This window comes from Urocitellus parryii, chromosome 12, assembly GCF_045843805.1.
Source record: "Urocitellus parryii isolate mUroPar1 chromosome 12, mUroPar1.hap1, whole genome shotgun sequence".
NCBI lineage: Eukaryota > Metazoa > Chordata > Mammalia > Rodentia > Sciuridae > Urocitellus > Urocitellus parryii.
This window is the reverse complement of record NC_135542.1, coordinates 36,613,932-37,183,964: the sequence shown is the minus strand read 5'-3', so window position 1 is coordinate 37,183,964 and position 570,033 is coordinate 36,613,932. Positions and strand designations below refer to the sequence as shown.

The 570,033-nt window shown below is 46.0% G+C and overlaps 3 protein-coding genes and 2 pseudogenes across 17 annotated transcripts; 4 read left to right on the top strand and 1 right to left on the bottom strand.

Annotated features, from left to right (window-relative positions):
- Positions 1-135,580: 135,580 nt before the first annotated feature.
- On the top strand, positions 135,581-262,121 carry Mboat2 (membrane bound glycerophospholipid O-acyltransferase 2). 2 transcript variants are annotated; one of them, XM_026401063.2, is made up of 13 exons: positions 135,581-135,748; positions 181,019-181,164; positions 186,559-186,636; positions 221,435-221,530; positions 232,266-232,321; positions 237,662-237,716; positions 243,308-243,491; positions 249,337-249,529; positions 253,235-253,338; positions 256,003-256,067; positions 257,857-257,989; positions 260,209-260,360; positions 261,530-262,121. In XM_026401063.2, exons 1-13 carry the CDS (start codon positions 135,674-135,676, stop codon positions 261,753-261,755), a joined length of 1,563 nt encoding a protein of 520 aa, XP_026256848.1. In that variant the 5' UTR covers positions 135,581-135,673; the 3' UTR covers positions 261,756-262,121. The 2 variants fall into 2 exon arrangements, with proteins under 2 accessions (XP_026256848.1, XP_026256921.1); XM_026401136.1 differs by lacking the exon at positions 221,435-221,530.
- Positions 164,543-164,827, top strand: LOC113191761 (heat shock factor-binding protein 1 pseudogene; annotated as a pseudogene).
- A 19,130-nt stretch (positions 262,122-281,251) lies between the features above and the next one.
- On the top strand, positions 281,252-384,482 carry Kidins220 (kinase D interacting substrate 220). Of its 13 annotated transcripts, XM_026413417.2 has the most exons (34): positions 281,252-281,400; positions 286,503-286,646; positions 294,031-294,129; positions 295,065-295,163; positions 297,931-298,029; positions 298,379-298,480; positions 303,592-303,690; positions 306,185-306,382; positions 308,028-308,126; positions 311,197-311,295; positions 312,920-313,018; positions 314,853-315,030; positions 317,942-318,106; positions 319,005-319,184; positions 320,015-320,180; positions 322,999-323,150; positions 323,332-323,621; positions 325,721-325,861; positions 326,894-327,137; positions 327,282-327,370; positions 328,838-328,982; positions 335,291-335,453; positions 352,920-353,098; positions 354,429-354,655; positions 356,725-356,838; positions 357,552-357,608; positions 362,114-362,149; positions 363,877-363,909; positions 368,516-368,647; positions 369,794-369,892; positions 371,376-371,612; positions 373,906-373,986; positions 378,589-378,645; positions 379,990-384,482. In XM_026413417.2, the coding sequence occupies exons 2-33, from the start codon at positions 286,539-286,541 to the stop codon at positions 378,637-378,639; spliced, it is 4,260 nt and encodes a 1,419-aa protein (XP_026269202.1). In that variant the 5' UTR covers positions 281,252-281,400; positions 286,503-286,538; the 3' UTR covers positions 378,640-378,645; positions 379,990-384,482. The 13 variants fall into 13 exon arrangements, with proteins under 13 accessions (XP_026269202.1, XP_026268449.1, XP_026268376.1 ...); XM_026412664.2 differs by lacking the exons at positions 378,589-378,645; positions 379,990-384,482 and having other exon boundaries at positions 298,382-298,480; positions 373,906-378,578; XM_026412591.2 differs by lacking the exons at positions 378,589-378,645; positions 379,990-384,482 and having other exon boundaries at positions 373,906-378,578.
- LOC113192539 (ADP-ribosylation factor-like protein 1 pseudogene) lies at positions 346,489-347,254 on the top strand (annotated as a pseudogene).
- Positions 384,483-408,917: 24,435 nt separating the features above from the next.
- On the bottom strand, positions 408,918-411,312 carry Id2 (inhibitor of DNA binding 2). Of its 2 annotated transcripts, none has more exons than XM_026398138.2 (3): positions 410,877-411,312; positions 410,492-410,555; positions 408,918-409,668 (listed from the first exon to the last, which is right to left on the bottom strand). In XM_026398138.2, exons 1-2 carry the CDS (start codon positions 411,222-411,224, stop codon positions 410,499-410,501), a joined length of 405 nt encoding a protein of 134 aa, XP_026253923.1. In that variant the 5' UTR covers positions 411,225-411,312; the 3' UTR covers positions 408,918-409,668; positions 410,492-410,498. The 2 variants fall into 2 exon arrangements, with proteins under 2 accessions (XP_026253923.1, XP_026253994.1); XM_026398209.2 differs by having other exon boundaries at positions 408,918-409,619.
- Positions 411,313-570,033: the final 158,721 nt, after the last annotated feature.

Sequence of the window (570,033 nt, the reverse complement as noted above, 5' to 3'; positions counted from 1 at the left end):
CCTTGAGAGTGGGCCGTTGAATGTTTACCAGTCCCACTGAGTGTAATTGTATCTTCTCTGCAGAGAGGCGGAGCCCACGGCCCTCCCACTCTGAGTCATACCTGTGGAGTTAAACACATACAAGATAAAACCTCAATAAACTGGATCAGATAAGCAAAGGCAATCTGCGTTAATAAATACTATTTGTCTTAGAGTAATTTAAAAAATGCCATTTGTTGTTTTCAAGTACTTGGTATAACACAAACAAGTGCCAGCAGAGGGTGGGGTTTGTTTTAATGAAAAAGCAACAGAAAAAAGTTTAATTAGTACTCTGTGTGTAAATAGGTTTTGCTGATGCCTCTCAAGAGTGCTTGCCGTAATTTATCTTCCAGAGTCAGATCACCCTCTTCCCCTTATTGTAGACCCATTCTTAGGTGTCATAGGACTCCTCTCGGGCACATGGAAGTCCACTTGCACCTCATCTGAGTACCTCCTCCCTGGGCTAACGAGCATCCTATTGGCTGGCCAACAGATAAAATTTAAGCTCCTTGGTCACAATCCATTCTAGATTTTTCCCCAACTTCCTGTTGTTTACTTTCTTCCAGCTGCACTCAAACCCAGGGGTTGGCAAACTTCAGCTCAGGGTCCCAACACCCCTCCCCCACTTGTTTTTGTGGTACCATTGAGCTAAGAATGGCTTTGACCTTTTCCAGTGGTTGAAAATAAATCAAAAGAATTCTATTTCATGACACATGAAAATTAAATGGAACTCACATGTAAATGGCCGCCAGGTTTCCTTGGCACACAGCTGCACCATTCATGTACCTACTGTCTCTGGGCAGAGTTGAGAAGTTGCCCCGACACCAAATGGCCCTGTGGCCCTTTTGTAGGGAAAGTGTGCGGGCAGCCCCAATCTGCCCTTCCCCAGCTAACAGCGCCCCTCTGAGCTGCCAGGTGCTCGCCTCTGATCCACATCCCCTGGGCAAGCCGGTGTCCCCCTCCCTGAACACCTGATGACCTTGCGCATCCCAGAGTCCCTCACACCAATCCCTCTGCTGGGAGCAACTTTCCACTGTCCACCTGGAGCCCTGTGAATGTCCTTCAGGATCAAGCTCCAGTCTCCACCCAGAGGTTAGGCTCTTTTTGATTCTTCTGGAACCCTCTGGCTGGAGTCAGTTTCTTGCCCTCTCTCCACAGAGCTTTGGTGCATCTAGTAAGGAAATGGAGTCAAGTGCAGAACGGGAGCTTAGTGCCCTGTGGACGCCTCCCGGGTCTTCCTCCCTTCCCCTCCCTGTTCTCTTTGGTGTGTGAAGTAATTGTTTTCACCAGATAATGAGTCACACACCATGGAAGCACTCTGTTTCACTGAACTGTTAAGTCTCAACTTCACCCTGGAAATAAAGCGCTTTGGTTCTCCCAAGCACCAGCTGCTTCCGTTGCACAAGTTTCTACATTATAACAAGGCTAGGACACTTATTTTCTCATCTTGCCCTGTCACCAGACTAGGCTCCTGGGAAAAGAGGAGATGTCATATTTATCTTTGTACCTCTAGCTCTAAAACGGCAGGCACACAGTAGGTGCCTCATAAATGTTAGTAGAATTGCTCGTCTTTCAGAATACATAGTGAGAAGACATACAACTTCAATATAAGGGAAAGTCTGGAGTTCAACATGGGCTAAGGTACAGTGGGGTGTTTTCCCTGATGTCTTCTCTGCTCAAAATCTGGGAAAGATGTTTGCAGAGGAATTAAAGCTTTGGTTGGGAGGGGCCGTGGTGATTGGACTGGGTCACCCACCAGACACTGAAATGTTTACCTCTTCCTCCTTGTCGGGAGCCTTAGTGGGGTTCCCCAGTTTCACAAGAGATGACGTGACACGGGAAGGGAGGTACTCCCGCCCCTCGACACTTGCCGCCCACCCACTGGGAGCTGGGTAGCAATGCTGACTGAGCCGACTGAGCCGACTGAGCCGGAGTCGACCCAGGACTCGCACTCTGACAGTGAGAAGCCTCCTGCTAGCTTACAGAAGGAACCCCACAAGCCAGGACTGGTTTTCCCATCCTGCCAGAAACCCAGCATCACAAAGTGTATAAACTACGCAGTGCTGATGGTTCTTTCTGGTTCTTCAGTTCAGGGAGTTTTCGCATTTTTAGGCACCATACTGACACGTTCTGTCCAGCTGCTGCTGCATTGCATTGCACATTAACTCAACCAATGTTTACTAAGAACTACTGAGATGCAACAGTGAGTCAGAGGTCACTGGGGGTCAGAGAACTTAGGTTCTAGCAGGGGAAGGTGTGTGATAAGTAAACACATGTGCAAGGCATGCAGAATAATTTCATTTAAGTCCCACTGAAAGGAATGAAACAGGGTGATACAAAAGGGGTGAGGCGAGGTGCAGTGGCATTAGAGAGGACAATCAGAAAAGGCTTGTTGGGGGAAGCAGCATTTGAACTGGGTCTGGGATGAAGAAAAGCAGTAGCTGAGCCTAAGTCTTACAAGGGGACACATGCAAAGGCCCTGAGGCAGGAGTCTGGTAGAGATTATGAGAAAGAAGTTCAGAGCAGCTGGAGCACCGTGCCAGGGAGAGATAGTGTGAGTTGATACCGAGGAGGGGGCAGCACAGCCCGCAGGCCATATAAGCGCTGTCCCTGCAAATAGTGCGCTGGTGTGATTCACTTTATGCTTAAAAACTTAAAAAGACCACTTTGACTGGTCCTGGAGAAATGGCGGCAGAGGGGCAAGTATAGAGGGAAGACAAGTGGGCAAAGCCTAGGTTGGAAGAGGTAAGTTGGACTTTGTCCAAATTAAACACTTTCATGCTTCAAAACACACACCAAAGCAAGGGGCTGGGGCATAGCTCAGTGGTAGATCTTGTGCTCCAACCCCAGCACAGAGAAATAGATAATGAATGAAAGCAAATAAAACCCACAGATTGTAGAATATATAGTTTTGTTTTGTTGTAGTTGGACACAATATATTTTATTTATTTATTTTTATGTGGTGCTGAGGATCGAACCCAGGGCCTCGCACATGCTAGGCGAGTGCCCTACCGCTGACCCACAATCCCAGCCCCAATATGTGGTTTTTTATATAAAGTGTCTGATAAGGAACTTGTATCTAGAGGATCTAGATCTATAAGGAAGTCTTACTGGACAGGGGTGGAGCTCAGTGGTAGAGCCCTGACCTGCGTGTGTAAGTTCATCCCCAGTACTGAAAAGGAAAAAAAAAACCCTCAACAACCTGCAGCAGATTCATAGACAGATATAGAGATCCTCATAGGAAAAATGGCAAGACACTCAACATCACCAGTCCTCAGGAGAACTCAAATCAAAACCTCAACGTGGGCAGGTGGCAGGTCCGTGGTGAAGCACATGCTTGGCCTGTGGGAGGTGCTGGGCAGGATCCACCCCCACACCACCAAAAACCCCCACAGTGTGCTACCGCGTCCCATTCGTCCCACCAGGACGGGGGAATCCAAAAGAGAGCGTTGGTGAAGACGTGGGAAACGGAGCCCTCGGGGCGGTGGGAACATCAATGGGGCAGCCACTTTGGAAAACGCTCTGGAGTTCATGAAAAGCTTAAACAGGGGCACACAACATCAATTCGCCCCTGAGGACACACCCTGGAGAAAGTCAAGGTCACGTGGTCCTGAAGATCGTGCCAAGGGTGGAAACAGCCTGGACATCCGTGAACCCCTGGGTGGGAAACAAGCCATGGAGGCCCACCACGATGAACTGCCCTACCCCGATGTCTTCAGCAACCTAATGTGTGGCCTCCCAGGTTCGGAGGCTGCGAGTCCGGGGTCCAGGTACCGGCAGGCTGGTTCTCTCTCAGATGCCAAGAGAATCCTCTGCACCTCTTTCCAGCGTCTGGCCATCTTTGGCAGTTCTTGGCTTGTGGAAATGTCACCCAGTTTCTACCTCTGTCTCCGCACGGTGTGCCCCGGGTGTCCATGCCAGTGTGCAAGTTTCCCCTTTCCATAAGGACAGCAGTCACATTGGACCAGGACCCGCCCTTCTCCAGGATGACCCCATCCTAACTAATCACCCCTGCCGAGACCCTACTTCCAAATCCTGATGCACTGTGAGATGCTGGGGGTTGGGGCGAGGGGCACACAATTCACCCCTAGAAGATGGAATATTATTCAGCTCTAATAAGAATGAAGCATTGATCCACGCTGTAAACCCATCAACCTGGGAACCTGTGTTAAGTGAAGGATGTCAACCACAGACAATAGTCGTGTGGTTCCGTTTGTATGAAATATCCAGAACAAACAGCTTTAGAGATAGAAAATGGTATTGGTTGCTAAGACTGGGAAGGGCATGGGGGCGGGAAATGGGTAACAGTTACAGGATGGGGATGGGGCTTCTTTTTTTTAATTTTTTTTGGATGATGAAAATCTTCTAAAATGGATTGTACGGGCTGAGATTGTGGCTCAGCGGTAGAGCGCTCACCTAGCACGTAGAGGCCCTGGGTTCGATCCTCAGCACCATGTGAAAATAAATAAATAAAATAAAGATAAAAAGAATGGATTGTAGTGATGGTTGTACAGCTCTGAATATGAATTGTACACTTTAAATGGTTGAATTTCATGGTGTGTAAATTATATCTCAGTAAAGCTGTTATCAAAAAAAATCCACAAATTGCTATTATAAAAAGCATTAAAAACTAAAAAAAAACAAAGTAGAGACCTCCAGAGTTTGGAACCCACAGTTGAAATCACAACTGTGCGACCTTCTCTGACCTTGACTGGGCCTCCCTGGAGGGTTAGCTTCTTCCTGGAGATGGGCTGAGGGGAGGGAGGTTGTGGAGAGCAGGCCTGTCCTGCTCTGGTCACTCCCTGAGGTACACAGAAGGGTCAGGCTGTGCCGAGCTCCATTTTATAAAGCCGCGTTTGCCAGGAGCTACTCCATTTTGAGTACAAGTGCTGAGGCTGGACCCCACACCTTGTTTGTACGCGTCATCAACCACCATCTGCTCCGCACAGCCCAAAGGCACAGGACCATGTCACCAAGGCAAAGGACCTGATGTCCAGGCCCCTGTGAGCACATGTGACAGACAACTTACATGTGCCATTATCAAACTAAGTCAGGAGCACCTGGTCATGTGAGCGTCCCAAACCACACCAGGAGCGCCGGGCACAGGAGCCCCAAGCCTTGCCCAGAAAACCACCAGTCAGGGTTGTGCCGGGGACTTCCAGCTGGGACACAGTGACGTTGCTGGGTTGGAGAGAGAAGGCCTCTTGGGTGCAAACCCTCATGTGGGGCTGTGCAGTGTGGACTGTTCAGCCTGGTCCAGGAGGAGCTCCCAGCTCACCCATCGACAGCCTGGTCAGGGTGGGCAGCAGAGCGAAGATGGAAAACGGCTTGAAACCAGGTTCTGAAATGAAGTCAGAATTCTGACCCTAGGGCTAAGTGGTTCCTGATGCCTTTAAGGTGGTCACAAGTGTCCCTGGGGAGTCCAGTGGGACCCTCTATCCCACAGCCAGAAGTCCCGAGATCCAGCCATGCAGGGGGATCCCACTGAAGAGGTTCAGCCACATGCACAGGTGCTGTGGCGTGTGCCAGGTGCTGTGCTGGCCTCTAGGACGAGGAGGGTGAAAGGGTGTATGCGGAGGCACTCAGCCTCCCATCCCAAACGCCCTTCAGAGAGGCGTCCTTCACCCTGCAGAACAGGGCTCAAGGTCACCCAGGGGCAGACGAGGGAGCCACACGGCACACCCTCAGCAAAGGTCTGACTGTGAAGGGCTGCTGAACCAGCCCTAAAATAGATCTCCTAACTCTCCAGACTCATTTATTTTGTCCTGTCACTAGGTCCCGAATAGGTCCTGCCCCCAGCAGTCCTATCCTTGTGACTCATCATCTGAGCCGCAGCAGCCTTATTTAGAACACATTATCCAGAGGTGATCTTCTCACAGACTCAAGGTTTGCAGGAGTGGTTGGCAAAACCCCCACCTCCACCTGCCCCGAGGGCTGCTCTCTGGCCTCTTAACCTCCCTCCCTGCCTTCATGTCCAGCCCAGGCCTCTCCTAATCCTGGGTCCCTGCACCATCCACACCAGCATCTCCTGCCTTCTTTGGGCCTTGGTGATAGTGACCATGGGCCTGGACCTGGCCTCTACCAAGGTCCTTTTGCTCAAAAGCATTGTCAATACCTGTCCAATCATAAGGACATCCAGGGACTCTTTATAATCCAGATTCCGGAAGGCCCTACCATGGACCTACAGAATCAGTCTTCAGGGGCAGGTCCTGAAAATCTGTATTTTTAATAGCACTGCAGATAATGCAACTTTGCAAAGCTTTATCTGACATTTTAGAGGAGGAACTCAAATCCAAAGCTTACGGATATCGCTTCACAAGGATATGCACGTGAGGGGCCAGTCCTAGAGGTGAGAGAGTTTACAAGACAGGGAGCCCCTTCCAGGCAGCGTGCGACTCTCACAAGTCCCTGGGGAACCACTGGCAAAATGATGATTTGAGAGCAACAACCTCAGGAGGGGTCTGAAAGTGCCTGATATTCATTCTGAAAGTGCTTAACTGCCGCCCAAGGAGTGGTCGGCGGCCCGTAGGATTCGGAGCTATGGATATTTCCTGTCTCTATGCAGAAGTGACAACCCTTAGTCACATAAGAGAACTACTCATGGCTTTCAACAGAGACTTCTTTTTCTCTGTCCCATGGAATTCCCGATGTCTGCAAGGCCCTGTGGTGACTCTCTTTGCAAGGAGTTTATGAGTTGTTTTAGGAGGCCTTGCAGCTTGGTTGGGGAGCAGCATTTTGTGAGCTGCACCGGGCAGCCCTGGGGTCAGATGTCAGGCCCCTGGCAGCCATGCACCCCCCCCCCCGGGTTGTGGCGCCAGGCACTTTGCCTCCGAAGGGTTTTTTTTTTTTTCTGTGGGTGTTTTTAGAACAGGGCTACACCCTGGCTACATTTGCTCCAGCATCCCCTTCCTTCCTGTCCTGGGCTCTCCCGCTCAGTTCGAGGTTTGCAGCCAAAGCTGACCTCACTGGCCGACTCTGCATTGCACTTTGGTGAGTCCCACTTGCAGATGCCAAGGAGTGAGCTGTGCAGTTTGCTCAGTCCCTGTTCAAATGTTCCATATGGTTCCCAGCAAAACAACCCCCATCAGGACTCCCAGGCTCCACCAGGGTTCTGTCCTGAACCCCAGAGCCCTGAATGTGGCAAGAAGGCCCCAGTTGGGCCAGGCCTGAGGAAATGGCCGGTTGGGCACACTGGGGCAGCCTGAGTGACTAACTGGAGGCAGGGCACAGCAAGGCAGTGACCAAGGGGTTTGACAGCAGGGTCTCCAGCTGATCAATGGCACCTTTGTGCCCAGCACCGTAATGTGTCACAGCAATCCAGCCTGAAGCCCTTAGGAGCAGAGGGCACTCCCGACAGCCCTGCTCACCACCGGGAACCACCAGAGAGAAAGCTGCAGACATGAAGAGTCGACTCCCTGTGGAGAGGACTCAGGGCCCCCGGATCAGCAGGAGGGACTCCCCCGTGGTCCTCACCCTTCTGGAGGCAAACGAGCCCGCGGACACCCCTCTCAGAAAGGCTACCCAGAGGCATAGAGAGATGCTTCTCTTTGATCGGAGGCCCAGTGATTGCTAACCCAAAGTAAATTGGCATTTCATTTCACGGTGCGTGGAGGCAATCCGCTCTTCTCCTCTTGCCGTCCGTCCGGCCAGAAGCTTTGGCACCATCCTGGAGGCCTCCTCCCTCATCCTGCAATTCAAGGCACCAGATCTGATGGTTCCATCTGTTTATTACCCACATTGTTGTCCCCCTGTCTTCACCTCCCACCTCATCCCTGTGCGGCATATGGGCCTTCAGCACAGATCTTCCTGTTTCCAGCGTCGACAGCTCTCTAACAGACCCTGCTGACGTGGGCGCCAGAGTGATCTTGCCAAACGCGATCCTTCGAATATGCAAATCTGGTATGGGGCCCACTTAAAAATCTTCCAGTGGCTCCCCACAGCCTGTGAACAAACCCCGGGCCCTTAGGGTGTTCTCTCAGGCCCCCTCACGGTCTGGACCACCTGACTGCTCAGCCTCTTTTCCCTCCAGACTCACCTTTATCCACAGAGACAATCTCACGAAACCCGGTCCTTTATTCCTTCACTCCGGGTTCCTGTTTTGTATTATATCCTGCACCAACTCCAAGAGCCCAGGGGTGAGCCACAGGCCTGACCCTCTGAAGCCAACCATCAGGAGGGGAAGGCAGACTAAACAGGAAGGAGCCTAGAGCCCAGGGAGGCCCCTGATCCAGGGAGAGAGGGAGCAGAGATGAGTCTGAGCTGCCAGTTGGGGGAGTGAGGTGACAGTGTTGTGGAGCTAGGTACGCCGTGGCTGGGGGTGAGAAGGAAGCCGGTCATGGAAGAGCCAGAAGACTCCGTGGTGAGATCCACCTCTTTCCCTAGGGTGATGCAGAGCCACAGAGCTGCCTCCAGCCGACTGGCATTTTCCAAACCTCTCCTGGCTGCAGGTGAGGAAATGGGCTGGACTGTCCACAGCTCCCAGGGTCACTGAGCACACTCTGTGCCTCAGCTGCCCTTGTCTACCTCGTGAGCTCTTTCCCATCTTCTAAAACAGCTCAGAAATCTTTAGCCCTCACAGGCACCCCCAGCCCTACCCAGGTGGAGCTGGGACGGCTCCGCCCTTGCTCCTGCGTGCCTTGCTCTGTTAGAGGCTGTCAGGGTTGGGTCTGCCACGTCCCCCAAGGGCCTGTGTGTTAAAGACTTGGTCCCCAGGCTGTGGTGCTGCTGGGAAGTGGGGTTTAGTTGAAGGAACTTAGTTCTTGGGGGCATGCCCTTGAAGGGGATATCGCGACCTTGACCCCTTCCTGTGCTTCTCTGTGCTTCCTGGCTTCTGTGAGGTGAACGGTTACTTCCATTGCACGCTCCCCCAGGATGCGCTGTGCCGCAACAGGCCCAGAGCAACAGGGCTGAGAGACCAGAGGCTGAAACCTGGGCCCGAAAAACCTCTCCTCCTCCCAGGCTGACGGGCTCAGCTGTTTCGTCACAGTGACAGAAAGTGGACCAACACATGGCACTTTCTGCCTCATGTGTCCCTCTCTGTCCCTGGACCGTGAGTTTGCAAAGGGAATTCAGTAAGTGTTCCTTTCAGCTTCATTTCCCTAAGGCCCAGAGCTTGCTCTAAACACGTTCTTTGAGTGGAACATGTAAACACACCAGGGCAAAAACCATACAGAAAAGTCAAGATTCAGGACCTTTGTGATTCTCCCTGTTTCGTGTCTTTCTCTCTCTACTGGAGGGTCCTGTTCCAGCTGGATCCCAGAGGTCTCATAAGGCAATCAGTGGCCCTTCAAGCTTCTCCGCTTCACACAGAGCACATTTCAGCCAACAGGCTCCTAGAGGGAAGGGAGGGTTGGCTGGTGAGTTGGTTTGGCTGTGTGGGTATCACACCAGGCCTCACGCACACCAGGCAAGCCCTCTACCACCGAGCCACCCCACTGAGCTCAGGGCTTTAAACCTCCTCTGGTCTGTGTGACGTGGAACCCCTTGGCTGGGACGGGCCTGCTCAGGAAGTCTCAACCTGGGCTACGAGGAGGGGGCAGGGAGGCTATGCTGACCATGCTATGCCTAGCTCTTGGACACCATGCCCCTCAGAGTTGCATGAGGATCTGTGGCTTTCCTAGGTCTGGGAGGGCTGAGGGGAGGAACACATTTTCTCAATCACACAAACAGCTAAAAGCAATAAAGAGGCTAAGTAGATTTGACAAAATAGAAGGGGCATTTCTTCAGTGAAGGTCTGAGAACTTTGGTTTAGTTTACTATTTGTAAGTGAATTCTAGCAGTGTCTCACTGGATTAGCTGATTTCAGGAAGAATGAGCTTGCTTTCTTGGAAAAGTCTCCGCATCTGCTGGACAGAGGTGTTTGTTCATCTGCCCCATGAAGGGGGCCAGGGCTCTGGAATGGTGCAAGCTCTGAACGCCTTTGCTGAGATGGCAAGCTGGGTTCCGTTCCTATGTAGGAATCAGTGAAAACAGATTCATCCACTCATTCAATCAACCTTTCATTCATTCACTCAGTGTCTTGACGGAGGGCCATTTGCACCGTCACTTCCTCACAAAGCCCTTATTATGCATATATCCCAATTCCCATTGCACGGCTTCATAAGCTGAATGAAGAGGATACGTCCTATACTCAGAGAATCATGTTCGGGACGTGCTGGAACTGGGATTCTGGTCTGAACCCTCTCCCTCCAAGGGCTGGAACTCTACAGTGAAGACGAACGGAGAAATGCCCACAACCTGCAGCAGAATGTGGGAAGTGGCCTCCAAGACATGCCAGGTGTTTCTGGGCATTACGAGGAGTGAGAAACCTCGGACTGCCAGGCTGAGAGGGCCTCCAGGAGGAGGCATTGAGCTGGACTCGATGGGACTCGGAAATGCAGAAAAGGGGAAGAGCTCTCCTCTCACTACAACCCTAAGATGCTGGTTCTAAAAGCTCTGAGTCCTAGAAGGTCTTAGCACCTCTGAGTCTGCGATGGTAGTCGTCTCAAGCTCTGAGTCTTAGGAGGAGGCAAACATCCCCAATTGGTGGCCACAGAAGAGAGCAGGATTTAACTCTGTGAGGATCTCTCTGGGCACAGGCCCAGGAAGAAGCATATGAAAAGTCAGGGCCCCTTCCCCAGTGGTCAGCAATTTCAGAGCAAACAAGTGGTCCCAACACCATACAAGCTCACGCAGGTAGGAGAGTTTCAGATTAGCACAGCAACACCCAGATCAAAAGCAGAGTGAGATTTTTATCTTTCTAGGCAATAAAATGTGAAGCACATTCTTTGGCAGCAACGAGAAAGGCAGATTGCTGGCTTCTCATAATTCTTCAGAGTTTTATAGCATGTCAGTTATCTTAGCAGTTCTTACCACAGAGACTCCTTCCCCTGGGTGGGGCAGGGTGAGTATGCAGAACAAAGTGCGGTGAGGGAGTTAGAGCTGGTGACGCAGCTCTTGGCTCTCGGGCTCTTTGGCCTCTTTCAACATATGTTCAGTGAACGAGGTCTGGATTGTATTCCAGGACTTTCCTGGGGAATGATTCCTCATCCTTAGGTATCTGTTTTTTAACGAAGCCGATCACAGTGCCACCTCTGTCAGCTGGTGGCATCCGCATGAGTGTGCTGCAGTACGGTCGGATGTATTTATGTCTATAGGGTGAATTACCTGCAATTCAAATGCGTTAGGCTTTCAGAAATCCTCACACACAAAATTGCCTTCCATTTTATTATTTTGCAGGCGTCTTTTGAGTGGAGTTAGTATGTGAATAAAATAACTATCAGATATAGCCTTGTGATTATCCCTTCGTGGTAAATAACTTCTTGCAATCAGTAATTCTTATAAAGAGTAATACTGGTTTTGCCTGAATCTGGAATAGCAGTGCCCTGGAAGGAAGATCAGACTATGGAGTGAAATCATTTTCAGGGCTAAAAGGACTGTGGCAGTGACTGTCTTCAAGGAGATGAGTGGCAGGACTTTAGCTAGAACACATGTCACAAGAAGCAGGAGAGGGCCCTTGGTGGACCTTGGTGGACACTGAGGCAGTGCCCGATACCGCCCAGTTCCAAGCTCATTCCTCCAGCCACACTGGCAACTGGGCTGGTCCCTCTCAGCAGCTGAGATCAGAGGGGTGGATCCCCAGGGGGGAGTTGAATAGGAGGAGGGACGAGCTGTCACCAAACTGCTGGCTGTCACAGCTAGACCAGAGAGAAAGCCCAGGCCCCTGATGTCATCAGTTGCCCTTCAGTAAGGACGAGGACTCTCTGGTGCTTGATGTATACTTGTAAAGGTAATTATCCTAACCATCTGTAAGGTAGGATTTTTGCCCCTGTTTCATAGATGAGGAACACTTCACTCCACGAGGCTCAGTACTGCCAAGGGCCAGAGTTGGGACTTCAAATTGGGGTTTGCTTGTCTCCAAAGCCTGGGTGCCTCCCACTGTCCCTTCTGTAAACTGTCTTTTCTGAGTCCCACTCTAGCCATCCCAGGCCACAGTGGAGACCTGCCTTCAACTCAGACACGAGGAGTTGCACCCAGGCTAGAGGACTGTGCCCCTTTAAGTTTCTAGAAACATGTGGTGTAGCACTCAGACTAATCCAGCACCACATCACACCTTCCCTGACATATAAAGAAAGAAAAAAATCCTTCGTGAATCAGAAGTGAGAGCAGCCAGCTGTCTGGAATTTATCCATAGGAGGAATATGGGAGAATCTGCCAGGGTAGGTACCCTCGAGGGAGGCCCTGCCGGGGCATCCCCACGGTGTTATCCTCCACCATAATGGAGGATCAGGCCACCCGGACAGTCACTTCCCCAGAGAAGAAGCCAGGAGTGGACATGGCTTGCAGCCGGCCCTACCCCATTCCTGGCCCCAGGACGGCATCAAGAAGGAATGCATCTGTGGAGGCCAGAAGGTCCTGAAATGGCGAAATAGAGCAGGATCCCAGTGGCCTTACCTGCAGGCCACCCCACTCCCACTGTCACCTGTGTCCCGGGAGTACTAGGCAGAGAGGATGGCACAGGCCTTAGCTGCCCCCTGAGAAGCCCTTCCTAGCTGGTGACAGGAGGACATTTTTCTTGTCCCCAGTGTTTCCAGTTCTGGGTTTGAACTGTTCTTTCTTGAGCCCAGATTAGCAAGGGCCACAAGACCAAGAGCCTCAAGGGGCACCCTGTGAGCTCAGGAAGCTCCTGTTCTGTGGAGTGGTCCCCGACTCAGGGCCCAGGAGGGTCAGGGGGCCAGGGATGGGCCAGCCAGGGAGCCAGCATCAGGGGGGGCTAGGCCTTCACCAAGGTCCGCTAACAACTTCCATCTGTCACCAGGGAAACCACGTCGGGGCTGGGCCGCTGACTTCTGCCAGTGGTGACAGAGTTCTGGGTCCATGCCTGGGTCCATGCCTGGGTCCATCCTGGGTGACAGGCTCTGCCTTGGGAAGGCCACGCGGTGGCAGGAAGGGAAACCGCCAGCTCCAGCCACCCTCCCCGGGCAGGGCCAGCGGGGGCCAGTGGAGGCTGAGGAGCCACTGCCATCTCTCAGGCCCCAGATTCTGATTGTCTTTACAGATTCCAGGGGGCATCTAATGACCCAGAGGTTCTGGTCCAGAAGCCACTCTTGCTTATGTGCCCAGGGTTTTCCATGCTCTTAGAGCTCATCAACCAACACGTCTGTGGCATGTTCCAGGTGACCACAGTTCACCTGGTGTACCTCTGAGGCAGGCAAAGAGGGAGGGCCTCAACGGACCCTCTGAAATTTAGAAAGACGAAGGGACAGGCAGGGTCACAGGCCAGAGCTCAACGCCATCCTCCAGTTCTGAAGCGCTGTCCTGAACACCCGCCGTGAACCGCTGGCGCACACCCCGTGGCCTCCCTCTGCCTCCGCCTGGCTGCAGCTCCACGGCTAAGCCAACTCCCCGGCCCTCACCATCCTCCAGGCTGATGTGACCAACCAGCCACCTCAGTCTTTGTGCTCAGCCGGTCTCTGGGCTGCTCACTTGCATGATGGCTGTGTCCCCTCCCTGCACCGCCTCTCAGGTAGGCTCCAGCGCCACCTCTGTCCTCTTTCTCTGGGACTCCCAATGCTGGCACCTCCAGTTCCATCTCCCCATCTCCCAACAGTGGATTTTTGCCACCATCTTGAACTAAGCATCTTAGTGGACAAGATTTAATGAAGTACTCTATACATCATCAACACCGAAAATCACTGCGGACAAAGATTAGACAGTGCGGGTCTCCAGGGCAGAGCATGCTGGTGCCGACTGAGGGACCCAGGTCCAGCAGGGGCACATGGCCCTCAGCAGGAGTGTGTGAAAGGGTGCACTGTCTGTCAACTCCAGCATTTCCAACGCTCCCTCTTCCCACAGATCAATGCTCACAGGGCTCAGCCTGGAGTTCAATACACTCTGTGAAACATTTCTGCCTTAGTCAGGGCTCTCTGTTTTGAGAGATTAAAAACCCAATTCCAAGAAACCTTTATATGAGAAAAAAGAATTTCCTGGCTCGCTTGACTGGCAAGTGTAAATATCAAGGAGTAGGTCGACGGAGCCAGCGGGTTCATGGTGGGCTGTCCCATCCCAGGATCCCTGAGGTCAGTGTGGCAGCTGAGACAAGGTCAAGAAGAGGCTGAAGAATCAGCTACCTCCGGGAGCTCGAGGCCAGTCCTGAGCCGGCCTCTGTGCAGCCCCCAGGTCTGCAAGCTGGGCAGGACCACCCAGGGCCTCTCCCAGGAGGAACCCCGAGGGCGTTTAGGACTGAGGCCAGGCACTCAATCTGGGGGGTGGGGCACAGGAAGGTGTTGGAAAGGCCACAGAGGAATCAGTCAGGGGCTTCCACCTGCCTGGTCCTGGGGGCCCCTGTCCCCCATGTGAAAATCATTCCCTTCTTGTCACGAAGTCTGAGTTCAAGAACACCAGTGCTTCTGACAGCCCTGAGCAACTGCCACAGGCACCTGCCTGAAACCAGGCACCTGCCCAGACAGCATCTCCTGTGCCTTTCCCCACCGTGGTTGGTGGGTTCCCCTTTATCAACAACGTGGGATTTCCAGAATTTGAAAAGACGAAAGACAAGTGACCCAGGGCTGATGCAAACCAGCCACATTTTCTGGAAAAGAATGTGTCCCCCGGACTCCAAGCTCGACCCAGTTTGCAAAGCCAAGGCCATGCACACTCCAGATGCCAGCAGCAGCTGGAGAGACTGCAGGCGCTTCTTCATACTTAGGAAGGCGTGCTGCGGTTCAAAGATGACGATTCCTGTTGGCAGGTGTGTGTGTGTGTGTGTGTGTGTGTGTGTGTGTGTGTGTGTGTCAGGAGCCATGCATGTGTAGATGCTGGGGCGGGTGGCACTATCAATAATTTAGACCATTTTGACAACAACAGACTATGGCCTAAAGGCCTCTAAGACCCTTGTCTGCCTTTTATTTTTTCCTCTCTGCTACTGTGCTCCACACTATAGATTCAAGGGCTTTCCAAAGTGTGGGCCAGTTGAGTGAGGCCCAAGGCAGATGGATGGACAGTGCTCACCTTGGATTCAGATCAGCTCGAGCAGGGGCTGGTCCTCCAACAGCTATCAGAGAGGCCCCGCCCTGCAACTGCAGAGTAGAAAACCAAGGCTCAGGCAGGTCGAGTGACTTTCCGGAGGTCACTCAGGTTGTGAAGGGTGGAGCTTGCATTCCTGCCTAGATTTTCTGACATGGAAGAGCTCTTTCCACCAGAGCCCAGACCTTGCATCCAGACTGCCCGATTTGCTCCCATCTGTTCCACTGGCTAGCTGTGTGGCTTTCGATAAGTTCCTCCTTCTCTGTGCCCCAGCTCCTCATTTGGAGAGTTAGGAGAATTCTGGACACAGAACTGTGCTGAGCTCCATCAGTGGTGCCTGAAAGGACTTCATCTCTTTATGACGAGCCCATCACACTGCTACAGGGAGAGCTGGCTTCCCTTCCCCAGACTCCTCCTGGGCCAAGACGAGGTCCTCCTGGGGCAGGTCAGCCCGGGGGCTTCGCAGGCTTTGCCCTTATTGGCCTCAACGAGAAGGTCTGGTGGCTGTTTGGAAAAATACACTGCATTCTTCATGTGTTTTCCCATCAAAACGCTCTCTTTTAAAGGGCGTTCATGAGTCACTCAGCAGGAACAAAGACGCCTCAGTCTGTGACTTCCACAGGGGCGCAGTTTAAACAGTGTGGGTGCACAGGATTTTTTTGACATCCAAAAATGTGCCTCGGAGGTGCCCTGGAGCACCTGACAGCAGCTGCTCTCCCGCAACAGCTGGGTTCCTGGTGCAGATGCTGTTTGTCAGAGCCTGTCACCAGCCACATGATGGAGGTACAGGAAGCAATTTCAGGCATTCTGCTTGTTCCCTCCAGCAAGACCCAGGGTGGGTCCCCAGACTGGCTCATCATGCCTGCACACGGTGCCCGAAGTCAGGCTGCTGTCATTCTCCTTGGGGGCAACCCCTCTACTCAACCCCATTTCAGCCTGAGACAAAGACCTCTGGGGCAGATGGGTGGCAGAAGGAGAAAGGGAGCAAAGTCCAGCCGGTCCCTGGAGCCCCTCACACCTGCAGCCCCCCACGCCTGTCAGGGACAGAGGCCCCTCTCTAGATCCCTGGGCACCTGTCTCCAGTCTGTCCTCACCTGGTGGCACATCAGCAGGTAGAGTGAGTTGGTGAAGTGGGTTGGACTCAGGCATGGGTGGCTTCTTACCTAGTGGCCAGGCCAGTTGCTTCTCTTCTCTACCTTCATATCCACTTCAGGGTGGTCATGGGAATGACAGGAAGTCAGGGAGGGTGAGCCTGGGCAGGGCACAGAGCAAGGTCCAAGCTCGAGTTGCCCACGGCTGTCAGTTGGAGAGCAGTGCCCCAGCTTCCCTGGCCCCTGCAGGGGGCTGAGCAAAGCTCCTTCCCAGTTGCATGCAGTTCCAGCCCACCCTCAGCTCGGGACAAGAGCTAACCCCCCACATGCACATGCGGCCTCTCCATCTCCTCCTTAAGACTCCTCCTGCATCCCATGGCTTCAGGATAGCAGCCCTGCACCTGGCTCACGAGAGCCTCCCTGCTCTGGCTCACGCCCTTGCTTCTCGCTGGAAGACACTGTGTCCCAGGCACTGTGCTAGTGCAGGCAGGAGAGTGTGGACGAAGCGCCCGTGTCTGCCTCATGGAGCAGGATGACAGATGGAAGCAAAGTCCCTGAGAGAGTGACTCCTGAGCCAAGCCCTGAAGAATGAACCAGACTTGATGGGAACAAGGAAGGAGGGGACAGGAAGGCAGAAGACAGGGGTGCCCTGCCTGGAGGGGGAGCCAGGGCGGGTCCTGAGAGCAGTTCTGCAGTCTGGGGACCCCGGCCCTTTGCACTCGACCTGTTCCCAAGGCACAGCCCCTGCATGGACGGCCTTCTCTGCCCAGCACCCTGTGCTGGACTGTGGTCCCACCCTCCTCCTGCTGCCTGCTGGTTCTTCGGGGCTCAGCTCACCGTCCCTCCTCTGGAAGCCCAGGGCCTCTCCCCAACCCCAGACCATGGTCACTTGGTCGTCTGTCCTTCTTTGAAGCTCACTGGCCTCTGGGCGCCTCTGGCTGCCGGCTCTGTTTTCTCCCTGTTCACTTGTCTGTCTCTACCAGACTGTGAAGTCCTTGGGGCCAGGGCTGCCTTCCTGGTGTCTACGTGTGGCCTTGCCCACCATCTTAAGGGTTGGTGCGCAGCCAGCGCTGACTGGATGGGCCAATGCCCCGAGGGGACTAAAGTGCTCAACGTGGGTCTTCTAGTTTCTTGACCAAAAATTCTCTGAAGAGCAATTAAATACAGCCATGGACCCAGCTTTCTTTGGCTTCTGTGGATCCCTCTGGATTCTACCTGGGTCTGTGGCTCGTGGGGTTTGCTGTTAGGATTGGCTGGCGTGGTATGAAGTCTTTCGGGATCGGTGAGGCAGAGGCCCAGAACTGCCTGACCAGCCACGGAGGCCCTGCGTCAGAGGGGCCGATGAGGGTGGGACCGACGCCCCGCCCCAGGCTCCCCCAGGACTTTCTCTATCCTCCTACCTGCTCTAGCCCCCAGCAGCCGGCAATCTCCGACCAAGAACCGGGACCCACTAACATCAACCAGACTCGGGGTAGACTCTGGGCTGGGTGGACCTTCCTCTTTATCTCTGCAGAGGAGAAATAAGACAAAGCAAGAAGCAAGTGCGCGTTTGGAGCCCCGGAGGTGAGCACTGGAAGCCCCACGCCGCTGCCTGTGGGTCTGGGGGAGGTCCTCAGCACCTGGCGGCACTTCTGAGCGGTGGTGGTGGTGGTGGTGGTGATGGTGGTGGTGGTGGTGGTGGTGGTGGTGGTGATGGTGGTGGTGGTGGTGGTGGTGGCGGTGGTGGTGGTGGTGGTGATGGTGGTGGTGGTGATGGTGGTGGTGATGGTGGTGGTGGTGGTGGTGATGGTGGTGGTGGTGGTGGTGGTGGTGGTGATGGTGGTGGTGGTGGTGATGGTGGTGGCGGTGGTGGTGGTGGCGGTGGTGGTGGTGGTGGTGATGGTGGCGGTGGTGATGGTGGTGGTGATGGTGGTGGTGGTGGTGGTGATGGTGGTGGTGGTGGTGATGGTGGTGGTGATGGTGGTGGTGATGGTGGTGGTGGTGGTGGTGGTGGTGATGGTGGTGATGGTGGTGGTGGTGATGGTGGTGGTGATGGTGGTGGTGGTGGTGGTGATGGTGGTGGTGGTGGTGGTGGTGATGGTGGTGGTGGTGATGGTGGTGGTGGTGATGGTGGTGGTGATGGTGGTGGTGGTGGTGGTGATGGTGGTGGTGGTGGTGATGGTGGTGGTGGTGGTGATGGTGGTGGCGGTGGTGGTGGTGGCGGTGGTGGTGGTGGTGGTGATGGTGGCGGTGGTGATGGTGGTGGTGATGGTGGTGGTGGTGGTGGTGATGGTGGTGGTGGTGGTGATGGTGGTGGTGATGGTGGTGGTGATGGTGGTGGTGGTGGTGGTGGTGGTGATGGTGGTGATGGTGGTGATGGTGGTGGTGATGGTGGTGGTGGTGGTGGTGATGGTGGTGGTGGTGGTGATGGTGGTGGTGATGGTGGTGGTGATGGTGGTGGTGGTGGTGGTGGTGGTGATGGTGGTGATGGTGGTGATGGTGGTGGTGGTGGTGGTGGTGGTGGTGGTGATGGTGGTGATGGTGGTGGTGGTGGTGGTGGTGGTGGTGGTGGTGATGGTGGTGATGGTGGTGATGGTGGTGGTGGTGGTGGTGGTGGTGGTGATGGTGGTGGTGGTGGTGGTGGTGGTGATGGTGGTGATGGTGGTGATGGTGGTGATGGTGGTGGTGGTGGTGGTGGTGGTGGTGGTGGTGATGGTGGTGGTGATGGTGGTGGTGGTGGTGGTGATGGTGGTGGTGGTGGTGGTGGTGGTGGTGGTGATGGTGGTGATGGTGGTGGTGGTGGTGGTGGTGATGGTGGTGGTGGTGGTGGTGGTGGTGGTGATGGTGGTGGTGGTGGTGGTGGTGGCGGTGGTGGTGGTGGTGGTGGTGGTGATGGTGGTGGTGATGGTGGTGGTGGTGGTGGTGGTGGTGATGGTGGTGATGGTGGTGATGGTGGTGGTGGTGGTGGTGGTGGTGGTGGTGATGGTGGTGATGGTGGTGGTGGTGGTGGTGGTGGTGGTGGTGATGGTGGTGGTGATGGTGGTGATGGTGGTGGTGGTGGTGGTGGTGGTGGTGGTGATGGTGGTGATGGTGGTGGTGGTGGTGGTGGTGGTGGTGGTGATGGTGGTGGTGATGGTGGTGATGGTGGTGGCGGTGGTGGCGGTGGTGGTGGTGGTGGTGATGGTGGTGATGGTGGTGGTGGTGGTGGTGGTGATGGTGGTGGTGGTGGTGGTGGTGATGGTGGTGGTGGTGGTGGTGGTGGTGATGGTGGTGATGGTGGTGGTGGTGGCGGTGGTGGCGGTGATGGCGGTGATGGTGGCGGTGGTGGCGGTGGTGGCGGTGGTGGTGATGGTGGTGGTGGTGGTGGTGGTGGTGGTGATGGTGGTGGTGGTGGTGGTGGTGGTGGTGGTGATGGTGGTGGTGGTGGTGATGGTGGTGGTGGTGGTGGTGATGGTGGTGGTGGTGGTGGTGGTGGTGGTGGTGATGGTGGTGATGGTGGTGGTGGTGATGGTGGTGGTGGTGGTGGCGTTTAAGTGAGGCAACATGCTTCCAGAGGTGTCGCTGGCTCTGGACACCTCCTTTCCTGTCACACGTCCCTCCCGTCAGCGGAGCTGGCCTGGCCCCCGGCTCTCCCTGTCTTCCAGAGAGCCCCACGTCACCACGAGGCAGCTGTTGGTCCCAACCTGTTTCCACCAGAGCGCTCGTTATTTTAATTACATGGTTTCATTATCCATGTGCAACCAGTGAAATATGAGGGTGTAAATAGAGCTCTCCAGAAACAACAACTCTATTTTAGATGAAAGACTTAATAAGGGCGAATTGCTACATGTGGAACTCTAATCAGCTACAAGTACTCCAGACAGGGGTGAGCGAATGGACATTTGAAGTTACCATCGAAGGTTTATGAATCGGCAGGTAGTTGTTTATGGTCTGGTACCCCATCCCCGTGGAGGACTGACCACCCGCTGGTCCAGACACTGTTGTCGATGGGCTGGGACCACATGAAGCCTTCAGGTTTGAGTTTCATAATCCTCACCACAGGCTAGGATGAGGTTGGGCTGCATGCCTCCCAAAAACTTAAAATAAGATGAGTTTATCTCAGAGAGGTTACTTCTGCACCACACAAGGGAAGCCTTGTGGTAGGCGACTCCCTGGTATCATTAGGGAGCCAGGGCCCCCATCTTTTTACTTCTTCAGCACATGGCTTCCTTTCCCAAGCCTTCCTCTTGGGTACAAAATAGCTGCTAGAATTCCAGTTATCATTTCCTTAGTTACAGTTATCATATCCTCCTTTCAGACAACCGGAAGAAGAATGGGATGGTAGCAGGGAAAGCCATTCCCCTATCTCAGGCTGGGAGCTGTATTCTTTCTGGTGGCAGAATCAGCTAAAAATTAAAAGGGAAAATGGATATGAAGAAAGGCAGTTGGCATTCTCTACAACATATCTGCATCCTCACCTTGCCATGAGGGAACCGAGGCTCAGAGAGGAGATGCAGGTGGCCAGTAAGTGCAGAGCTGAGATTCAAATGCAGATCATCCGAAAGCCCTGACTGGCGTGGAGGGTAGACTGAGGCAGTACCTGGCCACCTTGCTTAGCCCTGCATCGCTGGAGAGCATCTGTACATCTAAGGCTCTGACGTCAGCCTGCCTCACGTAAGAGCTCTGAGGTGGCCGGAGATCCACAGGAGGGTTTTAATTGGTTTTCACTTTTTAAAACATCACATCAATTTGGTCATTACTGTGACATGATTCTTCAAAGCACTTTCTTGTTAAATATCTGTCAGAGGAAAGAGTCTTGGAGGTTGAGTTAGGACAACTTGTAGGGTCCAGGTGAGTGGTTCTCGACTGCAAGCTATCTGGCTGTCACCATGGGGAGACAGCGCCAGGGCATCCATGGGGTGAGGCCAGGGATGTGGGCACACATCCACAACATGCAGGACAGGCCCCACCACAGAAAAATGTCAACTGTGCCCAGGTGGAGGACCATAGGCGCTAACTGAGCTTAGCGACGAGGTAGGAACCTGGGTAGGAGCTACAGAGCTCTAGGTCCTCAGGGGCGTTATCAATAATCAAGCTCATCTCTCAAAACCGTCTAAGCACTTCTGGAGCAGCTTTGACCCACTGAACAGAAACTGAGAGATCATCCAATTCAGAGACGCAAATCCAAGGCTCCTGATGCAGTGCCATCCGCCCTGCGACCAAGCTGCAGAAAACCTACAACCCAGTCGGAGGACAAACCCCACCCCACTCCCCGGAGCACAGATGGCATGGAACCTATTCACCTTTTCTCTTAGGTGACACCGACAGTGGCTTGCTAAAGCAATACCAGGCTAAACGGAGGCTCCTCCTTCCTGTCTCTGGCTCTGAGCACCATTCTGCACGAGGGTCTGAAAGTCCTGTGACATCTGTTCCTAGCTGAACTGTGTCCCCAGGAAGAGCAGTGTTGGGGTCCCGAGCCCCAGTCGTCCAGAATGAGACCTGATTTAGAAACAGGGTCTTTACAGAGGTAGTGAAGTTGACGTGAGGTCCTCCAGTGGCTCTACTTGAGCATGACTTGTATCTTTATAAAAAGGAGAAACTTGCTTTTCTTCTTTTTCAATTTCAGTTTAGTTTAAGAGCTTTGGAAGCAAGGGTATTTTCATCGTCATGCAAAATGGGGAAATTTGTTCAGAGAAACAGACCAGCATAGCAGGAAGATTCAGGAGAAATGTCAGGGGGAAGCCGAGGGAAAGGGAAAGCTCTCAGTGGGAACCAACCGTGACCACACCTCGATCCTGGCTTTTCAGCATCCAGACCTGTAGAACTTGATCCCCTTAGGTAGGCCACCCTCCTGGAGGTGCGTTTTTACAGGAATCCTGGGAAACTAACAGACCACCCATCGTTGGAGAAGTCCTTCTTCACCAAAACGATTGCTATCTGATTCGTTGGTTTTCATTGTTCATCTCTAATATTTGCCTATTGTTTTTGTTCTATCCAGAGTTTTAGTTGGAATCTATTTCTATTCTTTACTAGGAATTGGTATAGGGGGAACATTTTAATATTTAATGTCACCTGAATTTCCTGTGCTGGGGAAGGTGCCTTGATAAACCCCTTGGGATGGGCCAGGCTGCCAAGTGTGAACGTTGTGGACAACTGGACGCCTGCCTGGTGTCCACTGGGGCCAAGGTATCAGAAGACGAGGAAGCTGATCTGTATGACGCAAGAGGAAGAATTTTTTTCCTGTTTATTTATTTTTTTTATTTATTTTTTTTAAACATTTATTTATTTATTAGTTATTGGCGGACACAACATCTTTGTTGGTATGTGGTGCTGGAGGATCGAACCCGGGCCGCACGCATGCCAGGCGAGCGCGCTACCACTTGAGCCACATCCCCAGCCCCTGTTTATTTTTAAAAACATACTTTCATTGAGGCATAGTTAACATTAATAAATATCACATTTTAAAGTGTATGATTTGATAAATTTTGACAAATGTGCAAATCCATGAAACTGTCACCACAGTAAAGATAATGAACATATTCAGCACCCTTTGTGAGTCCTGTTTCCATCCCACCCTACCTGCCCATCCCAAGCAGCACCTGATCTGCCTTCTGTCGCCATAGATCAGTCCTCATCTTCCACAACGGTAAATGTAGGAATGGAATTGGATGGCGGGTACTGTTTTTTGACCTGGCTTTTTATACTCCTAATCACTGAGTGTAAAATAATTGCTGTGTATACCTGTCGTTCTTGCCCCTTTCCTGCTGAATAATATCCTTCTGTACAGGGGTACCACCATCTATCTGCTCACCTACCAATGGGCCTCCGGGTGGGTTCCAGGTTTGGACTATTGCACGGAGAGCTGCTGGGCTTTCATGTAGCCTTTGGGTGAAGGGCTCCGCTGTGTCTTGGCAAACACCTAGGAGCAGAATGGCTGGGCCATCTTCCTACAGGCTTATCTGCTGTATCTTCTTTGATGAAATGTTTGTTTATATCTTTTCCCATTTTAAAGATTGGGTCTTTGTGGGGCTGGGGTTGTGGCTCAGGGGTAGAGCGCTTGCCTACACATTCGAGGCCCTGGGTTCCATCCTCAGCGTCACATAAAAATAAATAAATAAAATAAAGGTACTGTGTCGACCATAACTAAAAAATGAATATTTAAAAAATGGGGTCTTTGTTTTCCTATTATTGAGCTTGGAGAGTGCTGTTTATATTCTGGATACCAGTCCTTCATCAGGCTTATAATTTGAAAATATTTTATCTCCTTCTCTGGGCTGCTTTTCTCTCTCCTAATAGCATTCCTAAGGTGAAAGTTATTAATTTTAATAAAGTTAAATTTATCAACATGTTTTTATGGGTGGCCCTTTTGATGTGTATTTAAGAAATCGTCTCACTAGAGAGCAAAAAGACCTTCTTTGTTTTCTTCTACAAATTTTAGAGCACTAGGTTCTCCATTTGGGAGAGAGTCTGATCCATTTTGAATGTTCTATGCACTCTGTGATATATAAACTGAAGTTTATTGATTACTTTTTCATTGCCTAAGAAAAAGCCAATTTTTCTTGCACCATTTGTTTAATGACAACTGAATTGCCCCTGCACCACCTTTTTTGAAAATTATTTGACCACATATGTGTGAATCTATTTCTGGACCTTCATTCCTTATTGATCTAGCTATATTGATGTCAGTACCCACAGTCTTGATTGTTGTAGCTTTATAAAAAGTCAAGCAGAATGAGTCCTTCTATTTTGTTCTTTTTCAAGTTGTTTTGGCTATTCTAGGTCCTTTGCATTTCCACATGAATTCTTGAATCAGCTTCTTCATGTCTACAGAGATGTGCTGATATCAAGAGACTCCAGAAGCATCGTCCCCACTTCCAGGAGCAGGGGAGGCCAGCTGTTTCCAGCTGAATCCTTGTCATTGTCCTCAGCCAAGAGCAGTTTCTTGCAAGGACACACTCTCCCCAGTGCAGCCTGCATCCAGTGATTTGTGAAAGAAGGGGGCACATGCTCTTGGTCCCCTTTTCTCGAGGCCAGACTATGCTGAAGGACAGTCTCAGTTCTAGGGCTCCTCATGGAGTAGTGGGATTGGAGAAAACTTTACTTTGACCACATCCTTCCCCGCATGTGAACTCCTCTCACCAATTCTTCATACTTCACTTCTTTATCAAGTGTTGGTCACTAGGGTATCCTCCAGTAAATCTCTCCATGACAGTCTTTATACATAGGTAAAATGTATAACATACTGTGGATGCCTTATGTATGCATGTGTGCACATAATTATTACACACAATGTATATCTACCTGCAATGTATTATTTACAATGGATGCCGCATGTGTGTATGTGTGTGTTACATAGATGTCTTATGCACATATGTGTGCACATTATTATACACTGTATACTCAAGTGCAATGTATCACAGTGAATGCTGTGTATGTGTTACATGCAATACAGGCAGACATGCAACGCATTACATACAGTGAGTGCTCTAAGGCATTAGGGCTTGCTCATTGGAGTCCTGTTGGAAAGTCTGCCCAGGCCGTGTGCACCCTCCTTTCTGGTCTAGACGGTCAGTCCAGGACTGTGCCAGGAACCCAGGTCCAGCTCCTTCAGCCTGGGTCTGCTGCTCTGTGGTTTGCTCTTGTGGTGTGCCCAGCTCCTCATCCTGTGTCCAGTTTCTCCGCTCCTGCTCCCCTGCTCCTGGGGCTCTTCCTCAGCTACAGCCTTGGCCTTGGGGCCCATCACCATGGCCGTCCTTACAGGTTTACTCACCTACTCCTCTGTAGTTCTCACTGACTGCAGAGCGACTCTGTCTAGCCCTTAGGGAACTGTGCTGTGTCCTGTGCCTGTTCCACAGCAGCAAGGCCAACCCCAGTGAGAACAGGAAAATACTTTAGTTGCACTTTTGCTTTTAACCATTTTTTTGCCCCCACAGTGGGTTACATCATCACATAAAGAGATTAATTTTTTTTTCCACAACTAACTGGTGGCCTGAATGCAAATAATCTGTGTTTGAGTGGGGATTTCTGGTGCTTTGGGCTGGCTGGAGGTTACACGGTGCATCTGAACTTGGCTCTTTGGATGACTCACATGTTACTGCTATCGGCCAGGATGCTAATAACAACACTATGCAGTTACTCAACTTTCAAAATATGTGGTGTGCACAACTGGTCACTTCTTTTCCACAATCCACACGTTGAACCTCAATCTTATGATGAGTCGGTAGCTGAAGAGCAAATTTCAGAGCAAAACTAAAACTGGACCCTGGTTTCTCCCCAGCTGTTTAAGTCATGGCCTTGGGGTGTATCTAGCTCCAGCCTCCCAACCCTACCTTTTCACTTTCCTAAAATTACCTGGGTTGGCTTCCTCACAAGCAAGCCAAAAAAGAGTCATGGTGTATCTTGACATTCCTAGACAAAAACCAGTTCCAAAAAATGTCTTATTGTAAAGACAACACTCAGAATTTTTACCCTGTCCTGTCTCATGGGAAAAATAAACAGTCGGGTTCAATATGAAAAGCAGATTTGAACAGTGTCGCTGAGTCCCTGGAGCCAGCTCTAGGCTGTTCAAATGCTGGTCAGCTCACCCGGGAAGTGGGCCATGTGTCACGCATTCTGTGTCTTTGAAGCCAAAGCTGATAGCACAGCCCAGAGAATGCGGTCCTTCCAGGGGCCTTCTAGCCAAGGCTGAGTTTCCCCACAGACCAGAGGGTGCTGACTGGCTGCTGTGCTGAAGACTGACACAAGGGCCAAGAGGACAGAGCTGAATGACCAAGGCTGAGACCAAGCCTTGTTCTACAAACAGCCACTGTTGATAAAAGGCCCAGGTGGCACAGCAAGGGCCTGATAGGTACCTTAAAGGTCACTGCATTCTGAGGACACCGGTGTCTAGCAGTTTCCTCAAGAGTCTGGTTAGCAGCAGCGTCACGGTGAGAACTGGCCCTCCTGACTCTCAGTCTAGCACTTGGCTCCAATGTCGATCAACACTTATTTATCGATGGCCAGCTGCATCCTGGTACCTAGCAAAGGTCACACTTCAGGTCAACCAGGCCATAGAGGGAGCACCGTGGAGGCTCAGTTCTTATGAGATCTCTTCTGCTATTCCTAAATTTACGGCCACTGGAAAGAAAGGCTAGTTTTTGCAGAAGCCAAAAGTGAATGAAATTGCCACCAACTCATTACCTCTCCGAGTCATGGGACCTTTACCTCAAAATGAGGACACCAGCTTCCAGATCTTGTTCCAGCTCCAACTCTACTGTTTGCTTTCCTGACATCAGTTGGGTTGGCCTCTTCCACGAGCAAGCCGAGAAAGAGAGGTTGGTGGTGAACTGAGTCCAAGTCCTCATTTTATGAAGCTGGGCCTCACATACCATCCTTGGGGTGCACGAAATTCTCAGGCCCACAGGCACTGAAGTCTGCTATCTTTCCATGCCACACAGTGCCTTAGGAGGGGGAGTAACTCTTCACTAGACAGTGGGCCAAGGCCACCAGTCTCTGGGCTCTACCCTCATCCCCAACAACCCTGCCCTGCCCTGATCCAGTCTTAAAATGTCACAAGGGCAGCTGACTCACTGGTCATGCAGGACATAGTTGCTAGAACCCATATCAAAAGCAGCACAGGAGCGGCCTGCTGAGCAGCAGTTAAGGCTGGTGTGGAATGGAGAGTCCCTTCTCAGCTACTTATTAACTGGAGCAAGACTCTCAGCACAGCTGGCTTCCGTTTCCCCTTTCCCCTGGAACCTGAGAACCAGGGGATGTTCTGGTTGTAGTCTGCTGTCCCTCGGTCTCTCCCTGAGTTCTCCTTTTTTCACTCCAGGTCACAAGGTGGTGAGGACTGAGGACTGAGTTCCAGGCTCTGGTGTTGGCTGCTTTCTGGAGAAGCTTGGTGGAGGGAGCTCTGGAAGGAGAGGCAGGAGTGAGGAGGTGGGAGCTGCATTTCTCCCTCAGCTCTCGGCCCAGAGCCTCCTCACCAGCAGCTTCAGTTCCTGCAGCTGGACAGGCTTGTTGTGGCCCCAGTTTGGGCTCCATGACCACAGCCCCTGGGTTCTGATAATGTCACCACCTCTTTCCCCCTGTAGCCTAGGAGATAGATGGTGGTCTCTGCTGCTGCCGGGCTCTAGATTACCTCACCACCTGTCTGCTCTCAGCTCCAATTCTGTTTATTAAATTCTCAGCAATCAGAGATTTCTGCCTTCCTGATGGGCCCTGACTGATGGCCACAGGCCCCTCCTTCTCTGCACTGATCCCTCTTCCAGAATCTTCTGCCTTCCACTCCATCCCTACGAAATGATTGACCTTGAACCAATCGCTTGGTCTCTCTTCACTTCAGTCTTCTTGTTGAAAACCAGGCTTTGTCCTCATGTTCTCCAGTCTTCCAGCACAAGAACTCTTCTCCTCTAAGTGTTCTTTTATGTCAGTACCGGAGATGGAGGTTCACCGTCAGGCCCAGTGACTCTCCAGCATCAGCATGTGTAGGCTCAGCAAACATGCAGGGAGCCCGGCTCCACACCCCCAGACTAGGCTGCAGTCGCCCTGGGGCAGGAGCCAAGAACTGGACTCTCCACTGGGAGATCCCAGTGCGGGCATTCTGCTGTCCCCTCTTACAGTTTGGTAACCCTCAGGGACTGGGGGACAGCTTGAAGAAGAGCCAGGGGGCACTGAGGTTTGTGTCTGCTCTTCTAGGTGCAGGGTTCTCTGAAGGCCCACCCATTTTTTTTTCCTCACTCTTCCTCTAATTCCGTACCAAGAAGTTTCTTTATTCTAAGCAAACAGAACCCAAATCTGGCTGACCAAAGCAGAAGGGGACTTCTTTTTTTTTTTTTTAATATTTTTATTTTAGTTGTACACAATACATTTATTTTGTTATTTATTTATTTTTTTATGTGGTGTTGAGGTTCGAACCCAGGGCCTCACGCATGCTAGGCGAGCGCTCTACCGCTGAGTCACAACCCCAGCCCCAGAAGGGGACTTCATCTGCAGATGATGGGTAACTTGTGCGAGCTCTAGAAGGGTCGGTAGGCCAGGTCACACGCCACACAGCCAGAGCCACATGCAGACTGCCAAGCAGCTCTCGTCCTCCGAGGACACTGCTGTCCCAGCTCTGGCCACCAGATATCCTAATGCCATGTCAGACTGGGGATATGATGGCTCTGTGAGCTGCTGCTGCTGCCAGAGAGAATTCTCTCTGCTCTTTTTCATTATGAAACTCTAGTTCAAGACCTGGGTCACATGCGATGTGCTGGCCATAGGAGGCCCAGGAAGTGAGTATTGGCATTGTCAGCTTCCAGAAGCAGAAAGAACTGTTCTCATAAGAAGGCTTATAGTTGGGGAACCCCTTGTGACAGGAAAGGGGTTCAGCTATTGTAGGGCCAAAAAGAAAGACAACTATCCATTTATGAACCCTGCTCCCCTCACCCTCCACCCTTCACACCACCTTCAGGACTTCCGTGGCTCCAAGAGGAAGTTGTTATGACAGAATCTGAGAACAGAGGATTAAGTTCTTGATTTTGAAAAACTGTGATTTCAGTCCAGGACCCCTGTTAGAATCACCAGGGAGATTTTCACAGGCTCATGTTTGCCCTAATGCAAACCAATTGGATCAGAATCTCTGAGCTGGGGTCTGGACATCAGGAATTAAAAAAAAAAAAAAATCCCAAGTGAGTTTAACACACATCAGGGTTGTGACTCACTACCTTAAAGTGTGAAGAGCAGTTGGGTACCCAGCATCACGTACAGTGGTCACCCACCCATACACTCGTGAGCATGTGGACATCCCAGGGATACCAGTTTGGAAGTAACTGGATGCCTTCGCTCTGCCCCATGCTAAAAATGCCCAGGGAGATTAGCTGCTCGGGAGAAAGTGGGAGCAGATCCACAGAAACTGTCTAATTTTATCATAAGTCAACTGAGAAACTTTTGAATTAGCAAGATTTTATTTCCTGCGACTTAGAGGAACAGGGCCTAAAGATAGAAGCTAAATCTAGTTCTAGAAAACTAAAGAAAGATACATTTTGCATACCTGAGTATGTGGCTTAAAAATGGGGTTCCCCGCATTTTCAGAGGAGCTATGAGGCAGCAGGAGGCCCTCCCGGGTTTCCACGAGCACACGCCATCTGTCACATTGCAATTTCATGTTCTTAGGAGGCAAGCGTCTTGCTTTCCACAGGCCTCTACTAGAAAGCCTGGGATTCATAACCTGCTCAAGTTCTTAATTTGGGATACAGACCTTCTGACGGACTCACAGAATTCAGAAGAATTTAGCATCTTCTCTAATAATATGTCACAGCAGTTGAACATGATAATTCTGTCATGAATAAAAAAAATCATAGGGACATTCTACGTCTCGTTACAGTTGTTGCAGATATCTCAAAATAATAGTTATACTCATCATTAATTAGAAATTAGAAGCTGGGTGTGGTGGTGCACACCTGTAACCCCAGCAACTTGGGAGGCTAAGGTAGGAGGAGTCCAAGATCAAGGTCAGCCTGGGCAACTCATCAAGACCCTGTCTCAAAATTTAAAAATTAGGGGTGGGGATGTAGTTTCACCCAGGTTCAATCTCAAGTGTCACACATACACAAAAGAAATTATAGGAGTTATTAGATTTCCCAATAGATAATATGATTTCATTTAAATAAGAATCCACATATAACACTATATCACACAATTTTTAATATTTTGATAAATGTTTCAATATAATTGGTTTCATTGAAGTCTTATTTTTATTTTATGCATTTAAAAATTATTCTGAGAAGAAATCCACAGGCTTTAGCAGGTCACCAAAGAGCACAAAAGAAAGGTAACTTAGAAGCACTTCTGGAAGAGAAACCTGCTCTTCCATAAAGCTACGGAATACTGGCGAGGAATGTCCCTATCAACTTTTTAGAATTCTAGGAGTTAAAGGCTTTCGATAACAATCCAAAGAAAATTTATTTCAGAAAAGCAGTTGCACCCTGGTCAGTACAGTGAGCCTGTGGAGCTCTAATCTGCACTCACCCCATGTCTCCTCCCCAGTTCTGGGACAGTCTTGAAAACCAACAGCCATGCACCTATGGTGGCTGTGAAAAACGGCAGCCTTGTGGCCACAGCGGGAGTAGGATAGACCTGGATCTCCTCAGAAGCCCCAGACAACAGTCACAATTGACATGTTTGGCAGCTTCCAGAAGAGCTCTATTCTCAGGACATTTTTATTTGGCCTGAATCAGAGATCACTCTCTGCCAATAGCCTTGTCCCCAGGTTTTTGTTAAAAACAATCAGGATCTCTGAGCAATTGCTTAATGTTGCAACTGTTTGCAGCAACAATACCAGTTGGGTCCAACTAGAGTCTAACCACAGAACTTAAAGGAAATACTTGGGAACAAGATGGGCAGAGAGGCCTTGAAAGGCTTGGATGTATTTCTGGTACCCTAGAAAGTCATGTGCATGCATCAGGCTGTGAGAAAACCCAAGAACAACCCAGGAAGGCCCTAATTGCTCACTTTGGATGACCTTTAGCCTCTGCATAAGCAGGAAGTAAGGAGAAGGCAGAGTGTCAAGCTGCCTGCAGGGGTATTAAAAGCCTCCACAACATACAGGCTGGTTCTCTCTCTCTCTCTCTCTCTCTCTCTCTGCAAAAGTTGGGAGACTTATTGCCTCAAGGTGTTTAAGGAAATCTTTGTCGAATTAGCCAGTCACTAAGACAACCAAGCAGATACTTCAGGGGCTAAACAAGATGAAGAATACAGATTTACTAGAATTAGCCTGAGAAAAATCACTAAACAAAGAGCACTGTCACCAACAAGTAGCAACAGCAACGAATCTGGGGAGGGGAGTTTAATTTTATTTTCAGAGTTGCCATATTATATTATTTACAATGTGCTATTTTCAACAATGAACCATGAGTAACAAAGAAATGGGGATGTGTGGCCCATGCACGGGAAGAAAAGCAGACAGTTGAACCTGTCCCTGACTGCAGACACCAGGCTCTAAGATTGATACTTTATTTTTTAAAAATATTTACATTTTATTTAATTATTTATTTTTGTGTGTTGCTGAGGGTCAAATCCAGAGCCTCCCATGTGCTAGGCAACTGCCTTACCACTGAGCCACCACCCCAGCCCCCAAGACGAGACCTTTCAATCGACTTTTATGAGTACATTCAAGAAACCTAAGGAAAATATGTATATAATTAAAAGAAAACAGGACAACAATGTCTCACCAAATGGAGAATATTGATTAAAAGATAGATTTATTTTTTTAAAGAACTCAGTAGAAATTCTGGAGTGAAAAATTAGAACAACTGTAATGAAAACCCCACCAGAAGAGTTCCTCAGAAGGTAAGAGAACCTGCAAACACGAGAAAAGGAAGGTTGAAACCATCCAGAAAGAATGGAGACCCCTGGGACACCTGCACACACACACCCTCATGCATACAGCTCAGCCAAGAAGTAAGGAAAAGAAAAAATGTGAATAAATAAGGGCTGGAAACTCTCCAAGTTTGTTGAAAAACATCAATCTGTGCATCCTAGAAGCTCAATGACTTTTAGAAGCAGAAGCCAAAGAAATACACACCTGTACCTGTCATAGTGAAATTGTCAAAAGACCAACACAAAGAATCTTGAGGAGCTGCAGGTGTAGCTGAGGGCAGAGTGCTTGCCTGGTATGCATGAGGCCCTGGGTTCCATCTTCAGCAGCCCCCCCCAAAAACAAAAATCTTGAAGATGGTAAAAGAGACAAATCAAATATGAGATCATCTAATAAAATTAACAAATGACATATTCAAAGCACTGGGGGGGAAAACTATCACCAAGAATATTATATCCAATAAGACTATCCTTCAAAAAAGGAGAAAGTAAGATATTACCAAATAAACCAAAACATGTAGAAAACATGCTTTATAAGAAATGCAAGGGGAGTCCTCTATGAAAAGACATGATGTAGAAACTAGATTCTACACGAAGAAAGAAAAAAATCACCACTAAAAATAACTATAGAGGTTAAATATAAAAGTCGTGTCTGTTTTTAATTCCTTTCCTTCTGACTAATTTAAAAGACAATTGTATAGGGAGCATGGGAGGAATAGAAGAACTCTAGATAGGACAGAGGGGTAGGAGGGGAGGGGGCATGGGGTTAGAAATGATGGTGGGGGGCTGGGGATGTGGCTCAAGCGGTAGCGCGCTCGCCTGGCATGCGTGCGGCCCGGGTTCGATCCTCAGCACCACATACAAACAAGATGTTGTGTCCGCCGAGAACTAAAATAAATAAATAAATAAATAAATAAATTCTCTCTCTCTCTCTCTCTCTCTCTCTCTCTCTCTCTCCCCCTCTCCTCTCTCTAAAAAAAAAAAAAGAAAGAAAGAAATGATGGTGGAACGTGATGGACATTATTTTCCAAAGTACATGTATGAAGATACAAATTGGGTGTGAATATACTTTGTATAAAACCAGAGATGAAAAATTGTGCTCTATATGTGTAATAAGAATTATAATGCATTCTACTGTCATATATAAAAAAATCAATTAACAAAAGACAATTGTATAAAGAAATAATTATAAAATTTTGATGAGCTTAGAATGTACATAGATATAATTTATATGATAATAATAGCTCAAAGGAGAGGCAAAGTAAGTTATATTAAAGTATGTACTTTCTTGTACTTGTAATTAGTACAAGAAAGTATGCATTTAACACATGAGAAGGCATTAAAAGTAGGAAAACATAAAATATGTAAAATATAGAGAAAATAAAGAAGAGATGTAAATGCTGTTCTGTAAATGCAAAAATTACATGAAAGTAGATGGATCAGAAGACAGGGAGAGAAGAAAGGGATGGAAAATGTTTTTCCACTGCGCTGCTCACAGAGACACCCTATAAATATGAAGACACAAAAAGGCGGACAGTAGGGGCTGGGCTGGGGCTCAGCGGTAGAGCACTCACCCAGCATGTGCCAGGCGCTGGGTGCGATCCTCAGCACCACATAAAAATAATAAATAAATAAAATAAAGGTATAAAGAAAAGGAAAAAGAAAGAAACTATTTTTTAAAAAGGTGGAAAGTAAGAAGATGGAAAATGATAAACCATGTAAACAGCAGAGGAGAGTGGAGCAGCTATGCTGGTGTCAGACAAAACAGACTGTGAGACAAAATCATTACTGAAGACAAGAAGGATATTTTATCGTGATACATGGTCATCCATCAAGAAGATTTAGTGGTGATGAACATATCTGCACTTGATGATAAAGCTGAATAGATGGAGAGATCTCTGATCCTCCATGGAAAGACAGCGTTGTAAAATGGTGATTCTCCTTAAATTAATCTATAAATGCATTGCAGTTTCAATTAAAACCTCAATGTCATTTTGTAAAGATATTTATAAATTAAATTTCAGGTTCATATGTAGTGAAGTAAATATAGAAGAAGAGCCGAAAAACTTGCTCTTTCAGATTTCCAGAGGTAATAAATGCCACAGTAACTAAAATGATATAGCCCTAGCCCACCAACTGTCAAATAAGTAAATGGGACAGGCCACAGACTCGGAATATATGGAAATGTGGAACATTTGTTCATTCAGCAGCGATTTATTAGGCTCTCATGGTGTGTCAGACAAAGTTTCAGGGGCTGGGAAACAGATGAGACCCCTTATGGAAGTCACGTTCTAGTTAGAGAAGCAGAAAAGGACAATGAACTAACCCATTCACTTATGGTAGAATAAGCCCTTTCAGCTCAGGTGGTCCTGGCTGCTTTAGGACACACTGTGGGGGTGTGTTGGGAAATTCCTGACACTTGGAGCCCCCACAGGAGAACTCTGGTGGGGCTGCCACCCACTGCCCCCTGTAGTTCTGCAGGGCACTGGGAGCCTGGGGTAAAGAAGGCCAGAAGCCCCAGCTGCCAGCACAGAAGTGTGACCTTCCCAACCGTGGAGGAGCTTGAGCTGTTCTAGGAATGATGGTGGGAAAACTAGCCATCTGCCTGGAAAAGATAAAATTGATTTCCATCTCAAGTTAGATTCGTCACAAACATCTCAGGATGAGGATTTGTGTGACGGTGACCTCTTCAAGAACAACCAATCTGGGAGTAGAGGAGTGAGACTGGGAAGGGAGGGGACCAAGCAGAGCCGCTGGGAAGGTACTCTGCTCCTTCCTGGGGGAGCTGTGGGGGCAGGATGAACAATCCCAAACTTGCTGCAAGTTCAGGAGAGCACACCCCCTTCACCCACACAGTGTGGTGTGTTTTAGCCAGATTTTTTGCTGCTGTGACTGAAGGACCCGACAAGAACAGTTAGAAGAGGAAAAATGTATTTGGAGCTCACGGTTTCAGAGTCTCAGTCCATAGATGGCCGACTCCATTGCTCTGGCTGAAGGGGAGGCAGAACACCATGGTGGAAGAGTGGGCGGAGGAAAGCAACTGGTCACCAGGAACAAGTATATATCCCCAAAGCCTGACCCCCCTCCTCCTGCCACACCGCATCTGCCCACAGTTACCGCCCGTGAATCCCTATCAGGGGGTTAATGCACTGATTAGGCTCTCATAACCCCATCATTTCACCTCTAAGCTTCCCGCATCGTCTCGCACAGGAGCATTTGAGGGATGCTCCTATCAAAACCATGACAAAGGCTGTCCCTGGGAGAACATGAATTTAGCACTTCTGGGTCTCAGCACCTGAGTGGAGCCCCAACAGCCTCTGCTGCCATCTGTGCCTGCATCATAATCAAAAATAAGTTTCAAAGTAATTGAGGTGCAAGTGTAAAACGTGTAAAATTATTATAAGAGAAAAATTATGTGTAGGGGAAATCTCTTAAAGCATAAATCATTAGTAGAAGACAAAGCAGTAGAAAGATAAGAAGAGGGGCTGGGATATAGCTCAGTTGGTAGAGAGCTTGCCTTGCATGCACAAGGCCCTGGGTTCAATCCCAGCCACCACAAAATAAAAAAACCCAAACAATCAGAAAAATAAGAAAATTATATAATAGGCACAATAAAATAAGAGAAAGACAAAATATAAATGACTAATAATAAGGTAAAAATATGCTTATCCCCACTAGTACAAATACAAACTGGAATGAAAAACCACCTTTCACTTATAATATTGAAAAAAAATAAATGTACCGTGTTACTATTGTAGGGTATCTATGGAAATTATCATTGTAATCTTTTTTTTTTAATTTGTTTTTGGTTGTAGATGGACACAATACCTTTATTTAATTGGTTTTTATTTTTTGGTGGTTCTGGGGATAGAATCCAGTAGCTCATACATGCTAGGTAAGCACTCTACCACTGAGCCACAACCCTGGCCGATCATTGTAATCTTGCTGGGAGTTTGTACTGGTACAAACTTTTGGAAGCCAACTTTGAAATATGTATCAGAATTTAAATGTGCATATTTTTTTGCCTGACAATTCTACGGATCCCATCATATGAGTGAGCAAAGATCTATCTAATTAATGTATATATAGGTATGCTGACATTATGAAGCATAATAAAGAATATACAAAGACATACGCAAATTAACGTATGCATGTACTCTTAATAATATTTTATAGTAGCAAAATATAAATTAAATAAGTGATAGGAAAATAACTAAATTAATAGTTACATGATGGAATGTGATTCGACCAGTCAAGTGATATAAGTTAGAGGCACAACTGTAGATCCTATCTTTGTTTTCAAAGAGCTGTGAACTAGCACAGTGAGAAGCTGCAGCACAGCTATCAGAGTGATAATAATAAAAATAATATTGGGCCCACAAGGACGCAGGGAAACTGGATCCCAGGCATATTGTGGTTGCGGGGCTGGTGATGTAGCTCAGGTGGTAGGGTGCTTGCCTCACATGCACAAGGCCCTGGGTTCAATCCCCAGCACCACAAAAAACAAACATATATCGTGGGTGGGAATGTCAATGGTACAGCACCCTGGAGAAGAGCTTGGCTATTTCTTTCTTTTTTAATATATTTTTAGTTGTAGATGGACACACACCTTTATTTATTTCTTTATTTTTATGTGGTGCTGAGGATGGAACCCAGGGCCTCACTCGTGCTAGGTGAGCCCTCTACCACTGAGCCACAACCCCAGCCCAAGCTTGGCTATTTCCTAAGAAAAAAAACAAAGATGCCACTGCCATATGACCCTGGGCATCTTGCACCCCTGGGCTTCTGTCCCTGAGGAACAAAACTCTTGTTCACACATAAGCCTGTAGGCAAATATTCAGAGCAACCCTGTTTGTAATGTCCCCAAATAGCTGTCAGCACAGGTGTCCTGCAGCAGGTTTGATTGAGCCAGCTGTGATACACACAAGCCAGGGAAGGAGATTCAGCCACAGAGAGAACTGGCACACCTGACCTCGCGAGTCTCAAGGGAACTCAGCTCAGTCAAGAAGCCAAACCCAGAAAGGAAAGGAGAGAGGCGTGTGTGGTTCTTCAAGGGCAAAAGGAGGCCTGTGGGGCTGGACGGCCTGGGGTCTGGACTCGGGGTCATGAATGGGGGTGGGGGTGGTGCCCAGGGCATACCCAAGGCACATACCCAGCCCGGCACAAGCGAGAACAGGTAAAGCAGGAAAACCTGGCAGAGGGCAGAGGGTTCTACCCGTGGCAGCAGCTGTGATACTCTGCAGTCATTTTGTGAGATTTTATCACCAGGGAAACTGGGCCAAGGCATCTAGTGACTGCAGTGAACCTACACTTATCTCTGTAAATTTTTCATTTGAAAAGCTATCAACCATAGTGCATGTTGATGTGTTTATATTTGCAGAGAAAAATGCTGGGAAGGACATAATCGAGCGCTTTGTCGTTTCTATTGAGGGATGAGATCTGAGGGGAATTCTTAATTTTATATACGTTTTACTTGAATTTTTACAGCATGATTTATTTTTGTAATTAAAGACAGGGTTTTACTTGAAAAGTCAATAAACCCTTCCACGTTCATAGAAAAGTTACTTAAGTTACTAGTTAAGTTGATTTTTAAAATGCCAAGGCAGAGATTTCAATTGTAAATGAGCACTTCCCGGTTCCTGGCATGAACGAGCCCACACCTTCACTGCCTTAAAAACCACTTTGTGCACTTTGTTCCAGCTGCTGAACACCTATAAAAACTTATAGTGAATCATAGGTGATATAATTATATGTGTAATACATACTACATGTTACACATAACAATGTAACAATAATGTAATACTAATATGATAATACATATGGGCTGTGGAATATGATTGCCACCTATTTTAATGCACCTTGTCCGTTCCACTGACACACCCTCAGGACTGAAGGCTTTCGACCCCATGGGTAACTGCCACTTGGCTTCAAGTGCCACATGCAGCCATGCTCAGAGTGGCTCATCCTCGCTCCAATCTCACCTCCTTTGGAAGCTCTGGATACTGGGTTATTTATTGATGGAGCTGGTGTTCTGCTCTTTTATCCCACCTGTATGCCTCACACTGACTCTCCACCCTCTCTCCTGCCCCGAGTGACCTTGTTTGCCCCATCCAAGCTGGGTCCCTTCCTGACTCCAATCACCTTGATGCCCAGAGATTTGTGGCTCCCCCGACTGGACACGCTCACCATCCAGCAAGGTTGGCTTCTCTGGGAAGACCCACCCCAGCTCCTTTGAATTTCCCTGGCCAGCCTGGGGCCCAGACAAGGAAGAGGGTCGGATCTGCAGTGTGAGTGGGCTTCTGGCTCAGACATCAAGAGGCTCAGCTTTCAGCGGCCTTCTCCTGGGTAAGGCCAGGGTGCTGGGGCCCCACGGATGCCTCAATATCCACACAGGCTACCACCAACACACAGAGGAAGTAGAGTTTAATTTTGTGTCATCTGAAGGAACAGGGCCTTCCTCTCTTTACCCTGTCTCTGCAGGAAATCTCCTTAGCGGGTCTGGCAGTGATAGCTTGAGTTAAGAGTTTTCCTAGGCACCTCTCTTCTTTGCCAAGTGGAAGGAGGTTTGTTTCTGGAAGATCTCAAGAAGGGCACATTGCTTTCCTGGGTTTTGTTACTAAGGAAGAAAGGAAGAATGGGTTAGGTTGGGGTTTCTCATTCTCTGTGATGGTAGCCCAGAAGACAATGATCAACTATAGTCCAGAAACAGAACCAATCAACATCCAGACTTGGTCACCTCCTGGGAGGTGCTAGGGTGACCTGGTGACCCCCTTTGGAGCCAAGAGTCTGGGAGAAGTCACTGCCCATCACAAGCATGGCTCTAGTTGGTGCTCTGCCTACTGGGTAATGTGTATGTTGTTATTCTTCAACTGTGTCTAATTCTTCATGCCTGAAACATCAGTATCCCCTCCCCCACCTATCTTAATGAAATATTGATTTATTTTAAAATTTAATTATTTTAATTTTGAAGCATTTGATTTGTTGATTCTAAAAACCGTTCTACAAAAGGGACATGGTTTTGGGCTGGGGTTGTGGCTCAGCAGTAAAGTGCTCGCCTGGCATGTGTGAGGCCCTGGATTTGATCCTCAGTGCCACATATAAATTAATAAAATAAGGGTATTGTGTCCGACCACAACTAAAAAATAAATATTAAAAAAAAAAGAAACATGGTTTACTGAAGTGAAAGAGATTCCTCCTTCCTGCCACCAGACAGATTTACTTGCCCCCTAGCCCTAGACAAGACGCCATCGGCGGAGAAGTTAGATTCAGAGCAAGATCAGCAGACTCCCTTTCCCAGAAGTGGCTGCAGCCCAACCTCATGGGAAAATTCATCAGATGCAATTTTTATCTAATTGATGAATTGCTGTTAGAAATCCATTCATTAAAACATACTCTTAACACTGATGGAGTCTTAAAATTGCAAAAGCCCAGAGTGTGGGTGGAGAGGGAGCTGGTGGAGGAAGGTTGGTTATCTTGCTTTCCCAAGGTCAGGGCCATGTGGGCTTGGGACAGAGACCCTCACTGTGACTCCCCACCACTGGATAGGCATGGTCACCATCTCGGAGGTCCTCCTCCACGTGTGGAGATGCCCGACAGGATTGCACTACTCCATGTGTGCACATGGCTGAGGCCCGGCAGAGTAGGTGGGGATTAATTAAATGTCAGCTTCTGATGATCGAACCCTGGGGGCTGGTTGGAAGGGAAAAGCAGGCCGGCCTTTCTGAGAGGCCTCCCAGGCTGGTAGTTACGGAGCACCCCTCCCTTGAAGGAGAAGCCAAACCCATGCTGCCTCGGGAGTCGGACTCCGCTATGAAGGAGACGCCCATACTGGTCAGCAAACCTGGCAGGAGGACAGTCCTGACTTCAACCTTGTCCCCCCAGCTGTGTTAAAGCTGGTGAGCTGCAGGATGCCGACACCCGGGGTGTGTCTGGGCCACAAGGACGTGGGGGGGAGGGGAAGCTTCCTCTGCTTCTCCCACCTCTGGGAGCTGCCTGCAGGGGCACCCCCACATCCCCCAGCCCCAGAGGAAGGCCATCCTCAGCTCTGCTAGGGCAGGAGACCCAAGCACACCCGGCAAATGTCCATCCTCAGATGGGACAGTTAGCTTTCCTCCACCAGGACGAGGAGCGGGAGGGGATGGGTACATTTCCTCCTTTGATCCAGTGCTCAAATAAATAGTCCTGCTTTCCTGAGAAGGACTGGACCAGGCTAGAGGGCCAGGGAGGGTTGAAATAGGATCTGGTGTGCGTGCGTGTGTGTGCGTGTGTGTGTGTGGCGGTGGTGCATGGAGTGTGAGGTGTGGGGTGTGTAGTGTGTGTGTGTGTGTGTGTGTGGCCTCTGCAGGGTGTGGTGTGTGGTGTTCAGTGGTGCGTGGTGAGTGGAACACTGAGCACCTGTGTGTGTTCTGAGATGCCCCCTGGACTCCATGTCATTGGTCCGTTGCTGGTTAGACCCCATGGGAGGCTGGCGTGGGGGCCTGGGCCTGGGTCCATCCTCTTCTCCCTCCTTCGGGACTCCCTGTGCAGAGAAAGCGCAGTGCCATTCTCTAAGGGTCCCTGTGTCTTTGCTGAATTGCTATTTGTTCACTGGGCTCCACACCTCAAGGTGCCAAGTGTGCGTGAGGAGCCGCCTCCCCCCTTGATCCTGCTGTCCAGGGCCACCGCACAGGCCAGGGTCCCATTCCTCAGAGGTGCTGTCGGCTGTGGCCACAGGGCCCCAGAGCAGATGGCCCTCAACCACCACAGTGCCCGCTCCTCAGGCCCTGGGTCCTGGCTCCTTGGCTCAAGCTGGCTGGCGGCTGTTGCCCCCTGAGCCTCCCTCAGAGTGTGCAGGGACAAGGTGGAAAGAGAGCCAGTGGCGGTGCTTCATGGCCTACTTAGAAGTGGTGTCCCCCACCTTATGGAAGGCGTGGACAGGAGGCCGGGATCCTGGAGAGCGTGGCCGAGAACGCCCACACCTCTTCCCTGCGGCTCTTATGGATGGACCACTCTGTGCATTTGTTCTTTACACATGTGTGTGGGGGGTGCTAGACTGCTCGGAGGGCTTTTTCCATGAGTGTGAGCTTTCCGCACACCAGAACGATTGAGCCATGTCTCCACAGGCTGGCGTTTGGTTTTTATGACAAAGAATGACTTCACGAACGTCCCATCCACGCCAGTGAGAGCCGTGGGTGCCACCAGGAAAGCCAGGTGCCTTCCCACATCCTGCCGTCCTCCCACCTCCCCATCCATCGCCCTGGCTGGCTCTGCCTACAAAAGGAATCTTGGGGGCCTTTGCAGATGAGCTGCGCCCTCAACATGGACCAAACACGCGGTGTCTTCCCACAACGTCAGGATTCTCTGGAGAGCAGTGAATTCACAGGCCACACCGATTCCATGGGTGGCAGTACATGGAAGGCTTGTGGGTCACCTGGTCGTCATAAGCCAGGCAGACCCAAGTTCTTTTATGCCAATCTTAATTTTCTTGGGCAAGGCTTGTGACAAGTGACCAGGTGATGGGGTCAGAGTGCCACCAAGTCCAGTCTTGGGGGTTCCTCCTTTTATGGGTCTGAGGTGAGGGTGTGGCATCTGGTGAGGCTGATGAGCCCTCTGCCTGGTGCTCCTGATGTGATCTGGGAGGTGTCCAGGTGTCCTGGGTTGGATTGAGAAGGTACCCATTCTTTTTTTTTTTTTTTTTGAGAAAGAATTTTAATATTTATTTTTTAGTTTTCGGTGGACACAACATCTTTGTTGGTATGTGGTGCTGAGGATCGAACCCGGGCCGCACGCATGCCAGGCGAGCGCGCTACCGCTTGAGCCACATCCCCAGCCCCAAAGAAGGTACCCATTCTTTACACAAGTCTGGGAGTGGGGGCCAGGCAGATGGTGACTGTTCACTTGCACACAAGGTCCTGGGCACTGCTCCTCACAATGGACTAGCTCATGGCAAACTGCTGTTTTACAAAACAGTCAGGATGAAGCATGGGTGTCTGGGAGTCCGGGGTGAGGGGCGAGAGGAAGTGACCAGGCTTGTGAGTTAGGCCTCATTCAGAAGCCACCTTGGAGAGCAGGCTGGGCCCTGCCCTGAGTTTCTCCAGGATGCGTGGAACAGCAGTTCTCAGGCCATGCTTCATCCTGACTTACACCTGGGCTGCCTAACACGGCTGGACTCCCACGTGATGGCTCCAGGGGGCCTGTGGGAACTCGCAGGCTGGACTGGCCGTCTTGCATCAGCTCCCCAGGCACCCAGTGCGGCCTCACGTGAACTTTAAGGCTGTTTTACAACCTCCGGTGCGTCTGTCCTCTGGGGCCTGAGAACTCCCTGGTGGCAGGTCTGGCCTGTTGCTCTACCTTCCCGGTGGCTGTGGCTGGCCACTGCACTCTGAATAATGGATTCAGCATGCCCTAAAGGCGACCATTGTACATAGGATTTTCCTTCATGGTGGTGACAGAAGGAAGATGGGAGCTGGACATTGAGCTCTGGAACCTGCTCTGCCGAGCAAGCACCCTCTGGAGTTCGGCCTCTGGCTCTCCAGCTCCTTCCAGGCCCACCGGGCACAAGTGTGACCACCACGAGCTGAGGAATGTCCTTCCTTCGCCAGCTGCTCCATCAGCCACCTCCTCTCAGCCTCAGGACCTGAAGGGGCCCTCTGTCCCCAGGCCGAGTGACAGAGCTGCTGCTGGCTCTTCTCTGGGCCTAATGACTGGACTTCCCCCAAGGGCCCTGCCACTCACAGCTGGATGATGAGGGACAGAAAACCCATCTGCCTCAGCACCACGAGAGTCTGTTCTCCTGGGGACACATAATGGTGACCTTCCCTGAGCCCAAATTGTAACGGCCAGCAGAGTGAGGAGAAGTGGAGACTATGTGGGCTGAGTTCCGTTTGGATAAATTGGGGGTTGACCCTCCCCACTATGCCTCCCCCCTGGCTGTGTGACCTTGGATCTGAGCTGTGGAATAGGCTTCAAAGAGCTCTGCCCTGGAGGAGGATGAACAGTCCATGGAAACCCCTGGAGTCTGCTGGAATAGCCCCACCCCTCCAGGAACCTGCATGGAGTCCTCACCTAGAACCCTGTTCCCCACCCCCAGCATGCACCACTGCAGGTTGTAATCTCAGGGTCACTGGAGTCAACCCAGCACCCCACCTCTGTTTCCATGATGGAGGATACACTTCTTGAGGACAGGGCATGGTGGCAAAGCCAGAGGCCCTGGGTCAGTGCCTGATCACTGGGCACTTGATCAGTATCTGTTGAAGGGACAGACTCTAGTTCCTTTCCTGGCTGGGCTCCTTTCCTCCCTGCCCAAGCGCCCTGAACTGCAGACTGCAGCGAGAAGAGCAGTTCCCCTCCACCGAGGACTTGCCGTGTGCCCACCACCATGCCGCTGCCATGCCTGCTGCCTTCCAGGCTCTACTGGTATCACCCCATCTAATCCCCTCCAGTTGCTGCTAGGCAGGAGTTGCTTGTGGTCCCTATTACACAGAGAGAAACCAAGGCACAGGGGGCTTAATTACCCAGACCACACTGTGAGTAGGAAAGCCAGGATTAGCAGGCTCCTGGCCTCCTCCAGAGAGAGGCCAGATTTACCACCTCCCAATCACTCCACGGAGCCCGGATTCTCCTGCTCCTGTCCTGGTTACTTATTGAAGCTTCATTTCTTGCGGATCGCTTGATGAGGCCTGGGGAATGCAGCAGTCGGTAGTCCTACCAGGGCAGGCGGGAGCTGGGGCCCTGCCTAGGCCGGACACAGCACCCCCCATCCATAAGGGCTGGCCTGGAGCTGGAAGGTGGCCCTGGTGCTTTGCCTGAGTGGCCTCACCTGCTTTCTACAGGCCTCACCATCCCTGCTGCTCTTCCTCAGGGGGTTAGCTTGACAGTTTCTCAGAAGGAACAGCACAACCCTGATTTCCCAGTTAAGCAACCAGCACAGGGGCAGGAGCCCCTCCCCGGCCTGCAGCAGGGCTAGCCAGGTGGTTTCTGGAGCCTGGGTGAGCCCCTTCTGGGGCTTTCTGAAGCATGGCCTGGGTCTGGTTCTTGGCTAGGTAGCACCTTTGCAGATTAGATACTCAAACAGTCTCACCTGGGATGTGTTCAGTGGAGGTGTGTGGTGTCCTTGTCGTCCACACAACTCCCCAGGCTCCCGTGACTCTTGCAGGTTGTGGGCGTTGCTGTCCATGGAGAACAGTTATTTGCAGGTTCTTGTGCCAAGGAAGTTGGCTCTGGGCAGTGGCTGTGCCTGGCATGAACCTCAGCTCTGGAAACATGCTTTTGTGCTTTGTTGACACCCTCACTCGCTGTGTGGTCATGGACACCCTACCCAATATCCTTAGCCTCCAGTTTCCCCACCTTCAAAAGGATATTAAGAGTCGCTGGCCACGCAGGGTGTAAACCTGGGACAATGGCTATGGAGCGCTGAGCCCTCTGCCCAGCACAGGGGAAGTGCGGGAAACATCTTCTAACTGAGCACTTGCTGACTGTCCGCGTGTGCAGGCCTGAGGGTCTTGGAAAGAGGAATGGGAGAGACCAGATCTCTCCTTTTACCAAGTTCTTTAAATAATGGCAGAGGCAAAGGTGGACCCCACTCATGTTAGCCACGAAGTACGTGCTGTAAGTGACCACAGCCAGCTGTCTGGAAAGGCCAGGTAGCCCCCAGGGGCTGGTGGGGAGGGGCCTGGAGAGTGGAGCTCAGATGGGAGGAGCAGCACACTGCGCCCCTCCCCCCTGGCTTTGGCAAGAGGAGGGTGTGGAGCAGCCGCTGAACCGAACCCCACTGCAGGCTCCCCAGACTGGAGGCTGGGAAAGGAGGACTCCATGTTTAAAACAACAGAGGATGATAGTGAGTCTAGGGACTGCGAGCTGGCAGGTCACTGAGGAGGAAGACACAGGAGCACCCAGTCAGAGATGAAGAGCAGAAATCCAGGAAGGAGCACGGTGGAGGTCCCCAGCAACCCCTGAGGCAGGGCCTCTCGGTGGCAGGAGGGTGAGCAGCCACATTCAAAGGGCCAGGGAGGACGTATCTAAAGTGGGCCTGCAGCCTTCTTTGTGGTGGTGGCAATTTCCAAGCAACCGGGGAAAACTGATGCGTCACTGGTGTTATCTGGACACGGGAGAACTACACGGTTCTGTACCTGGGAGACCAAACCTCTTCCATCAGGCATGGGGTGCACAGAGCCCAGCCAAACCATGTGTCTCAAAGCCACTCTGTGCTAAAATACCTGAAAAGAACAACTCAGAAGAGGAAAGATTGATTTTGTCCCAGTTTGAGAGGTTCGGTCCACGGCCAGCCGACTCCAAGGCAGAAACGTCCTCACGAAGGTCAAGGCAGACCCCCAGCCAGGAAGGACCACAGAGAGCCTGAGCTGCACTTTCCAGAGGTAGTTAGTATCTGGAGGCTCCCTGGGCCCTGGGCATCAACTCTGGGTTTGGAAAACACAGATGAATTGGGGGATACCACAATAGCATTTCACACCTATAGCTAAAGCTTCCCAGGGAACCTGAGGTCCCTACCAGCAGGCGACAGCACATGGCCCGAGGCCAAGGTGACCTGGGCCCTGGAGCTCAGTGGTTTGTGACTAAAGTCTGCCTTTCAGCATCTTTCTCCAGCAAGAGAGAGCACAGGCTGGTGGAGTCTCCTGGGGGCCTCAGTGGTGACGTTTTTCACCAAGGAGGGACATAACCCCTTTTCTTAGTATCAATTTCAGGCTCTACATAGTTCTGTTTAGGTTCTTGCTCGTGGACTCTTCGGTGCATGGACTCTGAAGTTCTGGGACCAAGAATCAGCCTCGGAACCGCCCACCAGAGACCGAGGCCTTCCTGGGGCGGAGTCAGCACCTGAAATGGTGCAGCATCGCCATCTGGTGGTGGATCCCAGAACTGCGCCCTGGGGAAGGCGACCGTGTTCCCCACAAACTTGGTCCCCCATCCTCAGTTCTTCCAAAGTCACCACCCCAAAGAGGTCACCTCCAAAAGGTACGCAATTAACTCAGCCTCGGAGTCCTCTAGATCTACCCGCTCACCTAGCCCTGAGAAAGCCTGCTGTAGAGCTGGGGGACAGCCACCAGCCTTTACAGATCCCTGCCTTTGGCACTGGGGGACCTGGGGTGAGCTGGAGGTGGTCCCTGACATCCAAGAGCTCAGTGCCTGTGGAGGGGACAGAGCCAAGGCCACCATGACTAAAACTGGGGACTCTGGGCTCCGGCCTGGCAGCAGGGGGCTGGAGTCCTGGCTGTGTCCCTCGTCAGCTGTCCGACCTAGACCAAGCTCTTGGAGGCTTGGTTTTCCACGTGTCAACAGGGAAATGGGCTCACAGGAGTCCCTCGGGGTTGTTTTAAAGGCATCCTTCTGCGAAACAGATCACTGGTGGAAGGTAATTCACTTCTTGTTCGTGTGATGACAAGTGGTTGAACAAAGGGAGCAACACTGAGAAGAGGGGAGGGGTCAGGGAGGGCTTCCCAGAGGAGGCTTTTCCGTGGGTCTCACAGGATGAGTAGCAGCTTTCCAATCAGAGAGAAGGGCCTCTGGGTGCTGAGCTGTGCGTACAAAGACGGCACAGTAAGAAGTACTGCAGAGCATTTGGGAAGCTATGAACAGTCCCGTCTGGCCTAAGCCTAAGGTGGGTGAGGTAAGGCAGGTGGAACTGAAACCAGACAGGTGAGTTTGATCAGAATCTGCAGGAGGGCTGCGGGAACCTGCATTGATAAGGAGATTCCCAGGGATTTGTGAGGCAGACAGAAAGCTCCAATGTCTGGAGACCATCATGTACCAGACAGTCTGCATAACTCTCTCTAATCTGCACCACAGATGCAACATAGACTTTTTTGTCCTTATTTTGCACAGCAGAAAGCTGAGGCTCAGAGAAGTCACATGACTTGCCTAGGCTCACACAGCTAATGTGAATCAAGAGTCAATCCCTGTTCTGCTAGACTCCAAATGCCACCCACACCGTGAGCGCCCAGCAAAAGTCAGCCGTGCCCTACCCAATAGGAAGATGTTCTTCTGGTCTGCCAGACGTGTGGTGTTTCCCCGAAGTCCATCCTGGCAGGATTTGAGGGTAGCCCACTCCACAGCCTGGGTTCTGGTGCTGGGTGTGTGCATGGTGGAGCAGATTTCCCTGTTGGAGTTACTAGAGGAAGAGAGTCCTGCTCTTCTCAGGAATTTTTGCCAGAGATTGTTTTGTGGGAATGTGTGCAATTTTAAAAAAAAATTTAAACAATTTCAAATTTATAGAAAAGCTTCAACAGGCCAGGCATGGTGGTGCACACCTGTAATCCAAGCAACTCTGGAGGCTGAGGCAGGAGAATTGCAAGTTCAAACCCAGCCTCAGCAACTTAGTGAGGCTCTAAGCAACTTAGCAAGAATCTGTCTCAAAATAAAAAAATAAAAAAAGGGATGGGGATGTGGCTCAGTGGCAAAGCACCCCTGGATTCAATCCCCAGTACAAAAAAAAATTACAGAAAAGCTTCAACTGCAGACAAATAACTATGTTCCCTGGAACCATTTTCAGTGCATTATCCACACTTAGTGCCACTACTCCATTTCCCAACACTTCCATGTATTTCCTGCACATAAGGACCTCCTTCTACCTGGTCACAACATACCACTCAATCGGGAAGTCAACACAGTGGGTGATTGCTGTATCTTGAGCCCAGCCTGTGGCCCAGTGATTCCTTGACAGCAAGTGCAGATGGGCCTGTGGCATTTGTCCATGGTGTTTCCTGACTCTCCCACAGTGTCGCAGTGTGGTGCTACTCTATAGTCCTTACTTGATCCTTCATGACCTTGGCATGATCCTTATGACCTTCTGAAGGTTATGAGCCTGTTATCCTATAGACTGTTCCTCACTGGAGGCATCTCCTTTCCTGCAGTTACTCTTTTCTTCTTGTAATTAATACATGTTTTGTGGTATGCGGTGCTGAAATGGAAAATTTCCTGTTCCTCATCAGTCTTTCAATTTGTTCACTTACATCAGTACAGACTTGAGTTCCCTGTGTAATTCAGTGGATCCTCATCTGTTGCTCTCACTATTTATTTGATGTTCAGATTGTCCCAGATTTTGCTCACAGGGAGACCCTGGAAGCTGGCTTCTGTGTCTTCTGACCTGCTCCCTATCCTTGGAGGACACCCTTGCTTTCAGGCACAGTAAACTCTCCTACTGTGGCCTTGCATCTTTCCTCCCCCAGCAACGGAGTGAGCCATCACTCCAAGAAGCACCCAGCCCTCCCTTCAGTGGGAAATCAAACCCAGGTCAGCATCTAGGACCTGAAGTCCACTGCCCCAGACCCTCTGGGTGAAATGCGTGTATGCGGTGTGGATAAGCACCCAGTGTCTGTGCGTGTGTACACATACATTTGTGCCGGTATTCTATAGCTACCCATTTATATATTTAGACTAAACATTTACTTAGTTTACATTTACTTCCCCCCTTACGTTACCAACCTCTTTGTTAGATGGCTTTTGAACTTTCAGAGAACTATGAAATGTTAAGGCTTTTAAAACCTTCTTACCTAATCTTTTTATTTTGTAGATCCAGAGCAGGGGAGGAATGAAGACCCAAGACTCCCACCTAAAAGGGAAGTATCAAGGCTGGAGTGACCTTCAAGGACGTGCAGGCCATGGACAAATGGATGGGGCTGGTCTCCCGGGAGAGAATGGACCCGTCTGGGAGGATCAATGGAAGGACACTGTGGCAGAGCAGGGGAACTGGGAGGCCAGGAGGGGCTTTGTAACAGCCTGAGCAGTGGTGTGGGGCTCCTGACTTGGGAAAGTGGTGGACCCAACTCTGACCTCATGACTCGCCCACATGCCTGTCGGCCGCCTTGAGGATCCCAAGGGTCCTGGGTTTCCACACAGGCGTGTTCCCTGGCTTGATGCTTCCAAACTCTCTTCCACTCCCCCGAACCCCTGCACCCGCTTGCTGGGTCTCTCTGGAGCCTCCCAACCTTGGCTACCACTCCACCCTGCGGTCCCCACTTACCTTGCCAGTGAAGCTCTCCCTCTCCCCAGTAACCATCCAGCCCCGAGGCCTGGCCACAGGCTTGGGTAGGTCAGGTGGGCTTGGGACCGGCCTCCCCCACAAGCCAAAGAAGTGCAAGGCAGGCCACCCAACAAGTTCCTGTCCTTCCTGGTGTCACCCATACTGTGGACCCTTTGGGGCTGAGCTTTCTGCACATGCATGGACTCCCTGACTTCTTGAGGCTTCCCTTTGGCCCCCTTTGAGGCCATCTCTAGAGTGCTAGGGACTCGGAGGGCCATCTGAGGACACTGTGGTCCTGAGGATTTGTGTGCAACGCCCTGGCCCCCTGGACCTCTCTTGGGACCCAGCTTCCTCTCCAGATTCCTGCAGCCCATCAGGTTCTCCCAGAAACACCAAGGGGGCCAGCAGGTGGCGCTGCTGGGTCAGAACCTGCCCCCAACCCACAGATCCAGCCCAGAGAAGGGTGGGGGGTAGGGCAAAAGGGAAGGGTGAGGACTGGGAACTAGAGGGGCGTGGGTCCACCTAGAGCATTCTGCTTGTGTGTGGCCTTAGTAAACAGGCACAAGCCATGTGCCTGCATGCCTAGACACACATCACACAGGTGAAAGGGGCTTTTAGACAAAATGATTCCCCGGTTCTGTTGGTGGGTGGGGCCGGCGCGAGCTGGGGGCCTCTGCCACCAGGAAAGCCCCTGTTAGTAGTGTTAGCGGCTAAGCACAGCAGTGGCAGGCTCCTTTCCAGGTTCTCGTCTCCTGAATCTGATGAACGAAATTCACAGGACAACGGAAGGCAAGAGAGAAAGAAGAGGGACTTATTCATGTGAGGAATAGAAACAGAGCTCTCACAGGGCAAGGGGGACTCACAGAGGTTGCCGCCTGCAGGTGCCAGGCGAGGGGGTAAGATAGCACTTACTTAGGTTGGTGCCATGGGTCCAAATTCATGCTAATTAGGGTTTGGAAAAGTACCAAGGCTATCGGTTCATCCTTGAGTCTGAACTTCCCTCCAGTCTGCACCACTTCCACTTTCTCAATCCGCTGTCTGAATCCCAGCTTCCTGAGGTGGAGGTTGGCAACTCCTGGATGCTCGGGGTTGGAATTCATGGCACTGTTTGGAGTGAGCATCCACTTTGGGCCCTGGCTGGACTGCCTCGGGGTGACAGGTCTGCGTAGCTTGGCATGGCAGGCTCAAGGTGGCTGCAGCCTGTGCTCCCCACCTATACTCCAGCCCCTGGCCAGCTGCTCCTCCACTCCAGGGACAAGGGCATGGCTTCAGTACAGTAAGTGTACAGAGGTACACACAGGTATGCACATCTGCACGTGTATACATGCCTATGCCTACACATGCATACAGATTAGTGTATTCATGTGCACAGGTATGCCCAGTAGTATACACATGCATATATACCAATGCACATATATACACGCACACAAACCAGCACATATGTAAAATACTGTACATCTTTATACATACACACATACAAACACACATCAGAGCACTCACACTCATGTGCACACATGCATGTGCATTTGTGTACACCCTCACGCAGGGTCTGGACATGTGTGCACACCTATCAGCAACTAAGTGCTGCAGTGTTGGCCTCAGAATTATGTCCCTAAGGTCCGGATGGCAGTGGCTCTTCTCACAAGGGCCAACTCTGGGTCGCCCTTCTCCACACAGAGTCTGTTCATCACTGTGGAAGCTCTTGGCCTTGCCTGCCCCGCAGTGCACACCCAGCAGGTTTCGGAGTCTGCTGGGGACCAGAGCCTCATAGCCATTACAAAAGACTCACCACAAATACGCCCCAGCCACCCACCTGCAGCTATGTTTTTAAATTTAATGTGGAATGACTGTCCTTAATGTGGGATGGTGAAACATGGCTGACTCTGCGCAGGAAGCAGGTAGGTGCTGGGGGTGGAAGACTGGCTCCGCCCCATCCCCACCAGCGGGGGAGGTTGGGGTGAGGTTTGGAACAGACAGGGCCTCACATAGACGTGGCATTCCTGGGAAGAGTGTTCCCACAGCATGCCGTCACCAAGGGGCTTGATGCTGGGCATCCAACCAAGACAGAAGGGATCAGGGAAGACAGGAGGGTCCACAACCTGGCTCAGGCCCTGGCAGTGGTCAACTGTGGGGCCATGGCAAGTCACCTTTCTTAATGGTGATACTGGTGGTGACAGTAAACAGAATCTGAGATGACTTTTGTCTGTTATCTCTCCTTGAAGTGCTGTGACCAGGACTTAACCCCTGAGGCTGAGAAAGCATCTGCCGAGCTTGGGGAGGGGTCTTGGAGTCACGCTCTGGATGGAATACCCTGAGATTGTCAAGAAGATGACGTAGTCTGAAAGAGGAACGTGGCCTCATTTTCTAGTCCAAGCAGGTGGCGGTGGGATCTGCTTATAGATGTGTCTGTGCCTTTCTTGGACACAGCCGGCTTTGTTTCCCAGGCTCTTTGACAATGTGTATGTCTCTGTGTGTGTGTGTCCGTGTGTTTGTGTGCGCACACACATGCAGGAGAAGGTGCAGGGGCCCAGGTGGGTGGAACATGCCCAGGCCCTGAAGCGGTTCCAGGAGAGCAGGCCACTGCCTGAAGGAGGCTGGGCTGCTTTAGAGCAGCGAAGGGGAACCAGGCGGCCACTTCAGATGACCTCTGTCCAAGTTGCTTCCTGTTTGGACAGGTTTTGGGGAGCTAGACTCAGGTGAGCTGCTGGAACCGCTGCTGATTCATGCCAACATGACCACCAGTGAGGCCGACTTCCCTGCACACGGAGGCCTGGGTGGGATCTGGGCAGGGTGTCTGCCAGAAGCCTGGCGCGGCTGCTCCTTGTGCATCTTGCAAGCAGATTGCTCACTTCCTCACTGAAGTTCTGAATCACATTGGGACTAAATGCCGCAATCACGTTCCGGCCACCCTGGAAATTCCTCAGTCCTGCTTCTTAAGAGGCAGAGCTGATAGAGGGTTGTTCTTCTGTTCAAGGCAGAAACAGGTGTCAGTACTGGGAGTGGACTCCCCGGGGCGGGTGTCTGTGGGACTCTCGGTTCTTCCACACCTCTCCTGTCGTGAGAGGAATCCCCTGGACACATGGCCTGGGCCCTGGAGTTTACCCAGTGCTTGGTGAAGGCTCCCCAGTGCCATCGCAGGGGGTACAGGTGGAAGGCCAGCATGCCTGGACGTTGCAGTACTCCCTGCCCAGGCTCCAGGCTTTGTCAAGGCAGCAGTATCTCTGAGCCTCATTTCCCATCTCTGTCCAATCCGGAGAAGCAAGGTCTGTCCTTTGTCTGGTGAGGCTGCTGGGAGGTGCCTGGGCGGTCTTAGTGAACAGCAGTTGTGCACCTGGCAGGGGAGAGCTGCCTGAGGGCCAGGGAGTCGTTGCCAGGCAGCTGAGCAACTACCCTGCCAAGCAGTCTTTGCCTGCTGACCCCTCCTCCTGGGCAGCGCCCTTCCCACAAGTCCGGGAGTCCTACAGGATGCAGTGCTTTCAACTCGGCTGCGCTGTGCTTTTTGAAACATGAATTTGTTCCAACACAACTGACCCATTAGGGAAAGATGTGAGTGTGACATAGATTTCAAAGTTCCTATTTGCTCAGCACAGTGTCCTTGGAAACACCAGAGCACTGCACGCTGCTGACCCCAGCCTGGGTGTGCACACATGCACACACCCCACACCTCCCGGCACCTTGGTTCACCAAGCAATGGGAAGGGTAGGAGGGAAGTCTGGAATGAGAGGGAAAATTCCAGGCCAGATGTGGACAGTGTGTGGTGCACCCCCCCATCTGGCCCAGAACTTCCCTCCCATTCCAGATCACCCTACCTCTCCTTCTCACCCCTCCACACCCACTCCCTCAAGCAAAGTGAGGGGCTTCTTAAAGACAAACTACCACATTTATTGTAGTATGTGTGCATTTTTTAAACTACCTAATGTGGAAAGCTGTGCTATCGTTTTTAATTGGGCCCCTATCTTTAAAAAAAAATGTATCCTTGATGAGGTCCCCTTTTCCTCAGCAGCCCTGTGGTTTTTAAGCCGAGCTCTGGGATTTTCAGGAATGTCGGGGTCACAGCACAGTAGTCTGACTGTGAATCTGTGGACCAGCCCTGGGTCCCTACTGTGGCCCAACTGCAGGTGGCGATAGCCAGGTGTCAGGACACTGCCTCCGGTGGCACTCACTGTGCGGGTCTTTGCACATAAACCTGGTTCTTCCATTGTGACATCCATGGGGGACACATATCCATTGTGGGCTGCATGCCAGGTGCTGCTCCAAGGAGAGCAGACCCACTGAGAGACACTGCCTTGTGCTGTGCCCCACGGGCAGAATTTTTCTGTACAGGGCCAGATAGTACATATTTTTAGTTTTGTGGGTCAGTGGGTTCTGTTGTGGCTGTCCTTGTGCAAAACTGGCCACAGACAACGGGCAGACGGGTGGACAATGCTGCGCTAGGACACAACTGTTGTGCAGGCGGGGCACTTTGAAATTCTTGCCATTTTCTTTTTTTTTTTTTTTTAAAGAGAGAGTAAGAGAGGAGAGAGAGAGAGAGAGAGAGAGAGAGAGAGAGAGAGAGAGAGAGAGGGAGGGAATTTTTAATATTTATTTTTTAGTTTTTGGCGGACACAACATCTTTGTTTGTATGTGGTGCTGAGGATCGAACCGCTTGAGCCACATCCCCAGCTCCGAAATTCTTGCCATTTTCAAGGATTGTGAAATGTTCTTTTTTTCCTTGGCAATTAAAAGACATCAAAACCAACCTTAGCTTGTGTACAGAAGAGGTGGTGGGCTGGATTTGGCCCGGGGTCACAGCTGCTCTGCGCAGATCCCAGGGCTCTAGAGGAAGGAAATTGGCTGAAAGGGTCCGAACATTTGAGAGGCTTTTGATGTGTTCTGTAAGTGAAACCACATATCCCCATTATAAGCAGGACCTTTCATGTGTTATAATTCCACCTCCGTTTGATGAAAATTGCTTTTCAACACTTGTTAATTCAGCCATTATGAAATAAATTCTTCTCTCCCTTAGTTGCATGGGAGCAACACAAGTACCTAGTTCAAAAGGCAAATGTCGGGCTGGGGATGTGGCTCAAGTGGTAGCGTGCTCGCCTGGCATGCGTGCGGCCCATGTTCGATCCTCAACATCACATACCAACAAAGATGTTGTGTCCGCTGAAAACTAAAAAAAAATAAATATTAAAAAATTTTTAAAAAAGGCAAATGTCACAACACTTGTAGCAAAAACAGAGGTGTACAGCCTCCTGCTTATCTACTGAGCCCTGTCTCTCAGGGAGCCTCTTAGGTCTGTTATCTGTACTGGAATTTTCTTTTTTTTTTTATAAAGAATTTTTTTTTAATATTTATTTTTTAGTTCTCGGCGGACACAACATCTTTGTTGGTATGTGGTGCTGAGGATCGAACCCGGGGCCGCACGCATGCCAGGCGAGCGCGCTACCGCTTGAGCCACATCCCTAGCCCATGGAATTTTCTTCGTATTTCTAGGAATGTGTCTTCAGGACTTTTTCTTTTCTTTCTTAGACAATATTTATTGCCATATTTCTAACATGGTCCGGCATTTGGTTTTCTTATGTACCTTCTTTCATTCCCTCTCCCCGTCTCTATAGTGTATATGAATTTTGGACAAGTTAGTATATGACTTGGCCAAAATGACCAAGTCATATGATGACCAATAATGACCAGGAGGACATGCTTCATACCTACAGCTAATGTGTCTTCCTCCTGATACAACTTTATGTGTTTTCTGAAGTTATTTTCTTACATTTTGTTTGCTTGCTTACTTACAGAGTTTTCTATGTACCTAACAACAATTATCTCCAAATTCATCAATAAAACCTTAAAACTCTTTTTTTTGTTTGTTGGCTACATGCTAAAGTTTCACTTAATTTTAAATCTAGACTATATTCTGTCATTCTGAGGCATTTTCTTTTTTTATCCTTACTTTATTTGAACCTTGTTCTAAATGTTTTCTGTTTACCCTTCTAGAACTTTCTTGTTCCCTCCCCTTCTCTACCCTGTTCCCTGTCCCAGGAAGCTGGCTCTTATGAGGTTAGCCATTAGAAAGCAAAAGACCAGAGGGGACACAGTGGAAGGGTTTGGGTATTTGTTCCCTGCCTCCCACTTTCCCTGCTGTGGTTGGCAGGAGGTGAGCTCCTAAGGCCACGTCTCCATCCCCAGACCTCCCTGGTTCCACTCAGTGTGAGAAAGTCTTTCTGCTGCTGGTGGTCCTGAGACGAGGGTGGGGCTTCCCTGGTCCTTGTTAATTTCCCTTAACCCAGCCCAAACCATTGTACTAGACCCTTAAGTAAGCTCTCTTCAGAACCCACATTGGGGTGCCACCTCGTACTAGAACAAGCCTCTGCCTTTCTTCTGCTTTCCATATAGTATTTGCCTATTTTTCTACTTCCTGAAAGATTACCTCTAACTCTGATCCCCTCTATTCAAGGGATGGAACCCAGGGCCTTGGTGCATGCAAGGCAGGTGCTTTACCACTATGCCACATTCTCAGCCCTCCACCTCATTTTTAACCCTATGATTTTTAAACTTTATATCATTTTTAATTTTTAAGAACTCTAGTTTTCTGACTGTACCTTTTGGTACATTTTTGTTACCTATATTTATTTTATTTTAATTTTTATCCTATATTTAATTAATGTTTTCCTGTTTCTTTATTTATGCTATCCCCTTCCCCACTCCCAGCTGTTTTTATTCTTTCTGGATTGGATTTATTTTCTCTTTTCCTTCTTATATTTTGAAGATAATGCCTGATGGTCCTTGGCCAACCATTCAGGTTTACAAGGGGAGTATTTAAAAAATTGATTCAGCACTGGCTATGGAAATGTTATTACTTTTAGGCCAAATATTGATATTATTATATTGGAAAAATCCTATCTTATAGAAATATACAATGAAATATTTTAATGAAAAATGTGATTTAGATTTGCTGTAAAATAATATGGGGAGGGGGGAAAAGGGGTATAAAAGCAGCAAGAGTGGTAGTAGTTGAACATTAGTTAGACTGGGCAACCAGCACATGGCAATTTGTTATCTTAGCCTATTTGCTTTCACCTCTCTTGAAATTTTACATGATAAAAATCAAAATCACAACAACTGGGAATTGTGTTCTGACAGTAGTGGACTAGGTTGTTTTAGACTTAACTTCCCACTGTGAGCAATAAAAAAGCTGTACACTCACACACACACACACACACATACACACACACACAGGAAATCCAGAGGGGAGATCCTGGTACCTGTCCCTCCTTCAGTGAGCTGATTCCAATTCAAAAGTAGTGTCTTGGGAGGTTCAGATGTGAGACTTGGCACATGCTTGAGGCTGGGAGGAAAATGCACTGGATTTGGGGCCCACACAGGAGGAGGGGCTCAGCTAGAGGCCCTGAAGAGTTCTCCAGCAGGAAGACTGAGGAGTGAACCAGCCCTGAGCAAGAACAGCCACTGTCCAACCCACTCAGTCCCTGGCTGGGTTAGGACCCAGGTTTCCAAAAAGAACGTGGGGGCACTGTGAGGCACTGCAGGCTGCGGTGGGAGTTGTCGAATTTCGAGGGAAACTCAGGCACACCTGTCAGACACAGCCACCCAGGGCGCGAGGCCGCCCACCACGCACCTTCCTTAGGGAATACAATTCCCATCTTGAGTGCGATGGAGGCCGGCTAGGTCTCACGGCAATTCACTGGGTCTTCTCTTCTGGCTGCCTCTGGTGACTCAGAAATCCCAAATTATCTTTTTTTGTTCATGAAATTCTAGTGGCCTCCACCTTCTCTGTGGTTCCTGTGTAGCTATTATTCAGAAAAAAAAATAAGGCTTTCATGATGGCTGGGAAGAGTGGAGAGTGTTGGTGGAGAGTGTTGCTCCCTGGAGACAATTACCTACAGGTACTGCCAGCTGGAGGAGGAAGGAGTTGGCCTGACACCCCGCCAAAGAGCCCTTCAGCTGAAGCAGGTATTTCTGCCTCTTGTGCTGGGTGGGTGTGAATGGATCTGTGGTCACTGAGTTGAACCTTGGCCAGGGAGACTGGGTCTCTCAGCAAAGAAGGAGATGCACTGCCAGCCAAGAGATTGCCAATCTACAAGTCGGAAATGCTGAAGGGTCAGCCAGCCCAAGAGATGCGTGTCAGTGGGGTCAGGGCAAGCTCACAGCCTGGCCAAGAGAATTCGCTGCTTGTTGGAGCCAGACAGCAGAGTTGCTCAGCGATACATCTGACCCTGTGCTAGGCCTTTCTGTGGCAGGGAGGAGGGCCAGGGGCTGCCCTCAGAGGGTGTGACCTGTGCAGTCACCCACAGTCCCGTGTCTAGAAGGACCTCTGCTTTATGCTCTGCCATCACCATGTTGAAATTGTCCCTGATATTTGGACCAGGGGGCCCACATTTTCATTTTACACTGGGTCCTGCAAGTCACCCAGCAGGTCCTGACAAGTCTTTCACATTGTTAGGTTACTTATGAGGCAGTGGTGCTGTCGACAGTCTCAGACCCATGGTATCCTAAAGAGAGAGCCCTTAGCCAGGGGAAGGAGACCTGAGGCTGGGGCTCAGGACCCTTCAGGCTCGAGTTCCCACATTGATAGCAACCACAGTAGTCATGAGAGCTTGGCTTTTCCTGGCCCTCCTTTCTTTGTCAGTAAAACACATGTGCTAATAACATCCCTGCTCACCCAGTGGGATTACTCAGAGCTCCCTGGGAGCTACCTGCTGTGGAATCCATCCCACATCCAGCCCCTTGCGCTTAGTGACTTGGTGACTTAGAAAGTGAGATAGTGAGGGAGGTGGTTTGGGCAAGTTCCCATAAATGGTGGACCAGCATTGTTCTCTTCTTCTTCAAGTTTTTTGCCTTGTGCAGATTTGCGCATGGACAAATGTGTTGCTCCAATGTTTTACCTGAGAGAGAGTTTACTTTGGACCCAAGCCCTCAAAAATCTAGCCTCATGGGTGATTGGAACACTGAAATGCGTCTTACCAGGACATGGTGTGCTCTCCTCTTCTGGTGAGTTTCTAAGCCTAGAGGTCTCCCCTTTGGATGGGGACTTGATTTAACAACCAATGTGCAAGAACTGAGTTTATAGTCCATTCCTATGATGCCTCCCTAATGTACTGATGAGGCTGACTTAGGGGACCCACTCATATCTCACAGTGACAGTGACAGGCTGGGACCCAGGCCTATCACCTGTGCCAGGCACACCATATGTCAGTGTGTTCCTGGGGCAGGTTCTCTGTGGGCTTCTTTAGGGGTCACTCAGCAAGGTTGTGTGAAGCCAGGCAGCTCCGTGTACTTTAGCCTCCCCATCTCTCGAGGCTGGAGAGACTGCAGGTAGCTGTGCGATACCCTTAGAACTCCAGGGAACTTTATGATTTGTTTGCTCATTTGGCTAACAGATGGAATGCGATACAAGTCACGCACCGTACAGTTAATCTGTTTAAGTGTTCAATTCAACAGTTCCTACTGTCCTCACCCAGATGGCCAACTGTCACCACAAGTCATTTTCATCACCCCAGAAGAAACTCCGCACCCTTGAGGAGTAGCAGCAGCCCATTCCCTTCACTAGGCAACAACTAATCTACTTTCCATCTCCGTGAACTTGCCTATCCAGCACATTCCCTATAAATGAAGCTGACAATACCCTTTTGTGCCCAGCGTCTTCACTTAGCATCCAGGTTGTGGTCGCAGGGCATTCAGTCCCTTTTCAGGTGGACGCTGTTCCATGGCATGGATAAATGAGCCCCACTGTGTTGTGCACTCCTCGGTCGATGGGCTCTTGGGCTTGTTTCCACTCTGGGGCCGTGATGAAACATGCTGCCATCAGATTGTTGCATGGATGTGTGTTTTTATTTATCACTTATTACCAAGTGATTCTTTTCTAGGAGCTAAATATGATCTCTGGAGGAGTCTCATGGATGACACCCAGTGAACTATAAATCTGCTTGGCTCGGGTTTCTCATCTGTAAGGCAGAATGGGAAGAGCAGTGCATGGAGGGTGGGCTGGGGTCAGGCAGAGAGGCATGCAGGTCAGGAAACAGGCTGGGAGGGGAGCTGGGGAGGTGCCTGGTGGAGAGGCAAGTTGGGCTGCAGAGCGCCTCCCCTCTCACAGCTGCTCTGTACTGAGCCGGCAAACGGTACAGGCGAGGGGGGTTTAGGGCCATTTGAACTCAGGCCTCTCATTGGCACAGTTGGACTTGGAGCTTCAATATGGAACCTTGCCATCGATGACTCAGCCAGCAGGGATTACCTTGCCATTGCCCTGTGGCCCTTGGCAGCCTGGGACGGTTCCTGAATCAATAAAGTGTGGGGCTGCTGCCAGGGACCTCACGTGGAGAGCCGAGGAGACGTCCTCATTCCGTCTCTCGCGGTCTGCCATTTCCTTCAGGATGACAGGCATCTTCTGGCCTCTCTAGGAGTGATGCTAATTTGGCCAAAATCATGTGAATTCTTCAAATGTGGCTTGGCAGAGTGGGAAGAGGAAAAGCTGCTAAATCAGGCAGATTGGAGTCGAGTCCAGGATAGGCTACTTATTAGGTGCAGGACCTTGAGCAGGTCACTTACTGCCTCTTAGCCTCATTATTTTTATGTGTCAAATGGGGAAAATGATTCCTACTTTGTAGGATTGTTGAAAGCATTGGGTGATGACCACCCGTGCCCGCAGGTGTTACCATCTGTGGTGGAGGGATGAGGAACAGCCTACTTCAAACCCCTGGCTCTGCTGGCCAGGCTCATCTGACCTGTGGGCGGAAGGCGGGAACAAAGAGGCCCATTCTGCTTTTCCTGGGTCCTTTGAACTCGTGGTTTTCCAAGGGAGCTCTGCATTTTAACCTGATAAATTTTAGTACAGTTTTATTGCATACAGTCAATTTCACAAGTGCTGACCCATGTCACCAGTGCATACTGGTCTGTTATCTCTGATGGGTGCGTAGCAGGGAAAGTATTTGAAAGGTGGATAGGACACAAGCACTTTTCACAAGCAGCTCTGAGACTGGGGGAAACTGGCTCCAGGGTTGGCAGAGAAGGGATTAGCTCTGAGGTGGCTGCTCTTTTACTGTGGGAACTCAGGGAGTTTCAGAAACTGACGGGAGGTTTCCTGTCACTGGTAAAATCATGGAGTCACTGGTTTTTAAGACCCCTTGAGGGCTGGGGATGTGGCTCAGCGGTAGTGCGCTCACCTGGCATGCGTGCGGCCCGGGTTCGATCCTCAGCACCACATACCAACAAAGATGTTGTGTCCGCCGAGAACTAAACAATAAATATTAAAAATTCTCTCTCTCTCTCTCTCTCTCTCTCTCTCTCTCTCTCTCTCTCTCTCTCTCGTCTCTCACTCTCTCTAAAAAAAAAAAAAAAAAATAAGACCCCTTGACCTCCGGACACTCTGCAAGAATGTTTTGTGAGGGCCTTGAGTAGCCCATCCTCCACTGCCCGCCCACTTCTGCCATTAATCCTCAGAAGGTGGGGACACACCAGGGACCTGGGGCTGACATGCCTTTCTGGTTTCAGGTCTTAACCGCTAAACACATTTTACTTACACTGATGGCTTTCTCTAAATTTGTTTGTTTGTTTGTTTTTGTTTTTGCTGAACCTGGGAGTGCTCTACCAACCGAGGGGTGCTCTACCACTGAGCTACGTCCCCAGCCCTTTTTATTTTATTTTTGAGTTGCTGAAGCTGCCCTTGGACTTGGATGCTCCTGCCTCAGCCTCTTGGTCACTGGGATTACAGGTGTGTTCCACTCTCCTGTTCCAAATGTATTTTACGAGCCTTTGAGGTCAGAGCCAGGCAAGGGAGATCAATCACATGTGGAGTGGGCTCAGGCTGGGATAAGATCCTCTTTCCTTTTTATGGAGCAGAGTACAGATGGCTACATCACTTCATTCACTTTTAATATTTGTTAAGGAGATTTCAACATGCACAGAGTGAAAGCATGGGACATCCACGTTCTTGGTGCCCGACTTCAGCTGTCACCAAGTCCCCATCATGTTTCCTGTGCAGTTGCCCCCTCTTCTCTCCTTCTCCACACACTTTGCTTTAATTTAATTTAATTTTATTTTATTTTAAGGCAAATCTCAGACATCTGGGTTCACCTGTGATTCAGGGTGTATCTCTAATAGACATGTACTGTGTAAATATTTTAAAACGCCCACACACTCCATGATGTACAGCCTCACATACCTTACACAACTCTAATGTCAAGTTTAGTGGTATCATCTACACTTCATCCACATTCAAATTCCACGGAACGTTTTGAAGACGTCCACATTGTGAAAGATGTCGGCCCATCCGACCACTCATCCATCCATTCAGCAGATACTATGACATCTTTAATGAGGCTGGGTGTTATGGGAGTTTATGAAACATGGGCCAAAAGTACAGTAGAGATGATTATCACAGGGTGTGACTGTGTCACGGAGAAGGGGACGACCGGTTCTGCAGGAGAGCCAGGAGAGCCAGGAAGGATGGGAATCACGGGGTGAGTTCTGAAGGCTGGCCAGGCTGCTGGCAGTAGAGGAAGATGCGTCAAGGAGAAGGCACAGAGCACGTGCCTGGCACTTATTGAGCTCCAAGAGCTTCCTCTCCAACAAGTACGCAGGGAAGGGTCTCTCCTAGACCCAAGAGCAAAACAGACGTGAGCGTCCGGCCCTCCCTCAGAGCCGATGGTCTCATGGGAGAAGATTGACAATAACATGGTCCATGCAATCCTATGGAGTGTTAAACGCAGGTCATGGGAAGAAAGCTTCGGCAGTGACGAGGTAACAGGGATTCCAGGGGCTGGAGTGGGCTCGGCCACGTGGCAGAAGGTGGCGATCGGGTGGAGGTGGAGACTGGCCTGGGCGCCTCCCTCAGCCTTTTTTGCAGCCCTGTGGGGACCACCTGACTGGGATCCGCCCGCAGAGTGGAGCTGGAAGTGATGGGCGCACTCCAGGCCTCACAGCTCCCTGAATGACATCCCCGTTCTTTGTCTCCATGGACTAGGACCGTGGAGGTGGCACATGAGGCAGCAGGACCCAGACCCCTGAGTCACCTGTTGGGTAAAGCCAGCCATTTTCTAATGGGTTGGAAAAAAGAGTAAAAGATGTACAAAGCAAACTAATTTACAGAAGTCACACAGTCAGAAAACCCCACGTAGGTTCCATAGTCGCAAGCAAATGGAGTCATAAAGCCAAAAAGAAATTCGCATTTTTCTAGTGGGCCTATGTTATTTTTTGTAATTAACAACTCATTAAAAGTCTTGGAGGGATCTTTTCTTTTTTCCTTCCACTGTGTTTTGTATCTTCTCAGAGCCAAGAAAGCTACTGCCCAGGCCAGGACCTTCAGGATGGAAAGGGACAGGCCAGGGCCCCTGTTGGCCCTTGAGGTCCAGGAGGAGCACTGAGCTCGATAATCCATTACCTGATTAACAAATTTGGCCCTCAGGAGGTTACAAAGCCCAAGTTCTCCTGGAGGCCACAACAATAAATCCCAACACAGCTAATGTTTTTATAAACCGTGGGACTAAAAATGTTAAAAAAGAACCAAACCACCAAACAAACAGAATCAATGAATTAGCATGAGTTCTTTATCCACACCCTGAGCATCTGGTTACAACAGATCTTAGAACAAATGAGGGGCTAATTCTTCTCTTATGAATGTGTTTACCATTTTTGCTATAATCAAAAGCTTTCATTTAGAAATAAGATCGATTCAAAATAGTTTCAGTCTAAAAGAATGCTGCTCATCTTCTAAGAAAGACCGCTCTTGCTCCTTGGTCTCACTGAGCAAGTGACTGTAGCAATCTGGATCTCCACCTCCACACTTGTAAAAGGAGGGAAGTAATACTCCCTGCGGACATTGTCAGAATACAAACGGAGTCACTTATGTCAAACCCTAATAAAACGCAGTTGGGAGGCCTCCCCTTGCAAATGGGCCTGATGACAGGAGCTCTCACGAAGGATGAAGGCCCCCTTCAGGAGGACGTCCTTCCAGTCACGTCCAGTCCCCACACAATCTTGCAAGTGGCATGGCGGAGCCGCAGCCTGGCATTCGGATGGCATCTGTGAGCAGCCAGCGCACCCCTCACCCCTCACCGCCTGCACGGAGCCCCTGCAACCCACGAACTCCTATTTAAAAACGACATGCTCTGCTTCTCCGTTTTCCTTTAAAAGTTTCATCTTGGGCTGGGGTTGTAGCTCAGTGGTAGAGCCCTTGCTTAGCAGGGCACTGGGTTCGATTCTCAGCACCATATAAAAATAAATACATAATATAAAGGTTTTGTGTCCACCTACAACTAAAAATATATTTTTTAAAAAGTTTCCTCTTGCCTCAGCCTCCCTGGATCTGCCCGTTAACCATTACACCACACGTATCTATCCTGGATTATAATCCCCTGTTCCTTCAGCGTCTCCCTGCGAGGAGGTCGACACCCCCACAGTGCCACCGTGAAGCTGAAGGAGAGGAAGCGTGCCCCATGCCAGCGAGCACTCCCTCCCTTCCGGGGGCACAGTCAGGAGCACTGAAGGCGGGAAGGGGCAGGCAGGTGAGGAGATTCAGCGTGGGGACGGTGGCTAGGGAGGACCGCCTGTGTTACTGAAAAATGCCCAGCGTGGATGTTAAGTGTCCCCCCCCCCCCCCCCCCCGCAAAAAGGAAGTGTTAATCTGCTGGATTCACCCTTTCCCAATGGACGTGCTTTAAAACATCATGCCGCACATAATAAGTATGTACAATTTTAGCTGTGAATTTTTAAAAATGGAAGTAAGAAATTAAGAAGGTCTTGAAGCAATCACACAAAACAGAGTTCCAAAGAAGGATTGGGAATATTTTGCTGAAAATGTCGAGGAGGAAAGCTTACTGTTTGCATCTCATATGCTCATGGGATGGATGTGGTCTCAACTAGAAATCACAACTCCTGGGCCTCAGACTCTAGCTGTCACTTGACACTTTCAAAAGTAAAATGAAGTTTGTAAAAACCTCCTTCACCTGCCACTGTGGGGATAGAATGAGAAAAGGCATTTGGAAGTAGTTGGATGAGGGTGAGCTCCTGGCACCTGGTGGGCATTCACACCAGGGAGCTGCTTGGAGGTTCTCGGGGACACGCTGGTTGTGTGTGATAAGGTGTGCCTGTGGCTTCTCCAGAAACACTGGGATGCAGTGACCCAGAAGGGTGCTACCAGGGGGCTAGGAACCAAGAACTTCTTGGCAGGTCCAAGTACCATTGCCTGGCTGCTCCCTGCTGTCAAGGGTAAGTGCCCCCATCACGTGGGGGAGCCAGAAGGAACAGAGAAGCATGTTCTTGCTCATGAAACTTCATAATCCTTTTCAGAGAGGAAGCAAGAGCTGAACCTTTATTCTTAGAACAAAGCTATAAAAATGAGCAACATGGAAAAGAGAAGCGGAAAGAAAAATGAACGTTAATTCATCTCATTCCAGGGTCTTCTGAAACATTCATCTAAGAATATGGGTGACAGTCTCTTTATGCCTCCAATACAATCATTTTCTCATGCTTCCTAATTGTCTATTTATAAGGTGACCCTCAAAAAGCCGTAAATCTTACAGCGTTACAAAGGTACATAATCTTTTTCACTTCGGCTTTCCCTGGGCCTGGTGCAGGGAAGAACTTAATGAGTGAAAAATGCATGACTACCCATACTCGGTACTTTCATAGGAGCTCATTGACTTGGGCTCTGTGAGGTCTCATTGCCAATCATTCACATAAAAAACCCAGGCATGCCAATGGTCCATTGGATCAATAATTGTCATTTTAATCATTTAAATACTCCAGAGAATGTGCCCTCACAGCCTTTGTTGCTCCCCAGCTGTTGGGCCTGGGTGGGATCCCAGTTCTTCACCATTCTATTTAGTTCTAAAATGAACATTTTAAAAATTACATCTTTTCTCCACATTAAAGTGATTTCTTTGGGATGGATTATCCAAAGTGGAATTACTAGCCAGGCAAGGGCAAGGTGGCACACACCAGCAATCTGAGTTGCCCAGGAGGCCAAGGCAGGAGGATCACAAGTCCAAGGCCAGCCTGGGAACCCTAGCCAGTCCCTGTCTCAAAATAAAATATAAAGGGCTGGGGTTGTGTCTCAGAGGCAGAGCGATTGCCTAACATGTGGGAGGCACTGGGTTCGATTCTTAGCACCACATAAATATAAAGATATTGTGTCCACCTATAACTAAAAAATAAATATTAAAAAAATAAAATAAAATATAAAAAGTCTGGGGATGTATCTCAGGGACAATGCCCAGTACCAAAAACACAAAGAAGAAACCCAAAGTGAAGGTACTAGGTCAAACCAATGTCCACACAGCCAGCATGTTCCACAGGAAGATTAATGTTTTGGGGCCTTCCCTATAGAATGTGTTCGCTGTTCCACTAATGTCCTGAAAACACTTATTCATTTTCTCCACATTTTACTTTGGAACGATCCAAACAGGTGGAAAAAGTTGGACCATTTTACAGTGAACGCTCACCACCTAGATTCCTCCTGCTTTGGTTTGGATGAGGTTTGAGTATGTCCTCCAGAGTTTCACATCCTGGAACTTTGGTCCCAGTGTAGCAGTATGGGGGAGTGGGCCTGCGAGAGAGGATTACTTCATGGGGTTCCACCCTGAGAAGGGGGCGATGTAACTCTGTAATTCTCATAGGACTGGGTTAGTTCCCTGGAGAGTGGGTTGTGATAAGAGTGAGCCTCGCCCTCCCCAGCCCTGATCTTGCTTCTCACTCCTCCTGTGCCCCCTCTGTACTCTGCCAGCTCCCTTTCTGCTTCTAGGCTGGATCTTGACACAACCAGGCTCCCTCAACAGTGCAAGTACCATACCATTTGCAGTTTCCAGCCACCAAAATCATGAGCCAAGGAAAGCTCTTTTTAGTATAAAACACCCAGCTTCAGATGTTTTGTTCTCTATATCCTTAATATTACACAGTTTGCTTTATCACTTTTTCACCCATCTACCATTCAATAATTTATCTTACTTTTTCTATAATTCCAAATAAATTGTTGACACCTTTACTTCCCCTTAAATACTTCATCATTAGAGTTCAATGCATTTTCTAGCTCTTCCTTTGGAGGTGAATTTTACATGTAACGAAATGCATGACTCTTAAATGTACCTTCACTGAGTTTGAGAAATGTACACCACAAACCCCCACCACATTCTAGAACATTCCCATCACTCCAGAAAATCCCCTCATGTCTCTTCCCTGTTAATCCTTGTCCTCCTCAAAGGTAATCAGGATTGTGATTTTTTTTTCCTACCATAGATGAATTTTTTTCTGCTGCACAATTTCATACACATGGAATCATCCAGTATGAAATCTTGTGTGAGCCTTATCTGACATGATGATTTTTCAATTCATCTGTTAGGCTATGTCCTGGTACCTCATTTTTAATTTTTTTTTTATATAACTGAGAAGTAGCCCAATGTGTGAATATACCCCAATTTGTTTATCTACTGCTGGACACCTGGGATCTTCTCAGCATTGGGGAAGTAGAGCTAAAAATGCTGTGAATTGTCTTGGTCAGGTCTTTTCTGTGAACTTGCATATTTCTGCTACTCTAATAGACATGTCATGGTGTCTTTAAACTGTCGTCATTCCCATGTTTAATTGCCAGGGATACTATTCATTTCTTCCCTCTAACAATAATAATGATCCAATTTCTTGAATGCTCTCTGTAGCAATAGGCCCCTAATTTATCCTCATGGGAACCCTGAAAAGCAGGTCGAATCATATCCGTTTTACACTTGCAGGGGCAGCTGCAGGTCAGGGGCACGTTGGTGAGTGGCTCTGACTCAGGGTTCAAGTGGAGGCTTCCTGGCCCTCAGGGCTCCCTGAGGCTGTGCAACGGCTGTGAGCAAACCAGGACGGGGCTTTTGCTCATTCCTAGGGGGACCTCTAGACCTGTACAGTATGCAGTTCTACCGGCCTCGGTTGTTAAGGCAGCCAGTTCTGTGCGGTTACGTTGGTGATAATTCCCCATTTCGTCATTTTCCTTGTACTACTAAATCTATGTCCTAAGTTTTATGGGAAGGTCAGTAGGTGAACTTGGGTTTGGTTCACGTTTTTATCTCTGAATGAGATCTGACCCACCCTCAGATCTAAAGGGGAATCTCTTGGTCCAACACACCCGGCTCAACCCAGCTCTTCAAGAGTATGCCAAGAATTCCGGAGGGTGGGTCCTGGGTCCCGCCTCACTCTCCCACCTTCTTTACTCCTTTGGAGCTCAAAGTTGAGCATTTTCTCAAGTCCAAGGACAAGCTCAGAGCTGGAGGGGCCTCACTGGTCACTCGTTCACTTTTCCTGCCAACGCCAATCCAGTGAGGATTTGCAATGATGCCCAGTCTAGAAAGATGATTGATGCCCAGCTCCCGACCAGATCTGCTGAGGGATGTGGACCCAGCAGAGGAACAAAGGGAGAATTATGATGAAAGCCACACTGACCACTTCAAAATGGAGTCAGGAGGCTAATTGGGAGCAGGACTTGGGCAGGACTCTAGCTGCTGCCTGGAGCACAAACTTTGATCACCTCTACCTGTGGCCACAGGCCCTGGGAATGACCTGAACGACCTTCCCGAGGCCCACCATGTGAGTGCAGAGGTGGTTGGTGAACACCCCATTCTGCTGGTCAGTCCTCCCTCATCTTCTCAGGCGTGTTGCCCCTCTTCCTTCCCAGCATGCCGCAGCCGGCACAAGCTGCCACTCTCCCAGCCTTCTTTGGAACACTGATTCCAAGCCCATAGGGCCTGTTTCTCCTGCACTGAAGTTCTAAGACCCCAAATAGAGTCCTTTTATTTTTACAATTTCTGAGTCTGCATTGATTAACAAGAGGCAAATGTCATGTGGAAGGTGTGGCAGCGGGGATTCATCTGTGGATTAGGGCAGAGGACCCACCCCACTGGGGGGCCATGAAGGGCGCCTAGGCCCAGACTAGAGGGCAAGTCACAGGGTCTCGGGCTGAGGGGTGACAAGATCAGAGAAGTACCCCCAGAGAGGCAGAGCAGGGCACAGGCAAGGAGCCAGGGAAGGGGAGGGGCAGGGGGCGTGCAGCAGGCTTCAGGAGGACCCTGGCCCTCTGATGGGATGGAGAGGGGAGAATGTGACAAGGAGAGAGAGTGAGAGCCTCAGGAGAGTCAGGGCAGGAGGGGGGGGGTAGCTGGAGCCTGGGCTGTAGAAAGAACATCCTGGCTACAGAGGGACGGATGAGTAGAGGAGGATACCTAGATAGGAGCCGATTCAGCAGAGAAGCCAGAGACAGCAAGGCCCAGGGTGGGCTGAGGGTAGGAAAGGAAAGAAACCTTCTGGAACAACGTCAGCAGGACACGGTGACTCGTGCTGGGGGAGGAAGAAGCAAGAGCGAATCCCAGGCGTGAAGCCTTCCGAGGGAGGAAGTGGAAAGGAAGTTCAGCCTGGGGAAGGTGAACCCCGTCCTTCTGTTTGTATCTTGCAGCGCTGTGGACTGAACCGGGGCCTCGTGCACACTGGGCAGGCCCTCAGCCCCGAGCCACATCCTCAGCCCACGGATTCTGTCTTGACACATGAGTGAAGCGTCTGCATCTGTGACCTCTACAAGGGAATCGGGTGCTAGAAGGGTGTCCTCTGTAGACACAGACGTAGGGTCCTTGGCAAATGCTTGGCGGTTGAACCCATGAACAGTGGAGCTAACCCAGGGGAGTGGGCAGAGCAGGCGAGAGGGCCAGAGACAAACCTTCCCACAGAAGGGGCAAATGAAAGAATAGTCTGCCCAACGCGGTGGCCACGCCTGTAATCCCAGCAGTTTGAGAGGCTGAGGCAGGAAGATCTTGAGTTCAAAGCCAGCCCCAGCAATGGCAAGGTGCTAAGCAACTCAGTGAGCCACCTTCTCAAAATAGGGCTGGGGGTGCCCCTGAGTACTAAAAAAAAAAAAAAAAAAAAGAAAGAAAAAAAGAAAGAAAAGAAAAGAAGGGAGGAGAGTCTGAGAAGTGGGAGGGACAAGAGGCCCCGAGACCAGGCCATCCTGAACTGCAAGGAGGACTTCAGAGCTGCTCTAAGTGGGGACAGCTGAAAGATAAGGACTGAGACCAGTTCTTATTAGGTTTGGCAATTGAAAGGGCCCAGGGCACTTTTCAGGGAGCTGCGGGGTGGGGTGAGTGGGATTGGACTGGGAGCAGTGGGGTGATGAGTGGAAAAACTGGAAGTGGAGGCTGAGAGCCAGGGAAGGGAGGGCCGAGGAGATCGGAGGGTGGAGGGTGGAGAGAGGTTTCTCTTTCTTCTTCTCAGGTTGGTGGAGACCTGAGTGTGTAAAGGCCAGGCCAGGGGAAGAGCCGGGGCAGGGGTGACACTAGCAGCATGAAGCAGGAGCCTGGCGGGGGGCCCTGGCCCAGGGCCGCCTTGGAGATGGGGTGCTGGGGCGGAGAGAGGGGGACTGAGCTGAGCAGCAGGGAGGGAGGGAGGAAGCGAAGGGGAGAAGACCTGGTGGCAGCAGACACCAGGACCCAGCACGGCTGGCTGAACTCCTGCAGTGACCAGGGTTAGAGCAGGTCAGAGAGAGGAGGCTGAGGGCACTTGGGCAGATCCCGTCCTGAGCAAGAAATAACTGAGAGACAAAGACATCAGGACCAGCACGCAGTGCCCTCGCCCGGCCAGGCCTGGGCCAGGTATTCTGAATGGACACTCGCAAAGCCTCTGAGGATTGGTGCTGTCACCGTACCATTTGTGGATGAGGAAATTGTAACAGGGAAATTAAGGAACTTGCCCCAATGTCCGTGGGACCAACTCAGGCTGCTGGTCTACATGTCCACTGAGGTGGCCATTCCATCAGGTGGCAGGAAGTTCATCTCCAACAATCCAGGAGGCTTGTGTTGGGAAGGGAGTTTCAGTGAGGGGATGTGTGTGCACTGGGGGTCCCTGGTGTACAAGGATGTCCTCTACCCTTGGGAGCCTCAGTCACTGGTCTTGTCAGCCCATGATACACAAAACTGGCAAAATCATAATCCTTGGCTCATGGCGTGTTTTCATTGTTTTTGCTATTTCACCTGGGGCCCCACCAGCCTACCTCTCTGCCTAACCTGCCTACTACCTAGGTAACAGGTCACCCTTAACATGATGGAAAAGACTGGGTGCAGAGGTGTGCAGCTGTAATTCCAGCTACTCAGGAGGGTGAGGTCGGGGAATCTCAAGTTCAAGACAACATAGAGACCCTGTCTCAAAACAATAATAGTGATAATAATACTTTTCCCACTCAAAATCAAGATGAGAAGCCTCACTGTATCGTCCCGTGTCCCCACAGTTCTTGTATTTTGACTGCTGTACGATACCCCAAGTAAGAGTTTGTTTATCTGATCTTCTGTTGGCATTTGAACAGTCCTGCTATCAACATTTTTGAATGTGCATTAAAGTTTTTCTTGGGTGTGTACCTACACGTAGCACTGTGGGGTCACAGGGCATGAAAGTCCCTCTGGGAGCTGTCCAATTTTTTCCAGATCATTACAAACTTATACTCCCACCACCACCAGGAAGAGAACCCACGGGTCTACATCTGCCCTGTCACTGGGCATAGTCAGGTTTTAACCTGTGCCACTTGAGTGGGGTGAACGGCATCTCATGCTGTTCCACGTCCTGCTCACCTGCCCACCAGGTTCAGTTCGTGGACATCGCTGTCTGAGAAGCCCTCCTCACCAGCACTCGTCCCGGTCAAACAGGGCGATGCCCCCTCCCCCCACTGTCCCTGGACTCCTCCTCACCAGGAACAAGGCAGGTGCGTCTAACTCCACCAGGCAGGTGAGTGCCTTTGAGCAGTCATTGCTGTTTGAATTAGACAGAATTCTTGTTTACGCAGATCTAGGAAGTCAAACGTTACCTGTGAGGGAGGTGGCAGAGTCCTCAAGGGACAATTGGGATAGGAAGCCAGGCTGGGAGCTCATGACTGCAGGTTGGGCTGAGTGAGACCCTAATTAGCCAGCTTCTGCAGGTCCCTCAGGGAGGTGTCTGGAGGAGTGTGACTTCTCCCAGCAGGCTAGGACCAGGACTATGGGGGGGCCATGTCGCAGGTCAGGACTCTGCCCTGGAGGAGCAGACTTGGCCTTCCACCTGGAGGGGTCAGTCTGCCAGCTCACACGAGGTCACCCTGGCCACATGTGTGCTTTCTTCAGAGGTGTAAGAGTGTTAGACTCAGCTCCTGCATCCTGGAAGCCCTGAGCCAGGGGCCCGGGGGACTTTCCCATGAGTTCCAGTCTATGACCACAGGCCATGTCACCAGCCCATGTGCCATGACACCCCCATACCATGACAGCCCATGTACCATGATGTGCTCTGTGCCTTGTGCCAGGACAGACAGGCTGGGCTGCAGTCGGCTGCCAAGTGGGTGGCATGAGGGCTTGGCATGGCACTCCGACTTATTAAAATCCTCCTGATGAGGGCTTTTTCTTTCAGAAGAAAGAGGGCGGCCAGAGGGAAGTGAGGCCGTGGCCTCCATATTCGCCCTCTTTGGTTAGTGGAAGTGTTTTCTGTCAGGTGTGTCTGCATCATGCTGAGGGACAAGGGAGCCCCTTCTCTGTGGCCTCAGAACCTGAGGAGGTCACGGAACAGGTGGGTAAGCCGTCCAGATCTTGCTGTTCTTCGCTCACCCTCCTGGCTCCATCCTTGCCTGGTCCCCCCTGGCCTCTGTGGTCCCTACCTTCTCACTATCACCTGGGGAGCCCCAGAAGGCCCCACACCGCTGCCCCAGAATCCTGTTACTGACAGAAATGGTGGCCCGTCCCCTCCCAGGCGCTGGTGTTTTCAGAGCTTGCCTCGCCATCCTCCCTTTGGATCTTCCCAATGTTCCTTGTCACAAGTGTCCTCGTGGTCTCCACCTCTGCTCCTGTGAATTCCTGTGACTGCTCACAGGATGCTCCCCCAGGCACCCAGCAAGTCAGTGTGAAGGTGCTCACCAGCTTCCGCTGCCGAGGGGACTCAAGGGCACCGAGGAGGCTCGCTCGAGGTTGCAGCCCTCTGTAGGGACCTTCACGCCACCCGCCACTCAGCTCCACCCACCTGCGCCAGGCTCTGGCTCTTTCACACATTTAAGAATGAAGGGGCCACCTGCTGGCTGGCAGAACGTGTGCTCCTGCCCCCCCGAGGCTCACAGATTCTGGAGGTGCGAGTCCACCAGATGCCTCCAGGCAAAAAGCTGCCTTTGGCAGAGGCAGACCCAGCTCTGTCGGTGACCAATCAGGTGACACTGGCCAAGTGTCCTGACTCCTTGAGTCTTCACCGTCCTTGTTTTGAAGGGCAACGGAGGGCTGCCGTGTGTCACAGGCCTGCTGTGTTTCGGCTGCTCCATGGCAGCTGCAGTTAGTCCTCCCGGCCCTTCCGAAGCCCCTAGGACGTGCACTTAGCAGGTGAGAAGACTGAATCCCTGGCCCGCAGGCCGCCTGCCTGGCTCTCACTGTACCAGATGTCACCCACCGAGATGCGCTTCTGCACCCAGGGTCTGTCTTTCCTGGAGTCTGCCTCACCGGGCTCCGTAAGAATTAACTGAGATTTTCAGTGCAAAAGCTCCCCAGTCTGCCTGGGTCCCGGCGGGTTCCTGATGGGAAGTGTCTGGTGTGTTCCCTTCTTCTCTCTCCACTACATCACGCTGCCTCCCAGATGAAACCCACAGACAGATTTTCTCCCTTGTGATAATTAATATGTGTGCCAAAGTGTTTATGGAAAATAGCTTACTCTCTATCTTCCATCTCCAAGGACCCAATCATGTTTGGCAAGCAGGCTCCCAGATGCGAGGCCAGGTTCTATGAGCCAAACAAAGGAGAGGAAATTATCCAGGAAATTCTGACAAAGAAAGCAATTACTCGGGTCTGACGTACATGGGCCGCTCGTGCCAAGGCTGGGCCTCTTTGCCTCAATTACCTGAGGGATGCGTCTGCCGAGGGAGATCCAGACGCATCTGGATATTTTTCTTGTCGGTCCTTTAACTCAGTGAGTGACCATCAATGTCCATTTCATGAGGACATCCTGGGCAACCGGAAGCTGGGGCTGAGCTGGTACCCTGTAAGGGCCCGTGGGCGTCTGGGCTCGCCTGGCACCACACTTTGGTGGTTGTGCCAGCAGGAGAGCCCCTCCCTTCCCTGGTCGTAGATCTCCTCCCACAGCCCGGCGCTCACTGCTCCTCGGGAGCCATGGACTAATCCCTCAGGGTTATCCAGCGTGGGCTGACAGCGTTTTTGTAGTAATGATGCTTCCTCCTTCCTGCAGCTCCTGGCTTTCACATCCATTATCTCGTCTGATCCTCACTCGCAGAGGCCCTGGAGACAGGCATTAGCGTTGCCATTTAGATGGGAAAAACACGTGAGGGCGAGAGAGGATGGGCTTACCGCAGGCTAGTGGGGGCAGAGCCAGCACCGGACCAGGGCAGGACACCTGGGATCTGGTTTTCGGACTGCTGGTCTTGCTCTCTTTCCATGACAACATCCTAAGCGCCTCAAAAAAGCTCCAAGCCCAAAGGAGTGAATATTTAGTGGTAGAATTTCCAGCCCTCGTGGGTAGTAATCGGGGAGTGGGTTTTGGATGTGTGGGGCATTTCCAGAGCTTGCAAATTTATCCCTGCTAGGCAGCTGCCTCCTCCCGGGTGGGGCTGGGCTGCAGGTCTGATGGCATGAAGGAGACCCTGAAAGAGACCCTGTTTCCCTTCGAGGCTGTGGAATCCTGAGAAGCCTCTGGAGATGCAGACAGGAAATTACACAAGCTGGATTCTTGATGACGGCGGCTGATTCCCACCTCAGCCAAGGAACTCGTTTGACATCTTCCAGGGCTGAGATGCGGAGCAGAGATAGGAGAGAGTGGCGCCTGCCCCTTGGGTAATCAGAGCTGGCCCAGCACTTTGGGCAAGTATCATAAAGGTCTTTGCAAACATTAATTAATTCTCCCCACCCTGGGAAGAGAGAGAAACCTCTTCCAAGTGCACCCAGGGAAGGCCCAGGCAATAAGGCGATGGCCTCATTTGTCACTCCACCCTGAGTCTGCCTCCCTCCACGTCCCACAGGGTCGCCTGCCAAGACGGGTCAAGTCACCTAGCCAAGTGTCTCTCTTGAGCAGCGTCCATCTGGTGGCTGCTCTGGGTCAGGTCTCCTATACAGGACAGATTCACTCGTTGGTAAAGAGCCACTGGACCAAGGAGCAGAGGAGTCTCTTCTCCCCTCCTTTTATCTGTTCCCTGCTGCTGTTGCTGGTGATCCACTCACTTGCTGCTGGAAATGGTGCAGGGGGGTGAAGTCCCAGAACCCACCTGGTTTTACCTGTAAACACTTATCTCATGGTCATTTCTGCATCTCCAAATTAATGAATGACCTTTTCCATGTCTTTTGGCTCAGTTTCCTCCAAAGCCAAAGACACTCAAGTGGCAACAAAAGCGCTTTGTCAGCTGTGAACTGTCACAGGGCTGTTAGTTCTTCTTCTTATCCTGCTTCTTAGCAGAATTCCATCTCTCTGCTGCATACCTACGGAATTGTGTGATGGCTTAGACACTTAAACCAGCAAACTAAGGTGAAAGAAAAATGTATGAGGCTAAAATCATCACATTTTAGAAAACAGGTCCCTGTGCAGTGCTAAATGACTAGGGGCTGGGGGGCGCGTTCTCACAACATCCATGTCTTCAGGCTTCGGTGCGCAAGTGCTGATGGGCGGCTGTCACTGCGGGTGCAGCGGTCAGAACAGGCCTCGTTGTCCTGGACTTTCAGTCTAAGGGCCCCGAGGAGTTGGGGGGCCCTCGGGGAAGGGCCAGGCTCTGTGCTGGAATCTCAGTCGTGGCTTCTGATCTTGTAGACCTGATGATTTGCCTCAGTGAACTGAAAGCTCTTTCAGGTTCCAATTTTGTAGGGAAAAGAAAAAACAAAATCCTGGCCCCTCAGCCCCATTGTGCCCTTGACCTTCTCCCCTCCCTGGCCGCAGTCCCTCCTCCATCTGGGATGAGCTGCTCTGGGGAGCCCTGCCCAGCCGAATCGCCCAAGGCAGCCGTCTGTCCCCTCACGCCTTCCTGCCTGCCTGCCAAGTGGCACGGAGGGGGCGTGCTCACACCTGCCGGGCTTTCTCACAGCTCTGTTCAGCTGGCCTACTTCTCGGGCAGCACCGCGGTTCTCCTTGGCTCAACTCTCACCAGGAGATGGAGCGTTGGCCTCTGCCCAGAGCTTCCCCCAGTGAGACTGCACCCAGGGGGTTTAGGAGCAGAACCGTCCTGTAGCTTTTCTGCAGCATTAGTGACACTCCAGTGAAATATCCGTGTCTCTGTTTTCACATCCTCCTTTAAGAATGCCACTGGCTAGCACGAGCCCATGCAGCCGCAGGTGAGGGTTTTACCTGCTCATGTGATTCTCCAGACCCTTGGAGGACGACACTATTATTATCTTCTCTCACATGGGAGAAGACTGAGGCTAAAATCAGCTTGAAGGTGCCCAGCACGGCACAGCTTCTCAGTGAGGAAGCTGCGTGGGGCCAGGAGCTGGGCTCCGACTGGGCTCTGGACTGCGTCTACCCTGTGGTTATTCCTAGTCTCTTTCCTCCTGGAAGCTCCTTTGCCAGGCCTTGTCTTCCAGATGCACTCCAAGGGCCGATTCTCTGAGGTCTTTGACATGTAGGTGTTTCTACTGGGGCATATAAGGAGGGAGCCCTGTCTTAGGGGCTTAGGAGGCTCAGGTAAGTGGAGCCCCTCAGAATCTTCTGTACCAGCCACCGCCTGTTGTATTCTCTATTCCAAACCCTGGAATTATTAGGCTCCCTGGAAACAGAACTGTGGTGGCTTGAATCTGGACCTTGGCTCGTCTCCAATGTCTACCAGCTGTGGGACATTTCAAAGTCACATCTCCACTCTGGACCTCACTTTTCTCCTCTGAAGTATGGGCATGATAATTTGTGTATACACTCACACACATACACACACACACAGTGGGTCGCTGTAACAGTAGCTGAGACAAACAGTGTGAAAGTCCTTGGTCAACTATAAGGCACAGCATGAATGTAACTTTGAAACCTGGAGTTAATGTGGAGGATATAGTTGGAACTACAGCTTCATGGGCCCCCCACCCTATCTCTTTAAGTACCTTGGCCTTGTAGATAGCTGCAGGTAGGTCCAGGGTGTGTTCCTTACATTAGCAAAGGGAAAGAGCAGAGTGGGACAGAGGAACACTGGGGAGAGCTGTTGGGCTCTCTGGATTTTGTTGAGTCTAGGCCATTTTATGAGGGAAACTTCTGGATTGAGGGAAATGTTCTGTCTTTTTCAAACTGAAGACCAAATACTGACTACTATGAACCTATGCACAAACACCACCTAAAAATCCAAGAAAAAACAAATATCATAACAGAAAGATCTGGGTGTGGTGGGGCTCTCCTATAATTCCAGGGACTTAGGAGGCCGAGGAGGGAGGATTGCAAGTTCAAGCCCATCTCAACAATTTAGGCCCTAAGCAACTTAGTGAGAGAGACCCTGTCTCAAAAAGTAAAAAGGGTTGGGATGTGGCTTAGTAAAGTGCCCCTGAGTTCAATCCCTGGTACTGTAAAGGTACGGCGAAACGTCGGAGGGAGAGACCACCCAAGAGACTGACTCCATGCAATTGGCAAAAGGGGATATTTATTGGGATCCATTCCAGCGCACTGGGACTCTGTGCTCACTCAAGAAGGGAGAGCAGCCCAGAGCCCAGAGCAAAGGTCAAGCAGAGCTTAAGTACACTTTTTGGAGAGGGCGGTGGGCTTTGCATACATCAGAACAAATCATCATGAGGTGAGGGAAAATTGAACAACAACTCTGAGACGTGATTGGCACATTCATTGGCGGGAACAGGCCGGGCAGGGGCAATTGGTCACTCCTAAGCCGGGTACACATTCAAACTGATTGGTTCGGGCCCTGTGACAAACTGCACAGGGCCCTAGGCTAAATGGCCAGTAGGGCGTTGTCTTAACTGTCTCAGGAATTTGGGTGTAACAGAGGAACTTAATAATACCTGATCTTTTACATTTTAATTCAAGCTTTCCAGCTTAGAAACTTTACCCTTTCAGTACAAAAAAAAAAAAAAAAACAGAAATCCAGAGAGCATCAGGGTGCAGACAACATTTGGCAGGGAGCTTGGGAAGGGAAAGCATGACTGAGGGTCGGCCTCCTCACGGCTCACCTCCCAGGCCCTTTGGTGTGTAGATGGGGGGCAGGTGGGCACTTGGGCACAGGTTCTGGAGGAAGGAGGCAGAGTGGCTAATCTTTAGGCTGTGAGCCTCAGAGAGGCACCAAAGTCCCAGAAGCTGGTAGGTGCCCTAATGTAGAAACACAGCCATGGCTTCTAGGAGAAGAAATGGTGTGAAATGACAAGGGGACATGAAGTGACCAGGAAGACTGGACCTTTGCCTACCTCTGTCCCTAGCATAAGACAGGAGCCACTGAATGGTGTCCTTGAGCAACAATGGGCCACATGCAGGAGAGGGCTAGTGGACGACTGTGTGGACAGCAAGAGAGGCTTGTGGATAGGCTGTGCTTGGCCACAGGTTACGGGGGACAGGGGAAGTTTCTGTTGATCCGTAAGCTGAGATACCACAAGTTGACAACACGTAAGCACTGGTGAGAGAAGACGACAGTGAGGACGAGATGTCCCCCTTCCCAAAAGCTCAACACCCTGCCATCCCACCACAACCACATTGCTCCTGGGACTCTCCAGAACCACAGAGCAGAGAGGGGAGGGACACTCCAATGTGACTGAGATTAGCTGTTAGAGCCCAGAAGAATGAGGCCTAGTGATCCTGGAAAATAAAACCACACTGCTTGCTCAGTCTTAATTGATTTCTGACTCATACCAATTCAGTACATTATCTTATGGTTTCAAATCATGTGCTCCACAGAGATGGTCTCTGCAAAGCTTCTCAGCTGCTCGCAGAGCAAGGCCGCTTCCCTCTTGGAAAGTGGGGGCTGGAGTCCTACCCAAAGGGGCTTCAGAGTTAAGAAAGACGTTTCCATCACCAAAGGCAAAATGGCGAAGGTTCGCTTGACGGCACAAGTGAATCTTTATTTTCCACTGCAGGATCCTGGCAGTGCTTCTTTCCACAAAATAGAAAAGGATCCCCATGGTCTGAGCAGAAGAGGTGAATTTTATAGACAGACAAAGACGAAAGAAAGCAAGAAACAAAATTAAAGGGGGCAGAAGAGGAAAAATGGCAGTTGGTAAATAACATCAGGTTATTTCAGGTGACTTCTGCGAAGATTAAAGCAGAGGGAACTTCACTATCACGCCATCCCATGGAAACCAGCTTGTTTGGGAAATTTGGCTATTATCTCTCTAATCCTGATTTCTCAAAGGTCAGATAAAGAGCTTAGTTTCAACAGGTCAGATAAACAGCTTAGCTTCAGGGTGGTGATGTGGCATTTAGCCTGAGGGACTCCATTTTTAGTTTTAGCTGGTCTGCTGGGGCCAGCGGCAGAAGCCTAGTCGAAAACAATGGCTTTCTGTAATTTTTTCCATTTTGCAATGCTCCACCTGCAGCCTCGTAGTTTTTACTTAACACCATTAAGTATGTATCTCCTCTAAGTCTTAAGGTGATGTCCTTTGTGCTCCTCTTTGGGACACTTGTTTCAGTCCAATGGTGGTTCTAAAACCCAGGACTGTGTGTCACTCCCTAGCTCTTCTTAGTTAAAGGAGGCATCTTGGGTCATTTGTTTCTTTCACAGAAAGCTCCTTTCTTTTTCTGGGGCCAGCTTCTCCCAGGAATCATCATGAGCTTGTCCGGATGTAGGTCTGAGGCCAGAGGTCACCTGCTGGCTGCCCACCACACGCCTGGGCAGCGTCCGGCTGCAGAAGACCCTTCTTCACGTGGTTTTCCTGACGTCAGCATCCGTGGAGTCGGGCAATGGCCGCAGAATCACATGGGGGAGCCAGAGCCCTGGATCAGCCTGTAGTGAAGCTGCAGAGATTGAAAACAAGCACAAACGAGGACCCTGATGGTTTCATGTTTTTAGACAGAAAAGTGAAAGGAACCAAGGACAAATGATCCTAGCCCAAGTCCAAGGTCAAGAGCAGAACTGGCTGCTTAAAGCAGCTGTGAGTGTGGCCGGCTGTGTGCTGCCCATGGGCCAGGTCCCCCCTGCCTTGAATCTGTGTCCTTCCCTTGAAAACGAACACAAACAGCACCCACTGCCCAGTGAGGACAGCACTCAGGGTCTGGAACCGCTTAAGGATGGAGAACAGGTGTCAAGAGCCACAGGGAATCTGTTCTCTGTAATTACAGGGCTATAATATCAGACCCATTTAAGGGTTTGTGTCTGTTATTGCCTTAAAAGTCCCTTGGGAAGGTGCCTGGGGCGGCTGGCCACTGTGAATCCTGGCCTGGGGAGTTCCGCGTACAGGGCAAGGGGCAGCTTGTTTCCAAACATCTCGAGCCTCTGGCTTTTCCTCGCCGTGTGCTCAGCACACAGGTGCACCGCTCCGGCACCACTGAACGTCCGTCCAGAAGATCACTGTGGTCCCAGACTCTGAAACCTGCTGCATACTCAGAAGGAGGCCAAATCCATTGTGGCCCCATGGAGTAACAGCATAGGATCCTGACCTTGAACAGAGTGGCCACGGGAAAGCCAGAGTCCTTGGGTGGTGCTTGGGGCCAGAGATAAAAGAGACAAAGCTATATGATCTGGCCCTGGGTGTGGTGGGGGAAGGGCCATGCTGGTGGCCGGGCCCTGTGGGACACTGTTGCCTGGCCCAGATGCCACCCTGGTAACTGGTCCTCCGGGAACTGGATTTCTGATGGTTCTACCATTTCCCCCAAAGGACTCCCCATCCTGCCCTGGGCCCCCCTTTCCTACAGCACCTTTTCTGACATGGCCAGCATACCCAGGATCCATCTGCTACCACTGGCTCCATCCCTGTGTGGGCAGAATGCCAGGCTCTTGGTCTTACTCTGACGGATGAGCCTAAGTGTCTGGTCCCCTGTGGACAGACTCCCAGGCTCAGATCCTCTGCTGAGCCTCAGCCTCCAGGGCTGACCTGGGTAGTTCAGCCCATCCTCTAGGTCATGTTGGTGAACTGTCCCCGTAAGTGTCCCTCTGGTCCCACTTCAGAGCTCACCGCTCCCACCTGACCCTTCGTGACATGGACCGCAATCTCTATATCATGTCTGCCTTTCCTGTTGAGCTGCCGGCTTCCTGAGAACAAGGGCCACATCTGTTGTCTTTCCTTCTCTGCTGACTTCTTAGTACCAAGGACCAAGAATATTTGTTGACTGAATGAATAATAGCAAATAAATAAGTGTACATATGCCCTTTCCATCTAAAGAGTAATCATGGATGGATTCCTTTTACATCCATCTTTTCCCTTGATTTTTGGACACCCCTAAAGGGTTAAAATCCTTTTTAAAGATGAATGAGTAAAGACAGGCCAAAAGAGTCAAGAGATTGCTCATGAGCCTGGTCTAAGGCCACCCAGCACGGAGCCTGTGGACAGGGTTGGTTGGAACCCAGCTTCTGGGACTGGTCCTTGTAGCACCTATTGGTGGCCACCTTTTGGGGGTGAGCAGACACACACACACACACACAATAAATAGGAGGGGATAGAAGGGCCCTGCAGAGAGGAGGGTAATACTCCAAAAGCAGCAATAATCATGACACTTCCATTAAAACCCCCCCGCAGGGCTGGGGAAGCTGCCTACGGAGCATCATGTGAGCCTGGCATTCTGGACATTTTAGTGTCCACAAACCATGGTGACAGTCCCTGGGGCTGCTGGGGGAACTGGAAGTCTTATCTGGGGAAGGGACTGAGGGTTGGAGAAAAGTCCCTACAACTCCCAGAACTTCCCTGGGGATTTCCAGGGCCCCCTGTCTCCCTACCATCCCTGTCTCCCTCCCCGTCCATGGGGCCAGGCCATTCCCTCCTACTGACCTCCAAATATCCACTTTCCATGTCTGCATCTCAATAGCCGCACAGGAAGAATGTCTTTGGGGATCAAGGGAAATCAATGTGTCTGGGGTTCCTCTCACTGTTCCTCCTGCTGTGGATGAAGTGGGTGTGGGTGGTGTTTGCCCCTGGCCCTCAGCCTCTGCCACCCCATGCAGCACCTGTTCGGGGCAGGCCAGATGGCACCTTCGTCCCAACCTGCCCTCAGACCTCCGCCTCCATGCCAGTCTCCATGCTCTGGCCCAGCTGGTTTGCTATCTGCCCAGATGCCCCCTACACTCGCCACCTGAAGACCCCCATCCATCAGAGCGGCCTCTGGCTCACTCTCCAGAAGAGGCAGTAGACAGTCACCGCTGTGTGCCATCCTTGCCGTTGACCTGCTCTGGTGAACTTTCTGAGCAGGTGGGGCTACCTCAGCCTGGTCAGCCTTCGGGGGCTGAGTCAGCAGGATTTTTGCAAGTGGGTAGCTTTTGCTGAAGGGCCCCTGGGTTCTCAAGGCCTGCACAACATCAGCTCCCCTTGTTGACCCAGCAGGGACCCTAAGGTGCCCGGTGGAGCAGCCGGCTGCCCTGCCCTGCCACGCCCTCCTCATGTGGCCACCTGAGCAGAGCTCAGAGGAGTCAGCCAGGAGTTGAGGACAGGTCTGAGGAGGCTCGGCCTGGGAGGGGGCACTGGGGCAGGGTGTGTGTCTGTCTGAAGGGGACACTCTTGGCCCTGGGCACCAGGGCCTCTGTCAGCCCAGAGCCAAGACCTGGTGCGTCTCAGGCCTCTTTCACTTGTCAGTGTTAATAGGATTGACATTCTGGGGTCTGACTCCCAGGAAATGGGGGAGACCAGTAGTTTGTTGGCCCACCCACCAATGTGACTGTGGTTCCCCTCCCCTCCCTCATCTCAGGGATCACTCTCCGAGGATCTGACCTTGAGGCCGGGCACTTCCTGGGCTGTCATCCGTCATTTGCACTGTGAGGGGGCAGTGTTCAGCAAGCAGCTGCTGGTGATGCTGGTGAGGTGCCCCGGCCTCTACCCCCCGGGCTGGCTTCTTATAGGCTGACTCCCGACCCCAGCACAACAGCTTCCTCCTTTTTCTGGTCCCCAGAGATTCTCCACAGAGTGGGGACAGCGGAGGCCACTGCATGCCCCAGGCCCCCTTGAGTGTGGGCCTTTGGAAACTTTGTTATTTCACTTCCTGGCCCTTTTGCCAAGCGCCCTGCAGCCTCAGAGTGGCCAGGCAGGTTCAGCTGAGGATTCTGCCTCCTGCTGCCTTCCTCCCCAGAATACCAAGTAGCTGGGTGGCCTCGGTCAGCACTTCCTGTTCTCTCAGCAGTCACCCTGGCAGGGTGATGGTGGTGCAGGTTGGGGGCTGGGGGCAGTGCAGGGACATTGGCTCCTCCAAACCCAGACTGCTGTAGGGTGGTCCAGAACACAGGAGCACACGGGCCCCTGCCTACTCGCGTGAATTCAGCCTGCAGAGCCCGGGACAGCACCGGTGACGAGGACAGAATCACAGAAGTAGTCACTCCCAGAAAGTGGGCAGCCACACCGCCCGCCTGCCCGGCTCTCACCAGTGAGGAGATCCTCGCTGAGCCATTGTCCCTGGGCGCATGCCAAGGAAACTCTCTTACCCGGAGGCCCCTGACTTCTGAGAAGGGCAGGAGCTGCTCCAGAGAGCATCCACGCCGTGGGAGCCGCCACAGCTCCGAGGCCCCAGCTTGGTTTGAGGGTGTGCACAGGTCTCCATGCTTCTCCTGATGTCCACGTCTGCTTCATACAAAAGCAGTTTTAGACACTGACTGGTTCATTTACTGATTGATACCACCCCAAATCTGTGGGATGCCTACAAGATGCTGCCCCTCTAGGTCCTGGGGTTAAATTCAGCTTCTCAGACCTGAGAAGGACGAGGCCTCTGTTCCTCTAGCCAAGACCTCCCTGGGCTCCTACAGCTTACCAGGTTCTCCCAGGGGTGCTCAGAAGAGCAGGGTTCACGTCAATGGGGGCCCGGCCGCAAGCTCCTCAAACCAGAGCAAGTTCAAGTTCAGCCTGGGCAACTTGGGGAAACGCTCAGCAACTTAGCAAGACTTTGTCTCAAAATAAAAAATAAAAAGGGCTGGGGATGAGGCTCAGTAGTTAAGTGCCTCTGGGTTTAATCTCTAGTATCAAAAAAAAAAAAAAAAGTGAAAAGTTTGGAAAAAATGGTGCCATACAAATAGAAGAAACTAATTTAGCTCTCTAATATCAGACGAAATAGACTCTAGGTCAAGGAGCAAGAAGGGAGGACAGATCATAATTACAAAATATCCAACTCTCCAGGAAGATACAGCAATTCAGAAATTTGTATACACCTTAAAAGCACCACTTCAATTTTTAACTTTTTTTGTACTAAGGATTTAACCCTGGAATGCTTTACCACTAAACTGCATCCCCAGATCTTCCTGCTTTTTAATTTTTTTTTTTTTAAGATAGTGTTTGCTGAGTTGCTGAGGTCGGCCTTGAACTTTCAATCCTCCTACCTCAGCCTCCTCAGTCACTATTACACAGTGCCAAGGTCAGTTTCAATTTATAAGAAGTATAAATGGATAGATTATTAAGAGATGTAAGCAAATTTACAAAGATAGTAGGAAAATTTTACATATTTCTTTTGGTAAATGATAGAATAGATAAAAATCAGAACAAACACAGATGACTTGAAAAATTTACTTAACAAACTTGATCCAAATGACACAGAAGAATCTGGTACTCCAGTGGCCACAGGGAACACATTGATGCTCACACGGATCTTCATAAGATCTGACCACATGCTAACTCAAATCAGGTCTTGAAAAATGTCAAAAGATTTGAAGTACATATACCATGTTACCTTTTTCTTTAGCTAAGAAATCTACAACAAAAAGATAAATGAAAAATCCCAATGTGTTTGAAAATTTGAAAATGCACTTCTAAGTAAACCACAAGTGAAAGATAAATAAAATGGAAATTAGAACATACTTTGAGCTGAATTATAGTGCAATCCTAAATTTGTGGGATATAACTGAACTTAAGTTTACAGGAAAGTGTGTTGGGAAAGGCTAAAAATAAATATGAAGTTAGAAAATTCATTGAGTTTAATTACAAATTAGTCTCAAAGAAAGTAAAAAGAAATAAAAATAAAGAAATGAGTAGAGGGCTGGGGATGTGGCTCAAGCGGTAGCGCGCTCGCCTGGCATGCGTGCGGCCCTGGTTCGATCCTCAGCACCACATACCAACAAAGATGTTGTGTCCGCTGAGAACTAAAAAATAAATATTAAAAATTCTTAAAAAAAAATAAAGAAATGAGTAGAGCCGGGCACAGTGTCGCACACCTGTAATCCCAGCAGCTCAGGAGGCTGAGGCAGGAGGATAGAGAGTTCAAAGCCAGCCTCAGCAATGGCTAGGCACAAAACAACTCAGTGAGACCCTGTCTCTATATAAAATACAGGGACGCAGCTCAGTGCCTGAGTATCCCTGAGTTCAATCCCTAGTACAAAAAAAAAAAAAAAAAAAAAAAAAAAGATAACATTTAAAGAATCTAACAACCAGAAAATCTGACAAAATATGTTCAAGACTACTATGCTGAAAACAATAAAATATTTAAAAACTTGAGGGGCTGGGGATGTGGCTTAAGCGGTAGAGCGCTCGCCTGGCATGCGTGCGGCCCGGGTTCGATCCTCAGCACCACATACCAACAAAGATGTTGTGTCCACCGAGAACTAAAAAACAAATATTAAAAAGTTCTCTCTCCTCTCTCACTCTCTCTTTAAAAAAAAAAAAAAAACTTGAAATAAGACCTAAATAAATGGAGAGATGTTGATAGACTAAAATGTGATGTTATACACCAAATTGATCTGTCCCAATGCAATGCAATCCCAACTAAAATTCCAGCAGGCATTTTATGAACATTAATAAGCTAATTCTAAAAGTTCCATGATAATGCAATGAGTCTAGAATTACCTAGCAATCCTGAAGAACAAAAATTTGGAAGAGTCTCTCAACTGGGTACCAAGACTTCAGTGCGCTATTGACACAAGAAGAGAAAAAAATAGATGGTCAGAACAAGTCAGACAGCCTGAAGATCCCCTAGAGGGACACTTTGATTCATGGCACAAGTCACGCAGCGGAACAGGGGCCCATGAACGTCTTTTTTTTTTTTTTTAATTTTATTTTTAAGAGAGAGAGAGAGAGAGAGAGAGAGAGAGAGAGAATTTTAATATTTATTTTTTAGTTCTCAGCGGTCACAACATCTTTGTTTGTACGTGGTGCTGAGGATCGAACCCGGGCCGCACGCATGCCAGGCGAGCGCGCTACCGCTTGAGCCACATCCCCAGCCCCCATGAATGTCTTTTTGATAAACAGTGGCAGATGAAAAGCAATGACACTCTCCTATGGCACGCCTGAGAATCGATTCTGGGTCTGGGGGTGCAGCCCAGCGGCAGAGTGCTGGCCTAGCTTGCGCAGGCCCTCCCTCCACCTCCCTGCAAAAGAATGACCCTCTCCCACCTCTCTCCTCTCTGTAGGTGAAAGGAGCCACAAACAGAAGGCCACATGCCTTATGAGTCTATTGACATGAAAGCTCACACACAGGCGAGCCCGGGGTGGTGTTGGAATGAGATGGTGGTGACCCTTGGAAGGGCTGGGAGTGCTTGGGTCCCAGGCATCTTCTGTGCCGTTTCTTGTCCTGGGTGGGGTTCCATGAGTGAGCTCACTTCAGGGAAACACATCCAATTACACTTTTCTCTTTAGGTGTTATCAGCTAAACTTAAAAGTTTTTGACCTTGGGCTGGGGATGTGGCTCAAGTGGTAGCGTGCTCGCCTGGCATGCGTGCGGCCCGGGTTCAATCCTCAGCACCACATACCAACAAAGATGTTGTGTTGCCAAGAACTAAAAAATAAATATTGAAATTCTCTCTCTCTCTCTCTCTCTCTCTCTCTCTCTTCTCTCTCTTAAGAAAAAAAAAAAAAAGTTTTTGACCTTGTCATTTTATAGCTTCCACATGTTCGACTAATAACATAAACTCCCTGGGCTTCCTTTTCATTATTTACTTGTAGAATTGGGATTATAATAATTGTAGGATGTAAGAGTTAAATAGTAGTGGGCTGGGGATGTAGATCAGTTGGTAGAGAGCTTGCCTAGCAGGCACAAGGCCCTGGGTTCAATCCCCAGCACCACCAAACAACAAAAGAGAGAGGGAGAGAGGGAGAGAGAGGGAGAGAGAGAGGAGAGAGAGGGAGAGAGAGGGAGAGAGAGAGAGAGAGAGAGAGAGAGAGAGAGAGGAGAGAGAGAGGAGAGAGAGGGAGAGAGAGAGAGAGAGAGAGAGAGAGAGAGAGAGAGAGAGAGAGAGAGAGAAATAGTATTTCATTCAGGGACTGATCCAAACTAGGTACTTTGTAAATGTTCAATGTTATCAGGTGCGGGGTACTTAGATAGTTGGTGGAACAGATTAAAATCTAACCAACCAGCCAACAAAATCTATTTGAACAAGTCCCTTTCCCTGTCACATACCCTGCATCATGTGGCTGTGATATGATGGCATTTGTGGTGAGTGATAGGGGTCTTCATCCTCAAGCTCACATTTCCCCAGAAATCAACATCCTGCACTCCACCCACTCACAATTCCTGTGCGTGCAATTTGGAATCAGGTATTTTAGTGTACCTACTCCCACTGATGATGGAAATTCACCCTAAATGTTCCAATTACCAAGTTAGAAAACTGCTTAGGATTGCTGGCTGCATCCAGCACCTAACGAGGAGGAGGACACTGGCTGCACCAGGGTCCCCAGCCACTAAGCTCCTATCAAATTACTGTGTTCACAGAACAGCATTGTTCAGCAGGACTCTCTCAGATCTGATTGAAACCAAGACCTCATTAAGGGCATAAAGGGAAAAAAAAAATTAAAAGACACATTAGCTGCCCAAAGGAATGTTTGGAAAGTACCTTTCCAAACAACTAAAAGAAGAGCTGTGTCTTATTAATTAGCACATCCCTGGTCTTCTGTCCAGTAGATTTTATCACGGTGAGTACACATTTAGATGTGCATCCAAAAGAATGAGTGGTTCTTAAATCTTAATGAAACCAGTCAGCAAGAGGTAATTACATCTGGTTCCTGCACGACAATAGAGACGGGCCCAGGCCACATTAGCAGGTTGGATGCCTCCCTCTGTCTCATGTTTTATGGAATCCCACTGCTGTGACAGCCATGGGACAGCCTCATATCCGACTGAACTCATCAGTGAATTCAAGTCCTGAGAATCAGCGCTCAGCTCTGCTGGCCAGAAGGACTGCGGGGGTTTTAATTAGCTGTTGGTTAGAACTACCTGGGGCGGGTTAGTAGGGATGCGCTGATGGGTGCTGCGCTGTCGGAAAGTCTGATGGACTCAAACCCTGGCTCCGCCAAGTCACTGCCTGTCTGACCTCGGAGAAGTGGCTTGTCCCCTCAGCCGCAAAGTCCTCTTCTGAGGGGCAGGGATAATGTCTTACGACAACACAAAGCAGTGCACTGTACTGCTGGGGCGTCCCATGCTACACTGCACACAGATGGCCTCCTTAAGCGGAACTGGGGCGGAGACCAGGGAAAGCCTGTCACAACCCAGAGACTTACCATCGCTATGAGGTCGATGCACCAGGATCACATCAACGTCCTCTGGCCAGTCGGTCGAATCGATGTCATTGATGAGAATACGCAATAAATTCAACTCAGATTTATTGTCTTTTTCAGTTTATTTTCAGCACTGTGATCATAGGACACAAAAGCATGCAAAAAACGTTCCTCTTCTCCAGTGGCTAAAGGAATGCCCATCAAAGGAAGCTTGAGGGAATGATTTACCCCAGATTATTGAACTACACCGAGAGCGCTAGTGGCCCGGGCTGGTGGGGACGCGGTGAGCTGGAACACAGAGCCGGGCTCACTGTGCCATCTGACTAGGAAGGAATATATTTCTGGAAAAGGAAAGTACTAACTCTGGCTCTCTGCCAGGTTCTCTGAAAAAGCGAAAACTTACATGTGACTAACAGATCCAACCACGAGAAAATGTCTAGAAAAATACAACTTGGCGACATGCAGCCTTTAAAAAATGGTCATTGTTAGGGGTGTGTATGAATGTCAGAGTACCTGACCACACGAGGTCAGAAGTGCAGCTTGAACGCACAAGTGCAACCTGACATCGTGGAGAAGTTCACACTCACAGGCGGAAGACAGACACGGGAAAATGGCTTCTGTGTTCCGAGAGTGGGATTTAGACTATAGTTTCTGAAAATCTTGCTTTAATGTTACTATGTTGCTTTTGAAAGAAAAAGCCTCTGGGTTTGTTCCCCAAAAGTTCATGTGTTGGAGGCTTGATCCCAGAGTGGCAGGAGATGGGCCCTTCACAAGATGGGGCATGGCAGGAGGTCCTTAGGTCTTTGGGGTTGTGCTCTTAGAAGGGAACACTGGTCTTCCACAGTAAGCTTTCTGGAAAGCAACTTGTAAAAGCCTGAGTCTGACCCCTAATTGTTCTCTGGCTTCCCCTCTGGCCATGGGATCTCTCGCTCCCACCATCTATTATAAGCCTTCACCAGTGGCTGAACCAATGGTGTTGCCTCATTCTAGATTTTCAGCCTCCAAAATTGTGAGCCAAATAAACTTTTTTCCTTTGTAAAGTAGCATGCTTCAGGTATTCTGTCATAGTTATAGAAAATGGACTAACACATAATAGGGAATCTGTGGTTTCCTATTCATCTTTCTTTGATGTACAACTTACTGCCCCCATATGAAAGTAAAATTTCTCAGAGGGGCAGGGGGAAGCCCTAGTCCCCAGTATGATTAGCACATGAAACATCACTGCTAATATTTATGCAGACATTGTAGTTAAAAATCTAAGGTCAGTAGTTGAAAAGCAAATCTTCTAGATAAATTGTTCACATCTTTGTTTATATGTATTTTCACTCTACCTTGATCCTAAAAGGATTTAAAGACTGCAGAATTTGTCATCATATGTAGGTAACATTCTTAGTACTGAAGCTAAGCGAGGGCTCCTGACTTTAAGTGTATCTACAGGTGGGATGTCAGCTTCATCCAACCTGGCCTACAGGATGTGTGGTCTTTAACATGAGTGTCCTGTAACATAGCCAAAATAGACATTAAACTATAGTTCCATGTGAACCCAGTTGTTAAAAAGAAAAAGGAATGAGGGGGCATGTATATTTCCTTCCAAAGGCATCATGATCCAGAGAAAGGAGTCTTAACTGCACCTGTCACCCTAAAGGACAAAACACTTGAACTCTTGGGCATTTCCTAACAAAATATTTTTTTTAAAGAGAGAGGAAAGAGAGAGAGATTTTTTAATATTTATTTTTTAGTTATTGGTGGACACAACATCTTTGTTTGTATGTGGTGCTGAGGATCGAACCTGGGCCGCACGCATGCCAGGCGAGCGCGCTACCGCTTGAGCCACATCCCCAGCCCTCCTAACAAAATATTAAGACTTGCATTTGGGCTGGAGATGTGGCTCAGTGGTAGCGCGCTCGCCTGGCATGCGCGCGGCCCAGGTTCGATCCTCAGCACCACATACAAACAAAGATGTTGTGTCCGCTGATAACTAAAAAAAATAAATAAATAAAAATAAAATAAAAAAAAATATATATAAAAAAACAGACTTGCAATTGTGGTCATCATAACCAAAGCACAGGAACAGACTTTATGGAGTCCTTGGCAGCCAGTGTCCACAAAGACTAGGAGGGGAGATGGCGGGTCATGAGTCACTATGCAGCAGATGGCTTCGGGGAACTTCAGCGGCAAGTTGACCTACAGCTGCCACATGAGCAGGTCCCGGAGGCCAAGGAGCAAGATCAGTGTTGCTACCTTCTGCCCAGGAAACTGGCTGGGGCAGGCCCATTTGACAACAGGGAACACTAAGAGGTGGCTCCTGGGCCTGAGATTTTGGAATTTTATAAGATTATGTTTGTTATTTATCTTCTTTCTTCAGCCTTGCATGATTGAAGGGGCTCAATCTTCAGATGAGACCCCCCCATTATTTGATTATTATTGTCTGTCTCTTACTTTTTCACCATCCTGACCCTCTCCTTCAAGCATCTTACCTTTTCCAGTATGCTTTCCAACTCTTCATATGTCCCCTCTGGATTTTGAGAAGGCTTCACCTGCCTGGCCGGCCACACCATGAACATCTCCTTTTTAGTTTGATTTAGTGAATTTCTAAATCTGAAAAATCCAATGATTTTGGAAAATCATTTCATTTCCCACAAGCCCTTCTTGGGATCTAACTGAATTCCACAGTCCTTTCTGTCATGGTCACCTGATGCTTCCAGGAGCTGGCCCTCCATGGGAGCCGCTGTGAGCAGACCAGGGTTCGCCCCGTGCTGGCCTCTGGCTTCACATACCTCCCTCTTGGAATGTGCGAGTGCTTCATCGATTCCTTTCTTCTAGCTCACTTCTGAGCTCCACTCCCACAAGTGTATCTAGCACCCCCTGCCTTCATCCTTAGCAAGTCTCTAGCTTTTTTGAGAGGCCAGGGGAGGAAGAAAAGACCCATCAGGGCCGAGGTTGTGGCTCAGTGGCAGAGTGCTTGCCCAGCATGCATGAGGCACTGGGTTCAATCCCTGGCACCAAATATAAATAAGAAATAAAATAAAGGCATTGTTTCCATCCACAACTAGAAAGAAAGAAAGAAAGAAAGAAAGAAAGAAAGAAAGAAAGAAAGAAAGAAAGAAAGAAAGAAAGTAAGTAAGTCCTGGAAACATTCTATTAGTAATTTAGTAATGAATGAGCACCACCCACCACCCAGCTCCACGTGCCTTTCAGCCGTGCCCCCCTGGGGGTGGGCAGCTGCAGCAAGGCTCTCTCTCAGGGTGGGAGTCTTTATGAAGAAAAGGATTCCACCTTCAACCTTGCTCATGTCCTCGTTAATAGTGACTGAATGATCCAGGGTGCTCACCCATTCCTTGCCAATTAGGGCACACATGCCCCCAAGAGGGCCATTTATTTGGGCTTTTAATATTTCACAGTTTACAGATGCATCTTGGAGTTGAGGGCCTTTGGAATCCAACTGGGAGCCTGTCAAACCCGACCCAGCTTTGGGGGAAAGCAGTAGCTTTTGAATCACTCTACCAGCTTTGAGGGCTCCCTGCACAGGGAGCTGTTCCACGGAGTCGATTTCTGAAATAGAGGAACAGAAATGAATTGGAGCTGTTTTTATGAATCTGGATAACTAGGGTCACATTGCCCATGTACAAGTTCCATACAACCCAGGTTGGAAGAAATCATTCATGTATTTTTCCCCACAGATAAAATACAGACCGTTCAACACCATGAGACAATTTGGTTCAATTCTTAGGAAACTGCTTTGGCATCCTACCCAAAACTACCTGTGGAACCATTTTCAGTATCACCCATGATGATTTTTAAGATGTCAAAGCAGAAAATTGGACTCACAGCCCTTGGAAAGGCTCCATGCTGAGGGGGAACTTTCCGAAGCAGCACAGGTGTGTGGTAGTAGCATTGCCTTCTTGCTTTCAGAACCTTCTGGCCACCTCCGGGACCTGCAGGTCATATGAACTTGCCCATTTCATCTTGTGGCACCATCAAGGTTGGTAGAGTTAAGGCCAGTGGAGGCAGCTGCCCTGTCCAGTAACTGTTTACTTTCTTGATAAGGAAAAGTGAAGAGAACCATTTCTGCAGGTCTGTCACAACCTTGAACTTAGCGCAAGCTGCCTGCAGGCATCACTTGAGCACGTGGCCTCAAGACCCAGAATGAAGGGGATCCTCCTTCAGGCATCCCTGACCTCAGAACCAACAACTGGAAACCATCAGGTCTATTTTTAAAATGTGATCTAAACCTTAAGACATGTTATCACAAAGGAATGGTAGATTGATGGATAGATAACAGCTAGGTTATAAAGGTCATTCAGTGGCAAAGGGTTAAAAATTGTCTAGAGATTATGAAAGAAGTCAGAGAACACACAGACCCAAGGGCTAAGGGTGGCACCACTGCCAGCCTGAGGACTCCACCAGGAGAAAGCCCCTGCCACGCCATTCTTGTTAGGAGGTCACGGTTTAATTTCTTATTTCCTGTGCCACCTGTTCCTGACTTTGGAGACACCATATGCATCCCACATCCTCGCCAGATACAAATAATCGGTACAAAACACCCCCGGGCATAGAGAGAATGTTTGCCATGACTCTGGATTAACTGGAAGCCAATGACCTGCACATCATATCACATCTCTAGACAGGTCCAGACTTCAGCCCTGCCTCAGGCCCATTCCTGCACCTCAGCAGGAATTATTCTCCCATAAAATCCCTCCTAGACAGCAGAGCAATTATAGCCAAAGGATTCCAATCATTCTAGACTGAAAGACAGGAGCCAAAATGCTTTTGCCTTGTCCCATTAATGTACAAAGAGAGCTGGAATATTTGAGTCTCTGGTTTCTGTCTCAAGGACACTTTCCCAACTCCTTTTCCTTGGGAAGGTCACTGTGCAACCTCTTGATAAAGGCACAGCACAAGGACAGCCATCAAAATAGCTACGGCTTCCATGGCTGCCAACCAACAGGTAAATCTGGATAAGATGTCAGAAATAAATACTATGTCCTTAAGGCAGAGGAGACAAGCTGTCCCCTCCTCTGCAGAGATACATTCCAAGGCCCCCAGATGATGTCTCAATCTTCCCGTGGCAGTGAACCCTGTGCATTTTATGTGATTTTCTAATATTTATATGCCTAGATAGGTTTAATTTATAAAGGCACAGAAGACATTGGCAAGAGATTAACAACAATAGCTACTAACAATACAGGAAAATTATAACAACATACTGTAACGAAAGTTATTCAAGCCAGGTGTGGTGGTGTATGCCCGTAATCCCAGCCCCTTGGGAGTTTGAAGCAGGAGGACTGCAAGTTCAAAGCCAGCCTCAGCAACTTAGTGAGGCCCTAAGCAACTCAGCAAGACCCTGTCTCTAAGTAAAATACAAAAAAAAAAGGTTGGGGATGTGGCTCAGTGGTTAAGTGCCCTGGGTGCAATCCCTAATACTCCTTCCAAAAAATATTATTTAAAATTTATGAATTATTCATTTTTGGAGTTTTCTATTTAATATTTTCAGATGGAAGCTGACTGCAGAGAACGGAAACCATGGATAAAGGGGGCTGTGTGCTACTAACATAATGGTTAGAGCTGTGGCCCCTGGCTTGGGTTTCCAGGCAGCTAGGGCTGAGCCGGTTGGTATGGCAACTGCTGGACACCAGGCTAGCTAAGAACCTGCCCATTTGGAAATGGAGTTTTCCCTCATGGAGAATGATCCTGTGACCAACCCTAAAGGAAGGATGAGGTGTGATGATCAGCCCTGCACGGTCCCTGTCTTCCAGAGGGAGGTCAGTTAGCACAGGAAAGTAGGAGAGGCGTCCCAGGCAAAGAATAGCTGCCGTGGGTGGAGGAGATGCTGAGTCTATTTTTTCCCATATTAATCCACTAGGACGACATATTACCTCCTGCAGACTACATCTGCAGACTGCACTGGGATGACTATCCTGGATGTATCAGGAAATATTCGTGAAAGAACGAAGGAACGGGGCTGAGAATATAGCTCAGTTGGTAAAGTGCTCACCTAGCATGCACAAGGCCCTGGGTTCAATCCCCAACACCACCACCAAAAAGAAAAAAAAAAAAAAAACAACTAAGGAACAGACCATTGTAAAATCAGTCCCTATTCAAATGTGACTCCCACAGCCTCTACCCCCAATAGCTCTAGCTACAACTTAATATCTCACAAATTGTAATAATACATGGAAATATGCAAATACATGCAAATTACTGGTGAAGTGTTATTGTGAAATTTCCAAAAGATGTAGAATTGTCATGAAGCTGATAAGGTGAAGCTGGAGAGGCTGACATCCCGTGACAATCAGCAAAAGGAGGGGCGCCCAAGAGGCTGCTGGGAAAGAGGAGGGTCTGACCAGGAGAGGGTGGTGAGAGGCCCTGGGGAACTGGGCGGCTCTGGAATGTTTTTGCAGATGTGCTGTCTTCAGCCTCACTTTGGGCAAGGCAGTTGGGAAGGAAAGATTGGGTTGGTTTTCACGGGGAAGTAATGCCAATAAAAGCAATCAGCACTTAGTTCCTTGTTTGTTCATCCTGAGGGTAGGTATCATAGCAATGATAAATCTAAGGTATATTTTCATTCTTCCAGTCAACCTCTTTCATTATTTTCTACGAAAATTTGGTCCCTGTTTTATTCTTCAGCAGTTCTTCCAGGGTCAGTTATATTCAACATTGATACATATTTGGTATGATGCATGCAATATGTAATATTTATTATGATAAATATTTAGAAACTATTAAACACAATAATTAAAATGTAACTTTTCCCCAACCTCCTTGTCAACTGCATCTTCTTTTCTTCAGCATGTCCAAATCAGGAGTGAATCTAGATAAAAACTGGCCAAAAATATTTACGTTTTGTTCTTTTTTGCGGGGGGCATGATACTAGGGATTGGACCCAGGAGCACTCAACCACGGAGTCACATCCCCAGCCTTATTTTGTATTTTATTCAGAGAGAGGGTCTCACTGAGTTGCTAAGTGCCTTGCTTTTGTTGAAGATGACTTTGAACTTGGGATCCTACTGACAGGACTTCCCAAACCACTGGGATTACAGGTAGGCGTCACCGTGCCAGCTTATTCTTTATTTCTAAGACTAAGTTAACCTGTGTGCCAACTGGAGTTACCAGGGGAAGTTAAGTAAATTCCTTAAAACTTGCAGTGCCAGGGGCTGGGGATGTGGCTCAAGCGGTGGCGCGCTCGCCTGGCATGCGTGCGGCCCAGGTTCGATCCTCAGCACCACATACAAACAAAGATGTTGTGTCCGCCGAGAACTAAAAAATAAATATTAAAAATTCTCTCTTTCTCTCCCTCTCTCTGTTAAAAAAAAAAATCCTAAAAAAAAAAAAAAAAAAAAAAAACTTGCAGTGCCACACAATCCCAGTTTTGTGTCTGGCTTTGCCAGTGGGAAAGTTAATCCCTACTCTGGGCCTCAGGTTCCTCATTCACGAAGTACGGAGGAAAACAGATCAATGGTCTCATCCTGGTTGGAAATTAAAGTCTCCGGGGAGATCTTTCGCAGGTGTCTTCTTTAAAAGCTCAGAGTGTCCTTCCCTTTCCTTCTTCCTGGTCAAATGAACCAGAATGCCAGGGGAGGTAAGGTAAAGGCCCACAATTCCCCAGTATTCCTCCTCAGTTAGGAGAGGGGATCGCTGAACCAGGCGGTTCTTGATGTTCTCCTACATGGCCCCGGGATGTGTGAAGGTACCAAGAAGTGTTTGTGTGGCCCCATCCTGTCCCAGTTGGGCCTTCAGGCTTGGTCATAAATAGGCTCCTGAGAAACAGTGAAGTGTGGGGGGAAGCACACACCAGTGTTTTTGCCACATTTCCCGTGAACACGGCATTCTCGCCTCACACAAATCCACGTTCCAGGGAAACAGGATGCTGCCACCTTCCCATAGAAATGCCCCACGGCAGCTGAGAATAAAAAGAGGTGACAGACAGAAAAGGGAGAGGGTACAGTGACACTCCGGATGGAAATAGTCTCTGGACTTTTCTTGGCTGCAGTTGGCTCGAAGCTACCTGTCATCTCACTCCCCTGAGTTGTCCAAAACGGCCTGAGCATCCTCAGAAGAGAGACAGTGCTCTGCAGAGTCACGCCAAGGCCAGGCTGCCCGGGCAGTGCCATCAGGGGCCTGTGCACCTGCTCACTGCAGGCGTGTTTCCCTGCGTTCACCGCAGAGTGTGGGCAACCCGCCTGAAGAGAGTGCGGAGGAAACCTTCCTGTTGGATTCCCATCTTTTCCCCTCTTGCAAAATGAGACTGTTCTGAAATTATCTGCAGGAGGGGACTGAAGGAGATTGAACGATACAGACTTCATGGAAGTCACTTCAGGGGATTAACGTTTCACAGACCCGATGACAAATACGCTTCTCCTGGCCCTGTCTTTAGCCCGTCGTGTAGCCTAGTTTCCGCAAGAATCCTGTTAGGTCACTTTGGCGAGATTTGCCACATCCTTGATGTCTGACCACCCTGGGCTGCCTTCAGCCAGAAAACCCATCCAGCAAGAACCCCCTGCCCTTGCGTCTCCTGTCAGTCACTTTCCACCTCCTGAGCCCTCATTCTGCTCAGTGGCTAAACCTCTGCTGGTCCTTGCTGTAGTCCAAGCTGAGCCCCATCTGGAGCCCCTGTGGCTACAGTCTTGACCCATTTATTGATAGTGTGAATGAAGTCTTCCTTGCTGTTTCAAAATAAGCATTGGAATACTTTTTCTTGAACACCTACTATGGTTTAAAGTATGATCTTTTTTTCATGGTGCTGGAAATCAAACCCAGCGCCTTTTGCATGCCAGGTAGGCGCTCTACCACTGAGCCACATTCCCAGCCCTTCCACTTGGGTTTAAAAATGATTTGTCGGGGGGCTGGAGATGTGGCTCAGCGGTGGCGCGCTCGCCTGGCATGCGTGCGGCCCGGGTTCGATCCTCAGCACCACATATCAACAAAGATGTTGTGTCCGCCGAGAACTGAAAAATAAATATTAAAAATTCTCTCTCTCTCTCTCTCTCTCTCTCTCTCTCTCTCTCTCTCTCCTCTCTCACTCTCTCTTTGAAAAAAAAAAAATGATTTGTCGGGGCTGGAGTGGTGGCTCAGAGGTAGAGTGCTTGCCTGGCACATATGAGGCCCTGGGTTCAATTCTCAGCGCCACATACAAATAAATAAATTAAATAAAGGTCCATCAATGACTAAAAAATATTTTTAAAGAATATATCATTGACTTAAAAAAAAAATGATTTGTCTCCCTGAAACTCATGTTGGAGTTTAATCCTCATTGTGAGGTGTTAGGTGGGTGGAGACTTGACCAGTTACAGTGTTTATAAGTGAGGCCTTTGAGAACAGATTAGGCTTAGATAGGGTCATCAGTGGATATTAGCCACATTGGTGGATACTGGTGGCTTAATAAGAAAAGGCAGAGAATGGAGGAGACACACACACCCGCTCCCTGTCTCTTGCCTTGTGATGCCCGAGCCGCCTCGGGATTCTGCCAGCAAGGAGGCCAACACCGGATGTGGCCCCTTGCCCTTCAACCAGGACTGTGGGCCAAAGTAAACCTCTTTCCATTATAATTTTTATTAGGAAAAAAAAAAAAAGACCGTGGTACTGAAAAGTGGCAGCACAGACCGGCATTGTCCCAGCAAAACCCGTGGAATGTAGCGGCTCAGGATGTTTACACGTGAGGAGGGCCTGGGAAAGGGACTGTCCTGGTCTCCCATCAGCTTAGGAAATGCCTGGTTAAACCAATGGTTTACTTTCCTCTGAGACTCCCTAACCCTTCAGAAGGCTAATGGGCCTTAGGTCTTAGCAGGATATAGACAGCGTCCTAAATCTACCTGATCTCTTTTGGGGGGTTGCACAGAGCAGCCCGTGGAAGCTGGGTAGCTCCTTGGCTGGGGTTTCTAATGGTTTCATCCAGCATGGACTGAAGCGGGGCCTAGGGACCATCTCCTGAAGCCCTTTCGTTACATAGACCATCTAGTCATGCTCCCGAGAGCAGGCTGAATGGTAGGGCCCAACAGATTCACAATTTAGAAGTCCACAGTCCCAGAGCTAACTCCCTCTCTTACTAATCAATACATTTAAATCAGCAAATATTTATAAATGTCCTACTACAATATCTGCACTGTGCTTGGAAATTGCATTCTATTCGTCTGCCAGGGCTGCCCATAACAAAGGACCACAGGCGGGAGGGCTGAAACGCAGAAATACGTTCTCTCACAGTTCTGGAGGCGGGAAGTCCTAGACCAAGGTGCTGGCAGTTGGCTCCTCCTGAGCCTCTCTCCTTGACTTGCAGAGAGCTGGTCTTCCTGTCCTCCCCTGGTCTCACCTGTGCACACGTCTGTGACCCAATCTCTTCTTATAAGGACACCAGTCATATTGGATGAGTCTACCCTAATGACCTGATCTTTATGTAACCATTGCATAAAGACCCCATCTTCAAATATGGTAACGTCCTTGAGGTACCAGGAATTAGGACTCGTGTGTGTGTGTGTGTGTGTGCGTGTGTGTGTGTGTGTGTGCGTGTGTGTGTGTGTGTGTGTGTGTGTGTGATTCTTTTTTGGATGTGGGAGACACAATTCAGCCCATAACAAGCACAGCATAAAGATTTATTTATAATTTAGAGTGCAGACCTATTGATATCCACCTACAATTTGTTTTTTGTTGCAATAGATCCATCTGGAGGAATTTAAAGTACAATTTCTCCTGCCTTCTGGAGAGATGAGCTCTCTTTTCTCTTGTTTGTTTGTTTTCACCATTTGAAAGGATAGAAAAGCAGATTCCAGGTCCGAGTGGGACATGATCCACCTGGGACTTTGGGTTTGGAAGGTCTGTGCCCCAAAGGGAATGAGTTGTATTGTCCAAGAGAGAGCCGCTCCCAGCGATTGGAGATAAAGAGTGGTTTTGTTGGTATGCAGGTGCGTGTGGAGTCTTTGAGGCTGGGAAGAGCAGGAAAGAAGCAGGGATGTGAGAAAAGGAGAACTGGGCGGAGACACTCACCTCCGCCTGAAGAATGGCCACCAAGAACTGTGGCCCCGGGAGCCTCTACGGGGATTGACATCAGACATCTTGACCACCTTGTGCAGTTGGCCCCAGCCCCCCACACCCCCGCTTAAAACCTCCAAGAGCATTAGCAGAGCACACGGGCCACGGTTCCCAGCCTCCTGGAAGCTAGGTGTGGCCCAGTGACTAAGCCAGAGCCACAGGACGGGAACAGGAGGGACTGAATGGCTTTTGAGTCACCTTGGAGATGAAACAGCGGGACCTGGAGCCTCCCTGGCCTCCTCCCTGTGGGCCAGCCACTGACTGCTACTGTGCAGTCAGGCGGCACCCTGGGAGGTGGCGGAGGCCAGGGGAAGGGAAGCCGGTCCCACAGGGCCTGTGGTGAGAGCCGCCTCTCCAGCCTGCACTGCCCACTCCTAGAAAAAGGAGCCTTGAACTCTTTAGGTTCTGCCCACGTTGGGTATCTAGCAGTGAGAGCTTGTGTCGAACTTTACATCCCAGAGAAAGTCAAATCCACTATATAGGCTGATACAGAGTGCGGAGGCTGCTTCCTCTTAAAAAGCCTGTTAAAACTGATTTTATTTGTAGACCGATGAGAAACTTTAAGTAGATTTTATTTCAACAAGGGAGGACAATTCCCTTTAGACGAGAGTATGAAAATCATCTTGGAAGAGGACACTTTATACTTAAAAAAATTGAGTATATCATAGAGAACTTGAAAATTAAAAGAATGATTGAGAAAGGTAAAATCAACTCAGGAGAAACCACAGTTGATAGTTGAAGTTCGTGTCCACACAAAAACTTACATGTAAATGCTGGCAGCAGCTTCATCCCAAACTGGAAGCAACCACGTCCTTCAGCAGGTCAATGGGTACACACACCGCGGCACAGCCACGCCGTGGAATAGGGCCCAGGGGTAAAGTAACGCGTTGTGAAGCCCAGCAAGGGGTCCATGCGGGACCTCGTGGCCCGGGTCTCTCCTGCAGGGAAATGGAAAGTGAAGTGCCTGAGTGCCCAACCATGCAGGGTGCTGCCCAAGACCACCTGATGCCCTTGCCCAGAGTACTGAGGTGATCAGCCCTCCTGAGCAGTCCGTAGTCGCTGGGGGCAAGGACAAGAGGCCACGGTCCCTAGACTCAATCACAAAACTGCTCCATGGCCTCCACCAGGAAACCTGCCCACCCCACCAGCTGCTTGGGGTGCCTCATGGGTGAACTCCTTGCGGCCCCCAGACCCCCAGTGCTCCACGAGCCTCACCCCCACCCCAGGCTGCTCCCTCAGTGCACCCTGCACATGGCAGTGCAAGCCTCCAGTTCAGCTCTGGTGTTCTGAGGAGCACGCTGAGGAACAGCCCAGAGCTTGGCCCCCCGGAAGTGAAGGAGAGGCTCCGCAGCAATCTGAGTTTGTGGGTGGAAGAAGGCATCTGACCTTGGGAACCCCCTCCCCAGCACATCCAGGAAACACAAGGTTTGGAGCAGGCACATTCACAAAAAGGGCCTGAGAGCCTTATAATCCCCAGCCAGGCTGACGGGTGAAGGCCTTTCTCCCTGGAGCCAGTCAGCAAAGACAGGAGGAGGTGTCTGCTTCTTCAAATGGAAGGCAGCAGGGCACAACTTCAAGGAGAGCAAAACCTCAAGGAAACATGACACCAGCAAAGGACCCAATGGTGTTCTAGCTGCGGGTGGAGATGGGATCCCCTCTGTCCTGGCCTGTCCAGCACCGGCTGATGGAGCCTGCATACCAACCCAAACATGGAGATTTCCGAATTGCAAAATGAAGAAATCCAAAGCAATTGTTTTAAGGAAGCTCAGTAAGCTACAAGTTAGCTAAACAGCTTAACAAAACTAGAAAAACAGTACGTGAACAAATGAGAAGGTAGATAAAGAGATGAAGATCACAAAAAAGAACAATGCAGAAATTCTGAAGCCTAAGAATTTGAAATGAATGAAATGAAAAACACATCAAGTGAAGAAGTGGGTTGTCGTTCGTTATTTAATACATAGCATTCCTTCCTTTTGTTCCTATGGCTCATGACATAATGGTACCTCTTATTAATGCATCTCAGACTTGATTCAATACAACATCGTCTTTTAAAATGTTTAGTGATCCTGGGGATATAGTTCAGTGGTAAAGCAGTTGCCCAGCATGCACAATGTCCTGGGTTTAATTCCCAGTACCATCAAAAAAGAAGAAAAAAGAATTCAAAATGTTTAATTACTGATGGAAAAAAAATGTTTTTAATGTAAAATTGCAACTTTCTTTTAGGGTTTAGCATTTATTTTTCTTATTCATTTAAACATTCTTCTGTTGTATTAGGAATTTTAATACTTTGTCCCTCACAAAACATTGTAATCAATATTTTGCTCAACTTCTTTGCCTTTTAGTTTTGATACTTTTTAGAGCACCTTTGCTAAGGAGCAGAGGTGAAGAAAGGGTGGTGGCCAGGAAAGGGCAGGAAGCCAGCACAAGGAACCTCACTGTGTTCACCGTGGAAGAACACACACAGATAAATCCTCCCTGTTAAGAATGGGGGAAAGGAGGTGGGGCTGTGGCTCAGTGGTAGAGCCCTTGCCTAGCATGTGGGAGGCACTGGGTTCAATCCCCGGCACCACATAAAAATAAACAAATGAAATAAAGGTATTGTGTCCCCTACCACACACACACACACAAAAAAAAAAAAAAAAAGAAGAAGAAGAAGAAAAGAAAATGGGGGAAAGGGATCTCCTTCCTCTCTCTTGTTCAGATCATTTGTCTATATAATTTGCATGGTAAGGTCATTGGCATCTCCTCCTTGAGATGTATCTTCTAGAAGATTAGATGGGCTCTTCATGAGCTGGCCCTTTCTTCCAGCTTTATGACCCAAGAATGTCTTTCTCCAGAACACGGGAACCCTCTCTTTAAAATGCAAACATCTTTTTGAAACATCAGAAGAGTTCCCACATCTCCCAATCCCTGTGGGATCTTAGGGGCCTCATTTTGGAGGGCTCCTTATGCAATTTGCTTTTGCCACAAAGCTGTGATAAGTTTGTTTTTCCACTGGATAAAGCCAAAAAGTGGGTACAGCTGGACAACCCAATTGCTAGGCAAAGTTAGGATGAACCACAGGACAAAGGGCACTGTCAAGTCCCTTGTCTGTCTTGAAAACATGCATGTGATGGGTCATCCCTGCTTGGTTAGTAAAGGAGCTGAGCTTCTGGCTGTCTGCAATTTCTTAGAGGGTTGCTGTGAGGTGCATCATATTTTGGTTTGATCTTTATTCAATAGTGCTAGTGTTTTCTCCATCACCTTTGGGTTGGGATTTCAATCATTATGGCCCTGACAGCTCTTGCTAGAGGTGACTAGCTCTTGGACCCCTGGGAGCCTGGCACTTAAGGACCCTGGGAGCCTTGAGGAGATGTATTTAGAACTCTGCCCAGGGCTTGAAGGGAGAAGCATTTATTTATTATCGCTCCCCTGACCTGCAGTCAGTGGGTGTCAGGGCCCCAGGTGTGCGGAGTGTGCCTGTTTGAGTACTGTGCTCTCACAGCTCTCCCCTGCCAGCAGAGACGGCAGGAAGTAAAAGGCGAGGTGTGTGGGCCTTAGGCAAGGCTCTGTGGGTCACGCTGGTATGAAACTAGTCAAACCCTGCGAAGCTGACTCCGCAGGGAGGGATGGAGTTCCACAGGAGCCCTTCTGAACTAAGAGGAACTTCCTCCCACTGAGAGCAAATGCTGAAGGGCTGCAACCCCCGACCCTGGCAGGTTGGGAATGGGATCCCCTCTGTCCCAGCCTGTCCAGCACAGGCTGACCGAGTCTGCAAATGCACACGTCCTGCCTTTGGTCTCACTTCCTGCCTCTTCTCCTTTAAAAGTTCTGTTCATCCTCAGGGATTTTGAAAATGGATTTTTTTTTTTTTTTTTTTGGTACTGAGGATTGAACTCAGGGGCACCCCCAGCCCTATTTTGTATTTTATTTAGAGACAGGGTCTCACTGAGCTGCTTAGTACCTTGCTGTTACTGAGGCTGGCTTTGAACTCACCATCCTCCTGTCTCAGCTTCCCAAGCCACTGGATTGCAGGCATCCACCACGGCGCCCAGGTGGAAATGGACTTTTGAGACAGTTAAGTTTCTATCTTCCTTCAAAGCTGGCTTTGAATAAAACCTGTTTTCCTACTAATTTGACTCTGAACATTTCTGGAGCAGCATGTAGCCTGGACTCTTCCTCCTCCTCCCCGGCCTGGAGTTGGAGATGGTGAAATGGAGAATAAGAAGTACCATGAACATGCAGACTTGTTTGTTTGTAAAACAGTACAAATCTTGGAGCAGATTTTGCTTTGATCTTAAAATGCCACAGTCGATAGCTGGTGTCTGCTTATTAATGCTCTGCCTCTCAGGTTTTGCTGAGAAGTTACACTACGGTGGTGGTGAAGAGGCAGTAGCTAGCGTCACTGCTGCAGTACTGCCAAGGAGCCCAGAGTGTCCGTGTGCCCTTCAGGACACGGAATCTTGTGCTGGAGGACACGTGTCTTAGTCGGTTTTATGCTGCTATGACAGAACATGAAAGACTGAGTAACTATAAAGAACAGACACTTCTTACTGTTCTGAGGCTGGAAAGTCCAGTTTCAAGGGGCTGGTGACTGGTGAAGGCCATCCTGGAATCAGGACTCGGCAGGAGGCCTCACCGGTGAGGACAGGGAGCCTGCTGGGGTCTCTTCTCCTCATCTTATGAAGCCACTGTGGGCACCCTTATGACCTCATCTAATGCTAATGACTTTCCAAAGGCCCCACCTCCAAAGACCACTAACATGAAACTGGAGATGAAATTTCCAACACACAAACTTGAGGAGACACAGCCAGACCACAGCCACACCACAGGCACCATCCCACATGGATGGCATTGATCAGAAACGTGAATTTCCAATACCTCGTCTCCTCTGTCGCTGACACTTCACTTCTAGATTGCTTCCAGAGGTCTTTGGGAGCAAAGAATTCCAAAGAATAGTCATTTTTGCCCCCATCCAATGTTGCTGATGTTATAATAATTTTCCTTTTCTAACGTTACTAGGAAATTGAGCAAATAAAATATTTAGGGTATCTTGCCAAGTTATGATCAAATTAGACAAAATAAACTTATAATAAAATTAGTGTCTTGCTGCCTGGATGTCTTGTTTAAGTAGGCTGAACCGCAGAAGTCAAGATCAACCCCAGCACAGCATAGCAAAATGAGATAGAGATGTTACATCAATACATCCCATTAACTGTAATAAGTGAGAGAGCATTTGCCAGAAAGAGGAAAGTCACGTCTCTCCAAGCTCAACATATTAGAGAAAATATGAACAAAAATACTCAAAACAAAATAGAAATAACCCCTACAAGACTCCCACAACGGCAGAAACCACAGAACTGCTTAATGGTTTTGAATGAACAGATGGCAGAGAAAAAAAAAAAAAGGGAAGAGTGTTCAACAGGGGTGCCCTGTGCCCCTGAACGGCTGTGCCACACTCTCCACGCTCCTGGAGGAGGCCAGGCATCAGAGGGAGCCCTCCAGAGCAGAACCCTTACAGAAGACTCGGGGGGCGACCACACACCAGCAGAGAAAGCCCAAAAGACAGCAAAACTGAATACAGGGCGGGTGCTGGTCCAAGGAACCGACAGAGACATGACGGAGCGCGAGCATCGGTACCCAGAAGCCAGAATCTGCAATTGAGAAAACCGCTAAAGAAGACATTCTGGACACAAGGGGCAGCTTACTTGTGTATATTAGGAGGTGTCCTTCTAAAAGAGACAGAGGGAGGCCCAGCCTTGTTCTGGGGACAGAGGGCCAGATGGAGAAATCAGTGCTGTACTTTTTGGAATTCCATAAGTGAGTTTCCTGTCTAAAATCCATGCCCTGGTTAGAGAAGAGTGTGAGTCCTGGCAGATGGCCTTTGCTACCTGTAGGAATACAGTGAAGTCGGGAGACCTGAGCCCTAAGCCTGTCCCGCTGGAACTGGGATGCAGGGCTAAGTCCTATGTCAACACAGCTTCCTATTCCTCTGCGGGGTCCTTAGCACCTCGGAGAGGAGGAGAACGTCGTCGCTGACTATTCTCCAGGCCAAGGCTGCAGTTGGTGAGACGAGAGGAAACCAGGCCTCCATGCTGTGGCTGCTGTTTCCGAGAAGCCCACACGGAACCACCTCAGGGCGGGCTTCTGTTCAGCTGGGGGTTCTGTGGCTGTCATTTGTGTGTCTGGGCCATGCCCACGTCTTGTACGTGCTCTCCTTATAACTGGCCTCATGTTACAGAGGTGCAGGCAGGTTCAGGGAGCCGAAATTTGCACAGGGTCACATAACTAGGAAGAGCCAAGATTCTCAGTCAGGCCAAGCTGATTTCAGAGCTTTCCGTGTTCTGCATCACACACCAGGGTTTCCTCGGCCTGTGAACACGAGGCTCTCAAATCCACATGATCTAATCCCTGACGTTGCTTATGGCAGAGTCTCCCCAAGTGAAATAGACCTAAGTCCTACTCTGCTTCTCCAGGAGCTGCCTCTCGGGAAAACTGATCTGATCCTGGTGAAAAGAGACCCAGGCATTTCAGCAGAGGATTCGGCATCGGCAGCCATTCCTGAGCCCAGTTACAAAGCATGAAAGAGGTCTGCCAGGAATAGGTGCGTTCTCTTTCCCTCTCTCCCTCTCCCTCTCCCCTCGCCTCGGCTAACAGCTACTTCTTTAGTTTATAATGCTCCTCTGTGGTGTGGTACTTAGGCAAAGCAGAAAAAGCAGATCTTACCAGTCGCCAAGAACTGCCAGAGAAGAGAAGCATAACCAGATGGTGCTGAGGGAGTTTTCTGGCCCAAACCAACGGCTCCACAAAAGCACCAGGAAGTCAGAAGTTACACCAATGTCCAAAATAAAATGAAAACTTAAGATGCTCAAGTGCATCTGGTTTGATTCATCTCAATGAAATTTAATAAAATATCAAGCCACCAGTCTCGACATTCAAACCAAATTTTGCAGGGGAAATTTCACTCTATTACTACAGGACAACCCAAAGGCTCACTTCTAAGATATGGATAACATAGCACTTCTAACACCAACTGCAAGACTAAAAATGCTGGCATAAAACATGATTATTTTGACAGATATCAAGAGATGATCTCATTTTGATTAAAAAAATATCTAAACACAATAGGAACTATTCATTCCTTTTTAAATCAACTTTATTTCACATAAATTTATTTTTTTTTAAAGAGAGAGTGAGAGAGGGAGGGAATTTTTAATATTTATTTTTTAGTTTTTGGCCGACACAACATCTTTGTTGGTATGTGGTGCTGAGGATCGAACCCAGGCCGCACGCATGCCAGGCGAGCGCGCTACCTACCGCTTGAGCCACATCCCCAGCCCGAGTATTCATTCCTTTACATGAACAAGAATGCAGGTTTAAAACTGACTCAGCAGTATATCTAATGGAAAATGCTAGCATCACTCCTCTTTCGAACATAGGATCAAGGCCAAGGTATGGCCTTTCGGCTCCCTCTTTAGTAAATGCCTGTGCCAGGTCTCAGGCTCTAAACCCGCTTTTCTACATGCTTCTCTTTGATGATGGGGCTCCATGTTGGGTTCTATCAAAAGAAGGCACCACAGGGGCTGAAAGGTGGGAAAGGAGAGAAGGAAGTTGTCCCTTCCGTTTTGCCTGCTCTCCCTGTTGGTTAGTCCCAGCAGTGGCTTTGGGCCCCAGCGGTGGCTCCAGTCTCTAGCTTTCTTCCCAACACATGCAGAACCATCAGCCTATTTCAGAGCCCCTCTTAAGGTGCCAGCAACAGGTGATTAGACTCTTATCAGAGGACTGGGACCAGCTGTGCAGGTTTCTGCTACCAAGTTCCTAGGTGCCAATCATTCCAATTTCCTTTATTCTCCCAGTTTCTTCCTGCCTTTGTCATCTCTGTATTATCTCAGTGTTCCTGTTTCCTTTTGACATTTTCCATCCTTCAATGACAACCAATTTAGGCAAAACTCATATTGAGTTATTTCTATAGTTTTTTTGACTAGATCCTGTCTGATACAGTATTAGAAATGCTAGATATAGCTATTCAAGAAGAAAAATAAGTAAGAGCTATAAATACAGAAAAGGAAAGACTATAATTTTTTAAGATACTATAATTTTAACAACAAAAAATGAAGAAAATATACCAGAAATTATCAAAAAGAAAAAATTGTTTATGAGTGATGTAAGTTTCTAAATAATATAAGAAGGCATAATATAGTAGAAACACAAGTTCTGAGAGAAGGCATGAGCTACAAGAAACAAAGGTGAGTTAAAAAAAAAAGTAACACATTTTTGATAAGTTTAATTAAATTGGAAAATTTTTTAATAAAAAAAATAGAATAACAATGATAAAGTGAATGCAGAGTTTTACTGGGCAAGTATGCTGAAGTCCTTATCACATTCTTAGGGGAGAGATAAATTCTAAATAACTTTATACTCTCCTAGAAAAGTTAGTGGTTAAGTGTTTAAAATGTGTCAAAAATTAAACATAATCACCAAAAGAATAGAAATGCAACTTACAACGTCAGTACCAGTAGAGAAGAAGATAAGAGGATGCTAAAAAAAAAAAAAAAAAAAAAAAAAAAAAAGCTATTGTTTCAACATAAGGCAGGTAAGAAGCAAGGAAAAATGACAGACCCAGACACTGAGGAGGGAAGAGTGCTCAGCTGGGACTCTGTCTTGGGATGAAGTGGGAGGGCCATGGAGTTGGTTCTGCAAGAGCTGGGGAAATTGCAAACCAGGTTCAGATATTTCAGGAAGGAGCTACTGCTGCTAGGGTGAGGAAGTGATACTGGGTATCATCCACAGGAACAGTAAGCAGACAGGAAGTCACCCAAGAAGCAGACAGGAAGTCACAGAGGAAATAGGAAATGAAAGGAAGTAATTTTTTAGAAAAGCAAATAAATCCCTTCTTTCTTCTAGACTTTAAGACTTCTCCTTGCCCCATTATTGACAGGTCAAACAGAGCTGTTGGCAAACCAGCAATGTAGTTTACAGAGTCCCAGCTCCACCTTCACAAAGCGGAGTGTAAAAGGGTATATTTGGAACCAATAAATAATAACTCACTCTGCAGATCCCAAATATGTAAGGTTACGTCAGCATAATAGGATGCTAGAAGGATGTTAAAATGCAGATGTCCTAAACATCAACACATGAACGCACTTATGTAAGATTTAAAAATGAAGGAAAAAGAAAACCCAGGACAACACGTCTTACACGTGCCTTGTGTAGAGTTTGCAGATACGCATGAAAGGACTGGAAATAAAATTGGGATAAGGTAAACTAAATTGGAAAATCATTATTGCATTCAATGTTACATTAAATTTTTCTTCCTATAAAGTATCACAAACTCACCATAGTTTTTTAAAAGGGAGGGCGGGGAGATATGAGAAAATTTGCTCATTCATATTTCCCAAACTGCTTCCTTCTCTGATCTCAATGTTCCTTTTAATTTGCTTTATTTGTTTCTTCTCTGAACAAATGAAGTAATGTTGGTTTTGTCTGACCTACACCCACAGCTTTTCAAACAATTCATGCTTTTACAGCTGCTGATTCTAATATTAACAGGGTGAGTGGAGTTTGCCCTTTGAACAAATTCTCAAAATAAAAAGATGAAAATGTACAATTAAGGAAAATTCGCTGCAACTGTTATGCTTATCGATCAGACAGTGTGCAGATGTGCACCCTGGTCTTCAAAATAATAATACTGCCTGACTCGGTCCTGCCTTGTGCAGAATGAGATGCAATAGAGATACTGATGTGCAGAGCCCCGTGGGGAGGGAAGAAGAGGGCTCCTCCTATGGAAATATTTTCCTTTAAGGGGAAACTCTTCCTCCCTGGCTGCAGAAGTACAGGCAGAAAACAGTCAGGCCCAGGTCTTTCCTTAGTCTTCTGCATGCCTTTTGGGAATGAGGAGCCTCTTGGGGTGAAGGAGGAGTGAGGCAAAAGATTACAGAATTGGAATGACCTCGTCAGGGTCATCTAGAGGATATCCTTGCACCCTTTCTTTGTCTCCTCATCCTGTCTATTGTTCTTCCCTTCATGTCCCTTCCAGCTCAAAGGAAGAGCATTCAAACACTTCAACTCTGTATAACAACTATCCATCTGTTAATCACCAGGTGCACGATATCGCAGACTCTCTAAAAAATCCCTTCACCCCTTTAAACCAGTCGGTTATGTTATATACGGCCAATGTCATTCTCACACACAAGCTCATTTCTTGTAAAACAAAGTCCGAGACTCTTGGAACATCAAAGCTCCGTGTGCGTTGGCCTTCAAGGCCCTTTGAAACCTACTTCTTATTGGTCCCTAATTCATAACCTTCTCCGTGTTTTTAAGCCCGTCCTGGTCCTGCCCGCCAACCATGCCTCTGAGCGTTGCAGCTGAGTCTCCTCTGTGCGTGCTCTCTTGAAGCTCCAGACATCTTCAAAACCCAATCCCAAGGCTTCTTTGCATTATCTATAGCATGTCCTATTGGTGCACTTCTTTTGGCTTTTGTCTTAGACACTCGGGAATGATTCTAATTTTTCCATGTGTGTGAGTGAAACTATAAGGTTCCTGTGCTCAGGAGCCACATCTTTTGCTTGTGTTCTGAAGGAGGAGCAGGAACAAACACTTTGTGATTCACTATGGATGCCAGGCCACTCCCCAAACTCACATCCAAATAGGAAGTTTCCCTCTCACCTAAGAAGAACACAAGCCTCCCAGGAGCTCATGCTTATTGAGCACGTTCTATGTTTCAGGCACTAGGGAAGTGGACACACCAAGGGACCTGCTCTTGCAGATGTCACAGCTCAGTGTGACACAGACAGATCCCCAGTACCACAGATCAGATCAATTCTGAGAAAAACACTTGTGTGCGCGTGCACACACACACACACACACACACACACACACACAGAGGAGGCTGTCTTTGTTTTTGTTTCCTTTGCACTACTGGGGGTTGAACCCAGGGCACTCTACCACTAAGCTACATCCCCAGGCCTATTTATTTATTCATTCATTCATTTTAGAGACAGAGTTTCATAAATTGCCCAGGCTAGCCTCAAACTTGTGATCCTCCTGCATCAGCCTCCCCAGGAGCTGGAATGACAGGTGAGTGCCACCACACCCCAGCTTCCTTGTAATTTTTATCTCAACAGAAAAATACAAAACTGCCATTAATCCAGGCGAAATACTATAGCCAACATCAGGAAAAAGAACTCTATTACAGAAATACTGCAAATGGAGATTGTAACTATGAACAGTTGAGATGACTCGCTGGCACTGAGCCAACTTGATCATTACTTTGCTAGAATGTCATGTTTTTCCCTGGTTTTGAAATCATCTTTCTTTGATTTCCCACTGCTTTATTTAACCAGATTTAAGACAGTATTTTTAAAATGGTGATCTGTTGTTTGAAAGATTAATAGACTAAGGTCTTTATTTGATTCCACACCCTCTATTGACTGTCATGTGACCTCACGTGACTTCGGAGAAATTACACTCTCAAGCGGAAAATCAGGCCAACGTCTCTTCCATTTTCTGAGGTTCCTGATGTACTGAAAGTAAATAAATCAAATAATCATAATAATTTGCAAAACAGGATTACAGGAATTAATGGTATACTCTGCTGGCCTTTAACAATGGAGGCACAGTGGAGACCTTCTTTCCTGCCAGGTGTCTCTGGGGCTATTTATAGAACCCAGGCAGAGAAACTTGCAGGGGCTGATGCTGAGGTCCCCTGGAAACAGGCCCTGATATGCACAGATGACTCGCCAGCTCAGCCTGGACCCGGCGGCCACTTTCAAGAGGTACCCAAGATTTCCGCTGACTGGAGTACTTTGAGTCTGTTTATGTGGGTCAAAATAATGAAAGCACAAGATGACTATCTGGCTGATTCAGGTAACTTCCTCCTCCCTCCCCTCTGCTTTGAAAGGCAAAGCAGGGACTTGAGCCTGCATGGGAGGACTTGGACCAGGGCTAAAGACAATTGAATATCTGCTGCCCATGCAGTTGTGGCCCGATGGCACCTCACCTGGGCCTCTGTGACAGGGTCCCTAGAGCTGTGCTGTGACCTTTGTGCAGGTTGGAGCTTCACTTCTACCCACACCTCTTCCCAGTAGAGCTTAGGACGATAGACAGTCTGCCTGGAACCCAGCTCAGGCAGGGGTGGGGGGCATGGGAGGACAAGGGTCAGCTCCGCTGTGGCCAACCAGATGGAGTCCTGCCTCCATGTTGCCTCCATTACTTCATATCTTGATTTCAGTTTCTGGTGTGATGCTTGCCTAGCACGCGAGGCCCTGGTCTTGGTCCCCAGCAACACATGCACACACCCACACAGAGATGCACATGCCACATGCAGACACACAATTCAGTTTCCTAAACTGTAGACTGGGGATAGCCACAATCCTAGCTGCCTCCCCAGGCTCGGATGATCAGGCACTGATTGCCTTGCTCACAGGAAGTGCATTCTCAAAAGTTATAATTTGTGGAGAGATACCCTCATGTACTTTCATCATTCATTGGTGATTCTCAGCTTAATCAACTACCCGTATCATTGCTGTAAAAAGCCATTTTTTTAAGTCTACCATTTTCTCTAAGTTTATTAATTACATGAGTAGATCTTTCCCTTCTCTTTTGTAGGTTAGGCTATTGACAATCAGTACCGACTAGTGGATTCTTTGTCTGTCTTTCCTTCCTTCTTCTCTCTCTTCTTTTCTTTCTTCTGTGGTGCTGGGAATCAAACCCAGAGCCTCACACGTGCCTCTCAGGGACTCCACCACTGCACCGAGTTGTATCTCCAGCCCTGTATTTGCAACTGTATTGTAAGACAGGGTCTTGCCATATCATGCCCAGCCTGAACGCTTAGAGTTTTAATGGATGTTCAATGTGTACCAGTTTTTGTGTGAACTTTTCAGTTATCCTCGTTGTGCACACATGAGTGGAATTTCTGGGTCATGTGTTAACTATGTTTAGCTTTTGAGAAGCTGTCAAACTCTCGTCAAAAGTGTCCGCATCATTTTGCATTCCACTGCCGGTATACAAAGGCTCTGATTTCTCCACAGCCTTCTAACACTTGGCCTTTTTATTAGTCACCTTAGTGGGTATGAATTGCTTGCTTTCTTGATGATGTCCTTTGAACCCCAACGTATTTAATTTTGATGTACAACTTAGATATTTTTGTTGTTGTTGTTGTTGTTGTTGTTGCTTTTGCTTTTGGTGTCATGTTTAAGATCCAAGAAAAAAAAAATGAGTTTTCTGGTGTTTATATTCAAGGCTATGTTAGCGTTGGGGCTCAGAAAGCCATACCCCCAAAGAATGGGTCTCCACCATCATTGGAAGTCTCACAAGCAGCCCCAGAACCAGCATCTCTCCTCCTGCCTTTCCCTCCCTCATCCCTCGTTCGGCTCAGAAGTGAGTCATAGAAACCAGAGTCCTCTTCGTCAAGGCAGGTCATAGAAACTAGAACCCCGACTCCCCCAAAAAAGCCATAAACCTAAGCAAGTCACTCGAAGCTTCCCTGCCCTTCTGCGTGGGAGCTGGCCCTAAAGGAATTCTCCGACCCTCCTTGTATAACGGGTTGGTCATAAAACTCATTCCATCAGGGCCCTGCCTCACATCCCAGAGGAAGAATCCTGCACAGATGAACCAAGAAGAATCTGCACACTTTCTGCGTTCCCTTTGGGGTCTCTTACTTTTTTTCCACCCTCATTTCTATATGTTGTCTCTTCTTCATCGATTCTAAGCATAAAAATAGACCCTTTTCCCTGTGTCCCTGGGTCTTCATTTCTGAAGGCTCCTGTGCCACTTAAAATTTTGATTAAATAAATGTGTCATGTTTTTCTCATTAGTCGCTCTTTATCTGTTTTATTACAGACCAGGAGCCTTAGGAGGGTCTAGGACACTCCCCCGGCCCATCCCTCACTACCGTAAGTGACAGTCACAAGACCAGCACAGAGAGTAAACACAGGATTTCATCCTCTGGGCAAGCAGGCTAGCACGTTTCTTGGATCTTCCTTGAGTCATAAACTGCTCTTTCCTGTGGATGGAAATAGCACAGGGTTTTCGGTTGTCTTGGACAGAGTTCCATATTGTAGCAAGAAGAGGCTCCTCTTTCTAGATCTTTTTAGTCTCAAATAGACTCCTAAAACCTGGCGCCATCTGAAACACAGAACAAAGAAGTTCTTAGAAAGCCAGGTTACTATGATGGACAGCAAATCCTTAAAAGCTAGAGTTTATTGATGAATGCCCCAAGTAATCAATAAAACTTGGCAAAGACAGAAATTGGCAAGGAGAATGAGGCATTTTGACATGCAGATCTGCTTTATTGCTTTTGGTATGCACAATTAATTCAAACCCCAGCTTTCTATACAAGCTTTGAAATTATTTCACTTGACATAATAGTTTGAATTCTCAAAGTATTCTAGGAAGTGGCATAAAGTGTCTCCAAATATTGTGGACTTAAAACCATGCTTTGCAATTATTTAATTACTTATTTTAACGTTTGATTAGCCTCAGGTGTTCATGTCATATTTAATACTTGGATGCTTCATGGAGTTAACCTCATGTCCTTGGCAAATCTTGTGATTTCCTTGCCTGTTTACAGAGTCTTAGTCCTAACTAAAAATGCTTTTGAGTTTCAGACTTTTTCCAGTAAAAGTGACAGGTGCAGCTTTGTCCCCAGCAAAATAGATCCATGGTGTCCCTTCCTAAGATATCTGAAACATCTTTCTACAACTCAGGTGCTATGTGGGAAAAATATCCCCCCCCCAAAAAAAAAAGGATTAGTCTAAAAACTAAATTTTTCATAGGAAGGCCATTAAAATAATGTGAGCCGTGAGATAAACACCCTTCCTACTCTGCCGCCAGCGTGCCGAGACACCTTGAGAGGCGAGGTGGCAGATGCAGATCCATAATGTAGCTGGCCCAGAGAAAAACGATATCTCCAAAAAAGCATGTAATCACAGAGAAAGATCATTTATCCAGTTGTTTTAATCACGTCATTAAAATCTGTGAGGGGCTAGGGTTGTGGCTCAGTGGTAGAGAGCTCGTCTCGCATGTGTGAGGCACTGGGTTCAATCTTCAGCACCACAGAAAGATAAATAAATAAAATAAATGTATTGTGCCCATCTACAACTAAAAAAATACATTTTAAAAAGCATGTGAGATGCCTTTTGGTGACGTTTTTCTTTTTTATGTCTTTCTGTCTTTCTGTATATTACTTAATGCTTGTGTACTTCTTTAATAGCTGCTTTGGGAATAATGAATTCTACTTTGAACCATTTATAGTCCAAAAGATAGAAATAAATTTGTGAAAATTTACAATGATAAATATTTCTAACACAGAGAGAGAAAAAGCAAATATTATCATCTAATTAAATATGAATAAAGCGTTCTGACATTCAAACTAGACTATTTCACTCTCAATTATGTGATCTCCTAAAGGTAAATACTCAACATTTTCTCTTCCCGGAGGCTTACAGCAGAGGACAGCAGCATGCTCACTAGAAGACTGAGATTCTGCCCCACCCTGGTTAAAAAAAAAAAAAAAAAAAAAAAGAATATTCCCCTTTTAACTGTAGTCTTTTTAAATTCAGATTTCATTTTGAGGGTCAAATTCTTGGAATTGCCTCCAACTCTTTTCTTGGTGCAAGTCCAGATTAGCAGAGAAGAATTCACTTGTTAACTCTCCAGTGCTTATTTCATCCAGAGGCTCCTGAGAGCAAGAATGTCTGTTACCTCTGCTTGTGCGGGCCCACTTTCTCAACAGACTCAAGCTCATTATACAAAAGGTAGAAAAATAAAACACACATGATTTTGAGTTTGGCAGGAGCACAAATGCCTTTGAGATATTAGATTTTCCTGTTGTGTTGCCTAACTCAGCAAGAGTTGCCAGATCTGGAGAGTCCATGCTATTCTGTCCACATAGGGAAGCCCTACGTTGCAGTTGGAGACCAGCTTGTAAAATATTTAGGTCTCAGACTTGCTGCTGTAAATTGTATAAACAACCCCCCACTCCTCATTTGGTGGCTTTGCTCACCGCGGTTTCAATTACCACATTCATTTGTGGTCTAAAAATATTAAATGGAAAATTCTGGAAAAAAATAATCCATAAGTCTTAAATAACTTTTATTATAGCATATTTTTATAATGTTATATTTTATTATTAGTTATTATTAATATCTTACTGTGCTAATTTATGAATTAAACTTCAACGCAAATGTATAGGAAAAAACATTATATATAGGGTCCCGTACGGAGGTTTTAGGCATCCACTGGGGTCCTAGAACGTATCCCCCATAGATAAAGGGAAACCATGGTATAATCTTGGGTAAAATACCTTCATTAAAGTTCTATGCCTCAGTTTTCTTTGACGTGGATTTATCCAAGTCTCGGGCATTGTATAACAATTTCAGTAGAAAGGGATTTTGTGGTTTGTTTTTGTGTGGTACTGGGGACTGAACCCAAGGATGCTTAGCCACTGAGCCACATCCCTTCCCTTTTTTATATTTTATTTAGAGACAAGGTCTCACTAAGTTGCTGAGGCTAGCTTTGAACTTGTGATCCTCCTGCCTCAGCCTCCCAAGTCACTGGGATTACAGGCATGCAGCACCATGCCCTGCTTGGGATTTCGAATTTTAATTAATCTTTAAAAAATATGTTTTTTTAGGTGTAGTTGGACACAATACCTTTATTTTATTTATTTGTCTTTATGTGGTGCTGAGAATTGAACCCAGGGCCTTGCATGTGCTAGAGGAGCCACAACCCCTGCCCTTGAATCTTAATTAATTCATATGCAAATAACTACATGGGGGTAAGGACTATCGTACAAGAAGCACAACCCTGGGAAAGCTCCTTCCAGGACCCTCCTCCATGAGCACAGGGAAGCTCAGGTGTGAGAAAGAGGCTGGTCCGATGCAGTCCACAGGGAATCAAACTCACACATGAGGCAGCCAGCAAAGAAGAGCTCTGTGCTCGCCGTGCACACGTCTCTCCTTCCACACTGTCAAAGAAAAAGGGGCGGCAAAAGGACACAAAATCACTGCTTCTTCACTATTTGCTTCAACTTAAAGGCCCGCCTGGGTTCCGTCCACCCTGAGCAGCATTCCTAAGGGAGGGTAGGGGTGGGGTGCTTCAGGCAGTGGTAGTGATCCTGGCCCCCTGCTCACTCCCTGGTCAGGTACCCAGAACGCACTCTCGCAGCCGCCCTCTGGGATCCCTATGCCTGCAACCAGGACAGAGGTCTTCAGCATCAAGTGAACAAGATGCAGCCAGAATGACACAGGAGGCCCAGAACCACTGTGCTTCCTGTCTCTCTCTAGGGACAGTGTGCTTCTCATGTACCATCCGCACAGCTTTTAAAACGAGGAAAGAGGTGATTTTTGTCATATTATGGAGAAAAGTACCATTAAAGCACGGTAAATGAAACCACTTAGTGGAAGGGCTGATATCAAGTAGACTGCAAGGAAGGTCTGGAAAAACACACTTTCAGTAATGACAGAAAAATTGGAAGTAACCTCCAGGGATATCCAATTTAGATCAGTCTTATGCAAAATCCACTTCCAAATGTTTCTGTGGAAAAATTCAGATCTAAAAAATTTTAAAAAATAGATATGACTGAAGTCCCTGCTTGTGTCCCATGGTCCACCTCCAGCGGGGGCGGGGAGAGCTTTCCAATGAAGAACATGACCCGGGCTGCTTTGTGCTCACAGAGGTGCTCTGCTGCTACCGGACTGCGCTGCAGCATTTGGGTCCCCTTTGGTCTGGAGCCTTCAGCCACTTACTGAAAACAGCACTGAGAAGGGTCTGAACGCGGATCATATCAAAAGTCCAGCTGAGACAGCTCCTGTTGGCGAGGGCCTCATTCCTCAAGATTCCCCGAGTCTTACCCTGTACCGAGTCAGGTCTCTAGGAAGGGTGGACTCAGCTGGTGTCCCCGAGGACCTTGGTCATGGAAGAAGAGCTTCAGAGTGGCCTCAGGTCTATAAGAGCCACTGAGAAGCACAGGAGCAGAACTTGAGTTCCTTCCAACGCCTCTGGGAGCCCATGCCCAGCACGGGCTCCTTCCTGCTGTCCACGTGGCACGTCCTCCTCGGACACCACAACTGGGGAAAGTTCCAGACGAGATGTGATGTGTCCTCTTCTAAGTCAAGGGAATGTATGTCACCAATCACGTTTTTCCATTGGTCTCCATCCCCAGGAAATTTAAAGCTAGTTATGTGCATGTGGGCAGTAGAGGTTCCCAGTCCTAGATGTCTGATTTATATTTTTTCCTTATCCTCCCTTACCAATACCTGGTCATTTTATTTTTTACGTTATATTAGAGGTTTACGATGCTGTCCTTCAAAACCTACTCTGGAAGAAGTCAGACCGTAAATATAAATTATTTTCCTTCCTCTCTACCTTAAAGTAATCCAGAGTACTGTCTTGGAGGAGTTATTCTGAAACTGTGGGTTCAACACTGAAAACCTGCCTCACACCTTCTCCAAAGCGCTCCCCCAAGTACATGGCACATTTGTCCTGCATCTAATGTCACTGTGGAAGGCAAAGAGCCCCAAGAGCAAACTTGGTCAAGAATCATTTCTGTCGAGTGGAGAGCAGATGCTGCACTTCAGGAAACAGCCGTGGAGCCCTGTCATCAAGAGGCAGGCTGTGTACCTCCGCCTCATCAACTAAATCCTTCTCACACCAAAGCCTTAACCCTGAGTGTGGTTCTCATCACAACTTCTTCCCTGTAGGCAAAGTCAGGAAAAAAAAAAAAAAAGCTTATGTGCTTGCTGCAGGCATATTCTGCAAGATTAAGTGGAAGATAAACTTCAAGTTAAGGCTGCTTTATTTTATTTATGTTAATTGTAAACATTTCAAAAAAAATGGTTTATATAGGAAACCAGGAAAGCTTTCTCCAACACCCGTTTTAAATCCAAATGAGTTCACATGTTTTCTTCCCCTGAGCCTTATTTCTCTGTTTTGAAATTCTCATTCTACTTATGAGGATTAGAATTTATCATGAAATATAATCTGCCTTCTAGAAGATAAGAAGATAGGAAGTCCCCAACTGAAGAGTTTTAAATTCAAGTTCAGATTGTGACATGAAACAAAGGCTGTGTTGCCTGTTCTTACCAGGATGCTTTTTCCTGACACTAAAGGACAGTCTGGTTCATGAAAGGTGGATAGAAGATTAGCTTGGTCAAGATGGGTACTTTTTATTTATTTTAATTTTTTTTAAATTTTTATTTATTCTTTTAGTTTTCAGCAGACACAACATCTTTGTTTGTATGTGGTACTGAGGATCGAACCGGGCCACACACATGCCAGGCGAGAGCACTACTGCTTGAGCCACATCCCCAGCCCCAAGATGGGTACTTTTTAAAACCTAAACATTCCCTAGGTGGGAGAAACCTAGCTCTCTTTCCATGTTTGTTTGATCTTCTTTTTCACTGAAAGCCATGGTTTACATTTTCTCTTGGTTGTGTGCATGTTACATGAGTGTTAGTTGACTGATAAATATTGCATGCATGTTTATATTGTAAACCATATTATATATGAGGTAAATAAAATGCATTGCTTTTTTATTTTTCAGGAAATAATGGTCACAGAGCAATAGACTTTGAAGTAAAGTGACTGTTACTAAAAAAGTTCAAAAAATAGTAATAACACTATAGACACTGTCACATAAAAGATTAGAATTAGCTAATAAATTTCTCTCTGAACCAAGTACAGTTAAGATTGTTTTCTTTTAAAAATTTCCACAGTCAGGTGCCGCGGCTCATTCTTATAATCCTAGCTACTCTGGAGGCTGAGGTTTTCATTGACAGAGGAATGTGCCCTGTGCATTCTCTGCTTACAAGCGAACCACCATGCACCCAGGTGCTGAAGAGAGCAATACCTCCCCAAGAGGCTGCCCAGGCAGATTCCCCAGGAGGGCTTCCTGAAGAAGACACTGCTGTCCTAGGAGGGGCCAGCTCCAAGCCTGCTGTTGTCCCTCCAATCCACCAGCAGGAAGAATGTGGCAGTGGAGGACACTGATGCTGTAACCCCCACCCTGCATCATCAAACTTAGAACACATTGCAGGTGTGTGGTTCCATGGTTCTACATGAAAAACCAGCCTCTACCTCAGAGCAAAGCCTGTCCAAGGAAGGGACATGACCTTTGTCCTTGAAAAGACCCACAAAGCACTCCTAGGCACATTCCCACCCTGCTAAGTTGTTTATCAGCACGGTACACCCCTCTTGGCTTAAACCAATCAGTTCAAATGAATACCCCTTTTGTACTGACCAATCACCCCTACCCAACTTGTTCCCGCCAGGGAATGTGCTAATCATGTTTTAGAGTTGTTATTTGATTTTCCCACGATGTGTGATGATTTGCTGAGAGATGCTATGGTGTATGTGGGGGTCCCTGCCTTCTCCAAAGAATATATAAAACTGCTGCAAACCCTGGGCTCGGGGCCTCTCAGCGTCACCAGTTGCTGTGTGTGCACGCGGAGTACCAAGCTAGCTCGAAATAAACACCTCTTTGCTGTTTACATCGATCTTGGGTCTCTGGTGGTCTTTTGGGGGTCCCGAATTCGAGTATAACATACACACATATTCTGTTGCCAAAAAATTTTTTATAGGATTTAGAGGATCATCGAGTCTGGGATCCTTATTTAAAGCTACATTCCTGTGTCTCAGCTCCAACAGCAGTGGATATCAAAGGTGTGTCTCTGGCATGCCCGAGGCCTCTCATGTCTCTGTCCTGCACTTGGTGTTACAGCGAGTGGCTAGCATCTCTGTCTCTCCTCCTGTGCAGTCCTGAGGGGAAGGGGCTCTATCTTTTTTTATCTTACAATAACTGGTCCATAGCACAGTATTTTGTGGGAACTAAGTTTAAAAAATAAAATGGATTTTCAGGAAAGACGTTCTTCTCAACATCCCCTTAGTTTGAGACAATCTCAGCAAATTGCCCAGGCTGGCCTCAAACTTGGAATCCTCCTGCCTCAGCCTCCCAAGTAGCTGGGAATACAGGCATATGGCACCATGGCTGGCTCATTTTCCTCTTAATCAAGATTCTATTTATTGCATATCTTTTTTTGTTGTTGTTGTCTTTGTTGTTGCTGATGTTGTTATTCTGTCCTTTCTGAAAAAGAGAAATAATGTTTAAAACAATAAAAAAGAATCATCATGGGCTGGGGGTTGTGGCTCAGTGGTAGAGCGCTTGCCTTGCATGTGGGAGGCACTGGGTTTGATCCTCAGCACCACATAAAAATAAATAAATAAAATTAAGATCTTATTTTACAACTAAAAAAAAAATGAAATAAAATAAAAAAGAATCATCAAACCCCCACCCAAGCTACCTATCTTTCTGCCTCCAGCTTTTGATTTTTCTGATATTTCATTGTGGATAACTTCTTTTTTAAAAAAATAAAAAATCATTACTATGTATCTACTTTGGAATTTTTCAGACCCTCAACTTTATTATAGGTCGGAATTTAAAAAATTTTTTTATCATACCTATACAAATTTTCCTAACAACTTGAGTATTATTCTTATCTTTTATGTTCAAAGTTTTAATTTAATGTACTCAACAAAAATTCATTGATTGCCGAGGGCTCTGTTCTATTAGAGGTAAAATAAAATTCACCAGTTTTCCTATTCAGCTTTCTGAAACTCCGTTGCTTCCTTTCCAGGTTGTTTGAAGTTAACGTGTTTTTGGTATCTTGGAATAAAGCTACAGAAAGCTGATATAAGGTGATGTGACTGGGCTAAGCGTTGCCCAGATACCTGCTAAGACATTTCTCAGTGCGTCTGTGAGTGTGCTTTTGGAAATAATTAACATTTGAATGAATATCTTGCTTTGCCACTGAGTTGTTTAGATTATTTTTTTGGGGGGGGACTTGGGCTACAAGGTGGGTCCTCTGTTGTAGTTCTCAGGTCCCTGGTAGATTGCTGGCCCAGGGTAGACACTTTACATAGGAGCTGGAAAGCTCTGGACATAAAGACCTGATCTGAAGTCTCTGCTCTGCCACTAAACTGCTCTTTGAACTTGGCAAGTTAACATACATTTCTGTGCCTTAGTTTACTATTTGTCAAGTTGGAGGGCAGGGTGACTTTCCCTGTTTTGAAACAAATAGTTCGGGCTGGGGATGTGGCTCAAGCAGTAGCGCGCTCGCCTGGCATGCATGCGGTCCGGGTTCGATCCTCAGCACCACATACCAACAAAGATGTTGTGTCTGCAGAGAACTAAAAAATAAATATTAAAAAAAAAAAAACTCTCTCTCTCTCTCTCTCTCTCTCTCTCTCTCTCTCTCTCTCTCTCCTGTCTCTCTCTTAAAAAAAAAAAAAAAAACAAATAGTTCAATACTTGATTATGTCAAAGCAGTTTTATATCCTAGGTGTATCATGTAAAAATTTTGTAGCATATGAATGTGTATTTATGCTTAATAGCACATCAGCCCGTACTATTAAAAACACTCCAACAATTTTAGTGATGTTTTGAGCAAATTTACCAAGCCATTCTTAGGTCATTTATTTTTCATTTTGGTGACACCTTTCTTTTACCATGAATACCCTGATAATGAATTTGAACCTAAGCACTGAGAAAGCTGATCCCCCTGGCCTCACACACAAACTGTTTTTCGGCAGCTAAGTAGGATTTATACCACTTGATCCACACTCCTCTGGCTGTCCTTGTGCTGTGAAAGTCATCTGCAATATATTTGGTTAGGAAGATGAAATGTGTCTGGGGGTTCTAGCAGTATGATGTACATCTAATACTCCTTATCTTTACCAATAGATTTTTTTCTCAGGATTTTTCTTTTCCTCTTCCTCTTTCTTTGGGTTAAAAATTGCTGGACTAGGGCTGGGGATGTGGCTCAAGCGGTAGCGCGCTCGCCTGGCATGCGTGCGGCCCAGGTTCGATCCTCAGCACCACATACAAACAAAGATGTTGTGTCCGCCAAAACCTGAAAAATAAATCTCAAATTTCTCTCTCTCTCTCTCTCTCTCTCTCTCTCTCTCTCTCTCTCTGTCCCCTCTCTCTCTAAAAAAAAAAAAAAAAAAATTGCTGGACTATAATGAAAGAGTCGTCAAAATGATCAGTTTTCAGATTGAGGTTGTAAGAAATCTGGTTCAATACGTATGCTGTTACTGAAAAATTATAATAATGGATGTGAAGGAGGCCCTCTTTTACTCATCAAAATGAGTTATCTTTTAATCTGATCTTTGTCTATTTTGTACTATATAATCCACCATCATGTTTAATGTCTTAAAAGCATCAGGTGTTTTTGAAATATTTGGTCCACTGGTGTAGCAAAGAAATGCACCTTCAACTCTACGCACGAGAGGTAGAAACAAGATTCAGACAATAAAGGAGAAGGCTTAACTAAGTGTCATGCTTCCCAATTACCCAGACTCCTGTATGTACTAGAAAACAGGGAAAGTGGTACATGCCTGGGGTTAGACACTACTCAAGTGTACAGGAACACCCTTGGATGTGCTACTAGGGTCTCTCCAGTATCCATATGCTACTAGCATATGGATATCCCACTCTCTTGGAGTGGACAGGAATATCGTCTTGTTCACTCTGCTATTTCCAGTGATCGCCCATTACCTGTCACCTATAGCAACTCAATAAACATTTTGGGAATAAATGAGTCAGTGAACAATAACCAATACTTAGAGAAATCTTGATTTCATGAATTATATATGCAATTGAAAATATTCTCAAAAATAAAATAAAATAAATCTTAAAAATTAAAAAAATATTTTCAAACAGCTCAGTGAGCCACTCAATTATATTGGTCCATTGATTTCATCTTGATTTTGTTATTTGTGAATTTTTTAAAAGCAAAGTGATATTTCTAAAATTCCTAATACTACTTAAAGCTAATTCCGCATATTCATTTAGGTTGTTTCATATTTGCTTAATTCTCTAGATGGGGGGCTGGGGATGTGGCTCAAGCGGTAGCACGCTCACCTGGCATGCGTGCGGCCCGGGTTCGATTCTCAGCACCACATACCAACAAAGATGTTGTGTCCGCGGAAAACTAAAAAAAAAAAAAAAAAAAAAAAAAAAAAAAAAAATCTCTAGATGGGGACATGAGTAGTAAATTAGAAGAGTCAAGACCCCAGAAGGAATATTCTTCTCCCTAATTCTGGCTCACCTTTGAGCCCTCAACTTTCTGACTGCGCCGCTGAGTCTATACTTTACACTGGTTGAGCTTGTCTTGTAGGATTGGGAAACTTTCCCTGGTCAACCTTCTTGTTCTCTTTGCTATTTTCTTAAGGGTGATAAAAATTGTAGTTTGTGCTAAAGCGTTATCAAAATACCCATGGGTGAAAACCTTGTCCAGAATTTCTACCCCGTCACCCAGGAGTGATGGCTCATTTGGCTCTGCTGATATTATTTCCCTAGGTGGATCTTTGACTTGGAGCTTTGTGAATAGGATATCTTGGGGGAGAAAATGCTCAGTTTGTAGATACAAATATATTTTGTATCTACCAGGCCACAGATGAGACCATTTTCCAAGGCACAGATGTATTTAACTTTCTATAGAAATACTGTTAACTGGGAAGACTAATAATTTGTGAAATTCAAGTCCACATTATAACCCACTGTCTACATCTTTGGAAGCAGTATTGACTTTTCTAAATGAAAGGCACTTTCAATATGCTGATTACTTTGTAACTCATTCTCCCCCTTTCTAAATAAAGCATATGTCTTCTCTAGAAATCTAAGATGTATTTCAACTTGGAAAACCAGAAACTTATGAATTGTACACATTTTTAAGTGAAAGCCAATTTTTTTACTAATTTGTTTGCCTGAAAAAATATTTATGCCCCAAACCCTGACAAATACCTTTATTCGGGGCTGGGGATGTGGCTCAAGCTGTAGCGCGCTCGCAGCCCGGGTTCCATCCTCAGTACCACATACCAACAAAGATGTTGTGTCCGACGAGAACTAAAAAAAAGATACATGTGGCTGGACATTGTGGCTCACACCTGTAAACCCAGCAACTTTGGAGGCTGAGGAAGGAGGATTTCACAAATGCTCAAGGCCAGTCTCAGCAACTTAGCAAGGCCCTAAGCAACCTTGAGAGACCCTGACTCAAAATAAAAAATAAAAAGTGTTATGGATGAGCTCATCGGTTAAGCACCCCGGGTTCCATTCCCAGTACCAAAAAAAAAAAAAAAAAGTCACTTGTGTACATTTGTTTCTGGTCTTCTTTTTAAACTAAACTAAACTAAAATTTTTATTTTATTTATTTAATTTATTATTATTATTATTTTTTGATGGATCTTGCTATTGCCCCAACTGGTCTTGACCTTCTGGGAATAAGTAATCTTCCTTCTTTGGCCTTCTGAGTAGTCAGGACTACAGGCATGTATCACCATGCCTGGCTTAAATAGTAGTTCTTGGTGGGGTTCTTTTTTTTGTCTTTTTTGGAACTGGTGGTCGAACCCAGGGCTTTGCGAATGCAAGGCAGACGCTTTGCCACTGAGCTACATCCCAGCCCATTAAATAGTAGTTCTTAACAAGCGCAAAACTATTAATTTGATGATAGATACTTGAAAACTTCTGATAGTTGAATTCAATATTCTTTGACAGATTTATGTCTTATGATGTATAAAGTTGTTAATGGGCATTCTATTTCATTAAAGCATAGTTTAATGGATATTTTCATACATGAGGTCATTACTCCTAGTGCTATTTATTTGGAGTTCCTTGTTACATATGCTATTTTAATATAAGTTGTAACAATTCTCCTTATAATTATAGTGGAAGTCACTCTTTCAGCAAAACCTGCTCAGCAAGCTATCAGAATTAAGTGTCTTGTTTGTTTTCCTTTGGAAACATTTAATATTTAGAGTCAACGAAAATGTTGTTATGAGGCTGTCACTGATACTTTGAAAATCAGAAACGTGAGTGGATCTCATATTTCTGAAAGCTCTCACTTGCATTTCATAAGTGGTTTATCTAGGAATTGTGCAAACAATGGCACACAGGGAAGTAGATGGTGAGTGTGGCCCTTGTGTATAGATCTGGGTGTGTTCTGAGCGTTCACATTTGTTTGCTGTTTTATTTTATCATACAAATTCTCTTTCTCATAACATGAACATTTTTTAGGCCGTGAAATAGAATTCATTATTTTGTTACATTTTTCTTTACAAGATTTTTTTTTTTTTTTTAGAAAGAGAGAGAATTTGTTTTAGTATTTATTTATTTTTTTAGTTTTCGGCGGACACAACATCTTGTTTGTATGTGGTGCTGAGGATCAAACCCGGGCTGCACGCATGCCAGGCAAGCGCGCTACCGCTTGAGCCACATCCCCAGCCCCTTTACAAGAATTTTTAATGAAGGAAATGTATATATATTTTGTAAACAAGCAAGTGAAAAATATTTGATGGAAAAAATAGTCAATCAAGAAAAGGCTGGGCTGGATGTGATGGCACATGTCTGCAATCCCGACAGGATTGAAAGTTCAAGGGCAGTTTGGGCAATTTAGCAAGACCCTATCTCAAAAGAAAATTTAAAAAGGGCTGTGGCTTAATGGTAGAGCGCTCGCTTAGCGCACGGGAGGCACTGTGCTCAATTCTCAGCACCACATACAAATAAATAAATAAAATAAAGGTTAATAAACAACTAAAATATATGCATATATTTTTAAAAGATTATTTTTTTGAAGGGCTGGGGATGTCGCCAGAGCTGGAAAAGAGAGACAAACTTTAAATAAGTGAATTTGGACCGTCCAATATCCCACAATTAAGAATCCCACAAAGAGAAAACAGAGAAAATGAAGGGGAGAAAATTATCCAGTAATGAGAAAACGTCCTTGGACTGAATGTTACGTGTTTCTAGATTGAGGAGACCCTTGGAAAACACACCTCACTAGAAGGAAAGACCCACCCCAGACACATCACCCAAATTCCAAAACATCAGTGAAAGAACAACCAAACTATTCCAGACAAGGAAGAGGGAAAATGAACAAATACACCAATAGGTCATATCTAAAGGATAAGGAATTAAAACGGCATTTCTTTTTATTTTTTATATTTTGTTTTGCAGTGTTGGGGATTGAACCCAGGGCCTCCCACATGCTAGGCAAGGCTTTACCAGAGCTACACCACTATCTGAAGTGGCATCTCTTAACAGCATCATTGGAACTTATAAGAGAAAGGAGCAATGCTTTCAAATTCTAAGAGAAAAGGGTTTCAGTTTAAAATTCCAGGACCAGCTGAAGCAGATGTTACGCTGGGTGAACAGCAACAGCAGTTCTTCATGGCCCCAAGGGCTGTCCAGCAAGAGATTCCGAAGGTGGAGGTGGGGACACAGCCCCCCCATCCATACTCTGGGCGTCTAATGCAAGTGTCCTACTACGTCAGTGTCTCAACCTTTTTTCTTTTCACTAATGCCCCTCTTTAGGCCGTTTTAGACATGCTTTTCCTTAATTATACCAAATCATATATTTTTTAGTCTTCTCTTTTTATTAAATTACTTATTTATTCTAATTTGTTATACATGATGGCAGATTGCAATTCATTTATATTACATACAGCACAATTTTTCAAGTCACTGATTGCACACAAAGTATTTCCACACCATCATGTCTTCATCCATGTTCTTAGGGTAATGATGTCTAACTCATTCCACCATCATTCCTCTCCTCCCCTCACCTCCCCTTCCCCTCCTCCCTCCCTACCCCTCCCTCCCTTTGCCTTATCTAAAGTTCCTCCATTCCTCCCATGCTCCTCCCCATCCCCCATGACCTTTAAGAGTCAGCATCCTCATTTCAAAGAAAAGGATTGGCCTTTGGTTTTTTGGGATTGGCTTACTTCACTTAGCATGATATTCTCCTACTCCTTCCATTTACCTGTAAATGCCATGATTTTATTCTCTTTTAATGCTGAGTAATGTTCCATTGTGTACATATATCCCAGTTTCTTTATCCATTCATCTACTGAAGGGCATCTGCCAATCATAAAATTTTAATACCATAGATATACTGTTTTTCTGTTTATGTCCTTTGGATATTTGTGCTTTATCCTTTCAAAGAGTAGGTTTTCTTAGCTCCAAATTCCCTAGAACCAGTTTTCACTGCGGTTGATAAAGCATGTACTAATCTGTTCCCTAGAACTGTAAGTACCACCCAGAGGGTGGGGGTGGCTAAGGGATCACTATTAGAACAGTCCTGGGGTGGGGTTGGGGGTTGTTCCTGGCGGTTGAACATCCAGGTGTTACAGTACAGGAGAGGCGTGAAAGGAAAATCTAGGCTAAAGGTTTGCTTGGAGTCTGAGGACAGCTGGTACAGGATGGAGCAGGGGACGCTGGGTCCAGAACACCTAGGGAGGAAGGAGGTAATGTAGTTCTCCTGGACCTACTTTAGTTCCCATGAGAGTGGGTGGTTAAAAAACCACAAGGTTGCCACCTCCCAGATCCTGGCTTCCAGGTCTCTTTGAATATACTCCTTGCCATGGTGATGCCATTTGCCATGAGACCCCTTACCAGACTAGAGTAGGCGCCAGTGCCAAGCTCCTCCAGAACTAAGAGCTAAGTAACCTCTTTTCTCCACAAATTACCCAGTCTTGGGCATTTGTTACAGCAATGGAAAATGTACTAATAAACCAATAGAAAAGGCTATATGAGTTGAAAGTGTTGGCTGTGGGAAGCAAAAGTCAGGGGTGGGAAGAGATAGGGCAAGGATTTCTCTTAGTATCTTATAGGACTATTCATTTTTAAAAATTGTACATGTATTACTTTCATAAAAACAGAAATGAAATGAAATTCAAAAAACAAGCAAGAGAAAAGAAATGCCTTAAGTTGTCTTCAGTGCTTCATTTTTTTTTCATTTTCTTCCTGAGCAATCATTTTAATTTTTGTCTATGAACCTTTTTCATCCTTCATTCCTCTCCTCCCCTCCCCCTTCCCTCCCCCCTCCCTTCCCCTCCCTCCCTTTGCCTTATCTAAAGTTCCTCCATTCCTCCCATGCTCCTAGCTGATCTCAGATATGCCATTCTTGGGCAAAGACTTTAGATATGAACATTCCTTATGGGTCTCCATCTAGAGAGCCCATCACCTGGAACAGGGCTGAGGAATTCCTTTGCTTTCCAAATCTTCTTCCTGGTCCCACTGTCACCTGCATAGTCCAGGCAACACTCTTTCTCAAACACTTGTCAAAGTTGGCAAGTTTCTGATATTTATAAGAAACCATAGTTGCCCTGACATATAAAAGAATGTATTTTATTTCTATTATGATATACAATCAATAAAAATTACCTCTGAACAGTTGATTTTTATTTTGTCTAAATAATAAAATGGGTCTAGTAATGGTAGTTGTCATAGTTATTACTACTAACTTAATATTAGTGAATTTAATTCACCTTTTAAAATAGAAAAGGGGTTATGGATTTATTACTTGTAAATTGGAAAGGCTCTTAACAAAACCTAGTTGAATTGCTTGTTCTGGTACAAGAAACAGCATCTTGTGAATTATTTCTGTATTTGCTTAATTATAATGAAGTTCTTTTGTTTTTGTTTTAACAAGTAAAAGCTGTTGAGGCCTAGGATGATGGTTCTTAAACATCAGTGTGTGCTTAAGAATGACTCATGAACACCAGAAAAATGCAGATTCCAGCGCCTTTGCCCTAGAAATTCTGATTCTTCATCCTTTGGTTATTGTCCTGGTATCTGGGTTTTCCAACAAGCAACCTGGGCGATTCTAACCAAGATGATCCTGGGGGCCTACTGAGCACACGGCCTCAGACACACTGTATCAGACATACTTGAGTTGATTTGTCTCTTAATTTATTTTTCAATGACACTCAAGCAATTCCAAAGGGAACAATTTTAAGTCTCTCTCAAAGAAGTATCTAGGGACCAGTAGCTGGATATATTTTACATAAGGAGCAAGAGTAGCTTTTATGCAGTAAGACCAAGTTCCTGGCTCCTGTCCTAGAATAATGTAGGATCGTTTCATTGGCTACCAGCTGGATATGAACCAAAAAGATAAATATTTGTGGATCCAGAAATGGTATTTAGAGAAATAATGTCCTGAAGAATAATGTCTAGTGGTGCCTGGAATTTTCAATATCATTAATGGGACTCATATTTTTAAATGTGTTACCAAGTAAGATTCTAAATTATCAATTTTACATTCATTTTCCTAGTTCCCACCTATGAAATCCTTATATAAATTACTGTTTGTCTTTTTAAAATCCTTTTCCTACTGTGTAGGTTGTAAAGACTCAGAATAGATACTGACAGCTAAAAACAAAATAATCAAACTTACCACAGTATATGCCAGCATTTAAGAAGAAAAAAATTCAAAACTAGTGTTGTCCTACTTATTTCCATAAATGTGAACTTCCGTTAATGTTTTCAGGGAGGCAGACCAGGATTTTATCGCGAATCATTTAATGTTTTCTTTCTGTACTTCAAATATCCACCATGAATGTTTTTGGGTTTTTTGCTTTTTCCTATCAATTCAGAGGGCTAAGCTACTAAAGCAACAACTTATTGTTAATTTACACTTCTACCTGGAAATCTACTTTAGTGCCGACTTCCCTACCTAGTACCACCTATAATCCTACCCTCCAATGCTTCCTCAAATTTAGGGGCAATATGTCAGATGAGGGATCTAATAAAAATGTCCTTCTTTGGTGATTATTTCCACCCAATCTATATCCTTACTGTGAAAGTGGCTATTAACCTACCTATACTTTTAAAAAAATTAATTAATTTATTTTAATTAGGTACCTATAGGTTTAATGATACAGTTGGTTTAAGCTTCTTTGGGAATATTTATTATTTATTTAGATTTCCCATTAACTTTAAAGTTTTGTGGTTTTAATAACAACTGTCTTGTGATATATACAATACTTTAGGCCTAGAACATAATTTACATACAAAAACCCAAATAAGAGGGAATAACTATCAGCTTTCAAATAGAAGATGAATTAAAAGATAATTTGATGAAATCGAAATCAAGCCTTATCTGATTTTAAGGACACTGCTTAGCAGATGCCTCAAGTTCAGAAAGAGTCACCCGTCCTGAAGAGCAAGGCCTTTGGCCAGAGAACTGGGTTAGATGTGGTAACCATCAGTAGAGAGGGTTCTTGCTCCCAATTCTTCCCTATTTAGGACTCTGGTGTTGGTACTGTAAACTGTGGACCAAAACCCAGCATTTATACACATGGGTGATGGGGGAAGGGTTTAAGCAGAAGGGATCTATAACAAGATATGCTGCTTGACACAACCACCTGCAGAAGGACTGCCACCACAGGCTTCCGACTATTACAGAGCTGGCCTCCGAACAGAGTGACTGTAGCCCCTTCCCCCGTGGCCCTGCCAGACTGTTTCGAGGAGCAGTGACACATCAGCATATTTCAGGAGGGGCACTCCTCCGAAAATGACAGACAGAAATAACCTGAAATATCAGGCGGAGCTCAGATACCGAGTGCCATGTCTGCGGAGCTCAGATACTGAGTGCCATGTCTGCCGCAGAAGCAGTGGATATGGGGCTGGTGGTGATGATTAGGACAGACCTGGGGTCGTTGTGGTGGTTGATATTTAAGATGTCTCACAATTTGGACACAAATACTACCATGCAAATGTGTGGAGGCATGAAAAGAGTGGGTACTTTGTTTTTCTATGCCTAAAAGTCAGGGGTTACACACTGTGTACTCACTGCAAATAAGCACAAATAGCTATTTTGAATTGGACTCATTCTCAGAAAAGTGAAAAGCCAGATATATCTATAAGGAAAATGGAAGATTTTCCAAGGACTCACAGATATAAAACAGAAATCTATGCCAATGACTGGGAAATAATAGGCATTTTTTAAGAAGAAAGGTTGATCAGAGTTATAATGAATTAGAGGTAGTTCTGAAACCTGTGGCGCAACTGGGAAGCAATGTTGTTTTCCAAATTAGTGGACAATAATCAGTTTTGTTTGCATCTTTTAACCAAGTAAACCTAGTTTGAATGGAGGCTCAAGAAGACAGAGACAGAAATTCCCAGAAATTGTTGGGAATCATAGAGTTTTATGGGAAGAGGAACCATTGAAATCATTGTGTTTTAATCTCTTAACACCGAGGCCAAGCCAATGAAGACAAGTGGTTTGTTCTTCAGTACAGACCTGGGCAGCACAGTCATAAAGCTAAGGAGCCGGAGCCCAAACTCAGATGTGCATGCCGTTGTCACCTCCTGTTCAGAATCCTTGGTGATTTCCTAACTAAGGAACACCAGGTCCTGAAGAAGGACTTTCTCAATTCCAAGGTTTGGTCTAGATTGGAGTTTCTAGATTGGAGTGCTGAAAAATGCTAACCAGTTAACTGGACTTGTTATTATGTGTATAGTTCATTGCACTTCATCATCTAGATTATTCCAGCGTATAAAGGGCATAAAATAAGCAAAACAATTGCCCCCAAGAGCTCTAATTTCATGACACATACCAGTTTTACAAAACAAAGGCAGTTTGGCAGATTATTCATTTCTTCTGAGTGGTTTACTCAAAGTTAAAAATAAGTTGAGAAGGGAACATTTTATGGTAGCAATCTTTAATTATCATAGCCATTTTTGGAGGCTAGGGCAATAATAGCACACTGCTACCCTGCCATCCTGTCACAAGTCAATACTGCTCAGTGCCTTATGCCTTGGTTATAGTGATGCTTATTAACAATATGGTTGCTAGACCAGGATGGTGCACACACCTGTAAACCCAGCTACTTGGGAGGCTGAGGCAGGAGGATTACAAGTTTGAGGCCAGCCTGGAAACTTAGTGAAATCCTGTCTCAAAATACAGGGATGTGGGACTGGGAATATAGCTCAACTGGTAGAGTGCTTGCCTCGCATGCATAAGGCCCTGGGTTCAATCCCAGCACCACTAAAAAAAAAAAAAAAAAAAAAAAAAGATTAACTAAAATATGGGGATATGGGACTGGGGTTGTAGCTCAGTGGTAGAGTATTTGCCTAGCATAGGTGAGGCACTGGGTTCCATCCTCAGCACCACATAGAAAAATAAACAAATACATACATAAAATAAAAGCTAAATTCTTTAAAAAAGAAATATGGGGATGTGGCTCAGTGGTAAGGAGCCTCTGGGTTCAATCTCCAGTAGTGCAAACCAAACAAAAATCAATGTGCTGCTGCTTTAACCTCCTTCACTCATGTTATTAGTCCTAGTACAAATATTTCTAGTATCTTTTAAAATATCCTAGCCTATTATTAATTTTATGCTCATCATCATAGCCCTCCTATGAGCAAGGACAGTATGTAGGGGAAACTTAAGGCACAGAGGTGTTAAGCCCTTTCTAAAACTCACAGCTATTTGGTGCAAAAGTCAGAATTAGGATTCAGGTATTTGGTTTCCAGCCACATTTCTTCTCTAGCATTTTCTTTCAAAGTTAAAATAATGACCTTACTTAGTAGTTTTCTTGTAACACCTTTCTCTCTGTATGGTTGTTTCTTTTTTCAATTATACACACCAGCCGTGGTGCATGCCAAATAATATAAAAAAAGGGCTGGGTATGTGGCTCAGTGGTTAAGTGTCCCTGTTCAATCCCTAGCACCAGAAATAAATAAATAAACCAAAAAACAATCAATCAACCAATCAATTAAAGGCACTTTCTTTTGACATACTGGGGATCAAACCTAGCACCTTACACATGCTGGGCAAGAACTCTACCATTGAGCTATACCCTCAGGCCCTTTTAAAATTTTATTTTGAGACAGGGTCTCATTAAATTGAAGAGGTGGCCTCAAACTCTGGATCCTCCTGCCTGAGCCTCCTGGTTTGCTGGGATTACAGGCAAGCATCACCAAGCCAGGTGCATTGTTTATTTTTTACAGTATCCCACACAGTTCCTTGGACATAGTAACTACTCAATAAATATTTTTAAAAGTTATGAATCTGGGAATTTCTTTTATAGGATGGCTGAGGTAGGATGGTGAAACATTACATATAATTAGTTCAATTCTTCCCCTTTCATCCCTGTTTAATACTGGTTAGAAAGCTTGCATCTAACTTATGCTCTCATCACTGAGTCATTAGTATAAAATGTGGGACTGTTTCCTTATCAGAATGATGAAGGTGTAGTTTTTTTTTTTTTTAAATAAAGATATACTTGACAAATATAGTGTATATTTTTACAGTGTGTGCCAGGTGATGTTTTGATATACATTGTGAAATGGCTAAATCTAAATAAATAAATATATATATTTTTTTGCATACTGGGGATTGAACCCAGGGGTCCTCTGTTACAGAGCTGGGGCCTTCCAAGAAACTGAGGCAGCTCCAAGTCTCCACTCTTCAAAGCCAATTCTTGCAATCAAGTCAGAAAGATTTAAAACACGTTGCTCAGAGTAACAAGAACAAGTTTATTGAAGGGCTAGGAGAGGGACAACATGCTTCTCTTGCACTCCAGTTTGAGAGGGGATCCCAGAGAAGTTTCCAGAGTCCCACCCAGGTCCACCTCTTGACTTCTGCCTGGCAGCAGGGTGACATCAGACTTTCAAGTCCCCACTGTAATGGCAACTCTAGGTCACCTTGGCCCATGCTGAATGGTTCTAATCTGATTTGTAACCACACATTCTTACAAATTTTACAGTTAAGAGGAACTGCCCTTATCTCTCAGAGTTTCAGGATCTGGTCACAAAAGTCTCCTGGGTTCCTCCCACCAACTTTATCTCGAGCCTGCATTTCTCCTTCAGTTAATAGGTAGTTTGCTGAGGAATGTGACATATCCTGTCCATTTAGGCCACATAAGGCTGCAGGTAAATTGCTTCTTAGAAAAGAAAGAATGTGGGGATCAGTACAGTAGGCCCATTTTATAGAATTATTCTCTTTACTTCTTGTTCCCACCATCCTCATCTGTTCCCTAATAGTTTTACCCCTGAGGTATATCCCTAGCCTTTTTTTTTTTTTTTTTTTTTTTGCTGTACTGGGTCTGAACCCAGGGCCACCCAAATGCCAGGCAAATGTTTAACCATTGAGCCACATCACCAGCCCCAAACCCCAGTCCTTTTAAATTTTTATTTTGAAACAGGGTCTCCCTAAGTTGCTGAGGCTGGCCCCAAACTTGTGATCCTCCTCCCTCAGTCTTCAGAGTAACTGGGATCACAGGCCAGTGCTATCATGACTGTCTCTTGTAACCGGATTGAACTCAGGGACACTCAACTACTGAACCACATCCCCAGCCCTATTTTGTATTTTTTATTTAGAGACAAGGTCTCACTGAGTTTCTTAGTGCCTTGCTGTTGCTGTGGCTGGCTGTGAACTTGTGATCCTCCTGCCTCAGCCTCCTGAGCCAGTGGGATTACAGGCATGTGCCATGACACCAGGCTCAGATATATTTTTTAAAATATTTTTTTAGTTGCATCTCTGTTTATTCTATTGGTTCTCTGGAGAACACTGACTAATGCAGTATTTCTTGCGCTTCACTTTGTATCAACCAGAGTACTGAGCTCTTTAGCAAGGTATGCTTTTATCACCCATGGAACTGGTGGCAATATTATGTTCATTTCACATGGAAACAGAGGCTGAGAAAGACTTTGCCCAAGATTTTGTAGCTAAGGAGTGAGTGCTGGAGACAGTCAGAATCTAGTCTGTCAGACTCCAGAGCTATCACTTATCACATAGCATTCTGCCCCAGACCTTACGACTGACACACATCAGTTTCCCAGATGGCTGAAACCCTCCCTCTTCTAAAAATTTTTTTTTTTTTTTTAAGAGAGAGTGAGAGAGGAGAGAGAGAGTGAGAGAGAATTTTCTTTAATATTTATTTTTTAATTCTCGGTGGACACAACATCTTTGTTGGTATGTGGTGCTGAGGATCGAACCCGGGCCACACGCATGCCAGGCGAGCGCGCTACCGCTTGAGCCACATCCCCAGCCCTTTTCTAAAAATTAAGGTAAATAATTTCATGTAGTCAGGTCTAATAGAGACAATGATCTCCACCAAAAAAAAAAAAAAAAAAAAAAAAAAATTCAGCCCAAGGAAATTTCCTTTTGCAGACAGTATTTGTTCTAGCTCTGGGGCTGTATCTTTATGCTGCCTACTTTAGGTTGCAATATGTTTCCACACCCACCTTATAAGTTTTTAAAATGGAATTTTAATTTTTTCCTTCAGTTTGTATGCTGAGCCACCTGTATACTTCCTCTACACTTTCCCAAAGTGGAGAAAAGGAGGGGTGGGGAAGAGGGTTATTCTAAGATTATGTTAATAGAGAGATTATTGGGATAATACATCTCAATGAGCACTTTATTGAACAAGCTTGCTTTCTAATTGGTTACAACTCCCATTGAAACACTATCCCAGAGAGAAGGAAGGTCTTGGTTCTTCATTTTTCCTTACATCCTCTATTCAGGAATGAAATTATCAAATGAGAATTAAGTGGACCAATCTAAGAATATTAGACAGGGATTGCAATGATTAGGTAATTCCCCTCTTTTCAGAGAGACAACTGAGGTCCTCAGAGGATACACTGTGTGTGTTCCTATCTGAACTGTCTTATCCTAGACCCTAATGTGGTCATCAGCTAAATACAGTAACCTATGGGAATTTCTGGACAGGGTGTAAACGTGAGGAAGAAGGCCTAGTGTTTAAGTGGCAAGATCTGGAGATTACTTGGCTTCCAATCCCCTGCTATTTAGCTCTTGGTCAAGTTAGTTAATTTTTCTGTAACTCAATTTCTTTGTTAGATCAAAAGTGTCTATGGGACTAAATGATTATCTTACCTTTAAAATATCTAAAGCAGTGTTTACAGCATTGAAGTATGAGGTTAAACGCTAACTAAATGTGTTATTTCTACCTCCAAATTCAAATCCCTTAATTTTGAGCTTTCCTGATAGTCTCCTATAGCACTTCTTTATCCTCTTTTGAGTTTTTCTAGTAACTGATGCTGGCATTTTCAAGGAGCTCAAATGGTTTACTTTTATTAAGTTTTGGTCAAATAGAGCAAATATACTCATATGACATACAAACGCCCTAGGTTGATGGTGGACACGGTTCCAGAGTCTGGGGAGAACCCGCATGGGTGCAGAGATGCTCGGAAACCACCTTTCTTTCTGAGGGGGCGGGACCTTTAACGCGCAGCTGGCGACCGAGGACTTTTAACACAGAAGAGGTGAGACCTGTTACCAGTCGCAGGCGGTCCGGGCTGGGGGAAGGCCCAGGTGGGGCTGCAGGTGGCCAGAGGGGTGGACCACAGCCACTGATCTCCAGTCCGGGCTTTTACACAACAGTCTGGGCACAAAGGGACTTCTTAGCTACGCCACTTTTTGGTTTGTCGCCCTCCTGCTCCTGGCTCCAGCTTTGTCCCCAACTTGCCCATGGGTTGGCTGAGCTGCTTCGACACGTGCCCCCCTTTGTCTAGCCGCTACTCCGCGCCCTTTGTAGTCCAGAGGCCTCATAGAGAAGGGTGGGGGCGCCGCCGACCCCCGGGGCGGAGAGTTAAGGAGGCGAGGGGGGAAGGCGCCGCCGCTCGCCCGCGCAGTCCTCGCGCGACGCCCGGGGCCGCGCCTCAGCCCCTCGCCCGGGTCCTCGGCACGGGGAGGGGCGCGGCGCGGCCGGCGCCCTCTGATTGGCTGCGGGCGTCGGGGCGCCGCGACGCGATTGGGCCGCGGGGCTGTCTGGCGCGAGAGCGCGTGAGGTGGGGAGGGGGCGCTGGAAGCTGCTGGAAGTCGGGGGGCGGGGGATGCGGCGGGCGGCGGCGGGAGGGGCCGCGCCGGTGCGGGCGGGCGGGCGCGGGCGGCGGGCGCAGGGGAGGGGCGAGCCGGGCGCCGCCCCCGGCCCCTCCCCGGCCCTCCCCACGCCGCTCTCCGACCGCGGGCGGCCCAGGGGCGGTCGCGCCGCTGCATCCCCATCCTCGTCGCCCGGCACAGCGCGAGCCGGCGAACGGCAGCGGGCCGGAGCGGGCGCAGCGCCGAGCCCCGGCCATGGCCACCACCAGCACCACGGGCTCCACCCTGCTGCAGCCCCTAAGCAACGCCGTGCAGCTGCCCATCGACCAGGTACCCGGCGTGCCCGGGGCGTCGCGCCGGGGCCGCCCCGAGTCCCCCGCCGGGCGGGAGGGGTGGGGGTGGGGGTCACGCCGCCCGCCGCCCGGCGGGGAGGGGGCGCCCAGCCTGGCATGGTCGCCTCGCCCGCGGGCGCCGGCCGCCTCCCTCGGGCCGCGGCGCGCCCACCCAGCCCCCCATCGCGGCCCCGGGCGGGGGTGGGCGCGCGGCGTCGCGGGCGACAGCCAGCCGGGAGGGCTCCGCGACCGACGTGCGCGCGGGCATGCCGTCCCTCCCGGCCCCGCGCCCCCCGGCCCCGCAGGCTGCGCTCGGGCTTCGGCGGTCGGCGCCCGGGCTCGGCTCGCGCCCCGGGGTGGCTGAAGGGACACCGGAGGCAACAGTTTGGGGGGGGGGCAGAGGTTATGGAGAAAAGTCACAGCGAGTTCAGTAGCCGGGCTCCGCAGCCGAGAAAGTTGCAACCTTGTAGACGGGAGCGGCCACCCCGTCCCCTCAACGACCTGGATCGGCAGCCGACACCGGCCGGGGCGACGGCGTTTAATCGAGGCCACCGAGTCCGACTGTGGGAAGGGCCTCGGATTCCCGAGAAGTGAACAGGATGGTGAGGGGGAAAGCAGCGCCATTTTTATTCAGAAAGTTTGGAAGTATTCTGCCCTGAGGGTGCGATTCGGGCAGGCGTGGGCAGGGTCTGGTGAATTGTCTGGCCCCAGGCGGAAGGTGGTGGCTTTGGGGATTCTGCCTGCCCTCCTTCCGAGCCTTCCTGATCTGAAGGGTTGGCCCTTCACTGGGCATTCTGGCTCACTGTCCTCAGCCCCACTGGGGATCTGGTCCAGACCCCACCTCAGCGAGGTGGAGAGGACTTCTCTGGGCTTTACTGTTTAAATGAAAGTCTGAAGTATGCGGAAGGAGTATTCAAAAGAAATTCTGCCCTCTGTTTACGTCCAGTTGCTGGCTTGTATGTCAGCGTACCTTCCGGTGGATTGTGAAGTACCTGTCCCCCACGTACCTTGAACCGCACTTACGGTGTCCATCCCATGTAGAGGGCCACTAATGAAATTGTGGGTTTTGCAGAGAGAGTCTTCTCTGTTTATTAATAAGTTAATCAGGACTTCAGGTTTTGGGTCTTCTCATCCCTGTGGAGGACTCTGTTTTCCAAACTGGAGTGTGATGCTTGGTCTGTGAGAGTACTGTTGCTGACTTAACCAGGTTGCTGCCAGTGTTTGTGGGCCAGGGTCTGATGAAAAATTTTCTTGCTGATGAGAAGCCAGGGAGAAATGAAGCAAGGCTTGTCATACCTTTTCATTTCTTTTAGGAGATAGGTATATCTCGTCCCTCTCCCTTTCCCTCCCTGCAGTAGTCTTCTTGACTGTGGTGAAATGTTCTTTACTATGCTAATGCCTTTAGAGGTATATGGTACTTGTAACTTTTTAAATGATATAATATTAAAGAACTTATTTAAACATTGCACTAAAGCAGGAGAATGGCAGGGCTTAAATTTCTTTTTGAGTGTGCTGCTTGACTAGTTAAAGGTCTTGATTTTGTGTCTTCAACAACTTTCATTTTAATGGAACTATTCTAAATTTGTGTAGTCATGTATAGCCCTGAGTTTGGGTGTCTATTTGTGTAGTATTTTGAGTTATTTTCTCTGCTCTAAGCAGGTCTTAAGGATATTGAGTTAATACCACACAACTTTTTATAGTGAGAATAAATTCTTTCTTTGAAGCATCAAATAATTGACCTTTTTATTGATGAAGCTCTTGCAATAACTGAAAATTCATGTTGTAAAATTAGATGAATAGTAGTCCTTTAGCCATTATTTTAAATTAGGGCGAACCAAAATTTTTATAAAGCAAATAATTGAGAGAAAACCTCAGAATTGGTTGTGATCAAATAGTGTGACTCAACAGGAAGCAGTCAGGAAATGAAAAGTGTAATAGTATATAACTTGTCAGCATGTTAATTTTGTATGTGCTAATAGTGTTTTGAAAATTCAGGAAATCATTAAAGCACGTACTTGATGTCAGGAAGAAAGGGACTGTAGGGTAATAAGACAGTTAACTTTTTTACTAGAGTGGGGAATTGATGCGATGACAGCAGTCATTGGTGTTTGTGGAGCATAGGAATGCACCTTTCAGGACTAAGCAGCAGAGAAAGGAAAGAGTGCAGTGAGAGCCAGGCCAGGGAGGGAGAGGCAGCAAGAGATCTTGCTTTGGACCCCTGGATTGTTTAGTCTTCACTGAGAATTCCAGAGTGACCTTCAGGACTAAGCAGCAGAGAAAGGAAAGAGTGCAGTGAGAGCCAGGCCAGGGAGGGAGAGGCAGCAAGAGATCTTGCTTTGGACCCCTGGATTGTTTAGTCTTCACTGAGAATTCCAGAGTGACCTTGAGGGAGCCCTAGTATTTTTCAGTAAGCCTTAAATTTAAATAAAAATATAAAATCTAGTATCAGATTGAGGTTTTGTGGTTCTTAAAGATAGCCAGGCAACTTTGTAGAATAATACTTTGTAGGTGGATATGATTGAGGGAATATTTTGAGAGTGGGTTGGATTTGGACTGAGGGAGAGCTGTGCCAGAGAAAAAGAGCAGATGTGCCACCTAGCAGATGTCAGATACCTCTGGATGGAATTGTGTCCTTAGTATGTTGCTGATCCACAGTGCCTTTTTAAGACACCAAAGTGAATAGTAAAATCAAAAGTCCAAGTCAACATATTTTTTAGACTGTTCTCTTTCAACATATTGTGTCCTCTGTTGTGGTTTGCCTAGTACTCTTGAGTGACCAGATGAGGTTGCTACTGGCCTTTCCCTCTTCATCCTTCCCTAGCCTGCCTGCCTGCCTGCCTTCCACCTATCCATCCATTCATCCACTTTTCTTTCCTTATTTCCCATGATGCTGTAATTACCACTATAGATGGAGTGAATTTCCCTAGTGATGTGATGTCCAGGATGGTGTGCTTGGCATAAGGCCAGTTAAGGATGAGTCATTGGACGTAGAGACCTGTTTTTGGGACAGGTGTTACTGTTTTAGAGTTAATGTGCTGAACTCTTGGGGCAGGGAGAGGGGCAAGAGATACTTTGAAAGGTTTGGAGGAGAGAGAAGATGGATGAGGGCAGAAGAAAGAACCCAGTTAGGAATCCTGCAAATTTAGTAATTATAATGCCTAACACTTGACAGTTTTCAGAGCTCTTTAACTACATTACATCCTCACACCACCTTGGGAAGTAAGAGTCAAAGCCCCAAATATTTAGCTTCAGGTATGCCTGCGTGACATGCTATTAAGCCCTTGTATAAAAGGTCAGTTTCAGTATAGTTTTAATATATGGCAAATACTTTTTTATACCTTCATTTTAGATCTGGGCCACCAGGTATCTTTTGGAGGGGAAGATGAGAGCATGAACTTTTCACACCCCCACCCCCATACTCATGCACTGGCCCTTATGGTTTGGATAGGGAATGTGTATGTAAGAGAAAGCAGTGTGGAAGCCTATGAAATCCTTGTTCCTTTGTGGTCAGTTTGCTGATTGCCCTTTCCTGTAAGCCCCCACCCTCCCTCCCTGTGCCGCAATTACAATGAAATGAAGCGACGGATCAGGGAAGAGTAGTTTAAAACTTCAGCTTTTTAAATTCCCCCAATTCCCTTATAGGTCTGAACTGTGATCAATCCCGTTTTATAGACGAAGAAATAAGTAAAATTCTCAGTGTAGATTCTTTAAAGAGTATGACTTTTAGGAGGAAAGGGACATGCCATGAAGCAGGCAAACCAAGGATTTGTTTTCTTTGAATGTTGCCAGTTGACTGCTTTAAGTTTGGTTCTAGGTTTCGGTTGTAATATTTAACTCATCTGCCTCTCCTGCTTTTACCATTATAATGAGAATCAGTTTCCATCACAGAAACCCTGAGATGCTGCAGTCTGTTGTGGAAGATTCCTTTCAGTTAGAAAGGCATATGGGATTGAGAATTGCCTTGTCAGTTAACAATTTTAGAAACACCACTCTACATAAATGTTTCTTCCTGTATATGACATGTATTGGGTTTATTTTAAAAATTAACTGATAAAGATGCCCCATGTTAGAGGGAATATAAACAAATGGGAGGAGAGTGGACTAATGCTCTTGAAGCAGTTTTCAGCAATAAAGAGCTGAAACTGACTCTGTAACCAAAGCAGTCCACCTCAGTCCACCTGCTAGGCAGTGGTGCTGCTGTATGTGTCCCTGCATTCCTCTTCCTCATCAACAGGAAGCACTGGTGTGGTGGTGTGGTGGAGAGGTGGGTTTGGAGCCACACTCTGCAAACCTTGTGCCATTAAGCAGATGATTGTTTTTTTTTTTAAGCCCCAGTTTCCTCACCTGAAAATAAGGATAATAATAAGTATTAGATTCTTGCAGGTTTTTGTGAAGGTTAAAACAAAAATCTATGTGAAATACTTGGCTCCTAGTAGATGTTGCACAGTTCCTCCTCCTTTACAAATTATAAAATATTTAGAATTTACTTTATAGGGCTGGGGATGTGGCTCAAGTGGTAGCGTGCTCGCCTGGCATGTGTGCAGCCCAGGTTCGATCCTCAGCACCACATTACAAACAAAGACGTTGTGTCCGCCGAGAACTAAAAAATAAATATTAAAATTCTAAAAAAAAAAAAAAGAATTTACTTTATATTTTTATTTTGAGAAATTAATACTTGTTCGTATATTGCATTTTTAATCCTTAGGACCTCATTTTTAGGAAGGGAAGTATAAGATTCAGGTTCAGTTACATGCCCACACAGTGATTAAAGTAGGATTAAAATTTAGTTTTGAATTTGGTGATAAAAACAGTTTTCTATTTCCTTACTGCTTAGCAAATTCTTTGTTTCCAGCTTGAAACTGCTGTGTTGGGTGTTATTGCCCCTAGTAAGTACAAAAAGCCCTGGTCTCTGTTTATTGGGTCTGTTCAGGCTGACTTTCCAGGGAAATACTCAAAACAGCTTGCACATAGCTTTGGTCTGCAGTCAGGTTTACAGGTGGGCTTCTACCAGGATACAATGTGAGATTTCTTTAAAATAAAACAAGCCATAGAAATGACTCTCAGCAGAGCGGTCAGTTAATGACTTCATGACTAACATGGGTGCAGATGGAAGTCCTGCTTTAGCCAGGAAGTAGGGTGTAGAACAGGAGGAGAGGCAGCTGATGTATGGAAGGATAGAATCAGGACTGAGGAGGCCCCTCTCCCAGGAGCTAGTGACAGATCCCTTCTGTGGCTTGTCATAATCCCCCCTACCCCCAGCCTTACAAGCTGACATCCATTCCCCTTTGCACACAAACCTTTTTGTGAGTCTCATCTGATGTAACTGCTTCCTTACTTGAGCCCCAAGTGAGTTTTGGATCTGGCACTGTTCTGACGTTTGCATTCTGCTGAACGTTGTATGTATCAGTCAGGCTCCTGGTAGGAGACAGATTGAACCAGGGAGCTGAAGAGACTTGAAGAACTCTTTACAGAGATGTGGGAAGGTTTGGGGAACTCACCAAGAAACAGTAGTTCCCAAACCAGCTGCACTAGGCCAGAGGGCCAGGGGAAGGAAGGAAGGATCGCAGCCCAGGAGGCAGTGGAAGCCTCCAGCGAGGGAGTCTGCCAACCTGCACTGAGCCTGAGGGACGCGGCACATCTGTCTCTCCTCCTGACCTTTGGTTTCTTGCTGGTGTCTCCTTCTGAGGACTGGGTGATGATGCTTTGGGGGCACAGCAGAGATTAGACCTGGAGGGGAATTTATATACGAGCCAGAACTGTGTTGCTTCAGTGTTATTCATTTCTCTCCTTGATAAATGCAACTAAAAATCCTGCTATCTTGTTCTTTTATGCACATCCTCATTCTCTCTCCTCAGTCATGTTGTAAAGAAAGAGTAGGTGACTCTCGCTATTTTCATTTTCCTAACTTCCATTCACCCTGAAAACCGTCCCTATCAAGCTTCTGTCTCCGGCATTAATAGCCAAATCCGGTGACAAATATTGAGAAACACAGCACTCCTCAGTCACTTCCTTGCTCACAATTCTGCACCGCGTCCATGTTGCCTATTGCTGTTTTTCCTGAAGTGACTCTGGGATGACTTGTATCAAAAGCCATTTGGTATTGTTATTAAAAACATACCTTCCCTGGCTCTACCCAGATGGACTAAGTGAGGGCCAGGGAACCCTCACCTCCTTTCCACTCCCCACCACCATTAGAGGCTAGGGCCAAATATCTTAGGCTCTTCATATTATTAAAAGGTTATAAAAACTGGGCATGGTGCTGCATGCCTATAATCCCAGTGGCTTGGGAGGTAGAGGCAGGAGGATGGTGAGTTCAAAGCCAGCCTCAGCAACAGTGAGGCACTAAGCAACTCAGTGAGACCCTGTCTTTAAATAAATTACGAAATAGGGCTGGGGATGTAGCTCAGTGGTCAAGTGCCCCTGAGTTCAATCCTGGGTACCCCCCCAAAAAAGTTATAAAAATATGATGTGGGGTTGGGGTTGTAGCTCAGTGCTTGAGCATTGACCTAGCATGCATGAAGCCCTGGGTAATCCCCAGCACTGTTCCCTCTACCCCCTGCCCATGTATTTTTTTTTTTTTTTTATCATGTTTGCATGTAACACCCCAGGTACGACACTCCTCAGGTGTAATGGTGTGGTTGACAATATCACAATATTTAGGAAAAATAAAATTCATAATGTACTCCTTTCTAAGCAGAGTAGCCCTGAAATGTTTAATAATGTACGCGTTTGTCAGTCCTATTACTGTATCCTGTGTGACTTTTTCCACCAGCCCATACATAGAAGCCGTGGAAAGCCTAGGATTGGGATGCCAGTGAGAGGCCTGCCTGCCTTGGGTGAGGCCCACTCCATCCAGTCTCACTGTGAGCTGTTTTTTGAGAATATGAAGCGCTGCCCTGAAGGGCGCCTAGAACCCCTAGAGCAGGGCTGTTCACCCCTGGCCCTGGTGATGCTCCCTCTCTCTCCAGAGAGGCCGAGTAGATTGCCCAAAGCCACGAATGAGCGGAGTGTGACTGCTTGCCTGCTGCTCTGGGGTGTTCTTTTTTTTTTTTAAAGAGAGTGAGAGAGGAGAGAGAGAGAGAGAATTTTTAATATTTATTTTTTAGTTCTCGGCGGACACAACATCTTTGTTGGTATGTGGTGCCGAGGATCGAACCCGGGCCGCAGGCATGCCAGGCGAGCGCGCTACCGCTTGAGCCACATCCCCAGCCCTCTGGGGTGTTCTTGCATTCTCAGTTATGTACAGTTTCCTCAGTACAGGATTCTTTCTTTTAACTCTTTGTGACATCCCCTTCCCCCATTTTGGCCTGGCAGATTTTTCCAATATTCGGCTAAAGACTGTGCCTTCCTGTTGAAGCTTTTGACATGTCTTCTCCTTTTCCAACCATTGGCTTCCCATTTGGGGCTTCTTGTGTGTGTGATCTGTCTGTGTGTGCAACATGCGTACTCCAAGTGTGTGCAGTGCTGCTACCTTGGGCTGTGAGTGTCCCTGGTGGTCTGACACCTTGGATCCTTTGCAGAGCGCTGTCTCTTACATCCTGTGTGGCATTTCTGCAATGAGGCCAGGTCTGCAAGACGCGCTGAGAGAAGAGAGAGCTGCAGTCCTGCCCCCTCCATAGCCGTGGACTCTCAGCCCTTCTTGTTGCTGCCATTAAAAGCCAGGGCCAGCCAGAGCTGCCTTTCCTAGCAAGGAGTTTTGGGGAGTATTCTTGTGGGCTTCTTGCTCCTTTCCAAGGCTCCTAGTTAAATGTGGATTTCCTTCTGACTCTAGGAAGCAGTGTTCAAGGATTCTCCTTACCTTTCCAGGCTACTAGACTTCCCTTTTTGGTCAGGGCCTTCAGAGCAGTGACCTCAGGTCCTTTTCCCATCTTAATGAGCTCTGATGACATCTGGAGCATTTAATTATTTTTTTCCCCTCCAATACTAGGGATTGAATCCAGGGGCATTTCTACCCTGAGCTATATCTCCAGTCCTTTAAAGAATTAAAACAATTATGTATTTATTTTTGTGGTACTTGGGATTGAACCAAGGGATGGTCTACCACTGAACTACATCCCCGGTCCTTTTTTAGTTTTGAGGCAGAGCCTGAGGCTGGCCTCGACCTTGTGGTCTTCCTGCCTCAGCCTCCTGAGTAGCTGGGATCACAGGTGCTTGCCACTGTGCCAGCAACATTTGTTTTTTTGCTTACTCAACAAGTCTCCTTACCATGCTATAAATTTCTTAAGAATAGGACCCTTTGTATCCCTCTGCTCGGGACTTGGCTTGGGGTATGTTTGGAGGAAGTGGCACTAATGTGATGAAGGGCAGAGACTGGCTCAGATTCTGATTGTCACTTGTTAGCTTTGTGCTTTGGCAAGTTGCTGATCCTTTGTTAGCTAGCTGCAGTTTCCTGGTGTATAAAATGGGGCGTGTAGTAGGGCCCACTTCGCAGGGTTGAGGTTAGCACTGCAGAGGTAAAGAGGCAGAGGCTGAGTGTGGGCTAGGGATTACTGACGACTGTGATTCTCTTGCAGGGGCTGGAGGCCACAAAATTGTATCTGACCTTAGCCAAGTCCTCAGTTCATGAGGGGTCTACTGGAGTCTTCTCAGTCATATATTTGACAAGTATTTGAGTGTCTAGCATGGCTGGCAGTGTGCTAGACAAGGGGGCACTGAGGAGAGTGACTGTGGTCCCATGAGGTGATTGTAAATTAGAACACTGCAGCTCCTTGAAGGAGTTGGTCAGATGGAAAAGAGTCCTGCTCAGGGAGACGGAGAGGCTAGGGGCATTCCTATGCATCTAGGGCTTCCCTGGCTTCCCCTGGCACCCATGCCCTTCTGGGCTGGAAGGCAGGTTGGGACTGAGAACAAGGAGCCCCATTTCACTGGCCAGGAGCCGCTGGGCTGATGGAGCAGCCCTCGGACTTTCGGTGTGTGCCTCTTGCTGGCTGTGTATTGCTCAGCGCTCAGAGGCCCTGGTTGGTCAGGCTTCCTGAAGGACAGATGCACAGCAGATCTCTGTGAGGGAGAAGCCAGTGGTATAAACCTTTTTGGCTGACTTAATTTTCTTCTATTAGTTTCCTGGGAAGCCAAAGATATGCAAACATTGAGAAATTTTGGGGTGTGTGACTGATTGTTCAAAAAAGAAATGAAGGTAACTCTTGAGGTAAGTCAGTAGTTGCAGCTAAGTGATCACAGTGGCTGGAAAGGGAAGCTTCATCAGCGTTTTAATCAAGAGATTCAAACAAAAGAAGCCCTCTGATCACACAGTTGTCTTTATCTGTAAAGAACAAAGGACTGCCACTTCAAAAAGGACTCCTTTGGCATATCTTCCCCTCTCTCAAATCCACCATGTCCTCCTCATCCTCCAAGTCTCCCATCTAGTCCAGGGCAAGCCTGACTCTTGGCCCCCATCAGGTGAGTGATTCATCAGGGGATCCTCCCAGGCCAGCTCTAAGGCAGGTGAACTGATGTCCTTGAGAGAAGAAAGCCAGGGGACTGGCCAGCTGCCAACCAGAGAGACCACCCTCTTCTGATCAGTTTGCCTTGCTCCTGTCAAGACATGGGAATTTTATACTACTATTATTTTATTCTTTTTGAAGATTCAGTATTACAATTGTTAACTGGTATACATTGTTGAGGCTATTTTATGGAGTGTAGCATTTTGAAAAAACAAGTCTGGCTAGTGGGGAATAATAAAATAACTCGGAAAGGTCTAGATTGTCTTACAGTGAGTGTGGTAGTGCATGCCCGTGGTCCCAGCTACCCAGGAGACTGAGGCAGAGTCATTGAGAGTTGGAGACGAGCCTGGGCAACATAGTGATACCTGTCTCAAAGAAAAAGAAAAGATTGTTTTATAAGCTCCATCAGTTTTTCCAGTTTTCTTAACTGTTTTGGCCAGAGTGTTTTATCATGTGATAGCTACTTAGCTTTGGGGTTTAACTTTAATCTGTAGTCTGCTTCATGATGACCGTGAGCCTGCCTTTGCCTTTTCTAACAGTAGAACTGCACAGCTGTTCGTATTAGCTACGTCCCAAGAATAGAAGTGACAAAGATTTTTGGTGCATGAATAGAGCCAAGAGGATGAGGGCAGAGAACAGGTTGGAGGCACCATATCTAGTACTTAGTATTCTAGAGATAGTCAAGGGAGTGAGCCATAGGAGAAAATTTAAATTCTAGGTGCAATAATTGTAGTCCCTGTGCATTTCCTGTGGGATTAGGCTGCATAGATCTTTTCCTTTTGTTCTTGGGAAATGTTGTAAATCTACGTAATAACTTGGCATCAAAACATTGAACTTCAGCTTTCCATTAAACCTGGATGGAGATTCTGATAACACTAATCAAAGTTGAACAGTGGGGTTTGAGTATTGTTAAATTGTATGTAGTTGAATTTTTGATTTGGATTGGGGAGATTCATTTATAAAGCCTGTCTCTTTCTAAGATATAGGAAATATAAATTTATGGAGAAATATGAAGTTCCAAGAATGTTTTTGGCATAGATTGAGAGTTTTACTTCATAGGACTGTAAAATGATCTATAATTTTTTTTAAAGGAATATAGCAGTGGGTAGGAAATACTTGAGTAGATTAAAAAATCCTACTTGGAATATTAAAAATAAAAGGATGTTGGTACAAAGATTAAACTAGAATAGTACAGAAGGCTGGTCTTGGATTGTTTTCCTTTTTCTATTTTATTGCAAGTAGGAACTTCTAGAAAACGATGAAAATATTAGGTGACTTCATTTTGTCCCCACCTCCAGATTTGGTAGATGCAAAACAAAGGAGAAAGGCAGTGTAGGTCAGTGTGCCCTGACTAGGTTGGTCACACGGGTTAGCAGGCAGGTCCATTGTTTTTTATGCCACCTGTAATCAGTGGGTGCTGGGCGTGGGTAGAAGAGGACATGCAACTGTTTTGTGTGTTACTGTCAGTTAACGTATTGGGAAAGATGGACTATTATAAAACCAAGACCTTTCTCTGAAATTTGACATCATAATAGGCTCTGTAGTACAGAGGACAAAATTTGGTAAATTGGCATTATTCTGGGATTTGGAGAGTTTTGTTTTTAATGAATGTTGGTGATTTTAGAACATTTTTGTTTAAAAGGAAAGTGGTGGGTTTAGTATTATTTATTTATTTTTGGTATCATTTCAGATGTTGAGAATTACCAAGGGGTTTTAATAGGTCCTGGAGAGAAAAAGATGAACAAGTGCTCTCTGGCCCTTTAGCTTCTAGTCTAGTGGGATGGGAAGACTAACAGATATTTATAGTGTGTCAATGAGTGTTAGAAGACAGATGTGTTGGGATGAGTTTGGACAAGGCTGCTGTGACAGAGCCCCAACATTAATCTAGCTACTTAAAGATGATAGATGTTTTGCCCCCCCACCCCCATAACAGTTTTGATGTAAACAGTCCATAGTGTGGGTAACTCCACTCCCCTGGCTATACTCTAGAGACCTGTGTGCCTCCAGCCTGTGGCTTTGTAACTTGAGGTCTCATCCCTAGCAGCCTGGTTGAGGCTCGCTCACTTAGGACAGTGGGCTTTTTGCATTTTGATTTGCATTTCCCTAATGATTACTGATGTTGAGAATTACCATATGATCCGGCAGTACCACCACTGGGCACCCATCCCAAGAAAATGCTGAAGAGACACCTACAATACCATGAGTATTGCAGCACTCAGCACAATAGCCAAGAAATGGAAGCAACCCGGGGCTGGGGATGTGGCTCAAGCAGTAGCGCGCTCGCCTGGCATGCGTGCGGCCGGGTTCGATCCTCAGCACCACATACAAACAAAGAAGTTGTGTCCACCGAGAACTAAAAAAATAAATATTAAAAATTCTCTCTCTCTCTCTCTCTCTCTCTCTCTCTCTCTCTCTCTCTCTCTCCCCTCTCCCCTCTCTCTGTCTTAAAAAAAAAAAAAAAAGAAAGAAAGAAGTGGAAGCAACCCAAGTGTCTGTCAGCCTATGAGTGGATAAAGAAAATGTGCACACACATGAGGGAATATTATTCAGCCATAAAATGGAATCAAGTTTTGTTGTCTGCAACCAGTGGGTGGGACTGGAGGACATTATTTTACATGAAAGAAGCCAGGCATTGAAAGATACATGTACCACTTACCTCAACCATGTGGAATCTAAAAGTATTGACCTAGAAGTTGAGAGTAGAATAGTGGTTACCAGAGACTAAGGAGGAGGTTAGGTAGACGGGAGTGGTGGGCAGAGGTTGATCAGTGGATGCTGATTTGTAGTAGATCCTGGTGGTAGTCTGGTGGGCTAGTGCACAGTGGGGTGACTGTAGATAATGATAATGATCTATATATTTCAAGAGGCTAGATGAAAGAATTTTGAATGTTTCACTGTAAAGAAATGGTAAATGAAATAGATATATTTAATCTGATTTAAACATTACACAATGTGTACATGTATTGGAACATCACATGGTACCCCATGGATGTGTACATATTTTTGTTTCTATGTATCAGTTAAAAATATAAAGTAAAAATAGAAAGTCTGGGCTCTACCACAGAGTTAGGTTGGTATCTGTTAATTTTCAAATCACTGACAGGTTCACAGGCTACGGGAGTACTGGGGGACCAGGAGGGTTTCAGCTTCCTGATGAGAAGGCAGAGATTGTCATAGGTCAGCACATACACTATCACTTCCATAGCTCTCCTTTGCAAGAGCTATGTCATATGGTAGAGGTCACTGCAAGGAGATGGATTGGGGTAGAAGTGGGACGGTGGCTGGGAGCCTTGCCCAGCTACAGTTCTGTTACAAAGGAAGATCAGGGCAGGCCTCAAGAATAAATTTTCTTGGTATCCTAAAGAGAAAGTGTGAACAACGCCCCCCCCCCCACTGTCCCCCAGGGATTGAACCCACAGGCTCTCTACCACTGAGTTGCATTCCCAGCCCTTTTTAAAATTTTGATACAGTCTTAAGTTACGCAGGCTGGCCTCAAACAAGATCCTCCTGCTTCATCCTCCCAAGCCTCTGGGAATATGGCTGTGTGCCACTGTGCCCAGCTCAGTACTGGCTCCACTCTAGAATAGGAGAGTGTGCAAAGTAAAGAAAGGGCAGGCTCACTCTTTCAGTAAAGATGGATGGGTCTCATGGCTTTGTGCTAGGCTTTGAATTTCAGAGAGGGTGAAGTGGGCTGGAGTAGATGAGGTAGCTAATTAAAACGTGTTTCCTGTGTTAAGATTGTGGTGACTGAGGTCAGGATTCAGGAGTCGGCTTACATTCCCCTTGCCACACTTCCCAGCTGTGTGAGGCTGGGGGCCTGGCTTCTCCTGGACAGGGCCTAGTGCGAGGGAGCACTTGGCAGACATCACCGTGGCCACCTTGTTGCTCCTTTGTAAAGCACTGCTCCTGGGAAACAGAATCTGCTGTGGGTGGGCTGGTTGTCGGTCATCTGGCTGCTACTTGAACACTCAGATGTAGAACCTGTGTCCTGTGTTCTCACCTGCAGAGGGATCGTCCCATACAGGCTGGCATGTCACAGAAAGCCAGAGCACCCTGGAGGACACCCGGGGTCCAGGGAATGGGAGTGCTCCCTGAAAAGCAGTACTGACCATGGTGGGGAGTCGATACCGCTCTGCGTAAAAGGTGGGGTGCATAAGTGCTGAGTGGCTACTGGGCTTTCTGTTATGTGGACACTGTGCACGTCACTACTTAGTGCTGTCACTTGGAACTGTGATTTTATTTTACAGCTTACTCCTTAGACTAGATAGAAGCCCCTTGGGGGAGGAGCTAGTCACTGTCCCCTGACTCTCCAGCACTGGATGAGCTGGTAGTGTTGGCTTGTTAGTGGATAAGTAATGGCTTGAGAACCATGGCATTGTGGAAAGGAGGTGGATTTTAGAGTCAAAAAAAGAAATTTGCTTTAAATTATTCCTAGTTCAAGGACAGGATACGAAAAAGTAAGTACCAAGAAAAAAAATGTGGACTAATACATCCACACTTAAAGTTTCTAACAGTAGTAATTAAAATAGTTCTGCATAATCCAAGAACCAAGCTACACAAAATAACACACCCTGAATATTTCCTTTGATCTATATTTTACTGCATTTCTTTTCTCTGCATTAATAGGTAGTGGAGAAGTCAGGTCCTGCTGAGTGATGGAATATTTACAAATGTTAATATTAGAGTGCATTTTCTAATTGAAAAGCAATGACAGGGCTGGGCTGGGGCTCAGTGCAGGGCGCTTGCTTAGCAAGTTGAGGCGCTGGGTTCGATTCTCAGCACCACATATAAATAAGTGAATAAAATAAACATCATCAACATCTAAATTATTTTTTTTAAAAAGCAATGACAAAGTAGGAGGAATTAATATCGAATAAATACAGTGAAGCTCATTTTGAAGAGGTCTGCACGTAAACAGCAAGTGAATTCTTGGTGGAGAATAACCCTACCTTCTACACCTGACATTTAAGGTGCAGGTCCCAGTTCCACATCAGATCACTCACAGCCAGTCAGTAGCCGACTCACGTTCCTCCTGATGGGCGTCCTTGTTGTCCTCCCAGCAGAGTGCTTTGCAGGTTATGCAGCCCTGCCACACCCTGTGTGTTCCCACCGTGCCTGGTGAGAGGCAGGTTGTAGCTGATGATGCTTACCGCCATCACTGTGGATGGTGTCTCCTGCCAGGCAGCTTTTCTGACCTCTGGGCGACCTTACCAGTAGTGAACAATGCTAGGCCATTTCAATCTTCTGATTCCAGAAAGAGCACTTGTATTTTGGAAAACACTAGTTCCAACCCCCCCCCCCCAAATAATTTTTTTCCAAAAACTTTTGAATTAATTGCATGTGCTTAAGGGGTTAGAGTAGTGGACTAAGCATGGTCTTTGGGTTTGGCCTCAGCTTAAAATTCTGGCTCCCATGCTGTGTGACTATAGAAAATTACTTGATTTTTCTGATATTTTGTTTCCTTGCTTTTAAAATGAAAAATTTCCTCATATGAAAAATAGTGTTTTTCCAGGAAAGCAAGAGTATTTTCGATTAATGGAAGCCATCGTAACTGCTTAATAAATGGCAGTTACTATTTATCATCCTTTTAGAATGAGGGGAAATTATATGAAATAATTTCCACTTAGTGAGTGCCTGCACTGTGCTGGCATACGTTGGCTCCTCCTGTGTCCTGATTGCTCCATTAGTCCTCAAACGACACTATGTAGTTTTTGTTACGGATTTGACAGCGATGGCCCATCTGCCTGATGGGCAGCTGGTGAGTGGCAGGCCCTAGGCCAGAACTTGCATCGAGGACACGTTTGCTGTGAGGCTCTTATTCCAGTATGTGCATAAATGTTGATAGGTGCTTATTTTTTAAATATCAATTTTAAGTTGTAGTTGGGTGCAATACCTTTATTTTATTTATTATTTATTTTTATGTGGTGCTGAGGATCGAACTTGGGCGTGCTAAGCAAGCACTCTACCACTGAGCCACAGCCCCAGCCCGATAGGTACTTATTTTTGAAATGAGCAAAAACATATAATGAAAAGTATATTTTGTGGGTTTCTGAGTTAGATGTTAATAAAAGACTCAGTTTTTTTTTTTTTAGAATTATGTGTTGGTTTTATAAATTACTTATTCTAGAATGCAGAATGGAACTTTTAAAAACTGATAATATAAGCAGGCAAAAAGAAAAGTTATTGCCTTTGTTTATGCTGGGGAGTATAAGATTTTAATGATCACTGTTTCTCTTTTGGGAGGGAATTAATTTCCTCAGACTTAGTTTTAGGCAAATAAACAGATTTAAAAACCTTTTCTATGTAATTTTCTGACCCTTAAACTTGCTGTTTTAAATATTTCTTTATAAATTTTTTTTTTGTTACAAAATTAACAATTTCCATTGTAGAAATTGGGAAAGTATTTTGCTAACTTAAATCTTGAATTCAAATCTGTAGGGGAAAGTGCCGTCAGTACGTTCAGTCCTTACTTTTCTCCCTTGGGCAACGCCCTTCAGGAGGCTCCCTCTCCTCCCCTCTGGACTGGTTGCACCTTCTGCTCTGCTGACTGCAGGTCTCTACTTGTTCTGGCTGTACAGGAACAAAATGCTTTATTTTCTGAATCCTGTGCCATTCCTTCTTTGGTTAGACTTCTGTTTTGCTGAAGCATATGTCTAAATAACTTCCTAAGAAATTAAACTTTCTAAGTAAATTTCAGTCTTAAGTGTTTGGAGATGTCATCACGGAACTGCAGGTTGTCAGTAACTCCCTGTATAACTTAGGGGTTGTGCCATTACTTTACATCATGCTGCTGGAAGCGTGATGCTAGTCTAGTTTTCGTGGCTTTGTAGTTGATCTGATTGTTCTTGAAGATTACTTAAGTTCTTCTGTTTATATCTTTGATATTCTTACACTGTATGTTATTGTGTCTATATGGATAACTTGGTAAATTTTTGCAATGAAAAGATTTAGTTCTGGGAAATTTGCTGATTTTTTAAAAAATATTTTCTTCTTTCTTTGTTGTTTTCTTTCTGGAATTCTTTATTTGTTAGATGTTGGACCTTTTGGATAAATTCTGTCATGACGTGTTCTGTTGTGTTACCCATGTCTTTGAGAGACTTCCTCCTATCATTAACCATTTGACAGGTGATGACTGAGCTTTTAGAGAATTCCAGTCCCTGATGCCAAGTAGAGCTCCAGTTGGTTTTCTTTATTGAACCTTGCCCCAAATGCAGATTTTTAGAGCAAAAGAAATGTTGTTATTATCTTAAGCCACCATGTTCTAGAGTAATGTTTATGTTGAACTTCTTTTTTGCGGGGGGGAGGGATTCCCCAAAACCCAGGGGTGCCTAACCACTGAGCCACATCCCCAATCCTTTCTATTTTTTACTTTGAAGCAGGGTCTTGCTAAGTTGCTTAGGGCCTTGCTAAGTTGCTGAGGCTGACCTCAAACTTTGTATCCTCCTGCCTCAGTCTCCCAAGGCACCTGTTACAGGTTTGGGCACTGAGCATGGCTAATGTCATCAAAGCTTTCTTTTTGGCAATTATGTTTAAAAAATGTTGAACTTTAATTTCTATATGGTGGAATGCACAGAGCCTCCATGTACAGTTTGAACAATACTCACAAATGCGTGTACTTGTTACCCATGTCTTCTGAAAACCTTGTGAAAGAAAATGTGGTAGACCAAGGTGAGAACAGTGCAGCATTAGAGGATGAGTTGAAAAGAAATTGGCAGGATCTCTTTTATATTTGGGTATAATCCGAATATGACAGGAAACCATTGTACTTTATTTTAGAATAAACCCTTTATTTTAGAATAATTTTACTTCACACAAAGTTGTGAAGATAGTACAGAGAATTCCCATAAAGTAGTCCTCTGATGTAATCCTTTTGTTACTATGTTACATTAGTATGGTGGTTTACCACAACTACTGAACCAGTGTTGGTACATTATTAACCAAACTGTATACTTTGTTTAGATTTCTTTATTTCTTTTTGCTGGGTGGGGGTGGGGCTGCTGGGAATTGAACCCCGGGCCTTGTGCTTGCTAAAGAAGGACTCTACCACTGAACCACATTTCCAGCTCCTTTTTAAAAAATTTTATTCTGAGATGTTTTTTGCCAAGTTGCTTGGGCTGTTGGTGGACTTGTGCTGCTCTGTCCTGAGCCTGCTGGGTGGCAGGATCACAGGTGTGCACCCCTGCACCTGGCTGGGTGGTTCATTGGGATTGGGGCTTCAGCAGAGAGCTTTGGGGAACACAGACCCTTAGCCTGTAACAGGATCCTTTTTGTGTTCCAGGATCCTTTGCTGTTGCCACTGCATTGAGTCTTCTTGTCTCCTTAGGTTCCTCTAGATGGTGACAGTTCCTTAGGCTTTCTCTGTGACAGTTTTGAGGGATGTTGCCAAATGTCCCTCACGCTGGGTTTGTCTGAGGTTTTTCTACAGTTTGTCTGGGCATGTGTTTGGGGTTGTATTAACTGCAGTAGAAATATTGTGTAGGCCATTGAAGACTGAATCTGACCTCAGGGAATGTGGCAGGGCTCAAGATTCAATTTGGGGGTTACACTTTGTATCTTTAAACAATTCCATTGTGCTTTCAGGCTATGGATTTGGTTTGGTAGAATAAAGTGCACAGGCATAATTTGGTCAGAGTGATGAAAAAGACTGACATCACACAAATGTAAATAAAAGCAATGAGAAACAATATAGATAACCTTTTAGTCAGCATTGGTGGCCTCTCTGTATGATTTTGAGTCCCGGCTAGTATAGCAAGTTGAGCAGTGGACAATTTAGTTTGATTTAGATACTTCAAAACTACTGGGAGAGAGGCAGTGTCCGTTTCTTCCCCAAGGAGCAGTGTGTGTCTGGCCTTGGGGACAGCCGCGTACCAGTGCCTCATGTCTCCTCCTTTCCAGAGGGTAACCAGTCAGGAGCAGGGGCTTCCCTGGATGCGGGTGGTGACGGCTCTAGCTTTCATGCTTGTCTGGGTGGAAGCCAGTCTTGGCACCTCTGCCTATGTCCTTCTGCCCTGCCTTCTCCCTTGTCCACTGGGGAGGGCTGGCTTTCTGTCTTGAAGTCTCTCATTGTGATGATGAAGATGGGAGACTGTAACATTTATATTATTTGGCTACATAATAGAACTTTAACATATGGCAGTTTTGAAAAATGATATTACATTTGACCATAACCATTGAGAACTTAAATTTTAAATTGCTACATAGAAGCAGACCTATTATTTTTATTTATTTTTTATTTTTTAAAATATTTATTTTTTTTTTTAGTTCTCGGCAGACACAACATCTTTGTTTGTATGGGGTGCTGAAGATCGAACCTGGGCCGCACGCATGCCAGGCGAGTGTGCTACCGCTTGAGACACATCCCCAGCCCTTATTTTTAGAAAATAAAAATTTAAGTTAATATTATTAGAGGAATTTATGGGTCTTTCCTTTTCTTTCCCCCCAAACTCTTTATTTATTTTTAGAGAGTTTGTACTGGCCCATCATCCCTTTTCTGGGGAGTTGGTTTTAAGAATCAGTTTTGCAGTGGCTGGGTAGGAAAACCTCTTCTGACTTTGTGTGCCCCTTCTAGACCCTCGTTCCAGAGAGGAGCAGCTTGGAGATAGGGTACGTGTCATTTCTTTGCTTTTCTTCAAACCACAGATGTGCATGTGTGTGTGGTAAAAATGACAGTTTCTCATCTTCGCCATTTTCAGCATACAGTTCAGCAGTGATGAGTGCAGTGCACCGTTGCACATAAGATCTCCACAACTTTTGCATTTTGCAAAACTGAAATTGCATGTTCATTGAATAGCTGCCCATTTCCTCCACCCCAGCCCCTGGGAACCACTGTTGTACTTCCTATTTTTATGAAATTGACTATTCTAGATACTGCATTTAAGTGGAAACCTATAGTGTTTGTCTTTTTCTGACTGATTATTTCAGTAGAATGATGCTTCAAAGTTTATCGTATGTATCATGTTGTCATATGAACTTGAATTTTCTTCTTTTTAGAGGCTGAATAATATTCCATTGCAATAAGGTCTTATTCAAGTGTGAATGAATTGATAACATTTTATTTATGATTTGCAATTTTTTGAATCTCGTGTAGCAAATTTTTCTTTTTGTGTCCATCATAAAGGTATGCTCTTGTATTGTCTCTTGTTTTTGGTACCAGGGATTGAACCCAGCCAGAGACATTAACCACTGAGCTACATCCCAGTCCTTTGTAATTTTTATTTTGAAATAGAATCTTACTAAGTTGCTTAGGGCCTTGCTAAGTTGCTGAGGCTGGCTTTGAATTTATAATTCTCCTGCTTCAGCCTCCTGAGATGCTGGGATTACAGGTGTGCAACTGTGCCTGGCTTGTATCGTCTTTTTAAAAAACAATTTTCCTAACTTTAAAATATGTTATATTTACAGAAAAGTTAAAAGTATAGTTCAGATAATTTTTTCCCCCTGAACTGTTTGGAAATAAGTTGCTGACTTGATGTCACATCACTTCTGAATATTTTTGTAGCATTTCCCATAAACAAGGGAATAATTCTTTATAACCCCCAGGTGACCATGAGAAATCAGGAAATATATAATCTCTTCCTCAGATCTTTAGACCTCTTTCAGATATTACCACTCATCCCACGAGGTCCTTTTTAGCAACCGAATCCAATTCAGCGTCACAGTTTGCATTTATTTCTCAAATCTCTTTAATCCCCCTGTGTCTAGGATGTCCCTTTGTTGAACTGGAACGTATCCTTTCCTTTTTTTTTTTTTAAAGAAAGTGTGTAAAATTGGTTTTAATTGTTTTCTAAATATTTGGTAGAATTTTCCAATAAAACCATCAAGGCCTGGACAATTTATTTTTTAGAACATTTTAAATTAAAGATTTAGTAATTCTCAGCAAATAAATAATAGTAAATTCAGATTCCTGTTGGGTGAATTATAGCAGTCTGTGCTTTTTATGGAGTTGGTACCTTTCACCTAAGAAGTCCCTATTTCTGGCATAAATGCCCTAGGGGGACCTAGGGATGTGACAGTGCTTTGTAACTGCATGGACGAGGAGTGCTGAGGGGGACACACACTGTCTCCATCTTGATAAAAGAGATCATTTTATGAAATGTTTTTATGGGTGTGTGTGTAGTGTTTTTTTTTTTTTTTTGGTGATAGAGAGGACTGAGGCCAGGAACTCGTGTGCTGAGTTATAGTACCCAACCCTGTAAAAAAGTTATTTTGAATATGGTCTTGCTAAGTTTCCCAGGCTGGCCTTGAACTTGCTGGCCTCCTCCCTCTGTCCCCCAGGTAGCTGAAATTACAGGTGGTGCCACCATGTTCCTGAAAGCCGTAGTCATTATTTAAGGGTAATGCATGGACAGAAGTAAAACAGGGTCAGAGCCTCTTGAGAGAGGTCCAAGGCAAGAAGATAATTCAACAGGCAATTACTTTTTTAAAAACTAATATTTATTTATTTTTATTTTTTTTGATTTTTTATTTTTATAAGGTGCTGAGGATCGAAACCAGTGCCTCACATGTTCCAAGTGAGCATTCTACCACTGAGCCCAAGCCTCAGCCCACATGGTGTATTTTTTTTTAATTGTTTTTAGTTGTAGATGGACACAATATCTTTGTTTATTTATTTTATGTGGTGCTGACAATTGAATCCAGTGCCTCACACATTCGAGGCAAGGACCAGCCCCCACATGGTGTATTTTTAACGGCTTTATCAAGATATGATTTGTTCTGGACATGGTGGTGCTTGCCTGTAATTCCAGCAGCTTGGGAGGCTGAGACAGGAGGATCACAAGTTCAGAGTCAGTCTCTGCAACTTAGTGAGGCCCTAAGCAACTTATTGAGTCCCTGCCTCAAAATAAAAAATAATAAGAGCTGGGAATGTGGCTCAGTGGTTAAGTGCTCCTGGGTTCAATCCCAGCTATATGGAGACTAAGGCAAGAGGATCAAAAGTTTGAGGCTAGCCTCAGCAATTTAGTGAGGCCCTAAGCAATTTAGCAAGACTCAGTCTCAAAATAAAAAGGGCTGGGTTTGTGGATCAGTGGTAAAGGGCCCCTGGGTTCAATCCCTGATTTAAAAAAAAAAAAAAAAAAAAAAGCAAACTAACTCCCCACAACAGGGAGTTAAAAAAGAAAAAAAAAAAGGGTATACAATTCAGTGGTTTTAATATACTCACAGAATTGTGTAACTATCGCCACTGATGAATCTGGACCACTTTCATCATGAAAAGAAAGACCACTACTAATGTACTTTCTGTCTACAGAGATGCCTGTTATAGACGTCTCATAAAATGCCTTTGTGTCTGGATTCTTCCACTTAATGTAGAGTTTTCAGGGGTTCTCCATGTCTTGGCATGTATCAGAATGCATTTCTTATTATTGCCAGATAATATTTCAGTATATGGATATTCTACATTTATTTATTCTTTCTCAGTGAGAGAGATGAATACCCTTAAATAACAACATTGGGGTGTTTCCACTTTTGGCTATTGTGAATAATGCTGCTGATAACACTTGTGTAGAAATTTTTGGGTGTATTTAAGTTTTCAGGTGTTCTTGCATATGTATGTGGGAGTGGAGTTTCTGGGTTAAACGGCAGCTCTGTGTTTAGTATTTTGAGGAGCTGGTTTCTAAAGTGGCCTATTCTGTCTTACTTTCTCACTAGCAATGTGCGAAGATCCCAATTTCTCCACATTCTATCAACACTTATTATTATGTGTCTTTCTGATTGTAGGCCATGGTGGTGTGGATAGTATAATGCATAACATTTTATAATTTTTTTTAAGAGAGAGTTAGAGAGGAGAGAGTGTGTGTGAGACAGAGAGAGAGAGAGAGAGAGAATATTTTTAATATTTATTTTTTAGTTCTCGGCGGACACAACATCTTTGTTGGTACATTTTATAATTTTTAAAAAAGGAATTGTCTGTTGAATTATCTTCTTGTCTTGTATTGGACCTCTCAAGAGGCTCTGACCCTGTTTTACTTCTGTCCAGCTGTCCAGGCTGGCAAGCTGTGGTGGTGGGGGACTAGAAGCATGCTTGATGAGGGGTTGTGCTTACTATCCTTAAGAAACTAAGGCGTAGAGGTCCTAAGTGCCATAGGTGCTTGGTCAAGGCTGGAGTGAGGGTTCATATTTACAGTTCATGAGGTGATGGTTATCTTCTCGCTTCAAATCTGTGTTGTCAGTCTGCTGTGACAGTAGGTGACATGCCTTAAGGCCTTTCCCTGCAAGCTGCTTGCATCTCTGTTTCTCCCAGAAATGTGAGGGTGAGGGCAGTGCTTTGGGGACAGTCTTTATTAAATCATTCACAAACTTGACTACTTTAGCTTTTTATTAGTATAAATTACTTGAAACACCTCTCAACTGTGAGCCACTTTCCTGTTGTTTGTGATCAGTGCCTTTGATGGTGCTGACCCTGCCCTCTTCATGGAGCTCTGCGGGGCTGGGCAGCAGTCGCCGTGGAGGGATGTGGCTGTGTGATGGTGGGGCAGTGCCAGTCTTCCGTTTGTGCCCTCCCTGGCTAGAATGGACGCTGCTGCCAGGAGTTCTCTGGGACCCAGCATCACTACTCCCATTCTTCTCCCTCCTCAGCACGCCTGAGGCGAAGGGGAGCCATGCTGGTTACACCGTGGGTCAGCGTCGGCACTGACCTCTGGCCTGGACTCGCCACACGTTGCTGTGTAGTGTGAAGCCAGAGACTTGCTTACTGAAGTTTCAAGCAATAGCAGAAAGAGATGATGTATGTCGTCGGCAATATCCCCAAGTTTGGGATAATGTGTTGATCTCAGGAGGTAAATGAGCTTTCGGTGTTTGATAGCACATGTCTGTGTCGGGGACTAAGTGCTGGGGGCGTCAGGCAGCCAGGCCAAAGCCATTAAATATCCCCATCCTCTTGGAGGGTGCATTCCAGTGATTATGTTAATGATTTGTCATCAGATCATTTAGAGAGTATGACATCAAGAAGAAAAGTAACCAATTTTAATCTTTTGGTAATAGTGTCTGAAAACTTTAGAATTGGGAAAAAGTGAGAAATTAAAAATGGTTACATGAGAGCAGTTGGATTCCAGTGTTTAATGTTGAGTGTTCCGAAGGCCAGGTGTCCGGCTCCACGCTGGGCATTGGGAGATAACCCTTTCGTGTCAACAGGATCCCTTATGAAAAGGGCCGTGCCAGGCACCTGTAAATTGCCCTTGCATTGAATTAAGATCTGGTGACAATGAGGCAGCTCCGGAGCAGAGTGAGTACTTCAGTTCTTCAGGAGCACCATTTGAAGCCTTGTGAAATTAGTATGAGAGTTGGAATTGATCTTTTTCTTTTGTTAATAGGTTGGGTGCTTTTTTTTTTTAAATTTTTTTTAAGTTATTGATGAACATTTATTTTTTATTTATTGATTTATATGTGGTGCTGAGACTCAAACCCAGTGCCTCACGCGTGCTAGGCAAGTGCTCTACCACTGAGCCACAACCTAGCCCAGGTTGGTGCTTTTTACACAGTTGGGTGCCCAGAGATGAGTGATTTCACGTTAAATTGGGAAAAGATCATTGTTTTTACTTAAGCTGATGCTTCTGATAGTCATAGCAGGAATGAACCAACAAGTGAATTGTATTAGCAAATATAATAAGTGAGTAAAGAGGTTTATATGAGAATTTTAGATAGGAGTAAGAACCATGAAGTCAGCAAAGTAGGGTCTGTGGTGACAGCAGATGGCATGAGGCTTTGGCGTTCACGTCTGGAGCTGTGGAGGGACCTTGGGGCAGAGGTGTGAGGGTGGAGGTGTGTGTGCCTTCTTGGTGCAGGTAGGCAAGGCCCTGATCTTGCGAGAGGTGAGTGTGGTGTGTAGGTCGACGTGTAGTTGAGGACACACAGTGTCAGGGGACACGAGACTAGGGAGGTGGGGGTGCCCTGGTTCTGTGGGGCAGCGGAAGAGTTAGAGTTTATTTTTGTTATGATAAGTAGAGTATTTTAAAGCTGAGGATTGATGGCTGCATTTATTGAGTTCCAGAGGATACTTGCTGAGAGAAACTCTCTGGGAAAAGTGATGGGAATTTTTACTAAAATGCTTCTAGCTTTTCAATCATGAAAATGATGGATGGGAAGAAATACATTTAAGCATTGAACATCTGTGTTCCTCCCCAAATTGCTGGTCCAAAAAGCATGATCTGTGCCAGACATGAAATACCCTTCCCTAAAAAAAAGTGACACTGTGAGGTTTCCAGTTCAACTCAGGTGATGATCAGTGCCAAATGTTTGTAAAATTAAAACATCTGTGGAGGTATAAATGACACACCATGAACTGTGCATATTAAAAGTGTAAAATGTGATGTTTGACATGGGTGTCCACCCACCGGGATAATGATGATAATCACATCTGTCACCCGCCAGCTTCTTAAGTCCCTTACTGGTACCTCCTCCCTCATACCTTACTGGGAGCCGCCACCCTCCCTCAGCGCCAGGCAGCATTGATAGGCTTTCCCCCTGCAGATGAGTTTGCATGTTCTAGAAAGTCCTGTAAGTGGATCGCACGGTAGGCACTCTTCTGTTTTTTTTTTTTTTTGCTTCTTTCACTCATTTTGGAGCTTGCCGTGCTGTTGGTGTCAGTAGTTCCCTCCTCGGGTTGCTGAGTGGTACCTGCTGTGCGGACGGATGGAGCAGTGTGCTTTTCCAGTCTTCATGGCTTAGACAGTTTTCCCCTTCAGCATGTCTTCTATTTGCTAGTGTGATTTGTGACCATCTGGGAGACATTTAAATGAGCATCCACACTCTCCCACCCTCAGCTCTTCTGATAAGAGGGGTTACCTGCTCCTGTCTTCATCCCATTGCCAGTTCAGGGATGAAGTGCTTGGTTGTTCATTTGCCAGAACAAGTTTGGCATTGCTGTGAGTGGGAAGCAGACCCATCCTTCCTTGTGTCTGTGTCCTGTGTGATATTTTGGATGTGTGTATATTGAACTTTATTTATTTTTGATTTTGATTATATTTTTTTCAGCAAATTACCTTACTTTAGCTCCACAGTATAGCAGTTGTGAGGGCAGTAAATCTAGTACCTTTTAACTTCACAAGGGAGTTAAATAAATTCCTTCCTAGTGCATAGGTATTTTATATAGTTGGTTGGGACTAAGATGAAAATGAGATAAGCCCCCATTAACCTGAGAAATAGAAGATACTTCTTTTCATCTGTGGTGTCTTGATTAAATCACGTGCTTTCTGCTTCTGTTCAGTGCACTTGGAAAAGCTTTCTGCTTTTTTTGTTTCTATGGATGATCTGAGAATATACTTAGGGATTTGCCAGTTGATCAGCCCCTGGAGTCTGGCTGTTTTAATGGCATCTGCTTTAGTGTGGAGGAGTTGTTTAGGGGATGCCTGGGTCTAGCCTTGCAGTTTTCTGTGCCCCTCATGGGGGAGAAAGAAAAGAGAATGTTGTGTCTGAGGAGCAGCCGGTATAGGGGGAGAGGTTCTTTGCTGGTGCGCACAGTGGGATCAGGTTGGGCAGTTGCCTTGTAGTTCAGGAGACAGGACAGTCCTGAGAGGCATGCCATGCGGTCTGTCCTTTGTGTGCTCACAGAGCTGATCTTCCTCCACCCTGAGACTTGGAGATCATGGTTGTTCCTGTTGGTTGTCTCTCTAGTTGCTGGCTGCTGGGATTTGTAAGTCCATCTTTATGATTACTATACTTAGTTTAAAATTTCTAGTTATCAGGTTTCTAATTATAGCAATTGATATTAAGAGCTTTATGGCCTTAAGAAAGATGGAAGATAAATAGAAATTGTATTCTTGGTAGATGATGCCCCTTGGTATTTTAAGCAGACGCTTGAGCCAGGAAGTCCACTCAGGGGTGAGTAGAAATGCCTGAATGAATAAAATTTGTTCCTGAGCCCTGAGAAGCTCCCAGTCTGAAGGGAAAGTCAGACTAATAGTCCAGAGAGTGAGTTAAGTGTTGGTTTTAAAATATTGTGGAATAAAGGTTCCAGTTGCTGAATGGAAGTGATCTCATTAAAATAGGGAGCCCAGGAGGAAAGAGGCAGGTTTGGTGGTGGGATGACGTGGGGCAGGTGCAGGGATCCAGTTCAGGATATGTTCAGTGTGAATTGTTTGTTGAGGGACAATCTGTAGATGACTGGTATAATCTACTGGGCTGATTTATAAAGATTGTGTCCCCAATTTGTAGGTTTGAATTCCTTTGTACTATTAATGGAGAGGTCACAGTTCTTGATTTAAATGTTGTATATTACCTTACCAAAGTTGATTTGTATCTTTCTAAATAAACAGTGGAGTTTAATTACTTTTTGCTTGAAAAGTTGTTTTTCTGTGTCTCTAGAAATGTTTGAAAATGCTCATTATTATTTTTTATTTTTGGTACTGGAGATTAAACCCAGGGACTGTTAACTACTGAGCTACATCCCCAGACCTTTTTTTTTTTTTTAAAGAGAGTCAGAGAGAGAGAGAGAATTTTAGTATTTATTTTTTAGTTATCAGCGGACACAACATCTTTGTTTGTATGTGGTGCTGGGGATCGAACCCGGGCCGCATGCATGCCAGGCGAGCGTGCTACCGCTTGAGCCACAACCCCAGCCCAGAACTTTTTTTTTTTTTAATATTTTTTTAGTTGTTGAAGGATAATATTTTTATTTTAATCTATTTATTTTTATGTGGTGCTGAGGATTGAACCCAGTGCCTCAAGCGTGCGAGGCAAGCACTCTACCACTGAGTACAACCCTAGCACCCCTAGACATTTATTTTTTATTTTGAGACAGGGTCTTGGTGTTACTTAGAGCCTTATGTGTTATGGCTGGTTTAAACTTGTGTTCCTCCTGCCTCAGTCACTCAAGTCACAGATTACAGGTGTGCGCCACTGTTCCCGGCAAATGCTCATGTTCTTTAAGACATAGTTGCTATTGCATAAAATGTAGTGGGACAAAACTAGCATTGCACATTCAGTGTTATGAAAATTAGGTAATTACTATCTTAAATCCTGGTACTGCTTTGTTTAAAGCGTGTTTAACTTTTTGAAAAAATCATCTATTTAGGAGTAGATGATAAATGCCAGTACTGTAAAATATAAACAGACTGGAACACAATGAAACATAAGTCTCCCTTTGTCCCTATCTTGACTCTGTGCAGCAGCCACTGTTCCCCACCTATGGGTACCTTCCTGAGCCCTTCTCTGGATATGCAGGGACACTGCTTCCAGGATCCCTCATATCAGTAGCTCACACATGCAATCACAACTGCATTCTTTAATCTGTGCATTCTGATTTAATGTGTCTTCCTCTTAAGTTGCTCCTCATTATTCCCAGGTGCCTTTCCCTTTAGTGTGTCTCATGTATATGGCAAAGTCCACAAGCAAAAGCCCAGGCTCTTGGCAGTGCCTGTCTTGAGTGAGGACACTCCCAATGGTCTCAAGCCTCATTTTTCATTGATCAGATGCTGTACTGGCACATTTTCTGAATCAGTGGTAGGCACTGATTGGCTGAGGCCACAGGACCAGGGGAGGGTCTGCTTTTCTTGTAGTGAGTGGCTGCCTGGTTATGAACAGAGCCAGGGTTCTCTTGCTGCTAAGAGGTGTCTGGAAGCTCTTCCTACCCAGTCCTTAGGGCTGCCTTGGTCTCGCAGTTGCTCCTTGTTTCCAGTTCTGTTGCCTCAGTGCTGCCCCCGTGCATGGTGTAAACACGCCGGTCCCCGGGCATCCAAGTTGCTCTCCAGCAGCAGTGTATGAAGTAGACTTTCACTGCCAGTGGTGTGTGTGTGTGTGTGTGTGTGTGTGTGTGTGTGTGTGTGTATCCGGGGGTGTGTGGTGTTGGGGATTGAGCCCAGGACCTAGTGCATGCTCGGCAGACCCTTTACCACTGAACCACATCCCTCACCTTCATTACCAGTGTTTTATTTTTTGTTATTGGGGATTGAACCCAGAGGTGCTTAACCACTGAGCCACGTCCCAGCTATTTTTTTTTAAATTTTTAATTTATTTATTTATTTTTTTAGAGAGAGTGAGAGAGGAGAGAGAGAGAATTTTTAATATTTATTTTTTAGTTGGCGGACACATCTTTGTTGGTATGTGGTGCTGAGGATCGAACCCGGGCCGCACGCATGCCAGGCGAGCGCGCTACCGCTTGAGCCACATCCCCAGCCCCATCCCAGCTATTTTTAATTTTGATTTTGAGACAGGGTCTCGATAAGTTGTTCAGGGCCTTGCTGAGTTGCTGAGGCTGGCCTTGAACTTGTGATCCTCCTGCCTGGGCCTCCCAGATCACTGGGATTACAGGTGTGCACCATGATGTTCAGCAAACCAGTGTTTTAAGAGTGGTGGTTTCCTGTGTGGACAAATGGAAATGTGGGGTGACAGTCTGAGATCTTGCCGCCAAGCTGGGAACTGGAGAGATGGCTGAGACTGATCCCAGGACCATGCTGGACCTCACCTTGGTGGTGCAGACACTCCTGCAGTAGATGCAAGATAAATTTCAGACCGTGTCCAACCAGATCATTGGAAGAATTGATGATATGAGTAGTCGCATTGATGATCTGGAGGAAAACAGCAGACCTCAGGACACAGGCCGGGGTGAAGAACTGGAAGGTGAAAACAAGATACCTGCCACATGAAAGAGTCGAAGGTTGCTGATCACCCTGAAATCTGGAACACAGTTTTTCCAGCCAAGAGAAGACTGAGTGGCTTTTTGCAACTAAATACTAAGTGTGGACAGGTTCTATATTACAGTGTGTTCTTACCACATACTGTATAGTGAGGTTTTAGAGCAATTTTTCTCCCCAGTTTCTCAAACATGGTATCTTCACATCTTGGAAATTTGTCAGTTGTGCTCTTAATTATTAAACACTAAACTTTTGGCAGTTCCTAAAAAAAAAAAAATGTGGTTTCCTTATATGCCTGACAATAGCATGTGCTTTTGAAGTTTTTTATTTTGCCATTCTGATTTTAATTTCCATTTCTCTTATTACAGAGTTTTCTTTAAATGTCTGAGTCATTTGTAATTCCTTTTCAGAGACTAGATCATGCCTGTGTTCTGCCTATTTTTCTATAACAGTGTTTCTCTTTATATATATCAAGAAAATTTATGTATATTATATATTTATATATTAAGGAAATTAGCTTTATATATTGAGGAGCTTTATATATAAGGAAATTAGCTCTGGGTGATGTGACTTATAAATATTCCTTTAAATTTGTTGTTTGTGTTTAACTCTGATTATTGCATCTTGCCATGAGGGAGTGTTCTTCCTCCTCTGTCCCCAAGCCTCAGTGATTAGCACAGACTTCTGTGGCCAGAGGGGCTATGGGGACTTCTCCCCACCAGCCCTCAAGTAGTTGGTCCTACAGAGACCACATCGAGGTACCCTCTGACTCAGTTCAGTTCTGACACATGTGCTGGAGGTAGTGCCAGCGCCCATCCGTTAGGCGCTCTGCCCGCAGCTCGGCTGCCCTCCCCAGAATAGGGCTTCCTTGTGCCTCCCACCCTGTGGGTCGGGTTCCCACACCTCCTCCTTGAGTTCTGAGTGGATCACAGAACTCAGGGAAACACTTCTGTTTACTGGATTATTATAAAGATAATGCGGAGGATACAAATGAAGAGACGCTCAGGGGAAGCATGTGAGAGGGTGTGGCACTTTCAGGACCTCTCTGGGTGTGCACCCTCGAAGAACCTCCTTGGGTTCAGCTACTCAGAAGTTTGTGAACCCATCCTCTGGCTCTTTGTGGAGACTTCACTGTGGAGACATGATTGGAGCAAGGGTAACTGCGTCTAAATGGGCTTGGACAGAAAGGGTGTGACCTCGAGCTGACAGCAAGCTGTCTGCACACTCCTCCCTCAGCTAATGGGGGCAGGACCCCTGTGGAATGAGGAGGGTCTCATGACCTACTTTATTTTTATTTTTTTTTAAACATCAGAAATTTATTAGTTGCTCAAAACCTTACATTGATCTTGACATATCATATATCATACATTTGTTTCAAATGGGGTATGAATTCTTATTATTCCCACATGTACAGATTGCAGGATCACATTGGTTATACCGCCACGTTTATACATACTACCATACTAGTGTCTGTTGTATTCTGCTGCCCTTCCTATCCCCCTCCCCTCTCCTCTCCTCCCTCTATCCCATCTACCATAACTCATTTCTCTTTCTCTCTCTTTTTTTTTCTCCCCTTCGCTTCAAATCCTCTTATATATTTTTGTATAACAATGCTGGTCTCCTTCCATCTTCCCTGCAATTCCCCTTCTCTCTTCCATTCCCTCCCACCTCTCATCCCTGTTTGATGGTAATCTTCTTCTCATGCTCTTCCTCCCTGCTCTGTTTTGAGTTGCCCCCCCCCAATATCAAAAAAGACATTCGACATTTGTTTTTTAGGGATTGGCTGACTCCCTTAGCATAATCTGCTCTAATGCCATCCATTTCCCTGCAAATGCCATGATTTTATTATTTTTTAGTGCTGATTTTTAGTGCTGAGTAATATTCCATTGTGTATATGCCACTTTTTTTTTTTTATCCATTCATCTATTGAAGGGCATCTAGGTTGGTTCCACAGTCTAGCTATTGTGAATTGTGCTGCTATGAACGCTGTTGAAGCTGTATCCCTGTAGTATGCTCTTTTTAGGTATTTTGGGAATAGTCCTAGAAGGGGAATAGCTGGGTCGAATGGTGGTTCCATTCCCAGCTTCTGAGGAATCTCCATACTGATTTCCAAATTGGCTGCACCAATTTGCAGTCCCACCAGCAATGTACAAGTGTATCCTTTTCCCCACATCCTTGCCAGCACTTGTTGTTGTTTGACTTCATAATGGCTGCCTTTCTTACTGGGGTGACCTTAGAGTGGCTTTAATTTGCATTTCTCTGATTGCTAGAGATGGTGAGCATTTTTTCATGTACTTGTTGATTGATTGTATATCTTTCTCATGACCTACTTTAAAAGGGTAGTTTCAGGAATTTCTTTATGCCTGACTCCAAAATGAAGTCAGGGAAGATTAGTGTTTTTATGACCTGCCTTGTGAAAGAGACCTTCTGGTTTCCATGGCCTGCTTGGGAAGGGAACTATGAGCCCGACACTGCGCAAAACCCAAGATATATGTATCACGATATCACACCACCGGCATGATATCATACCACCATCATGATATCACGCCACTATCACACCACCGGCATGATATCATACCACCATCATGATATCACGCCACTATCATACCACCATCATGATATCATGCCACTATCATCATACCACCATCATATCACACCACAATCATATCACCCCACTGTCATGATATTACACCACTATCGTGATATCATACCACTGTCTGTTGAATGCCAGTTGTATTTTACTTATCTGTCTGTTCATTATTCTAGCTTCTTAAAAAAAATGTACTTTACTATTGACCAAATTATGTTTTTTTGCATGTATCAATATGTAACAATGAATTCCATTAATATTTGTAATTATAACGCAACAATAAAATTAAAAATAAATTTTTAATGGAAAAAATGTATTCTCTGAAAGAGAAAGTCTACCTTCTTTATAAATTCCTGGATATTCTCATGTGTTTGTATTTGTCTATTTTAAAGTTAATTTTTCTTAAACCTATTGCCATTTCTATTAAATGTACTTTATAATTAACCTAGGGAGAAACTAACATTTTAATGATATTGAGTCTTTCTATCCAAGTATTTTTTTTTAATTTACCCAAGTGTTTTTAAACTTTTTCTGGTATTTAAAATTTTGCTTTTGTAGTTTTTCCCCCCCTTGGGGGGCACTAGGAATGAACCCAGAGGTGCTACATCCACAACCCTTTTTATTTTGAGACAGGGTCTTGCTAAGTTGCCCATGACCTTACTAAGTTGCTGAGGCTGGCCTCGATTTGTGAGCCTCCAGAGTTGCAGGATTACCACACCTGCCCTAGATTTGTATTTTTTTCAGTGACTTAAATATTTCATGTTCCTATTGTATTTGGAGTTTTGATCTTCAGTTATGTCTTCTAACTTCTTGTCTGATTTCTGACCTGAATCTGAGAGGTCAGTGAGTTGTCTTAGGGCAGCTGCTAATGAGCACTCCTCCTGCCATCTCACCTGCTTGCAGTTGTCCATGATGCTCTCCTCGCTTTATGGAACACCAGAGGGTTAAAACCGTCACACGGCAAGAGTTACACTGGTGTGGTCAGGTGACATTTGCTTTTTTTTGTTTTAATGATTCCTCAAATAATTTGAAAAATGGTCAGTCTTTGAAGTTGATAGATGGGGTGTTTGCTTCTGAGCATACACCGAGCCCTCCTTCCTCTCATCTGCTTGTGTGGTCATGATCTATCCCGCGGTGACACTGGGTCTGATGCTTGCTTGCTGCATGAAAAATCCCATCTTTTTTTTTTTTTATTTTTATGTGGTGCTGAGGATGGGACCCAGTGCCTTACACACAGTAGGCAAGCGCTCTGCCACTGAGCCACAGCCCCAGCTCCCCCATCCAGTTTTATTGTTATGTTTTCTGATAAAGTATTCCAGTTAGCAACTTGGAAAACTGTATTTGGAAATTACTCTGACATTGAATATTTTCATTGTTGAATAACAGTATTTCATTTGCAATATGATGTATTTAGTCAGGAGATTGTCTCTATAAAGATTCTCTTGGTAGGGGTATTATTTAAAACATTTGTTTCTAAAATGGAGGTCAAACTAGAGCTTAAAGAGTCTTAGTCTGAGGTTGAATATGATAGTTTTTAAATTTGAGAACAATAATTTGAGAGTAGGAATAGTGTTTAATATCTAAAATTGTGTTAGAAGGTTTTTTTTTTTAAATTTTTTTTTCGTTGTAGATGGACACAGTATCTTTATTTATTTTCTTGTGGTGCTAAGGATGGAACCCAGTGCCTCACACATGCGAGCTCTACCATTGAGCTACAGCCCCAGCCCATTTAGTTAAGTTTTATAAAGAGACGGAACAGTGTATTAAATGTGTCTGGATTTTAGGGCCAGTGGGACATTCATGATTCTTGGCTTGAAGTTGAACATTGTACCTGCTGGTACTGGGATTACATAGAAAGTCCTGTTTCCCAGCTTTCTAAGGTGGGATGCATTTGAGACAAGAACAGAACTCTTCTCTTACCCTGCTCTCCAAGCAAAATATTTAGGACAAGCTGTTTGTTCATCTTTTTCTTTCTTTTTTTTTTTTTTCCATTTATATTTCCTTAAATCTTTTTACTTAGAATTTTTTTTCATGGCTTTTTAATGTTTTTGGTGTCAGAGTAAGTAATAACTTCCTAAGGAATATTTTGCTTTTTAAAAGTACCATTAAGATAGGGTCTGACAGTGATTTTAGAACACTAAGCATGGGTGTTTTAGAATTCAGAAGTTATTGTATCAGAAGCAGAGAAACGCCTACTTTTCTTTCTTTAGTGTGTACAAATGAACTGCAGAGTTGATGGAGAGTCTGGAAATGGTGCTCTCCAAGTAGCATTTGATAAGTTGAACTGGCTTATTGTGGAAAAGAGGGTTGTGGAGCTGGGTTTGAGGAGCTGTCCTTTGGGAAGATGATGAGGCTTATTTTGTACCCTTCTAGAGAAGACACAATAGGAGCACTTCCTTCAGAGTTGAGTGTCGGTGCTTCTTCAGCGCCAGATTCTGTGCTCTGCATGGGAAGCGAAGACAGGCTCTTCCTCCAGCAGATGGTGGCAGGTCACCTAGATGCTGTGGAGGGGAAGTCGGCAGTGTGGTGTGACCGTAGAGAGGGCACTTGTCTTGGTTTGGCTAGGCAGAGAAGCCAGGTGAATGGCAAGGAGACTTCTCAGAGGAAGTGTCACTGAGGCTGACCACTAGGCCTCAGAAATGACAACCAGACATTTTAGCTTAGCCGGAGATCAGGGAACACAAACAGAGGAACTGCCACTGACTGTGGTGCGAATGTCTTTGGCAAGAGCGGTCAGTGAGGTCAGGCCAGAGTGGGTGTGGGGGAAAGGCGACAAAGTGGCTGGTTCTCACTGCGTCCCTGCTTGTGGCATCAGTGGGAAGTACATATAGAAACATGTTTGAGAGACTCTGGAGACAGCTCCTGCTTGTGTGTTTGAAGCCAAAGGCTAGAAAGAGTCTGAAGATGGCACTGTGGTCCTTGCAGGTGGCAGAAGTGGGGTTCTAAGCCCAGGTGGGGGGAGCAGTGGTGGCCGCTGAGGCCTGCCAGGAAGAACATTCCTAAGTGTGCTGGCTTCCAGTTGGAGCAGACTGACTTGTGGAGTGGCAGAAGGGTGACCATCGTCCACAGCACTCTCCAAGGGCCCTTCTGAAAGGACCTGGTGCTGGACTGTGTGATCTTGATTTTAAGATTTTGTGTGTTTAAACCTGCATAATGAACTTGTTAATGCTGATTGATTCTCAGTGCTACGAATTGCCTTCCTAACTTAATTTGCATATATAAAACAACGTTTAGAATTTATATCTCGGGGCAGACTCAGGAGTATTTAGGCAGCAGGTACAGTTTTCATGTTACTTTTTTTTATTGTGAACATGATACAATAGAGGAAAGATATAAAACATGTATAAAGAATGCAGGCTGCCAAAACAAAAGTCTGTTTTTGCATGATGTCCTGGGCCATGGCTCAGTCCCATTTCCCAGCTTGCCTCCCATTTTGGTGGGGTGTTTACTCACTTTGCCTGTGAATGTAAGGAGCGACCTGTGTCCTGTGTTTAGACTTGAGCTCTTTAGAGACAAGTGCCTCTTTCTGTGCTCTCATGCTCCCCATTCGATGACTAGGTGCAGCAGTGATGGGGAACCAGGACCTCTGAACCCCTGAGCCAGCAAGGCAGAGCAGGAGGTCTGCTTTGGACTGCCGTGGGACCTTCTGCTTTGTTAGAGCTGTTTATTATAGCACCTTGAGTTACCATAACTAATCGTGAAGTCTAACAAACTAAGAAATCAATATCCGTGTAATTGCCTTGGGCCAAAAATAAAGCATTACCAGCCCACGAAAGTCTCTGTATGTCTCTCCCTTTTGTAACTTATTCCCCACTCTGTAGATGATGGCTTTGGTGACTTCAGTGATGATCATTTACATGTTCTTCTTTATAGTTTTATCGATGATATAGGCATTCCCAGACAATATGATTTGTTGCTTGCTTTTTGAAACTTTATGAAATATGTTTATATCTTGTATGTATTCTATTGAAAGGATTTTAGAGATGTGTGACCTTGTTCATTCAACATTGAAGTCAATGCATACTATTGTAAGAAGCGACAGTTCTTTCATGTTCATTGTTTGCCTAGTTTCCCATTGTTTTAATATGCAGCAGTATATTTGGCCATTTTGCTGTTAGTGGTTTTTTCCTTGCATTTGGCTGTTATGAACAACACTGTACTTGAACATTCTTGTACGTGTGTCTCCTGGTCCCCGAGTGTTTGGCCACAGCTGTGTCTTCCATCCTGTGAGGAAAACCAGGCGGCTCTCTGCAGCATTCATCGGCTGCGCAGGAGGAGTTCCATTACTCTGCATTCATCTGCCCTTGATGATGTCAGACTTTAAAATTTTAGCAAGCCGCTGGGTGTATGGTAGTTTTGTTTGACTTTAGTTTGTATTCTAAAATTTTAAAAAGTGGTTCTTTCCTTTACCTTTGGGCCCTATCATCTCTGCTTGGCTTTGGTATTGGTTTGTGGCAGATGATGTTGCTGGATGAAACCTTTGTCTTCCAAAAACTACATGTGAGTTGGGCCTGGGGAAGTAAGGGAAAAAAATAAAGAATTCAAGGTTGCATTTCAAAAATGAGGAGAGATTCTGGGGCTGGTATTTCTAACTAGCTGTCCAGGTGGTTAAGATGCAGTTAGACTTTGGCAGGCAGAATCCCATGGTGCCAGGAAGCAGAAGGGGGTTCTAGGTATCTTGGGCTTCTGGCTGTTTGGCTTATTCTTCTCCACGCTCCTTTCTATCTGAGTGGGGTCTCAACTGCCATTCATCTTGGGAGGGATGGGCTGAGAATGAAAGCATGTTATCTAGAATTTATGTATAGTGGTAGAAAATTAGCATTAAAATATATTTTGTATTCCATCAACAGAGATGTGGATGTAACAGATTTTGTTGGTTGCTTTCATTTTTATTTATTTATTTATTTATTTAGAGTGAGAGAGGAGAGAGAGGGAGAGAATTTTTAATATTTATTTTTTAGTTCTTGGCGGACACAACATCTTTGTTGGTATGTGGTGCCGAGGATCAAACCCGGGCCGCACGCATGCCAGGCGAGCGCGCTACCTACCGCTTGAGCCACATCCCCAGCCCCATGTTGGTTGCTTTTATTGATTTGTCATGGATTGTAATCACTTTGAGCTGTCTTGAAATTAAAGTTTTTTTTTCCCTAAAGGTATTTTAAGTCAGTTCTTGGCATATTGTTAAGTGTTTGATACCGAAAGGTAATTAACAAATTTGTTTGGCATGTGTGTCAGTTTAAGTATTTTTTCATAAAAGGAAGAAAAAAGTTTTTTTACCTTTTGAAATAAAGTAGACAAAATATAATGGTTTATCCATTAGAAGTATAATGAACTACAAATGCTGGTCATACATATAATTTTAAACGTTGTTGTAGACACATCAAAAGTAAAAAGAAACAAGCAAAATTAATGTTTATAATGTGTTTTATTAACGAGTATAAAATATTTTACATGTAATCAATGTGAAGTTATTAACGAGATGCTTCACATTCTTTTGCTTTTCGTACTACATTTCCAAAGTCTTGTGTACTCTGGCACTTGAACACATCTCTTTTTAAAATATCCACAGACAAGTGCTGTTGGCCACATGTGGCTGATGGCTGTTAATTAACAGTGCAGATCCATTAGCAAATTGCACAGGTATAAATGCATGGTTTGATTAGCATTTTGAATACCCCAGAACCTTCTGTGTGTTCCAGTAAGGGAGAGGAGATGTAAAGCAGAGAAAATGCAGTCTGTTGTACAGACAGAATGTGAATATGTGAAATTTTCACATTTCTTTAGTCACATATTATAGTCTAGACACCCTTAGTAAAATGAGAAAATGGTAAGATCGGGTTTAATTTGGGACTAAAAAGAAAAAAACACAAGATGAGAGCCTGGAGGGCAAGGTTCCTATCCTGCTGTGCTTGCTCTTTGCTCTTACGTGGAGATGATTTTGACGTCAATGAGCACCAAGGATAACTTAGGTTTAGGAATGGAATATGGTATATTACTGAGAATTATAAGATCTTAGTACTGGGAGCACTAAGGTGCTGGGTTTAAATAGGAATCAGATCGGTGTCTTAGTGTTGAAAGTGGGGATTGCAGAATTCCTGTTTTCTCTTACTGATTTAATCACATTTGAGCCATTTTCTGGTTTTTAAAAAACCCACGTGGATATATGTTCAGATATTCTTGTTTTACAGTTGTGTGTGTGGTGCCAACAGCAAAAGCACAGCTCTGAGAGGAAGTGGCTGTTGGAAGAGACTGTAAAGAAGGTGAAAGGCAAGCTGGGGGCTGTGACAGATGCTCTCTGCAGCTCAGTTTCTAGATTTTTCTTTCTTTTTGGTGGGGGAGCAACACTGGAGATTGAGCCCAGGGATGTGCCACCACAGAGCTACCTCCCGAGTCCTTTTTTTAAGTTTTTGTTTTGAGACAGTGTCTTCCTTAGTTGTCCAGACTGGCCTTGAACTTGCTATCTTCCTGCCTCAGCCTCCTCCTAAGTTGCTGCTGTTACAGGCAGACACCATTGTGCTTGGCTTGGATAAATATTCTTTTTTTTTTCTTTTGGTGGTGCTGGTAATTGAACCCAGAGTATTGCACATGCTAGGCAAATACTCTCCCACTGAACTACATTCTTAGCCTGAAGTAAATGTTCTGTTAAAAAAAAAAAACAACCTGAAAAATTCAACATAGTAGAAAAATAGGCAGAGGAAGCTAAACATCTAATAAACATGAAAAATGCCTGGCTCTAGTAATCAGGGAAATACAAATTAAAAAACAGTGAGACAACATTTTATATTCATTAGCTTGGCAAAAATCAAAAGTCTTGACAGTACCACCTGTTATCAAGTGAAGAAAGGAGTCCCAGTTTTGCAACATCTAGTCTCTAGATGTTAAAGAGTTTGCTAGTGTCATCATGATGAAGTAGCCAGTAAAATCAGCATGTTTTATACACTTTTGTTGGAATTTGAAGGAAAGCTCTATAAACGACTTTTGGATATGAATTTGTTCTGTCATCTCTAGGGATTGCATATGCCTTCTATTGTTCATGGAAGTGAAGGCAGGAAGAAGGAAGTGAGGAGGGAAAGGTTCAAGGCCACACTGACCCATAGTAGAAGGTAGCTGGGAGCACCACCATGGCCATGTGTGAGTTTTCCACTAGGGCTGTCACACAGCAGGCTTATTCTCATGCAAAATGTCCATTTCTTCTAGATATTTAGAAGTACTTAATATATTTTTTTTTTAAAGAGAGAGTGAGAGAGGAGAGAGAGAGAGAGAGAGAGATTTTTAATATTTATTTTTTGGTTCTCGGCAGACACAACATCTTTGTTGGTATGTGGTGCTGAGGATCGAACCTGGGCTGCACGCATGCCAGGCGAGCGCGCTACCGCTTGAGCCACATCCCCAACCCAGTACTTAATATATTTAAAAGTGGAAAATTGTAGAATAAAACTTTTATATGTAGCTCTAAAAAAAAAAAATAGGGACCAGCTGAACTCAGACTTCTGTGGAACTGTAAACAGGCCCCTGCTTCCCGGGAGAGCAATTGAACACTGCCAGGTGGAGCCCAGTTGCTGACTGGAAGCCTTCCTTCTGGTCAGACACGCGCTGTAGTCGCGTGTGCCAGCATGGACGAATAGCATCAATGTTCAATTGTAAGAGTTTACAGTTAGATTCTCACCATTTTTATAAAGTTAATCTTTCAAAGCAATCCAGTAAGTAAATTATATAGGTGGTGAGAGTGGAAATGTGCAGGAAGCTACTAGCCATCTTAAGGCTGGCAAGTACTCTTGTAGGCAGGGAGTGGAGAGGACAGGGTCGGAAAGGAGGGCTTTGCACCAGAGGCTTCGCTGTTCAGAAATGTGGGGAACCCTGGGCTGTTTCCAGTTTGCATCTTTCTTCATTACCTCCCTCCTATAGGTACCGCCTCTGTTGGCTTGCTATCCAAGTTTCCTGGGTCTGAGCGTGTGGAAGCAGAGTAATCTGTGGTTGGTGACATGGGCTCTTGAGTAGGGATGTGCCTGGTTGTGGATTATGTACTCATTCCTGTGGTTGAGCATGTTGCACATGCCTAGCACACACTTAGGACGTGCTGAGCACCTACCATGAATGAGGGTGGTGTGTATTAATTAATGTCTAGCATGTGGTCAGTGCACAGGAGGCTGCCAGTGAGTACAGATGAATGCATGTTTAATGAACGGGTGTTCATAGATGGGATTTCCCTTCTGTCCTGCAACTCGCACTTCATTTACTAATATGCTTGCCGATCTTACCTGTTAGAGCGGACAGATCCATATACTTCCCTTTACCACATTTAACAATCTTGTTTAATTGGTAATATCTGTGACTTATCTGTTAGTTTCTTTTTCCACATGATGTATTTTTTCTTTTGACTTCTTGAAGTTCTTTCTACATATTTTTAATATGCTTTATTATGTGTTTCATGGGGTATGTGTATATTTTTCCTTGACATTGTTTTAGTTATATATCAAGTCAGGAAAAACTAGCTAGGTTATACACTAACAGGCCATCCGCAGACCTCACCAGCTTAAATCACCAAGTCTGTCTTGCTCTTTGTGTAATCATGGGCGGATGGAGGGGCCTGCTTTGCTCTCATTTCTGGAACATTGACTACAGAAAGATGGTCCTGAAGATTTCTTTTCTGGCAGTTGAGAGTTCTTGTCCATGCATCATCTTAGCCAGCAGATCCCCAGTGGAGGTGAAGTGCAGTGCCTCTTGGTGGTTAATGCACAAGTCTTTAGTTAGGGTTGAAAAAGAACATTTCTTAGATCTGAATGAGATATTGACATTTTTAAGTTTGCATACCTTTTTGTCCAATTTGCTTTTGGTAGTTCATAATTTTCTCATGGCTATGTAAAAGTTTTCAGTATATTAAATAAATGTCATGTTTTGTAGATATTTTCCCCCACTTTTTGTTTTTTGCTTTTTTTTCTTTGCATTTTCCCGTATATAGTTAAAAAATCTTTGTATTTTCAAAATCTACTGGTCTTTTTTATGTCTTTTTTTTTTCCCTTGGGAAAGGCTTTCAAATTTCCTCTTAAGGAATCTCTTAAACTTCTTTCAAATTTATTTTGACTTATTATTAAATTCTTTGAATCTCTTTAAAAGATAATCTTGTTGCTATTACTTTGAAGTTTTATGAGCCACTAAGTGCTAAGGTGGCTTTCAAACTCCCTGTCAGACACTAACTGTTAAATTGAACCCAGTCCCTCAGTGTTGAAAAAAATACTTCCCTTACACTATGTAGAATAAGCACCCCTCTGTCCTATCTAAACCGTGGCTTTTCTAAGTATTTTTAGATGCAGTTTTTTTTTAAATTTTGTTTTTTAAACAAAAATTTCTTTTGTAAGAAACAGATGTGTTATAAATAAGTCTTCAAAAGGTTTCAGTTTTTCGCTGTTGCCCTCTTTCTCCTTTGCCTGTGTTGTCCACCTTTGCCTCCCACTACCGCATTACTGAATGCAGTTTGAAGGCTCATTACTTCAGGGGTTAGGTCATTTCAATACGATAAGACGTACCTCAGTACTGGGGAGGAGGGTTCCAGAATCCCCCTCACATACCAAAATTCATGGCTGTCAAGTCTCCTATTTAAAATGGTGCAGTATTGAATGTGACTTCCTGTATACTTAGCTCATCTCTGGATGATTTACAATCTTAATACAATGTAAATAGTTGTTATACTACAGTGCTTAGAGAATAATGACAAGAAGAACAGTCTGTTAGTGTTCAGTACACACACACACACACACACACACACACACACACATTTTCCACCCATGGTTAGTTGAATCTGGTGATTGTGGAACCTGCAGATATGGAGGCATGTCTGTATTTCCAATAAAATAGTTTTTGAAAGAAGAACATAAAATCTTTTTAGTTTACTTCTTTCCACCTGGAAGAAAACTTATATAGAAAGATAACAGTAACAGGCCAAAACAAGTGTACAGTAATTCCACACAGCATATTTTTGATCATGTTTATTAGCTATGTGAAATGGCCTTTTGTGGGTTTTTTTGAAACAGAACAGCCACACCTAGGAGATAGCATGTCTTTCAGAATCTTGCCTGTAGCAATTGAGTGTGATCTTCAGACCACCTCTGGAAGCAGAGGCTGGGACAGCGCAGGCTCAGTCAGACTTGGGCTTAAGTCTTCCTTTATGTGACCTTGAGCTTGGTGCTTAGTTGGTTGAGTGGCTTGGGGTGGCAGCTCCCCGTTCTTGGGACTGGATGATGGAGTTAGTGCGAGGAGCACAGTGCGTGGTGGGTAGCGCGACCCGCAGCCCTGGGGTCCTGAAGGAGGACCTGTTGGAGGTGCGTGCCTACCTGCACTCTTGCTCTTTCTCCCTCCTCAGAATCCGTTTGCCTTTCCAGCCCCACCTGATCTCAGCGACTAAGACAGATAGGATTTCTGTGTGGGGAAGTTTTACATTTAAGAACTTTCAGGGGAGTTATTGGAATTTGGGGTGTACGTCTTCTAGTCTCTCCTAGCCAAGTAACAGATGATCTGGGCTTTTCCATCTGGCTGTCCTGCACATCTTGATAGGAATGACGCTGCTCCCCTCCTTAGAGTTGTACCACTGACGACTGTCCCAATCTTATTCTTCACAGGCAGTTATGAGGCCTGTGGGCCAGGGTTGCCTTTGGGAAGCCTCCCCTCTGCAGGGGGGTGGGCGCTGCCCTTTCCCTGGGTTTTTTAGGCCTTAGCACTGGATTCCTTCTCCAGTTCTGGACTGGGACTGTTCCTCATCCTTCCTGAGCAGGACCACATTCTGTGCATCTTCCTGTCTCCCGAATGGTTACCTGGGCAGCTGGTGGGTAAATGTATGAATTCTTAGTCAGGCTCCCTCCACACTGGGACTTAAATCTTCTCATCTATAAGATATGGCTCTGAGGAGTTGTCAGCTACTCTCACCACGATCACCAGTGGTGGCCAGATCAGGAGGCTCCTTTGGACTTTTGACACTTGGCAGTGACCATGGCTGCTTGAGCATTTGCCCCCACCCCAGGACTATTCATTCTTACACTTCTGCTTGCTCTTCTGTTGCTCTTGGTGCTTGGTCTTGGGTATGAGCTTTGCAGGTCTCTGGGATTTTGCCTAAGGTTTCCTGTCATGCTGAGCTGTGTTTGCAGTGTGCCAGCTTGTCCCCTGGGCACTCCCAAGCCAAGAACAGCTAAGATAGAGTCCATTTCCCCTAAACTGCCCTTGCTGCCCACCTTCTCCCCAGCGTCCATCAGCTGTGAGCTGCCTTTCCCATGCTCTAGTCCCTGTCTAGCTACCCACCCTGACCCTCTTCTTTAGCTCACTTCTCTCCCAGCAAGTCTAGGCCTCTGTCCTCTGGGCATTGGAGCAGTGGCCTCCTACAGTGTTCCTACATGCGCTTTGTTCTTCTCCTTCCTATGCAGAAGCAGAGTGCAAATCACATTTTCTTAAAGGAAAAAAACATTGTCAATGGTTTTTCAATGCTATATTTTATGGCCCCTCCCTCCCTCTCATCTCCATCCCCTGTTCATTTTTCTCCTGCACTTTTTTTTTTCTTTTTTCTTGTGGTGCTGGGGTTGAACCCAGAGCCTGTGCATGCGAGCGAGCACTCTACCAACTGAGCTGTATCCCCAGCCCTTCATTTGCACTTTTAATCACTGAGTGCTTCCTTAATATTGTAGGGTTTCCCCCCTTTTTCTTACTGTCCAGCATGATGGTTCTCATGCCTTGAGGATTGTAAGAATGTGTGCACGGGTGTGTGTTAACAAAGACATTCGGGCACCAAAGATTTTGATTAGAGTAAGATCTGATCTCCTTTTCTTGATCTAAAAAGATGACAGTTTGAAAATAGATGGTCACAAAGATTCTATAAAATCTGTCCGGTATGTCAGTAGTTCTAAAATGTTTCTATAGTAATCATATTTTTTTTTTTTTTTTGAGTGTGTGTGGTAGTAGCAATTGAATGGGGCGCGGGGGGGGGGGCAGCTGCCACTGTGCTACATCCTCATCCCTTCTTAAATTTTGAGGCAGGGTCCCTCTGAGTTGTAGAGGCTGGCCTTGTACTTGTGATCCTCCTGCTTCAGCCTCCCCTGTTACTGGGACGACAGGTCTGCGTCACCATGCCCAGCTTCACACTTTTTGTCTGTTTCTTTGTTTTTAATATTTTTAGTTGTAGATGGACACAGTACCTGTATTTTATTTATTTCTTTTTATGTGGTGCTGAGGATGGAACCTAGTTCCTCACATGTGGTAGGCAGGTGCTCTACGACTGAGCCACCACCCCACCCCCCACACTTTGTTTTAAATTATATTAATATACAAATATGGGAAGAGGGAGAAGGCTGAGGGAGAAGGAGGGAGGTTCCTCAAACAAAGGGATTTGGAACTCCCTACTGCTGTGGCCCAGCATTTCCACCTGCTTGGTGACATTCACCCTCAGGCTTCTCCTTTACGATGTCCTTAACCACTATCTGCAGACTTTTTAAAGAGGCTGTCTAATATTGATTGAAATCCTGTGCACATGTTTCCTTTGTATATTAGATATCAGAAGCACCCTGGGCGGGTGCTGGGCCTGGGCGTTTGTACTGCCTGTGGCTGCCCCTTGGGCATGCACGGCTAGGGACTTATAGGTGTCAGACCTTATTTTCCTCAACTCTTGGGTAGACGGTATTAAATTCTTTTTCTAAAATTTCTTATTAGGAAAGAAATTTCTTTTTAAAGAATTTCTTCAAAATCATATCCTAATTTTTATTCAGAGATTTGAAAGAAAGAATTGATATATTTGGAAGTTTTTTGACTGTAAAAAGCTATGGAAGTGCAAACAGTTTTTAATATCAAGAATACTGACTTTTCTGATGTATTTTACTTTGGGTTTGATTTTTTAAAATGCTGTTGGAACCCTTTAGGAGCATAAGTGCTGCAGCCTGTCCGGGACACTGGGCTCAGGCGGGTGTGTCGGAGCGCTGCGCCTCTCGGGGGCCACGTGGTGTCTGGTGCTCACAGATTGAGGGACACAGCTTCCTGGACATTCTGTGAGAATGTGCCTCGCAAGAAAGAAATGGTGGGTTTCCTTGAGGCTCCGCGTGCCCGTGAAGACCATGTTCGGAGCCCTTCTGTGGAGCTCTGGGAGAGAGCAACCAGGGCCCCAGAGCCTTGGCCTCTCCCGGGGCTTTTGTGGTTGCTGGCCACTGTGAGGCCATCTGGAGGTGCTGCTGGGGACTTGGGGAGGTGTTTCCCTGTGGCTTTCTGAAGGCCGCAGGTCTGTCGTCAGTCCTCTTGCTGTCCCTGAGACTAAGCCGCCAGGGCCCTTGGTTCACAGGCGTGGTGTTTAGACTGCACAGGCCCCACTCCCACTGCCAGGATGCCCTGGAGCACTGTGGAGGCCAGCTTCTCTTCCCCCAGGAGAGTTAGTGCAGGGCTCCAACACCTGGGCTCCCTCTGCCACACAGGTGCTCTTCCAGACGCCCCGACCTGGGCCCATCGGCCCATCTGACCGTGCCAGGTGCAGTGTGCACAGAGGGTGTCCAAGCTTGAGGTTCCTCCCTGGGCAGGCTGGATTTTTGTTTGTTTGTTTTTTAAACTGGAAGCTCTTAATTTTATGTAAACATGATGTTTTTGTCCTGAGAATTTAAATGTACCATAAAATGAAAAATTCAAGTCTGTTGCTAATGCAAAATTTTGATTTTTCTTTACAGGTCAACTTTGTAGTGTGCCAACTCTTTGCCTTGTTAGCAGCCATTTGGTTTCGAACTTATCTACATTCAAGCAAAACTAGCTCTTTTATAAGACATATAGTTGCTACCCTTTTGGGCCTTTATCTTGCACTTTTTTGCTTTGGATGGTAAGTATTATTTTGATCATGTTTAAATGAAGACTATTTGGGTATATTTGAGAATTGAGCTGCTGAAGATACATTTAAGAGTTTTGTTCTTTTATTTGCTTATAAAGTTTTCTCTCAAGACTTAAAATTTTTATTTTTAATAGCAGAACAAAGAGTGGGGAGTGGGCTCTCACTCTTTGGTTGGTCTTAGAGAGGAATTTACTAAATTGTAACTTATGAAAAAGGACAGATAAAAAAGGATGTAAAAAGACATTTTCATCTGGCTGGGTAGTTCTTTGCAGCATTTTGCAAATCTTTTATGCCAAGACAGAACATTTTAAATGGCTGTGGTGCTGGTGATGGTTTTCTTTCTCTTTTCTTTCTTTTTTTTTTTTTTTGATGCTAGTGGCTTCTAAGAGTCTGGTAATGTCCATATTGAGAGAGCTCTCTTACCATTATTTAGGTTCTACTGTTGGCAAAAAGAGTGTGCTCTTGGTGCAAAAGTTATTTATGATGGAGAGCTTTATTTATGTCCTTCGTGTGGGCCTGGGTAGTCCTTCAGTGAGCCCCTTCTCTATCGTGGGCTACCTGAGAGCCTTCATCCAGAACAGCGCCTCCTGGGTGCCAGGGAGAGCATCTTAATCAGGTGGACTCTTGGTGAAGGGCTGCTTGGTGCCTCCCTCTGGTGTCTTTTCTAGGACACTTACCTTGCGTGTCACTTGCTGATTGCTCACCACTCCAGGAGGATGGCAGGCTGCTTGAGAGCAGAGTGCGGTGAGGTGGAAGTGCACTTGCGTGGTCTGTCCCAGCCACTTGCCACCTCGGGGTGTGGCACCTGCAGTCTGATGACACTTCTGTTTGTTCTGGGATGATGTAGCATTCTGGAGTGTGTTGGTATTTCTTAGTCTAATTTTTGCCTCTGGCAATTGCAGGTGTTTCCTAGAAACTCATGAAAAGTCACTGAGGAATAATTTATTGTGTCCCTGCCTGCATGGCCCTGTGGCCAGCCTTGAGTCAGGGTGCTGTCTTGGGCATGCATGTGTGCAGGAGGAGGTGTGAGTTGATCTCCCAGGTGGATCCAAACATGGTCTTTTCCATCCTTGATGACATCAGATTTGTGTCATCAAAGTTTTCTTGGGTAGAAACCAAGGCTTCTGGTAAATCATGCAATGGGGGGAAAATATAAACATTAATGTGTTTATATTTATTTATGTTTATTTATAAACACCCATTTAAAAAACTTTTTATTATGAAAAATTTTAAACACAGGAGTACGCACTCTCAGTTGCCCATTACCAGCTTCAACAGGTATCAAACCTACCATTCTTACTTATCCCAGTTTATTTTTCTAGAGTGAAGTACATTTCTGCCTATACATTTTACACATAAGTAACTTGGGTTTTCAATATGTACTTGTAGAATGTTCTCATGAGGGTTGGAGGAGGTTGGCCAGGGCATATCACTCAATTTGTGGCCTGTGGCCTGTGGCAACGGTGGATGATGATGCTGGGGCCCTGTAACATAGAGGTAGGGCCGGCAGGTTTCTCTGCTTCACTGTTCTTTACTGAGGAAGCACTTCCTTGATATGCAAGCTGCCTTGGACGCTTCGTAACATGGTGGCACATGATACCTGGCTTTAATATTAGATAATTGCAAGGGGTTTTTTTTGGTACTGGGCATTGAACCCACGGGCGCTCTACCACTGAGCTACATCCTGAACCCTTTTTAATTTTCAGACAGGGTCTTGCTAAGTTGCTGAGGCTGACTCAAATTTTCGATCCTCCTGTCTCAGGCATTTCAGCAGGCACTGCCATGCCCAGCTATGTAATCTTCGATTTCAAGTTATATGTGATAATCAGGATTTTTAAAAATTGAGTTTTCCTTTCTTAAAGGAGAAATCCATTTTGCCCTCCTTCCTTTGGGAAGAGAGGTGTTGATGCCTCTGCATCATGTGTAAGATCACTCTTTGCTAGTTGAATTTAGCTAGTGAGAAGTGAAATATTTTTCTCATTTACATTTTAGCACTTCGTTTTTCAGACTTAAGGCAATCATCTGCTACTGGTTTTTACAACTTCCTTTTGGAAGGACATACATTTGTACTCTGTAATAATTAATTATTTTACCTACTTCTGCTTGTTCTCAATTTTTTTTAAACTATCATCTGTAAGGTTTTTTTTAAAAAAAACTGAAAATTAGTTAATAGTTAAAATCATTTAAATACCTTTGGTAACTGTATAGGGTAATGAAATGAAGCTTAGACTTTGAAGTCAGATAGACCCTATAAGGTCTGGGGGCCTTGCCTGTAGCGGTCTGACTTTGGACTTGTTATTTGACCCCTCTTAGCTTCACTTGCTTCTGTGTTAAGTGCAGTCAGTGATTATTCTGAACACTAAAAGCCAAGGTGCTACAGCAAATGCTGTGAGCAGGGGCCATTACTCAAGGTCACTTATGTGTCACAGGTTGAGTGTCCCTTATCAGAAACGCTTGACCAAAAGTGTTTCTGGTTCCATAGTTTTTGAAATAGTTGAGCATCTCCGATCCACAAACCTGTCCTGGAATGCTCTGGAGGCAAGCCGTTGGGAGTGAATTTGTAGATTACAAATGCGAGAGCTGGGTTCCTGTCTCCTAGTTGGTGATCCAGATTGGAAATTTTTGTGCTTATCCAATTTCTTTGTTAGTGTTTATCATACAGTATTGGAGTAGTGTTCTTGTTTTATTTGTGTGTTTCTCTCTAGACTGGAAGCTCTCTGAGGCCAGAAATGGTGTCATCTATTCTTATATTTCCAGTGTCTACCATAGTGGTTTTCAGAAAATGACAATTCAGGGGACGGGGGTTATAGTACAGTGGTAGAGTGCTTACCCAAAAACCTGGAGACCCTGGGTTTAATCGCCAACACTTCAAAATAATAATAATAATAATAATAATAATAATATTCAATAAGTAGTTGAAAAAATCAAATGTTTTCAGCCTTTTTAAAACTTGTGCTCTATTAAATAAATTTATGTCTATCTTGAGTGTGATTTGAAATTCAAAATAAATAACATGTGTTAGTTAAATACAAATTAAGGCTAGCTGGGTGTGGTAGTGCATGCCTGTAATCCCAGTGGCTCTGGACTGGAGGCTGAGATAGGAGGATCACAAGTTCAAAGCCAGCCTCAGCAATGGTGAGTTGCTAAGCAACTCAATGAGACCCTGTCTCTAAATAAAAAATACAATATAGGGCTGGGGATGTGGCTCAGTGGTTGAGTGCCCCTGAGTTCAGTCCCTTGTACCAGAAAATAAAATAAAGTAAAAAATAAAATAAAAATAGGGCTAAGCATGTGGCTCAGTGGTGGAGCATTTGCCTAGCATGCATGAGGCCAGCATGGTTCCATCACCAGCGCCTCTATCAATCAGCCAGTCAGTCAATAAAATACTAATACAACTGAAGTAAAAAATAAATTAAAATTTGGGGAGAAAGCATTTATTTTCAAAGTGTTCACACAGCTGAAAAGATTATGATGCACATTCTACCTCAACCCGCCCCTTGAAGAATCAACCAGTGGACAGGTTGGCCAGAAACAACACAAGTTTTCTTGTTGACTAGAATACCCGCTGGGTGTCAGACCTTAGTTTCCTTAACTCTGAAATTATGAGGGTTGGTTAGAGAGCATCTTAAAATTCTTTTTCTAATTTTTTTTTCTAGAAAAGAAAACTAAAGAATTTCTTTAAAATTTTCTAATTTTTTTACTTTATTAATAATGCTTACTAGTTGGGTGCTTTCCCTGCCAGGTAACCCGGTCAGTGCTTTCTTGTATTCGCTCAGTCCTGAAAGACCCAAGTGGCTGTTGTAGATCCGTTGCACCCATCTTCCTAATGAGGACAGGCGGAGTCGCTCAGGAAAGCATGAGGACGTTACAAGTGCAGTGACCATTCGAACAGCAGCTGGTGCTGGATGTGGAGGTGCTCTAGACAGCTGCCCACGCGTTGCACTGCACCCACAAGATTGCCAGGCAGGTCGTCAGAATGGCGATGCCAGGAGAGTGGGCACCTGAAAGTTACCGTAGGCACCATAGTGCTGTTTGAGAAATAAAATCATTGGCCTCAGAGTTTTCATGTCTTGTATTCCAAGGAAATTTACTCATAGAAAAGTAAAACTTTCCCCAAAGAATACTACAGCTTATTTTCTTTTCTCTTGTTTAAGATAAGTACCTTTAATGAGCTGTACTCTCAATTTTAAAAGCCCCTGAAAGAATCTAGCAGGCCCTTCAACATGTTTGCTCAAGTCTGTGAGTGAGTTGTTGTGCTGGCAATAAATAGGATGTGGATGATTTTGAGAAGGATGTGTGTTAATCATGCTTTTCTTTTAAGCCTCTTTTATATTTGAATTTATACTCCTAAAGGTCTTCAGCCATCTCCTAGCGCTCTGACCTCGGCAGTACTGCAGGCCAGCATTGTGTCCTGTGTGAGAGAGGCAGGAGCAGAGCGGCCTGCCTGGCCCAGTGGGCAAAGGGAGTTGCTCCTCTGTGCCTGCCTTGGACCTTCTTCCTTACGTACGGAAAGTGTGTCCAAATATTTAAGTAACTTTTCTACATCAGTGGTGGCAGTTATTTCATAATGATTAAGTTAAAAAGTGATTCTAATCATAGGTTTTAGACATTTATTAATACTTCAGTTGTACACAGTGATTTGAAATTTTTATCATGAATTATTGATGCCACCAAAGGAGAAAGATTGAAAGAGGGTGCACGCACATGCGTGACCTCAGTGATGGTGTGATGGATTTTAATCCCAGAGATCCTAATCCTATGTTGCCTGAATTTTGTGAAATGAATGGATAAATTCTCTCATTTGTTGATTTCTACATTAAGATATTAGAAAATGCTTCCATGTAAGCCAGAGTGTCTTGTAGATACATTACAGCAAATTATCAGATGACAAATGTATTCTAAATTTATTAGAATTGTTTTGTGAATAGATTTGGGCATACTCATTTTTTAGTAAGTGCTAATACTCAGTGCTTTTTGTTGTATTGTGAGTACAGTTGTTCAACAGAGAAAGGCAGAGTCAAGCTAGGGTTGGAGAAGGCAGCTTGGGAACAGTGGATGTTGTGCAGGGCTTCCTTGAACGCTGCCCTTCACTCACTGGCTTGAGTAGGAGGAAGGCTGTGGTCCTTGAGCCACAGACCCCACCCTGCTTCCTGTTGCTGGGAGACATGGAATCCTGGGCCACTGAGTGTAGTGTTTAGGGGTTGGTTTCCAGTTTCTGGGGCTGAACATGGGACTACTTCTCCAGTGAATTTTTGGCTTTGTAGGTTTTGTTCCTTATTTTTTTAATCTGGGAATGTTCTGGGTTCTGTCTAAGTATTTGTTAGCTTAAGTTATTTGAGCTCAATGTCTGTGACTTCTTCTAACAGGACTCTTACTTTGTTACAGGTATGCCTTACATTTTCTTGTGCAAAGTGGGATTTCCTACTGCATCATGATCATAATAGGAGTGGAGAGCATGCACAAGTGAGTACTCAACTCAGAGAATTTTATTTGTTATACTAAAAATAATTCTGAATCATGATTCCTTAAGGGGAAAACTGCTGAGTTGGTGCTACGCATCACTTCCAGTCACTTAGAGTGCAGCTGCTCACCTCTGCATTGCTGGCATGTTAGGGTGGCTAGTTCTTTGATGTTCAGGACTGACCTGTGCACTGAAGGACCTTTAGAAGATCTTGGCAGCACCCCCCAAGTGTGACAACCATGAGTCCAGATGTTTTCAGATGTCCTGTGGTGCCATATTGCCTCCACTAGTCGATAGGTGACAGCAGTGAAGTGGGGTGGAGTGAATGAATTGGAGAAAGACTTGGGTAATTTAGAAGGGGTGGATGATTGATGGGTAGTGCGGGTAGAAAATAAGGAAGTCCCAGCTTCCATACTTTACTCGAAAGTGGGGGTCATTTTGAGGATATAGAGCATTTCAAGTGGGTATTTATTCAGCCCCTAAAACAATGTTTGGTGTATAGTAAACACTCAATAAGTATTTGTTGAGTAAATAATGTTGACTTTAAGTAACTGGAGACATGTAATGGCAGTTGGGTAGCTGGGTCTACACATTGGGATCTGGATAGGTGGATTAGAGATATAAATTTGGAAATAGAGATATGTAAAAGGTACTTAATGTAAAACCCAGGGACAGAGCATACTAGCAGTTCCTGCTGGAGTGTTCCATATTACCTGACAAGTGATATATAACATTTGTCCATTATTTTTCAAAATTTGGAAACACAAATGTCTGCAAGAGTTTTGCACAAGAAATCAGCCCAGCAGCTTTTGATGAGTGCTTTTCTAAGTCTCACTTTATTTTGCATGGTCTGTGTTTACACTATTCATCACCCTTCTGTTGTGTTCTTCATCAATCAATGGTTAAAAGTTCTTGAAGTTTGAGTTAATTTTTTTAATATTTATTTTTTAGTTGTAGTTGGACACAGTACCTTTATTTTATTCATTTATTTTTATGTGGTGCTTTTTTATAGGATCGAACCCAGGGTCTCGCACATGCAAGGCTGAGCCACAATCCCAGCCCTTGAATTAGTTTTTATAAGAGAAAAAAAGAACATTTTGGTGGTGTTTTAGGTGAAGCAATCTGCACCTTTATGATCCTGTTTTTAAAACCTTGTATAGATGGCTGGTTCAAAGTAAAACTGCAGTACCCTTGATATCTGATAAAAACTAGCTGTATGTTTTTCATCTGGAGATGGTAGGAGAAAAACCAGATTACGTTACTGAAAACAGGATTTATGTGCTACTTACTTGCTAAAGCAGAAGTAATATGCCTTGGGGTTAGAAGGTTAGTTAATTCATAGCAAGAAAAAGGAAATTATTTCTTTTCTGAACCAATAGAAATCTGTGAAGTTAACTTTCTAGTACTTTGGATGAGTACTGTTCAATATGGTAGCCACTAGCTACATGTGGTTAATGTTAATTTAATGTAATATGTTAATTAAAACTTACAGTTCAGGTCCTTAGTTACACTAGTCACATTTCAGTTGTTATATAGCCACATGTGACTAACATAGAGAACTTTTCTGTTATTCAGAAAATTCTATTGGATAGTGATGCTTTAGAGACAAATAGTTGGGTAAAATCTTTATGGTAAGACAGATAGTTGTGTGTTTTTTCTTTATGTAAGTTTTCGGAGAGAAAATGATAGTTGTGTATATGTAACTGACATTTAGAACAGAATTCAGGTGTTGGAATCTGACACTGCTGATGGAACAGATTAGGATGAGTTGGGTTTTGCCATCTGAATTGTTATTAGGAAACAAATAGCAGGGGAATAATTAACTGGAAAAATGTGTGTTTTGATATTTTAAGGTCTCTTCTGTTTCATTTTATACCCATTTATGTTTTTGTGTTTGACTTTACTTTTTCTTTCTTGTTACTCATATATGCTCATTTAAATTTTTTTTTTTTTAGTTGTAGATGGACACAATGTCTTTATTTTTGTTTGTTTATTTTTATGTGGTGCTGAGGATCAAACCCAGGGCCTCACGCATATGAAGGAAAAGCTCTGCCACTGAGCTACAACCCAGTTACACTAGATGGATGGGATTTGAACATTCTTATGTGTTGCTCAAAGTTATTGTCCATGTATTATACAATTCTACTTACATCTTTCAGTCTAGTTTTATGTGGTATGCATATTTTTTGAACAGCCGGGTTTTAAATGTTTAAAACGAATAATTTGTACTTCTCCGAGTACTCAACAGTTTTAAATTTCTTGAATCTATCTGCTTTATGGTCTTTATGAGGTGTTTATTGTATCGTTGTTCTCTAAAACAGATCCGTGTGTAAATTAAAATCTTTTGACACAATATAAGCTTGATTTTTTTTTTTTTTTTTGTAGCTCCCTTCATTCAACATTCATATACAGGCTGTATTATTCTGGTCCATATTAGGTAATTTACTTGTGAAACTTAACTTATTCTAATATTCAGTGTTTTTTTTTTAATAGCCAATATTTTCAAATAAACTTTAAAAAATTTGAGGAAAAATAATTGAAAAGTTTAGATGATAAAGACTAAGGAAAAATATTTAGGGAACAGAGTATTCTTACATATCTTATTAGTTGGTTTGGGCTTTTGTGACATAGTACCATAAACTGATAAAAAATGGAAATTTCTCTCACAGTTCTGGAGGCTGAGCAGTGTAAGATCAGGCTCACAGATTTGGTCTGGTGCAGGCTGGCTTCTGACTCATAGTTATTGAGATTCTCTTTGTAACCTCACGTGGTAGAAGGAGCAAGAGAGCTTTCTAGGTCTCTTCTCTATGGGCATCAATTTCATGATGAGGATTCTGCCATATGATCCAATCACATCCCCAAGACTCCACCTCCAGATAGCCTCACATTGGGAATTAGGTATCAAGATTGACATTTAAGCAGTGATACAAACATTCTGTAGTGCTACACATTGGATATTAATTCTTCTTAATTTAAGAGAGTGCAATGTTTGCCTGATTCACACAGCAGACTTTGTAAAGGACCAAATAGTGAACTTTGGCTTTAGGCTTGTAAAACATATACACTCTACTGTTATAGCTCAAAGACAGCCACAACAAATGAGCATGGCTGTGCTTCAGTTATGTTTTATTTACAAAAGAGGTTGTGAGTTGAATTTGTTCAAACATGAAAACTAAGATTTTTAAGAGTGGGAAGCAGAGAGACTCTTTATACCAACTTAAAAAAATGTTATAAGTTTGGTTTTTGCTAAGTGTAATTTTAAATGTTAAATAGCACAAATAGTAGACTATCTGAGCTTTGTATATTAATGGCTCACTTTGAATTACTGTTCTAAACCAGATAGTTTCCTAAAGAGATGGTGGAAATGTTTGCCTTCCTCTTGGTATAACTTATTTTGGTAGAAGGGAAGTGGAATAATGAGGTTAGAGCTGATATTTAACACTGAAAGTGAAGAATATGTTATTCAAAACAACAAAAAAGGAATATGGTAAAAGTAAAGGCTTATAAACACATAAATTGTTATTTTATTAGAGATGAACAGTCCAGCTGGGCACGGTGGCCATGTCTGTAATCCCAGCGGCTCAGGAGGTAGAGGTAGGAGGATCACAAGATCAAAGCCAGCCTCAGCAATTTAGTGAAGTGGTAAACAACTCAATGAGACCCTGTCTCTAATAAAATGCAGAATAGGGCTAGGGATGTGGCTCAGTGGTCGAGTGTCCCTGAGTTCAATCCCTGATACTCCAAAAAAAAAAAAAAAAGAGAGAGAGAGATATGGCCAGTCTAATAGTGAAAATTTTAAATTGATTCACAATAGCATCAAAAAGAAGAATATGCTTAGGAATAAATTTAATGAAGCATGAGACAACTACACTGGAAATGAAAAGCACTGCTGAGTCTAAGTGAAGTTAGCCAATCCCCAAAAAAACAAATGCTGAATGTTTTCTCTGATATAAGGAGGTTGACACTCAGTGGAGTGGGGAGGGAGAGCACAGGAGGAATAGATGAATTCTAGATAGGGAAGAGGGTGGGAGGGGGCAAAAAATTAGCAAGGATGGTGGAATGTGATAGACATCATTATCCAAAGTACACGTATAAAGACTTGAAAAAAAAAAGAAAAGCGCTGCTGAGAAAATAAAGAAGTCCTAGATAAATATACCATGATAAATATACGAAGGTATACCATGTTCATGGATTGGAAGTTGTTAAGATGGTATTTTATCTGTATTTGATTAATAAATTCAGTGTATTCCTGTTAAAATTCTTACAGATATCTTTGTAGATGCTGACAAGATGATCTCAAATTTTAAGTGGAAACACAAAGGACCTGGGATAGCCCCTAAAGAAAAAGTTGGAGGGCTTACAGTACCTCATTTCAAAACTTACTTTAAAGCTCTAGTAATTAAAATAGTGTACAACAGGTGTGGGGGTAGAGGTAGACATGCATATTAGCTGAGCAAAATATGGTCAAATGATTATTGACCAAAGTGCTAGGGCAGTTCACTGTGCCAAAGGATTATCATTTCAATACTGGTACTATGACATTTGAACAACACATGCAAACAAATAATCTTTACCTTTACCTTAAAACACACACATACAAATTAACTTAAAATACATTGGAGACTTTCATGTGAGACCAGAAATTCTACCATTTGTAGGAGGAAATATTTTTGACAGTGGATTAGGTGAAGGTGTGATGATGAACAACAAAAGGAAAATTGATGGTTTTGACTTTATTTAAAATAAAACAGTTTGGTCTTCAGAAGACACTGTTCATAAACTGAAAAGGCAAGCCACAGACTAAAATAAGTTTGCAAAAATTTATCTGCTAAAGAATTGTAACTGGGGGCTGGGGTTGTAGCTCAGTGGTGGAGTGCTTCCCTTGCATGTGTGAGGCACTGGGTTCAATTCTCAGCACCACATAAAACTAAATAAGCAAAATAAAGGTATTGGGTCCATCTGTGCCTAAACAAAAAATATTTAAACATAAATTGTATCTGGAATATTTAAAGAACTATTACAGCTCCATATTAAGCAAACAACCCAATCAAGAAAGGGGCAAAAGATTTGAATAGACATGTCATAAGAAAAGATAAACAAATGCAACATAAGCATATGATTACATACTTGGGATCATTGGTCATACAAATTAAAACCACAGCAAGATACCACTTTACAGTCCCTAAGAAGCAGGTGTGGTGATCACATAGAGAAAACAGGACAGGAAAGTATAATGGGGCAGCCCAAGAGGGGAAGAGTTTGGCAGTTTTTTAAAAAAATTAAGCACATATTTATCATACAGTTGAGTAATTCTGCTCCCACAGAGACAAAAACATATCCACATAGATGCTCGTGTGTGCATGTTCAGTAGCCATTGTGTGCATTCACAATAGCCCAAATTGGAAACAACCCAGACGTGCAGGTCTTTCCGCTGGGCGGAGCGCTGCTGGTCAGTGAGCAGGAGCCTGCCACACACGGATGGCTCCTAGAACCTTCATGCTGAGTGGAGGAACACAGGCCAGAGCCCACGTGTGCCGAGTTTCTACAAAAGGAAGACTGTAATGAAAGAGGAAATTAGGGTTGCTGGGAGCTGGAGCTTGGGTTGAGGATTGACTGAAAATGGAAAAGAGGGAATTTGTGGAGGCGGGGGTGATGGAAGGATTCTTAAACCGAGCTTAAGGTAAATTTACTAAAATCCATTGAATTTAAATATTTTATGACATGTAAATTTTACCTCAGTAAAGCAGATGAGAGGCCCTGGGTTCCTGCCCCAGTCCCTGCCTCCCCAACAAAAATGAGCATTATAAAGGGAATTACATACAGAAAGATCAATATTAAAATTGAGGTACCATTTGGAAATGTTTGTTTTAAGGATTTTTAAAATATTTCCTCATTTTAGCAAATTTAGAAATATTTATAAGCATCCACATTTTTCCTGAATGTAGTTATAAGAATGAAGGGTCAAAAATAACATTGACCCTCAAAGGGTGGAAACCTAGATGTTAGAGGGGAGACCTGGTAGCACCCATCTAGTGTTGGAAAGGAGAGGGTTTGTTTGGGCTTTGGATTACTCAGACAGGATTGGATTACTAGTTGAAATGTGAAAAGGCACATTTTTGGTCCAAGGAAGGTTGTGATAACAGTGTGATTTGTGGAATATTGCTTTGTTCTTGAGATATTTAAATAGATGCTTTGGGGACAGCTTGGTTTGAATACGTAGGGGACAGTGCCAGCTGCCCTCCAGATTCTCTTCTGAAAGTCATTCCTGATAAGCTGTAGTTGGAGCTTTCTGGAACCCCAGAATGTGAGATGTTTATGAGTGCCAGTACCTTTCCCCCTCATACCTATAAAAAGCCCTAAATAAAGTTGAGAGTTCCCATAATTTCAATTTTGACTTTCTCCCTTTTCTCTGCCTTATGCCTCAGTTCATGCACTGCTGCTTTTGGATAGCAGTACCTCATTGTTTCCTGATGCCACCAGAACACATGGAAGGGGAGCTGCCGCCGGCCTCTCGCTCTATGACTGGACAACTGGAGCCAGGCCTGGGGGCTGGGGATTGTGGACTTGTACCCCTGTCCATTACTCCAGGTGTGCTCTTTTAAGTGATTTCATCCTGTGATTAACACTCATTCCTGGCTGTCACAGCCAGTGTGCCCTTTACCCTTTTTATGAAATGAAAAACTGTTGCTATTAAAGGAATCACACATAGCAGCTAACAGGAGTCTTTCTAGATAATCAGCAGGACTAGGAAGTACAGGTCGGCTCTTCCTGTTGGTCTGGACATCCTGCTGTGCTTTAGAGCTGTCTCCAAAGTGTGTGCTCTCAGTTTGCCTGGGGAGAGGGCTTGCCACTCTTTCCTGACCTCACTTCTGCTCTTTCAGGGACCATGCCTTGCCTCAGTCTGGCTGGGCACAAATCACGAGCCACTGAAGCAGGAACAAACTTTTATTTCCAAACTCCCGCTAACGCCATGCACGCAGGTGGTCTTCTCCCAGGACACACCACACCAACCAGAAATCCCTCCTCCTGCACTTCCCCAACCAGTGGGAATCCCCAGGAGAACTCCAAAGTAGCAGGTGGAGATGGACAGCAGGGGTCTAATATACAATTGAATACACAGCTTAACATAACCATTATCATCTCAATGGCTCTACCACTCTGGCAAAAATGCCATGTGTCATTCCGACTTGGCTATGGCTCTCAGCAATGCCTCCTGGATGGCAGCAGCTGAGGTCCATTGGCCTGGTGGTCTCTAATTGGAGCTGGGGCCCAGAGGCTGGGAGCTGTGTCACCTCCTGGTCTCTGTTCCCTTCCATTCATCTGCCTTAGGACACTTTCTGCCCTGCTCTGCCCCTTGTATGGATTCCGTCTAGCTCTGCCCTGTCCATTCCTTTTGGCCTCAGCGGTCACAGGACCTCTGACTCTGGAGCAGGGGGAGGTGAGTGATGGGATTTGCTGGGGCTTCAAGCTCTAGTGGCTTTGTCAGTGGGACAGGTTTCTCGGGTATGATACATAGGTGAGAACCAGGGTCACAGCAAATCTCTTGGGGTGCACGAATCTCAGGCCTCATTTTGTGGGAAGATGACCTGGTGGTTTTGTGGTGGGCAGGATTCCAGCAGGGGCTGTTAGTTGAGCAGTCAGTCTGTTTGTTTATTGACATCTGCATCTGTTCTTTTCACTAGACCGACTTGGGACCCTTGCACGGGGTGCCAGGCTGTCCCTCAGCCTCTTCCCTCAGGGCTGAGGCTGGGGGGAGGTGTGTTGAGTGCACACTTTAAGCCTGTGCAGCTTAAAGTAGAAATGGCTGACCCACCCAGGAGCCAGGAGAACAGGGGCAGGGTGCTGTGAGTCAGGGCCTCAGCTGGCCAGAGTGGTAGCCTGGCAGGGCCTGATGCCAGCCAGTAGCCTGCGGGAGGGCCAGAATGCAAGGCGTGGTGGTTTACTAGGCAGCCGATTGTAAGAGATTATGGGAAGTGTGTGTGAGTGTGAGGTAGGCACAGAGGAAAGGCGAGCTTGGGGAGGGGACAGTGTCACCTCAGATCACACTTGTGAGTGCCTCCCTCTCTTGGGCTGAAGAGTGTTGTGTAATAGTTCCCTGTGCTGTCAAGGGAGAAGCAGATGCATCACATTCCTCATCACGTAAGAGGAATGTAGACAGGCTGACTTCCTTATTCTGGCGTTTGTTTAGTATATAGGATTTAAAAACAGACACATGGCCTTTCTCATAGAAATACACCGTCTGGTAACGGACACACTCCCCCCATGACTATTCACGTATGGCCCAGCTAGCAGCATTGAAAGGCCTGGTAGTAGGTGTGCTGAATGCTGGCTTCATGGTCACACACCCCTGATTGAAGTTAGTGTGTATGTCACTCTTGGTCTGCCCTCCCCTGTGGATGTGGGTGAGTTGGGGCATGAACCCTTCACTCATACGCTGTTCCACCCCCAGGGCCTAGCAGCGTGCCTGGTACCTGGGGGACTCTCCGTGAGTCAGAAGAATGCATCCAGGCTGGAGCGTGCTTTCCCTGTCCTTGGCTGGCCACTTGGCCTTGTTCTCCAGGGTGAGCTGCTTTCCTTCCTGGGAAATTCTGTCTTCTTCCGCAGGAGCTTTTCACTGTGTTCTGTCTGGAGAGCTCTTCCTCCTCCCACCCTCTCTCTCACTGATCTTTGAGATTTTGCCCTCATAGACTACAAGTTCTGTGATGTCGTCTTGTTTTATTTTCCGGGTGTGGTGCAGTACCTAGGAGATTATACATTCTCAGTTTTTACTGAATGAGTGAATGGACGGAACATGACTTCTGTGTGTCAGCAGACCTGTCAGGTAACCTCCCGGATCTCATTCTGTCCAGCCACAGCCTCTGCTCCTTAAGGACCACTGGCTCATCACAGGCCTGCCCCCAAGGAGTCTGGCCAGCAGTCGCTGCTCCTCCTGCCTTCCTCTGCACCCAGGAGTGCTCCCTCACCTGATTCTTATATCTGAATCGTCTGCTGCTGGGCTGTACTTCTGTTCCTGTTTCCATGGGAGCAGAATTGGGAGAAGCAGTGGGCTGGGGTAAGGAAGGGGTGCGTGTAGGGAGCTCCCTACCTAGGCCATGGGAGAGGGAGGGAATAGCAATGGGTTTCAGGCACAGCGAATTGGCATTAGGAAGACAGGGCTTTGTGTATTCTACTGTGCTGAAGAGGCTTTTGTGGATGGTCGTGGGAATCAAGGCACCTTCTTGTATTTCATTTTTTGTTTTTTAACTTTTCTATGGGAAAATTTTGAGTTCCAAAAAATAGTCTTGAGATGTTTGGAACACAGCACAAGGGAACTGCCATTGTTTCAGTCTAAATAGCAGAAATGTGGGCCATTAAAATGGAAGAGTGGAGAACCTTCTTTGCCATGAGAAATGGAACTGAAATATTTCTTTGTAATGTTGCAGTTGATTTAAAAAAAATCTTTAGTTGCAGATGGACACAATACCTTTATTTGATTTGTTTATTTTTATGTGGTGCTGAGGATAGAGCCCAGGGCCTCACAGTGTGCTAGGCAAGCACTCTGCCACTGAGCCACAACCCCAGCCTGCAACTGGTTTTCAACAACACAAATTATGTAAAAAATGTGAAAGATGTAAGTATATGCAGTCAATTGTGGGTATCTAACATGTTGCCCCCTGGTGGGGGATTATTCTGAGAGAGCTGCAGGAAAGTGACTTCATACCTCCCTCAGGTGCCTCAGCTTCCCTCAGGTTGGATCAGTCTTTATCCTGTGACTAAAGATGTCCAGAAGCTCAGGGGTAATGGCCGTGTGGTCCACACCTCTGAACTTGGTTGAGGGCGGTCATTCATGCAGCAGTACTTTTTGCGCTGACAGTGGTGTCAAAGGCAGCGAGGAGAAGGAGGGTGACTGAGTCCCAGCCATTGACTATTCAGTGGAGTAAGACAGAAACAGTCACACTACAGGGTGAGTATTTTAAAATATTAGGAAGTAGTAAAGTGGTATTTTCCTCAGAAGTCCATTTTATTGATGTTAAAAAAATTGGCGCAGCGTAGTAGGACATGAGAAAAGATCAAACTCGAGCTTTGGCTTCCACAGGGTGGCCTTAGTATGGGTCTTAGGAGCACTGTTTTGAAGCCAGAGAGGAGTTGGGTTTCAAGCTCTGCTAGATTTCCATTAGCTTTGGGATGTGGCCTTCCTGGGCCTGCAGTGGACTCGGTGCCATGTGCAGGAGCACGGTGTGTGCACTGCATGTGTGGGTGGCTCCGTGAGCCCTTGCTGGGTAGAGGTTTGGCTACCAGGACCCCGGGTTTGAACTTCTGGATGAACTGTTCTCGGAGGTCATACTTGGTATGAAGCCTTTCTTTTCTGGGTCTTTTGACTGCTTGATGAAGCCAACGGGCTTGTTGAAGGTGCTCATGCTGTCCTGTGACCCCCGTCTGTACCACAGATCCTTGTTGCTTCTCCTCAGAACATGGACACCTTTTCACACTGTTATTGAACACATAGAAGGTAGCTGCTCAGTACTTGAGATTATCTCCTCCTTGTCTCTTGAATGTAACTGTTTTCCAGATAGCATCTATGCTGGTGGCTTTGAGTGCCCTGTTTGATGGGTGGCTTGCAGTGAGGTGGCTGTCCTGTGTCTCTCCCTACTTGCTTTTCCCATCCTGGGCTCACTACAGAACAGTGGACATGACTGGCCAGTTGGTGGAGCTAGAGAAAGTAGGGGCCACCTGAGCTCATTTGGCCTTTTTCTCTGCCCACCGTGACCCTGAAAGGCAGATAGCATCAGGGTCTGCCTCAGCACGTCACCCATCAGGGCTGAAGAGGCTCCTGCATTGCGGGTTCTTAGATAAAGATGTGTCACAACTGCCTGCACTGTGTTAGGAGTGAAGGAGGATCTTGGAACTGTGGTCTGGCAGGCAGAAGCCAGAAGCCATTTGAAAATTTGCTCTCATGAAGCTGATTAGCTGTGGTTAGTTGCTCAGCAGACCCTGAGGGGGACAGTATTACCTTTAGTGAGGACAATCCCATGAGACATAATAAAATGTGCCAGGAAAGAAAGTGGACTTTACGTCTTTTTCTTTTATACTCTTTGTGGACCATATTTAAAAGCCTTTCAAAGGTTTGGAATAAAGGTACAGGTACTTTTGGTATTCCTGATACTAAACTAAAACTGTTAGCAGTTCTAAAACTGATTTGTAGTCTCATCTTGTCCTCATGATTGTTGCTATTCCAGCAGTTCTGTGTCTGCCCTGTGTTTGCATCATCATTCTATCCTGTTAAGGATCCTCCAGGGTGGGTGTGGAATACCATCTCACCAGAAGTGGGCATAAGTGGTAGCTGAGGTTGGAGCCTGATTCCATTTGGCCTGTGCTGTCCATCATTGTGCCATGTTAGTTTTAATATTAACTGTGATTATGAAAACATGTTCTTCAAAAAATACCCTAATTGGCCGTGTGGGTGCATGCCTGTGATCGCAGCTGAGGCAGGTTTGAGGCTCACCTGGAAAACTTAGGGAGATCCTGTTTCAAAAAAAATAAAAAGGACTGAGATGTAGTTCATGGGTAGAACCCTGGTGTAGCAAGTGTGAAGGCCTGAGTTCCAGCAGTACCAAAGGAGAGAAAAGACCTTAAATAGATTGAGGAGAAATGGAGGCGCCAAGAGGGTGCCTGGGCCCTTGTTGGGTGGGGCTTTGTAGGGTTAGTTATTCTTCCTGAGAGCAAATGTGCGGGTGTCCCGTTTCAAAAGACTGCAGTTGTCATTTGGCATATTGTGTTTACAGTGTAGGCTTTTCAGATACTGTTAGCTCCCATAGGGAGTCACTTGGCCTAGGGAATTTCTGAAAATCTGTAGAACATACTATTATTGCATCAGATCGAAGGACATGGCTCAGATTCCTTTATACTGTTAGTCACTATGGAATCTCTTGGCGGTTTTTCAGTTCTAAACTTTATTTCCAGTTGTAAACTGAGTCCCTGTTAAGGAGTTGCCATTCTTGAAAACACGAGGTGAGCATTTTTTTTTATTGAGGTCTGGGCTTGTGAATGAAGTAGGGGTTACATTCACGTAGGGATGCTTGCCAGACTCCAACACCCTCTTTGGTAAAGAAAAGGTTTACTGGGCTGGGGATGTGGCTCAAGTGGTAGCACGCTCGTCTGGTATGCGAGCGGCCCGGGTTCGATCCTCAGCACCACATACAAACGAAGATGTTGTGTCTGCCAAGAATAAAAAAAAAAAAATAAGTAAATATTAAAATTAAAAAAAAAAAGAAAAGGTTTACTTTGGGTGTTTTACTATGTCTAAATGTATTATAATAGAAAGAAACCTGCATGTATTACTTATGGGCTGGGGGCTCTACCAGGTCAGGAGTCAAAAATGTTTGTTTAATAGCTAATATGCCAAAGTATCCAATTAAAAATAAAAGAACTTTGAAGATGTTATCTAATTGGATGATATGTCTTTCTGGTCTTGAAAATACCATTATTTTAAAATCATGAGGTAGTTGTAATAATTAAAAATAAGAGTATTATGGTATTAGGTACTTCCTAGAAACTAATCTTACTTTTATATCATGGTCTTAAGTCTGGTCAGAATGTTAAAAGAAAAAATAAGAGTCCATCCTTGTGGATAATGAACACTGTCCTTCTGTGACCTTCGTGGACCCCGTGCTATTTACATAAAACCTGTGGTCCATGTGGAAGTGTGATGGGAAGAAAGCATGAGTGAGAAACTGGGGCTTGCTGGACGAGAGCTCCGCCTGGGTGTGGCCCTCCTCCGTGGCCAGCCCTGGGCAGTGCGGGTTCCATACTGGAGGCAGTGTGGTTTTACAGGAAGCCTTTGGACTGACTTTGAAACTTGGTGGTTTGACTTCTATAGGCTAGGCACTTTGTTGAGTTTTTGGGTTTTTCTTTTTGTTTTTTAAAAAAATATCTTGTTTACCTGTTAGGTTGATCCTATGTGGTAGGAGGTGGTATTTATCTGTACATGTGAGGAAACTGAGATTCTTGTCACTTGATCCAATCACTTGAACTTGGTCATGAAACTAGTAACTGGCTCCAGACATAGAGGTGCTCACCTATAATCCCAGTGGCTCAGGAGGCTGAAGCAGGAGGATCTCAAGTTCAGAGTCAGCCTCAGCAACTTAGTGCAACCCTAAGCAACTCAGTGAGACCCTGTCTCAAAACAGACAAAAAATCCAAAACAGGTTGGGGATGTGGCTCAGTGGTAAAGTATCCCCCGGGTTCAGTCTTGGTTAATAAAACAAAAACAAAAACAAACCTAGAAACTGGCAGCTCTGGAAGTCTATTATCCAAGGAACTCACCTTTGTTGCTGGGATGGTTAGATTGCTTTTTAATGAGATTCTTTTAAAATGATTTTAAAATTTAAGTTGGAGAAACATTTTTTTATTTGCTTACCAGATGGCATAAAAATCTTGATTTTTTTTTTTTTTGAAAGAGTAAGATACTGTTGAGATATTGTATGACTGGCATTTTCTTAATCTTTAACAAAATGTGGTATTGGAGGGTCTTTTAATCTTTAGAATTTATTTAAAAATTTCCAGACTTTTATATTTATAAGTGATTTGCTTGAGGTTGATTATTAAAATACTAAAAAACTGACTTCAAAGTAGTATTTTAATGTCATTTGACTAAAATATAATTTTAAAATACTTTTAGATAGATGATCTTTCTTTTCTTTCTTCTTTTTGTTTGGTACTTTCTTCTTTTTGTTTGCTGAGCCACATTCCCCAGTCCTTTTTATTTTTTAGTTGCTGAGGCTGACTTTGAACTTGTGATCTCTTCTTGCTTTTGGCTCCCGAGCTGGCCCAGTGTGACATTGTCTTAATGACAGCTTATCAAACAAAAACTTCTTACGTAGAGCATGTGTTGAACAGAGGGAGCATCAGTGGTCTGAAGAGCCCCTGGCTTTTTGGTGAACTGCTGAGGCAGGTGAGCTGGGAGAGCATTGCCTGTGGGAAGGAGGGGGGATTACTGGTGTGTCCTGGCCTAGGAACTGACCTTGGGCTTTGCAGATCAGGGTTCCCTGGTGTGCCTTGCCATAGGGAGAAGGTGACAGACCCAGGATGGGGCGGCCGGTATTTGAGAGCCTGTGGTGGGACGCTGTGCTTTCACAGCCCAGGAGGTCAGAGGCTGTTGCGAGAGCAGGAGATGAAGTCTTGCCCTGTTGTCACATTTTTCTTAGACACTAGAGCTTTAAGATGTTTAGAAATGACTTTAAGTTAGGCACTTTGTGTAGCTACTCAAATTTTAAAGTATGAAATCTGAAATCTAATTATATAGAATTAGGATGATTGAATTGAGCACACTTAGCTCAGAATTCATTTTTGCTCTAGGAAATTGAAGGAGGGGGATCAATTGAAAATAATGTACAAAGATAGAAACACATCATTCTCTGTTTCCTGATTATTTAAAACTCTGCAGGATCTTTTTTTGAAACCAGTCTCTGATCTCTCTAGTGTGCATTTTATGTAAGAATCCCGTTTTTGTTCTACACTTAATCGCTTTCATTCCTTGTTTAAATTGTGTTTTTGATATCTTCTTATCCTGTTTCTTTTCATTCTCATCCTTACATATTTTAAAACAAACAAACAAGCTCAAACTGAGCTCCCCGGGGAAACACTAGGGCTGGTTTGATCTTGGGCAGATGGAGCGACACCCGTCCGTCCATGGTGGTTTTCCCAGCCCAGTCCCTCTGTTGTGAGAGTGCGCCCCGTAGCATCCTGCTCCTTGAGACGCTGTCTTCTGGCTGTCACCTGCCATTTTCTATCTTTGCCTGGTTCTTAACGTTTGGGTTCCTGTGTGTCAGTAGGCAGTGTGGTGCCCTGCCACCACCCACAGGGATGCACAGCCTCCCTACCCAGCAGGGTCCTGCCTTGCCCTGGATTCTGAGTAACTGTCTGTGGCACAGATGCTGGAAGCTTTTGTATGGCGGCCAGAAGGTCAGCAGGATGTGTGGAGCCTTGCAGGTGAGATGAGTGCTGCTCCGTGACCTCTGGGTTAGGAGACTCTCGTTACCATAGTGACTGGGATGGCAAGCTCTTTCTGTGTGTTGCTTTCAGGAATCCAGTAGGGTTGTCTTCAAGTTCTTACTTAATATATGGTCTTCTGTTTTCTGTAGATTTCCTAAAAGTAGTTGAATTCAGTTACAAATAAAATCCAGCAAAACAAGGTGAAATCTGTGTAACTCATCACAGCTTTAATTACTGATAGAGTCTTATTAATAACTAAATTCTATCAGCCCCTAGCATTTGCAGACACTACTGCTATGTCCGTTAACTGCCCCCTCTCCTGGCATTTTGTATTTATGATTGCCCTGGCTAGAGACTGTGACCTCAGCTTTCAGTGGAGAAAAACAGAGTTTGAGTATGTTTGCAGCGTGTCCTCTGTAGAAACTAAGTTGGTACCAGAGTCTGCAATGCTGAAGCCACTTGTACCTGGCCACCAGCCTCGGCTCCTCCCATCTCACTGCTGTGTGGATCCTCCCTGTGAATCTCAGTGTTCTATCCTTTTAGGGTTGTTTTCCTTTACCATTGCTTGGTTTGTGTGCAAGTAACATGAATGATCTTAGTTTGGTATTGAGTTGAGAAGCTAGAGCTATTCATTGTTTTTGTTTTTAATTTAAATTTTTTGAGATGAGGGGAGGACCTTGCACATGCTAGGCAAATGCTCTACCACTGAGCTACCCCCCAGCCCCAAGGGTGGTTCATTCTAATTCCCAAGTTAGTTTCTTGGTTTATCTGGGCCTTGATTGGGTTACGTCAGTGGTTCTTGGCACTTTCCTCATCCTGCTCCAGGCCTGAGCAAGAGGACTCAGTAGCAGCAGTTCTCACCTCTGTGGAGTTAATGGTTTTATCAGAAGTTTGGGGAGTGAGACAGTGATTCTGATATGGCTTACCCTCTCTACACCTGAAAAACAAAAAATAAACACAAAAGGTCCTTGCTGTCCTTGCTCACTCACTGTGCCTGCCGACCGACCGTCACGGGCAGTTCCCCTATCTCTCCACCACCACTTTCTACTTACCACTCCTCCAGTCTTGGGGTGCAATCTGACTGCTTTTTTCTTTGTTTCCCTGACTGGGGTGACTTGCCAGCCTCTTGATGAGTTGCTTGACAGTTTGGCCCAGAGACCCTGGAAGTCCCTGAGATCCTTTGGGAGGTAATAAAGTCGAAACTGTTTTGATGTCGACACTTGGACGTTACTGTCTGCCCTCTCCATCTCATTCTCTCCAGGTGGAAGTGGGGCTTTTCGAAGGCAATGGAAGGCTTGATGTTGCAGCAGAACTGTTTTAGAATCCAGCTGTCTATTTTGAGTTAGACGCTAAAGAGAATGTAAAACAGTGCCATTCTTTCCACCAATTTGCTTTTATTTTGGAATATATTTTTCAAAGAAATGTTATTTATGTTGGCCTGTAATAGATTTACTGTCATTTTTATTAACAAATATTTGAATTAACAAATATTTCTAAATTCTCAGTTTTGTCGGGATGACAAAGCCCAGCAGTTCTCACCTCTGTGAGTTGGTGTGGAGGGGCGTCCCTTTGCTCTCCTGTCCTCCTGCACTTCACCTCTTCTGTTCTGGGGTGCACTTGTCGCCCCCAGGCACCTCATCTTGGGTGCACATGGGCCTCTATTGCGCATGGGCAGCCCTGTGGAGTCAGGGAGAGCAGGCTGAAGCCTCCAGCTCTCTTGAAAGTCATTGTAGTGACATTTTTTCACTTCCCTTTCCTGTTCTTTTCAGAGCTTAGTCTGAATTGTAGCCACCTTGTTCAACCCATTCACTTCTCCCATCCTTGGCAGACAGTATAGATCTGTGATTAAAAGTTGTAAGATGAGGATACAGACAACTGGGAGGTGCAGAGGCAGCTGGAGGAGTTGGGGAAGCGACCACAGGGTGGGAGCTGGGAGCTGTGTCTGCAGCTGCCTCTGGGCTGAGGAGATCCCCACTTCGGCTTGTCCTGTACATTCCTCCCCGGCCCCTGCCCTGTGCATCTAAGTCTGAACTCACCCTCGGCCCCGGGTCTCCTCTCGCACACTCACGCTCTCTGGCTGAGCTCTCCGTCCAGACAGCCAAGCCAGATGGCTGGACGACACCCTCCCCACTCCTCCTCCCATGGGCAGCCATCACAAGAGCTGTCTGTGCTTCTCTGGCTCTTGGGCCACTTTGAGGACCTGGCATTAGTGAAGCATTCAGAGCTGCACCTGGCAGGTGTTAAGCAGCACCTCCTGGCAGGTAGGGAGTGCTCAGGAAACAGCTGTGAGCGTGTGCTGCTGTTCTCTCCCTCCTGAAGTCCCCTCACTGCTGCCCCTCAGCTCCTCCTGTGTCTGCTGTTCCCTGGTTCACACCTGGATACCCTCCCTGTGCTCTGCTGTCTGTCTGATTTTGCCTCCTTGCTTCAAGTCCCATATTGTCCCTGCTGGTGTGGCTGCTTAATGGTGCCCTTGTGACAGCCCCGCCTGCTTTTCCACTCTCCGCCAAGACTGCCCACCATAATGAGCCATTTGTCGCTCCACACACATGCCCCACTGTTTCACATTCGCTCCTTTGTGTTTGCAAGCAGCACTGCCCCCGCATGAATTCCTGCGGGGCTTTCACAGCCCTGTCCACTGTAGCTTGGGGGATGGAGACTTTGCCCCTCTCCCAGGTAGGACGAGTCGCCTCTGCCCCTGTGTGATGTGCTTCACCTGCGTTGTGCATACCTGTTCTCAGACACTGGGGCCCTGGTGACAGTCCCGCCTCCAGAGCCACACCTTTCTCATCCTTGTTCATCTGCACAGTGGGCTTCTCTGGCCTCAATTTTCTCATTTCTAAATGGGGAGTAAGAACAATGTCTACCTTGGGATTGTAATGAAAACTGATTGAGATACTGCATTTCATTAAATAGAAGATGCCATTTATTGTCAGATAAACCTTTATTTTATGTCCACTAAAGAGGATTTCATGGCATCAGTTGAGAAGGGAGTCTTGATTTTACAGATACTAAGATGCGAAAATAGATGTGTATCAAATGAGGTGAAATAGAGGACACAGAGGCCCAGCAGAGGTTATGCCAGGTGCCTGACGACTGTCCGTTTCCCTTTCTAGACTTTGTTCTTAAGAACACGAGGACTAAATCTTGCTTCATATTGTGTCCTCAGACCCTCACCAGACAGTCGTAGGTAATTAAGATACAGCGACTGCTTATGAGCTGCCCATACCTGCAGAGGGCACACTGATGTGTGTCCAGCCTCCAAGTCCTGACTTCTCACCATCTGAGCTGCTGGGCTCCTGCTCAGCTGCGGGGTTATCTTCCTCCTCTTCCTCCTTCTCAGATCACTTGCATTATGAGCCAAAATTTGGAATGCAAAGAACTCATGCATTCTTGTCTATTTTTGAACTATACAGAATTGTTTGGGAACCCCTGCCATAATTTTCTACATAAATGTTTTATAAATACTTTTCCTGAAATATAATGGAAGAGAGATGAGTGATTTGTGTGTGTGTGTGTGTGTGTGTGTGTGAGAGAGAGAGAGAGAGAGAGAGAGAGAGAGAGAGAGAGAGTGTTTGTGTGTGTGTGTGTGTGTGTGTGTGGTTATGGAGTGGGAGATCTGGGCAGGAACATTGCTTATTGAAATGTACCCTGAAGGATTATACAGGTGCCTTATCATCTGGTTGTGGTGGCCGTAGACCTTGGAATTGGGACGTGGTTGGGAGACAGAGGAAGTTTTCTCAAAACATTTTTTTGAGTCCTGGTTTTAGCAGCACCTAGAATAAGGTAAAATCTTGATGTGTGTTTTTGTGGATAATTGCCTTTCTCAGTTGCCCCAATCATTATTGTCAGGTATGATTGATATTACTAAAAGCTTTAAATTTTGGTTCCTGAGTATTTTTTGAGATACTAGATAAAGCTGGATTGGGAACTATTAGTTGGATGATATATTGAACTACATCAAGAAATCTTAAATGTTGTTGTAAACTATAATATTATTCTTCGTAATCTGAAAGACAAAGTAATCTTACCTAATACCAACAGTCAAAACCCAATTTTGTTGTATATTTGAGTCAGTTTTGGAAATTTTCTTCATAAATGACAGTTAAATGTCTTAATTATGTTACTAAGCCAGGTGTGGGAGCAAAAGTTGAATTTTGTGAAGAAAGAACTGAATAAGAGGTAGGTGGTTTGGTATGTTTTTGTCATCTGTAAACAAGAAGAGGAAAGAACAGAATGGCTTCATACATCACTATCACTATTTATGTCTCGTTTAGTGCATACAGCTAAGCCTCTTGCCTTTTCTCATGAATAGTGTTTGTAAAAGAACAGACAAAATCCTTTACAACTTTATGTATGTAAAACTTTGAGATCTCTTTGTTCTCACCCAGAACACCTGGTCAGACAAGGCAGGGCATGTAACTCGGCACAGCTGACTTCTAAGGAATAGCAGTCTTTATTAAGGAGCACAGGATTATCTTCAGATCTCTAGAAAGGAATCAAATGTGTGTTTTGGTCACTACATCCAAAAACCTGGTGTTGCTGTCTGTATTCAGGGAAAAGTCTACTGAGACCTATTTATCAATTAAGTGGTATTAGATGCAAATTGTACAATTCTGTTCTCTCAGTAGGTATTTCTCTTCACTCTGTTGATCGTGGTGCTTATTTACACGGAACAGAGGAGGAAAGGCAGGTGTGGCCCTAGGGTCACGTTTCCCCGCCCCATACCACAGTATTTCTGTTGTGAGCATTGTACAGAGCTGCTTTTCTGGCCCCCAAACCTGCTCTTTGGTTGAAGTGCAGGTGTGTGGGTGCTCTCCAGTATAGGCCAGGCAGAACCAGGGAGGGTGTCTGCTTCGAGTTGGAGCCCTTGTCTTTTTTTTGCAGTGGGGGTACTGGGGATTGAACCCGGGGGACTTTACCACTGAGGCATATCCCTTGCTCTTTTTCTTTGTTACTTTGAGATGGGGTCTAAGTTGCTCAGGACCTCACTAAATTGCTGAGGCTGGCTTTGAACTTGTGATTCTCCTGCTTCTGTCTCCTGCGCTGCTGGGATTAAAGGCATGTGCCATCACTCCTGGCTCAAAACAAAATATTATCCTTTCATATTTAGTTTTGGTACCTAAAAGTGCCCAGCATTGAAGATATGGTATTATTTCTTGGGTCTTAAAATACAGATTAACCTACAACTTTCACATACTTTTTAACATAAGAGTATTTTTAAAAATCTGATAGATCTGAGTTTTATGTGCCTCTTGATATACATGACAGAAGGTTCTGAGAAGGAGCAGGTAACTAAAACATGCTTCAGTCACAATCAGTTTCCTCATACAGTAGTGACAGGCTCCAGGAGGTCGCAGGTTTTTTGTTTATTGTGTAGGTACAAAGATTGAGGTTTATGGATGGAAGAGAATACAGAAAGTGTCCTTCATGAAATAAAAGGGTTACTGCTGTGCTCATTAGCCGCAGAAGACAAGCAGGGTCACCCCGCTCTCTGATGGTCTTTGGGGATGTCCCCTTCCTCCGCTATCCTACTCAGCCAGCAGCATTCCAGACTTGCCCTGTTCAGTCCTGGCGGCTCCCTTCCATGTTGCTTCCTGTCACTTCTTTCACTGAGCCGCCGGAAGTGCAGAGTCCTGGCAGCAGTCTGTACCCCTTTTCCTGCTGCTCTGACCCCCAGTCCTTGCTTTGCATCCTGCTGTCATATGCTTTTCCTGCTTCTTTGTTTGAGGTCTCTGTGATGTTAATTAACTTTCTGGATGCACATTTGTGAATTCATTCAGTCAGTATCCCCATATCTGCTTTGTGCCCCAGTGTGTTCTCTGTTGAGGTGAACTGCTGCCAGTGTCCACATGGCGGAGACAGACAGTGGGCAGCTGAATTCGGACATGGGGTTAGTTCAGAGTGGTGCCAACGAAGTGTCATGAGAGGTTAGCTAGGACCCTAGAAGGGCTCTCTTGTAGAAGGGTTGAGAACTGAGTGGGGAAGAGCCAGAGAAAGTGCACTCTGGGAGATGGGATAGCTTTCGTGGGACTCAGGAGTCGGGTATTTGCAGGGCTGGTGAGCCTGGGCCTGGTGAGCAAGGTGCCCAATGGTGTAAGATGAAGTCAAGGCGGCGGGCTGGGCCAGACTGTAGTTTTCAGTGCAGTGGGAACCTCCAGGGAGCTATAAGCAAGGTGGTGTTTTTTGTCTAAGTACTATTGCTACTGTGTGTACGTAGAGGGCGAGCATGGTAGCAAAAATACCGGTAGGAGAATACTCCAACATGTAGACAAGATATGTTGGTGGCTTCAAGTAGGAAGGCCTCTTTGGAGATAGAGGTGGAGATGAAGGGTCAGTTTTAGAGGCAGACCTAAGAGGATTGACCACTGAGTGTGGGCATGAAGAGAAGGAGGGAATCGCCTTTTCTAGACTCAAGCAGCTGGTGAGTCCTGCTGTTATTAAGGAGGTGAGAAGGTGGAGGGAGAAACACATTATTGGTCAAGAACCTTTGGGCCAGGTGAAGTTTGGGAGCCTTCTTAGACATTTGGGGCAATGTCTAGGTGGATCAGTTGGACAGGTCTGGAGTTCAGTGCAAAGGCAGATGGCCTTGGAATTCAATGAAATCATCTAGGAAGAGAGTGCAAACCCACAAGAGAGAAGAGGGCTGAGGCTCCATTCAGCCACTCGTCTGAAGTCCTTCTACTAGGAAGAGGTCAAGCCAGCACCCAGCCAGTGCCAACCTTTACTCCAGGTCTGACCTCAACTTATGTGTTGAGACACCCAAATCTTAAAACTTGACCGGTTCTTAGTTTTTGAAATGTTTATGTGTTCCCTTGGAAATCCTTAGTGCTTTTTTTCCTACCAGCACGTCCTTCGTCTTTACTCCATCCCCATTTCTTATGCTGCAGGGCTATCCTGGCTTCTAATCTCTTTCTCTTACAGTTAGTCTCCTAAAAACTATTTCATCATATTACATCGTCACATGGAAATCCCCGCGAGCTCTCTCCTGTCACAGAAGAGTAATTAGCATGCGCATTCAAGGAGTTCGGGTCCCTTCAGAATGCCCTGAGCGCCTTCTCACCAACCCACTTGTTTGTCGTTGTTTTCCCCAGTTTTTGCTAGAAATATTGCAGTGGTACCACATGATATGCCGACTCTTGGCTCGGAGCATTTCACGGACAGGGAAGACTCTTTCTGTGTCTCTTGCACTGTGTGACGCAGTCTCCATGTTGCCATCTTGGAGGAGCTCGGGCACTGCTGGAGTCTGTGCCATCTCCTCACCGGTCTGTTCTGCCATGAGCTCATCTTTGCCCTGCCCTCTTCCTTGCAGGTGTCTGTTCAGGCCCATGTTCCATGCCGTGGACTTCACAGAAGGCCCACCGTTGGCCAGACTCAGCTGGCCCCTCAGAAACTGAGATTTCTGAGCTCTTGCAGGAGCTCAGTCTAGTGAAGGATGAGGATGTGCGAGAAACCAGTTTATCACAAAACGTGATAGACATTCTGGATGGAACACAGTGGATTATAGGGACGGACGGGGTGGTGGCATTTTGATAGCAGCAATACAGTTTTTTGGATGTCTGATTCAATTGCAGGTTCTTGAAGTGGACAGGTTGTATCTTGCTTTTGTTTCTATTCAGTCCTGTAAAAGGCACGTGTATTGTGCCAAAGTGACATTTTTAACAAACCAACTCTAAGGAAAAAGATGAGAAATGCTGTCTTCAATTGTAAAGTCTGGCTGCTGGGTATCTGTGAAGAGGTTATGTTTGAGTGTGGGAGCAGTGGGAGGGCCTTGAAACTTGGCCCTTAGAGACTACATGACATGGCTGGTTAGTTGATTCATCACCTGCTAGTAATTAGTTGTGATAATGTAATAGAAAGAGTGTGTGTTAGGATGTATTCCTGCACACAAAGAGTGAGAAGTGTTCCGTCTCAAATTTATAAAAATTCCATCAAATACAAGTGGATTGTTACTAAAAGTCAGGGAATTACCAAGAAGAGTTTAGAAATTCGATACTCTGGTAGTGGTTTTAAGATGAAATTCTGATATTTTCAGGTAATTGCAGCAAAGTAAACACAAATATTTCTGCTTTCTTTTGGAATTCCAAGTGCTCACAGAGGGTGGTGATGCCAAGGAGCCAGACTGTTGGTGTGGCTGAGCCCAGTGCTGAACACTGGAGGAAACAGCCCTCTGGATGGGAGAGCGGGCTCCTGCCTGCAAGGGTGAGCTGGTTACCGGCAGAGACAGAGCCTGTCTGGTTGGCCAGGTTTTACCCTTTGACTGGTAAACTCTGTGCACCTACAATTTTCATAAAAGTATAGCAGAGACAAGCTCACTTTGGAATGCTGACTTCAGAATAATAGCATACATTCAGATGCTATCTCATGGAAGAATAATTCTTCAGATTGCCTTGCACGTATTACTTCATGAAAGTGGACCAACTTCATTAATGATAAATTCTTCAATAAAATACATGAGTAAATTTTAAGCAATCTAGATCTCTGATGATTTTGTTAGACTTCAGATCCTCTTTTGAACTATACCCACAAATAGGATGTTCATGGTTCGTTTCCTTTATTCCATTCATTTTTGGGTCAACACATTTTTTATGTCTAACATTTTCACTAACATGACTTATATTTTTAGGTTAAAAAATACATGCCTATATTTAGCATGTTAGTAAATTGTGTGTCTACTAATGTCATGTGTGTGGTATTTTTTCTAATTATTACTAAGATTCCATAAATTATTTGCTGAATACCTCCCAGATTAGTGGCATCTTTAAGTTTAATGTGTCCTCACTTTATTTTCTACCCCAATAGTATTTAGCTCCTTATTAATTTGAGGTTTTAGGTTTATGTTTGTTACTGTTTAAATAGATAAGAAATAATGGGCTAGGATTGTGGCTCAGTGGTGGAGCACTGACCTAGCACGTGCAAGGCTCTGGGTTTGATCCTCAGTACCACATAAATAAATAAATAAATAAATAAATAAATAAATAAAGGTATTGTGTCCAATTGCCACTAAAAAATAAATATTTAAAAAAGAAATAAAGGACAGTCAGGTGCATTGGCGCACACCTGTAATCCCAGTGGCGTAAGAGGCAGAGGCAGGAGGACTGCAAGTTCAAGGCCAGCCCTGTCAACTTTGCCCTAAACAACTCAGTGAGATCTGTCTCAAAATAATAAAATATAAAAAAGATCTGGAGATGTGGCTCAGTGGTTGAAGTGTCTCTGGAATCAATCCCTGGTACCAAAAGCAAAACAAAACAAAGAGAAAAGAAAGGACAGACATTGTGGCATGTGCCTATAGTTCTAGCTACACAGGTAGGAGAAGGCAGGAGGATCACTGGAGCCCAGGAGTTCAAGATTAGCCTGGGCAACATAGTGAGAGCCTGTCTCAAAACATAAAAAGAAGTAGATGGTCTAGCTAGATTGCGTGAGTTATAATTTAAATTATTTAATTGTTGAAATGGGGTATTCTAGAAACAAAAATGTGTAATTGTGCTTAGAAATTTCAGAATAGCTTTCCAGAGGAATGGCCTTAAGATGTGGGTTTGTAGAATTATTGGCTTAGAGGTACATAAAGTCTCTTCACGGTCACACAGATACACACAGGATGCAAGTTGATATGCCGAGAGTTGAGAGAGGCTTGTAGCTAACAGCACACATTAGACTGACCCTGTCTTCAGAGCTTCTGTGAGCCCCTAGGAGTTTGAACCTGATCTTTCCTTTTTGTCTAGACCACTGTTTCCACTTGGTAGTCCCCAAAACACGGAGGAAAGGGAGAGAAAACAAGCAAGGCTCAGAATGGCATAGCAAGAAATAGTTAAACAAGAACAAAATTGTCTTTAATTACTTTGCTCCATTCCACTTTAATGTAAAAACAACACTGATTGAAAATTGTACCTAACTTGAGATGACACTTGTGGTAACTTAACCTTCCCCCATCCTTGCTGGGATTCCAGTGGTCTACCCAAGTGATGGGTACTTTGAGTGTTGCTGAACTTCTCTAAGCACCAATAGATTTCTTGTTTTACTGGTCTCAAAATATACATATGTAAATGTGTATCATTCTTCCATAAAAATCAAAGAAAAGACTTAATTTAAAAAAAAAAAAAACTTGGCCAGGTACACTGGCGCACACCTGTAATCCCAATGGTTTGGGAGGCTGAGATAGGAGGATTTCGAGATCAAAAACAGTCTCAGCAATCATAAGACACTGAACAATTAAATGAGACCCTGTCTTTAAATAAAATACAAAATAGGGCTGGGGTTGTAGCTCAGTGGTAGAGTGCTTGCCTAGAATGTGTGAGGCCCTGGGTTCAATTTTCAGCACCACATATAAATAAATAAAATAAAGGTCTATTAATAACTAAAAAAAATGTGTGTGTGTATGTATGTGTATGTTAACAACTTATATATGTGTGTGTGTATAAATAGGGCTGGGATGTGTCTCAGTGGTTGAGTGTCCCTGAGTTTAATCCCCAGCCCCCCTGCCAAATAAAACAAACAAACAAAGAAACAAAAACCTGGATTCCAGACCATTCTTTTTTTTTTTTTTTTTAGTTATAGATGGACACAGTACCTTCATATTTTATTTATTTATTTTTACGTGGTGCTGAGGATTGAACCCAGTGCCTCACAAGTATGAAGAAGCGTTCTACCACTGAGCCACAACCCCAGCCCCATCCTGGACCATTTTTTTTTTAAAAATATTTATTTTTTAGTTATCGGCGGACACAACATCTTTGTATGTGGTGCTGAGGATCAAACCCAGGCCGCACGCATGCCAGGCGAAGGCGCTACCGCTTGAGCCACATCCCCAGCCCCTGGACCATTCTTAAGAAACATGGATTTTATTCTAGTGTGGTGGATAGCTGTTAGAAGTCTTGAGCACCTGCATGCTCTGTGAACCGCAGACTAGGGGTGAGAAGACAGGTAGACTAGTCAGGACATTGTGATGATGGTCCTAGCCTGGATGAGCTTAAGTAGAAACTATTTGGTCCAGGGTGAATTTTGAAGGTAGACTTGGGTTTGATTCATATTTGATGTGAGATAGGAAAATAGCTTTGAAGATTGGGCATGGGATGATAAGTCATAAAGATATATTAAGATGACTTTAGTATTTGGGGCAGAACAATTGGGTAAAAGAATGATCCCTTTACCAAGAGACGAGTGGGAAGCTTCTAGTTTGAGATACTCATTAGACAACCAAGTAGAGAAGTTACGTAGTTTGTTGCTTTGAGTTTGGGCATCAGTAGACATGTCCAGTTAGACATATAGAATTTGGGAGCTATCCTTATTGAGCGGGTATTTTAAATGATGGGATAGATGAAATCCTGGGAAGATGAGTATAAATGGAGAAAAGAAAGAAACTGGACCCTGGGGCCCCAGGATGAGAAGGAATCTGCAAAGGGATTGTATAAAATTTGATTGTTTCCAAATAATTTTTAATCTACTTTATTTAGATATACTTTACTAAAGTATATCTGTTCCGTGAATCTGGACAGATGTGTAGATCACCACCCCTCAGGCTTTTCACTCATCCCCAAAACTTGCTCTATCCCCTGTACAGCCAACCCCCGCTCCCTGCAGACAGTGATCACCATAGTTATCACCATAGTTCTGCCTGCTCTAGAATTTCAAATAATCTAAATCATAGTCTAGTCTTTTGTGTCTAGCTTTCTTTTCTTTTTTTTTTAACTTAATGTTAAATAAATTCATTCATGTTGTGTTTATTAAAAGTTTGTTCCTCTTTGTTGTCGAGTAACATTCCATTGTCTGGATGTACCACAATTCATGTATCTTTATTCCTACCAATGGACATTTCAGTTATTTCAAAATCTGGGCTATTAGGAATAAAATTCATAGAACATTCTTATAAGAGCCTTTTTGTGGATATGTTTTTATTTGGAAAAGGAATTGCTAGGGCAAAAGATAAAAGATTTTTAATCATATAAGAGATTGACAAACTTTCCAGGGTGGTCATAACACTTTATGCCTGCTACCAAAGTGTGAGAGTACATCTCACTGTCCCGTGGTATTGGTCTTATCTTTCCTGCCACCTGATTTCTCTGATTAGTGATGAGGCGTGCATCTTTCTTGTGCTGATTGACTAATTGTGCATCTCTTGGCAGATATTTTATTCAAATCTTTTACTGCTGGACTTTTCTTGTTATAATTCTTTCTGTATTGTGGACCTCTGTCCTTTGCCAGGTAGATAAGTTCTGAATTTTTTTGGAAAAGCAAAACCTTTATATTTTGATGAAGTCAATTTAGCTTTTTTTTTTTTTTTAAATTATAGAATTTTTGTTGTTTTTGTTTGTTTTTGTTTGCAGTGCTGGGGATGGAACCCAGGGCCTTGTGTGTGCTAGGCAGGCACTCTACCACTGAGCCACATCCCCACCTGCAGGATAACAACTTTTTAAAGATCACACAGGCAAAACAAAAAGGTTGGTATATAAGCTTGAGAATCTCGAAAAGTAAACTGTTTAATTTGACTTCAGCACAATAAAACGAGTATTTATTGTTAATTTTTTATTCCCCCCGTCATTCATGTATTTGTTTATTTGGTATTGGGACTGAACCTCAGGGTTTTGTCTGGACCTTTGGTGAGAGCTCTGCCCTGAGCTGCATCCCCAGCCCATGTCCCATCAGAATTCAAAATCTTTGGATGATCTTACCTGTTTTCCTTGCTTGGGAAGAATTCTTCTGTGTCCTCAGCGTTTTGAGTTCATTAATTCCTTGAGCACCTTGTTTTTTCCTGAACAGTTGTGTCCGATACATAAATGAACAGCTGTTAGAAATGTCATTTTAGCTTTTGAAGCAAAGCAGTAATTCAACATGTGTATTTTTTCATGAATTAAAAAAATGTTCTGTTCTGGAACTTTTCATTTGCTGTTGACTTAATTTTTATATTAGTAATAATTGTATTGGAACACTTTTAGCTACACAGAGCAAGAATACCATGTCAGTGGTACTGTGGTGTAAACTGTAGAAAGTATCACCTCTCAAAGCTAGAAATTTTGAGGCAGGGCAATTCGTTTTAGCTAATTTAGGATTGATGAGAGCATCAAAAATGCATATTCTGCTTATTTTTGTATTTTGCCATCCCAGCACATTCAGTATTCCTTAAGCGTTCTCCTCTTATCAGTGGAAGTGGCTGCTATATTCTCATATGACAGACAGTAGTAGATGCCCCATGTTCAGAGTGAGAATTGCTGAGAATCTGTGCATCATGTCTCACTGACCAGATCTAAGCTTCCTGTCAGTTGTCAGGAGGGTGAGGGCACAGAGGTCAGGAGGGTGAGGGCACTGGTGGTGTCAGAGTTGGTGGGACGGACTCATCGGGCATCTGCCCATTAGGAGGAGAGAGCCAGGTTGTTGTCTAAATCCAGCTCAGGTTTGTCCAGGTCTTATTTGCATGTGCATATTATTTTTTGAAGTTGTTCAGTGAAGTTCATATTTGGATCATAGCACTTAAAATGCTCATGTGCACATTGGCTAATACATCTGCTTTTTCTGCTGATGTATGAACTTAAAGAATCAAAGCTTTGCCCAACATCCTTCCTGCAATCTTTCTCAAAAGATAACAAAATTTGATGTGCTCTTTATCAGTTGCAAAGAGTAGAAAAGAAGCTCTCCACCTATAATTTTTTCTGGAATTAGGGTTTTCCAGAGACCAGGTTTCTGGTTCTGCTGTGCCGTCCTCATGCATGCAGGGCGTTGCTGGGACAACTGTCACATCCATGTGCAGGGCCCAAAGAAAGATAAAAGTGGGAAGAGCCATGATGGCTGTCTGGCTCCCATTTTCAAGAACACCTAGCCTCTGTGGTGGAAGCGTAATATGAGCCGATTTTAAATTTTCTAGTAGTCATAGTTTAAAAAACTGCAAAGAAATACATTGTTTATTTTTGTAATATGTTTTATTTTACCCAGTATATCCAAAATATTACCATTTTTAAAGTGAGTCAATAAAAATTATTAGATATTTTAATTTTGTTATTATTATTGGTCTTCAGAATCTGGGGCATATTTTCTAATTATAACAGATCTCAGTTTCAGGAGCTCAGCAATCACATGTGGCTAGTAATTAATCAGTTAACAACTAACTGACTTTTGGGGAAAAATATATGTAAAAGTACACAGTTGGGCTTTTGCATATGTGATCCCCACATCTGTGGGTTCAACCAACTATGAATAGAAAATATTTGGAAAAAAATGCATTTGTACTGAACATGTACAGACTCTATTCCTTGTTATTATTTCCTAAACAACACAGAGTAGCAGCAATTTATATAACATTTATATTGTACTAGGTATTATAAATACGGTAGAGGGGATTTAAAGTGCACAGGAAGATGAGTGTGGATTATATGCAAATCCATTTTATATAAGAGACTGGAGAAGCTGGATTTTGTTGTCTGTGGGGGATACTGGGGGATAGTGGTATACATGAATTTATTATATAATTATAAATTTAGTGGATTTTTCCCACATAATTTACAGATAAAATGTGTAATGCTCTTTACTATAAATTTTACACAGCCAGTTGACACCCATAGAATGCTTCTGGACTTTTGCCAAATTCTTGGTGTAAGTACTTCCACTTTGATAAGATTTAAAACCACTAACTTTAAATTCATAAATGCAAAGTTTTAAAGAAATTCTCAGCAGCAGACATGTAGTATTTCCACCATTACATCTTTGTAAGTAAACTTTGTTGTAAGTGTATTAAGTGAAATAAGAAAGTGAAATTGGCACTTCAGAGAACATGTACACATTCTAATGTGTTCTGCAGAATCACCTGCCCAGAAGAGGCTGTTCCAGTGGTGTCCACTAGCTATGTTGGAGTAGCCTGTCTTCCCCAGCCACGGGGACCATGTGTGCTTTAACTTGCTAGTCCTTCGTTGGACAGATATTTTCATCCTAATATGCATTTCCAGGCTTTTACTGTTTATTCCTGTCCTGAGTTTCATTTATTTTTCTAAAGGAACTGGTGGTTAGTTTTTTCTTCTATAATTTTTCTCTTTATGTTGTCATCAAGTTTTTACTTAAATTCTTACTATTTCACATTGACTTGCAGGATTTGTTAAAAATATTAACCTATGGATAGTAAATAATTTTTGTTACATATTTAATCTTTTGTCCTTGTCATCTGTAAGTTTCTATGTTTATGTCAGACTAATGTTCAGGCAATTGTGATTTTTGTTGTGCTTACAAAGTTATTTCCACAGTAGGATTTTTGAGGGTGTTTTCTTGTTTCTTATTATTTTACTTTTTAAGGTATTGTTTTTAACACTTGGGTCCTCCATAATCTTACTGGATTGTTTTTATATTTGTGCATGCTGTGAACTGGGAAACTTTCTGAAATATGAGCTAATTTTTTAACCTCATTTGACCTCATCCATCTTCCCACTAATTAAATGTGCCAGCATTATAATAAACAGGCTCTCCATTTTACAATGAGTCTTTTTCTGAACTTTCTCCCAAAGTTTGCTCAATCTTTTGATCTATTTTTGAAACAATACTACATTATAAATCACCATGGCATATTCTCTTATCTGCTGGGCTAGGGCAAGTCTTCCTTGGCTTATGTTTATTTAGTTTTCCGGAGGACCTTGGAAATCAGCTAGTTTGGCCCCACCAAAAGTATCGTTGGAATTTTGATTAGGATTGCGATGCTAAATTTAGAGACCAGTTTCAGTAGAGTGGACTTCCATGTTTCCTGCGTCATCCACCTGAGTGGGGCTGGAGCTGTGCTGACACATGTGTTCTCCTTCCTTCACCAGCACCTGACTCCTGCTCCCCTCGTGGGCTAGATACTGAATGTTTAGGTAGACTTTTTTTTTTTTTTTTAATGTTAAGGAAGTGACTTTTTCCCTTAGTTTACTAAGAGTTTTGTGTTGAAATATATTTGAATCTTCATAAATGCCCTTCTAATCTATTGTTTCCTTTGATGTATCACTGTGATTTTATACACACACACACAATGTTTCTTCCTTTTTCCTAATATATAATTACTAGTCCTCATAGAATCATAAAATACGCTTCTCTGAGATAGCTGATTATTTTAATGACAGTTATGGTTTTCCTTGGTTGTGGGTATCAGCTAGGCTTCGGTGGATATTTTGCTTGGGGTCTTATGTGGCTGCTGTAAATGTTGGCCAAGGCCGCAGTCATTTGAAAGCTTGACTGCTTCATATCCACCATGGTTTCCTTGTGTGTTTGAGCTGATATCGGCTGAGCAGTTGATGATCAGATGAATTGTTGACTGGCACTTCCTTGTGGCCTCTGCATGTGGCCTCAGCCCTCTCACCTGTGGTGCCAAGGCTCAGAGAGAGCACTCAGGGCCAGCCTTTCAGGAAGACCAGAGCTAAACCTGCAAGCCTTCCTATGATGCAGCCTTAAGATTTCAGAAACTAAATGCCCACTGTATTCTGTGGGTAAACCAAGTAATTGCGTCCCGCATAGGTTAAAGAAGAAGAGAATTATGTTTCTGCTCTTTATTCTAAGAGCAGCGTGTGCAACAGGGGGTTTGCCATGGGTGGCAGCAGTCTTCAGAGACAGTCTCCATAGTCCACATATATACCATGAGAAAAGGACACTCGCCGTCTTCCCAGAATCCTCAGGGTCTCATCGCAGCATCAGGCTCATGTGCTCTGACTTCTCATCCGAGTCAGATCTAGTATGAATGAGCCTCTCTGGGGTGGGACCTCAAGTACAGTTCTCCATGGAGGAGTTGAAGAGGGAGGTTTTGCCTCCCTCAGTGGTAGATAACTGCAGAGGATGCTCCTGTTCAAAGAAGGTGGGAATGGACGGCCCCATCAGTCTGTGGTCCAGAGCAATTGTGAAGTCCAGACAGATGTGAATTCCTTCCTTTTTCATAAAAATTAACCTGCTTTACAGTTGAAAAGCTCTCCTAGTCTACTACCTACCAGTAGAAAATTGGGGACCCAAATCTATCTATCTCTCTCTCTCTCTCTCTCTCTCTCTCTCTCTCTCTCTCTCTCTCTTTCTCTCTCTCTCTTTATCTTTATTTATTTTGTTTATTTATTTTTTATGTGGTGCTGAGGATCGAACCCAGTATCTCACAAGTGCGAGGCAAGCTCTCTACCGCTGAGCTATATAACCCCAGCCCCTCTCTTTTTGTTTTGAACTATTTATAATGCCTTTAAAAAACCTTTTGGGCTTTCTGTACTTTTAATTACAATCTATTACTTTAGACAGAAACCACACTCATAAACCTCTTTAAGTCAATCTCCTTGCCACCATGGTCTGAAAGTCAGAGTGTCCAGGAACAACAATACACTTGGGTTCTTGAATGCCTTTTTTGTTGCTTCTTCTGCCATCTTGGAGCCTGCAGAAGCCTGCTGAGAACGGGACTTCTCATGGGCAGGTATGGAAGGCTGGGATGCAAGGCCATTTTTGCTTTCTGTAAGCAAGGAATTCTGGAACCAAAGAGCACAGAGCTCTTCCTAATACTGAAGGTGTTTAGGCCTGAGATAAAAATGAATTATACTTGGGCAAGAAATATGCTTAAAGAAAAACACAGTGACTCTCAGTGACCAGCCGGACAAAACCAGAGTTATCTGGGCAAAGAGAACTCATGCCTGTGGTGTGGTTCATGCCAAATTCCAAAGCCACCCTTTGAAATGCTAGGGCCTCTTGAAAAGGAATCTGTGATGCGTGATGCCATACTGTCTGGGGGTTTAAAGTAATGAAAAGTAAATAAAAGTGGATGGCGGGGGACTTCCTTTTGTAACAGATGGTTGACAAGCCATGCCCTGGAGATTGTTAGAAACTAGCTTTTACTGGAGAACTTATGTGAAGGTGTGCCTTTTAAGTCTTGCTGAGGGATCATTGGAGATGACACTTGACTTCATCTTTACCTTGACTAAGAACATTTTGCTGACTAGAAGGGCCTTCCTGTTTTTGTATATCCTCATTAAAACCTTGTCTGGGTCCGTACCTTGTGATGGCATCTGAAAGAATCCGGCTAATGTTAACCTTAGGTGTGTTTCCTGTTCTCTGCTTCGCAGCTGCCTGCTTAGCCTTGCTCTGGCTCTGGCCAGCTCCCTCTCTGGCCTTCCTGCCTAAGCCCACATCTCCTGGGGCTTTTCTGCCTCTAAGCAGAACCCAGTCCCCAAACCTGTGCTGTGTTTCATGTTTTTGTTTCCAAAGTGCTTCACAGTCTGTTTTGATGATGTCACTAGATCAGAGCAAGTGGCTTTAAAAAATAGTGACTTGTTTTGCTGTGTTTCTGTGGCTCGGGAAGGTCAGCTGAGCGGTCCTCTCTTTCTCCTGTGCCATTGGCTTATTCACTCACCGCCTGATGACTCTCCAGTCCCCCTGCCTGGTGTCTGCCCCCCTTACCCTTCTCCACAGTCTCACGCTGCAGAACCCCCACATGCAGTGGTCTCAGGAGCGTCACTTTTCTCTCATGACAACTAACCACCAAAAGAACAAGAAGTAGCAACTGCCAGGACAATTAGGGGCCGTGTGTGGAATTCACAGTATGTTTCATATAATCTGGTCAGTGTGGTTAGAAGACTGGCCCAGACTGAGGTGGACAGAGAAATAGACTGTCCCGTTGTGGGGAAGCAGGCAAACTTGCAGAAAACTTATGATGAGAGATGTTGTTACTAGGAAATGAGTGGTTTCTAGAAATTATTTTAAGTTTTGGTTTGTGAGCGCTTGGTGATCACATGTGCACACAGGTGTAATGATTGTGAGGTGTAATGATCATGGTTTGTTAACTTCTACAGCATTTGAATTAGGAAATCGTCCTCCCTTTGTCCTTGTTCAAAGTTTGAAAAAAAAAAAAAACAGTTTCATAAAATCACCTGAATTGCCTACATGAGAAGCTTTTAGTTTAGTCAAATATACTACTTTTCATTTTCATTTCTCTGTATTGTGTATGTTTAGAAGGTCCTTCCTGAATTGAGAACATTTGAATCTTTGGCCACAGTTCCTGTTTGGTATATATTTTGTTTTATTCTGTAGTCCATTGTCATAGTGTTATGTGAAGGCAGAACTTCCTCACATTGTAGACTCATGATTTTATTGCACTGTATAGTGTTATATATTCTAAAATATGTTCCTGCTCTTTTCTATTGATATGTGAATTATTTTTCATGCTGTTTATTATAACTCCAACCCAGATGTCTTAAGTTGGTAAAAGTCACTAAGTGTTCATACATCTAAATGTGGCTAAATGCCACCTAACCCACACCAAAGATGTATGATTATGATTTTTGATTACTGAGGACATTTTTAGACTCCTGTTAAGAATTTGTTTTAATGTATATCTGAGCCAAGTATTTTTGTGCTAAATTTTGTTTTCTAGAATATAAGAATCAGTAGACACAGCAGATGTCAATAATTATAATTTTATGCTTGTAATTATAACTTTCAAATATGTAACTTGATGTGTGGATGTCTTTCACAAGTAAATGAATAAAGGCAGTAATTGATTGCATTTACCATTGAAGATGTAGTTAAGCAAACCAAAGCAGATAACTAGGGAAGAGTTTTCTTAATTTATGAAGTTACTTGAGGTAGCTGCAACTGCCTGTAACCAGCCTGTACTCCCAGCAACCTAGGAGCCTGAGGCAGGACAGTCACAAGTTCAAGACCAACCTTTGTCACTTAGTGAGACACTGTCTCAACAAAAGTAGGGCTGGGCATATAGCTTCCTGGTAGAGTGCTCTTGGGCCTGTTATTTGAGAGTAGATCTAGTAAGATTTAATCATTCAACCATATCATTTAATTAATGAATTACTTTAAAATATACTCTTTAAATGACTTTTTTATCATTATTAATCTGGCTTTTCTTTTTTCTTTTTCCAGATACTGTTTTGTGTTTGCTTTGGGATACCTCACAGTGTGCCAAATCACTAGAGTCTATATCTTTGATTATGGACAATATTCTGCTGATTTTTCAGGGTAAGATTAAAACTTTGATTCAGCACTCCAATTTATCTTTTGTAACTCTTGGTTAAAATAAAACAAAATATAGTTGCATTTACTAGTTCCAGTGAAAAACTATCATTAAACATTTGAGTTCAAAATTCCTTTATGAATTTAGAATTTTTCTTATCATAGTTGGTTTCTTTACAATACTTTATGTCACAAAATATTATTCTAAATATATAACAATTTAATTTCTTACATAACATTCTGATATTGAAAGCATTTTCTAATTCTGATAGATAGAGATTTCAGCAATAATTAATGATTCTGGAAATTTAGCCCCCTGGAGCCCATATTCTTGCTGCTTGCCCTCTCCCTCCCCCACCTGCTCACCCCCTTACCCCCTTTCCCACTATCTCCCCTCCACTTATCCGACATTAGTTTCAACAGTAGTGGAGGTGACTTGAGGCTTCCGTTGCTGCAGAGGGGGTTCATTCCCTCCCTGGCCAGTTAGGTCTGTCCTGTTCTAGTAGCTGTTGGAGTTTCTGTTAAGACACCCTGCTGCACAAGCCCTTGTCTCCTGATTGACCCCCCTTGTGCACAGGGGTGTCTTCATTCACAGTGGGCCAGGTGGGGAGGGGGAGGTTTTAAACCTCAGTGTTCTTTATGTCGGGCTCTACAGCTTTCTCCATGGACAGCATACAGAAGATGCTAGGTCAGTCTTGAGTCATTGGACAGCACAATAATCAGTAATAGATCCAATTTAAGAATAAGTAAATTGGAAAAAAATTAGACAAAACAGGTTATAATACTTCTGGAGAAAAAAATTGCTCGACAATAGTAATGGGCCCAAATTGATGAAAAAAAAACCACTTCTGTGAAACAGAAGATGATCCATCTTTTTCTCCCTAAAGAGACCAAGTGGGTTTTACTGTACACATATAAAAGTAGTCTTGAATGGAAGTAGGTTGCATGAGTAAAATTGAGATGCATACCTAGAACGCAGAAAAGGAAAACAGACTGTCAGTCTTCTTATGAGTAGTAGGTGTTCTCGAAGAAATTGAGCTGTGGCTGGGTGCAGTGGCCATGGGTATAATCCCAGCTGCTCTGGAGGTTGAGATAGGAGGATGGCAAGCTCAAGGACAGCCTGGGCAGCTTAGCGAAACCCTGTCCCAAAAAGGGGCTGGGGATGTATGTAGCTCAGTGGTAGAGCACCCTTGGGGTCAGTCTTTAGTTTCACTCTGTGTGTGTGTGTGTGTGTGTGTGTGTGTATATATGTGTGTGTGTGTATACACGTGTGTATAAACACATATGTATATGGATGAATGAATAGATAAGTAGAAAGAAATTGAGCTCCTAAACAGAATCACATGTTGTCACATGTTGTCATCATAGTGTAATGAAGTTAGGAAGTATTTAAAAAGTATCACAGTCACTGCAAAAATTAACCTAAGAATAGTGATCATGTTGCCCTTGTTCATCTTATATCCTTAGTGTAGTAGCACACAATGGTATTAAATATTTAATTGAATTAGAAATAATACTTAAGGGAAAAAGTAGAAAATACAATAGGAAAGGGAAAAATCTAAATAGGGAAACAGGAACCATGCAGACAAACTGAATCGAGAGGTGAATTCATAGCTTTGAATACTTGCATTGTAATAAATGAGAAATAAATTAGGCATTTAATATAAAATAGAAACAAAAAGAATTTTCTCAGCTAATTTAGTTTATGAATGTTGAAAACAGCAATGTTAACATCAGCAACTAAGCTGACACTGCCATGCAATCATTACTTTTCAACCCCTGGAGTCCTAGGACTCCATGGTAAGTTCTGCAGGCAGTGCAAAAGGATAAGGAGCTAAGCCACTGAGGTTCTAGGTCTCCCGGTCTTGCTTCAACCCCAGTTAAGGTTTTGCTAGTTAATATTTTAGGATTCTACATATTTCATTAAGAAGTCTTTTCTTTATTTTTTAATACCACCAGATATAAAAGTAAATTAGTATAATCCAGTTGAATTGATCATACAACCAAGTGGGTTGATGCTAATACAGCTTTGTGTGACCAGTCCAGAGAGACCCTTACTCTCTTTTCATTCTCTAGTTCTCCACCTAACATCTCACCGTATTAGCTAGTGATAGGCTACCTGCTGTTACACAGTCACATAACTTCAGTGGAATAACATAAGACTTTACTTCTCATTCACGTTACATTTCACTGAGGATGGTGCTTCCATTCCACACAATAACTTAGGGGACCAGGCCCTTTCTTTCTTGTATTTCCACTTCCTTCAGGCTCTCTGGAAACTTCTTCTAAGTTGATGGGGCAGGTGGTGTCTTTGCACAACGTATGTACACATACAATTCAGGATATGTTTAAAACATTAATTAGATAAGAGGAACTTTTTTTTAAAAAAATATTATTGTAGTTGTCAGTGGACCTTTACTTTTTGTTTACATGTGGTGCTGAGAATCGAACCCAGTGCGTCACACATGCTAGGTAAGCGCTGTACCACTGAGCTACAACCCCAGCCCAAGAGGAACTCTTTTTAAAAAAAAAGATATTTTTAGTTGTAGATGGCCACAATAACTTTATTTATTTTTTGATGTGGTGCCGAGGATCGAACTCAGTGCCTCACATATGCTAGGTAAGTGCTCTACCCCTGAGCTACAACCCCAGCCCCTAAAAGGGTCTGTTAATAGAAGTTTCTATTTATGGAAAGATTGAAAGCTGAAATTGTTAGAGCTTAGATTAGCCTTAGAAAATAGATACAAGAGCTGGGTACTGTGGCACATGCCTGTAATCCTAGCGGTTGGGGAGGCTGAGGCAGGAGGATCATAAGTTCAAGGCCAGCCTCAGCAAAAGCAAGGCACTTAGCAACTCAGTGAGACTCTAAATAAAAATACAAAAAATTGGACTGGGGATGTGGCTCAATGTGAGTTCAATTCCCAGTACCAAAAGAAAAAGAAAATAGATACAAGAGAAATATAAATCAACAAAATAGTTTTCCTTTATACCAACAATAATCAATTAGAAAACATAGAAGTTTCAGAAGCAATAAAAACTATGAAATATCTAGGAATACATGTTTTTAAAAAGGAGCAGGATTTCTGTGTGAAAACTAAAATTTTTATTCTAGGTCATTGAATACTAACTTGAGAATCATTCATTTATAAGAATAGTAAAATTCAGTTTTGTAAGGATGGTAATTTTCCTGTTGTTAACCTGACACTGAATGTGGTAAAAGTTGGGGTTTTGATAGAGATAAGATAAAGTGATTGAAAAGTTTGTCTGGAAGGTTAAATTCTTGAGAGTAGTAAACTCAGTATAAAGATTGCTACTGTCTATAAAATAAGAATCATTAAGCCAGGTGCAGTGGTGCACACCTGTAATCCCAGTGACCTGAAGAGGAGGCAGGTGCATGGTATGTTCAAGGTCAAGAACTTGTCTTAAAGTAAAAAGGACTGGGGGTTTAGCTCAGGGGTAGAATACCCCCTCCCAAAAGGACAAGAGTCATTAAAATACTATGGAACTGACATAGGAGTAGACAAATCAAGAAAGCCAGGGTAGAGGACCTAGAAGGAGAGACCCCAGGGATTTAAGAATAAAAATACATGGGCTGGGGATGTGGCTCAAGCGGTAGCGCGCTCGCCTGGCATGCGTGCGGCCCGGGTTCGATCCTCAGCACCACATACCAATAAAGATGTTGTGTCCGCCGAGAACTAAAAAATAAATATTAAAAATTCTTTCTCTCTATCTCTCTCTCTCCTCTCTCACTCTCTCTTTAAAAAAAAAAAAAAAAGGAATAAAAATACAGAATAGCAATGGTGGGATCAAAACCAGTGGGCAAGCCTGGCCCAGTTCTTCAGCACCAGGACATCAGGAGGAGGAGGGAAAGGCAGATCCTTACCTCCATGGAGATTGACAAATTGTAGATGGAGGCAAGAGCAGTTTTTCTGGGAGAAGGTTAATGAATTCTGATTGAAATATGTTGATTTTTGTGATGCCAAAGAGATTTTTTAATATGTCTACCAAAAAAAGCTATGTGTGACATAATTTTCCATTCAAATCCAGACTCTGTCTCAGCAGAGCAGACGGAAACAGATGCTCAGTAAGCTACTCGCTGTGGCTTAGCTGGGCCTGTCCTTTGTGGAGGTGGTGTGCCTTCTGGTAGGTGCTTTTGTAGGTGACAGTTCTGTTAAGCACATGCAATGACAGGCCCTGGTCCCAGATGTGATTGTCCCCTTCATTACTCTCTTTAGCTTTATTTAGGTGCAGAGTCTAAGTTTAGGGATCTCTTCGCCTTCTGTGAAAGGAGGACAAAGGCCCTTGTTGCTCTTTGTGACCCTGCTCTGCCTTGCAGTGCACCCAGAAGCAGCTGTAAATGGGGTGACTAAATTATTCAAGTGCTCGCAAGCCGTGGTGTTCCACCTGTCCTGGTTCATCCAGTGGGAGTATCTCCCAACCCCTTGACCTATATTTGTCTACAGGAACTATCCTGTGTAGCTGCTGCTAATAGGGCTCAGGTGACTGTGGGTGAAGAGACACAACCTGTTTATCATTTGTCTGTCCCCCACCCATGCCTGGGCTTTTCCTCTGAGTTTATGGATGTTACAAGGCAGTGTGCAGCATAATCTCTATCAGAAACATACCGTGCTGAGGGGACCAGGGGCTGAAATGGAGTATCAAATTCCTTGCATGTATAGTTTTATCAAAATGAACCCAACTTCTATGTATAACTATAATGCTCTAATTAAAAAAAAATAAACACAGTGCTTCTTAACACAGGCCTGCAGAGCCCCTCACAGCTTTTCAGGTCTGTCTCTCCTGTTCTTTCTTTGGCAGTACTTTTTTTCACCCTGTTCTCTGCTTGGAACAGCTTTCCAATCATATCTGCCTGTTGAAACCTCCCAAATCTTAAAGGACTGAATTAAATAACTTACTTGAGATATTTCCCCCTTGGCTCTGTCGGTGTGAAGTTTCACTCACCTCTGCACATTTCTTCAGTATTGTGCTTTGCACTTGACACTTGTTTATGTAGTTACAGTAGCCCCTTTACCCTTAGGAGGCACCCCAAGACCCACAGGAGGTGTCTGGAACCACAGTAGCACCAGACCCTCCATGGACTGGGCCTCTTCCTATATCTACAGAGCTGTGATCAGCTTTGACATTCACTAAAGGAAGTACCTTACAGCTTTTCTTGGGAATATCTGAAATTCTGTCAGCACTACTTGTGTACTTGTGGACATTATCAACTATAGTAAGACTTACTCAGGCACAGCTAGGAAAGGACTGATGGATTGGTGATGCATGCAGCATGGACAGAGGAGTGGCTCGCAACCCCAGTGAGACACAAGGGAAAGGCACAAGATTTCATCCTGTTACATTGAACTACATGTAGTTTAAAGCCTAGGAAGTGTATATTTGTGGAATTTTCCATTTGGTATTTTCAGATTTTGTTTGGCAATTGGTAATCAAAACCACAGAAATCGTAACTGAGGGTGAGGAGGCCACTGCACTCGTGCCCTTGCTGATGCTGCTTTAGGCAGGAGGCCTCTTTAGGAGCAGCGCTGCCACGGGATGGTTGTGTCCCTCCAGTGCCTTGCTCTTGGTAGCAGTTCCAACATGGGCTAGAAGAAGACTGGATGTCGGACAGGGCTAGAGCTTAGCAACATCTGTGACTCAGATACCGTCTAAGGGCTTTGTTGTATTGCCATTTCATTTAACCCCACGGTGGCAGTGTGGTCCCCTTTTTATAGACAAGGACAGTTGTGAAAAATGTTAACTAAGGCCCTCTTCCACGAGGGTGAGTGGTGGAGTTGGGTTTGTGTTTTCTGAACTCAGTGTTCAAATGCCTCCTCAGCACACCCCACGTGTCCTCCTGTGGGCATCACTCTGGGCACACCTCGCCCCAGCTGGCTCCCCTTCCCTATGATCTCCACTCCCTGCCTTCCTCCCCAGTCAGCCCTGTTGTTATAGTTGATATCCCTGTTCAAAAACCTTGGTGGCGTCGGGTGTTGATCTCAGCATCAAATGCAGTGTCAAAGCTCATTCAGCCCTGATGCCTTTACCTTCAGAATATACCTGGAATGGGCTGCAGACACCTGTCCTGTTCCCTGGTCTGAGCCACCGTCCCTTCCTACCTGCCCTCTACCCCTCTGTCACTGTTCAACCCAGAGTCAGAATGGTTCTGTTTAAAACCTGATCACCTCATGGACTAAATTCTTCCAGGAGTTCTCTGCCTCAGATTGAAGCCGCAGTGCCCTGCCAAAGCCTGCCAGCTCTGTTTCCGCCTGCCTGTCTTAGTGTCCTGTCCTCCTCAATCCCTGTGCAGACAGACTCTGTCCATGGGCTGCTGAACTTGCTTCTCTCTCCTGGATATTCACCCCAGGTGTCCATGGGCTTGTTCTCTGTTAGGAGCCACTTTCCAGATGTGGCCAGTGCCCACCTGTGTCCTGCACTCCCTGCTTCTTTTACTGTGCAGCTCTTGGTGACATCTGGCATGCTGTATGTTTACCTGCTTCTTCATTATAATCTCTGTCTCTACACTGCTGTCCACCACGGGATGGACTTTGTCTTGTCCACACTCTGTCTCCAACAACTGAAGTGGTGCTTGGTGCATTTTAGATGCCCACTAATGCTTGTTTCCTAGGTGAGAGAACAAGTAGATGATGGGTGCAGGACTCTGATCTCAGCGAGCCTTCCAGCCTGCGTTTGGCATTAGGCAAGTGGGGTTGGTTTGGTGTGAGCCTCACTTTTTGTGGATAAAGAGTACTTGTGTCCCTAGGGATGACTGAGAGTGGGTAATTGACAGTTTGCCTTGTGCTGAGGTGATTGATATCCTAGTCTCAAGCTGACCATTTACCTAGTAGGTCTCTGTAGAAGCTTTGTAAGATTGACATACAAGCATCACTTGAGTTCCATAGTCTGGGAGAGATAATGGAGCACTTCTTCAGAAAGCATGTGTTCATTTAACCCTTCCTTCTCCAATAGTGTACAACGACAGCTGAGGGTCCATTGTTATAGAACCACTTCTACTATTCTTGTTCTTTGTATGGAAACGTGTAAATATTTTTAAATTTTTTTACTGCCTTTCCTCCTTTTTGTTTTAGAAAGTGTGGAGTTTCAAAATTCTGTACCTCATGAGTATTTTAATTTATATTAGCTGAAAATGATCCATTAGTTTATTTATTTGACTAGTTAGATTCCATGTTTTCCTACATTCCTAGCAGAGTCTCCCTGGAAGAAAATTTCTGTAATACTATTTAAATACAGTGATGCTGCGACACACAGAAGGAAGAGGAAGTCCCACTGAGTCTTCCTTGGCGGGTCCTGGAGCCCTCTGCTCCCTGCCGGCCCTCCAGCTCCCAGCCTCCCCCTGGGAAACAGGCGTGGTTATCTCAGACTTTCCTGGGACCTGGGAGGGGAACATGTCAAGAGCTCCATTCTACACAAATCCAGTGGAGAGTTAAAAGTATCAGTAAAGGTGAGAATGAATTAATTGAGAGAGTTCCTCTGATTGTCCTGAAAAAGATATTTGGGAACATATTGTGCTGTTGAAATCTGCAGCTTGCTTCTGTGGCTAGTGGTGTTGGTTTTACTGGGGGGTGCCTCTCTGTCCAGCAGCGTCTGCTGACAGGGTGAGGTCCGCACATTCCCTTGGCTCTGTTCTGCCTCCTCGAGGTGCCTGTGCTGGGCTGCAGTCATCTGTGTACCTGCCGCTTGCTTCTTAACTCTTCTTAGACCTTTTATCCCACCCTGACTTTCCCTTTGTAGTCACTCTATGATAATTTTGCCTTCTGTTCTTTTCTTAAATTCACCATTGCCCTGAAGACAGGTTGGGCCAGAGGCAGTTGTGAGACCCTGGGTTGGATCCTCAGCATCACATTTAAAAAAAAAAAAAAAAAGATATTGTGTCTATCTTTATCTTTTAAAAATAAATAATTAGGGCTGGGGATGTGGCTCAAGCGGTAGCGCGATCGCCTGGCATGCGTGCGGCCCGGGTTTGATCCTCAGCACCACGTACCAACAAAGATGTTGTGTCCGCCGAGAACTAAAACATAATAAATATTAAAAATTCTCTCTCTCTCTCCTCTCTCACTCTCTCTTTAAAAAAAAAAATTAATTAATTAAAAACAAAGGGAATGTTTGGGGCTGATGATCACCAGTAAAGGAAACAGAAACAACTATGAGACGGTTTCATAAACCAGGCAGTACTTTGTGTATCAGGTGTCAGTTCCTGAAGGTACAAAGATAAGGCAGCGTTCCTGCTGTTGAATAGTTCATGGGTATTTTTGTGGTGACAGAGAAGTAAACAGTCTTACTTTAGTATGACAAATGCTTTCAGTGGTGACAGTGGACAGATGGAGAGGAGTGTCACTGCCTATAGGAGACACCTTGGGTAGACACCTAGCAGGGTCACTTCATTTTGTGTTTTTACAGTATTCCTGTCTGGTACCAGGCTGAACTGTGTGTTGGAGGTTCAGTATGGAGGGCGTTGGGCTTCCCTGCTTCATGGGCTTCTAAAGAGAGATTGCTGGGCACAGTGGATTACACACCCTGTAATCCCAGCTACTTAGGAGACTGAGACAGGAGGATTGCAAGTTCAAAGCCAGCCCAGCAATTGAGCGAGACTCTGACTCAAAATTTCAAAAAAGGACTGGATCTGTGACTTGGTGGTAGAGCACCTCTGGGTTCAGTCCCCAGTATCACCACCAAAAAAAAAAAAAAAAGAGGAAGAAGGGAGACACATTAAAAATAACCATTGTATAAGAACTGCAAACATGAGAAACACCTTGAAAGAAACAGACAAGAAGCTGAGATGAGGTGGAATGTGTGAGTGTGGGCATCTGTGCAGCTGATGAGGTGGAGTGTCTGAGTGTGGGCATCTGTGCACGGAGCTGTTTGACATAGGGCCTCTTGGACAGAGAGTAACTTTCAGGCTAAAACCTGAAGGAGGGGCTGTAGGTCTTTTTGCATCACAGCTCCAGAAGAGTAACCCACATGCACCCATGTGCCAACTCTTCTCCCAGCTGAGCATGACATCCTGAGGTTCTGCATCCCTTGCATCTGGTAAAATAGAAGTTGCATGAAGGTGCAGAGTGTGGGTGGGGACAGTGTGGACAAGTATTCAGAAAGCATTTTGAACATCTTACATATGATACCTGGAAGTTTACCATGTCACTGAGTTGATTAAATTTAATAATTATCAGTTAATTATGTTTTAAGGTGACTTGAGGATTAGACTTTAGAACTGAAATGGCTTTCATAATTTACTGGTAGGATAAACTAAGAAGAGAATTAGGCAGGGTGAGAAAAATGGTACTTTTTTCCCAGGGGAATGGAAGAGGTAGAGCAGGTTTATGGTCCTTAAGATCATGAAGGATGCTCTCTCTCTCTTTTTTAAATTTATTTTTTAGTTGTAGGTGGACACAATACCTTTATTTCATTTTTATGTGGTGCTGAGGACTGAACCCAGCGCCTCACCTACACTAGGCGAGCACTGTACCCCTGAGCCACAACCCCGGCCCCATGAAGGATGGTCTTCGAAGCCTAGAGGGCATGAGTCTGCTCTCCAAGCAGAGGGGGATTAGGCTGACTGAGGAATGATTTCTTGGGAATGTGTGGTCTAAACGCAGGTCCCGTCCCTTAAGTCTTGGAGTTTCTTCCACCCTGGCCTGTCAGGTGTGGAGGAGGAGCCCACGTCCTCACGGGCCATGTTCCCGTCTGCTTTCTAGAGTGGAAGTGTTGGAAACGGGCCCTCAGACTGTGGGCCGACATTGTGAGACATAGTGTAACTAGTATCCTGTCTTGACACATTGAGAGACACCGATTGTTTGCCAAAGGTGGCCATTGGCACTGCACGACTGTGCTGTGAGCAGAGAGGTGGGGGAAGAACAGACTCCTCCTGGTGGGGTCAGCTCCCTGCCCCTCCTGCCTAGTGCAGGTGAGTCTCTGCCAGGAGGGTGCAGTGAGACGTTCTGCTCCAGGCACACAGAGTACATGTGTTGCCTCCAAGCAAATGGATTTCATGCCTTTTGTTTTTGCAGTTTCCCAAATTAAATTAACCTAATCTAAGGTAACTGTGTCTGCAGTACCTGGGGTAGAACCCAGCCGCCTGCTTGCTGGGCAAGCACTCCACCCCTGAACCACACCCACATTCCTATCTGTGCTTCCTGTGTAGCTCATTTTTTTTTCCTTTCCAAATTATCCATTTAATTAGAACACTTTTAAAAAATGGGGGAAGTGTTGCCATTGTCTTGCTTGCAACTTGATTTTGAAGTCCTCTTTTCCTTCAAATAAGCCTAGCTCCTGTGCCTGGCCTGCCCTGCTCGGTGGCTGGCATGCACTACTTTGAGAGCAGGGAAGGGGCAGCAGTCCCTGTTCTCCTTTCCTCCTCCCTGTGCTGTTGCCCTCACCTCTCCCACTTCTCACCCAGAAGCCCTTGTCTCCCACCCTTCGCCTTTCCCAAGCAGTCATGTCCTACCTTCCCCCACCCGGGGCTGGAGGCAGCAGCTGGCAGTGTGGTGTTGAAGGAGGTGCTAGGTCACAAGAGGCCAGGTGTATGACCTCTGGACCTCCTTTTCTGGGGCATGACATGAAGAGATAGGACCTGATCACTGGCTCATAGAAGACCCCTGGTCTTGAAAGCCCTTTTATGGTAGAAATGTCATCATTTTGTAGTCCCCTAAGAGGAATGAACTCTCTTTACATGCCTTTAGTGCTTGGACTTTCCTCATTTAAACCTCCTGCCTTTTGTCTGTTGTAGCCCGATGATGATCATCACTCAGAAGATCACCAGTTTGGCTTATGAAATTCATGATGGTAAGAATTCTGAAATTAATTCTTCATTTCTGAATATAGTCCCATTCAAATAATCTTTTGCTTGAGGTACTACCACAGTTCTCTGCTCCCCGCAGAGTGCCAGGACAGCATGGGGTGAGGTGGGGGTTTGACGGGGCTTGGGCTGCCCAGGCTGGCTGCCCTGGTGGCTTCTTTGTTCTGCTTTGTTGGCTTGTTTGCAGTCCTGCAGTTGGAACTTGGAGCCTCGCAGACGCCGGGCAAGTGCTGTACCCTAGAGCTACATCCCAACCCTACCTTGATTTTTTTTTTTTAATATTTTTTTTAGATGTATGTGGTCAAACAATATCTTTATTTCATTTTTATGTGGTGCTAAGGATTGAACCCAATCCTCACGTGTGCTAGGTGGGCACTCTACCACTGAGCCACACCCCCAGCCCCCCACCTTGATTTTTAATTCAGTTCAGCAACAAAAAGTGAAGTAGCAGATCCAATCATTTGGCCCGCATTAGTGACAATTTAATATACGAAGAAAAGAGACTTTGGTTCTAAATCTACTTTCATTTCTGTTTCATCTCTGCCTTAAATTTATATTAAAATTTTTATGTTTTCCTACCCCTCCCTCTGTATTTACAATGCATAGGTACATATTTACATATATTTTTAGGGTGAGCATTTATATATTTTATTTCAAATGGATGTGTAACCACAGGAAATGATAGCAGTTAGAACTCTGAATCACAGAATTTAGGCTCTGGTTTCTGTGGAGATGGAAGAGTGATCCCGTGTGCCTCCTCCACCCAGCCTGTGCCCACTGCAGCCAGAATGCACTGTACAGGTAGGGGCCAGCCTTGACAGAGCTGTGAAGAGAGGGAGGGTGTTCCTCTTCTTCCCTTTGGCAACTGACAAGCAGAATTAAACGACTTAGCTTTTTGGAGGAATAGAGGGAGAGAATAGATGACTTTCAAGGAGTGTCAAATACTTGTTTAATCAGATGTGTGTATTGAACAGCAACTCAACGTCTGCCCTTCTGATGTGGAGATCTGAGGCAGGGAGAGGCAGAACTGGCATCTGAGTCTCTGTGGGGTGGTGGCAGCTGAGACAGATGGCCTCTGAGGGGGGCACATTCCTGTTTCAGGTTTCTTATATGTAAAGTCATAGTTCAAGATCCCCTTTGGAGGGTCTTTTCAAGGGATAATAGCTGATTTATATTGTCTCACGGGTTCATGTCCTCAACAGTGAAGTGGGTCGTGCTCTCCAGACAGGGTATTAAATTATGTTTGGGTGCTGAGACTTCCACGTCGTGGTGATGACAAATCATGCCCAGGACTCTGGGAGGAAAATGTAGGAAAGTCATGGATCAGAGATCTAATTTTATTGGTTTAGAAGACATGAGAATATATATTCAACTCAGAGCTTTAAAAAAAAAAAAAAAAAAAAAAAGCAGCAGAACTTCATTTCCTGACCTGTTCTTTTAGTTATTTCTTTGGAGCAGTTTAGATTTTGTTTAGCCTTGGCAATAGTTGAAGAGTTTAGACTTCAAAATGGTGCCCCTGCAATCGGCCTCAGTCCATTCTCCTGGTCTCCTAGGCTGGCCCTCCTGCATCCATACCCTGCCACTTGATGCTCACGGGGCAGAGGGTTGGCCCTCTGGCCTGTTTCCCCAGCAGTCTTACAAAGGAGGGCCTCCTCATCTGTGTGTTGGGGACACCAAGCCCATTCAACTCACCGTGTCATTGAATTCATGTCTCATACTTGCTACAGTGAGGATTCCAGGCAAAGTTGATCAGAATCAAAAGGACTTGTAGTGTGGTCTGGAGGAAAACAGGCTCGGGTTTCCAGGAATCCTCAATGCAGTTCTAGAGGATGTGCTGGATCCCCCAGCAGCAAGTCACAGCAAGGCCTGAGAAGTGTGGCCTGCCAGGGAGTTCGCTAGGACTCAGCACCCAAGGCTTTTAGGGACCAGTCACATAGGCACCCAGAGGGCAAGCAGGACTTCACAGTAAGCAATATTTTTGGCACAAACTTCCAGATATGAGGAGCATTGGTCTGTCCTTTTATTCTTTTGGTACCGGGAATTGAACCCAGGGGCACTTTGCTACTGAGCCATATCCCCAGACTTTTTTTAATTTTTTATTTTGAGATAAGGTCTTGCTAAGTTTCTTAGAGCCTCAACAGCGGAGACTGGTCTCAAACTTGTGATCCTTTTGCTTCAGCCTGGGATTACAGGCATGTGCCACTGCACCTGGCATAAGAGAGCATTTATATTGGTAGGGACATTTTGCCAACTGAGTGAGCCCTGGGTCCATCTTCTTACCAGTAGGCCTTTCTGAGCACTGCACCTCAGCAGGTGGGGCCTTTCTCTGCAGTCGCTGGTCTTTTTTCAGAGGCCACCCCGGGGCAGTGCTCACACAGGCAGCCTCAGGAAGCAGGTGCTCTTTGGTCTTGGAAACTGCTAGGCGTGATTTTTGAGACATCTCATCACCCTCACAGGATTGGCCTCCCTCCCACCCTCTCTTTCCTGGTTTTGAAGTATGCGTATGGCATTGCTGAGGCCTCAGGTAGATGAGGTCCTGAAGGTGTGCTTGTCGCCTGGCTGCGCGAGTGTGTGGCATGTTTCCTCTGGCGCCTCACAGGAGGACCGTGCAGTGTTGCTGGGGCCTGTGCCTGGCATGGGAAGGTGGGGAGCCTTGTTTCCTATCAGATGCAGGCCGCATGACTTGTACTAGGTTGGATTTCTGGCTTTAAAAACTGGCATCTTGTCTTTAGTCTGTTTTTGGTCATTCTATTTAAGTGCCCAACTTGTGAACCGAGAAGGGAGACTCCTTTCCTTGCACAGGCAAACACGTAACACAGAACGGGTCCAAGAGAGTCTCCTTTAAGCCCATTTCTACTTTCCTTGGCTCGTTTGCTACTCTAAAATGATAGTAGCCTCCCCGGTCAGGATAGCAAACCAAATGGACACAGAAGCCCACGACACCAAAGGCGTGGAAATGCTGACAAAACAGCACAAATATGACATGGAGCATGGCTTGGCCTCCCCAATGGGGCTGTCACCGTGGCCCCTTCCTGGTAAAAGGAGCAATGTCCCTGCCCACAGAATGGGAAGGAGTTTTTCTAAAATATACTGATCCTCATTTCCAGAGAGAGCCCTTGGTTTCTTTTTGTTTTGTTTTTAAGAAAATGGTGGACAGGGGCTGGGATTGTGGCTCAGTGGTGGAGCGCTTGCCTGGCATGTGTGAGGCTCAGGGTTTGATCTTCAGCACCACATAAAAATAAATAAATGGAGATATTATGTCCACTATAACTAAAAAGTATAGAGACTATTAACAAAAAGAAGAAAAGAAAAGAAAGAAAGAGAATGCTGGACAGCAGAGTTTCTGACCTGGGGAAGAAAGCAGAGTTTAAAGTCCCAGAAGTCTTCCTTGGCCTCTTCCTGACCACTGTTCACCTTTCTCTGGTCTACAGTTTTAAGGCTTTTTCCTTCTGATTACAAAATGTAGGTTTATATTCACTGAAGGAAATTTGAAAATACAAATTAAATCCAAAGAAAAAAAATAATGATCCTTTGTGTCTCTCTGCCAGAGCTCTTCAGAGCCAGAGCTGCTTTGTACTAATGTTTCCTTTGTGTTCTTAGGAAGCCTGGTTCTCTTTAAAATGTTTTTGTTGTTGTAGTTGGACACAGTACCTTTATTTAATTTATTTATTATTTATCTGTGGTGTTGAGGATCAAACCCAGTGCCTCGTATGTGCTAAGCGAGCGCTACCTCTGAGCCACAACCCCAGGCCCCTGGTTTTCTTCTTATACAATTATCAAAAGTAAATGTGGGGGCTGGGGTTGTGGCTCAGCGGTTAAGTGCTCACCTGGCATATGCAAGGCCCTGGGTTAATCTTCAGCACCACATAAAATAAATAAATAAAATAAAGGTATTGTCAACTACAACTAAAAAATATTTTTTAAAAAAGTAAATGTGCAGTTATTTGCCCATTCCCTAATTGTTGTATACATAGGTAGTTTCTTTTTTTTTTCCCCCTATTATGTACAAGGCTGTGGTGATCCATAGTATATTTCAAATCACACCTTTGTGTCATTTCCTTACATTAGAGTCCTGGTGCTTTTCTCCACTGGTGGAGAGGAAGATGACATGGGTTTTTCTTAGTAGTCCATTTATTTTTTATTTATATTCTTTCTCCCTACCAGAATATAAGTGCTGCACCCTTATATTCTATTTTCCTCTACTTTTACCCCAGTGCCTAGGATAGTTCCTAGGCATTTTAGGTTCCTAGGCCATAGAATAGTTCCTGTGGCATTTTAAGACTAACAATTTTCTTCTTATCTTTGTTTTGTATACACACATAGTAATATTAAAGTGTGTAACATAATTGAGATCATGTTATATGATCACATTTCCATTGTTAATGAAATTACAAATCTGTCATCATCATAAAGGTAGCATTTTATACATTAATTGAATACTTGTTTCTTGTATGATTTGTTTTTCATGTTTTCCTGTCCGCCTTAATGTATTTTGGTTAGTTTGGTTTTGATTCTTAGGGGTATGTTAACATTGTATCATATTTACTGTAAATATTTCCTAAGTCTGTTATTTGCTTCTTAATTTAGTCCCCTTTTGGTCTTTAGATTGGATTTAGGGTATATATATTTTAAAGGATATAGATCTAGTAAACTGATATGTAGCCATAGCAATAACTTTCTATTTGGGAAGAAATATATATTTGAATACAATTTTGATTTGAGTTTCCGTTCATTGGAGTCATGTGGGGTAAGGAAATTATTCCTTGCTTTATGTTGAGATTCTACTTTGTAGCACAGATTTTAGTGATTTAAATCATCCAATAATAAAAAAAATTAAGGGTGCTTTTTGGAAAAGTCATAGCATTTACTGTTAAGAATAATATATTTGTAAGTTTAAAAAGTAGCAGCATGGGGCTGGGCCTGGCGCTCAGCAGGAGCACACTTGCCTGTCATGTTTGAGGCACTAGGTTCGATTCTCAGCACCGCATATAAATAAATAAAATAAAGGTCTGTCAACAACTAAAAAAATTTTTTTGTTGTTTAAAAAGTACTAGCATATCGGAATTTTTAAAATTTAACAAGTTTCCTTTAGACAGCAGTCATGTTAGTGGCTTTGTTTGCTGACAGTGTGCTGTTTATGTTATACAGACCTGGGTGTGTTGGACTGCATGATGGTCCTTTCACATGATTGAAACTGTTGCCATGAGAAAGAAAGGCACAGTTGTTGAGAATATAGCATGAATTTCAAGTGATGTAAGCATGAATGGGGAAAAATGCCCTCTTGGGAGAATTCATAATTGATAAAATTACCTATGTTTGTTTCTCAGGGATGTTTCGAAAGGATGAAGAACTGACTCCATCACAGAAGGTCTTGGCTGTAAGGTTTGTGCCTTTGTATTATGTCCTGCCAGGTTCGTGGACCACCTCTGCCTAGAGTATGCATCACTTGTGTGGCCAAGGCTTCTTGGTCCTTCTAGAGGTATCTTGTTCAGGAAAGCCCAGGCAAGCCCAGGTTGCTTCCCTCTCCTACCTCCCTGCCACTACACATTGCCATGTGAGACTAGCTCCCCTAGACCCTTGCCCCTGGGTATTCATAGAGTACACAGCTCCTGTGGACCAGGAGGCCGTCTGCTAAGTTTTTCTCCCTGGGACTCTTTGAGTTCCTTTAAGGCGGATGATAGTATGTCTCCCACGTAGTAATTATTAGTAGTAGTCGTAGCCACCATTCGTAGACCAGTAACTTGATAGCAGGCATTGGCCAAGACAGAATATATCAATATAACACACAGATGCCACATTTTGAAAAAATGAAGGACCATTCAGATATTGCTTATTGTTAACTTGAGGCATTAATTCTGGCATAGGCTGCTTGTTCATTTGTTACCAATACTCTGAAGCATAATCTAAAGAATAGCTTAATGTCTGGCAAGGTCTGTCTCAACTAATATAGTTAGAGATCAGATACTCAATTTACTTAAAGAAAAATTTCTTATGGAATACTTATTCCTGAGTCTTCAGCTGGTAAGTACACATCTGATAGCAGAATGAGATGACGTTTGTGACAGTAGACAGACCTGTAACAGATGTTCCCCTTGGATCCCAAGGAGCATGCCTTAGGATTCTTCTTATGTTTTCCCCACCTTTAAAAATGTTCTGTTTTATAGATAAAAGAAATTGTGGTATGTATATGTATATATTCACACACACACGCACACACATTAGAATGTTACTCAGCCTTAAAGAAGAATGAAATTATGGCATTTGGGTAGAACTGGAAAATATTGTGCTATGCGAAATAAGACAGTCCTGAAGAACCAAAGACCGAAAGTTTTCTCTGATATGTGGGTACTAATTCACAATAAGGGTCAGTGCCTAGAGAAGAATTGAGGTAATTTAGATTAGACAGAGGGGAATGAAGGAAGGAGAGGGGGCTGGGGGGTAGGAATGATATTAGAATGAATCGGACATTATTACCCTATGTGCATATGACTACATGTAGACCTGTGTAACACCACGTCATATACAACCAGAGAATGAGAGGTTGTATTCCATTTATGGATGTTGTGTCAAAATGCAAATTCTTCAAAATTAAAACCCCCCTCCCAAAAAGGAAAAAAATCAGCATTAAAAAAAAAATGTTTTCTGTCTTGTTACCAGTACCCAGCTCCTCGAGGGCACTGACTGATGAGGGTTAATTGGATCTGGTTCTCCAGCTTTTCCGAGTTCCTGGTCCAGCATCCTGTGCTCTGTTTCCCCTTTCCCTCTTGAATAGCCACCTGACGGACCCCCAGACCTGGTTCAGTTCAGCTCTCCCCCTGCCAAACAGTGGATGGAGCTGGGGGAAGACCCTGGCTGTGGCTGTTCTGGTTTTGAATCTGTCACGGGCTGTCAGTGCCGTCCTAGGTTTCCGCAGCTCTCCCTCTCTTGTGACATTACACAGTCTCCTTTCTCCCAGACTCCCCAAGCTTTATTTTTTGGAGAAAATAAAAGCAGCTCTACTTTATTCTACAATCCCAGAGCCTATTAGGTGGGCTGGGAACGTGGCTCAGCAGAACTGTGGACCTGCATGGGTGGGGACCCATCCTTAGCACCACAAAAACACAAAGCAAACGAAAGTGCCCCTCAGAACCTCCTGAGATCTGAAAAGAAATTCTCTACTTTCTTTCCTAGAGCCAGGAATTAACTGTCTGTAATCCCCTGTTCACTTCCACACTGACTCTGCCCCGTTCCTCCTTTTTTCTCCCCCTCCGTGTGGATCATTCCCACCAGCCTAAGGGAAGAGGCTGGCTTCAGGGTGTTCTTGTTTACATCCCCCACCCCCTTTCTCTCACCTGCCCCTGCAGTCAGGTTTTTGTCCCCATTCTTTCCACATTGCTCATAGTCTTAGCAAATTTCACTGTTAGCTTGTTTTTTGTGGTGTTCAACCATTTGGTGGTAGTTGCCTGCTGACCCCTGACTTTGAGATGCCCTCCTCGCCAGCCTTCCAGGATACTACATCATGTGATTTTCCTCTTCCATCTCTGTCCCTTCATCTCCTGCACTGTTGGTGTGCTCCACGACTCAGGCCAGATATCTCATGTTTTTCCAGGCGCTCACCTGCAGCCCAGTTCTTCTGCGTACCACCTACATGTTGCTGTCTCTCCTGAGCCCCGGCCTCATTATCAGTGTCTCTGCACTGACAGTGATAGCCTTGTTCAGCTCAGAACTCTGGTCTGTCTCTCTTCCTTCCCCCACTCCTGTTTCTCATCATTGTGGCCTTGTAGTTAATTACAGTGCCCGCCATCACTGGTGCCTTTCGGGAGGATTTTCTTAGTATAAATCCACTTTACCAGTGAATCAAGGTCCTTACAACTTGATATCCTCCTGCCTCTTGAACCTGACCATGGCTCACCATTCCCACTGCTCTCAGCCCTGCCCAGACCCTCATTTTCTACTTGGCAGGTTTTCTAACTTAGTCTCCCTATTTCCCTAACTTAGTCTTTCTATTTTCTTTCCTGTCCTTTGTAGCTTCCTTTCTACTTAGCAGCCAGAGAGTCTTTATGTGCTTTGGGTTATATTATTGCCTTTCCTGATGAAAACCTCCAATGGTTTCCCATGTAATTTAGAATAAAATTTCAGACATCTGACCACAACACATAAGGCCCAATAGGAATCCAGAGCGCTACCACATTTCTTTTTTTTTTTGTTTCTCCTTTCCTGGTATTGCAGTTTGAACCCAGGGCCTTGCACATGCTAGGCAAGTGCTCTCCCACAGAGCTACATCCCTAGCCCTGTTTATATTTTTTATTTTGAGACAGCTTCATTCTAGGTTGCTAAATCTGGCCCCAGCCTGATATCCTCCTGCCTCACCCTCCCAGGTCACTGGGACGACATGTGTGCACTCTTAACTCTACAGACCACCCTATCAAAAATTCCCTCCCTACCCTCCTTTCGCTTTCTAGCCCCTGGCATGTCCTTGATTTTCTTCGTAATATGTATTACTGTCAGATTTTACACAGCATTATTTAATTGTCACTCTCCCTCTCCTCCAAACATAAAGTCATTAAGGACATGAACTTTGGTTTGTCAGTCATCTGAAAACCTATCACCTAAGTAGTGATTTACTAATTAAAATGATTCTTCCTTCAGAGACATTTGACAAGGTCAAGAGGCATTTTGGATTGTCTCAACTGGGAGTGGTGTTACTGACATCATATGGGTATGGGCCAGGGATGCTGTCAGACCTTCTATGTGCACAGGACAGTCCCCACAACAAGGAATTATTGCCAAAAAATGTCTGTAATTCTAGTGCTGAGAAATCTTAACGTAAGACCACGCATAGCTGGTATCACATCAGCACTGATGGAATGAAAGAATGAGTACTTGATTTTGTATCACAAAGAAGTATCACAGTCGGGCTTCAGTTCTCATTTTAATAGCAGAGATTATGTCAGTGCATAAAACTACTCATTCAACATGTCAATTGAGTGGGAATCACTTCAGCAAATTTCCTGGTTAAGCATTTCTCCTGTCCTTGTGCATTGCAAGACAGTACTTTGACTTGGTGAGACTGAGCCGTGCTGGGTCAGCCTGACCCAGGTTTGGGTCTAAAAGAATTGATGCTAAGAGTGGAGCTGTGCAGCCGGGGGACATGGAGTGTCTATGTTCCTCAGAGATTGAAGGTGCCTGTCTAGTGTTTGGTGGGAAAGTGTTTTGTGTCAGTATTATGCAGGACAAGCCAATGGCGAATGCTAGAAACATTCTCACCCATCAGCTTTGAGCTCAAAGGGGAAAATATTTAAGATTCCAAATACTTAAATGTAGAACAATAATTCTGAAAAAATTATAAAAGGAGTTTTGGCTGTTCGTCTAAACAGTGTCAAAGGGCAGGATGCAGTGTGTTATTCTATAGGTTAGTTTTACATAAACATAATTCATTTTCTCTCTCTCTCTCTCTCTCTCTCTCTCTCTCTCTCTCTCGTTATCCAGAGTGTGTTTGTAAGAGCAATCATGTCTCATTTAGAGAAAAGATCATAGCTTGTTCAAGAACACTGTTCACTGCCCCCAGGTTCTTCTTTTATCTGTGATGGTTTGTAACTGGCAGCAAACAGTAGACTTGCTTAGTAGAACTGGTGTTAAGAAATAAACACATATGCCCCTTACTCATTTATATGATAACGTGTAGTCTGTAGTTGTCTGTATTGAGCACTCACTTTTACCCTGCTGTTTGCATTGAGAACTAGGATGCTTGGTATACTTTGGATATCACATGCCATTTGGATAGGCCTCAAGGCAATGAAATTAAAAATGTTTTCAGATGCACTGGACTCCTTTGCCTTGTGGGCCCTGTGGTGACCCATCAGCAGATCCCACGGTTCTACTGCCAGAATTGATACAGGGTGCACCCCAAGGCCCCCCATGCCTTGGTTGCCCCCTACTTCTCCCTTGCCCTGTTTGTGCACAGGGACGAGAGTGATGCTTCTGAAACACAGATCTTTAAAACCCTCCTGTAGTTTTTCATTTCATTCACAATAAAATCCATGGTTCCTACCATGACTTAGGAGGCAGGTCCCACATCCCACCTTTGTCCCCAGGTCAGTGTGCTCCAGCCTGTGGCCATCTTGCTGCTGGGCATGCCTTGCTTAGGGTCGTATGGTTGGCCATTGCCTATATCTGGAATTATCACCACCAACATTCACACACTTCTTACTTCCTTCTGGTCTTTTACCCAAATGTGCCTTACAAGTGAGGCCTTTTGATACTTCTTTTTGTCTTTTATTTATTTATGTTTTTGTACTAGCGATTATGCCCAGGAATGCTCTACCACTGAGCTATATCCCTAGTCTTTTTTAGACAGGGTCTCTCTAAATTGCTTAGGGCTTTACTAAGTTGCTAAGGCTGCCTCTGAACTCCTCACCATCCTCCTACCTCAGCCTCCTGAGTTGCTGGATTACAGGTGTGCACCATTGCAACAAGCTTCTGACTTCCTAATATTATAAAATACCACCTTCTCTTTGGAGCACTTAGCATTTCTGGAAATAATATATGTATGTATTTGATCATCTATTTTCTGTAGCTGGTAATTAAGCTTCATGATGCAGAATTTCCATTTGTTGACTGCTGTATCTGAAGACACTGGAGCATGCTGGGCACATGCTGGTAGTTGATATCCAACATGTATTTGTTGAATGAGTGAGCAAGTGACTAGGAATAGATGACTCTTTATGCCATGTCGTGTCTGTCTTAGGTTTCTTTCTCAGTGAGAAATCTATGTAGAAATGTAGTTGCTAATACAGGTGCTCATAGAAACTCTCAAACCCAGAAATACTGTTGGGCCTTACCACATCCCAGTCTTTTAAGTTTTTACTGTGTGGGTGCAGATGAAAATTTAATCTTTTATTGTGAACATGGTGAAAACAGAGAAGTAGATGATATTATTCCTGTGAAATCTTTCAAACGGTTTCATCTCACAGTTGCACGTCTTTTCCTTGCAGGCGCATGCCAAGCCTCCTGGAGTATGTAAGTTACAACTGTAACTTCATGGGCATCCTGGCGGGCCCACTCTGCTCTTACAAAGACTACATTACTTTCATTGAAGGCAGGTCGTACCACATGACACAGTCAGGTGAAAACGGAAAAGAAGAGGTGCAGTATGAGAGAACAGAGCCATCTCCAAACGTAAGACCACGACATGTATCTGGAGCCTTTATGAAAACACGTGTTCATTCATCTTATTTTAAAATGATGATGTTTTCACATTTTGAATTTCCCTATTTCTTTATAAGTATTTTTCAAGATAAACGATTCTTCACATTGTACTTAGTAGTGATGGCTTGTAGAAGTACAGTCATGATTAAAGAACAGACTCTACGTGCTGAATCCCTTAGTGAGAATGACATGGTGTAAGGGTGTGGCGTTGTTTTACATGCGAGCCCTCCCTTCTGGACTGGACCTGGATCACCTTCCAGGCTGCTGCCTTGGCCTGTGCCTTGTGATTCGCATGTAGGAAGCACTGTTCTCCTTTTGTTTTCCTGCTTTACCCTCCTCATCCTAATTGTTGCCAGTCAAGATCTTGTTCTTTTTTAAATGGCTGCTTCACACATCATCTTTTCCATGAAGCTGTTTCTGGTCCCTGCAGTAAAGTGATGCTAGTAATTCTCACTTGGCCGGGCTCTGCAAAGCCCCTCCCTGGCAGCTGCTACGCAGCCTTCCCAGCAGTCCTGGGAGGTGTTCGCTCTCCTCACTGCCTTCGGGGAGAGTACTGACAGGAAGGCGCAGCCCTTAGACCAGGCTTTCCTGGGTGGCTGGAGGAGAAGTGGAATTCAGACCCAGGCAGCCTGGCTCTGGAGTTTGTACTTAAATTGCCTCCCAAATGAATACAATTTTATGTCCTTTGAACTGCAGGGGTGTTTGGACTGCACAGTTAGAGCATTTTAAAGAATGCTCTAAGGCATCCAGGCTTCCTATAGGCTTTTCCCCTTGCATTCAATCAAGTATTCCTTGGGAAATCATAGGCTAATCAGAAAGTTTGTGTGATGGAGAAGAGGGGCTCCTGTGCTTCCTCTGCATGTGGCTTGGAGCAAAGGGTCACCACCTTTCCTCTCAGAGCCACCGACCTGCATGTGTGCAGGCAGAAAAGTGTGAGTGAAAAACTGTGGAACCTTTTGCAGAACTTCTTCTGTACCATGTGGCTCATTGTGTTTCGTGCCAGAAGGATGTTTTATTCTCCATATTTTTCATTATTGGTTAAGTACTAATTGAGAAATGCCAGATCAAACTAGGTTGGATTCAGACTTGAAATTGGAATCTCTGCCACTGAGTATTTCATGTGTCCATTCTGAGACTTAATCCTTCAGAGGCCTCACTTCTATAACAGAAAGTGAAGGTAATTATAGTTGGCCCTTGAGATCTGAGGATTCTACAGGCACAGGTTGAACCAGAAATATTTTTTAATTGCATCTGTATTGAGCATGTCCAGATTTGTCCTTACTCCCTCATCAATACAGTATTACAGCTATTTATCAGCACCTTGTGGTAGCTGTTGTAAGTCATCCAGAGATGACCTGAAGCATATGGGAGGATGTGCATAGCCTCTATTCAAATATTACACCATTATATATAAGGTGCTTGTGCATCTGCAGGTTTTGGTATTTGGAAGGAGTCCTGGAACCCCTGTGGACACTGAGGGAGAACTGTACAGACAACTTGTATAAGTTTAGTGGAGTACTGAAAGGAGAATGGAAACCTGGGGGTCACGATGCTGGACACTTAGTGATGGGTTCAGCTTTATCATGTGAGCACATCAGTTAATGTTGAGTCCATTTCTTCATGTCTTCCCCACTTTAGGGAGTATCTGAAGAGCAAGGAATTTTGTAAAATATTTGAAAAAATATCAAGAACTATAAACATGTGAGTGTAGTAGTAAATCAAACCCAACAATAATACAGGCTTATATCACCTCACTTTATTTGTGTGGAATTTACTCTTATAAGATCTTGCTTTCCTTTTGAGCTATAGACATTATCAGAAGTTGTTGACAGTGGCAAATATTATTTTAAAATTTCTCATCATTTTAATATATTTTGTGTAAATTCCATAGGCATATAGTTGACAAAGTCAAATAGCAGTAATTACTTATAAATCCCTCAAGTTGCGTTTGGAAGTTCTTTGTGCCTCCATGGGCTATGCATACTCTTAGAGTCCAAAGTAGGATAGTCAGGTAGCCAGTTGCTCTTTGGTTGGTTCCTCCCAGTTGTCTTTATCTACATTAGTTAATGTAGGACAAAGTAATAGTTGATTTTAAAAAATAGTTGATTTTAAACGAAGTTATCTCACGTGGCAGCTTGGGTGTCGCAGTCTGTGGATATCATGGTGCCCCCAAGGAGTTTCTCACATTCCCTTGATCAAAATTAATTGCATAGTTTCACTCGGCTCCAAGAGGCTGAGAGATGCATCTTGAGCTGGACTTGCCTGTGCCTAAGTGCCATTTCCTCTGCTCTGTGGAGGAGGGTAACTCCCAGGCAACATTGGCCAGTCCCTCCTGATGTCTGTGGGCCTTTGCTCTGGGGCTGTTTGGTTTCTAGAGTAAGAGATCTCCCAATCTTCTGTGCATCACAGACTTGACTGGTGGTCATGGAGGGGGGCAGGAGCAGGGGCAGAGGGTATCCCTTGGGGGGTGGACTTTTTCCGGGCTCTCCACGTTCATTCTAGCATCTTACCTAGCCTACTCCAGACCTGTCTCTAAGCCTGGGTATTTCCAGCCTCCTGCTAGAAAGATGGAGGGGTATCTGCCTCTCTAAGTTAAGGCATCTTCTCTGTGTAAATCAGGTGTATATGGGGGTGGTATACACACACCACATACTCCCACCTTACGAAGCAGGTGGCTAGATAAACCTGGCTAAAACTGCCTTTCCACAAGCTCTTCTCCCAGGTTTTCAAAGATACCTGATGCCTGCACTGATTGGTTCTCACTGCTATCTATGCCTCTTGGAAGTTGAGATCACATCTATGGTACTTTAATTTTCTTTCCTTCCTTCTTTTCCTCCCTCCCTCCCTCCCTCCCTCCCTCCCTCCCTCCCTCCCTCCCTCCCTTCCTTCCTTCCTTCCTTCCTTCCCCTAGACATAGTGTAATGGCCACAGTATTTTATACCTCATTTTTAGGCTAATATATAGGGTCATTTATCTCATCTGACTTCATTTTCAATTTTTAGTTTTTCTCTATTTTTTAAAATGCCTTTATTCAAATGTATAGGTAAGCTATTTGGAGACTGTGTAAAGAAAGAGTAGCCTTGCTGAGTGTGATGGTACATACCTGGAATCCCAGCTTTTTGGGAGACTGAGGCAGGAGGATTTTTTGTTAAGAGGCCAGGAAAACTTATCAAGATCCTGTCTCAAAAAGATAAAAGAGTTGGGATGTAGATTAGTGGTAGAGTGCTTGCCTAATGTGGGAGCTTAGGTTTATTTCCCAGTACAAAAAGGTGCAGCAAGAAGTCCTTGATCAGTGAGATCCTGTCCCTAAATAAAATACAAAATAGGGTTGGGGATGTGACTCAGTGGCCGAGTACCTCTGAGTTCAATCCCTGGTACCCCCCCCCCTCCGAAAAAAAGTCCTTGAGCCCTCAATACCACGAAGGAGCAACTAAGAATAAAATGAATAGTTTTTTTAAGAACTGCAAAGAATTTAACATATGCTTTTTTGGGAGGGGCAGTGGGGGTGTACCTGGGATAGAACTCGGGAGCACTAAACCACTGAGTCACATCCCCATTCCTATTTTGTATTTTATTTAGAGACAGGACCTCACTGAATTGCTTAGCACCTCGCTTTTGCTGGGGCTGGCTTTCAACTTGAAATCCTTCTGCCTCAGCCTCCCAAGCCACTGGGGTTATAGGTATGTGCTACTGTGCTCAACTAGCGTATATTTTAACTCTTGCCTTTGAGTTACTCTTTTGGCATTGTTACAAAAAATATTAAAACATAGATGTTCTTTTATAAATTACTTGATTTGAATTTTACTTGGCTATTTATAGTACAGAGCACTCTAAATCTAGGTATTCTGTTATACATTTCTTTATTTGGATATATCTTTTTCTTTTTTCCACTTGTGTCTTTTCCTTCATGACCTGAATCATCTCTTTTATACTGAATGAGTTTGAAATATTCTGGTCTTCTAAAAATACAGAAGTAGTATGAGTTTTAAATCCACAGAACACCAAGAGGTCTGGGGTATAGTTCATTGGTAGAACACTTGCCTAGCAAGTTCTGAGCCCTGGGTCTTCTCCCTAATACTGCAAAAAGAAAAAAAATTTTATTTCACCATTAAAGAAATGTATTTATTGTCTATTATATAAATAATGTTCATGAAATGCCTAGAACCTGGAAAGTATATGAAGCACAATAAAATATGCATATGTGTAAATACACATAAAAATATAAATATACATACACACATAGATGTTTATATATCTATATAAAAAAGACACAAGTGGAAAAAAGATAAGGAATATATATATATATATCCAGATAAAGGAATGTATAACAGAATACCTGGATTTAGAGTGCTCTGTACTTTAAATAGCCAAATAAAATTCAAGTTAAGTAATTTATAAAAGAACATGTTTATTTTAATACTTTTTATAACAATGCCATGCCAAAAAAAAAAAAAATGACTCAAAAGCAAGAGTCAAAGGACTTAACAGCATACCACAGGGACACAGCCACATCAATGTTTGTAGCAGTACAATTCACAATAGCTAAACTGTGGAACCAACCTAGATGCTCCTCAGTAGATGAATGGATTAAAAATGTGGCATATATACACAATGGAATATTACTCAGCAGTAAAAGAAAATAAAATCATGGCATTTGCAGGTAAATGGATAGCGTTGGAGAAAATAATGCTAAGTGAAGTTAGCCAATCCCCCCGCCCAAAAAAATAATGAATGTTTTCTCTGATATAAGGTGACTGACCCATAATTGGGTAGGGAGGGGGAACATGGGCAGAGGGGTGGGAGGGTAAGGGTGGGTTCAGGGGGTTAGCAATGATGATGGTGGACTGTGATAGACATCATTATCTAAAGTACATGTATGAAGACATGAACTGGTGTGAACACACTTTTAAATATACAAACAGATATGAAAAATTGTGTAATAAGAATTGTAACGCATTCTACTGTCATTTAAAAAATAAAAAATAATCAATAATAAAAAAAAGATACAGTTCCTTCTGCCAAATGTCCCTGTGCTAAGTAGGAAAAGAAGCACAGCCCAAAACAAAAAGGACAAACAAGCAAGAGTCAAAGCGTGTGTGTCTGTCTGTTTGTTTGTCTATTTATGATTGTGTACACATACACACACACATTTTAAAAACAGAGGAGAGGGCTGAGGTTGTGGCTCAGCAGTAGAGCACTCGCCTAGCATGTTCGAGGCCCTGGGTTTGAACCTCAGCACCACATAAAAACAAACAAAATAAAGGTATTGTGTACAACTAAAAAGTAAATATTAAAAAAAAAAAAAACAGAAGAGAATTGGGGAGATAAACCTGGAGGTGTCAACCTCCATGTCCCCCATCCCCCCATCTCCCGTCACAGATGCAGCTAGGTCTGTACCTTGGGCAACCTGCCTCCCAGGAAATTTGCAAGTGTTTCTTAGTGTGGAAATGAATTTAGTAATTTGTGATTCCAAATAACATACATTAATATCAATTTTAACTTTTACATAAAAATCTACCAAACGTTATAGTGTTAATATTTTTTGGTATCCATTTGCATTCACATCTTTAGCCTTCTGCATGCTTTTAGATTTTTTTATTCCCTGAAAGTTCTGAAAACACAAACTGGGGTTCTGGTCTGAGTTGTGGTTTCGTTCCTGCTGCCTCCTATGGGACAATGGGTCACCTGAGACCCTGAGTGCTGTGCAACTCCTGCCTTGGGCTGGTGCTGGTGGAGGATGGCGAATCAGTGATAACATGTAAGAGCTCTTCAGGGGGTTTGGATGCAGGTGGTGACTCTGCCTCACACCTTGCAGGAAGCCGTGGTTCAGAAACTCCTGGTGTGTGGGCTCTCCTTGCTCGTTCACTTGACCATCTCCAACATGTTGCCTGTGGAGTACAACATTGACGAGCGCTTTCAAGCCACAGCTTCATGGCCAACCAAGATTACCTATCTGTACATGTCTCTACTGGCTGCCAGACCTAAATACTATTTTGCGTGGACCTTAGGTAAGTAACATGTAAATAGACTTCTCTGTTTCTGTGTTATAGTGTATCTTATAGCTAATCATGAGAGTGTCTTCATTGTTTTGTTTTTTTGTGATGGGGCTTCTATGTGTTGCCCAAACTGGCTTTACATTCTTAAACTCAAGCTGCCCCTGCCTCAGCCTTCCCAGGAACTGGGCCTACAGGCACACCAACCATACCTGGCGCAAGAGTACCCTCTTGAGGATATATAATCAAAGACCAATTCGAAAAATGGGAGTTGTCTGGGTAGAAGACACAAGCCCCACCATTTACATACGGGGATATCCTAAAAACCAGATCAAGCCCATTCTATTATAAGGTAATAACTAGTAGATCATTGAAGTGACAGATATTTATTAAGTGCCGATTGAATGCTAGATTCTGTATTAGCTAGAATATATATATACTCTCTCCCCTCAAAATCTGAGTATATTAAGCTTCCATTAAGATTAAGTAGATTGTTAAACATGATAAGGACTTTATCCGCAAAGTGAACAAAATTATATTGGTACACTGAAAAGAGGTTGTTGGTTATGCCCAACAGGTAAAGCAGGTATTAGGGAAAAGATAACCCTCAATTGTGGTTTTTACGATTGAATGTGACTTTAGCATGTGGAAAATGGCTAGTTTTTTAAAAATACTTTTTATTTGATGTACCTTTATTTATTTATTTACTTACTTATGTATGGTGCTGAGGATTGAACCCAGTACCTCACGCCTGCTAGGCAAGTGCTCTGCCACTGTGTCACAACCTCAGCCCTAAAAAATGGCTAGTTTTACATGCATGAGCCAAGAATTGTGGATTACCTAATCTTTGACAGGTGTAGCTGGGGCCACACAGGAAGGAGGAAAGTGGGATTGAGAAACAGTGCTTTCCCAAGATCCTGCCACCCTGCTGAAAGGAGCCTTAGCAGACCTCCGAGGCTGACAGCTGAGGCCAGCTCCTGTCCTGGTAAAGAGACAGAGATACATGTCCCAGGACAAATCAAAACCTCTTGGATATGTGTCATCTTGTGCTTGGACCCACTGGTTACGGACCCTCTGTTCTCAACACTGTGTCCATCTGCCTTGTGTTTGGTACTTGGTGGCTGAATGAACACTTGAAGAAGCATGTCAGTCACCTGATGCTGGGAGCAGGCTGAGCACTGGCATTTACTACATGCTTTGTTTAGTGGTGAACAAACACTTCTGAAGATGTTTTTTTACACCTGTGATACCACTTAAATTCTATCTATAAACTGGGTATAGTAGTGGAGCAGTCCTGTAATCCCAGCAGCTCAAGAGACTGAGGCAGGAAGACCACAAGTTCAGGCCAACATCAGCAATTTAGTGAGACCCTGTTTCAGAATAAAGAGGACTGGGATTGTAGCCCAGTGGTAGAGCACCCCTGAGTTCGATCCCCAGTACCACCAAAATAAATAAATAAATATTCTGTCTTTAAATTGAGACTGAATTTTCTCCATACCCACCCAGCATTTGTAGGATTTCATTAAGAAATGCATAAGAATGCCAGACATGATGGCACAGGCCTGTAATCCCAGCACTGTGGGAGGCCAAGACAGGAGGGTCGAAAGTTCAAGGCCCATGTGGGCAATCTGGTAAGACCATCTCCAGATACAGAAACAAAAAGGGCTGGGAATGTAGCACCACTGAAAGTGTTTGCCCAGCACACGGGCCCTTGGGTTCCATTCCCAGTATCACACATGAAAGAGAAAAAGAGATTCATTACTAATTATTTCTTTGCTGATTGTGACAATTAGAAGAAACCTTGAAATGAAAAATTAGAAGATTAGAAGATTCTATACCCCCACCCCAATATTTGGTTTGATAAGCCAGGAAAAGATTATTTTCTTTTTTCCCAGTTCCTCTTTGAGGAAATAATTTGATCAGAACAATTTGAAGTGGAGCTACATTCAAAGAATTTTTGCCGTGAGCTTATAAGGCTATTTATTCATTCAACAAATGCTTTAACTTTGTAGTGTGCTATACTATTATAGGTACTAGTGATGGTTAACATCTGCAATCTAATTTGCAGTTTGGGATCAGGCAAGGAGCAGAGTGAGGCTTATTTCAGCATCTGAGTGGGCCCATCCCCTCTCCTCCCAAGCCTTTTTTTTTTTTTTTTAATTGTCCATTTGGTTCTTAAATTGGAGTTCTGTGATATCTGGAGGTCCAAGGTATTTGCAGGAATCCAAGATTTCCAGTGTCATCCTTTAATATAGTTTTTGCATTTTGATCATAATTTTTAAAAGAAGAATGGATCATGTGGGTAATTACTTTGGTGGGTTCTTGTAAATAAATGTTTTTAAATTTAGTTTCTTTGATACTAAATGGCTACCTCAACAGTAATGTTTAATTTTTCATTTCAAGGTTTCTCAAAATGGAATCAGGCTTCTAGATTTCCCACCTGCCCTCTTCTCACCCCTTCAAATAGATCATATCTTGGAATTTGAACAGTTTTTTGCTTTTAACTCAATAAGGCATAGCCCTGACTTGGTCTGTATAGGGACAGGTCAAAGTTGAGTTGATGCCAGTGGTTGGCTCTTTGGAGTCATGGGTCGCTCACCTCACCTCACCCTGAGGAACCTCGGGCCACCTGAGGTGCAGGCCAGGCTCTTGTTGGGGGCTGGGTAAAGGGAGGCCTCACTTGCCGTTTGGTCTCTGAGCCAGTCCCCTTGGGAGAGGAGCCGTTGGTGAGGAGTTACTTACAGATGGCAGCAGGCCAGAAAAGATGGCAAAAGTGAGCAAGTTAAGAAACCAGAGGTGGCAGCCTCCATGGAGCAGGGCCTCAGCGCAGACGTGCTGCCGTGCTGGTTGTGAGTGTTGCCCTTTCAGTAGGCTTACCTGAAAGGCTCCTGTTTATTGGACCAAAGGCAGCTAAGCTCTTTAACCCTGACAAAGGGATCAGTCTAGCTCATGTGTTCTTTTTTCCTCCAAAGTGTAAATTTTGAAAATCCTGTTTGATATACTAAAACACTAATATGGAATGAAAACAACTTAAGGATGGGGTGCATATCTATAGTCTTCTGTTGGTTTTTGGTGGATTTCAGCTTACTCTTGGTTGTAGCAGAAACAGCATAAGTTATAAAGTTTTCCAATTGATTGGGAAAGGGCTTATTTGAGGGAGAATTCAAGCAGATATATAAATCAAAGATAACTAATTGAGCATTGTGGTGAAAAGGATTAAAAAACAGATTTTGGAGACGTAGAGTGGATTCTAATGAACTAAGAAAGAAGAAAATTGAAATGAAAACATGCCTCATCTATATATTCTTCTTTATAGTATAGTCAAATATGTGTCTAAAAGGAACATGGTGATCTCACAGTGGAGCATCTCCTAGCAGTTTGGTGCTGAATGCTTTTCGCTGTGTTCCAGGAAGCATTCTAGAGTTTCAAAGTTATTTTCTACACACTGTATGTACCTTTAGCCTGTTGGTGCCAGCAGGTCTTAAATTGCACCTGCCCTTTACTCATGCTTAATGTGTTATATTTCATTGATTATTTAAATTGCCTTTATTGGGGTAGTTATTTTCAATGTGTGTGATAATGTTTCTAACCTTCCTTAAAATTAGAATACATCTATTTATACTGTTTAATAATAAGAGATACATAAAGCACAACACACATCTGGGAGGATATAGATTGCTACAAAAGTTCTTAATACTTTTTTTTTTTACTTTGCTACAGCTGATGCTATTAACAATGCTGCAGGCTTTGGTTTCAGAGGATATGACAGAAATGGAGCAGCTCATTGGGACTTGATTTCCAATTTGAGAATTCAGCAAATAGAGGTGAGTAAATCATGAAGAAGTTATCATTCTGTCACTCTACCCGTATTTATTGATGACCAGCCCTGTGCCAAGGAACCAAGGAATAAGATGGGTACCAGAGGGCCCTCCAGCAGTGTCATCAGGTTTCTGATCAGAGAGGGCTAGGCATATAGTGTTCTTCAGACTGGGGCTTAGCTTAGTGCGGGTGTCTGAGGGACAGATGTCTTAAGCAGGAGACTGCCAGGTACTCTAGGTAAGAGGAGCAGCCTGAGAGGATGAGAGGTTTAGGCAGTTGTGAGGGCTCCTTGTGCTCAAGGTGTGCAAGGCCAGGCATGCCCAGCACGGTCTTAGAGGCCATATGAGGGGTTTGAACTTTCTTGCAGGAGCAGTGGTGGAACACTGCGGGTATGTTACAGGGGCAGGTGAGTGAGCTGAAACCAGAGACATGTTCTAGAAGGATCCAGCATGTAGAACTTGTTGTCCTTACAGGCAGAGATCTGCTGGGAGGTATAGTATTAATCCTAGATGCTGGTGCCTTAAACTAGGAAACTCCCAGAGGGAATAGAAAGAAAGGAGTTCTCGGAGCGCTGTGTGTGAGACTCAACAGAACTTGGTAATGAATTGGAACCAGTAGAGAAACAAGGTACAGGTCAAGCATAGCTGCTTTAAGCAACCAGGGTTATGGTGATGCCTCTCACTGAGATAGGAAACAAAGATGCACAGGTTTGGAGAGAGAGAGATAGTGTGTGTAAATCTCAGACTCACTAAGTTGTCCAGCAGGCAGACAAATGGTCAATCAGCAGAGACACCTGAGCCCAGAATTGTAATTTGGGAACTCGAACTCATAGCCCTGGGGGAAGCTAAGAGCAAGGCCAGCAGAGACCACTGAGAGAAGAGAATGTGCATCTGAAAGAGTACATGAGGCCAGACAAGGAGGCCATCAGGAAAAGAAGCAGGGAGAGGAGGGAAAGCCAGGCAGATGCTTCACCAGCCTGTGAAAAGCTTTATTCCAAACAGGAGAAATTGCAAGACTGTAGGTAAAAGGTCAACAGGGAACTTTATGAAAATGGCCCAGGCTCGAGGCCCTGCAGTGAGGAGCTACAGGAAGCAGAGTGCTGGCCCCGGGGAAGTTTCCCACAGTAACTAAACCTGAGTGGGGCCTCTGGGTCTTTCTCAGTTTAGAGGGAATGTGGAATAGAGAGGAGTCAGTCAACTGTCAGATCCAGAAATTTCACAGGACATAGACATAAGACCTGTGGGGTTTTTCTATGCCGCTAATGTGTTTTTTAAAACACATTAGTGGCATAGAAAAAGTAGAGGGTGGAAGGGACTATTACAGATTAAAGGAGACTGTGGCCAACCGTACCACACAAATCAAAAAGGTATTAAATGATGCTAAATCTTTTGGGCAGGGCGTAGTGGGTGGTATATATCTGAAGTCTCACCTTCTTGGGGTGCTGAGGCAGGAAGATTGCTTGAACCCAGAAGTTTGAGACTGTCCTAAAAAAAGAAAAATAATTATTAATTTTGTTAGATCTAATAATGGTTTCTAAAACGTCCTTGTTGGGCATCAATTTTGCATTATTTCCACGTGAAATGCGATTGTAGTAATTGTTTTGAAATCTTCCTAATAATGTGAGGAATAAAACATGGAGAAGAGGAAGGGAAGATGGGTTCATGCGGAGCCAGGGACGCACGTGTGGTGGTGGTCCGGGCTTCAGTTTGTTGTCACCACCTGCAGAGCCTTCCCAGCACTTTGTTCCCTGGTCGTCCCCCTGCAGTGTTAGTGCTGTGGACATACTGTGTGTCTCTTGGTCCACTGTGTGTATGCACGTGGTTTATACAGGAAAGGACGGGATTTATGTACCCCACTAGGACAGTTTTCATCCTCTTGGGGGCGCTGTGTGGGATAACATCAAGAAAAGCATTCCTTTTTCCAAGGAGACTATGGACAGCTCTGCTAAGTGTCCTTGAGGTGTCAACTAAGATAAGGACAGATAAGTGTCCCATAGGTTGCTTTAGTGAGAACTGTGAGCCTGGAGGTCTAGAATGCCCCTGCTGTTCCAGGCTTGGCTTGCAGATATGCCTGTGGGGAAGGAGGCAGCTTGCTGGGGTTATGATGGGCAGGCAGGTTGAAAGGAAAAGAGACAAAGGCCTCAGGGATTTTGATAAGACAACAGAAAATAATGGACCATGGAGTCTAAAATGGTAGAAGAGGGCTGGTGATATAGCTCAGAGGTAGAGTGTTTTGCATGCACAAGACCCTTGGTTCAATCCCCAACACCACCCCAAATAAATGTTAATTAAAATAAAATAAAACACAGTCTTCCTCTCCCACTTCACCCAGACAGTGGCAGGGATTGGGAGAAAGGAAGATGATGAGGTAGATACTCCAGTCCTTGGTGTTGGACAAAGGTGTTCGTGTACTCAGCAGGACTTTCTTTGTAGTAATTTCATGACAAGCTTTGTAAATATTGACACACAGGAGAAAGAGAGTGCATTTATTCATTCCCCAAAATTAACTCCTTTTAAGAATGATGTATTACTATCTGCGAAAAATAGCATCAAGGAATGAGGAATCTTTTGCTATCATCATTATGCGGAAGTTTTAGTTTTAATTCTTCAGCATAATATTTATAGCTTCATTGTTTTGTTGGCCAAAGAAAAGTTTCCTTTGTTTTTCAGATGTCAACAAGTTTCAAGATGTTTCTTGATAATTGGAATATCCAGACAGCTCTTTGGCTCAAAAGGTATGTTTCTTCAAGAACGTTTTTAGATGTATTTTGGCATCTAGTACTTGAAGTTGAACTTCATCGAATTCATGTTCTTTTTTTTTTTTAATTAATTTTTTAGTATTCAGCAGACACAACATCTTTGTTTGTATGTGGTGCTGAGGATCGAACCCGGGCCGCACGCATGCCAGGCCAGCGTGCTACCGCTTGAGCCACATCCCCAGCCCAGAATTCATGTTCTTAATTAAATTCATGGTGTGTTAAGTGACATTGTGGCTTTGGCATTAACCTAGGAAAGACTGTTAGCACCCACCTGATCAGGACAGTTGGGCCTGAGTCACGGTTCTCTATCACCACCTCCTCAGCCAGTTTTCTGCTCCTCTGCCCGAGTCCTCAGTGCCTCTGCTGCCATCCCCAGAGATGTGGAGTGGTTTTTTTGGTTTTGGTTTTGGTTTGGGATTTTTGATGCTGGGGATTGAACCCATGGCCTGGGCCTGCGAGGCAAGCATTCTACCAACTGAGCTATATCCCAAGCCCAAGATGTGATTTTACAGAAACTCTGTACATATCCACTCTACATGTGCTGCAGGTTTTCTGGAACAGTTCCAGTTTGAATATTCCAGTCTGACAGATCTAGGCACAGGCCCAAAGATAGGCCAGTCCCCCCAGAGGTCTCAGTGCACAGCAGTGGACCAGGCACCTGCTGATCCCTGTGGGGGTTATTGTGAGAGAACAGGAGCAGCATGGCACGCAGGGAAACAAGGGGACATTTCTCAGAAGCCTGAGCCAGGATGTCAGTTAGGATGTGTGGCCCGGAAGGGGAGGGCACCAGCCCTGAGCAGAGCAGGGCCTGTCCAGTCTAGGATGACACCAGAACACCCAGGTTCTCTCTCCAGTGTCCACAGGCACCTGCTCAGTCTTGAATTTATTCTTAAAGTATTGTTCCTGTTCAGAGAGGGCTCAAAGTCGCCTGCCTTTGTAGTGTTTCTTTAAGACAATTGAATATCTTACCCCTTGAGATGCCTCGTTTTTACCATGCCTTCCCGATCCCAGCCAGGCCCCCAGCGGTGTCGGATTCTCTGAACTCATCTGTTGTGTGATGTTATTGTTGTTATTTATATATTTATACTTATGTATTTAATTCTAAATTTGATACCTTAGTAAAAGCTCATTTCCATCTGAATTATATACCCTGTTAAAGGAGAATTTCAGACTAAGCATAGCCTATTTAATTTACTAGAAAGAATCATGTTCAATTGAAAGTTTTGAGTGTTTTTAACGAAAGCAATAAAATCTCTCATGGCTGGGATCCTACTCCTTGACCCCAAGCTCAAGGCCAACCTGAGCAGCTCAGTGAGACCCTGTCTCAAAGTAAAAAAGCAAAAACAAACGAAAAAGGGCTGGGACATAGCTCAGAGGTAGATCACATGGCGGAAAGAAGCCTTGGGTTCAGTCCCCAGTGCCATCAAAAAAGGGGAGGAGGGGAGACAAAGAAAAAAAATATGTAGAATAAAACCTCTAACTTTAATATTAATTATAAATTTCTGGTAAATTTTAGAGACTCCCAAATAGTAGAAATGATAATTTAGTGGTTGTGGGAAAATAGGAATTGAATTTGTTTCTAAATTTGATACTTAATAACCGTAACATCCCTGAGATTCCAGACCAAGTTATTACCCAGGATAGATAGTATTTGTTCCTCTGGCTACTAAAATCCTGCCAGGTAATGGGAGAATGATCAGTGTAGGGTTGGTAAGCTCGGATCCACTCACTCCTCTTGGTTCTCTGTGTTTTTTGTGGTTTTTAGGGTGTGTTATGAACGGGCCTCCGTCAGTCCAACCATCCAGACTTTCTTTCTCTCTGCCATTTGGCATGGGGTATACCCAGGATACTATCTGACCTTTTTAACAGGGGTATTGATGACATTAGCAGCACGAGCTGTAAGTATCAAGAATTTTAATTATAATTCAGTGACCCTACTTCTTTAGCCTTGACTAGCACAGTCCTCTGCAGTGGAGCCCACATACGTAGCGAGTCTCCCTGCACACGGCCTTCCCTGCTTTACCTGAGAAGCACACAGGAGGCACTCACATATTATACTTATTTTTACAGAATTTTCTGAGGGAAAGAGAAAAATAGTTAAATAAAGATGATCAGAATGATAGGTTTGTTTCAGAAGTGCTTTCTGAAAGCCGAGACCTTTGAGTCACTTGAGGTGGAGAGCTGATTGTGGGTCAGCCTGAGGAGCGTGCTGGGCATGCCCAGCAGAGGGTCCACTTAGGAGCTTGGAGTCTCCTCTACAGCAGTTTGCCTTGTTGGATCCTAGAGCAGTGTTACGGAGACAGATCAGGTGACGTGTAGAGGAAAGGAGAAAGGTGAATTAGTGTTACGTCCTTGAGAGTCAGAGGAAAGCCATGTGACAAAACTGACCTTTGAACTAGCTGTGGTAGCACTCAGAGGTAAGGTGGCTTCATTTAACAAACAGCAAGTGTTGACTGTTAAGTTTTAAGGTAGCATGATGGTGTACGAGGGAAGTCAGGAAGCTAAAGGCTGTGCCTTTGATAGTTTGAAATCGGGTATCGAGTGTGGGTACGCTGTGAGTGGTTATATGCACATACCAATGCTTGTTTCCCGAGGCATGTATGATAGGCTCCATGTTTTTTTTTTAAGATGGTAAGTATCAGAGATGAAAGAAATATTTCTTCATTGAGATCCAAAGCATTTAGTCTGGGCTTTGAAAGATGAAAGGTAGAGCTGGGCATGGTGGCGGATACCTGTCATCCCAGCAACTCAGGAGGCTGAGGCAGGGAGATCACACGTCAGGGCCAAAAAAAAGGAAATTATTATTTCAATACTGAGTGAGATGTGGGGGAGATATGGGGGAGAAAATGTTATTCTAGGCATGGAATGACATTAACAAAACTGTGGTTAAAATGTCATGCTATATTTGGAGAACAATAACTAAATCTAATTGAAGAGGAGAATTGTATTCATAAACAGTGGATAATTCTGGATAGGTACAGAGGGGAGAGGAGGAGAGCAATAATGGGAGAACTTGAATATTAAACTGGGGAAGAGCCTAAGCCTGTTCCGTTTGCAATATTAGGTAGTTAAGGTAAGGTTTGCTTTTCATTGTCTTTCGGTTTTTTATTTTTAATTTTGCAGTGCTGGGTATTATACTTAATGCCTTGCAAATGCTTGGCAAGCACTCTGCCAGGGAGCCAGCTCCCCAGCTGGGTAAGGTTTGTAAGAATACTGATCACCATACGTGAAGAAATGGGTTTGTCATTAATGGGCAGAGTGGACTAGATAATAGGTATCCCGCTGGTGAGCTAGGCAAGAAGTCACAGGCATGATTTGGTTTTGGCCACTAAGAATGATGGTCTTTTCGTGGAAGAACCATTTCTCATGTGCCAGCTCCACTCTAAAGGAGTAAGACGGCATCTGGAGAACAGGGCTGTGCGTCCCATAAACATACTAGACGAGAAGAGTGAGAAACGCAGGAGAAGAGACAGCACCATGATTGGGTTGAAAAGGTTGAGATGTTTTCACTACCTTGAAAACTTTAAAAAGTCATCAAAATAGTGAAGATTAGAAAACAACAGTTTTTTGAGAGGCTCTTCCGGCTTCCATTTGTGAGTGATGTGTGTGGTTGCTGTTTGTTTCTGGTGAGTGCTGTTTAACCTGAGCTCAGTGCACGGGATCTATTTGTTCACATGTGTAGAGGTTAAAGAGAGAGGTGACGAATGTACCTTTCATAGTGGCAGGAAAAACTGAAGATAGGTTGAACTCTTGTTTATATTCTGTCCTCTCCCAAGTACCAGTTAAGGAGCTTTGCGTAGTATTGTTTTTAACTCTTTGGGGAAATTTTTCATTTTAATGCAACCTCAGATCAACTAAGAAGTTGCACAGAGCTCCTGTAGGCCCTAGGCCCAGATCCATGAGTTCATGTCTTGCCTGGATGCCTTCTTTTCCACCTCCATGGCCCAAGTGTGTTCAATTTTTCAGAACCAGCTTTTCTCACAGTGGTAGTATCATTTTAGACTCATGGCAGCTGCCTGCAAGTTCAACATTCTTGATATAGTCATTGCCAGTATAATTGTGTAAGTAATGTTAATTTAAAGACATAGTAAGTGTTTTTGTTTATTTTTTATTTCAGATGAGAAACAACTTTAGACATTATTTCCTCAAAACTCCCCAACTTAAATTATTTTATGACATCATAACATGGGCAGTAACTCAAATAGCAATAAGTTATACAGTTGTGCCATTTGTGCTTCTTTCTATAAAACCATCATTCACGTTTTACAGGTAAGTGTTACTCGTAAGATTTGTCAGGAAAGAAAGTACCTTGCTATTGCATGGGATATGAAAATAGTACTGTACCTCATTTTCTGCTGGTAGAAGCATGACAGTTACTTCTTGATCCTGAACCAAGCAATCTCAAATCTTCATGGGAATGGCTCACATTCGTGAAGGTGAGGGAAGTGCCAGCTGGTAACTGCTGCCTTAGCTTTCAGGGATGTTGAACTGGAAACCTCCTGGCCTGATTGTCCAGAACCTGGTTGGGGAAAAAGTTGGGTCTTTACAAAGAATGATTAATTATCTTGGTTTCTTTAATCAAAGGAAAATAAGTTACTTAGATTTTTACTTATTTGTTTCTCTTCACTCTTTTTTTTCATTAGTACTATGGTTATCACTTTATTATTAGAAATTGTTAACTTGAATTCCATATTTTTTGTTTATTTGTTTATCTCCTCCCCTTGCCCCATCTAATTCCACTCCCCCATAATAGTGATAGCTTAGAGATCAAAACTTGATCCTTTCATAAATTCTTTAGACTTTAGAGTGACTTAGAACAAAATGTTCGGCTGGAAAATTGTCAAATACAATATTACAAAAATCATATATACAGAAAGACATTTCTACTTTAACAGAATCATTTCTTACTTTAAAATGCAGTGAATTGGGCTATTCGATGCATCTCAGATACTTCTCTCAATCACTTGAACTTCCAACTATTATAGAGCAGTTGAGGTCACATTTGGTTTATATTTGATTTGGGGAATAATGTTTCTGAGTATCTTAAATAACATGGCCTTTCTTTACGTGTGGAAGTCACCACCAGGCACACTGTTGCTTATCTGTTGCTTTCCTCCTCAGAATCCCTGTGACTCAGGGAGAGACAGTGGGCAGCAGGGGGCATGGCCAAGCCAGGCTCTGCTGTCCTTATTGTCTCTTTGGTGACTCAGAATTAGAGTCTCTGGATTGAAGAGATTATTTTCAGATCACTACCACTGTTAATAAGTACCTTTCTTCTTGTCCTGTTCCAAGCTGTGTAATCTACTCTCATGCTCATGGGAGCAGAGCTCTGTAGAGACCCTGGGCCGCAGTGTGGAGGTCCACCTTGAAGGGGAGGGAGCAGTGAAGGATTACTAGTGTCCAAATTTAATACAACTAACTTTTCCTTTTTCTTTTAGCTCCTGGTATTACTGCCTTCACGTCTGTAGTATCTTAGTATTATGGTTGTTGCCAGTGAAAAAGACTCAAAAAGGAAAGAATATACATGAAAACCATCAGCTCTCACAGTCCAGAAAGGTTGACGAAAGAGAAAATTCTTTGGGAGAGGACAGTTTCTCCACAACAAACAGCATTTGCAATCAGAACCAAGAAAAAGCCTCTAGACCACCTTCCTCAAGGCAGTGATGGGGAGGCCTTCCTGCTGACTGCCTTTCTTGTGTTCACAGAAACCAGTCTTAGCACCTTCGCAAGGGGTTTGTGTTTGTTTGAAAAGAGATTAACGGGGGAAATGGGACAGCTATAGGTAGGGAATTTCCTATAAACCAGAGTGGAAACGGAAAGAAGCAGCCCTCCCATGCCATGTCCCTGTGGGCCACGCCTTATATAAAAATATTTTCATATTTCATGGGGCATTCCAACCTCAGCATATGTCCACAAGGTCATATGTGTGCCCTGTTGCCGAATGTATGTTGTGTACCCCAAGGCACTGCAGAGGTGGAAAACTTATCGTGTCCGTCTGAATGATTGAGGGGGTTAACTTTTCCAAATGAATGTCTTGCCTTAAACCCTCTATTTCCTAAAATATTGTTCCTAAATGGTATTTTCAAGTGTAATAGTATGAGAAGATTATTTCAATATTTGATGTTGTATAATGTAAAGGAATTTAGAAGGAATTTGAAACAGGATATTTAAGATGGTAGATACTTTAAAAATGCAATAAACATCTCAGTATTTGAAGGGTTTTCTTAAAGTATCTCAAATGACTACAGTGCATAGTGAAACTGTAAGCAGTAATGGATGCCAAATTATAGGTAGCTTATTTTGCTGGAGAGCTTAATTACCTTGTGTTAGTCAGAGAGTCCTTCCAGGAGGAACTCCTTAAACATAATTAAAGGTTGGTAATGTGATATTTTAAGCTTATGTTCTTAAAAAAGAGAAAATGAGGCAGGAAAGTAGGAATGAAGAAAGCTCTGTGAGACTTGGAGCTAGAAACAGTTCCCCCTTTCTGCATGGGGTTCTGTGTGACTGTCTAAGACATAAAAGTTTAAAAACTGGGTAATACTTTGGACTTTCAAGTGAAATTTATCAAGCATAAATTATATAGAATTAGAAGAGATAATGAGAGTAACAGTGATAGACTGCTTTTTTTGAAAGAAGTCTCTAGTAATTAGGGTTCTGTCTAGCTAATCAATTTCCTATCCTTGTCACTTTAATTCCTATGTGGAAAAGTTTTAGGGAATCAAAAACTTAAAAGACATGGAGACTGAATGACATTTTTGAGACTAATAGAAATTAGTTTCCAGATGCTTTTAAATTTCTCACATTAAAATTTTGTTGTTAACTCCTGCTAAGATGAGTTTTAGATTCTGTAAGAAGAAAACTGTGATTTCTTCTTATGGGCCATTTCTACCATGAATAATCTTGCCTTGAATTCCTGGACATCTCCTTTAGTCTGCAGAGTATTGTGCTGGCTGCAGTAGCAAGAGCAGGAGCTGGGACTGGAGGCCAGGTGGTACAGCTGGGCCCAGCCACAGATGGTCGGTCACCCTGTGGCAGGGAAGGCAGACGAGGCCTTCCGACCTCACCGTTGCTTGACCAATCTTTGGTGGAACTTTTCTTTTTGCCTTAAATTTTTATGAAATGAAATTATATGTCTATGATGAGTCTCTTTTTCTGATCACTAATAAACTTATAAATGAAGTAAAGACAAAACAAAAATCTGACATAAGCTCTGTAGTATTTCATGTAAAGAAATGAAAAGTCAATGCACTTGGAACTTCTGTGGTCTCAAAAAGTCAGTGTATTGTCTTAGAACTTTTAGAAACACACTTGCTTTTCTAAAGGCTTATGTTTTTCTCTTTGATGCGGTAAACCCCACTTCTTCCTCCCAGGCCAGGGTAGATAGCTAAGTAACTTTTGTCTGTTTTCCCGTGCATTGAAATTAAGCTAGCTGCATAATGTGAGGTTAAAAAGGAATGTTCATGGAAAGTGTCTCCTCTTAAAACATCTTCTCAGTTTAATCAATGCTGCAGAGAATCTGCTCACTGTTAAGAGAAAGTAAACAAATGTAGAGTAACCAGAAAGCTCTGCAAAAACTTTTTTGTGTTTTTTGTTTTCTTGGTTCTCTCTATCCAGCTACTTACAGAGAGTCACCATTTATTTCTGTTGCCCGAGTATATTTCATCTCTCAGCTTTAGCCCACATCATGGCCCCTGCTTTTTGCTGACTGAACATCTAACTGCAGCTCTGTCTGCAAAGAGCAAAGTGTTGGGCTGGCTTCTGGATTCTCACCAGGATGGCGCTGAGCTGTCCTGGTGAGCTAATTTTTACCCCCCCTGAATCTACTAGTGCTTTTTATGAAATGTTTTTTGAATACCTCTCATCTGATTTGGAGAAATAATCACAAATATGCAATCTAAAAGAAAAACTAGGATTCTAATTCTCACCTTGATTTTTCTCCAAGAAAAAAAAAAGTTTTACAAAATGAATATTCTCTTTGGAGTGATGTGAAGATTAATTTTTTGCTTCTACCTATGGTAGAAGAATTAAAATCTAGCATATCTCTACTGCTGTCAAGTATAAAGGGATTCATTGTGCTGTGTGCTTGCTTTTTTTTTTCCTTCAGCAGCAGAATAGGATTCAGTGTGTATTTATATTATTTTCCCACTCTTCAGATATCATGAAACCACACCAGAGATGATCAGTCAACATCATATTTATACCTCTGGTTAATTACATACTACTCAGGGAAAAAAAACTGAACAAAAATAATTATTCTTCCCTCAATTTCATTTTCTTGAAACAATAATAGTTACTTTGACGTGTCTCAACTGTCATCATTTTATAAGTGGCTCATTCTGTTTTTAAAATTAGCATTTTTGCTGGAACTCAGGGTAATAGGGGATGTTTATTTAGCTTCTGAAATATCCAGAGTAATAGACAAGATTTATTTGGCTTCAAAAATGTCCAGCCTCCACCTTCCACTTGTTTAACATGTTGCCATTGGTCCCCACCATGTTGACACTCACACAGGGACTTACATACACACCACTTTTGAGAAATCTTTGCAGTGAAAGGTGGTTTCTGGAGGTAAGGGGAGCTCCTCCTGTGAGCACTGCCTGACCTGGAGGAGGAACTGGACTCTCTGGCTCTGCCTGTTGAGTGCCTGTTCTCTGGCGCTCATTCTCCCTTCCCTTGCAAGGGAGAGGAACGAGGACCCAGAAGGGGAGCCAAGTGCAAGGGCAAGGGCAGATCACAAGGAGAACTATTGTGGTTGCTGATTTTCATTACTGACACTCAAAGCCATGACTTTTTTAAAGGTTGTCATAGCAACAGAGTATTTGTGAGTGTGTATGTGTGTGTGGTACTGGGAATTGAACCCAGGGATGCTCTACCACACCCCCCAACTGTTTTATTTTTGTTTTTAGGCAGGGACTCACTAGTTTACTGAGGCTGGCCTTGAACTTCTGATTCTTCTGTCTCAGCCTCTTGAATCAGTGGGATCATAAGTGTGCAACACTGCACCTGGCCAGAAGAAAACCTTTTTAGTTGTTGTTTGATTGTTTTAGTTGTGGTTTGGATCTTTTAAATTTTATGTTGTTTTGCCTTTGGTACTGGGGGGTTGGACCCAGGAGCGCTTTACCACTGAACTACATCCCTAGCCCTCCTTTTGATCCTCCTGCCTCAGCCTCCTCAGTCACTGGGATTATAGGAGTGTGCCACCTTGCCCGGCTCAGAGGGCAAACAATCCATTAGATCAGAAGGTGTGGCAATATACTATTTCTACTGAACATAGCCCTTAAAAATGACTTTCATAGTGAAATGGTCTCTATTGAAGAAAACATTTATTTTTTATTTTTGGTACTGGGGATTGAACCCAGTCCTTTGCTGAGACTGGCCTTGAATTTGTGATCCCCCTTTACCGCTTTATTTTAAACTACAGAAAATAATTAAAATTTTTGCCATTAAAATGATTATATAAGTCATTCTTTATTTGTTGACTTTAGGACAAACATTTCCTGTTTAAAATTCATACCTTTTAAATATTTAATTTGCATATTCTTGAACAAATTGGACATTTATACTTTTTGTTTCCTAATTCATAATTCTTGGATAATTGGTTTTATGAGTTCTACGTAAGATTGAAAAAAATTACTTGAGAGAATGATTATCTCAAAATGGTACCTGTATTGCTGTCAGCTAAGGATTTGTCCAAACTTCTAGATATGGGTCAGTATTTTGAGGGTTACTCAGACGTTAATAGTCCATTCTGCTGAAATTTAATGCATCAAATTTAACATAGGTGCAGGATTCTGAATAACACTGTGAATGCAATCTTAACTACCCTCGAGGCCCTTACACACCTGTTGCACTTGACCCAGAGGCACCCAATGAGTGGTTGATCATCATGTTCTTTCTTTGGATGCTAAATTTCTGCTAATAAAAGTGGGTTTGTACCACTGTGGTTGAAGGAACAGATTGCATTTAAAAAAAAATAATAAATCCACACTGAAATTTGAGTTTGAAGGATTAGAATGTAAAGGGTCTCTGCAGTGTTTTTCTGCAACACCATGTAGTCAATTCTATTTATAGTAATTCTCCTTACAGAAGAAAATTTAAAATGAAATTTTCCACATTGATATTTTGTAGGAATGCACTTCTAATCAGTGATTAAGCTGCTTTTTGAGGCTCTTGTTGTACAGAGGATGCAGCCACTTGCATTTTAATTGATAGGCTGCTTAATAATATTTTATATGTTTTAAAATAATATTTATTTTAATAGGTTTTTAACATAAAGTTAAACCCCAGTAAAGAACTGACAAGCTTCAGGTCATTGATTGGGAAAATTTTGTGAACCAAAAGTGAAGACACATTTTTATGCCAACTAAATTGTCTTGCCTTTAAAACTGATTATATAACTCTTCTTTTAGTATGACTTTTATAAAGCAAAAAGAAAAACAAACCCAAGACTCTGTGTTCTATAAAGATCCATGTAAAACTGCTGTCTGACACTTACCAGTGGTACACAGCCATCTCTCCAGCCATGTTTTATCAAATTTTGCAACTATAAAAAGAAACAAAAATATAATGAAAAGTGGAAAGTTACAGAGCAACATAAGCAAAATGACTAACCAATTTCTTAATAGCATGTTTGAAGTGGAAAAAGTGGCTGCTGTTTACTGTTTCCAGCTATAGTTTGGATTTTCTTTGAGAAATTGATTTGTTAATATTCCTTTCCGTCCCTTCCCAGGAAAGGACAGACTTAAGTACTGAGGCATTTTAAATATGCTTCTTTCCCAATTTAAGTATTTTTAGTTGGATTTGTCAATGAAGTACATTTGCTACTGACTTTTTATCGCAAGGAAAAAAATGTTGAACACTATGTTCCAAACCATTCTTGTCCATCTTCTGTCACCTTTAGGGGATTGCCTCTCAAACCAGAAGGGGCATAATATAAGGCAGAGGGAAGGAGGTAAAAATACTTGAGGTAAAGCAAGGGGTTGTGTCCCACGCAGGGAGGTGTGTGATTCATCCTGCCCTCCCTTCAGAGCGCGTCTGGACCTCTGTCTGGACCTCTGCCTGGACGTTGCTGAGTTTCTGTTACTGGATTGTGAGGGGAGTATGGCTGCAGCAGCCACAGTCAGCAGTGTTCTCTCCCCTTCCCAGGCAAGAATGCCATGTGGTGTTCTGTGCTGCTTGTTTTTATTATCCAAAAATATTTTTTTAAAGAAGTGTTATTTTTCAACAGATCCATAAGTCAGTTCTTGTTGTACAGTGAGTTGCAACCACCACTGTCAGTTCAATGTGGTGTCTTGAGTTCTTACCACTTGTTCCTGACCTATGTCCCCAGAGCTCTTCTGGTGGCTTACTGCTGGGTTTGAAGGTGTGTTGAATGTACATGTTTTCTTTTTCTAATTTGTGTGTCTTTAAAACTGATTAAACAGTAGTTTAAAAGAAATGGTGTGTGTTTGCTTATTTTAGACTTTAAATTCCATCTGCAGAATGGGGCACTGTCATAAGAATGAACAGTTTTTTTTCTTGAAGGAGTCTTCAATGTCATGATGATGTTCTTAAGAATCATTGGCTCTTTAATTGCCTAAACATTAGTTTTATAAATCTACTGTCACATAAGCACTTGGGAGGAAATTAAAACCACCCTTAAGTTCGCATTTAGCATTTGTGTTCTCTCCTCAGTCAGAGAGTGAAGAAGTTACTGACTTTGCCTAACAGGGAGAGTCGGCCTTCCAAGCTCTGTATGGTCTCTTTCCCAGCCCTCGCATCTGGACCTGGGTTTTGCTTCTTAGAAGCAGAACACTGTGACCCCTGCAGACATGGTGACTGGAGATTTAGGTGCAGACTCAGGGACTCTGCTTGCATGCTGCGGCTGTGGGAAAGATGCCTCGTGTTGACTTTTTGCACTGATGCACAGCCAGTGGGCAGGAGAGGTAGCCAGTGTTCTTCAAGATGCTGAGTACCTGGATGTCCCACCAGGCTTGCTCATTCCCTTAACTTGGCTAGGGTTTGGGGAATGGCAAGGAGGGGGCGTTGAGAGGCATGGTGCTTTAAACTGCCCCCTTTCTTTAACAGGATGCAGACTGGTTGTGTTGGCTCAGTCCACTTGTTGCTGCTGCCAAGCGTCAGATTTGTGTGTTCCCCCCACCGACCCTGAGATAGTGGGGGGTCTAATCCATGCTCTTGGCTTGCTAGACCAGCGTTCTGTCACTGAGCTGCATCCCCAGCCAGCAGCTTAGATTTTTAGTCAATGAAAAATCACATTTCTCCATACTGGTAAAAACCTTATCTTACCGTGTAGCTTTTGTTGTCCAAGTAGGCTTGGCTCTGTGTGTCATCTCCTCTGGACAAAACCAGTGGTATCTTGGTACAGGCTGGCTTGCCTCCAGCAGGGGGTCTGGTCCTAGATCAGACGGACACCCTGGGGCAGGAGCCCTTCACTGGTTGCCATCCATTTGTGGAAGGTGAACAGGAGAGTGACCTTAAATGCTGGCCTGCAATTGGAGCATAGACGTCAGTGTTAACATTCGCTCCTGGGAAAGTCTTCGCCCAGTGCCCAGGGGCTGGAAAGTGGAGTTCTTGTTTGTCACCCCATACTCCTTGAATGCATGTTGTAAGCTTCAAAGAGATTGTCTTGGATCAAGCCCTTGTGGGAAGGAGGCATCTGTCAACAGCTCATGGAAGCTGCCCACAGTCTCAGCCTCTCAGGCTGCTGGGAAGGGAGTCAGCATGGTAGCTCTGTTCACTCACTCTCCCCAGCACTTCATGCGCCACTTACTGGGGTTGTTTTTGGCCTCTTTCTTGATGAATCTCCTGAGTTTTTGTCTATATCACTTGATCTCTGTAGCATTTGACCAGGTCAGCTCTTTTCTTGAGACACATTCTTGGCTTTTGTGTGATTTCTGCCTTGCTTCTCTCTCTGCCTCTGATTAATCCTTCCCAATCCAGGTTCCTCTAACCAGCTTACACCCTTAACACCTCCCATGTTTTCTGCTCTGCAGAGCCTGCCTCCCACACATCTCCATCAGACTCCACCTTCTCCAGCCTCTCCCCACCCCAACCTAATGTATGAGTCGTTCCTGCTAAGTATTTGCATGGGCACCTTCAAGCTCAACACATCAGACCAAATTGCCTTCTCATTACACCATTGCCCAAGCTTGAATTCCTCTGGGGTCCCCATCTCAAAAATTATGACTTGCACCTGGTGCAGTGGCACATGCACATTGCAGGTTCAAAGCCATCCTCAGTAATTTGGTAAGGCCCTAAGCCACTTAATGAGACCCTTTCTCATAATTTTAAAAAGTACTGGGGATGTGGCTCAGTTGGTTAAACACCCCTGGCATCAAAATAATAATAATAACTTTCCCTGGTTAACACAAATCAGAGACTGATTTCCATCCTTGCCTTTGTCAGCTGTGTCCCTGCCGCAGGATGACTCTCTTCCCCACCCTGGCCTCCCAGTTGCTCACTCAGTTACAGCAGCAGCCTCCGGACCCAGCATCTACTCCTCAGTCCTGTTGCCACCCAGCCCATGCTCTGAAAAGCAACCTGGAGGCCTTTCGGAAGTCACGGATCAGATTTTTATTCTCTTGCTTCAAAAATGAAACTTGCTGGGCACAGTGGCACACACCTATAATCCTAGCAGACTGGGAGGCTAATGCAGGAAGATCACAAGTTCAGAGCCAGCCTCAGCAACTTAGACCCAGTCTCAAAGAAAGGGGGGGCGGTTGGGTATGTGGTTCAGTAGTTAGGCTCCTCTGGGTTCAATCCCCAGTGTCAAAGAAGAAAGAAACTTCCCTGAAGCCTTCATGATAGACTCTTGAGAACAGCATGAAGTCTAAGGTGATCTAGTACCTGCTTATCCTCATGCATCTCTGCCCCAGTTCGGTCCCTCCCCCTGCACACAGCTCACCATGGCCTCAACCCACTGAGTCACCCTGACTTTTCCATCTGTCGGTCCCCTTGCTCCTTTTGCTGCTGAGTTCCCTTTCATCAGTATTAGTGGGGAAGTGTTTAGTGAGCTCACACCAGAGACCACAGGCTATGATGGAGGCAGAGGCATTTAAAGCCATGGTACTCTTCCATCTTCCCCTGAACCTCCCACAGCCAAGTTCTATGCTCATTGTTCCTGTGCATGCCTTAAAGTGGCCACAGGGTGATTATAATGTTAGTAAATGCTAGATGTAGCTGGAAGTTGAAAATGATAACCAAACGTGGAGTAACGAATGTAGAACAATGCACTATTTGGTGCTTACTCCACACTATGGTGCCTGCGGCCATGGGACTTCATTTCCACAGGTCTTCATCAGAAGCCATAAGTTGGTTGATATACAGGTACAATTCCCAAGTCTCTGTATTTCGTGGTAGAGAGCCAAACAGCCCAAACATTTTAAGTCCTGAGGGCCGTGTTTAGGATGGGAGGACCATGTCAACATGTGCTAAGTAATAAACCATTACTCAGCAAATAAATTATTTCTTTGTGTTTAATAAACTAAATCTTGATACAAATAATTCCAAGTTTGTACAATGCAAGAAAGTTGTGAAATTTGATGAATTTTAGAAAACCCACCTATAATTCCCCCCAAAATAAAACAAAAACATAAGACTTAGGGTGTACCATAGACAGATACTTTATGTCCAGACCCTCTGATTAGAAATTATTTTGTAGTTGTCCACATCCACACTAACTTGTTCCCTCCATCATCTTCACATTGGCTTGACAGGAGTAGTTGCCGCAACCCGGCTGGGCACAGAAGCACGAGCTGCCGCAACCCGGCTGGGCACAAAAACACAAGCCGCTCAAGCGGGAAACAAAGCTTTATTTAAAAAAGCCGCCAGCGTCCCGTGTGAGTCCTGTAACAGGCCGAGGTGAACAGCAGGAGTCCAATTTCCATATGAATGTAAAGCTTAACATAATCATATCATCTCAATGGCTAGCTGGCAGTCACCTAAACCAAAGGTACCAGGTATCAATACTTTTGCTGTGGCTCCTAGCAGTAGTAAAATGCATTCAAGTGAATGAAGCCCCCCAAACCCATGAGTCATTCTATCACAGATGGTTTTCACATTTTGGTGTGTTTCTTTCTGGTCTTTTTCCTATTAGATTGGTAGAGACGTATTTTGCAAAATAGTTTTTAAACTTCCTGTTGAACCTCCTTTGAGCCTCTCTCTACCTATTTCACCTATCTTACTTGAAAGGACAAGAAGAAAAAGAAAATTCACCGGGTATGTTGGTGTATGCCTGTAATCCCAGCGACCCATGAGGCTGAGGCAGGAGGATCAGAAGCTGAAGGCCAGTCTCCCCAATTTAACAGCACCTGTCTCAAAATAGAAAGGTCTTGGGGTATAGCTCAGCACTAGACACTTGCCCAGCTTGTAGCCATGTATATAGTCCCCAGTATCATAAAAAAAAAAAAAAAAGGAAGAAGAAGAAAAGGAAATTATGGACGTGACTAATACTCAGATTAAGGAAAGTCCATGTTAGCCCTACTCCAACCCATAAAAACAAAATAGGGGGCTGGGATGCAGCTCAGTGGCAAAGCTTCTGCCTTGCATTCGCAATGCCCTGAGTTCGACCCCCAGTTCCCCACCCCCCCCCAAAAAAAAGAAAAAAAATAGGTTGTTCAGTTAGTTGCATTTATAGACTTTGAAGCAGTAAGAGGGTCGGGACCTGTATGTCTCTTCACTTAGATGATGTTTTCCTGGAAGTAATTTTCTTCACGTGACTGTAAGGCCATACCCAGATAAAATAAAATAAGTCTTTTATTCAGCCAGAATGTTAGGAATGTTACCCAGAATGTTAGGAAAGTAGACAACAGCACATCAAGATACTTCCCCTATTAGGAGCCAGCTGGGTGACTCCCAGTTTGTTCCTGGAGGAACTGACTAGCACCAAGTAGGGGCTTGACACCATGTCATGTGCGCCTGGCAGCTTCGTCCATGTGGACTGGACCTGGAAACCACCGTGTGAGTAGGTGTTCTTGCTGTATCATCAGGTGCCTTTTGCTGGGACTTCCTGTGTGAATGATTAACCACCTGAACTTGATGCTGCTATAGTGATCATGTGGGGTTTTCTAATGTCATACTCAACACTCATGTACTTGTTTGCCAAACTGTCCACCACCTGCCTTTCTGCCTTTCTTTCCAGGGATTGAACCCACTTGTGCTTAACCACTGAGCCACATCCCCAGCCCATTTTATTTTTTATTTTGAGACAGAGTCTAAGCTGCTGAGGCTGGCTTTGAACTTGTGATCCCCCTGCCTCAGCCTCCAGAGCTGCTGGGATTACAGGCGTGCGCCACCTTGCCTGGCACAACATATTCTTGCTGATTTCAATGTCCTTCTATAAAGACCCATCCAATATGGCCTTTCAGAGGACCTGTTGTCCTCTGATGGTCTTGTCCCCTTTCCTACATGGGACACAAATAGCATGTTTTAGACCCAACTGTTACCAGTGGTCTTATTTTAGGCATTCTGGGCTGGGGATTTGGCTCAAGCGGTAGCGAGCTTGCCTGGCATGCGTGCGGCCCGGGTTCGATCCTCAGCACCACATACCAACAAAGATGTTGTGTCCGCCGAGAACTAAAAAATAAATATTAAAAATTCTCTCTCTCTCTCTCTCCTCTCTCACTCTCTCTTTTAAAAAAAAAATAATAATTTTAGGCATTCCTTCTGAACCATCTCCTACTTTCCACTTCCCTCCCTCTAGTATACAGCTTCCATTGTCCCTTGACACTTTTATTCCATGGATCTTGGCCTGAGTTCTTACCCTGCTGAGATCCCAGTGGGGGATTCTAACCTTCTGTGGCACATGCCTTCAACTCCTTTTTTCCTGTTTCCCTTTTCAGATTCATCCAGCAAAGCCAAACAAGTCCTTTTAAGTGGCTTCCTCCACCACAACTGCCCCTGGGCACCTGATGGTTCTGCTGACTAGTTTGACCTTGGCAATGTCCAGCAAGGTCAGGCAGTTCTCCACCTCACTCACTCTGCCTTCCCGACCTGCAAGTGTCCCCACCCCTAACTTTGTCCCTTTCATTACTGATGATTATCTGAAGAGCAAAATCTGGTTTGCGGGGGAACCTAAAATTGATGAGATTCTAGAAAATAAAGGTGACAATATTAGTTAAAAAAACATTTGCTTTTTTATATTTAAGGTAGAAAAAGAAATAATAAGTTTTTTAAATCTGAGCAATACTATAAATAAAATCTAGAAATTTTTTTACTTATATTTTTAGATTGTTATTATCTATGATCTGATATTTTAAATAGTTATTTGATTGATTTTTTTTCCTTAAATGTTTTAGACATATACTCTGCATTTTAAAATGCTTGATTTTGTAATTAGACACTTAATTCACACTTTCCACTAGCATGCTTGATTGAAATTTGTCTTTTAGTATTGATTATTAGGATGCATAAAATATTCACCTTTGCATATAGATATACTCTACTATATATATCTAATACTAAAAATCACATGAATTCTATAAGATTCATCAAAAAAGAAAAAGTGTAGGGCATTGTAAATATACTGAATCATTGAAGAAATATAAATATATTCATCGAAAGTTTAATTTTAGAACAGTTTTAGATTTTCAGAAAAGCTTTTCAAGGCTGGGCATGGTGGTGCACGCCTATAATCCCAGCAACTCCGAAGGTTGAGGCAGGAGGATTTCGAGTTCAAAACCAGCCTCAGCAACTTAGCAAGATCCTTTCTCTTTTTAAAAGAGTGGGGATGTAGCTCAGTGGTTAAGTGCCTCTGGGTTCAATCCTCAGTATCAGAAAGGAAAAGGGGTGAGGGGGAAGCTTGTCAGAATAGTATAGTGTCCCACTCATGCAACATTTTCCCAGTAAATATCTGTCAAATGAGAGAGTCCCACAGTGGCTCACTCATCCATCCAAGGGGTGTTTGATGCCGGGTGTGGTGACACCCAGTGGTAATCCCAGCTACCAGGAGGCTGAGGCCTAAGGATCACAAATCCAAGGCCAGCCTCAACAACTTTGTGAGACCTGTCTCAAAATGAAAGGACTGGGATGTAGCTCAGTGGTACAGTATACCCTGGTTCAATCCTCAATACACCCGCCACCCCCAACCCCATACAAAAGTGGTATTTGGCACATAATAGGTTCATTGATTTGCATGAGTAAAATGAATGAATGAGTGAATGGAGGCTCACCCACAACCCGCAGTCTGTAATGATATCCTATAGCTTCCCCATTATTTTCCCATAGTAGCAGTCTCTCCTACTATGCCTCCAGGAAGTTCTAGTAGGTAAGTAGAGAGAATGCCAGAAAACTTTCTGATATTAATGGGAGGCACCAAGAACTAACCTCCAAGGAGGCCAAATAGTAGAAATTCACAGGGCCTAGAAGGATAATATTGGAAGACTTATTCTAAAAAATATTAGGACTAATTATAAAACTAGAGTGATTTATACCATGCTATATTGATTCAAAGATGCCCAGGTGCTGGGGCTGTAGCTCACCTGGAAAGGACTGGTCTAGACTATAATCTCAGGGACTGGGGAGGCTGAGGCGGGAGGATTGCAAGTTTGAGCCCATCCTGGGCAATTTAGCAAGGCACTGTCTCAGAATTAAAAAGGTCTGGCAATGCAGCTCAGCGGTAGAGCACGGAGGATTCGATCCCCAGTGTAGGGAAAGAAAGAAAATACAAACCCAAGGAAGCACGTGATGGGCCATTTGGAAGTAAAGAAAAAATTTAATACTTCAAGAGAAGCAGATGGAAAAGCAACTTTCTTTAGGTTAAACTTTGGTTTTAGAGAAAGATATAGGGGGAAAAAGTATAGAGAGAAGTAGAATAATTAATAATAAAAGAAGTTGGGGCTGGGGTTGTAGTTTAGTTGTAGAGAGATTGCCTAGCACGTGTGAGGCACTGGGTTTCATCCTCAGCACCACATAAAAATAAATATAGGTATGGTATTCATCTCAACTAAAATTTTTTTTAAAAAAGTTATTGAATCTAATGCTGCCAAATAATATGCTGGCCTAAGTTTTTAATATGTCTTTAGCAAGGAAAAATTGCTGATTTAAGATATGATAAAATGAAACTAAATTTTAGATGAAGATACAGCATAGATAAAATTTCAAAATGTACCAACTAGCAGATCTGAATTTTACATTCATTCAATCTATCTATCTATCATCTATCTATCTATCTATCTATCTATCTATCTATCTATCTATCTATCTATCTATCTATATCTTGCACTGGAGATTGAACCCAGGAGTGCTCTACCACTGAGCTACATCCCCAGTCCATTTAAAAAATACTTTTTATTTTGAGACCACATCTGAGTTGCCCAAGCTGTCCTAGAACTTGGGATCCTTCTGCCTCAACCTTAGAAAAAGGTTAGAAAAGCTGGGATTATAGGCATGCACCAACACAACTGAAATTCTCACACACACACACACACACACACACACACACACACACACGACATAGTAAAATTCAACATTAACATGTCTCCTAGAAGTGAAGGGGCTAAAAATATTAACCAGTGAATCAAATGCAATATTAACTACCTCTTCTCTTTGTATTCCAGCTATTTTTTTCCTTTTATGGGAATCTGTACTTGTGAATGAAATTTGGCTTTGGAGACTAATGCAATTGCACATTTTGCTTGGATGAGATAGGAAGACACTGTAAATGAGAAGTGATTCCAGTTTTTGAGAAGGGAAGGAAGAGGGAGTGGAGTGGGTGGCTCAGGGGTAGATCACTCGCCTAGCACCAGCAGAGTGCTGGGTTTGATTCTCAGGACCACATAAAAATACAAAAATAAAGGTATAGTGTCCAACTACAACTAAAAAAAAAAAAAAAAGTTAAAAAAAAAAAAGAAGGGAAGGAAGGATCCCTACACTGGGGATCGAATCCTCCGTGCTCTACCGCTGAGCTGCATTGCCAGCCCTTTTTAATTTTGAGACAGTGTCTTGCTAAATTGCCCTGGGTGGGCTCAAACTTGCAATCCTCCCACCTCAAAAGGGAAGGAAGGATCCCAAGTTCTAGGACAGATTGGGCAATTCAGTGAGATGTGGTCAAAAATAAAAAGAATTTTTTAGATGGACTTTAGCTGAGTTGATATTGCCCTAAAAATACTTTAAATAGGGCTGGGGTTGTGGCTCTGTGATAGAGCACTTGCCTTGCATGTGTCAAGTGCTGGGTTTGATCCTCAGCAACACATAAAATAAAATAAGTAAATAAAATAAAGATATTGCAAAAAGAATACTTTAAATATAAGCCTTTAAAACAATGGTGTTGGATGTGAATCCCGAGTGGTTCCTAACACCACAATGCCCATTTACATCTCTTGGTGCACATAATTCCCCTAATCAGGCTTGTCTCTTTTTTGGAAGACATTGGTCAAACCCACCATCCTCCAGAGACCTTTCACTCAACCTTTCTTTCATTCTTCTGAACTACCACTTACTTTCTCCACCCAGCTTTGGTATTGGGGATTGAAACCAGGGGTGCTTTACCACTGAGCCACATTCATAGTTCCTTTTATTTTTTATTTAAGACAGGGTCTCACTTAGTTGCTTAGGGCCTTGGTAAGTTGCTGAGGCTGGCCTCAAACATGCAATCCTGCCTCCTGAGTTGCTAGGATTACAGGTGTGCTATCTTCACGTCTGCCCTGAACCAGCACTTCTTTGGCTCTTAGCCTATCTCGTACTGATAACATTCCCCACTAGCATATCACCTGTCTCCCTAATTAGATTGTATTCTCATAATACAAGCTCTGAATTTTTTATTTCTATCAGTGAGACAGAATTTGGTGATGACAAAAGGTTGAGTGTGTCACACCTGTGGCCAGTCAGTGGGCTGGCAGCATGAACGGGTCTGCTCTGCTTGCTGAGCTTGTGATGGGCTGAAACCCCAGGTCTTTTTCACCTGAGCTTAGTTATAACTCTTTCCCATCCAATTTTAACCATACTGCAATGTGAGGTTTTGCATTGGCCCTTCCTGTGTTGCATCTCAGGTCTGCCCTTATCTGTCTTCTTGTGTGTTCCTTTTCTTTCTGGGACCATCCCAGAGTTGAAGAAACTTCCTCTCACATTTTTTTTTTTTAATGTGGAAGGAATATGCTGATCAAATAGGCCAGAGAGGAGAGCATCCCCATCACTCTCTCCTTTCAAACAATGAGTGTTAAAATGAGTTTGATCAATAAAGTTTTTTTTCAAATTTCTATTTAAAAAGTCAGAGGACTTGGGTGGGGGTTGTGGCTCAGTGGTAGGGTGCTCACCTAGCATGTTTGATGCACTGGGTTCAATCCTCAGTACCATATAAAAATAAATAAACAAAATAAGGGTATTGCGTCCACCTGCAACTAAAAAAAAAAAAAAAACTCAGTGGTGAGAACAGGGGAATTATCTCCAAATTTTTATATATTTTTCAAATTCTTTATGATGAATACATATTTTTATAATCAGAACAATTTTTAAAGTGATGTGGGATGCAAAAATATTGAAATTTTTACAGAAAATATGACAGTGAAATTGGAGCCATACTAAAAATGCTGGACTACTGAAATCACCATCCCAATTGCTGATCCTGTGGAAAAAGATGAAAGGGTGATTAAATTACAGTTTTGATGGGGAGAGTGGTGAGGAATGGAAAAATAACTCCTATTTTTCCTTCTACACAAAACCACATGACAAGTAGAAAAGTCAGAGTCTCAGAGTGAGTCTGCTGGAGTAAAAGCTTGGGGATGCCTTTGCCAGAAAGTTTTAGGCAAGCTACATAAAACACAAAAGACTTATAAATAACATGGAGAGAGGCTTGTTCTTTGAAATAAAACTGAGGACAAAGCATTTGGTTACCTTGTGTAACAGTTCTGCCTTTGCAAGTTAGGGCCAGTAAATAGGAAAGGAATCAGCAGCATTTGACCTCAGGAAATATTTATTATCAAAATAGAGATAATTTACTCAATGTAACCATATTCAAGGCAAGAGAATGCAGTAGAGTAGGATTACAGTCAACCTTCATTTTTCCTAGGGATGGCTTCTGCAAATGCCCTGTCTCCCCTTGCTTCCTGTCCCTGGATGGCATTTTGAGTAGATCTCGTAATTTTCATGTTACCTTTAGATCATAAAATGTTATCTAGTAATTTTTCATCATCAAAACCCCTCATTTTAGTATTGAAGTACGTGGCTCATATAATATAATTAAAAAAAATGTGAACTTAGAATTTCTCCCCTCCCCAGGCCTTTAGTGGGGCCTGGACTAGTTGACAAAGTTGTCCTCTGTTATGGTGACTGTCCTCACCCCACCAGCCCGGGCATGATATCAGTCCACACCATTAAAGTGTGGGCTGATATCAAGACTGTTTCTCATTGCTTTTTCCCAGGCTGGCACTTGACCTGCTCTCAGAAACATCCCCACAGGAGACCAGCTTACAGGGGTTTTCATTTGGTGGAGGAGGAGTAAGTCCAGGTAGCAGGCGCCAGCCTCTGGGGCTGAGATGGGAATTGGCAAAGATCTTCACTGAGAATGCCCCGGCTTAGTTCAGCACTGCTGGGCTGCCTGGGCTGGAGAGCCCGACTCCCCTTCTGCCGCCTTACTTACAGCTGCATTCCAGAGGCCTGAAGGAAGGTGCTTTGCTTGTGTGGGTTCCTCCCCACCAGGGTAGCTCACTGCTGGTGGGCAGAGTTTGGCCTACTTACCAGTCTGGACCTGCCTAAAGCCCTTCTCCCAGGCTTGCTGTGGAATGGCGGTTTCTATAACCAAGCAGTACTGCTGGAATTAACAGAAATTCTGGGGGCACCTGGGCTGGGGGTGCATGCCTGCAATCCCAGCTCCATGGGAAGCTGAGGTATGACAATTGCAAGTGTAAAGCCACCCTGGGAAATTTTGTGAGACTCTGTCTCAAAGTAATTTAAAAAATAAAAAAGTAAAAAGCTTGGGGATAGGGGTTGGGGCTATGGCTCAGTGGTAGAGCACTTCCCTAGCATGCATGAAGCACTGGATTTGATCCCCAGCCCCACATAAAAATAAACAAATAAAATAAAGGTATTGTGTCCATCTTCAACTAAATAATAATAATATTAATAATAGCTTGGGATATAGTTCAGTGACAGAGCATTCCTGGGTTCAATCCCAGTACCACAAATAAATAAATAAATGTAAATTTAAAAATTCACATTTCTTTCCTTGCCCCAACAAGTGTAGAGTCTTGATTTTTAAAAAGCTCCACAGAAGGCACAGTGGTGGCTCATCCTTGTAATCCCAGTGACTTGGGAGGCTGAGACAAGAGAATGCACGTTCAAAGCCAGACTCAGCAACTTAGTGAAGCTCTGTCTCAAAAATAAAAAGGACTGGGAATGTGGCCAACCCTTGGGTTAAATGCCCCTGGGTTCATGCTCTGATACAAAAAAAAAAAAAAAAAAAAAAATCCACAGATGATTCTGATTGATATTCCACCAATGTGTCAACCTGGCCACTCATGAGAAAAGCCAAAAAGGAGTGTGACTTCCTGAGAAGCTGGTGTGACCCTCCTGAAACAATAAGAGAATACTCCAACAGCATACAATAAAGAGCTAAAATGTATGGCTTCTTCTGTGGTGGCTTGCTGAGCCAGACACCATTCTACACTAGGTGAGGGGAGTTGATGGCGCCCTGGAATCTAAGGATGGAGCAACCTCAGAGTGGGGGTGAGCCACAGAGAGTCTTGCCAACAAAGTACCATTGGGAACTAACTTTAAAGAAGTGGAAAGCTACAAGAGCTTTAAAGGAAGTGACCTAGCAAGCTCTTGGAGAAACAGTGAGTAATGCCAGCATAAACACAGGAGACAATCTGGGGATAGGGTAGTCCTGGTGTGTGTGTTGCTTTGGGCACCTTTAAATACATCAGAGAGGATGAATGTTCCTAGTCAGGGGTGGTCCGATTAGATAATATGGGAGCCAGTATGTAAAATGACCTCAAACTTCCTGTCTTCTTTGTGGGGTAGGGAGCCAGGTCACCTGGGACTAGCCACACCAGAGACAGAGTTAGACAGGCAGTCAGTAGATAGGTAAATCGAGTCAGGTCCCTCAAGGAGGCCAGTTTTGAGTGAATCCGCGAAGTTGGAGATTGTCCCTGAGGGATCTTATCAAGAACCTGCCCCTGCTCCAACCTGTTGCCAAGATAACCTGTCCCAGGAATTTTCCCCCTCTACAGCTTAATGTGTCCTTGTCTACTCCATCCTGCCCTTCCCCTTCCAGCCCCCTATTTCCCACCTTTTGGCCATCCCTGGGCCTAAAGGAAAGAGATAAGGAGGAAAAGCAGGAGAACAAAGGAATCCTAGGACATATAAAAAGGGCAGAACACCTCCCTTCTTGGGGTACCATGATACCAGCTAGGGCCCCCTTCTCCCTCGCTGGAGAAGTCTATGTCACCCCTTTTTAAATAAACCCTGCTTCAGATGCTTGCCTCGGGGTGCTTCTCTATAATGTTCAAACTTCAACACGTGGAGAAGCAGGACTTGCCACTGACAACGGGCAGTATCAAGGTGATGAGTTCAGCTTGTTCACAAGGTTAAGGGAGGTGGAGTCTGAGAAGGAGCAGCCGGAAGAATGGGAGGAAAACTGGGAGTATTAGTACAACGAAGGGAATATTTGTAGCAGGGAGTCGCATCCAGTTTTCCATGGATGGAAGGCTGTCCATCACATTTGGTCTCTGGACAGTCACAAGTACCTTTTGCAGAATCCCGAGCAACAGAAAATGGAAGGGAGGATGGGGGCGGGAGTTGCAGGGCCAGGAGGATGGAGGAGGCGGCGGCGGGGGAGGTGGCGAAGGAGGCTGTGTGGCGCTGGCAGATCCGCAGCACAGAGATCTGTCTGCTGGACTCTGGGAGGAACTGAGCGGGTCTCCATTTGCATTGTCATTGGAAGTTTAATTGTTTATTTTTCTGAATAATCTTGACTATAGGGGCAGATAGGATTTATAAATTAACTATAATAGGAAGAGAAACATTTACAGTGAAAAAATGTTGCTTGGGCAGTTGTCAAAAATACGCCCATTTGGAGACCAGAGAGCCAGCGCCGGGGGGCAGTCACCTAGCGCTAGGCCGCGCGGGCCCCTCCAGCCCCGCCTCCGCCGAGCTCCTTCCGCCACGCCCCGGGGGCGTGGCCACCCAAGGCTCCGCCCGGGTTCCAGCCACGTGATCTGTCAGTTCAGGGGCAGACGGAAAATGGCCGCCGGGTGTGGTGGGGGCGACGCGTCTAAAGCCGCGGTCTTTTTCTCCTTGGTCCTCTGACACCGCCGGCGGCCCAGCGGACGGGTTCTTCCGAGCTGAGGGCGCTGTTCTCAGGCCACGTTGTGAGACGGTCAGTGTGGGCCGTCTCGGGGCCAGCGCGGCGGAGGGGTGCGCAGGCCGCGGGGAAGGGGCTAGCCGCTCGGGGAGGGCGGTGTCCAGGCCGCGGGGAAGGGGCGAGCCGTGTGGGGAGGGCGGTGTTCAGGCCGCGGGGAAGGGGCGAGCCGCGCGGGGAGGGCGGTGTCCAGGCCGCGGGGAAGGAGCGAGCCGTGCGGGGAGGGCGGTGTCCAGGCCGCGGGGAAGGGGCGAGCGGCGCGGGGAGGGGAGGGGGCAAGGTCCTGCGCGCGAGCTGGGCGAGCGAGGCTGGGTGGGGCGCTTGGGTGCGGCTTTCAGGGCCAGTGACCGCTGGCTGGACGCGGGAAAGGTCTCCAGACTGGGTGTTTCTGCTGGTCAGTCTTCCAGGGTGCGGAGGTGAAAGCTGTTAGGAAAACGGTTCTGCGGAGCAGATGCTTGCATACCCACTCCCTCGAGGATTCCTGTAGCAGGTGCAGCTAAGGAAGACGGTCTAGGTTTCTTTTCCTAGGATTCCTTTGCGAGGTGGTGTTGTTTTCTCCTCTGCTTTATACCGGGCTCCATTGCTCCATTGTCCTGTGCAGGCTTTTAAACGCCTTGCAAACTACCAGCAAGCCATTGGTTATCAGGCGTCCAAGATTTGTCAGCCAGCGATTTTGGGGTTTTTATTCTTTGAGGTTGTTTTGACATATAGAAAAGATTTAATAAAATTAAAAGTATTTATTAATTACTGTGGAGCCATCTCTGCTCCCTAGAGGGACTGTTAAAATGCAGCTCTCTTAGCCTTTCAGAGATTATGGGGTGTGGCTCAGGAGTCACCTCTTGGGGTGATTCTAGTAGATTAGTCCCTGCCCACATTTTGGCAACACTGAGAACCAGACATCTGTAGGTTATTTGGTTGATAGACTGCTGCGTCAAAGTGTATTCTTTGTTCTCTATCTTTGCCAGAGTGGGCTACTTAATCAGAATCATTTTGGGGTGCTTGTTTAAATATTAGTTTCTGGGCCTACCACTGATCTACTAAACTGGATTCTGTGGGGAAGGAGACAGTGTATAGTATTTGACAAGTTTCACAGATAATTTTACTGCACACCAGTTTGAGAATCTTTTTCTACACACTATGTGATTGATTTCAAAGTCTGTTTTTTCCAAACACTGGATGGATTTTTCCAACCCAACCTTTTTTGAGCTGTTCACCTTTAGCACCACACAGCTTCCTTCATCAAGCTGGGGAGGTAGGGAGGAAGCCAGCATAACCATGCAGAGGTATGTCTCCTCTTTTTCCTGGCTACTCTTTTTTCATTAAGAGCAAAACCAACCTCTAGTCATGTGCATGTGCCATCTAGTCATCTCTGACCCCTTCTTTTCTTCTCCAGCCATATGCTTTCTTTTACTTATTTTTTTCATTCAGAATATCTCTTCTATATATTTTGGTGGATCAAACAGGTCAAATATTGGGGATTTTATATTGTTCAAGCTAATATCTTCTCCATTCCCACTGCCCAATCCTTCTGCTGTGGCCTATTTTGGTGGATTCCTGACTGGTCCTATAGTTCTATTTTTTTTGTGTGTTTTTCTAGTCTGAGCTGCTAGGAGGTTTAATTTTTATAGGATTGCATATGAGTGTGTCATTCTTCTCTTTGTGCTTTTGCTCAAGAACTGTCAGATTGTCTACTCATAAGCTACTGTAGTAGAGGTATATAGAAGGCAAGGAACAGAAACCTCAGGGAAATTGAGACATTCAAGACCATGTGGGAAGTCAGGATCCCAGGCAATTTAATCTTCTGCATCTTTCTTGGGGGCCACATTTGTTCTCTTACTAAGGAGGAGTTCGTTTGATTATTCATAGCTGTTGTTCTCTCTCTGCTGATTGGCACAAAATTGCCTTTTAAAAAATATTTTAATTAGTTGTTGACGGACCTTTATTTATTTATTTATGTATTTATACACAGTGCTGAGAATTGAACCCAGTACCTCACACATGCTAGGCAAGGGCTCTATCACTGAGTCACAACTCCAGCCCCAAGTTGCCGCCTTCCTTTTCTTCTTCTTCTTCTTCTTCTTCTTCTTCTTCTTCTTCTTCGGGGGTGGGGAGGGGGTGCCAGGGATTGAACTCAGGGGCACTTGACCACTGAGCTACATCCCCACCCCTATTTTGTATTTTATTTAGAGACAGAGTCTCACTGAGTTGCTTAGTGCCTTGCTTTTGTTGTTGATGGCTTCCAGATCCTCCTGCCTCAGCCTCCTGAACTGCTGGGATTACAGGTGTGTGCCAGCCACCGTGCCTGGCCCCAAATGCATTATTTTATACATGGTCCCTAATAACTGGCATAGTTTGGAATTCCAATTCTACGTTGGCCCAACTCATCTTTTTGAGCATCACTTGTAGTGATTGCATACCCATCCCTGGTTGTGGCTGAAGGTAGCTGCTGAGGATAGCAAGGGATGTGGGAGGGCAAAGAAGATACATCTTTAGTATACCTCTGCAGTTACTCAGTTTGATAATTCTCTATTAAGTTTCTGTTTGTTCTAGACCTGTAATAGGTTCTAGGGTTAGACAGCCTTTTATCATTGAAGAGATGACAGATCTAATCCACCTTAACTTTCTGGCGTTGGCTCTCACTTCACACTTAAACGTCCCAGTCCTATCATTCATCATATCCTGGGCAGACAGCACATAACCACTCATCTACACCCTCGTCATCTGTTTTCAGCCTTTTCCCTCTCCTTAGTGTGCCCTTTGTTCGTTTCCCACCTAGTGGACCTGCTGGTTCTTCAGGGATCTACACAGAATCATGATGCTTCCATGATTCCCCAGCGGGAGCAGAAACTTCTCAGAACTCTCAGAACACTGTTCTACTTTGAGTTACAGCTTGGGTTCATCTAGTTTTTATACCACTTGCTATTTGTATCATGTTAGGCACAGTACTTATTTATGCAAACCTTTTTTGTCATCTGTAAAATGAAAAACTAAAGTGATGCTGTTTTCCTGAAGATGTCTTAGGGTGTACTGTAACTTTATTGAGGGAACGATTGCAATCTACTGCAGGCTAGCATGGTCTTGAACATAATACTGCCCAATACATACTTGTAAAACAGATAAGACTGCCCTTTGGGCTTTCTTTGTTCACCTAAGGTCTGTTTACCCTATTGTATGTTTCAGGCAATGTGTCAGGCACTGAGCAAATGTTGGAGGAGGAGGAGGAGGAGGCCCTCACCTTGCTCTGGAGGGGTAGGACCTTGACAGGGAAGTCTCACTGTAGAATTGACTTTGAAATTGAAAGTTGAAGACTGTATAGAGATTCTTTGGCCCAAGTCAGGTGCTAGTGAAGGTAAAGGGGAGAATGACTTGAAACTGATGGGATTTCTGGGAATGACAAGAGGAGTATGAATATGGGCTTGAGGTTTTTTTTAAATTTTTTTAGTTGTCAATGGATCTTTATTTTGTTTATTGATATGTGGTACTGAGAATTGAACCCAGTGCCTCATACATGCTAGGCAAGCACTCCACCACTGAGTCCCAGCCCCAGCCCCAAGGGTTTTTATTCTAAGATAGCTAAGAATAGAGCTTGCTTCAAGTGAGAGAAAGTGGGACTGACCAGAAGTGAAGCCTCTGAGGGAAGGATAGGGAGATTTGACCTTTGAGAACATAATCTGATTTACTGGGTACACTTGGAAGCAAACCTGCTTCACTTATTGTTAGAAGTCTGGATGATGGGAGTCATTTTGTTGCCTACAGTTTTGGCAAACTCTTTTCTCCTGTTAAACATAAATGTATTTATGTGATTTGATCAAATTCAGTTCAGCATCCATGTATCAGGTAATATGTGCAAGGAAGTGTTTAAGGTGCTTCTGAACTTGTGAAGTTCCTACTATCAGGAAACTTATAATAATATGGAAGGAAAGAATGGAGGAATGCAGAGATTACCAGATTTCAAAGCTTATAATGTTGATGGTCCGCAAGGCCTCCTATATTATTTTTTCCCTCAAAGTACACAAAGGAAAGAATGATGTCATGAGTGTTCATGACACTCTTAACAACTACGAATGTTTTGCCAACTTTATTTCCAGGAATTTTCCTCTTCCCCTGTTACCCTTCCCTGTGCCCTCGTTCTTTAAAGAGACTTGACCCTCCATAGGCAGGAATAATGTCTTATCCAGCTTGTCAGTCAGAATCCATAACACAGGGTCTTGCAGATTTTAGGCTGCCAATGGACTGTTGATAGAACTTCACAAGTTCAGAAGCACCTGAACTGTGTGAATTGTATACATTTTCACATAATTATATGACAAAATAGGTCATTTTTCCATAAGAGATCAGGCTCACATTCTTATCATTACTTTGTGGTGAGAACATTTAAAATTCACTCTTCTAGCAATTTTGAAATACACATTATTATTAACTACAATCCCCATGCTATGCAATAGATTAATGACACTTCTTTCTCCCATCTAACTAGCCCTTTGCATTCTTGGACCAACAGCTCCTTTTCCTGACCACCCCCACATTCCTTCAGCCTTTAGTAGCTCTGGTCCAGCTTATGTTCTCAGACAATCACTATAAGTATGTTGTGGTGGATAGTGGGAAGGGCAGGCAGAGCAAAGGCAAGGGAAGGAAGCTGTGCTTGTTCAGGTGAGGTCAGGGTGGTTGTCCAGTGTGGTAGTGATGGAGGTAGTGTGGCAATGTGATAGTCAAATGTGAAATATTTGCTCTACCTATAAAACATGTAGGTAATATATTGAATGTAGGGTATAAGAGGAAGAGAAGTCATGTACAATTCAAAGATTTTTGGCCTTGGAAGAATGGAACTGGAGCTGCCATGTACTGAGATACAGACAGTAAGAGGAGCAGTGAATCATGTCTTTGTATTTGAGTTGATGGTGAGGGTTTGGGGGACGTATCTGGAGTTTGAGGTTTGAATGATTAAGTTTGAGATAAGCGTGAGTCTTGGGAAAAGACATCATGTCAGCATTTTAATTGCTCAGCTATGGGGCATTGTTTTTCTTCTTGCCACTTGGTTAAGACTGATAATATTTTCATAAGAACTTAGTTTTTTCCCCTACCACAAATTATATATCTTTTGTCTAATTTACTTCTAACAGGTATTGAAATAAAGATAACTACAGCTTTCTGTGAAAATGTCAGTTCTGATATCACAGAGTGTAATAAATTATGTGGAAGAAGAAAACATTCCTGCTTTGAAAGCTCTTCTTGAAAAATGCAAAGATGTAGATGAGAGAAATGAGGTAAGGCCACATTTCTATAATTAAGTTCTTTGTTTTTGTTTTTTATTTTTGTTATTGGGTATTGAACCCAGGGGTACTCAACCACTGAGCCTCATCACAATCCCTCTTATTTTTTATTTTCGGACAGAATCTCGCTAGATTACTTGGGACCTCACTAAGTTTCTAAGGCTGGCTTTGAACTTGCAGTCCTTCTGCCTCAGACTTCCAGGTCTCTGGAGTTACAGGCATGTGCTACCATGCCCTCCTTACAATTAAATTCTTTCAGAGATATTTTCTGGCTAACCCGCAGGCACTATGCTCAGGATAGAAGTGAGTAGGAATGGCAGTTCTCAGCCATGTCTTATGGGACTTATGATGTGACATTATTGTTGAAAATACTCGATGTAGTCCATGTTTTTGGACTACATTTTAACTTATATAAATGATTAAATGAATGTAGGTTGATGATTGATTGATTTTACCCTGATGTAATAATCAATATTCAGGAAGTTTGATTCTTTGAAAATTAAAGTGTTTCTAGGAAGCTTTAGAGAGCATATAGACCTGCTCTTCCTACAAGTAGACTAAACAGACAAAAATTAGGAATTTAAAAATATTTTCTTCAATGGAGTCCTAACTTTTGTCTTTAATTTTTCATTCTACACACTGGGGAATTTCAAGTGCAATGTCTTTAAAAGAGAATTAAATAAGTTATGTGTTATTGTTTAATTAATTCATAAACATTAACAAATTAGATATTTCTATTGATATGAGTACAAAATGTTGATCTTATTTTATTATGTACAGCCAATCTGAAGATTAATTGGCATGCCATTTTAAAGATGAATAAACTTTGTGTGAATTTTGTAATTGGCAAAATATGTGTGTATTTTATAAAACCTCAGGAAAATAAACATTTCATAGAACTGTATTTTCAATAGTGCTTTTTTTTGTTAGCAGAAAAGCTGAATAAGGAATAATTTTTTAATGTAATGTAAGTATACATGTGTAAAATGTGTGTATGTACTTGGATTTATATGTGTCCTTATGCATTTCTGTGTATACACATGTAAAAATACTTGTTTTTTATTATAGTAAAAAAACCCACATGATATGAAATTTATCATCTTAACTATTTTTAATTTTATTTATTAACCTTTTTTTGGTGGTTCTAAGGATTGAATGTAGGCCCCCCCACTTGCTAGGCAATCACTAAGCTGTATCCTAGCCCCTTTTATTCATTTTCAAAACAGGGTCTTACTAAGTTGCCCAAACTGATCTTGAACTTGAGATTCTCCTACCTTGGCTTCCAGCATAACTGGGATTACAGGCATATGACATTGCGCCTGGCCCATCTGAATTTTTAAACATACAGTTCTCATCATAAGTATTTCTACCTTGTTGTGCAACAGATCTCCAGAATGTTTGGATCTTGCAAAACCAAAGCTCTGCATATTGGACAACTTTCCATGGGGATGCGGGTGCAGCTCAGTAGTAGCACTTGCTTAGCATGCATGAGGCCCTGGGTTTGATCTAATGATAATGCCTATATTTTCAATGTTTTTGTGTTGAACAAAATATAATATAGTTAGTTAACATTTGTTAACCCTTTTTGATTATGAATAGTCAAGAATTATCATAAAGAGATAAGATTAAAACTTGGCGATTATTGTTATAAAAGAATTACCTAAAGAAGTATTTTATTAGTATATATTAGTTTATTTAGAATAACAAAATAGTTTGAAAAGAAATCTTTTGTTCTTAATACTGAAAGAACACCTTCACTGGGAAGGAGACAAATAGCACATCAGTAAGTATAAGATTATATTACTCTTATTGCCTTAAGGAGTGAAGCATTTTTGGCATTGAGCTAACATAACATCATACATGAGATAGCATTCAATGGCAATTAGTTATCAGTATAGCTAGTTTAATATTGTGTCAATTTTAATTCAAAACCCCTTGATATTTTGGCTCCATGTGAAGATTTTGGGTGAAGTAGCTTTCTTTCTTTTTTTTTTTTAAATTGGCTTTAATTAGTTATACATGACAGTAGGATGCACTTATATACTTTGATGTATCATACATAGGGGGGATATAATTTCTCATTTTTCTGAGTATACATATTGTAGAATCACATTGGTCATACAGTCTCATTGAAGTAGCTTTCTTAAGGCCTTTTTCTGTTTTTTTTTTTAATTCTTAGCACTTTACATCTACAACTTTTTTCTTTTTTGCAGTGCTGGGGATAATACCCAGGATCTCATGCATGTCAGGCGAGCTACATCCACTGCCCAACAGCTTATAAAATTTAATCTTTATAGATTTTTTTAAAAGTTTTTTGAATTTTCTCACTTCTATTTTGTTCTTGAAAGTATTTAAGTAACTTCATAGTAATGTATTTTAATTATTACTTCTGAAAAGGATTCTTAAATATTAGATCAATTTAATAAAGTAATGTAGATAAAATAGTCTGAAACTTTGCTTAGAATATAATCAGCCATAATCAGTAAATTCTAGCCTCCTCCTTTGTTTTCTTCCTACTTTATTGATAAACTAGATAAATTTCTTAGCTTTGTAAATAGTCTCAATGATGGCATATCTTTGCCCTTTTTGAGCAGTGAAAGACTTATTTTTGGAAAGAACAAAGTCACTTTTGGCTCTCATTTGTACATGAGGTAGAGTTGAGGCTGGACATTATTCTACTGGTTAGGAAAATGAAATGGGACTTAAAGAGATACACTGTATGTGTTTATAAATAGCTGCTAAAGAAAATAAAGTAGAAATTGGAATGTAGGAATTACAAAGAACAAAAAGATGATGGAATAGTGGGTGTTTCTGCATTGTAGTCTTTTGAGAAATTGAAAGAAATGATGGTACCTATTAGGACTTTGAATTTGGGCTGAGTGTTCAGTTTTGTGTTTGGTGTCTTGGCTTGAGGTCATTGAGTAGTGGAGCAGGGATACCTTAGTCTGTCTGTCTGCTGTATTCAGAATAGAATACCACACACTGGGCAATTTCTCAACAGCAGAAGTTCACTGCTCATGCTTTTGGAGGCTAGGAAGTTCAAGATCAAGGAGATGGCATCTGATGAGGCAACATAACAGTAGCCATTCCATGGGTAAGAGATAACATGAAAGAGAATGAGAGAAGAGAGAAAGGAATCAAACTCATTCTTTTATCCTTTTATTAGGAACGTATTCCTTTCACAATGGTGGCATCAATCCATTTGTGTGGGTTGTGCTCTCATTACCTAATTTCCCCCCAACACTGTTGCTTTGAGGATTAAGTTTTCCTGCCCATGACCTGCGCAGGTGGTGGAAATGGGGTTCCTCTTCGTGGAATGGGTTGGCTGTGAAATAAAGGCTAATAAAGACAGAAGGGTGAAAGAACCACAGAACACAAGAAGTACTTTTAAAAAGCTGGGGTGGGACAGGTTTGCCGATCTTAGGGATCGAGCTTCTACACTGGAAAAAGAGTGGGCAAGCAAAATGGAGCCCTGGCTTGCTTTTTTTATATTGGGGAACATCAAAGGTTTTTCATGAAGTATTCTTTGCCAAATAAGGTAGGAAGTGGGCTGTCCTGTTCCCAATGGGTTATGCCCAACTCCAGAGCTACAAGAGGGGTCTTCCTAGTAGAGCAGAGATAGAGGTCATGTGCATTGGGCAATCTAATGCCTGCTGGGGGAGCCAGGATCATTTCCAAGGAAAAACCTAAATCTCCATGGCTGGATACAAAGTGAAGATCCTCATGTAATTCACGGGTGACTCCCCGTATAGTTTCCAGCACGAAAACTTAAGGGAACACTCAAACCATAACGGGGGGTTGTGGATTATGAAATCTTGTGCTTTTTGGAAAGAGTTAGGTTCAGGGTTTGATGGGGGCATCTGGCCTTAGATATGGAAGGGAACTTCAGAAGTTCATTTTCAGGTGGAATGGTGAAGTTGTCATAATAAGTTAGTCCTTATTTCTGCAACTGTAGTTACTGGATTGGTTAAGCAAGAACCAGGAGAGTCCAAAGATGGGCTTTGTTGTAAGACAATTTATAAGGTAGCTATCTTTCTCTTGGAATCTAATAAAACTTTATGGCAGCCTTTCCTGAATTTCTTTGACTTTTTTGGATAGTGTAGCTACGAAGGTTTACCAGTGAAGATTTGCTTTGAACTGTGTCTAATAACTCTTAGGACAATGGTTTAAAATTGAAGGTTTTATTGTTCTCACATAATGACAAGCTACAAACAGGAGCCAGTCCAAGACTGGTGTGGTGGATTCAGGACATCTCAAGGACCCAGGCTTTTTGTACTTTTCCGGCCACTCCTCATTGTCCCAGTTACTCACCTCAACTTCAGCATTCTGTCTGCATATTGGGCAAGAAATGAGAAAAAGGATATAAGCCACCTGAACTAGTCCCCCCACAGCCAAAGAGCAGTGTCATGGGATCATTTCTGGCCACAAGGGGGGCTTTTTAGCCAGCACATTGCCACCCCAGTCAAATGTGGTTCCTCTGGATACTGGAAGACATTTCAGAGTCTCTGCAAGAGAAAATTGTGACTATTTGAAGTCATGTGGCATGTAATTCTAGTAAATCAGGTTTATACCATCTTTCTTTGTGTTTGGGTACTAATGCACATTTACATTATTTTTGAAGATCTTGTTTCATGAAACTCTTTTTTTTTTTTTAAGAGAGAGTGAGAGAGGAGAGAAAGAGAGAGAGAGAAAGAGAGAGAATTTTTAATATTTATTTTTTAGTTCTCAGCAGACACAACATCTTTGTTGGTATGTGGTGCTGAGGATCGAACCCGGGCCGCACGAACGCCAGGCGAGCGCGCTACCGCTACCGCTTGAGCCACATCCCAGCCCCCATGAAACTCTTTAACTGTGTGAACCATCTGAGGTGCAGCAGTGACTCCAGAATGTAAACAGAATGTGCCTCTGAGTCTTTGCTATTACTGTTTTGGAAATGGTGATGTAAAATTCATGCATTCTTAGTGTCTTGGATTCATTTTGTTAGCTTTAATTTCTGTATTTTACCAGGGACTTTGATATCTCACTCTTCATCTGAGTAGATTAGAAGGGAAAAGCATGCTGTAGAGTATACACTGAACAATTTAGAGCTGACAGAGGCATGTGTGGTATAGTAATTGATGTCTGTACTCTGACTCAGAACCATAAACATAATCTGTTTAACAAGTAGCAGTATGTGCACTTGCTTTTTAGAATGGTGATTATCAAATTTAGTGTTTAAAGGATTAACTTTTTCACCTGTAAAATCTATTTATTTGTAACCCCTCCTTCCCTAATGACTCCAGTTGAATGATGTGGTAGCCATATATAGTTTAGTATTAATCATTTACTAAGAATGTCTATATTTAAATGTGAGTTACTTTTGCATTTATTAGTACCAGTATTTGTGTTAAACTCTTTATTTGTATTATCTTTGCAGTAGTTTTTAATTGTACTTGACAGTTATTATTATAATCATTTGCTTGTTTCTGTGTTGCTCTTAACTGATTTTTAAATTTTTTAAGACTTGGCTCACTTATATACTTGAAAAAATTAGAGTACCTGGTTGGTGTCAACTGTCCCTCATATTCCATTACAATATATTTTTTATTTGTTCTTTTTTAGATATACACGACAGTAGAGAATATTTTGATATTCTAATTAAGATCCCATTCTTGTGGTTGTATATGATATGGAGGTTCACTGTGGTGTATTCATATATGAACATTGGAAAGTTATGTTCGATTCATTCCACTGTCTTTCCATGTACAATATTATACACATGAACAAAATAGATACATTTCCTCAGGGAGTATAGAGCCTTTAGGGAAGATAGACAAAAATCAGTTGTTAATCACACAAATAAAAATGTATCGCCAAGCAAGGATTAAATGGTAAAGGGCAATCCCAGGATCAGGGCAGGCCTGTCTCTCTATCATTCAGGGCTTCTGTAGGCCTTGGCGAGTTCTTATCCAGAAGATCAGTGGGGAAACATTGAAGGGTTTGAAGCAAAGAAATGACGTCAAATTGGCATTAAAAAAAAAAAATTACAGATTTTTCCTCCATGCTGATACACAGTACACATCCACATAAGTAGGTGCATAAGTAAGTATTTTTAAGTTTTAGTGTAAAGTTTTCTCTTATTCCTTTGTTTTAGTATCTTTAGAATTATCTGGTGATTTCCTAATCTGTACTGCACTTTCATTGGAGAAAGTGACTTGTCCCAGAGCCAGCTGCAGGACCCTATCCTGTTTCCAGGGCCAAGGAAGCTACCCACTGCATTTACTTTTGGGAAGACTGGAAACATTGACTCAACTAGCCCAGACTTTATTTTAATGAGTCAAGGTTGTAAGGAAAGGCTTAAATTACATATTTGTATTGTATAAGTAGCACTTATGTTGCTTTTATATTTTGCTTTAGATAAAACAAGTGTGATTAAAACCTCATTCTACATCATATTTTGCCTATGTTGTTTGCCGCAGTCTGGCTGGGCACAAATCACAAGCCACTGAAGCAGGAACAAACTTTATTTCTGAACTCTACCAGCACACTCCACACACACTCCCTGGGAATTCTCCGGAATGCCACGTGGCTCGTCCAGGAACCAGCAGCCGGAAATATCCCTCCTCCGGTACTTCCCCAACCAATGGGAACTCTCCGGGAATCCCTGCGAGAGCTCAACTGGAACTCAATGGGAACTCCTCGAGAACTCTCAACCACTACTTCTGGCAAAAATGCCATGCGTCATCCCGACTCGGCTGTGGCCCTCAACAGTTGTTAGAGTATTTGGTTACAATAGTTAATGCTGCCTTTTGGAATGATGCATATTTGGTTATCTGCATTGTGGGAATTAACTTTCCAGATCTTAATGCTATGCATGTTTACTGAGTTTGAATGAATTCATAGTGTCAAAATCAGATTATTAACACCATGGAAAGAAAAAAATTTGATTTAATTATTTCTTTGACTTTTAAATTGTCAGTAAACCAAAAGTAAATGTCCTGCTGGGCACGGTGATGCACACCTGTAATCCTGGTGGCTCAGGAGCTGAGGCAGGAGGATTGTGAGTTTAAAGCCAGCCTCAGCAAAAACGAGGCACTAAGCAACTCGGTGAGACCCTGTCTCTAAATAAAATACAAAATAGGGCTGGGGATGTGGCTCAGTGGTTCAGTGCCCCTGAGTTCAATCCCCAGTAGCCCTCCCCTCTCCACACAAAACAAAAACAAAAACAAAAAACAAAGCAACAACAAAAAAAACTAAAGATTTAAAGCTGTTTCTAAATGAAAGAAATATAGTAAAAACAAGTAGTCCTTAACATACTTCATGAAAATACAAGTGTGGTGAATTTAACTGTAGTGTTGCAGTGAAAGTATATCATCCTGGTGTGTTTTATATCCTCCAGTGTGGCCAGACTCCGCTGATGATAGCTGCTCAGCAAGGCAATCTGGAAATAGTGAAAGAATTGATCAAGAATGGAGCTAACTGCAATTTGGAAGATTTGGTATTTATAAACATAATTTATTCTTTGGTCTTTTTTTCCCTTTAACTGTGTTTCTTCAGTTTTAAGAAATGATTCAAAAGTAATTGATTTAATTTTTACTTTCAGGTAACTTTGTCTAGTGTGCTACATTAGTTTTTTAAAGAGTGTTTTAGGAGAAAAAAGTTTGCTTTCAAAATGAAGGATGTCAGCTCTTTTTGTTTTTCTTAGATAGATGGTGATGGCTGAATAGAGAGCACATATTCATACAGTTAAATGCCTGCCTAGAAAATATCCCCTAATGATGCTTTACTGCAAATATCACATTTGATAACAGTCAGAGGTGGTCCCTTCTGATGTCACTTCTGGGGGATAAATCATCATTCCAAAAGGTTACATTATCTCTAATTCTTAGAATCACTTTGAGGGTCACATGGCTACATATTTTTTCAAATTGAATGATCATTTAAATTGCTCTCATGAATAAAAGTTAAAATAATATACTTGTATCCTTTGTTTTAAAAATAAAGGATAGCTTTTTTTTTTTTATTATGTAGTTTCTGTATTCATCACGTGGACTCACTCTAATTTAATGGCCTGTGTATGTGCTCTCAGATCTGATTATAGGCTTTTTAATTTCAATTTATAGTAAAGATTGCTAGCCACAGGATTAGCCTTGAGGTTTAGGTGGTCTCATCTTTTCTCCCTTTTAAAAAACACCGTATGCGATTAGAAGTCCAGTGAGAAGACTGAACAAGCTTTGTGAAACCATTTCTGCATTATTAGTAGTGATAGAGGTAGATAAATTCTTAAGAGAAACTTATTTCATAGAAGTTTAAAGTGGGCCGCACCATGGCAATTTGGTATGATCATTTGGTATGTAAATTCAAATTTGTTTTTCCTCACCTTGGAATGTTATTTTTGGCTTTAAAACCCACCAATATTTTTATGTGTTCAAGGATAATTGGACAGCACTTATATCTGCATCAAAAGAAGGGCACGTGCACATTGTGGAAGAACTGCTTAAATGTGGGGTTAATCTGGAGCACCGTGATATGGTATGTACATTTTCTTTGTTATGATATTAATTATCTGAAATCTTATCAGGAATAACAGATACTTGTGAAGTCCTATGTTTTTATGTGTGAGGTGATATCATTATGACTTCAGGATTTGGGATTGGACCTTCAAGGGTGTTTTGAACCCAAGCATAATAATGTCCCTCTTTTAGAACGCATCATCTTTAGTTTATTTCAGAGTTTAAAATTCTGAAATATTGTTAAAAAAACTTATTCTTCCACATGTCGATATTTTATAATTTTTGAAAAATTGTTGCCTTTAGACACAACTTTAAGAAGGATGTTGTAGAGTTTTAAAAATATTTTTGTCACTTATAACTTTCAGAATAATACTTTTGTTTATAAATGTAATTTTGTTCAGGCTTGCTATCTGTGCACATTACAAATTTAACAAGCTGAGGTCCTTGATTGTCACTTAGCTTTTATTTGATCTTGGCATCTGGTTAAAGCATAAAAGTAAAATGTGTTATTCTGTAAAATGCTTAATCTTTTTAAAAGTTAATTCTAATAGGAGAAGAAAGGAATGAGATAATCTGGCTTGACATATAATACATTACTTAGCTGATGGTGCTTTATGAAGTACAGGTGGTCTGAGTTTTAAAAAAAACTACTGCATTTCCCCATTTTGCACTTAATAGCATATTATGATTTATGTATGGGTTTTCTCTCTCTAGTCTTGTATTCTTAAAACATAGCAGAATAGGTGGTATACTTACTTTTATAAGAAGATACTGTTATACTTTGTATCTAAAATGTCCCTCAAAGACAGCAGTGTTAAGTGCTTGGTTCCCAGCCATGGCCCTAGGGATGTGGTGGAACCTTTAAGAGGTGGGGCCTAGTGGAAGGCGGTCAGGTTACTGGAGATGTGCCCTTGGAAAGAACATTGGGATTCTGGTCCCTTCTTCTTTCTCTTTGCTTCCTGCTGCCATGAGATCCACAGGTCTCTGCTGTGTGCTCCTCCCATAATGTGCTGTGCTCCACTGCCACAGCCCAAAAGCAATGGGCCAGGTGACCGAGGACTGAAACATGAGCCAAAATAAACCTTTCGAGCTAGGGCTGTAGCTCAGTGGTAGAGCACAGGAGAAGCACTGGTTCGATCCTCAGCACCGCATAAAAATAGGCAAGTAAAATAAAAGTATTGTGTCCATCTATAACTAAAAAACAAAACAAACCCAAAATTAACCTTTCCTTCTCAAGGAGTTTATCTCAGATCTGAGGTGTTTTTTTTTGTTTTGTTTTGTTTTTGTCACAGTGATGGAAAGCTCACTAACATATTCAGAGAAATGTTTATGTTGTACAATTTCCAAAAAGATGTTTGAGTTTAATCAATAGAAGTTTAGGGAGAGAAGATAATAATGTCAGTAGCCTAGGCAAAGGATGGATATAGCAGCTGAGAGTAAAAGGTGGTGCTCTTACTTTATTGGTATATAAGGTATCTTGTTGTTCTCAATATTTTATTAAAGGGAGCATACCAGTTTACCATGTTTTGAATATATTAGGTACCAGTTCTGTGACTGTCATTTTTAGGTGCTTTATGGCCTCTGTATCATTTAATTGACTTCTCAGACAATCCCATGAACTAAAGGTTGATTTTTATTTTCAGTGTATAGTTGAGGAAATTGGGGCTGGAAGAGGTGAGTCTTTGTCCAAAGTCATAGAACTACTACTAAGCAGTACTAAAGCAGTCAGTGTGGGTGGGTTTTGAGTCCAGGTGTGCCTTCTCCAAAGCCTTTCTCCTCTATCATTCTTCTATATACATCTGCAAGGAAGTTAAGATTTAGGAATTTTGATAAGATTTCTAAAGAATGATTTGTTAAACTTTTTTTGGTTTTCCCGATTTCTCCTATTTCCCCAAAGTAATGATCATACAATTTTTAATATTTAAAGGATCTTTGTGTTTGGCTTTAAAATGCCATGAGTTGGGGAAACTGGGGACCCTGTCTCTCTCAGTAGTTATTGTGGCAACTTAACATCAAAGGATTGGCAGATGGTAGTAGCTACCAACGTAGGGAAGACAGTGTCCTGGGACTTATGCAAGGAGAGGAGAGTGATTATTGGGGTCCTGTGGGATTCAGAAAGAATTCCACGATATATTGTCAAGAAGTCTCGGGAAGTTTCTTTCTTTTTTTTTTTTTAATATATATATTTTTAGTGGTCCGTTGACATAATATCTCTATTTGTTTTTATGTGGTGCCGAGGTGTGTTAATTCTCTAACATTTTTAAGTAGCCAGAATTACTACAAAACAACAACTACCTTATATACCAGTGCCTCACACATGCTAGGCAAGCACTCTACCACTGAGCCACAACCCCAGCCCTCAGGAGGATTCTTTCTGTAGGCACTAAGCTGAATGAGTTTAATGAAATATAAAACTATTTCTATAATTGGCCACAGTCTTTTGATTTTTACAAATTTAGGTGTTGTTTCTTGAAATTAATTCTCTAACATTTTTAAGTAACCAAAATTAATGTAGAAATTTGGAATTGTTCAACAAAAATGTTCCCCATTTCAATATTTGTGATATAGCATAAACTTTAGAGTCATTTGGGAATGTAAGAGATTTGACTCATTTCATGTACAATTATGTATGTTTCTGGGAATATTGTAAAATTACATAGTACTACCTTCATGAAACAATGGTTCATAAAGATATACACAGAAGTACCTTGATTAGTGGTAGTATTTTTATGCTTGGAAAATATCCAGTTTTATCCTGCCCTTTTTTTTTCTCCTATTTTCTTTAGGGGGGATGGACTGCTCTCATGTGGGCATGTTACAAAGGTCGTACTGAAGTAGTAGAGTTGCTTCTTTCTCATGGTGCCAATCCAAATGTCACTGGTCTGGTAAGCAGTAACAAAAAAGCTCATTTGTGACTAAGGGGTAAATTTTCTTATGGGATGCATTAGACTGTTTACATGTGACTTCCAGGGAGATGGAGATTTTTCTAGGTCATATTAAATATAGAATGTGATTTCTAAACAAAATAAGAATTTTGTAAGCTAAATTTATTTCTCAATTTTTGTCAACATAAAAGTAAATCTTAGAGCTCGAATGTTAACATTAACTTTACTTAGAAGATGTGTTTTGTGAATATCCACCTAAAAGATTTTCTCTTTTTCTCCCTCCTTCCCTCCCTTTTTCTTTTTCCTTCTTTCTGTCCCTCCCTCCTTCCTATCTATCTGTCCATCCCAGCAGTACAGTGTTTATCCAATCATTTGGGCAGCGGGGAGAGGTCATGCAGATATAGTGCATATCTTACTGCAAAATGGTGCTAAAGTCAACTGCTCTGATAAGGTAAGTTGGTAGGATGTGGCCAGATTCCAGTCTGTATTATGTCCACTTGAGGTATCTAAGTTATAAACATTTTCAAGTGTAATTGCTCTAATGTATCTCATATTTTTGTATATCATTGTATTTTTAGATAGATATATATTTCATGGATGAATCCCTTGTATGTATTTTTACTAAATATCCTTTTGATGTTTATTTTGTTGCATTCCTTATTCTTAAGGAGATAGACAGGGGTAATGGATTCACTGTTCTCATCATTTGAGATTTTCTGTTATAACTGTTCCTCCCACCTTCAGTCCTGTCTGCTTTCTCTGTATTGTTGCAAGAATGATCTTTCTAAAATTCAGGTTTGGTTGTCTCTGTCTTGTGCTTAAGATCCTAAAGACTGGTATTATGGATGGAATAGGCTGTGCCTCCTTTCTCCCTTTTCCCCTGCTACCTGTACCCCAACTACCTTGTGTGCAAGCTAGCCAAATGACATGGTTTCCTAAGCTCCTATGCTCTTTCCCAGGGAACCTCTTTCTCAGTGTGTCCTTTCCTCCTTATCTGCCATAGCGTCTATTAATTCTGGAGGCTTGGCTCATCTCTAGAAAAGCTCCCTACATTGTTGTTCTATTCCTTTTTTTTTTTTTAACCCTTAACACTCCTCTCAAACATTGAATAGATGCTAGTCTAATCCTCTTATTCTTCCTTGCTCTTGAAGAGCTTTGGTAACTTTCACTGTTTCTGGGTAAAGCCCAGTCAGATGTCTCAGTTTGGCTTTAGTCTGTCTTCCTAGGCTAAACTCTTGCCATTCATTTCTATATACACTATGTTTTTGTTTTTAGATACAACAGCGTGTCTCACATTCTGTGACCTTTATTCTGTTCCCTCTCTTAGGAATGATATTATTACCTCCTCTGGTTGATGGACTCCTGTTTATTTTTCAAGGCTCATTTGAGCTGTTACCTGCCTGGTTAAGTCTCCTCCTTGGTGCCCTTTCTTTGTACTATCATTGCTTTCTATGCATCCTTCCATCAGTGCACACAAACTATTGTCTCATAATGATTGATTTTTATGTCTTTCTTACCACTGGAGAGTACATTTCATGAAGATAAGGAATATGCTCCTCACTTTTTTTTTGGAGGGGGGGGTGTTATTTTTTACCTCCATTATTTTCACTAGGAAACTTAGAGCTCGGCATATTGTTGTGATGATTATATTCTTTTCAGATTAATAACTGTGTATCTGAACATAGAAAAGAGTAGTTATTTCCTGAAGACTTTTTTTTTTTTTTTTGTGATTGGAATAGATTCTGAGCATTATCTTCTTTAAGTACACATTATTGCTTACTTGGGAATCACCCATGTCTTGATCTGGATGGTGGTCATACAGGCATGTACACATATAAATCTTCAAGTAGTGTATTCAGGATTAGTTTATTTTTATACTTTATGGTTTCTGTGCCTTGGTTTTTAAAAAATATTCCATAAAATAATAGGTTAATGAGGAGGGTAAGCCTATTCAAACATTTATAATGTGGCATTTAGGAATATTGGCTACTTTAGATTGAGGTTTGAGGCATGTGTACAGTGGGCACAGTTCTGTCTATTGTCTTCTTATGTTAATATAGACAAACCTTTATTTTTTCCTTCTGGCCTATTGAAAATTATTTATATATAACCTGACATTCTAGGCCCTCCAGAATAATTTATGATGCTACTCAATCTGTTACTCTTTAGCATTTTGAGAAGATGTTTGCTACCTGCTATGTGCAGTGTCCTGTCCCCACACTTAATACAGAAGATTCAAAAACAAAAACAAAAAATGTTCTATGTTTAGAGAAGCAAGTAGATAAATGGGAGTATAAAATGTGAAGCTAAGTGTCAGGTGACTTAGGAGTTTGAAGATAGGAGAATCCATAGAAGAACTGACACTTAGTGTAGCCTTAAAGAAAGGGCAGAACTTATATCCATGGACAGTATGGGAGGAAACCATACTAGGCATAGGAAAAAATAAGAGCAGAAAGCCCCAGAACGTGACTTCATATGGCATGTTCATGTGACTTCACTGCTCATGCTGAGCAGACCAGTGTGGGTAGAGCTGAGCCAGGTGTGAAGAGAGGGGCTGTGGGAGGAAGCCATGGCCCTAGAAGGAGCCAGTTCAAGGCTGGTCAGCCTTGAACACCTGACTGAGGAAGTGGTTGTCTCTCCTGCAGATAATGAAAAACATTGGAGAATTTGAGTAGTTAATTGATACAAACTGGTATTTTAGAAAAAATCATCACTTAATAGCGCACAGTGGGATGCATCAAAGACCAAGGGAGTATTGTTATTCTGACAAAAAATAGGTTTTTATGGTAACTAATTTTTAAAAAAAGGAAATGAAGTTACTTTTTAGATGTGTTAACTTTGAAGCAATGGTGCATTGGTAGTTAAAGGTGTCTGTCCCGCTGGGTAGTAGGCATAGAGATTTGGGCTGCTGGTGATGAAGGAATTGCATAGAGGAGGTTCTTGAAATTTTGGGAACATGGATTCGGTAACTAAGATTCATAGTAATACATTGTGATGACTAGAGGGCTGATTATTAGGAGTGTTTTCAGAGGAAGGAGAATTTGGCTGGCAAAAAAGTCAAAGGCGATGAATGATTTGGATGTTCAAGGTCAAAGATACAGTCAGACACATGCCTGTAATCCCAGTGGCTGGGGAGCCTGAGGCAGGAGGATTGTAAGCTCAAGCTAGCCTCAGCAATTTAGTAAGGCACTAAGCAACTAAGTGAGACCCTGTCTCTAAATAAAGTACAGAAAAGGGCTAGGAATGTGGCTCAGTGGGTTAAGTGTCCCTGAGTTCAGTCCCCTGTACCAAAAGATACAGTCAGAAGTTCAGAACACTGCAGAACGTTCAGGAAAAGAAAGAACTGAGTTAAAGAAATGTGATAGATCTGGGATTCAGATAACTATTGGTGAACTCAGGAATACTGATTTTGTAATATTTGTAGTAAAAACTAGTTTTTGAGGGGGTTTTGGTGAGGAATTAGAAATAGGCATTATACATTATTTTGAAAAGTATGAAAGAAAGGGCAAGGATGAATATATTGATTAATATATATTTATATTCATATAAATATGAATGTAAATATATTTAATAATATATTTAATATATTTATATAAAATAAGCTACCCTCTCAATATTGAGAGGGTAGCTTATTTTGGAAAAGTTTGTTTGGACAGGAGAACCTAAAGAGGAAGAACTTAAGTTGGGTGCCTAACAGGAAGGGGGAATAGGGAAAGACTGATGATGTGGGAGGAGATCTCTAAGTAAGGGTCTGGGTGAAGAAGGAAAGATGGGATCAAGAGTGCATCGAGGTGTTCTGTTTAGGAGGAATAGAGGCCAGAATGTGAGAAGAGAAGAGAGAAAGGCTTAGTAAGGTGATTGGCTGCAGAGCTGTTTTGAAGTAGACAGGAAGCATGGCAAAGAAGGTCTTGCTGGATCTTAAGAGCTCTTTGTGATGTTTCAAGGGAGATGTCAGCTGAACTTATGAGTGAGGTCCGGGGACTGGTGCGAAGGGGAGGGGAGCAGGCAGCAGGCACAATGGCATACAGCTTTCCACAGTTCTCCAAGGATTGTGAAAATCAAATGTAATAGGTTTTCACAGGATGAGATTTAAATTATAATTAGAATATTTAAAGAAGGCTTGATGAGTGGTAAATGGGTATGTGTGTTACCTTGGCAGATCTAGGATCTTGCTTGTAGGGCAGGGGAGGGCATTTCAGTAAGAAAAAAATTTTATCCACAAAGGAGCAGGCTAGAAAAGAGAATTTAATTCTGGGCGAAGACTGTGGATGCAGGAGTAGAATTGGGAAGTTCTTCCTATGGCCCTTATTCCATCTCTCTGAGTTTTTTTGAAGGCAGTGATGGTGACAGCTGTTCTCTTTATGGCCTTTCTCCTTTTTGTCAGGCCTCCCCTCCCATATGCCGTATTTGCAGCCCTGTGATTCTGCCTGTCACAAGGTCACATTCATCAAGGGAGAGTGCCAGCTGCTACAGCTTGCAACAATGTTGTTGATGGGGTGTCTTTCATATTTGTAGAGAGGTGCTACCCAGTGTCATAGTCACTAGGTACATATGGCTAGTTAGACTTAAATTGAGTAAAATTAAAAATTTAGTTCCTCAGTCACATTAGCCACATTTCAGTACATAATAGACATGATGACTAGTGTCTGCTGTGTTGGGCAATATGGAATTACAGAGCATTTTCATCAACACAGAACATCCTATGGACAGGGCTGTGGTAAAGAGTTCATTAAATGTTGATTCCCACCTGTAGGTTTCCTGTTCTTAAAGGTCTTTATGGGTTTTCATTTGTTTATTGATGTCCAGACTTCCCAAAGCCTCAACATTCCCTTTATGCGTGATTTAGGTTTTCTGATGTCTTTTGAATCAAGTTCCAGAAAAAAGGTCCATTTGAGCACAGTCTCTGTAGGCTGAAAGTGGTCAAGAATAGAGGCTGATGTGGGATGGTGGTTAAGAGTGTGGACTCTGGAGTCAGGCTTGTTGGGTTCATAGATCTTGTTCCACTTCTTAAGCTTTGTGACCTCAGCCTTGGTAATGGCCTCACTTTCCTCATCTGTGAAAATGTGATACTATGAATTGCACAGATTCTGTAAGAAGGATATGTGCATTAACCATTTAAGCCTCATAAATTGCTTTTTCTTTGAGCTTAAAAGAAGATACAGGACACCAAGATTTACGTGTAAAGAAACCATATTGATAGAACTGTTGGGCTCATGGTTGTTATTCTTTGTTCCTCTAGTAAACTGTTGCACTTTAAATTCTGTTTCATAAGATATGGGAAGAAGTGAAAGCTTGTTAAATTAGCGACCGTGTGAATTTATGATGGAAAAATTATCATTGATTATAATAAATATGTAAAGTTGGTTAAAAGACATTCTCTGATTTACCACCTATTCAGAAAAAGTAAAATGGGGGACGTAGAATTTATCTAAAATTACAATTATGACTGCTACAAAAACTTATCTAAAGAACACTGAAATTATGATTTCATCAGAATTCATGCTGTAATCTAGTTTCTTTTAGTATATTTCTGATGATAATTTTACATTTATTGTTTGATAGTATGGAACCACCCCCTTGGTTTGGGCTGCCCGAAAGGGTCATTTGGAGTGTGTAAAGCATTTATTGGCCATGGGAGCTGATGTTGATCAAGAGGGAGCTGTAAGTATCTTTCGTATCTTAACCCCTGGTTTTAGGAGAGAGAATATTTTTCCTTAGTATATGCCTATAAATATTTTCTTCCAGTTCTTAGAAAAACAAGCATTTCCCCCTTATTATCCTAAGTGTGTTATAAAATGAAAAACTTAAGAATCAGGTGCTAATGCATACAAATTTTGAGAGGCTAAAACTACTAAGTATAATTTTCAGTAATCTAACTGTTTGAAAAACTCTTCAAATTGAATAGTTTTTTAATATTTATTTTTTAGTTGTAGTTGGACACAATACCTTTATTTTATTCATATATTTTTATGTGGTGCTGAGGATCGAACCCAGGGTTTCGAGTGTGCAGGACCAGTGCGCTACCGCTGAGCCACAACCCCAGCCTCTTGAATATTTTTTTTAAAGTATTTTTTTCAGTTGTGGATAGACAAAATCCCTTTATTTTATTTAATTTTAATTATTTTTAGTTGTAGATAGACATAATACCTTTATTTTGTTTAGACATAATACCTTTATTTTATTTATTTAATTTGTTTATGTGGTGCTGGGGATCGAACCCAGTGCATCACGCATGCTAGGCAAGCATTCTACCACGAGCCATAACCCCAGCCCCCCTTTATTTTATTTCTTTTGTGGTGCTAAGGATCGAACCCAGTGCCTCACACATGCCAAGCAAGTGTTCTACCACTGAGCCACAACCCCAGCCCCAAATTGAATAGTTTTTTTTTTTTTAAAGAGAGAGAGAATTTTTTTTTAATATTTATTTTTTAGTTTTCCTTGGACACAACATCTTTGTAACACAACATCTTTGTGTGTATGTGGTGCTGAGGATCGAACCTGGGTCACATGCATGCCAGGCGAGCGTGCTACCGCTTGAGCCACATCCCCAGCCCTGAATAGTTTTTTTTTTTTATCTTAGTTTTAGGAAAAAAGCTTATGCTCTATTAAAATGCTTTTTCCTTAAAAACTTCATATAGTATTATAATTTTTTTGAATTTTTTAGCTGTACTTTATTCTCCCTCTTCAGTAAAAAAAAAATAATAAATCAGAAGTCAGCTGTTAAAACCTAGAAAGTTCAAAATTAGTTTAATACTGCTTACTGACTAGCAGTTGTTAATTCCTAACTGAGCACCAGCTGAGTACCCAGCCTGTGGTATTAGTACTGGGAAGACCAGAGAAGCCTCATAAATTGCTTTTTCTTTGAGCTTATAAGAATATACAGGATACCAAGATTTATGTGTAAAGAATCAGTTAAAATAATGTAGACTGCTGTTTACATAACTACCTTGTGTGAGCTGAACAATAAATTATTCTGAGAAGATATACTACCAAATCTCCAGCTACATAAAACAAGAGTAAACTCTCCACAATTGCACTGGAATAATGGCAACTCTTCCTCCTGTTTTCCATCTTGTCACAAGCCCCTATTTACCTACCTTTAAGGACTATATAGTATTTTCATGCTGTTTGGAAACAGCACGATTCGTAGGCAGCTGCAAACATCATGCCCTCCACTTGACTCGTTTCTGGACAGCTTGTCAAGTGGATGAGTGGCTTGTCTCTGTGATGATGGACTGCTAAGGAATTTGAAAAGTCTGTGTTTTTCACATGTGAGAGAATTATGGCTTAATGAGATGTGTGATTTTTAGAATTACTTAAGTGATTTTTATCTATTTTTGAAAATGTGGTTTTTAGATTACTGTGAAGAACATACATTATGCTTTTTCTTGAAATATTCCATAGCGGGGCTGGGGATGTGGCTCAAGCGGTAGCGCGCTCACCTGGCATGCGTGCAGCCCGGGTTCGATCCTCAGCACCACATACAAACAAAGATGTTGTGTCCGCTGAGAACTGAAAAATAAATATTAAAAAATTCTCTCTCTCTCTTTAAAAAAAAAAGAAATATTTCATAGCATTAATTCATTTTTTAAAGAGAGAGAGAGAGAGAATTTTTTTAATATTTATTTTTTAGATTTTGGTGGACACACATCTTTATTTTATTTTTACATGGTGCTGAGGATCAAACCCAGTGCCCCACACATGCCAGGCGAGCGCACTACCGCTGGAGCCACATCCCCAGCCCAAATTCATTGTTTTATTTCAGTTTTTCCTATAGGCATATTATAAAGCATTCTTAGTTTGGAATTTCATTCACCTTTTTTCAGTTATTTAATTTAGAATGTTTAATTCTGAGTCATTCTATCAACTGCAACTTTATCACATTAATAAGAGGGTTCATTCATTGAAAATGAGTCCAGTGTATGATTATCATTTAAATGAACTGAATCTCCTGCTAATTCTAATGACTCAAGAGGATTACATATTTCACAAACTTGAAGTATGCCTCCTGTCATTTTTTGGTATGTGTTTGATTATGTTGGCATTTCATTATTGGAAATAGCTGTTAAGAATAGGCTATTTGAAAACATCAATTTTCTGATTATGACAGCAATTATGTTTTCTAGGTATGCTAATTTCTTGGACTTTTTTTTAGAATTCAATGACTGCACTTATCGTGGCAGTGAAAGGAGGCTACACACAGTCAGTAAAAGAAATTTTAAAGAGGAATCCAAATGTAAACTTAACAGATAAAGATGGAAATACAGCCTTAATGATTGCATCGAAGGAGGGACATACGGAGATTGTACAGGACCTGCTTGATGCTGGAACATACGTAAATATACCTGACAGGGTAGGTTACCTATTTCAGATTTGTTTATAGTGGTGATGTGGGTAGAAGATTACCTTCGTTGCTGGCTTCTTCTCTTTCAAGTTCCTCATGCATGATATATACTTGTTTAAAGATAAGTTTATTTCTACCTTTGAACCTAATACATTTAAAACCATTTATTTTTTTTGAAGAATATCCTTTTTTATTTTTCTCAGTTTTGTTATTGAAAATGTCACATGCTATAATGCATTCCGCTGTCATATATAAATAAAAAATAAATAAAAAGAATGTCACATGTTACAATTAGCCTTGTAACTGTTCTTGATGTATCACTGTGGGTATTTTTCACATATGATGTTATTCATTATCCTAGGACTTAAAGTACCATTTTTTACAGTTAAGATTTTCACAATTCTTTCTCTTGTCCTGATTTCTTGTCTGAGTTCATACTTACATACCCAGCTTCATCTGAAGTCTCCTTGTCGTTTTCCCTCAACATAAATCTGCTTCCTCAGAAAGGAAGCTACTTAATCCAAAGTAGCTATCCAGTCATTTTCTGTCACCTTACTCTAATGTTTTTGTATAGCAGCTATCTTATTTTTTGTTTAATGTGTGTTGCCTTTCTCTGCTTGATTAACTTTGCTCAGAGTTGGGACCTTGTCTGTCTTATTTCCCAGTGCCTAGAATGGTCTGTGGCACATTGTAAGCAGTGAAATTGTTACAGTCCTTTGTGTTTCTCACTTGTATTAAATGGTAACATTCTCAACTAAAATCTGTTGGTCTTTAGTTTGGTTCTGCTGTTAATGAGCCAGTTACTATAACACACCATGGTGTTAAACTTAGTAGTCCTCAGGGATGTCGTGTTGACTTCACAGCCCATTGGGGCTTGCTCGGGATTGAATCGAGTCACAGCTTTTAAGCTCACCCAGTTTAAAAGCCTACAACTGATTTGTAAATCAGTAATAAATAACAAGATATTTGTGTCCATTGCCAAAACAGTATTTGAATTAATGGGAAAATAGGATTAAAAATGCCTGTTGTTTGGTTAATACAATTTCAAGGCAAAGAGTTGTGCTCATAAGGTAGTCAACTTGGTCTGAGTCTTGTGCTGGGGAATGAAGCAGTCTTGTCTACTGACCTTTTACTGTCCAGTTGACCAAATAGTCATGGATGCTAGTCTGAGGACCAGACTTAACCCTTAAATAAATGTGGCTATTTTACCACTGATGGTATTAGCTTTACAAAATCCTTTTTCTAGAATCTATGACTATTTTTTTCATATGGCATTATTCCAAGGAATTTTTATCATATAATTTCCAAATGTTCATTTGGTTTATTGACAGCTAAGGCATTATTTTATTTAAAATTTGTGAATTACGTTCAGAGAGAATAGATTCTTGTCTTGGTACTTTGTCTTCCTAAATTTTTGTCATGAAATTTCATAAGTCCTTGTTTTGAGGCATACCATCCTCTGTCCCTTACTCTGAAGACTATTGATATCAGATATTATTATTAGTTAATTCAGAAGTTTCACTTATTTGGAAATAGAGACTTTTTCCAAGAAATATTTGAAACAAATCTACTATTATATTAATAAATGAATAACCTTAACTTCAGAACAGTTCTTATTTGTTCTCATCAAATAACTTGTGTTTTGTCTTTTTAGAGTGGGGATACTGTACTGATTGGTGCTGTCAGAGGTGGTCACGTTGAAATTGTTCGTGCACTTCTCCAAAAATATGCTGATATAGACATTAGAGGACAGGTATGTATGATTATAGTGCAGTTGTTATCTTGGAGCATAATTGGTTGTATATATTGACTGATCTAATGTTATTCTTCCAGCCTTCCTATGGGGATGAAAGCTTGTAAACTGTAATACATTTCATGGGTAATATGCTATTATTACAAAATTTCTGAGTTAATGTTGAATTATTTTCAGATTGAAGGCAATCAAAAGCTCATGTTTTTAGAATATACTGGTTTTACTTACAAAAATATTTGATTCTGAAATTTTCTGAGGTATCGAGACAGTGGTATTTGAGTATATGATTTCTTTTTTGTTGTTTTTAAGTGTTTTTCTTGTTTCGTTTTCTTCATTCATGTACTGCTGTTCTTTCATTTGTGTTTTGTTTTCTTTCCCATTCTGGTCACCTCTTTGGGACCAACTGGAAGTGCCTGTGAACTTTGCTTCAGATGGTCAGAACTCAAGGCTAGAAAGGTTATTAATTTTTGACAGGGACTCAGGGCTTCACTCAGTGGTAGAGTGCTTACCTTCCATGTGCAAGGTCTGGGTTCCATGTCTAGCACTGGAAAAAAAAAATCTAGATTGTATAAAAGCCTTGCCCAAACTTGTGAATAGATCTACTACTTCAAGAGCTTTAGAGTTATGAAATTTTGTTTTGGTAACCCATTTTGGACAGTCTGCCTTTCTGCCCTGGTTTTTTTTTTTTTTTTTTTTTTTTTTTTTTTTTTTTTTTTTTGGTTCTGGGGATTGAACCCAGAAGTACTCTACCACTGTACTACGTCCTCAGCCCTTTTTGTTTTTTATTTTGAGGCAGTTTCTTTTTTTTTTTTAAATATTTATTTTTTAGTTGTAGTTGGACACAATGCCTTTATTTTATTTATTTTTATGTGGTGCTGAGGATCAAACCCAGGGTCTTGCACATACAAGGTGAGCGCTCTACCACTAAGCCATGACCCTAGCCCATTGAGACAGTTTCTTGCTAGTTTCTTAGAGCCTTGCTAAGTTGCTGAGGCTGGTCTCACACTTCTGATCCTCCTGCCTTAGCTTCCTGAGTTGCTTGGATTGTGCAGCCAAAAATCTCTTGTATCCAAAGTCTTTTTTTTTTTTAAATCAATAACTGTTATGCCTCATGCTACAGAGAAATTAACATGGGACCTTGGCCTTTAAGAAACAAATATTTTTGGGCTGCTTTAGTTTATTTTTATGCTTTTTTTTTTTTTTGGTACTGGGAATTAAACCCAGGGCCACTCAACCACTGAGCCACATCCCCAGTCCTTATTTGTATTTTATTTAGAGACAGGGTCTCACTGAGTTGCTTATGGCCTTGCTAAGTTGCTGAGGCTGGCTTTCTTTTCTTTTATTTATTTTTTTATTAGCTACACATGACATTACAATGATCTTGGCAGTTCATACATTTGAATCATTGGGGTATAATTTCTCATTTTTCTGATTGTACAGATTGCAGAATCACACTGGTCATAGAGTCACCTATGTACATACAGCAATCATAATGTCTGTTCTATATTTGCTGCCCTTCCTATCCCCCCTATTCCTCCCTCCCACCATCATTTCTCTCTATCCAGTCTAATGTGACACACTTTTTTTTTTCTTTTACTCATCACAACATCATACATGTATTCTGTATAACAATGAGGGTCTCCTTCCATCTTCTGTGCAATTCCCCTTCTCCCTCTTTTTCCCTCCTACCTCTCTTCCCTATTTAGTGGTAGTCTTCTTCTCATGTTCTTCCTCCCTATCCCATTTTGAGTCACCCCCCTTATATCAGAGAAGACATTCGGCATTTGTTTTTAGGGATTGGCCAACTTCACTTAGCATAATCTGCTCTAATGCCAACCATTTCCCTGCAAATGCTGATGCTGGCTTTCAACTTGCAATCCTCCTGCATCAGCCTCCCAAGCTGCTGGGATTACAGGTGTATTCCATTGAGATATTTTTATGCTTTTATATAAATATAAAAGGTGAAGTGACAGGATGATATATTATTGATTGTTTATCTAATGGAAGGTTCAAATATGGGAGTCTTGAGGTAAGGAAAGAGAATATTAAAGAAGGTTTTCAAAAAAGGTAGAATTTGTGTTAAATTTGAAGATGAGTTTGATTTTAATAGGTAGAAAAAAAGGAAGGCTGGGTATTTTAGGCAAAGGCTGGGGAAATAATAAAAGAAAATGTAAAAGTTAAAGGTTGTTCCATAGCTAGTGAATAAATCAGTTGACACTGAGGTATTGGGGTATTGGGGTAGAAGATAGGGATAGAAATGGAAAGGAAGTAGGGGCAGAGGTTTGAGTGATGCACTAAGGAAATTGGACAGCTCGTGATCATTTTAGAATGAGAACTCCACTGGAGACATTTTGGAATAGTAAATGTAATGTAGCAGCTGTAAGAAGTCATTATCTCCTGGATTAAAGTAATATTTTCATGAAAAGATGGTTTCTAGATCATTTGTTTTAGTTTTGCCAAACTACTTTGTATCTGTCAATCCTATTTTCTGTTTTTATCAGTGTTTCTTTGTTTTCTAGTTCTTCTTTTCAGGTCTGTGTGGATTGATTTTTTTGTTTTTGATTTAGATAGGATGTTAAGGGATCTAATCAAGACAGTATAGGGTGCAGGGAATTGGAGATTAAGAAAGCTAAAGATGGTAATCCTTTTGTTTGTAAAGTATGTCCTTTGCATTTTCTTAGAAAAACTGGGCAGGTATACTCATTTCATATTACAGATGAAAATCCATGGGTCAGAATATTTAGGTGACTTCTCTAGGTTACTGAGCTCAGGTATTGATTATTTCTAACCCCTTGCGTGCTTCTGAAATCTGATTGCATTACAAAAGTGTAGTTTATTAACTATGTGGGATTGCTACTTTTAAGTCAAGTAATATTTTCCTCATCTTCTTTCATGAAGAATTTCTCAACAGTAAATCCCAGATAGCAAAAGAATTAATATCATTTTCCACCAATGACACCTGTTGCAGTGGTTTCTGGTAGAAATGTTAATGATATTTTATATTTATAGATAGCAGTTTTTAACATTTTATGTTAAATAAAGTGATTATTGATTTTTTTTAATTATGTAGGACAATAAAACTGCTCTATATTGGGCTGTTGAAAAGGGAAATGCAACCATGGTGAGAGACATCTTACAGTGCAATCCTGATACTGAAATATGCACAAAGGTAAAAATTAGCATTTCTATTCTGTTAGCAATACTAATGCTGAATATTAGTACTGCTTTTTTTTCAATCATTGTGTTTGATTTTAGTGGTATATTGATTTTATTCTATGTTAAATTGAAGAGTAACCGTATTCTTCAGAGAGTTCTACATTCATAACAAAATACAGTGTATAATTTGTTACTTTTCAGAAAGTACTATCAACTATTCATAAATTGTGGGCATTTCTCCCAAATTCTTTCAGGCTCCTGTTTGGAATGCAGAACATATTTTCTTTTAAAGACCATTGTGAGTGGTTGTTGGCTCTTCAAATCAGCCATTTTAGCTTATTTTACACAAAACACAAAGAATACAAAGCTAAATCCGACTTTGGTGATTATATTTAGCTGTATGTGTAATCGTTTTCCATGGGAAAAATATATTTGGAATTCTGGATTGAAATGGTGGGAATTCTTAATGAATAAAGCAAAATTATGGACTCATCCATAAGACCATCCTGTTTCATCTGCTTTACCTGGACCAGCATATTTCTAAATCAGTGATGGTCACTTCAGTTCCCTGGGGGAAAAAATTACCTGGGATATCTGCTTCTTTGTGTGGCTCTTTTTTTTTTTTTAAAAAAAAATATGTATTTTTAGTTGTAGATGGACACAATACCTTCATTTTTCTGTTTGTTTTTATGTGGTGCCGAGGATCGAACCCAGTCCCTTACCCATGCCAGTCCCTTACCCATGCAAGACAAGTGCTGTACCACTGAGCCACAACCCCAGCCCCGTGTGGGTGGCTCCTTGATCATCTTTTTTTTGGGGGGAGGGGGTGGGTACCAGGGATTGAATTCAGGGCACTCACCACTAAGCCACATCCCCAGCCCTACTGGGTCTCACTGAGTTGCTTAACACCTCACTGTTGCTGTGGCTGGCTTTGAACTTGCCATCCTCCTCTCTCAGCCTGCCAAGCTGCTGGGACTACACGCGAGCACCACCAGGCTCAGCTGTTGATCATCTTTTTTCTTTTTCTTCTGGAACCCATGTCAACTACTGTAACTTTGTGGCTTCTGTCTAGTTTCTTGTCTTTCCAAATTTAGCGCTGCATTGTAATCTGTTGTTTTGCTTCATTTGATTCTGGAGGCTACCATGAACTCTTTCAAAGTTTTCCCAAGGCAGGTTGCTTGCATCAAATGTTTTTTCCAGTAATACAAATTTCTTGGGTTATATATATTCCTTGGGTTCTCATGTTTCTTCTAAACAGACTCTAGACACAGAACATTGGCAGATGGACTGTGTGTTAGTTGGTGGGGGGAGTGTAAGAACACCTCTCTGGAGGCTGCCCCAGAGGTCACATTTGGAGCCTGGGGACCTGGCTGGAGCAGCCACTGCAGCAAGTGTTGTTTGGGAGCAAGTTGAATACAGCCCATATTTGGCTAAGTGATGCAATTACTTAGTACCAGTATGTGATTGTGAAAGGAAATTCATTTTTCTTGTTAGTTTTTAAAATGTATTTTCCTGAGAACATTGTAAATATAGCCTGTTAACCATTGTCAGATATTTTTTGACAGCTGTGTTTGTTTGATGTTCAACACTTAGGAGTAAGCTGTGAAGGAGATAAACCTTTTTATCTGTGCCCACAGGATGGTGAAACACCACTGATAAAGGCCACCAAAATGAGGAATATTGAAGTAGTAGAGCTGCTGCTAGATAAAGGAGCCAAGGTGTCTGCTGTAGATAAGGTAAAGCATTTATGCAGAGGTGTGCTTTCTGGAGAGGCCTTGGTAGACTGGCCTCTATATCTGGTGGACTCACTGGAGTCTGATTTTCTTGTATGTAGGAGAGATGATCTGCTGGGGTGTCTGTGCTGAGGAGTGGGTAGGTTCAGTGTCCTGTTGGGGAAGCTGCTTCATATTTTCCTTCTGTGGCTCATACCCGTGTGGGCGCTGCCCTTGACACAAGGAGGACATTATTAGGGATAGAGCATGTTGCAGAGGAAAGAGGCCAAAGGGTCTGCAAAGAATAGACCCTCAAAGCTTATTGGCATTAACATTCACTAACAGGAGACAGAATGTTCCGCTGTGTGTCCTTACTATAATTTTTTTAATAGAGTTTTCATGGTGAAATTCCTCCAAATTGCTTAATACTTTATGTAGAATCCATTCCTGGTTTTAGTTTGCTTTCAATTTAAACAGGCTTAGAATGTTAGGTGTATTCATGTTTTTCTTGTCTTTTCAGAAATTTGTATCTGGTGGAAGTGCTACTGCTAATGTTTTTCCTTCTCACAGGTTTGAGATGAGAAATGGAGTTGAGTGGGGAAATGAAGAGGGTGAAATCAGGTTCAGATATGTTTAATTTGAGGATTGATAAGACATTCAGGAAGCTGTGGGAAGCGAGGGACTAGAATCTGGGTGGGAAATTTAGTCTGGGAATGGAAATTTGGCAGTTAATTTCCAGAACATGAGAGTTGCCTGGGAGTAACAAAGATAATCATTGTGAAGAATGATGAAAGTTATGGTCAAAATTCACCTCTTTTATGCTGAGTGTTATCATAGTTTACTCTATTGTGCTTATTCTATTTATTTTATTGTATTATCATAGTTTACTCATTTATTCCTTTTATAACGTTAGCTGTTTAAGGCTAGAATTGTCTTGTTTTCTCCAAGACACCCAGCGCAAAAAGTGCTGTGTACAGTAGTGAGATCAGTTATTGTGCTGCATTTAGAACATGGGAAGGGAATCTAGAGGGGAAGTAGGCCCGAGAAAGAAGAGGAAAAATCAAGATGAGATTGTGCCATGGCAGCCACAGGAAAAATGTTGAAGGTCAATTTCACTTAGTGTCACAGAGTGATCACAGTGGACGAGAACTGGGAATTTAAATTTGGGGTCATTAGTAGTTGGCAAGAGGTATTTGTGAAGGAATAAATAGAAGAGCATTTTGCAGAATGAAGAGGTCGTTTGTTTTTTATATTAAAGTTTTCTTATTATTGTATATAACCACTAACAGATGGGATTCTAATAAGAGAAGAAGGTAGGTTGGTGTTAGGGAAAGTGAAAGATGAGGAGAGTGGAAGAGATTCTAGTGGTCAGAGAAAGACAGATTGACAGAGGGCTCAGAGGTGGAGAATGTAGAGTAATGGGATTTAAGGGCTGACCGTAAGGACAGGAGGTTGACCAAAGTTCATAGCTGATGAAAGAAAGCTGTGAAATGAACTACAAATTTGATGAGAAAGATGACTGATGTCCTTGGGCAATGAAGATTTGGATGGCAGAAGGATTCTGAGGAAGCAGATCCTGGCCTGGGAGGAATATGGGGAGAAAGCTTGTGTCCTTTCTCAGTGAGCTGCAATGAGAAGGAAGATGGCCTTCATTCTAGAGGGCTAGGGCAGAAATAGTTTCTGAGAAAATCTAAAGAAATTATGAGGAAGCTAGAGATAAAAATTCCTATTATGTATATACTCTGAAAAATACAAAAAGTTCAGACTTTCTGGTATTTTGTAGAAGCAGGAAAATTGTTGTCTATTTGCAATAGACATGAAAATGTGAAAGATCAGTTTTCCTGTTGTTGTTTTATAGAAAGGAGATACTCCCTTGCATATCGCTATTCGAGGAAGGAGTCGGAGACTGGCAGAACTTCTTTTAAGAAATCCTAAAGATGGGCGGTTACTTTATAGGCCGAACAAAGCTGGCGAGACTCCTTATAACATCGACTGTAGCCATCAGAAAAGCATTCTAACTCAGATATTTGGAGCCAGTAAGTACTGGGTTTTGTCCCTGACAAAGCTTTTATTTATTTATTTATTTTTAAATATTTATTTTTTAGCTTTTGGGTGTAAACAATATCTTTATTTTTATGTGGAGCTGAGGATTGAACCCAGTGCCTCACGCATGCCAGGCGAGCACTTGCTCTACTACTTGAGCCATATCCCCAGCCCCACTGACAAAGCTTTTAAATAAAGAATGTTCAATTAGAAACTAAGAAAAATTTTTAAAAAGCCAACTTTTTGTAGGTGTCATTTAATGGAGAATTTGAAGTTCAAAAAGTTATTATTTGTTGAGGAATAGTCCTTCCTATCCAAAAGTATCTTGCATTGTAGTCAGCATTCTAAGTTACATACACTGAGTAGTCATCATTTATTTTTTTGTTGTTGATGGACCTTTATCTTCATTTATTTATATGCGGTGCTGAGAATCGAACCCAGTACCTCACACATGCCAGGAAGTGCTGAGCCACAGCCACAGCCCCCATCAGTCAATTTTTAAGACTTCTGAAAACACAGCTTGCTTCTCCCCCAGTCTTTCCCCCATTGTTCCCCCAGGTTTACTTTGTCTCTCATCAGATGTACTCTGTTATCTGAGGAAGCATGGGGATGTACAGTTCTCTTTGTTTTGTCTACAAAAAGCCATGCTCTCTATCCCTGTGAATATTCTGTTCTTAATAAAACCATCTTTTCCAAAGTTTGTTTCATATCCACTCTTCCCTTCTCCATGACTTTTTTTTTTTTTAAATATTTATTTTTTTTTTTAGTTCTCGGCGGACACAACATCTTTGTTGGTATGTGGTGCTGAGGATCGAACCCGGGCCGCACGCATGCCAGGCGAGCGCCCTACCGCTTGAGCCACATCCCCAGCCCTCTCCATGACTTTTTAACTGATCTGCCTAACCAGAAAAAAAATGTTGTCTCATTTGAATCTTAAGTACTTGTGTTTATATTTTCTTATTTTTCAACTCTGGGCATTGAACCCAGGGACTCCAACCACTCTACCACTGAGCTACACCCCAGCCCATTTTATTTTTATTTTGAGACAGGGTCTCACTAAGTTGCTTAAGTCCTCGCTAAATTGCTGAGGCTGGCTGTGAACTTGCAATCCTCCTGCCCCAGCCTCCAGAGCCATTGGGATTGATTATAGGCGTGCACCACCATGCCTGGCCTAAAATAGCTTTTAACTGAAAAGGATACACATGAGAATGTAATCATTAATATATGATGTTTTGAAATACAGAATTATTTTTTACTAAAATTTTTTTAAAAAGTTCCAGAAACCAATAGGAGATAGAATTCTATCACTTTCCTGTTTGACTTCTTACTCATATCTTGTTTTATGATTCTAATGTGTTATGTCTTTTTGAGTTTTAAAATATTAGTCTAATTATAATAGTAATACAGAGTCATTAAATTTTGAAAAATTAAGACATGAATTTAGCAGAAAAGCAAATTCTTCATTGTCTTCTACCTTCCAACTTGTAATTAATTGAATGACCCTCCAGGCTTTTCTTTACATTTATGAAGATTTTTTAAAGCCAGGTGTTGTGGCACATGCCTGTAATCCTAGCTATTTGGGAGGCGAGATGGAGGGTCACAAGTGTAAGACCAGCTTGGGCAACTTGGTGAGCCATTGTCTCAGAATAAAAAATATAAAAAGAGCTGTGGGTATAGCTCAGTGGTAGAAGGTCCCTGAGTTCATTCACCAGTGCATCAAAAAACAACAAAACAAAACAAAAAAACACGTATAAAATGTTTTATACTATGTGTATAGCTTAAAAAAAAATTCAGACCATGTTATGTTAGAAAAGTTTTTAATAATGAACTTTCGTAATTTAATTATTATATAATCTTTCATCATAGAATTCTAATAATATGCTCAGTTCTGTATTGATGAACATTTGGATGTTTTGCTGTTGCCAACTAGTACTACAATGAATGATTTGTACCCATTGACTTTTATTTTTTTAATATTCTCTTTTTGGTTCTAAGGATTGAATCCAGGGTCTCACACATGCTAAGCAACTACTCTACTATTGGGCTACTATATCCCTTAACTTTTTTCTAAATCTTTTTTTAAAAAATTTGTTCTTTTAGATACACATGACAGTAGAGTATATTTTGACACACATATAGATACATATAAATATGGAATATAACTTATTCTAATTAGAACCCATTCTTATGGTTGAACACTATGTGGAGTTACACTGGTTGTATATTCATATACAAACATAAGAAAGTTATGTCCAATTCTTTTTTTCTAATTCTGTTTTGAAGCAGAGTTTCAATAAGTAGCCCAGGCTGGCCTCAAACTTTTGATCCTCCTGCCTCAGTTGCTGGAATTATAGGAATGTGCCACTAGTCTAGCTAGGATTCTTTTCTTTTTTCTTTTTCTTTTTTGGTACTGGGAATTGAACCCAGAGGCCCTTTACCACTGAGCTACATCCCCAACCCTTTTTATTTTTTGAGACAGGGTTTCACTAAGTGACTTAGGCGCTTAATTGCTAAGTTGCAATCCTCCTGCATCTACCTCCTGTATCATATCACTGGGATTATAGGTGTGCACCTTACCTAGTTTGTGTTTTTATTTTCATTTTACTGACTCGAAATGCACATTATTCCATATTTTAATATCTCTGAGGTTGGAATGTGTCTTGTAAGTGATGGATAAAAAAGCATTGTCACAATTTGGTAGCTTTTTTTCTTAGATGTACATAAAAATAATGTATCTTGTAGTGGTAGGTAGCTTAAATTCCATGAAATGTGGTATTTACATCAGAGTCTCTGGACCTATTTTTACAGAGATCTAAACATTTCACAGTAAGTTTAGAATTGATGTTTCTTCCAACAGGTAATACCACTGTTTAATGTAAGGGTCTGGTGTGTTTCTAATTACAGGACACTTGTCCCCTACTGAAACAGATGGTGACATGCTTGGCTATGATTTATATAGCAGTGCCCTGGCAGATATTCTCAGTGAACCTACCATGCAGCCACCCATTTGTGTGGGGCTATATGCACAGTGGGGAAGTGGAAAATCTTTCTTACTTAAGAAACTAGAAGGTAAAGTACATGTACAAAATCTGTTTATTTAACAAGTTTTTCTCTGTAGTAAAGAAAAAGAGCTCTATGTATGGGTGCGTATGTTTCATGATTTGCTAAAATGAATTTTTTTGGGTTTTACTTCCCTCTCATTTGTCCTCCCCATGGTCCTTGGCGCTTTCTTTCAAAAACGTCCAGGTCAAACCCTTGGTGCAGGCTCCTCAGGCCCTTCACGTTCTTGCCAGTTTGCACCTCTGGTGCACTCTGCTGGTTGACCAGACATTTTGGGTCAGCAGACCAGACATTTTTCCTGACTTGGTCCCTCTTTCAGGAGCTTCCTACACAGCTAACCCCCCACACCCAACACACACACCTTTTGCTTGGCAAAATGTACTCATTCTTTGAGGACAGGTTTTAGTATTGCCTGTAAAGATTGCCCCAAGTTTTATAGAAAAAAACAGCTTGCATGGTGTGCATTTGGGCTCCACACACCTTTAAGAGCTGTGATTCTGGAGTGTGATTGGAGGGAGAGGGTCAGGGGATCAGAGAATAATGCTGGTGAAATGTAGTTTGAAGACACAGAATATTAATTTTACTTTTGCATATGGAAACAGTACATTATTGTTTATATAATACAAAACACAAAAATATCAATAAAATCTTGACAAGATGGAAAAGGATTTTGTGTATCCTCAGTGTGAAGCAGGACAGTGGGTAAGACAGGTAGTTGAGGCTCTGGAAAATGAGGTGCTGTGTTTATGGAATGAGACCATTGGTTCAAATGATTGAGTAACAGCATTCTATTTAGGGACTTAGTGCCTAATAAAAGTTTATCTTGGAAATGTGAAAATTGAAAATCAAGCTAAAATTTGTATTTATTGAAACAGGAATAAAGTTATTATATTAATTTCTCTTTCAGATGAAATGAAGACATTTGCAGGACAACAGATTGAACCCCTTTTTCAGTTTTCATGGCTTATAGTATTTATTACAATGCTACTGTGTGGAAGTGTTGGCTTACTGTTTGCTTTTACAGTTGACCCAAATCTTGGAATAGCAGTGTCATTGAGCTTCCTGGCTCTCTTATATATTTTCTTCAGTAAGTCTTTACTTTTCAAAAATGGAAAAAGTATCAAAACTAATTGTTTTAATGTAAAACATTATCTGTATCTGTCTCTTAAAACCTATATGTGAATTTCATAATTGGGTGAAAAAATTGATCTTTTTTACTATTTTTTAAGTTGGCCTAGAGGAACATTGTTCACAGCTTGGCTAGAGTACCTTTAAAAACTAGTGTGCTTGTTAATATTGAAGCAGGAATTACTCTCATACATGTTAATTAATGACCCATTTTTGTCTTTTCTGAAGAGAAAACTTTGTAGGCATCACTAGCATGCATTTTGACAATCACTATAATTTTTATTTTCTAAAACCAGAGTAAGAAAAAATATAAGGGCTGGGGATGTAGCTCAATGGTAGAGTACTTGCCTGGTGTGTATAAGGCAAGAGTTTGATTTCCAGCACTGAAAAACAAAATCTCTGGTCTTGGGGTGCCTTCCATTGCAAGAAAGGAAATAGATTCACCTTTGGAGGAACTGGCAGCTTCAACACTTGGAAACAATGATAAACTCAAAGTTGTTTACATTTGATTCTGAACTGTGAGCATATCTCTGTTTAAGACATTATCTTTCTGATTGTAATTCTTAGGTCATATTTCAGTCAGTTTCCTTTTGGTTTTTCACACATCTTCTGTTTTTTGGGGGGTTGGTGTTAATTGAGGAATTCTTTGAGGAGTAGTTAGGAAATACTATCGTGCCATAAAATGTTAAGTAAGCTTAGCTGTTGATACTTCATAATTGACTATTTGGTGAAAAGAAACCACCTCACTAATGATTGTTTTCAATACTTTTTAAAAACTGTGCATTTCAGTTGTCATTTATTTTGGTGGACGAAGGGAAGGAGAGAGGTGGAATTGGGCCTGGGTCCTCAGTACCAGATTGGCAAGACACATTGGGTATTTGGAACTCCTCTTCAAATTGATGTTTGTGAACCCACCTGAACTGCCGGAGCAAACTACGAAAGCTTTACCTGTGAGGTAGGTCAGTCCCTTTGACAGAGTAACTTTTATTAGATAAGGCAAAAAAAAATTTTTAAATTAAAAAAAATTTACTTAATAAAGTTTATAATCCTCAGTACTTTGAACCTTTTATATGAACAAAGTGAAAACATAAACATTTCCTGGTCAAATGCATTTAGGAAATTTACTTTCTCTCTCTCTCTCTCTCTCTCTCTCTCTCTCTCTCTCTCTCTCTCTCTCTGTATATATGTGTGTGTGTGTATTTGTTGTTGTTGTTGTTGTAAATGGAAACCATATCTTTATTTTCTTTATATGGTGCTGAGGATCAAACCCAGTGCCTCACACGTGCTAGGCAGGTGCTCTACCACTGAGCTACAACCCCATATTAAATCATTTTTCCATAAAGAAGCCTGTTTAACTTTGGCCACATATTATTTGTGCATAAACCTTTTCCTCCCTTGTCACCTGTTATCATCCTTTGGTGCACTCTGAAGAGAGCATTAGATTGAGGATGGAGTCCTGGCATCAAGAGCTCCAGTCTGGAGACCCAATACCTCCTTCAATGAATGTGTAACCTCAGGAAACCCAGCTTGTTTCTCTGAGAGGCTCTTTCCTCATCTGTCTAAAATTATTATATCAAATAGGAAATTTATGAGAAAATTGAAAAACATTTAAGCCAAGGAATAGGGGAAAGATATAGGGCTCCTGATGAAAATAAAATGACAAATAAGGGAGAAAAAAGGTTATAAAATTAAAAGAAATTCAATAAGAATTAGGAAAAGAAAGGAAGGGGAGGAGGTATGGGCATAGGAAGGATAGTAGAATGAATGGGACATTATTACCATATGCGTGTATATGATTACATGACTGTTCTAATTCTACACCATGTACAAAGAATAAGTTATACTCCATTTATGCATGATGTGTCAAAATGCATTCTCTTGTCATGTATAACTAATTAAACAAATTTAAAAAATTAAGGAAAGAATTAAAATTGTATTTAAGGATTAAGAATTTTTTTATTTTGGGGGGTGTACCAGGGATTGAGCTCAGGAGTGCTCAACCACTGAGCCACATCCTCAGCCCTATTTTGTATTTTATTTAAAGACAGGGACTCACAGAGTTGTCTAGCAGCTTGCTTTTGCTGAGGTTGGCTTTGAACTCACTATTCTCCTGTCTCAGCCTCCTGAGTTTCTGGGATTACAGGTGTGCACCACCAAGCCCAGCTAGGGATTAAGGATTTTTAAAGATAAAATATGTGTAATTTGAAGATGAAAATAAAAAGACCAAATCAAATGAAATATCCATACTATGAATATGAGGGCGAAAAATAAAAGTAAAAGCTTTCAAGAGCAATGAGATCTCTGTGTCCTTGGGTAAATTCAACCAACCATGGTTTAAAAATACACTTATACTGAAAATGTACAGACTTTTTTCTTGTCATTATTCCCTAAATGGTATAATAATCATTCGCAAATCATTTGCATTATATTGAGTATTTCACATAATTTAGAGATGATTTAAAGTATGTGGAAGGATGTGTATAGGTTATATGAAAATAGTGCTATGCCATTTTATATAAGGGATCTGAGCTAGTTCTGGAACAGTCCCCACAAGTACTGAAGGACTACTGTAGCTAGCAGGTTGGATCAAGTATTAAGAAAAAAGTTAAGAAATGAGAAGTTTAAGGGGCTAGAGATGTGGCTCAATCGGTAGCGTGCTCGCCTGGCATGCATGTGGCCCGGGTTCGATCCTCAGCACCACATACAAAAAGATGTTATGTCCGCCGAAAACTAAAAAAATAAAATAAAATAAATTTCTCTCTCTCTTCTCTCTCTCTCTCTTTAAAAAAAAAAAAGAAAAGAGAAGTTTAAAAAGAAAAAGATCAAAGGAAGACCCAACAATAGAATAAAATACATGGGTAATTATTTTATAGAAAACAAGAAAAACACTTTAATGAGAATATTTTTTAAACTTTGAACAATTAAAATAGTATCAGTCAAGACCATACAGTATAGTATAATGTGATCCTAAATTATATTTTGAAAGCAATGCTTATTTTCTGGATTGAGATAAGAGTTTAATTTAGAGATGGAAGGGGAGAGCAAAGGAACTAATTATTCAGAAACTCAAGATGCAAATAATTCAGTTATTCTGAAGAGCAATTATGAAAAGAATGTTTTATAACTAGTTCTAAATCCTTGTTAGATGTCAAAGCTATAAATAAAATGAGATGCTTGAAAACCTTGAGTTTTCAAATGGGTTCAAAATACTTAATGACTCTAAGGAATATATATATTTTTTTGTTCCCATCTCTTCAGTGGGTATTAGAAAGCATGCTTTGTGCAGCTCTTTTGGCCATATTCTTACATGGAGAACAGTGAGCTCTGCTCAGGTGTCTGATATTCTTTGCCCAAGCTCCGTCATTGCTGTTTCCCCTCTGCCCTTGAGTTACTTTATGTAACTCTCCTACATTTAGCATTTATTCTGCCCCTCCATAGAGAAATATGTAAAATGTTGAAAGCAGAAGATACCTACTTACAGGTTATTCCCTCTTCAGAATTTTAAAAGCAATATTTTGAAAGGAATATTTAAAAAAAAGTAAAAGATATAGAGCTTGACGTGTGTTAAAGTTCATTGTTGGGGGCTGGGATTGTGGCTCAGCGGTAGAGCGTTCGCCTAGCACGGGAGGGTCCTGGGCTCGATCTTCTTCACCACATAAAAATAAAGGCATTGTGTTGTGCCCATCTACACCTAAAAAAATAAATATTTTTTTTAAAAAAGTTCATTGTTGCTTTAGACAGCTGAGTCATGTTTTGTTTGATCTTTTCCCCAGGTTTTTGTTTACAGATTATAATAGGCTGTCCAGTGTAGGTGGAGAAACTTCTTTGGCTGAGATGATTGCAACCCTCTCAGATGCTTGTGAAAGAGAGTTTGGCTTTTTGGCAACCAGGCTTTTTCGAGTATTCAAGACTGAAGATGCTCAGGGTAGGATTCCATTCCTTCTTCTGTGTTCATGTCTAGAGCATTAAGATGGGTGAATGTTCAGTTTATTTTCATGAAAACATGAATTGAACATCAGAATCATCCATGCTGTGACTGTAATGATTAGGATTTTTCTAGATACTTGATATATTAATAATTGTTAAAACCATTTGTTGTATTACAGGTAAAAAGAAATGGAAAAAAACATGTTGTCTCCCATCTTTTGTCATCTTCCTTTTTATCTTTGGCTGCATTATTGCTGGGATCACTCTGCTGGCCATATTCAGAGTTGACCCAAAACACATGACAGTGAATGCTGTCCTCATATCAATTGCATCTATAGTGGGGCTGGCTTTTGTGCTTAACTGCCGTACATGGTGGCAGGTATTGGACTCTCTGCTGAATTCTCAAAGAAAACGCCTTCATAATGCTGCCTCCAAAATGCACAAATTGAAAAGTGAAGGATTCATGAAAGTAAGCACTCATTTAATATTAGAAAAAAATTGTAACATGAATATGCTACTCCTACCATGATAATTTGGGCTTGAGGGAGTATGATCTTCAAATTTTAAGGTGTTGCATTTAGTGTGTTTATTTATTCAAGATTATTTTCTTAAAGCAGTTTTTAAGGTTTACAGGTAAATGAAGAGGAAAATACAGATACTCCATATGCTCCTCACCCCCTGCATATGCACCATCTCTTCTATCACTGTGATACATTTGTTAAAACTGATGAACCTACATAGACCCATCATAATCACCCTGTTTGTAGTTTACATTAGGGTTTGCTCTTGGTGTTGTACATTCTATGGATTTGGACAAATATACAATGATGTATCATACAGAGTATTTCCACTGTCAGTAAAAGCCTTTGCAATCCACCTGTATCTCTCTGTTCACCTAACACTGGCAACCACTGATCTGTATACTGTCTCTGTGGTTGTGCCTTTTCCAGAATGTCATATCAATGGTATCATACAGTGGAGAGCCTCTTCAGATTGGCTTTTGTCACTTAGTAATATGTATTTATGTGTCCTCCATATCTTTTTGTGGCTTGGAAGCATGTCGTCTTTTAGCACTGAATAATATTCCATTGCCCAGATGTACCACAGTTGATTTATTCATTCACCTATTGAAAGACATCTTTTTTGCTTCAAATTTTAGCTGTTAAGAGTAAAGCTGCTATAAATATCTGTGTGCACATTTTTGGGTAGAAATGTCTCAGCTTCTTTGGGTAAATACCAAGGAACATAATCACTGGATGGCAAGAGTGTGTTTAATTTTGTTAAAAACCACCAAATTGTCTTCCAAAGTGGTTATGCCATTTTGCATTCCCATTAGCAATGAATGAACTTCCCATTGTTCCACATCCTTGTCATCATCTGGTGTAACCAGTCTTGTGGATTTTGACCCTTCTGGTAGGTGTATAGTGGCATATCATTATTTGAATTTGCATTTCCCTGATGACATATGTTGTGTAGCTTCTTTTCATGTGCTTATTTTGCCATCTGTAAATATTTGATAAAGTGTCTGTTGTGGTCTTCAGGATAAGACATAACCAAAACCTATCCAAAACATTCTTTGCTTTGAAGTCTTTGAAGTCCCTTCTGTCTTCTATATCATTGCTGTCTTTAATTTCACACATGCACATTCAGACACATAACTACACATGCATACATAGAAATATGTGCACAACTGTACACGCATACAATATCCAGCTACACACATATGCACAACTACACACACACACACACACACACACACATACACACACTAGGAGTAATGACTTCCAAAGTGCTTTTATGCTGAACCATAAACCAGACATTACTGCATTTGTAGTTTTATTATATTTTCCTGTGGAAATATGTATTTAGAGTGAAAAAGGTTATCACAATGGCATGTTTTTATAAAGTTGACTTTTATAGGCTATTCAAAGGAGTTAGTAGATTATTCCATAGGTGTAGTTACTACTAGAGCCTAGTAATCAGATTTGTTTTAAAAAATAGCAAATTGAACCATGGAAACATAAAATAGGACCATACTTTTCCTGCTGAAAGGGACTTTCTAGAATTCTACAGCTACTTCCTTTGGCGAGAGTCAAACATGTCATTTAGACGCCAATGATAGTGTGGAAGTTGGTAATCAATCAGTAGATATTTGGATTTGCATTCAAATCCAAGTCTTTGGCATCAGAGCTGTGGCTTTGGCAAGCCAGTTGCTCACCTAGGGGGTCCTTTTCCATTTGTTCACTAGCTTGTTTCTGTGGTACTGGAGACGGAGACAGTGCTCTGCAATACCACTGGGCCACAGCCACAGCCCCCCACGATTGTCCTTTTTAAGTGGCTATAGCAGCATCAACATCCTAGGGTCATTTTGAAGGTGAAGTGCTCTAAGTTATGTGTATTCGCTGGGTGCACTGTGAAGTATTGGGTACAATTTCTAGTGGGACTACAGGTGGCAGCAAGGACTGTGCCTCTCTTTCCTCCTACTGGATGACATTCTGTCATGCTTTTCAAGAATGTACTTTACCTTCTCATATCTTCAGTGCTTTCTGTCAATTTTGCTTTGTGCAGGTTCTGAAGTGTGAAGTGGAATTGATGGCCAAGATGGCTAAGACCATCGACAGCTTCACCCAGAATCAGACAAGGCTGGTGGTTATCATTGATGGACTCGATGCCTGTGAGCAGGACAAAGTGCTTCAGATGCTGGACACAGTATGTTTCAAGTGCCTTGAAGCTTGTCATTGTTGTCTATAGCCTGGCAGTGGGGGGATAACATGACTTCATGAAAATGTGCTTGTTATGGGAGTAGTACCGTTTTTCTCTCCTGATTTTTCCTCTGAAAACAACCATTCCTTTTTTTAAAAATATTTTTTTAGTTGTAGTTGGACACAATACCTTTATTTTTATTTGTTTGTATTTTTATGTGGTGCTGAGGATTGAACCCAGGGCCTTGCACGTGCTAGGTGAACGCTCTTCCACTGAGCAACAGCCTCAGCCCCTGGAAACAACCATTCTTTATGCAGAAACATAGAAGAGTAAATGTTTCATTGTGAAGTCATTTACATAATTTTTACATAAAGGCAGTTTGAGGAAAACCACAAATGTATCTCTTAAGTCTAGAGTGTGAACCCACCTTTGCTTTGCAAATAGTTATGAATAGATTCTGATATAATGTAAGGAATCTACAGAATGTGCAGGGGGTTTTTGTTGTTGTTGTTAAAGAGAGGCACATTGCTGACTTTCTGTAAGGTATCTTTTTTTAATATTTTTATTTCTTAGGTATAGGTGGATACAATATCTTTATTTTTTTTTTTTTTTAATTTTTATGTGGTGCTGAGGATTGAACCCAGTGCCTCACGCATGCTAGGCGAATGCTCTGCCACTGAGCCCCAGCCTCAGCCCTGGAAGGTGTCTTATAAAGAGCAGCAGTGTATGAGCAAGGGCTGGTGTGCCCGGCACCTCACATGTTCACGGTTATTTTTCACCTGTGTTGATCTTAACTCCTGTGTAGACTGTAGTGCTTCAATGGAGAACTGTGTTGCTTTCTTTTCAGGTTTTGTTGCTGTCAGATGTGACAAACCCAGATCAAGCCATCAGTAAAATTTGTTTTCATGTAGAATACATTGTGACCAAAAAATGAATTCTGTTTTATAGTCATCAGAGGAAAGCACAATATTGAGAAGCTATTTTATTATTTGGGGTAACTTAAACTCTCTGACACATTGTACGTTTCTTTTGCTTCAGGTCCGAGTTCTGTTTTCAAAAGGCCCTTTTATTGCCATTTTTGCAAGTGACCCACATATTATCATAAAGGCTATCAACCAGAACCTCAGTAGTGTGCTTCGCGACTCAAATATAAACGGGCACGACTATATGCGCAACATAGTTCACTTACCTGTTTTCCTTAATAGTCGTGGACTCAGCAATGCAAGGAAATTTCTTGTAACTTCAACAGCAAATGGTGACATTTCATGCTCAGATACTACAGGTAAAAATCAAGTTCCTAAAGTGTTTAAAAGAGTTTTGTAGTTTTGTAGTTTTTTTTTTTTTTAACCTTGAAAAATATTATTAGTATTTTATACCTTTGTAATACATAGAGAGCAAATGGTATTCTCTGGGTACATTCTTTCAGGGATTCAGGAAGATGCTGATAGGAGAGTTTCACAAAACAGCCTTGGAGAGATGACAAAACTTGGTAGCAGGACAGCTCTCAATAGACGGGTAAGATGCCATTTGCTTTACTATATTTAATTAATTAATTAAATAGTCTTACAGCACTCAGGATGGAAGCAGGTCTTTGCACGTGCCAGGCATGCACTTCAACACTGAGTGCATCCCCAGTCCAGTTTGTTATCAGCTCTGTGTGTATTGCTGTTGTTCAGATGAGATTAAAGATGCCACCTCAACCGTCTGTGGTGTTACCTGAAACTCTTCAGCCAAACACTAGACGTGATTGCTGGTTTTCTTTCCCTTGCAGTGTCTTGGGGAGTGTCTGCATCTGCATCCCTGGCAGCCCTAAATGGGAGGAGCCCTTCTTCTCTCCCAGCACAGTCTCAGCCCAAGTGCTGACCCAGATCCTAAGCCAGTTGAATACAAAGCTCAGAGTGAGATTTTAAAGTACACCTAATGACTTCCCCTGGTTGAGATGTTCCTATTGCCACTGTAACTGTAGGGGAGAGAAAGCTCCTGGCTTTGTCTTCTAACCTGCCTTCCTCTTTCCTGAGATTTGCAGGAAGTACTTGCTCCTTTGTGGTACCCATAGTGATTCTGTGCCCTTTCCTTCTACCTTGTGTTTCTCTTCTGACACTTTGGTTGTCCCTGTCTGCCTCCGTCTTGTTTATGTGGAACAGGAGTGTGTTCCATGTCTGTCTACATATGGTAAGGCAGGAAGATGTCTACCTGCAGGAATTGTGCCACTTAGGGCCAGCTAACTTGATCTAGCACCTTGTCTTTTTTCTGGTTTGCTACTATTAAATTTAGATACTTGACTTTTTTTTTTTTTAATGTGTCCGGTAATATTTTGACCATTTGATTTTATGTCTCTACCCTTCCTGGTTGTGGATGGAAGTTAATATGACAAATGACTTTTGATAGCACTAAATTCAGAGGGGTCTGCAATAATCTTTTGAATGTCTCCCCTGGGAGTTGGAATCTTGGTCACCTCGTGGTTGCATCTGTTCTCTTACACCAGGACTCAGGTGAGGGACCATGCTTGTGTGAGATGGAATTCCTTAGTGCACCCCCCCCCCCAGTGTCTTTTATTCTTATGGAGCTCTGTGAGGAGGTTAGAGTGCCAGTGTCTGGGAGTCCTTGGAAACGAGCATAATTCCTTTATTTTTCTAGGCTTCCTGTAATACTGAGCCTCCATAGAGTTTGAATATAATTCTCTTTACTGGATTCTGTTTGCTAATTATCTTAAAGGCATTGAGCTTTCTCTGACTGTACAACTGTAAACCACAGTACATGTGAAGCTAAACCGTAGGATGCAGTTGTCAGTAATGCGGCTCTTATCTGTGACGTTTCTCCTCAGGGGGTGGTAATAATAATGCTTAATTAGCATATCATCTTCCTCTTTGACTAAAGTAGTGCATTTTGCTGTTGCTGTAAACATATGTTAACTTCTTAAAAAGCCCTGTATTCTTAGACTGGAAGTGTGGGCACAGTCTCACTGATGATATTCTGTTTCAGGACACTTACCGAAGAAGGCAGATGCAGAGGACCATCACTCGGCAGATGTCCTTTGATCTCACAAAATTGCTGGTTACTGAAGACTGGTTCAGTGATATCAGTCCCCAGACCATGAGAAGATTACTTAATATCGTATCTGTGACAGGTGAATTTTGTTTCTTACTGTCTCGGACAGATAGTAAGCTTTAAAATAAACAAAGTGGTTTCATTTGAGAAGCAAAGGCATGTGTTAGATTTATATTTTTACATTGCTGAATAACAGCTTTGTATCAAATGGATCTGATAAGTCAGTGTTTAGTTGAGATGAAAATCGGCCATTAGTTGTACACTGTTATTATTTTTCTTTTGTAAAAAAATTTGTTCCAATTTTAGTTATACATGACAGTAGAATGCACTTTGATATATCATATGTAGATGGAGTATAACTTCTCATTCTTCTGTTTATACATGATGTGGAATCCCACCGGTCTTATATGTGTACATAGGGTAATAATGACTGATCATTCTACTATTCTTCCTACCCCCATATCTTCTCTCCTACATTCACTCCCCTGTACCTAAAGTAATTCTGTTCTTTCCCCCACCCTACTCATTGTGAATTAGCATTCACCTATCGGAGAAAACACTGGCCTTTGGTTTTTTGAGATTGGCTTATTTTGCTTAGCATGATATTCTCTAGCTATATCCATTTACAGGCAAATGACAAGATTCATTCTTTTTTAAGGCTAATATTCCATCACATATATACACCACATTTTCATTATCCATTCATTTGTTGAAGGGCATTTAGGTTGGTTCCATAGTTTAGCCATTGTGAGTTGAGCTGCTATAAACATTGATGTGGCTGCATCATTGAAGTATGCTGATTTTAAGTCCTTTGGGTAGAAACGAAGCATAGAATAGCTGGATCAAATGGTGGTTCATTCCAAGCTTTTTGAGGAATCTCCATGCTGTTTTCCATAATGATTACATCAATTTGCATTCACACCAGCAATGTATGAATGTACCTTTTCCCCCACATGTTCACCAACATTTATTGTTGTTTGTATTCTTGATAATTGTCATTATGACTGGGGTGAGATGAAATCTTAGATGGTTTTAAAAATTGTTTTTTTTGTCTCTGGTTTAATTTTTCCCTGTGTATAAAGATAATTTTATGCTGATTTATGTAATTGATTATACTTATAATTTAAAATGTTGAAATTTAGATTTTATATACTGTTATGCTGTTTTTATTTTCATATACTATTTGAATAAAAGGTATTGACTACAAAATTGAGGATTATTGCCCTATGACTAAATTCTTTGCATAGAATTCTGCTCTCCGTTTTGTTAAGACTTAATTACTAATCAGTATTTGGGCAGTCATATAAATATTTGTAATTCAGTTTGTAAAGTGTATCTCTTACTTTGCATGGTAGTATTGATTCTGATAGTTAAACTGCATTATATTTTATACTAAGGTTGAGGTTCATAATGTGAACTGTGTTACAAGTGAAGCTATGAGGGTTGGAAGTGTAGCTAAGCAGTAGAGCACTTGCTAGCATACCCACAGCCCTGTGTTCAATCCCCAGCACAGCAGAAAACAAAAAGACAAGTGAGGTTGTATCTGATATATTACAATATTTTTGATCATTAAATCTTTTTAAATGAGGTCTCAACCTCACTAGGCCATGTTTAACAATGGGACTGTTCATTATGTTACCAAAAGCATTTATGTACTCGTTTAACAAATACGTAGTGAATCTGCCTTAGGCCAGTATTGGTCTAGATGTTGCAGGGATAATGCAGTGAGCATGACAGAGTCCCTGTCCTGAGTGGAAAGACTGGAGACTTCATGTCATGTCTCGTAAGGAAAGTGCCATGAACACACGGTGGTGAAATGGTGATTGCACCCCCACACACGTGGAAATCACTCCTGTGGATCCACAGATTGTTCTCCTTTTCCGAGAAGAGCTCTCCTTCCCTTCCCTTGCCTCTAGTTCCTGTCCCATTTCTCAACAGAATTCTTTGAAAGAGTTGACTGTCCCTGGTCTCATACTATTCATCCTCTAAGCATGCTCTAATACTCTGTGCTTTTAGAACTTGAGCACAATTACATTTTCAAGGTGGCTTCCATGTGACAAGTCCAGGGGCCAGGTCTCAGTCCTCGTTATTTGCCCCCTTCTGGCTTCCAGAGAGCTGCATGTACCGTATTTCCCTCTCGCACGCTGTGGTTATCTCCCTCTCTCCTTACCTTTACATTGGACACCCTTGGCCTTAGTTAGCTCTCGGAGCTTTCTCTTCTGCCTAGAACAGCTCCTTTAGTGATCCTGTCTCATCTTGAATACCTTAGACTGTATGCCTTAGACTCTTAAATCTGTATCTTTCACCCTGTAGCTCTCCAGTGGCCCATTTGATGTCTGACACTTCATATGTCCAAAATTGAGCTTTTGATTCTTTGCCCCCAAATTAATCTAGTCTTTCCCATTTGTTAATCCAACTTTTTTTTTAAATCCAACTTTTTTTTTAATGATCCTACTATTCCTTGTTTTTCTAGTGTTTTGAACATGAAGAAGTGATGTATTTTATCAAATGCTTTTTCAGCATCTGTTTATTTATTTATTTGTATTAATCCAACTTTTTCCCTACACCCTTGAGGGAAAAATAAAACCTTATTGTCTACCTCCAGTTTATTAAAAAATTTCCCCCTGGGGTACTGGGGCTTGATCCAGGGCCTAGGCAAGCACTCCCCCTCTGAGCTACGTCCCAGTCGTCTGTTGTTAGTTCTTTACTGTAGGTCTGACCGAGTTTCATTGTTGCAGTCTGCCCTTATCTGATGTACTGTTGTGTCTCACGCTGTTGATTTAATGGTTGCACCAGTCTTCTAACTGGTCCCTGCTCTTATCTTTTTCTTTCTACTGTCTAGAGATGTGGCAGTCACAGTAATTCTTATAAATTGAAACTGTCATGTTATTTCTCTGCTTAAAACTCTGTTATGTGTCCCCATTTTCCTAAAAGTGAAATTCCAAGTCCTTACGGTTTCTTAGAAGGCCCTTTAGGATCTGTCTTTCTCTCTCCCCTCCAACCTCTTCTCCTCCTCTCCCTCCCTTTATCTCTTGCTGGCTTCCTTTGTTGTTCTGGAAAATGCCAGGAATGTTCTCACTTAAGGGCTTCCCACTTTTGTTTTGAAGAAATGAAAATTGTATTGATTATTCTTTAGATCTGTGCATACTGGGTTTTCTTCCTTCTTTTAAAATTTTGGATTAATTGTCTGCTTTTCAGTGAGCTCTTCCTGCACTGTCTTACACAGAATGACCTCCCCTCATCGACCCGCCTTGCTTTATCCCTTTCCTGCTTGATTTCACTCTGTCTTCCAGTACATTCTATCGTTTACCTTTTTTTGGCCCATCTCTCCTCAGAAGAATGTAAAACACATGGCAAGGATTTTCGCTTCTCTTGTTTATTGCTGTTTCCTTAATACCCACAATATCTGTGACACACTGTTGTGAATGAATGAGAGAGACCTGAATGAAGTGAGAACTAAGTTTTACATATTTCTTAAGAAAAGCTTCCTAAGCAGAAGGAGGAACAAGTATAAAGGCCCTGAGGTAGGGCTCCAGGAATAGCTGGAGGTCACAGTGGTTGGAGTTTGGAGAGTAAAAGAGGAAAGGGGTAGAAGTGGTGTGAGAGAGACAACCAGTGGCCTAAAATCTGTAGGAAGAACTTCGGATTATGTTTATATGATAGACATTTGGGGATACTCTAAAGAGGCTGAAATTATCAATATCATTTAACAATTGATACGGAGATTTGCATTTTAAAAATACTGATGTTTATATATTTCAGAGTAGAAACAAAACCACATCTTAAATCCAAGAACTTCTCTAATATTAGTCTTTTTTAAAAAATATTTTTTAGTTGTGGCTGACACAATACCTTTATTTACTTATTTATTTTATATATGGTGCTGAGGATCGAACCCAGGGCCTTGAACTCGCTAGGCGAGCACGCCACCGCTGAGCCACAACCCCAGCCCCATCTAATATTAGTCTTTAATGGGAAACTTTTTATACTATTACACCAGAAATATTTTTATTCTATGTTTCATCACCTCTAAACCTGCCTGAAAATTAAAGATTTCTTGGTAAAATTTCCATTTCATAAAAGCATCGAATGCCATTTGTTTAATTGCTTAAAATTAAAAGTATTATAGTAACAAGAACTTAAAGACTGAAATCTTTGTATTTTAATGGAATTTTTTATTGTTTTAATGATGAATTTTACATGTAATTGGGGAAAATTAGTTGGAAGTGTATAAGGAAATATATTTTATTGGGAAGGGCAGGACAAGGTACAGGTCTTGGGTTTGAGCCCTGGAATTTTTTCCTTAGCCTCTTGAAGATGCCATTCCCATTTATGTAAAAACACGTGCTGTCTGTTAGCACTCTGCAAATGGTTGTCATTCTTAGAAAAGGCCTGTGACAGACGGGCTCATATCAGAAAATAATTTGGGGTTTTAGTAGATAAGTTTTGGTAAGTATTTACTTGAGTGGTTTCCTGTTTAAAAAGCATGTTTTATTTTGTGCAATGTGCTTTATTTTATGGGTAAAGTTGGAGAATTAAATTAAAAATAATCTTAAAAACCTTCACTGAACAGAATTTTCTCTTGCTGTAATCTTATTTCTTAACTAATTCAGGGTAGATATATTCTTAAGGAAGAAGGCTTGTTTTTTCCACTTACACTTTTCCAGTTGTGTGTGTGATCAGTTAGTTCCTTCACAGCTCAGCCCAGGCAGGTCCCTGGGCTTCTCCTCCACCCTCCCTCAGCCGGCTCACTGCTCCTCTCTCAGAGCTTCCTTCCGGAGGTTCCCCTGGGGCGGCCTTCCCCCAGCTGCTGCTTCTGGATTGTGCTGATTGGGTCTTCCAGTGTGTGTGCGTCCCACGGTTTTATAACTGATTTTCTCTCCTTCTCTTACTCAATCCAGTCTTGAGTTCTTTTAGAATGTAGACGTAATGATGTCTCTGTCATCAGTCACTAACATGCTCAATGAGTGAATTTTAAAACTCAATGAAGCAACTGGTTATTTTGAGGATCAAATCCAGCCATTAGGGGATGAAGTTTCATCCTACATTTCTGTAACTTACCAGTACAATTAACTTCTAATGTTTTTCAAAGATTTTTCAGTTCAGAAGTTTTAGTCTATTAACAGTGTTGCAGGTATATTTTAACTTTTTGCTTTTCATTGCCTGTTTTTTTTTTTTTTTTTGTAAACATTTAGTTCTATGAGTACTTTTCTATTGAGAGTAGATCACCACATCTTTTGTTATGATTTTTGACTAATTCATTTCATACTTTTTTTTGTTGTTTGATTTATTGTCTGTTCCACTGAGAATAGGCTTCATGTAGTTTGGGAGCAAATCTATTTTGTTAAGCATTTTACTCCCAGCATTAGTTTATCACCGATTATGAAATTCTTAAGTTTTCATAGCTCTCAAATGCTTATGACCATAGCTCATAAGCTATAGAAAGTAATGACCCTGTTGCTGTTCTGGCAGACCAAACCTCACCTTCCAGAGAAAAAGAGTTCAGGAATGAAAATGTAGTTTGCATGTAGAAGCAGATTTGCTGAAGGAATGGGGGACTGGAGATATGGGAAGAATTGGGTTGGGGTTTATATATCTATATCTATTAGCAGCAAGAAAAGGGATGCTTCGTATTTGAACTGAAGCAAATAGCTATCTTAGTCCAGACAAACTAAATTGATGATAATGAAAATAAAACTAACAGTATCTTAAAAGAAAAAAGCAAAAATACCAGCAATTCAGGATCCTTACCAAATGACAGTGAAGCTGACAGTGCAATGAGAGGAAGCACTGGTGTGAAAGTCTAAGGATTGAAGCCACCCGTGGTGGAACAAGAGTCCTCGGAAAACTCCAGCAGCAGGCAGGCTTGTTCTCTTAGATACGTAGACAGCAAATATTGGACACATAGCTCAGTTGTTATGTCATTTACATAGGCTGCCCTTAGTACATAAAAATGAAAGTGTACGGGGTTGCACATTCAGCCATGGTAAAACAATGGGCTAGCATTTTTGGATCGTAGGATCTTAGCTGATGGTACTTTAAAGGATAGGATTGCCGTGGGTGAATTGATGCTCCACTGTATGTTTGTAGGAAGCATTGAGATTATGTGATACACAGCTTGAAAGATTTTTGCCAGCATGTATGTGGTCAAAGAAGTATATTTCACTAATATCAAACTAAACAAAAAATAATTTTGAATTAAATAAAATAATGCTTAAGTCTTTATCTTTAAAATCTGAATTTTAGTGTATAAATACTAGTTATGAATTTGTAATATAACCAAATGGCAAATTTTAAAAGTTTAAGTTATTTGTGAATAACTAAGTGTTTTATTTGACATAATATTACACATATATTAATATTTAAATGTTTCTGTGTTCTTCAAAGGGCGATTACTGAGAGCCAATCAGATTAGTTTCAATTGGGACAGGCTTGCTAGCTGGATCAACCTTACTGAGCAGTGGCCATATCGGACTTCATGGCTAATATTGTATTTGGAAGAGACCGAGGGTGTTCCAGATCAAATGACATTAAAAACCATCTATGAAAGGTAATTTATTTGTCTTCTTTGTATTTAAGTTCATCTAAGGTTGAAATTTTAGAATAAAATTAAACATACATAAAGCAAACAGAATACAAAATCATGTATAAAATGAATACTTCTGAATTCAACTACTTATTAATTCCATTATAATTTTGGAGTGGTATTAGCACAGGTATATTTTCTTTCATGTAAAATTTACATCTTTATTTGGATTTATTTTTCCTTTTCTGGGTATGTAAAGTTTTTAGTTACTGGTTTCTTATCAAATTCAAAAATAAAGTCAGTGCTTTTTATTACAAAAGCACTTCAATACCTTTAAAAACTTTAATTCCTATTCCTATTCTATAAAAACTCTCTCTTTAGAAAAAAAAAGATATTACAAAGGAACTATACAGTTTGATATAATTGGGTTAATCAAAACTGTTTTGAAAATGTAAATGAAATATTAAATCTAACAAAATATTTAGCATATAGCTCATATATTAAAACTTTTAAGATTTCAAGTAATTTTTATTCCCTTAAAGTATTTCAGCATATGGTTTTCCTAATTTTCCAATCCTTGTTGTTATGCACATCTTATTAAATGTTTTCTAGGTAAATAACTGGTTTTAGAATTTTAGAAGTTTGTTATTGTATTCATCTAAAGATTTTGAGCTGTTCTAAGTTTTGCTATATAAATTATGTAGTTTGATCAGTAGATTAAACCCAGAGTACCAGATTTAGCAGGTGTTCCAGTAGCAGCAGGTAGAGTGGTACACGATTCCCTTAGGCTTGTGAAGGTGGCAACAAATTGTTTCTGGTCTTTGATCTTTTGGAAATCATAGTATTATGAGACACATGAGTCTGTTTTTCCTTTGGTTTTGCAGTAATTACTAACTTTATTTCTTGAAAAAATTGGTCTATCAGAACACAGAAGCTGTGAAATTATGAATGCTTGCTAGATAAGCACAGTTATTAAATAGTTAAAAATTTTAAAAAAGTATTACTGCTTAATAATAATTAATACCAATATCATGGGATTTATTTTTCTCATGATCTCATAAAGCCCTATTTAACATGAACAACAGTTCTTTGAGAACTTTCATTTATCCTTGAGAAATTTGTGTTGTTATCATTTGTGTATAAATAGGAATATGTCAGAGAAAAGGATAAATCTTCCTTAGAACTGTACTGAATTTGAAGTTAGGAAAAAAAGCTTTACCCAAACTGGAAGGATGACTTCGGAAGGCGTAGCAGAAGTAATTTGAGAATTGACATAGTTCTTAGACTAATGCATTAATCTAGCAATGCATTTCTAGTTTTTAAGAAATTTGAATACTTACAGGGAGCTAATTCTCTCACAGGACTATTTAAGTAGGGCAGGTTGTTTAGCATCGCCAGCCTTTTTTTTCCCTAGCACCAGAAGCTCTGCCTGGTGCCTTATATATTTCTCTTTATAAAGTTCAGAGAGGTGGTTAGAATGGATCCATGATGTCGTTATGCTGGGTGTCACATTAAAGTGAATTCACACTGTGATGGCACCTGTCACAGCCAGCCCAGCAGCCTGATTTAGTGAACAGAGCAATGACTCAGAAGTCTAGGTCCCTTCGCTCCAGTCCTTGCTCTGCTAAAAATCACCAGAGTAATACTGGACAGGGTGTTCATATGTGTGTGCCTCAGTTTACATATTTCATAATCTAAAAGATTATCATTTTTATTTTTATTCTTTTTAGTTATATATGACAGTATAATCTATTTTGATATATTTATACAAGCATGGAATATAGCTTATTCTAATTAGGATCCCAGTCTGGTGGATGTACACAATGTTGAGATTCACTGTGGTATAGTCATATATGTACAAAGGCAAGTTATGTCAGATTCATCCCACTGTCTTTTCTGTTCCTATCCCCCCTCCCTTCTCTTTATTCTCCTTTATCTAATCCACTGAATTTATATTCTCTCCCTCCCCCTGATGTGGGTTAGCATTCACATGTCAGAGAGAGAACATTCAACCTTTGGTTTGGGAGGATTAAGCCATTATCTTAATGGTAGGCTCCAAAAGTTACTAAATGCTTGAGTTTTGAGGAACCTAAATTCTGATTAAAAGAAAACACATTTGAAGCAACTGGAGGAAAGCTAAAATAAGATGGCTTATGCAATTAGCAGTTAAATTTAATTGGCATCAGATTGAATCTTAGTCTAAAACTTCATAGTCTAAAACCACTGTTCTTTGCCAATAGAAAATTGCCTGACCTTTTAAAAATTTTCATCCTAATTTCCAGAATTTTGAGCCTTGTAGAAAATTTTCAAAAATTTGTTTTTAAATTAATTGAAATGTATTTTATAGTAAAAGAATAAATAACATATAGTTTGAAGGTAATAGTAATTATTGTACCCTGCTTGTAAAAAATAGAATTTTTGTGAAATAACTATTTTGGGGAATGTGGGCATTTTTCATCATATAACAAAAATAACTCAGAGTGAATTTTTTGTAAGGGATTTTTTTGTTGTTGTTCAAGTCAATATAGAATATCGTGTGTTGGAGGCATAATGAAGTGAGGTCAACTTTGTTTTGTGATGAAACCAGTAAGAGACTGGTTTTTACCTCAGCCCTTGCAGCTCATAGTCCTTGAGTCAGTTGGATTCAAGGTGACTTTTTTCTTTTTGGAGAAATAAGTCTGTCTTATATGCTAACAAATACTTACGAAGAATATTTGTAGCCAGGCCAAGAAAAAGTGTAGAAAGTAGTCTTTGAGAATTCATGAGGAGTTGACTTAAGATAATTAAATATAATGAGATGATTTGGAATGAAAAACTATAGGAAGATAGTTTTATCAGCATATTGAAAGACCATATATTGGAGGATGTTACAGTAATTTAGATAACTGTTTCTAGTTAGCTGTGGTTGAGTTCTTTGGTGCTTGTCATTTGAATAATAAAAAGTTTTATTTGCAGCCATAAAAAGCAGCAGTATATAATTGATATTCATTTATTTTATTAAAGAAATCTGATTTGGTAAAAACAATCAGAAAATAGTATTTTTAACGTTAGTAGTAAAATTTATTTTTTTAATCCATAAAAAGCCTCATTTATTTTTATAGCAATTTGATGACACATCTGCTTGCTTTATTCATCTGAGAAAGAAAATGTTGGTTCTTGGTGTTTGGTAAAATTGCTTTGTTAAATTATTTTCTAAATTGTTCAACTTTTAACAAATGACATTTGATACTAACACTGGAAAGCAATTTCAGCTAATTAAGTAGATCCCTCTATAAACCATTGGAACATTAAGATGACATACTGTTCATTCAAGATTATTTTAATTGGTACAATTATTGTAATTTTCTTGCAATTATGTGTTGAGTTAAAAGCTTTTGTCTAGATCATTTGAGAGGGATTTTTTTTTTTTGTTAACATACATTTAGTAAGAAGAATGAGAGTAAAATAAAAACTAGATAGATTTTCTGTCGACTTTTTATTGCAGCACTTTAGATAACTTAAAATATTTTAGGATAAAAGTTTATTTCTTGCATTTTAAGCAATGATAAAGGTTTTTAAAAGATCAATTTAAGTATAGTTTTTGTGAAGATAATGTTTTAAATTTTTATTTTGGCTCTGCTCAATCCGTCTTTTACTCAGGATGATATGGTCAGAATCATTTTGTGTAAAAGATAACATATTTCATTTTTTACTCGTTTAATTTTTTTTAAGAAACAATTGGACAAGTTTTGAGGCAGCTTGAGAATGGTAGCCATTTTCCATTTCATTAAAATAGCTGTTTGCTGAATGGATACTGTGGATGTCTAAGTTTTGGCCTTTAGACCTATTTAATATTTTAAAATTATTCCATCATGTCTTATGAATGAATGTCATGTCTTAGGATGTTTCCTTCTGGTGTTCACACAAAGCTTTCAAAAGCTTAATTTGATTGTTTCCAGTCATCTCATACCTCTTTTTGCTCTTTCTTTCTTTTCTTTTTTTCATTTTTACTCTTCATCATTTGGAGTGGATTTCGCACAGGCTTGTTTCCTTTTCATATGGACTTAAACTTTAAATTTGAATGGCATGAAATATTAGACCTTAGTTTGTGAAATTTTGTCTCACCTGTCTTGTAGTACAAAGAACATCGTTTTTGCCAGGCACAGGGGCACATGCCTAGCGATTTGGGAGCTGAAGAAGGAGGATCACAAGTTCAAGGCCAGTGTGGGCATCTTAGAACCCTAAGCAATTTAGTAGGACTCTGTTCCAAAATAAAAAAATAAAAAAAGACTGCAGTGAGTCTCAGTAGTAAAGTATCCCTGGGTTCAGTACCAAAAAAATTAAAAAGATAAGTACATCATTTTTGTATTGATAAATTTTCTCTTAATTAATATTTTCAGACACTAGAAACATTTATTGCAGACATCGTTTCATGCATGCTGTTTAGCTTTTTTTTTTTTTTTTAATATATAGCTTGGAACCTTACTGAAATTCTGTGTTATTGATATGATGGGACCTCTCTGTAGATATGGTGTTGTCAACATTCAAGATTTATAAAATTACTATCTTGTACATAATTATTATTTCCATTCTTATTTCCAAAACACATTTGCTTGGAATGCAGAGGTTCAATATTTTATCATTATCTTCTTAAAGAAATAGCCCTATCTTATTCTTTGCAAAATCACGTTTCATAATTCTCCATCTAGAAGAGGAAAGTAAGCAAGTTTATACTGAAATCAAGATTACATAATTAATAATAGAAACCACATTTTATATGGATAGAAATAAATAATAGTATACTTGCCAAGTTCAGTGTGGAAAGTGAGCCTGCAAACCATGAACAGAAGATGTAGAGGAGAGTTAGGGAGGGGGGAGTAGGGCAGGTTTCACCTTATGTATAGGTCAGACAGTCCTTGTTGGGAAAGGAAGGCATGGAGGCCAGAGATTTAGCCAAGCAGAGTTCTAGGGAAGTGTTTTCGGGCAGAGTGGATGATTTAGACAAATGTCCTAAGGCCAGAGAACACATGGAATCAATGTTGGAGAAACAGTAACAACAAAGGAGCTGACTTGTTGAGAAGGGATGCAGTGAGGGTAGGTGGGGAGAGAAGAGCTTAGGGAGGTCAGAGGAGTGGGGTCATGGGCCACTTTTGGAAGATCACTATAAGGACTTTGGTTTTTGCTCTGAGAGAAATGAAGTTTCATTGCAGGGTTAAGAAAAAATGGTGTCAGGACTGGGGTTGTGGCTCAGCGGTAGAGTGCTCGCCTTGCACGTGCAAGGTCCTGGGTTCGATCCTCAGCACCACATAAAAAATAAATGAATAAATAAAATAAAGTTATTTTAAAAACCCACATTAAAATAAGAAAGAAAAAACGGTGCCCATTTCCCCGATGCTGTAATGTTTACTATTTGGTTGTCCAGACTTGTCCTAGGGAACACTGTTGATTAAGAGAAGCATATTTTATGAATGCCTTGCTGGGAAGGGATAGGAGTGAATCTTGGTGGGAAAATTAAGATAAGTAGAGGTACAGGAAATGATCTGCCAACTACTTAGCTCATAATAAAGATGAAATGAGTGGGAGGAAATGGCATGGTGGCACTCCATGACTATGCCAGAGCTGGGTAGTAACCTCAGTGCACTGAAAGAAAATCCTGTAGTTATTCTGTACATCTGTCAGAATTTATAGGACCAATTTCCCTGTGTATCTCTCCTGTCGAAATAGTTTCTGGTGTCTCAGGGTCACTTTATTCTTTGTTTTCTAATAAAATGGTGGGTTTAGGGCCTACTTTTTGGATCATATTTTAAAGTTGCCTTCTTCCTTGTAGCCGGTTTCATGATCTGCCCTCCTAGTACTTAAACCCCTACTTGAGAGTGAAAGCTGATGTTTAGTATTATTGAGGACTTCTAGGTGTAGGAAGATATTGTAGGCAGTAGAACAATTGATGAACTACTTTTAGAGTAACACTGAATTTAATTTGTGACAATGTAAAGTGGAAATGATGGAATTTGCATAACACACTGGATTCTAAGAATAAAGGGAAATAAGTACTCAAAAAATTGCCACGCATGACTCAGGTTTTTACTGGAGTTTCAAGCAACCTTAGCAAGGTTCACCAGTTCTTTTTTCTTCTCACTTATTCTTCACTTTTCCACACTCTCCTGTCTCTGGCCCATACTCCTCTCCATCCCACCTCATTATTATTCTGGTCTCATCTTAATTGCCACTATCTCAGGAAGCCCAGATACCCACATCTCTGAGATGTATCCATTGTGTACTAAGATGCTTGCCATAGGTACTCTCTTACAAATATTTGCATTGCTCTTTTTGCACTGTAGCTTTTTAAATACATTTTTGCTAAAATTTTTACAGTGACTTGGTATAGAGAAGACAGTAGTGAGTATTCATGAAAGAATAAAGAAATCTGATGCTGACATTTGGATTGAGGAATGGAAGAGAAGACTCACTTCATTTTGAAAAGAACACTGTCAGTCTAGACTTGGTTCATTGGTTCTAAATGTGGATAAAATGTTTCTTATGTTGTCCCCCCAGTAGGTCCCAGGTACATAATAAGGTCGAGGGCCATATAAATTGAATGGTGATTGGGTACTTCACCTCACACTGAATGGCTTCTGCTTTTTTGTCAGGTGATGCTAAAATCACAGTCATTTTTTTCTTGAGCATTTACCTGTAACTTTGAGTTCAGCTGCCTTTCTGAGGTTCTCATGTTTATAATCCTTTCATGAAGGTCATGGTAGAGTTGCTTTGTGTTGGCAGACTTAGATGGATCCTTCCCCCTTCAATTTTTTTCTTATAGATTTTCAGTGTGATTTTAAAGGATAAAACATTTTGTGTTTGTTCATTAAACATATAGAGTTTGTTTTGTGCTGGGCACATTCTAGATAAAGTACTAGCTGATATATTATTTGATCCCTCTGTATGTTCTGTGCATTGGATTAAGCACTTTAATATATTCTCTTTATCGCCTAGGAGGCGGAGCAGGAGGGAGACATAGCAACCACTGTGTGGAGCTTCTCCAGGCCTGTTTTTCAGAGCCAGGAGCCAGCCTTTGTAGCCACATGGATAGTAGAAACACAAGATTAAACTGATTTTATTTCCAGATATATTTTATTCAATTCTCATTGATAAGCCCATAAATATTTATAATAGTTAATACATATCAGTAGGAAGGTACCTCAGGTAGAAATTTTTCTAAATAATTTAAGTTTGTCATTTCTATTGGAAAAAAAATGCAAGCTTCTTATCAACTTGTAGAAAATTCCAAATAAATGCCTAGTAACTGCAGTAGATTTTGTAAGGAAAGCTTTAAAAATATCATTTGTGGTAATTTAGTACTTTAACAGCTGGTACATCTGTTTATTTAATCCTTTGAACTATTTTTCTTTTTAGTAAGTGGCTATAATTTTTTTCCTAGGTAGCTTTTTCAATAGCTTTTCTTTTACTTTCTATAGAAAAAATTGATTTTTAAAATATTTTCTGAACTTTTAACTCAATGTCATTTTTAGCATTTCATGCAAAATGTAAAACAAAGAATTCTAAATGTTCCAAAGTTGTGTGTTTCTAATTTCAACAAGAAAAACTCAAATATATTAATGAAAGCTTTTTAGAAACAAGTGACAAGGTCAGTTTTTCTAAAATAGGTTTTAATATGTTAAAAAATACATTTAATATATAAAATTAACTATTTATTATTATATATTTTTTATAATGCAAAATATTTTGTAAGTATATTTTTAGACACATCTAATTATTGAAGAATTCAAATTTACCACCCCAAATTAATATGCCTTCAGAGATCAGTTAACTTTTCTTTTTCTGAAGTTAATTTTTTCAGTGGAGGTTTGTGATTTCAGATTTTCAAATCAAAATATTTTAAACCATTTTAAAATACAAGAAAAACTAGAATAATATGCCACAAAATTCGATAGCCATTACAAGGCTAAAATAACATGAGGTGCTAATGCTAATAGAAGACCACCTGCAGAAGTGGCTTCTGTTAGCAATGTTCAGCAAGTCCACAAGATGGGAGTGTGGCACTGCAAACACCATCAGCACGTTTGGCTATGAAATTTTTTGTGATGCTTTTTGTTCCCCCTTTCCATAGCAGAAAAACAAGGGAAAATGATTTAATGAAAGGTTGAATTTTCATATACTTCCTTCCCTCTCCTCTCTCTTTACTCACCTCCTTTCCCTACTTCCCTCCCTCCCAACATTTACCAGCACTGAGAATCATGACCATAGGCAAATGAATCTAATCATGTGGTATAGTTTTAAAGTTTGCTAATAGCTTTTTCTCCTAAAATTAATTAATTCCTCCCTTCCTCCCTCGGTTACCCTTAGTGGAAACCTATCCTGGGCAGGTGCTCTACAACTGAGGTATGCCCCAGCTCTCTCCTAGAAATCTTTTGAATTAATATTTGGGCAGAGGGTGGATTTGAAAAAAGATTTTTTTTTTTTTAAAGAGAGAGTGAGAGAGGAGAGAGAGGGAAGGAGAGAGAGAGAGAATTTTTAATATTTATTGTTTAGTTCTCGGCGGACACAACATCTTTGTTGGTATGTGGTGCTGAGGATCGAACCCCAGGCCACATGCATGCCATGTGAGCGCGCTACCGCTTGAGCCACATCCCCAGCCCCAAAAAAGAGATTTTTAAAAACATCTTTTTATTAGTTTGTATTTAGATTTAAAACTATTAAATACTAATTTAAAAAAAAATTATTCTTTTTAGTTATACATGACAGTAGAATGTATTTTGACATATCATACATACATGGAGTATAACTTCCTGTTCTTGTGGTTGTACATGATTTGGAGTTACACTGGTCATATATTCATATATGAACATAGGAAAGTGGTGTCTGATTCATTCTACTGTCTTTCCCATTCCTACCCCTCCCCCACCTATTGTGAGTCAGCATTCACACATCAGAGAGATCATTTAACCTTTGGTTTTTTGGGATTGGCTTATTTCCCTTAGCTTGATAGTCTCCAGTTCCATCCATTTACTGGCAAATGCCATATAAATACTAATATTTTAAGATACTTTGTGTAATTAAGGTTTTGCTTCAAATATTCATTAGTTGACTTTGCTTCAAATATTCATAGTTGACTTCTATTCTCTGTGCTTGTTATTCAGGGTTTTGTTACAAAACATTTGTTTCCATATATATGATTAAGTGATGGATATCTTATCACCTGGTCTCAACATGCAGTATTATTAGTGTTGCCTCAAACAGCTATAAAAATTTGATCTCATTTACTTACATCTGAGCATTTAAAAATTGATATCATACCATAGACTCTGGATACCAGAATCAGGCTGTGTTTTTTAATGACAAATACTATTTTCATATTGAATCACTTGTGAATTATTTTGCTTCTTTTTACTTAAATCATCTCTTACTCTAGATTTGAATTTTTGTTTTGTCATCTGAGTTGCTGTTACCTGATCACTTACATTTGTAACTGGGTAGGCATCATCCTGTAATGCACTTATTTTTATAGTTTTACCATCAGTGGAAACCTTTTTCCAAATGAAATCTTTTGTAGAATTTTATTAAGTAAATCGGAATTAATATAAATCAATTTATTGAAATTATAACATTTTAAAACAAATGTAATTAGAAAAATGGGCTGCTCTGAAGGATATTATAAAATTGTTGTGATCCTACCTCAGTTTAAACACCTCTTTGTTTCTCTGGTTTGTTCTAACCTGGGAGAGTGAGCATCACCTGGAGGAGAGGCCATTGAGCTGCTCAGGTGTGCATGGACACGTGGTGCTTCTGCCACGGTGTGGTACTTAGCACCTAGCTAGGGCCTAGCCAGAGTGTTGCTGTGGAGAAAACTGGTGTGTGATAGCCTTCTCCTGAGTTTGCATACTGAACATTTTATTTATCCTTTAAATTGCATGCCTACTTGTTTCCCCCATTTGTATGAAAAAAGCAATTTTGGGCCCTAATGTTTTGGCCAAGTAGATTATCTTGGAAATATATACCCTTAGTGGAAAATAATGTTTTAAAATGTGAAGTTCTGGGCTGGGATTGTGGCTCGGTGGTAGAGAGCTTGCCTGATATGTATGAGGCCCTGGGTTCGATTCTCAGCACCACGTATAAGTAAATGAATAAAATAAAGGTCTATCAACAACTAAAAAATATTTTTAAAAATGTGAAGTTCTTCTAGTAAGTAAAAGAATAATATTGTTAAGCTCTGTCAGTCGTTTCTGTGGCAACTTAGGTAAGCACCTTTAAGGTTTGCATTATTTAACCCTAATTAGACCATCCTTAATTAAACAATGCAAAACACATTAAATACTTGCAAAAACCTTATTTAAAACCAGAAACACACACACTTGAAGTATTGTTGTGACTGTTCTCTGTGCTTGTTTCCTAGTGTAGGTGCTGAATAGGATGCCTGTGAAATGCTGACTTCTTTGTGTAGGCTCTGGACAGTGAATACTAGAGAGAACACCTGACGCTTTTCCCAGGGCTGTCTCGAGCGCCTAGCTGGCCTGGCCGCTTCAAGTGCGCAGGTGCCTCTATGCTTTCTCTGCCAGTGAGGCTTTGCTTCTTTGATCTACTGAGCAGTGTTCACTCTGGATAGACTGTGTGGACAATTTCAGCTTTGGTTACTTTCTTTTATTACTTTAGGTATAGTGAGGTGTCTATTTTCTGACCTTTAGGCTAATGTGTGAAAGGTGACTCATGGAATAGTTATCAAAGCATCTTTCCAAGGATCTTAGAGATGAGTAAAACTTACAGGTTGTAGCAAAGGCAGTGCTGAAAGGGAAATTTATTGCTGTTAATGCATACATTAAAAAAGAAGAGAGCAGGCTGGGGCATAGCTCTATGGTAGAGCACTTGGCCTGGCATACACAAGGCCCTGGCTTCAGTCCCCAACACCACCAAGAAAGGGAGGGAGGGAGGAAGGAAGGACGGAGAAAAAGAAGAGAGATCTTGCATTCATAGTCTAACTTTAAACCTTGAGGAATTAGAAAAAGAAAAGCAAGGGAGGAGGAAACTCAAGGGTGGTAGGAGGAAAGAAATAATAAAGGTTAAAACCGAGATGAATAAAGTGCAAAACAGAGTAACAGTAAAACAGTAAAAACAATGAAACCAAAAATTGTTTCTTTGAAAAGATAACAAATTTGATGAGTAATATGGAAGTCCAGGTTCGAAGCTCAATCTGGAGGCCAGGATGAGCAGAGGTGGCTCAAATAGCTGTTTCCGAGGATTGATGAGGGCGACAGCTATTTGATGGTAGACTCTTCTCATGTATTTTATCCAGTCTGTTTGGAATTTAGGAAATGAGGGTTTTAATTTGAGGGTTAGATGAGTTGGAAAACCCACAATATTTATGCAATTATAGGCTGAAAAAGTCACTACCACTATTCCTACTTTTTGGATTTATTATACACACACACACACACACACACACACACACACACATTTTTTTATTTTTATTTTTCTTCTTCTTTAAGTTCCAAGATCCAAGTCTGGAATTTAGAAGGACAGAGCCATACTGGAGATGTTATTATCCAAACATAGATGCAGTCATTTATATAGTAGACAGCTGTTACCAATACCAAACTGGCATTTCCAAATCAGAGTTGTTGCCATATCAGAAGGTGAAGAACTTCAAAGCCATCTTAGTGATATTTGCAAATAAGCAGAACATGGAACAGGCTGTAACTCTCCCAGAGATAGCACCTTCACTTGGGTTACCTGCTTTGAAGGGCTGAAAATGACAAATATTGCCAACTTTAGCAAGCAAAGTCACTAGCCTTTGTGAGGTGGTAGAAAGATGAACTGAAACATTAAAGAGCAGATAGCAGTTCAGTTGCTGATCATCTGAAGTAATTGTGTCATGTATCATTTTGCAAACAGGTGTGCTTCACTTTACTAAATGTTAAAGTTATGTGATTGTCGACACATGCCAGGTGTAATGCATAATAAATGATAAGGATATGGTTGGAAAGATAAATCATCTTGATTGAACCAACTGATTATTTGTTTTGGTGATGTAGGTATTATTTCCTTGTTTTCTTATATTAAAATATATATATTTGTATAGAATTCTATTCCCATAGTTCTATTAAAGAATGCACTCTTCTTGGGAAAAACTTTTCTATTTTTGAATTAATGGTTGCAACTTATTTGTAAACACTAATAAATACCTTTTTTATTTTATTTTTTATTATTAGTTGTTCAAAACATTACAAAGCTCTTGACATATCATATTTCATACATTTGATTCAAGCAGATTATGAACTCCCATTTTTACCCCGTATACATATTGCAGATTAACATCGGTTCCACATCCACTTTTTTACATACTGCCATAACTAATAAATACCTTAACTCTTATTTTTACACCTAAAGTGAGTTAAACAAGATTGGTCTTAATTGAGTAGCCTAGGAACATAGTGTGGCTCATATAGCCTTTATTTGCTTACCTGAGCCTTTTTAGCTATTTTATTTAAAAGGATTTGGTTATAGGCATCAAGTTGAGATAATTATTTTGGTAGTTAATCTTGCTAACTTTATCTGTTATTATCATTTTATAGTACTTTATAGGTATCTAAAATATGTACATATGTTGACCCTGTGAGGTAGGTAGGACAGGTACTATTACCTTCATCTTATGAATGTGGATCTGAGGTTCTGCAGATTGGCTTGCCTGAGATCACTTGCTGGAGGTAGAAGAAAGAGCCAAAATGAAACTTCTGGGTCAGTAGCTTGTCTCATAATGTATACCACATATTCCTGAAATTGCCAACACTCACATCACACACACACACACAGCTTAACTCTTTATTATTATTATTATTATTATTATTATTATTATTTAGTTGTAATTGGACACATACCTTTATTTTATTTATTTTTATGTGGTGCTGAGGGTCGAACACAGGGCCTTGCACTTGGTAGGCGAGTGCTCTACTGCTGAGCCACAACCCTAGCCCCACAGCCTAACTCTTAAATGAAATAATGCTAATCAAAGAAATCATAGCAAGTACATTCAAAATATGAATATCTGAACTTTTTTTTACCACACTAGTAGAGATGATCAATGACGTAGGCAGTAAAAACAATCCTAAGTAGTTTTGTTTGCTGAAATTTACAACACATTGAAGAAAAAAATTCACATTAAAGGAAATTTTTAAAAGTCTATTTTAAGAAAAAAATGTTGGCTTGGATATTGCTCAGTGGTAAACATTTGCCTAGCATGAATGTGAGTTCAATCCCTAGCTTGACAGGGGGGAAAAAAAAAGAAGGAAGGGAAAAAGAAAATAAAGTTGGCAATCTCTTATTAGGCTGATAAAGAAAAAAAAGGGCAAGATAATAATTAAAGTTAGCACATGGGAGGAATAAATGAGAGACATAGAGACCGAATGGAACTGAGAGTCCGGAAATAAACCCAAACATCTATGGCCAATCAAGTTTTGACAAATGACGAGAGTGTCACTTCCTTCATTAGAAAGAATGTCTCTTCAACAAATGGTGCTGGCACAATTAAATTTCCACACATAAGAAGAAATGAAATTGAACCCTCAACTCACACTATGTGAAAAAATTAACTCAAAATGGATCAACCTGCACTTTCCCAAGCACAAGGCTATGTCCCAGTATCAGAAAGAAAAGATACAAGTGAAAATTATTTCATTCTGAAAGAATAGAATTCTTTAGGAAGAACATATTTTTGTGCATAATTTATTTACTCTTCCAATATTTATTGAACAACAGTGTTGTGACAGTTTTCATACCATGGTGAACAAACCAAACTTGTTCCCAGCTTTGATGGAACTTATAGTTTGGAGAAGAATATGGACATTAAGAAGATAATTCTACTAGTGAATGTTCAGTTCCAGTTGTGATATGTAATATGCAAGAAGTATATATGCTCTGGGCCTGTAGTAGAGGAGTATGTGCTGCTCTCAGAAGACCAACCTGATGAGGGGCAAGTTTTGCTGATATACAGGATATTAACTGGGTGAAAATGGGGGTGGGTGGGGGGTGGATAGTTAGCTCCTGAGGAGTCTAGGGGTTTTGGTTGTATTTCCAGAGATAGCAGTAGTCATCCAAGTGAATTTCATGTTCCTGTTTATTCCTGACCCTTCAACTATAGTGCTCAGTGGCTGTTTTCTATCTGTGTGTTCCATCCGTCTCCCAGAATCTCCATTATTTATGGCATAGAGGGTATTGAATAAGTGGGCAATCCATGGTAGAAGGTATTTGAGAGTCTACTAGAAATTAAATTTGTTTCAAGGTCATAAAATTCTAAGGCATTTAAGAATTTTTAAAGAAAAATTGGCTGGGGTTTAGCTCCTGGTGGACTGCTTGCCCAGAAGTGTGAGGCTCTGGGTTTGGTTCCTAAGCACAAAAAAAAAAAAAAAAAAAAGAGAGAGAGATTAAAAAATATATCTTAAATTTTAACTTCCTTTTAACTAATGATGTTACTAAGCAGTTTTCTTCAGAAAAAGTATGATAAACAATACCTTCTTCATAAATTATGCTCTAAGAACCTACTTATATTTTTCAAATAGAATTTTTTTCCACGTCTTTTAATCTTCATTTTGGATGGAAGTGATCTGAATGGTTTATGTAAATTCTGCAAGAGATTAATAAGGACTTCTACAAATCACTGTCATTTGTAATTAAAATGCTTTAACTTACATTGATGTTGGCATTAACAAGTGTTGCTCCATTGGTGGCATAGAAAGAAATTGCATTTAAACTTACCAGGAGCTCATTGATGCCCAAGTTTTTAAATGCTTTCTGTGGGCCGTTTAACTGCTGGCAACTGTAGTTCACATGATTCATAATAATGGAAATTTAAATTTATTTTTAATTGAAAAGTGAAGTTACTTAAATTCTTTAAATGTTAACCTTTAGAAAAACATCTAAAAAATAAAGGCTCATATGATTTTGATGGCCCTCTGCCAAAAGATTATAATTTACATAAATATCTCTTTTAGCTGAAGAGTTTAATGCATTGAGCTCAGAAGGTTAGAAGAGAGACTTCAATCTGGAACCCGGCAGTAGTAGCTGGCTTGTGAGCAGTACCATTGTTCATGGCATTGAGAATACTGTTCGCATTCAGGCCTAAGCAGCGCTGGCATTTAAATGCAGTTAATTTGTTTCATGTGACTTGTCAGCTGTGTGTTTTTATCTAAATCTTTCTAGTCCTAGTCTCTCCCCCCACCCACCCCCTGTGGGTTAAACTTCTGAAATAGATGAACTACCTTTTAACTATTTACGTTCTGGTATACTTTGGTCACTTTTGCAAATGATGCTTCTGCAGTCAATCTTAGGGTTTTCCATCCACTTTAAGTTTATCTAACAATCAGTTTGAATGCCATTTTACTTTATTAAAAGTAATCCCATTTCAGAAAACTTTTTCTGTTTCATGCAGGTATGTATGTCTACAGAAGGACTTCTTGAAATTCATTAAGACAGAATTACTGTCTTTATTTTCTCAGCAGCACCCTAGTCTTTCGTTTGCTAATTTTGTTCTCTAGATTTTTCCTTAAATGACTTTTAATATTTGGCTTCTTGCCGAGTACTGGGTCTGAGTGGTAATGTGCTGATTCCAAAGAAATAGTATAACTGTTACAGTTATTTAAGGAAGATTCCCATTTCATTTTTGAAGGGAATGAAGATCTTTTTTAAAAAACTTTTTTAGTTGTAGATGGACACAATACCTTTAATTTATGTATTTATTTTTATGTGGTGCCTAAGATCGAACCCAGTGCCTCACATGCTTAGGCAAACACCCTACCATTGAGCCACAACCCCAGCCTGGGCATGAAAACCTTAACTGCTCCTCTGAAATTGTACTCATTTAATACAGCCTAGCAGTTCATATTCTTGATTGGGAAATGAGTATCTTTGAAGATAGTGCCAGTGATTTTGAAACAGTTTTTTGAGGTACAATTGATATATGGCAAACTGCCATTTTATAATTGCACAGTTTCAAAATTTACAAAGGGGCTGGGGATGTAGCTCAGTGGTGAAGCACTCCTGGGTTTAATCCCCAGTTCTGCAAAAACAAATAAACAAATAAATAGTATAGTTTTACTAGCTTAATATTTTTATTTATTCACAAAATCACCATCGTCCCTTAGGAAAGTGGACAAATCCATCATTTCTAGAAGTTTCCTACTGGTACTTTGTAATCCCTTTCTGTCACCCACCTGCCTCCCTCATCCCCAACTTCACAAGGACCTTGACCTGCTTGCTATGGATTGGTTTATACTTGCTACTTTAATATAAATGAAAACAAACAACTATGCATTCTTTATTGGCTGGATTCTTTTATTCAGCATCATTTAATGAGATTTACCCATGCTGTTGTGTGTATTGATGGTTCACTCCTTTTTATTGCTGGGATGTGTTCTGTTGTATGAATATACCATCGTTTATCCATTCTCCCATTGGTGAATGTTGGGGATGTTTCCAGTTCTCCTCATCCACCTTTCTGTCTCAGCCCCTCTCTCCTTTTTTTTTTTTTTTTTTTCATCTCTGTCTGTCTCTGGTGCATTTTGCAGTGCAGCCTCAGATCAGCCTGCTGCCTGGCATCTGCTGGGTGGACCCTGCAGAGTTATCTGTTTGTCACCATTTGAACCTACAAAAGCAACGTTTCACGCAGTTTGATGTAGAATGTGTAATAAGTATTTTTAATGAACAAGTGTACTTGTTTTACTTTCAAGAATCTCTATCTCATACAACATTGTTTACTTTCTGTTTGAACTCAACTCTCCACAAACTTCTACTTAATAAAAGACTAATACATTTTATTAACAGTTACTGTGTCTGATTGATAAACGTGTTTTTTTCCCCAGTCCACTTTTCTGTATTTCTCTCATATTAATGCTTATATAGTAAGCATATATACTTTTACAATAGAAAATAAAATCATCTTTTTGTTTAAGAAAAACCTGTGCTAACATTTTTCCAGTTTGTCTAATTTATTTAAAAGTTCTTTATTTGGGGGCTGGAGTGTGTAGCTCAATGCTCGAGCACTTGCCTAGAATGCACAGGCTCCTGGGTTCAATTCCTAGTACTAGGGGGGAAAAAGAAAAAAAAATTCTGCAAAGCGAAGAACAGTGATTGTCTATTTAAAAATCATGAGTTTCAGAGCCACGACTCCCTCTCCTGTGTCAGAGGCCCATGTCCTCATCTGTACACCAATAACTTATTTTGTCATCCCTGAGAGGTAGCCACTAGTGTGTGGCATACCTGGCGCATGTGTTACTGTTCTACCTGTGTTTCCCTGTCAAGTCTGCCTTTGGCTAAAGACAACATGGTTCTGACCTCGTTCATTGTTACCTTAGTAATTTTGTAACTATACCACTTTTTGGGTTTCTATAAAAAACAATTTTAAATAAGAACAAGTGTGTAATGTGTTAGTTGTGTAAGTAACAAGTTTTTGTACAGAATCTGTGTTTCTTATAATGACATTACTGAAAATTTTCATTTATTTCTTATTTGAAGAATATCAAAGAATATTCCAACAACTAAAGATGTTGAACCACTGCTTGAAATTGATGGAGATATAAGAAATTTCGAAGTATTTTTGTCTTCAAGGACCCCAGTTCTTGTGGCTCGAGATGTAAAGACATTTCTGCCGTGCACTGTAAACTTAGATCCCAAACTACGGGAGATTATTGCAGGTGGGTGTTGATAGTACATTTAAGTTTTCTTCCCTAGGGTCCTCAGATGTTTCCCTGTTTCTCTGTTGCCATATAAGTTTCTTTTGCTTCATGAAAAAACAAGAAATTTGAACCAAGCATCACACAGGAGAATTACTGCCATTAAGGACTAGGAGTCTTATTCTTTTGGGAATGTTAAGAAAATGTTTCAACTTACTTTATTATAATCTCCTCCCCAAATTCTTATTTTGGAACTTTGGAATCAGATTTTTATTCACATATGGTTGTGACATTTAGATGTGAATCCATTATCATTTCCTGTCACCAGTCTTCTGTTCCTAAAAGGGCTCTCTCCAGAAGATTAAGGAAATATTTCTATTACTTTTAAGTTTCTAACTTAAATTTGTATACTTGAGGATCATAACATTAAGATTTTGAAATAGAAGAAGTTCTTGGGGTACCACTGTGTACATATACACATATATACCACAATTTTATTGAAACACACTTTCTGCTCTGCTGGCTTATCCTTGAGTATTCCAGGAATTAAATTAGTACGCTATGTAAGGAAGTAAGCCAGATACAGAAAGACAAACACTGCTTGGTCTCACACATGTATAATCTGGAAAACTGTTTTCATAGAGAAGTAGAGTCAACAGTGCTTACCAGAGCCTGGGAGGATAAGGAGAAAGGGACTGGAAGAGATGTGGTGAGTACGAAGGTACAGCGAAGTAGGAAGAATAAGTTCTGACTTTGATCACACAGTAGCAGGGTGCCTATAGTTAACCATAACTTAATATTTATTTCAAAATACCTAGAAGAGGAGATTTGGTATGGTCTCACCACAGAGATATGATGAATGTTTGAGGTGTGATGGATATGCTAATATACCACACAATAGATACATGTATCAGAGTAGCATAGTGTACCCCATAAATGTGTACATTTATTATGTGGCAATTAAAAATAAACTACTACTGCAATTTTTATAGGTATTAGTCATAAGCCTGATGTAAAATGTGTGTTTGGGTGTATGGAATCTGTTGTTTGGACAGGGTTGAGTCTACAAACTTGTAGTCTTATTTAACTTTGTGTTGATACTAGATGAATCTGGATTATTACAGTTGGTAATACTTCATGCATCATAAAAATTGATCTAGACAAAAGATCTAGACTTTTTTAACTGGAAGATCAGTACGACATTCAAGATTTCTGTCTATTTCCTGTTGAAATCCCTGACAAGAGTGATATAGCCATGTTTCTGTCTAGTAAAGAAAGCTGGAATGGTGATTGGACTAATAACTACTACCCTGTTTTCTTTGGCTTTCCGGAATATGGTGGAATCTTTCAGATGTCCGTGCTGCGAGAGAGCAGATCAATATAGGAGGACTTGCATACCCTCCACTTCCGCTACATGAAGCTCCTCCTCGGGCACCCTCTGGCTACAGTCAGCCCCCATCTGTCTGCTCTTCCTCCACTTCCTTCAACGGGCCATTTGCAGGTGGGGTGGTGTCACCACAACCTCACAGCAGCTATTATAGCGGCATGACGGGCCCTCAGCATCCCTTCTACAACAGGGTAAGGACACAGTGGTATCTTTGCTTTTAAGAATTTGTTTCAGGAAAATCTCAGGACTTTTCTTCTTGTGGATTCTATTATTGTTTTGAAACTGTACATTGGCTTTAAAATAGGAAACTGAAGTTTAAATGTAAAATATATGTTTTTAAAAATCAGCAGAACTTTGGAGTTTAGCATATTATAGATCTCAAAAGAGTCTGAATATTAGAGATGCTTTTTATTTATTTTCTTGATAAGAAAGTGTACACTACAGCAGTGACTATTCTGTGCTCTAAAGGAATGTATTTCTTTTTGTTTATAAACAAATGTTCCTTTGGTATATCTTGTATAATTCATTCTAGCATTTACAACAATGATAAACTTAAATTCCTATAGTAGTTTGTTATACCTCTACTTACTAAGATTTATACCTTTGAAATGTGAGATAATAATGGGAAAATACTGTTTGTAAGACTCAGGTGTAATCGCCAATTAATACCACTATAGCCTGTTTTTAGTTTTATTTCAAATTGTCTTATATACTTAATATAAATATGCAATTTTTAAATGAGAAGATGAGAGTATAATTAATTATCAATGGTGTTAAAATACTGTGAGGTTTAGTGGGCTCAGCCTACAGCTTATCTATTCTCATGTTAATGACATTAAACACTAATATTTCCTACCAGAAAATGGAGCATGAACCACAGAATTATGTTTCCTGGACTGTACTCTAAGATCCATCCCAATTCCTTATTTTTGTTATCTTCGTATTTTGTCGAATTCAAGAAAATATAGGGGCTAGTGTTCACAGACTTCAACTGCCTAGCTAAATAAATGTAATAGGAGCTAAGAAGAAAGAGAAGTTTAAAATAAATGTGGCAAAAGAAGGACTTTCAGAATTTAAATTAAATTTTCAATTTTTAAAAACTGTTGGCCATATTAGTAATTAATTAGGTATTCTGTTCATAAAGAATACCTAATTCTTTATGAACAGAATACCTAATTACCCTAGGAATGTTATTCCTTTTTTCATATGGACAAAGAGACAAAGGTAGAACAATAGCATTTTATGGTGTATTTTTCCTTGTAAAATTTAACATGTAATAGGCAATGTCAAATGCAGATTTTTAATCACATTCTTAAAATTGGCTATAATTTTACAGAAACTCGTTCAATTAATACCATTTGAAGTTTTGAGACCAAGAAGTTTATTTAAAAAAATTATCAGCTCATTTAGGCCAATTTCTTATATTTACTAACTTAAACAATAACAATAATATGATAATGCTTTAATAATATTATTTTTAAAACATTTAATTTTCTTTTTAGGTTTAGTAGTTATTGTTATAGTTATTTGAGGTTTTTAATCTCAAAGTTAAAAACAGAATAATTCTCTTAAACCATCAGAGGTAAAGAAGGTGGGGGAAGATGCTATATTAGTGTAACATCCGAGTGAATTGTAGTTTTGCCCAGATAATCTGATATATGAAGCTGATTAAAAGTAAATGCCGTAGTTCTGGGTTTCATGTAAACAGGATTCTCCACCTATTTTTAAGAAATATAATTTCTTATTTAGAAATAGAGCACACTCCAGGATGGTTAGGATATAAGGAAGCTCCAGGAACTTGGAGTGATGCTATTCCTGAATTTCATACTGGAGTGTTCTCATATGATCCAGACTTTTCTGGGTCTTATTTGAGCTAATCTTTTTTTTTTTTTTGTAAGTAATAGTATTCTAATAAGATACCAGTCTGCTTTTTAAAAAAGACATTGACTTAATATATGTAATCACTTTGAACTTGCCACTTGACAAGTCTGTACACGTTAAACATATCAAAACTGTACGGTACAAAATTTCAGTTGCTTTCTTTAAAAACGCTTATAATTAAATGAATAATATAAAATGTAAAAAATATGTCTTAAATTTGGTTTTATATCTTACAGAATATGAGGGAGGCATTTTTGTTCTTTTGTCACTTGCACTAAAAGTTTTGGAGTTGTGTTTGGTTAGTTTCATTTGATAACTCTCATTACACTTTTATTTCTATAATTGTTCATGCCCTTTTTTGTTACATGTTTTTCCATAGCCATTCTTTGCCCCATACCTTTACACGCCAAGGTATTACCCTGGCAGTTCCCACCATCTCATCTCACGTCCATCAGTAAAAACGAATTTGCCCAGAGATCAGAACAATGGCCTAGTAAGTATTAAAAAAAGGGTAACTAAAATATTAATCTCATAATAAACATAGATAGCACTATAAATTGGTTTTTTTTCCTTTCCAGAGTAAAAGAGTACAACTTATTTTATAAATAGTTTTAAGAAATGTAAGATATTACTAACACAAAATGTATTTTGTTTTTGTTTCTGGTAAAATCTGTAGAAGGAAAATGACTAGCAATCTCAGTGATTAATGTTAAGTTTTTTACAACCAGAGATTTCTGGCTTGTAAACTAATGTTTGTTACCAAAACTTTTAAAACTAAATCTTTACCTCTAATAATTTCTAATATTTTTTTGAAGGCTATACATATGTGATATCTGCATAATTATGTATTAGCACCATGAAAAACATAGATTCAGGCAATGAAAACATTTCAGTCTAATGTCACAAACTAAACAGGATAAGGAGAAATTGCTCAAAGGTACTATTGAATCTAACTAATCCAAAACAAAATACATTTTTGCCTAATATATTAGGAGTTCCTGATGATAAACTAGTTTAAGTAACAAGTAAAAACAAACTCCCTGTTAATATAATTTAAATTAAATTTTAAAATGTCATGAAGGGAAAATCTAGTCATAGAAATGATTCAATGTTGTGTGTATTATTATTTTAACATCATGTTCATTCATCAGAGTCTGGCTTATCTCTGCACCGTTTCACCCATGCTTTCCTGTTTTATGTTGTTAGGAAGTTATCAAGGAGGATGCTGCTGAGGGGCTTCCTTCACCCACAGACTCCTCGAGGGTAATGGAGTAGTCTTGTGGTGTGGAACCTAGCATCTCATTGCTTCTGCAGCAGTAATGACATCTTAATCGCCACGGCAGCAGTTCACTAACTCTGCATTTGTGTGATGGCAGCTAGTGCAGAATAGCTGAATACTAATAATTACAGCTCATGAATTAATTCAAAAGCTGATATCTACCCTTTACTTCCTCCTGCTTTTCCCTTTTATCACTGGCATGGGATGAGGATTTTTATTCTCCCATAAGTTTTTCCCAGCAGCCATCAGAAGCATTCAGGTGTTTGTTTCTTAGTGTTGAACTCTGTTTTTACCTTTGATTGTTTTTATGAAGACTATAGCTGGTAATGCACATGTAGAAGAGTTTTGAAAATATCTAAAATCACCTTTGAGACTATAAGAAGACATGAACCAGATAATATGCACCTAAAATGCATATTCTCAATGTGGGCATCCATAGGTAATAGAGTCTCTTAACCTGTGTGTCCACAGGTAGTCTAAGTCTTTGTGTAGTACTAATTTTCTTTCTGTTTATTAAAATAAAATTTCCAGACAAATGCACAGCTGGTTCAGCATGTAAAGGAAGTTACTCAAACCTCCCCTTAAGGCAGGTTCTTACTCACAAACAAAAACTTTGTAGAGGAAATAACTTTTATTGTTTTATTTACAGAATATATTATCCCAAGTAAATATGATCAATTTAATCTAAAATTATGCTGAAATGTGGCATAGTACTTTGAGTCAGAGGCTGAAATATTGCATCCTAATGTTATCAGCAATTTTTGACTTAAAGCATGCATTTGGGTAGGCAATAGTTTTTTAAACTTTAGTTTCCTTTGAGTTTACGTTAGTAAGAGAGAAGAAGAACCATTTTGTTTGCTTTTAGGGGTTGACGATTCTTAAGTTATTAACATTTCAGCTCAAGTGTTTGAGTAACTTCAATTATCCACAAATGATAGACGTAGCAAACCATAATAGTTCTCTTTGGATGCTTAGGGAATCTTAAATCCATGGATCATCACTGCTGTATGCAAGAGTGGGTTTTTGTTTTGTACGAGAGCCTTTAATACAGAGTTTCATGCATGCAGTGCAATTCTCTGAGCTAAAATTCCTCAGCAAATTTTTGATGAAAATAAGTGACTGTGAAGAATTTGATAGACTTAATGGCACAGATATGCTGAAACAGTAGCTATTACCATGCCAGAAAGTGTAGGGGCACACTGGTAATCAGAAGTGTCAGTAGTTTCTTTTAGCAGCAGAAAAGGAGCATTAGGCAAAATTAAAATGAGTTTTTGGGAAGGTAAAATAATGCAGTATCTGAGACATGGTTAGAAGCCCAGTAACAAAGTGTAAAGGTACTCTGCCTGTATTTAATGCCTTTGTTTAGTAAAATAACCAAACTATTTGTTGTTTTTATAATAGTAAAAGATAGTTTTGTAACTGACATAGTCGGATTAGGTACTTACTTTCTTTGCTTTTAAGAAATTAACAATGACAATAACATGTAAAATGTGTTTTGTAAAAAAACTCGTAAAAAGTAGACATGTAGTTCAAAGGTATATTGAAAACAGTGGTGGAAATGTGAAGAACTTGTATGTGGGAACATTGTTGGGGACCAAAAGGCTTCTCAGTGCAAAAATATTTAGTCCTTCTGCTCCTAAGGCTTTCCAGTTCTGTCTTAGGCAACAGTATGGACGATGGACACCATGTCCATATGGTCAGCTATCCCCAGCATGTGCTATTGATGGGGGAGGGCTGGTCACAGACCAAAAAGTATTAGCCAGCTCTGGTCTTTTCAAATAGAGGTAGACCCATCTTTTTTTTTTTTTTTTTTAACCACAAAGAGTTTCTGATAAGCCATTATAAAACATATTCTTATGAAAACAATTGGGTTTTCTCACATGACATAGTTCAGATTATACTTTGTGAAGCCCAGCCAAGGACTTACATGTAGACATATGCAAGTGTTTCTCAAAGGTGAGGATTTCAAATATACGCTTCCATGCTTGCTATATTTTTCCTAGGATTTTATGACTGAGAAAAATTAAGTGCCAAATCTTGAAAAAATGGGGAAAATATTAGCCCTAAGATATGCTCTCCAGAATATTAGAGCTGAAAAGAACCAGTTATTTTCACCTTTTAGGCAGAGAAGCCTTTTTTAGAAATGAAGTCTCATCAGCACTCTAGTTCATAAAATCAGGGAGAGCAGACTTCTGGCCCCACCTGGACTTGCCTTTCCTCCTGAGGTTTCCTCAGGGACAGCTAATAACCTGAAGTCAAGGGTAAATGACTCCATCACAGTTGAACCCTGTGAGGCTCAGCTAGAGGTACAGGAGGGGAGTGCCGGATTAAGGGCCAGAATGAGCATGTCCCATGTCCCAGCCTGTTGTTCTCCAGCACCCTGCTGCCTGCTTTGCCCCTATTTCTGTTGTGGGTGAAGAAGGGCTTTGGTCTTTGAGTTAAATAGATGCTGATGATGAACTCTTAGCCTTGGACAAGTTTATTCACCTCTCTGATTCTCAACTTTTTTAATCTAGAAAAAGCCCACCTTCCTCTTAGGTCTCAGTTAAGAGTTACTCAGCCTTAGCATACTTTTAAGAACATTATTATTATTACAACTACTCCAAAGCCAAACTCCACAGAGCTTTAAAGACTCAGAACTAAAAAGTTTCAGATTAAATAACCTTTGTCTCAGTAGTGGGAGCAGTGTACAAATAACTCCAGTCAATCTAGGTACACTCAAGACAGTTTACTTGTTATTACTTCTTAGACTCAAAAGATATAATTTGGTTTGTGTTCTTAGAATTTAGAAGAATTTCTAGGTTTTTTTTTTGAATACTTAAATAGTCATGCATCACTTAATGAGAGCAGTTTGCTCTGAATATTGCAGTAATAGGCAATTTTGTTGTAGTGTAAAACAGCCTAGAGTGTACTTATACAAACTAGAACAGCTATGACATCACCAGATGGTACAACATCATGGGATCAACCAATAATATGAGGTCCCATGTTGACTGAAATGTTACACACGTATGACTGTACTTTAAAATTTTGAAAGCTTTTCAGGGAAATTTTACTTGGTGTGTTTAGCCTCTTTAGTGCAGTTTTCACTGAGAATTACAGTTGACCCTGAACACCACAGATTTGGACTATGTGGGTCCATTTATGTGCTCTTTGGGATTTGCAACACTTTGAAAAACCTTTACAAACTGTAATCTAGAAATATTGAAAAATTAAGAAAATATGGTGTATCATGAATACATAAAGTATGCATAGATAAGTCTATTTTATCATTTACTTCCACAAAATATATACAAATCTATTATAGTTAAAATTTATTCAAACTTATGCATACCAAGACTATCCATGGTGCATTTACAATGAGAGAAATGTAAAACGTGTAAAGACACAGTATAAAATCATAACTACGTAAAATTAACCGTAATACTTACTGCAGTAATTTTCTAGCAATCTCCTGTTGCTCTTGTCAGGAGCTCAAGTGTTGGGACACTCTGCTTAAAATACTGTGGGATGCTGGCCATCTTGGTGTGAGCAGTTGTCTGTCCAGTTAGCTGCTTACCAAGGTGACTGGACAGACACAAGGTGCTCATGTATGTATGTAATCCATACAGCAACCAAAATGTATTAATCAGCCGTCATTGGTAAGCCTCCAGTCAACAGCAGGCTATTGGCGGTTAACTTTTGGGGGAGTCAGAAATTCTCTGAATTTTTGACGGTGTGTGGAGTCAGTGTCCTTAATCCCCTTATTCCTCAAGGGTCAACTGTAGTGGCACTGAGATCATTTTGGGACAGCTTAGGATGGCTGGGTTGGGCCAGGTCTCTCTCCCATTCCCCCATGGCAGTGACTTAGAGTTCGCTGCTCCTGTGGTAACAGCATTTCACTGACAAACATTTTTCAAAGGAAGGAATAACATGGCATTTTTTATCCTTTTACCCTTCCCTGACTCACGGAGCCTGGAGTACCGCAGTGCCTGTGTGGTCATTCATTGTTCAGCACACATTAATTGAGCATGCAAGGCACTGCCAGCCAGGGTACAGCAGGTAACACAACTGCTAGAAGTCCTGCCCTCTACGGCTGGCTGTGGCCTTGAAGGCCCCCAAGGGAGTTAACAATATTAAGAAGTCATTCTTTCTTGTCTTCTTGACATTTTGAGACATCTTTAGATCACTTTATGCCTTGTTGAAAAAGCATGACAATAAATAGCACCAAATTTAAACATAAAGAACTTCAGAATTACAAATGCAGCTTTAATACAATAACACAGCTTCCACTGTGCTCTTACATGCAGAGATTGAAGAAAACTATTGTTTAATAAAGGCATTAAAAATGAAGGTCTTGATTTTCATTAAACAGGATCCAGTTCATGGAGTGACCAAGTAAAAAAAGATGGGGCTCACTTGTAGACAATTCATATTTCCACCACTGGCTTAGAACTTACATCCTGTTTTCAAAGTATGTGTCCAAACCAAGATGTCTCTCATTGTTCAGGAGAAGACTTGGACAAGAAAGTTAAAGATGCTGTGGGTAAGGAGTTGGGACAATAGGTTTTACTTAGACCAGTGCTCTGGACAGGGGTCCTGGGAGCTGGTGGCAAAACCAACGTGGGCATCATTCACACTTTTAGAAATGAGTTTTCATTTGAATAATTTCAGTTCATTTTTTCCTTTATTAAAGTGTAGCAAAAAGTATATTTACTTCCTGCTTCAAAGTCTTTCCTGTCAGATTTCAATTAAGAAACCTTTTTCCTAAACAACTGATAAACTTCAATTAAATTCACCAGAAATATTACAGTAATGTTACCATTTATAGCTGAGAATACATGTAAAAGTTTAAAAAATAACAAATCATATTCATTGTAATTGTGTAGTACCTGTGTTTTAAAAAATATTTCCCTTGGAATGTACTAAATTTTATCTGTCAACTTTGACAAGATTATTATTTCTCAGTTACTTTGGAGAGTACATTTTCCAACTAAGAGTAGCATTCTCTTATGATTTGAGTATGTTATAGTGAAGCATAATTTCATTAGCACTCCTTTTATGATATTTTTGCAAATATCCAGAGATAGTCACTTTTTGAAATTTTATTTATAATCAGCTTGATAATGTAAATGTAAAAATGGGATTCTCATGATGAGTTCCAGATATTATGTTAAACGAAAGACATCTGACATTAGACCAGCAGAACTCCTGACTGTTGTTTACTAAAGTGATGTTGTAAATGAAGAATATTGTCATCATTTTTAGACTGTTTTAAACATACCAAGAGTACTTTCCACCAATTAAATACATATAGAAAAAATTAACAGCAGTTGTTATTTGCTTTGAATTAGAATTTTAAAAAATTTATGTATCTAATACTATGTTAATCATAGTATGTGGGTTCTCTCCATCACATTTGTAATTTCTTGGACTGTGAGACTCTTAAGGCCTTTCTTTTGATATGGTGTTATAGGTCATCTCTTATGGTCTACATACCCAATGAAACAAACCTCCATTTATTTTTTTTTTTTTATTTTTTTTTTTTTTTTTTTGGATCATATTTTTTTTTTATTTTTTTTTTTTCATCTTCCCTATTTTTTTTTATTGGTCGTTTATAACATTACATAGTTCTTAATACATCATATTACACGGACAAACCTCCATTTAAAAGTGTTTCTCTGACAATTAACTACAATGAAGCTAGATATTTGTTTTGGGTTTTTTTTTTGGCAATTAAAAATTACTTTTTAGTATATTTTAGTTATACACAATAATGGATTTCATTGTGGCATATTCTTATATGCATATAACATGGTTTGATCTTATCCACATGATATTTCATTTTATAAGTTAATCATATAATAAGCTAAATAAGCCCTTTTATTAAATGTTTTTAAGTTCTAAACTTATATATAGGAGGAATATTGACTTTTTATAGCAGATTTAATTTCCCAGTTTTCTTTTTGACTATATGGTACATGATTAATAATAGAAAATATGAATTTTAAATAGAAAAATAATAGAAAAAAATTTTGAGAAATTTTATAACTTTAAAATTACCAAGTGCATGTTAATGAAAATAAGTATGTGTGGGTGTGCGCACACATGTGCGCGCATGTATGCATCATCTACTCTGTGATGCTGTCGGGGTGGTTTGTTCAAAGTGAAGGGGAAATATGAGGCATGCCAAGGGTGCTGCCTGGGTTCACAGTGCTTGTGGTTGTGATGTTGTCCTCGTGTCCTTCACTCTGTTTTATTCCTTCCTTAAAGCCGAGTGACTCTGGGTTTAACAGACAGAGACAGGTACAGCAACTCTGAGTGAGCTCTCCTTCTCTCCTTACTAGACTATTAAAAGCAGTCACTGGCCTCTTCATGCTTGGCTGTTAACAAACCTCTGCTTGTTTTCGTACCTCGGATGTATTTTAACAGTTGCTTTCAGCCTTTGCATGGCATTAATTTCTGCCTAATCAATTTTAAGCTCATTTAATAAATTTACCAAAGATGGTAACATTTCAGAATACAATTTTAATCTACTTACAATATGAAATGAAACATTTACCCAAAAATAATTTTAATATTTTGTTGCTTATTTATACCTGGAGAAATTCTAATTTGTTCACATTTTGAAGTTTATATTTAACAGTTTAAACTAACATTTGCTACATTGCACTTTACAATTTAGAAAATTTTTAAAAAATTTTTTATAGTTGTAGATGGACACAACACCATCACTCTATTTGCTTATTTATTTGTGGTGCTGAATATCGACCCCAGGGCCTAAACATGTGAGGCAAGCGCTCTACCACCTAGCCATAACCCCAGTCCCCAAATTAGAAATTATTTTAAAAAGTAAATTCTGCTTTATAAAATCAGTATGCCAAAGTGATCTGTTTTTTACTTATAATAGGTAAATTTTAAGTAAGAATGCATGGTAAATGTTAAAATATATCATTTGAGTTATTTTTTGTATTTGAAAAGTAATATATTTAGTTTCTATTAAGAATTTGCCTACTGAATTATTGAATATGCTTTTTGTTATTTCCTTATCACTTTTATACTCTTTTCTCCTTTTTTTAAAAAAAATGGAATTTCTAACCAAAAATCATTATTTTGGTTATAAGATTTATTTGATTTCAAAATAATTTTATCATTTATGATTATTTTAGGAAAAAAGACCTAGCAGGTAATTACTGGTTTTTCTTTATTCAAAGAAACATTATAACACAGTTTTGCTAATTGATAATTTCTCCCTTGATAAAGCCCAACTTTATATAAATAGATAATCAAAAGTCAGACTGTAGTTTTGATGGAATTATGGGAATCTTATTCTGCATGTATGTCTGTCATTTTATACTTTTTACCCTAGTTGACAGAGTTAATATGGTCTATTTCTGTTATATTTGTCTGTCTTAGCTTTATCTGAAAGAGAGTTCTTTTGGAATTTTTTATTTGGCCTCATACATTGTCTAACACTGAGCTATGTCCCCAGGTCGCTCTTGGGATTTTTTAAACAATATTTTACTATAAAAATAATTTTAGACCTAAAGAAAAGATGTAAAAATGGTATACCCTTAATATTAATGAATTTTATAACTCCCACAATTATCAAAGGCAGAAATTAAAACTAGTACAACACTATGTACTACACCAAGACTTGCTGGCATTTCATCAGTTTTTCCACTTATATTATTTTCTGGTCAGGAGCCTCTCCAGTTATGTTCTGTTGTTTCTCCTTGGTTTCCTCTAATCTGTGATAGTTCTCTGATCTTACCTCATTTTCATAACATTTATTAACACTTTTGAATAATACTGGTCAGTTAGTTTATAGGGCCTCCCTCAATTTGAGTTTCTCTGATGTTTCTGCATGGTTAGAAGGAGGTTGTGCATGGCAAGAAGACCACAGAGTGGCCTCCCAGTGCCTCATGGTAGAGGGTTCCTGATACTCACAAGTCTTGCCACTGGGAAAGCTAACCTGGGTCACTTGGTTGAGGTGACATCTACCAGGTTTCAACACTGTAAGGCTTTATTTTTTCTTTACATATTAACAAATATTTTGGAGTAGATACTTGGAAACTCCAAAAATGTCCTGTTTCTATTTATTCTTACCCATGATTTTTAACATCCTTTGGTGGATCTTGAGTACAACCTCCATTATTGTGATGTTTGACTGGTAGTCATTTTCTGCTTCTCTCTTCACATTTATTAATTGGATTTCTAAAATTATTAAGTATGTAGTTATATCAGTAGGGAGTGTGAATATTTATTTCATATATGAATTATAATCCAGCACATCAATCATTTATTATGTTGCTTAAACTATTGTGATTTTTTTAACAACAAAAAAAGCAAATGTATCCAGAGCAAGGAAACAGGTTGAGGAATAAAATCATTTGAAAGACAGAATTAAAGATTATTTAAAAGATAAATGTAGTCATACAGTGGTGGCACATGCCTGTAATCCCAGGATTTTAGGGGGCTGAAGCAGGAACATCAAAAAAGGCCAGCCTTGGCAATTTAGCAAGACCCTGTCTCAAACTTTAAGAATAGATCAAGCTAAGTGAAGTAAGTCAATCCCAAAAAACCAAGGGCCAAATCTTCTCTTTGATAGTGGATGCTGATCCATAATCAGGGTGGGGCATGGGAAGAATGGAGGAATTTTGGTTGGGCAAAGGGGAGGATGGGGTAGGGTGAGGGCAAGAAAGATGGTGGAATGAGTTGGACACCATTACCCTAGGTACATGTATGACTGCACATATGGTGCAACGCTGCATCGTGTGCAGCCAGAGAAGTGAAATGTTGTGCTGTAGTTGTATGCAATGAATCAAAATGCATTCTGCTCTCATATATACCTAATTAATTAATTAATATTAAAATCTAAAAATAAGGGCTAGGAATGTAGCTTGATGGTAGAGCACCCTGGGTCAATCTACAGTACCACACACACACACACACAAATATTAAATATTTGTGTGTAAATATTATTCAGCAATAAAAAAATAAAGTATTTTTTGTTATATGTTGTAACATGGATGAACCCTGAAAACATCATGGTAAGAAAAAGAAGTCAGATACAAAAGGTCACATAGGATTCTGCTGGTATAAAATGTCTAGAATAAATATTGCATGTAATGAAAGTGTTCTAAAATTGTAGTCATGGTTCACAGTGATATAAATATTAACCTAATAATCATTGAATTGAATATTTTAAATGAGAATATTATATAGCATGTGAATTATTTCTCTTTAAAGCTGTTTAAAAGAAAAATTTAAAAAACAAGTTTGGCACTAAAAATCCATAGAAAATATTGCCATAGTAGATAGTAGACAGTTAACACTTTGAATATTGGCTGTACTCATCCAGGCAGAAAACAGAACTCTGTATAGAGATATTAAAACTAGATTATGGAAGAACTAGTGTTTTGCCATTCATATTTTAAAAGCAGTTCAGCCCTGGACAGTATAATATATGGAACATTTTAAATTTGTAATCAATTTAAAACAAACTTAAGTAAATGTGTCTAGAGAAATGTGTATTCTAGGTCATTAATTTATAAACTTTTATGAGCCTGTAAAATACTTCATAAACTTGATAAGATTTCCTAACACTTAGAAAATTACTACTCCAACTGTCTATTCAATAGCGTCTGCTTCCCTGGCTGTATTTATGCTTGTACGTAATATTTGCATGTGCTGTATCTATACTGTGTGTATATGTATTTGTCAGTTAGTAGTAAGAATACTATGTTATGTTTTCACATGACAAATAATGTTTATCAAGTGCCTAACAGGCATTTTTAACTACGCAGTAGTCTACCTTTTGTCCAGATACTGATAAAAGCAGTAGAAAATATTAATAAATTAATATACCCTTGAGGATATGATAAACCTTATTTATCATTTGAAGATTAGATTGAACGGTAAACAGGAAGATTCTTTGAAATGTCATTATCTTTATCCTTTATATCAGTTGGTTTATCTTCTCTGTATTATGGTTATAATTCCCAAAACATCTTCAAAAATAGTTGTATGAAAGAAAATAGGAAATTATAAAACCTCATTCATCAGTTGGGTTCTGGTCCAAATCCAGCACTGTTTATGCTGCTCCTGGGCCTCCATGTGCACAACCATAATTGAAGAGAGCACCACAGGTGAATCCATAGTATGTCATCACAACAGATGTTTTTCTTCATCTGAGTACTAGAATTATTATTTTGACTTTTCTTTTTAAATGAGAACAGCTCTAGATTCTATTTACTTTCACATGTGTTTAGCAGTAATACTGTTGAGAGTTATATGATCATTGTACATATTCTAGAAGGGAAAGTTTTAGATCCCTTGATCTTTTGTAGTCCTATAATGTAAGCATCACTAATTTTTCATGTTTTTTTTTCCTTTTAACCCTTCACCTCTCTCCCCACCCCTCTTTTTGCAGTACTGGGGATTGAACCCAGGGGGCACTCTTCTACCACTGAGCTACATACATCCCCAGCCCTTTTTATTTTGAAACAGGTTCTTGCTACATTGCTGAGGCTGGCCTTGAACTTGTGATCCTCCCTTCTCAGCCTCCAGAGTCGCAGGGATTATGGGCGTATACCACTATAACCAGTTGTCCTTTCTCTTATTGAAGACCCTTCTCTCTTGAGAATAGGCTATAAACCTTGGAGAACTTGGTGTAGGCCATATTCTAGTTTAGAAAAGTGGTTTTGATCAGGCTGTGTCTGCTATAATAAAAGCTACTTGTTAAGGAAAAACAGTAGCTAAATCTGTTCCCAGTGGTGTTTCCTTACCATGTTACATGCATTTGTTGTGTTTATTTCAGAAATGTAACTGAATGATTTTTCTGTCACATGACCTCATGTATCTGGCATTAGATAGTATTCATGCATGTATTTTTCCTTGACCTATCTAGGGATCAGGCCCAGGCACAGGAACCGTGCTGTCATTGAATTCCATGAATGTGGATGCAGTATGTGAGAAACTGAAGCAAATAGAAGGGCTGGAGCAGAGCATGCTGCCTCAGTACTGTGCTACCATCAAAAAGGTGATACGCGCATCCTTATGCCCAGTGGAGAAGGCCTGCGGGTGTGGAAGACAAGGCCCTGAACGGGGCGTACTTCAAACCAAGCCTCTCAAAGAGGGGCTATCTGCTGAAATAGGAAGGCTGTAAATGAAAAGCAGGAGCCATGATTTTGTGTCCTAAAAATTGCCCTTTTAGCTCTTATTTTACAAATGGACAAAAGAAAGTAGCTGAGTTACAATGCTATTTTTTTTTAAAAAAAGCCCTAATATAAGTAAAAAAAAAAAATGCCTTGATAAGAAATTGAAAGCTCTAGGGGACTGCACATTTAGGTGAACATCTTTTCCCATGAGGCTTGAGAATAACCGTTGAAGTGTTCCTTAAAGCCCAAAATCCAAAATCCTCTGAAGTCTGAAGCTTCTTGGACATGGGGATCAATATAAGTTTCAGATTTCAGAACGTTTCAGATTTCAGATTCTCAAGTTAGGACTACTCAATGCCAAAAGCCCACTAGTATTCCCAAATTTGGAAACTCTGAAATGTGAAATACTTTTGGTCAAAAGTGTTTTGGATAAGAATACTTGGCCTATAATTATATTTGTATATTTAATAATTATCAGAGTAGGTCACACTAGCAACACGTTTCCCACAACTTCACATTTTTGTGACATATAAGATTTATGATCCTGTCACAATGAATGAAAGCATGTAGCTTTGGACTTGCAAGGCTAATGCATTCATAGAAGTCTCTTTTGAGATCCTGTTTCTGCCACACAGTTTGATGATGCCTGGGGTTGCAGGGAAGTCATCTCCTATCTGAGGTCAACCAAGTCCAGATATAGTCAGTTTTTCCATGGTTACATTTGTATATATACGGTAACATTTTTCTTGCTACCCATGGCAGGGTAAATAGTTTTGGAGTTAGCTGGGAGAGTTAGCTTGTGGGTGGATCTCCGAAGGGTGATGTTTTATGTGAATGCTTGACACTTGGGAAAAGATGGAGTGGCTTTTGTTATGCAAATTCAGCTTGTTTGTTACTATCTTGTGGATGATAACCTTTTAGAGGTAGTCTTTAAAGACTCTAAAACCAAATATAAGAGTACTTGTTAATCACTAGTGATTCAGAATATTTTACACTTTGTCTTTATACTTGATTTTATTTTTACTCAGGCAAACATAAATGGCCGGGTATTAGCTCAGTGTAATATTGATGAACTGAAGAAAGAAATGAGTATGAATTTTGGAGACTGGCACCTTTTCAGAAGCACAGTAAGATATTTATTATGATATGGATAACACTGTTATTAAAACATTAAATTATTTACAACATTGTATAAAACCAGAACCAACAAGCACTGGCCTAAACTGGTGTGGTGGTGTACATCTGTAATCCCTTCTACTGGGGAGCCAGAGGCAAGGAGGATTACAAGTTCCAGGCCAACCTAGGCAATTTATTGAGACACTGTCTCAAAATAAAATTTATAAAGGGCTGGGGATGCACCCAAACACTAGAACACTAACCTGGTATGTACTGAGCCCTGGGTTCAAGTCCCAACACTACACAAAAAGTGTTTTTAATTGAACTTTATACTTGTGTAACATCCTGTGTTATGTAGAGTACACACAGCAGTATGTGGCAATCTTTGCCTTTTGGGACATTTCTCCCAGAAATCTGAGGAAGAGACTACTCTCCAACTCTCCATGCTTTCACTTGCCAAAGTGTGTGTCTGTCTGTCTGTTGTGTGTGTCTCTCTCTCTCTCTCTCTCTCTCTCTCTCTCTCTCTCTCTCTGTGTCTGTCTCTCTCTCTCTCTCTCTCTCTCTGTTTCTGTTTATTTATTTTTAACTAACATGGACTTTTTATTTTTTTTAATTTGTTCTAATTTGTTATACATGGCAGTAGAATGCATTTTGACATATTGCACACAAATGAAGCACAACTTCTCATTCCTCTGGCTGTGCATGGTGCAGAGTCACTCCAGTAGTGTAATCATACATGTATATAGGGTGATGATGTCTGTCTCATTCTACTGTCCTTCCCATCCCCACAGCCCCACCCCTCCCCTCCCTCCCCTCTGCACAATCCAAAGTTCCTTCATTTTTCCCTACTTAATCAGGCCCCTATGTGCCCTCCAGGCCTCAACCCTCAGTGTCCAGCATTACCAGGCCTACTTGGCTGTGTTCTAGCAAGAATCCCTGTTAATTGGTTTAGAAGGAACCCCTGGCCTCAACATGTGATTGCTTTTGGTATCTGATCAGATTCCTCATTGCCTACCAACCTCCCCTCCCCTGCCTTCATCAAGCATTCTGTAAAATCTGTTGAGTCAGAATCCTCTTTACAACCAAACCCTCCCTGCTCCTTGGCTGTGAATTTCCACTTGGCCTTGCTGTGATGAGCCAGCTCTAGACTGAGGCTATATCTTCCTCACTGCTTGAAATCTACCTTTAATGCTTTGACTATACCCCAGCTCTGGGTTTCTTTGACACACTCCAGTTGCATTTTGTTTTGCTCTCAGATTTTTAACTAAACTAATGATGTAATGGACAAATTAAGAGTAAGAACTGTATATATTTTAGATGATTTCTGCCATTCTTTCAGTGTTATTAAAGTAGAGATTCATTAGAAATTCACTTAGAGTATGTGTGCCTTCTCATTCCCGTTATATCTTTATATTGTTATATTTTTAAAAACGATTTGTAAAGCTTTTAATTGTGATTTGTCAATGTAGACATGATGTCTTTTCTTCTGTTAAGGTGTTAGAAATGAGAAATGCAGAAAACCAAGTGGTCCCTGAAGACCCCCGTTTTCTTAATGAAAACACCAGTGCCCCAGTTCCTCATGGGGAGTCTGCTCGTCGGTCTTCACACAGCGAATTGCCTCATACTGAACTTTCCAATCAGACTCCTTACACACTGAACTTCAGCTTTGAAGAACTGAACACACTTGGTCTAGATGAAGGCGCCCCGCGTCACAGTAATCTCAGTTGGCAGGTATTTACTGCATGGCATATGTCATAATATTGAAGAATAAGGGCAGTATTTGATTCACTGAGAATACAGTAGTATGCTAATAGAGTCACCTCTGAAAATGCTTAATGAGTACCCAAGTGGGCAAGATAGAGGAGTGCCTTTTCTCAGGCAGCTGTGTTCACCTGGTAAGGGACATTCAGTAAAATAGGGAAAAATAAGAGGTTTCAAAAATTGACAAGGACTGTGAAAATAAAGTAGGGCAATGGTGTGGAGAGTAAGAAGGATTGGGCTGCAGTGCTGAGGGTGCTTGCAGATTCGCCTTTCCCTTGCTGTGTTCCTGGGAGGGCAGTTCATCATTGCCTGAAGCAAATTTTCATTGACAATTAGCCCCGTCCTCCCAGTGAACCCAGCCTATAATTTGATTTTCCAGGATACACACACTCCTTGTGGGTATTGTCCTCCCTTTGTCACCTGCTGTTGGACATAAGTGAGATCTCCCTTGGGATAGTCTTGGAAAAGGGAGGACAGGTGAGAAGCAAGAACTGAAATACAAGTGAGAGACCCAGGAGGAGGAGTAAGCAGAATAAGAAGAGGAACTAGTGGAAAACAGCAGGGTCCAGAAGCTGGCAAGGGAGGAAAACAGCAAAATCTTAAGGAACCTTTGCTGATGAGGGAGTAGTGTTCAGGAAGAGCAGTACCTGGCAGGGCCACCATTCTTAAGAGTGTTTTGTTTAGTAGTAAAAATACTTTTTTCATCCTTTTTCTTCTTTCTATCTTATTTAAGTTGAGAAACCATTTTATTATTGAATATTAACACAGGTAAAATTATGTATTTTATAATAAACAAAGCCCACATTTTATTCTTTTATCTGTGTTTCAATAGTGCCTTTCGTTTCCCTAGGATTCCTTTTAAAACTTCTTAAGAAATCTCAACCTCAGCTCTACTATTCCTGGTATTTCCATCTGTACCCGGAAAGTTCTTTGTTTCCCATTCATGCGGCAGTCCTCAAAGTGTTCTTAGGATCCCTTTATACTCTTAAAAATCATTGAGGACCCCAAAGAATTTTGTTTATATGTTTTACTATAAATATTTATTGTGTTAAAAATATAAACCAAAATTTTTTCTAAATATTTATTAATTTATTTAAAAATAAACTAAATACATGTTAAGATAATATTTTTCTGAAGAATGGCTGTTTTCCAAAACAAAACAAAATCTAGTGCGAATGGGATTATTTTGCGCATCTCTTTAAAGCCTGGCTTCCTAGAAGAACGTTGGGTCCCCTGAGTGCTGCTGTCTTGAGCACTGTTCTGTCTCCTGTGCACTCCTGGGAGGATGAAGGTGGGTGGGGGAGATAGCATTGTCAGGGGCCACACTCTGCCTTTGGGAACAGCTGTACTGTGGATGGAAGATGGCACTGTCCTTCCTGTCTGACAGTGTCCGGAGCCTTCTCAAGGGTCCAGGACCTTCTACAGAGCAGGCTTTGCCCTGTTTCTTGTCCAGGATCAGGCTTTGCTCTTGCCCCTTTCTAAACTCTTGTGATGCCTCTTCTTCCATAGCCCACTGCTGTTTCCCAGTCTGTACTTTGTAGATTGCTCATTTATTAGCTTTACGTGGGATCTAAAGCAATTTTAATCCCAAAACTTTATTTTGGAAGTCAGACTTTTAAAATTATTTCATTTTCTGTGTTGACTAGGGCCCAGCTTCTGGCCTCATGGCTTTCACTGCAGTTATTAGAAATCTTTCTCTTCTCTGTTACACTCTATTCCTTTTAAATCCTTCCCTTTTGGCATTTGAAGTACATTTTCTTCCTCTGGATTGAAATTTGACAGAAACTTCCATGTCTCACAAGTTGAGGCAGGTTCCTTCTATCATGTCTTGAAGACGCAAGTGTTTTGTCTTGAGATATGTCTTAACTCTCATTGTCCTTCTTTCTTCCAAGAGGAGTTTTTATCAGTGAGGTGACTTTACCTGAAATAAAATTTGAAAATGTAACATTATAAAAATAAATGCTAGTATTATTTGTTAATATAAACTTTAATTATACTTTTAAATATTAATGATAAATTACTTTTATTAAAATTTGCATAAAACTTCCTAATAACAGTAAAATCAGTCGTAAGTTCACACTTTTGTTAACATGTGTTAGGTAGAGTTCTTTTAAAAGAACTTGGTATTTTGATGATTTAAAATTGTTATTGTATATATATATGTTTTCTAAGCTGATGTTTGTTATGTCTTTCTTTTTTCTTTTTTTCTTTTTTCTTTTTTTTGCTTATTTGAATTCTTAATTTTTTTTTTCTGTCTTCACAGTCACAAACTCGCAGAACCCCAAGTCTTTCGAGTCTCAATTCCCAGGATTCCAGTATTGAAATTTCAAAGCTTACTGATAAGGTGCAGGCCGAGTATAGAGATGCATATAGAGAATATATTGCTCAAATGTCCCAATTAGAAGGGGGCACAGGGTCTACAACAATTAGTGGCAGATCTTCTCCACATAGCACATATTACATGGGTCAGAGTTCATCAGGGGGCTCTATTCATTCTAATCTAGAACAAGAAAAGGGGAAGGAAAGTGAGCCAAAGCAAGAGGATGGGAGGAAATCATTTTTAATGAAGAGGGGGGACGTTATAGATTATTCATCATCAGGGGTTTCCACTAATGATGCCTCGCCCCTGGATCCTATTACTGAAGAGGATGAAAAATCTGACCAGTCGGGTAGTAAGCTACTTCTAGGCAAGAAATCCTCAGAAAGGTCCAGTCTCTTCCAGACAGATCTGAAGCTTAAGGGAAGTGGACTGCGCTATCAGAAACTTCCAAGTGATGAAGATGAATCTGGTGCAGAAGAATCAGATAATACTCCACTGCTTAAAGATGACAAAGAGAAAAAAGCTGAAGGCAAAGCAGAGAGAGCATCTAAGTCTCCAGAACACAGCACGGAGCCAATCAGAACCTTCATTAAAGCTAAGGAATATTTATCTGATGCCCTCCTTGACAAAAAGGATTCATCGGATTCAGGAGTGAGATCCAACGAAAGTTCTCCCAATCACTCTCTGCACAATGAAGCAGCTGATGATTCTCAGCTTGAAAAGGCAAACCTCATCGAGCTGGAAGATGACAGTCATAGTGGGAAGAGGGGAATACCACATAGCTTGAGTGGCCTGCAAGATCCAGTTATAGCTCGGATGTCCATTTGCTCAGAAGACAAGAAAAGCCCTTCTGAATGTAGCCTGATAGCTAGCAGCCCTGAAGAGAGCTGGCCTGCGTGCCAGAAGACCTATAATCTGAATCGAACCCCGAGTACCATGACCCTGAACAACAACACTGCTCCAGCTAATAGAGCCAATCAAAATTTTGATGAAATGGAGGGAATGAGGGAGACTTCTCAAGTCATTCTGAGGCCTGGATCCAGTCCCAACCCAACTGCTGTTCAGAATGAAAATCTAAAAAGCATGACACACAAGCGTAGCCAGCGTTCAAGTTACACAAGGCTCTCGAAAGATTCTCCGGAGCTCCATACAGTGGCACCTTCTGATAGTACAGGTTTCGGAGAAGAAAGAGAAAGCATTCTTTAAGAAAAGCAAGGAAAAGTGGAATAGTATTACTATGCTTATAACAAAATTGTCCTATATTTTGAAACAATCATGTATATCACCTGTATGCATTTCATTTATAGTTTGTTAATAGGTGGTCAAGCCTTTGGTGAAAGAAGTATGTGCTTTACAACAGAGGACACCTAAGAAATGGCAGTTCACGAGCCAGCCTCTATTGTCTCTATATTTAGCAGCATAAAACCTTACTTTTAAAAGTCTTTTGTTGGCACATAACTCCATAAAACTTTTTGAGACAAGATCATGCTTTAAAGATAGATCAGAAATGTTTTATTGAATTTAAAGGGCTTAATTTGCAAAAGAAAAAACTAGTGCTCCCTGTTGTAGAACATCCATTCATCAAACATTTAAGGAAAATCATGCTGTTAGATGAAGCAGAAAAGCAAATTTTGTTTTTAAGGGGTTTAATCTAGGAAAGAATTTACATATTTTAGAGTGTCCCAGATATTAAAGGTGAAGGAATACTTAGTAGATTGAGAATCAGTGTTCTGTATAGTGTCAAATTGCTTATCAAAGAAGTTTAAATTTTAAGTAGAACCATATAATATATAACAAGAAGGGCTTTAAAAATTGACAAGAAAGTGAGCCAACAGTACCCATAGTAGTATAAGTAGGCCATTATGAGCTGTTCGGAGACTAGGGGTGGGGGCGGGCAGGCTGATAACCTCCATAGTGTCTGAGTTCTCTTCAAATCCCAGCACCATCCACCTGTGCCCTAGAAGCCACCCTAGTCTGTTCTCACCTATGCCCAACTTTTCTTAGTGAGCTTAGCAGTGAGAGGGAAAGAAACATGAATTTTTTCTCTGGAGAATTAGGGGTACATGAATAATAGGCACTAATTATTAATGAAATGAGCGCATGAAGAAATCAGGTTAGTGACAAATGGCAAGGCAATATTAGGTAAAACTGAATAATTTCTAAATTAGGGCAGAATTTGTCTACTTCATCTGTTCCTAAATCAGCATGTTAATTCCAGGGAAAAATTATAAAAAATAAAATGCATTTTTAAAAAATTAAAGACATGTAACAAAGCAAGAATTAAAAAAAAGGTAAAACTAATATGACTATGAAACTCTATACTTTCCATTTATTGTTAGCAGAGTGAAGAGAATGATCACATTTAAGTTTTGTATAGACCAGAGAAGTATAGCCTGTCATCATGCATTAAAATTTTTTGTCAGTTTAACATAACTTCTTTATGGAGAATTAATCTGGCAGTAGATCCTAAGTCACAGGTAGGATTGTAGATGGTGAGATCACAGATGCGTGACCTAGATTTAGTGTTATATTTGTGATGTTTATCACTTAATCAATTTTATTAATATGCTATGCTGATTAAATTATTTATGTGCCCAGTCATTGTGCAGATAGTTGCTTTTTTGGGTTTCATTGCCTTGATGTTTGAGTGTCATGGAGCATTTTCCTGAAGTGTTTATTCTGCATGATCTTTTAACAAATATTTTAAATGTTTAAAAAGGCTGACATGTTAAAGTTTTAATATTTTAACATTTACAGTGTTTATTCATTTTCAATATTGTGTAATTAGTAAATATTTCAGAGGCAGAGTTTTGTTCCTTTTTAGGTGAGTGGTTGCAGTTTACTGTCACTGGGGAGGATATTCTTTATATTGTTCGTGAAATTAATACTGGAGTATTAAGTGTACAAATAGATTTAGAAAATAATAAAAAATTGCATGCTATTCTGACTCATGGATTTATGCTCACTACAGTGACGATGATTCATCTTTTGATTAAAAATAAATTAATTTGTGTGTGTGTGTTGTTCATGTCTAAAGTTTGTAAAGACTTTAGGTTCACATACAGTCACATAGTTGGCAGAGTGTTGTAAACTGCCTCTGTGAGTCTTTTTGAGAGAATCTGGCTCTGAGGTCCCAGTGCTTCAATGGTGTGTTCCAGAAACTTCAGGGACCAAGAGCATGTTGATATCAAGAGCACTAGATGGTGCTTTTCTGCAGCTCCAAGGGGCAGGTTATCCAGATCTCTGGAGGATATCAGCCTATTACTGAATGTTCAGGACAAGTTTGCTTTTTCACACTGAGCAGAAATTGACAAACCAGATGGGTTATTGAGTCACCATCATCCCTTTGAGTTTGTGTCAATGTGTGTGTGTCTATATTTATAATGCAGAGCTCAATCTGATTCACATGTATGCACAATTCTGCTTTAAGCTGGATGAAAAATGATAGAAAATTGATGCTGTAGTCCTGCTGATCCCTGAGGTTCTGCCTCGTTTAGGAGTGTTATATTTTAGGAATCATTCTCCCCCCACCGTAGGCCTCAGGTCTGTTGGTGCAGCACCCTCTCAAGCCAGATGTGCTCACTGTGGCCTTACGGAGTGCTACCTCTGAGTGTAGCCTCTTCAATGGAGAAGACTGGGAATGAAAAGAAACTGTTGATATTTTTCAATTGAGGCAAGTTTCACGTTGCTGAGTGTTCTAAGGATCAGCTTTCTTATACTGCGAAATTTAAGCATTCATAGCTGTACCAACATTTTCAATATTAAAAGGAAAATTTGTCTTCAGGTTATATTTTACCTCTGTAAATTTTATTTATGTAGTGGTCAGAATGATCTTAATTGCCTAGCCAAGTAATTTTAGAATATATTCACAGTTCTCTTCCTGAGAACTCTTTTGCATGCTGTAGTGCTACAATACAATGTATTTCTTGTCATGATTTTTTTTTCCTTACAAATACTAATTGTTAGAAATTTTTGAATGAAATTAAATCCTTTTTTTTTCTGGCTAAAATACTAAATTCAAAATGTTTTAAGACCACATAATTTTTGGCTACACCAGGAATTCTCAGCCTGTTTTAGAAATATCCCAGAGTTTAAGAATTCATGGATTCCTGGCTAACTCCTGAGTAACTCACCTGCACTGCTAGGACAAGGGAGGACTAAAGGGCACGGCCCTCTTTACTTCCTGGGTGAGTGACCTTGGGAATAAACAGGCAGAGGGAAGGGCAATAAAATTGGCATTTTTGGCAAACACCTGAGACTGGGCAGCAGGCTCCTTGGTCCCCCAGCTTCTCTTGGGGACCTGCTGACACCGGCACAGGGAAGCAACAAGTAGGGGTGATTTTCTGCTTGTGACGGGTGCAGCGAGGAAGGGCCTGGCCAAGTTGTCCAAAATGCTTGCATTATTAGTTTCCAGGTTGTGGTGCCCCCTGCCATTCCCTCAGAATGTAAGCATAGGCCATGATTATACAAATGAACTGGGAAAATAAAAATTTATCCATAACAATGAGCCAGCAATGGATGGTTTTTAAAAGGCTCATCACTTATCAAAGGTTGAGAATCCCTGGTTGAGATTGATTAAATAGAGACTTAAAAATCTTATGTAATTCTAAACCCTTTCATACCTAGGAAGAAAATGCTGTTCTTGAGATAGATAGATCTTCAGAGGATCCAGTTTAAACACAGGTATGTAAAAAAGAAAAAAAAGTTTTCAAGGTCTACTAGTTATAAGCCAGTTACTGAAAAACAATTCTTACCAACTATAGAATTTGTATTTTCGATACTATTCCGCATAGACAAGAAGCATCTAGAATGATTGCTAGGAATTAACCATGGTCATCTACATGGTCAAAGCGTTTCTGTGCAAGGAGTGGCAAGCCGGAGCCCTGCTACACCTTCCTCGGTGTCTGAAGCTCCGGGCTGTGGGCAGGTCGCTTCACAGGCGCTTTCTGGAATTTGGGCTGAAACCCTTTTTGAGTGGGGCCTCAGTGGCTATAGAATGAACAATGTCCTAATTTTCCAGTACAGTGAAGCATTCTGGAAAATAATGTATAAGAATAGATGGGTGCCCTCCTGTAATCCCAGGGACTCAGGAGACTGAGGTAGGAGGATTGCAAGTTTGAGGTCAGCCTCAATAATTTCTTGAGACCCTGTCTCAAAAAGGGCCAGGGATGTAGCTCAGTCGTAGAATGCCCCTGGGTCTAACCCCTAGTACCAAAAAAAAAAAGGGGCGGGGAGCTAGTCAAGAAAGAAGAATGATCACAGATATTCCTTGACTTGGGGCAGGATCACTTCCTGGTAGGAGCACTGTACAGTGACTCCTGTGTCAAGGTGCAGCAAACAGTCCTGACCTACTGAACATCACAGCCTAGCGACAGCGTGACTGGAATGTCAGTGTCCACCGTGGCCTAGGTGACTACCTGGGCGGGGCGGCTGCTGCCACTGCCGAGCATCAAGCATCGTGAGGGAGTGTGTGGCCACATCTCACTAGCCCAAGAGAAGATCCACATTGAAAGTTCCAAATAGGGTTTTCCATCCAGTGTACCATTGTGAAGTTGGAAGATCCTAAGAGGGACCATCTGTTTTTCCAAAGCAGTGGGACAGCTATTTAAAAGTCAATAAAACCTAGCTGGAGTGAATACCTCCCTAACTTAGCAGGAAGCACGGATGACACCATGCTGTGGAATAAAGGCAGTGAGAGCACGTGTTCCTATCTGCCTTTGGAGATCAGCTGTCAGGTGGATCATGGATACACCCAGGTCCCGACCTTTCTGGTTCTTTTGTAGTGTAGTTTATTTTAGTGATGTGTTAGGAGTCCTTTCTTGATTTTGCCGGGTTTTTAGCAAGACATGGAATAACATTAAAGTGAATTAGTAAAACACAAATAAATGAAATTGTTTTAAAAATGTAGGACTGTGAACTCCTTATCCAAATTAAGAAGCTGTTTGAAATAATTAAGCTTGTCTTGATTATTCACTACCATTTTCTAATTTTAACATTTTATACTCATTTACTTCATTTTCTTTCAAGGCAAAAGGGACTCTAGATCCCAATACCCTGCCCATAGACCCACGCAACACTTCCTCTCATTTCTCCTGACTGTTCGGTTAACTTCTCACAGCCGCCTTCCTCACCAAGTAGGGTGAAGAAGACACAGTCCACCATTTGGTGACCACGCTATCCTGTTGACTGGATGAGAGAGTTGTTCACCTCTACCGGTTTTCTTTGTTCTCAGTAGTTGTAGATTTTTAACTAGTTATAATGAAGTTTCCTTTTATGAATTTTAGGTAAAAGCCCGAATGTACAGCAAAAAGCATGTAAATAATCTACAAAACCTGACTTATCAGGTCTCACAGCATCTTGGTCAGATATCTAATAAAAAGTTAGGTGGTTATTTTCAAAATTATCATAGTTCTTGACACTTGCACTTTTTAGCTGTATTTCTGAGCATATGTAGACTGCATATTGTTATACTTAATGTAAATTAAACTTTTTATCTTGAGGGTTTTTTTTTTTTTAAAGTTCTTTGCGTTTTCCTCCCTCTTTTACCTGAGTTCAGTCTTTTTGTGTTGGGAGTCTCCCCACCTCTGCCCCAGTTGCCTTGTGCTCATCCTGTACCACAGGAGAATGCCAAACCTCAGCAAGCATTCAGGCCAGACCCTAGATTTCAGAGAGCCACAGGGATATAGCTCAGTTGATAGAGTGCTTACCTTGCATGCACAAGGCCCTGGGTTCGATCCCCAGCACCAAAAAAAAAATAAAAAAAAATTCAGAGAGCCTGTGCACGTCAGCACATCCTTAAGTGAATTTTAACGAAGCACATCTAAACCAAGGCAGCAAAGCTGGGGACTCTGTTCCCAGATCCCACATGGGGTCTTGAGGGACCGATGGGGAGTGCCTTAAAACTATCTGTGCCCTACTTCTTTATAGGCCCCTCCTTCTCAGTTTATACCCACCCTGTCATAAGCCTTCCAGTGATCTTTCAAGAAATAATACTATGCCGTGTTAAAGGCTCCCAGGATGGATCTCCACAGCCCGTCTTGATAAGCTTTGTCATCTTAAAGTGCTAGGTGAGGTGTCCTACTGGATGTATTTGAAAATCCTCTCGTGTGCCTTAAGCCCTTTGGTTGGTCCTTCATAGAGATTCTGACCTTATAAATCAATATAATTGTAGAATCAACTTAAAGTGGTTCAATTTTGTATTTTACATTAGAATATGTTCTAATACAAATGTTGAAATATGAATACATGTTGAAGTTCAACTTGGCTATGTTGGGCAAGTTTTCTCTGAGCCCCCAAATGGGATATGTAATGAGAATATTTAATATCAGGACCAGTGCAGAGTCTGAGATGGGGGTTTACCCTATCTAGTTCAGTTTTTCAAGCTGAAACCTAACCTAAGGCTAGTTGTTCTTTTCAGTGACCACCCCCACCCATCTCTGCCATTTCCCATCTCAAACCACTGATCAAGTTTGACCTAGGATTCCATATCGAATATTTTATAATGAATGGACTGCTATGTATTTGAAAATCTATCGTTTTGAGGTTGGCAAACCACTGTAACAACAATCCTCAAATCTCATTGATTGAAAACATTTGAAGTTTATTTCCTGTTTGTGTAAATTCAGTATTACCTAAGTTCACATCCAGACGTAAGGACCTAGCTCTTTGGTCTTGTGGCTCTGCCATCCTCCAAGGCTGTGGAGCTCTGTGGCCCACCTTCTGCGCTCAGTCAATCCATGGGAGAAGAGAGGGAGGCAGGGATGTTAATGCTGGCCAAGGCTGGCCTGATACACCCAATGCTTTCTGCCCCTGTCCACATGGCTTCCTATGTCACCGGCCCCTGTGAGCATCAAGGGAGACTCAGAAGCTGGGTGTGGCCATGTGTGCTGGAGGAAGGGGACCATTCAGGTGAGCACTGAGAGTTGACATGAATTATCCATAGCCTTTAAACATGGTGGTCTTCTACTATTAAACAGTAGCGGCAATTAATTCTTTCTGTTGATGTCTCTTAAATGTTACTTTAGTTTTTATTCTGTTAGGAAAGTCTGTTAAAATCATAACACCTAATTGGAAGAAAGACTTTTGGAGAGTGTAGTTTTCAGGAAGTTGGTTCTTTCCATGCTTCTGAGAAGCTTAACATGTTTCCAATGTGGCATAATTTGTAAGAAGACCAAAATTCACAACCCCTAGAATTCCTTTCATTCAAAGAACTCTCAGACAATCAAATCCACCCAGAATCTGCTTGATTTTGAGATTTAATTACAAATATTGATAATATAAACATTCTATTGCTATGGATTCTTTAACCCCTGGCCCTCCCCAGCCCTTAGCAATGGCAATGGTGAACCATGGTGGCTTCTGGTAGCTCTACATGTAGCAGTTGTGCATCTGGTAGCCTTCACCCCAGCTGCCTGCCCTATCCCTATCTGAAGCAGGGATGGTCCTCAGTGAGAAGCTAAACACTCCTGTCCTAGAAATACAGCCCCACCCCCACAGTGGGCAATCAGGCACAGTCCGCACTTTTGATTGCAAACAAACTCTTCTGCCATCTAACTCTATGAATTACTTCCCAGGGTTGGTTTTTTGTTTGTTTGTTTTATATCAGAATTTCTTTTAATTCTAAGATGCATTGGGGTTTTCTTTTTACATTTTGACCTGTCTGAAAGTAGAATGTGTTTTACAATCAATAGAAGCAATGGCAGCATATTTTTCTTAATGGTCCCTAAATTAATAAGACACCCTATATGTGACGGTGTCTTTCTTGGATTTAATAAATTATGATATTAATGTATGGCATGGTCACATTCACTTGTATCTTTAGCAATATAATGGATTAACGGTGACTCATGATCAGCTGATCGTTCAAATTCAACTTTTTATGCTAAGTATTTTATCAGTTATTTGTCATTCTGCATTCATTTAGATATTTGAAGTATCATTATACATTCATTATAATAAAAATACCTGTGTGCCTGACAATATTCTTAGACATTTATACATACGTGGCTAATTTATTTTTCATGACAATCTTATAACAATAGTCATGACTATGCTCAATTCATTTTTGATAAACTGAGACACAAAGAGGGTTAAATGGTTTCGCAAAGTTTCACGGCTCCTAAGTGGTAGAGCCAGGATTCAGGCCCAGGCAGTGTAGCTACATAATGCCCACTCTTGAGAAAATACTTGTTCTTAATGTTCTTTACCAGTTATGGAAAAGTCAATTCTTACATATTCCCAAGATATATTTGAATTTTAGTTTTATTTGTTAAAACACCACCAGCAGCATTATCTACTTGTTTTAAAATAGGGTTTGGCAATAATAAGGACTGGAGAGGGTGTGGGGGAAAGGAGCACTCTTATACTGTTCGTGAAATTGTCAATTAGATAAGCGCTAGGGAATCAATGTGGAGGTTCCTCAAAAGACTAAGCGTGGAACCACCAGCTGTGTCACTCCTCGGTGCTTATCCTAAAGAATTAAAGTCATCTTCCTACAGTGATACATGCATAACCATGTTTGTAGCAGCACGATTCCCAATAGCCAAACTATGGACCCAGCCTAAGTGACCATCAACACATAAATGGATAAATAAAATGTGGTATATTTGTACAATGGAGTTTTATTCAGCCATAAAGAAAAATTAAGTCCTTTGCAGTAAAGTGATAAAACTTGAGAACATTGTGTTAGGCAAAGTAAGTCAAACTCAGAAGGTCAAGGATCCCATTTTATCTCATATGTGAAAGCTAGAGAGGAAAAGAAAGCAGGGGGTGAGGGTGGGAGGATATCATGAAAATCAAAGGGAGATCAGGAAAGGAACTGGACTGGGGCGAAAGGAGGGGAGGGAAGGGGAAATATTGGAGAATGATATTGGCCAAATTATATTGCTGTATTGTGTGCAGGTATGAAGATGTAACAACAAGTCTCACTATTATGTACAACTATAATGCACCAATAAAAATATGGAAAAAATAGAAATAGGCTTTGGGTTTTCCCAAAGGGTTGTTATAGAAAAGTCTCTTAAAAATTTACAGCCATGGGCTGGGGCTGAGGCTCAGCGATGGAGCGCTCACCCAGCACATGTGAGGCCCTGGGCTTGAGCCTCAGCACCACATAAGAATGAGTAAATAAAATAAAGGTGTTGTGTCCAACTACAACTAAAAAATAAATATTAAAAAAATTATAGCCATGTAAATTACATTTATAGAGAAAAGGAATCTTGATATTTTTAATACCAAACATCTTTGTCCCTACCAATTATTTTGGAACATTTAATTTTTGATTAAAAAAAGTAATGACTATATTTTTATGTCCCTCATCCCACTATTATTCATGGATTAAACTACTATTTTAAAGTTTGTGCATAATGCTGAATATATTTATTGTCTACGCAGTCTTACTGTTGTCTGGCTCTCCTACACCTGCCCTTTATCATGCCCATTTGTCAGTATGGTGTGTGAGATTATAATCCTAAATGACACTGTATGTATTTTCTTTACATTTTACTATTGAACAATATTAGTGCTCAATAAATGTTAATAGATAATATCTACTTAAAAAATCATTGCAGAGTTGTTTTTTTTTTTTTTTAATGATTTTGGTCACTGTGTTTAAGGAAAGAGAAAGAGGCAAAATGAGTACCCTTTCCCTTCCTGATGACAAAACTGTCACCAAAGCCAAGAAACCATCAGATACATCAACAATGACAGTGGGTTGAGATGGTCTAGCGACATTTCAGTTTCATAGGATCAGCTTTCTGATCATTTGAGTGCTTGCCCTGAGCCAGAGCTGCCTGTCACATGGGTTGATTCATAAGTCCTGTGACCACATAAAGTAAGTATCCTGACGACCCTCAGTTACAGGAGAGTGACTGCAGAGAGGCACAAAAGTGAAAGCTTTTACATAATAATGCATTTGGATTTCTGTGACTGTCCTCTAAACGACCATGTTCAGCAGCATCTTTATAGGGAAGAAGACTGAAGATTCAGGTTAGCCAGTCAGTCAACAGAGCGACCCCTGACGTGAGGATCTTCAGCACACTTGGCCATGCTGACTGAGGTGCCGGCTACAATGCTCCCCACTCCTGCAGCACCCCCTACTCCTGCAGCGCCCCCCACTCCTGCAGTGCTCTGCTCTGCACAGTGCCCCTGGGAGCCAGGCTAGTGGAAGCACTGAGCGCACAGGAGTCCTCGTTTGGGTGGCATCATCCTCTGCTTCCCCTGATGACACCCCCACTCCTGTGCCTCACTGCCTACAGCTGGGAGTCCAGACCCAAGGCCCTCCTGACCTTGAGTTTCTCTCCATATCCCTCTGGCTACACGGTCGTCGCTGACAGGGTCCCCTCCACTGAGCTGGTACCCACTGGTACCCACATAACTAACTTGAATAGCTTTAAATGGGTCTCTGTGTATGTGTTTGAATTTTGCCTTCCCAGATAACTGATTTGATCAAACCCATCATGGAATTAGAGGGTCTATTGGCCAATAAATTGTGGTTGAACACAGAGCTGAGTGACCAGGCCTGACTTATTTATTAAATGGTCACTTGTTTGTTGGCCTCACTTCTTCATCTACAAAAAATAAAAATGGGGCTGGGGATGTGGCTCAAGTGGTAGCGCGCCCGCCTGGCATGCGTGCAGCCCGGGTTTGATCCTCAGCACCACGTACAAAGATGTTGTGTCCGCCGAGAACTAAACAATAAATATTAAAATTCTCTCTCTCTCTCTCTCTCTCTCTCTCTCTCTCTCTCTCTCTCTCTCTCTCTCTCTCTCTTAAAAAAATAAAATAAAATAAAAATGAGGAAGGGGAGGTGATTCTGTGATAACCGGTGCTGCCTAAGCAGCACTCACACAGCGTGCCAAGGCAGGAGAAGTCACTTTGCAAGCATTCCCTGTCTCGCCTTTGCCAGGGACACTCGGAGCAGAGCAGGGACCTGAACCAGCATGCAGCACAAGGGCCCATGAACTGCTACCCTTGCTGTGCCTTTCTGTCTATCCAACAAGGTCTGTGGCTGGGTCTTCAGACCCCCACTTGGTGTTCAAGGGACAGCCACAGACAAGTGGAGTGAGAAGAAAAGTGGCCACTCGGTTCGGCCCTTCTGTGAGCAGGGAGGAAGTTGTAGATTGGTCATGTTATTACAAACTAGAATGCTTTGCTTAAAATATTATTTGATCTACTGTTGTAAATTTTATGGACTTTTTTATGTTGAAGGAGAGGGAGGGAAATGTTTCACGAAGACACATAAACAGGGAGACAAACAGATGCAGGACACAGGCAGAGGCAGGAAGGTCACAGGCTACCTGATCCCAGGACTTGATATAAAACCACAGCAACCATGGTGGTAAGATAGTGGTGCAAGAGATCACTGGAGCACAGGGGGAGCAGAGAGAGAACCGTGAGTGTAGTCACACTGATTTTTATTGTAATTGTTAACACACATTAATTGTGCAGATAGCTGGGGCTCCCCGTGGCATTTCCATACAGGCACACGTTGTGTCATGTCCGTCCTTCTCCCCAGTCCCGCCTTTCCCAGTCCCTAATAATCCTCCCTCTATTTTCAGGTCATCCTTTTTGTTTGTTTCCACATATAAGATAAAACACATGACACTAGTGCTTCTGAGTCCAGCTTTTTCACTTAGCATAACACCTTTCAGTTTCACCCATTTTCCTGTAAATGATGAGATTTCTTTCTTCTTTATGGCTGAAAAATACTCCATTGTGTATATATGCCATATTGTCTTTATTCACTCATCAGTTGATGGGTACCTACCCTGATTCAAAATCTTTTTTTTATTTTTTAATTTTTTTAAATTATAGTGGACACAATATCTCTATTTTTATTTGCTTATTTTTATGTAGTGCTAGGGATCGAACCCAAGGCCTCACGCTTGCCTTGCATGTAGTTTTATTCCAACATACAAAGCTCAGTACTCATGTACAGAAAAGAGAATGTAAGAAAGGAAGAAAAAAAGAAGACTGAAGAGGGAGGGCTCTAGACCAGGAGCCATTAAGGTAGGAGAAGAACCTCAGGGTGATAATCAGCAGGAAGATCTCTGGGCACTTCTGTTGCAGGGAAGGCCCTCCGCCTGGCCCTCTCCAGAGCTGCGTTGGTGAGAAGTCTGCAGTACTTGCATCATCTGTTTTGTGAGTTCCTCCCTGAATCCTAAGAAGACATAGCTTTCTTTAACAAATTCTTTACATAACAATAATTTTAACATTCAAGTATTTTAGAACTTCAAGTGTGTTTTATGACTTCTATTAGGTTTCAGAATTACAAAATAATCATCAATTGATTTGGGGTGCTAAGGAAATTTGTTTAAGTATACACTGCTTGGAAATCATGGTAAAGAGAATAGAAATCGGAAGAATAGATTATGGAAATAAAGATCATTTTACAGCTTCTCCTGAGAGGGCGTTTTCACCATGCCATTTTACATTTTGGGTTTTTCTTTGATGTGTATTGTGAAATTTTAGAGCACACCACAGAATTGTAACTGAAAAGTAAAAGTGACCAAAATTCAAATATTTTGTAAATGGCTTTTGGGTTATTTCTGCCATTGCTCCCCACCTTTAGCAGAATTAAGAATGAATATAAAACATTGCCTGAAATTTTGTGTGATAGTTAATTTCATGTGTCAGCTCTTCTAGGCCATAGGTTGCCCATTTAGTCGAACTTTTTTTGTGTCTGTGAAAGTGTTTTTGGTTGAGATTATGTCTAAATTGATAGACTGGGTCAGGTGGATGCAATCAATTGAAGTCCTGAATAGAACAAAAGGCTGAGTTAGGGGGACTCCTGCTGCCTGGCCGCTGGAATCGGGACAGTGGTGTCCTTTAGCCTTTGGACTTGGACTGAAGTGTTGGTTTCTTTTGGGTCTGAAGCTGTCCAGCTTTTGGACTGGAAATCATGCCCCTTCAATCCTGGTTCTCAGACAGGAACTACACATCAGCTCTGTTGGCTCTTAGGCTTCTCAACTGCAGATCTTGGGACTTCTCAGCCTCTATAATCCCACAAGTCAATTTCTTATAGTAACCCCACACACACCCCTCATTGGTTCTGGTTCTCTAAAGAACCTGACTTTGATATTGAGAGTGGAGGAACATAATTTTTTATATCTTTATTTTATTTTATTTTTATATGGTGCTGAGGATCAAACCCAGCACCTTGCACATACTAGGCAAGCGCTCTACTGCTGAGCCCCAGCCACAGCCCAGAGGAACATAATTTTAAGGATGAGTTTTCTGAATGGCGCTGAATAGGTTTTGGGGTAGGAAAAATTCATGCAAGTGTGGTTTTATCTTTCCAATCTTATTAGATTTAAAGATGCTGTGGTTCTTTCCATTAGCAAAGAGACTACTACTAGTCCATAGTATGGTGGCAATAGAGATATGCAAAATATCATCATTGGATGCTCCCAATCAACCATTAACAAAAAGTAAAGATTTGGGTGAGTGTGTATATGACACCTCCTAAAATTTTTGACAAATTGTCAACTGTAATGAAATTGGCTGGTTGTTCCTAGTGTCACCAGACAAAATGGGGAAAGAAAAAGGTTCAAATGCTGCACAAATGACCTAAATCTTCTATGTTGCTCTCAAGGAAAGCTATACCTCCTGTAGCTTGAGAGCTGAGATTGCTGAAAATCAAATGCAGAAACTCACCCTGCAACTGGCTGAATTGCACTGCAAATTGAACTCCCTGTCTTTCAGGGTGTCTGCTGTTAAAGTGAGGGCATTTATTGCAAGAGGCTGGGATCCTGAAAGTTGGAATGGAGACATGTGGGAAGATCCCGATGAAGCCATGGTTCTGAGCACCTGTGTTCTGCTGTCTTCTTTGCTGTGGAACAGATGCTCTCTAACATCCAAAGGGACTAACTCTTCATTGTCTGAGGAATTGACAAAGGCCTCCCCCAGACAGTTGCTGTGCAAGAAGGTGCTGATTCTTCTCAGGACCCCACCCTACTCTTTGCTTCAAGATCTTTAACTAAACCCAGGAGGGTTTATTTCAGGAAGTTCCTAAAGGTGGGGTACCAAGTATGACCCATGAGAAAATATGCTACAATCCAAAATAACTACTTGAGTTTTCTAATTCATACAGATGGCAATCTGGGAAGTCCATATGGGGATGATGTTAAGAGTGTGGGATAATGGTAAAGAGACATAAAGTTGGATCAGGCCAAATTATTTGACATAAGCTTACTGAACAGAGATCTGCATTTAATGTTGTAGCTTGGGAAGTTCTGAAGGCTTTAACAATCTGATTGGTTTGCTGGCTGAAACAGAACCAAGGATGGCCTACAGTGGGCAAGCTGCAAATGCTAGGCCAAGTAGATATTTCTTACTCTGTCAGAATAATAAGGTAAGCATCCATGCTATTTCAGCAAGGCTAAGAAACAGAAGCTTCCAGCATCTTGGAAGTGTCTTAGGTGCCTCTTCTGGAAGTACCCTTAAGTGCCATTGCCTTGACTTTTGTGATAATCATTTCCTTGCTTTCCTTTATGGTTTTACCACCTACATATTTATGCTTGAGCAATGTTACGAGGCTTTGATCTTGTGTAAATAAAATCATGCTGCTTGCTTAACCTGACTTGCCTCTTTCACAGGTTCTGTTCTAACCATGTATGTCATTGCGATTCATTAATTTTCACTGCAGAAAATAGTCTACTGTACAAATATTTATAATTTATGTATTTACATTATTAGCTATTTAGGTTGCTTCCAATTTTCATGGACCTGTTTGTTTGTATGAATATGTATTTACAAATCTCCAGATGTACGAATGTGTGATTACCTGTGCTTACGTGCTTACATGTGCAAGAGTGTGGATCTACATTTTTTATGTACAAAGTTCTAGGCTAGAGTTATATACAAGAAACATGTACTTTTATAATCAGAAGGAATATGCAAAAAAAAAAAATCTTTTAGGTGGATTGCCTCCTTGGGCTCCCAGACAAGTCTACCCTTCTACTCCGCCAAGCTGGAAAACCCTGACACAGGCCCCTGGAGCTGGCAGCACGAGGACTGTGAGTAGGAGCTTGGGAAGTTGCTTAGGAACAGAGCAAAACCAGGACTTTGTAGTCTGGAAGAATACAAGGAGTGTGACCTGGGCATTGACGTTGTGACGGGTAGACTGGGCCAAACCAGTGCTCGGCAAGACCCAGAACTCTGGGGTCTCAGGCCTCCCCTTCCCTGGCACCAACTGAACTTGTCCACCTGGACATTGGTTGTCACCTCACACAGCCTGCCTAAAAGAGAACTTGTCGCACCTCCGACCAACTGTCCAGGCTGTGTCCTCCTCCTTGCCGTGGCACCATGATCATTCCTGTTACCCAGGTTCAGAAATGGCGTTCGCTTTGCCTCTGCTCCCTCAGGCCTTCAGTCCATCAATAGCCAAGCGCGGAGCTTGCTTTCTGCAGCCTCTTTGCAGACTGTCACCTTGGGAGCCCTCTACCTGCAGTGAGCCCTCTCCCCTCTGGCTCCAGGCTGGGGAGCAATGTGGAAGGAGCCTCCTGCTCAGCACTGTCCTGTGTAGTATCAAATCTAATGACCCTCCACAGCTGCTCAAGGCCCTGCAGAATCCCAATCCAACCGACTCCTGTACAGGCTGACTCCTCAGCTGAAGCTCTTCACTTACTGGTTGTTCCTGCGGGTTGCACAGATCTTCAGGAGCCCACGCACACGTCCTTAGCTCTAAGTCTGCCCTTCACTCCTACTCCTCTTTCCTCTTCAGTATTGAAACACTGTCCCTTCTAGGCACAATATTGTCTATTGAAATGCAATAGAAAACTATCCTTGAGACTTAAAAACTTAGCACAACCCACTGAAGTGTTCATTCTGCAGCCACTGCTCTGTGGAAGGCACAGGGCCAAGGTCAAACTTGAACGTGGTCTGTAGCAAGTTCACAGAATTTATTACTAACACTGCCATAGGCTGAAAACTAATCGAATCTCAGGAATTTTTGGTAAATATGATAAATGCTCAGTTATTAAGAGTGTTCTTGTATAACTCATGGAAATAGACATATCCTGAGCTTAGCAATACCCAGAAGAATAAAGGTCTCCAAAAGGGCTTCAGAGATTCTAGTCCCAAACCCTCAATTTGCAAATTAAAAAATCTAGGCTCAAAGTGTTTTCCAGCATGTTGCAGCTTGTTTTAACTTGCAGCAGCATTAATCTCTACGGTGTCTAAATTAATCCTGTTCTAGCAGCCTTAAAAAATAGAAGGCATTATTAATGCATTGGCTTAAAAGGAAAGGACCATTATTTGGAGCCAAGAATTAATATCAAGGTTTATGTGAAATAAATTTCTCATGTAAAATTAAAATAAATGAAAAGGGGACTTGATTGGAATAAAATGACATCAAAAGTGAGTGTGGCATGCAAATTAAATAGGTACAGAAGGTATCAATGACAATCTAAATAAAAAGTCAGTTACTCACAGGATCATGAAATAAATAAGATCAGCGAATTTAGCAAAATGACGAGTCCCAGGAGAATAACTTTTACACAAGTAAGACTTAAAAATCTGCACCATGAATTTAGTGAAAAGTAGTGAGCCCAAAAGCTTAGCATTTGTTCTGGTCTTTCAAAGGAAACTGTACAAAAATAGTATATATTTGAGGAAAACAGTAATTGATGATCAAAGGTGGTGTTTTCTGTGTGACCCAGAAACAAAGTGTCAAAGTTTACACAGGAAAATTATAACATTCCCCAGATCCCAAGAGTGCATGTAAAAAGAACAAATAAAGACCACATTGCCTTGTCCTGCTGACATCTGTGGAATTGTTCAAAGCCCTTCCATTTCCAAGTGTACATGTCCTGAAGCAGGTGAAGCATGAGTCACAGAAGGAGAGCTGCTGGGGCCCGCTGGGGGCCCCTGCCTGCTGGCCTTACCACGGTGCAGGCCCAGTTGAAAGTGGGTGTGCTGAGCAACAGTTTCTGGCAAGGTCTGCTACCAGGTCTATCACTGAGCCACTCTCCTGGCATGTTCTTCGGAAGTCAGAGTAGAAAGTGTCATGTCAAGAAACTGGATCCATGGTCAATGAGTTTGGAATATCCAATTAAATTGGCTACTGGAAATTTATTAGAACTTTTAACCATTAATCTTGAAACTCCAAGAAGAGAAAATGTTTTGCAATCTCTTTTAAATATCTTCTGTTCCTAACCTTTCTCTGCATTGACCCCTCGCCCCCAGCAACACATAGGACAGCATTCCATAGAACATCCTCTAAAGGGATCTTGATTAATTAAGGCCTTTCCTCTGAATGGCTTTTGGCAATTTCTATAAATCAAATCCATGGGATGTTGCTATTTAAATTAATTCCAAAAGAAGAACACCATCCTAAGTTCTTCTTCACTGCATTGTATACTCATTTGAGCCAGCTGAGTACAAATTACTGACTCCCTGTTAAGAATGGGAGAATGATCATGAGTGTTTCTTTCCATCCTGACACAGGTATCAGCCTACAGGGGAAAGGGCACAGGTAAAACATGCTACCTCAATTGACTCTTTGCTCCGAGGCTACTGGAGGATACACTCTGGCAAAACAAGATAGTAAAACAAGAAAGAGAAAGACACATGGTCCAGGAAACAGGATCCCAAAGATAAGAAGGGTGTGTATAAGTCAAGATTATAGCAAAGGGGTAATCCACACCAGCACCCATGTATCCATACTGAGGCAGAAGGACAAAAATCTTCATTAGAAGAACAAAAGAAAAAGAAAGGGAACCAATATATTTGCATGTATGGAAAAATCAGAAAACAGGAGACAGATGTAGTGAAAATTTGGGGGGAAATAAGTTTATTAGAAAGAAGACATATAAGCCAGGCACAGTGGCAAATGCCTGTAATGCCAATGACTTGGGAGGTTGAGGCTTATCATTGCAAGTTCCTGGCCAACCTTAGCAACTTAGCAAGACCCCTGTCTCAAAATAAAAAGTAAAAAGGACTGGTGATGTAGCTCAATGGTGGACATCCCTGGGTTCAATCACCAGTTAAACAGACAAACAAAACAAAAGGACAAACAAAACAAAAGAACAAACATGAAAATCATCTTTAGAAAAACTGAAGTATATGCAACAAGAAGCAGGCTCTTGGTTTGCCACTTGGTGCAATGCAATTTTAATAATATAAATACTGTTTTAGTTATGATCATAACTCCTTGGAAATATAAGCCAGAGGGGAAATGTGTATACATATATGTATAATGTGAGGGAAACCTCGGTTCTCATCTACTCTAGTACAAGTGAACACAGGATGTCTACACTGGAAGGAGGGTCAGTGTGCGCACGGTTCAGTTAAGTGGGGGTGAACAGGAGAGCAGCAGGCCGAGCTGAGGGGCTGCCTTTGGGAACAAGACTAGGGTTTTCCATTATAAACCTTTCGGTGTTCATGTATTACCCTGATTAAAAATGAAACAAACAAAATTTACATATAAAGCTATCCAGGTCTCTTTCCTTTATACCTCCCCTGATAGTTCAGGTCAGCTGCGGAAGGCACACCTCTCCTATCTTCCCGTTGGTCTTGGGGAGGCCAGGAAGACGGCCACCCCACGAGGGCCTCTTGGGCCACAACAAGCAGTACGTGGTTTGGCCAGAAGCTGCCTCCCTACATGTTGTAAGTTTGCCCTGAGGGTTCTTCTGTGCACTGTGAACGGTGACCTTACTTGAGGTCTGCACATGCTGTACCCTGCTCTAGGGGCTATCCTCCTTTGTGCATCAGGAGGAGCTACTGTACTAACCTATTTATTTGAATTGAAAAAAAAAGTTTATCTTATTAATGAAAAAAATAAGTAAGTCGGTTGATTTGTTTCACAGTGAGGACTCTTTACCAATTAATTGCCAATTAGCTTTTATGGGTGACATTTTGCATTACAGTATAAGCATTTTTTTTGTGGCTTCAGTTTTGATGAATTTAAAGCACATAAGATAAAAAGCATACCGTCAAAAATATTGCTTGGGAAAGGTTTTTTTGAAGGGGTTGATCTTTCAATTTTCTTAATCCTGAGTATCAACAGTTAAAGAGGGTGCTTCTAAGTGAAAGAGTCAAGGTAAAGTTAATTGTTACTTGATAAATCCCTATACCTTTTTTCCCCCTAATTCCCAGAAATGGAGAAAGTGTGACTCCAACTAGGGAAATGTCCAAGCCAAGTTATTTCAAATAGCCTTGCACACTCAGGCAGCACCCGATCTGGGTCCCCTTTTGCTCCTGTAAGAGTTCTCTTTCTATTCTTCACACTTGAACAAATTCCACAAGCTGGATTTGCAGGGCAAAGAACCTGGAAAGAAGTCGGTGGTGATCTGCTGGCGCCTCTTGCCCCACTGGAGGACCCAGCCTGCCATCTAGAGTGGCAGCCGCCACAGCGCGGCCGGAGGTGTCTGCCACCCCTATGGCTGAGGCAGGCAGGTGTCCCTCCTATGATGAGCAGGGGCTTCCAGAAACACAACTCTTGCGGGCGAGAAGGGACCCCCAGGGGTTGCTGCCGGAGTGTGCTTGTCCAGGGGTTTACTTGGGTCAACGCTATTGGCCCAAACTTATGCTAATCAGCTTTTGGGAAATCACTAACGGATCTGCTGACCCTTGTGCCCGAGCATCCATTCTGGTCTGCCCCACCTCCTTTTACTAAAGGCCACTCCAGGAGCAAGGTGGATGCTGGGGACCAGGGCTGCAGTGTCGGGCAGAGCAGGTGTCCATGCTGGCCGGGTCCCTGCAGTGTGACCCGTTGGCATGCCCTGGCTTGCACACTTTAGGACCCTGCCGGTCACTGTGGGCTACACGTGTCCACTGCCTGTGCTTGCTGCCCACGCCCCAGCCCACCTGGGCCTCCGCTCTGGAGCTCTGGGAAGGCTTCGATACTGAAAACGATATTTGATGATCAATCACCATGGAATTTCTAGCAAATTACTTGTTTCTTTTGAATTTATTTTTATTTTTAATTTTTGGAAGTAGGGATGAATCCAGGGACACTTTACCACTGAGCTATATCCTCAGCCTTTCTTATGTTGTAAGACAGGGTCCCACTAAGTTCCTTAGGGCCTCACCAGATTTCTGAGGCTGGCTTTGAACTTGAGATCCTCCTGCCTCAGCCTCCTGAGTTGCTGGGATGACAGGCATGAGCCCCAACCCCCAGTTCTTGTATTTTAAACATGGGTGAGTATGGCTATTAAATGGCATTGACACACCAGTGGATGCATTTAAGAGAATAATATAATTTCTACATGAAAATTTATTTTGCAGGCATTTAAACTGATAAAGATTTAAGATGATTTAAGATGGCAACAAAAATGTGTGAGCACATACACATTTTTTCCAAAATATGTTAAGGAGATTACACGAACCAAAATGTTTGGAGATTATAATTTTAAACTGTTTGATCTCATTCCTCTTCAGACCATGTTCAGCTTGTCAGTTGTCATAAAAATTTACCCCAATTGACATAAAAAAATCACATTTTATGATACGGATGTTTATTATTTTGTCTTACAATTCTATAGTTATGGGGGCTGACTAGCCTCTACTAGGTGTTAGGATCTTTCGGTCAGATGGTGGCCAAGGTTGGAGGCATCTCAACATCGTTCTCACTTGCATGTCTGGTGGTGGGGTTCACTATCAGCTGAGATGGAAAGTGTTGGTGGCAACCCTTACACATGAGTTCTCTCTGCAGCTTGGGCTTCCTCACAAAATGGCAGTGCTATACCAAGCACAGATACCAGAAAGAGAACCAGGCAGAAAGTATCTCACCTTTTATGACTTTGGAAGTCACATGGAATCTCTTTCATGGCATTTTACTGGAGGTGATTCCAAATTCCAGTCTGGCTACAGGGTAGAAGGCACATACAACCCCCAGCCTTTGTGTGGAGACGGAAAAATTCTGCAACAGCACGTGGGACCAGAAATATTTTTGCAGCTATTTTTGGAAAGTACCCCAGATCACTCCAGGAAGGAAGACAAGTACACTCCCAGGCTGGTTCCATCAGGTCAGAAAATGAATGGGAAAATACTTCTGCTGCATGCTGGGTGCAACTCAGCCTGGGTTTTGAAAACATAATCTCCTGGGGCAGGAGAAGAAATCACAGGTCACATGACGGAGCCGAAAGGGTTCTTTCATGGTCCTTCCAGGGAGACTGAGAGGTGTGACACCTGCTCACACCCAGGGGGAAGGCAGGAGAGGGGAAGACACCGCACACCCTTCCTAAGCTTGGGTTCCTCCGAGCGCTGTGGAATGGGAGGGGCCCGGAAGCTGTCTTGGTGGAAAGATTTGAAATCGAGTAGATATTTTCCTTCCACACGGAGGCCTTCAGAGTTCTTTTGTTATCGGATTGCTTCCATCTCCATGCCCCTCCCCGCCAACGGTTTTCACTTAGTTGGAAAATGTCAGTTAAAAATCACACCCTTACTCCAGTGAAAGAGATGTAAAAAATAGAAATGGCTTTCTTTTCAGACACCGTCACCGTGTCTCTCTTGCATATGGCTTCCAGTAAGAATTTTTTCTTCCATTTCACTGATGATTTGGCTATGGAACCTCAGAAAACTTGGGCTCTTGCCTATAACTAAGAATATAAAGGCCCTGCACAGAAAATGTTGAATGTATAAAAATCTTCAATATATACTATTTTTGGATTGCATATCAACATAAAATTAGGACGCAAGTCCCTGTCTTTGTCTAGTTACAAAAAAGCTACCACCTTCCTAGGTATACATGTGTGGAAATGGTTCCAAGGTGTGTTCAGCATTTCCAGAACTTGGGTCCTTTTGTGTACTTCAACCAATTGCTAGAACTTGAAGGCTGTTACCTTCAACAATGAAATCAAAGATTGCCATCCACTGTGCACACGTTTCCAGTAATTAGAAGTTTCTCCCACAGGTAAGCTTTATCCATAGTAGAGGTGGCGTGAGGTGGGGAGGAAAGAGCTCCTGAATTTTGTCCTTGTCTATTACACCTGGGAACTCTTTTCACCTCACCACTTCATTAATTATTAAAATAATCATTTCAAATTCAAAACATTTGAGAGTAGGATTTTCTAAACAGAAGCATATGTACACACACACACACACACACACACACACACACACACACACATATATATATATCCACTCTACAACAACAGGGATAATTTTGTCATATCTGAAAGATACCCATTTTTTATATGTATCATGTAATTTATATTATTAAATACGATACATATGATATCTTTCTGATATGCCAGAACTCTCTCTGCAACATAGGAGTGGAAATATTCTATTACCGTCTATTTCAGCCCAAGGTTCTGCTAAAGGTCAGGTAATTCAATCAGCTGGGAATAATATTTGGGAAAAATAAAATAATCTAATGAACTGTGATGCTGCATGATGGGTGATTACTTAATATGCTATTTTCTTGGGTTAAAAACCAAGCTCATTTGGGTCTAGTAAATCAGTTTGAACTATCTTGGCGATAACTGAAGAAGACACATACACGGCGACACCTAGACATTTCAGCAGCTGGAGGAAATGCCAGCGTCATTCCTAAATGGAGAGCTCTAGTGGCAAAGCGAGATAAGCCTGGAGGAGTTACATGGCCAAAATTATCCCTGCCATTTCCACCAAATGTTTCCGCAGAGCCTCCAGCGGGTGTCTGCAGCGGGGAGTTAGCCTTTTTTAAAGAGGCAGCTCCTCCCGGCAGGGCCTGAGAATGTGGCACACGCCCACCATCCCCCCACAAGCCCAAGTTCTTCCGAGATGCGCCCAGAACGGCCCCCAGGGATGCTGCCTCCTGGCTTCACAACCTGCACCCTGTGGGGTCCCTCCAGGGCTGGTCTGTGTGACAGAGTGAGGTGGTCACTTCTGAGATTAGGCCATAAAAGTGCAGTTTCTGCCTAGAGCATTTTGTCTGTCTGTCTGTCTCTCACTTTCTCCGTTTCACTCTGGGCAGCCCTCTGGAGAGGCCCTTGTACTGAGGAATTGAAACCCTTGGCCTTGGCCTGAGGTGGGCAGTTACATCAGTGAGGGTGAAAGTCAGTTCTGCCTAGTCGACCCTTGAGATGACCTTGGCCTGGGAGAGATGCTAGGCCAGAACCACCTAACAAGGCTGCGCCCAGATTCCTGACCCTCAGAAACAGGGCAAGAGAATAAATGTGTGTTGTTTTAAGCTACAAATTTTGGGGTGACTTGTTATGCAGCAGTAAATAACTAATACATGATTAAAATTCCACTTCAGATCTGACACTGGATGAGCCTCGGAGTTTCTCCTCTGAGCAGTGTGGGCTTTACTCACGCAGGAGAGGGTGGGGGAGCCCCTGCACAGGGGAAGGAGGGGATACTCTGAAGGCCGACTGTGCTCTCAGGCTCCACGGCACAGCTGCAGCCAGACAGCAGGGCAGGGGCAGGCCCCACCTGTGGGGTCCCGGGGAGCTCCTGCTGTCGGCCTCGCGGTGGGCTGGACACTTCCCTGGCTTCACTACATCAGTCTTTATAGCATCTGCTCAAGGTCGATGTTGAGACCGGCACACTGAACCCACAAGACAGTGTCCCCAAGTCTCATCCTCAGTAATGGCTTAGCCAGGAGTCAAAGTCAGGTTTACTGGCTTAGAGCACAGGTCCCCTCACCCCATGTGTTAGGACGACTTACACAGGGCGTCGTGGGGCTGGGAAGAGGGTACCAAGGGTGGGATAGTGAGAGAGGGCCTGGGTCTGGCTCCCACCTCTTCCCTGCCTGGGCTGGGCAAGGGGCTGCGGCTTTGGAAGCCTCAGGGTTAAAGAGCTGCTGAGATGCCTGCCTCGGGGTAGGGGTGGCCTGTTTGCGGGAGAGCAGCCACCCAGTGATTTGGGCTGGTGACTTTATTTTCGTGCATGTGTGCTTCACACAGGGCGGGGTTTCTTAAGACAGCTCTGAATACTCTGTGCAGGGCTGGCGATTGCACAGTAAGTATGGACTTTGGCTCTAGATTATTCTAGAAAGAAAGACTGAATCCATCTTGGTTGGGACCTTTACACAACTAGAAAACTCAGGTGAGGACCTCGGTTAGCCAGCTCCTGTGTCTGAGCCCAGCTGACCCCAGGATTAGGACTGATGGCCCTCCCTGCTCTCAGGGCTGTCCCTCCTCCTGTGTGTGTGCAAGAGTTTGCTGGTCAACAGAGGAGGCTCGGCCCAGACAGACACCACGCTCATCCTACCCTGGCAACCGCTGCAATATTCCCTCATGTCCTGGGTGCCAAGAGCCTCTAATTCCTTGGGCCTGTGGCTGGGAGGTGCTGGTCCACTCTGACCACCGGTGCTTCGGTGCCGGCCCTGGCGTGCTGCGGCCTCTGTGCTCTCAGCCCTAAGGACCGTGTGGAGGTGAGCCCTGCTCTCTGACGCAGAATGATGGGCTCCACAACAGAGACTCTGTAGCCTTCCACTTTTTCTCTTGACAGAGTGAGTAGTGGGCACATAAATCCTGGATGAGCATTGGCACTTTCTGACTAGCCAGAATAAATCTGTGAAGGACAAAAAAGGCATGCGATGGTGATTCTGGGGACATAGTGGTCGCCTTAACATCGCTTCATCAATCAGCCAGTTAGTGCTTATAGTTGATTGTCATGAATGAAACATTTGCTGATTACAAAATACTAGGTGTTGGTGAAAATCCTGAAAATGAAAATCACCCAGCCACCCTGAACAGAGGAGCCATAGTTAATTTTTAAAAATACTTTTCTCCAGCCATAGCTTGCCCCTGCCCCGAGTCCTCTTTCTTCACATAAATAAAAAACGTGCATATATTTAACAAAAACAGACTTATACAACCTTGCAGGTAAGTAACAAAATGAAAGGTAGGAGAACACTAGTGTAAGAAATTTTAAAATTGAAAATACATATTTTGGAAAGGGAAGAAGTTTTGAGAAATATTATTTTGGAGTAACAATAGAAATGTATTATAAATGAGACATTCCACTTTAGGCTCATTGCAATATAGTAATTACAGTTACTAAAATGCTAAGAGAAACAATCCAAATCAGATGTAAAAACACATTTGCCTAATATGCAAGGTTTGTGCAAACAAAGTTTATCTACTGGTTAATAACACGGTCCGTTTTGCCGAGAGTCTATGGGTGGGTAAGCGTGGCTTCCACTCCCTCCACAGAAACAGCCTGTATTGTTGCTTAGCAAGTTCTTCTGACAAGTGTGTTCATTTTACTTCGTCCTTTGATACAGAGATCCCTAAAACAGCAGTGACAAACTGTCCATTGTGCCAAACATGGCCAAGAACTTGTGGGGCACCTGCAGTTTTCTTCGTTTTTTTGGTTATAACATCCTTAATGTCAGTCTAGGTAAACTTGTTGCAATAAAACAAGTCGTGATGGAGATTTTGTAATGTGATGCTTGGGTGTTGCAATTTTGACAACTTATCTTTCATATCGTTATTAAACCAAGAATATGAATAGTGTGTGAATTATGAATAAGAAACAAGAGAAACTTGGCTGCTTATTAGTTTGATTCCATTTCTCTCTGTTCAAAACTCTCCAACAGTTACAACGCATGCAGGCACAGAAGCTGAAGCTCTTAGAGTGGCCTGCGGGCTGGTTCCTGTCTGTTCTTTCTCAATCACTCTGTCTTTACTGCCTGGCAGTAGCCCCTGGCCTTCTCTCTGTGCTGAACTTCTCAGGCAAACTGTGCCTCAGGGCCTTTCCACTTGATGTATCAGAGGCCGGTTCCTGTTCCTGTAGCTTTCAGGTGGTTTGGCCCCTCAAGTCTTGTTCAAGTCTGCTTCAATGACCTCTATAGTGCTAGGCAGGGTCTAGTCAGACAGAATACAATTGTTAACTAAGTATAAAGTGTTAACTAGGCAACTGAAAGAGCAAACAAGCACTTTAAGGCATCAGAGAGGAACTCTGCAGCAAGCCTTTCCAACCCCAGGGCTGTGGCAACAAGGGGTAAGGGGGAATTATTAAAGTGGGAAGGGTAAGGAGGCCCCGTGGGCCTGGGGCCAGGTGCTATGATAAATGGGTGCTGCTGGGCTAGTGGCCGAGTCTGGGGCCAGTGCAGTCACTAGGCCAACTCCTTGAGTCCTAGAAAAACTGCTGTCTGGATTGGGTGCTGCCATAGCAAGGCCAGGGTGAAGAAGTACCGGGTGGGGCTCCTGGAAGCCCCTGGACGGAAGTCCCAGGAAGTAAAGCAGCAGCAGCCCGTGTCCTGAGGGACCCCAGGGTTGCCGGCTTGCTTGCTCCTGGCAGAGGCCCGCAGAGCTCCTGCACCTCAGGTGTAGGTCAGAGGGGCAGGCTTGGAGACAAGGTCGCTCCCTGGCTCCCTGCTTCAATTCCTCAGAGCACTGAGCACCCCAACGCACACGCACACACACACGCACACGTCATACTTAACTTGCTCATGGTTTTGAAACGTGAGCCCCCGGGACAGGGATCCTGCTGGCCCGGCTGTTGTGGCGAAGCACTGTGCGAGAGGCATCTGATAGACTATGTTGAATAAATGGATCAGAAAATCAGTGGACACACCAGAGAGTGCGGGCAGGAGTGGCCTCCGAGGGTGGGTGTTTCCTTCCTGCAGATAGTAAGTCTCCAGCGAAAAGAATCAGCAGAGTCTTGATGCCTGGTCTCCATTGTCCTCCCCAGGTGCCTTCCACGATCCCGGTGACCTGTGGGCATCTGGAGCTGCCAATATTACAGAACCCTAACTATCCTATACATACGTGTGATAAAGTTTAACTTATAAATGTGATTAACTACCAATAAAATAGAACAAGTCCGACCACAGGCTACAGTAAAAGTGATTTGAAGCTTAAGAATAGTTTATTTCTGGAACTTTCCACTTGATGTTTGGAATGGCTAATGGAAACTGGAAAGTAAAGCCGTGGATAAGGGGAGGGGAGGATTCTTCATTTTGGTCACTGACTTTGGAACTCTGTTTCTCTGTTGACGTTGTCTTTCTGTTCCTTCATGACACTTCACGGGGTTGAGTCCCATCTTCTTCTTCTTGGCCCTCTGTGATTTGGGAACCTCCCGCACAGGAAGCCTGCGGGACAGCACCTGGGGCGTGTGCTCATACTGAGACGACTCTCAGAAGCCACCGTCAGGCACAGAACCAGGGCTTGACAAATCCACCCAGAAATTTCCTTCCCAGTCAAGACGTTTTTAAATTGGATCCACTCAATAAGTTTGGATCAAATTTAAACTTGAGATTTTTCACTCTTTTAAATATTTTACTTTAGGGAATGAAATTTTCAGTTGACATTTTTTATGAGTTTTCTTTTTGTGATAGGCTTTGGCAAACTCTGGTAAAATTAGAACTAGAAGAGTGGCCTTTCCCTTTCTGTTGCTTGCTTTGCTCTCTAGGGTTTTTTGAGCCATAAAGAGTTGAAGAACTGTGTGCGTCTTCAAGAACTTTCCTCCAGAGCAGATGCGACTGACTTAGAGCTGATTTAGGAGACCGTGTTTATAAAACAAAGTTCATGGCTGTTTCCAGGTGGAGACCGTGTCCACCTAAGCCTGCATCCCGAGAAGAGGCCTGCAGGGCTCCTGTGGCTGGGAATGGCCCCGACGCGGGGTGGCGAAGCACGGGTCCCAGTGGGGGCGGAGACAGCTCAGAGCCGTGAGAGTGGGAGGTCCATGCCCTGCAATTTAAGGTCAGCCTGGAGGGGGCCCATGAGGAGCTACAGCGCTGAGGGAGGCTGGAGCCCTGGTAGAGAGGGGCAGCGGAGGGAGTGGGCACGGGGTGGGCTTTCTTTGTTGTCCTCTGACTTACTTTACTGAACATTCCAAGCACATCTGAAAGCAGAGTGAGCAAGCTCCCCGTGGGCCGCGGCTTGGTGCCCACAGGAGCAGCACTTGCTGTCTCTGCCCATCTATCCTTACCCCTCTTTTCTTTTTCTGAGATATTTTAAAGTGAATGCTAGAGAGTGCGTCATTCCTCTGGAAGATACTCGGGATGCATCTTAGAATGCCCATTTCACACCTGACTTCACATCATCTAATGAACTCCCCCCGCCCGCATTCAAATAGAAAACCAGGTCCACTCAGAGTGCAGGAGCCCAAATCAGTCCCTCTGCTATCACATTTGGCCATTTCATCTGTGATTCTGGTAGGTGCCCAGCCTCTGCTTCTTTGAGGACACACTGGCTTGCTGGAGAAGCCGGGCAGAAGGCCTGGGAGAGCCCCACTCTGGCTTTGCTGGGCACCGTAAGACGCCGCACCGCACTGCAAATGGGAGACACCTCACGACACAGGTCACCGGAGAGGGTCCGCTTTATTGCCCAAGGCTGTGGGTAGATAACAGGTCGCCCGTTTATTGGCAAGCTCTTCCATATGTCAGTTCCGGAGCCCAAGAGGTTAATTCTTATTGGGGCTAAGGCTTCCCACCAGCAGGGTTTGAACATTGGCGCCGGCGGGAATGTTTTGTGCCAGTGAAAGAAAAAAGAGGAGAAAGAGGGTCGTTAGGCGCCGTGCTGGGGTTTTTCTCTGGGGTGCTGCACCCTTATGTTTTCCCAACAGGCACTCCCTGCGCTCTCCTGTCACTTGCCCTCTCTGTTTCCCACAGTCAAGAAGTTAGATCTCCTCAAGGCTTTGTGTTGTTTCAAAGTGAGTTATTACTCTTTTCTTTTTCCTAAGACTACGTGTATCACAGAAGGTGAACTCCACAGAATTGCATCAGGATGTTTGTATCATTAGTGCTTATCAGTGGGTTCAAGTAATCATCTCCTTATAAAAGCCCCGTTGTTTCATTATGTCACCCCCCCACCCCCGTCCCTTGTCCCTTGACATTACATTCTACAAACCCAGTAACAGTGTAGAAGGATATTTTTAAAAGTATATCATCATGGAGGACATACCATAGATTTTTCAACCAGTCCCTACGGGTGAACAATGGGGTTGTCACCAATAGTTAGGTTTTTTGTTTGTTTTGTGCTGGGAATTGAACTCAGGGGCACTTTACCACTGAGCCACATCCACAGCCCTTGAGAGCTTCCCATGATGCCAAATCTGTCAACCCAGTGCATGCTTTATTTCATATTTTTACAAATGTAACTTTGGGGTAGATTCCTAGGCAGCTGGGTTAATTAATAAGTGCCTATGTGATTTTGCTAGATATCACATTCTTCTGCATATTGGTTGTGCAATGTGCCATTAGCAATATTGGAAGGCTGGGGTTGTGGCTCAGTGGTAGAGCGCTTGCCTAGCAGGTATGAGGCACTGGGTTCAATTCTCAGCATTGCATTTAAATAAATAAATAAAGTCACATCAACAACTATATATATATATATATATATATATATATATATATATATATATATATATATATTTAAAACAATATTGGAGATTGTTTTCTCTAGGTTTGTCAGCAGTATCTTGTCAAAATTTGGACTTCTGTCTCTGTGTTAGGTAAGAACTGATATTTCCTGTTATTACCATTTATAGTCATCTTATGAGTGAAGTTGACTCTTTTATTTTGTATTTATTTTGTATTTATAAAGGCTACTGCATGACTTTGTCTATGCACTCTTACTACTTCTTGCCAATTGTTAATTGTGCAGTTGGACTTGGGTGGTCTTGCTGTGGAATATTAGCTTGACTAAGAGCTTTTAAGAGCGGAGTGTCCAGCGATCAAGTTGCTAGCTGTGATGAACGCCCTTCTGTTGCTGAGACCTTGGGCAAAATCTGCCTCATGTGTTAGACCTCCTCTTCATATCCTTTGTGCCTCTCTCTTTGACCTCTTACATGTGATAACTTTCTGTTATTTTTCTGTGCTGTATTCTGGGTAATTTTCTCAGAAGCCTTTTCCAGTTCATTAATTTTCTCTTCAGTAGTTTTTAAGCTTTTTTAAATAGTTGTAGATGGACACAATACCTTTATTTTATTTATTTTTATGTCATGCTGAGGATCAAACTCAGTGCCTCACCCACGCTATGCAAGCAGTTTAAACATTTTCATTGAATTTTTAATTTCAAGAATTATATCACTTCTACTTTATTCATTTCCAAATCTTCCTATTCTTTTTACATAGTACCTTGTGACCTTCTTATGTTTTGTTTAATTTCTCTACTCATTTTTGTTGCTCTTAGAGTCTTTGTAGTTCTTTGACTTCTAATCTTTCTCTCCATTGTATCTACTAATTCTCTTTTTTTTTTATTGTTGGTCGTTCAAAACATTACATAGTTCTTTTTTTTTTTTTTTCTTTTTTAAAGAGAGAGTGAGAGAGGAGAGACAGAGAGAGAGAAATTTTAATATCTATTTTTCAGTTCTCGGCGGACACAACATCCCCGTTGGCATGTGGTGCTGAGGATCGAACCCGGGCCGCACGCACGCCAGGCGAGCGCGCCACCGCTGAGCCACATCTCCAGCCCCTACATAGTTCTTAATACATCATATTTCACAGTTTGATTCAAGTGGGTTATGAACTCCCAATTTTACCCCGTATACAGATTGCTGTATCACATCAGTTACCCTTCCATTGATTGACAAATTGCCTTTCTAGTGTCTGATGTATTCTGCTGTCTGTCCTATTCTCTTATACAGTAACTTGTTTCCATTGTCTGTTAGGTTTTGAATTGTAAATCATTGTCCCTCAGCTGTTGACCGAGAGCATTCTGTGTGGCCTGGAGTGAGGACATTTCTCTCCAGGGAGCTTTGTCAGGCACCCTCAGGTTATCACCAGTCAGAAACCCATTTTTATGTTAATTTACCATCCGTGGAATTTCTCTAAACCGGTAAGTAGTATATATTTGCATCTCCATCCACCATAAGGGCAGATCTATGGTTATAAATTTGAAAAGCGGCCTTTTTGTTCCTACCCTGAGCTCAGGATATGGAATTCTTACCATCTTCCTGTGGGTGAGGTTTTTCCTCCTAGTCTATAACTGGGATCTCAGACCTTCAGAGCTCCTGTTGGTGGTGGTCTCAGTTCGAATCCCTGTTCCACAAGGTGGAAAAATCTTGACCCTGATTCCTGTTTGCCAAAGTCCCCGTTTACTGAGTGCAGCATCCTACGCCCAGGACTGCCACAAAGTCTGTGCACTCTGCTCACTCATGACTCTCTTTTGTCTCTTTATGTGTATCCTCTGGAAAACCCCTTCCTCTTGCAACCCTGGGTGGTACTGTCCATGTGCCTACTTCAGTGGTTGGCACTAAACCAAATGCCTGCTGCTTGTCTTCTCAGTTTATCTTGTTTCCTTTGGCCAAAATTTTCTTTATGATGAAACAAAGACATCCAAGGTCCAGGTGAAGTCCAGGCATCTTTCATCCAGAAAGACATCCAAATCCATCAGCAACTGGAATAATGTGTGGTGGGTCAAGCTAAAGGAGATTTGGATAGTCCAGGGCTGTGCCCCTAACTGTGGAGGGCCCATACATGACTATCCTTGAGTTTCAAAAGCTCTCACAAAGCAGCTGGCTATTGACAAGAGTACTGTTTTCTATAAGATTCCACATCTTTGCCCTGTATGTGGAAACTCCTCCTACATTCTGGAAACAGCTGGGAACTGAGTTAGTTTGTCTACTACCCGTGGCTGTGTGCAATGGATCCCTCACTGTATATCTGAGTACAGTTTCTATAAAATGAAGAGACTGCACGTCTGCTTACTTCTAAGGAGTTAGCCATGGCTTCAAAAACTAAAAACAAATGTAAACTGACTTATACATTTATTCTTTGAGGTTAGTGTGATTTTCATTCTAAATCCAGATAAGGACAGTTCAAGAAAATAAATCAGTTCATTTCTAAAATTCATATAAAATAATTGGAATAGAATCCAAAATGGACATAAAAAGTAATACTACATCATGTTCAAGTAGGAATTCTTTCAGAAATGTCTTAGCAGCAGAAAAATCAGTGTAATCTACCAGAGAAAAGTAATATTGACAAATGCAGTAAAATAATTTTACTAAATTCACCCTCAAATTATAATGTAAAATTCTCAACCCCAAACCAACCTAGCAATTGAAGGGTTCTCCCCAAATTCAGTAAACAAATGTATGTTTTTCCCCACACGGAGGAGAAAAACTGACATATTTTCATTAAGATTCAGAATAAGAAAAGGGTGCCCGCTCACCCCCATTCCAATGACAAACATTGGAGGTTCTGGTGAATGTCATGCAAAAACTGAGAAAAAAGATTAGATACAAACTTAGGGGGAGAGAAGGGAAAGCGACCTGGCCTGCCTTCTTCTGACCACACAGTTTATCTACCCCCACGCTCCAATGTCCATCTCTTTCAGGCCCAGCATCCAGGACAGCATCTAGTGTCACTAGTGGGTGTGAATTTTCGAAGGGGGTCCCACCCCGGTGCTGAGGTGGTAAAAAGATGAGAGCGGCAGGTGGAAATGACTGTCCACGCGCTAGAGACGCGACCTTCCGTGACCGTGTCAGTTTTGGAAGTTGCATTGCCCTGGCGCTCGCCCCGCCACGTTCCTGGGTCGCAGCGCCCAGGCCCCAGGCCCACCAGGACAGAGCGGCGAGCCGCGGTCCTCACGCCGGCCAGCAGGTGGCGCCCGGCCTCCACTGAGCGACCCTGGAAGGGCGTGCGAGCTCCGCGTAGGAAAGTGCCCCCGAAAGGTGCCGCTTGTCCTGGGCTGCGCAACTCTAGGTCGTGGTCCAAGCGCTGCAAACTGTGTCCGGCGCCCGCCCCGCCCCGCGGCCCCGCGGCCCCGCGGCCCCGCCTTCTAGGCTCCCGGCCGAGGACTGACTCCATGGGTTCGAGCCGACTATGCGCGGGTCCCCGAGGTCGGGGGCGACCAGGGGCTGGCGTCTGGAGGAAAGGACAAGGGGCCCGGCAGCGACCTGTTTGAGCAGTTCTTGCCCCCGTCCCGCAGGGCCCCAGCGCGCAGCGTGGCGGGTTGTGCTGGGCCTGCAGCTGGCGACAGGTGGCGGGACCGCAGGTGACCGGTCTAGAGGGCGGCCGACATCGGCCCTGGCCCCGCTGCCCAGGTGCGGTGGGACTGCCAACCACGATCACCCCGATCACCCCGCGGGGCGGTTGGGCGCGGGGTCCGAGCCCCGGTGGCCCGCAGCCGGCCGGTCCCGGGCCGGTCCCGAGCGCGGCGAGGCCCTGGCCGCCGCTCCCCTCCCCCGCAGTGATGGATTCGGTGTCAGGGGCCAGGAAACGCCAACGCCGCCGGGTAGACTCGGTGGCGCCACCCAAACACCTGCTCGGGCGAGAAAGTGGCTCCAGGTGAGACTCGTACACCCCCGCCCCGGACCCGCCGCTTCCTTCCCCAGGTCGGTCCTCCTCGCACCAGCCTTCCAGACCCCCCCCCAGTCGTTTCACCGCGGGACGGAACAAACACGTGGGCTCCGATCACCTACCAGAGTTTCAGACACACTCGAAGGCAGGGTCCCAATGTCGCCACCCAGGGGGGAGGGAACAGCCGTGGTCCACTTCCCTGACTTGGACAGCCTCTCTCCCCCATCCTCCTTCCGTTACAGTCCAGGGCGGCAGCGAAGGGTGAAGGGCGCTCTAAGTTGTCAGTCTGGGAAAGAAGCCGACCCAGCCTGGGTGAGCTACAGGTAGAGGACCAGGGGAGGCCCAAGGAGGCTGCTGACTGCAGGGCCGGCCGGGGTGCAGCCGAATTCCCACGGGCAAACAGTGAGACCCAGAATTCCGGAGAGGATGCTTTCGGAGGAAGGAGCACTTTCACCTATTCCCAGGGGCCTTCACACCTACTGTCTCCCTAGATCCCACATTTGGGTGACCTAACCCGTAGGAGCCACAGCTCACAACTCATTCTTAAATTCTGCCCCACAGCACAGAATCAAGTTGTCCCTTGAGGACTAACTGAAAACTTTCGGGTGTACCGCTAAACAGTAGCAGCAATCCTTTGCTCCAAGGTGCTGTAACTGATCGCACATGTGATAAGGACATTCTCTGCACACAAGTCCCGAGGTGTGAGCAGCAGAGGAAGAGGGGTTCCATCAAATGATGAGTGAGAACAGCCACGGACAGAGCAAGAGACCTTAAAAACAATCCGGAATTCAGGTATTGACTTCAGACACATTTTATTATAATCGTAATACAGTCTACATAAATTTGAACTTGTATTTATTTGGGTTCAGTTATAACATAGCATAATAAAAATCAAAGCACTGGTCCTCTGAAATAAAGCAGGCAATCACCATTCAATAAACACACTTGATTTATTTTGTATAAAAGGGTTAAGTTTACAACTAAACTTTTATAAAAAGTTTAGCATGAATAAGTACATCATTACACTTTTAATGCAGAAATATACATCTCTGCCACTATACAAGAAAACTCTAATTAAAGAGTTCACAAGGTTTCACTCAATATATATATATTTATGTATAAATATATACACAGCATTCAGTAGGCTTGCGTCAAAAACGTAATTTCTGACCAAAAGACTTCATTTAAGTAACTGAATACTGACTCCTTCTGGTATTCACGCTCCACCTTTGAAAAAAGGCAAAGTCTGCTTAGATTAGGCAATTCCTTGTGATTTTAACGTTTTCGCTCCCCATGGTGGGAATAGTATATAAAGAAAACCTTCCAACTGCAGAAAGGGCATTTAAAAGTCTTTTTCATAAATAACGAGTATCACAGTCCAGGACAGAGAACACCCTGGGAAGATGATCATTCTTAGTTTTCCTTCCATTTGTTTTTCTTTTTAAAAAGGTCCATTCAATTTGTCCTCCTGGTGAAATGGTTGAAAAATAAGTTCAGCGCCTTAAAAGATCCTGTGGATTTGTTGTTGCTGTTGTGCAAAAAGAAAAAAATAAAAAGAAAAAAAAAGTCATGAACACCTGCAAAAGATCGGGAGAGAAAGGCATGTTTAGGAGAATGTAACCCAAGGGCAGAGGCCGGCAGACTGGCGCCGAGGAAGCCACAGTTTGAACATTTAACCAAACACTGGGAAATTGGGCAAACCCTGGCGTCCAGATGCAACACACACACTCGGCCTCAAGACAGCACAAATTAAACATGAAAATAGCAGAGACTCAAGGGAAAAACTTCCCAACCCAATCTCCTATTTGGATCTCCAACAGCAGTGCTCACAGGCGCCAGTCTGCTTCTTGTAACAATTATTTGATTGAAAACAGCCCTTTAGTTAACAGATAGGGAAGTCTGCAATCCCAAAGCAAAGGGGCTAAGGCATAGGGTAGCAGTCCTCAGCTAGTCCAGAGAATCCCAGAGAACTGCAGTTTTAGGGAAGGAGGATCACTAAGGAATTTGTGGCGATAAGATTAATTACAGTGGAGGTTAGTACCTCATAGTACTGGAGAATAGTGGGAAGAACCAGGGCATTGCATTCGCTACAAAAGCCAATACACACTCCTTAGCCACCGCCAAGGTAAGCAACTGGCATCATTTTTTTTCTTTTCTTTTCTAAGGAAAATGTTCTGTGATCTTGAGGAAGCAGAGTGACAAGCCCCTTCACATCTGGCGAGAAAAGGTAGTGCCCTTCACACAGCGAAATAAGCATGGGTTTAGTAAATCAAACATTTTACAGATACACAAGCAACATGGCCCAAGCAAATTACAAAAAACGTATGCACTTGTGCGAGCACACAACACACACACACACACACACACACACACACATTAAGAGGCACAAGCAACACTCACCATTTATTCAGCCACAGAGTGCTTTGCTGTCATTTGACATTAACTCAGAAGGGAATTCAGAAGCCTGGAGAGGAAAAGGATAAAAAGGCACGAGGTTAGACAATCTTAAGGAGAAAGGATCTCGCATTAAAATTATTATAATTTAAGTACTCCACAGAGCAGCAAGTTCCCTTAAACACGTTTATGCTACAATTCAGACTCATGCATTAACATGTCAGAACTTATTAGCGATTTCACACACGGCTCGATCTAGAGCAATTTTTGAGAAAATAAAGTTAATTAGCTCATGTGTAAGTCACGGTCTTGACAATGGACCGACTAGTGACAGCCCTGACGATCGCTGGAGTGTGGGGCGGCAGAGAGAGGGCATCAGGGGCAGTCTTACCTGCAAGGATAGGATGCTGATGTCCGTGTTTAGGGTGGTCAGCGGCGTCCTGGACGCCTGGTTCTGTCCGGGTCTCTGGTGGTGCAGGCTAACAATGGTGGGGTGCGAGTCCAGGGCGATCTGCAGGTCCAAGATGTAGTCGATGACGTGCTGCAGGATTTCCATCTTGCTCACCTTCTTGTTCTGGGGGATGCTGGGCACCAGCTCCTTGAGCTTGGAGTAACAGTCGTTCATGTTGTACAGCAGGCTCATCGGGTCGTCCACCGGGGTTTTGCTCCGGGAGATGCCCAGGCTGTGGTCTGACAGACTGTTTTTCCTAACGGACCTCACCGGACTGAAGGCTTTCATGCTGACCGCAGTGGAAGGAGAGACCGGGAGGGAGCGGGCTGCCCTGGAGCTCAGGCCGCCTCCGCCTGCTGAGCCGGCTGCGCTCGGCACCAGGATCTGCTCAGAATGAAGCGCGAGCCCGGCGGGGCGGCTTTTATCCGCCCTCGCCGGGGCCACACGCTCGGTCTTCCCTTCGTCTCCATTGGCGGAAGGCGGCGAGTCCATCAGGCTGAGCGAGCGCTCCCATTGGCGGGCGCGGGCGCGGGGCGAGCGCTCGGTCCTTCCGCGTTCGCAGCCAATCCCCGCGGGGTGGGCGGGGCGGGCGCGAGCCCAGCTGGGCTGGTAAATAGAGTACTGTAAACCCCGGGCTCGGAACGGCGCCCGTCATTCTCCTTCCAAATGCCCGACTGGACGCTCGCTCCGGGGTGTGCCCCTGGAAGCCTTTCACACCTTGGAGATTTCAGCAGCCTAAAGTCGTAACGACTAGGGCAAGTTCAGCACAGCCTGGGTTAAAGTCACCGTTCACTGCAGCCCACGGGATAACGTCCCGAGAAAGACTGCAAGCAGTTCAAAAAGAGAAAATTCAAATAAGTGTGCCACTGAAAAGTCACATTTGTAGGGTGAGTTCCGTCTTTTAGGATGAGGAAAGCTATGTTTAAGAAAAAACACCCATGCATACATTAAAGGACGGGTTTAGTGTGGGATTTTGCAAGCTGGAGCAACTGGGTAAGCACTATTGGAAACTCAGTAAAATGAGTACTTATTGGAAACCAAGCCTAACCTTGCCCTGACCTCTGAGGAGCTGTGAGGGGCTTGATACTTACAGGTTTTTTTTTTTTCCCCCAAGAACGAGGCAAGACTATTATAACGATCCTATTAATCGGAAATCATTAGCAGAATTTGCATATTGAAAGTACATTTACATACACTGCCCTTGAAAGGCTGTGGGTCTATGCCCTTCAGTGTAGGTGGCAAAGTAATGTGATTAATTATGCACATGCGGTGATTCCTGGTGTCACATTCCAGCACCTACAGTATTTCTAAAACTCTGGGGTGTGCCCCAAGAAACCTTTCACCCTTGGAGATTTCACAAGGCCCTGATAGGTGGCCTTTAGCCCACTGACTTCTTAACACTTATTTTTAAAGAAAATTATGTTATTATGAGGATTGAAATCTTTTGAGTACTGGTACTAGATGGGTTTTCAGGGTTGATTCGTTTGGCTGTAAATCCTTAAAAACATAGTCTTTCAGTCCAATTAAAAATGTTCATACTATTGATTCAAATATTTTAATTCACACATAATTCTAGCTCAACTCAGGACCACAAAAATCATATTCCTCTAGAAAACAATAAACTAGAAACCCCCAGAAAACGTAATATTTGTTTCTTGCTTACTTTTTGTTTCAATCTCCCTGTCCTCTGCATTTCAGAAAGAGGAAGAGGCTGAACTGGCGACTAGAAGCAAAGCCCAATAATAGGGAAACGGTATTTCTTCCTTCAATTAATGATTAATTCCTCAGCTGGTGGGCCAGGCGGTCTCTGACCTCCACGTGACAGCCATGTGCCCCAGGGCTTCTTTCTTGGGAGGCAGATTTGGTGGCCACCTCACTTTGGAGGATGAAGGTGGAGGATTCCTACCCACGGAGAGATCTGCTGAGTGCCTTCACGAGGCCCTGAAAGCCTAGCCTGCAATTCTGTTCCTGACAGCGTTCGATTAACGTTGCCTCTGATATTAAGTCTGGAAGTGATTTACTACCCGAGTCCCCCCACAGTTCGAGCCTTTTGATGTACTTTGTGTGCATGTGTTTCTGTCACATACGTGCCACAGTGGAACAGATTTTGTTTTGACACTATTTTGGTTCATGATGTTATACTTTGACTATTTTACAATAATAGCCAATGTAAACAAACATCTTTGGGATTCTCAAATTATTACTTATGATTCTTGGACATTGCAGCTCCGCGATACTGACGCATTCCTAGCTTTTTCCAAGGACACCGTATGTTAACATCCGTGCCAGCCTCATTATCCCAACAGTGAGGCTCTGGGCTGATGGTAATGAGCATTGTGCGGTATTACTTTACGCACTTGCAGAGTTGATTCAGGCAGTGCCTTCTCCCATGATCATTTTTGTACCCTGATGTAGTAAAATTGCTAAATATGGTGAAAGTTTTCTGGTGTTTCTTTCTTTAGCTGCCATGTCGGAGTCCAGTCTGCTCGGCTGTGTTGAATTCGATTTTATTGGCATGCTACCCAGTTTAACATTCATTTAAAGATCATTTTCAGGGGATTATGAAGCTGTATAAGTTAATGATTGAAAAATGCCTGAATGAGAGTATGTCTATCTCAGCAAGCCCAAGACGAAATCAACCTTTAAGATTATGTTTTCGTGGGGAAAGCGGGTTGAAGCACTTTCGGGGTGGCTTAAAAAGGCATGAAAAAACTTGCCAATTGGTGTCTATGTGGGTTTGCATTTGAGGGCTCTAAAGTTCAAATGGTCCCAGCTGCGAGAAGGACCCAGCTGCAGGAAGGGCTGGATCCGTGGGTGGTGGGAAGGTGTGAAGGGCTTCCGGCGGGGGGTGGCGAGGCTGCCCCCACCCCCCCGGCTTACCCACGGGGTCACCCCCCATTTAAAGCTACAGACCTGCTCTGGAAGTTCCCTGAGCTGGGTCCCGGGCTTGCTCCCTCACTCAGCCTCCGTTCCAGGCCCCGCCGGCGCCCCCGCCGCGTCCAGGCCGCTGGCGGTAATCAGAAGCAGCTCTGGGCCGCCGCGGCCCGGCCGCCCTGGCTAGGGTCCCCGCGTGATGCCACGGGGGCGGAGGAGCCGGCGGGGCGGGGGCGAGTTTCAAGGTCCTCTCTGCACATCTGGCGCAATGGGGAGCCTCGCCTTTCTTCCCCGGTTTTGTTCTCACAGCTGTGTCCATTCCGCCCGTGACCCCCCGAGTGATCCCTGACAGGTGATGAATTGGCAGCGGCGGCGGCGGCGGCGGCGCGCGGGCCAGGCCGCGGAGGGGCCGGAGCCGGAGCCCCGGAGCAGACTCTCTGGCGCCAGGCGCGTGACGCCGCCCATTCACGCCGCCCTGCCGCCTTGTCCTCGCGGCGCCGCTCAGGCGGCTGCCATGGCAACCGCGCCGTCACTCAGCGCGCGCGCCCAGCTGATCAATGCCTGCGAGGCCCGGGCGTCCTCGGCTCGCCCGGCCCGGCCGCCGGCCCGCGCGCACCTGCAGCCTGCGCACGTCTTAAGTTTCGAGTGATTTGGGGGAAGGAAGGAGGGCCGAGAGAAAAGAAAAGGCAGGCGGGCGGGGCGAGGGGAAACCGGGAGAGGGAGAAGAAAGAATCGTCCTTTCGCAAAAGGAGGCGTAATGTGGCTTAGAGGTTGCCAAAGCAAAAGGTTTTGCTTTATTTCATTTGTTTTTGCAACCGAGGCTTTCCGGGTGGGTCCGGCACGAGGGAAGGGTGGATGGGAAGAAGGTCACTGTCTCAGCTCTGGGCGAGATTGATTTCTCCCTCTGGTTCTTCTCGGTCTTTGCCGGGATGGCTTTGATCCCGGACTCCTAAAAATACCTTTGAAGGACCCCCACCCCGCCCCCCACTGTCCTACTGCCTTCCTCTTTGGAATACTGGGAGGTTACGAAAGAAAGAAAGAAAAAAACACCATTAGACTTTTCCAGAAGGCCCCCCGCTGCCCCTGGGGAGGCGGGAGGATGTGCAGCCCCCGTCCTCGGCTCCTCGGAGCCTCAGCGTGCCCGCATTTGCGTCCTCATTACCACTACAAAGCCGGGACCAGACTGAGCCCCTTTATAATGCTTCATTTTCGACTGAGAGCATCTAGAGGCCAGAAGCTCTCGAGTCAGCCTGCAGACGCCTCCTCGGTCCCGGCTTTATCTCCAGGGAAAGTTCCATTTTAAGAACCAGATGCCAACATTCCCGGACAGTTTATGGCATCCGGATCCCTCAAGGGTGCTCATCTGCAGTTCAGAGTGTTGGTAGCAATTATTTATCGTCTGTCCTGGAGAGGAGTTCCTGAACATAAATGTCCTCTGCTGGCCCTAAAAACGGAAAGCGGGGGGGGGGGGGACGACGACGCACAACTGGCCTGTCCTGTTATCTGGTTTCGCAGAGTTTGTTGTGGTTTTCGAGGAAACAGCATCTGGATTGCATAAGGATTCGAGTTTTTTGCTTTACTTGTTTATTTAATACCTTGGCAAGAGGGAGCCTTTACCCTGAAACCAGATAACCGAATTTGGGTTTAAATCAGCCTTCCATAAGGGCAACGCGAAGGGGGGAAAATGAGAAAAGCCACGAAAAGCAAACAAGAGGATGTTTATTTTTCTCCCTTTGGGTATTCTGAAGACCTGCCTAACCTCTTACACTTCTTGTCGCACACAGCTAATAAATGGCATTAGCAAAGGGCTCCGGCTACTACAATGGCTTAACAGCTCTTCCTTCCCCCGCCCTGCCACGATCCTGGCCCTAATTCCTTAAAGGATTCCCCCTTGGTCCTATTTGCCCAGAGCTCTCTAGAGCCCCAGGTAAAACGCCGTAGCAAATCCAATTGGTGACAACAGTCTGATCCCCTTTTAGGGGGATCACTTTTCAGCTCGGTTCAAAGAAAGCAATGTTTGGGAAGTTTGGAGAAGGGGCCGATTTAACTATCAGTACTGCAAAATATTTTGTTACAGATGCTGTGAAGTGCACCGATTTGTGGTCCTGTTTGGCTTTCACAAAGGATTTTCCTGTGCCTTTTGTTCCGGTCACCAAATTAAAAAAGAAAATTAACTCGAGTGAGAGATAAGGTCTTGGAAAACAATCTCAGGCCGCCCGCGAGCTGGCGGGAGAGGGGCTGGCGTCGCAGAGTCTGCGCCGCCCGGAGGCGCGCGTCGCGGGGGTCTGGCCACCGCGGGGAGCCCGGGTCATCGCCCGGACCCCTGGCCACCGCCCGTTGTGCCCGGGGAGTGCAGCGCCCAAGCCGCCAGCTCTGCCCACCAGCGTCCGTGGGAATCCGCAGCAGCCAACGACAGGGGCGGGCTTGTCCGGAATCAAGCTGCATCTTAAAATTGTAATGCGGCACCAAAAGCAAAACCCAGGGTCCCGGCCTGCGAGTCCTTAACAAGAAACACATTGTGCGCGCCACTCGCTCCCCCGCCCTCCCCGCGCTTTGGCCCAAGCCACGTTTGCGCGCCTGCCCCGCTGCAGTCGGCCAAGTCCATGACTTCAGTGGGGAGGAACCCGCCGGCCCGCACCACCCCACGTGCGCAGCTTGCAGGGGTGCCACTCCACGCACCCTTGCACTCCAGGTCCCGCGACCCGGTTGTGCTCTGCGGAAGCGCAACCTGCGCCTGCGACGCTGCGGATACTGCCCTTTGCTAAGCCCAGAGGCCAGTCCCATCGCCCTGGGCAATGGTGGCACACACTCAGGCGACGCCAGAGCTGCTTGCCTGGCTGAGAGACTTGTGTCTTCAAGTTTAAGCTAAACCTTCCTTTCCTTCCCTCTTTTAGGCTTTCACTCCCAGGAGTGGCAATTTCTAAATCTCTCCCTCCGCATGCATATCAGCCCAGCAAGCCCCCCTGCCACAGGCCTGTCTTGTGTCACTGTTCCCCATTTTGTGGGAAAGGATTGGACGTAGGCTACATCTTTAGGGAGGTGACCGCTGGGGACATGGCTCGTGAAGGAGAGCCTTGAGCATGGGTTGGAGATTTGAATTGGCTCTGTAAGAAGCGTATGTTCCCCTCGGTGGGGTCCTGCAGTAATCACAGAGCCTCCAAAACCTGGCCTCGCCTGTTTATAGACACTGGAGCTGCCCTTCAGCGGGAGTCTGGAGGAGCCAGGGAATTAAACCCTGTGTAACTTTAATCTGCTCTCCTGGGCTGGGGATGTGGCTTAAGCTGTAGCACGCTTGCCTGGCATGCGTGCGGCCCGGGTTCGATCCTCAGCACCACGTAGAAACAAAGATGTTGTGTCCGCTGATAATTAAAAAATAATAAATATTAAAGTTCTCTCTCTCTAAAAAAAAAAAAAAATCTGCTCTCCTCCTCGGAATGTGAGTGAAGAACATAGACATTCTCTTTCAAAGAAAAAAGGACCCTTTGCCACGGCCTCTTTACTCAGTTTGAACATTCACAGCGGGTAAGATCAATCTTTTACCAGCCGGTGCACAGCTCACCTTGTTTTTCACTTGACCCAAAGAGGTTGGAAAGGCAGATGCTGCCCCCATTTCACGGAAGAAACTGAAGCATGGATGAATAACAGACCCCTGCCCTCTGTGGTTGCTTGGGCTCCAGCCCACATTCCCTAGAACAACCCCAAACAGGATGAGGAGGTGTGGGAATTTGATTGGAGGGGGAGTATTGATTTTTTTTTTTAATCTGAAATTCATTGTAACCCTGTAAGGCTAGATCGCTCAGCCTAGGAACTTACAGAACACTTTGTAAAACACTTCACTCCAAAGTTAGTGGAGTGACTGAGCTTGACCTTGTATTAGCCAAAAGTCAACTCAGATCTTAAGACTTTTCAAACCTTCCTGTGTATAAGAGTCGCAGGATCACACCATAAAGTCCAAGGTCACATCTCCACATTCAAATTGAGCAGGTTGGGTGAGCAGCATCCCGAAGAGAGGCTGATTGGGGTGGGGTGGGGGCTCCCTTAGAAGCTTTATGTAAATACCTCCCAAAACAGCCTTGCCCTAGGCCATCTACCTGGTACAAATGAGCCAACTTGGACCCCTTTAAGGAACTGAACATTTTAGAAACTCAAGAAAAGTCCATTATATTTACCTACAAGTTTAAATTTTTTTTTAGCTTTTTTTCTTCTTTGTTCCTTCCTGATGTTCCAATTTTTTAAAATAATTTCTTTTTCAAGAGTGTTTTTTAGACATTCTTTTAAGGTAGGTCTGTTGGCAACAGGTTTTTGTTTTCATGCATTTGAAAGCTTGTTTTCTTCTTCAGTCCTGAAGGATATTTTTGCTGGATATAGAATTCTGAGTTTTCAGTTCCCTTCTCATCGCAGTTGGCACGTTGTAAACTTCCTCCCATTGCGACTGCTGAGGAGAAATGTCGCAGTTGCCTTTTGCCCTCTAGGTAAGAGTCCTTTTCTCTCCCTACTTTCTTTGCCCTCAGTTTTCAGAAGTTTATGATGTATCTTGTGAATTTCTTTAAGTGTATTCTCTTTGAGGCTCTCTTTGCCTTTTTTTTTTTTTTTGCCAAACTTGGGTAATTTTCAGCAATTATGTCTTCACATACTATTTCAGTCCTTCCCTTCCCCTTCTGGCACTTGGTGACAATCAAGTGACACAGATCCCCAGATCTGTGAGGCTATGTTCAATTTTTAAAAGTTGGTTTTCTCTATTTCTCCTTTTTAAAATGGGTGGCTTCCATCTTTCTGTCTTTAAGTCCACCAGTTCCTCCGCCTCCTCTCTTTGTTCTTGAGCCCATCCAGTGAGTTTCCTTCAGCTATTATTTTTTAGTTCTGAAAGTTTCTTTTGGATCATCTTTATGTCTTCTATTTCTCTGCTGAGAGTTTGGTTTTTCATTTTTTCTGAGGACGTTCGTAATTATGAAAAGATTTTTATGATGGCTTCCTTGTTAGACAATTGCAACATCCATGTCAACTGAATATTGGCCACCATCGATGGTCTTTTCTCATTCAAGTTGAGCTTTTCCTGGTTCTTGATATGAAGAGTAATTTTTAATTGAAACCCGGACAGGTGGGTATTATCCAGGAGACTGAAACGTATTTGAAATTTCTACTGCAGCAGGCGTCTGCCATCACTGTCCTGATACACTCCCCTTTCCCTGGATCCTCGACTGACACCACTGGGAGGTAGCAGATACCCCAACCTCCCTTGTCCTCCTTTGAGTCCACTCAGTGGATAGCAAGTAGTGCCTGTGAGCCTAGGGGTAGGAGTGGGGCTTCATAGGCTCCCACATCGTTTTTACCTACCTGGCGTCCAGCAGGCTCAGACCTGGCCAGCTGGGAGGACTGGCTCCTCCCTGTTGACCTTCTGACACATCTGTCGTAGGGAGAGGCTCTTGGGACGGGACGGCATGTGGAACAGGGGCAGCTAGTTCTGGGGTGGAGCTGGGGCCCATTTCTTCCTGTGGCTAGAGTGGAACGGTTATCATCTGGATGGTTTTGGTTTCTCAGTGTCTGTCTCACAGTGGCCATGTCACAAATCTGGGCTTCTCGGAGCCCACCGTGCCATGAGGCACCCACCTTGGGGGGGTGAAGAGGCCTTGTTTTCGTCAAGTCTCTGCTCAATTGTCACCTTCTCCGTGGGGCCTCCTGGGACCACTGGATTCACAATCATTGCCCATTTGTGGTCCTGGCACCTTGCATTGCCCACCCCTGGTCCTCTGGTGATCCGGGCAATTGACTCCCCAGTTTTTTCCTTGTCTCTTTCCTCGAGAGTGTAGTATCCTGGTGGTGGGAGGTTTTTGTTGGTTTTGTCCCCTGGTGTTTCCTGAGCTCCTAAGAGAGGGCCCACACTCTGAGGTGTTCGATAAATGCTAACTGAATGCGGGGATGGATGGATGCATGGATGGTGGATGATGGATGCCCCAGAGCTTGATGTTGTTGGTGCCAAGAGTCACATTGGCTTCAATTTCTGAGCTTGGAAAACCTGTCCTCTTTTCCAGCCTGAAGTGAGATCTGACTCCTCTCCAGGCTGTGACTTCCCCCTCTTAAAACCCACTTTGTTATCTTACTACCCCGCAGTTTTCATCAGATCTGTTTGCACGTTCATTAACTCATGTAAACGTTAATAAAAGGACTATGAAAACAGCTTCCTACATGTTTCCTCTTGCTTTCACTCAGGTGTAATTATACGAACACCCAACAGGCCATGTATGCTGATGGGGGTAATCCCCTTTATTGTGCTTCAGGTGACAACTCCTCTCTGGGGACACACCCAAATACCCCCTGTCTGCATTTCCCACTCTGCCTTCTGCGTGGCTCAGGGTTCTCAAGGAAGCCTCTCTCTCGAGGTGGTGGCGGCCCTATCCATTCTCAGCCCAGTTGGGCCTAGGTACTCACTCATTCTTGACTTTAAAAGTGCTTGTGAATTCAAAGTGGAAATTCACAAGGATTCATCCTCTCCTCTGCTGCTTCCTGGTCACAACTCTTCATCTACCTGCAAACGCCCCATACTGCTGAGCATAATAGTGGTTTCTCCATCCCCTTTCCCTACCTGAGTCCAAGGCCCTGTCCCTCACATTCTCCCTGGAGCCTCTCACTGAGAGGAAACTGCTCTGAGACAGATGTCAGTTCCCACAGCAGCAGAGGTGGAATCTGCATGCTGAAGGTCACTGTGAAAGAAGCCAGGAGACCCCTGAAGTGGCTTTACTTCCTTCCTGGCGTACTGTGAGCCTGGATTTCCCAGCCTCCTTTGCAGTGAGGTGTGGCCATGGAACTGAGTTCCCCAGAGGTTTTCCACCAGGGCGATGACACCTAGTAACATGTGCAGACCTTTTTGCTTGTCACAACTGGAGAGGGCAGAGAGCTCTATTGGAATCTAGTGAGTGGAAACCAGGGAACACCCTGCTCCACGTTCCCTACTGCAGAGGGTGGCCCTGCAACAAAGAGGCGGCTCAAAGTCACAGGGTCCGGGGTGAGGAACTCTTTTCCAACCCGTGAAGCAGGAGCTAATTGTGAGTAAGTCTCAGGCCTGGTCCCTGAAGCCACCTCAGAGGGGTTCTGGCTTGTATTCAGGATTGGCGTGCACAAGTGCAGACACCGTGAAAACCTCCCTTGAATATGGCAAGCCACCAAAATGTGAAGAACCCTGTCCCCGATAGGAGCTGCCTGCCAGTTGGTAACCCTCATGTTAAATCTGTGTGAAAAATGAACTTCTTGGGGCGTCCGTGTGCAGGGTGCTGGGCTTGTCCACATAGCAGTGGACGATCCTTAGTCGCCTCGGCTGACTCGGTCACAGGCACTTCTGCTTATTTTCTTCAACAGGTCCTGCACCGTGTGCAGCTGTCCTGGACCAGCCCACACAGGGCCGCAGACACTACCTGGGGAACACCCGGAGTCCTTCTCCTCAGTCGTTCTAGTCCTACAGGACTCCAGAGTGGAATCTCTGTATCTACAGTCTGCAAGTTTAATTGGAGACATCTTCTCGCGCCCAGTCATCTTAATGTCCAGGATTAGTCAAAATAAACACAAGTTCCTGTTTTTTTTTTTAAACAGATTTATCAGATTGGTTAAAAAAAAAAAGTCACAGTGAACCTTCACTGAGAAGGATGCTAGATTTAGCAGATAAAACACAGGTACGAACACATGCTAAGACTCTTATTCCCCTCAGATAGGTGTCCTGCATCTTATCTGGCAACATTCTCCCAGGTATGTGTAGCCAAGGCTCAAAAGAAAACTAGAGGGAGGCAGCGTGATCCTCCTCATTCTTGGGTGGGGACAACAGAATGTGAAAGGTGAGGTGCTTCCTGGGCTCACCCCACCCGTCGGGAGCAGTGTGGGGTTTCTAAGAAGATTGTGGTTGCCCAGGTTTCCAGCTCCCTCACTCCACTTCCATCCTTTTTCTTCAGTCAAATATGGGGAGAGCTGTTCCTGAGCGGAGCAGAGAAAGGAGGCCCCGGGCAGTGGCGACTGCTGCTTTGCTGGTGCTGCCAGAGAAAAGCGTTACCACCTGGCCTGGCCGCTCCTCTGGGCTGGGTGTGGGCAGGGGAAGGGACTCAGCTTTTCGCAGGCTCCTGGGCGGTGCTGGGTCATGCTGTGAGGAGCGCTCTGGGGCCTGGGCTCTGGCAGAGGAGGAAAGGTGCAGTGGTGCGTACAGAGATGCCCGGGGGCTCCTGGCGCACCCTGCGTGAGAGCCCCGTCCTGTGAGTTGTGAGCGGCACCTGCTCTTCCTCATCTTCGCCATCGCTGGTCACACAGCGATGTTGGTGTTGGAAGTGACTCTCTGATGACAGAATGGAGGCTCTAACATTGGGGGACCTTGAAGGAGCTGTAAGAATCAACCTCTCCACCCATTAAAAACACCATCATTGGAACAGTGTGACAAACGGTAGTCCATTCACTTTTGAATGGAAATCACTTAATATTAGAACAAAGGACAAATATTTTATTTTTACTTTATACATTTATTTATTTATTTTTTTTGAGATGGGTTCTCCCTAAGTTGCCCAAACTGACCTTGAACTGTGATCCTCCTGCCTGAGCCTCCGGAGTCACAGGGATGGAGGGGAAGCAGTTCTCGCCCAGCCGGTGGCAGCGGTCCTGTGTTGGATGGGATTGGGTCGGGTTCCGCTTTGGGTTTCTAGTCTGCAGTTTTTCTCCAGGAGTTTCCTGGGTCCTGTTTGTTGACCTGCTCAAGCTCTGTCCTGTGCTGTCCTCTGCCTGCGGAGCTCTAGTCCGTCAATGCCCCCTGCCCTTCCCAAAGGCCTGCCTTGCTGTGGCCCCGCGCCTTCCCGGTGCCCCTGGCAAAGGCAGGGAGCTCTGCCGCGGCCTGCCCCGGCCTGCTCAGGACCTCCCAGGGCTTCTGCAGCCCAGTGACTCAGCGTGACTTAGCAACCTGACTTTTCACGGAGCCTGGATATTCTGCCACTCAGCCAACGCGGGCAAACATCCACACGGTCTGGCACAATAATTCTAAATTACAATGTGGGGTTAAAAAAAGGCTCTGATTTCCCCATACCAGGGTGGGCAGAGCCGTTGAACAAGGCTTTTCCCCTGGGCCAGCGCTGAGTGGTCGGGGAGCATGGAGCTTTGGGGCAGCACACCGGGAGTCCTGTGGAGAGGGGCTGATGGATGCCTCCTTGATTTAAAAATAAAATAGCTGGCCAGGAAGGAAGCGGCTCCATTTGCTTGCAGTCATTGCCACCATGCTGTACCAGCTTTATTTATTTGGGGTAGAGGTACTGCATGTGGCACATTGCTCAACTGAGTGGCCCTTTACCTTCTCTCTCTCTCTTCTCCAGCTGCACAGAGGGACAGCTGTTTAAACCTGCAGAGGGGTTTCCTGCAGAGGCCTGCTGTGGGACCTGGCCAGCCTCCCCGTTTCTGCTCAGGACCACGGGCACACAGGGAAAGGCACAGAACCTGCACCCTGTCCCCATGCAGAGCTCTGCTGTTTTCTAGTAGCTAGTGGCGACTGTCCAACCAAACACAGAGTCCGAGTGGAGGGGTGTCACAGAGCTGGTGGGGCGTGGTGCGTGGGTGGCAGTGTCGAGCCCCATTTTGGTTGAAGGTGAGTGAGGGCCGAGGCCAGGTGGGCCATGGTGATTCTTCATTCAGTGCCTCCAAGACCTGCGGGGGCAGCGGAGTGAGTGTCTCGTCAATGTCTTTAAGAAGAGGCCCGAAGGAGAGCTAGCCTTGCGGGGCCCACGACGGACAGTGCTCCCCTGAAAGTTCGATTTGAGCACCTGGGATAGCTGCGCAGGAAACAGAGAGAGGAGGTGGGTTTGTGAGCCAAGCAGAGGATGACGATGGCCTTGCCTTGTGACAGGAGAGTCCAGGAGGCAGGCAGGCCAAGCGTGTTGGGGAGCCCGGGCGGGGGGCTCGCCCAGCCTGGAGTGCAGAGGGAGGGGGACTAGGACCTCCTGGACATGGGTTGTGGGGGCAGGTGGGTGTGAGGCAGAATTAAGAGGGGTTGTGGCCATGCAGGCGGGTCAGCAGACCCGGCCCTTTCCCAGCCAGTGACCTCCGGAGGTGGGCACTGTGACCTGGCGCTTTGGGCGCTGGGAGGGTGCTCAGGTGGAGAGACAGGGCTGGGGGCCCCGGGAGGCCCTGAGGAGCCCCACCCCCTGGGTCTGGCTGCTCTGACAGACAGTAGGGTGGACTCAGGAGCCGGGAGCCCACCTGTAGGCGGGGTGCTCCCTTCCTGCAGGCTCAGCGGCCATTTTGGAGCAGGTGAGTAGCAAGGTAAGGTTCGCACTGTGGATTGCTCCCGGGAGCCTGCCTGGCGGGCACCTAGGAGGAAGGATGGGGAGGGACGGCCAGACAAGCAGGGTCACAGTCCGCAGGAGGGAGGGCGTCGCCCCTCCCCGTGGGCTCCAGCAGACACAGAAGCTCAAGGTGACTGGGGGGCGCGGCAGGGGTGCTGTGGGATTTCTGGGCTCCCCACCACACCATGCAACTAAAAGGACCTTTCCTCTCCCGCTGTCTGTGATGGGGCCTCTTTGGGGTCAGGGAAGGGGACAGAGCCTTCCCCCTCAGCCTTTCCCAGGCTCCCCTTCAGTGGGCACCTGTGGGCTTCCAGGGGACACCTGGCCCCTGGCTGGCTTGGGCCAGCCCGGGGTTCTGAAGGCAGCAGCTCTCGGGGTGGCCAGCCCTGGTGGCGCTGGGGTCCCCAGAGCGCAAGCAGAACGGCAGGCAGCTGTGTTCCCTGGTCTCTGGGGAGATGCCTCAGGCAGCCCCTCCCCGGCTTTCCGCCGCCCTGGGTTCTCCTGGTGGTACCTTCAGGCTGGCAGGACTGAGCTGGTGAACCTTTTACACAAATACATGTTTTGAATATTTCCTTGCTCACAGAGAGTTTTAAGATCAGTGAAAGTCGGAACTTATATGAGACATTTGAAAAATTTCCTCTGACTCTGAAAATAAGTTTGCTTTTAAAGCAAAGAGATGATATCCAAGAGCAAGAGCCAGGCTTGGTGGCTTCCATCTGTAACCCCAGTGGCTCAGGAGGCCAAGGCAGGAGGATTGTAGGTTTGAGTTCAGGCTCAACAATTTAGCAAAGCCCTAAGCAACTTAGTGAGACCCCGTCTCTAAATATAAAAACGGGCTGGGATGAGGCCTGGTGATTAAGAGCCTCTGGTTCAATCCCCGGTACCTTCCTCCCCTCCAAAAATCCAAGAGCAAGAAACCTCATCCAAAATGGCCATTTTCTTGAAAAGTAAAGAAGGCGTCAAGAAGGGAGAAGAAAGGACCTTGACTGCAACTGGCTCCCAGGTCAGTGCTGGCCAGTTGTGAAGGAGAGCCATAGACAGTGCGTGAGGCTGTCCTGAGGGCAGGCACCTGCCCAGGGGCCACTGGCCACTTGGCCTACTCCTGCTTGTCCCCTTAGGGAAAGTCCTGGGGCATTCAGTGCCACCTCCCTTTCCTTTGAAATGTACAATAACACCATCATCACCAGACTCCTCCCACCTACCTTCCCTAAGCCAGCCTGGAAGCCTTAGGTCAGCGCTGTCCAGTTTCCGCAGAGGCCACCCCCCTTCACGATGGCGACTTTCCGCCCAGCACCTCGGCTTCCTGCGGGATGCGCACACATCCGCTGTCCCAGGCTGGCGCTCAGCCGGTGGCCTGGACGTTTGGCTTGTCCTTAGGCAGCCGAGGAAAAGGGTGTCGGGCCGTCTTCAGTATGAAGGAGAGCCTCCAGCTCCGGAATCGACATCCAGTGAAGAGTATTTTACTTTCTGGAAGGGTGGAGGCGATGGGCAGGCAGAGGGCTGGGGAGACCAAGAGACCAAGAACAGCTTTGGGTCCAGTCTTCATGAGCATGTCCCCGCCTCAGTTTCCCCAGAGAAATCAGTAAGGAAACAAAAACCAAAATTTTATAAAGTATGCAAATACCCATAGCGTGAACCTTTAAAAACTGCATTTTAATGATGAAAAGGAGCCCAAAGCCAAAGGAGAATGGTGTTCTGGATCCTGACTGGTGCATCTGTATTTCAGGTGACGGCTGATGTTGGATAGACACCCACGGTGGGTGAAATGGGTGCACGGCAGGCCGGTGAACACAGCCTACACCCACGTGGTCACCTTTCTTCTTGGTAAGAGGACCTGAAATCTGCTGTCTTGGCAGACTTCCCGTGCGCGGCGCAGTAGCATTGGCCCGTCCTCCTGCTGTGCCTTAGGTCTCTGGGCTAATTCATCCTGTAAACTCTAACTTCCACACTGGGACCGTTGCCTCCCCGTGTGCCTGTGACGCCATGACCGCTCTGTTTCTATGCATGCAGGGTCCTTTTTTTATTTTAAAATATGACATTTTGTTCACCATGGATTTTTGCTTTGATTTTGATTTCTTAAGTATTGCATTAGAATATGATTTCTGTTTTTCGATCTCCCTTAGCTTCTGCATTCAAGACCTCACTCCGTTCAATCAAACCTCACCCTGGTGGGACCTCAGGGCTCCACTGTGCACCGTGCACTGCCAGGGTCACTGGGCACAGAAGCCCTGATGAGCACTTGGGTAGACTCCCTCAGAAATGGGTCCCACACAGCCCGGCCTCCATCCAGGCTCCCAGGTCTCCCCTGACCCCACGGCCTGGAAACACCCTCTCTGTTCAGGACCTGCTCAAAGGTGCCCTTCTCTATAAAACCTCCCAGCCTGCTCTCCCCCAGGACACCTCTGTGCCTCTGCTCCTCTGGTCACTTCAGCTCTAGCTCTGATGGCCTGCCCCATACAGGTGCAGCTCCTCACCACATGCTGTGTCCATCTTCTGCCCCTCATGGTTGACTCTTCAAGGGTGGGAACTCTGCTTTATTTCTTTATGCTTTGCCTGGTGGGTGGGGGTCTCGATGATGACCAAGAAGGAGTTACTGGGCTGGGGCTATGGATCAGTGGTAGAGTGCTTGCCTAGCACTTGATCTCCAGATACAATTAAAAAACAAACAAAAACTCAAAACAGCACACTAGAAATGAGTTGCTGAGTGCTAAGATGGTTTTGCTGGTGTTGGTAAACCATGAGTTTGAAAAAAGTACCGGTCCCAAGCATGTCCTCTCCCTTGTTTCTGTGTGCCCTGGGACCCTCCATGGAAGCCAGGATTGCTGGTCTGCGGTTGGTATAGGAGAGGAAGAGAGGAAAAGTGGTGACACCTGAGAGCAAGTTTGGAGGACCAAGGACAGCCTTGTGGCTGGAGGAGAGGGTGGGCAGACTCAGGGCACCCACCCATGAGCCTGTTCAACGGGCATTTGAGGGCTGGCTGTGGGGTTTGACTACATGAAAGACAAGTGAGTTGCGCTATTAACACCTGGTAACGGTGATGGGGGAGGAGCCAGCAGGAAGGCTGACCCTGAAAGGGGTCCAGCGGAGGAGGAGGGCTCCCGAGACACCTGGATGGTAGAAGTCGCAACAGAAAGAAGACATTACGAGTATGTGAAAAGTTTCCAAAAGTAGATCTTCAGAGAGCTCTGAACACATGCACGTACATTCATAAAGTGCACACATGCATTCCCACATATACAGGCACACATGCCCACATATACAACACATGCACACATACACATGCACACACAGGTACACAGTCACCAAGTACACACAAACACACTACACACATGCTCACACATATACCTACATGCACACACATACACAGAGACTTACAAATTCACATGTGCTCACCACATATATACCCATGCATATACATGAGCATGTACACATACATGTGCCATAACTCACATGCCAACAAATGCACACAATGCAAACACATGCATACACGTGAACACAAGCATTGCACATTCAGGAACACACTCACAGGTGCTCAGACATGTACATGCACTCACATGCACACACATTCACTCACACACATACATGTGCTGATGCACATACATACAAGCTCACTTGCACACACACATACATGCCCAGACACATGCACACAAACACACACATAACTGCATGCACATACACACATAAAAAAACATGTTTGCACTCATGAACACACACACATGCACACATACACAATGCATAACCACACACCCACTCATGTGCACACATAAGCACACACACCTGACACACTTTCTTTTGCCTCAGATCAAAGATATAGGAAGTTAAATGCTGTGAACAGCTATTGGAAATTCCAGCCCAGGTCACTTGATAGTACCGTTAGCTTTACTGCCTGGCATATTTAAGAATAAATACGTCTGTAATGAGACGACAGCACACAGATTGTTGCTATTATACGATGGACTTCTGGAGAAGAAGTGAGCATGATTTAGGAAGGTCATAAATTGTGGGAAGCAAAAACACAGAACACAGACTCCGGGAAGCCAGAATCCAAGAAATGCTCTGGGCTTTTGTCAAGACGTTCGCCTGTCACTGGACAGCAGGCCGTCCCCAAACACCATGGCCTGAGCAGCAGCCCTCCAGCGTGCGTGGCCTGAGGGCTGGGGATGGGGAGCTGGAGTCCAGGAGGCCTTGCTGGGGCCGTGGTCCGAGTTGTTGGTGGGGTGCTTTCCTCTCCATGTGCTCCGACTCTCTACAGGGACTTGTCATCTGTAGGTCCCCCTGGGTTCCTCACCTGACATGTCCCATGACGATGAAGGCAGCCACATGTCACATAGCCTCACTGCTGCCCAACTCGACTGCACTCCAGAAGACGCCCTGTTATGGTTTGGATGTGAGGTGTCCCCCAAAAGCTCATGGGTGAGACAATGCGAGAGGGTTCAGAGGGGAAACGCTCAGGTTGTGAGAGCCTTAATCTCATCAGTGAATTAATCCCACTGGGGATTCACTGCGTGGTGACTGGAGGCCGGTGGGGTGTGGCTGGAGGAGGGGGGCATAGGGGGTGTGGCTTTGGGGTGCATATCTGTATCTGCCTCCTGACCATCATGAGAGCTGCTTCCCTCCACCACGCTCTCTGCCCGGCCGTTCTGCCTTACCGGAGCCCGGAGCAATGTCTGTGAACTGAGACCTCTGGAACCATGAGCCTCCAAATGGACTTTTTCTCCTCTACCGTTGTGCTGGTTGGGTCCTCTAGGCACATCAGCGAAAAAGCTAACCTAAGACACCCCCCTCTCTAGAGGGGCAGGGACGAAGTCACATGTCACAGCCAAGCCCAGAGAGGGGTTTTGGGCATCTTGAGAAACAGGATTTAGGAGGACAACTAAGGAGTGGGGTCCTGAAGGGTGAGTCTGAGACCAAGGTCAGGGTCCAGTTCTTCTTTGGGATGGGATATGTTCTGCGAGCACATGGGCCATCTCCTCCAGAAAGCTCCCCCCACTCCCGCGAGTCAGGGTTACTATTTACAGGTGACATTTGCCCATGAGAATCCCACTACCCTGATCTGAGGGGAAATGGCCGACTGCTGGTGGCAGAAGTTCTCTGGGGCAGGAGGAATGAGCCTGTGATGAAAGGTGACTGAGATGGCAAGGAGAGGTGTTAGGTGTTGTAAACAAGTCTGGATGGCGCCTGGCATTTTGCCAGAGGAAGTGGTTTGTGAGGTGGCGCCAGCGAGCCATTAAGTGTGGAGATTCCTTATTGGTTGACTGCTGTATCTAGTTTATGCTAATTAAGATAAGCTGTGTGGAATGTATATAAGCCCCTCCTGTCCTACAATAAACGGCTCCCACTCCTGCTGGATCAATGTACACAAGTTGCTCGTCACCCCCCGGTTATTTTGCTGCAGCCGGACTGCGGCAGGGAGGACAGACCTAGAGAGATGCCATGGAACTCCACACCCTGGGAGTGAAACGTGCCCCAGGAAGCTTTGCGGGACCTGGGCAAGTGGCCCTGATGTCCAGCAGGGCCCGGGTCTGATTTTTTTTTTTTTTAACTAGTATCTGGTAAAAACAGTAACTTCTGAACCTCTGAGCTGTCCTGGGGCTCTGACAGGGGACTCCAGATAGTGGGAGTGGACCTGTGACGGGAGAGACACACCCCAGAAAGGCTGGGGTCCCAGAGGAGAGGGGCTGGGGGAAAGGGCTGAGCTGGGGATTCCTGTTGGGAAGGCTCCAGTCCTCGCTGGCCTAGCTGAGGCCATGTTTTGCTTGGTGCCCACGGCCCAGGGGTCCAGAGGCCACCTCAGTGGAGGAAGCAGCTCCCTGTTCTGTGCCTTGTTCCCGTGAGGCCTCCTGGCTGGGCGAGGGCAGGTGGGGGCTCAGGCTGGGGCCGGGAGCAGAGGCCTTAGGCTGTTGCATGTGGGAGGAGGCTGGAACCTGTGTCACCTGGCCTGTCTGGCGGTGCTGTCTGGGCCAAGGCGAAGCCCCAGCACTGCCCCCGACAAAGGCCTCTGTTTTCCAGCACTTCATCTCCTGATCGGCCTGGGGACCTCACCAGAGCCTCTCACTTGTTCCTGTGGCACGGTGAGGGTGCTGCTCAGGCCCCCAGGCTGCTGGCGCCCAGTGCAGTGCGGAGGGGGCCTCAGCGTGGAGCCTCGCGGCTGCAGTCATGGGAACCTGAGGCCCAGCAGTGGTGTGACCGGACCCCAGTCTTGGTTAGGTAAGAAGCCTGGGGAGACAGAGTCTTGGGAAGACCAAGGAGCGAGAGTGTTATTCTACGTCCACAGATCACCACCATGACTGGGGCCTGGGGTGGGAGGGGCGCACTCCTGATAGTCACATGGCAAGGGGACAGTGAGGTCCCGGGTCCACCTTCCCCCACTTGCCCTTCCTGTCTGCCATGGAGAGGGCCTTGAGTGGCTGTGGTGCTTCAGTCCTCAAACCCAGTCCTTCCCCACTCCCCTCTGAGAGTGTGCCCGGCATCAGGTGGTCCCTGGTGAGGGGCCCCAGGAAGAGGGCTGCTCGGGCCTGCAAGTGGAGCTGGGCCTCGGGGCAGGAATTTCCGGGCTCCCACAAGCCCAGGGCATGGTTGGGGAGCTGGGGCTCCCTGTGGGCAGATCCCTGGTCCTACAGACCCCGTGTTAGTTTGCCGGGGCCTCTGTAGCGGAGCACCACAAACTGTGTTGCTTGAAAAGTTCTGGAGGCTAGAAGTCCGAGACCTCAGTGCTGCAGGTCGGTCCTGAGGACGTGAGGAGGGATCAGTTCCAGGATTCCCTCTGGCTTGTGGGTGGTGTCCTCCCCCAAGTCATCATGTCACAGTTCCTCTGCATATCTCTGTCCAAGTCCCCTCTTCTTAGAAGGACATACGTCACATTGCATTTTGTCCTCATAAAATCATATAAGGATTAGGTTGGATGAAGACACTCTAACGAATTCACCTTAACTTGGTCACCTCTGTAAAAACTTTCACTCCAAACCAGGTCACACTCTGATGTACTGGGGGTTAGGACTTGAACATACATTTTTTTTTTTTAAGAAAATCCTTAACTGACCCATAGCTCTGTGGGGGAGGGCTCAGCCAGACAGAGGTTGGAGCAGGGTCATGGGTCACGTGCATTCAGGGTCCAGGCAGGGGGTCTGGTCCTAAGGCTTCTAAAGAGGAGAGGAGCATGAGCTTGGTGAGTCCTGGTCAGGAAGGGCCCACCTCTGCAGGGATGCAGCAGGAGTCTCTGAAGGCCTTGAGGGTGGGACATGGGGACCAGATCCAGAACCTGGTTCTTCGCCGAGGCTGCACCCTGACTGTGGCATCAGACATGGTGGGGGAACCCCTCAGCATTTAGGGATCTGGATGCAGGGCGGGTGAGGGAATCCCCTTAGGAGGCAGCTGTGGTGCCCCAGGGCTCTGCTCAAGGTTCGGGGTCGTGGCTGCGACCAGAAGAAGTTGATGGTTAATTTTGTAGCTCGCCTTAACTTCACAGGGATGCCCACGGTTTCTGGATGTGCCTGTGTGGGTTTCCCCTGCAAGGTTAGGAAAAGCGTCCGCCTTCTCAGCGTGGGTGGGCCTCTTCTAATCTGTTGAAGACCTGATGGAACAATCGGTGGAGGAGTGGTGATGTGTGTGTGAGTGGGGACGTCCATCTTCTCCTTCCCGGGATACGATACGGGCTCCTGGTTCTTGCATACTGCACTCTGGGAGTCATCCTGTGGCCTCTATCTGGAAGGTACACCCCTGACCCCAGGGTCTTCTGGCCTCCAGGCTCTCGTGGGCCTCCAGCTTGCAGACAGCAGACCATGGGACTTCTCCGTCTCGGTAATAAGCCTACTTTTATCTACCTCTCCACGCATCCCACTGATTCTGTTCTCTGGAGAACTCTAATGGAGGAAGTGACTCGCTCGGAGACAGTTTTGAGTTATGTCCTGTGGGTCTCGATACCCATGTTCCCGAGGTCAGCAGGCCCCTGAGGGCTTCTTTGTCAAAGGTGACTGAAGGCCAGATGTTGGCAGGGTGTGTCTCCTGTGATGATTTCTGTGTGTGTGGTGCTGGGGATGGAGCCAGGGCCCGTACCTGGGAGGCCAGCACCACCAACTGAGTGAGCCACATCCCCAGCCCCCACAGGTCCTGTAATTTTAGACCCATTCTGCCTTGACCTAAGAGCTTTCAAAAGCTGTTGACAGAGGGACCGGGCCTTCGCAGCAGGCTCGGGTCATGGTGGTCTTGTCTCTCTGTCCTGCCGGGCAGGCATGCTTCTTGGACCTCTGTGGAAGAGCGGCTCTCATCAGCTGAGAGACTGGCTCCTTTTATCCGAACCATGGCTTGGATTTGGATGTGGGGAAGTGAAACAGAACACACCACGCACCAGAGTCCCATTTGGCCCTCAGATGAGCCCGAGGACACCCACCGAAGGGCCCCACTTGCAGCTCCCCACCCCAGCTGGCCCGGCCCCAGCATGGCCAAGGCTGTTTGCAATGCCTTAAACGTGACATTTATTTTTCTCGTCTAAGTGCAGAGTCAGGTGAGGTTATAGCAAATAGAGTATAGAAATATTCATTTTTCCTCTCAACAAGGATCTTAAATGTCAAATCAAATTAAATGAAATCATTGTATCGGGCAGAGCACATATAAGCTGCAGATGGTGTAGTCCATCTATAAATTCCCCAACCCCACTGCTTCCCCTTAGAAGCATTTTATTGACCTGGGCCCGTTTAAATAAAGTTCAAACACACTTATTAGTTGAGCAAATGCCATTTGCTAGAGTCTGAGCAAAATTCATTAGCTAACTTCTCCTTCCCGGCCGCCCCACCACCCCACTTTTCATTTTCCTGCTTGGCTTTTCTTGCTGGGCTAATTATGAGGTTTCTGACAGTGAGTGTGCATGCAGAGGGTTAGCTCCGAGGTCCACCTTTAACACCTGAAAATGATCAAGCAAAAATTCCTGGTGCGCAGCATCCAGGCGGCCTTGTTTCTGGGCAAAGCCTCTGTGGGGATCCGAAGGCTGTGGAGGGCAGGAGAGGCAGGGAGCCACGCAGGGACTGCAGGGCTGTGGCCCCCAGGAGAGCCCGGCCTGGCTGCCCCACTCCGTGTGAGCCAGTGTGGGAGGCATGGCCCAGGGATAAACAGGCCCAGCTCAGAAAGGCAGGACCCCGTGCACAGATGTTGTGATGTTATGAGATAATTTCCAGCCCTCAATGGGGTGAAAGGGTGGATTTGTCGGAGCCGGCTACCTCTGGGGGTCTTTTCAGGGCGCAGCACCATGACTTCATTACCATGTCAATTCCTGGGAGTAAGCCTGATTTAACACAGCGGTTGGCTGGATGCATATGGAGTGGTTGGACCCCTGAATGAATAGTGAATGGAAAACCGGCTGGAATCTGCCTTCAGCTTTGTCTAGGGGATGACCAATGTAAGGGACCCCAGAGCTTGAAGCACAGATGGCAGGAGGGGACAGGGAATCTGCTGGGCTTCTCTTCTTTTTTATTCTATTCTTTTTTTTAAAAAAAGAGTTTTATTCTTGCAGCATTTTCGGGTACATATTTCAGTTGCCTAACTGAATTTACTTTGATTTCCTCACTTCACTAAAGCAAAATTAGCTTTGGGGGGGAATCAGAGATGAAATGCGGTAGCAGAGACAGCCATAAACATTCAAATTGTGTTCTTTATTAAAATTGAAGTTTATGAGACCCAGTTTTGTGAAGTTCAGAAGTAATTGAAAATGTCATTAAGAAATCATGAAAACGACAATTAAAAGTTTGAATGACACATTCAGAATCTCTCCTGGAGTTCTCTGGTGGGAGGGAGTTCAGGGATTCTCACACTGTGTGTCCCGAAAGGACAGGCTTTGAGAGGCCCGGCGGTGTCCGAAGGGCAAGTACTGTAAATCAAAGGCCTCTCTGGCATTATCTAGTTTCTTTTCTGCTTTAAAAGTTAGAACAGATGTCACAAGGGAGGACAAAGTGGATTTTACCCACCAAGAGGGGCTTTTCTTGCCATCCTTAATAGGAAGCGCCTTGAAATGTTAATGTACACAGTTGTGTTGCCGGGGTTTGCATAGAGATGGTGGGAAACAGCTCTGATCCCAACAAAACCTTTTGTTATTAATCAAGAAAATCTGGTCTGCTGAAGCAGCAAAGAGCTAGAAATTAGCCAGCCCACTGGCAAGGAGACCAGTGTGCGAAAATGCGGCGAGGATTCCAGTGCCTGGCAAGACACTGTGTCCGAGGCCAGGCCAGCGAGGTTTCCAAGTGGCCCTTCTTTCTCGGACCTCCCCAGCCTCTGTAGATAAAAGGGGAAGGGATGTTTCTCTTGCATCTTGTGCTTTAAAATCGTGTGTTTTCTTTTCTAGCAATTTCAAGAAGCAGGCTGGGAACATCCATCAAAAGCGTGCTAATGAAGTGGTGCTAAGAAAAGCAAACTGAACACCACAAAACCAAAGTGCAGCATTTTGCTTGGCTAATGGGCTTGATTATGAGATTTTACAGGCCCTTTTATAAACTTGAATTTTATTTTGTGCTGGGGAGCAGGAAATTTCTGTTTGGTTTTAAACATACGCGATCATACCACCAAATATTCCTAATTTAAAATCTGTGAGCGTGGAAGATGTCATGCCTCCGGAGAAAGGGTGAAACAGCCCCACGAATCGCTGATGATCAGCACAAGCTCCAGGCCTCTTCCTTAAGAGAAGGGAAACTGAGGCTCAGAAATACAGCAGGGGGCTGCAGAAGTCCTAATGGTCTCTATTGCCCCTGGTGCTCACCGTGCCCTTGGGGCTCAGGCCAGCCCCCTTTGCCTTGCCTAGAGCAGGGGTCCTCAGCCTTGTCCCTAATGATGTTTTGGACTCCATTATCCTTTGTTGTCAGGGGCTGTCCCTTGCAGCAAAATGTCCTTATAGGATATTTACCTGCGTCTCTGCCTCTACCCCGCAGCCCACCTTCCACTGTGACCACCCAAAATGTCTCCCGACATTTCCAAGTATCCCTTGGAGGGTGAATCACCTCTGGACACATCAACCTCTGAACTGAACAAATGGCCTGTCCTGGGGGGGAGGAAACCAGGCTCTGAACATTCTGGATCCTGGCAAGTCAACTCCCAAGGGTAGGTGGGTGCTGCTTTCTCTTTCCCCACAACTCCCTCGTCTTGCACTTTCCCTTTTCTCTCCTCCGGTTGGGCTAATGCCCAGGCGTGGGCTTCCGGAGGGGAGTTCAGGGTCTGGTACCCAGGAAGGGAAGAGAGGGCTCAGCGATGGCAGGGAAGGACAGTCACTGAAGACAGATGTCATCCCCTCTGCGTTTCCCTCCAGGCCTATTCTGTCTTCCCCTCCAGATCCCCTTCCTCCTGTCATTGGTGAAGGAAACCAGCGAGTCTGGGGACCGAATCAAAGGTTGTGGCTAGCCTGGGACTCACAGAATCATGTAACAGTCCTTTGGAGAAACAGAAGGCTTTGCATTGGCATCATTTAACTTCCCAGTGATTTGGGGGAACCCAGCTCTTAGGTGGATCTGGGTGAGAGGGAGGAACGGGAAATAGGGGCCCCTCCCCCAATCTCTTTCCCAGCCGGATCCTGCTGGCCTTGCCGACTGCCCAGTGACACAGAGCGCCAGTCTCTCTCCCACTGACCTGTCCTTACTGAAGTGCTGGAAACTGTCCTCAAAGGCAACTTGCTTTACTCTCATGAAGAAAAGAGCCTGTGGTATTTGGAAAGTGGCAGAACATCCTCCCAGACTGGGATTCCACTACTGAGGGCCAGCCTGGAGCAGAGAAAAGGCTCCATTATAAACACCTTAAAAACAGAGCACAAAGGAAATGCTGACGGGAGATGGCTGGGCCCCAGCCCGGCTCCAGTGGGCAGTCAGGGGAGGACGGGTTTTGTTTGGAGTTCAAAGCCCCAGGGAAAGCTAATGAGGAACTTTGTATTTGGGTAAAAGACAGAGCTTATCAGAGAGGAGTGTTCAATTACCTCTGTTTTCTGCAGAGTTTTCAAAACCAGTCTTTGGAGACCCTCGAGGACTTGGAGACCAAAGGACTTGGTTTCCCTGGCGATGGCTTCTGGGGCTCCCTTTAGGGGGCAACACAGAGACGTGTGTGTCTGCCCTGCAGGAGACAGCAAGGCGCTTCTAGAAGCATCAGAATGGGAAAAGGAAAGTGTGGGAACAAAACTACCCTGATACTGGCTTGAGTCTGGTGCAAGTCAACACTAGTGAGATGGTTCCTGTTTTGGGGAGCCATGGGGTGGGCTTCCGACAAGTCCTGTCAGTGGGAAACCAGAGCTGACTGTTCCTTCTCTGGGTGACTCTAAAAGGGACCATATTCTTTCAATCCCTTGATTCTAAATTTAGGAATACTGGACGAAAAATCAATTGCTCTGATTTAAAACAACACTGTCGATATGTATTTATTTGCTGGTAGGAAGAGATCCCTCTACAGATTATATATATATATATATATATATATATATATATATATATATATATATATATATATAACATATGTATAATACAAAATATATGAATTATATCATATAATATACTATTAATATGTAATATGAATTATAATATGATAATAGACACACATTTTAAAATATAACCATAACTCCCAGGGATAAGACCTGCAAGAGTAACAATGTGGCCATTTCTGCTACTGTTCACTGCAGAAGCTCTTTTGGCTTCTAGAAAGTGTCCTGTTATCAACTGGACAGGGGTCCAGCACCGGTCCCACGCCCCCACCCAGGAGTCCTGCCACATGCTCTGAGAGGGAAAGACCCCTTCTGTGCCCAGGGGACTCTGGGTTGGGACAGCTGGTCACTGAAGGGTGTTTTGGCTGGTGGCCCCAGGGGACAGGCGAGCAGACCTGGAAGCTGTGTCCCTCCTCAGGGAACTCATTTCATCTTGCACATCCCTGTCAGGTGGTTCACCAAATGGCTCTAGAGTCCCTTGTGTTAAGAAGTCTCTTTTTTGCCCTTTCCACTTTTTCACATCCGCTGAATGAGAGAGACAGCAGCAACGAGAACAGAAAGCTCCTCACAGACGAGACAAGAGAGACCCAACATGTCCATCCTGTTCAAGTGACCTCAGAGCAACACGAAAGATCATAACAGGAGTGATGTTGAATGAGTGATAGAGAAAGAAAAATGGCAATGATTCTATGGCAGCGTTTCTGGGGGTCCGCCCAGCCCCTTCAGCATGGTTTCTCATTGGCCAAATGTTGTGAGGCAGGAAGGCGCTGGATCGTCTCCACTCAGGGCTCCAGTTTCCATATGGAAACAGAAGGAGTGGAGGGTGGGCTTGCAGGGATCACGGGCTGGGAGGGCATCCAGACAGCTTTGTCTGTTGCGACTTAACAGACAGGGATTCTGGGCAGAGGCGTGCAGGCCCAGGCACAGTGCAGGCAGACCCGTGGGCTTGGATGGCGCTGATCGCGGGGTGGAGATGCAGGTCTTAGGCCCAGTGGGCAGGCGAGGCTGGTCTGGCTTTGCGGCAGCATCTCCACTACCCAAGTCTTCAAGGTCACAAAGCTTCCTGCGGCATTTTCCAAACAAAATCAGTTTTGATTCACTTAGAGGTTCTTAGGCTGAACCTGGGTGGCTGTGGTTCTCTAGCTCCGTGGGGTCTGTGCCTTCCTCAGGGTGTTCTGAGCAGGGAATCCTCAGACAGCCCTGTCCCCGGTCTCTGTCTTCTTGGGGTAGAGAGCTGACCTCCAGGTCTCTGATAGCACTCAACCCCTCGTGAACCAGCAAAACCTTCCAGCTCATAAGGAATGCCTGTTGGCTTTGACTGCTGGATTTATGTTGAAGTCTCTCTTGCCCAGGAGAATTCTTCCAAAAGTCTTCAATTTTGTACAACGTAAACAAGTTTGCCTCAAATTGCCTCTATTCCTTCTATTTACATTGCACAAAATTGGAGACATTTAGGAGAATTGATAAGAATGAACAGGCCAGCACCCAGCAACCCCTGGCCCCCAGCCTCTGCCCTGGCCAACCAAGCGATCCTTTCATAGGCTCGGCTCCACCTGGCTTCACCACCCCAGGGTGTCAGTGCTGTGGCCTCACAGATGAGAAACGGAGGCTCAGAGGGCAGGAACAGCTTACCCACAGCTGTGCAGTTGACAGTGGGCTGGCACTTGGGCCAGAACCTGAGCTCTGCCACCTGGGATCTAAGGAAGGGGTGAAGGGACAAATGCTCCACGAGTAACTTCTGTTCTCTGCACTGAAAGTTCCTAATTGTATAAGGGCAATTGACAAGTTGCACGAAAATTGTGATTTGTTGTAAAGTGGCATATTTCGCCAGTGATTCCTTAATTTAAAAAAAATCTGAATTAACACAGAGTCTAGGTTTTGGCTACAATACTATCTTCCTCACTCCAATTGATTTCAGGAGAGAGAGGGAGGGAGGGAGACGGAAAGGGGTGGGGAGAGAGGTAGAAGCAGCTGCCAGCTAGAGGTTCTACTTGCAGAAATGTTCTGTGGGTCTCGACAGGAAGAGGTTGAGAAATCCAAGTGGAGAAGTGACTGGATTCCACCTACTTCCTTTGATGATGTCTTTGCCACCTCCCTGCAAGTGGGTGCCATCTTAAAGGTCAGGAGACCTAGACTCTGGCAAATTTGGGACTTGCCCAGGGCACCTGGCCAGTGCTGTGGGTAGAGTAGTACCCCCCCGAAATGAGGAGTTCACGTCTTGATCCCTGGTGGCTGTGAATGTGGCTTTATTTGGATACAGAGAGTCTGCAAGGCATAGAGAAGATGAAGCCTTACGGGTAGGCCCCAATCCAGTGACGGTATCCTCACAAGAAGAGGGACGTCTGGCCACTCTCCGAGGACACCAGGTAGTGATGGAGTGATGTGCCCACCAGCCAAGGCGCATCAAGCAGTGCTGGGAAGCGGGAGCTGAAGAGAGGCAGGGAGGGGACTGCTCCAGCACCTTCCGTGGCAGCGTGGTCCTGCTGACCCTGCCCAGTGTTCACCTGGGTCTGCGGCGTGCTTTGATGGCTCTGCGCCAGCTAACTTGGAGAGGCCACGGGGAGATGCTGTCTGTAAGGAGCAGCGGGGGCAGCTGGGAGCAGAGGAAGGGGGATGGAGGCAGGGACCCAGTGGACCTTCAGGAGGGAGCTGAGGTGGAGACGGGGCGGGGGCTTCACTGAGCAGGGGCAGGGAGGCAGAGACGGCCACCCCTTGCTCAGATCTGGGGATGCACAAGGTGCAGCCAGGTGCCAGAGCCAGGGTCCCGAGCCAGAAAGGGGACTTGAACTGGGGTGCTGCACCCATCATGGGGGCCTCGAATCTGGAAGAGTGGCTCAAAGGCCCAGAATGGACGAACGGACCAGGGACAGGCCAAAGGAGGGAAATGCTCTTCCCGGTGACCCTGGTGGCTTCCCAGAGGAGGGAAGGAAGGCAGGAGTTCCCTCAAGAAGCAGGGCGCTTCAGGGGAAAGCGGGTCAGGCAATGATCTGGAGGTGGCCAGAGCTGGGGACTCAGACACTGCTGTCCAGGAAAGGGTCAGGGTGCTGGGAAGTGAGGGAGGGCAGGAGCAGGGGAAGGAAGCAGGGCGGAGACACTCAGGGCTGGGGCTGTTAAGCTCCAAATGAGGTGTCCACACAAGAAGACTTTGTGGTGACAAATAGCTGGAGGAGGAGTGATTCCCAAGGGAACATGGGGTGCTCATGTCATGTGGGCGGCCGCGTTATGCTGAAGGAGAGGAAGGGTCAGCGTCTCATGAATGTGCGTGGGAGTCTGGCTGCACCCGAGAAAGAGTTAATGATTAAGCTGCCTGCACCACTGCCCTGGGCAGGGGCTGACCCCAGTCCTCACCCGCCCCTTTGGTATGTGGCCCACACGGGTCGGCAGGAAGCTCAGACCGTGGCCCCCAACAGCAAGGCGTCATAGTTTTGGAAACAGCCAGGACCGGAAATTAGTGAGGCTGATTAGGAAAATCAATTTGGCTTGACTTGAGTAAGTAAGGAGGAAGGAGAGAGCGAGGGAAAGGGAAGGGCATTTATGGGTCCTCAGGTGAGGCGGGATCTGCAGGACTGAGCCCCTGCAGCTGGCAGGGCGGCCGAGATGGGAAGCTGGGAGCAGGCTGGTTGTGCCCGACCCCAGCACGAGACCCCACAGCTGCCCAGACTTCGCCAGGCGCCTGAAGCAGCGCAGTGGAGGCTCCTGGCCCCTGAACAGGAAATGGGGCCCCCAGCTCCCCCCTGCCTCAGCCCCTGGGGACTTTCTGGGAACAGCCACCATTACCTGTTCGGTGACCCTGAAGGCCTGGTGGCTTCTGGAGAAGGGTTAACGGAGCCTTCTTCCTGTAGGTGGGTAGATCAAATGAGGTTTCAGGATGCTGTTTGTCTGAGGGTTGCATATCGCTGGTTTCTAGAGACCTGAGCAACATTTAGGGTCTTCTGGGGGGAAGGAGCTGGGCTGTGCCACGCCCCTAACTCTGGTTGCCCCCAACCCAGCAAGCCTCCTCCCAGGCTGTGGCCACTGTCACTAGCTCCATCCCTTCCCCACGTGTCTTGAGTGGGGGCCATGTCCAGGCCCATTCTCTCTCTGCCCTGCCAGGCCACCCTCTCTCTTGCATCTGTGATGGGTGCCGCCACCCTTTTTGATAATGGTACTTGTGTCCCAGAGGCCCTCCTGAGTCCCTTAGGACTCTCACAACAAGGCTATCTCATTCCTACTTCTGGGCCCCTATTGGTGTCCCCCAGACGCCCTCATGGCCTGAATGCTTCCTGTTCTCCAGCCCCATCTCCCCTCTAGGGACCATGACCTAGATACCAGGAGTCTTCTCCCCACACTCAGCACTTGTGGTTGATTCCCGCCCATGACTTACTAGGAAAGCCACCTCCTTGAAGAGTGAGACACCCAGACAGGTGTCTTCACAAAACAAGATCTGTGGGGACTACACCCAGGGACTTTTGCTCCCTGATTACAAAGTCAGCCCAAGGTGAGGGCCCTAAAGTCAGCTGGCTGCTCCCAGGCTCTGGCCTGGACCCAGTGATGTCTCTGCGGCCACAGAATGTCCTATAGGAACTACCTGGACTCTGGTGGTCAGAATAACAGCCCTCAGGACGTTCAGGCCCCACGCCCCAGACCCTGAGAATATGGCACACACCTGGCAAAGGGACTTGGCAGATGTGACTAAGTTAAGGATATGGAGACGGGAGATGATCTGGGCTACCCAGGGGGCCTGATGTGATCTAGAGGGTCCTCCCATGCAAGGCAGAAGATCGCTGATGTCCTCATGATGTCCTGTGAGAACCCGAGTGGCGGCAGCTGGCTTTAAAGGTAGCAGGTAGCCAGAGAAGATGGAGGAGCCGAGTGAACAGATTTTCCCCTTAGAGCCTCCACGACACCCAGCCCTGCCCGCACCCTGAGGTTGGCCCACGAGACCCACTTCAGGCCCTGGCCTCCAGAAGCTGGAGGTGATAAACCTGTGTTGGTGATGCTCTGTAGAGCAGCAGTAGAAAGCCGTCTATTCAGGCATCCTTCGCCTGGCATGGTTCAGGGAGCTGTTCTCCATGTGCACAGGCCTGTGGTGAAAACGGGGCCACAGGGCGTGAGGAATCCGTGAACCAGAGGTTCTGGAACCTTCTCTCACCTGGTCTTCCAGCAGGCAATGCCTCATCAGTGCTGTGCTCAGAGAACGGGGCCTTCTTCACCCTCCCCTAGCTAGCCCGAGCCCTGCCGCCCAGCACTCCTCATTCCTCACAGGCTCTGGGCCGGGGCTGCAGTAGGTTCTGGAAGCTGCTCCCTCAAGCTGAGCAGATAAGCCTGGGCCCCACAGCGGGAAGAGCAAAGGCCAGGTGTGAGCCTCACTCTCTTCTCCCAGGAGACCATGTCCACGAGGCAGTGCCCAGCACTGTGGAGCCTCCGTGGGCCCAGGCCTTCTCCCAAGGGAGGCCTGTGGTGAGTGTGGGTGGCCTGGGCTTGTGGGACCACGAGATCGCCGGTGACTCTTTACCAGGAGCAGTTTGCCTGAGGATTAACTGGGGCTCGAAATGCCCCAAGGTCTTGTGAAGGACATGTTTATGAGACTAAATGGCCCAATGCGTAGAGCTGTGTGGGAGGAAGCAATCTCTCAGGGGTTTTGGAGGGATCTTGGGTCCTGGGGAGACCATGGGCAGAGCAGGACAGAGTGGGGGTCCGGCAGCAGGAAAGGCCACCGTGGCAGGAATCTTTAACTTCCCGACTCCAGGCAAAAGAGCCCAGCTTCAGAACCTTCTCACAGTCTTCTCTGCTCCGACAGTGTCAGGGTTTTATTTGCTTTCGTGGGGACTTCAGTCCATGCCCTGTGAGGTGGACCCCTAAGTGCTGGGGGTTCTAGAAGGTGAATGACTCATTTTGGATGAAAATGATCATATTTAGGTTCACTCAGAATAGGAGCCTTTTTTTTTTAACTTTTATTTATTTATTTTTATGTGGTGCTGAGGATCGAACCCAGGGCCTTGCACATGTGAGGTGAGCGCTCTACTGCTGAGCCACACCCCAGCCCCCAGGATAGGAGCCTTCTAAAAGTAATGCTTTTGGAAAACAAAAATTTGAGACTTCTAAGGTTAAAATCAGCAAAACCAATTGCAGTATCCTTTTTTTTTTTTTTTTTGGAACCGGGGGTTGATCTCAGGGCACTCAACCACTGAGCCACATCCCCAGCCCTACTTTTGTATTTTATTTAGAGGCAGGGTCTCCCTGAGTTGCTTAGCACCTCATTTTTGCTGAGGCTGGCTTTGAACTCATCATCCTCCTGCCTCAGCCTCCTGAGGCGCTGAGATTACAGGCATGCACCACGGCGCCCAGCCTGCAGTTCGCATTTTAAAGTACGTTTGTTAGCACATATTCTATTGTTTTATGAGTAAAAATCTTGTTTCCTGAATCTTAAAATGGAAGACTACTTATATATATATCAGAGGTAGCTTGGCCTTTACAAGAAATTTTTAATGAAAGTATAATGTCCATACAGAGACATTTAATAATTACATGTGTATTGCTACAGGAAAGATCATGTCCCCTGCCTTTGGACTCTTAAAATGACATATAGGGTAAAATAGTCAAAGTCATAAAAATTTATGTAGGTGCTAAGAGTCCATTGAACTTTCTATTAACTTCTTCCATCAGTTGCTGATCATCTATTGAGCACAGTGCTTCTGGGTTGTGGTCATAGGCACAGTTTTTGGAGGCCCAGCAGCCTGCTGTGGTCCACACATGTCATTTCAGTCTGTGGTCACCAGGGCTTACTTAGTGGACTCTACGATGACCCTCAGTTCAGAGATGGGGAGATGGAGGCACAGCTGGGGTCGATGGCCGAGAGTCACAAGAATGGCTGGTGTTGTCTTGCTGTCCGGGTGGCAGGGAGGGCCTGCATCTCCTTTCCTCCTGCATGTGGCAGTGGCCAGGAGGTCCTGGGCATCTGGGATGCACCCTGGTGTGGAGCAGGCCTTTGTCATGTGTCTCCCCTGCCCCAGGGGCACGCAGCCTGCTGAACGAGGCAGGGCCGGGCTCCGACCCAGCACTGGCCAACTTTACCCCATCCATCGCTGCAGCAACGTCTCGGCCATCAGCGCTCGGAGTCCTGGGAGGAAGGGAAGTGGGAAGGTGACACATCTTTCATTTTAAATTTGCTACACCGACGTGTCAAGTAGAAATTAGAACCACGCTGGTTTCTGGATGTTCACACACCTAAAAAAGAAGAGAGGTGACAGGCAACATTTGCTCACCTCTTAGGTGCATACACATGACTTGGTGACTTCAAGGCACAGGGAGCACAGGCTCAGCAGTAGTGGTGACGTTGCCTTCTCCTTGGGGAGAAGCCCGGGCCCTGGTGTTCTAAAGAGGAGTGGTCCCTGGTGGTGACCACTTGACCCAAACATTGTCCCTGGGGTGACGGTTTGCCCTCTCCTCGGGCCTGCGTGGCTGGACACACTGACCCTCTGACCTTCCCTTCCTCCCTGGTCTTTGAGGGGGTTGGTGGCTGAGCACGTCTGGCCTCCTTCCGCTCTTAGAAACAAATGCTCCTACGTTACAAAGTGTCCGATTCCTTCTCTTCCAGGAAGTCTCATTGGGAGATGACTATTGCCACCAAGGACGCAGGGAGGACAGGGAGTCGGACTCGCCCTCACCTGCTCGAGGCAGGCCCGGATGCCAAGGATGGTGAGTGAGTTGTCCTCCGGGTGCCTCTCCTCCCAGCCTCACTGGCAGGTGGACCAAGAGACCGGCGGGGGCTGGTCTGCTCAGACACAGACGCATGTCACAAGGTCTGCCTGGGAGGTGGGCCCGGGTTTATGGGCAGAAACGAGCATGGAGGAGTGAAGCTTCCACCCTACAGGCGGCACCTTGAGTCCCTCACCTCTGAGAGGCCTCATAAGGTGGTCTTGGGGGTGACTTGGGAGTTGACTATCTGATCACAGTTGGGGCTCTTCTCTTGGTGGCTGTGTGGCAGCTTCCCCAAAGCACAGAGCACACCATTCCTAATGCCACAGCCATTGTGACTCTCCTGTTCCTCGTGCTGCTGCTGGCCAGCCACAGCTAGGGGGCTGGCTCTGGTCTGTGCCTGCCGTGAGGTGTGGGTGGGAGAGACGCATCTCTCTAAACTCGCTCAGTGAGCCCATTTCCACAAAATCAAACAGGAAAACTAGGCGACTTCAACACGTGGCTGGTCAGTGTGCTGTCCAGGCAAAGGGACCATGCGGCTGGGGCTGAGCAGTGCCCTGGCAGCTCAGACCCAAGCCTCTGGGTGTTTGGGCCTCATCTGCTGTGTGACCTCAGACACATTCTAGAGGAACAGCTCTGGGCTTCCCTGGCCTGCTCTGCAGAGTGCGAGGAGTGAAGCACGTGGGTGGTGGTCCTTGAACAAGCAGGGCCCATTGAGGCCTCAGCTGCCCATGGTCCCTGACCCACCCCCGCTGGTCCCATGATTCTCTGTCAATGGTTTCAACCCTCTTTTGGCCCTTATTATTTGTGTGGTTGTGAGCAAACATCACGACCTCTCTGAGCCTTGGTTGCCCGACCTGTAAAACTTCTGTGATGATCCTTGCTTCCAAAGGTGCACGAGAAGGTGCGGGGCATCTGAGCGGGCTGGGCAGGCGGTTGCAGGGGATTAAAAGGACGTCACTTCTCTAACTTCCTGCCGTCTTTAAAAGTGGTCCCTTCTTTGCCCCTTTCCTGCTGTCCACACATTTCTGTCTCGGGTGGCTCTACGGAGCTTGGCCTGTGGGTCACCCTCTGCTGCACCTTGGTGGGTGCTCTCCCTGCCTGATGGCCCCTCCTTGGTTCTAGCCACTTCTACAGCCCCCAGACCAGGGGAAGGAGCTTGGGAGGCCAAGAAGAGGGAGCTACCATGGCGCCTCTGAGCACCATGCCAGGCACCCCAGTTAGGGCCTCCCGGCTGGGCAGGGGCAGGCCTGGTGCCCCCTGGCAGGTTGCTGGCAGCGCAGAGCGCTTCTGAATACGAGGTTTCTTTTCTGCACAAAAGTAAAGAAGACCATGATTTCACAGGGCTTTTCAGATGCCGTTGCCAGTCCCAGGGTGGCCTCAGGCACCTGGAGACGGGGTAGGAGGCTCCTGAAGACTCAAGGACATGTGACACTGTCCTGCAGTTCTGGAGTGGGGTCCTTTGGAAGGAAGGCATCACAAAAAGGAAGGAAGAGGGACCTGCTATCTCCCCACCCCGGGGCTGTGGAGGATCTGCTTTTGACCTGGTCACCCCCCAGGGGCTGGGCTCCTGGCTTGGGGCCATCTGTGTGGCTGTGTGTCAGGGCTGGCCTCTTCCCTTAAGGAGGCCGTGGGGACAGTTGCTGCGGTGAGGCTTTGGAAGGGAATTGCAATGAGCTCCTGACCCTAGCACCCTGGCGCTGGGGAGGCCATTGAGGCAGGACATGGCGGAGGACATGGCTCCAGAATAAGCCTGGGCTCCCATCTGTGGCTCTCTGTGCTCCGAGGTGGCAGCAAGAGTGGCTGCTGTAACTCTCCCTTTCCTTTGCTGGCTGTGAGGTTGGGTGGCAGTGAGGGCGAGGGGCTCCTGGTGAGGCTGTTCCCTGAAAGGTGGGGGCCTCGATTGATTCGGCTTCCTCCAGGGCCAGTGCCAGAGATCTGCCTTCGCTCCCCAGGCCTGCTGGCACGAGGGGAGGCTGAGGTGTGGCAAGGCGTGCGGCTGCTCTGCACCTGGGCCCACGCCCAGCCACGGGCACTGGCCCTGACCCGCCTCGGCAGCCAGGCCCTCAGCCTTGAGATTTTATGGGACAGGCGAGGGCAGGGTCCTCTCTGTTTGCCCACCCCACCTGGGTCAGTGCAGCCTGACGGAGGTCACACAGCTCTTTATCACACCACTCCCTGTGCAGAAAAATCCCTGTAATTTGGGGATTTTCTTTTTATCTTTTAGTTTTATGGTTAAATGACTAAGACTATGGTCTGTGTGTTTAGCTGTAGAGTTAAATTCCATATCCACTGAGATTTCTCCCTTGCTCTCACACAGACTTGGACACAAAGACACACAGACACAGGCAGACACACAGAGCTCCTCTGCTCTGGTCTCCGCTGCCCCCTGAGGAGCTGGGATCACCCTGCTCTGGGTGCCCCTGGGCTGGTGGGTGCTTGTGAGGCCTGGGTCCCAGCCGAGGGGATTGGGGTGGGCTGCTGGGGTGTGGGTGCTCCAGCCGGGGCCTTATTTTCTCTTCGGCTTCACTTTTCTGGTTTGTTTGCTGGAGCTCTTTATGAGGTTTCAATCGAAGAAACAGTTCTGCTGCTGAAAAGATTTGAAAATCACTGGCCCACGTCTCACCGTGCTGCGGCCCTCAGGAGGGTGCAGCAGCACCCATGGTCCCATGCTAATGCCAGCTAGCGGGTGGCTGACATGGGGGAGCTGGGCTGTGGGCTGCAGCTGTGCTTGGGGTGGGGTAGGAAGTGGTGCTGGGGCAGGAGACCTTGCTCTGCAGAGGCTTCCTGGGGAGGAATAGGGCAGTGTGCTCTCCTCGTGCTCCCCCCCGGAGTCCACCCATCTGTCCATCACCCATCTGTCTGCTCCAACCCCGACCCACAGTCCATTCACCATGCAGGCCACCACCAGTCCCAGCCACTGCTCCTGGTGGCTGTGAATTGAGGGGCCCTGTGGGCTGAGCTGCATGACTCAGGTCGTTGCAGCCTCTGAAGACCAGTGGCCATGGACCTGGACCACTGCAGCAGGGCCTAGGCCAACAGGAGGGACCCTGTCCAGGCTCGATGGAGAGTCCAGCCCTGCAGGCTGATCAGGGTGTGACCCAGGGTGGGCAACAACTAAGGCAGAGTTCCCAGAGTGCAGGCCACTTTGAGAGGCCTCCTCTTGTGGTAGGGTTGTCCCTGCAGGACAGGGTCACAGGCGGGCATCTGGGTGGGCTGGGGGGGCAGGGCCTCAACTATGAGCCTGGCCAGGCAGGAGCACCTGGGCAAGGTGCAGCCCTCATCCTGGCTGCTGGCACATGCCCAGGCTCAAAATCAGGGGCTCCGGGGTGGACCAGACGTCTGGATTGTCGGGTTCCAGGAGGACTTGGCAAACACAGCGGCTGCACTCCCAGCCCAGAGGTGCGCTCCTGCGCCCCCCACCCCCGTGGTCTCCCCCTGCCCCTTTTCCTCCCTCTCACCTCTCAGTCAGGCCCGTGTTGACAATGCACTTAATGTTCAACCTGCCCTGCCTCCCCGCCCGGGTGACCTTCCCTTGTTCTCCTTCTTGGTGTGACCCTTAACCTACTGCGTAACTCATTTATGTACCAAGTCTGTCACTTATTATCTATCTCCCCCCTAGGTCATGGATCCTCCACCAGTGCCTATTCTGTGGATGAATTAGGCCCGGGGACCCTGAGCTTGGCTCTTGGGGACAAGGTCAACCGCCCCCCTCTGCCACCTCCTATGAGGTAGGAAAAAAATAGTGTGATTGTTGGAAATACGTGCATCTATCAAAAGGACATGAAATGCCTGCTCAGAGCCTGCATTCCTTTCAGAAAATACTTCAGGTAATGAGGCCCCATGAGTAGCAAGACGTTCAGTCACATTGTTCTGGGGCAAAGAAAAATGGCCCAGGTACTGGCAGAGAAGGAGAGGCACCGTTACTGTGAGAAAGGGATGCATGTTAGCACCTGTGGTCCCAATGTTCCATTGCCCCCCCCTTTAGAGATGAGCAAACTGAGGCTCAGGGAAGTGGACGTCGTCCCTCCAGCAACTCTTGGCTCAGGTGAGTTTGCTGTTCAGGCTCCTCCAACGCCAGAAGCCTCCACCTGTGCCCCTCACCCTGCTACCCTCTGCCCAGATCAATGTCGCTTCCTCATTCCAAATTCTCAGGGAGTGACCTGACACTTCCCTGGTTGTGCTGTGCCTCTGATTCCTGTGGTTCAGCTGTCCCTGCGGGGCAGCACCGGGCCTGGGGGCTCATGGTGTGAGCCGCTGAGGCTGGTGTGCGACACCAGCTCCTGGCACCAGGCAAGTGCACAGGCCTGGTCTTAGCCTGGAGATGCAGCTGAGTCCCTTGGGTCCTGCAGAGGAGCTGCTAGCCAGCCCCCGTCTCAGGCCACCTGGGGGGGTCCCATGGTGGGAGGACCTGTTCCCACAGACCCTGGGCTTCTGTTTTCTCTGTGAGGTGAAGTGGAGCAGGACTGGGGACGAGGTGGCTCTGAGCTTGAGGAGTGTGAAGGGGGTGGTCGTGGTCCCCTTGGGGTGGCTGGAAGAGTCACTGGTTGGAGGAGCTCCTGAGTGCTGTAGGATCCTGGGGATGGGTGTGAGGTGGGCTCACAAACCCCCGTGTAGGCCCCTGTCTCTGCCGCACCCTGTCTTTGCTGGTGCCTGGAACTTCTGCCATAGACACTCTCCTGCTTCCCTCTCTGGAGAAGGGACCCTGTCTCTGCTGGGTGCAGGGTGGGGGAGTTGAGGGCCTAATTGCTTCTGAAGCACATTTACAAGCAGCTCTGATCATAGCCCCACTTCCGCGATTTCCAGAAGGAGCTGTACCATCATCCCAAGCCCAATGTGGATTCCGCTGGTAAAACTGGTAGCTTCTTGCCTGGAAGGCCCTTGGCTGAGACTTCAGAGTTCCCAGGTCCCTCTACTAGTGTGCTCCTTGCCGAGGACTAAGGACTTGCCTCTCAGAGCCTGCATTCCTTCCAGAAAATTCTTCAGGTGATGAGGCCCTGAAATTCCCCCTCCTGTAGGTCCCGACCCTGCTCCTGTGCTGCCAGGCCAGGCCCCCCACCTGGGTGGGTCCTAAGTCAACATGACGATGTCTTGTAAGAAGACAGCCGTGTGAAGACAGAGACGGGGCCCTGTGAGAAGCTTGAGAAATGCCTCTCCAAGGAAAGGAGTGGCCAGGATTGGAGGCCATTGCCAGTGCTGACCTCTGCCACAGCCTCAGCAGGAATCAGCCCTTTGCCTTTGCCTCTGGCCTCCAGAGCCACCAGAGAACACATCTCTGTTGTTGACACCCAGCCAGCAGGTGGTCACTTGTTACTGCAGGCCCTAGCCAGCCATACCTGGCCTTTTACACCATCAAGAAGGTGTCAAGGGAGAGGACAGAAGAATTTTTTAAAAACCTTTGAATAAAGTTTATCATCTTGGTTTTAGAGTTTTTATTTTTTTTAAGAGTTAGGCTCAGTGGCCTTCTTTGTCACCCTTGCTCAAGTCTTGTGTGTGGTGGAGTGAGCTGGTGGGCTTTTTTGGGTTCCCCCAGCTCTAGCTGAGGACTCAGCCTCCCTCTGTGTGCCCTGCCAATGCCCACTCACCTCCTTGCCAGCTCCAGCCTTTCCATGCTGTGCCCCACCCCCAGTCTTTTCCCTGTGTCTGAACCAGTGCTGCCAATAAGATTTTCTGTGTTGAAGAAAATGTTCTTTATCTACACTATTCAATATGGCGGCCACCAACTACATGTGGCTATTGAGCACTGGGGATGTGGCTGTTGTGATCTAGAAACTGGAATTTAGAAATTATTTAATAAAAGTGTTAATCAGGCTCATGGGGATAGTGGCTGCCATATTGGATAGTACAGATTTATGTGTTTGATGGATTTGGTATGACAGTAGAGGACTATGTTCTATCTGCCATCTTTACCTTAGCATCTCTTGCAAGTCTCAATTTTATTTCAAAGAGATCTTAGAACTAAATCAGCAGTAGTGAGTGAAAGAAAAGAAAGTACTGGTTCTGCACAGCTGGGCGCTGTCATGAGGTTCTAGGTGAAGGAGACAGCCTTTGTGGCTGTCTTTCCTGTCACAGGCTGAGACAGGTCGGGGAGAAAGGAGCTGGACAACACTGGCTAACCTGGGGACTCCTAGCCACCCAAGTTGATCTCCCAGGCCCTGCGGCCACAGGCTGCTAGAAAACAGATTGGGTTGGTAAAAATATGTGTGTGTGTTCTCAGGGAACCTGAGAAAATCACACCTCCACTTTGACAAAAAAATCTGTTTGTGCTGCTCCAATAATCACTTGGTAGCTGGTGGGATAGCGGGCCATATGTCTGTGAAGTGGCTAGCCCAGGAGACACTCTACCTCCTCCGCGCCTTGCAAAATACCTTTCTCTAGCTGATCAGTTTCAGAATAGAAAGAAATGAAGCCACCAGCCTTGGCTTCCAAGCACCATGCAGGACAACACTGGCTCCTGGAGAGGGAGAGTGGGCCCGATGGACGGCCTTGGTTGTCTGGGGGTGAATGCAGCCAGCAACATTTTTAAGTTTGTCGGGGGTAAGGGAAGATGCTGGCACCCAGAGAGCAGGAAGCAGTCCTTGAGTGAGCGAGGAAGGCTCCGTCTGCAGAAGCAGGACTGCTTGGGGGTGATTTCGCCTCCTGGGAACGCGGCTTCCATCTCCAGTAAGTGGTGTGTCTGAGACCCTCGCGGGGCTCGTGATGTTCCATCTTGTAACAGGAGGAGGCACCTGTCCATTGCAAGACTTGCTCTTTCTCTATGTCCCTGTCCCTTGTCTGATGTCAGCTAGAGCTGCTCTGGGATGTCGAGCACCCTGCCCATGGCTGCTTCCCGCTTGAGCCTGCCTCTTCAGCTAGCTTTGGGACCTCAGGCAGATACGATGCTGTGGGTCTTGATATTCTCACCCGTGACCCTGAAGAATAGCCTGAGACGACATCATGAAATGCAGCAAAAGCTGGGTGCGGTGGCGCACGCCTGTAATCCCAGCGGCTCTCAAGTACAAAGCCAGCCTCAGCAATTTATCTAGGGCCTAAGCAACCCAGCAAGACCTTGTCTCTAAATGCAACATTAAAAAGGGCTGGGCATGTGGCTTAGTGATTAAGTCCCTCTGGGTTCAATCCCAGGTACCAAAAAAAAAAAAAAAAGCAAACATTTAAACAAGTAGTTGACACCCATGTCCATTTTAGTTTGATATTACAAATCTGGGTTTTCAGTTTTCTGTGTGTTGTAATCAAGATGCCCCCTCCTCCTTTCATTAATAAAGTTCTGATGACTGTGTGGCCTTAGTTCATGGCTCTGCCTAAGATCTGATTCGGGGACGTGGTCTCAGCCAGTCTTGAGCTGCCCTGAGCTGCCAATGCTTGCTGATTCTGGGGTCCTGCGCCTTTCCATCCCCCCAAGGCACGAGGTGGAGCTCTGTGCACATCAGCTTCCTGGTGCTGCTGCTCATGGCCCGCTGTGGCTGCTGGGGGGCTGGAGTACAGTGCCCAGGAAGCATTGCCTGGAGGCCACCCCTCAGAGCCCCGCCGGCTCCTACCTGAACTGGGGAGGCTCCCAAGTCCTTCTACTCCAGCTGCCTCCCAGAGGGCCACCCGTTCAGTCTGCAGACCTGACCCACCTCCTCTTGCTAACCCCCTGCTCTGGGGAGACAGTCCTGGCTGGATCCTCTCCCCTTCTCCCGGCTGAACGCAGCTTTCTTTCCAGCTCTCATCCCCCCGTAGGCAGCACTGCTGCAAGCCCCCGCCTCTGCCTACACGCTCTCTCTCCCGGAAAAGACCCAGAGCTCAGCCAGCGTCAGCTCCAGAGGCACCACTATGACCTGTCTTTGCACCACAGGCAGAGTCTGAGGCTACCTCCGCTGGGTGTCCAAAACCTCCATACACCTGGATTAGAACATTCTGGAATTTTTATTTGTATGTTTTCTTTTTTAAGGCAGGGTCTTAATATGTTGCCCAGGCTGGCCTCCAGCTTATGATCCTTCTGCCTTGGCCTCCCCAGTAACTCGGATAATAGGCACGTGCCACTGTCCCTGGCCACTCGTGGCATGTTCTTGAAACTGCTTGTTAGAGCCTGATTCCCCACTAGATAGTAAGGGTCTCACTGTGTGCCAGTCACTGGGCCAAGAACTGGAGAGTGCCCCCATCTGTGAGAAAGGTACTAGTGTGATTTCTATTTAAAATTATAACGGGGAGACTGAGGCACAAAGAGGTTAAGGAACTGGAGCTCCCACAGCCAGCAGTTCCAAGGCCGCAGGTGGGACTGCTCTGCTTCATCCTCTGTGGCCTACATTGTACCTCCTGAATGCCGGTCCACCGTGCAGCTCACTGAGGGCCTGTGGCGTGCTCATGGGGATGAATTCTGCTCTCAGTTTACTCCAACCTCTTGGTACCTGCTTCCACTTTGGCTTCCCTTAGAAATCCCCCTACTTCCCCTCCCTGGTGAATTTCTTAATTGTAAGGTTTTGTTGAAATTTGATTTGTCCCTAAAAGTGAGCACTGTTCCTCTTACCTAGTCACTCCCAGGGGTGCCAGCGCTGCCTGGGATACTTTGGTTGGCTGCCTTAGGATCTGAGGGCACTCGGCTCGGAGGCCATGCGGGAAGACCGTTTCCGGGACATTCCATTGCCATGTGTGCAAAGCTGACGACATCGAGGAGATGCCACAAACACCTGCTCCCTGAGTGCTTTCCCCAGCATCTCTTTAAAGCCTGCACTTTGAAGCTCTGTATCCTGAATGGCTGCCATGTGTGGGGAAGCAGAGGGAAGGCTGTCCTAGGGCGGCCCTGACAGTGCCACAGACCGGGTGGCTTCAACAGACTAACTTGTCCTCTTAGCACCGGACGCTAGAAGTGCAAGGCCAAGCACTGGCAGCATGGCTCTCTCCGGAGGCCTCTCTCCCTCTTGCATGTGGCATCCTCTTTCTGTGTCCTCACGTGGTCAATCCCCTGTGCATGTCTGTGTCCTAATCTCTTCCTAACAAGGACACAGATTGCATCAGGGCCCACCCTCGTGACCTCGGTTAACTTTCATACCCTTGAAAAGCTCTGTCTCCAAATGCAGTCCCCTTTTGGGCTGCCGGGAGCTAGAGTTCAACACAGGGATCTTGGAAGACACATGTCAGCCCCCAAACGGACGCTGGATGAAGCTCTGGCGGTTCCCGGCTCTGCATCCAGCATGCTGTGGCCTCAGCGAATCCCTGCCCCTCTGGATGTCCGTTTCCTTATTACCAAGGCAGAGGGTCCGACAGGGTCACCCTGGGCCCCCACCGCTGAGCCTCACCGGGTGGCGTGGGGAAGGCCACACTGCTCCCATGACCCGGGCAACAGGGAGCTTTCACCCATCAAGGCCACTAATCCCGTGAGCGCTGATGTTTCTCAACATCTGACAACAAACTTTATATCCCCGTTGGCAGGTGAAGTGCTTCTCCTCAGCGGATCGGCCAGCCGCAGCGCCCAGGCTGGACACGTCCCGGGGGAAGCCAGGTCTGGTCTTTTCCAGTGTTCAGTCCCGAGGTGGCAGCTCCAACGCCCACTGAGGGAAGAAGGTGTCTGGTGTTCTCTGGGGGAACAAAGGCATATTCTGTTCAGGGTGGCTCTGTACACACGCACCGCCGAAGACCAAAGCCAAGACAAACCGACCGGGGGATGAGGGCAGCGAGGACAGACAGGCCCTTCTTGTTGTGGGTGTGGAGGGAGACTGGCCCGGTGACCACACGGCTTTGGCCAGCCGGGAGCCCCGGGTGACTTTCAGGATCCCGAGGTCACATGTGCACTCAGTGCTCCAAAACAAGCCTGACGCAGGGGCGCGGCCCCTCCCGTGCCGAGCAGGAATGTGCCGGGTGGTGCGGTGCCCGGGCTGCGTCCTGCCTTCCCAGGTGGCAGTGGAGATAGACCAAGCTGGTGTCCTTTGTCAGGGCAGAGGGGACAAGAAGCAGGTGTTTAGTTCTCTCAGCAGGACCCTGCCCTCCCTCAGTAGCTGACCCGGAGGGGGCCAGACTTTTTTTTTGCAGGTGACTGAACAGATTCTTCACTTTGTTATCCACAAAACTGCCACACTGACACCCAGGAGGAGCCGTAAGGACAGATGAGGCCTTGGGGTGCAGAGCCAGGTGGCAGCCCGGCCTTACTTGGCTAGTTGGAGCGTCCATTGATCTGGGTCAGACTGGCTGCGCCTGTGTGAGGGGATCTTCTGTGGAGACAAGGTGTTAGCTCTTCTTGAGCTCAGCGCGGTCATCTTCATTTTTTCTTTGAGGTTCAAAAAGTTTTAATTGACACATAATAAGTGTGCATATTTATGGGTACAGTGTAGTAATCAATACAAGGATACCTCCTACAAGGATCAATTCAGGGTGATTAGCATTTCCAGTTCCTTAACATTTGTCATTTCTTCGAGTTGGGAAACTTCAGATTCCTCTCGTCTGTTCTTTGGTCAAATCTGAAATACATCGTCGTGAACTGTAGTCACTCAGCGGTGCCGTAGGACACTGGCACTTACTCCCCCTGCTCCGCTGTAGTGTGGTCATTTGTGGCCACCTGTGGTCATGGAGTCTTCCTGCTGTCACCGCGTGGGCAGGCTTTCTCTTCCCTGACCCTCTGCCTCGTGCCGTGAGACCAGTGCTGTATTTCTGTTCAGGCCGCTGCAGATCAAGTGGAGGCCATCACGGCTTATGGTCGAAGGTCACTCAAATTATAAGAGAACAAGGGAAGACACTAGGACTGCTGTGCCCAGGGACCAGGCTTGCTCTTCAGTCAGCGTCTCATGGACTCGCCTGCAGGAACCTGTGTCAGCCCTGCAGTGGCCACTGTGGCCCTGGGGCCTCTCCAGTGCGCTGCTGGGCATCCGAGCGCGCTAGCTTACGTTCTGTATGGACACACTGTGCATACGTCTAGTTAGTGGGGTTGCTGTGTTATTGAGGGGTGCTCTCCACATTTGTAACACCATTTACATGTGATCCGTTAGAAGAAGCGTGCCTGCAAGGCCGAGACTGACACAGCCCAGGGGGGCCGGATTATTTAAGGGTTATTTGGCATATTTCCAATGTTCGCAAAGGACCAGTGTATTCTCTGGTCGTGGGAAAAAAGTAAATTGACGGAGAATGTCCACAGCTGGAATTCCAGCAGGCATAGAAGCTTGGTTTGTGAGAGGTGACAAGGGACAGGCCGGTGAAATCAACTGCTGCTCTGTCTGCAACTCTCTGTGTCCTGCAATTCCCCCAAGCACCTGAGGGCCTCGTGGCTTGGGGATGGGCCTTAACAGGGCAGGAGTTTTCTCCTTTGGCAGCGGACTTTGCTCTCTTCTCCACCCCACAGAACAACAGAGCTGTCAGATCAGCAGGGAGTTGTGTGAGGCTTTGCCCTGAGGAGGTGCAATCAGGAGGACTTGTACTTTGCTCTTCCCCACAGGCTAATGCCTTCCCAGGACAGAGGGCAGGTAAACAGAAACTCCAAAATGCATGTGACCTTGCAACATTTGCTTTGGGCTTCCGCTTGAATTGTGCCGACTCGGGGCAGATGTAGCAAAATCCAAGGGACACACACCTCAACATGTGAGAAGGGGTGCCCTCCGGCCCTGACACGTAGGAATCTTGGCACCACCCACAGAACTGGGAGCACTTAGCACTTAGCTCACGGCTGGGGCCGAGAATGTCTCCCGGACTGTTTTGGAGCGTCAGCTTGTAGGTGGTTAGACCAAAGGCTGCCAGGGCCACAGAACAGGAAGACGCCGGTTTGGGTAGTTTTGAATCTTGTTCTGACACAGACCCAGTGACTGTTATGGGCTAAATTCTGCCTGTCCCCCCCCCCACCATCTCCATTCACATGTTGAAGTCCTAAGCCCCAACTGTGGGGGTATTCAGAGATAGTTTTGGCGTGGTGATGGAAGTCAAGTGAGGCTGTAAGGAAGGGGTCCAAATGTGATGGAATTGGTGACATTGTGAGAAGGGCCAGGAAGAGAGAGAGGAGAGGAAGAGAGGTGGGGGGAGAGGGAGAGACTTCTCTCTGTGAGGATGTAGCAGGAAAGCAGGTGTCTGCCAGCCAGGAGGAGGTCCTGCCTCAGACCCCAAGTTTGCCCACACTTGGGTCTTGCCCTTCCAGGCTCCAGAACTGTGAAAAAATGAACAGGTGTTCTTAAGCCACCCCATGTGTGGCCCTGGTTCCGACCGTCCAAGTCAGCAACATGGTGACTTGGGACAGTGTTCCACCTCTCGGTGCCTCTCAGCAACCTCTTTATGTCACATGAAGCTCATCACCCTGGCCTTGAAGGTGTGACGTGGACGTGCCGTGGAATGACATTTGCAACACGACCGTCTCACCGAGGATGCACATGAAAGCTGTTTTCTGCTGGCCTGTGACCTCCACCACCAAGGCCACACCTTATCCATTTCTGTGCTCTGACGCCTGGCACAGGGGAGGTTCTCAGTACTTGTCACTGAAGAATGGACAGAGGGTGGACAGACCAGCGGGGGCTGGTGCAGTGAGCTGCTGGGGTGCCCTGGTTGGCTGTAGTGAGCCAGTGAGTCACAAATAGTTGTGACAGGGAATCCCTGGGCATGGGGGCGCTGCCCAGATGGAAACCCAGCCCAAGGCTTGCCGGACTGAAGAAGATCAGCTTCCCCTGAGGAAAGCCAAGAACCAATCTCAACGAGGAGAAATGTTCCCCACATATTTTCTAGGCATTGGTCCACTGGGATCCTTGACTCAGCCTCTCCCCTGCAGGAGGAGGGAGCAGAGGAGGAGACTGAGCCACCAGGGAAGGCCATGGGTGGGCCTCCCCTGGCCTCCAGGTCGCTGGGCAGGCTGGACACTGCTACTTACAAGCTGGTGATCCCACTCAGGTTAATCAACCTGCCTGAGCCTCAGTTCCTTCATCTGGAAAATCGGGATAAGAAGCCCAAGGTCGCAGGGTGTTTGTGAGACTGACGTGCCGTGGCGAATGCCCAGTATCAAATGCTACTTGTGGGAGCTTTGAGGTGGGCGGTGATTGAGGATTTGGGAGTCCTGCAGGGAGATGGGAAATATCGGGAGGAGAGGAGGGGTGGCCATGGGGACACATGGTCTACCATGCCCAGGGCTGGCTCTGGCTCTGCAGACACCGTGGCCCCTGCATCCCTGTAAACTTCTACTGCTTCCTCTCTGTGCCAGGCTCTGTGCTCCGTGTCACTGAGCCAGGGACCTTGTCCCGGGCAGCCCAGGAGGCTGGCCCCCTGGACGCATCAAGGAAAGACAAGAGGCTCTGCTGTCGGCTGTGCGGGCACCTTGGGCCCAGAGGGCCCCCGGCTCATCCGGCAAGTGCTGTCCTGCTGCTCACCTCCCTTTCTGCTGCATTTCCCACCCTTAGGAGCTGCCTGGGATTCCCGCCTGTCCTGCCTGCCTGCCCCGGGCCCTGGGCCACTCCTGCAGCTATGGGGGCCAGGCTCTGGCCTTGCTCACTCTTGGTGGCTTTTCCTGCAGCTCCCGAGCCCTGCAGGCGTTGGTCCACCCTCTCTGTGGCCCACATAGACCAGGACTCACCAGGCTCGGTGGAGGCGGCCCTGGGAGCTGTGACTCAGTTCCGACTTTGGGTTTCTTTTGAAACAGGGCACAAGGCATGCCGGAGCGTCTTCTTGGTGACCCCCGTGCTCCTGCTCCTGAGCACTGGACATCCAGTCACAGCCGGAATCCAAGACTCCAGGTTGGAAGCCGCTCTGCCTGGCGCTACCCTCTGGGCTCTTCCACACCCCAGGGCAGCAGCCCACTCCCCAGACCCAGCCCAGCCCCCACCCTGAGGCACCGTCATGTGATCACACCCGCAGAAGGGGGCCTTCTCCATCCTTTCTGTGTCCTCAGGGTCTCTCCAGAGTCACAAGACGTCACAGCATCAGCCAGCACCTCCGAGGGATGAGTGGTTCTTGGCTGGCAGAGTCACCAAGGTAATCTATGATGGCATTTGTTTTCTTTACAAGTAATAAGGGAAAGGCTGTCTTTCTAAACCCACAGAGCCCAGGCCATCACTGCTCATCTGGAGGGGCGAGTCCTCATTGGCTGACTGACGGGTTTGGCTGGGCAACACGATGGCTTATCACTTAGGGCATTTGCCCATCTGAGGCCTGACGGAGGAGCTCCGAACATCAACAGAGCTGGGTGGGACAGAGCAAGGCCATCCGGGCAGAGAGGACCTCGGGATCATAGCCCTTTCTTTTACCAATGAGTACAACCAGGAGGGGGGACTTGTCTTCGGTCCTGTCCATGGTGAGTGGGACCAGGCCAGAACTGCTCCACTTACCAACCTTCCAGAGGGTTCTTATCCAGATGGAGCTTGGGCAGGTACTGCTGCCTGAGTGAACAGAGGAGGGCTCAAGAGGGAGGGACCCTGACTTAGCGTCTGCAGGAGAGGAGGGGAGCCAGAGCAATCGCCCCTGGACTCTGTTAGCAGAATCCCATGCCCTGAAGTATGCCACGGAGATTTCTCTCCAAATATAAACAATAAAGATCTGCTTTGGGCTGCATGGGACGTCTCTTAAAAGCATTTCTCATTGAACACCGTGAGAAAGTGGTATTCAGGATTTTCTTGCTACACTACAGGTGGTTTGAGCGTGTGGCCACAGGTCCTGCAGTGGAGACTCAGGGTAGAGTTTGGTCCTCCTCTGCTCTCAGTGTCACTGAATCGGGGTCTGGGCCTGGTGGCTGTAGTCACACATCTGAGGGACTTTTCCCTAAACTGGGGCTTTACAGCAAAGAGCTTGAAACTAGGAGCAAAGCCATAGTGGGTCCGATACCAGCCTCACCTGAGCAAGAATGCAAGTCATAGCTGCCTGTTAGACCGGGCGTTGTCCCAGGGACAGAAGGCCATCCACCAAGGATGCTTCCTGGACAGATTCCCGGCTTGGCAGGAAAGCTGGGCTCAGCGCCCCCATGTCTCCCATCTCTGGGAGCATCTGGCCTTCAGACCTTCCACTGTGGTCTCAATGGCCAGGTGACCAAAGGGGAGAGTTCTGCAGCTTTCCTGAGAGGAGCAGATCTCCTCCATCTGTGAGTGCTGGTTCTTCAGCCTGAAGCAGCCCTGTGTCTTCATATCACTGTCACCTTCACTGGGGACCCTGTGCCAGGGAAGCTTCTAAGAAGGTTTCAGAGCACAGTTGGAAATACAGGTAAATGTGAAGCAGCTTCAGAAGATCAAAAAGTGGATGGTCGATTGTCAGCTGATATTGGGCCTCAGAATCCTGCATCTCTTCAACAACAGGAGGTGATGTCTGGCACAGAAAACAGGGGAGCAGGAACCTGGGTGGACAGGCTAAGCAACAGGACTTGCAGGGGGTTGGAGCTGCTCTATGGTTATTTTATTATAAACATTAGGTTTATAATAAAATAACAATAATAAAAATGCAGGCTTGGCAACTCTACTAGAGTGCACATCCAATCTCCAACTAGTTAAATATTTAAACCTGAAGTTTGGAGATTTGATCACCTTAGGACAATGCGGCTCCCCCCCGGTCACCAGCAGTGTCTGCCATCTCCATGTGAACAAGGCCTGCTGGCCCTCGTGGAGGGGAAGCATCTGGCCTTTCTGCTGAGGTCATCAGATGTTTTCCTTGAGGTCATCAGTGGGAGACCCAGAAGTCCTAGGCTGAGGTGTCCCGTTGCACTATCTGGGTTTGAAAAGGCCTGTAAATAATGAGTCTTCACGTTTGCTCTCTCTTTCACACAAGCACCATGTTTTTGAAATTGTGAAAGAACTCACATATCATAGAATTCACCTCTATAAAGTGTACGATATAGAGTGGTTTTTAGTAGATTCACAAAGGCGTGCAAACTTCACGACTAATTCCAGAACATTTTTCCTCACTCCAGAAAGAAATCCCACATGCCTCAGCCGCGGCGCTGCCATTTCCTCGGGCCCCGCAGCTCCTGCCACCCACGAATCGACCCCCTTCTCTAGGGGTTTGCTCTGTTTCCTATAAATGGCATCACACAGTATGTGACAATATGTGACCTTTAGAGTCTGGCCTCTTTCCCTGAGCACAATGCTGAAGCCTGTGTTAGTCAGTCACCCATTTAGTGGCAAGCAGAGTCCCGTGGTGTGGACATGTCACACGGTGCTAGTCCATCCTCCACGGCGGGACCCTTGGGGCTCCCACGCGCCTAGGATCAATGGGTCCACTACGCAGGTCCACTACGCAGGTCCTTGTACAAGTCTTCACGTGGACACGTTTCTCTCCCTGGGAAACATACCTAGCCGTAGAATTCCTGGGTCCAAAGAGAACCTTATGTTCAACTCTTTGAGGAAATGCCAAACTGTCTTCCTAAATGGCCCCAGCACCTCACACATTCCTGCCACAAATGTGCAAGGGCTCCAGTTTCTCCACATCTTTGCTACACTTGCTGTGGCCTGTCTTCTTAATTTTAGCTCTTAAATGGGGTCTCAGGGTGGCTTTGATTTGCTTTTTCCTAAGACTAGTGGTGTGGAACATTTTTTCACTGAATTCACCATTTGTACATCTTTGAGAAATGTTAAATCAAATACTTTGCCCATTTTTGAATTACTTTCTTTTAATTGTTGGCTGTAAGAATTCTTCATGAATTCTGAATACTAGCCCTTTATCAGATACGTGATTTCCAAAAATCTTCTCCCATGCTGGGTCATATTTTCACTTTCCTGATGGTGTTCTTTGTCACATAAAAATGTTAAATGATTTAGATAAAGTTCAATTTATCTATATAGCTTTTGTTTTTGTGCATTTGGTGGTACTTGTAAGAAATAATTGCGTAATCCAAGGTTATGCAAATATATGTTTGTGTTTTTTTCTAAGAGTGTTTTAGTTTTACCTCTTTAAATTATCTGGCTTTGGGCTGGGGATGTGGCTCAAGCGGTAGCATGCTCACCTGGCATGCACGCGGCCCTGGGTTCGATTCTAAGCATCACGTACATATAAAGATGTTGAGTCCACCGAAAAATAAAAAATAAATATTAAAAAATTCTCTCTCTCTCTTTAAAAAAATTATCTGGCTTAAAAATCAGGGAACACTTCTATGTTCAAATAATTTTTATTTCTATAAAACAAAAAAAAAAATTGTTGGGCTTGGCAGTGCAGTCTGTTATCCCAGTGACTTGGGAGGCTAAAGCAGGAGAATCTTAAGTTTGAGGTCAGCCTCAGCAACTAAGTAAGGCCCTAAGCAACTTAGCAATAAACTGTCTCAAAATATAAATAAATTAATAGAAAGAGCTGGGGATGTGGGTCCTCTTAGTGGCTAAGAGCCCTGGGTTCAATCAGATCAGAAAAAACAAACCAAACCAAACCAAAAAAAAAAAAAAAAAAAAAAAAACTAAAGAAAATAAAAAGGAAAAATTATAGAATAGGAAACAGTCATTAAAGCTACTTTTGCAATTTGCTTTGTCTATTTAATGTATCAGATGCATCTTTATGTTATTATTCTTCTAATAATTCTGATTGGAAGCACTGCATTCCATTGTGTTTAACCAATCCCTTATTATTGGACATTTGTTGTTCCCATTAAAATACAGTAGAAGAAGTAGTACAACAATGAGCACATGCTGGTTTCCTTAGAGTGAATTCCCAAAGAGTTTTTAAAAGTGTAAATCCCCTTGGGCTGGGGTATAGCTCAGTTGGTAGAGTGCTTGCCTTCCAGACACAAGGCCCTGGGTTCAATCCCTAGCAACATACACATACACACAGCATAAATCCCCACTTCCAGCATCCTATGAAAACAAGTAAGTGTACAATGGTTCTCTGAGAATTTTCTGGACCAAAGTGAAGGGCATTTAATTAGAGAGTTAAATGAATGACCTCAATGATGGTCTTCATTTTTGGGATGTGCTTTCCTGACCTTGTCCAATATTCATATATTTTCTGTAAGATATTATGTAACAATATGAAGACCATATACTTTGTGACGATAGTTATCACAGTTACCATTTTAATTACTGTATGGCATTATTGATTCTATGCGACATAAATTACTTATGACGTCCAGATGTTGAACATTTAAGTTGCATTCAATTTTTAATTTATAAAGCACACCATGGTGAACATATTTTATGCATATAACACTTTTCTTTTGAGTGCTTTCCTTAGGGCAGGTTCCCAGCAGGGGAATTCTGGGTCCAATTTTTAAAATACTGAGCGGAGCGTACCGTGGAGCTGTCCTGGAAAGGCTTGCCTGGGCTCCAGGAGCTGGAGGCTGGGTGAGGAGTCATGTTCAGGGGCCTCCGAACTGTGTAATATTTAATGTCCATAGAGGGATATGACAGTTGGCCAGATTAAAAAACGGGGTTGCTCTGTCCAAAGTCTAGAGTCTCCCATCCTGGTATGCACACACGAAGTTGCCACCAGCCACAGAAGCTCAGTGTGCTGGGTCACAGCTGTCTCCGCAGAAGCCTTTGGTTGCCTGCGTGGGATGATGAGTGTCCAGGGGAATCGGTCACCCAGCACAGCACAGGCTGTGCCACGTCTGCCTCAGAGGAGGCGCCCTCTGCTCTGGGGACTCACTGTCCAAGACTGCTAACGAGAATCCCCTGCTTTCATAAAAGCTTCTGATGGCCTAGAAGGTTCTGCCAGTCATTTCCGATTAAGCAGGCACAGGCAGGCCTTTCCGGAGGGTGCTGTTGCCCTGAGCTTCAGAAGAGAGGGAAGCCAGCCCTCCCTGGACCACCATAGAATCCTGGAACCTGAGCGAGGGCAGCTGCCCAGAGAGGGCCTGTGTTGGGTGGCTTAGAGAACCTGGGGGGAAAAAGCCCAGCTCGAGGGGGAGCTTTCTGTCAGAAAGCAAGGGGTTTTCTGTCAAGTTAATAATAGCAGAGAGCAGCTTTCCCTGTTGCTGGGGAAGCTGTGATAACAAATGGCGTTCCCTTTGGTTATTGACCTTGGTGCATTTGGCTGTGGACCAGGCGCAGATTCTCAGTGTCTGTGCAGAGGCTGGTGCAGGGACCCCCTGAGAGCTCTCATGAAAGGCAGGTCATGTGGGACCCCTGAACCCGACCCTGGAAGACAACTTTGCACCTGGGAAACCGGCCAAGGCCAGCAGATCCCTGCTCTGGGCCTGGTTCCTGGAGCATGGTGTCCCCCGTCTTTCAGACTGGCCTGTCACCTGCTGACCCTGGGCTGCAGCTCCCCTGTGTGGTCCCGCTTCCCACTTCTGGGCTTTGTGTCTGTTGAGTCCAGGACACCTGCCAGCCCCTGACGGACCCTCTGAACCTGCCTGTCTCCAAACCTGCCCCTCACCATGGTGTGAGTGGACAGCAAGTGTCCTTTTCTGTCTACCCCTTCAGAGGGGACATGGGGAGCATGCTTCCTGCAGAGCAGCTCACCTGGGTGCAGGTGATGCCTCTTCAGATCCTCCTCCACCCCCAGAGATGAAAGCCGCAGCTGGAAGAGCCAGGTGGGCTCTGGGAGGGCTGCCGCGAAGCCACAGGCTCAGTGTTTCCAGGAAGGCTGAACTGCTCCTAGGGAGGCCCCTTCACTGTCTTAGAGGGGGAGCTCTGGCCCTGGCTGTCTCCAGACTAGAGACCAGACCTCTCTTCTGGCCCCTGGCGTAGGCCCAGCCTCCCCCTGCCACGCAGCCCTGGCTGAGCCTCCCCGGGGCCCTGCTGCCCCTGCTCTTGTTTGTGCTCTCTGCCTGGCTGCAGGCCTCACGGCCTCTGTGTGCCGGGTGTGTGCTGCACGTGGACCTTCGCTGTATATTTTCTGTGCATTGAGTGCTCAGGTATGCTGCGTGTCCATTGTGTGTTGTGTGTGGCATTCTCATTGTCACTGGATGTCATTGGCTAGTGACATCAGTGCAGCAGGGCTCCTAAGTGAGCTGTGTGCTGTGCCAACCCTTGTGCCCAGGCCTTGATCCTGTTCTCTTCAGCTCACTCCAGGGCACCACAAGCACATGAGCTTGGATTTCCACACACGTGCTTATACACAGAGCACACACCTTCACACACAAAGAACACTGCAGGGTGAGCACGCTCACACAGACACACCGTGTACATATACACATGTGCACCCCATAGCACACACAGCACACACCATACACACACCAAAGACCCACAAACACACACTGCACAGACACACACAGACGTACCACACATCACATAGCCCAGGAGACGCCGTACACATACACACCCCAAACTCCGTGCACAATCCCCCAAACACACACATAGAAACACGGTCCGCGCATTCACACTCTTGAGCTCCTTGGATCACAGTTTGGCCCAGGAGTGAGGATCCTGTGGCAGTGTCAAGGGCGCCTCTGTCATCAGGGGTCAGAACCTCCCCTGGATCTCCTCTTGTGGCCCATAACCAGCAGGTGCTGGCTGTCTCCAGACCATCAGGTCATTTTCCTGGTCGACGGACAACAGTAGGTCCAGGCCATCCTTGTCCCTTGGGTGAGGAGAGAGAGAGAGGGAGAGAAGGAACAGAAATGGGGTGCAGGCCACCCACGGGCCGGGCACGGGGCGAGGCAGGCGCAGCCGCTCTTGGAGTCTGACCTGCGGGCAAACGCTCCGTCCTCCCTCGCTTCCTCTGGCGGGACCAAGCGTTTAATTTCCTTGTCTTTATTAAACGTCCCCACTTCTGGACACATGGTCACATGTCGTGTAATGCAGGCGGCTGCTGAAATGCACAAAAGGAGGAAAGAAAAGCTGGTGACTTTGCGAGGAAGGACTGTGCAGCCAAGTGCCTGGTGTGACTCCATCAGATGTGCAGGTGGGCATGAAGTATTGTGTGTGCAACTGAGTGTGTGTGCGCTGTGTGTGCACTTGGCCCTGAGCAGCCTTATCCTGGACTGTGGACTGGTTGACGGAAGTTGCCGGGGTACACTCGGGAGCACAGAGTTCCCGCAGTCACTGCAGGAATGTCTCACTTTTTGTGAGTCCTGTCCATCATGTCCTGGCTCCAGTGGGACCCTGTTAGGGAGACTGTCCTCTGTCCTACCCAGTGGAGCCTTGTGGTGTTGCTTCTCCTCAGAAGACTCGGCTGAGAGGAGACCAATGCATGGCTGGTCAGCTTGCCCGTGGCCTTGGGATTGGGATGAGGGGCTGGCACCAGGGGGAAGGCAGGCCCATGGAGGGCCAGGCTCGGTCTCAGCCTGCTGGGAAGCAGGCAGAGCAGGAGGGTCCTGTGCAGTGTCTTCACTGCATGGGGCAGGATGGGGACCCCCGGGCCGACCCAGAGGGAGCAGCCAGGCAGTGAGGGCTGGGCCTCGGTACTTGAGATGGATCCCCTCCTGCTCATTAGGATTTGTTGGAGCAAAATATATTTTGGAACAATTTGCTTGGGAAAGTATGAAAGTTGACATTTGTCCTCTTGAATTATCTTGATGCTAAATGACTCTTCAGGAGCAAATAGGGAAAAGGAAAGGAGGGGCATTCGAGAGGGAGGGGACAAGAGAAATTCTGTTCTGGGCAGGGGACTCTTCCCCCAGGAGGGGCCACACTTATAAGTTTAAGTAACACATGAGAATGGGGGCTGTGTCCAAAGGGTCTTTGGAGGCAGAGTGTGAATCAGATGAATCGCAGGGCCTTCTAGTGGCCAGCCTCTGGATGTGGTCTTCGTGTCCCCTGTGTGACAACTGGGCAGACTGGGGCTGCCTCTCCTTGGGCCCCACTGGTCCCGACAGCCGATGACGTCCATTCTTTTTGCTCTTACTCATCTTCATGTTATTATCCTCACGTCCTTCCAAGGAAAGCGTGTTTCTCAGAAAGAGAAAAAACAGTCAACTTGCTGTTTACTTGATTTAAAAATTATGTGAAACCCGCATGTGCCAGGACAAGACTCATTTGAATAAAGAGAAACATAAATTTTTGTTAGGGGCTGGCTCTAGGGCAGTTTTGGCATGGATGCTTATTTAAACCTCATGTTGTGTTTCCAATAAAATAACATTTTGAAAAATTAAAGGACGTTTTTATGGTGTATTTTTTCAAGGGTTTTGACAGTTTTCATCAGGTAGAACTATCCAGAAAGAAAGGGGCCCTGTGATTGCTTCCGTACCTTGGTCTCCGTGGGATCTTTGGAAAGTTTACAAGGAGAAAAGCTGACCTCGACGGCTGGCCCTTGGGAGGTGGACCTACTTTCAGCTGAGCTCAAAGGGCAGCTGCTGTCTTCAGAGAGACCAGAGAGCAGCTGTGACCCCAAGAGCCCCTGTGTTCTGCATCCCTGATCCTGGGCAGCCCAAGCATTCCCTGTGGGGAAGGGCCAGCCCTGGAGGAGCTTCAGGGCCACCTCAGGACTCTGTCCTGCAGAAGGCCGTCCCAGCCAGCTCAGCCCTGCTTGTCCACCACGGGCACCAGCCAGCGCACTTGAAGCCACCCAGCACTCCCTGAGGACACGTCCTGGTGATGAAGTAAATCTGCTTCTCAATTCATCTCTGCACCATTATTGACTGAAAAGAAAGAGAAGATTCATTTTCTCCTCCAAATACCTAGTTACGGAAATTCCTGGCAAGTTCGTGATGACCCAGGGAAAAGCTTGCGGATGAGGTGAAGGGTCCCCTGAGGGCGAGGAGTAGGCCTTGTGGAGGAAAAGGAGAGGGAACCAGGTCAGCTGGCACCCGAGACCCTATGGTCACATGGTAGAGAAGCTCTCCCATCGGTAAGGTGGCCCCTAAATGAAGACTTGCCCATGGACCACGATCAATTCTCCACTTCTAGGAGTGGACATTCTCCACTGGGGGATTAACAGATGGAGGGGCAATACATGTATGTGTGTCTGTGTGTGTAGAACTATCTAGAAAGAAAGGGGCCCCATGATTGCTTCCGTACCTTGGCCTCCGTGGGATCGTTGGAACGTTTACAAGGAGAAAAGCTGACAGGGCCTTCTAGTGGCCAGCCTCTGGATGTGGTCTTCATGTCCCTTGTGTGACAACTGGGCAGACTGGGCTGCCTCTCCTTGGGCCCCAGTGTGCATGTGTGTACGCGCGCGTGTGTGTGTGTGTGTGTGTGTGTGTGTGTGTGTGTGCGTGCTCTCAGCTGAGTGGGGGACACAGCTTATGGCTCCCCCTCACAAGGGGAGGAACCCACAGATAGCTCAAAAAAGAAGAAAGGTTAAAAGCTTAAGGGGACAAGTAATAATGGGGTTAGTTTGCTAGTTCTGCCAAATCCAAATCCCGCAGACTGGGAGGCTTAAACAACAGGCAGCTCCTTTCTCCCACTTCTGAGACGGAGGGGGTGGGGTTGGTTTCTCCTGAGGTTTCTGACCACTGGCTTCTCCATGTGTCTTCCCAAGGCCACCCCTCTGTGTGAGTCTGTGTCCCCATCTTCTCTTTGTATAAGGGGCCCAGTTAGGCTGTATCAGAGCCACCCCAGTGACCACACCCCAGTGACCACTCCATCACCTCTGTAAAGGTGCTCTCCAAATGCAGCCCTCTTCTGGGGTACAGAGGCTAGGACGTCAACAGGGACATAATTCAGCCAACAGCAGTGTGTCTCAACTCTGTGATGGGATCAGGGACGCAGAGCTTTGGGTGGTAGCTGGCCTGGAGGAGAGGCTGCTGCCTGTGTCTGCCGCTCCCTGGTCCCCTGTGAGTATCGTCTCCCTGGAGCAACCCCTGGCCTGGGGTGAGCCCGCACAGAGCGCTGGCTCCACTGTGGTTGGAGAATTCTCCACCCCCGCCTTTGAGTCTGTGTTAATCCGCTTCCCTCTCTGTGACCCAAACCTCAAGAAATCAACTTAAAAGAGGGAAGATCTGTCTGGGCTCATGGTCAGAGGCTCAGACCACTGTTCTGGCACAGGATGAGGCAAGACATCATGGCAGGGGGCTTGGCGGAGCAAAGCTGCCCACTCCTGGAGGTCAGGAAGCCAGGGGACCCAGGGACAAGGGGGAACTCTTCAAAGGCTCACCCCAGTGACCTCCTTCCTCTAACCAGGCCCCACCTCTGGGGACCGAGGCTTCGGTGGACATTTAAGATCCAAACCGTAACCAGATCATTCGTCGAGGAAATTTCACAATTCCTTGCTGAGATCTAATAGAGTCACTGCTCTGATTCACTCAGAGTCTGGGCGACAGCCCCAGCTGAGGATGGGGCCTTCAGAGTCCCATGAGTACCCTGAGCCTTCACAAGGTGAGAGGGGCCCTGCTGCCATTGTGGTAGATGGGGCTTCTGGAAGGTGCTGATGGTTCCAGGCTGAGCCCGTCAGAGGCAGTGCCCAGGGCTCTGGACTCCTCCTCTTTCTTTCTACAGCCTCCAGATCCTGCAGGGCGCCTCCATCCTGAGGTGCCTCGGTTCTGCCACTGAGGCACCTGAGAAGCCGGGAGGCCCCTCGGGGTAGGAGGAAGCTGTCTGGCAGGGTTTGGCCTCTCTGGATGCTGTTGAAATTTTGTCTGCATGTCTGTCTGCCACCAGGGTCGTTCTGTGGCAGGTGGGAAATTGTGCACAACACCCTAGACTCGCCTTACTGTGGATTAACTTTAAGCTCCCAGAATTCAAGGGTGGTCGATGACTCATCCTCACAGGTTGCTAGGCTCTCAGAAGTTTTTTTTCTTGATGGTCTTAAATAAACGAACAAGATAATTTTTTTTTTTTAAATTTTGGTACCAGGGATTGGACTTGGGGTACTCAACCACTGAGCCACACCCTCAGCCCTATTTTGTATTTATTTAGAGACAGGGTCTCACTGAGTTGCTTGGCACCTCCCCTTTGCTGAGGCTGGCTTTGAACTCACCATCTTCCTGCCTCAGCCTCCTGAGCTGCTGGGATTACAGGCGTGCACCACTGTGTCCGGTGAATGAGAGAATTTTAACATGGAATTTTGGAAGTGGGAGAAACCTCATGTTCCTTTTTCCTGACATCTGTAGAAATTTCTACGATGTTGCTGACTATCCCTTGCACGCTCCCAGGGATGAGGCGCTCACTCACAGAATAGTGATTCGCCTGATGGCACCTTTGATAGTTAAAACACTGCTTTTAGAAGTAGCTGACTTCTGGCTCTTACATTTACCCTGTGGTCTCGGTTCTGGGTGGGCCTTTGAGAGGTCTTGTCCAGGGATTCTCAGTAGGGGAGATGCCTCTGGATGGGCAAGTGGACCAGAGAAGTCAAAGATCACTTGAAGAAGCTTGTACGTTATTTTATTTTCAAATTTGTAAAATGAAAAATCCCTATTATTTTCACAACGACAACAAATATTGACAATAAAGGAAAGAGTCATTACAAGGGTCGGGGCAGAGGATGGGTGATAAGTGACAAGCAGGCCCAGGGTGGCAGCCAGATTTCTCTGCCTGGTTCTATTGTTTTGAGTTTTCAACCACATGAATGTATTGCCCATTCAGAGCAAAAATTAAATAAAATGTTAAAATCAAGCAGAAAAAAATCTTAAAAGACAAATTTTGCTCTTTTGGAATAAGACCTAATGATTCCAACAGTGCACCACCCCATCCCTTACTGGTCTCCAAAGGTGACGTGTGTGAACAGAGTCAGCGGGTGCTCAGAGGTCAGCCCTCTCTTTTGAAGAAGCAATGTGGAGCACAGGAGGTGAAGTGTACGTCCACCTATCGAGCAAGCCAGCTCAATTCCTCGCTTCCACAAGCTCAGCTGGCAGATGGATTCAGTAGAAGCCACCCTGGACATTATGTTGGTGAGGACTGTGGCTTCCCCCACTTGGATCCATTTAAGTTCCTTCCTGTGGCTGACAGCGGGTACAACTGACTGCTCCGTGGTGACTGATACTAATACTTTAAAAATTGACTTTACTCTCGTGAGCCTTGTCTCACTCACTCAAACAAACCAATACCTTGTGAATATATGACAAGGTGTTCAACCTCACTGTTTCATACAGCAAATCAGAACAAGGTGTCTTTTTCACCCATCACGTTGGTGAAGGTGAACATGTTTGATCTTCGGCTGTAACGACAAGGTGTGGAGGAATGGGGCTCTCACTCACGGCTGCTGGCGGTATTAACTGGTTCAGAGTTTGCATTTTTTTGGTGGCAATTTTACACTATGTATCAATATTACAAGTGCCTGTTTTCTGAGCCTTCCAATGCTACTTCTAGAAATTTGCCCTTCGGGATATACTCTGGGGTGCAAGCAAAGCTACCTGAATAAGGATGCTTACTGCAGCAAGATTCATAAAGACCAGGAATTGGAAATTCAGCAAAGAGTTTTTATTTTTTTGTATTGGAGATTGAACCCAGGGCCACTTTACCACCAAGCCACATCCTGATCCTTTTTATTGTTTGTTTCGAGACAGAGTCTCACCAAGTTGGCTTTGAACTTTTCCTCCTCTTGCTTCAGCTTCCCAACTTTCTGGGGTTACAGGTGTGTGCCACCACACCTGGCTTCAGCAAAGACATTTGGATATATCTGCAGATGAAAGCACGAGGAGTTGGTGGGCGGGGAGCCATCTGTCCCACCATCCAGGGACTGTCCTTACAAGGGAGGGAAGAAGAGACCTGGATGTGACAGCCCTCATGCTGCCCTCCGGCACACGCCACTGCCACCTGCCTTCATCTGCTCTGGGAAGCAGCAAGGCTGAGATGCTGTGTGTTTGGAGAAGGTCGTGTAGGAGCTGCCTGGGAGCAGGAGGGTGACCGAGACCAGTGTCAGCAGGTGACACTCTTTGGAGGGACCTGGAGTCACACAGCTTGGGCTCACATTTCCACTTTTCTACTTAGTACTAGTTGGTGGCCCTGTAGCTTTTCGGTGCCTTCGTTTCCCCTCTGTGAGGGGGAGAAGAACTGTGAGGCTGCCGAGTTAAGGGGCTGAGTGCCGCGGAGCTGTTCAGTGGGGACAGCCAGGGCCGCGTGGCGGGAGGAATTGCGGATGGGCTGGTTGCAGGAAGACCTCGGGCACCCCTGCCTCTCTGGTCACATTGGAGTTGCCAGGTTGTTTTGACTCAATTGTTTTGAAGACTTGTGACCTTCTGAGGGCCTGTGGGACTCCGTGGGGGCCACGGACGGAGCCTGTGTGGAGTGAGCCCGAGCAGGGGGTGCGGGGCCTTTACTCATGCACTTGCTTCCCAGTTGGAGCCCTCTGAAGCCCCGTTTTGGAATCTGCAGGATGGGGCTGACTTTACACCCAGTTGTCCCGAGCTCTGTCTTCCAGCCTGGGACCCAGTTGTGCCTCCTACTCCTGGCACTTGATCTGCCTGGCCTCCCCTCTCTTGGTGTCAAGTGTGACTTCAACCTCGGGGCCCAGGGGGCCACCCAGGAGAGGCGCCTCCCTTTCTTGCAGAGGTGAGGCTGCCTGACATGGAGGCCTGGGGCTGTGCTGAGGGAAGGGACTGCCTTGACTGTGCGTATCTGGGGGTGTCACCATGTCATTTCAGGGGAGATAGGGTTGCACACTCAGGAACCGGCGTCTGATGGGTTACCAGGTGCTCTCCATTGGGTGACCTTTTCTCCTGTGTCTGAGCAGGATGGCTTCTCAAATGTCAAGAACTTTAATTCTCGAGTAGCAGCATCCCTGAGAGGTGACTTACAGCCAACTGGAAGGTGGAAAGTTCAGACATTTCCAGTGTTGTGAATAATAGTATTCAGCAAGATTCCTAAAACATAATAAAAGGGCCCCAGAAAATTCAGTTTTACAGATCCCAACCCAGTCATGCTCTTCCCCAGAAGGTGACAGCTGTCAGGCTCCTGTTCCCGAGAGGAGCACATCTCAGGTGCTCTGGCCAAGGGGAAGCTCGAGGTAATAGTGAGTGGGTCATTGGGTCCCAAGTGGATCAGGAAAGTTGCAGTCCCCAGGACAGGGGGACACTCGCTCCCCAGACGGCAGGTGTCTGGGCCTGCCCTTCCACTGCAGGTGTGGTTGCTGCTGTCCTCTCTCCCCCACTGCCACTGTGAGCCACAGCGCCCTCCAGCCCAGGAGTTGCTCATAGCCACATTCTGTCTTCTTGACATGTGCCCAGGACAGGAATGATGGCATCCGACTGCGGAGGTGTAGGGGGTTTGACTCCTGTCTCTCCATGTGAAAGTGACTTAACTTGGCTGATTGTCATTTTCTTCTCTGTAAAATAATGAAAATACTTTGCCCATTGTTATAAAGATTCAGTGAAGTGATGCGTGAGTTCTGTTTAATTTCATAGCTGACTCTGGTCAAGTGTCTACATGAGCTGGTCGTTGGAAGCTCTTTGAAGCACTGTATGGGCTCCTCTAACAGCTCTATCAGGTAGGTATTACTATTATTTCCATTATTTTTTTCCCTAAAACAGTTTTACTGAGATGAATCTGCAGGCCATACAAGCCGTGTGTGTGTGTGGAGGGTACAGCGCATCGCTCCTCGGCATGCTGCATTATTGAGATGCCAGGAGGAGTCTGCTGTAGCTGTCCAAGCCTAACCAGTAGGATTAGAGGTCAGCACGAACTGCAAGGGCTGGGCATGCTGGGGCGTGGGGTGGAGAGAAAGATCACGTCTAGGCCCAGGAGTAATGTAAGGCCTTAGCAGTGATAGGAACTAAACACGAAATGGTTTGGGGCTGAGAGTGCAGCGCAGGAGTAGAGTTCTTGCTTAGCCTGCGCAAAGCCCTGGCTTCCATCCCCAGCCCTCAAAATCAAAAGAGGTGATTTTGACAGGTGCGGCTGGATGCCAGAGGCAGGACAGGGGTGGGGTGTGTGCCGAGAGCAGCAGGTTGTTCTGGATGACGCTGGAAAAGTAAGCGGGGAGGTGCGGCTGGGGGAGTGGAAGAGGCCCTGGGTGGGACCTTGAGCGGGAGGGAAGGAGCGTGGGAAAGGCTGGGGCGGGGGCGGGGCAGGGCAGTGGGCGGGGCGTCTTCTGAGCCCCGCCCCCGGGGTTCCCATCCCTTCCCTGGAGCTTCTGCCCTGCGCAGGGGCCCAGAAGAGGAACCTGCCGCAGGCGCCGGCCCTGGCTCGCTGCACGACCTGCCTTTGTGGCCAGCCCGGAAGCGCTGGTGCAGGTGGTGTGTGAGTGCGGTTCCTCTTGGCGTCTCTCAAGTCTGGAAGGGGAATTCAGCAAGGACTCGGGTCTGGCGGGTCTGGCGCTCTGACTCCAACTTCCTCCCACAGGCGCTCAGAGAGCAGCTGTGAGGCCAGTGTGGGCCGGCCTCGGGCCTCCTCCGGGCCTGGGGAGGAGGCGCATTCCCCTGGGTTTGTCTGCCTGGGGTCTGCATGGGCCACACCCCTCCCTAGGCCTCCGCCCCTCCGGACCTTCCCCAGTAGCACAGGCCAGGTCCTGCTCTGCGTTATCATCAGCATTGATTCTATTCTTGTCCCCTCTGTGAGCTCCTGAGTGCCCTGGTCCCCAGCAGGAGGCCTGGTGCTGAGGGATTAGAAGGTGTCTAGGAAGTGCATAGAGTGAGCATGGGACCCCTGTGTCCGCCGCTGAGCAGGCCTTGAGCAGGCTCTACCTGACCAGGCTGGCTGCCCAACACTCCCAGCTTCTCCTCTGCAGGAAGGGGGTTACCTCCTCCCACCTGGGGTCTGAGCAGTTTCTCTCCCTTTAGGTCGTGGGCTGCAAGGTACCCTCACCTCCTGTGTCCTCAGGGTGCTCCCCTCCCTGGTGCATGAGAACTCAAGCTCCCCTCCTATGTGGCTGTGGAGTGCCCAGGCGCAGGCTCCACCTCCAGAGGCAGCCTTGGCCCCAGCTTGTCTGCCCTCTGCACAGGGATCCTCTGTGCACAGTAGGAGCCTGTGACAGGCCAGTGCCCCGAGCTTGCATGTGAGTGCTGTGAGAAGCAGCTCTGACTTCCTCTATGGTCCTGGAAAATGGTCTTGGTGTGCTGGAGGAGGGGAGGGAGAGCCTGTTTCTTGGAACACAGCTCACTCAGTTCCCCATGTGAGGCCTGCAGGCCACCCTCAGCTCTGACCGCCAGGCCCTGAACAGGGGCCAGATTGTGCCATAGCTGCCCGTTCCCTCCTGGCGGGCCTAGAATTCTCAGTGCTCCCTGTCCTGGCCTGGGCCCCCTTGGATGTACCTTTCAGCCCCACTGTGATCTCTGCCTTTTCCCCACACAGCAGTAACCTGAGGCAGGTCGAGGAAGCCTGGTGAAGGTTTTGGGGGCTTCCTGGGAACTCCTCGAGTGCAGCATTTGTTGAGGCTAAAAATGGAGTTCCTGGACAATTGTGCCTCTGCCCAGCACCTTGCCCCTGCCTGGGGCTGGCATCTGACTGGCATCTACCCCTCCACCCTTGTTAGTTGCTTCTAGCCCACTGCCTCCAGAACTAGCTCAGGCTTAGCAGGGAAGGACCTCGAGTTTAGGATGGGGAAAGCTGGCATCCTTCATGCTTCAGGGTTTTTCCTACTCTCTGGGCTCTGGAGCTCATGTGTTCAAGGAGGGTGAGTGTCAGCGTTATTTGAAATCAGAAAGAGCTGGCAGCTTTGGACCCCTTTCCTGGGGGTGGTTGGAATTAAGGCAAAAAAAAGGGGGGGGGGCTCTTCCAGGCAGTTTGGTGCTTCTGGTCTAAAGCAAGAAAAGAAATATTTAAAGAAATAGGTAGAATTGCAGAGTCATAGACTGTCAGGCCTGGAAGTCACCTTGGTGACCAACTAGCCCAGTCCCCTTTGGAGAGCCGGGGAAGACACTGAAGTTCTGGGAAGTTCAGAGATTTGCAAGAGTTCACAGAGCTGGAGCTTTCTGCAGAGTTGGTCATGGAGGAGGGAGCCCCCGGCATGTTGCAGACTCCCTGCAGAGTGTCCAGCAGGCTGGAGCCCTGGGCCACCAGTTCCCCACCCCACACTCGGGGCCAGTGCTGTCCTGCATACGCTGGTGGGATGTGTGCACCATGCCGTGAGTCAGCGCTGGGGCCCGGCCTTGCCCCTGCAGTGCTCTGGGCTGCAAGGCATGTCGGGCCTGTCCTCTCTCCCCCTCCCTGATCCACAGTGCCCCTGGCCTTGATGTTGTGCGTGCTTCCCTTCAGGGTGTCCTCGTGGCAGAGGGTGATCTGATAAGATGGTTTCCTAGGACTTGGGGTCAGAAGATGCCTCAGGGACACTTCTGTGAGGAGGTGGCCATGGCGGGCCCTGGTGTAGGCTCTGTGCCCTGGCCCTGGCTTCTGCATGGGGTACACTGAAGCTGTTGAAGTGCTTGCCCTCCTGCCTGCACATTCCTCAAGGGCAGGGCCCCGGTTTTGGCTTGCCACTGCCTCGGGCTGGGATTTTGGACACTCGTATGTGGCTCTTGGTGCAATGGCAGCTCTGCAGGATGCCGGGAGATGCCGCCCCCTGCGCTGGCTGCTGTCCACCTCGTGCTGAGCCCCAGCCTGGTGCTGGGTGGTGATGGGTGCTGGGACTGCCAGCCTACCCCCAGGCGCTCTGCATCTCACCAGCACCCTCTGCTGAAGAGCTGTGAATCCTGGTGTCTCCCAACAGTCTCCTCCACATCCTTTCCTGTCCCTTCCGGCTCCCAGGTCACGGAGGATCGCCGCAGCCCCACATATGGGCCAGTATTTGCAGAAGAATTCTCGGGCCAAAAGAATCCCTCCACCCCAGCAGGCTGCCTCCCACCCACCTGGCAGCCCATTTCCTGGCTGATGTGACTTCCGTGGGACCTTTTCCTTGCTGCCAGCTCTTGGGCCGCTCTCCTCTTCCCGTCCTAAAGGCAAGGCCGAGAGCCCACCCCAGGGACCCCCAGCAGCGCCGTCCCTCCTGTCAGCAGCTTTCTGTCCTCCAGCAGGGTCAGCACGTTCTCCTCAGCATTTGACCTGTTGCTTCAGGCCCCAGGGTTTGGAGACACCTGCCTGGTCACAGCTGCCCACATACCCGCTCCTGTGTCACCTGTGGGCGTGGCCTTGAGGAAAGGCTGCCAGGAGGCTCCTGTGGGACCAGACTTAAAGGACAGTGAGAGTCATGGCATCGCCCTCAGGGTCAGGGGCAATTTGGCATGGTCACTGAGGCTTGCCTGATCTTCACATTGCTCCAGATCAAATGCTCCATCGGACAGTGCCTTTAGGGAAATGCGACCTCACCTTGGGGACAGGTGCCTCCTGTCTTAATGATCACTGGGAAGCTGCGAGCTGTTTCCCACCTACCCTGTGCCCTGAGGCTCATCTAAGATCACATTTTTTAAAGGTCTATTTTGCCGTACTGCAGTGTTCTGCCTTCCAAACATGGATGGTTGATTCAGGGGTTCATCATCCATTTGTTAAATAGTGACATTCATTGAACACCTACTATGTGCCAGGCATGGTGCTAGGTAGCTTGTGTCACAAGAGTGACACAGCCCGGCCCTCGTGGAATTGTTGGTCAATCAGTTTGAATTCCACTAACTGTGTGACTGTGGGCTGTCCTGAGTTTTTAGACCCTTGGAAGAGACTGGCGGAGTTGCTTAGTTGACCCAGATGTGCCAGGCTGCTGGCATAGCCCCCAGGCTCTTTGCTACCTCTAGTCTGAGCTGTAGCTGTGTCCTGTTCTAATTTCAGTTTCTCTGTGCACTTTGTAATTGGGCCACTCTTTCAGACAGCCTGAGCAGTTAATGACCTTGAGAAATGATACCAGTCCTGCACACAGGATCCTGCTCTTTGAAGGCACCCACTTTCTTTGTGGGTCTGTGCCTCTTGGGCACGCCTCCTCTTCCAGCTTTGATGGTGCCACTGTAACAACAGGGTTTGGAATTATTAATTCCTCTGCACAGCAAGGTGCAGTTTTATTACACAAAAAGGGGGAAATATAATTGCTATCTTGAGTAATCATTTTCCGAAGGCTGAAAGCATAACCTTTAATTAATATTTCATCTGCAGCTGGGGTGGGTAACTTGAATAGGGCCTAAAAATATTATTGCCCCTCTGCATGGAGAGAGCTTGAACTGTGAGACACGGAGCCAGTGTGTGCTATTCTGTTCAGTTATTTCTAAAATTAAAAGTGCTTAACCCGTTAACCCATGATAACATGGGCCACAGGCTGTGACGATGCCGGTCTTATGGAGTGGGCCAGAGGGACACAGTTATCACAGCCCCTCACAGGAGCCATCGCACCTGCCTAAGACATGAACACAGGCAAGGCCTGGGGGCCACTGAGCCCTGATCAAAGCAGCCTCCCAGGTCATGTCCCAGGGGCCCTGTGCCAGTTGGACTTCCACAGGTCACTGGGTTAAGGCCTGGATGGGAAGAGCCGTCTTTGATGTTTCTGGAGCAGGCACTCGAGATGTTCAAAGTGCTTCCTGGGAGTCAGCCAGAGGGTGTTCCCTGGGTGGCCTGGGAACCCCAGAGACCTGTGCTCAGGGGCCAGAAGGAGGCCAGGCAAGGGCCCCACCCGGGGCCTGGTGAGGGACGGTGAGAGGGGAGCAGGTCAACAGCGCAGAGAAGCCGCTTTGGTGGGTGACTTCCCAGCCTTGGGGATTCAGCTGGTAAGGGTCGTAGGGCTGGCTCCAGGGAGGGGACAGAGTCCTTAGTGACACACACTTGGCACAGCTTGCCATTGTTTGCACATTGTTCCACAGACACCAGCTCATCTGTGTGTGGCAGCAGCCCTCTGAGACCTGGGCAAGCTGTTGTCCCCGTCCACAGGCCTTTCTTAAGCTGGTTCTGCAAGCACACTGGGCACAGCGCCCTGGCTCTGCCTGTCAGTCCTGAGAATAGCCAGGAGGAAGGAGCCGTGTCCTGCCAGATGACGTCTGAAGTCACTGGTTTGCCCCTTCATACATGGGGTGTGGGCTGGGACGGGACTTCAGCGGCCTGGTTGGGCAGTGAGGACAGTGGAGTCCCTGGGGATGTGTGGAGCAGTCAGGTTTGGTGGTCACTGTGAGGCCCCCTTTGCCCAGATGCTTTGACATCTCCCTTTGATTAGTAGGAATCCTGACCCCTACCCTGGGACAGACCAGCACATTTGGACAAATCATTTAACTTTATAAACACCAGTGGGATCATTTAAAATATTTCTGCTTGTGGAACCCTAGAGTTACTTTTTGTGTTCTTGAAAAAATATTTAAAAAACATTGGTATATTACCACGTTATTGATCCCAAGGAGGCTGTCTGAATTCCCGATCACCTACCATGTCTGGACACTGGCCACAGCCATCGTGTGGCCGGGAGCTCCCTCCTCGGGGAGAAAGGCTCTGGTCCCTGCACCGCCTGCTCTGGCCTCTGCTACCTGCTCCTGCGGAGGGGTGGCTGTGGCCAGGTCCAGGGATGGCAGGCCTGTGGAAAACTGGAAAAGGTGAGTTCAGTGTCCCTGCCGAGGACAAGAAGGAAGAGCAGGCGGGCTGATGGCGGCCGTTCTGCCATGTCACGTGCTCCTCTCACTAGCCCTGGGGTGGCCCTGCTGCGGGTGTCCCTGTCTTTCCTGTTGACAGACAAGGAACTGAGTCCTGAGGGACGAGACCCCCAGCCAGGCACGTGGTCAGGGTGGAGCTGTGAGGGGAACCCAGCCTGTCTGTCTCCACCCAGGGGAGAGCCAGCAGGGAGGACAGGGCTCCGGCCTCTCGGAGGGACCCTGCCCCTTTGTTCCCTCTCTGGGGCTCTGCTCCTGTCAGCTCTGTGCTAACTGAGAAAACAGCTCGAGGAGGTTTTCAGGAGTGACTTCATCCCTGGTATTTCCCCTCTACTCCACCCCTTTATGAAGAATCATGAACTTCTGCTTAGGGTGCGCTGAAGGAGCTTCTCCCCAACCACCCGTCGGTGGTGCAAGGTTGATGTCTTCTGCCCGGTTTCTGTGCAAAGTGAGGCCTTAAATTTGGACGTAGGAGTCAGAACTCTTTGTACCAGGTGAGTGTGTACAGGCAGGTTTCTGACAACAGTGTTTGTGAAAGCTAAAGTCCCCAGACGTGCCCTCCAGAGGGGTTCAGTTGGACAGACCACAGCACAGATGTTTAATGAAATGATTACTGTGTTTTAATTAGAAAAATAGAAGGTTGCTCTCCACGTACAGATGTGAGAACTGCTTAGGTGTAACTGAGCTTCAAAAATGGGAGCTGAGCTCTGTGCCGCATGCGAACCCACTGAATTTACTGTGCCCGCTTCACATGGAGGCAAATGCCACTCAGGCGGCCTGTCCTGATGCTGCCCAGCTTCTCCTTGGGACTGATGGCAGTTCCAGAGGCTGGATTTCTTTGGGCTGAGCTGCCTGTGACATGGAGACTCTCCAGAGAGCCCTGAGTTCCTTGCGGGGAGGCGGAGTCCATAGCACTGATTCAAATAAGGCGGGTGCTTTTGCAGGGTTGGAGGAGCAGGGGCTGAAGAGCAGGGTGGGGACTGTGATGACCCCACACTTGGACGGGAGCGTCTTGGAGGGCACTCACCACTGTTCAGATGACCACATCAAATTCCTTTCTTGTGCTGGCAGAACCCCAGATTTAAAGAGGTGAGGAGATTTCTTTGAGGTCATGCAGCAAGGTATTGGGCTGGGGCTAAGGGCCTCTCTGGAGGTGACCCTGAATGCTGAGTGTCTCAGGGGAGGGGTGGGTGGAGACCAGGGGTGTCCCGTCTCCTCTCAGCTTCCTGGGTGCACCTCAGAGCTGGGGCCTTCCGGGAGCTTGTGGGAGTCCCGTGAGCATCCTGGCTCGATGCGTTCCCCTGGCAGCTCTCAGGTGATCCTGGTGTGTGTGGTGTGTATGTGCATGTGTGGGTGTGAGACTGTGCATGTGTATGCGGTGTGAGTGTGTGGCGTGTGTGTGCCTGTGGGAACCGGGGACACATCTGGGGTGTGTGTGTGTGTGGTGTTCTGAATGTGAGTGCACATGTGTTGGAGTGCATGTGTGCACACATGTGTGTGGGAGAGGAGACGAAGGGGACTCCCCACAGCGTGTCTGGTTGACCCAGGTGTCGGGCAACCCAGGCTGTCAGCCCTCTTCTGTTGGCAGCTGGTGGGAGTCTGTGCACAGCCTGGGTGGAGCCTGGAGCTGGGGTTAAGAGGGGCCAGCTCTCCAGTGGTGACCGCTGTCCCCTTATTGATTCAGGTTGCAGTGACCCATTCTGAATATCTGGCGACTAATTATTTTTCCCGTGGAGGTGGCGGGGTGAAGAGTACTTTGCTCTGACCTGATCCACTTTCCAGGCTCCCCGAGGAGGGCGAGGGGGAGGCTGGAGGAGGGAAGGTCTCAAGGTGACCGCGGGACAGAAATCTGCTCAAACTCTGGGGCACCCTTCAGCAGCCAGGGGCTCGGCTGTGAATCTCTGGAAGGGTAAAAATAGTCTGCCCGCTTTGGTGTGTTGTTGTTGTCTGGGCTCGGGTCCTTTCCTCTGTGGGTGCAGCTCCTGAGCCTGCCTGGCAATGCCAGTGGAGTGACAGGCCAGAGCTGCCCTTCTGGCCCAGGGTCACCACTTTAGGAGCTGTCCTTGAAATCCTCTGGTGACTACAACTTGGACTCAGGGAAAGGGTGCTCATTGTGAGGGCACCCAGGAAGGACCCAAGAGGATGGGAACAGGGGACAGCTGGGAGAGACCCACAGGTGACCGCGGAGCTGAGCTGTGAGCTGAGGTGGAGCCTGTTTCTTCTCAGTTGCTGAACTCCTTGGTCAACAGCTGCCTTGGTAGCTCTTGGGCTTTCTTTCTGGGAAGAGTTGTCCCTGTCATTATCTCATTCAGGGACAGCTCCCACAGAGGGCTCCAGCAGATAGCAGGTTTGGAAGTCCAGGCCAGGCCAGCAGAATGGCAGCCCTGGGAGTTGGAACACCCTTGGGCAAGAATCTATTTTGGGGAAGGGCAAATAGATTGGTAAACAGTCGTCTGCTCTGCCCTTCCCTGTGAGGCCACGGGGCTCAGGCCCTGGGAGGGGGTATAGTCAGGCCCTGCAGTTGCCTCCCTGGGGGACCCAGGGTCCCTGAGCCGTCGCCCAGGCTTTCTGCTCAGCTTTGTGGGAGTTTGTGTTCTGCTAAGGGAGGACGCTCCAGCCAGCTCCCCTGCAGCTGTGTCCTGTTCTGGAGCCTTCTCTGGCTGCCACCAGAGCACTTGCTCTGCAGAGACAGGGGTCCTCTCCAGCCGACTCTGGCTGGGTCAGCACTTACTGTGCTGTGGACTGGGTCCTTGACTCTGAGCACGTGGCTGTCTGTCTGCCTGCAGCTGGGCCGGCTCTGCTGAGGCGGGCGTTTGGCTGTGGTGATTCGCACAGTCATACCCACCACGCCCCGCTGCTTGTCATTCAGGGACCTTGTCTGTGAGTTTGGGGTTTCCCCAGTGCCCAGGCTCGTGCCTTTGTCCTAGAGGATGGCCAATGCCTGGTCACATGGTCGGGCTGGTTCCCTCCACAGCAGTAGCTGCAGTTCTGTCTGGGAGGCCCAGCGAGGTCCAACCAAATTGCAGGAGCCCTGGGCATAGCTGGGTCCTGGGCCCTTGTCCTTCCGTGCTGTGTGTCCTTGGGCGAGCTCCGGAAGCTCCCCAAGCCCACTGTCCTTCTGTGCCTGGGTGTTGTTGGGGTGTTTGCCACAGGTGGAGCCAGGTGCTGGGACTTGCAGCAACATGAACAGGGCCTGCAGGGCAGGGGCTCTGCCTGTGGTGACCCTTGCAGCCTGCAGCCTGTAGCCTGGACAAGTGGCCTTTGGTCTCTGTTGAGTCCCTGGAGTCTGTGGGGAGACAGGGTGTTGCTCCCTCTTCTCTGGAGCCAAGAGAGCACTTGTCTGCAGCTGGGAATGTCGTGGAGGGCCCCAGGGGAATGGGCAGCCCAGTCTGGCTCAGAGTTGAGGTCAAGGGTGGCCCCAGGGATTTTCTGGGGCATCCAAGAGTTGGTCTAAATAAGCCACAGAAGGCCCAGGCCGGGATGTGAAGTGGCGCTGAGACCTGGACCAGCTTGTCCCTAGACGTGGGCCAAAGCAGGTCCCTCCAGGCACACCTGACAGCGGCCCGGAGCCAGTGCTCACAAAGCTGCACACTCGATCCCTGGGAGATGCAAAAACACCAGGTGCAGGGCTGTCGGTTAGAGTTTCCATTTACATTACCTGGGGCTTTTCTGTCCAGCCTGCCCTCCCCCCACCCCAGGAGGACTTCACTCACACAAACCCAGTGGGCGGAGGTTCTTTCCGGACCTGTCCACCTGTGGAATGCGACCGCCAGGTAGGCTTGGCGGCTGGCTGTGGGCCGGATGCACAGCTTCCGCAGAAGACCTGGCACCAGCTCTGGAACTTGAACCTGCAAAGGCAGAGCCATGTGATGGCTGTGCAGATGGGTCCTGGGTCCAAGTCCCTCTCAGGACCTGGGTGGCCATGGAGATGTCAACTACGGAGGGGTTCCCATCTGAACTGGGTCAGGAACACTCCCTGAGAAGCCAGGGGTGGGGATTGGATAAGTGAGCCCTTCTCAGTGTCTGGACCCGAGCTTGACCGAGGGCAACTGGTATAATGGTGGCAGTCACTCGGCAGGGCTCCCTGTACCCGGCTCCTCGGGATGCTGGGTTCAGCGCTCTCACCATGGTGAGGAAACCGAGGCAGCTGAGAAGCAAAGTAATGTTACCAAAGTGACCTAGATAGTGAGAGATGCCAGGCAGGCGGCTCCGGAGCCTTCATGCATGGCCCTCGCTGCACTCTGCTCATGACTGTGGACCTGGACCACCTCCCCGAGCTGACCTCAGGGTCCCTGGCAGCTTTAGACCTCTCTGGAGGGTCTGCAAGGGGGAGTCCTGGGGTTGCATGAAGGCCTGATCACTCTGGGCAGCTAGCTCCACCTGCTCTGCTGTCCCTGCACAGGGCCTGGGAGCAGTGGGGGAGGAGGTGGGCTCCTGAGCCAGGGGCCTGGCTGTGATTTCTTGATTTTTATCCCTAGTAGGAGTGTGACAAAGAGCAACTACTGTGGTCAAGGGCATTTTCCCTCCCCAGACTTAGGCAGGTCCCTTGCTGTGGCCTGGTTCTTTCCTGCTTGGTCCACTCCAGGACCCTCTCTGGGGGCTTTCCCCATAGGTTTCCAGACTGCACCCAAAAGGCTGGGGAGGGAATCGCCGGGGTGCTTGCTGGCCCTGGAGGGTGCAGAGGGACCGTGTCTGCCTTCCTCGGCTGGTCCTTGGTCCACCAATGTGCCTGAGCCAAAGTAGACACCCAGGAAAGTTTGTTGAGTGGCTAGGAGGACACCAAGGACAGTTCCTAGAGCAGGGGTGTTGAGGTCAGGGGAAGACGAGGGGCAAGTGGAGTCGGGCTCAGATGTGGACCACCAGCCAGAGTCCGATGGCCACCATGTGCAGCCTGGCAGGGTCCTGTTGGGGATCGGGGAGCGAGTCCTGGGGGAAAGGAACCAAGAGACTCTGTTTGTTCAACCAACATTTACTTAGCATGGCCCTGGGCCTGTCCCGCTCAGTGAAGGCCGTGATGAGGCTGTGGACGGTGCTGGCGGGTGAGTGGGGGTCAAGCTGGGAGCCTCCCCAGGTGGCTGGGGTGCTGGGTGGGACTCCTGCAGCAAGCCCCTCCCCCACCAGAGAGGCAAGCTCGAGGGGAAGGGCAGAGTCCAGGAAGGAGGGCCCCAGGTGCTGTCTGGGGAGGCCAGGGAGGCCATGCAGGTTCCCTAGAGGGACCTGAGAGCTGTGGCCATGGGGCAGCTGCTGGCAGGGGGACTGGCCTCCACCTGGAGGCTGCCCTCTTGATTGTAGGGCAGCTGCACTTGGGCTGTACTGAGCCCAGTCCCCTGGGGAAGGGCACAGCTTCAGGGTCCCACTCACTGAGTGTGCATTTTAGTCTTGTGGGTTTGTTTTTGGAACCCCAGGAAATTCTGATCCTAGTTCTCTGACACGGAAGCACCTCTCTGTGAGCACTCCCAGCCACTAACGCCAGAAACCCTTTGAAGCCCACGATGTCGGTGTTTCTGTGGTGCCAGAAGCCATGTCCCCAAACTGCCCCTTCTCACCTGGCCCTCCTGGAGCCGCGAGGCCCCACGGGAGATGAGCAGGGTCGACCTGGGGGATCTGAGTTCTCTCCTGTCAGGTGATGGTCTCACAGCTCCAAGGGTGTCCCTGTCAAGAAGGACTCTCAGATGGCTTCCAAGTACAAAAACACGTGCGTTGGCGTAAATTAAAAGTGGATTAAAAAAAATAGCAGAATGAGGGAGGAGACGCACTGGGGCTGACCGTGCTCGGCTGTCCCAGGCTGTCACTCACCAAAACCTCCTCCAGCCCCTCCGGGTCACAGACGCCCTGGGGGCTGCGGGAAGGAGCAGACTGGACTGTCAGTGTCCTCCCAGGGCAGAGGCCTCACAGCCCACAGGAGCCTGGGCCACCAAGTCCGCCCTTGATTTGGTCAATACAGTGCTCTGCTTCTCCCAAGGGGAGGAAGGATCTGTGCCGGCTGCAAACCCGGCCTGCCCTGCCCTGCCCGGGGCTGCCAGTGACCTTCTGTCCTGTGAACCGGTTCCTGCAGCTACTGGCCAGGCCAGCCCTGAAGGGACCACAGCTGGCTTCAGGACATTTGTCGTCTGATCCTGACCTGAGGTTCTCAGTGGCCACCCCAGACTCAGGGGCCTCCTGGGAGCCCCAGGGGCCTCAGAGGCCGCCACCTTCGAGGAGTGGGAGAGGGAGCAGGCAAGGCTGTGTTTGCTCTGGGGTCCTCAATGGAGGGTCACTTAGAACGCTGGCACCAGGAAGACTGCTGGACTCTCCCGTGGTGGGTCAGTCCCTGTCCATAGCCGGCTTTCGTGTTCCTGACGGGAGGAATCCACGAATGGGTGAATGGAACTTTGCGCCCAGCTCTTACTTCACAAAAGGAAAACAAACTAATCAGCGTCAATAAAGGCCCCCAGGGAGGGCCCCCAGGGAGGGGAGTGTGCTCGGGGTTCCTGTCTAGAAATCCATCCCAGGGAGCCACTCGGGGCAGCTGTGGGGGTGACGGAAACCGAGTTTCGGGAATATTGCAAGTTATTCTTTTCCTGGGATCTTTCTTTTCTCTGTGAATTTGAATTTCCTTGGGAACTAACCAAATGCAGCATCTGGGTGCTTTTGTGTTCTGTTTTTGTTTTGTTTTTTTAGGTCATGACTTTCTCTAAACAGTAATTATTCAACAAAACCAAAGGGGAGTCTTCCGTGAGGATGCTGTTTGCAAACATTGGCTGGGTACCATGTTTGAGGTGGCAGTGCGCAGGACCCTGAGCTTCTGTCTCTCCAAAGGACGCGCCGGGGCGAGCGGGGCCTTCTCCCTGGGGCCTGCCTCGCTCAGGGGCGCTGTCAGCAGGGCCTCGGGGCACGTCTCCCCTCGCTCCCATCCCGCTCTCCTGGGACCGTCATGCTTTGTTCCTGTGGCAGGGTCTGGAATCCTGGCACCTGGTCAGTGTGTTGGGGTGCCAGAGTGCCAGGTTTGGGCACATCACTTGGACTCACCATCCTGTGGCTTCTTTGCCAGGGACCAGTGTCTCCTGGAGGGACTGTGGGGAGGATGAGGCAGAGCTCAGGGGACTGCCCGTGTGCCCTCAGGAGGGACCCAGGCCGTGGGTCTGCAGCACCCTAGGAAGCCCACGGAGGGCCACGTGGCAGAGCTGTGCCGTCTGTTTCCTGTGGGCACCTCTGTGCACCCAGGGCCTGGGATGCCCAGAGGAGGGCAGCAGCAGAAGGGCAGGATACACCAAAGTGACTCCAGTCTGCGGGGACAGCACCCGGGAGCAGTGGGGCTGGGTTGGGGGCACGAGCTGTGGTGGGCAGCAGCTCGCTGGACTGGCCTGAGGCTGCAGTGGCTCCTCTGTGGGACAGAGCTGGGGTGCTCGGCCATGTTCGTAGAGGACCTATTATTGGGGAACTGGACCCGAGAAGGACCTCTCTCCTCCTCTCTCTCTTCCTCCCTGTTTCTCTGTTTACCCCTCTCTTCCCTCAGCTGTGATCTGTGGACTCATTTGAGGTGGGGGGTAGTGGGTTCAATATGGACCCCAGGGCTCTCTGAATCTTGGGAGGATGCCTGGTAGGTGCACTTAGAGTTCATACCTACCAGAGTTTGACAGCCACTCTCTGAAGCCACAGTCGTCTCTTCCCCTGGGTGCAGAGGTGTGTGTGTGTGTGTGTGTGTGTGTGTGTGTGTGTGTGTGAGAGAGAGAGAGAGAGAGAGAGAGAGAGAGAGAGAGAGAGAGAGAGAGAGAGAGAGGTGTGAGTGTGAGTCCAGAAACTGCAAGATGGGCCTGCAGGGTGGAGGCCTGGTGTGTGCAGGGTGGAGGCCTGGTGTGTGCAGGGTGCTCAGTTAATATTGACTTAGGGAGGGAGGGAGGGAGGACTTAATTTTAAAAAGTAAAGATGGCATTAAGGAACACTGAGGTCTGACCCATGGGTATACAGTTATATAAGACCCCCTTTGCCTAAGACGGGCACCCATGGAGACCCATGTCAACGGATGGCCAGGAAGACGCAGGCTGGCCTGTGATGCTGACCCCTTGTGGGGCCTTTGTAGGGAAAGGCTGATGCCTCAGCTCCCGCCCGAGGCCTGGCAGGATCCCTCCTGCTCTAGGGAGGTCATTCTCGTTCTCTTCAGGCCTCAGCTGGCGGGATGAGGCCCACCCTGGATGGGGGCCAATTTACTCACACTCTACTGCTTTATGATTAGATCTCCCCAGAACACCCTCGTGGGAACATCCAGAACACCCCTGACCCAGCCATGTTGACATAAAATTGATCATGGCAGCCTCTAAAACGTCATCTTTCAGGTGGTCAGAAGCTTCTCTGGCTGTAGAAAGTAAGGCCACGTGAGGCTCCACAAGGGGTCAGCATCACAGGCCAGCCTGCGTCTTCCTGGCCATCCGTCGACATGGGTCTCCATGGGTGCCCGTCTTGGATGAAAGTGAGTCTTATATAACTTTAGACCCATGGGTCAGACCTCAGTGTTCCTTAATGCCATCTTTACTTTTTAAAATTAAATCCTCCCTCCCTCCCTCCCTAAGTCAATATTAACTGAGCACCCTGCACACACCAGGCTCTTGGCCAGGGGCTGGGGAATCAGAAATGGAGACACCCCTGCTGCCTGCAATGAGCTTAGAGTCCAAAAGGCCCCTGTGCAGAGGGGCCATGGTGCAGAACTGCCACCGGTGTCCCGGAGCTGCGGGCTCCCTCCCCTTCTCTCAATCCTCGGCAACCGTGGGGATCAGCTCTCAGCCTGCAGCGCCCCGTCCTCAGGCAGCGCCACTTCCTTTTGTGATGCCTCTTTCCCTCTGTGCAGGGGTGTCTCGTCCTTTTTCTCCTAAAGGTGGGGTTGAGGACCCCAGCATTGACAGCATGCCCAGACCTCAACCCAGACCTCTGAGTCAGACTCTGCCTGGGAACAAGATCTGCCGGTGATTCCTGCAGTTTCCATCGCGCCCTGCAGGTGGAAAGAAAAATTTCCATGTGGGATTCCAGAAGAATGGATGGCTTGGTCCCGGGGCTGCCCTGCTCGGGATGATTTTAAGCAAGTGTAAGAGGTTGGAATTTTTTCCTGGGTGAGGTGCCCTCTTCTTGGGCTCAGAGGGAGGCAGCCTGGCAGCTGCTGGCGATAGGGAATGGCAAGGGCAGGCTGCCGGGAGGCCAGCTCGTCTTTGACCCCCCACCGACTCCTGGAGTTGTCTTGGGCCACACCCTTCTCCACGATAGTTTTCTCCGTTATAATATGGGGATGATTAAAAAAGAAAAAGTCTGGGTTTTGGGGGAATGAGCAGGCCCATAGCTAGTGGGTATCTGCATGATGTGGGCATGGCCATGACCGTAGGACAGGCAGTGGGTGGCACTGGAGGGAGTCAAAGTTCAGGAGTTGGATCTGGGGAACTCCTGGCTCCTCATCTTCAAAGTGAGGATAGCACCTGCTCAGTTCTGTCTTGTGGGTTAAATGAGATTATGCATGCCAAACGCCCAGCAGGAGCTGCTATTTTTGTAAAAACAATTGGTTTGGGCAACCACCCTGTGGACGCAGAGCTGGCACTCAGCTCCAGGGCACCAGCACCTGACTCATGCCCAGAGACAGGAGGCGCAGGTGGAGGGAGGGGCCACTTGCGACTGTGGCAGTGTCTTCTAGATTGTTCTGCAGGACATTCAGACCTAGATTCTCGAGAGAATCTGTAAGGAGTGCAGAAATTAACGTGGCATGCTGCTAAGTGGATTTCTTTCTCTTCAAGGTAATGGTGATGGGTTTTCTATTTCAAAGAACCTAATGTAGTCAGGTCGCCTATAAATATTCGGTCATAGAAGGGGAGCCTCCTCCAGGGAATTTTGCTGATGGGTTTTGCTCCTTTTGGATCCGTATTTCCAAAGCCGATTTTACCTTGTGTCTCTGGTGATTGGGCAAGATGGGGAAGCCACCGCCTGTATTCAGAACAAAATTCACAGAGCACACGGTCACTTTTGCTCCTTTATTAGGGTCTTCTCAAGAACTGAAGGAGAGATTAAAAAAAAAAAAAAAAGAAAAGAAAAGAGTTCTTGAGTCACTGAAGCATTGAATTAGGTGGTTTGGGATCCTCTGAGATCCTGCAGCTGAGGAGCAGAGTCAGCTGCTGGCCAGGCCCTTAATTCCTGAGGTCTTATTCAGTAAGTGCCTACCGGGTGCACTGAAGGTCATGTGCTTGGAGCCATGGAGGGAGGGATGGTGGGATGTGCTGATGAAGGGGACGTGGACCCTGTCCTCCTAAGCCAGGATGGGAGGGCAGGCAGAGCCCGGCAGGCTCTGGGCGAGGCTTGGGCTGCTGTGGAATACAGCTGCGGTCAGGAGATGTGTGTGGGGAGGGCTGGGTCAGCGCCAGCCGAGAGGAGGGCCTGGGGAAACGGTGACCTACGATGGGCTCTTGAAGGATGGGAAGGACCCCAGCAGAAAGCCCCGGGGGAACAGGCCTGTTCCCCTGGGGTGGGTGCCGTCAGCTGGCCGGAGCTGAGAGGCCCGGAGAGACCTGGGCAGGGGCTGGGGAAAGCAGCAAAACCAGAGAGGTGCCTGGCCGCATTCCCGGCGGCTGGTCCAGCCCCTAGGGTTTGCGCCTCCCCTGGGCCTGGGGTGAGTTGAGGAGCCGTTCTGCCCAGCCTCTCGGGCTCCCTGTTCCCAGGCAGCAGGAAGGCCCTCCTCAGAGCCGCTCTGTTCTAGGCCAGAATTCTCCAGGCTTCTGATGTGCCTCCCGTGGGTCTCCAGCCCCAGCCAGATCTGGCCAGGAGCAATCCTGGGCCTTGTTCCTCCAACGCGGCTGCTCTCACCTGGCCCAGAGCCACAGCCATAAACCCAGTGCTGTCTGCGGTGCCCCAGGGACGTCAACCTGCCAGACCAGAGGGTCAGGAGTGCCAGGACTTGAGGAGTGGAGGCTTTGCCAGGAATGTGCTGGGAGCAAGCACGCGAGTCCCTGGACGCTCTGCGGCAATACGAGGGACTTCTGGGTCACTATGGTGTGGTCAGACACCAACCAGCAAAACCCCACGATGGAATGACTGCAACCTGGCAGGGACAGAGGGTCCAGCTCAGGGTCGCAGTCCTGCTGGGGACCTCACAGGGAGGGGACAGGAAGGCTGCACACAGGGGGCACCTCCTCCTGCCCTGGATTCTGTGACCGCCCCCCCACTTGGTTTCCCACAAGACGAGGGGAGCCCCAGAGCGTCTGCCGAGGGCCACACCGTCCATCCTGGGCAGGGCGCTGCGCCGGCCCTCACCTGCCTCCCAGCCCTCAAGTGGAGCAGCCCCTACTGGCCGCTGCGGTGTACCTGGTGCACCTGTGGGCGCCTTACCCACGCCAGCGTGGCACCTCAGCTGTGACTCGCTTCCACGGGACTTGAAAGATGAAGCCAAAACGTTTATTTTGTCCCAGAACATAAAACTGATCCATGTTCAGGGCTCATAGCACACAATTTGGAAAACGAGGGGGGTGGGGGGTGGGGATGGGGTGGGGGAGAGTGCGTATTTTGTAAGTGTCGACCTACATTCCTTTTTTCTCTGTCTGTACATTTATTTCCACCTTCACCTTCCTTTGGCCAAACTGGATCTTACTCCGCAAGCAGCTCTGGAGCCACTGACTTTCCATTCGTCCTGTCTTATGAACCCGCTTCCTTGTGAGATGACCCTCGAGGGCCACACCCCTGGTGGCTGCCCGTGTCTTGTCCTGGGCAGCTTTGCTCGCGGGTTTTCTTGTCAGTGCTTCCTCAGGCCTGCTCAGCCCTGTCCCTGCAATGGGCAGGGGCCTGGAGTGACCGTGCGTGCAGCCCTCGGCCTCCTGGGCTGAGCCCCTGGGACCCCTGCCAATGCCTTGGTGTTTCCGTTCCTGTTTGCTCCCAGGACTCCCGTCGGCCTAGGCCCAGCCTGCGCTTGCTGCCCTGAGTCCTGATGGTTTTGACGGGATCCAAGCCATGGGCCGCCCTATCATTGTCCTGTGGAGCCTCCTGTCTCTGGTGCCAGCTCTGCGCTCACCTTCCAGGCCCATTGGCTGTGCCTGCTCCTCCCTGATGCGCAGCCCTGTGCCGCCTGCCCGTCCCAGGCCGCAGGCCCCAGGGCAGTCCCTGTTCTTGTTCCAACCATGGCTTTCTGATCACAGAGGCAAAGATCCACCCTGAGGTTGGAGGCGTGCACTGAAGAAGCCCCACCCGGTTGGTGCATTTCCTGCCCTGACCTTGTCCAGGACTCCCTGTGTGAAATCTAAGGAGGTAAGGAGTGCTAGGAGGCCTGGATGTGCATGTCCCCAAGGGCATCGGGAGGAGAGGGAACCACCATCTGCTGGGCACCTCTTGGGATTTGGGCCTGGCATGGACAGCTGCATGTGGGCTAAGGTCTGGTGGTGGACCTGGGATTTGGGCTGCCTATCACGCCTTGCAGGTGGCCTAGGTCTCCACTCACAGGGTGCCTGAGCCTGGGCACTTTCTAATGAACAGAAACTTACATGGTTCACAGTTCTGGAGGCCGGGCAGTCCAAGATGCAGGAGGCTGCATCTGATGAGGACCCTCCTTCTGTGTCATAACAGAATGGAGGGCCTCACAGGAGGGGGCATCCTGAATTTTATAACAAGCTCACTCTCTCAGGACCCACACTGACCTGTCAGGAGGGCTCCACCCTTAGAGCCTGTGTGCCTCTGAATGCCCTCTTCTTGCCCTGTCGCATTGGGGGTCATGTTCTAATCTCGTGGACTCTGGGCAGCCTGTGGGAGGGTACCCTGACCCCTTGTAACCCACAGGTCTGGACCCAGCATGGCACTGAGCACACAACTCAACCCAGAGGGACTTGATCTGGGTGACTGTGTGAGAGGCCACACAGCTGGCTGCTCATAGCCAGAAAGCCAATCCGCAGTCCAGGGGCTGGACTGACCGTGCAGCCTTAGCCAGGTCCCCAGCCACTCTGTGGTCGAGACTCACGCCAGCTGGGCTCACAGTACTGAGGTATCCATCAGACGTCAGCTCATTATTATTGTTGTTTTTACTGTTCTACCGTGTCAGTGAGGTGTGATTCCCAGGCCGAGGGTACATGTGTTTGATGTGTACAACCTGATGAGTTTGGAGATGAGTAGATTTCTGTGAAACCATTACCACAATCTATGCTGCAAACATTTCCACATCCCTGGACGTTTACTCCTGCCCACCGTCATCATCGGATGGTATCACCTTATGTTCTATTTTTTGTGATAAGGGCACTTAACCTAAGACTACCCCTTTAACAAACTTTTAAGTATATAATAAAGTATAGATAACTACAGGCACCACGCTGTACAGAAGTTCTCTGGGACTTGCTCATCTTTTGCTTTTTCTTTTAGGGACAGAAGACTCCATTGGGGCATAATTATAAAAGCATGGAATATATCTTGTTCTAATTCAGTTCCCAGTACCTCTCCTTCCCCTTACCTCCTCGATTTGATTTTTCTGTCATTTACCCATAATTAATCTTTTAAAAGTTAATTTCTTATGGACATCCATGATGGTGAGCCTCATGGTGGTGTATTCATGTATGTACGTAGGAAAGATATGTGCAATTCAGTCCACTGTCTTTCCCTTCATTTCCCTTTGTCTGTTCCTCTGAACTTCTGTTCCCACACCCACCTCCCTTATGTGCTTAACTTCCGCTTATCAGAGAAAACATTCAACCTTTGGTTTGTTGGGATTGGCTTATTTCACTTAGCGTGGTAGACTCCAGATCCATCCATTTACTGGCAAATGTCATAGACTCATTCTTTATGGCTGAGGAAGAGCCATTGTATACACACACCACAGTTTCTTTACCCCGTAGGACTTACTCATTGTTCATAACTGAAACTGTGTACCCTTCGACCATTAGCTCCTTTTCCGCCTCTCCTCATTCCCAACAACCAGGATTCTACTCTTTCTCTCTGCATTGGACTATTTATTTTTCCCAGATTTATTGGAAAACAAAAATTATATAAGTTTAAGTTATAAAACCTGATGTTTTGATAATGAAATGGTCATGACAATCCAACTAATTAACTTATTCATCACCTCACCTAACCTCCCATATTATGTTTCTGTGTGTGTGTGTGTGTTGGGGGTGGGTGAGAACACTGAAGACCCACCATCTTAGCAGACGTCAAGCACACATGTTATCATCACCCATAGCCACCAAGCCGAGCCTTGGTTCTCTAGAACTCACTGGGACCATCAGCCCACCCTGCCCCTGCCCTGGCAGCCACCATTCTGCTCTCTGCTTCTGGGAGTCAGCCCTTTCAGGTCCACACGAGGGAGCCCAGTGGTGTTTGTCCTTCTGTTTCTGCCATTTCCCTTGGTACAACGCCCTCCAGGGTCACCCACATCGTCAGAAGCGATGGGACTCCCTTCCCTTTGGAAGAGGCTGTGTGCGCGAGTGCATTCGCTGTTTCCTTTACCCTTCGTCTGTCAGTGGACGCTAGTTGTTCTTGCTCTTGTGAACGATGCTGCCTGGTAACTGGCAGCTCTTCAAGGCTCTGATTTCAAGTTCTTTGAATATATATGCACAAGTGGATTTCTGGATCACAGGGCAGTTCTGTTTTCCGTTTTCAGGGAACCTCCATAGGGTTTTCCGTAGTGGCCACCTGATTTACATTCCCACCAACAGGACGCAGGTGTTGCCTTTTCCCCATCCTTGCTAACATTTGATATCCTTTTATTCAACATTTTTAGTTATAGATGAACACAATACCCTTGTTTTACTTGTTGATTTTTTTTTATGTGGTGTTGAGGATCAAACCCAGTTCTTCACACACTTGGCAAGCGCCCTGCCGCTGAGCCTCAACCACAGTCTTATTATCTTTTTTTTTTTTTAAAAAAAACAGCAATCATCCTGCCAGGCCCGGTGTGATAGCTGACTATGGTTTTATTTGCATTTCTCTGATGATTAGTGTTGTTCAGTACATTTTCATATACCTAATGGTCTTCCCTGAAGAAATGTGTATTCAGAGTATTTGCCCACTTTTCAATTGAGTTATTATTATTATTGCTATTGAGTTGTAGGACTTCCTTCTATGTTTTGGGTGTGAACTTTGTATCAAATATGTGGTTTACTGATATTTTCTGCCATTCTAAAGATGTCCTTTCATTTTTTCAAACTTTATTTGTTCTCTTTAGTTATCTCACATAACCTCCCATATTATGTTTGTGTGTGTGTGTGTGTGTGTGTGTGTGAGAACACTGAAGATCTACTATCTTAGCAGAAGTCAAGCACACATGTGTTATTATCACCTGTAGCCACCAAGTCGAGCATGTAGAATGTATTTTGGGCATAGAATCCATACATGGAATATGCCTTCCCATTCTGTGTTTGTACCTGAGGTGGAGTTACACTGGTTGTATATTCATATAGAACATAGAAAAATATGTCCAATTCATTATAAATGTCTTTCCCATTCCCATCCCCAATCCCCTCCCTTCATTCCTCTTTGTCTAATCCAGTGAACTTCTATCACCCCACCCCATTGCTTATTGTGAGTCAGCAACTGCATATCAGAGGGACTATTTGGCTTTGGTTTTTTGAGATTGGTTTATTTCACTTAACATGATAGTCTCTAGTTTCATCCATCTACCAACAAATGCCATAATTTCTTTTCTCTTTATGACTGAGTAATATTCCATTGTATACAACACATTTTTTTAATCTGTTCATCTGTTGAAGGGCACCTAAGTTGGTTCCATAACTTAGCTATTGTGAATTGAGCTGCTATAAACACTGATGTGGCTGCATCACTGGAATATGCTCTTTTTAAGTCCTCTGGGTATAAATAAACCAAGGAGTGGGATCGCTGGGTCAAATGGGGGTTCCATTCCCAGTTTTCTGAGGAATCCATACTGCTTTCCAGAGTGTTGCACTAACTTGTAGTCCCACCAGCAATGTGTGAGTGTGCCTTTTCCCCTCATCCTCGCTAGCATTTGTCGTTACTTATATTTTTGATAATTGCCATTCTGACTGGAGTGAGATGAAACCTCAGTGTAGTTTTAATTTGCATTTCTCTAATTGATGCCCTTTATTTAGATTACTATTTCCTTTGCTGAGTCGAAGCTTTTTAGTTTGGCATCATCTCATTTGTCTACTTTTGGGTCTGCACTCTTTTTTCTTTTTCTTTTCTTTTTTTAAAGAGAGAGTGAGAGAGGAGAGAGAGAGTGAGAGAGAATTTTTAATATTTATTATGTTTTAGTTCTCGGCGGACACAACATCTTGTTTGTATGCGGTGCTGAGGATCGAACCCGGGCCGCACTCATGCCAGGCGAGCGCGCTACCGCTGAGCCACATCCCCAGCCCTGCACTCTTTTTTCTTCTCTTGCTCTGTAGATCTGTTCAAATCAGTTGTTTCTTTATGGATTTGCTGTCTGGAAGGTCCATCGATTGCAGTATGGTCTGGAATAGTCTAACAAATTTGTCAAATTTGTTTATGTTAAAAAAACCAACTCTTGGCTTTGGTGTTTTTTCTATTTTTCTCTTTTCTGTTTTATTTATGTCTGCTCTGATCTTATAACTTCCACCGTTCTGCTAACTTGGTCTGCTTTTATTCTACTCACTTGAGGTATGACATTAGGTCGTTTAGTTGAGGGCTACCCCAAGATCATGTTTTTGCTGTTCCCGTGTTTTGGTGTGTTGTGTTTTAGTTTAAGTTGTCCTGAGATGTTTTATAACTTGCCCTTTGAGTTCTTCTTCGACTCACTGATTGTTCAAGAGTATTGTTCAATTTTTAAGTTCTTGTAAATTTTCCTGTTTGACTTGGATCCTTAACTTCTAATTTCATTTCATCGTTGGAAAAGGAACAATTTCGACTTTCTTAAACATTTTGAGATTTTTTTGGTGACCTAGCACGTTATCCACACTGGAGGATGTTCTGGGGGCTCTTGAGAAGGATGCTGCCCCCGTGTTGGGTGGAATGTCCTCGGATGTTCTGCAGAGTTGCTCAGTCTCTTGTTCCCTACTGCTCTTCGGCCTGGACAGCAGACTGAGAGCGCAGGACTGAGTCTTCCTGCAGTGACTGCATGGCTGCTGTTAATCTCTTCAGATCTGTAAATATTTACTTGACATCCTTAGGTACTAAGACATTGGACGCATACATGTGAATTATTGCTAGATCTTCCTGTTGAATTGAGCCTTTGGTTATTATTTAAGGTCTTCTTTGTTGTGGGGTTCTTGACTGAAAGTGTTCGATTGATGTAAATACAGCTACTCTTGCTTTCTTTTGGTTTCCATTTGAATGAACTCCCTTTTTATATCCCTTCGCTTTCAGCGTGTATGTGCCTTCACTCTAGAGTACGTGTCTTTTAGACAGTGTGTAGCTGCATCTTCAAAAAATCCACTCAGCCACTCTGCTTGTTTTGATTGGTGGATTAATCCATTCATATTTGAAGTAACTATTTATATTTCAGGACTGACTGTTGCCATTTTGTCCACTGTTTTCTGTCTTGAACTTCTTTCATTTTTGTTTCTCTCTTCCTCTCTGTTGTCCACCTTTGTGATGTGATTTTTTTTTGGGTGGGGGTACTGGGGATTGAACTCAGGGGCACTGGACCACTGAGCCACATCTCCAGCCCTGTTTTGTATTTTATTTAGAGACAGGGTCTCAGTTGCTTAGTGCCTCGCTGTTGCTGAGGCTGGCTTTGAATCGCGATCCTCCTGCCTCAGCCTCCTGAGCTGCTGGGAGTGATTTGATATTTTTGAGGTGACATGCTTTGTGATAATTTTCTTTTTTATTTTTTGTAGGTTTTTTTTCTTTGTGGTGACCACAAAGTTTGCATAAAACCTTTTACAGTCAGAACAGTCTGCTACAAACTGACACTGCCCTACTTTCAATGGCATGCAATTTGTTTATAGTGTGTATCTATTCACAAATTATAGCTGTTCTTTTTCTTTTAATATTTTTTTAGCTGTAGATGGACACAATCCCTTCATTTCACTTACTTATTTTTATGTGGTGCTGAGGATAACCCAGCGCCTGATGCGTGCCAGGCAAGCTCTCTACCACTGAGCCACAGCCCCAGCCCAGAAGTCACAGCTGTTCTTAATGCTTTGTCTTTTAACTTTCCTGTGAGGGTTAAAATGATTAAGCACCACCGATTAAAGTGTTGTATCACTCTGTATTGTCTGTATATTTACCTTTGCAGCGAGATGGATGATTCCATATGCTTTTGTATGGCTGCCTAGTATTCTTTCAGGAAAAAGTCTCTGTAGCACTGATGATGAGGCAGGTCTAGGGGTGACAAACCCCCTCCCTTTATTTCTTTTTTGTTTTTAAAGGCTAACTTGCTGTGTGGCGTTCTTGGGTGACAGTTCTTTCTTTCTGCATGTTGAACACACCGTCTTGCTCTCTGCTGGGCTCAGGGTTTCTGCTGAGAACCTGTTGACAGTCTCCTGGGGACCACTTTGATGCGATGAGTCACCCTTACGCTGCCTTCAACATTTCTTTGGCTTTTGAGAATTTGAGCATGATGCATCTCAGGGCAGACCTCCTAGGTCCGGCCTGTGTGGTGTCCTTTGTCCTTCGTGAATCTGTAGGGACATATTCCCCTGACAGTGTCCAATAAGTCCCTTAGTTTTCTTCACTTTCTCATTCTTTTTTCTATTATCTTCTCTCCATGGATAACTGAAAATGACCTCTTTGAGACCACTGTTTATTTCTTCTGCTTGCTCTAGCCTCTGTTGATGTTCTCCCGATCTTACAGAGTTGAGCTGGCCGGCGAGATCCACCACGTGCTGTCTGTAGCAGCCTGTGGGCTGTGGTCTGTGGGAGCTTGCAGGGCACCATCTGCAGGGGCACACACAGGCCAGGGGTCTGTGGGTGGGCCAGCTGGTTGTTGGGGTCCATCGATGGGCTGGCTGGTGTTTGTGGGTAGGCCAGCTGGTTGGTAATGTCTGTATATAAGCTTTCTGGGGAAAAATTATATATTTTTTGGATATTTCTGCCTTAACATGAATGTGCATGATTGCTATTGAGGTTGGACATCTTTTTAAATTTACTTTCCATTTATATTTCTTCTCTGAAATATCTGCTCACATTCATTCCCAAATTTTCTGTTGGATTTTTGCTCCTTTTGAATGTGTAGGTGTTCTTTGTTTTTTCTTTATATTGATAGTTTTGTTATTACATATGCTGCAAATACTTTCTATCGATCTGTCAATGATCTTTTAACTTTGTTTATGAAGCCCATGATACAAGATTTTTATGTTATGTGATTGAATTTGTCAATCTTTTTTTTTCCCCATCAATTTAAAAATGTCTTTTGTATATAGTTGTTCCTTAGTATCCATGGGGTTTGGTTCTAGAATGCCTCATGCATATATTAGTAAGTGCTTTAATGTTTTATGTAAAATAGCATAATTATTTGCATATAACTTATGTAATTCTCCCATAGACTTTAAATAATTTCTGGATTACATATGATATCCCATAAATTATTAATGTTACATATGTACTTGTTATTCTGTATTCTTTAGGAAATTATGACAAGGAAAAAAAAGTCTGTACATGTTCATTACGGATGCAGCAATTAGAGGCCTAACTACATTGTACACATCAGCAAGGACATCATTTTGGGGGTGGGTGAGTACCAGGGATTGAACCCAGGGGCCACATCCACTGAGCCACTTCCCCAGCCCTTTTAAAATTTTTTATTTTGAGATAGGGTCTTGCTAAGTTGCTGAGGATGGCTTTGAACTTGTCATCCTCCGGCCTCAGTCTCCAGAGCCACTGGGATTACAGGCATGTGCCACCACATGTGGCAGGAACACTGTTTAAAATCTATTTATTTTTTTACTTATTCTCATTAGGTATACATGACAGCAGAGTGCATTTTGATTCATTGTACACAATTGCAGCACAACTTTTCATTTCTCTGGATGTACGCAATGTAGTGTCGCATCATATGTGCAGTCACACATGTACCGAGGGTAGTGATGTCCATCTCATTCCACCATCTTTCCTGCCCCCAGAACATCATTTTTGATTCACAGTTGGTTGAATCTGTGAATGTGGAACCCACAGATATAGATGTTGATGTATTTTGTTTTGAAACTTTTAGTATTAATATATTAATATATATTCTTTGTGAATTACTTAAATTTCACTTTTCTACAGCATGAGGTAGGGTTCAACATTAAGAAATAATTTCTAAGTTCTTATACCATTTATTGACGGGGTCAGGGTTTTCTTACTGATTGGAAATCTCTCTTGCTCTGGTTGTCTATTGCTGGATAACAAATGGCTCTCGACTTCGTGGCATAGAGCAACTATCACTTTATTAGGCTCATGAATTCTGTAGATTGAGAATTTGGGTGGAATGTGGATCATTGGTCTCTGCCCCACAATGGCTGGGGTGACCTGAATGGCTGGGGTGACGTCAGCAGTGGAGGGCTGGAATCACCTTAGGACGACTACAAAGTTGGGCTTAGCTGGAGACAGTCCCTGGAGCACTCTACTGGGTCTCTATGAGGCTGCGTGGAGGCCTCGGGGTGGCTCGACTTCTGGATGGGAGCTCAGGACACGAGATGTGAATGCGCCACAGAAGGAGGAGGAACCTGTGTGGCCTTCTCTGACCTCACATCGGAAGTCACATGGCAGCACATTCACATGCCCACCCAGATTCAAAGAGACCCATCTAGACCCCACTTATCAATAGAAGAAGTGTCAGTGGATTTGTAGCCATGCTTTAAAACTATTTCTTCATCTCTTGCCATGTATTAAAATTCCATTCATAATAAATCTGTTTCTAGAGTCTAATGAATTCCATGGGTCTATTTGTTTAATACTGCACCAATATCTCATTGCTTTTATCTTTATAAATCGTCATATTTTGACATTTGATAGGGCAAGTCCTCCTTAGTAATATTGATTTAAAATACATTTTTCTGAAGAATATATATTTTATTTTGATAAGTTCCATGAGACTTCTTTCACTATTTTGATTGGGATTACTTTAAATTTATAGATTAACTTGGAGGAAAATGGACATAATTGAAAATGGTGTCTGACCACCCAGGAACAAGATCTTCCGTTTTCCTTCCTGTGCTGGGGATCGTACTCAGAGCCAGGGCCTGGTGCATGCTGGGCAAGTGCTCTACCACTGAGCAACACCCCCAGCCCTCAAACATGGTGTTTTAATGAGAAAACGTTGATGACTTTCCTTAGGCGGGTCTCACCCTTTCTTATCAGGCTGCCCTTCCTTCCTTCCTTCTTTCCTTCCTGTTTTCTTTCTTTGTTCTAATTAGTTATAGATGAGAGCAGAATGCATTTTGATTCATTGTACACCAATGGAGCACAACTTTTCATTTCTCCGGTTATATACAATGTAGAGTATATTATGTATACATATGTGCAGTCATACATGTATCTAGGAATTAAGTCCATATATCGTTCCTGCCCCAAAGCCGCCTCCCCTCCTGACCCTCCCCTTTGTCCAAAATTCCTCCATTTTTCTAATCCCCACCTCCCCTTTATGGACCAACATCTACTTATCAGAGAGAATATTTGGCCTTTGTTTTTTGGGGCTCGGCTTACTTCACTTAGTGTGATGTTCTCCAACTCCATCCATTTACCTGCATATGCCATAATTTTATTCTGTTTTAATGCTGAGTAATATTACATTGTGTGTGTTTCTTTATCCATTCATATATTGAAGGGCACCTAGGTTGGTTCCATAGTTTAGCTATTGTGAATTGAGCTCCTACAAACATTGATATGGCTGAATCACTGTAGTATACTGATCTTAAGTCCTCTGGGTGTAAACCAAGGAGTGGGATAACTGGGTCAAATGGTGGTTCCATTCCAAGTTTTCTAAGGAATTTCCTTACTGCTTTCCAGAATCAGAAAGGCAATTATCAAGAATACAAGCAATAATAAGTGTTGACGAGGATGTGAGGGAAAGGCACACTCATGCATTGATGGTGGGACTGCAATTGGTGCAACCACTCTAGGCAGTATGGAGATTCCTTAGGCAGCTTCTTACAGACTTTTAAAGCTGCTGTGTCAGAAATACTTTCTAAGTTCTGCTGCCCTGTGGTGAGGCTTTCCTTCTCCTGTCGTACTACTGTTACTTTCTACTTAGTATGATGACATTTTAAATGATTTCTTTATAAATTTTTGATTAGGAAGCCTTATTATCTGTAAACAGTGCTTTTTTGTGTGTGTGTCCATTAGGAGTTTGTGGAATTTTTATGGTGGGTACACATGATGTGCTGATGCCTCTTAGTTAAGCCTGTGCTTCTTAGGAGGGATGTGGAAGCTGCTGAGTCCATCTGCCCCAGCCCCGACTGTCCCATGGAGCAACACAGCCCATACAGACAGGGTGGCTTGCCCATGGTCCCTAGCTGTTGCAGGAAGGGCTGGCCCTGGGCCCTGGGGTCTCCTGACCCCTGCATGGTGCTCTGCCCATCATGGCTGGGGGGATCCTCAGCCCCCAGCTTTCGTCAGCTGCCTTTGTTCTCCAGTAATGGTCTTGGGTGGTAGTTCAGTGCTTTGGTGACCTGTGTGTGTGATGCTTACAATAAACCAAGGGGCAAATGTGGGTTCGCTGTGACTTTCCCTAGAAACTTCCTACGACCCTCGCATTCCTCAATCCAGCAGCAACCTTGTGCAAAGGAAAGAGGAAGGCCTTGGAGGCTGAGGGTCGTCTGCCGTTTGGGACACGTGGCCAGTCCCCTTGGTCCATTCCTCTGTGAAGGGGAAGAGTACTTGGGCTTCGGGCTTCCCAGGATAGCATGAGACGGTGACTGACAAGCATTCAGCACACACCAAGCTTTCCACGTGTGGCCGCCTGCCTGTGTCCTCTTCCTGCTCCTGATCATCCTTTCTCCTCATCTCATGCACCCCTTTCCTCCTCCTCCTTTTCCTTCTTTGCAAATAAATGTGTCCGCTGCTTCTGATTCAGCTACATTCATCTCCTTAGTTCATGTGGGTTTGAAAATAGTGGTTGGCAATATTGACGCAGATGTCTTGTGAAAGAAATGCGGGTTGGGCCAGGGTCATTGAAAGTTGAAAGTCCCCAGTATTATTGCTGATTTAATTTTGGGTCGGCAGAACAGGAAAACACCAACCTCAACAGAGGCCTGGTAAGTGCCACCCTGAAGGACTTCACAGTGTAGAAGGAGCGGTTGACTGGCAGCTCCCCAGGGGTGCCTGACCCCGACCCCCTTTTGCAGGCATGTGTGTTCTGGCTCCGGGAGTTATTACCTGTTTTGCATGCACGTCCCTGTGAGTCACTTATGCCGACCCATCAGTCTTTGCAAAGTCCTTCCAGAGGCTAAGATTGAAATGGTCAATAGCTCACCGCCTGCCCTGTTGCCCTTCCTGTCTCTAGAACATATCTCATGGTACAGGGCCTGCCTGGCTCTGAGAGGAGTCTCTCTACACAGAGGGAGAGTCCCTTACAAACCCTTAGCAAGAACGCCAAGAGTCCACCTGTGTGGTGAGGCTGCATGGCCCTTACTGGTGGGGTACCTGGTGTATCCCCACTTCTGGCTGTGTAGACTGTGCCTTCTGCAGTGTGAAATTACCCAGAGCATTTCCCCAAATGCATGGTGTCAGGGCTGAGAGTCCGGCTCCATCTTTCAGCTGAGAACCCTAAGTGCTACCCAGGGTACCCTGCCTGGCCCATGTGCTTATGGACCTCCTAGGGTAGCTGCGAAGAAATACCAAAGGCACAGGGGCCCTCGCTCTGTCCCTACCTTCTCCCAGCCCCAGCCATCTATTGCTGGGGCCTCCTCTTCCTGTTGATAGGAGGAGCCAGGAGGAGCTGCCTGCTTGGCTTTCTGGACTCGTGGTTATGCTGTCACCAAGGACAGGGGACAGGTGCTGTCACCTGGGTGGGTGAAGAGCCAGCCAGAGGGGAGGGTGTGCGAGGCCCGGGTCACAGTAGTCACAGTCTCGGCAGAGAGAACAGAACAACACCTCCACGGAGAGCTTCGCCCTGAGAGCTGACTCAGTCCTCGCTGCGACTCCACAGACAGGGGCCCTATTTCTGCCCAGCGCCCGGCTGAGGAAGTGGAGGCACCGAGTGGTTGGGTTTCCACCCTGGCCTCGCAGCTCGACGGTCAGAGAACCAGGATCCAGGCTCCAAAGGCTCTGCCATCTGACTTCACGCACCTCGCTGATCAGCCATGCCTCCAATAATGAGTGGGGGAGAAACATGCTCTGGACTTTTTAGAAAGTCATTAAGTGAAGAATTAAATGATTAAAATGGTTTCACTAATTTGTGATTCCATGAAAGATTGTGACATTTCTTTTAAAACTGAATTGATGCATGGTGGGCATGAACAGAAGTGTTTGTGAACACTGTAGAGGGCCTGACGTCTTTTGCCCAAGTGGAACTGTTCCCTCTACTGAAACTCTGTAGCCTGGGCAGAGCTCCCTGGTCACCCCCAAGGGCGAGGTCTCCGAGTCTAGGCTTTTGTGCACAGAGTCGGTCCTGGTGCTCAGGCTGGGGTGCAGTCTGTTCTACCTGTGGGCTGTCCCACATGCGGGTGCTGCCGGGCACCCAGCCTGGTCCTGCCTGCCTGCATGCCCTGGGGTTGCCACTCTGGCCCTCAGCCGTGAGCCACACTGTCTGCCAGAGGATACACTGGCCCTTGCCTCCTCTGTTTTCTGGTGCTGTAACTTGTTTTTGCAGCCCGGGTAATTTATAAAGAACAGAGGTTTATTTCGGCTTTCAGTCCTGAAGACTGGAAGCCCCACAGCATGTTGCTGGCCTCTGCTCAACTTCTGGTGAGGACCTTCCTGTTGTGCCGGGAGATGGCGAGAGATGTTGGGAGGTGAGACAGAATGAGTATGCCAGAGAGAACGTGCAAAGCCCCTCCCACACTAACCCACGAATCCATCAATTCATGAAGGGATTGGTCCATTAGTGAGGGCAGAGCCTTGGTGACACAATTGCTTCCCCTGAATCCTCAGTTACCTTTAACACCAGACATTCAGTTTCCAACACACGCAATAAAATTTGGGGCACACCCAAACCATAGCAGTTGTTTTCGTAATTTTTACGACAGACGCTGGGTTTCTGATTCACGGGTCAGCCGTGGAATAGGCCGACCTCTTACTTTGACCCGGCCTCCAAGGGGTTATTCAGATGAATTGTGATTTCCTGGGCTCCTGGGAGCTATTTGCAGAGGAGCCTCCACGAAGAGCCCTTCTCTGCCTTGCCCCGACTGTGCAGACCCTGGGAACTTCCATCAGCCAGCGGCCTGTGAGGACTGAGTGAGGCCCCCAGCTCAGCTGGCCCGCACCTTCTGCTTACGGCCCACACCTCGTCCTTTTGCAAGGAGTGACCTAGTGACACCTGGAGATCCCAAGGTGCTGTTGGAAGGCCTACAGGTCAAACTGTTTTCAGAGAAAAGCTAGGATCCGGTTGATTGTTCATGGTCCCCTGTTGGTCCTGTTGGTGTGCAGGAGTCGAGGGGAAAGAGCTGGTGCCGGGCAGGAAGGCGTCAAGGACAGTTCTCGCGGTCATTATTCACAGTTGTCCTATTCTTCTTGGTCACGCCGTCATCATGAACAATGACAGTTTCATAAGGATGACCCTGGAGGAAAAGGGAAAGGGAGGAATTTTCGCTCTTCCCTTTAGTAAGGGTGGTTCCTTCTGTCCTGGAGATGCGAGTCCACAGGAGGCCCCTCTGCAGCTCGGCAGCGTCCTGGGTGTCGGGAGGAAGTTACCTCATCATGGGGGCCGGGGGGGGGGGCTGGTTTCTAGCTCTGAACAGAGCCAACAGCTTTTTCATGGGGAAAAAAGACTCACTGACCAAGAAACTAGGTTAATCAGAGCTAGAATCTGGCAGATGTTTTCTTGAAAATAAACCGAGTGAGCCTGCTACTTTAAGAAACATAACTGACAGCACCGCGGCCAGTGACAAAGTTGAAACTTTCAAGTGAAAATTAAAATTTTAGAGACCTGGCACGCACTCCTGTGAGCTTGACGGACTCCTAACACCTAGAGACGTTTCTGATTGTAGGGGTTGTAGTAATGCCAAGGCTGAGTCATAAAATGTGTTAACATTTGGTAGATCTGCAAACTCCATGAATCAATATTTGCCAAATGACCAATGCACCACATTGCAAAATCACAGGTGAGTGGAAAACAGGAGTCTATCCGAGGTGCACGAGAGCTAAAGTTAGCATTCGTACAGAATTTACGGCTAGGGTTTGGCTAACTTTGCCAAAGCTACCTCTCGTTGGGTCCTGGTGCTCTGTTAAAGAAGAAAAGCCCTGGTCACCTGGAAAGTCTGCTGGGGGGTGTTCTCTCTCTCCCAGCTGAGTGTTTGTTGGAGGTTGAGTGTTCTTCACAGGCCTCAACAACTGATGCCACGGAATGAGCCGGAAGCCAGTCGAGACGCGGCTGCTTTGTTATGTGAGACACTGAGGAGTCTGGACAGGAATAAGCCATTGCTGTTATCATCACTGCTCATTTCGCTTGGAAAATAGAGTTATGTTCTTGAGGTATGAAGTCTATGTTCATATGGAATGGACTTATGATTGCTATTTTTAATGCAAATGAAAACACATTTAAATTTTTTCTGTTTTAATTTCTAATACAGTAAGCAGCATCAAATGCAGCCCTCATGAACAAAAGCTTTTTAGGATGCCCAATAATTTTTATCTGCTTCATAAAGTAGTCTTGAGACCAAAAAGTCTAAGAAATTTCTAGGCTTTGTGTAAATAGGAGTCTTCTGAAAAGGTTCCTGGGCAGAGGTGAGGACTTCCAGGAGCCAAGGCGGGTCCCACCTGCTGTCACCTGTGAGCTCCCACCAGGTCTCACTCTGCCTTCCGTGTAAATGGCCTGGATCCCACAGGGAGTGACTCGGGTCCTCTGGGCACATTGAGTTGACAAGCATTTTAAAAGCAAATCTGGGCCCAGTGAGATGCTGATGGGCAGCTGCAGGTGTGCTTGACCTCTGCCTGGGGACCTGTGCTTGGACTCCTTGCCGTCTCACCTCTGCACGCGGGGTGGGGTCGGGGGATCCAGCTGCTCACGTCGGCTGTGCCCTTCAGCTGTGCCCTTCAGCTTTTGCCACGGAGCCCTGGGCCCTCCAGGCCTGCAAGGTGAGTGTGCAGTCTTGGACTGCAAGAGGAAGATATCTTCGTATTTCTGGGCAGGAAGGAGATAGAGTAAAACATGTTGGGTGTATTTGTCACTGGGGATTCAAATCAATGACCAGTCTTCGTCTCTTCCATCTCTCCTGACATGTGTATGCCCTCTGGATCCAGAGGCAAACTGGACCCAATCCTTCCATTGAAGGGCTCACTGTGAGGTTGGGAAATAGAAAACCCACAAACTATGCAAGTGACGGAATGCCATGCCTCCTGTAGGTGACGAGACAGTGGGTGCAGGGGAGGCTAGAGCAGGCGGCTGTGTCCCTGGGTAGGGTGGGGGTGCCTGGTGTGAGGGACGGGTGAGGACGGGTCTGGGGAGAAGGAGTGTTGGGGAATGGAGGGAGGAGAGGATGGAGAACTGCTCCCCAGGGGAGCCAGAAGTCTAAGTGCTGGTCGAGCAGTTGTGGTGCCCAGGCGCTGAGGACCAGAGAGGGTGCAGGTATTGGGGGGGGTGCTCAGGTTCTCCCTAGTAGTCTGCTTGCTGAGACCAGTAGTATTTCAATTCAATTGACCCTGCAGAGCACACGCTGCCTCTTGCCCAGTCCAGCCTTGGGGACTTGGAGTGGTCTGCAGGGGTTTGTAGAGCAGGCAGGGCACAGACTTGACCCGGAAGAGTGACCAGGATCTGGTGAGCAGAGAGGAGCATGGAAGGCATTCAAGGTTAGGAGGTGGGAGCTCCTCTCCCGTCAGTAGGAAGGGCAGGGTGCAGAATCAGCCTGACGGTGGGCTGCGGGTGGGAGGGCCTGCGATGCGGCAGAAGGTCTTACTCCACTTGGGCCCTGCCCTTGGGCCACGGCAGCCAAGGATGGTCTTTGAGCAGTGGCTCAGCTGTGAGTCCAGTTCTCCAAGGGCGACTGTGGGAGTGGGTCTGGGAGGGGAGACAGTCACACAGGCACCGCGGAGGTGTGCCAGGAGCAGTGGGCAGGAAAGGGAGGAGGGAGGTTAACTCTGGAGGAGACGGAGGCTGCGCGGGGGTGAGAGCCAGGGGGTGCCAGGCCCCCAGCCTGACCTGCCACAACACAGGCCGCTGCCTCTTTGCATGGCTGAGCAGTGAAAGTCACGAGGGTATCTTCTTCCCCTCTTAGTTTTGGGAAGAGCAGGAGGAGGAAGCATGTTGGGCTGGGGGTCAAGTTCCAGGCCTCTTCAAGGCCACTATTACTACTCAGGAAAGACCCAACTCGGAGTCCTGGGGGACCCAGACCAGAGGCTTGGAGCCTTTGTCTTCTGTGGACTCCCGCCTCCTCCGTGGGCTCAGTGTGGTTGGTGGTCCCATGAGGGCCCCCAGTGACCACCACCTCTGCTGACCATGGCCTCCTGTGATCCCCTCTTGAGTGTGATTGGACCTCAGGGCTCACTTCTCACCAACAGACCTCAGTGAAGGTGACGTGACGCGGCGTCCCAGGTAGCTGCAGGGCCGGGCCTCGTTCCTGCTCGCCCTCTCCTGCTCCTGCTTGCCCAATCCTCTGGGGGATGTTTGCTGCCATGTGGTGAAGAATTCAGGTCTCCAGTGAGTGGGGATGGAACACAGTCGTCCCCGTCAGGCCTGAGATGATGGCTGTGCCCGAGAGTTTTGAGAGTTGCTGAGCCAGAAGGACCAGCCAGCCACTCCCTGATCCACAGAAACCGAGTCCTGATCCACAGAAACTGAGAATGCCTACTTGTTGCGTTAGGCGGCTGAGTTTGGGGAGGTTTGTTACACAGTGTAGATAGCTGATACACCCAAGCTGTCTTGGTGGTGGCTAAGAGTGCTGGCCCCAGAGCTGGACAGGTGGGTTCAGATCCTGGCTTTGCCATTTACAAGATGTGCAACTTGAAGCCCATTATTTGATTCTATGGGCCTCAGTCCCTTTACCTGTGGAGCGGAGGGCAGAGTACACCAGGCTTGTGCTTTGAGTTTTCTTCTCCCTGGGCACACCTGAGGGGTTGCCAGCAGCTAGGATTGCTGAGATTCTCTGGAGAGAGGAGCCAGCTGCTCTTCTTCCTGCCATGTGGCCTAGGGAACACCTGTGTCATCCCCTGCACTCCGGGCTGCTGGAGGAAGGTGACGTGATGAAGGAGTTGGCTTCAGGTCTCGCCCTCCTGAGCTCCGGTAGGTGCTCTCAGGTGACCACAGCCTGTAGGCAGGAGCTGCCCGCCCCTCCCCAGCACACACTTCCTGAGCATCTGCTATGAGCTGGGACCCTACAGGGCACCTGAGGTTGAACTGACCTAGAGGGTTTCCTGAGCCCGGGGCTCTCAGCATCTGGGAAGTAGGCCTCTGCAGAGATGTCCGGCCTCCCAGGGCACCTGGTGGCCAGTGAGTGTGTTGGCTCCTTGTCACAGTGGCTGGCAGTGTCCCTGGTGTTTGGTAGGTAGGGCTGGGGGCTCCTGCAATGGAAGATAGTACCTCACGGCAAGGAACACCCTACTCCTGGGGCCAGTTAACTGCGCCTTTGGGAATTCCAAGTCCAGGGGAGAACCGTGTTAATCAACCACACAAATACCTGAGAAGAGCCGGATGGTGTCACTGCTGTGAAGGCAGGGGCGGGAAGCCTGGGGGCCCAGAGGACCTGTCCTGGTCCAGGGAGGCCGTGGGGATGAGGAGGGCTTTCCCCTGACTGCCCAGAGCTTGAGGCACGACTGCACAGGGGGCTGGAGGGGCAGGAGGGGCTCTGAAGGGGGCTGAGCGGAAGGCACTACCGCGTGGAAATGGGATGCGCCCAACGTGGAGACCGCCAGGGTGGGGCCAAGGGGAGTGTCACGGGAATGGGAAGAGGGGCTGAGGAGGCAGTCACAAGGGCCCCAAGAAGCCCTGCTCTGTCTCCCAGGAGATTTCAGCAGGAGGGTGACCTGTCCACACCAGGCAGAGGGCCACCCTGGAAGGCAGGGAGAGTGGGGCGCAGGCAGAGGTACGCCCTGCACTCCTTCCTGGAGGAGGACCGAGGACCAAAGGCGCGAGTCTGCAGGGCGTGAGGGGAAGCGGGGCGCGGGTGCCCTGGTGCCCTGGGTCTGGAGGCGAGGAGGAAGGCGGTGACAGGGACTCGGGTGTGGTGCCACCTGGCAGGTTGCAGGCCCAGGAGTGATGGCAGGCTTGGCTTGGGACAAGCTGAGCCGGGTGCTCCTGGGCCAGCAAGGTGGCATGTGGACTAGACTCTCAGGTATGCGGCCCGGCAGAGGACACAGCGGGGCCAGAGGCAGGGTTTGGAAGAGGTTTGTGTCCTTAGTAGTAGCAGAGGTCATGGAAAGTGAGCATGCCCAGGAAGAGGGACTGCTGCTAGAGAAGACACTGCCCACCTAATGGCCAGGTAGAGGAGGTGACCCCGTGGGGGAGGGGCCCAGGGGGGAGGTGTCGGCCCAGGGGGCTCTTGGGATGGAAGTGGAAGCAGGGCCTGGGGCTGCAGGGAGACTGCAGGTGAGGGTGGCTGCATTAAGCAGGGTTGTGGCGACCTTGGCAGGCCCAAGGTCAAAGCCTGGTGAAGCAGTGCTGGCGGAGGCCAGGCAGGACTGGGTGGACGAGTGGGTGGAGGAGAGCAGATGGCGACTGCCTGGCACCCCTTTGCAGAAGTCTGGGGGTGGGTATAGAGCAGTGTGGGGTTGAGGGAGCCATTTATTTGTTTAATCTGTGGAGGAGCGTTTCCAACACCCCGCTACAGCCGAGCTTTATCTCAGTTACATTCTTTTTTCTTGAGAGAGAGAGAGAGAGAGAGAGAGAGAGAGAGAGAGAGAGAGAGAATATTTCAATATTTATTTTTAAGTTTTCGGCGGACACAGTATCTTTGTTGGTATGTGGTGCTGAGGATCGAACCCGGGCCGCACACATGCCAGGCGAGCATGCTACCGCTTGAGCCACATCCCCAGCCCCAAAGTAACATTCTTTTTTTTTTTTTTTTTTGGTACTGGGGATTGAATCCCAGAACACTTCACCCTGAGCCACATCCCCAGCCCTTTTTATTATTTAGAGATAATGACTCACTAAGTTGCTTAGGGCCTCATAATTTGAACTTGTGATCCTCAGCCCGGAGTCAATGGGATTTCAGATGTGTGTCACCATGCCCAGTTGTTACATTCTTGAGAACAAACAGCCTATGACATAGAGATTATTTCGACAAAGTGAGTACCCATATAAAAAAGCAGATACTGTTATTCTCCTGTCTTTATTAGTGAAGCTCAGAGTGGTTATTTTATTTGCTCAAGGCCACACAGCTAGAAAATAGAGTGGGGATCCAACCAGTCGGTTAGCTAGTGTCTTAATTGAAGAGCCCGAATCTTAGCCCTTACACTTATTCTTCCAACACTCAAGCTCTGCTGCCTTTCAGTTGAGCCCTGGTCACTGCCTGTCCTGTGTGTCCCCTGATCGGTGATCCTCTTGTGGGAAGAGCTGGATTTGCATGTCCACCATGTGTGTGCAAGATCCTAGAGCTCGTGGCAGCTGGTTGTGTCTTTTCCACGTTTAGTGGTGAACTTGGCTGTGATGGGAATATTTGCACCAAGGAAATTGGCCCAGGTGACAAATTAGAGCTAGTGTTAGTTTGCACAGCTCACTGCTGACCCCAGTGTGACAGCAGTGAGCTCAGTGGGAACGCTCAGCCTTAGATGCCTTTGTCTCGACGAGCAGCCGAGGTCCTCTGGCTCCCTTGGGGCTTCCTTACCTGTGCCCTGCTCTGGCCTTCCATCTTCGGCCATGAGAGCTGGGCTCCAGGGTGCTGAGTTGGAGGGGCCGGGCAGCAGGAGGGCGTCAGGGTGACACTGCAGCTTGGGAAGTCCTTGCTGGACTGGGGAGTGAGCTGAGCTGGCCTTTCCACCTGCCGCACAGCCTCCTGTCCCCTGGGGCCACCCCTGCCTTCCAAGACCGAGACCTCCAGAGCTGTCACTTCTCCTCCCTAAGTGTGGCATGGCTTAAGTGAGGACCAAGGAGGAAAGGCCGGGGCTCCCTCTGCAGAGCCGCCTGGGAGGGCCCCTGTGTCCACTCCACTGCAGACAAGGAAACCGAGGTGCAAAAGAGGAAGCAACCTGTGTCTAAACCCAGCTGCCTAGGGCAGCCCGAGATTTCCTCCCAGGCAGCCCAGAGGCCTCAGGCCTCACTTCCATGTTCCTCCTGGTCCACGCACAGGGGTCGGCTCGGAACCCAGAGTGGTACCTGAGGGCTTTCGGATGCGCGTGTCTTCCCGCCTGCCCTGCTAAGGCAGGGCTTTCCTGGGACTGGCTGGTGGGGTGGGCAGGGCTGCTGTCCTGCTGTCACGGCCTCCCAGCTGGGTCTCAGGCTCACGGGGGCAACGGGAGGGCCGTGGCTCAGGTCCCCGAGGGGACTGCTTGGGGCTCGGGCGCCACCTGCCCAATCGAGGCCCGGCACGAGGAGCCTGCCCAGGCCCCAGCCGTGGCAGCTGGCCCGGGCTCCTGGTGGCCACCCACAGCCTGCAGCGCCCACCCCCACGTGAACAGCGGCGTGCAGTTCCCCATTCAGCTGAGGGTGAGTGCTGCGCTATTTTAAGCCCACATGGAAGTATTTTTTTTTTTTTTTATAAGGACCATCTGCTACCGGCCCCAGCCCAGATGATACAGTTAGAGCTGCCCACAGCATCCTCTCCCGCCTTCAGACAGTTCCAGGAACGAGGGTGACTCAGACCCAGCTGAACCCTGTCTTGCTAACCCGAGCGATGGCCCAGGCACAACATGGGGACAAACACGCTTCGTGGGGCAGGTGCCCTCTCTGCCTCTCAGAGACAGGAAGGGGACCTCAGCCTCCGTTTCAGGGGTGCCAAAGCCTCCTCAGCTGCACCCCTTCCCCTCGGAGGGACGTGACCAGGTCAGAAGTTCAAGTGCAGATGCTGCAGCTTCTGGTCACAGCAGCTAGTCACAGAGCAGCTGGTGGTACACAGCCTCGGTCACTACCCTGCTCTGGCTGTCCCCAGAAGAGCCCCTGGGTCCACATTGGGAGGCAGCAATGGCGGGTGCCTTGCTGGGCTGTTTGAGGAGGTGTCCTGGGGGGTCTCACGCTGGGCTGCTGGGAAGATGCTGTGGCCCAGGGCTGCCCCCAGCCAGGGCCCAGGGCCGGGCACTCGCTCTCGAGCTGCTCGCCGCCGCCTGCCTTCTCACCTCCCCCTTCTCTCCTCTTCCCTTCTTAGCACCTAATGACTCACATGAAAAGAGGACGTGTAACCCAGTGGGCAGGGCAGGGACTGCAGGGACTGCAGTGAGACTTTGCATCTGGGACCTGCCCTTCCTAGGCTGTGTGGCCCAGAGCTGCGTAAATATCATCCCCGGGACTCGTTTTGCCCACCTGTAAATGGGGGTCAATCTGACCCTCCTCCTAGGGAGCCAGAGAGCAGTAAGAGGGTAGTTCACGGGGAGCGTCCACGATGCTGCCCAGCTGCTTCCTTCTCTATCTCCATGAAGGGCAAAGCCGGCCTCTGGGTTGGCTGGGAGGCTCAGGCGTATCTGGAAAGGCTGGCTCCGAGCTTCTGCCAGGCAGCGCCTCCCACCACATCGCTGTCACTGTGCTCCGGGTGCCTCGGCCCCCTCCTGCCGTGGAACTGCGGGGACTCTGGTTACAAAATGCATGGGCAACAGTTAACTCGATCCTGAGAGTGTAGGCCCTGGCCTGGGCCAATCTGTCCTCCCCCAGTTATTTTGATCAATGACTTTGACCACGATGGTGGGACCCCCGAGGACTTCCGAGGGCCAGCCTTTGCTTGGTGCTTCTTTGCCTTTTCTGGCCCCTCCTCTCCTTTCAGGCCTATGGCTGGCCGGTCAGGCCCGGCTGCCCACCCTCCGTGGGCTCAGCGCTGGGGCTGTCCTGGGGCCTGTGCCCTTCGGGGCCAGCGTCTGTCTGATGGTGCGATGGGACTTCCTGCCCCAGGGTCTGTGGATCTGCCTCCCCTTGCTCCTTGGTGGAGCCCTACAGTTTATCTGTGGTCACTTTTCTCACCCATTTCCTGCCAGCTGCTACTGGTTTTCAGTAGCTCTGAGAGCTACGGTGATTGGGAAAGGACACGGCTGCCTGGGAGTGTTCACCAGGTCGTCTGGGGGGACACGGGGACATGGCCCTGAGGAGCACGGGGTGGGGCACCCCTGTGAGGGACACAGGAAAGACACTTCTCACAGAAAAGTGGGCACACTCAGTGTGTCACGGAAGCCCGTGTGTGTGCATGTGTGTGTGTGTGTGTGGGGGGGGGGGTATAAAGGAAAAAATTTAAAATGCCCAGAAGCCAGAACGGTTTCACGTGTTGAGAAGTCAGACCAGAGCTCCAGGCTGAGCTTGGCCCTTTTGTGGGGCCTTCGTGTCCCTGAGGTGACTGTGGTGAGATGTCCTCGGATAGGACATTTAAACGTGCCTCGGATAGGACATTTAAAGTTTTATTTCCTGGCATTTCCAAAAATGAAGACCCCCACCCCGGCCACGCAGCACCTGACTCCGCCCAGGAGAAAACTCTATGTTTGGGAAACAGTTTTGGGGTGGCCACAAATGTTGGCAATCACTTGGTTCAGGGTCTTTTCCGCGAGAGGGTTGATACCCAGGAGCAGCTGCGGTGGTTGGGAAAGGACACAGGCTGCCTCCTGGAGGGGGGGACCAGAGCCGGCAAGAGCGGTGTCACCTGGGGACCCGTGTAAGGCGCCTGGTGCTGAGTCTCAGCCGGCGGGGCCAGGGCCTGGGGAGGGCAGTGGACTGGGTCCTGCCTCCCCACTGGGTGGCCCTGCCCTGGCCTTCACTGGTTGATTCAGACTTTCTGTTGGCAGGTGGGGTTGTGAGGAATGAGACAGACACTGCCGAGCAGAATCACATGTCCCATTGCACACACATTTTCAGCCTCCCTTGGGTACCAGGCTCTGTGCTGGACACATCAGGGGCCACCTGGCACCTAGAGTTCAAGGTACTTACTATTATCTTTATGGAGTGCTCAGGGGCCCCCAGTTGGGAGGGGACAGATAAAGTAAAGAAGGGTGCTGTCTACTAAGGAGAAGTTCCTCAACTGGACCTGGCCTGGCTGCTGGGAGAGCCCCGAGGGGCCCAATGGGGGGAGATGGCCATGAGGTGACCTCCTGGGGTGAGACCCAAAGTAGCTAATCAATGGATGGGAATTAGACGAGGGGAGGAGACTTGGAACACTGTAGTGAAGGGGAAGGAAGGTTCTGAGAATGGCCTTTAAGATTTGGGGGTCAGCCCAGCTCTGAGGGTGAGTGCCTAACCTTAGTCCAGTCCCCAAATCTCTCCAAATCTCAGTGTTTGATCTCATAATGGGTCTAATAACATTTCCCTTTGAGTATAAGATTTAAATGAGATAATACATGCAAAGTACTTAGCAAGGCCTCCCTAAACTCAGTCAAGACAACAGTGGCTGCCTTGTTGGGGAGCAGTGGGGAGCCACTGAAGGGCTTTCAGGTGCAGAGCAACATGCATGGGATAATGTAACCACATCTGGAAACTCCCTGGACATTTAGGCCAGTAGAGGCTCCTTGTTGTGCACAAGATGCAAACACCATTCATATTTCAAGATGCAATCATGCTTAAAATTTGTCTGAGAAAATATCTGAAATATCAGGGTAGAATCTGACCACTTTCCAAAGCAGCATTCCTTTGGATTGAGAATAAAATTGTAGAACAACGCTTCATTATTTTCACTCTCAACAAGTCACAGAGCCCAGAATACAGGAAAATTGTGGCTTTCGATGATTGAGCCTTCCGGATGCCCACGCACGGGCAAGACCTGGCTCTGGATGTGCCCAGTCCAGTGACCTGCATTCTTGGAGCCATGTGGGCAAACCCTGCTTCTCATGGAGAAATCCTCAGCTGAACCAGGCTTTTCTGTATTCAAAGATGGGAAATCTCTGGAGGGAACTCCATGGTACCGGATGAGAGCCTTGGACAGCTTCCTTCCCGGATGCTTTGAGAAAGTCCTGCATTTAGCTTCCATTGAAAAGCAGCCTTGTGGCAGACACTCCTCGTTCCTCCCGTGAGCAGTTGGTGAGCACCTTCCTTCATGCACCCTTGCACAGGCTCAGACAGTGACCGGCTGGAACACACATTCCAAAAGTGAGAAACACCGTCCGCAGGTCAAACAGAGCAGGCAGGAAGGCCCAGGGTCTTCCTGGTCCTAGGCTGTGCAGACTTTTCCTTACTGAGCGACTCGCTCTCTGCTGACTTCTGAAGGAGGGGGATGGGGGGAGGCATCTAGAAGCATCAGGCTACGCAGGCCACCCGGGTGCCTTTGCCGAGAACCTGCGCAGCTGCCACCCACATCAAAGGTGTGTGGTCCAGGTGGGAGCCTGGGTGGTCAGGTGCGATTCCCAGCACGGGCACCAACCCTCTGCGGCACGACTTCTGCCTTTATCTCCAAACTGGGACAAGGTGTAATGTTTCTGGTTCTATGAACATTCCTGGGAGAACCACTTCACTGGCCAGGATTGTGCCATGTGCGATGTGGGTTCCAGACAGAGATTCCCCCTCCCCATGGTTTTCTGGGAATTCATCTGAGGACGGGGCCAGAGCCCTCCACTCTGTTACTTAGAGGAAATGGTCACATTAGAGGCTCTTACTCCAGCACCGCCTGGAGTGGAGGTGAAACAGCACTGAGGCTTCTCCTGCTAACCCATAGGTTGGCGTCTGGGCCCAGGGCCTTTCCCTCCCTGCCAATCACTTTGGATGCTCCGAAGGCCCTGTGCGGGCGGCCCTGAGGACTGCCGGAGCTCCCCAGCAGGCGGGTTTCCTCCCAGCCCCAGGGCCTGTGCTACTCCCTTGTGGTGTGATGGTGGCAAACTCTCTTCATTCTTCAGAACCCAGCCTCATGCTCACGCCTTCTGGGAAGTTTCTGTGGATCCCTTGGATCTCTGAGGGCTCATGAGTCATTTCCTCCATGCTCAGGCTGTGTTAAGGGTTCAGGGTGCCCCGAGACCTGTTCTTGGTCACGTCTGGCAGGCCAAGGGGAGAGCCTCCCACTTTTGGGGAAGCAGGAGGGAATCGTTCCTTCCATCTCACCACCGGATCCCTGCCCCTGACCAGGAGTTGCAGTTTTTGTTTCAGAACCCCCTGCAGCAGGGGCTTGCTCTCAGGGCTGTCCTGAAGCCTGGAGACAGGGAAGGGCCCCTTCAGGATTAAAGCAGGTCAGAGGCTCCAGGGAGGATCAGCAGCTCCCTTTGCATGGAAGCACAGGGCTGCTGCTTTGGAGGGCACTGGGGAGGGCCAGGCCCCTGGAGGACCTGAAGTTCAGCAGAGTTTGCCCTGCAGCAGCCTGACCTTCTGAGGGACGGCCGGGAAGGCCATCGAATCCCAGGATCTCTCTCCCTGGCTGTGGCTTTGGGGTGGGGCTGTGACCGTGAGAAAGGAGAGGCCCAATCGCAGGAGATGGATGGGGACCAGGCCTGATCCTGGCCCAGGTGCTGGCTGGTGACATTCCAGTGGCTCCCCAGGTCTGGTTTTTCCTGTTACTGAAACTGCTGCAGCATGAAAATTTCTCTGGGCCAGGTCAGAAGTGCCCATGTACAGAAGGCTGAGCTCAAAGGAACAGGAAATCAGGACGTGTATCGGCACCAGCTCAAACTCTGCAGCCCTGGCCCGCTTCCTAGAAAGGAGGGGGTGACAGCACGGGATGGGGGCTGAGGTTTCCCAGGGAGGTCGGGGATGACGGTGGGCTGGGGTCCCCCAGGGAGGTCGGGGATGACGGTGGGCTGGGGTCCCCCAGGAGGTCAGGGTTCTGGTCTGGAGGGGAAGGGGCTTTGCTCTGCCTGCAGGGGTGGCCCACAGCCGTTCTCTGGCCCCGGGTTTCTGTTTCCTTCTCTGTTAGAATGAGGCCAAAGGCACGTGCCTGCCACCCTGGAAGGATCTGGGTTGGGGACAAACAGGGTAATTCTGGACACTGCATCTTGGATGTTCCTGTTCTCTTCTGGGCAGTCTCTGGGGAAATGTGATGTGAAGGGTGACTCCGGAAGTGGGGGTCACAGAGAGGCAAAGAGGGGCTGCCATAGTCACGGGCTCAGGTAGCTAGGAGGGTCCTGGGGCCAGGCAGTGGGGGCAGCCGCAGCCACTTCCCCCACAGTTGAGAAAACCAAGGCCCAGGGAAGGTGAGTGTGTGGCCCTGGGACCCAGAGCTCTCAGAGGCTAAATGCTGATATCAGGGTGTGGGCTTCTCAGGTGGCCATCTCAGAAGGCAGCCCCAGGTGACCCCACTCTGAATTCCAGGGCTGGACACCTGGGTCCGCTCCCCTCCTCTTCTCCCCAAGGAGGCTACCCTGCAGGGCAGGGTCCTCCATGTGAGGTCCTCCACATGACAGCCCGAACCTGTGGCCTGGCTGAAGGACGCAGACTCCTGTGTCCAGCAAAGGGGCAGTTCCTTCCCAGGGAGGGGAGAGGCCGGGAGTGGCCAGGTAGGCCAGGCCTCCCCGAGCTCCTGGGATCAGAGACCCCACCTCCTCTCATCACAGCCTAGATCCCCCTGGGAGGCACTTCTGGCCACCTACCCTGACCCCAGCCAGTGCCTCTGGCTGCAGGCGGTGAGGGCAGGCAGGGGACCTGGCAGAACAGCTCACGCTGCACAAGTCTCCCACACTGAGTCCCCCTCAGCTTGTTCCACTTTCAAAAATAGCTAATGAGGAAATTAATTTTGTCACCCAGATGTATTCAGTAAAAACATGTCAGGGGAAGACAATTAACCTCTGCACTGATAAATCCTGCCCAAGCTAATGAAGTTCATGTCTGTAGACGCTGAGAAGTTGGAATGGGGAGAGGACCCAAATCAGGGCTTCCTCCAGGCAGGGGAGGAGGGAGGGAGGAGAGAGGAGGAGAGCGGGAAGGATGGCGGGAGAGGGTGAGGGAGTGCGGGCTTCGAGGCAACCTGGCCCTAACCTTCTCTGAGTATTTTCTGTTGTTGGAGGCTGTTGCTTGCAGTTGGTCTGGGACAGGATAAGACTTGACAAATTAAACCAGAAAATGAAAGATTAGAATTTCTTAAGACGCAGTTTCATTCTTTCCTGGACTGAGTTATCTCTGCTTAATGATTCTGGATCCCTTTGCCTTGGGGACCCCAAGCCTCACGAGGAGGTGACTTGCCAACAGGAGGGGCCTATGGCTGGCCGGCTGGTCCCAGAAGAAAATCTCCCTGTGTTGGCTGAGAGTAGCAGGGTCAATGCGGGTGGCCTCTGGGTGTCCTTGTCTTCACAGAGACCACTGCAAGGAGATGGCAGCCCCTTAGAAGAGGTCACTCTGCCTACATTGGATCCAGCGTGCGTGGGGTCAGTGTGAAGAGCACGGGAGGTGCTGCCTGGACCCCACCCTCCTGCCCCCAGCTCTGCATAGGGAGAGGTCCCCTGGAACCTTCTCTGGAGATTTTCAGTGGAGGTGTCAGGTCTGACATTCCTGTGACTCTCCGGGGTCTGTCACATCCATGACTGGGTCTGGGCCTTCTCAGGTGCTGACAGCAGTGCTCACCTGCCAAGCCTGGCTCCTGGTCCACCGGGCCAACTTGGCCATCAGCCAGAGGGGCTACTTGGCCCTGGCCTGTCAGGAAACCACACTTTCCTTCATCCCTCCCAGCCCTGTGAAGCACAGGACAGAGGCAGCTGCCCTTCAAATCTCTTTAAATGACCAGTTCTTGAGTGTTCTAGGAAGCGTGGTGGCGGGGGGCAGTGTGGCCTGGCTGGACCGCCCACTGGGAGGAGGCAATGAGGAGATGCAGGAAGACGCTTAGACACTCAGGATGTGCTTCTTTCCAGAAAACCCAGGCAACGACAGTAGCTGGCCAACCAGAGAAGGGGGCTGGGAGCTTGGACATCCAGGGCCTGGGGTTTAGCTGGGGTCAAGCCTGGGCTGCCATGTTGGAACTCAGGGGGGCAGGGGGGCATCAGTGGAAGAGTCAATGCTGGGAGGCTGAAAGAATGCCGACCCTGTCACCTCACCCCTGCAGACACGGAGAGAGGGAGGAGATATTAGGTATCTGGATTTTCCGATGACCAGGCTCTTACTAATCTAATCTTCCTAAGCAGAGTGACAAGTGTGCAGATTGCAGGGAGTGATAGATGTCACATATCTTGAGTTCAGTTGGGCCGTTGCTTGCTCTGTGTGAAGAACCACCCCCACCGCAAACCAGGAATTAGGGGTAGATTTTTCCAGCTTCGTGAATTACAAGCTGGGCAGACCAGAGCCTCCCAAGTGCCCACCCACCCAGAAAAGGGTCTCAGTGCCTCCTGTGGGCCCAGTGCAGTTGGTGTGGTCATACACCCTGGAGAGAAGGGGGAACTTGTCGTATTTTGCAGGGAGGTGGGAAGGGGCTACACCCTGGAGAAGGGATCCTAACCCACTCGGGTTGGGAAAGCAAACAAGGGGTGATAATGGAACCACGAGAGGCCCAGGCGCAGCCATGCTGGGAGGGCTCACCCCGCAGCTCTGGGCCCTGGGTCTGGAGCCTTCCCTGTAGCTGGCAGAGAGCTGGGTTGAGACCTCATCTGGCTCTGCAGGTGAGCACAAGCCCCGGGAAGCTTGTCCCCACAACAGCAAGCTCGTTCCACACCACCTGCCAGCCACCCCCAGGCTGCAGCCCCACGGATGAGTAAAGGAATGAAAGCCTAAAGGAGGAGGGATTCTGGGGGAGACGCATGAGGTGGCTGCTAAGTCTGCGAGTGTGTAGGATGCAGGCTTCTCCAGCCTGGAGGGGGCAGCTCTCTGCTCTGCTCTGGACAGACCACCTGTGAGGGCTCCGGGTTAGAGGGCGGGAGGAGGATTCTGGCACCGAGGGTTCAGTATGCAATTGAGTCGCTAATGAACACTCTGTGTCTGCAGCTCTCAGAGGTGGGTGGGTGCTGCCTTGTAGCCCGGACCCCTCCTGCGGGATCCCTGACATCTAAAGGACACCCTGGAATCCCACAGGCCTGGGGAGAATCCCAGTCAGGGCACTGACCAGCCCAAGCCTCAGTTTCCCCTTCTGTGTGTTGACATGAGTTTTTCCTCATTAGAAGGAACAACATACGTAAGTAAATGTGTTTCAGTTAGAACACACTGCACAATGCTGTCCTCCATTCCAGCACACACACATGTGGTGCCCTGGGCCTGGGGGAGTCTTGGAGTGTCCTGGGGAGAGGCCTGAACCTCCCTTAGCCACTACCTGCCAATCTTCCACCGTCAGAGCAGAGGCCACCTGGTCCTGGGAGGAATGAGGGCTGGGAGCTACTCCGGCCCACGGTCCCTTCCCTCCCTGTCTTTTCCACCCCTGTGTGGACCTGGACGAGGGAGGGAGTGGGAGCCAGTTCCAGAGCTCCGGGTGGTGTCCCCCAGTGCAACCTGCCGAGTGACACCTGGGGCGCAGCAGCTCCCTGTGTCCAGGGCCTCCTCCGCTTAGCCGCCTTCTGGTCCTGCAGCCTTTGACATAGGCCCCCGCTCAGCCCTGGGGCTGGCTGGCCTGCTGGGACTCTCCCCTGCTCCTGTTTGGCTGACCCTGGTGGCCACCTGGCCACTGTAGGGGTTACTCAACAGTCATGCAGGGCAGAGGGTGGTGACGGGGGAAAAGTGGGGAAGTGGCAGAAGCTGAAGAAACCTCCCAGGGCTCTTGCAGCTGGGGCCCTAGTTCCCGATTCTCTGGCTGACATGCAGCCCCAGGGCCCTGGCCTCTGGCTCCCCTTCCACCCCCACCAGGGAGGATACAAGTCCCCCCCCAGACCTCTCCTCCTGGCACCCCTGACCCAGCTCTTTCTGCAGCCTGCAAATCCTGCAGGGGGTGGCTGTGGGGCTGAGTGTGCTCAGGGGTCGATGGCATTTCTCAGCTGTGCTGGACACTTCCTGCTTAGAGAATAGGGCTCAGAGATCAAGTGACAAGTGACAAGCTGGAGTTCACAGTCAGAGGTGCAGCTGGAAGCTGACCCCAGCCTGCAGTGTGGCTCCGCAGCTGAGCTCTACCTCTGAGCTCTGTGGCCCCGTGGGGCCCAGGGAGTGGGCCCTGGGCAGGCTCAGGCTCCGTGCTGTGTGCAGATCAGTTCATTGGTGGACACAGGCCTTGAAGAGCCTAACTTGGGGTCCCCAGGAGGCTCGTCCCTTTGGATGGCCACTTCATGGGCCTGAGAGCCCTGACTCCAGGTGGGGAGGACTCGCCTTGGGCCTCCTCTTTGTTCCCTTTGCTGAGATTTTGTCCCCTGGCCTGGGAGTCCCGACCCTGAGGCCCCTTTCCTGGCCCACTTCTGTTTCCCAGCTCGAGTGTGGGCAGGGTGAGGCTTGGATTTGGAAAGCGTGTCCCATTTCTAGACGGGGAGTGCTGAGCAGCAGCGTCTGAGGGGGACAGGCAGCTGTGGAAGAGGGCAGGTCAGGGGCCTGTGGTCCAGCCGCCGTCCGACATCCCCCTTGCTCCCTGGACTCCTTCCCTGTGGGGATGGGGGTTGCGATTTTGAGTGGCTGCTGGGGGGCCCAGGGGTGGAGCCTTGGGGTTTGACCTCACTGTGAGAGGGTTTGGAAGGGCGGTGACTACACACAGTCACTTATGAAATGCCTACTGTGTGTCATGGCACAGGCTGGACTCGGGTCACCCCCCGCAGTCCTCATCACAACCTCAGCAGAGCCTCTGACTGGGGAAGACGCGGGTGTGGAGACACGATTTGACGGAGGCCACCGATGAAAGAGGCAGAGCTGGGGTCCTGCCAGGGCTCCGAGCCCTGTATCTGGCTCTTCCATCGGTAGCTGACCAGCTCCCTCCTTCCTGCAGAGACTTGGGGGTGGCCGAGGGTGAAGTCCATGTAGCAGTTTAGGGCTGTGCTTCATGGCAAGGCTAGACACCCCGACTTCCTACCCCTGCTCACTGACGGCTTAAGGGTGATCATCCCTAGTCCCCTGGGGCAGGGGACACGGTATGGAGGACAGGGTGGTAAGTGGTGAGGGTCTCACTCCTGCTCAGGCATACTTTAGCCTATGACCTTGGACGAAGCTCCAGCTCCAGTTTCGTCACCTGTAAAACAAGGTGTGATAATAATGGCTCCTGGCGGTTTGGTTAGTTTCCTGGGGCTGCCAGAACAGAGCACCACACACTGAGCAGCTTAAACCTCTGGAATTTATTGTCCTGCAGTTCTAGAGTCACAAGTCCAAGGCCAGAGTGTCCTCAGCATCGGCCACAGCGTTGTTCCCTGCCTCTCCCCTTTCCCCTCCTCCTCTCCTCCTCCTCTGCCTCTTTCTCCTTCTCTTTCCTCTCCTCCTCCTTTTCTTTTTGGGGCCTGGGGGATTGAATCCAGGAGCATTCTACAACACCCCACTCCCCTTTTAAATTTTATTTTGAGGCAGGGTCTCACTGAGTTGCTGAGGCTGGCCTCAAACTTGTGATACTCCTGCCTCAGCCTCCTGAGTCACTGGGATTACAGGTGTGTGCCTCTGTGCCTGCTGTCCCGGTTTCTTTTGAGGCAGTGACGGAGAACCTGTTCCGGGCCTCTGTCCAGGCTTCAGGGATGCTGGCCATCCCTTGTGTCCTGCTTGTAGAGGTATTGCCTGGATCTCTGCCCAAGTGGCTGTGATCTTGGGAGATGGGATAGGAGGTCATGAAATGGCTTGTTCTGGGCTGAAACTTTGGCTCCATTGAGACAGACACTGACCAGTGGCCAAGCGCAGTCTGTATTTCTGACTTCCAGGGCGTGAGCTCTCTGGATTGTCTCTTCAGCTGACCCTGGTAAGGGACACAGCCCTGGTTTGGGTCAGACTGGGCTGCTAAGTGGGGAGTGGGCTTTTCGACCTGTATCGTGGTCAGTGCTGAGCACTCCCTTGTAGAACTGAGTGAACAAGGGGACACAAACGATGCTACCAGCTCTTCACTCTTCCAAGTATTTAAAATTATATTTTAAGTTGACAAATAAGAGTCATATATATTTATGGGATATATGCTGTTCTGGTAGATGTTTACACTGTAGTGTGATTAAATCAAGCTAATTAACGAATCCATCATCTCCCATTCTCATTTTTTGCACAGAATGGTGATTATAATAAATAATAATGCATTGTGAACCTTAGAACTGCTAAGAGGATAGATTTTTTTTTTTAGAATTTTTTTTAATATTTATTTTTTAGTTCTCGGCAGACACAACATCTTTTGTTGGTATGTGGTGCTGAGGATTGAACCCGGGCTGCACGCATGCCAGGCGAGCGCGCTACCGCTTGAGCCACATCCCCAGCCCCGAAAGAGGATAGATTTTAAACTGCAGTCTGCTCTCCATCGTCAGGCATGGAACGGCCCTGGACTCCCCTTATTAACAAACGCATGCACATACAGACATGCAAAGATAAACGTTCAGGCTCACGGCCCAGCACCTGAAGTGCTGCTACTGCTGGGTTTAATGTTAACCGTGTGCTCAGTTGTGAGTGGAGATACTTCGGAGATGAGGGAAGCACTGATGAACTTCCACAGGCTCCAGCTGCAGGTCCAGCCCACTTGGGGCCTGTTATGGTAACGTGTGTGCACCCGTGTCTCTGTGTCTGTGCTCACATGAATGTGCATTCGCACCACAGTTGGACAGGCAGAGCCAGGATCACAGTAGTTTGTCCGTCACCAGTGCAGTCCTCCTGAGAACTATCTATCTTGTGTCTATGCCATGGCTGACACTTTGCTAGCACCTTGCAAGACAGGTGACTCCCATTTCCGGAGAAGACTCTTGCCTTCAGAGGGATTGATGCCTGAGTGTCTCTGGGTCTATCTTGCTCTTTGAGTGGGTTTTTACCCATGCATGGTTTTACCTGGTCGTTTGGAAGATGCTGATTTACTGAGTCACACAGATCTCCCGAGTGTTGTCACCTTTTACTGTACCACACCCAGGAACCGCATTCACTACTTCACCATCAATCTCATCAGAGAAGTCTTGGGAAGCGCTCCGTCAAACACGTGGTGTGTTAGATTTTTTATCCCTGTGACAAATACCTGAGAAAAACAATTTTTAAGGACGAAATATCTATTTTGGCTCAAGATTTCAGTCCACGGTTGACTGGCTCCATTGCTTCGGGCTGAGACAAGGCAGAGCGTCATGAAGGAGAAGGGCGTGGTGGAGGGAGGCTGCTCAGCTCATGGCCACCGAGAAGGGGTGGGGGAGAGAGGGTGGGAGAGAGGGAGCATGAGCAAGCCCAAGGAAGGAGCCATGACAAGACCTACCCTCGAGGACGTGCCACTGGAGACCGGTGACCACCGTGCAGTGGGGTGCCACGGCCAGCCCTGCCTTGATTCACGTGGTCTCCCACTGTCCCTTCGTGCTGTGGCGCGGGTGTGGACGAGGGTAAAGGCACGTCTCGCCTCCCCGCTCTCTTCCTCCTCTCTCTGAGGCCTGAGCCTCTTTCCACTTTCAGCTCACTCTTCTCCTTCCTTCTCTCTTTCTTCGTGTCTCTTGGGCTCGCTCATATGGTCTCTCCCTCTTCTCTCCGTGTTCTCTTTTCCTGACCCGGACCTGCCCTCCCTCTCCTCCAGTCCCCCTTCCCTCCCTCTCCAGGTGCCGGATCCCTGGTGCGCTCGGTGCGGGTGTGCGTGGGCAGCGTCCACCGTGGCAGAGGGGCACTGTTGGAAAGGACCTCTCCTTGCCAGCGAGGAGCAGTGAGACGCCCTCCCTCCACAGAAACCTTTCCACCCGGAATCCCTCGCCCCCAGCGCAGCCGGCTCTGGACGTGGGCACGGCGGATGCGGTGGGTGCCAGGCCCCTCGGTGCTGGGCCGGGCAGCTGTGCTGTCTGTGTTCAATGGTGGCAGAGGAAGAAAACACGGTCTCCTTCCTTCTCACTGCTAGGCAGCTGGGAACTGGTGCTCATGCTGAACAGATCAGTTGAAAGAATCCTTGTTTCTCTTGTCGTTTCAGAACGCTTACCCAGAAGGACTTAGATACAGGTGGTCATCTGGCGGACGGCAGGTTGTCTCAGGGGGACGGCAGAACCACCCTGGGAGAGGCCCGTGCCCTCCTCGGTGCCCTTGGGGGCGTTCTCCCCTTCCTATGACCTAAGTTTGGTCCTTTCTTCCCAATCTTCATCTCTCTCAGGCCACTTTTTGAGGGAATACGAGTATTTATCAAAATCTCCACACATGCCCCGTGTTCCGGGGTCTTAATAGACTTTCACTGAGAACTGCTAGCCCCCTCCACAGGTGGACTTTATCACTCCCATCTCACAGGTGACCAGACTGAGGTTTGAGGAGTGTGTGGTGACTGGTCTCGTAGCCGGGTGGTCAGTCTGTAGCCTGGCTGCAGGGTCCAGGCCCAGCTGTTGGAGGCTGGAGCCATGAGCAGCAGACAGGGAGGCCCAAACAGGCTCCTGTGTTTGCACATGGACACACACGTGTGTGCAGGTGTGTGTGTGTATCCACGAGTGTGTGCTGAGGGAGAGGTGTGGGGCCAAGCGTGGAGCAGAGGACTCATGCTAAGAGCCTGGCCATTGTCCTGAAGGCAGAGTCAGGTGGCAGTTTACTGCAGAACTGGTGTGGTCAGGTGTGTGGGGGAGGCTTACTTGGAGAGTGGTTTGTAGACTGGATTTGAGGGTAGGGGCATCAGGGGACCCTGAGAAAGGACCCCACTAGGAGGCCACTGCAAAAGGTGAGGAGAAAGCTGAAGATGGCCGGAGGTGGCACCTGGTCCTGAGGACGCAGAGGTACCTGAAGGGGGAAAGGAAGGACCAGGAAGCGCCCGACAGCCTCTGGCCCCCACTTGATCACTGGTCTTCGAGGCCAGGACCTTGGGCACCTGTGTGGTCTGAGGAAGCTACTTTAGAGCCCACGAGTGCTTTCCGGCTCCTGGAGCCTCCAACCCGCCTGCCTCCAGCTGCCGGCCCCAGCCCTCTGACTAACGGACGGCTTCCCTGAGTGCCTCCCTCTGGCAAAGCTGAATATCAATTATCTCCCTTCAGTTCATGATTATTCATGGGAGTTCATGTCACCACATCGGGAGCCAGAAGTCAGGGGCTGGAGCCAGGAAGAGGGGCTGCCGAGCCGCCCCGGGGTTCTGCAGGGGGCTGGGCCTGCTCTGAACTGGAACCCAGGCCTGGGCTGTGGTCTCAGGCGAGCCTCGGGCTGGAGGGTGCCCAGGTGAGAGTCCCTCCGTTGGAACCAGAGGTAATCTGCCCACGACCCTCCTGAGATGTGCCCCTGTGTCTCAGTTTTGACAGTTGAAGCTACATCCATGGGATGCAGGTCACACCAGGCAGGACAGACACGGGCAGAGGTGAGAGAGCCCGGGCACCCCAGGCCCCTCGGGGGCAGAAGCAAGCCAAGCTGCACCTTGGAGTCTCATCACGAAGAAGCCGCCCCTGGCTGTGTGTTGGGGGGACATGGGTGTGACTGTGGGGGGGACATTTTGCACATGGTGGTGATCCCTTAGCCCGACAGGATGTAAGCAGAATCGTGTGTGCTCTGAGGATCATGGGTGGCCCACATCTGTGGTGCACGGGTGCTCGGGAAGTAAGTGCTTCTGCTGTCTCCCGTGGTCGCCACTCTGGCATGTGCCCTGGCGTCAGAGGACAACCTCAGATCAAGGGGTGGAGGTGGATGGAGTCAGTGTGAAGCCCGGAGCTTCCAAACCGGAAGGCACAGAGCACAGCCGACATCCCAGCTCCCGCCGAGTAATGGAGCAGCTCTGCCATTATCATATGAGGTCATCTTTGTGGGAGTGACATAAAATGACATCTAATTAGACACCATCCCATCTTTTAGAGACTTGTCAGAGTTCAGATGGGAGATCTTTCAGCTTCTCCGTGGGAGCCTTTAAATTCTCATTCCCATTCAGATCCCTGCCTCTGTCCTTTGCTCTGGTCACTGGCCTCTGGTGGGCACTGCAGCCACCCTCTGCAGGTCAGTGGGAGAGGCAGGGATGGGTGTGGCTTCAGAGAGGAGCCAGGAGGGATTTGGCAGGCCCTAGGGCTTCCTCGCTGATCACTGGCCCCGTTTTTCTGAAGAAAGTATCAGAGAAGATGGAAAACCCACCCAGATGACCTCCAAACGACAGAGCCAGGGGGAAGGCCCCGCTCCCTGACCCTGGGGTTTCATCTATAAAGTGAGTGGGGTGCTGGTGTGTGAAGGAGGCCAGAACAGAGCGACAACCCGTGAAGGGGCTAGCAGCTGTGCTGTTTCTTCTGCTGCGCTGAAGGGTTTTGCGCTAAAACCAAGAAACGGCGTTTCCCTGGGTCTGGAGGAATAAAGGTCCCTCCAGCTATCAGTGGCAGGTGTCCCCATGCTGGCCAGTGGCCCTGGGGGCCCAGAGTCCCAGCTGGGTGCCTGTAGGACGAGGAAAGCTTCTTGGGGACTCTCAGGGGGCTGCCATCAGGCCCATCTTGTCACCTCCTACCCAGATTGCACCTGCGTTTTCCCACCAAGAGCCTGCAGCCAGCTGGTTTCTGTTGTCCCTGCTCTTTTGGTTCTGCCCTCCTCACGTGTGACAGAGCCCCACCCATGTCCCCAGGCTTTGCTGGGGCCCCTGAGGGCCCTGGGGGGAAATGAGCTCTGCCTCAGCCCAGTGCTCCCGGGGCCACTGGTGTCCCTGCAGAGGTCCAGGTCTCCTCTGCTCCTCCTCCTCAGGGTCAGGGCCAGTCCCCACCCCTTCCTCCTCAGTTCCAGTCCCCTCCTTGAGACTGGATTCAGAGACTCAAGCCCTCTGCTGACATCTGCATTTGGGTCTTTTCACCTTTCAGGGCTTTCCCCAGATGATGGGGAAACACTGGCCCACATCTGCGTGAACTCAAGGCTGATCAAGAGAGGGCCTTCCCAGAGTACGGTCCTCCCTCAGAATGCAAAACCTGGTGCCTTTACCAGAAGCAGGCCGGAACCGCCTTTGCGTTAGGAGTAGTGCTCTCAGTTTGAAGCTTCTCTTCCAGACATTTTAAAAATTAAAAACGATGACAATGGTGACGAGATATGTGTAGCATACCATGACAGTGAGCACCCCACCCGCGGCCAGCGTGGGCGGAGGCATGCTCCTCTCTGTAGCGCTCAGTCCTTCCGTGCTGGTCACCACCGGCTGGGAGTCCTGGGGGGAGGTGCCAGGCGCTCGGCTCTCCTGCTCCAGGGTGATGTAGCTGAGCTTCTGGGTGTCCCACAAGGAGCACGCCTCTGTGTCCTCTTGGGGACACTGGGAGCCCTTTCCCTCTGTACTTCTGGATTCTACTCAGGGTCTGAGGTTGGCCCCAGCGTTCTCCACTCACCAGCTGTGGGACTTTGTACAAGTGTCATCAGTTTCCTTGTCTGTAAAATACAGATGTGAGAACCCCCTGGGGGAGGGGAGAGAAGAGCAGCAGGCAGCTGTGCCCTGAGAGCTACTGGTGCCCACTGCCCGGAAATAGGCCTCTGGCTGTGACTGCCCAGGGAGGGCAGAAGCAGCTGCCTTGGCCAAGCAGGAAGTGGAGAGCAGGCTGGATCCTGCTTGAGCAGGTTAGAAAAATGAAAGTCAGTGCAGCCAGGGAAACAGTGCCAGCTAGCCTGGCCCAAAGCTGATGGCTGACCTCCTGCGTCGTACCATCGATCCGGACCATCCACTTCCTCTTGGTGCCTTCTCTGCACAGGAAAGTCCCTGCAGGTGTGAGCTGAGCCTCACAAAGCAGCCTGGGAGATAGCAGCCGAGGAAAAATAATTCCACCTGTAAACACCTGTGTTAACAAGTGCTGTATTTGTGCAGCTATTTTCTTTTTCAAACTCTGTTTACACACACCTATTCTCTTACCGCGCTCAGGTGTGTCTGGCGTGGCATCTGGGGACCTGCTGGCTAGGGGCCAACCTGCCCAACGGAAACGCCCCCGTCCTCTGGCCAGCACCGTGGGGCTCGGGGGCCAGGCCTTCTGTGGCTCAGCTAAGCTCCTCCTGGAGTCCAGCCAGGTCCCCACAAGCATGAGGTCTGAGGCTTCTTGTGACCGGAAGGGCCTGCTTGGGGCCCCTTAGGGGACAGTGACCCCAGCTGGATGAAAAAGGACACCTGCTCTCTCCCTGGCTGGCCTCGGTCACTTTGCATTTTCACACCCAGAGGAAATTTGAACCCCTGAGTCTCTGATCACACCTGGCCGGACCAGGTCAGGGAGCAGGAAGTGCAGTCACCCAACAGTGAACCTTAGGAGGTGTCATGGTCCCAGTGCAGGCAGCCTGTCAAGCTCTAGAGTGTGTTCTGAATCCCCCTGGCTCCGTGGAAGCCTCTGGGCTGGACTTGTTCTCGTCCGGCTGCTGGTCTCAACAGGAGCTGCACGGCAGGGTCACCAGGGATGACCCAAGGCCCTTTACTGAGGCCCAGGCCCAGGGAGTCTCCTTCGCTCAGCCCCAGTCTAAGGCACAGTCACTGCGGAAGGACTCCCCAGCACCGGGGAAGACCTCTCTATCTTGTTTACTCATATACTGCAAAGCCCTTGTGCGGACTATTTGGACATTTCCAGAAGAGCTGGAGACAGAGAATCGGCCAGGCCCCTCACCGCCCCTCTTTGTTGACCGTCTGTGTCACTGAATCCTCAGTCACCTCTGGGGAACCGGTGGCTCCAGCTCAGCTTCACCGTTCATTTGAACTCTATTGGCTTTTCCCTAAGTCCTTTCCCTGGCCCAGGATCCTTGGAGCAGTCCTCCTCACATTTGTGGTCCAGATGGCTTCCCAGACATTCCTTGTTTTTGGGTGGCCTTGGCCGTTTGGGGAGAGCGGTCAGGTGTTTTGTAGAACGCCCCTCCACTTGAGCTCATCCAGGATTTCTCTTCCGGTTACATTAGGATGGTGGGTTGGGGGAAGAGGACCACAGAGAGGTCCAGTGCCACTTTCATGACATCCTATCAAGGTGCACCAGGTCACCATGGCTGCTGCTGCTGATGTTGACCTTGGTCACCATGCAGAGGTGGTGTTTGTCTGGCTTTCCCACGTTTCGCTGGCTCCAGAGTTCCGTACCGCTCTGGAAGACAAGCCCCAAAGCCCTGCCCTCCCCGGGGAGGGACACTCTCCACCTCTGGCAGGGGGAGAGTTTGTGTGAATTATTTGGAATCCTTCTGCAGGGGCAGATTCTCTCCTCTCCGCATTGCTTGCTCGTTCGTCCATCCGTCTATATTGGTCGGACCCACGGACATTTCTTTTACACTCTGAGCTACGACCCAATGCTTGGTTGCTCACTGTATTGCTCACACTGCCCTAATTGTGGCTGGCAGGCACCCTGGCGGGAGACTCTGTGTCCCCGCCAGCTCCCTTCCACACTGGAGGGAAGGTGCTGAACACCTGCTGGGGTCTGCCTGGCCTAGTGCTGCCCACCCCTCTTACCCCCTTGTCCTGGGAGTGGTGTGGGGCGCCCAGTTCTGCTCCTCGCCAGCTGTGCTCTGGAACAAGTTCTCCAACCTTCACCCCCTCTGACTTCTGATCCATGAGGAGGGGACCAGACTGTTTCTCAAGGGAGTGTCATGAGCCTAAGAGGTCAGTGCCTGGCACGCGAAAGGTGCTCAGTATGGGCACCGCCTGTCCCCGGCCCGTCGGGAAGTGACTGGGTAAATTCTGACCTCTCTGAACCTCAGTTTCCTCAGTGCCTGGACCAGGTGGTCTTGGAAGACCCCCTCCCTGAAGTTCCACACAGGCTCCAGTGTAGCTGGCCATGAGAAGACGGAGCTGGAGGGGCCTGCAGGCCACCGCACAGGGGCCAGGGATTCAGCTCTGCAATTGCCAGTCAGAGAAGATGCCTTTTGCCTCAGAGGACAGGAGCTGACCTGCAATGGTGGCCTGAGGGCGTGCTGAGACCACCGCTTCCCTACCATTTTAGCTCCTGGCATACCCCAGCTGGCTGGTACGGGCTGGGGTCGTAGCCTGGTCAGGTCGCCAGAGTGTCAGGTGGGTTTGCTGTCACTGGCACGTAAGTCCACAGCCTGCACCAGTCCTGCACCAGGCGTGGGTTCTCCCAGGCCTGGCCCCCAGCTCGGCGTCCGTCTGCCTGGCAGTGGGATTTGTTGGTTTCTGTCGACAAGGGGGATTTGGTTTGGGGTGTGAGGTTGGATTTTCTGGAGTGAATTGCCGAGCTTGGTTACAGGTGCTGAGACCAGGGGCCGGGGCGGGCATTCTGTCTGGCATTCTATCAGCCAAGCGCAGAGCTCAGCGTGCAGCCACGGCCACTGCCTCATCCTCACGTGGACTGGTGTGGGCCAGTTGGCCGAAGCAGGAGGGAGCAGGTGGTGGAGTGGGCGATGATGGGGCAGGACTGGGGCCACGCCAGGTGCCGGGTGGTGGCGGGAGGTGAGCTGGAGGAGGCCGGCAGGGGGCAAGCCTGGGTTTCATTCTTGGGGAGAAGCTGAAGGCCCCTCACCCACTTGGGACACAGGTTCGGGCATCCCAAAGCTCTGGGGGAGGAAGCGGGGACCTTGGGTTCAGACTTGTAGCCGAGAGGAGGGAAAGGGGACTCCGAGTGAGTGTTCAGCTGGTACTCCAGGGCGGCCAGGAGGGCTCAGCTTGTCCCGTCCACAGAGAGCGAGGCAAGAGCAGGGACCAGGCCAGGCTTTCCCTCCCTCTGCCAGGCTTTGTGTGCCAGGACTACACGTCGCACGAGACACAGAGAATTCACGGTGGTAGGTTAGAGTCGGAAGCAAACCGCTTTCTTTAGGACATGTGGAATGTTCAGTGGAATGGAATGTTCTGGACATGTCGTGGACCCAGAGGGGCGCACTGTGTCATAGGGTGGCTTCTCCTGTAGGCAACAGAGAGCGCGACATGAATGGTTAAAAACTTAGGGGTTTATTTGTCTTCCGCAACACCAGGTCTGGAGATAGGCAGTTGGGGTTTGGCCCCACTGTTTACCAACGTCTTCAGAGAGACACGTTGTTTTCTTTCTGCTCCACTTTCAGGAAACATGTTGGCTTTATATATAATTTAACCACCTCAGGGTCCTAAAATGGCTGCTGAAGCTGCAAACATCACACTCAAGTACTAAGAATGAGGAGGGGACCTGGCTCATGACAAACGAAATTATCTGTTTTTTTTTTTTTTTTTTTTAAATAATCTGAGAAGCAAAAGCTTCCCAGATATCTCCCTGCCACGGGTCAACTCACCTCCATGGCTTATTGGCCAGGACAGGACCCAGGCCCATCTCCAGCTACCAGGGTGGCTGGGAAAGCCATAACAGTGAGGACAGAGCACCTGAAAACGGCCCAGGCAGCCAGCCATTTGCTTGTGCGTGTAGTGAGGTGCTGGGAAGGGTCCCGGGGAGCTCTGGACAGCAGCTGCCCCTGGACATGGGCCATGGGGTCTGACAGGCAGAGGCTGGCTTTTCTGTCACACAGCCTTTGTGCTCTGGCTTTTTTGTCACCATGAGTAGACGTGACTCTGTCACTGAAAGAAACCTGAATAATAAACATAACCCCGGAGCCCAGGGCACAGTGAACCTGGCCTGGGAGGCGCAGCCTGAGGACACTGGGTGGGCAGACAGGTGGTGGAGTCCCCGTGGCCAGGCAGTGCGGGGGCAGCAGCCTGGCTCCCTGGGGAGAGCCGGTCCGTGGAGCGTTTGCTGGGGGAGCGCTCCTTTTCTTGCTGCCTCATCTTCCAGAAGGTGGTGTTGAAACCAAGTCCTAGGAAATCCCCTCCTGGCCCTGCCTGGGGCTGACGTGGGTTCCTAATTCTACCGCGGCCAGACACGAGTCTCTGACGACACTCCGAGAAGCAGAAATGAGAAGATGGTCTGAAATCAGCCCTGGAGTCAGAAGACTGGGACGAAGCCTGAAGAGAGTCAGGGTGGTGGCTTTGCTTTTCCCGAGGGTGACGTCACCTTCTGTGGACTGGGTGGCGTGTGTCCCCAGCACATGGGAAGCAGTCCCAAGAGGAGCAGAGGGCACTTGTCCTGGCCAGTCCACCCCAAGTCTTCCCCACCTCGGTGAGAGGCCTGTGCTGACCTGCAGGAGGGGACATCCTGGCTGGGCCCAAGGAGTTCTTTGTTGGACAGGAAGGAAGACTCGTGGCCTGGGCTGGCTTTAAAATCGAGCTGCGGGATCTTCCGGGGGAGATGGCGTCCCACATTTTCCTCAGTCTAAGGAGGGGTGTCCGTTGCTTGAGCCCCTAACACTTCCCTAACAGAGGACCAAACTGAACCAGGTGCATTTGTCTGACCTGTGCAAGAGGAAGCCCAGCACGGCTTAGTTCCGATGGTCTTTATAGAGAAATCGTGAAGGTCTGGGCTCCCGTCTTTCCCCTCGTTCATCATGGAGCCCAGGAAGACTTCACACAGACTCATAGATTTTTCAGGTGGCCATTCCTTAAATTGACCAGGCCCACAGATGACCTGGACCTGGGACCTAAGAGTGGATGCATCAGTCAGAGCTCACTGTGGGAGACAGAAGCCCTCTAGGCCTATCACCAGGAGGGGCTTTAGTACAGGGATTCACTCTGTACCAGCCCAGCAGGAGGGCGGAAAGAGCAGGCTCCACTGTGGGTCCCTGGGATAGGGCTGGTCATTAGGAGGGCGCTACCACTGAGGTGACCTAAGACTCTGTTGGAAGCGACAAGTTGCCCCTGAGTCTGCTTCTGATGGAGAATGTGCCCAGAGCCGCCATCGCGGGGTTAGGGAGCTGGATCGGCACACCCAGGCCCACCCGCCACTGACTTGGCAGCCACAGGGTCAGGCACCGTGAGAGGAGGGCGTCCCCCTCCCTTGTGCCTCCCAAAGGTCTCTGTTTGGTGAACTCTAGCTGCAGGCAGCTGGGAGATGGCTCCAGCTCTCCCACCCCACAGGGAGAAGGCCACTGTCCCTTCCAGAGTCTGGCACATGGGGCAGGAAGCCAGCAGGGGTCTGCACAGCACTGATTCTTCAGGGAAGGCTTGACCACGACGCGCCTGGGGGCGGTGGGGGGGGTCAGTCACGGAAAGCATCCGTTTCTCCCAGCCTCAGCGTTTGATGTTAGACGCTTCTGGCCTCAGCTCACTGTCCCGAGGGGTGGTGTCCTGGGTAGGAATCCTTGACAAGTCCCAGGTGCCCAGTTGTGAAATGAGGGCTTTGGGGTGACTCCCCACCGTCTGTGGGCTCTCCCTTTGGCTCTGGAGCTGTGGCAGCCACTCTGTGTTCCTGGGTTTGCTGACCTCAACACACTCCCGGGAGCCTCCCAGGCCCTGTGAAGACCAAAGTGAGGAAGGAGGAGGACGGGGCCGTGGAAAGCTGGTGAAGCAGCTCTGGGGCTGTTGCCCGAAAGGCGCGTCTGGGGGCATGTTGGCCCCGGGACTTTCCAGGCCCGGCCCAGCTGCTGTGGCCAGGGGTGGCCTCCTTCTGGGGGAGGGACCTAGGGTTCCCCCGGCTCTGCCGCTCTAGGGGTGCTGCTGAGAGCCCCCACATGTCGGGCTGTGACCGGTGCCTTGTGGCTGGGCTTCTCAGCCCCAGCAAGGGTGCGTCCACCAGGAGCCTCCCAGGCCCTGGGTCCCCTGGTATGGAGAGGAGGCCAGGGAGGGCCTGGAGGGTGTGGGACAGATCCTGTTCTGCCTGGCTGCCCCTGGCTTCGGAGGAATGCCGGTGAATGTTTAGCAAGGGACACCCCCTCCCCCAAGCCCCAAGGCCCGGGTTAGCAGCGTCTCCATTTCCGTGGTCAGATGCTGGCCCAGGACTTCACCAGGGCATGGGGGGAGGGGCGCTCACAACTAGGCTCAGCACTGCACTGAGTTAGGTGGCGCCCCCTGTGCCCACGGGCAAATCTCCCCATCAGTCCAAGCACCTGGAGAGCAAGGGCAGGGCCACCCTGAGGAAGGAGAGGGCTGGAGCGGTGGGCACTCAGAGGAATGGCCTCAGGACCAGCCTGGCAGGGACCACTCGGCTGCCCATCCAGACCGCCCCAGGTCCCACAGCTGGTGGCTGCCACGCCCTGCACCACCTCTTATCTTCCCGGAGCCTCCTCTGCATCCTCATCTATCTACAAAGTGCTGTCGAGGGTGATGAGGTGATTCCAAGGATCGAAGGATCACAGGCTCTTCACCGTAGGTGCCGGGAACGGACCCTGGGGTGCGGAGAGATCCATAGAACCCAGCTATTGTAGCATCTGCCTCCCAGCTGGCCTCTGGGCAGGGGGCTGCTTCACATCCTGTGCAAGGAGACTGCGGGGATCCACCCTCACGGTGACACCCAGCGTCCTTTTATGCCAGGCTGGGCATGGGCACCTTCCCAGTCTCCATTTCCCAGCCTCTGCTCCACTGTGACCTTGGGGACCATGGCCACAACCACTCCGGGCGCTTCCACCATGTGGCGGAGGATGCTGAGGGTGGCAGGACTCAGGTGGGACTCTGTGACATCCAGCAGATTCCATTTCCTCTCCAAGCCTGGTGTCCAGCTGGAGGAGCAGCGTGGACAGTGGTTACTGGTGTTTATCCAGCGAACATCTCTCCAGCTCCTGGTTGTGCCAGATGCTATTTTAGGTGCAAGAATCAACAGACACCAACCACCACGATTAACCATTAATTAGACATGGCTCTGGGCTGAGAGGACTTGAAGTCTATTGGGGAAAAGCAATTAAATTGATGATAACCAAGTGTGACCAGGCAGGGTGACATGGGAGCAGCAGTTGGTCAGATGTGGTCATGGGAAAAGGTCCCAGAGGCTCCGAGGGCCAGGTGCAGGGCTCTGCCTGTGGGTGGCAGGTGTCGCAGGTGTTCAGCTGGCCCCAGGGAGAGGCGGGCAGCAGCCTGCGGATCCTAGCCTTTGGGGTGCTGGGTGTGAGCGGCGGTGGAGGGAAGCTGTGAATATCAGTGGAGATCAGTGCGTGCCCTGGGCACTGGGTGTCTCAATGTGCGCCTCCAGTCACGTCTGAGACCCAAGGCAATACCTGGCTCAGTCCTCCCGACAGCCTCGGCAGTCAGTCTGAGTGACCCCATGCACAGATAATCACACAGGCTGCAGGCTGTGCAGTTGCCAGAGGCCACAGAAGCAGGGCACTGAAGCGTGGACGTCAGGTGGCCCTGCTCTGAGCCTCAGGTTTGCTGTGAAGCTCTGCTGCCTCCTCTTGTCTGGCCTCCCTTCCCGCCTAGTCTGAGGAACTCCATGAAAGAACCACCAGCTACAGTCCTGAATGGGCCCTTTCTTCCCATGGGGACACCTGGGTGGAGGTTGGGGGCCCAGAGGAAGCGGTGTGACAGCAGGTGAAGAGTGGTTTCTGTTTGCTTCTCAAGTGTTTCCTCTGATAACATTCACAGAGAGCTGTGTGCTGGGCTGCCTGGCTGCCCACCTGGGAACTGGAGGTGCTCTGGAGGAGGGAGGGAGCTGGAGGGGGAGGAAGTGGAGAAAGGGGAGGAGGAGGAAGAGGGAAATGGAGGGCAAAAGCAGCAAGAGCGGAGGAGGAGCAGGAGGAGCAGGAGGAGCAGGAGGAGCAGGAGGCAGCAGCCCCTGAGCACACCTTTCCTGAAGCTGTTTAGGAAGCCTAGCTTTCTGCACCCAGTTTCCTTTGGGTAGAGGTGTTCCTGAGACATCCGTGACGCAGGGTTAGATATCATCGAAACAAGAGCATATTTAGAAGACAGGAAACGCGCCCTCCGGCCGGCCCTTGATTTTACAGGGGCGTTTTAGCTGTAGTGAGCCGGCTGGGGCTGCAGGGCGGAGAGAGGAAATCTCTCTGGCCCTTGCACTTGTGCTGATACATGCTCTCCTTCCTTTCTCTTCTCTGTCTCTGTCCCGTTTGCCTCTTTCTGTTTCTGACTTGTGCGGGCTTTGCTGGGGTTGTCCCAGCAAAGGGACAGAAATGACACTTTGTTAGGAACTGAGTCATTTTGCTGGATTGTTTTTAGCTCCATTCCTGCTTAGTAAACCTGTTTCAAGAATGGGAAAATGCATGGGGCTATTTTCAAGTGTTCTTGGCGTCAATGTCCCTAATTCCTAGAACAGACACTAGTCACTTTCCTGGTCTCAAATGCAGATAAACACTTTGCACTGCATGACCTTTAGCAAATTAGACTTGCTGAGTGTCAGTTTGCTCATCTGTAAAATGGGGCCAGCACTACCTACTTCTTGGGGCCAAGGGTAAAATGAGAGACTGTGCTCTTGCCTTCTGCATGTGCTGTGCCTATTGCCCATGAGTGTTTAATTTGTGATAGTTCTTATTTTTCTAATAAAACTTACCAATCCAAGACCAGCACCAAGGAGCTAGGTGAATTTCCCCTGTATGCTGAACACAGGTGTGTCTATCAGTTTAAAATCCTCCTTTGGTTGGCCATCAGAGGAATCAAATGGAAACTCACACTCAAGTCACCAGCCAGGGGAAAACTCGGTGACTTCTACTCAGTAAGGGCCCATCTGCCGAGACCCCATGTGCTGGCCCTGTGCAGGCAGCTAGGGAGGGAGGAAGAGGTGGCACTGCCCTGGCTTGAGAAGCTCCCTGCAGGAGAGGAGGTGGATGCACAAGCGAGTCCAAGGGGCAGCGCTGACTGTGAGCTGGGGACAGGGCACCCAACTCAGGAGAGCTTGGGAATGGCTTCTCTCCAGATCTTTCTGTTATTGGAAGTTGGAGGACACCCCAAATACAGTGGCATTTGAAAGACCAGGACGGTCAATCAGGACTTTTTATAGGTATGCCCAGTGCAGAAGCATTCTCTCAGGGTACGAATGGTCAGGTTCCGAGGGAGGATGTAACATCGGTGTGCCAACTATGAGTAGCCGCGCCTGTCAGCGTCTGTGGAGCGCTAGACATGGCGCCCCTGCTCTGCGTGCTTCTCACTGGGTCTCCACGGCAGCCCCGTGGGTTGGAACTGCGCTCCTGTTTACAGGTGGACTGAGATGCCTGCCCGAGGTGTGCGGCTGAGGCGCAGAGCTGGGGCTGGACATAGACCTGCGAGGCTGGATGGTGGCCGCCCTTTGCCTCCAGCTGGTTCTCTTGCTCAGGGAGCAGGCACTCCCCAGGGATCGTGCCAGCAGCAGCAGAGCAGCCCCCATTCTTCGGTCTCTCTCATACGACACCCAAGCCATTTGGAGTCTCACTCTCCCTGTGCCCTCCGACCCCTCTCGATCCTAACCCTCACCCCATCTCCGCTGCCCCGAGCTGCTCTAGCCTTGCCCCTTCTCTCCTGATCCCTCCAGCTGTTTCCTGGCCAGTCTCATCTCCATGGCCCCTCTTCCCATCCAGCCCTGTGTTGTCACGGATGTCTCTGACCTCTGGCGGTACATCCCTCCCTCGTTGATCACCTTGCAGAGATGCCCTGCCCCATCCTCTCAGGACAAAGATCATGTCTCTTGTTTTGATGACACAGAGGGCCCTGCCTGCCTCCCCAGCCTCTTCTGGAGGACCCTGGCCTCCTGTGCTGCAGAGCTGTGCGTGGCGCCCTGCTCCGACCTGGCTGGTTCTCCTTGTCGCGCCAGCCCACGCCTCCTGCCTCCTCCCTTCCTTTTCCCTGACTGGCTCCTGCTCTAGGCCCAACCTGGCCCCTTCTAAAGCACTCCCAGATGCACTCTCCCGCGTCAGGTGAAGCTCTGTCCATCTCAGTGCACTTGGCAGTGGGGAGTGCGTCTCGCCAACCTGAGATGCCCCACAAGTGAGTCTTTTTCATCCTTCTCTCCTGTCCCATGCCTCACACTTGAGCCATGCTGCTGGATTCAGAACAAATCCCAATTCTGTCCCTGGCCAGCCAGGTGTGACACTTATTCCTCTCTGTCTCAGTTTTGAATTTAGAAGGTGGGATAAGGACTGGCTGCCGACATGGCTGAGAGCCGCTGGGATGTGTGCGAGTGTCCTTTGGTGTGTCTGGTGGTATCGAGTGGCACTTTTTACATGGTGGCTGTGTTGTGCAGAGCATGCTAGCAGGGAGGACAGAGGACTCAGCACTTTGTAAAAACCCGACTCAAACCTACCAGCTGGGCTCCGTGTCTGTCTTTGCCTCTTGCTTTGTAACCCCTGCGATGGCACAAGCCAGGTCCCCAGGGCTAGGGACTGAATGTTCCTGCACCCCTCACCACCACCAGCTCCTGAGTTGAAACCCTAATGTGCAGTGTGTCTTTACTTAGAGACGGGGGCTCTAAGAAGTTAAATTAAGGTTAAAGGAGGTCATGAGGGCGGGGCCCTGTCGGATAGATTTTCTGTCTTTATTTATGTGTTTATTTCTGGGATACTGAAAGATCCAGTATCAAATGGATTTGTGTCTTTATCAAGAGGAAATGTCAGGTGCATGCCCTCTCCCTCTCCCTCTCTCCATACAAGCACGGAGGAAGGGCCACTGGAGGACACAGTGAGAATCTGGCCGTCTGCAGACCAGCCAGGAGCTCCTCTGAAACTGAATCAGCCGGTACCTTGATCTTGGAAATGTAGCCTCCAGAACGGTGAAAAATAAATACCTGTGGCCGAAGCCTGGAGCCCGAAGTGTCCTGCTATGCAGCCTCAGTAGCTGACACCTCCAGATGAGGGGGCTCACATGGCTGTAATTCTTCTCCAAACTCAGAGTTGGGTGCACATCACTAAAAATCACTGGTTGCCTCTAGTTCCCCAGGTCCATCCTGTGTGAACCCTTCCTGGCTCTGACCTGCCCAGGTGGGGAGAGGTGATTTTGTTGTGGTCATTCATAAGGCTCCTGCAAGGCCACAGCAAGAGGGACAGCCTAAAGACAAACCCCCCCTGTGGGGAAGCTCCTTGCCCTGCTGTACCTACTGAGCTGGGCCTTCTTGTCACCTCTGCTGACCATCTCTGGTTCTGAACAGTGGTGGGAAGTGACAGGGGTCTGTGGAATCCATAGCAGCTGCTGGAGTAGAAAACCTCGCCGTCCATGATGATGTCTCCTGCCCCAGTTTGGTCACCAGCAGCTAGGGCCGAGGCCAGGAGACAGCAGGAACCAGCCCTTCATTCCTGATGAGTCCAGAGTCTGAGGGATTCTTCTGAGCAGAGCAGAGAAGGCACGTGCAGACGTGCAGGCTGAGGGCCATGCTGGAAGTTCACAGCCCTGCCTGTGGCTGCAGCCCTCGGGACCAGCGTGGAGAAGGGCCTGGGGCAAAGGAGCTGGGACGCCCCTTCTCCGTCTCCTAGGTGCTGGCCGCCAGGGCTGGGGCAGTGTGACCCTTCTCTCCTGGGACACTCACAAAGCACAGCTCTGTGAGCGGTGGGAGCCCGCTGTGCCAAGGGGAGATGGGGTGTGGAGGGGTCCTTTACCTGTGCCTGCTGTCAGGGTCAAGGCCACAGCCTGGAAGAGCTGCAGGCCCCTGGAGCTTTCCTGGTCTGGCCAGCATCCGACTGAAGGGGAAGCGGTGGAAGTTGGGGTGGTCAGGAGCAGAACAGGACCTGCCTCTGTCTGGACCCTCCTTTTTCTAGCACATTCAATGTCACTTTCGATGTGCGATAAGCTGACCACCAGAGCGGTAGGAATCGGTCTCCTTCCTTAGGCAAGGAGCAGCTGGAAGTCCTGCAGGGCAGTCTGAGGGAGGGCCCTGACTGGGCCTGAGCCCCGCAGCCAGGGGGTGTCCCTGAAGACTTTGCCTGTGCCCATCCTCCTGTGGCTGTGGACACGGGCACCGTGCACCAGCAGCCCTGGCTGCCCACTGCCTTGTGTCCTCAGGGCTGTGACTCTCCGCCCAGCCTTGCCTTCTCAACCCTGGACAGAGCGGTCACCATGTCCCTACTTCGGGAGAGAACTGACACCCACTGAGCCGAACTGCTCACCCGTGAGCTGCAGCCACAGCCGCACCAATTCCAATCCTACGAAGAACTGACTTGTGACTGTCTCCATATTGATTTAGAAGCTAAACTTATGGGACTTCAGGGCTGCTCTGGTTTGGAAGTAGCTGCGAAGACCAAGATTTTAGCTTGTACCTGGGGAGACACCCTCCGTGGAGACTGGTAGGAAGTAAGGCAGGTGAGGCAGGTTAGGGTCTGGGCCACGGGAACAGGGCCTTTGACTAGAGGGCTTAAAACAGAATCCCTCTCACAATCCTGGAGCTGGCAGTCTGGAGTCAAGGTTGGGCAGCCCTGCTCCCTCCGAGGGACTGCCCAGGGGGCCATGTTCCAGCCCTTCCTGGATGGCGGGCAGCCTTCGGCGATCCTTGGCTTGTAGCTGTGACCTTTGACTGTCCACCTTCATGTGACGATTCCCTGGGTCTCTTCACACGGTCTTCCCTCTATGTTTGTCTGTCTCTGGGTTCAAATTTCCCTTTTCTATAATGACATCAGTCATGTCTGATTAGGGTCCTAAAGACGTCATCCTCACCGGATCCCCTCTGTAAAGACCCCACCTGGGGTACTGGAGGCTAGGACTCCAATGTGTCATTGTGGGGGACACAACCCAACACCTAACAGAAGGGGAGGAGGCTGATGACGGTGATGACGGCAGGCCATTCCTAGCTTGGTGCCTGTCCTGCCAGTACCTCCGGAGAGCCATGGAGACTGGACTGGTCATCCCAGCAAGGACAAGCAGCTGGGTGTTTGTTGGCTCCAGAACCCTCTTGCCCCGTGCGCGCCCACCAGGGAGCTGACCTCTGTACTCAGCCCTCACTGTGCAGGGTGCACAGCCTCCTCCGTAAGGGCCAGCAGGGGCTCCCCTGGGCCACATCTGTGCTGAGGAAGATGGAGTTGCCCGCACCCTGGAGTGTTCGGGGCACCTGAAAGAAATGCATCTGAAAGAACCTTAGCAGATTTATTGTTCCTCTGATATATTCAGTGGGCTGTATTACATAAATTTTTATCTCGTGTGAAGTATAATATTCAATGAACTATACTACGTAGTGTCTAACTGGGGTCTTGGTGAATTTCTAGCCCTGTGGTAACTGTGGTCACTGGTTAGCATTTCCCCTAAGTTCAGAGAGTGGCTGGCCCCTGTTGTTGGGAGGTGGCATTGGCGAGGCTTGGCACTGGAGAAGTTCACCTTTGGAAGGCGTGCGTGCCCTCGTGGGGGCCGGGAGAGTGGGGACCGGGAGCCGGGGAGCTGGGCTCAGGCCTGCCCCTGACGGAGGCACCCCCAGGCCAGCTCCACGTCTCCTGTGTTGCGGGAATGAAGAAATCCTGTTTTTCTTCCACAGAAAGCCATCTTCCGGGCAAGGAGTAGGGACACGTGTGCAGAGGACCCTAAGCAGCCAGCAGTGGCTTGGGCATCTCAGAGCAGAGGTCGCTGCAGGCCATGACAGCGCGCAGGACCCCGGAGGGTTTGGGAGGCTGCATTGTGACCCGCACCCTGTGGGTTTCGTCAGCAGAGGGTCCTCGTGTGTCTGCCCAGCGCTGCAGTCCCAAGGAGGGGGAGGCAGAAAGCACAGCCCAGGACAGGACCTGAACGTGTCTCGCCCCGTCCGGCCGGGAGGTTGGGCTTCGTCCAGCTTGCTCTGTGGCAGCCGAAGCTCTGGGTGCATAATTGGGGGTGAGCACTCGATGACCTGGAGGTCGGATGCAGACGGACACCTCTGTTCTGTCTGCCTCTTGGGTGGGATCCAGCCGAACCTCCGCTTGCCTTGATACTGGCTGGGGAGAAGCTGGGAGCCTGGGAGAACGCCAGACCTGGGAGCTAGGTCTGAATGCTCCTCCAGCCAAGTGGCCTCAGACACGTCATTGAACCACGTGGACCCCTGATCTTATCTTCTCAAAATGGGGCTAATAATATTTACCTCATGGAAGTGTAGGGGAATGAGACACCTGGAATGGTCACATAAGGTGTGGCCTCGTGCCTGGCACACAGGAGGACTTTGATAAGCAGAAACTACTATTATCAATAAAGTGCAGTTGCTTGGGCTCGCTGCTGCAGAGAGCTGACTTGGAGGAGGCTTACAACCTACTGTACTGCACCAGAGACAACTAAATTCCTGTTTACATGCAAACCTAAACCCTCTTATTCCAACTGTGCCACCACCTTAAGAGACATATATTTATGCTTTCGGTTCTAGCTGCTCATATGTTTAAAGCAGCGAAGCCCTTGCAGAGTGATTATGCTAATGTACATAAGGAGTTTAACAATCGCACTGGCTGCACTAACCATCTATTTGAACTACGTTGTGCAAATAAGATGTTATCTTAAATAAGCTCCTAATATAACTCAGTAATCACTATAATGCTTTTTGGTGAAATTGTGGTGTTATTACTGAATTTAACCATTGAGTCTCAAACGCCGAACCTTGAAGCATGCCCCCGTGGTGCCCAGAGGCTCTACTCCTGGCCTGGAGGAGCTGGACATGGCTGACCTGGCGGGCGGGGCCAGCTCTGTGATCCACACCCACGGTGGAGGAGAAGGATGGCGCCACCAGGGGACACTTCGCCTCACCCCAGGCTTCATCGCAGCGAGGGAAAGAGGTTTAAACCCTGGGCAGAGACAGTGGTGGCATGCAGACCAGGGGAGCCTGCAGGGGGTCCCACGTTGCGTGGAGGGCAGACCCCACCTGCACTGCTGCCCACATCAGAGGTAGGGTCAGGGAGGGGTGATGGGAGTCTCTGGGGCAGCTGGTGTTTTTGTTGGCTCACGGATAAAAAGTACTCGATTGTTAAAGGGGGATGCTGTTATCCTCACAGCTCATTACGGAAACAGGAAAATAAGACACCAAGGTGAAAGAATCTTTATATTTAAAGACATATTTCTGTATGTCTACTTACTACATTTATTATTATGACGTATCATGTGCTTTATACACACACACACACACACATTTAAAAATACAATGACCTACTTTATTTCCTTCCTTGTTTTTGTTTTAACTGGTGGAAGCACTTATCTTAGAAGCAGGGAAGACAGCCAGGCCATGTGAGTGCTTGTGACCTGGTGACCTCTGGGTGGGCTGGCCGGTGGAGTAGGGTGGAGGCCAACACCAGCCACGTGTCGAGTGTCGTGGCCTCAGAAGGCCACGGCAGCTCTCAGCAGTGCAGGCCACTCAGCTTTGTGCAGGGAAAGAGTTTTCTTTCTGCTGAGGAAAGAGTCCTGCATCTGGAGTCAGCGTGTGGGTCAAGGACAGCGGGGCGGGTGACGTCACCTCCAGTCTGAGTACTGGACGAGCCACTAGCCAAGGCACTGGGACCGATGGCCTTTCCAGTGTTGGACGGCAGGGAGCACTTTCTAAACTGCAAAGCACTTGGCACATTTAAGGCAGTGTTAGGAGATCTGCCGAAGCTGCCAGGCAGAGGGACCAGGTGCCATCGCTGTCAGGACAGAAGGAGGTAGCCCAGAGACAGGCTAAGTGCTATCTGGGCCACACCTTGTTCCCCGGAGCTGCACTCTCAGCTATGGGCACGGTGCTGCTCTGCAGAGGAGCTTATCGATCGCACTGTGACGGCCACTGCAGGGCCGTCTCTGTCTCTACAGAAGAAACTCCTGTGTGGAGCGGCTTCTGCACTTGTCCCTGATCACCCACTGAAGACGCAGAGGCCTCAGGCATCACGTCCATCTCTCCCCCATACCGCGAACTCTGGCCTCAGCCCACTGCCTCGGAGAGTGGCCACTGTTGCCCTTCTCTGCTCTGATTTTGTGGGGGGGCAATGAGAATCCCACAGCCGACATGGCACCAGGATCTGGAACCTTGGGGCACCTCTGTCTTCTAGAACGTTCCCTGCTTGGTGAGTGACACAGGCAGAGGACAGGGACAGCTGGTCCTGTCACAACTCTCTCGAGGAAATCGCAGTCTCCTTTCTCACAAACACATGGAAGCCCAGGGAGGACCATGAGCGTGGTCCGGAGGTGATCTCGAGCCAGAGGACATCATTCAGTGTCTTAGAAATTCAATTTAAGTTACAATAAAGTAAGAAGCCTATAGGAAGCCGAGGTCCTCTGGCGTCCGGGTTGTGGGGAGCGTGCTTGCCCTTCATCCAACTGGCCCTCCTGTCCTGTCCCCCATGATGCTCAGCTGTGCAGACATACGCAGACTACAATTTTGGCCAATTTAGATTAACCTTCTCCTTTTAAAAAGGAGGATATCCAGGCTTCAAGAGCCTTAAGTAAGTTGTCGGAGGCCAACACCTGTATCCAACCCATGGGATTCTCTTCTTTAAATACCCTTCCCTTCCACCCAGGGGTGTGTGGGACTCCTGTGAGGGTGGCGGGAGCTTGCCCTGCAGACAGCGGACAGCAGGAACTCATGCCTGTTTTCACATGCTTGGTTGAACATGCTGCGCTACTTCCTACTGCTGAATATTTTAGGGGTTCCCAGGTTTTCAGGATGTAATATATTCTCAATAAACCAGAAAGCAATGAACATCTTTGTGCATTTGTGCATACACCTTGTTTTCCCACAGTCTGGGTTATGTCATTTGGATGGTTCCCAGAAGTTACTCCATGGGTCAAAGCATAGAGTGTTCTTATTTCCAATCCTCTGGCCACACGAGGCTCTGAGCTCTTCCCAGGGTGTATGCCAGCTTCTGCTCCCACCAGAAGGGTGAGCGGCTCAGGCAGAGAAAGCATGAGGCTCAGAGGCCTGGGCTGAGCCCTGGCTTTATCACCTACTTCACAGATGCTCTTGGGCAAGTCTCATAACCTTCCTGGGCTTCAGTGTTCTTACATGTAAAGTGGAAATGACAACCCACAGAACTGTACTGAGAGTCACAGGGTCAAGGTGTGTGACAGTGCTTCACAGACTGTCACACTGTGTGGAATGTGAGTTCTCCAGCCAAGGCACTTGTTGTCAGGCAGGTGTCACACCTACAGCACCCCAGACGACCCAGTGTGCAGCACCTGGGGCTCAGGTGTGCAATACCTGGGCTCTGGAGTTTAGCCCTGAGAATCCCATGCACGGTGTCCTGCCCACCTTCTCAACTCTGCTGGAACTGCGGCAGCGCTTCTCCTGCGTCTTCCTGTTGCAGGGACAGTTCCAGGTCTGCTCGGCCTGCGCTGCTGAGTTACCTGTGGCTTCCATCGCAGTTTGCCAAAGGGTTGAGTCAGGAAGCATCCAGAAACGAGCAGCAATTGATTTCTCTGGTTAGAAATATTAGGGCCCCAAAGGCCCAACCAATCTTCTCCCCATCCTCCGCCTGGTTGCAGAAGAAGAGGAGGAGACACAGGTGTGCCTCGCAGCCCTCGTCAGTGAGGAGCCGGAGGCCACCCACAGGCAGGCAGACGCCCCTTCTAGGAAGCTGCCTCGTTCTTTCCCCTCCTCCCTGCCGTGTGCCCAACATCTGTGTGGGGCCAAGAGCAGGAGGATTCGGAGGTGCAGCCCTTGCTTGTAGGGGTCCTGGGGGACATCCGAGTGAGGGAGCGGCGATCTCAGGTTGGTTGAGGACTTGATGGAGGTCAAGGAGCTGGAGGGAGCAGGGATGTGCCCCGACAGGCTGAGGCAAGGGGACGTGCCACGCCAGGACACCAGCGTGGGGGACCCGGTGTGGCAGAGGACAGGGCCTGGAGGAGGCTCAGCTCCTAAGGCTGCTGTGTGGCCACAGACGCACACCAGGAGAGCAGGGAGGGCAGGAGCCCGGCAGGTGAGAGGCCAAGTGGCCCAGGGGCCCGTCCCACAGGTCCGAGCCCTCCTCCTGGAGGCTGAGGTCAGCCGGGAGCTGGGAGGCCGAGTCGGAGACTTTGATCTTCCATTTGAAGACCAGCAAGACAAGCGTCTTCCTAGCAGTGGGGGTCGTAGGGTTTTCAGAGTCGGAAGGCTGAAATGACATTAAGTCAGCGGCTCCTCCTCCCTGAGACCACCCCAATGATGTTGATACCCACGGGTCAGTGATGAAGCTCACCATGGCTGTCACGAAGTCATCCAAGAGCATCAGGCTGTTGAAGCCCAAGTTTGGAAGTGCCTCCATTATTTGTCAGATGACCCCTGACTTAGTCGGGTCCATACCTGACCCTGTGGTTGGGTTGGAGGGGCAGGCTGGTTACATTCAGATGTCTGATCATGACAAAGGGATTAAAATTGTTTTCTGTGGGCTAAGATGTAAGGTGTCAGTCAGAGGGCAGAAAAAACACCGCGGGAGAATTCAGCCCCTTGTTAACACCAAGGCCCATAATAACTACTGAGTGAAGAAAAGTCCGATGGCCAGAGCAGCTCTGCTTCTTCGCCTCCCACACTGGTGTGACTCCCTCATGGGACAGCGGTAGAGCATGTAACTCACAGGGCAGTTGAACAAATTAAAGAGAAGACATTCCTGAAGACACCCAGACTTGCTGACACATACCAAGAGCTCAGCAAGTGGCATTTTGTCTCCAAGAATGAGAACCAGGGATGGAATAACATGTCTCCGTGGGCAGGGAACCCCTGCTCTGAAGGAGGTCAAGAAATCAGGTGACAGCAACTGGAAGAGACCCTGAGTTTCCAAATGCGGTGTGCCCGGGGCTGGTGCACCGGAGGAAGCAGGAGACTTCCAGACCGGGAGAGGGCAGCCCTGTTGGCCTCTGCTCCTGGGCGACAAGGGGGTTCCAGAAATCCCTCCAAACCAAACAGGCTGGAGCGCGTGGAGGTTGGCAGGGCTGTTTTCTGGGGAGGTGTGTCCTTGGCTAGGACCCCTGGTCAGGGGAAGGGACGTGCCCTGGGGAGCCCTGGGACAAGACCCAGCTGCTGCCCTGTGGCCCACACCCGCATTCCAGCTGGAGAGGAAGACACCGTCACATGGATCGGTCGATAGCAATAGGAGAAGGTGGAGGGTTCGAATCACCTCAGGAGAGGGGGCTGCAGGAGGCCCCGGAGCTGGGCACTAGGCTGTGGGGAAGGCCCCCCATGGCCTGAGGTGCTGGTGGGATTCAGACACCTAGCACGTGTGGAGGCTAGAGATCCAGGCAGGGAGTCTGCAGGGAGAAGGGACCAGGGCCAGGAGCTCTGCCAGGTGTGTTCAAGGGACGTGTGGTGGCTTTCTCTGCCACCACGAGAGGGGGTTTCTGCCGGCAGGAGCCATGTTGGCACAGCTGGGGGGTCTTGTGTGGGTTCCTCTGCCCCGGGGTAAGCTCCTGACCGCGGGACCCGTTTGTCTCGTTCTTTGCTTCTGATGGTCCCTGGACCTGGAGGGGGCTGGCACCAGTGTGGACTGGAGCTGGCCTCCCGGGGGAGCAGGGCTTCAGCTGGGGAAGGAGCTGCGCTGTGGAGGGCTGGGAAGGAGGGCAGGGTGGGACCATCGGCAGAGGAAGGACAAGGAGGCTGGAATCAGAGACCCAGGTGTCTTTCCTCTGCCTGGGAGAGGAGGTGACAGGATGGGGACATGCATTGTGTGTGGTCCCCACTGCCACTGACACCTTTCAGAACCCTAAGGAGGCACGCTTGTCTGGGTGCCCATGCCGACCACTTTGGATGGGCCACGACTACAGGAGAGGTCAGGGGTCCTGGTGACGTTGACCTGCACTGACCACAACCAGGTGTCCCCTCCTGCTGCCTTAAAACCTGTGCTCAGCCAGGCGGGCTCTTCCCTACGCTCCCGAGACGCCGACGCCCAATGCTGACTGGATGGCTCAGTGTGGCGGTCAGTGAGGGAAGCTGGTGCCCTTCTGATGGCCCTGCCATCCTGTCCAGCATGGGACTGGGCTCATGGACGGGCAGGCCAGGAGCAACTCAGCTTGCACGGCACAGCTGTCCTCTCTGCAGCCCGCGTCCAGGCCCTCCGCCGGTGGGGCAGCCTGGAGGCCCAACGGCCAGAAGGTGGCCCCTGGACTTGGGCTGCCGTCCCTATTCGGTGGCTCATGGCTTCCTTCCGAGGTGGAGGGTGGAGGCTGAGTGGGTGGCCCTTGCCAAAACTTCCCAGTGAATTCCGGTGCGGTTCCCACTCCAGGTTGCCTCCCCGGCACCCAGACATGAGACTCCAGTGCGATGGCCCCACGTTCACTGACCTTTACTTCCTGATGGGCACTGTGAGCCAGAGTGGGAATTCTGCAGAGCTCCGAGGACGGAGAGAAATAAAGTTATTCATTGTTTTGACATAAAGTAGAACATACAAATTCCCTTGAGAGAACTTAAGAATTGTGGAGCTGTTTGTTTGTATTGAGGCCATACGAGGAAATCCAGGGAGAAGAGGGCATCTAAGAGGTGCTACAAACGTGCTTTGCAGACATGCAGCAAGAGTGAGGAAGGGCATTTCTGGAAGGAGGAACTGCATCAGCAGTGTGCCCAGGCAGGCTCGGGAGGTCACTGGAATGTGACCTGGTTTGGAAATAGAATTGCAGACGTGATTAGTTAAGATCAGGCCCTGTCGGAGGAGGGCTCCCCTGCTTCAGTATGATTGGTGTCCTTATAAGAAGAGGAGAAGACACAGAGAGGGAACATCAGGTGACAGTGGTGGCAGAGACCAAAGTGCCACAGCCAGGAGCTGAGGATGGCTGGCCGTTCAGGAGCTGGAAGAGGCAAGGACGGCTTCTACCTGAGGCTTCAGAGGGAGCGTGGGCTGCCCACACCTGACCTTGGACTTCTGGCCTCCAGAACCCTGAGAGAAGACATTACTGTCACCTGCAGCCACCCCACTAGTGGGACTTTGCTATGGCAGCCCTGATATGGTCTTGTGACCCCTCTCCTGGCCTTCAACCCTGGCCTAGGGCCCTGAGCTGCCCACCTCCGGGGTGTGCGCGGCCAGGGCTGCTGGCCGTGTCCACCTGACCTGCTGTGGACTGGGGGTCAAGCTCTTGACTTCTTCCTCCCATTCCCGGGAAAAGATACAGACTTTGGGAAGAAAGGATATCCATAAACAAGGAGGAGCACCGAAGTCCCCCCAGGAGACAGGTGGGCGGAGCGGGGTGCAGGCTGGTGCTGCGGGTGTCGCCCTGGCCGTGAAGTGCAGAGGTGCCGGGGCTGGGGGAGGGGCAGGAGGGTGCTGTGGCCCTCAAGGGGTGGCTCACTCGGGCTGCAGCTGGCCAGGGGCTGTATCGGGGCGTGCTGCAGCTGCTTTGCTCTGAGTGGAGGGAGGCCGCCGCAGTGCTGAGAGGTGGCTGTCCAGGTCCCTGCCTGCTGCTGGCCCTCCTCTCTCCCAACCTTCACTCCAGCTTCTGCCCCAGCCTGCTGGCTCAGAAGAGGTGGAGGAAGAGGTGCCCTTGCTGGATCCCGAGAGCCAGCTGCCTGGGTCTTGCACACCGAGGACGTTGTTCCAGACAGGCCTGAGCCACTTCTGTGAAGATATTGGTTCTGTGGCGTGGCCAAGGTTTCTGAGCTCGCCATCGGCCAGCGCGGCTTGGGCAAACTCCATGAGCCCTCTGGCAGGTTTACCCAGCGTGCCGTCCTTTCTAGAGCATGGTCACTGTGTCTGTGATTGCCACCTCCCTCTCCTGCCCACCCGCAGTGGCGGGGGCCGTGGTCCTGGGAAGAGACAGGGTGACTGTAACTGGGAAAGGGAGGAGGGCTCTTTCTTCCACAGGAAGGGAGAGGTCATCTCGCCCACATTTGCTTACCTTTAGGGAATATCTTTTGAGGAAGATTCAGATCAAACTGTCCTGCCACTCAAGGGGGACTGTTGTCTCTGCCCGAGCTGCTGGTGACGTCCTGGGACTGGTCAAGGCTTCGAACCTTAGGTGGCTACTGGCTCAGGGAGCGAACCAGGTGCATTTCCTGGGTGAAGTCACCGTAGGAGAGAAGAGTGTCATGATCCTGAGGTTCCTAGCAAAGCTGGAACATTTTGTAGAATAAGTCAAATGGACATGAGATGGACACGTGAAGCTCATCTGAGAATGAGGTTGATCCTTCAGCCATTAATCTACTGGGGATCAGAAAATGTTGTTTTCAAGTTCTGAAAGAGAAAACAAAGATCAAAACTTGCCTATGCATCAGGTTACCATGTTTAAAAAAATTGAGCGTAGACAGAAATAAAAAAACATGCTGGCCCTTGTAGTAACTCATTTAATAAACTCAGTAGACAAAGGACGATACTTTGATAGAATTACCAGATAAGTCCCCTCGGCCTTTCCTCACCCCCAGGATTCTTATCAATGATGTTTTCAATTATGGATTTACCGTAGGGAGAAAATTATAGATGTGTGGTCGGAGCAGCAGGCTGGGAAGTTAGTGTCTGGACCTATTCCTTCTTCTCTGCTCTGGACTTACTGTGTGATGTTGGTCAAAACAATTAACCTCTCTGGACCTCAGCTTCTACATCTGTAAAAGAGGAACATTGTTTGTCAGATGCCCTGCAGCGGTTGAGATGAAGATTTGGCCTCTGAGAAGAGAAATAAGGAAAGGGCTGTGGAGGAGAGCAGCAGGGGAGAAGGAACGGATTCCACTGACTCTCCAGGCCTCTACTCCCGGCCCCTCCTCAGGCCTGATGTTTGTAGTCTGCGACTCCACGCTGACTTGGCCTGTTACTCAAAAATATTGAAAGCAAATATTAACTCAAGATAATGCAACACGAGCCATGCAAAGGCCAATTAACCCGGAAAAAGAAAACACCACCATATTTTAAAGTGATGGCACCCGTGTGCTTCCAGAACTGTCCTCCGTTGCCCGTGTGTGGCCACAAGGACCCGCTGGAGAAATGAATGCGGGTTATCTCGGGGCGCCTCGGAGATCATGTCAGATCTGTGCACTGTCCCCATTTGCTTAACTCTTCATCGCTGATAAGGTGCTTGTTAGAGGAACGGGAACTAAATTTATAGCTGGCTTCTGTGGAGCCAATTTACATGTTGTGCGGCTGGAGCTTGGAACGAAGGAAACGCGCTGGAAGCCAAAATTGGCTTTGTGGCTCCAGTTCCTGGGCTCGGCACCACCTGCCTCCAATCAAACTGTCCAATTACAGGAAACGATTGTTTTCTTGCTTTCTGGGAAGGAAAGAAATTCATCCAGAAAAGGATGGATTTCTAAATGTTTCTTCTTCTCCTTAAAAAGGAAAAAAGATAGAAAAGAAAAAACCCAACAAATTCAAAACATCAACAACATTCTGGGGGAGAAAGTGTTTCCCTACCAAATTATTCAGAGTTCAAAAGCCAGAAGCTGCCTCCACCCGCGAGTGTTTTTGACCACAGACACCTGATCGGTAATTACCTCTTCTAATAACGTTATTAGCCATTCAAAAGAAAGGCTCTCTTTTAACATGTGAGGCACTAATTAAAGACTGCGAGTCTCACAGGTGAAATCTTGCAGAAAGTACGAGTTTGAAGTCAAAGAATTTAGCCATCTACCTCGGCATAATTACACTTTCTCCTCCAAATGAAATCTTACGCTCGAGACAATGGAATCAGGGCAATGATACCATTTATCTTGGAGCGCACGTCTCTTTTCTTTAAACCCTAATCTGACTTAGTGAAGCTGACTCGGCCAACAGGGTTAAGATGGCACTGAAGGAGCTGAAAGCCAAGACACCCCTGGTCATACCAGGATGGCACTCAGTGTGCCCTGGGCACGGGTGACAGTCGCGGTTCATCAGAGTCTCCACGGGGCGCTATTTTAATGGAACTAACAAATAAACTGTATTGATGTGTTTCTAATGCATCACAGGCTTTTCTTGAAAAAAAAAAAGGCAAGACAGCCTGCTATTTTATGATTTGGTAAAAATAACGATCTGATGAAAAACACTGGTGTTTCCGCATCGTTCCTTGGTAAGGCTCTTGGATTTCTGAGGCCGCCTCCAGGAGCTCACATACACAACCTGGGCCTTCTCACTGCACTTGCCATTAGCTGGAGTTAGCAGGAGAGTGATGTCATTCTGAGGGAGTGCTCCACACAGGACCTCGGCTTCCAAGAACTGCAGGCTCGCTCTCCAGGAAGCCTGCCCTGTCAGCCGGTGGGGACCACCTCTTAGGTTCTGTACCTCTGGTCCTGCTGGGCTCTTGTTCCTGCAGCCGTGGCTTTGGGCTTCTTTGTGGATACAGACTTGTTGGGGACCAGGCCGTTTTCCTTCTACTGGCTCAAAATGAACGTGTGGATAAGTTGGTGCTTGGTAAAAATGAAGGAGAGAATTCCTCCTGTTTTTCTGGCTATTTTCTCTGAGCGAGTCCTCTCTTTGTCCCCTACCTATTGGTGTGCCTTAGGACCCACTCTCAGCCCCTGCCCCATACCTCTGACCTGCCCCGGGGGTTCTCATGCACTTCTGTGGTTTCACCTGTGGCCTGCGCTCCCCAGACCCAGAGGCCCAGGTTCTGTCCTGTGGGCGGGCGAGGACTTGGTGGGGATCACCAAGAACCCAGTTCTCCAGAGCTGGGTTCCCAGGCAGAGCCCCGTCCCAATGAAGGAGGACCTTTCTGAGCCTCCAGAGCCTGACTGTTCCTGAATTGGGGGAGGGGTGTGTGCTACCGGCCAGGCAGTGCCCGGAACCGCTCAGTGGGAGCCCCGCTTCACCCGTCTCTAGTCTCTAACCCAGGTTCTTCCTGACATGTCCATGCATCGAGTACAGCACTTACTGGCTGCCCACCCTGGACTCGCCCGGGCCAGCATGGCCGCCACATGTGGTGGCTCAAATTGAAGTTAATGAAAATGGAATAAAATTTAGAATTCAGTTCCTCGGTTGAAAGAGCTGTATTTCAAGGGTCCACTGGCCGTGTGCTTACGGCTGCTTTTTTGGACAGCACAGACATATCAGTCATTCTAGAAACACCGCAGCAGAATTCCACTGGGCCACACTGCCCCTGATGTTTCTCTCGGTGTCTCAGATCTGCCCTGTGATCGGCACCACCCAGGGGTTGGACATGGGCAGCCTGGAGTTAACAGGAGACCCAGGGAGGACATGGCCTCAGACCTCACTTCCTGGCTCTGTTGTCTGAATTGCTTTGTGTCTCAGTTTCCTCATTTGCAAAAACCCTTCGAGCCCAGGACCTGCAAGGATCCGTGGAGATGAAATGCACCCAGTTAGTGGGGGGCGGGGCACTGGTGGCGGGAGACTGTGCCTGTTCCCTGGCTCCTCAGTGTGGGCCTCCCCCACCTGCTTCCTGGCTCCAGCTGCCCCACCACCCTCCGTGCTGCCCAGAGGGGTCTTTCTGGAACACTCTGTCTCCTGGAGTCAAGCTCTGCTCCCTAGCACAGCACAGGAGCCCAAGGGCCTCTGCCCTCCTGCCTTCCTCCTGCTGTCCCCCTGAGTCCCTAACCTGCTGTCCCTCCTGAGGCAGGTGGTTCTGTCCTAGTGCCATCTCCACTGGTGCCACCTGCCGCCTCATGGGCCCCGGGCCACCCCCACTTCCAGCTCCTGCAGGGCCAGCTGCTTGTGTCCCTCAGAGGCACCGAGAGCCAGGCTTCTCCAGGGCAGGGCTCAGCCGAGCTGTCCCTCGCTCCCGGGGCCTGGCTGGTGGGTGGGCGGCCTCTGGAAGGCCCCAGAAAGTCTCCCCTGAGTGAAGGGCTCTGGTTTCCCTCAGCAGATCTGTGCTCCTCCCCACGCTGCGCTGCCGTCTTCAGAAGAATAAATTCAGATATTGAAACCTGCCGCTTCACCGTGCGATGGTGACTCAGGGGATGAGGGCCACACGGGGGCTTTCCAGCAACCTAGTTAGCAGAAGCCGCACGGCAACCTTCCCACCCCCGGGGTGACCTACTTCTCAATTCCTGAGGCCTCAGCATCCATGGCTGAGGATTCTGAAGAGCCCTGGCCATGTCACTGCTGGTATTTGATGAGAAAAGGGAATTGAGATGTAGGCGACTGATTGGGACCTGGAGGAGCTGTTGGAGGTCGGGTTCTTTCTGATGACGGAAGCTGGTCTGTGCCAGGGGGACTTCCTGGGACCCTGTGGCTCGGCCCAGAGGTTCTGACTGATTCCTGAGGCTGGGGAACAGGAAGGCTGCCCTGTTACCCTGCCCCGAGAGAGAGAGGGGCTCTCGCAGCCGCTGGGGTGAGTTTTCCAATTGGAACCAAGCCTCTCTAGCGCTTCTCCACCGGCTCCTCATTTTGCCTCTCAGAGCTGAGGTTGACCTTGGACTCTGGAGTGCTGTCTGATGAGCCGCGGAGGGCAGGACTGGCAGCGACCCTCCTCCACCAGCAGCAGACCCCGGGGGGCGGGCAGACGCAGAGAGAAGCTCGAGGCTCCTGGGCCAGGTCCTTCTCCTTCCTTTCTCCTAACTGTTACTCCTCAGGAGGTCCCCTCCTCTGTGAAAATCCCCCTCCCTGTCCCAGGCCACGTGGACAGAGACCTCTCTCCTGGGCCTCCCTGCGGCCCTTCCAGCCGCTTCCTGGATGGTGTTTTCCTGTTCTAGGCTCAGCTCCCACAGGCTGGGCAACCCTTGGGGGCAGGCATCTGCTGATCACTCCTCAGCTGTGCCGGGGACACGGGACCTATGGCAGATGCCACAGAGTGAGCACCAGTCCCGGCTGAGCTAAGAACAGAGCGGAAGCTGGGCTCTGCCCTGAGCGGACAGAACCCGTTCTCGTGGTCAGGCCAGGAGCCGCGTGTCAGAGCACCGTGGGCTTCGTGGCCTACATAGATGGAGGAGAACAGCTTGGAGTGGCAGAAACAGACCTTTGGAATGTGACTTCCAGGGCTGGGACCTGGGCTTCCCACCCGACTCACTCTGCTTTCCTTCTAGGGGGAACTGGGTGGCGGCTGTCGGCAGGCTGCGTGCTGGGTTCTAGAAAATAGGCAACACACCTCGTACTTCAGGTGCCCAAGTGGCTTTCCATCCATGGCTCCCAGTGCTTGTGCACGTAGGGCCCGGCCTGCAGGAGATGGAGTCAGGCAAGACCTGGTCTGAATGGTTGCTAGGTCTTTCAACTGGACGGTTACATGACTTCTGTGACTCAGGGATTCATCTGGTAAGTGGGTTCAATCATGTGGTCCACGTATCCGAGGAAATGATCTCAAGGAATGCCGTCTGGCAGGTGGAGGCAGAAAGAAAATGTAGTATAAACATACAGAGGAGTATTACTCGGCCTTTAAAAGAAACTGTGATCTGTGACATGCACAGAGTTTAAGGACGTTATGCTGAATAAAATAAGCCGATTAGAGAAAGACAAGTTCTGCATGATGTCACTCACTGAGGCATCTGAAAGAGTCAAAGGCATAGAGTCAAGGAGAGGGGATAATAGCTAGTTACAGGAGGCAGATAAAGAGGGGGAAGTTACTAATCAATGGGCCAAAGTTTTCAGTCAAGTGAGAAGGAAAAGCTCCAGAGATCCAGGCACGCAAGGCATTGCTGGAGCCGACGACAGTGCCTGGCACATGTGCACAGATGTTAAGAGGGCAGGTCTCTGGCTAAGAGTCCTTACACAACACAAAATAGCCCCTGCATGGGAGTTACAAGCATAAGCCTGACCTGTGCTGTGATATCAAGTAAGTGTCTGATAATCAGCAGCTATTCATTGCCATGTGGTCATTATGAGATGGTTAGATGCGTGAGTGACAGACAGGGTAAATGTTGACTGATGGACACAGAGGGAATAGCTACTAGATAATGATATACGGATTGACTTCTTTTCTAATCTCTTTGAGCCTTGAACTTTAAGGAAAAGACTTAGGCCTTGATTTCTGACCTTCACAAATCACAATACTGATTAGACTTTGTTTCTGTTAGGTAAGGCTAGATAAATGAGCTACTGATAGGTTTTTGGAGTCAAAATATATGTTCATTTGCTAATTTCTGTCAACAGGCCAAAGCTTTTCTTAAGTAAACAATTATATTTTTAGGGAAGTTTAAGTTAAAGTGCTGTTCCCAATTTTGCTAAACGTGCACGCCCTCTAACTGTCATTTATCCGACACGCACTCTGCTCTAGTTGCTGCTCACCCACGGCGCTCTGCTTGGTAGACACACAGGAACGGACGGACGCAGGCTGCAAGCCAGAGGGGCGAGGCGGAGCCCCCAACAGAGGTCAACGGAAGTAAGGAAGTGACCCTCCACGTGTGCCCTTCAGTCTCCTAGGGTGAGGACCAGGGGATGAATTCCAACTATGAGAAAAACAGTTAAATGCTTAAACTTCGGAAACCCTGTTTTAGCTGTGCCATGGAGCTGTCACCTGTTAGCTGAGGGGTAGCAGGAGCCTCTTCCCAGGTGTCCCCAGTACTCTGCCTTTGCCCTAGAGCCCCCTAAACCAGATCTCGGGGTCATCAGTGTCTTCCTCCTGATCCAAGACTGCTGCTTATGCTTGAGCAAGCTGATGTCCCTGTCTACCTCACGAAGGCCACGGCTCATGGCAGGGGACCACACCAGGGGCTCCCCAGATTTTCCGACTTCAGGGGGTTGGGGGTGGTTGGCTTCCTGTAGAATAGGGTGAATGGACTGTCCCCAGCACCGTAGGTCTGAAGAGGTCTGCTGCCCCCATACCCCTACCTCATGTCTCCTGAGCAGCTCTGTGGCTCTTTTTCCCCTTGGGGCAAAAAGCCAGGCCAGCGGGGAAGACACCGTGGTCCTCTGTGCTCCACTGTCCTCCCGTTACAGGATAATGGCTCCCTTGCAAAGCACCCAGGGGTGCACACGGATCCTGCTGTGTGTGTGTGAGTGTGGTGCCGGAGCCACGGCGGGCGGACCTCAGCTTGTGCGTAAAATCCAGCCTCACTCATGAAGCAGTGAACAGTGACAGCAAGACTAGGGGATGACTTCCTGGAGAGCAACGTAGCAGGACTGACCCGGGGCCTGAAAACGCTCGAGCCTCTTAACTCCTAGGAATTCACCTTCAGGAAACAGGTTTATAAAGATCTAGGTTTAAGGATTTTCATTTTAAAATTTAATTGGAGATCAACAACCTTAATAACCAAGATAGAGGATAAATAAATAAATAGATACTGGTATTTACATACACATAATAAACTATTTTAAGACCATGAAAGTATAATTAATGATATAGGAAGATATTAATGTTGTGATATTGGGTTGAAACTATTAGATATAAAATATATAAATGGATCTTATTTGCTTTTGTCAAAGCGACATCATACCTTCGAATCTGTGGGCTGTCTTTTTCATTGTGAAATCATTACTCTGAACATTTAACATCATCTCATCATGTAAAAAGCATAAAAGTGTACGTGTGTGTGTGTGTGTGTGTGTGTGTGTGTATGAAAGAGTCATGTGCCAATTAAAGTCTCTAATGCTCAACCACATATAGGATGATGGTCCCATAATATTATAATAAAGCTGAAAGATTGCTATCATCAAGTAGCCATTGTAACGTTGTAGCTCAGTGTCATTATTCACATGTTTGGGGGTAATTCTTGTGTTAAAAACCCATGTGGATAGGGGAATGCTTACCCTGTGTTCTGGCTGCCTACAGAGTTCCGTGCAGTACCATGCAGAGCAGTAGGCTGCGTGTCATAGTCTGTACCACCCAGCTTTGTCAAGGACACCCTGGGATGTCCACACAAGGTCACGATCCCCTAAGAACACATTTCTCAGTCCTTCTGGACCCTCAATGCTCAGAGGCTGCCAGGTGAGCACCTGACCATGCTCCTTCAGGGAACCACTGTGTCACTGCTTCCTGGCTGAAAGGAAGGCAGACGGGTGATGGGCCATCCTGGCGACAGGGATATGCACCATTGCAAAATAATCTCATGCTGGCACCATTGGCGCGTGGCGGGCAAGAACAACATAGCACAAGGCCAAATGCAAATTGTTTTAAAACACACAAATGAGCTCGGTTCAGGTGGTGCCAAAGAATTCTCCATTTCAGCAGAGAGTTATTTTGTGCACTTTTACTACGATCTTCCAATAAAAACGCAACTGTTCGTGGAGTCATTAAGCTACGCTTTTAGAAGCTGCTGTCAAGGAAAGCAGGCCACACGTTTAACCTGGTTTGCTAAACGGATCTTATTTGCTTTTGTCAAAGCCACATCAAACCTTCAAATCTGTGGGCTCTCTTTTTCATTGTGAAATCATTTCTCTGAACATTTAGAATCAATTTGATTAAGTGGCAGCGCCAGCCACACCAGTGCCTATGAACACTCGGGCAAGCGATGGGGCTTCTGACCTCCAGGAGCTGCCGAACAGGGTGCTGTTGGGAAAACAGGCTGTGGGTGCCAAGAGGGGTCAGCAGGTGGAGGATGTGGAGCTGATTCAGCCTTCCACCTGTGCAGAGCCTGAGCTGAGGAGGGCCCTGTCCTTGCCTTAAGGTTCTGCTGTCACAGTTCTGAAATCTTGCGTAAGTATAAACATGCAACTCTGTATTTTCATTCTGCACCAAGTCTGTTTCATTTTCTTCCTGGACGCACAGCCAGACCACAACTCTGTGTGTCCAGACCAGCTTCCCTTGCAGCTGGGTGTGGCCAGGTGGGTGCCATCATATCACTGGAATATGATGGCCACCTGCACGCCTGGCCCATTAGCATTTCCGTGCAGGGTCCTCCGAAGCACACATCTGAGCTTAGTCTTAGTGGTGCAGAGAAGTTCTGGAGAATTCAGCAGAGGGTTATGCCATGCACTTTCATGTGGTCCAGCAACAATACAATTGTTCCCGTAGCCATTAGGTCAAACTTCTAGGAGATGTCTCAAGGGAAACGAGCCACTCTCCCTATTTGGCTAATTGGGGTGTGACTTTGGAAGTCACATGTTGAAGACAGCACAGCTTGGGCCTGGACCTCTGAATAACCGCATCGGGCAGAGCTTGCTGTGTCTCCTGCCTTGTCCCAGCCACTGGAAATGCCCAGGACTCTTACAGGAGCACAATGTGGGCATCGCTCTCATTGGGAGCTGAGGTTCCTGCAGCTGGGCCTGTGACGGGGCCCCAGGGATGGGGCTTTCTCAGAAGGCTCCCAGAAACTTCCTCTCTCAGCTTGTCGGCCAGAGTTGTCTTATGTCCTTTCCTCACCTGTCCCAGAAAGGGGAGAGGTATTGTCATGATCAACCTCAACTAAAAAGGACTTACTCCCTGGGTGGGCCACTTGCTCCACGTCGATGGCTCCCCACACCTGAAAAAGCTGCACTTCAGATAGTGGGGGGTGAGAGGGACTTGCCGTTGGGTAGGTGGTCGGCAGTGTCTGCCCCCGGGGAGTAAAAGGAGAGGTTTAAAAAATAATAATGAGGTAGATATTTGTTTTCTACTTTGTACATGTACAAATATGTAACAATGAATCCCACCCTTATGTACAACTACAATGCACCAATGAAAATATAGAAAAAGGAAAAACCAAAATAAGAAAAAATGTGTGTTTTGAAGCTTCTGAAGACAGAGAGTGACCATATCTTTTATTATTATTTTTTGAGCAATAGATTATTCTTATATTCTTGCACATGGAACGGGTGTGTGTGTGACACAATTACACATGTTTCATTGGTGGAGACAAACCTTCTCTGTAGCTTTGAAGTTTATGTAGAAATAAGAATGCACCGTGGAGATCTAACCCACAGTCTGATCCTCAACACTCTTCCCTCTCGATGGACTGGGAACTGAGTACAGCCAGCTGTCAGGCCAGGAGCTGTGCAGCAGCGGCCGAGCACTTTGGAGTGGTCTCCGTTTCTGGACAAATTGTTTTCCCTTTTAATGTTTGGTTTCTGTACCAGGAGTGAGTGTCCGAGGTGGCAAGTCACAGCACACCTGACATTAGGACTGTATTGTTTTAATAGCGAGGGTTCATTGTGACCATCAGGAAGGCTGGGAAGAGCTGGTCCACAGGTTCAACAACAGTAGCACTATCCACACTTCAAGACCCACTCTGTCGCATTTTGTCCAGCGAAGTTTCTAGACAACGGCCTCACAGCTTTGGTCTTTTGCTCAGAACTGGGTGACACACCACCCTTAGTTCCCAGGGAGGCTGGAGAGAGAGAAGCAGCTGGCAACGTTGGCTTAGGCCACTTGTGGTCCACTACTTGGAGCTGGGCCCATGGCTGCTCTGCACCAAAGTGGGTTCTTCCAGCGAGAAGCAAGGGAGGAATGGGCCTCCAGTACACAGCAAAGGGCGCAAGAAACGCCACAGTCCAGAGTCCACAGAGAAGTCTGGGGTGAGTTTATCACAATCAGGCAGCTGGGATTTCAACCTCTCCTGGAAGTGCAAGGAGGAATGTTTATATTGATATATGCAGTGCTAGGGTTCAAAGCCAGGAGCTCATGCTTGCCACATCCTTAGCTGGTGACCTTTTAGGATACAAATAAGAATCATAGCAAGACGAAAACCAGAGCAGAGTTCACATCTCAGCTGATGCTGGTTCCACACTGAATCCACAGTCTTCTTGCGGCCGATGTTGGATCCTCTGTGAATCCAGCCCCTATAACTTGATCAGATTGTTCCTGATCTCTATGGTGGGGCCCGAGGGCTGTGGCTGATGACCTGTCCCATCGACTAGACCACCAACAAGCACTTGACCTTCATATCTGAGCTCCTCCTGCCGTCTCGCATCTTGCTTCCCTTGACTCCCCTGCACTTCCTTCACGTTCTTTGCCTCCTAAGTGATAGGGACAGCTCTCTTCAGTTGTCCCCCTCAGTGTCCCTCTAGAGAGGGTTGCCTAGCAGGAGCACACTGGGAGCCTCAACTGGAAATCAGCCTGCAACTGGAAATCAACTAGTAGACACTTTAAAAAATGGCAAATGTGCAACAATTTATTAAATGCTATAGTTTAACCTAATAGATTGAAAATATCATTTTAACATGTGATCAGCAAAAAAACTTTCATACTAAGTCTTGGAAATCTGGTGTGTACCTTGCACTCCACACATTGTGATGTGACCTAGCCACGGCTTCAGTGATTGCAAACTGCATGTGGCTAGTGGCTACTACATAGTGGCAATTCTAGAGGACAGACACAAGCTTTAGGGCCTGCAGAGCAGACCCTTAACATATACTTACTGAATGAATACAAACAGCCACTCTGCCAGGAGCAGGTCTTTCTTAAACAGAGGGTGCAGGGTCGACCAGAGAGCTCTGGAGCAGTGTGTGGTGATCAAGAGCCTGAACCCGCATTCTCAGCCCTTGGGTGTGGCTGCATTAGGAGTTGACCCAGATCCAGTCACTCAGCCTCTTTGTGTCTCTGTTTCCTCATCTGTAAAGAGAGACAGCAGTGTCTGTCTGCAAGATGCTGAGCAGATTAAGTGACCAGTGTACACAAAATGCAGACTGCCTGGCACAGGGTGGGCGTGTAAGAAGCCACGGCTGTGGTGATTTTAAGGTAGACATTCTTCGAGCCACAGGGAGACTTGGGTTTTAGTGGTAACAGTATAGTTTGGCCAGGGCAGCGATGGTCCTCAAGGTTGCTGTGCCCCATCAACAGGACTCTTGCAGGATTCTACCTGCTTGGGAACTGTCCTGGGGGACCTTCTGCTTTGGGCTATGGCTGGGGTAAGTCACACTGCCAACCCTCGGGCCCAGTGAGCAAGGGTGCCAATGAGGCCATCCTGGCTCTGGGAATCACCCACGGCTCATTGTCCCTTCAGAGCCTGAGGGCTCGCAGGAACAGATCAGCTTGTGCAGCCAGGTGCCTTCAGAGCAGGCTGGACCTGACGTGCTCTGGCCATCCCTGACCCCTGCCCGGCCATCCCATGTGCTCCACCTCTCCTCTGTCCTCCTCCTCCGCTGCCCCTGACTTTTCTCCTAAATCGACAGACTTGGAACTTGGTAGTTGTAAGCAATAGAAACCAAGTGTTCATTATCATAACCCAGTTTTGAAAACGAAAAATGGGCAAAATGAGCCAGACGCATAGTGGCATTAAGGAAAGTAAAGGTTAACTTAATTAAAAAGCTTCTTTGTGGTATCAGGCAGGAAGTGAAACAGCTTTAAATGGCAAACATTTCTCAATCATTGAATGCACCAGTAATCTTGGCATTCTTTCCCCTTTGTTCCCTTAAAGAAAAAGAGTGCCCAGACCCAACTCAGAGAAGATGGGAGGAAGGATGGAGCCGGCGAGGTGTCCTAGGGCCCTGAGGAGCAGAGTCCCGGGCAGGTCCCACCAGGAAGCTCTGCAGGGCTCGAGGCTGGAAGGAGTCTCAAGTGCAGGTTCAGTGCACGTCCTGCTGGATGACAGTGGCTGGGTGGCCCCCGGTGGACTGTCGACTTCTTGTTGGTACAATCCCCCTGACTGAGTCTCTCTCTCTGTCACTGATGGAGGCACCATAGGTGTGGGATTTTCTATGTTAGCCTGCAAGTCCACTTGCTGGGGACAGCAGCCCTCACAACTAGTACATTCTGCTCTTGCCAAATGCCATCGTCCAGATTTCTATGCAACTTGGTTTCTTTACACAGAAAATAAAAACCCAGAGAAGCATGATGGGCTAAATCTTTTCCTGAAGAAAAAATTGCACTCACTTATTGAGTGCCAAACCCATAGAAATGGAAGGGAAGCCGGAAGATGGATGCCACTGATAGACTCTTGCTTAGTTGCACTTTTTAAAGATTTATTTATAGATGTCAAACAGGATATGGCATAGGGGAGGTGCTCAGTAAGTACTCCTTAATTGATTAAAACAGAGAAATCTATTTGGAGATCTTTAAGGAAAGAGGTACTTTTTAAATAGTGGTTGATTTTAATCAGTCACAGAAATGGTGTCAGATAGATCAAAAGCTGAGCTAATACAAAATACCCCTCGATTGTATTGACTTCAGCATCTTTCTCAAAAATTCTAAGAACGGCTTGCCACATCTCCTCATTAGCCCTTGTCCTGCTGTGTGGTGGCAGGTGGCAGGCATTCTGCTAGGCACCCGGAAGTCAGAGGCGCCATAGGCTGGGCCTTGAGTTCAGGTTTCTGGGTGCCCGGTGGCATCCCTCCTGATCCTGTCTCTGTCCTTCTCTGTCTGGCGAATACCCCCAGCCTTGAACCTACAAGCGGGGTAGCTGCTCCCCTCTCGCCTGTTCCTACCCTTGGCCAGAGTGAGTCCAAGGTGCTGTAACTGTTTAGTGTCTGTTTCTTTCCCATGTCAGCTCCTCAAGGGCACAGACCCAGAATCATCCGTTTTAACCTCTCGGTAGCCCCCACTGTGCCCGCGGTAACCGCTTAATAACCGCGGAGTGGCTGAACGCAGAGCAGATCTGTTCCTTGGTGTTGCCGATGCTAACTCGGTTTGTTGCTGGTGTTAGTCTCGCTTCTTGTCATTCTCTTTTCTCCCTGAGATAAATAATGCAGCCAGAATTCTCACCTTGCAAAGGGTTAGTGACTTCTAGAGCTGTTCTGTGGGCTCTTTAAAGAGAGCCTGGAAATGCCTCCTCTGTCCCCCGGGGAGAGTCCTCAGTGAGGGGTTGGAAATGTTGCTGCAAACCAAAGAACTTGCCCTTGAAGTTAAATGGAAAGGGCGTTGTGTCGTTCTCTTTTGATTTCCATCCCCAGCATTGTCACTTGCCTGGCAGGAACTGAGCAGGTTGGAGAAGCTTGGTGTCCCCCACCCCCTCCTCGTAGGTATAGTTTACAGTTTTTCCTTATTGGTTTTTCCTGCTTCAATGTACTTGAAACAACCTTTTTGGATATGGAAAAAGGCTTTAGCACTGTCCCGACAGCTAGCAGGTGACATTGAGCTATGCCAATTTTAGGGAAGTGTTTTTTTAGAGGCCTGACAAGAAGTGGCTTCTTTCTCAGAGGCCCCTCTTGCCGAGGTGTGCTCAACAATGGCCACCACCGCAGCCAGCAGGACTTCTTCGGCTCCAGTTTCTGCAGCGACTGCTCCTAGGTTGGGGTCTGGGTAGCACTCTTTTTTTGCAATCCACCTGATTATTCTAATGTACACCAGACCTGTGATTCCTGGTTTGATAAAGCCCCAACGGTTAAGGGGAAGTATTGTCATCTCACCACCTGGTTTCAGGAACAAAGTACTCACCCTCCAGCGCAGTGAGCCATTTCAAAATAACCTTTGTTCAGGGATCTGGAGGGCCCAGTGTATCGGGGACTGTCCTGGGCGCTGGCTGGGGGTAGGATGGGGTTTCAGGTGTGCAGGACTTCCACTGTTGCCATGGAGACCATCAATCATTTGAAGAAATCTGCTGGGAGGGTGTGAGGGTGAGAAACCACTAGAAGTCATCTGCCTTTTAACCACGTGTAGCACCTGTGCCCTCCCCAGGCTTGCCCCGGCCTGTGGGTACTGGGCTCTGGAAATAAAAGGAGAACTGAGCATGGTCACTCCCCTTAAGAAACACAAATAATTCAGGTTTCAAGGCCCCCATGCAAGACTTCAGGGGCCCTCAGAGCCTCAGTAATTTTGTATGAGCAAGAGCTGTGGAAGGGGAAGGTGCTCTTTGTTTGATTTGGGGACACACAACACACAACTCTAATAATTAAAGTTCCTGGCTGCCATGAGGAACCCTATTCTGGGATTTTTCCGGCTGTAGATCACTCTAGTTTTGGGAACTTAACCAATGGATGACATTGCCAGCTCTTCCTCATGGAGGACTTACTCTGTGCCGAAGGCTTTACCACATCGTCCCCTGTATACTGTATTCCATAGAGCCTTTACACGGTAGATGTTGCTAACGACATTTTACTGATGAGAGAACAAAACTCTTCAGGTGCCGCCTCTCAACAGGTGCCGCCTCTCCTGTTCTTCCTGTGGCACTGCCCTCTCAAGGCATACGGTGAAGGACCTGGCTTGGCTTTGCCCAGTGGATGGGCACTCTGGGCACCCCTCACCGGCAGCAGCTGGGCGCCCTGGCCTCAGGGCTCCGAAGCTCCATCCGTCTGACCTGTCTCCCTTCCTCAAGAGGACTGGTTGGGGCTGTTTCCCAGGGTGACACCTGGTGGGAGAGAAGTTGGGGATCAAAGGCTTTGGCTACCCTGTGCATGGCCAGGGGCCAAACCCATGGGTTCATCCAGCTGACTGGGCTCCAAGGAGCACTTCCGGTCTGGAGTGTGGGCTCTGGCTCTGCAGAACGTCTTGCAACAGAACCACCATGGGAAGAGCTGCATTTGGGGTCTTCTGTGGGTGATCTAGCAGGCACCCCCATGGGTACACAATGCCTGGGGGGTGTCCAGCTGCCTGGGGAAGGGGCCAGGGATCGTGGTGCTGCCACTACTGTTAAACTTGGTTTCCAGGCATGGACTTCTTTGTCCTGAGGGGCGGGCTCCACTGACAGTCTGGGGCCAATCTCCCTGACTTTGGCTCTTTCCAAGGATTTAGACCTGGCCACATCCCTGAAGAATGACTCTCTGGTGACAGAGAGGGGAAGCCAACAACTGCAGCATCATGGTCTCAGTGCACTACCTGTGGCCTTGGAGGGCCTCTTGTCTTCCACGCCGACAAACAACGGACGAGGGAGAGGCTGTGCAGTGGCGGCTGCTGTGCCAGCCTTGGCCCCACCAGGACTGGGAAGGGAAGCCACTGGCCTCTCGGCCTCACCCTCCACGTCTGCAAACTGGAAGTGAAAATGTCCATGTTGCATGGACAAAGAGCAATGCAGGTTTTGCACTGACACCAGGTGGATACTCCACCTGATGAGAAGGATCTCATATGAACCCAGTGCTGTAGGACTTTTCAAGTGCACAGGAACTGGAAGCCTCTGATGCCACTTTGAAATTGTTATTTGGATACAGACTGTATCTGGACTCCTATCAGATTGAGGCCCATGGAGGACAAGGACTGAAGACCACACCCTGAGCCGGAGCTCGGGTGGAGGTGCTGAAGCTGGTCAGTACACTGACCGGGACCCGTCATCCCAGCAAAACCAGAAAACCAGGTGCCAGTTTTCAGGAACCTGCCTGGGGAGTCTTCTCCTAGCTTAGGGATAGATGGAACTGGCAGGCGTGTGCTCTCCCACCCTGGACAGGGGCCCCGGCCAGGCCTGGGTCTCTTGCACGTTGCACGCTTCATAGGGAACCTAGCGACTTGCCAGTTTCCCAAGCAGGGTGGAAAGCTTGCTTTAGAAACCTCCCCAGAGATGCGGTGTCGAAACTCCTGGTAGAGCTCAGCGTGGAGGGGAAGTGCTCAGGAGGTGCTGGGCCAACAGGAAGTGGGCGCTGTTTCTAGCACAGAGGATGTGGCTCAAGACAAGGTATGAGAAATGAAAGTCAAAAGGGAGGAGAAGTGGATCCTGAGGTGCCTCGAGGACAAGGAAGTGGCTTTGTTGGCAAAGGTGGTGGGACAAAACAGCTCCAAGAGAAGGGTCAGGGGGGCCTGGCTGGTTTTCCCAAGGCCTGCACGAAGGGGTTGTTGCACCTTGGGTGGGACGTTTTACGTGGAGCTTCTTGGTCAGTGCTCAGTGGATCGCACGAAACCACCCTGACGAGAAGTGCACTGTGCAAGCCCAGACTCTCCGGCTCAAAGAGGCTTAGTTTGCTGGCTTGTGCTTGCGTTGGGTAGCACAGCAGTGTGGGGTCCCACAGGGTGGGCCTGTCAGCTTCTCCTGGAGGCAGCTCAGTTTTTCCTTGACATTGAGGGGGCACATAAAATCTACCAGCCATTGAGTACCAACCACGTGGTGAGATTTACAGACATTCAATTACTTCATTCTCATGGTGACCCATGAAGTAGGCAAATGATTATCCCCCACATTTCACAGAGACGAGGCAGCTGAGAAGAGCGCCATTTATGTAACTTGTCCAAAAGTAGAGATAGGCTAGCAAATTGATTTGCGCTTAGGTCTCTCTGATGCCAGAATCAAGATTTTTTTTTTCCCCTGCAAAGTGGTTTGCTCATATATAGGTCTTGTTTGGAAATTTTCCTCCCCTACATATGAGGTCATTTTGGTGGGGGGCAGGGTCATGGGCTCCTGAAGCACATATGTCAGTCTCCAATGTCTACAGAACTGTCTTAGTCTGTTTGGTATTACTATAATAACACCCCCAAGGCTGGGTTCTTTGTAAAGAAAAGAGGTTTGTTTGGCTGACTCTTTGGGAGGCTGAAAGTCCAAGATTGGGTAGCCCCATGAGTTCAGCCTTTGCTGAGGAACTTCTGGATAACTCAAAACAAGGTGAATGGCATCACAATGCAGGAGCAGGCGTGAGAGCCCCGAGTGTGAGCAGAAGGGGAATCGTGTTGAGAGGGGAAGGAGGAGGGCAAGCCGTGTTCTTTTGGTAACCAACTCAGCCCTGTGAGACAGACCCACTCCCGGGGGCGAGGCCCGGCCCACTCCCATGGGGTGAGCATCAGGCCCTTTCTGGGAGGTGCCGCAGTGACCTAGTCACCTCCACGGCCCCTCCTCCCAGAGTCCTGCCACCTCTCAACACTGCCCACGGGGCCAGAGCTTCCTGCACAAGGAGCCTTGGGGTCCACCACATCCAAAGCCCTGCCGTAAAGAAACAGGAGGCCAGAGGAGGCCAGAGGAGGCCAGAGGAGAAGGAGACCTTGACAGAAGCCAACTGAGAAGCTGAACGGACTGACACACTCTGAATCTGCCCACGGGGCAGGACGGTGTCGCCTGACGTGGTCAACATCCCTCCTGCTGGTGAGGTCCCCGTGGGAATGGAGGACCCGTCTGGACATCGGACACGCCGACATTGTTTCTTACCGCAAAGTCAAGACGTAAAACAGCTCCCAACAACGTGTTGGGAAGTCTGACTGTGACCCCCTCCTCTCCGCTTTCTGCTGAGATATTCTACCCTGAGGGCAGTCACGTTAGGAGCCACAGGGGTGACATCCACCGACCACCCAGAGCCCGGTGCAATGTTGTCATAGTAGTAAGAGAACCTCATCCCACTAGAAGAGGGCTCTTTGTGTCTGTTTAAATAAGTTCTTTAATAATCTACTGACAATGCTCACAGATGCTCCTGCACAGGGGCCTATCAGCTCTCAGAGGTGAAGGGAGCTCGGCCATTGTCCAAACCCCCTCATCTTATAGATGGGGAAACTGAGGCCAGCAGAAGGCAAGCTGACTGTTTCCAGGCTGACCACTGAGTTGGTGGCAGAGCTGGGACTACAGCCGAAGTGTCCCGATTCTTTTCCAGTTCAGGGTGACAGATCTGTCCCACAGGTCCCCATACATAACTGTTGAAGGTGGCCGGATCCAGATGGAGTTTTCCTTCCGCTCTGACGGCCTGGCAGGGAGGCATCTTTGGTCACACCAGGGAAGCACAGTGGCTTTGCTGGCTGAGACACATGCTGGGCATGAGGGTCTGGTCATGGTAAGGGAAAGGTTCTCTGGCCCAGCATGCACTCGGAGGACACCCCCCTGCTGTGGAGGTGGCCAGAAATAAGGGCCACCTGCACCCCAAAGACTATGGAGCAGGTCCAGGAGGGGGGCGTGCCTGTGTGGGGAAGGAAGGGAACAGAGATCCAGAGGCAAGTGGACAGGAGAAGAGGGGACAGATCATGCAGGAAGAGTCAGGGGGACTCTGGGGTCTCCCTGGGGAGACCCTGTGTGCAATGAAAGGGGCTTGAGGGGAAACTCGGGTTTGTGTCCTGTGCCTCGCTATGTGCTCGGGCCCAGCTGGCCGGGGGGACCAGCCATCATGGGTGAGATGGCTGCGGCACTTTGGAGCAGGTACTGCAGGAAGTTCTGAGAGCAGAAGTCGGGGTCTCACTTTCAGGTTTCTCCACCTCCGAGGTCCTTGTGGTTAGGCTCCAAATTTAGCCTCTTAACCTTTGGGGCTTGATATCCTCAGACGTTTCTCCCCGGCCCAGAGGGTCTAAAGCCTGGGCTGCAACCCAGGCCAGGCAACCGCCACCCGGAGAACCTTGGGTATCAGAGTCCCTTCACCTCTGGGAGCCTCAGTCTCTCTGCTGGCCAAGTGACCCTTCTTCCTGTCCCCAGGAAATCGGAACCAACTGTGTCAAGGATAAGATTATAGTTCAAATTAGGGAGCCAACGCCCCTGCCTGTCTCTGAACCTGCATGGACTGAGGTTTTACCGCAGGGGCATGTCCTGAGTCAGGGTGTGTCTCTAAGGAGAGAGACCATCCTGGGGCAGCAGGGAGGGAGTCAGGGTGTGTCCATCCACGACAAGGAGAGCTCCCTGAGACAGGGGTCCCTGGATCAGGACACATCAGTTCATAGCCTTCCTCCTGCTCTCAGTCCGGGCATCCAGGAGCATCTGGTCACAGCGGGGCTTCCCAGGCAATGCACCTACCAGGAGCAAACGTTTGGCCACAGGAAATAGCCACTGATGGACCTGGTGGTCACGTTTCGTTTGGGCTATAAATCACTATGTTAGCATTCTGGTTTCTCTGCTTGGGTGCCCTGTGGGTTGGTCAGATCAGTTGCACAGCTCTCAGCTGTGCAGCCTCTGACCCCGATGTCCAGCCATGTGACCCTTCCCTCCCCACTGCGGCTTCTGCCCCTCATGGCCGGCCACACTTTACTTCTCAAGGGGTGGCTCTGGGTCTTCCGTCGCCCTCTTGGCTACATCCTGTCAGGACTCCTGGGGAGGAACGGCCCACACCGGAGCCAAAGGCTGTTGGCCCTCAGATGCTGACCGACTGACCGAGCGCTCCATGGCTGCGCGTCCTGGGGGCACAGGGGACGCAGAGCTCTGTCTCTGGGGTGCAGGGAGGGACCCTCCTGAAGTTAGGGGGAGGAGCGTCACACAGGGGGCTCCCGGCCTGGCCCCTCCAGCTGTGCCCTGCGCGGTCACATGTCACTCACAAAGGGAAGCAGCTGGAGTGGGGCCGCGGTGGCCCAGACAGGAAGGTTCACTGTTCCAAAGTCTCCCGCACACCCTTATCTCCATCTCCAGAGTCAGAGCGACTCCAGGAATTTGGACAGATGATCTTGAAACTCACAGGCAGAAGTCAAGGGCCAAACGTGGGGCGGTCTTAAAGGAAGAGAGTGTGATCTGGGATTCGCTCGGCAAAGGCTCACTGAAGAGCTGATGTGATTCAGCACAGCACTGGGGCCAGATGACAACGTGGGTCAGCCACATGGACCAGGAAACCCAGAAAATGGCCCATTTGAGAAGCTGGCCTCAGACAGAGGTAGGATTGTGAACTAGTAGGAGAAGTCCAGTTTGCCATGGCTCACGTGATTATTTATGTGAGTGGAAAGTTAAATCAGATCTTATTTAACAAAATCCCTGGAGGTCAACTTAGAAAGATGAAAGAACTATCTGGAAAAGTGGAGATACAGGAGACTTCTTCCATTACTGGCCCAACACTGGGCTAAGGAAACCTTTGAACAACATTTAACAAGCAAGCCGTAAAGGCAAGATGCACAAGTTTGATATTAAAATGAAAATTTGCCTACGGTAAAGAGAACCGTATAATGGGGGAAGATATTTATAACAAATATAACCAACCAAAGACAAGAGCTAAGAATAGAATCTAACAAAATAGTATGGCAGTTCCCAAGAGCTTCTGTGTGGCAAAGGAAATGATAAAGA

Excerpts from the sequence above, each read along its gene's own strand:
- Kidins220 (XM_026412591.2), top strand. The coding sequence starts at position 286,539 with ATGTCAGTTCTGATATCACAGAGTGTAATAAATTATGTGGAAGAAGAA. Across the intron at positions 294,130-295,064 it reads ACTGCAATTTGGAAGATTTG|GATAATTGGACAGCACTTAT; the intron begins GTATTTATAAAC and ends TATGTGTTCAAG. Across the intron at positions 311,296-312,919 it reads ATACTGAAATATGCACAAAG|GATGGTGAAACACCACTGAT; the intron begins GTAAAAATTAGC and ends CTGTGCCCACAG.
- Mboat2 (XM_026401063.2), top strand. The coding sequence starts at position 135,674 with ATGGCCACCACCAGCACCACGGGCTCCACCCTGCTGCAGCCCCTAAGC. Across the intron at positions 221,531-232,265 it reads TATTCTGCTGATTTTTCAGG|CCCGATGATGATCATCACTC; the intron begins GTAAGATTAAAA and ends TGTCTGTTGTAG. Across the intron at positions 243,492-249,336 it reads GAACAGAGCCATCTCCAAAC|GAAGCCGTGGTTCAGAAACT; the intron begins GTAAGACCACGA and ends CACACCTTGCAG.
- Id2 (XM_026398138.2), bottom strand. The coding sequence starts at position 411,224 with ATGAAAGCCTTCAGTCCGGTGAGGTCCGTTAGGAAAAACAGTCTGTCA. Across the intron at positions 410,556-410,876 it reads TCAGCATCCTATCCTTGCAG|GCTTCTGAATTCCCTTCTGA; the intron begins GTAAGACTGCCC and ends TTTCCTCTCCAG.